Source organism: Siphateles boraxobius, unplaced genomic scaffold, assembly GCF_051911475.1.
Source record: "Siphateles boraxobius isolate OS27281-9 unplaced genomic scaffold, OSU_SipBor_1 37, whole genome shotgun sequence".
NCBI classification, from domain to species: domain Eukaryota; kingdom Metazoa; phylum Chordata; class Actinopteri; order Cypriniformes; family Leuciscidae; genus Siphateles; species Siphateles boraxobius.
In genome coordinates, this window is record NW_027508997.1 from 3,415,711 (window position 1) to 3,843,902 (window position 428,192).

The 428,192-nt window shown below is 38.3% G+C and overlaps 6 protein-coding genes and 1 long non-coding RNA gene across 35 annotated transcripts; 4 read left to right on the forward strand and 3 right to left on the reverse strand.

Moving 5' to 3' along the window:
- Window positions 1–232: 232 nt before the first annotated feature.
- vwc2 (von Willebrand factor C domain containing 2) lies at window positions 233–30,387 on the reverse strand. Of its 2 annotated transcripts, none has more exons than XM_077197067.1 (4): window positions 30,301–30,387; window positions 20,255–20,998; window positions 17,512–17,641; window positions 233–1,216 (listed from the first exon to the last, which is right to left on the reverse strand). In XM_077197067.1, exons 2-4 carry the CDS (start codon window positions 20,921–20,923, stop codon window positions 1,065–1,067), a joined length of 951 nt encoding a protein of 316 aa, XP_077053182.1. In that variant the 5' UTR covers window positions 20,924–20,998; window positions 30,301–30,387; the 3' UTR covers window positions 233–1,064. The 2 variants fall into 2 exon arrangements, with proteins under 2 accessions (XP_077053182.1, XP_077053181.1); XM_077197066.1 differs by lacking the exon at window positions 30,301–30,387 and adding an exon at window positions 26,173–26,400.
- Window positions 30,388–34,956: 4,569 nt separating this feature from the next.
- LOC143703026 (poly(rC)-binding protein 3) lies at window positions 34,957–54,788 on the reverse strand. Of its 4 annotated transcripts, none has more exons than XM_077197113.1 (14): window positions 54,372–54,788; window positions 52,652–52,725; window positions 51,781–51,901; window positions 49,975–49,998; window positions 49,793–49,825; window positions 48,345–48,461; window positions 47,244–47,375; window positions 45,052–45,180; window positions 44,596–44,685; window positions 43,055–43,096; window positions 41,429–41,504; window positions 40,490–40,542; window positions 39,670–39,839; window positions 34,957–35,155 (listed from the first exon to the last, which is right to left on the reverse strand). In XM_077197113.1, exons 3-14 carry the CDS (start codon window positions 51,862–51,864, stop codon window positions 35,095–35,097), a joined length of 1,011 nt encoding a protein of 336 aa, XP_077053228.1. In that variant the 5' UTR covers window positions 51,865–51,901; window positions 52,652–52,725; window positions 54,372–54,788; the 3' UTR covers window positions 34,957–35,094. The 4 variants fall into 4 exon arrangements, with proteins under 4 accessions (XP_077053228.1, XP_077053227.1, XP_077053226.1 ...); XM_077197112.1 differs by lacking the exon at window positions 34,957–35,155 and adding an exon at window positions 37,376–37,862 and having other exon boundaries at window positions 54,438–54,558; XM_077197111.1 differs by lacking the exon at window positions 34,957–35,155 and adding an exon at window positions 37,377–37,862 and having other exon boundaries at window positions 54,372–54,510.
- A 2,483-nt stretch (window positions 54,789–57,271) lies between these two features.
- mocos (molybdenum cofactor sulfurase) lies at window positions 57,272–65,184 on the forward strand. Its single transcript, XM_077197068.1, has 15 exons — window positions 57,272–57,507; window positions 57,799–57,888; window positions 58,003–58,069; window positions 58,859–59,509; window positions 59,610–59,686; window positions 59,766–59,965; window positions 60,193–60,309; window positions 60,967–61,362; window positions 61,472–61,634; window positions 62,323–62,407; window positions 62,622–62,746; window positions 64,161–64,257; window positions 64,452–64,593; window positions 64,674–64,778; window positions 64,899–65,184. The coding sequence occupies exons 1-15, from the start codon at window positions 57,336–57,338 to the stop codon at window positions 65,013–65,015; spliced, it is 2,604 nt and encodes an 867-aa protein (XP_077053183.1). The 5' UTR covers window positions 57,272–57,335; the 3' UTR covers window positions 65,016–65,184.
- Window positions 65,185–66,195: 1,011 nt separating this feature from the next.
- On the forward strand, window positions 66,196–85,496 carry anxa11a (annexin A11a). Of its 2 annotated transcripts, none has more exons than XM_077197109.1 (15): window positions 66,196–66,670; window positions 73,820–74,068; window positions 76,524–76,597; window positions 78,482–78,820; window positions 78,929–79,016; window positions 79,914–80,008; window positions 80,464–80,577; window positions 81,051–81,141; window positions 81,303–81,382; window positions 81,593–81,649; window positions 81,756–81,849; window positions 83,023–83,118; window positions 83,606–83,664; window positions 84,659–84,781; window positions 84,888–85,496. In XM_077197109.1, the coding sequence occupies exons 2-15, from the start codon at window positions 73,822–73,824 to the stop codon at window positions 84,945–84,947; spliced, it is 1,617 nt and encodes a 538-aa protein (XP_077053224.1). In that variant the 5' UTR covers window positions 66,196–66,670; window positions 73,820–73,821; the 3' UTR covers window positions 84,948–85,496. The 2 variants fall into 2 exon arrangements, with proteins under 2 accessions (XP_077053224.1, XP_077053225.1); XM_077197110.1 differs by having other exon boundaries at window positions 66,551–66,670; window positions 78,620–78,820.
- A 5,506-nt stretch (window positions 85,497–91,002) lies between these two features.
- dlg5a (discs, large homolog 5a (Drosophila)) lies at window positions 91,003–163,797 on the forward strand. 13 transcript variants are annotated; one of them, XM_077197101.1, is made up of 35 exons: window positions 91,009–91,771; window positions 112,116–112,184; window positions 114,977–115,130; window positions 117,826–117,969; window positions 120,004–120,187; window positions 123,825–124,084; window positions 125,443–125,755; window positions 126,716–126,946; window positions 128,544–128,728; window positions 128,810–128,935; window positions 130,576–130,708; window positions 132,381–132,508; window positions 132,617–132,792; window positions 132,898–133,001; window positions 134,589–134,681; window positions 135,725–136,603; window positions 137,488–137,608; window positions 142,767–142,911; window positions 143,446–143,570; window positions 143,689–143,778; window positions 144,721–144,889; window positions 145,328–145,405; window positions 148,277–148,439; window positions 149,069–149,202; window positions 149,296–149,460; window positions 149,844–150,027; window positions 151,630–151,778; window positions 153,443–153,613; window positions 154,519–154,715; window positions 154,814–154,957; window positions 157,133–157,260; window positions 157,502–157,611; window positions 160,924–161,033; window positions 162,066–162,217; window positions 162,429–163,797. In XM_077197101.1, exons 1-34 carry the CDS (start codon window positions 91,474–91,476, stop codon window positions 162,167–162,169), a joined length of 5,964 nt encoding a protein of 1,987 aa, XP_077053216.1. In that variant the 5' UTR covers window positions 91,009–91,473; the 3' UTR covers window positions 162,170–162,217; window positions 162,429–163,797. The 13 variants fall into 13 exon arrangements, 9 of the variants coding, with proteins under 9 accessions (XP_077053218.1, XP_077053222.1, XP_077053216.1 ...); XM_077197103.1 differs by having other exon boundaries at window positions 91,003–91,771; window positions 144,739–144,889; window positions 162,066–163,797; XM_077197100.1 differs by having other exon boundaries at window positions 162,066–163,797.
- Window positions 163,798–171,484: 7,687 nt separating this feature from the next.
- kcnma1a (potassium large conductance calcium-activated channel, subfamily M, alpha member 1a) lies at window positions 171,485–415,089 on the forward strand. Of its 12 annotated transcripts, XM_077197115.1 has the most exons (32): window positions 171,485–172,408; window positions 238,002–238,166; window positions 312,654–312,715; window positions 329,270–329,363; window positions 329,532–329,643; window positions 344,848–344,923; window positions 345,866–345,941; window positions 346,349–346,519; window positions 348,718–348,809; window positions 358,209–358,319; window positions 358,585–358,690; window positions 358,876–358,958; window positions 360,123–360,192; window positions 360,916–361,071; window positions 365,450–365,559; window positions 365,977–366,045; window positions 372,137–372,223; window positions 372,357–372,433; window positions 377,309–377,482; window positions 382,302–382,334; window positions 387,602–387,695; window positions 394,598–394,721; window positions 395,665–395,889; window positions 396,350–396,542; window positions 399,527–399,640; window positions 402,062–402,145; window positions 403,644–403,774; window positions 406,043–406,237; window positions 406,592–406,710; window positions 408,106–408,330; window positions 409,594–409,622; window positions 411,384–415,089. In XM_077197115.1, the coding sequence occupies exons 1-32, from the start codon at window positions 172,124–172,126 to the stop codon at window positions 411,533–411,535; spliced, it is 3,894 nt and encodes a 1,297-aa protein (XP_077053230.1). In that variant the 5' UTR covers window positions 171,485–172,123; the 3' UTR covers window positions 411,536–415,089. The 12 variants fall into 12 exon arrangements, with proteins under 12 accessions (XP_077053230.1, XP_077053233.1, XP_077053234.1 ...); XM_077197118.1 differs by lacking the exon at window positions 409,594–409,622; XM_077197119.1 differs by lacking the exon at window positions 377,309–377,482.
- On the reverse strand, window positions 336,655–338,148 carry LOC143703091 (uncharacterized). Its single transcript, XR_013190723.1, has 3 exons — window positions 337,998–338,148; window positions 336,821–336,959; window positions 336,655–336,705 (listed from the first exon to the last, which is right to left on the reverse strand). It is a non-coding gene; the product is annotated as an uncharacterized LOC143703091 (long non-coding RNA).
- Window positions 415,090–428,192: the final 13,103 nt, after the last annotated feature.

Consider the following 428,192-nt stretch of genomic DNA (forward strand, 5'->3'; position numbering starts at 1 on the left):
CACAAACTACAGGAACAGAAAACCTGGGATTTAGTGTACAGGAGTTAGTTAGTGTACATTTAGTGTAGCCTACTAATACAGGAGGTCTTCATTTCTAAGAGTTATTGGAATCACCACTTGACTTGGAGACATTTTTCATGTTTTTACTTGACATTTCAAGTAAAACGCCCAGCGTTTAAAAATTGTAACTAACCTTAGTTGACCTCGCGTCAGCGTGTAGTCACAAACAAGCTTGCACAGTGTAATGATTTATTTGAAACATGAAAACACGTACACATACAAACACGTCTTAGCAAAACGGACCTCAGATAAGAGCACGATAGAGACTTAACATAAATGCAAACATTTGCAAGCAGCTTTCTTTCCTTTTTTGATTTCCTCAAATGGACATCAAATCCATTCTGCTCTGTTGACTATCCTGACATAGTGTTAGATGTTATGTGTCAGCGGCATCCTGACACCGGCATCATTTAGTCAAAACGTTCCTCCAGACACATTGACAGCTGTAGGTGCGTTATACATTCTAATAAGATGATCCGGTATTAAACCTTATGTACGGCATATCAAAATACAGTGGCTATAAAAAATATCATTTCACTGTAAATCAGATACTTAAATCCAATCATAATCGTCGAACCAGCACATACATAAATAAATATCCTTTATATGGGTTATAAATTTCAATACAAACTTGAAGTATTAATATAGTTGAATTCAACTCCATGCCTCCTAAGACTATACATGTAACTCTAATGTATGAATCTCATCACTCGTCATGACGCTATGCCAACTCAGAGGCTCCGTCGTAGCGAGAGGAATGTAGCGCTTCGCACTCCCAGGTTAATTGGCCTGTCCGCTGCATGCTACGGGACACTCTGAGTTCATAGTCATGAACGGTCACAAATGACCGTGATTGATGTTACACCACACGGTGCTGGTGTCTTGGCTGCGTGTGAGGCTCAGGGCTGGCGTGCTGAGCCCATACAGACCACAGCTGGGACGGGTGATCCATATCCACAGCTGTCCGGGTGAAGGCTGAGGGTCTCGAGCCCCCCGTCGGCGCCTTAGCTCGGCTGGCACTCGTTCTTGCTGCAGGTGGCCTGCCGCTCGATACGCCAGGTGCCCTCCTCGTATGTGCAGTAGCAGATGGTGCATTCGTCAATCTTCACCTCTCGGCCGGCCGGGATCACCGCCGTGTCCGCGTAGCAGTTCGGCCCTGTGCACAGATGGGAGAGGCTGTATCAAACTGAGAGAAAGCCTGTTGAAACCAGCCAACAGAACTGCAACGCCTGGCTTTGAGTGGCAGTAACTGTCGGGGATCTAAATCAAATTATGTCAGCTGACCTCATGTAAGTTTTATGAGCTAGCAGTCAATCAAAACACAATAGTATGACAGAAGTCAGTTCTTGCCCTGCATGTACAGGGCGCCTGGCCATACAACGAAATGAAGAAGCGAATGAAATATTTAACAGCCAAATGACTTTTGAGTTGACAAATTACAAAATTGCTTAATAAAGATGGTTGTCCTGAAGTGCTTCAGCTCACACTGCTATAGCTTTTGTATATAGACTAAGATGACTTAAAGTTATATCAAATTTGGTGATATTCTAGTAGTATCTAGTAAGTAATTTTGATATTTTATTGCTGTAACTCAAGTGATTATGATAATATTCGTGCCAATATCACTGGTTTTTACTAAAAAGTGAAATGTTGTTGACAAGTGTTTGACGTACACTTGATTCAATTGTATAATTGGACATCATTTGTTAAGTGATAAACAACATTTGTTTCTTCAATTAAACATTGTCATGTGATCAGTTAGTCAGTAAACAGACTAATGTATGTCTTACGGACTTATCTATTAAATATATAAAACAGTAACAATTCTTGGTTTATTTTGAATCTGACATTAAAAATGACTCAAAGTTCAGTGAGTGAGTCAGTTGTGAACTCAGAAACTGCTCTAAATGATTCACTTACTGAATCTTATACAAACCAATAACGTATGAGCATGTTTTGGGGCTGTTTCGTGAATCTTTTTTAATGACTTGTTACAAACAACCAGTTCATGAGAGTCTTTTTTTCATTAGCATTCAACACCAGCGTGCACAAGATGGTATCTGATGAAACTGAATATGGATGGATGCACATAAAGCTTTACCAATTGTCGCACTTTCCCAATTGCAACTAGATTTTTTTTTCATATTTGTGACCATTTTTTTTGCAGTCAATCGACTCACTTCAAGGAAGCAGCATTTTGTCTTGGGATTTAATCTTGAACCCACATATGACAATCAGTCCTCATCACCATGGTGTTAGAGGTTTCAAATGACAATAGTACCTCTAAAGATGTCCACACTAGAGAGCACAGCTCAACATCCCTTCCATTAAACATGACTGTGTCATAACTTCAGAGAGGAGGTAATTGCTGAGCTTATGGTTCACCATAAACATTTATCAAGACCCAAGTGCAAACTCAAACCTTTAGTGTGCTAATATATAAAGCTCTTCCTTTCACGGCATACATTTTTAAACATTTTTATGCAAGTGCTCTCTCAAAATGTAAAAAATTTATACAAACCTATGAGTTTAAAACTGAATCCAGCTATACTGCTTTAATAGTAAAGCTGGTCTCTGGAAATAGCTGTTGAAACTGATGAAACCAACACTAATAAATAGAAATTGGAAAATAAATAAATGGGTACTGTATGCAAACATCCGGCTACAGCATTCAGAGCCATGATACAATGGGTTATGAATGTGTAAGACACATAAACAACTCCTTCCATGTTCATGTCTCGTCTTAATTGTCTTATCATTACTGTGAAGGCAAAAAGACCATGGACAAAAAAAACAAAAAACTCCCATCTAACTATAGACAGCTTTCAATGGAAGATAGAATGGCACTGCTATGCCACATCATGCACTGGAACATGCAGGTTTAAAATGACTCATCAAGACAAATACTATGGCTTGTCACATTCTAAGGCATACGTTAACTGGAAAAAGAAAATTTGTCACAGCAAACTAGGACATTGTCTAGACAAAACCTAGCCTTAAATTTTAAAACAGTTCAAAGCTTGAATGGATTGGGTTGTTTTCCACTACAGGACAATCAAGCCTGATTAGTTTGGAAAAAAAGAAAGCCTACTAAGTCAGAACAGCATGAAGTATTGTGTTGAGTTTGGTGAACACAGCTTGAAAGCTCTACCAGGAATTAAGGGCATTTTACACAGTACTCGATAGGCAGCAAGCTTTGCATTCATTTGCCATATAAAAGAGGGTGTGTGAAACATTGTGTGCAGCTGCTTCAACTCCATACTACACTGTAAAAACAAATCCATGACATTTATGGTAAAAAAGGGACAGTAATAACATACATTTCATGAATTAATGTAATGTTAATATAGCCTACCAAAAGTACTAAAATCTGTTGTACCTTTATGATATATTTACGACCATAAAAAGCACAGATGGTAAAGAGAAAGCCACATGATGAATGAAAGTTCATCGCACCTGAGGTAATGTAAATAATATACAGAAGGTACATAGTGTCATACACACAAACTAAAATAAAACACTAAAAGCACTAAACAATAATTTAACATAAGATGTAACATAAAACCGTAACGTACATAATTGATAACAAAACTATGAAGTAACAATTATTTCAATGAAAACCATCATTTAGTATTTTACTGTAAAATTACATAAAAAGACACGTTAGATTTATAATAGGGTTTTACCGTATATATAGTAAGGAAACTTACTGTTAACCAATTAACAGGATTTTACTGAAGAATTTTAACAGTCTTTTACAGTTACAATTATGATAATTTCATAAAGTGCAGCATATGAAAATATCGCATTCTGTGCTGAATGTAAATGATTAATAATGTATTTCTCAATAAAAGTGTTATTTCTTCGTAAAACAGAATACAAACCAAATAAATTGGCATGTGAAATTGGATATTTCTGAAATCACCAACTCATTCACTACTCCCTATTTAGTTGGACTGGGTTAAAAAATATTGATTTTCTTAATATTAATCGATTCTCATTTTGAAGAACTGATATCGATTCTATCGTTTTCAGTCTACGCTGTTTTCAGTTTATGAGTGAATGGCGCGCCTCCCAAAAAATCCCAATAAGCTTTGTGCTTTGCTACTTCTAATATGAAACAAAGTGTAAGCTTTTAATTTCTGTCAATTTTGTTATGAAATTTAAACAATAAATACCATTTGGGAGCTCTTTAATGTGGTGTGACAGATCGCTGTAGTGCCTCAGTTCAAGCAAAGAGTCACCGTGGAACGCACATGAACCGATCATCTCTTCGACATTACTACTAGTTACAGCACAAAATAGACATGAATGAACATCAGAAGGTACTTAATGTACAACTGAGATACAGTACAACTGACCAAAATCCGTATCGTCACATTTAATCATCTCAATCAATGTCGCGTAATGTTAAATTTACCTCAGAAAAGCCATTCAAAGTCCAAAAACTTGTTGGTCAGCTAGAAAAATGAACTCTAGAGAGGAGCATTTTGCTAAATATATGCACAATTTTGCATATTCATTGTATGTTCACTGTTCGTCAGTATTTAATGTTTTAATAAATCCGTTGTTTTTTTGATAGCCACCATTCAAATGTTTATAAGCTATTTAAAAAAAACCTGAGTAGAAACTTAATAATTATGTCATTAAAAATGTATTCATATAAGCAGCCAACAAATCAGTTCATTTGAACCTTTAATATTATACGTACCAAATGGAGTTCCCTGTATAGTTTGCAGCATTAGTTGAGAGAGATTTTTTTCCTTGAGAAAATTCGTCATGTATTATACCTGATAGGCCCCAATTAATTGACATTAAATCGAAGTAGAATAAAATTGCAACTTGTGAAACAAAATCGAATCATGAAATTTGTGTCAATGCCCAGCCCTATACTATTTAATGAATGCCACTATATAGAAAATCAGTGAATCGATGTTGTGCATGGCTATTCTGCTGGGAACTAAACATAATAGATAGATAACTACGCAGCAGCTGCAAAAAGATTAAAAAAAATATGATCATATGATCATAAGCACCAGCGGGATACTCATGAACGGCGTGCAAGCTCCTGCTGCCTCTATCCCAGTGAAAATAAACAGAGAAATTGCGTGCTGTGTAAAATGGCTTTTCAATGGAAGTTACTCATCAGCTATGGGAAACCAGAACAGGATGCAGGACTGTGCCGAATTTCCTGGATGAAGTTGGAAAACTGAGGTTACATTTTAGATATTACATGTTTAGTCTCAGGTAAAAAAATGTTGAAAAAAATTTTTTCAAGCCAACATAATTAATAAAAAAAAATTGATTCCATTAAGGAGAAATGCTACCGAGGCGCAGCTTCCAATCCCCCCCTTTTTTTTTTACTTTCGCCAAACAAGGATGAATTGGTATTCATCCTCTAAAAGACATTATCATAGAAGATGGAAGACTACATAAAAAAAAACACGGCACATCAATCATCTTGAATATTTGGCTGGTGCTGTCAAGACATCATCCAAGCCATATTTATAATAATTTCAGAGCAAACACTTCAGATTCCTACCTCCAAATATCAAGACAGTGGAAGTAAAAGCAAGCGGATTCATCGTGTACGTTTATAGCTCAGATCACCCTATGCCTCTGTACTGTATGTCCGTTGATATTGCTGCCATTTAAGTTGTTAACTGTTACATAACAGAACATGATTATGTATTGTCACATTACATGTTATCATTGGTATAAAGAGAGGGGGTAGACAATGCTGAAAAAAAGAGGAAGAAGAGGATAGGGAGGAAGATAAACGTGTTCAGTGCACGCAGGAGCAAACAAATCGGTGGAGGAGAAGTCTGCTTGCTGGATTTTGGCAGCGGAAAGGAGTGTTTAATCACGCTGAGCAGACCCTTATCCCCGCTGCCTATCAAAGCGCTGCTGTGGAGGCTAAATTCAAGAAAGAGCACCATTAAAGACTTTGGTCCATTCAGAGATGAATTGCATTCCCCATGGTACAGTGGTAATTGAGATAAAAAGCAAAGGAGGAGGAAAGAAAAGCTTGGATCCTGAAAATGACATGATCTTTTAGAGCTCATTAGAGCTGATGCTCTCTGAAAGAGCCGGGATCATAGCTCACACTGCTCTGAGAATAAGTCAAAAGAAAGCCCTCTAATGCAGTTGTTTAGTATGTATGCATTATAAATACCACTAAATTTACTTACTTTTGTGGAAATGATGACTGGAATGGATGGAGAAGGTTTATGTGGATTTGCAGGTTAAATTTTATTCTGGAAGTGTCTGTGGATGGACTTTACTGAAACATTAATGAACAAATTCAACATTCTCATAATAAGTCACACGCTATTCCACATAGAACTGAATTTTTCATGTATGAGAAAGATGTCTTTACATTAGAGTTGGGCAGTATGGCAATATATCTCTGCGATGATATAATATATAAGTCTATTTTTAGAGATTTTGCAGCCTAATAAACCCGCTGATGTCTGTGTTATTAATGTTAATCAAACAAAATCAAACAAAGATGAAATCAGCACTAAAGAATCGATTTCTATTTCATTCACAGAGTGAAGTCTATGCCGTGTTTATTATTACATTTTATTTTTTAATTTCTGTAGTACATTTCTTACTACATGTTAAATAAGCTGTAGTACAGAAAGCCTATATTGTAGATCAACATTCTGCCCTAAAAGTGATCAGGCAAGTGATCTTAATAAGTAGTAAGTACAATAAGATGTAGAGATTTAAAAAATTTGGATATTTTGGATTATTTAAAAAACCTACTTTTGCGAACTAGTCCTTTTTTTTTTTTTTTGCCCGATTAGAACCAAACCAGTGCAGAAAGCATCTCTGGAGTCTGACTGGAAATTTCGACTTTATTTTTGGTCATTATTGACATTCACCTTTGCGACGGGGCACCAACATTTTTGATGTGAGCGTGACCACTTTTACTAAAACAGCTATAATTCTTGAACACAATGAGATAATTTCACCAAACTCTGTGGTCATGTGTAAAAAGACACGGTGACTGGACAGTTGGAGGCGCTATAAAATTTCTAAAGAAAAAATGTCGGTCCAATTGACTTGAAAATTGGCATGCAATGTCTTTGTCTAAGGTGCCGTGATAGTTTATGAGGACATTTGAGTGTCTAAAAAAAACAAACAACAGGCACCATCGGCCAATAAAGTATGATGACCGTTCGGAACAAAACTCACTGGGCCTGTTTGACTCATGGCCCTAGAGGTCTGTGAGATTTGAAAGAAATCGGCCACTGGGGGCATCTTACAGGTCTTTAATCACGTGGTGTTTCACACATATTGCTGCATCCGAAATCACAATTGCCTACCATATAATAGGATGATGTAACCGGATGACCTACTACTTCCAGCGAGATTCTGAAGTGTGCAAACAATGGACACTTTACTATCCCATAAGGCCACGGGAAAGGATTGTGAATGGCAAAAATAAATAAATAAATAAATAAAAATTCTGCCTCAATAGACAAGACAAGTAGTTTGTTTAGGCATGGTTTGGAAGGAATTACAAACCTGCGCACATATATTCAAACGCACATAACTATAGAATCAATTCTTAATGCGCATGTGAACGCCATCAGCGTCTATCACAGGTTCATGTTTAAAGTCTGTTTAGAGAGAACGGTGTAGTCTTAGCGGCCCCTAATTTAATAACAAATTATCATTTAGACGGAAGTGAATCAATCAAAACTAACTTTAGCTGGAAAAAACATTTTTCAAGAACCACTATAAAACCAAACCAATCTCTGTTACCTTAAATTATATGTTTATCTCTGTAAAGCTGCTTTGAAACAATCTACATTGTTAAAAGCGCTATATAAATGAGGATGACTTGACTTGACTTGGCAGTGAAGCGACAAAACTGATGCCGGGTCCTACCCGATTTCGAGGGAGGACCTGAATTGACAGTCGCTCACATTATAACAGCATGGTGAATCTAGAATGTCCCTACTCAAGACAGTATTTGATTTCGGACACAGCCAATATTTATATCATATGATAGATCTCATCATTCTGAACTTTGCCTCAAGAACCATTGCTGTCAATCAAATCATTTGTTAAATTTTTGAGAATAAAAAGAATGTAAAAAAAACCTTTTGTGATCTAGGTTTTTCGCTTAACCACTGAAGTACAATTCTCTGAACTCTCTAGGTCAGTGTTTCCCAAACCTGTCCTGAAGCACCCCCAACACTGCATGTTTTCTTTGTCTCCCTAATCAAACCCACCTGATTCAACTCATCAGCTCATTATCACATGGGTTAATGAGCTGATGAGTTAAATCAGTTGTATTTCATTAGGGAGACAAAGAAAACATGCAGCATTGGGGGTGCTTCAGGACAGGTTTGGGAAACACTGCTCTAGGTCAATAATAATACTTTTTTTTTTTTTTACTTTACACTTTGGATAGCTACAGTATAATAGGGTCATTTAAAAATGGGCGTGGCTAAGTGTACACAAAAGCCTATAATTCCAAAATGAAAGCTCAAAACATATGGCATATGATTGTAAACAAGCCTGCAAACTTTTATGGAGATCGTACCTATAACTTGGTATTTAAAAAACATTATTTCTATGGTAAATTACCTGAAATTGCTAAAATGTTATTTTTAGTCTATGATTTAGGTGTTTACTGTAACGTGCAGTTCCATGTCTGTTTAGTTTCATTGTGTTTTGGTTCAATTTTCCCTGTTCTGGTTTGCCTGAGTTCCCTGTGCTTATTAGTTTCCATAGTTCCTTATTAATATACATGTACATACCTGTTCTGTTTTGCCTTGATTACCTTCTGATTAATCTCTACCTTGACTTTGTTTAATCTCCAATGTTGTGCTCTCATTATAGCCACACAACTGAAACATTTACAGGCTTGCTATATAATATTTAATATCTTATTAATTAAGCTTAAAGGTCTTAGATTGCTTGAACACCGTTAATTGCTGCTAGCAGCTATATTTTAATTTGTATCTTTGTTATATTGTAAGTGTCCTATTGTTTGTAATTTGCTTCTTTGTTCTTATTTGATGAACAAAAATAAATTAAATAACCAAATTAACTACATTGTGATATATCGTTATTGTGAAATCATTTTTTTTTTTTTTTGGATTTTGCTCTTATTGATTCAGACATCTGTTAAAAACATACTCCTGTCCTATCCATACAGTTTGCTTTTCAAATCCTATTCTCCTACTTTCGGGCATCTCCTGGGCATAAAAGACTGGGAAAGTAGTGTTTCGGGAGAATGTAAAGAGAGCTGGAGGTGCTGTGCATATAAATTCACTGTCCTCTACTTCTCTCCTTCAGTATCACAGAGAATCAAGCCCCATTACAAACGGATAAAACCATCAGCGCAACAAATCCGGGCGAGCATATTTCTCCAGAGGAAGAAAAAAGAAGTATTTAAGATGAGCTGAGGCCTGAAAGTGATTTCTGGGGCCCTCTCTTAAACCCCAATGAATATTTCTCCCTCTCTCGTTTTTTTTTCTTCTGGAAAATGCAAGTGATCCCTTTCTGCTCCAAGCACCGTCGATTTTCAGGGCTTTCGGCTCATGCTCAAAATGTTTATTGCAACCTCCTCAGATTAGCAGTGACCCGAGTGTCAGAGCCCTTCAAGAAGAGGGCTTGTTTCCCTGCATGTTGCCAAGGCGATGGCCCACATGAGAGGAGGTCGACAAAAAGGAAAGGGCTTCAGAGGAAATAAAAAGCATCAATTCCTTTTTGTAACACATGCATGCTATTAGTAGGGATTTTGATTTACCACAGCAAGCACTCTTTTGAGTCTGTTCCTTAAAAAGATTTGTTCAGATTCATTCACTGATCTGTTTGCTGATTCTTTCTGCTGGCTATAACCTTATACCAGTAGGTGTTCATTAATTAAAAAAACAATTTTACATAATTGTGTATGGTCATTAACCACCCACTTTTCAAAAACTTTCTCTCTTTGGGTTTGTTTACACCTGGTCACTTCATGTGTTTTTACTGATCCGATATTTAAAACGGTTCCATTTACACTTGGCCATATAAATGTGTCTCCGCAAATCAGATATAAATCCGATCTTCAATTCCCGTGCTATACGCTTATTGCACGCAGCCGTAATTTTGAAATCGAAAGCAAGGCTCCGGTGGGAAGAACCCCGGAAGTAAAGATAAACAACAACCCCTTCGACTACCAACCTGAAGCTGCTGCCGTGATTTACACAATTGGATGTTAATATCCAATATAGGATATGTAGATATGGTTCATTCCTGCTTATTTTTTTACTTTCTGAAAAAAAAATATACTAATGATTTTTACTGTATATAGTCTAAAGTATGAAAGAAATGTATGTACATTTTTAGAATAACTAATTTCTACATTAAACACAACAATACGCCATCGCATTCGTGACTCTCCTATGATTAAAGGCGACACTTCCGGTTTTCTTCCCAACGGAGCCTCACTTTCGATTTCAAAACAACGGCTGCTTGAAATAAGCGTATATGCAAATTTAACAAGATCAATGAAAGCAACTGGGGCTGTGTTCAAAATCTCCCCCTATACCCTCATTCCCCAAATTACTCCACTACTATAGTCCACTTGAATGAGTGAATGAAAACAAGTGAGTGAATTCATACACTGAGTTTGTGCTTGCTGTTTAATAATCATTTTAAACTTATTTTAAAACTTATTAGCATGTTTAAACCTTAATTAAACAATTTAATACTCAAGTAAAAAAGGAATTTATACCTGTATGATATTACGCTGTAGCCACATTGGACCAGCGGTTTGGAGAATAAATGGATGGATGATTCAGCTGCGGGTGCCATCTTCTGGCAAAATACGGTAATTCATTAGACACAACGTTATGGGTATTCTCTAGCCGTTAAGGGTACAACAGTTGTACACTCGTTATTGCTGTGCATTGTGGGATTGAATGAGTGCACGCAATAATGTCCACTATGGTTTCAGACACCACTACAAATGTTTGTTCCCTCGAATAGTGCCCTATTTAAGGGTATAGGGGGTGATTTCAGATACAGCCTTGGTATTTTCGCGATCAGATGGGGTTAATTATGACAAGTATTCTTGACGATAGCACAGTTACTCTTTCCTAAAACAGGGTCTTGTAACTTTGGGAGTTGATGGAGCCGCTTTCTCTCTGAATCTTAAAGCAGCAAAAAGCACTCAGAAAAATCACTCAATGCCAAGTTTCTTATTTACTGACAGTCCCTCAGTGAGTGAAAAGAACGCAGAGTGCTGTGAATGAATCTGAATATCTGAATCCCCCCCCCCCTCTCCCCCTTCTTTTTGAGCCCCAACATTGCTGCTGCTCGCAGATGTTCTTTGATATTCATGAACAACTGCCTGGGGTGGATATTAGCAATAGCGTTCACTTTCATCTCCCCACATGGCACTTCCTCAAGTGTCTCCCAGCATACTCTTCCAACAACGGACCCAGGCAGTGCGCTGCACAGGAACATAATACTTCATTCAGCTGCTAAGAAAGAGGTGCTTGCCTCTGCTCTTCATGAGCAAAAAATAGAGATATCAGCCCTTATGACAGCTTTACAAACCCTTTGTGCTTTTCATGTGTTAACAACCACTTAAAATTAATGAAACTGTGGCTAATAGGATGAAATGTACTCCACTGTCTTGGAGGTTTAGGTGGCCTTGCACTGTGTTTACCGCATTTTCTGCAAGCTGCTGATGCTGGCCACGGATGAATCAGCTCAGTGATGAGGCGTTCTAATGACCGAACAAATTACAAGCATTTACGTCCTTTGAATGGTGTGGTTTCTGTGACCTGCTCTAAAACAGTTAGAGAGGGAGGCTTTTGTAGCCCCTGCTGGGTATGGCGTGGTAAGCGTGAACCGAGCACAAGATTATGATTATGAGAGAAATGCTTGCAACCCATTTAGAAATCGATTCTCCTCACTGCTTTCCCATTCAGTGTCAAGTCTGCCAACCAAAATGAAGACGACAGCCCCCCTTTCTTCTTCAGCTATTATCATTTCATCCCTTAGACACCACATTTTTCTCAGAGGGCCGGTCGTTCATACAAAGGCACAGTCAATCATATGGTAATTGACTCTTAATGGTATCAATTAAATAATCATTCTCCTTCTGATTTATCGGACAAGTCACTTGCACAGAAAGTTGGAAAGTTTCTGTATTGATAATGGGTGTCAAGTTTTAGCTGGTTAGCACGGCTCCTTTAGCCCCTTCTTGTTGAAAGAAACTTATAGCACAAATATTTCAGTACATTACTGTGCCTGACTCTTAAAAGTGTGAACTGCATTTATATCCATCTGTTGCCTTTGACGTCACATGATGATAGTATGATAGTTGCCGAAGGTTTTGGACTGTCAATTTTCAGGATAGATCAATGTCTGTCTGTCTCTCTCTCTCTCTAAAACTTGTGGTGACTTAAGTGGACCAAGGTAAAATATGTTTATTTGTTAAAATACAGTAAAACTGTAATATTGTGAAATATAATTTCAGTTTAAAATAAGTTTATTTTAATTTTAATATATATATATATATATATATATATATATATATATATATATATATATATATATATATATATACATATACATATACATATATATTAAAAAGCAATTTATTTCTGTGATGTCCAAGCTGAATTTTTGGCAATTTCTCCAGTCTTCAGTGTCACATCATCCTTTAGGAATAATTATATGTTGTTTTTGTGCATTTATTTTTTTATTTTAAATTTTGAAAACAGTTGCTTAAATTCTTTTCTGTGGAAACAGTGATACATTTTCTTTAGGGATTCTCTAACAAAAATAAACAAAATAAAAAATAAAAAGCCTTTATTTTTAATAGAAATAGAACATTATAAATGTCTTAACTGTCAATTGTGATCAATTAATGCATCCTTGCTGAACAAAAGTATTTAAGAATTCTTACTGACCTGAAACTTTTGAACATCCATCCATCCATCCATCCATCTGCCTCCCCTCCCTTCCTTTTGCCTGTAAACCTTCAAATTTGATTTTTTTAGACTCGTGGCTTTGACAAGCTATTATTCAAAGCTGGTCATAACAATCTTTAATTTTCATATGAATTATGTATTCTACTTATTTGTATTCTACTTTCTTACATACAAATTGCAATTATGCAAACCTCTTTCTACATCAATTGAATTCAAATTGAGGAATTCCAAATGTCGCACGACCCTGATGTTCTTGTGCAGCCACAAGCCAATCATCATTGCCATAATGTCACTTTGGCTCCAGAGTGATCACTCATGGCTATTCCGGCTAAAGTGGTTGGCTCAATAGACAGGTTTTTTTTTTTTTAAATCATGTACTTCCGGGGAGCTCCTGTGTAAGTCGCTGAGAACAACGGACCTCCTTGATGTTCTCTCGTCATTAAGTTTGTGTATGTGATTATTATCCTCATCAGAAGCAAAGTCAGAATCACAGCCGGCACCCATCCTACGGTGTCACTTCACGACGCTTTGAAGTCTTACTTTTGAAGAGTGCAAATCTCATGGGGTCAGAGCATCTGCTTCTTTCACTGCATCTGTGTTGTGAGTCTTTGTACCTCAGACATTTGCAGCAAATCAGAGGTGCCATAGCTGGGGTATCCGGGGCCCCGGTGCAGGTTTCTGCCTACAGGTTGTCCCCCTCGGTTGAAATCGTGATCACACTCGCAACTCTGTGATCCACCCCCACAAGATATGCACAAGAACCACAGGAAGCACAAACAGAGTATTAGACTGATTTTATCTAACGCAACAATTCCGAGATGAAATCAAATTGCAGACTACCTGGCAAGCGCAACGGAGCTGAGCCGCCACGGTATTACGCCCCGCCGTGAAATCACTAGGCAGCTGTAATCTTGTGCGTTGAACAAAAATGTTTCCAATCCATCATAAAACCATACAGCTCGACTGCTTGAGTGTGCACATACATTTGTAAAGCTGTTTGAATTCACAACGGAACGACTTGATGAAATTGGCCCGCTTTTGTTCCCTGGATTCCATCTTACACCCAAACACCAACTGAGACATTTGATCAGGGAGCCTTGGCAGCATCTAGGCAAATGCCAAGATGATTCATTTAAACATGTGTGCTCTTTAAAATAATTGGCCCACATCACCCCTCCCCCATTGTCCACACTACGCTGAGAGTTGAGCTGCAGAGTCAGAGATCCATTTACCAAGTCATCATTTCTTTTCTGCTGAAGGAGGCAGCGTGGCTGCTGGTGCCATATTAGATCAGGATCTAGGTGTACACAAGAAGCAACAGTCTTGGACATGCTGTCTAAAAGCATCTCAAACAGCTCTATATAACCCACACTGAATCAGAAAACTTCTCCCAAGACATTGTAATGTGTTCCAATCACAGAACGCTCACACACTAACCTGAGGTCACAGCTTTTCTTTCCTCCCCCCTCCTGAAAAACACTCCTCTGGCCAAAAAGAGAACAACAGCACGCACAAGGCAGACAAAAGGTCTGTTCAGAATCCCAGTCAGCCGCATCTCTGCTTACTGCCTAGGCAGCAGCCTTCCAAGACAGCATCTAAACTGTCGTAGAACAGACCACACAAATGGGGTTCCTCAATCGACTTTCAATTGATTTCAATAGTTTGACACTAGCATGTTGCTTTGCTAACCGCATGATACTAAAATGAAATATTTCCTTTTTAACTATAATTTACATGTACTTTTTAAAAATGATGCATGTCAAAATGTATAAATAAGCATTAGCTCATGTATTATGAATGGACATGAATGACCAGATCATTACTGTACACTACCATTTAAATTTTTACTAAAATAATTTGTACTTTTGTTCAACAAGGAATGCAAAAAGTGACAGTGAAGACTATTCAAATAAATGCTTTTGCACATTTCTATTCCACAATAATATTAACCAGCACAACTGTTTTCACCATTAATAATAATAAGAAATGTTGCTTGAGCACCATATCAGCATATTAGCAGAGAATGTCTAATAAGGGGAGAACTTACACTCTCAGTAAACTTCCGGCTTCTGAACTGGTTGCAGTTCCGACCTGGTTCCATATGAGGGCGCTCACAGGACGAGTACAGAATGAATGGAGGTCAATGGAGCTATACCCCTCAAAATCCACTTTTCTCAAGATATCATTTTTTGTCTAGTAATTGGAATTTTGTGTTCAAAAGGAGATGCAAAGAAATTACACATTGCTGGGTGTTCGATTTTTTAGAGTCACTTATTTGCTTTAAAAAGTCTTTTAAAATGTCAATGACGTCTTACACATCGTACGACCAGAGATACTGCTTTACGGCAATCCTTCAGTCACATTGGTGCTTTCGCGCTCTGCACTTTCTTTTCTTTCGAGGCATCGACAACACAGCTGACACAGGTAAATACACGTGCTAGAAGAGTTTTTGTTTTGTTGTTTTAAAAGACCACGCCGAAAATACACACAGACATTCTGGTCCCACTTCGGATGCCACGATGCCATCAAGAGGTATCTCTGGTCGTAATCAGTCCTTCTCTGACCAATCAGCGTTCATTAGCAGAATGCTAGCGTGTTATGGGCAAGAACAACTCAACCTGTAGGAAATCGAAAGGACATAAGTACTCGTTCATTCAACTTTCTACCTATAACCCATGTTGAACTTGCAAAACCTACAATCAAATCTAAGATTTCTCAACGGCAATCGGGTGAAAGAGACAAATTTAGCCGTCTAGCTCCATAGACTCCCATTCATTTTGCACTCATGGGCGATCGCCCCCAGTGGAACTCTGGTGGAACTACAACCAAAATTCGGTACAATGGGACTTAATAGGGAGTGGCCAGGCTCTCCGTAGACGGGCTCTGATATTGGCTATAATGATTTCTGCTGAACACTGGAGTAATGATGCTGAAAATTCAGCTTTGCCATCACAGGAATAAATTACATTTTAAAATATAGGCCTATTCAAATAGAAAACAGTCATTTTAAATTGTAAAATAATTTCACAATATTATTGTAATTACTATATGTTTGATCGAATAAATACAGTCTTAATCTTAATTATGATACTCAATGCATTAAATAATGTTAATGAATGATATCTTACTGTAAATTGTTTTATCAATACTTTTTCAGTATTAAATGCTCATTTTGAAAAGGTTTATTGATAATCAACATTTCTTTACCTTGTCCACCATCTTGGATTGTTTTTGTTGCTAAGTTCGTCAAAGCAGCTGTGTCCGAAATCACATACTCTCTTGAGTATGTACTTATTTTGAATAAGTAATTACTTTGCGACCTCTAAAAAAGTATGTTCTTTGCGACCACTAAAAAAGTATGTTCTTTTGCGACCACTAAAAAAGCATTTTCAGTATAGTATGAATGTGAATAGAGTGAATGTAACCCGGACGTACTACTTTCGTCATGTTGTCCTTTTCATGTGACCAGTTGCGTCGCTTCACTGCCATTTACAAATCCTCTACTGTGGCCTCATGGGATAGTAAAGTGTCCATTAAATGTGCACTTCAGAATATTGCTCACCCAGGTATATTTACCTACTCTTTTGTGAATTCAGAGATACTACTCCAGTCACATTCTGTTTTTTGCCTACCAAATTGAAGGGAAGTATGCAATTTCAGATGCAGCCAATGCATTGCCTTATCTGCAACACATAATACACTGCCTAAGAATTCGACCAAAACAAGGTATCTCAGATTCCTTGTGGAACAGCCTTCTTGTCGGGAGCAAGCCCAGTATTTCTTAAAATGCTGCTTCTGTAGGCAGCTCACTAGGTTTTGTAACAGAGCTAAAAAAATTTTTTTTAAAAAGGGCGCCATGCAAAGGGTGCTTTTTTTTTATATAGAGTGGCTTTGAAAATTCTTCCTTCTCTACAGCGGGCGCTTTGACGAGAGAGTACATTTATGTACCTTATACTTCTGTATTTCCAGCCAAATGGAGGGAAAAAAACATGCGTAAAAGTTTAATCATCTGCGCCCTAGGGTTGGAGAAAGCAGGCTGCAACCAAAACACCTGCCTGTGCTAATCACCTCACCTCCTGGAAACAAGCAGAGCAACTTTGCAGGTTCATTAGTGCTATTGCTGTCTGAATAATGCATCTCAGCAACTATCTTAAACAAAGGCCTGCAGACAAATATAATCTCTTTCGGTTTGCATCACCTCACTGATGGTAAACTGGCTGTTATAGAACAATGAGATGGATCCGCACGTAAGGCATACACGAGGTGGTGAGATCTGCTTCTCTGTGCATGCTTTCTGCGAATTTTCTTCGTGGTGTGGTAATTGGATGTAGTGGACAGGAGTCTCAGTGGTCATTTTACAGATGCGATTCTAACCTAACTCACTCACTCTTGGGGGACACAGCAGGGGTTCTGCAGTTCAGGGGATGGGGGTTTGAAAGCTGTGAGGAGGAGAATCAGAGAAAGAGAGAAAGGCTGGAAGAACACGACTACTTACCGCTCTTACACACCGGGCAGCACTGCTCAGGCTCATATTCTGGATCAACACACTCTGTCTGTGGGCAAGCGGACACAGAACAAAGAACCTCTCCACTGGCCTCACAACGGCACTTCTCGCACGGGGACACCTAGAAACATACCCAGACAAGAAACAAAAGCCCAATGTTGCAGCATTTATAATATTATTAGGATTGATTATGAGGTTCAATCATCAAAGCAAGAACAACAAGAGAGTGTTTCTTTGAGGGAACTGATGAGTGTTCAATTTAATTGATGAGCATGCTTCATTTCTGCCAATCTTGAGTATATTAACAATGCTTACCTACTTCCTTCTGGCAATACCTCTGGCATCGCTCACGTCCCTTCCTTTCTTTCCATATTTATGTCCATGGGGAACTCTGAGTCATGTCTTACCCTCGAGCCCATTCATTATGAATGAATATCAATACCTGTCTCCTTTATTTGAGTGATTCTTCAGCTTTTATATCCCAAGGGTTAATTATTTTATTAAAACTTTTTAAAAAGGTCACATTAAAACTGTCTTGGAAACTTTTTGACCATGCCTTAATTCACATTTGCTATTTATCAAATGTCTTTAATAAATAGATTTTATTGTGTAGACACAGACTTTCAATAAATTAAAACAGAAAAAGGTGCAAAATATGAACCATTTCTATTTTTAAATGTTTGGTAACACTTTACAACAAGGTTCCATTTGTTAACATTAGTTAATATGAGCTAACAATTACAAATACTTCTAAATTATCTTAACTAATGTTAATTTCAACATTTATTAATACATTATTAAAAGTTGTATCTGTTCTGTTAAGCAAGGAATAATTGACGACGGGCCATTGAATGATTAGAAATTAATGCACACCCGAGGTGGTAATGCGGAAACGAAGCTAAGCGGATTTGTTGTTTTTAACTTATTGTTTACTATATTTATTGCTTTCCTGAAAATAATTACACACCTGAAAAAGTTCATCAACCAATCAGATTTAAGCATTCAACAGACCCATAGTATAATAGTATTTCATGGACATGAGCTAACATGAACGGTTGTATTGTTATTGACTAATGTAAACAAAAATATATAAATAGTGTAACAAATGTATTGCTTATTAAGTAATTGTAACTAATTGGACTATATTGTAAAGTGCTAATAATTTACATAAAGTTGTATGACCATTATGATTCGACAAAATACAATTTAAGTGAAAATGATTTGGACAAAGTGTGTAAAAATATGGAAGTATTTTTTAAGGCTTGCTCTTTATGCAAAAATTGTATTTCATAAATGTTTAAAATGTCATTTCAATCACTGAATGGTGATTTCGGATGTGGTGAAAATTATGCTTCAGGGAAACCAAGAGAAATTACACAATTCCGCTGTGGTTCATGTATATAAACTTTTGGACATTGTTAAAAGACAAATATAATTTAGCGAGTTCAAAAAACGTTTTGTTTTTAAAAAATCCAAGGCACCAAAAGTGTCCATATGCATTTTATGAACCTAAACCGAACTGTATTCATGTGATAAATTCAGAGTCTTGTCACACAGTGGATTTCTGAAGCATTCGTGTGACTCAACAGATCACATACTGTGTATATATGAACAAACCGATCAGTTTTGCTCACTGCTTCTTCTCTGCTACCAAGCATGAAGTACAAAGGACGTTTCTGGCATTAGCATTTTCTGTGAAAAGAACCTTCCCCACACAGTATCTCCTGAGACAATCAAACAGAGGACAATGTGTCACATCCAATTGTGATGGAAAATAAAATTTCACAATTCTAAAATTGAAAAGCAGCTCCCCCTGAGAAGCCCACATTGTGGGACTAAACAGATATGATACTGGACTCATTTCATTCTGTAGAGGGTTTAATTGTTAGATTTGCAGTCTGCATTTGCATTAGGTACAGCTGAGCAGAACCAATAAATTCAGTGCTTGGTCATCATTAACACTCTTTGTGAAAAGCACTTATGCTGACTTCTGCATTAATAAATCTCACTGCTTACCATAAGGCTCAGGTGCTTTGGATAAGGACTCCAATGACACAGGAGGAGGAACCAATGAAAATTAAATCAAGAGCATAAGCTGTAGAAGCAGCTAATGGCTTAGTGAGACACATACAGTTCAAAAAGAATCATTTGTGCACCTGCTAACTCTGAAACTGATGACAAGCGGTTTTCCACTAAAGGCCAAATTAGAGAGCATCATAATAGGGCCTTACAGGAAAAAAGGCCTGTCTTCTCTTACACAACACTGCCTAAGAAAGATAAGTCACCATTAGTTTTGCATAATAATTGAACTCTTCATACATTCACAGCATGAAATGCAGGAAAAAACAGCATTTTATCTTATTGCGAGTCTCTTCCCGGGGGAAAAGCTCAGGCTGAGGAAGAGTGATGGATTAAAAATGAATACAAAAAGTGCAATTTCAAAATCTAATTTTTGGCCTGCTGGAATCAATACATAATCAAGACATGATGTGCACACATTAGATTTCTTTAACTGGACAGAAAACTCCAGTGGACCACAGAAGTTCGATTCCACTCAATAATGAACAATTCACAAGGGTGAAGATCTAAACTCAAAGTCTTCACATAATCTGCCATTAAATAAGGGTAAATCTAGCACTCCTGACACTGTTGAATACAGATAAAAGAGAAGAATAAACCAAGTTAAAGATGTGATCTGGAATGGATAATGAATCATTTAATGTGCTGCTCTAACCTTAAACTCCTCCAGAGATGAGTAGACCTTTCCTCGAAATTCACAGTAGTTTTTCTTCTCTTTGCACTGCGGGCAGCACTGGCTGGTGTCAACACGCAGGCAACGTGGATGAAGTTTTGGACACTCTGGTTGGGCGCACAGAGGACCTTCATCTGTACACAAGCAGGGGCAGGTGGAGGGTCCCGGGGTGAATTTCTCCCCGATGGCGAACACAAACCCTGTCTCATCCATGCATCCCTTACCCCTGTAATCGGGATATGCGTACTCATCGGTCGCATCGAGGGAGACGTTGGCCTCTTCCGTAGGAGCCTCTTCAGTTCGCTTGAGTGATTCTTGCTCACTCCAGGCTTCGAGGGTCTTACCCTGCAGTTTGGACCCTCGTCTCAAGGGGCTCGAGTTGGGTCGGGCCCTGATAGCACTGGATCTGTTCACACCCTTGATCCCCTCCAATTCAAGATCCCTCAGCTCCTCCAAACGCTGCCTTGCACTGGGGCTCAGCGCACCCTCCTTGGCCTGGGTCAGAACGCGCTCCAAACGCTCTTTCTCCCCACCCTCCGGCACCAACACAACGGGATTGCCTCGTGCGCTTGTATACAAGAGCCAAGTAACAAAGATAAGTCCTGTTGTCATGGCAGCCGAGTGAAGCATCTCCCTCGTCTCCACCAGCATAAAATTACCGGACTGCACCTGGACTCACATTACAATCCTTAAATTGCATGTATTACAGCAGAAGCGTCGTCACATCTGTAAAAGAACCAAACTACAGGTTTCAGCACCATGGACAGGGGCAATGTAATATCAGTCAGAGAAGTTGGCTACATCAAATACCAAACAGCGTCCCAAAATCAATTCTCTTAAGGAGTGTAACACTAGAGACAGTGATTTAATACACTCCTTTAAACAGTCGAGTTAATCGTTCCGGCTGTGAAATGGATTCTGTGCTTCTGTGGATTTTATGAAAAGTTGTTCACTAACAACTACTAAGTATAATCACTCACTAAATCCAAAATAATGTGAATAATCCATCTTGAATTTATAACCATTTGCATTATAACCAACATATAGACTATTTGCTGTCCTCCTAGTATGCACTGGAGTATGAACAAATATGATAGTATTTTGTGACTGTTTTAATTTCTGTTGTTGTTGAGTTTATTGTCATGTTTAGTAACTTGTTGCCAGATTGCATTTGCTCCACAATGAACAATTAGTTGATAGTTAACCTTGTACACCTGTCACGAAAGAGGTCAGTGAGTATTTTAAAGTACAGTGAGTATTTTAAGCATTAAATTAATGCTTTTTATTACATGAGTTTGTGTGGTGAGGGTCCAAGTGATGTAGTCAATAAACACCAAACACTTGGCTGTCTGTCACTTGTACATAGAAAAATGAGAAAGTAAAATATAAGCAAGCACAGTATAAATGGTATAGTTACAATTCCAAATTGTTACTATTAATAGGCAGTTTCTCAATCTCATTTTCACTCAATTGATTGGCAGAATTATCCATGTTTAAGGAGCTGATTTGATTGATACTTATTGAATTCTAAATATAGTACGTCATTTGTTGCCATCATTTTATTGAGCAAACTGTGGCTTAAACAGGAAATAACCAAAAATTATATAATTACTTAAATTGTTTTTCTCTTTTTTTTTTTTTTTTGAGAGCTTTACAACTTTTCCAGGCTGGAAACGTGTGAAAACTGTCTGCCTCGGGTGTAATCACACATAGCGACAGCAATCTTCCAGTCGCACCTCCACGCATCAATTTTCACGGGGGTGATGGACACGAAAGTAAATTGCCTCAAGGGAACTTGAGTCACATGCACTTCAATAACTCCCCTATTCTCCGTCCAGCTAAGCGCAATCAATTCACTTCAATTGAATCTGTTAAACGACACGAAGAGGTTAATCGAGGAATAGATTTTAGAAGGGAGGAAAAGGCCTCGGTGAACAAAATATTTCAGCACTATCACATGAGCAAGATTGCTGTTGTGCTAAATATCAGCATGGCTGTGGTTATGCTGTAGGTACAAGGCTGCAGGTAATCACAGCTGTGCTATTATTAAAGTTGCAATGAAACGGAAGTATCGACAGATCTCTTCCTCAGTACTGAGGCGTACATCTAAGCGTAAAGGATCGAAAAAAAAAAGTTTAGGGTGGGAATTCGATACATTGGTCAAAAATGGAGGCAGATGAAAACAAGCTTGCAGTGGTGGAGTTTAAATAGACTAGATAAATACTGCATTCATCACTAGAGAGAAAGTCTGTTTTCAATGGAAGATACAGTTATGACATAAACATTATGAGGTTAAAACAATTGGGAAAAAGCAACAAATGCACAGATGACCTCTTAACAATAAGATCTATAACATGCATACATTGAGAAAATTGAAGATGGTTTTCATTTAATTCATTTTAAATAACAGATTGGACCAAAGAAATTAATCTGATGCTAAATTTCCATTGTGTTTATACAACAGTTCTCCAATTATACACTTCAACAAAGTAATTAATACCAATCAACTTATGTTTCAGACAAAAACTGGCCAGTTAATAATTTGTATATTTCTTCTCTGCCAAGTGTGCCAACTAAAATAGTTTCACAAGAAGCCAATGTGGATTTTAACATCCACAAAGCAATTTACAAACTGAAAGCCTGCATGTAAGTGCATCGGAGCCATTACAATGGTTAGTAATAATCACTCGGATCCGGATCCAGCTCCACTTCGGGTTTTGCATGTCATGCTTCCCACTCACAAGCGAGAGAAAACCACTAATGAAGAGAAAATAGAGAAAGCTCTGAGTTAAAAAAAACTGATCGTGGCAGCAGGTAAAAACTTGTATTCCCCCTCTGAAGCAGGTTTTAAAAAACACTCTTTTTAACAAAAAATAGTTTAAAGCGATAGTTCACCCAAAAATTCTGTCATTAATTACTCACCCTGATGTCTTTCCAAACCCGTAAGCCTTTCTTTCATCTTCTGAACACAAATGAAAAATAAAGTTTTATTGATGAGATCTGAGCGATTTCTGTCCCTCAATTGACGTCACGCAACTACCATAAAGAGATTGTAAAACTAATCCATATGTATTGAGCGTTTTAGTCCAAAATTTTCTGAAGAGACACAATCACTTTATATGATAAACGGATTTAATTTGCTGTAAGTATTTATCCAGATATAAACATTCATCAACTCACATCAGTTGTTGTAAACAGAAGCTCAAACATGTTTACTTGACGTACAAGAACCAATGAGGTTCATTCTCATGTTACGCAGCACGTTTAAGCTTCTGCAAGAACCAATGAGGTTAATTCTCGTGTTACGCAGCACGTTTGAGCTTCAGCAAGAACCAATGAGGTTAATTCTCGTGTTACGCAGCACGTTTGAGCTTTGCAAGAACCAATGAGGTTCATTCTCATGTTACGCAGCACATTTGAGCTCCTGCAAGAACCAATGAGGTTCATTCTCGTGTTACGCAGCACGTTTGAGCTTCTGCAAGAACCAATGAGGTTCACTCTCGTGTTACGCAGCACGTTTGAGCTTCTGCAGGAACCAATGAGGTTCATTCTCATGTTACGCAGCACATTTGAGCTCCTGCAAGAACCAATTAGGTTTATTCTCGTGTTACGCAGCACGTTTGAGCTTCTGCAAGAACCAATTAGGTTTATTCTCGTGTTACGCAGCACGTTTGAGCTTCTGCAAGAACCAATGAGGTTTATTCTCGTGTTACACAGCACGTTTGAGCTTCTGCAAGAACCAATGATGTTCATTCTCGTGTTACGCAGCACGTTTGAGCTTCTGCAAGAACCAATGAGGTTCACTCTCGTGTTACGCAGCACGTTTGAGCTTCTGCAAGAACCAATTAGGTTTATTCTCGTGTTACGCAGCACGTTTGAGCTTCTGCAAGAACCAATGAGGTTTATTCTCGTGTTATGCAGCTCGTTTGAGCTTCTGCAAGAACCAATGATGTTCATTCTCGTGTTACGCAGCACGTTTGAGCTTCTGCAAGAACCAATGAGGTTAATTCTCGTGTTACGCAGCACGTTTGAGCTTCTGCAAGAACCAATGAGGTTAATTCTCGTGTTACGCAGCACATTTGAGCTTTGCAAGAACCAATGAGGTTCATTCTCATGTTACGCAGCACATTTGAGCTCCTGCAAGAACCAATGAGGTTCATTCTCGTGTTACGCAGCACGTTTGAGCTTCTGCAAGAACCAATGATGTTCATTCTCATGTTACGCAGCACGTTTGAGCTTCTGCAAGAACCAATGAGGTTAATTCTCGTGTTACGCAGCACGTTTGAGCTTCTGCAAGAACCAATGAGGTTAATTCTCGTGTTACGCAGCACATTTGAGCTTTGCAAGAACCAATGAGGTTCATTCTCATGTTACGCAGCACATTTGAGCTCCTGCAAGAACCAATGAGGTTCATTCTCGTGTTACGCAGCACGTTTGAGCTTCTGCAAGAACCAATGAGGTTCACTCTCGTGTTACGCAGCACGTTTGAGCTTCTGCAAGAACCAATGAGGTTCATTCTCATGTTACGCAGCACATTTGAGCTCCTGCAAGAACCAATGATGTTAATTCTCGTGTTACGCAGCACGTTTGAGCTTCTGCAAGAACCAATGAGGTTCACTCTCGTGTTACGCAGCACGTTTGAGCTTCTGCAAGAACCAATTAGGTTTATTCTCGTGTTACGCAGCACGTTTGAGCTTCTGCAAGAACCAATGAGGTTTATTCTCGTGTTACGCAGCACGTTTGAGCTTCTGCAAGAACCAATGATGTTCATTCTCGTGTTACGCAGCACGTTTGAGCTTCTGCAAGAACCAATGAGGTTCACTCTCGTGTTACGCAGCACGTTTGAGCTTCTGCAAGAACCAATTAGGTTTATTCTCGTGTTACGCAGCACGTTTGAGCTTCTGCAAGAACCAATGAGGTTTATTCTCGTGTTATGCAGCTCGTTTGAGCTTCTGCAAGAGGTTTGTTCATTTATATGTGAATAAAAGCCTAAATTCAATCTGTTCATCATACTAAGCGATCGAGTCCTTTCAGAAAATTTGGATTAAACCGCTCAATTCATATGGATTAGTTTTACAATCTCTTTATGAACTTTTTGAAGCGTCAAAGTGGTAGGTGCGTAGCTGTCAGTGGAGGGACAGAAAGCTCTCAAATTTGTGTTCCGAAGATGAATAAAAGTCTTACGGGTTTGGATGGAACGACATGATAAGGCGAGTAATAAATGACTGAATTTTAATTTTTGGGTCAACTAACCCTTTAACCATGAAAAAAATATCTGAAGAGGAAAAAGATGAGAGGAAATATGATATCAAACAAGACATTCAGCAACTCATAAAATGTCAAATATACTCAATTTAAATTTTGAAATTAACCCGCATAATGCATATAAAAAGCCATGCATTTATTTTGAATTTCAGTCCCTGTGGGCTGGAGCCTGTTGATGCAATGCACAGGTGCTCTTCATAGCATTATTCATATCCACCCGAAAATCACATCTTCAGCTTCACGTTTAACGATACAAAGTGTAACTGAGGCAATCATTTGTAGTTCACATGAGGCTGAGAATGAGAAAAAGAGGCGTAGATAATGATGCGACATAAAGAACACACTAAATCTGTGTCTGCGCTGTAACACTGACGCTATTAGCTGTAATATTCATACCACCCACAAGTTAATCAACGTAACGTAACCCAAAGAAAAACATTTACAGAGACCAAACATAGCGAGTGCTCTATTTTATCTATGTCATACTTAATTCTTCGACCGTAAATATCAGTTCTGTTCATTTTGGGCACATTTAAGTATGGGTCATGCAACACAGTATTTCGACTAATTTTAAACGTTTAAGTGTAACTTTATAATGCCATTTAGATACATTAAAACTGACAAGACGTCCATACCTGCATCTTTCCGTCGGTGTTGTTGGGTGTGTTGTGTAGATAGTTATCACACAGTTTATATCGAGGCTCGTTCACCAGTCTCTGCACTCTCCACATCACCACACAAACTGCGCTCAGGAAATAAGAACATTTAAATGTTGCCACTAACGAGGACGACAGGGCTGTCAATGTCTCCTCAGCTCTAGTCTGAGAACTGAAAGAAAGGAGTGGACTCTTCAGCACCAGTGACAAAAACACACACAAACCGGCAGACTTGCGTCACAGGGTGAGGAGTTTAATGAAAATAGCGTGTCACCTTTCCGACCACCAGGTGGCACATTCTCTTACTGGACGCACATATTTCACTGTGTGATTAATCTTTTGTTCACGATGTTTTGACAGTCTATCCATTCTTAGATTGTTCGTGAGATGTGTGAGGAGCGACGTGTTTGTGTTCCCGATGGCCGTGTTGGCATTCATCTCGAAATTCAGAGGACAAAGATATATTTAAGGTATAAAACTGATAAAAATGCACATGAGGATCTAACTTTTCTGCCATGATTCGTATTGATTTTATTTGTTTGCTGTTGCACTGTAATGGGATCTCTTCATTTATGAACAGTGAAATCACACACACCCACACACACACACACACACACACACACACACACACACACACACACACACACACACTTTATGGTGACTTTCCATAGACAATGATTTTTATACTGTACAAACTGTATATTCTATCCCCTTACACTAATCCTACCCATCACAGAAAACGTTCTGCATGTTTACAATTTTAATAAAGAAATGTTTAGTATTTTTATTTAGCAATTTGAATTATGAGGACATTGTCGTGTCATTATAATTTAGGGTGCGTGTCCTGAAACCTAATGTAGGGCAAACCAATAAACACACACCTAGTTTTTATATGAATGAGAAGATATTTGTTAAACCGTAACCATAACTCTACCCTATACAAACCTGTTGATATCAGTAAATTGAAAGCGTTGTTTGATTTAAAGCATGACTTTCAAATCGTCAGTTCTCAACATGTTTGTTGTTTTTGCATAAATCTGATTATAATGACTGCAGACTAACCCGTAAATGTAAATTTTTAGACATTATTGACAATATTTTGAATATTGAACTATTCACTGAATTGTTTTTTCAAATAAGCTTTGTCAGATTTTCTTTACCATTCAATTTTTTTTTTGGACAGAATACTTTTATTCAGCAAGATGCATTAAATTGATCAAATGTGAAAGTAAATACATTATAATGTTACAAAAGATTCAATTACAGATAAATGCTGTTCTTTTGAACTTTCTATTAATCACAAACATTTTGAAAAATGTATCAATGGTTTTTATTAGAATGATTTCTGAGGGATCATGTGACTGAAGACTGGAGTAATGATGCTGAAAATTCAGATTTGCCATCACAGGAATAAATTACATTTTAAAGTACATTCTAATAGAAAATAGTTATTTTAAATTGTAATATTATTTTACCATTTTATTGTTTTTATAGTATTTATCAAATAAAATCAACCTTAGCATTAGGGATTTCTGAGTCTGACCCCAAACCTTTAAATGCTATTGTATGTTCAAATATATTTTTAAAACAAGAAGAAATACAGATAGTAAATGAATTTAAATATCTTGGCGTTGTATTAGATCCTACACTGCCCTTTAAAAATCATGTCAAATGTCTTTCAAAAACTGTTAAATTTAATCTTGCAAACTTCAAATATATCAGACCATCACTTTCATGTAAAGCAGCCAGAATGTTTCTTCATTCTATGATTTTTTCTCATATCGAATATTGTTTTATAAATTGGTCACTCACAAATGCCACAACGCTTAAATCAATTGAGTCACTCTTCAAACGAGCCTTAAAAATATTTGATAGAAAACCCCTTTCACATCACCATTGTTCAATATTACAGAAATACAACTTATTAAGTTTTGAAAATTTTCTAAAGCTAAAATATGCCTGTGCTGTATATAAGATCCTGCATGGACTTGCCCCACCCCCACTGAGTGAATACATTACATTAAAAAAACAGGGTGAGAGAAGAAGTGTTACCAGGGCTTCAATCAGGGGTGATTGTGTGGTGCCTTACAGGCGTACAACATTTGGACAATATGTGTTGTCAATTAAGGGGTCAGAGATTTGGAACAAACTACCGGTTGTTATTAGAGAATGTCCGACGTACCCCAGTTTTAAGAACCAACTTAACCAATGGCTCAAGACACATCAAATTTGTGACCATTAACTAAATTTTTTTGCAAATCGAGGTATATGGATAAGATCACTGTAGTATTGTTTAAGTATTTGTATGTATACCAAACTAGATCCAGCACTTTATTGTAATTTTTAGTATTTTAGCATAATTGCAATGTACTTAAAGTACATAGAATAGCACTTTATTGTACATGTGTATGTGTAACCTCTCTGAAAACAGAGGTGTCTCTTGTAATATGTTATTTGAATATTAAGGTGTCCTTTAAACTGTGTAGCATCATACTTAAATTTAAATGTTAGCCTTGTTAATTGATATTGTGATGACCTGACGGGGGACTGCAGATGTAAAGTAGCCCTGGGGCTAATTCTGGCATATTTACATTGCTGAAAAGCTAATATGTTCATTAATATGCATTGTCCCTTTTAAATAAATAAATAAATAAAATAAATCTAACTTCAGGACACATTTTCCCCTAAACTAATACTGCCCTACAAAACAAAAAGGCAGTAACTGCATTTACAGTCAAAAATGAGTTATTATCATTTTCATGACATTCAAGGCATCCTTTGTTATGTGAATAAAACAATAAGCTAATATAAAGTAACAAAACAGCCACATGTCCAATAATCTACCTACAACTAGGCTGGATGACAGGATAACGTTAAAGTCCTTTTTGTCAGTTCTGCACTCTGCGTAGTTACTGCCTTTTTGCTTTGTAGGGCAGTATAGTAAACACACTTTTATTCGTTATCCAAATGAGAACATACCATAGATATCTGTTGCTTTTGTATAAAGTTCATAATAATGACCACAAACAAACCCAAACCCTAAACCCTATAAGAAGTATTTTTTACATTTATTACATTTCAATAAAAAAAGCACTATTTTATATATGAATTGTTTTTCCAAATGAGAACGTCCCCAGATGTCCCAAAAAGGACACTGTCAGATTTAGCCAACTTCTGGGGACAATTTTGAAACACGCACACATAAACACAGAACGACAGTGGTGCTTGAGGCCAGATGATTACGTCCTTTTAAAGAATGCTCTTCATATCCAGCACAGGCCTGCATTAATATAATTGATTATTCAGGGTCGGTCGAAGCCATTTCCACCATCTTCTTTTGATGGGATGAGAGGCGAAAATCATTAATTCAACATTAACAAAGAGGCAGGGATAGATGTCCACAACATTACATTTCACAACAGAGCACACGCTGTTGGCACCACGACCCCCTCCATACAGAGGAGAGGAGGTCCCCTTCTGACACCACATTTCCATGCCCATTAAGAATTGATCCACTCCCAACCTGTATTTAGCATGCAGACGTGATTCAGATCTTCAAGCAGACAGGGTTAAGGTCAAATTCTTACGGCTTGGCAAAACGTCTTAGTGTGAGAGTGTTTTTCTAAAAGCGGAAGTTATTTTATTAATGTTGAATGGGGCCTCTGCTCCCTGAGAACAGGACAAGGGCTCTACGTGCAGTGAGTGACAGCATGCTAATGGTTCACTCAGACCACATGCATGATTGAGCAACCTGCAGGGAAACCTGTCCCAGCAGAACCTGTGAAAAGGTAGCATCTAAAACAAGGGTGACGAAAAGTTCAATCTGATTTTTGCCTGACAAAGTTTGTTGTCTAGAACCCACTGATGTCTCAGACTCTCTGGAGACATTTCTGCTAAAGGGTAAAAAAGTTCAGACAAACTATTAAAGTTGGAGTAGGCAATTTCGGAGAGGCTAGCAATAGCAAGCTAGCTTCGAAAGCATAAGATCCCACCCTCCCTTCAGAGCGTTTTCAAAGCCACGAGCCACGACAGCGTTAAACTACATCATGTGTCAAAGCACATAACATTACAATAATAATGAATGTAAACAACTTAAAGAGCACTGACTTGTACAATGTGACTGCTGCAGATTCATTTCGCCGTTGATAATGTTGCCATTGAAATGCATAAATCCAAGTAAGTAGGGCTGGGCGATAAAACGATAACGATAATTTTCGATAAATGTTCGATAATGTTTATGCACCAAAAGCGGAACGAAAGTCATTTGAACCGCGCGCCACACGGACCATTTATCTGCTCGACTCAAAGTCCAAACTGCAGCGTAGCGCGAGCTCACTAGAGCAGATGCGTTTACTCTGATCGGTCTCGGTCTCGAGATCCAGTGAGAAGCGTTTGAATTCAACGAAGAACACAAATGTCTCAGTGATTTAAACCAGTTTAAAGGCAGATGAAACAGCGCTGACAAACAGGAGAAACACTGTTTGAAACGATACAGTCAGAATCTGAATTGATACTGAATCCATTTACCATGGATAATGGATTCACTGTAATGTTAGCCTAGTAATACTAACTGCAGCATGAAATGTGGGATTTAGATATTGAATTGTATTATATTATTAATGTAGACAATGTATTAAATGATTAATGGAATATAATGACAGTATTTAATAATGTATGTAGGCTACTGTTTTTCATACAAATAACATAGAAACCATAAAGTTACATTTTGCCATGATAGTGAGGTGCTATAGGCTATCCCTGGTTTTATCTGTGGTTATCATGATCTAAATGGATGATACTGGATGAACAATAGTTAATTTTAATAAAACTCAAACAGTCAGAATATTACATTTTACCAAATGTTAAAAAAAATTTAACAGATGTTACTGTTATTGTTAATGAACAAAAATTTAACATATTAGTATTAGCTTGAGTTAGGAAGTAGATTTACTGTCAACTCACTGTCAAATATGTGTTTCGAGACAAAACATGTAATATTAATATTGCAGCCTGCACTGCAAACTGTGCTGAAGATACGTGCCATCAAAGACAGGCAACAAAAAACTGTTTCAAGACTTGAAACAATATCCCCCATTAGCACATGCAGAAACCAAGAAATATATTTTTCTATTCAGATATTTATTTTGTTAATGAAAAATTACAAATGTTTGAATGTTCTACCTCAGATTTGTGAAATGTTCAACTGTTTGGCAAGTGTTTGTCATATTTTGTCATATGTCAGTTCTTACAATAAAGAGTAGTTTAAAACCACAATTAACGCTCTGGTTTCTATATCTTTCACTTAGGAGCAAAAATCTGACTTTAAATTTAAAAGAAATAAAGATTTGACATTTATCGTGATAATAATCGATATCGACTGATATCAAAAAATGATCGCCCAGCCCAAGTAAGTATACTGTACAGCTCAGAGTACAACACCACTGTTTGCCATCTCTTAATTACGGTTACGACATGGCATGAACGCAGCATAAGCTCGTTAATTTGGTTCAGGAGGAACTGTAAAAGGTGGTTGCTGTTTGTCATTGGCTGTGTCTGAAATCACATAATCTCTTGAGTATGTACTTATTTTGAAAAAGTGATTACTTCACGACTGCTTAAAAAAGTATGTTCTATATAGTTTGAATATGTGTAATATGAATATGGAAATACATACAGCCATGCCATATCATACTGGCATGTAGCCAGCAGCCATATCACCCTGTAGCCCAGGACTAGTTGCCCACTGAAGCTAAGCAGGTTTGAGCCCGGTTTGTACAGACCTCCTGAGAAAACCAGGTTGCTGCTGGAAGAGGTGTTAGTGAGGCCAGCAGGGGGCGCTCACCCTGTGGTCTGTGTGGATCCTAATGCCCCAGTATAGTGATGGGGACACTATACTGTCAAAGAGCACCGTCCTTCGGATGACACGTTAAACCGAGGTCATGTGGTCATTCAAAATCCCAGGATGTCCTACGAAAAAGAGTAGAGAGATAAACCCAGCATCCTGGCCAAATTTGCCCCTAGGCCTCTGTCCATCATGGCCTCCTAATCATTTCCATATACAGGTCCTTCTCAAAAAATTAGCATATTGTGATAAAGTTCATTATTTTCCATGATGTAATGATAAAAATTAAACTTTCATATATTTTAGATTCATTGCACACCAACTGAAATATTTCAGGTCTTTTATTGTTTTAATACTGATGATTTTGGCATTCAGCTCATGAAAACCCCAAATTCCTATCTCAAAAAATTAGCATATCATGAAAAGGGTCTCTAAACGAGCTATTAACCTAATCATCTGAATCAACTAATTAACTCTAAACACCTGCAAAAGATTCCTGAGGCTTTTAAAAACTCCCAGCCTGTTTCATTACTCAAAACCGCAATCATGGGTAAGACTGCCGACCTGACTGCTGTCCAGAAGGCCATCATTGACACCCTCAAGCAAGAGGGTAAGACACAGAAAGAAATTTCTGAACAAATAGGCTGTTCCCAGAGTGCTGTATCAAGGCACCTCAGTGGGAAGTCTGTGGGAAGGAAAAAAACGCTGCACAACGAGAAGAGGTGACCGGACCCTGAGGAAGATTGTGGAGAAGGACCGATTCCAGACCTTGGGGACCTGCGGAAGCAGTGGACTGAGTCTGGAGTAGAAACATCCAGAGCCACCGTGCACAGGTGTGTGCAGGAAATGGGCTACAGGTGCCGCATTCCCCAGGTCAAGCCACTTTTGAACCAGAAACAGCGGCAGAAGCGCCTGACCTGGGCTACAGAGAAGCAGCACTGGACTGTTGCTCAGTTTTGCATGTCATTCGGAAATCAAGGTGCCAGAGTCTGGAGGAAGACTGGGGAGAAGGAAATGCCAAAATGCCTGAAGTCCAGTGTCAAGTACCCACAGTCAGTGATGGTCTGGGGTGCCATGTCAGCTGCTGGTGTTGGTCCACTGTGTTTTATCAAGGGCAGGGTCAGTGCAGCTATCAGGAGATTTTGGAGCACTTCATGCTTCCATCTGATTTCATTTTTCAGCACGACCTGGCACCTGCTCACAGTGCCAAAACCACTGGTAAATGGTTTACTGACCATGCTATTACTGTGCTCAATTGGCCTGCCAACTCTCCTGACCTGAACCCCATAGAGAATCTGTGGGATATTGTGAAGAGAAAGTTGAGGGACGCAAGACCCAACACTCTGGATGAGCTTAAGGCCGATATCGAAGCATCCTGGGCCTCCATAACACCTCAGCAGTGCCACAGGCTGATTGCCTCCATGCCACGCCGCATTGAAGCAGTTATTTATGCAAAAGGATTCCCGACCAAGTATTGAGTGCATAACTGAACATAATTATTTGAAGGTAGACTTTTTTTGTATTAAAAACACTTCTTTTATTGGTCGGATGAAATATGCTAATTTTTTGTGATAGGAATTTTGGGTTTTCATGAGCTGTATGCCAAAATCATCAGTATTAAAACAATAAAAGACCTGAAATATTTCAGTGGGTGTGCAATGAATTTAAAATATATGAAAGTTTAATTTTTATCATTAAATTATGGAAAATAATGAACTTTATCACAATATGCTAATTTTTTGAGAAGGACCTGTACTCATTGGCTTCATCACTGTCTCCTCTCCACCAGTAAGCTGGTGTGTGGTGGGCGTTCTGGCGCAATATGGCTGCCGTCGCATCATCCAGGTGGATGCTGCACTTTGGTGGTGGTTGATGAGATTCCCCCTTCCATGTAAAGTGCTTTGAGTACCCAGAAAGCGCTATATAAATTTAACAAATTATTATACATTGACAGGTAGAACATCCTATCATTTAGACAAACATTTTTTGATCCCGAGAACACTTCTATTATTGATTGCTATCAAGACAGTTTCAACCAACTGTATAAAGTGTTTATAAAAACATTGCCTACCTTAGCTTTAATATTCATAGAGGCCTTTCTTCAATGGGAGGAAACTGTGTCAAAGAACCATAGAAAGAAGTCTGTCATGAAACATCCAAAACAAAGGTAAAACATATGTCATAATGCATTCATATGTCTTGGGAAATTATTAACGCATGTAATAGGTCATGAGAAAACATGCAGTGTTTTTGATGCATTGTTGGTTCAAGCATTATCACCGGTTCCTATATATGGGCATGATATGTTCTGGGGCTGACTGAGATGAATGGCTTTCAGCCTGTCACAGAGTCTGTTCTCCAGTAAACCAGTGAGTGCGGATGACATTTACAAAACAGCAAACATCCACCAGAAACAAATGGTTGATAAGCAAGACAAAATAAGCTCTCCAAAAGACAAACATGAATCACATACAGGGCATGAAAACAGCTTTCCCCATGAGGGAATGTACTTCCAGGTTCTTAGAGACCAGCTTTCTTTTACCAGAATAACCCTGTTTTAAGCACCGCATGTATTATTGAAAGACTCACGGCAGCAGATATGCATCAGCACCATGAAAACTCTTTTCTTTTACCTTTTAACTTCAATCACAACAGGTCAGGCACTGAAATGCAAGGGAATAGGGAATTAAAAAAGTATAATTTCATTAAAAGTTTTATAAATGCAATGCCAAGGCATTTTCTTTGGAGAAAAGTCATCTTTGGATATACAATTAAACCACAACAGTGTGAGTACTATTAAAAAGCTGTTGTTTAATTAAAGTCAAATGTCAAAAGCACATTGATTTGTCATACTTTAACAGTAAAATGTGTACAGAATTTCAAGCCATCTAAAATCAAACAAAAATACATGTCACATTGAATGGTTGAAACTACAGTTCATCTGTTTAATACATAGTTTTCAAGTTAGAAAACAATTTACATCATGTAGCCAGGATTTCTTGAGTAGTTTCTGGAGTCCATAAGAGTCCACTATGTCTTTAGGGTAATCCAATCAGAGATTAATGTTTAGCTGTAAATGTTGCACTATGTGGTCTCAGACTTGCTATCACTGAGGACAGCCTAGGAGGAAAACACACAATCATACAGAAGAACAGATCAAATTATTGTTAAAAACAGTTGTACTTCTGATAATTAGCCCTGCTGGGCATATTGATCCTATTTCCAGATCACATGTCACAGTTTCGTAGTGTCATTGTTTATCTTAGCTTAGAGACAAATAACACCTTTTAGTAGACATTGCTTTACATTGAACACAAAGTATTGGTTTTATTAGGGCTTTTCAAACTGGTATCCTGAGCACAGGGAGTTGCAAGGGAGTTCTATAGGGATTCAAAGAAACTTAGAGAGAATTTTTTTAATATAAACTACTGCCAAATGTTTGGGGGGGGGGGGGGGGGGGGGGGGGATCTTACGATTTTGAAAGAAGTCTCTTATGCTTATCCAGGCTGCATTAATTTGATCAAAAATACAGTAAAGGCAGTGATACTGTGAAATATTACAAATTTTAAATACATTTTTCTATTTTATTATGTTGTAAAATATAATTTAATGTAATGTTCTGCGCATCGTTAATCCAGTCTTCAGGGTCACATTATCGTTCAGAAATAATTCTAATATGCTGATTTGCTGCTCAAGAAACATGTCTTATTAGTTTTGATAACAGTTGTGCTGCTTAATACTTTTGTGGAGTAATCAGTATTCTTTGATGACAGCATTTATTTGAAATGGAAATCTTTTGTAATATTATAAAGTCTTTAGTGTCACTTTTGATCAATTTAATGAATCCTTGCTGAATAAAAGTATTAATTTTTTAATACTTTAAAAAAAAGTAAAAAATTAAATAAAAAAAAGCATACTGACCCCAAATGTTTGAACAGTTAGTTACTGTCAACATGCACATGTCATAAGTAAGATGTTAAATTTTTTAATGGCCCTTATTAGACTTATAAAACTGCTTTGCAACAATAATCATTGTGAAAATCACTATCAGTAACTTAAATTAAATTATTCCTCATGTTTACACATCTAAGTAGTTATTCGCCGTGAACCTTTTCCATGTGAATATTTTCCAGATATTATTTTAAATTGTTTGTTTTGTCGTTAATACAGTGGCAATATAAAAAAACAATTATTTAATTTTGAAAACAATATATCACATTTTTTCCCACACAGTATAAATAGGTTTTAATACATGGAAATATAGAGCTGCTAAATATATTAATTCAATCATATCAGGGGTTCCATGGTATTAAAAGTTCGTCATCACAGGGCCCAGGATATTCCCCCCTCTGACGCCCTGCTGTGCCTTTGTTTTACTGTAATTTTCTCTGCAGTGTTAATAAAAAGGGTTTTTACAAAAAAGTATATTGACGTATGTTCTGACAATGTTATAGTAGGTTAAAGTCAGAATAACATCATCAGTATGAGAGGCAGAGCATCACACCCTCTTTTAAATTACTTTTTATATTGCATTGCGATACAATAACAATGATGACAGGCATTCTAATCAGCACATTTAAGATCCCTTTAAGATGTATTTATGTAGGAAACACACACTCACAACACCTTGAGCTGCATAGTACCAATAAATCAAGTTCCTGTTGGCTTTGGCTTTTCTTAAAAAAACAAAAAACAGGAGCAGTGTCAGATAAATTATGGAGCGAGATGGATATCTCAAAAACTTCAGAATGAAACGGCAAACAAAATGGAAGACAATATAAGGAGCATTTCATCTTGTTATGCACTCACCATTCCTAGTTTGTGAAATATTGCACAGAGACATTAAAGAGGCTATATTATGCCCTTTTACAAAGTCTTGATTTTGTTTTTGGGGTCTACTAGATTCGGTTTTCATGCTTGAATGTTCAAAAAAGTCATTATTTTTCAAATATTTCACATTGTTACAGCACATTATTTCCCAGTCTTTCAGTAACGCTCTGTTTAGTTACTGTCTCTATGAAGCCCTTCCTTCCGAAAAGCACGATGTGCTCTGATTGGTTGACTGGACCCATCTGTTGCGATTGGTTAACGGCTTTGAGTGTGTTTCAGGAATTGTCACGCCCTTACCATCACCGCGAGTTTCAACACACTACTAACGCAACTCAACCAGGCCTATGGCTTGGGTGAGAATTATTTAAATGGTGAATATTGAGATGTGTTTGCTCCTGGAAGAACGTTGAAAACTACAAAGGAGGCTTTACAGGGAGTTCACAAACAGTGTGCACTGATATGGAGAATAACTCCTTTTGGAGTGACTTTTGCTCAAACATCAACAATACAGACTAAAGAGAGTTGTATGTAAAAAAAAGAAAAGAGGGGGCAGTGAGAGACACTCTCAATCTACTTAATATTAATGAACGAATAACAAACAGATACAACATAACTGGTGAGATAATAGACCATGGCCGCTCAGTACGGGGCAAACTTCTGCCGCTCAGATTTTTTGATGCTGGATGAGGTGGGGATCTTTGCGGTGTAGGGGCTGAGGCCGGCCGGAAGGCCTGCGGAGGCGGCTGCGTGCACTGCCAGCAGGGGGACGCTTTTCATGCCAAACAGGCTGGAAACAGGCAATGCATAGTGGGCACTGGGGAGGGAGGAGATGGACGAGGGGGAGTGGACATTAATAGAGGAGGGAGCAGCCAGCATGGCCATGGAAGAGTGTGTGGAGGTGGAGGAGCTGGACTGGGGGAAGCCCAGGCTGAGGTCGATAGGTGTGCTGGAAGAGGAGGACGATGCAGCCTGGATGCTCAGTTTAGCCATCTCTAAACTGCAGACACACATTCAGATCCAGGCAAACAAGGAGGGACGTGAGGACAAGTGTGTGGTTAATTGAGGGGTTACGGTACACACAAGAGGAGAGAGTGACATGGGAGGTGGGTGAGAGAAATAGAGAAAAGAATAATCAATTTAGGGAATGTTATGTGTTACAAGAAGGAATAATAATAAGGGTTTAACATGCCTGGATGAGAATTAATAAAGGAGTGCCAAATGGGTGAAATGTAACAGACCACATGACTGCTGTCTACAACCTACATATTACACCATACTTTTAAATAGATTGTGGGAATAGAATAGTTCATCCAAAAATTTATGTTTTGTCATTGTGTTTACTCACTCTCATGACTTACTTTCTTCTGTCAAACACAAAAGGAGAAATGTTGTAGAATGTACTGGCTGCTCTTATTTTGACCATATAATGATGCGAATGGGGACTTGGGTTGTCAAGATTCACAATGAAAGGATATACTGCACACTATATTCCAAGTCTTCTGAATCATATAGTTTATGTGAGGAAAATGCCAAAATTTAAGTTGTTATTCTTCTCCCCTGTACCTCTCAAATTAAATATGATGGCAGACGTTACATTTGACATTAATGCATTTGGTCATGAAACACAGTAGAAACCACTGATGCGTTAAAAGCCACACTATTTGATTTTAAAGACAATGATTTAATTTAACTGAATAACGTTTTACTTCACACAGAGCAGTCTAATGGCTTCAGAAGTTTTGGAATATACACTACTATTAAAAAAAAGTTTGGGGTCGGTAAGATTTTTTAAAAATGTTTTTGAAGGAAGTCTCGTATGCTCACCAAGGCTGCATTTATTTGATCAAAGATACAGTAAAAACAGTAATACTATGAAATAATTGTAAAAAATTTGTTTCATTCCTGTGATGCCAAAGCTGAATTTTCAATTAGGTAAACACTTCACAATAGCCCATAGACTCTAACAATGAAAGAGAACCACCAATTGCAAGATAAAACCACTGCTGTAATTAAAAGTGGCAAACGTACTAGTCCTAGTTAACTACTGTATAGGCATTGTGAAAGGTCACATGTGACCGAAACGTTTGCCACATCTTCATTAAAGCAGTCTTTTTATATTGCAATTGGTGGTTCCCCTTCATTGTAAGAGTGTGTGGGTTTTTTTTTTTTTTTGACGTCTCACTAATTGGAGTTTTTGATCTATACATCTCATTTGGACAATTTCTAAGGCACAGTGAGTTCCTGACATTTCTAAAGCTGAATTTTCAGCAGCCATTACTCCAGGCTTCAGTGTCACATGATCTTTCAGAAATCAGTCACTGCTGATTTGCTGCTCAAGAAACATTGCTTCTTTTTATTATCAATGTTAAAAACAGTTGTGCTGCTTAATATTTAGGTGGAAACCATGATACTTTTTTCAGGATTCTTAAATGGATAGAACGTTCAAAAGAACTAGAAATGTTTGTAACATTATAAATGTATTTACTGCCACTTTTGGTCAATGTAATGCATCCTTGCTGAAAAGAATTAATTTCTTTCAGAAAACATATTTGAACGGTGTAGTTCATAAGTTATATTATGACCTGTTGTTTTTTTTGTGTGTCTTTTTTTGTGTTTGTTAGACATGATCGTTCTGAACTGTCACAGTATGGAAAAGTGAAGATTCTTCAATAATTCTTTTGTGTTCCACAGAAGAAGAAAAAAAACAGCATACGAATTTGAAATGAAACGAGGGTGAGTAAATGATAACAGAATTTCATTTTGACTGAGCTATCCGTTAAAAATGTGCGAGGGAAAGGTCTCACCTTGCACTGATGAGGTACTGAGCCACGCTGATGTTGGCTGGGGAGCCTGTGATGGTGACGTGGCGCACTGCCGAACCGTCTGTGGCTCCGGCAATTTTGATCTGGGCACCAGACATCTGGCGAATCTCATTGATCTTACTGCCCTGTCTGCCAATGATGCAGCCTATGAGCTGAGAGACAGACGGGTGAGGGGCAAACAACATCTGGACATTAAAAGACTGGAGGCTGATATTGTACCTTTAGGACATGGAAATTGTTTCCCCCAAAAAATCCCCATTTGAAAACCTAAGATTCACTTACAACTGAATGAATGTCTTTGCAATAAAAATAAAATATCAAACCTAGTGGCTTGTATTTTAAAGTAAGATATGTAGGCAAGCAGACTTTTCAAGCAAAACACACCAAAAAGGTGTCAAGGGAAATATTTTAGTACAGTAAAATAATTTTTTTTAAAAATATCAAATAAATGCAGCCCTGGTGAGCATGAGATACTTCTTTCAAAAACATTAATAAATCTTTAAAATTGTATTATTAATATTAAAAACTATTTTTAAAAAATAATAACATAAATACCCTTGATTAGGAGCACCTGGTTAAAAGTAATTGCAAATATGGCATAATTTATAATTCTAATGTATTAATAATTTGCACATATATTTTAGACAATGCAATGATATTCAAACAATTGAAGTGTGACTCAAGTGTCCAAATACTTTTTGGGGCCACTGTACACAACGATAACTGCAACATGAACTGCAACAAACATTATGTCTCAAGCTAAGTGTATTATTTGATCCTAAATCTGTATCACATAACTTACATCATTAGGTATGCTCAGCTCATGAGAAGTGGTTGCAAAGGAGGCCTCCAGACCTATGCAGGGAAATGGGAAGGTAAGCAAAAGACAACCTAATGGCTGACAAAAAATTTGATTTAGAAACATTTTAACATTGCTACACTGCCACTGAGCCTGCTCAAATAAAATCGAAAAATATCACATTAAAATTACACAATGTATAAAAGCATTAATGCTGCTTCGGTACATGAGTCATGAATGAATTTCTGGTAAATTTGTGCTTGCCTGGGATTCAAAAACACCCATAAAAGCTTTTCCAGATAGCGCATATTATCGGAAACGTCTATGGAGAGGCCGTCTCTCTTCAACTCCATATTTCCATAGTAGTAATTATGGGCTGGCACTTGCAATGTGTGGACTCTGTTTGTCATGATAAATGTGGGCTGCTGTGAGAGTGGGCTTCAGGTTTGCTTAGGAAAATGCTGGCGGTTTGAACAGGTCAGGGTTATTGTGGAGGTATGGAGTGAGATGAGGGGGGAAGAATGTTAAATGTTCATGATGAGTTCACATATAAGGAGAAAGAGGGGTGACACATATGCATCACATAGCCGTCATGATGCTGTCGTTATGGTGGCATGACACATTTGTAGATTCCTTTGACAGCTCAAAGCAGCCATCAATGGCTGGCATCCGCACACAGACTAACTAGAGCTATCAGGACTGGTTAGTGGTCGTATCATGGCACGGCATGTGCGGCATTGTGCTGGAAGTGTTATGATATTTTTTTGCCTTACCACAAAATGGCTTCGCCCTCATTTTCTTCAGAGTGGAAAAGTAGAACATGCGGTGGTCAGACATGACAGACGAAAGAGCGGAGAGGGAAAGAGACAGATCGAGAGAAAGACAGGCAGAGAGACAGACAAAGGGAGAGACAGACTTCCCTGGGGAGCTTTGGGTACGTACCAGGGAAGGTGGGGTTGCTCTGCCCAAGGGAGGTAAGGGGGATATGCTGCATAGCCAACTGGTGAAGCTTGGTCAACTGCGGGGGCAGGAAGGGAGGTTAGAACTAGCCAATCAAAATGGAATTATTTCAGAGGACACTCACATCTACAGACAGAACAGCACCCATATCAAGTCTCAAAATTGGATTAGTTATCAGGTCCCCCTCTGGACTTACCGTCCACCTCTCCAAATAATGTGATCGAAAAACCTGATTTGCTTCCTGAAGGGAATTCAAGTGTTTGCAAGGTAGGAAAAGGATTGTGTTAAGGTTTGAGGTACGTTTAGGCTCTGTAGTCGTCATGACACGCGTCTGGTTTTCTGCCAGCTGTCTTTGAGAATCAACAGACAATGTGACACCGGCTTTGCAGTTTCGAGGTAGTGTTACATGAGTTACATACATTTAGGACCAATCACAAATCAGATTGCAAAAAGAAGGCCGAACACAATTGGTTATGCAAATATTATGATTACGTCATCACCGTTGGTTGTATTTTTATTGCCAAACAAATCAATGGGACATTTTCAAATTAATATAAAATGTATTAAAAAATTATAATTTTTTTACAAAACTAAAAATATATAATACACCTGAAATGATCTGGAAGTCTGTGTTTAATGTTTTGTGCCTCAGTAAAAATGCCTGCAACTTTACTATATATCACACATTGACCTAATATCTCACAATTGCTACTTTATATCACACTGTGATTATATCTCACAATATGAAATTTTATCTTACAATTGTGACTGTTTTTCATACATGCAACTTTACTGTTTACCTTGCATTGACTTGAAATCGTGCAATTCCATATTTATAATTCACACTGTGATTATATCTTGCAATGTGACTTTATATCTAACAATTGTGACTGTTTTTACACCTGCAACTTTACTTTATCTCTCGCATTTGCACCTGCAGCTTTATATTTCACAAAGTGATTATGTCTCGCAATGTGACTTTATCTTACAATTGCAACTTTTTTTAAATTAACTGCACCTTTACTGTATATCTCGCATTGACTTTAAGTCTCGTAATTGTACCTTTACTGTATGTCACAATTTGACTATATCTCGCAATTGCAACTTGAACTGAGGCTGAAATGTTCTTCCACAGAATGGAGTTTTGTATGGTGAACAGTTTGGCCTGAGATTGCAGAAGTTTACTTCTTAGTTTTAGGGATTTAAAACAAACCCCAACTAGTTAGAAATTAGTAACTGTTTAGGGTTTTATCAATACAGTGCTGCTTTACAACCATTGTAATTATAGCATTCACATGTGAGTGTTTCATTAAACACATATTATTTACTTATGTCTTAACTAAGGATATGAAATAACCAAGGAGTAACCGATTTTAGTTATGCTAGATAAGATGTTAAAGAAAAGGTCATAGACAGCAAGCATCTTCATTCCTTATGCCTCGGATATCCTTGCTCGAAAAAAGGTAGTGGAGACTCCATTGTGACCAGAGGAACAGGGATATTGGCACTTAGGTGTGTGTGAGGAATGCAGTGGTAGAAATTTGGTTGTGTCACGGGTGGGATGTGGCTCAGGAATGATACTGATCAGACAGTGGGACTAACACTCACGTCTTGGGGTGGAATGGCAAACTGTCCTGGAATAGCAAATGTCTGTGAAACAGATAACACGTTTAGGTTAGTGCAAACAATAACAGCTAATTTGCTCCTTGGTCATTAGTCACAGTTGACGTGGACCGCCTGCAGTCTATTTGATGCATATTTCATTTAAAAAATCTAGAAAACCTTTGTGAAAATCAAAAGTGTAAATCAGAATTGAAATAAAATAGTGTTTAAAGGCCAATTCACACTGCGAAGCCAACAGATGCAACAGACACTTTGTCGTTTTTTGTTGGATCAGTGCGTTATTCCTGTCGGCGTCTGTTGGCACTCATTTTTGCCGACCGAACATGTTGAATCGGCATTTGTTGTGAAATGCCTGAGAAGTACTGTAACCTTGTGATTGCCTGTGTTAGTTGGCGCAGTGTGAATTGGCCTTAAAAGATATCACAGGTTGATATTATGAGCACTTTTATAAAATAAATAATTATTGGATTTTCCATGGTTTGCCAGGTTAGTGGCTTCAAATCTTGTTGAGACACTTAGTAGCATGTATACTAGTTATCGCAAGCAAACCTATTTTGCTGTGTAAAATAATCAGTAAGTTTTGCTCATCAAGTCTACACAGGTTTCAGTATAACCATTTGGGGAGACTGCTGATCCATATTTTCACTTTTTTAGATGCCTTTTTATAGTTGTAATAACTAAATTCACCCCTAAAGAATGCATAAAACAAACAGTGGTTGGTTGCTTTGTTCATTTTACAGTGGGCAGCTCTTGGCCAGAATAAGCTCCAAAGTGGACCAGACTTTACACCACAAGTCAAAAACTGTCCATGTGAGACTTCTTTGTCATTGACATATTTAAGAGTGCCAGGTGGAATTATGATTAAACTATGTTAAATTCTTCTTAATGTAACCACAAGGGGGCATCACATGAACATCCCATGCTATCACCAGACATAGCAAAAAAAATAATAAATACAGAACTTAATTGCTTCTTAGCATTTTAATCCTCCAGACAAATGGAGCTTGTAGCTGACGTGATTTTTCATTATACAGACAGCTAGCCTTTGCAATCCTCACCTCAGTCAAACTAAATGTCATGATCACTCAAATGAACAACAGAAGCCCTTTGGATGACATACCAAGAGAAGATGTCAAAAATAAAGGGTCAGAGTTAGTATTTTTCACAAGATCTGAATAGAATAGAATATTGATGAATGAATTGTTGAATTCAGCTATATACAGCTGTGTTTACAATGATTAGTCACAAGCTTACCAATTCAAACACCTACAGATCTGAATTAGTGATAAAAAGTCAGTCTGATCTGCATGTTCAAGAGCCCTTGGAATGGTCCAATGGCCCCATTGGTGACTGTATTACTGATTGCATCTGCGGGTTAGATTTATTCTGCCAGATGATTTCGCAAAATAAGTAGTGTAAATATCCACACTCAGAGTGTCCCACTGGGACTGCAGGGAACTATGGAAACATCACTGCTTGTGAAGTGTTGTTTCGATTCTATGGTTTCTGATGGATGGAGAACTCACCGGCGCAGCATGTGTTTGCGACATCACTGTGTGGCTGCCACCTACAGAGGGTTTAGGTCGATATGGAATGGTGGCTCCTTTAGGTGGCGACTAAATAAGGGAGATAAACAGTCAGGACAAAAGCAAAGATGTTTAAGCAGTATGTTTCTAGCACTCAGTTAAGCCTCACTGGATTTCACTGTTCAAAGCCCAAAGTTAATGCGGGCCAGGGAAAAGTCTGTAAAACAATGGCATCCAAGGTTGGATTCTGGGAACTAATGAAGCAAACAGGAACATTTAGCATGTAGTGCATGCGCTCAAAGCGAATGCAAATGAAGTGTGAAGGTGAAAAAGACCTGGAGAATATCCCCCCCCCCCCCCCCTCTGAAATAACATTTAGGCACAAGGCAAATCATGCATAATAGCACAGATTTTCAATTAAAAGATGGATGCACTTTCACGTGCACGCTCACACACCTCCAGCATGATGGTGCAGATGTGTTTCACACACTGTGTGATGGCTTGGGGGGTTCCTGAGATGGTCACGGCTCTCTCAGTCGAGTCAGGCAGTAGGTCTCCTGCGACCTGGACCTGGGCACCTGTGCTCTGACACACAGCAACACTTCTGGTCAACACATGCTGGACAGGATGATTAAAAAAGCCACAAATGGCATCATTCATATATCTTAAAATAATGACAGTTAAAAGGAGAAGCTCATTATCCGCTCCACATCTGCGGTTCTGGTCACCATTGAAATAAATCTTCCAGTATGTTATCTCTAAGCTTCTGATAAGAAAAAAAAAGTCCATTACGATGTATAAAACAATCAGCCTAGCAACAAAACTATCACTGCAATGATATTAAAGTAACATTACTTTTGAAAATCTTTTGTTATTTTGTCGACTCCATTGAGTTTTGTAATATAAATGGTGTGATTAGTGTGTTCACACTGAAAATTCCAAAAAGAAAAAGTGCACTTTAGATACCTGGAGAATGCATGAATTAACCGGAAAAACAAAGTGTGGCATGTTGGACAGCGAGTCATTTGGGACACAACTACAAGATTGCACCAGTTGGGTTTGTATGAAACGAGAGATGCTGTGCATCCAAAACTGCATTACTAAAGAAGAATGAACTTTGCTACAGTTTGTTCAGTGAACAGTATGTTCCATATACAAGAAATTTCTCAAATAATTACAAAGAAATGGCAAGTAACACATAAATGTTAACCTTTGAAGTAGAAATACTGAAAAAGTATTTTCTAGTAAAATGTACTCCAATAGTCTGTATTATTTTCAACTTCGAAAAATCTTTTTTTACAGTGTATATTGTAACAGTCATTTGACATTGTAAATTTCGACTAAATTTTGTGGGCAAAAAAGGTCCATTGAAGTCACTTTAAAACCAAGAAGCTTTCTTTTGGTAAACGCAGTGAATCCATGTGAATGACTTCAACCCATCGCAAAAAATTTGAGGTGAAAGTTTTTACCTGCATGCGAAATTCACGATCGTAAGGGTTCATATTGAAATTATGTGATTTTGACCATGAAAATTGTGAAAGATTTATGACATACTGTATATTACTAATTCCACATACTGTTTTTCACTATATTTTATATACTAGGCATATTCAAACAGTCCGCAGTGTTATACCAGAGAAAGTAGTGTCAATAATATACAGCATAGACAGCATATACAGCATTTTCATAGACACTTCATACAACCAATTAACCAATCACATTAGATTGTTCCAGAGAATTGTGACGTGGATATTTTTGTAATATGGGATATTGATATGGATGAGAGAATATGGATGAGTAAATTTCTAATTTTGTTCGCTGAGTAGCATTTTAAACTACAGTGTCCATATTACACATATTAAAACAACTGCAATAGGACTAATGATCAATTATCATTTTTCAAAATGTAAGTTCTCAGCATTGAGGAGGTTTACAAATTTTTATTGTTTTCCAAAGCCACTTGCAAAATAAAAGTGGGCTATACAGTCCCTTTTGGTATTACAGCTATTCTCATGTCTAGAACTGACATTGTTATCGTCTGGCCAGTTATTTAGGTCAAGCTATTTGGATACTGTATATAAATGTGAGTCTATTTAGGCCTTGGTGGGCCGTCCTGTCCTAGACATTCATAGCAACTGGAAATAAAAGCAGCCAGTTCACCCCTCACAACCCTCAGCAGTGAGGACAGCTATATTTATTCAATGTGATCCACCAGCCGAATAAAAAAACAAAGCCTTCAAGCAAAAGCCACTGTCCTCATGTCAATTTCAGCAGCTAAATGACAACGAATGGTTGGGCTTGTGAGATGGATCGCTTTGTTTTCCATCAACGAAAGCCATGAATAGATAAGTTTGAGGAAAAGTGAGGGAGTTCAAGAGTTTAGGAAATTACAGCTCAGGGGTGCAGCCGTCTCATAACGTGGATTTAGCGGAAGCCTGAGCCGAGCGGCCCCCTGTGCTCAGGAATAAAAAGTTCTGTCTTGATGAGGACAATCAATCATGCTGATGTTAAGTGTTTCTAGCTGCCGCTGAGGCAACGGAAACTAATTGTTTAACGGATCATTCGGTGCATCATCTGGGAGCTGCTGTGACCTGCATTACAAACCCTGTGCCTTTGCAAACAATTAAACTTCTACCTAGAATATCTACCTCTCTGATCTCTCTGATCTTCGAGCCTCCTTTGCCAATGAGTGAACCGCACTGACTGGCAGGGAAGACGAGACGCAGTGTCACAGGAGGCCTGCTTGTCACGGTGCTGTTTATCATGGATGCCAGGATATCCTGAAAGAGATGCATATATATCAGAAAGTAGCGTCATTCAGCTCCTTTCAAGTCATTGTGTCCTTTTTTAATAAAAACAAGTTTATAAGCCAATTTTCAGGGATACGTGCGGACAGTGTTTGAAATGAAAGCGTTACACACAAAGTATTGACAGGATTTTACAAGATTCGTTTTTTTTACAATAAAATACTGCATTTAGATGTTTACTGGGAGATCAATGCATTTGCTGTGCTGTAGCAATGTAAAAAATAACCATATCGAGCTGCATTGTGGGACAAAAGCGTAAATAGTTGTAAGTCAGTATTACACTAATTAGTGTTCCCCTTGGCTGGGACCTAATTGACTTTTAATTCATTTAATTAAAAGCCTGTGTAATAGTGTTACAGAACACAATTGGTTGCTCTGTGCAACATGGAGAAAATAAAGCAAGTGACTGACTCATAATTTCAGATCGTATCTTGCCAACTTCAACATTGTAAGTTATAGAAATAATAATTATGTTTACAATTAAGGCAGGAGGAGTTACTACTACTCTCTGCATTTAAAACTCATTAACAATCAATCAACAAATATAATCATCAAAATAAGCATAAGTAAAATAAGCAAGAACAACAGCATAATAAACCATCAAATAGTACCAAAAAGGCAACCGCATAATTTATGCATTGAATGCAGGCATATTACTATGAAAATCACACTATTAAATTTAGAATCTAAATATCAAGTTCACTGTAATTCTGACACAGACAATTGTGATTCAATCGCATAATATTTCTATATCATTCACTTTACACAGTAATCATTTAACTGTAACAATTGTACAACTACTTCTGTAAAATTATGGGAAAGTATAGTAAATAGTAGCTAGGAACTGTAAGCCCACATAGATATTTTTACACTATACTAAAATCTAAATCTAAATCACCCATGGCAATATTGGCTCATTACAGCTGGAATAAATCCGCTTACCTCCTCAAACTTCTCTGCAATCATGGCGAAGGCTTTGAAGATGACCTCAGACGGTCCAGTGATGGTCACAATGCGCTCTGGACTGGAACCGTCAGATATATTAATCCGGGCTCCACTCTGAATCCACAGAGAAAAGCAGAGTTTCTGTGCTGCATCACATTTAATTGATCAATCTGGCCTCTGGTCTGACAATTGGACCCTCTCCCAGTTAAATACCACATCAGGCAGATAATAAGATGAGTTTGCTCAAACTGAAAATGATCCCATTTTTCTGCCGTCTAGTTTTTGAAATACATGTGGCCACCCATATTAGTTACTTATACAGCTATTTTAGCTTAGTTCTTTATACAGCTATTCAGCATTAATGGTGTGTACTGCATGTAACTGCAAAGCAATAGTCCATAGGCAGTGCTGGGTAGATTACTTTCAAATTGTAGTTCATTAGTGATTCAAAATTACATGACCAAATAGTAGTTAGTAAAGTAATCCATTACATTACTCATTTTAGGTAATGTAATCTAAGTACTTTTGGATTACTTTTACTTTACTTTTGACTTAACTCATTTATCATAGTGAATAGAATAGGATAATATGTGCCATATTGATATAAAAATATGAAGAAAAAGAAAATATAATCCGTTCTTTATCAACAACATGAAGTGCATTAAACATTACATTATGTCAGGGCTTCCCAGACTGGGGTTTGTGAAGGAATTGCAGGGGGTTCCTGAATTGAATGAAAAGCTAATAGTTCAATAAATCATAAAAATGTAAAATTAAAATAAATAATTAATAAAATAATCATAATTATGTTAACAATGTGTTTGAAAGAAAAATGCATTCCAAAGTCATGGCAATACATGGTTAATGACTTGCTGAGTAATAATTAAAATGATAATTAATGTATTTGTCAGGAGTTGATTTGATATGCAATGTCGATATGCTTTGTGGCCTCTCAATTTTCTGTGTAATTATAGCCACCTGACTAGTGGCTGGTCTGTCTGTGCAATTACACAAAACTAGAAGACTTTCTGAAAGTATGTTATTTTTTAGAAAGGACCATTTAAAACATAAGAAGATAAATTATGAATGGAGAATCAATATTATGAATGATTTACTGCCATTGTGTGAATATGTAATTATGTAATCACTGCCATTGTGTGAATAATACGTAATTATGTAATCAATAAAAAGTAACTAGTCTGATTATGAGTATTATAATCTAATTATAAGTACTAAATAATTATAGTGTAGTAATAATAGTCATTTTTGATACAATCTGATTGTGAAATCTATATTATATGTAACAAGTTACTACCCAGCACTCTAGGTAATAAGAAAAACATCAGTTTTAAAAATATGTAAAATATAAAATTATGTTTTGATATTCAAGAATAAATTAAAAAAGATTAGTCTTATTCAATCATGAAGGTCAATGTAGCACTTACCTCCTCTCTCATTTTTTTGACAGTCTCTCCTTTCTAAAAACCAAACAAGGGGAAAATGAACATTTTAAAAGACTATCTGAATATAAAACAAATGAATTTTGTCAGAATGTGTATACTAAGATTAGATTGTAAGCCATATTAAACACAATAAGAACAGTGTTTTGAGACTGAAAATTGTTTACCTTTCCAATGATACTTCCAACTTCCTAGAAAAACACACAAAACAAACAAACAAAAAACGTGGTTAATCTAAATGATTGCATGGTAAACGGTACTGGATTATGGTGTTTCATCTAAAGGGTTTTAATATTCTACACTATATATACTATCAAAAGTTTGGAAAAAATAAGATTTTTTAATGTTTTTGAAATAAATTATGCTCACCAAGGATGCATATACTGATAAAAGAAAATACAGTAAAAACAGTAATATTGTAAACTGTAATTACAATTTAACTGTTTTCTATTTTAATATATTTTAAAATGTGATTTATTCCTATGATGGCAAAGCTGAATTTTTAGCATCATTACTCCAGTCTTCAGTGTCACATGATCCTTTCAGAAATGTGTCGCTCAAGAAACATTTCTTATCATTATCAACGATGAAAACAGTTAATATTTACCTAATCTTTTTTTGTGGAAACTGATAATTTTTTCAGGATTCTTTGAAAGTTCAAAAGAACAGTATCTTTTGTAGCAGTATTTTGTAACATTATAAATGTCTTTACTGTCACTTTTGATCAATTTAATGCGTGTCACGACTGGGCTGAGGAAGATTACGGGCAGCAGATCTAAATGCAGCGTAACTTTATTAAATAAAACAAAAGATTAGACCAGATTAGATTAGAGAACACGAAGAGTAAATGTAACAGTGTGCTCTGGCATTTGCGCACAAAGGTCCCTTATATACGGAACAGTTTAATAATCTTCAGCAAAACAGAGCGAAAATTAAACAAATATTAAATTACTACAGTAGTAATTTTTCACTGGAAATGAAATCAGAAGTGGAAAATGTTGGTCAAAAACATTAATTTACACACAAACTGACCAGCAACAGCAACTTTCAGATGCCATCTTTCTTTTTCTAGCTGAACTGTCACAGAATGAAAAGCACAGGATTGTGGGATATCAAAGGCAGTGAAGGATACATCTATCCTGCCTTCAAATATCCATCAGATGACGGTACAGTATCTCAGGAGTAAGGAAGTTAGGCTAACATTGGATTCAGATGTGCCTTAATGCCTTCCTACCTTCGAATGCATCCTCCGAAGGCAGCATTTTTAAGTTTATACTGAATCTATACTGACACAGGTGTGTGTAATCAATGAATGAGCAACCATGACAACCAAAGAAACATAAGAAAGGAAACACAGGAAATGACGATAGCAAACTAAAAGACCTTGAAACTGAAACAGATAATACAACAGATCGTGACAACGTCCTTGCTGAATAAAAATATTAATTTCTTTTAAAAAAAACTTTCTTACCGCAAATTTTTGAATGGAATTAAGGAATATCAAAATATTAATCAGCAAAAACTCTTTTCAACATTGATGATAATAAGAAACATTTCTTGAGCACTACTGACAATTCAATGAAATAGAATAAAGTTATATGAAATTGTCATAAAAAATTCACAATATTACTGTTTTGCTGAATTTTTGAAGACTTCTTTGAAAAGCATTCAAAAATAGCAATTATTCTAAACCTTTAACAAGTAATGCAGATAAGTAGAGATGTTCATAAGCAGGAAGATTGTGACTTAATTTCTTTTCATAAGAAAAGATGATTGCATTAATGCCACTTTATGCTGCCAATACTATTTCTGAATATGTCATCTAAAATAACATTTTAGAATCAATTATATTGACGATCAGTAATCTAAAATGTCACCTATACAATTATAAATCTTTTTCAGGTACTGTATTTATTGCTTGACTGGATGGAAGCTGAAAGTACAGCTCTGTGAGGATTGGAGATGTGTCTTACCTTCCCATGCATTAGCAGGCGGATGGTGAGGGTGACATTTAGCCCCCCCTCCGATACTCCTCCCTCCTTCTCATTCATATTCATTCTTCTCTTGGGTCTAGAAGCTTCAAACAGACTGTCTCTGTGCACACAAACAGACAAATTTACCCATTCAGTCAGAGCAGATATGAAATGAATTTCAGTGCGCAAACATTTCAGCCATGAAAACTCATAATTCTCTCCCATTACCCCTCTCAGATCTAAATGTCGCTTCAGTCGTGTGTTGTTTTTGTTTAGCTGTATACCTGTTGCTGTGCTCTGACATTAATTGGGTGTTATTTCCCTTTTGGACTCGGGTGGGCGAGGACCTGCCTCTAACGTCTCTAATGGTTCTGCTTTAATAAAAGTGGTGTGACCATGTTTGATAAGACTCAAAAGAGCCACTTGTGTCTTTCTAGGCCCGTGGATCAAGTGACGTTTGTGTGACCATGTCTAACAAGGCCCATTAATTCATCAGTGAGGGAACACAAAGTTGTCTGTTCCCAAATTTCGCACATCTCCGCAATGGCGAGCACTTTATAACAGAGCTTATTACCATCTACATCCAAATTGAAGCCATTCTAATCCAGTTGAGATCACAGACAACATTCATGGGTGAAAATAAAAAAGGAGTCAGCATTAGATCAGAGGAAGTGTTAGTGGATTGTTTTAAATTTCCCTTTAATAAGGCCTTATTCATTCCTTATATTCCTCTAATGAGGCCCTGCAGCTATGACTAATAAATGAATGCATTTTCTTTATTTATCAGATCTATTATTCCAATTGAGTCCCAATGTTTTCGTTTGTTAGCCCTCTTTGAAAACTACTGCTTTTGAAATGTTTTCAGACTTACATAAGCTGTTAAATGGAACGTGGTCCCTCTTTCCATGACACTCCAGCAGCTTTTGCTAAAGAGATGTTGAACAGCTGAATAGATTAAAAGAGAAAGAAATGTTATATGTAAAGATTTATATTGTTGGAAATGATTTCCATTTTGAATGAACGCTGTTCTTTTTCAGTTTTTATTCATCAATGAATACTGAAAAAGTATCACCGGTTCCAAAAAAATGTTAAGCAAGCACAACTGTTTCCTACATTTATAATAACTGAGCATCAAATCAGCATATTAGAATGATTTCTGAAGAATCATGTGACACCGAAGACTGGGTAATGCCTGACGAAAATTCCGGTTTGCATCACAGAAATAAATTACATTTTAAAATATACTAATATAGAAAACCATTATTTCACAATATTACTGTTTTTGATATTTTGATATATATAATTGGTTTTTTTTACTTCTGCGAAATATCAAAACCAATAAATGGATTATTTTGTTAAATTATGGTTATGTAAGTATTCTTTTTATTGATATTTTATCTATAGTTTTATAGTTATAAATTCAGCATGCTTAAAATATGTCTGAATTTAATAATACACTTTTTAAAAAGCCGGTTCTTTTGTGTGGCTAATAGTTCTGTGTGGTTTCATCAGGTAAATGCATAAAACACACTGCTACCATCCTTTCTAATCCTCTAGGCCCGGATTTGTTTGGCTAATGCTAAATCCCATTTGACCCATTTCTGTCTTTCCAAAGCTTGTCAACAGGCATCTGAAAACATTCTGCCATCATATAGCATAGCCCTAATAAGCCCGAACATAGATATCACACACTCTGTTTTTCACATGTCAAATGTGTTTATGAATCAGGAATTAAAATAATTTGTGCCACTGGCATTGAAATGTTGATTTACAAAGAAAATGTTGGGAAATTGGTGACTCGGATTAGTGTTCAAAAAAGAGCAGTCTGTTTTAAATACGTAATTCCAATTGCTAAGCCTTTATTGTTTTGGACAGTGTTTTATGTTATATTAAACAATATTGTGAATTCAGTACATCACATTTAACGTCAAATTAAGTGTACGTTTACAACAATGTACTAAAACGGATACGTTTTTCCTTTGACTTTTTACGTACAGACGACAATGTTGTTAAAAAATCCCTGTTTACATTGATACACAAAAACGACTAAAACACGGAAACGATAACGTTGTTGATTTAAAACAAATTGCACTTTGAAACCCGTTTTCAAAAGTTCACATTTTCAGGCCCCCGAAATGCCATTGTCATGTAAATTACCAACTAAAACGCATTAAAAAGTTTAGTGTAAACGGACACTAAATTTTATTTTAAAAAAATCATCTTTAACTAAATCTATCGATGAATATGTCAATTCAACAACAATAATATGTTATATTACTGCCCAAATTTAGAACAATATTTTGGGAAAATTATGTTTGTATTTATTAACATTAAAATAATTTATAAATAGTGTTATGTTATATTATATTATATGAAAAACAACGCGGCGTTAGGCTATAGAATATCGTTTAATGTGTATATATAGACAAAATATACATAAAGTACATGAAAGATACAAACAACAGTTTTCCCTTAGTCAAAGATGAAACAATAACACTATTGTTGCCAGAAAAGCATTAACACGCCTATTTGTTTCTTTTGGAAGTCCCTGCGCGTGATGAGCAGCTTTGGGTTGAAGTTAGCAAACTGACCTGAAAAGTGATGGAGGTTGAGACCGTGCGAAGATGCCAGTTACGCTCTTCACCAGCACTTCTTACCCTGTCAATCCAGGATGAGTTAACGTTTGCGGATCCAGAGTGTGTATGATTCCCTGAGTACGGAGTTGCCCTCCTTTGTTGTCAGTTGTATTCAGAGAATGGACAGATGGCCTTCTGCCCGTACCTCTGGTCGACTGAGACTAGCTTTACTGTTTTTTTCCCCCCTCTGGCTTAGCCTCTGATAAGCTTTTAGACCAGGCTACGTGAGCCCAGAGACTCTTTCAGTACTTAATACTTGCGTAGTTGATGCCACAGCACCTTCATCCCGAGAATGAATGGTCCCTGTAGTATTAAGGAATCCCAAGAAGAACAGAAGGCAACAGGTTTTCCATACTTTGGTACAGCTGCAATACAGACAGCTGACCTCGTCAGGGAAAATATTCATAGGAAAAAGACAGTAATGTCTAATTGTGTGTCCCAAGAGACTCATCTTGAAATTCGTTGTCCATTTTGGTAAGACAATATGCATGGACAATGAAATTTGAAGAAAACAGAGAAAGAAGAATATGCCCAAAATGCTTTGCCGATACCCCCAATCAGCATAAGCATCTCCAAATTGACTGTGTCACATCATTATGGACAGAAAGACACAAAGTCTCTGTGGCCGGATTCCCATCCCCCACACCAAGCATCTACTCCTGCTAATGAGGCCAAAGTCCTGTGAAAACAATGTGGGCCTTTAACAGAAAAAGATGCACTCTGCTTGGCAACAGAATTTCAAAGTGAATGAATTAGTGGAGCAGAAGTGGCATATTTAATCACTGCCTGCTGTCTGGGATGGAGATGAACAATGGTCTCTGTGGATCTCCATTCCCTCTCTGCATATGTGTTGATAAATAGTGTAAAATCAAGTTCTAAAACTATGTTACATGAGTGTGTTGTTATCATTAAAGGGATCAGGAACTTTAATTTTAAAAATTATGTTAATATGTTCCTTGAGGTTCTTTTATAATGTTAATAAAAAAATATTTTGCGAAAAAAACAACCCAAATATACATTTTCAACCTTCTTTCTGACCATCTGTCTGAAAAGATAAGTTTTTAAGCGGAATGGCTCCTTAGGCTTGTCAGTAAATGGCCACTGTTATGATTGGCTAACATCATAGGAAACAGTATCAACGCCCACTCACTATTGCACGTGAGTGTTTTGAAAACATTATTCATATAAAACCATCATTTACAGACATTATGAAATCATTTACTTACGGTTTTTGATGCAGCTGCTGTCAGATCCAATACAGTTGGCTGCTTCATCTTTCAAATAAAGTTTCTTAGCGAACTCTCCTCATTTACAAAACAAAATGCTCCGAACAAACATGTAATCCTCTGACGCGAACCGGGACACCATTAAATTAAACCATCCACTGTGGTCCCCATCTCTGGGAACCTTCTGAAGTCTGTACAGAGATGGACGCGTCAAAGCGAACGTTCTTTCGCTCTTCCATTTGTCCTGATGTCGAGAGACACCAGTGCATGAAGTATGTCAGAAGCTGATGGCGCATCTGTATACTGTATCCCTGTAGACAGCGGCAGTCATTATAATGGGTTCTATTTGCTTTAAATCCAGTCTAGGCAAATATCAGCCAATGAGCAACTGAATGCTATCGGCAGGGCCTATGTATGATGTGCACTATTTGTTGATGTCGTGCTCTAGAGGCAGTTATATGCAAATGTATTTGCATGTGTGACATCACAGATCCTGTAATATCAAAACAAGCCATTTTTGGTGCTCGATTAAATAAATGCTTTGTTTATAGGACGTTTTAGAGGCATGGATCAAGGCATGTCATGATCCCTTTAACTAAAAGTAAAACCAAAACTAAAACTATTAACAAACATTTTTGTTCATTTAAATAAAGCTGAAATAAAATAAAATGGTCCCACTTTATATTAAGTGGCTTTAAGTACTATGCACTTACATCGAAAAAATAAGTACAATGTACTTATTGTGTTCAGGTTGTATTTAAAACACTTTTGCTGCTATTGAGGTGTGATACGGGTAAGGTTAGGGCCTGGTGTGGTGGTATGGGTCGGTTTAAGGGTAGGTTAAGGTGTAAGGAAGGGTCAACTGTGTAATTACAAATGTAATTACATAAATTAATTACAGCTGTAATTACATGCAGGCATTTTCAAAATATAAGTACAATGTAAAAACATGTATGTACACGATAAGTCCATTGTATCAAATTATTAATTTCAATGTAAGTACATAGTACTTAAAACCACTTAATACAATGTGGGACCAATAAAATAAACTTAAACTAAACAAAATTAGAAATGTTGCATTGGCAAATAACTGCAATAAGTTGAAGTTGTCTTAAAATTACAATACCTTTACACTCTATCCATAAATCCTCGAATTGCTAATAGGACTGTTATTATATTACAACATAAAGTGTATTGAGTGTGACTGTTTATCTATTTTCATACTTAAAACCCCCTGTAACATGTATTACTAAGTCTTCTCTGGATATTTTATTAGCTGCCGAAATTTGACCGGTCTCACAGCTCTCATTCTGATACCAAAACTATTGTGACCTGAATTTCTTATTATCAATGGTGAAAACAGTTGTGCTGCTTAATATTTTTTGAGTGTAAACTGATACATTTTGTGTTAGTATACCTTGATGAAGTATAGCCTATAGCTACTAATGAAGTATTCATTTCTTTGAAAAAAAATCTTACTGATCCCAGTATTGAACTGTATGTTGTGTATGTTAAATAATATGTTGTTCATATCTGATTAGTTAACTTCCCTCTACACGTGAGTCCATCAGACATGCTTCAAAAACGTCATGAGGTTCTAATAAAACTCCACTGTTTGTCCAGCAGAAAAATCAAGTCACACTTTGGACTTTGGTATCGCTTCCATCAATTGGACATGGTGAGTGATACATAAATGCGCGAAAGAGGGAGCTCTTGTGTCTTCCTGACTTCAGAAATGGAGACTCAGCCTTTGCAGGACTTCCAGGACTTATGCACCTTTGAGAGTTTTAAGAGTTTCTGGCACTATTATGGTTACGGCGTTGATCAACAAGAGCTGATAGATCGGGAATTTAAACGGATTAAAGGTAAAAAATAAGAACCTTAAAACCTCCGTCCCCTAAACATGTCAATTACGGCATGCGGTGCTGTTACCTACTCTCACGATTTAAAAATGTAACAATGTCAATAAGGTTTGTGTAGTAAATAACCGATTTTTGGATAAAGAGCAGCCTCCTACTACGTTTGTTTAGCGGTTGTTTACTTTCTCTTTAGTTGTTGTGTTTTGGTTAGAATGCAGCGCCCTCCGTTGGTCTTATTGTGAATGCACCTAGAGGCTGAATAGTGGACACTGAAATGTTCTTCCTTCTCTTTTTAAGGTGTTACATACCTTGATCATGCAGGGGCCACGCTATTTCCTGAATCTCAGATTAAAGAATTTTATGATGACATATCTAGGAATGTTTATGGTGAGTTCCTTTACACTGATGAACAATCGTATGCATTGTTGAATTTACAACTTCACATTACATAACATCAAAATAATAATTTGCTGTTGATCTTAACATTCTTTTCTTTCTCAGGCAATCCTCACAGTCATAATCCCAGCAGTAGGCTAACACACGACACTGTGGAAAGTATCAGATACAGGTAAGACCTTTTGCACCCTCTGAATTTTTCATCAGTAATAATAAAGAAGACTAATACCATTTAAATGTATTATTATTATTAATAACAGATACAAAAGCAATATAATACGATAGTGTTTGTTTTATTTTTTCCTTCAAAAAGAACATTAGAGCATAAACCAAAAAGAGAGAAAGAAAATAGTGTGTATATACAGAATATATATATATATATATATATATATATATATATATATATATATTCCGTATATACACACTTTTCTCTTTCTTATATATTATATAATTATATATTATTTTGATATATGCACATTATATATATAATAATGTGCATATATCAAAATAATATATAATTGCTAAAACTAAAATACAAATAATAATTAAATGATAAAGGTAAATAGAAATATTTAAAAAACAAAATTCAAAAACTAATACAAGTGACAAAAGCACATACTAAAACTTTTAAATTAAAATTAAATAATGAAAAAAAAATCGAAATATTAATAAATAGCATAATAGTTTATAAATAATACTTAAATAACACTTCAAGAAGTAAACAAAATATGGTGAACAAAAAGAGCAAAGATCACAGAGAAAAACATAATACAAAAAAAAGAATTGGGGAAATTGGCCTGAATTGATACCGATTGAGCGTTAGTAATATTTAGTAGTATTATAGCAGCTAATATTTTTATTAAGATCTTGATATATATATATATATATATATATATATATATATATATATATATATATATATTATGTATATGTGATAGCTCCTTGTTTTGAACGCCTGCAGGATACTGGAACATTTTAATACATGTCCTGAAGAGTACTCAGTGATTTTCACTTCAGGATGTACTGCAGCACTGAAATTAGTGGCGGACACTTTCCCCTGGAAGGCCGTGTCAAAAGAAGAGCCTGGAAGTCAGTTCTGCTTCCTCACTGACAACCACACCTCTGTGGTGGGCATCCGCGGTGTGACTGCGCTCCAGGGAGTTGACACAGTTTCTGTTCTACCTCACCAAGTGGAAGCAAGAGCAAAAAAACCCCAGACTCCGACAAACGGAGAAGGGGAGTGTTCCACACCTCATCTTTTCTGTTATCCTGCCCAGAGTAACTTCTCAGGCAGAAAATATCCCCTCAGCTACGTGAAAGGAATTCATTCTCAACAGCTCTATCCAGCATGTGAGCACCGTGGTCGATGGTTTGTTCTCCTCGACGCTGCCTGTTTTGTAGGCTGCTCTCCTCTGGATCTAAGCCAGTATCCCGCTGATTTTGTGCCAATATCTTTCTACAAAATGTTTGGCTTCCCGACTGGACTCGGAGCCTTGCTGGTGAGGAATGAGGCTGCTAAGGTCTTGAGAAAAAGTTACTTTGGAGGAGGGACAGCAGCAGCGTATCTTGTAGAAGAGAACTATTTTGTACCAAAGGCAAATGTAGTCAGCAGGTGAGATATTTGACCTCTAATTGTTGGCTAGCAGCATAGTTGATGCTACTGTAGCTGACAATATTTGTTTAATGTGTATTTTTTTTAATGACTTTATTAGGTTCGAGGATGGCACAATCTCCTTCCTTGACATTATTTCTCTCCATCATGGTTTTGAAACGCTTCAGAAACTTACAGGTTCATAAGTTTATGGTTAACATGTTTAGGATTCTCATTCTGATGACCTACATTAAAAGTTGATGTTTTTGGTTTTCAGGGAGTATGATGAACATTCAGCTTCACACATTTGGTTTGGCTCGCTACACCTATATTATCCTCTCGTGCCTGTGTCATAGCAATGGAAAACCTGTGGCACAGATCCACTGTGATAGCGACTTTCGGAATATTGCTGAACAGGGTGCAATTCTCAACTTTAGTCTACTGGACTGCCGCGGACAAACAGTAGGGTATTCTCAGGTCAGTCAGGAATTGCCAAACGTTTTTTGGGTTGTGTTACGTTCTCCCCAGATTAACCTGTAAAAAAAGGTATTTTCACTGTACAAACAAATACTGTAAACTGTTTTATTTAAATAAAACGGTTTCTAATTAAATCTGACTACAAATTGTGCAGATAATGAAGAAAATGTAAACCATAAGAATTAGATTGACTTTGTCTTTGCTTATTTTTTGTTATTTTTTTTCAGGTGGACAAAATGGCCAGTCTCTTCAACATTCATATTCGTACAGGCTGTTTCTGCAACACAGGAGCCTGCCAACATTATCTGGCTATCAGCAACCAAAATGTAAAAAGAAACTTGCAAGTAAGTGGACGTCTGCCAATTCAAACTTTGATGTTTGCTTGGCAATTAGATCTTACAGACAGACAGACGGATGGATGGATGGATGGATGGATGGATGGATGAACGAATATAGATAGATGGATGGACGTAGATAGATAGATAGATAGATAGATAGATAGATAGATAGATAGATAGATAGATAGATAGATAGATAGATAGATAGATAGATAGATAGATAGATAGATAGGTGGAACCTAACAAACAGATAGACCGATTGATGGATTGATGGATAGATGGACAGAATGATAGATAGATAGATAGATAGATAGATAGATAGATAGATAGATAGATAGATAGATAGATAGATAGATAGATAGATAGATAGATAGATAGATAGATAGATAGATAGAGAGGTGGATAGATATACAGATAGGTGGAACCTAACAAACAGATAGACCTATGGATGGATGGATGGATAGATGGACAGATGGACAGAATGATAGATAGATAGATAGATAGATAGATAGATAGATAGATAGATAGATAGATAGATAGATAGAGAGATAGAGAGATAGAGAGATGGAGAGGTGGATAGATATACAGATAGATTGATAGATGGATGGTGAATGATGATAATAAGATGTTTGAAGTAATTGTTAATGAATGGTTCTTTTCAAGGCCGGTCATGTCTGTGGCGACAACATTGATCTGGTTGACGGACGTCCCACAGGATCCATCCGTGTGTCTTTTGGATACATGTCCAGTTTTGAGGACTGTCAGAACTTTCTTCGGTTTGTTGTGTATTGTTTTGTGAACAAACCACTAATCCTGGACCAAAAGAGAATAACCAGGTTGAAGTCAGCCGCACCGATGGAGTCATCAGCATCTTATCACCTGCCATCAATAACTAATGGTCAACTAGGGGATGAGATTGAGCAAGTTATCACCCCTTCACCTGAGAGAATAACAACACCATCTGAAGGCACTGTGTCAAAAGAAGGAAAGAACAATGGCATTAGCCATACTCTAACCAACCTCTTCATCTACCCTGTCAAATCATGTGCATCATTTGAGGTACAGAAAAGGTTTTTATTTTATTTTTTATCTTTCTATGTTTACAATGAAAAGCTGGTTAAAATCAGTTTTCATTGCAAGTACTCAGTTGTTGTGATTGACCTAACAGGTGACAGAGTGGCCACTGGGACCACAGGGTTTGTTGTATGACCGTTTGTGGATGGTTGTGAATGAGAATGGGGTTTGTCTGAGCCAGAAACGGGAGCCAAAACTGTGTCTCATCCGACCTATCATCTGTCAGGCCTCCAACACACTGCAGCTGCAGGTCTCAGGTCAGACCCTTGCATTTCCCCAGTAGTGTACTACAAAGAACACCACTACAGCTTTTTAAAAAACAACAACTGACAACATCTCATGAGATAATGTGAATAAATTACACATTTTAATTTAGTAGACAGTGCCTTTTCAAGTACTATGAAAGTGCAGTGCTACTACAATGATAATACCAGATGCTACCATGTTATTTCTTTGTATGTGCCAATAGACACTATAAAACAAACAATGAAAAACATATATTTCTTTTTATTTCGTTTTTATTCTATAATGTCATTTTAATGTCCGAATTTAAATTATGGTCTCACTTTAAATTTAATGTCTTTAATTACAATCTACTTAAATAAAAAATATTGTTTTCATGTTGTATTGCAAAATTCTGCTATTAAGGTGGAATACAGGGATGTTATGGACAGGTTTAGTGGTATGGATAGGTTTAAGGGTGGGTTAAGGGGTAAGGGAAGAGTCAACAGTGTAATTATAGATGTAATTACAGAAATTACATACAACTCTGATTACATGCAGGTATTTTTTTTTAAATATAAGTACAGTATGTACACAATATGTGCTTTGTATCAAATTATTAGTTTAAATGTTACTACCCAAATCATTAATAATATATTCTCTAGTAATGTATTTTAATGTGTTCAATGATAAGCTAAAATAATGCCTTCTCTTTTGTCTCAGGCATGGAAGCGGTCACTGTACCCTTGGAGACCAGTCTAGAGAATTCAGATCTAAGAACATCCCAAAGCAAAGTTTGCGGTGACAGGTATGAAGATAAAACACAAGCCCACCAAAAAATGTCATGGAGCCCTATTATTTTATATCATTACAGTATGCATTTAGACATTTGTTGAGCTTAAAATGTATAAACTAACTGTTTCATATTTTTATAGCTTGTAGCTTATATAATCTATATAATATAATACTGCCGCTTATTATGAATCTTGTTGTAGCTTAATATGAATCTGTCTTTGGTGTAGGGTTCAGACAGTGGATTGTGGGGAGGAAGTTTCTGCCTGGCTTACTGAGTTTCTGGGAAAACCTTGCCGTCTTATAAGGCAGAGACCGGAATTTCTGCGTGATATGAAATTTGGACAAGGGAAATGTAAAATACAACATTTGCATTTGGATTTGTTTTTTTGGAATGCTACAAAATCCTGAAATCCTTAATATTGTAGTTTAAATTTAATCCTTCATAGAAATATTATCTGTATTAATATTTATGCCGGCTACACGCTACACGATTTTAGGCCTGATTTTCACTCGCATGCAGTTTGTGTATGATCAAAGACGCGATCTGAGAGAAGCGCAGATGTCGAGTCCTGCAGTGTGAAATGTATTATCGACTGGAAATTACATCGACGAGGACCTACAGCCAATGAGAGAGTAAAAAACAGGGCAAGTGAAAGGTCAGGCGGAGGAGTCATAGACCTGAACAGAACATCAGCAAGCATGGCTTCTGCAAGCAACCATTCTTGTTTTATTTTTTGCGCAAAACATCTCACAGACAACTTGGATCGCAAGCTTCTTGCGAGCTTCCAAAAAATGAAGTCTCACACGAGAACTCCTGTCTCACAACTACTTGTTAGATCTTTATTGTCATTGCATATGTTTATACAACAAAATTTTGTTGGAGCAATCCGATCTGCAGCATTAAAATAGAAATACAAATTTTTTACATCAAAATACATTTAACCCTTAATATAAATAAATACTCTAAAAATATACAACAAATAAAACACAAAAAGCCATTGCATAGAGGTCATTGGTGCCCAGAGTCTATTTTTGCATTAGCCCCAATAGACACATCTTACCCATGGGGTTGGGTGTGAGTCACTATTGCACATGGTCCATTATTGCATTAAGCCCAGGTGATACAGCTTTGTCTGAGTATGTGTGTTGTATGCATGTGTATGTGTATATTTGTCTGTGTACATGTGTATAGGTAAACTAAGTGTTAGTGGTATTGATGGAGGTTAAACTGACAGTGTGTCTGCCTCAGTGTGTCTGCGCTAGAAAGACTGTTTCTAGAGTAATGTAATGTGTGCAATGATCAGCCGTGCAATGTGCACACAACAGCACAGTCGTGTTGTGTGAGAAGAACAGAGATCCGATGACTTTCGTGTAGTAAAAATTGTGTAGTGTGTTCCCGGCATTAGATACAGTATATTATGAAAAGACCGTGTTAAAGTAAAAGTCATTCAATTTTAGATCTATTACTTGCTCTTGCATTCAGAATTCAGCATTTTTAAATCGTGGAAGTCATAAGTCTTAATTGTTTCTTGCAAATCAGTTAGATTAAATAGAGAAAATTGAGACTTGCTTTTCTGATTTTTCTTCAGAGATAAGAACCTAGAAATTATGTTTCAGAAGAGACCTCAACAATGTCTCAAACTCTGCTCAGATTTTCCAAGCTATTGTAACTAAGTCTATGAAAAATATTATTATATATCTCTGTACTCTGTAGTTAATCTATGTCAACAATTGTTTCACTTTTTTCCTGATGTCTCCCTATCCAGCCTGTTGTCCCACTGCTCTCTCTCTGGTGAATGAGGCACAGTTTCTGCTTATTAACAAAGCCAGTGTGTCTTTTCTACAAGAGCACATTGCCAACAGGTATAGTAATGCCCAATTCACTTACAACAGCTACAAATGACCAATACAGTATGTTATTGCTATTATATGGCTAATAGATGACTTTTAAATTGCCAGTCTGTCTGTTTAAATCGTCAGCCAATAGTGCTCTGCATATATTACGTACATTTCTTCATTATTTCAGGATGTTTTTTATAATCTGTTGCATTTTAAAGGCACGATAGTGAGAATGAAGGAACATGGAGCAACATGGAGCAGCTCATTCAGCGTTTCAGGGCGAATCTGGTGATCTCAGGACAGGAGGCGTTTGCAGAGGACGACTGGTCTCAATTGACAGTAGGAGGCACCCAGTTTCAGGTTGGTAAAATATGTAATGGATACATAATTGGCTAGAAATCAAACAGATGTTCAGGTCTCTTCTTTATGCTTTATTTAAGGTGATAGGGAGATGTGGCCGTTGTCAGATGATTGGAGTTGATCAAAAATCAGCCACTAGGACCCAAGAACCCCTTAGGTCGCTTTCTGAATGCAGAAGTGGAAAAGTCTGTAAAAACAAAACTTCTCATTCTTATTTTCTGCCTTTGTTTGCTTTTACAAGACATGAAATGTCTAATATATGAAAATCACATTACTTCTGTTTTCTCCTCTGCTCTTGTTCTAAGGTGACTTTTGGTGTTTACTTGGCTCACCAATCAGCAAGGAACTCCACTGCTATCTCCATCTTATCCATAGGGGACCATGTTATTCCACGGATATCAGAAACTACTGAGAAACTTTAACAGTTTTTTGTCATTTCAGTTTGATTTTTAAACTGTGATAAGAGCTGCATTTGAATGAACTTTTTAATGCATTTTATGTGGTGTATTTGTATTCATATATAACGACATACTATAACAGACTGTATACATTTAGCATATTTAATATAAGAAATAAATCCAATTTGTGACACGTTCAGTTGTAATAGTGAATAAAATTCCCTATTTCAACAGTGTATATATATATATATATATATATATATATATATATATATTTATATACTGTATACAGTACATATATATATATATATATATATATATATATATATATAGTGATTACTAGTTTGAGAAATTACACATTTCCTTTTACAGAACATGTCTTCAACATTTATGGTCTAAGTAGGCACTTTCTTACTGAAGCAATTTACATGCAATTTACATACATTAGTTTAATCATTCATATACTCTAGGAGTGAATGGCAGATAGTCAAAAAACAAACAAACTGGACTCATATTGAGTTCTAAGCCTCTAATAACTGGGTTTATTTACTTCTGTTGCTAAATGGTAAAATAAGGTCAAAGTCAGGGACTCCATATTCTGTGATCAGTTCAGGTGCCCAACCTTAGATGACAAGAGGGACTGTATTGTACTTTTCATCATGAGACACCAAAATAGTTTTTTTATCTTAGGATGGTTGCAAAATAAATTGTTATTGGTAACCTGTACAGATCAGTGACAAGAAATGACAAGAAATTAATCTAAGACAATTAATGAAATAAATTAAATCTTAAAAACATTATACACCAAAACATTTTTTATCATAATATTTCAAGAATCTGTCACTTTTCTTGTTTTTAATTAACCCAAAAGATTTAAGAAATGTGTCAATTTCAATTAAGAAATGTGAAAAAGTAGGTTGCCAGATATGTTTTGCTTCTAAATAAAAAACGTTAAAAGCAACAACAAAAAGAAAAAATCGCAATGTATTCATTTGGAGTATTAGTTGTACCTTTGTAGTAACAGATTATACATTTTAACTGAAAGGATTTGGAAGAATCAAGAAGTGAAAGAGCTTTTTCGCAATTAGTCTACGGTAAAAACACGTTTACACAACACATGGACGTCATACGCACGCACAGGTAGGCGCGGCTGACTTTAGGGCGTGATCCTGCTTGGGCAGAGGCAGACTTCCATATTTAACCCACTACGTCTTGTGTGACATCTTAACACTCCGTCTTTGTCACATAATTATATTTAAAAATTACAACAAAGAAAAAAAAGCACAACCTACAGGAACCCTAATAGCCTATACTATGAACGCAACTTTCTTACAGTGATTACAACGCATTTTATGCAACTATAGGGTAGACTGTGTACAGTTGAGACAGTTTAAACTACTCTTTTAAACTGTGTATTCCGCAATAGGTCATGCATGCCATATTTGACAGGCTTATGGAAAGATTACAATTACGTATTCCTTTATTACCAAATAACGTGAGTCATGGTGAACGAAAGAGTCATATGTTTTGTATTTAGTTAAAGATTGTTTGGTGTGATACAGTCATGGAAAGTATGAGTCCCACCCACCTCATTAAATATTACGCTGCGTGCGTGTCTTACGCTCGAGCACTCTGAGAGGTACTCTGTACCTAGGAAGTGACGGCCTTCTGTTTAAACTGTAAGTAACATATACTATTTTACACCATAATGCGGTCTGTTTAACGTTTTTACTATTAAAATATTTCTAACGATATTGAGTGAGCTTTTATGTAAACGTTTATGCGGTTTCTGCTCTGTAATCCCTGCATAAAACTGCGTTATTTTAAGCGTCTTGTAAGCCTTCTTCCAGCTAACATTTGCAGAGATCCGCCCATAATGTTGAGTATTAATCTTATGTCTTTTATCTTCGGTTCGCATATTTGAGGTTCCAGTTAATTTAAGATTATCCAGCTAAAAACAGTTAATTATGTAGTGTAATGTTGTATGGAGCGAAAACATGTTTTAATGTGACGGAACATGTTGGCTTAAATACAGTTGATAGACAAGACTCAAACTGTCACTGTTTTGTGGGATATATCAAAATGGAAGTTTGGATATTTGGATAATCACATATTTTGTTGTTGACTGAGCAAACCTTAATAGTGCCACTTGTAATTTCGGCCTCAATGGAAATATGTCCTGTCTTAAATAATTAGGGGACATTGTACAGATGTTTAATGCTCAAATTGTACTGTGTTGGGCTCTCGCAGGAATTTTCTATGTTGTAATAAAAGAGTAAAAAATTTTAACATTACCAATGTTCAAGATATTTTATTACCACTTTGTTGGTGTATTGTGAAGTAGGCTATACGCGTTCTTATATATATATATGAGAGCGAGAGAGAGAGATTAAAATCTATCAATTAACAATTAACTAATAATACATTTATCTTAGTTTCATTTCAATAATTAAACAACCTTTTTCTACTATAAATAACCTTTTTGGCATGGAAAGGTTCCATGGATGTTAACGGATGTTTTTCGTGGAAACAGATGCTAATAAAGAACCTTGAGTGTTGCATTTTAAGCTTGCGTTTTAAAAAGTAAATAGTAGCCTACCATATTCATTTATTTACAAACTTTATGGTGTTTACTTTGCAGAGTCATTAAATTAATCAGATGTACGGGGCATTTACTTGTATTTTTTGTTTTAATTTTATGTATTCATTTTAATTTTATTTATGAACACAGTCATATTCATTATTTCATAAAAATAATTGGTGGAATCTTGCTCTGTTGAAGACCCATGCTGTAGAGAAAGTAAAACTCTTACTGTCAAAAAGAGTTGGTATTGTGATGTCGGTGTTTTGACATTCTAAAGCATGGCATTAACATTCTTAAAAATTAGGCCAAACAAAAGCCTTTTTTTCTGCCCTAAACAATATGTGATTGTAAAGGCCTGACTGAAATAAACATAGTGCCCCTCATTTATGAAACGAACGTATGAACGTACGTGCGGCCGTTTCTACGTAAAACTTGGCATTTATCAATATGTACGTGATTGCTGGCAACGATCAAATCATAAGTCAGGTTTCAACTTGTGTACGCAAGTTTTTGAGTTAGGGTGAACTTGCATTCAGCATAATAAATCTGGCTGAAAATTGTTTTCACCTGCCACATTTTTTAACAACAATGGGATTGTTGGTATACGAATGTTTCATTAGATGACATAATGTGTCATAAGATGATTTCTGCACTCGTTTCTATGTATGATTGACAAATGAGGCCCATTGTGATCCGTAAGTTTGAAAATCTTAACCGTGTCGATTGCATCATATGTTGAGGTGTGGTGATTTTTATCAGCAGGGTTCATCTCTAAAAGTCTGTTTGTCCCTTCCTTCTGCACAACTTCTAATGTGTTTTATGGCAGGTGTTGAGGTGCTATGACAAACCGCTCCCACACTGAGTAAAGGTGATAAGACTGTATGAAAAGTGTATAACTTTCAAATACATCAGTATTAGTTTCCATGACCACAAATAGAGCATGAACATAGGCTAAATATTATACTAGTAGCCAAATTGTAAGTTTACAAAGTATGGACATCTCTCTAAGTCTAAGGCAATGTGCCAATTGTCAATGAGCAATATTATAAAAGCCCATTTTTCATATCTTATCCACTCCTATTATGTTATCCATATAATTTGTGCCTCATGCCCTGAACGTTACTGTATTTTCTCTGCTGCGGACAGCATTGCCTTTCTTCACTGCCTCAGTAGTAGTTATTTAGGCAAAAGAGCATGATACTGCTTACTATAGACCTTAGTCAGGATAGCGCCATATTTATTTTTTTACAGGAATGAAAACCAGGCTGTGAAGGATAGAAGTACAGTGTATTCAATAGATCCTACTGTTGTTTAACAACACACCTTACTGACATTGTGCAGCCGATGAAAAATCTTTCAGAAGAAAAGTTTCAGTGGACAAAAACTCCAGAAAATAGCTTTTGAAAGTTGTGGGTTATGAAAATTAGCTACATAATCTAGGATCTTTCTACAGTTTGTTCTATTGTAAAGACTGTAAGTCTATCCCTTACAGCCTTGTTAACATCAGAGTTAAATTCAATATGGTGTCTAACCAGTTTAGGTCTATTCAACTGTTGGGTTCCGGGAGTAAAAACTTTCTTCGTAGGTAAATTTATTTTTTACGTTAACTTAGAACCTTCTCTGAGCTACAAGGTTTTTAATCAATGGTATTGTCCTGTGCTGAAGACGTCAGCCTGCATTATTTCAGCTTATTTTTTTAAATAATCCTGTTTAACAGTGGAATTCCTAGTGAAAACCACATTACCCATGATGCTGCTCAGAAAATTACACCAAAGAGAGTTGAAAAAAGCAACACACACTAAAAGATCTTATTAGCCCTGTTCACTCCCATTAAGCACTGCTGATGGCGTAATTGAGTCGATCTCTCTACTCTCACAAAAGACGTACATACTGTATATATTTCAATCAGGTGATTGACCTCATTATTTTTGGTGGTGGGCTGTCTTTATTATATCATTTTGGTGGTGGGCTGTCTTTACAATAATCTTTATTTCCATGGTAACAGTGATGATTTCTGATTGGTGAAGCTGTCCTCAGTATTATAGGTTGTGTATCATTTTTAGATAGTCAAAAATTAAATGTTTTTAAAGTTGCGTTTAAAAACATTGGCTTGTGGCTTCTACAGAAGCATGTAGATACCATCATTTAACAACCTCAGAACTCTTTTGAAACGTCATAGTTGAATTGAGGAATACGTTATCACTAAAAAACAATTTCCCTGTGGAAAATATGAATGGGAGTTTTACTTCCTGAACATGACTAGTTTTCTATAGCAACAGGGCAGAGCTTCAGCTGTAGTTTAGGTAATGTGTTTCCATGGTTTGGGGACCACACAGGAACTTCTCGTTGAGACGCACTGACTGCTGTTAATGTTTGGTATACAAGAAATATTGAGGGTTTGATTTTGAGAGCATAGCCACTATTTTCCACTTAGGGTTAATGTTTTGGTGCATTTCAAAGGAAAAGTTGAGAAGTCTGAGCAGTCATGTCAGAAGAAAAAAAAGAGTGAATTAGACTGGGATTTTATTTTTCTTTTTATTTTTTTTTACAAATAAATAAGTTTATGTATAAAAAAAGTAGGGCTGCAATTAACGATTATTTTGATAATCGATTAATCGGACGATTATTTTTTCGATTAATCGGATAGAAATTAAATTAGATTTTTTTTTTATTATAACTAAATAAAACCGTAAATCAGGGTATTTATGTGTAAAAGTGTACTTTAAAAAGTGCAAAAGCCACACATTGAGTTTTACTAATATCAATATTTGCATTGTTTTTAATGATAATTGCTGATGGCAAGTTGACAAACATGATTATTGTTAAAAAAATGATATCCAACATATTATGTTTTAACACAATTTTTGTTAAAACAAATTTACACAGACATGTTGTTCAGATGTGAATATCTGAACTAAAAACAAACTAAAAACATCTAAAATATATAATTCATTTAATTTTTATTTAAAATTAATTATATATAAGGAATATAAGGATAAAGAATATAATATATATTATATATAATATATAAAAGAATAATATAAGGATAAATTGATTAAATAAATATAGAAAGACTGAAAACAATTGTGTGAACGTAGAGCCGCAGTAGATCGCGTTTGAAAAACAATTAAGAATTAGTAGACAAATGCTATAAAAAGAGAACGGAATGGAGGTAACGTTACCCAGCAAGCTAACAGGCTTGAGTAAAGGACAGGAGAAATTATGCATTAGTGCACAAGCATTCGCTGAAAACCACTGAGTACAGTGACTAAAAAACAATATTTTACTGCTGCTGTTATTAACTGCCTTTATATTTAGTGCTTTACTTTGTAAAGACCGTTTTAATTTAACCTATTTCTGCGGTAGCGCTATTTTAATCCATCACTTACGTTGCGAGCGAACTGATTGCGCAACCTGATGCTCGAGACAAAATACAGACATCCCAAGATCCCGGGAGTCTCCCGCATATTGATTGCGGCTCCCTGATGCCCGCGAATTAGTTCAAACTCCCGAAATCTAGAGCGCGCAAGCAAGAGCGCGCATGCGAGACAGAAGAGACTGCTCCAAACCGTGTAGCGCGCGCGCTCGGCAGAGCACCTGAGGGAGAGAGACCTTGCGTGTGTGTGCGTACCAGTAAACGCTCCCCGTGACGTAAGCAGACCAACTAATCGATAATGACATTCGTTGACAACGATTTTCATAATCGATTATAATCGATTTTATTGATTAGTTTTTGCAGCCCGAAAAAAAAGTGAAACAAACTTTAGCTAAATAAAAGTTTTTTTTGTTGACGCATGTTGTAATTTTCATGCTAGTTGTTGGCACACTTAAGGGAAGTCTTGCTCTCTTTTGCAGATTGACATCTCAAGCTTAAAGGGCATGTTGCAGGTTAACCACCGCTGTCGATTAATGGGTACATAAATCACTCAAGATATGTATATAATTTTTAAATTGTCTCAAAAATTATCTTAAAGACCAGTTTTTTAAGTTTTTGGTATTAACGGTTTTTTTACGCAATTCGGTGATGACGTCACGTTGGGGAGAAGCGGAGGAAAGGTAGCCTCAGCCTAGTATTACAACTATGGCGACTGACTGGGATGAGGAAGCGGTGGCAAGAGCCAACATGTATGATGGCCCGCAGCCGTATAATTTCGAACCTGCCAGACGTGAGAGGGCAAATTAGGAATTGCCAAGAACTGATGGCCGTCAAAGCCAATTAAAATGCATGGTCCGAGGAGAATGAGTGGAGAGTTGGTGAAGTGTCCTGGTGAGTCGCTATCATTTAGCAACGCAGCAATGAGCACTGGAGCTAGTCTACGAGCAGCAGTGCACAATAACGACAAATTTTTTTTTTTTACTGTCATTGAATAGCACTGGGTGAAAAATCTTTTTATCTAGTGGCAGTGATCATGACGTTAGTTTAGATAAGTGCCGGTAACCTTTGTCATAGTGTCGTAGAGTACTGGTACACTTTGTCTTTGTCATCTCCAAATAGAAAGCAACATGCTAGCTATATGGGTGTTTCTAAGCGTTTATCTCTTCCTCCGGTGAAAATGTTGTTGCAAACGTAGCCGCCACGTGTCTGTCGCTGTGTTTGGCAGGTGCTTGTGTGGGCGGTATAGAGAGAGATAGGCAGACAGCCAGATAGCATAACGTTAGCATAGATAGAAATATATAGTAGGGAGATTGACAACGTAGAGTTGGTCGCACATCAGAGGCGCCCGCGCCATTGGATGTGCAGTTGCCGCATATACTAGCCTATCTATCTATATATATCTGTCTGTCTATCTATATCTAGTCTATCTATCTATCTATCTATCTATATCTATGTATTTATCTAGTTATCTATAATCTGCGCTATCTGAATACTCTCGTCTACTACTCGTCTCTCTAGTCACTCTCAAGGCGGGCTTTGGTAAATTCTCTCCCCAAGGTGACGTAATGCAATGCATTGTGGGGGAAAGAAGAATCGTTGCAAACCGCTGTAAGATAGTGCCTACTTTTTCGTATTATATTCCGTTTTTTGATACCCAACAACATAAAATACAATGGATAACAGTTTAAATGTTTATTACCAACAAGCAAATTGCACAAATTCGTTGAAAAATTTACCCTGAAACACGGCCTTTAACATCTCAAGTCAGGTGTTAAACAGCAGAAGGTGTCAGTTTTGATTATTGTCATCAAACTGACCTAAAAGGAAATGACTGATGTTTTTCTATAGTAGAACATGCTTTGCTCAATTGACGGTGTCAATTGAGGGTTCATTGACACCGTCAGTCAAGCAGCACAGGAGCAGATGCAGCGTAATGTTTGGATAACGGGGCCTATGGTTAAAGCTTATGTATCCCCAAATGGAGCTCTGCAGTGATGACGTAGTTATGTAGGGCAATTTGAACTTTGACATCACTATTTTCCCCCGATAAAAAAGCCTACCTAAAGGATATATGAATATATGACTTTTCAGAGTGATGTTTAAATAGTTCACCCAAAAATGTCTTTTCTGTCATCAGTTACTCACCCTCATGCCGTTCCAAACCCGTAAGATGAAGATCTTTTTGATGAAATCTGAGCTTTTTGTCTATCCGTTGACAGCTACGTAAAGTTAATAAAGCGATCGTAAAACTAATCCATATGAATTGAGCGGTTTAGTCCAAATTTTCTGAAGAGATTAGATTGCTTTGTATGATGAACAGATTGAATTTTGGCTTCTATTCACATTTAAAAATTAAAGCGTCAAAATGGTAGTTGCGTAGCTGTCAACGGAGGGACAGAAAGCTCTCAGATTTCATCAAAAAGATCTTAATTTGTGTTCTGAAGATGAAATAAAGTCTTATGGGTTTGGAACCACATGAGGGTGAGTGAGTAAATGACAGAATTTTCATTCTTGGGTGAAATATCCCTTTAAACATCACACTGAAAATGTTCCAGACAGCATCTGTAGTCCCCTTTAGCCACTTATTGGCAACTTCCTTTTTCAAGAAGCGTAAAAGCTTAAAAAATCAAGAATGAGGTATTACTGATGTATTTTATCCCATCGAATGAAACATGCTTGAGCTAACTGCTTATTTCAGGCATTTACCCATTGACTTTGGAATGATGCATGAAGCCTCCCTCTAATGCATTTTTTAAGCAATTTATGCAATCTTTTTTTATTATTATTCTGATCTCTAATCCAAGCTAATGGAAGATTTAATTTTCACGCAATTTTGGTAAAAGAAACCCATCCTTTTTTCAATTTCAGGCATGACAATGAGCTATCCAGGCTATCCTCCCCAGACGGGCTATCCTCCTCAGGCCGGTGGATACCCACCTCAACCAGGAGCGTACCCTCCTGCTGCAGGGGGCTACCCCCCTCAACCTGGGATGTACCCCCCACAGGCGGGTGGATACCCTCCCCAACCTGGTGCTTACCCGTCACAGCCAGGTGCCTATCCCGGCCAGCCTGGTGCCTATCCCGGCCAGCCAGGGCAGTTTGCTCCTCCAGCCTCAGGTGAGCCAAAGTAAAACCAGGAAACTGCACTTATCTGGGTGTTATCTGAATAGATGATTTCCATATGTGCAGTGTGCTCAATGCATTTCCTTGCATCATACTCAATGTGGTTTGTGTTTGAAATGTTGAATTATCAAGTTTTTATGGACACTTTATTTATAAAGTCAGTGGACAAACCAATTTTGTTTAGTGGTGCTTTCATTGAACAGTGATGTTGACCTTGTAATTTTTAGGTGGAGCCAAAAAAATAAATATATATATATATATATTGAGTGAGTCAGACTGAATGTATAGTTTGTTAAAAATGCTAGCATTTTTACTTCTAGCATTGTCTTGTAGACTCGTACTGATGTGCATACTTTTAGAGGCTCTTCTTTTGAGAGTCCCAGAGATCTGTGGGTGGTTTTTGTGCCAGAGGCCACATGGATTATATTATTGAATGAACGCATTTGAATGTTTCACAACGTGTTATTTTGGGAGGAGACCTTGACTTGTTCGCTAGTGTCTCACACATTTTCCAGAATATGGTTGGTTTAGCTATTTTTCCATACCAAAATATGCTTTGTTTGGTGTGTATACATGCTAGAAATTTTGACCTTCCTATATTTTGTTTACCAGTAGTATTTTATTCATCGGAATATTCTGAACTCTAAGGCTTTGTTCTACACTGCTCACAAATCTGAAATTATTTTCAGATCTGATCTTTGGCACTGTCAGATGAAATCTGATCTGTTCAGACAGGGTAGCCAATATCCGGTGTATCTCCCATCAGTTGCAGTAGTGGTTCTAAGCATCAACACGATGCCATGACACTTTCTCATACAGAAAATGACAGTGGCTGTCAGTGTGTACATATTACCTCTGCTCATATATATCATGGTCTCGCTGTGGTGCTTAACTCCTAGGCACATGAGAGAACATAAACGCTAGAGGTATTGCACACATTCATGTAGTGCATTGAAAAGATGATTCATTCATTTTTTACTACTTACTGAATGTCACATTGTTTGCTATTAGATGAAAGCGCTGGCAAACATGAATGTATTCATATTTGATGAAGTCACATGCGTTGCGTATCAAATAAAGTGAAACAGATTGCTAGTTTTTGCTATTTTGTTTTATCTGGTGTTATATCTGATTGTTCATACTGAAAAACTTTGTAAAAATTGTAGTTTTCTTTTTTCTGTTAAGTACTCAGATATCCCAAACAGCCCGTTTTACTGCAGTTTTGTTCCCAGAATTAGATTCAATGGTTATATATACTGTATATACATTGCTATATAGCATATCAGAATGATTTCTGGAGGATCATGTGACACTGTAGACTGGAGTAATGATGCTGAAAATTCAGTTTTGATCACAGGAATAAATCACATTTCAAAATATATTCAAATAGAAAATATTCATTTATATTGGAATTATATTTCACACTATTACATTTTTTACTCTATTTTTGATCAAATAAGTGCAACCTTGGTGACCATAAGAGGCTTTTTAAAGTCTTACTGACCCCAAACTTTTGAATTCTAGTGTAAATATCTATGTTTGCCTTCACTTGATCATTTTAAATGGTGTTGTGGTTTGGCAAATAAATTTTAAAAGTAATCCATAAAGAAATGTACTCAATGAATCATAAAAAGCTTTATTCCATGTCAACTAACCAAAAATACAAGTTATAAGAGTTACATTTTATATTTAAAAGTAGATGTAGAAACACCTAGCAGAAATAGTTTAATTATGCGTCAGTGCAGCGTTACCTGACACTTCTTATTACCATAACAAAACCTGCTGCTCTGGATTCTTTATTGTTTCTGGTTTGCCGTATCACATCAAAACAGGTTCAGAACTAAAAATGATTTTTTTTTAAATATAGTTACAAGATGGAGTGAAGCGGGGCCCTCAGGGTACTGCACAGAATAATGATCAAAAGTTGATGTCTAGATTATTATTAGCCTGACATGTGATACACAATGTATCCGGATTTCCCCTATACACACTCTATTTTGAAGTCAGCATGAAGTGATGTTCACAGCCCATTTTATTTCTGTAATCTGACATGCGAGACAGGATAGTCGGTAAGCAAGATGCACAACATGAATTTTTGGGATTGTGAAAAATAGGCTGGAATGTTTAAGAGACATTATATAGCAGAATGGAGTCAGGTGATTGGAGGATTGGAGGTGCTTTGAAAAGTAAGAAACATCTGAGACATCAGTCGGAAAGAAAATTAATTTAAAAGGCAGGCCAAGTTTTTAGATTTTTCTATTTGGAATAACATGCACCAGAGAACCATGCATAATAAGATCAGGAACATGTTTTAATTATAAGTAAATGTGGTCAGTTTCGATGTCATATTAACTGTGAAGTGCATTGATATTGTTCAGTTATAATTTGTGTGGGGTTTTAGGTTTTTTGCTTATGTTCCTTTGATTGTTTTAAATGCATGCATTTGCAGGAGGTTGGGGTGCTCCTATTGGCCTGGATAATTTGCCGAATGCCGGATTCAATGCATCAAATATCCAAGGAATGGTAAGTTCTACAATGAAACGATGATGTAATGCATACTCAGAAATGACATTGGTCTCCATTCTCAACAGATGCAGGTAATTTGATTCCAGTCAGCATGAAATCCACAGCCTTGGCTTAAATTGCATCCAATCCTTTCTTTATCAGCTTTTTACAAATCTGTGCTCTTGTGACCATGACATTGATCTTTTATAATTTATCTGTCATCCAAATGTGCTTTGACCAACAAATATGACCCTATTGAATTTACTGTTGCACAAGCTTCATTACAGTTTGCTCCGTAATCAAATTTACTCAACAGAGGAAATGTGAACAAGTGTGGATCCATTTAACTATTGCAGCGAGGGCAATAATTCACCCAAAACTGTGATGTACACAAAAGCATAGACATTGTCTAATTACTTAAGATACCAAGTCAAAACTTCAAAGCACGAGTCAGAACAAAGAGCCATGAGTAATTAGGTAATATCATTATTGATTTTCTTTCTCTGGCAGGGAGGGTTACTTAAATGTGTTTGAAGTTAACCCTTGTGAAAAGGAAGTACACTATGCATACTTTTAAAAAAGAGTACTTATTGCAGAAATAATATATTTAAAAAGAATATACTTAAGTGCAAACTGAATATAATGTTTTGGGGCACTTATTTTCATGTTAATTGCAATTAAATGAAAAGACATTATTCTTTAAATTTAAATTAATATTAACTATATTTGTAATTACTGTCATTACACATTTGTAATGATGCAGGTGGAATATAGTATATTTAAAACATTAACTTTAAATCCAACATCGAACACACACTACAGTAAAATGATAATCAAGTACTTTACATATTATGTTAGTCAACACAACAGAAAAAGTGTACATTTTTAAAGAGTGACGAGATTATTAAAACAATGATTTAATATGTACTTTAAAGTAAAGCTTTTAATTTGAAAAGACTACAAAGTGCGCTTTTTTAAATTTGTCTAGAAAGTATCCTCTTTTTAAGTACATTTTAGTGGCCTTTTATTTAATTACTATTATTTTATCTGCAAGTACAGGTTTAAATATATATATATATATACTTTTAATATATAAAATACACTACAAGTGCATATTTAATACAATTAAGCAAGCAAGCAACTTTATTTATATAGCACATTTTAGCACAATTAAGCACACTTCTTTTCCACAAGGGAAGGTTTATAAATTGTGTCATGATTTAAAATGTATGCTGCCCTTGGGTGTAGTTCAACTTCTAGGACGTAAAAGTGCCTAAAAGTTGAAGAAACTCTGGCAATCGGCTACCTTGCGTTCTAGATTTTGGTGTGAGTGTCAGCCATTAAAACACACACACACACACACACACACACACACACACACACACACACACACACACACACACTCACACACACACACAGGCTATTCCCTGCTTTTGATATAATTCGTTTTTGTAGTGTGTGTGTGTGGTAGAATTATTTTTGTAGTGTGTGTGGTGCTTTAGCTAGACTACAATAACTGGTTTCTTTACTCCTCTGCTGTACTCCTGCATTTAGGGTCACAGCAAGGGAACGTATGTGAATCTGGAAGTTCTTCCATCATTTAAATGGTACAAAACAGTGTCTCTGTGACAACCATGTGCAATATGATACAAGTGCCTTAAGTCAACAGAAACGTTTCAGTGCAAAGCCACCCTATGTAAACAAACCTTTCCATGAATGCACACTTGTTCAACATACTCCTTATCTCCCTGTCCTGGCCTTAATCATCTCTTTGTCCGTCAGTATTGTCATTTCAAGGCTGTATATGTTTAATTTCCTGAAACTTCTGCTCTACTGTCCTAACTGTCATGCTTGCTTTTTGCTTTGTGCTTTTTTCGCCCCCCTCAAATGTTTCCATCACAGGCAAATCAGTTCGCTGCCAATAGTGGATTTAGCCCAAATCCATCCATGTTCTCTCAAGTGCCTGGTGGCTTTCCTGCCCCCCAACCTGGGGGCCCACCAGCCCCCTCCCCTAACCAGCCCTATGGCCTGTACCCTCAGCCAGGAGGAGGTATGCCCCAAGGTCCCGGAATGGGATACCCTGGTGGGCCAGCCCCTGGTCAGCAGATGCCGGGCTACCCAAACGCCCCAGCACCCAATCCTTCCGTGCCTAGCTATCCTAAAGCACCCTCACCCAACCCGTCCATGCCCGGATACGGTGGAGGTTATGGAGGAGGTGCACCTGCTGTTCCAGCTATCAATGTACAGTAAATTAATTCAATTAAATAATTCTTTATTTTTTGTGTGGAATTTATTGCATTATATATTTCTGTCCTAACTTCCCTGTTGTTTTATTTCTTTTATATGTAGCGTGGATTCAGAGGGACCATCCAAGACTTCCCTGGAGCTGATCCGCTAAAAGACGCGGAAGTCCTCAGGAAGGCCATGAAGGGCTTTGGTGGGTTATTTTTCATGTTCATTTTCCACTTAATGCCTTGATATACTCTAGGCGAAGTTCTCGCTTTTCGCTTACGGATGAAAAGAAGTTTGAAATACCTGAGAATTGGCATACTGTTAGAGAACATGCCGACGCTGCCCATGCTTCTGAGACTAATATGTAAAAATGTGCAGCACGCTTTCCTCTCAATAACAAAATAAATACACTACAAAATAACAATGGTGAGAAAACAGTAGTTAAGACTGCATCTGATCATGGCAACGTGGATATGTTTGCACAGGTTCTGCAATTCGCCACTCCGGTCAAGTCACAGTGTTGATTTATATAACATTTTATACAATAGATTTCTTTAAAGCAAGCAGCTATACAGTATTAAACATGGAAAAAATAGTGCCAGTGTCGCTTTCAATTAGAATTACAACTTCAGTTTCTACTACAAAGTAGCTCTCCAGTACGTTCATGTTTTTGCTTGTGTCTGACTTCGACTGAACGGAAAAAATTAGGAAGATTTCCAAGTCAAATAGGCGGAGCTGCAGAGCAAACCTAACGATTATGTAATAGAGTAATAAACCAATAGACTAATGTTTACCAGCCGGAGTTTTTCAAAAACCTAAAACAAACTGTTAAAAAACTTCATTTTGGCCTGATTTTGTTTGAAATGTTTTTCTTTGATTCACTTAATTTCCCTCGGGGGTAAAAGGTGTTCTGTTCTTCTTTTTTTTTAATGTCTATCTATTATTAATCTTGTTAAGTTTGACCGCTTTGTGATACAGACGGCGGATGTTCAAATACGGAGAGCTTTATTTTAGAATGGCATGGAATACAATAGGAGCTTTCCTTGAAAATGACTCATCTGTTTATTATATGCTGCTAATACACAAGCACATGTCTCAACAGGCACTGATGAACAAGCCATCATTAATTTGCTTGGAAGTCGCTCCACCAAGCAGCGTGTACCTCTTTTGGTGTCATACAAGACTGCCTATGGAAAGGTAATGTAGAGCATTGAAGATTTTTCGATGTTTTCTGTTCAGTAGATGTAGCAAGTCCCTCTAGAGCTTTGAATTATTTCACATGGGTTTATTTTAAACAGCTAGTCATATTTATTAACAGCTGTGAAACATGAGTTGCTACTTGCCATTATATAATAAGAGGCAGGTGGTATTAGTGGGAGGGACTTTTCTCATTCTAGAGAGCATTTGATTGGACAAATATTTGTAAACGCTCCTTAGTACAAGATGAGACATCAGTATTTTTGGTCCATTTTCCCAATGGACGAAGACTAAAAGATAAAGATGCTAAGATCATTTTGTCAACACTAGCATATATATCATTAAAGCATCAATGCCGAAAAGAACTAAATGGCTAACAAACAAACAACAAAACCCATATTTTGTTATCTTTAAGATAAGCAACATTGTGCATTCATGTAACCCATTGTTTACAGGACTTGGTCAAGGACCTGAAGTCTGAGCTTTCAGGGAACTTTGAGAGAGTGGTGCTGGCCATGTTGAAGACTCCAGCTCAGTTAGATGCAAGTGAGCTCAAAGAGGCAATCAAGGTTTGTGAAAGTACTTTATTAACAGAATTCAGGAAAAAGAGAATGATTTCTGAAGGATCATGTGACACTGAAGACTGCAGTAATGATGCTGAAAATTCTGCTTTGCATCACAGGAATACATTACATATTGTAATATATTAAAATAGAAAACAGTTATTTTAGGTTGTAATAATATTTCACAATATTACTGTTTTTACTGTGTTTTTGTTCATATACGTAAATGCAGCCTTGGTGAGCATAAAAGTCATAATCATTTAGCCATTGAACCACAGGTTAATATGTAACACATTTCTCTGGACCTTAAAGGACCAGTTTACCAAACACAAAAGGAGAAGTTCTAAAGATTAAACACGCATCTACAACAGCTTACATTTTAAGTGAACTTTTCCTTTACGGTCCACGGATAAAAAAAGATTTGATTAGATGTTTTGATATGCCATTAATACAAAAATAATCTGCTGAATGTTTCACAGGGAGCAGGGACAGATGAAGCCTGTTTGATTGAAATCTTGGCCTCTCGCTCTAATGCAGAGATCCGAGAAATCAATCAACTCTATAAAGCTGGTACGTACATGACTCATATCACGTAATTCCTTCCCTCTGCAATTACAGATTTGATTACTTCCCAATCAAGGATATGGTACATGTCATACGCATTCTAATTTAAAGCTTGACAGTAAAGCGTGGTGAATTGTGATAGATAACACTCAATGTTCCTGTTTTAGAGAATAAGAAAACACTGGAGGATGCCATAAGTAGTGACACATCTGGACACTTCCGCAGACTTCTGGTCTCTCTTGCCCAGGTAAACAGATGCTGTGCTTTTGTTTTATAAAAGTGAAAGTGACATCTGAGCGACAAGTATGGTAACCCATACTCAGAATTAGTCCTCTCATTTAACCCATTCAAGTTAGTGCACATGAATTTAATAATGAAAACTTCATATTTTTGAGTTGTAACATCAAAGACAGATGACAATGTCAAATCAGTGTTTCTTCCTGTTATTATCTTCAAGGGTAATCGTGATGAGAGTGAGAATGTGGACATATCATTAGCCAAACAGGATGCTCAGGTAATTATTGAAATATTTAAATATGTATATGTGTGTATATATATATATATATTCATTTCTCCGTCTTGAAGTATGCCTACTATAATTTATTTATGTTCTGCTGCAGACCCTGTATCAAGCAGGGGAAAATAAACTCGGCACAGATGAGTCTAAGTTCAATGCCATCCTGTGTGCTCGGAGCAAAGCTCACCTCAGAGCAGGTGCGTCATGACCCTTTGACTGGAATAGTAGTTCTTTTATCAAGTTAATGTCCTTTTTAGGTAGGGCTGTTCCACCCACAGATTGCTTACTTTCTAGGTAATTGGTACTGCTCATCTCTACTTGAATAGGGAAAGACCAAAATCTCCAAACCTGTTTGTCAAGATTACTGTACTGTTACATATTGAATCACGAGTGATTATGATGTATTATACATTGCTGCTGCTTTAGCTCAAATACGGCTTAAGAACATTAGTTCTTTAATTTAGCAAATATATCTGGGCCTTAAAAGTGTGAAGAACTTCTAAATTCTGCCACATGGGCAGCCTCAGTTTCAGTTTTGGATCAGGCCTTGCAGTCAACCAACTCTTCCCAAGGCTGTAATTGTCATTATGAGAATTATGACTCATGACTGGACATGTTTTCCAGCGGAAACTCTTGAATACGCCTTACTATGCTATTCCCTGTTTTTCCATACTACAGTCGATAGTTGTCTGTCTATTTACATAAGATGTGCAATACTGGACATACATTTATCTAATCAACATATCATTTTTGACATTTTGTTTTTGAACAAAGTCTCTTATGCTCACTGAGGCTGCATTTATTTGATGCAAAGTAAGTCAAAAACAGTAATATTGTAAAATATTCTTGCAGTTCAAATAAACTGTTTTCTATTTTGATACATTTTTTAAAAAGTAATTTATTTCTGTGATGGCAAAGCTGAATTTTCAGCATCATTGTCACATGAACCTCCAGAAATAATTCTAATATGATTTGGTGCTCAAGAAACATTTCTTATTATCAATGTTTTTTTTAACAGTTTAAACTTTTTTTCCAGATTAGACCATTAGAAAATTTGTAACTTTATAAATGTCGTTATTCAGTAAATATACTTATTTTCAAAACAAAACAAAAACATACTGATCCCAAATTTTTGAACAGCAGTGTATATTGCACAATATTTGTTAAATGGTAAGCTAGTATTCCATTCATCCAGAGGGCACAGTTTAATAAACAATTATGTTGGTGTTGCTTTGTAATTAAAAGCATTGATTGTGTTTTAAAGTTCATTACTGTTCTCTCCCATGCTCATTAACGACCGTTTGTCTGTGATCTCTGTGTTTGCAGAAATATGAATTGTATTAAGGCATTTTGTGTGTTTCTGTTGACAGTGTTTAATGAGTACCAGCACATGTGTGGCAGAGACATTGAGAAGAGTATCGATAGGGAGATGTCTGGAGACCTGGAGAGTGGCATGCTGGCTGTCGGTGAGCTTTCTGATCTGCCATGTATAATCGTTTGACGAAATCTTCTCATTAAACCCTCATAATTGTATTTTTTAACTTGCTCTCCATCCTGCTGGCCCGTTTAAGAGTAAAGCTGTTATAGGGTAAATATGTGGTAATATGTTTTTGATCACACAACGTGATTCATAAACCATAAGTGTGCCATAAAACATAAAGTAGCTGACATATGTGCTTGCTGTGTCATCATGCATGACTTCCTTTCAGTCTGTGACATGTTCATAACGAGTTGAGTTTAGTGTGTCTTTTCAGTTTGCTGTTCTGAACAGTCAGGTTTTCTTTCTTTCAGGTTAAATGACTTTCACTTTCAGATGAATGCCTGGTCTGTCTTCATTTTGTTTTATTTTTCCATTTAAGTTTCAAGATTCTCTTGCTTGTTGTGTTGTAGATGTATTATTAGCTGCAGGGTGATTTGCATATGGTGAGTCTAAATCTGTTTTTCTGTATGCAGTGAAATGCATCAAGAACACACCGGCCTACTTTGCTGAGAGACTCTACAAGGCCATGAAGGTGAGACTCCTCCTTCTCTGTGTGGTTTAGCTGTATTGTCTAGTGTCAGTGTAAAAGGGAAGACTAATCATGATTAATTACGGCAAAGCCATAGTTTAGAAGTCATTTTGTTTGAAGTCAAACTGTGTTAACTCTTTCCTAGCCATTGATGGAATTTTCCAGCAATCAGTGTTTTCACTGTTACATGGTAGGGGGTGCTATAACACATCTTATGATACAAAATCTCCAGATCAAAACACAGTCAAAAAAAAAAAGCAGAAACACGAGATAAAAGCATTGGTTATGCACGTTGTAGTCTTTGACAAAAACGTGATATTTCTCAGCTTTTTGTTCAAAATGTTGCTTTTACCCACATTTAGGTGAAGCAGAGGTTCTGTTCTTTCTTTTGATAGATTGCATGTTCAGATATTCATATAACAAAATAATCTGGGGGCCAGAAATCTGGGGGTATTAGAATACATTCTTTTTTAATTGTTACTTTTTATTTTTTAATTAAACATAAATAAAAAGTATAAAATTATACAATTATAATATACAATTGTGTGTGTGTGTGTGTGTGTGTATATTATATATATATATATATATATATATATATAATTTTTAATTTTTTTTAAGCTATGCCAAGGTCTGAAATATTTAGAGCAATATATATAAATCATTGTCTTTTCCAGTAATTACAAATGACTGGAACGGGTCAAAAAGAGTGTGAAACCTGATAATATTTGTATTGGACTGCAAACAATTTATATTATAACGTAATATATAATGTAATTATAATTATAACAACAGTAATATTATTAATATAAACCGTAATGTTATTATAAGGTTTGCTCAATGCTGAAATAATTTGTGGGGGAACACTGGTTATAACTCAGCGGTACAGTCCATGGATTCTGATTTGATGAAAGGTGGAAGTGGCCTAAGAGTATCGAGAGGGTTTCAGATCAGAGCACACTCAAAAACTTAAAAAAAAGTCTCTGTTTTGGTTGCACAGGGAGCAGGAACCAAGGATCGTACTTTGACTCGCATCATGGTGACCCGCTCTGAGGTGGACATGCTGGACATTCGTCAGGAATACGTAAAGCTTTATGGGAAATCTCTATACACAGCCATATCTGTGAGTGCCTGTGTAACCACCCCTTAATCTATGCTTTACATTTTTTGAGAAATGAAAATGACAGATCCATATTAATATTTGTAATCAAACTAATGTGCATTTATAGGGAGACACTTCAGGGGATTATAAGAAACTACTGCTGAAGCTCTGTGGTGGAAGCGATTAGAGGCTACAGATGATCAGCGATGCTCAGAGGACATGAAGCCACGCCACATTTTATACACATCTTACGCCTTACACTATTTTGGACTCTATTACATACTTGCATGTTTTACTGTACTCAATGCAAAGGCACTTGTGTGCATACAGTATATGCTATGCTGCACGTTACATTTCATGCTGTTTTCTCTATATCTTTAATTTTAGAAGTAGCAAACTATATATCTTTTTGTGCCTTCTATGCTGAAAACAGTGGCTTAGCGAATTATTGTTTATATCAGAAAGAGTGCATGTGTTTTGGATGCATATGTTTCCTCTAAGTATGCTTCGTTTGCAAGTTGATCGCAAGAATATTCTGGATTAAGTATTGAATGCCAAAATATCACACATCTGAATGCCAAAATATTTTTTTACACATTTATGTATTTTAAGTAATACATAATATATTGGGGAAAATGTGCCATAAATGTTAGTTTTCGTCATCATGTTCGGCATAATTATATGAGCATTTTATAGTAAATAAATGTATATTTACTGCATCATATGCATAATTAAATCTGTTGTTGGATATTTTTTTGTTGTTGTTGTAGCCATTGTGATTGTCAACCACCTCACTATTGAGTTTAAAAAAGAGATGATGGTGCTGTCTTTGTGTTTCTCATTTGCTTACTCTGTAGAGAGCCAAAACATGAAATGCTAAGTAAATCCTGCCTGTCAGAGATTACAACTCTTGGTATTTCTTCAGCAGCCCCCTTGGTACTATCAGTGCTGACTTCTGAAGGTAATTCAACTGTGACCTCAAAACAGCCTGAGAAATATTAATATACGCATTCATATAATTAATCCTACTACATGAGGCATGACAGCCATTACAATAAACAGAATAAAGATAATAAAAATATTATCTAAATTGACATTACCTAGGCAAAAGTGATCGTAATCATAATTGGATGCGTGTTTGTGTGAATTAAAATTCTGTCATCATTTACTCACCCTCAAGTTGTTCAAAACCTGTAAGAATTTCTTGTGCTCAACACGAGAAGATATTTTGAAGAATTTTGGTAACCAAACAGTAGATGGGCCCCGTTGACTTCCAGTAGGGTCCATCATTTCCATTGTCTTCAAAATATCTTCTTTTCTATTCAGCAGAAGAAACAAATTCATATAGGTTTGGAACAACTTGAGAGTGAGTGATGTCAGACTTTTCATATTGGTGTGAACTATCCCTTTAATGAAGAAAAAAAAGTAGCCAAGAAAGCTGATTATTTCGTGTATATCCTGTTAATTAACCGTGTTTAACAAATATTTTAATAGCTAAGGAGGTTAGCTCACTGTGTGTGAATCATACACATGCATCATTTGTAGCTCACTACCCCCTCCCGAGTCTGAAGTGTCACTGCTTCCAAATCAGCTCAAATCTAATGCCGTCCAACAGCCTGTTCATTTCTTCATATCAAGGGCAAACTGCTGAGGACGGCAAGTTACATGAGCGTTATTTAGTTAGACAAGTACATCGAGAACGCAAGATGGCGGGGGCATTTTTAAATCATTCCCAATCCCTGGACGATTTTGTGGAAAGTGGACTCTTATTATGTATTGTATAATACGTCAATGTCCATTGATTAATAGTGTTTGCTCATACATCTAAAGGTTTGAAAGCAAATATATTGGATGGATGGATATAAATGATTAAATATTTGAGAGTAAATATTGCGGTGGTGAGACAGTGACAGCCAAAGCTGCCATTCATATTTAGACTTATATTTACTGGAGTTACATTCTTATTTACACCAGTGGAGGGCAGACTTGCCCTGTCCATTTCAAATACAACGATGAAGGTGGAGAAATAACATTAATAAATGCATGGTATTATTAAAAACATGGAAATAACCGTGTGATTTCTTTCACTTTATCCCTTTTTTTAAACAAAAAATATATTTTATTCATTTATTTTTTAGAACTTGCCTAAAACTGCAGTCTCTCTCTCTCTCTCTCTCTCTCTCTCTCTCTCTCTCTCTCTCTCTCTCTCTCTCTCTCTCTCTCTCTCTCTCTCTCTCTCTCTTTGAGACCTTAATCTCTTATTGTTTTCCCTCTGCATGCTATTTACAGTAAATACTCAAAAGCCTGGATATAATTAACTATAAATAACTCCATCATAGTAATTTCAGTCTTTACAATCAATCTATCACAACAATTGTTTTATGTGTCGGTCACTATGAGTTTTTATTTAATTGTTCGGAACGCAATCAAAAAGCTGATGTTCTGTATCATTCCCGGTTCTGGAGAAGTGTGTATACAGACATGTGTTCTCTAATTGGCTGTTGTGGATTATAGTGGCGTCAGAACCTTCACAACACTCATTTCTACTTCATATGGGAGTGCTGTGTAAAATAGCTTCAATTTAGAACAACCAATTTGCAGTGTCACAAGGTTTCTCAGATGGGAGTAACATACCCTACTTCGCTGGTTCTTAGTCCTGTTAGTTCTCTCAGCAGCATTTATAAAATCAAAATGGACAATTGTTTTTGTTGTTGTGTTTAATATTGCAGCTTTTATTAAGCTATAGCATTAATGTTTTTTATTCATACACATTTTTTCATGTGCCCTTGTAAAAAACAGTTAGGAAAAAAGTTTCCCTAAGAAAAATGTGCTTTTCACTCCTCACATAGTATATGATTGCAGAATAGGCTATAGAATATATATATATATATATATATATATATATATATATATATATATATATATATATATATATATATATATATGTGCGTGCGTGCGTGCGTGCGTGTGTGTGTGTTTCTTTTGAAAATTGATGGAGCAACAGATTTTATATGAAAATAAATCAGAAAATGATTTAAAAATCGTATACATTTATGAAGTGGCAAATTGGACCTTTTACCCCACACACGGGACAAAAGGCTCATCAGCATGAGGCACACGTTATTTATACAAATACTGTAGCTAAAATAATATGTTTTTAATAATGTTAAAAACATATTATTTTCTCGCCTTGCTCTGTTCTGTGATGCACGTTCGTGACTCTCCTGTTCGAACTCGTTCATCACAAACGTGCATCACAGAACAGAGCAAGGCGAGCATTTGTGCTTATAAAACTTAAACTTTTTTATTTATTTTTTAAATGACCGATCGTTTCGCAAGATAAGACCCTTATGCATCATCTGGTGTCGTTTAAAGCCATTTGAAGCTGCACTGAAACTGTCATTTGGACCTTGGACCGTTTGGTACCCAATGAAGTCCATTATATGGAGAAAAATCCTAGAATGTTTTCATCAAAAACCTTAATTTCTTTTCGACTGAAGAAAGAAAGACATGGACATCTTGGATGACATTGGGGTGAGTAAATTATCAGCAAAAGTTTTTTAAAAAGTGAACTAAGACCTTTGTTTCAAAATATATTGAATAATTTTAACGATTCGTATTTGCTTCTTAAATCTACAACATTTTAAAAACATCAAATATTGGATCAAGGATCAGCCAAATTTCCATGTGCATCTTGAAAAGCGGATGTTTTGGAAAGTGCTGCGGCAAGTTTTGTGCCATCTGGTTTAGTGGAAAAATAAAATCAAAGGTGCATTTTACCCCAGTGCGCCTTTAGCCCCATTGTACCCTATATTTTTAGCATTGTTATGGCTTTGTTGGATGACAGTAGGGATCAGACTGAAAGAAAGGAACTGGACCTCGATCCGGGAAATCGAATTTGAGTTGCCGGAGCCTGGAGGCCCAGTTTTGCTAAATGGTGCGTTTCCGCCATGTTGTAATTATCCAAAATAGCCTAAAACTACGTTTTTTGAATCGCTCTCGCTGTAATTTGATGTCATACACCGATCGGTCTGCAGTGGTCGGGTGGTACAGCGGCTACGTGGTATAAGTCGAACCTCTCAGAAAATTACAATATTACAAGTTGTAATTACAAGTTCTACAAGCACATGAAGGCTTTTTACAGTTCAGAATCGTATCGTATGGCATGAATGCACCTATGTCGGAGTGCTGCCCATTATCGGCTCGGACCCTGTAAACTTTAATCAAAATAACTTCCCCTCCCTCGTGCAATGACATCTCTTCTCTGATTACATGTTTAGGCTACTGGCTCAAGGGCGGGACAACCTGTCACTCATCCAATCAATTCCCGGTGTATAAAAATAAAGTCCTTAATTTACTCCTTACATCTTACTCCGGTCCTTATTTTTTTCACACAGATATACGTCATAAAGAAGAAAACACTATTGCAACTTCCATTTCATGCTGACTTTAAAAGATTACATTTCTCCAAACGTTACATGTAGCCTACACTCTGTTGGGTCTTGCATAACCTTTGCAGAAATAAAATAATAATAGAGGTGCCGTGAGAACTGATAGTTCATTAGTTTATCGTGTTTGCATGTGTCAGACAAACATCCTTTTCTTGTTATCTTGGTAGTCTAATAAAATGACTCAATCCGATTTAATCCCACGTTTATCTCTCGTTGCATGTTTGAGGTAAACTAACTGATAACTGACCGGATACTTACTAATCTTCTTTTAATTATGCAAAAAAACAGCTGCAGTTCTTATAGCCATGTGAACTCCACGTAACCTTAGTTCTTCATCCATAAAGCGGGTTGAGCTGCTGCTAATGATGTAAGTCATCTAATGAAGATGTGTAAACACTCTTTCAGCTCCCACTGTTGCTGGCTTTCAGCACGGTAATGTGAACTTTGAGCATCAAGAATGGATGGATGCTCCACAAAGCCATACATCAGAAATGTAATGCTTCTCAAAATTGTTTTCCATTACAGATTAAAAAAAAAACTTAAATCAAAATACTTGAAAAGGAAAATGATTTAAGATATTAAGTAGGCTATTATTTTCTATTAAAAAAACTATAATTTCTAAATGAATTGAGATTTTAAAAAAGTCTTTCAGTGGAATAAGAAAAATAAACCTTTTTTTCTTGTTTTGTTAACTTTATTTGTCTTTCAGATATTTTTTCTTGTTTTAAGCATAAACTCTTAATTCTGATACCTTTTTTTCAGAAAACAAGACAGCCTAATAATATCTTGAGTCATTTTGCTTCACAGGTAATATCTTGATTTAAATCTTTTTACATTTTTGCACTGGACAGAGAAAAATACTAAGGATTTTTTTCCCTTTGCAGTGTTGGTCACACTTTATTTTACAGTAGGCCTTTACATACTTCTGTAATGAAGAACATGAACTAGGTTGTGGCTATTATTATTTTTAGGAGTTTATGTAAACATGTAAGAAAGACACAAAATAAAGAGTAACTTTTTCTATCAAACTTGTTCACCTATAATGTCCAGAAATGAAAGATAATATCTGAATATATGGAAGAACACAGAGGATCTTGTATTAGCATACAATGGTTTTAATTCGCTTACACTCGTTTTCTTGCTATTGCAATGACTACATTTATATTACAGTGCTATTCATATTGCTTTGAGGCATAACACACACACACACACACACACACACACACACACACACACACACACACACACACACACACACACACGTGTGTGTGTATATATATACATACATAATGAAACAACAAAATATTCCAAGGCATCCACGTGGATAAGCATAAAAAGCCTTTAATTAACTGGTCTGGGATAAGTCATTAAGACATAGGCCTATTTGTGTTGTCTTTTTATGCGTGCCTTGGGATATTTTTGTTGTTTCATGTGATATTTAGGCTACTTCTCATGTGGGCTATCCAATGAGAACCAATGGCTGGCTAGCACAGTTGCCTTGTTCTAGAAGTATTTATTTATCATGTATTTAAATATTGTGATTATAAAATCACAAAGTAGCACAGTCACATTTAATAAAATTCATATGCAAACAGACTGCGTTGTACAGCACATGTTCCAGCGTAAAATCCCCTTGCACTTGTTATGTCATGATGCATTATCTTCATAACTGTGTAGCCCTTTTGCCCGAAATTTTGAACAGTAGTGCACGCCCATTGGAGGAAACCAGGTGTGTCTCGGACAAAGCCCCGCCTACTTTACCAAATATGGACATTGCACGGGAAGTTGATTGACAGCAGGCAGCAGCTGCTGAGATACCGAGACATGGCGGAGCGTACAGTTTGAGTAGGGAACGCAAGAAGAGTTGCGCTACTTTTGCTTACACTTGAGTCCGCACAGCGCCAAATAAATGCCCAAGAAGAAAATATAAACGCGGATGAACATGCTCTCCACGGAAGCGCAGGGGGAAATAGACGAAGTTGCCTCGCGTAAGTGATCCGGGAGAAATGTCTAGCTGTTTAGTGCAGTCAACAGCTTCAGGCAACAAACATGGCTTCTGTGCCTTTCTGCTGTTTGTAACGTTAATGAAACCCCGCTTGATTAAGCCATCACATCTCATGGCGCCGTGGCTCAAATCCTACAAGTGAGCGGATAGGAGGAAGTTGCGGCTGCATTCATCGGGTTTGTGTGAGGGGAATTGGGTCTACGGCGATAGCACGGAGCTAGCTAACGTTAGTTAGCTAGAGAACTGTAGGAACTGCAATGGAGCCCAAGCACAAAGAGTTACTCCACCAGTACCACCAGAACTTACTGGAGTCAATCACGGATGCTGACCGGCTGATAGAGATGCTGAGTAAATCGGGAAGCCTCAGCGAACAGGAAACCTTCGAGCTGGACCAAAACTGCTCTTCCAGCGCCGAGAAAGTGGAGCAGCTCCTGAAGATGCTCATGAACAAGCAAAGCGACCATTTCCTGGAGCTCTGTGTGGCCCTGGAGAAGACATACCCTCACCTGTACTCTGTCCTCTTCGCTAACGGTGGAGGACCAGCAGATCACTCTGGTAAGATGCACTGCAGACTGGAGAGCTTGATTCGTTAAGTGCATCACTTTCACATCACTGATGTTTGGTGGTCTAACTTACTTCTAGATGGACGTGAAAGTCTTAGCAGAAGTTGTCAGTGAGTTGTACATCAAATTGGAGTATTTTCAATAGACACTGTGTTGTCTGGTTTCTGTAGAATCTCATGCAACATATATAACATGTCTTTGCATTGCATAGATGATGAGGTCATGGTATTTGTTATTGTGCAGTTGATGTTTTAAAGCAAGTATGAGATGGTGTTTCACAATGGTTTCAGTTCTTTTAAAGCTTTGGTTCAATAGTAAACTTCAGGAATTGCACTCTGGCTGGAAGGATAGCAGGTTGGGAGGTGCACACTCAAATGTGATCTGATCTGATGCACATCATGAATCAAGCAAGTTGAAACACAGATGTCTGGTGGTCTTAGTTTATTCTAGGTGGATGTGAAAGTCCTAGCAGAAATTGAGTTGTAAATACAATTGGAGTATTTTCAGTAAATATCAGTGAGCTATCTGATTGCTGTAGAATTTGTGTTTGTGTGTAACAACATGTCTTGTCATTGCAGATGATGAAGTCAGGTTTTTGATTTATTGTGACGTGGATGGCAACGTGATGAGTTGCAGGATGGTCCCAGTTATTTTTATCTTTGGATCAATAGTAAAGCACTGGAATTGACCGGTCAATGTCACACTGGCAAGACAAATAGCAGTTTGGGAGGTGAAGATGTCATGCTTGATTCATGATGTGGATCAGAGCACACGTGTAAAACTGATGTTTGCCTTATTTTAGATGAGTAAGAGATATAGAAGCAGTTGACAGGATTTGTTTTCTTTTTGGATAGACGTAAATGGATTGAACTTATTTCCCTGGAAACTATCTGTTCTATTGCATGCCACATTCATGTTTTTGTTTGGCATTTATGGTTCCTTGAACCTTCCAGGTTCTTCTCAATTAAAAAGTTCTTGACACTAAGAAAAATAGGGTTCTTCTAAGGTTTTTTTTGGTTAACCCAAAATGGTTCTTCTATGGCATTGTTTTGAAGACCTTCATTTGGAACCTTTATTTTTAAGATGCATCTTTGGATTTGCATAAATTATGTGGTGTTCTTTCTGTTGTATCTGAAGAGGTCACATCTTGAATTCAGTATTTTGTAGTGGATGTTTCAGAGCAATGGTGCAATTGTTTTATGACATAACAAAGGTGTTGCATGATGGTTTTAGTGTTGGGTCAATGATAAACTGTTGAGATTGACCAGATGAAGGCAGCAGACCACCAGGGTGGAACAGGGATTCTTCTGTAGAAATGTGGTATAACAGATGAGGATGAAAGTACTATCATATCGATTGACCCTGAATGCAAAGATCACAATAGGGTTTCTCAGTCAATGCTCTACTTCTTCAAGCTATTAGCCGTGATCAGAGAGAGGCATCATGGGTAACTGAAATAAAGATTTTTCTCATGGATTACCTCATGGATATGTGCTTCTGTTTCACTGCTCATGACATGGGTCATATCATTTCCATTTGAATTTTGTTCAAACCGAATGCTTCCCTGACGCACGTATGGAATAGGCTATGGGCTGACTTGTTTCCATGGAAACACACTTGCCAGGGAACCATGGCAAATCGATTTGAACATACATGTGCTGTATTCGTAGACCTGTAAGAATGGATGGAGTTTGAGTGGTTTGAAATGATTGTAATTGATTGATTTTGTAATGATACAGTTGAAGATATGTGAGCTTGCTGACATCTTTATTGGTACATGGTGTCCTTGAGGATGAGTGTGGGGTCATGAATCTCCACTGAGGTTTTCAAATGTACCAGTAACATACTAGCAGTTCTGCAGTACTGGTAGTACCATGTTATATTTGGTACTCTCCAATAGACGCTGCTTTTAAACGCTCTAGTTCGTGTTAGTTTGAGCGCTCTCCGAGTGCCAAATGTTTCTATTTACAGTGTGTTTTTACAAGCCTTGAGCAGTAGCCAATCACAATCATATCTGTTCTTCTATTGCTTTCTGTTTATTACCCATTCACAATCTGAATACAAATATAGTTTTTCATGCTGCTAAAGTTTCTGGATTGACAACTGTATTTAAATGCATCATTGAATCAGAAACTGCGATGATTGACACTGATAACCAACGGGTGATACAAAACGGGACAACATTTTTTAAAGTACTTAAATCACCAGTTCTTGCTCTGGTATTGAACCGAAATTGGTATGAGAACAGTGAAATATTGCTGGCATTTGTACCGACAGCTGAAATTTTGGTACCATGACCACCCTAATCTCCACTATGGACTCTTTTGGATAGAACATCCCACTAAAGATGTAGATATGGGTAAAATCATCATACAGTTAATTTTTCCTTCGGAGTAACTGTACTGTTGAGTGCTTCACATACTATTACTGTTAGCTTCACTTAATTGAATTTTGAGGATTTCTTTCATGCTCTCTGCACCCTATGACTGGTCTTTGAACACTGAAATGAACCATGTTTATTGACGTTGCATGTGAACCTGTATATTAAATGTAGACTTGAGCCTGAGTGTTTTCTAGTATTTTGTGTATATTGTTCATAGATTTGAGGATGAGAGCATGTCACACAAACCTGTCCATGTTGCCTTTAGGGATGCACTGATTTATTTGTTGATATAAATTAACAGTTTTATTTTATTCAGCAATAATGCATTCAATTATCAAAAGTGACAATATTAATAGGCTAGTTCCAAAAGATTTCAATGGCAAGCGCTGTTCTTTTGAACTTTCTGTATATTAAAGAATCCAGAGGAAAATAAAATCCACAGATTCCTCAGAAATATTAACTGTTTTCAACATTGAAACTAATATGAATTGTTTCTTGAGCAGCTAATAAGAATATCAGATTGATTTTTGAAGGATCATGTGACTGAAGACTGGAGTAATGACGCTGAAGATTCAGCTTTCCCATCACAGAAATAAATTCCATTTAAATATATCCTAAAACACAGGACATTTTATTTTATAATATTTCACAATATTACTGTTTTTCCTGTGTTTTTGATCAAATACTTGATGTTATATATTTAATTGTGCATGCTTATTTCTTCTATTTTTACATATTGCTTTCATCTAACACTCGTATTTAGGTATAGGTACTATATCTGTTATTTTCTAATGTATTGCCATTAATAAAAAATGAAAATAAAAATTCTATTGTTCTAAAATTCTATTCTTCTGTTGTTCTCCTCATTTGTAAGTCGTTTTGGATAAAACCGTCTGCTAAATGATTAAATGTCCTGTAAATCCACTTAATTTTATCATAGTTTTAAATGATTTTATTTTTTTAAAAATGGAATCTGTTTAATTTGGCTTCAATCGGGTGACAGACAGGAATTTCTGTAAATCCCAAATTAACTGAATGCACAACCTTATGACATTAACAGCAAAATGTTGGGGAAGTGTTTTCTCCCTTCTAATATATTAGAAATATTATGTTTAATAAATTAACATTTTGCCCACAACCTTATCACAACAGATCTGCGACCCACTCGAGCCTCTGCTGTGGAGCATTACTGTCAGTTTAACACACACACGCGCACACACACACACACACACACACACACACACACACACACACACACACCCTTTGTGCATGCTGGCACAGTCCCACCTGACTCAGTGCTTTTGTGTACACCAACCACACACACACACGCACGCACACACACACACACACACACACACACACACACACACACACACACACACACACACACACACACACACACACACACACACACACACACACACACGTGTATAAGAAATCCATAAGCGTGGAGCTGTATATATTTCCTATTTCCAGTTGTGGTTATTCATCTCCAGATTAGTTTCCTTCCTCTGAAGATGCTCTGTATCCTGTGTGGGGCTTATGCTGATTTGAGCTGAAAGGTATTGCGAAAGCATAATTTTCTTTAGTGCAGTGATTCAGTTCTTGTGATTATTACGTTTAGCCGTGTTAGTAAGAGCTAAAGATGAGCCTTGTCCCCCTGCAGGCTCCAAACAGCCTGAAATGACTCTGCCGTATGCATGTGAGATGAGTTGTGCTGATATCAACCTGCTCTGAAGTCATTCTCCCAAGCTGCCGCTGTTGGGCTTCATCTCTTTTCATTGCCAGGTCTTCCTCTACACACACACACACACACACACACAGACGGGCTCAGAGTCGTGGAGGAGGGGCTGAATCGGTTCAGAGGATAGTATTGTAGCGGCAGCGCCAACTGTTCAGCACGCGGGCTAAAGGAACTGCTAACACCATGTGTCTCCATGGAAGGACTCTCCTGTACGCAGCCTCATAAATCAACCAACATAGGGAGACAAAAGATCAATTTTGCCGATCAATCTCTCTAACAGGACAGGGAGAGTGAGATTTACGTGCTGTAGATGATATTCGAATAGCCTTATTGCAGACTTGCACATTTCCATGAGCCGAAACGCATTGATTACTGTAAACGCATCGCTGATCATTTAGTTTGACTTGCATATCCCAGAGATTTTTGATGTTATAGTTTCCGATCTGAAGTTATTGCTGTGACCTATAGGCCGCCTCAGATAGGAGACACTGCAGCTTTATGGTGCCATCCATTTCAATTGGGCAGCAGTGCAGTTGTTTCACTTGGGTTAGGGCTTGTCCACAGCGGGCTAGCGGACTACTCCCTCATGCACTCAAATGTTGTGCCAATACAGAAACAACAGGCCTTTTGTTTTAAATGAACTGCCCCAAACTGCACCGTCAGCAGATTGCACTGTTTACTGACCATGGGGGCTGTCCACTTGATCAGTGTTGATCAGTGCAGGGGACAGGGAAAGTTACAGAGTGACAGCATTTCAATAAGAGTTCTTAAATGTGTCGTGAACTGAGCTCCACTTATAATGTTATCAAAAAACGTTGTAATTTAGTAGTAATATTACGTCCCTGCTATTACACGTATGGAATTGTTTTGAAAATTTACAGCGTTGAAAAATGTCTCAGTACATTGCGTAGTTAAAAAATTTGCCAACAATGTGAAACATTTATGCTTATTACATAGGCGTATACTTTATAAGTCTTGGTTGTGTCAAATAAATTAAAAATCGCTAAGATTAGATTAAAGCAAAGATTAAAAGAACAAAATCTAAAATTGCGATGAGCAACGCTTTGCTTTTTGCCTCCTTTTCCTGCGTCGTCAGCATGCATGCAACGGGTAAACAGCTGCTGCTTTGATGATGCAAACGCACTGTGGTTCAGACCCAAAAATATAATGTGAACACAATCTGGTGGGGGGGGAGGGGGAGCAATCGAACTCTGGTTCGGACCGGGCAATCGAACGAAGTGTAAAAGAACCCTCAGAACCGAAGTGGTTTTGTGAATGAAGTTTTGAGTGTAGTCTGTAGACGTGTACTCATGACTTTGTGAAGCACAGCTCATGCCATGAAATATTAATACTGATGCCACTCTGATTCAAGGCCATCACTTCAGATCTAAGAATTCTTTTTTAGGATCCCTGCCTCTTAACGTCACACTCGAGGACAGGATAGCCTCTGTCTTTTATATTCTGCGTGTCAGCTTCAGCTTTTATCCACCTCACTAGACTAAACGCATTCTAGACTGCACTGCTTTTAGTCAATATTGCAGCTCTCATTTATTTATGGATCTAGACAGATTTCTTTCTATCTGTCTGTCTTCAGCTTAACATCACTAAATGTGGCACAAAGCTATTTGATAAATCCAATATCTCTCCTGATAATGATGCTCTCACACACATTTTCACATTGGCTCAAACAGTATTGATCTCCGCTCAATTTGTGGTGTGAACTCTCACTAGCAGCGCCTGATCGTTTAATGGCAGCAGAACGCATGAATGATTGCTAACGCTGGAATTAAAGGAGACAAAATGATACTGTCAGCACCACATGTGTGCTAGTCTCTGTGGCTTTAAAAGGACACAAGCCTCCTAGATTCACTCAGAGCTTCAAGTTTTTTCTCCATGAGAGGCAGAACTAACAAGAAAGACCTCATTACCATTTTCAAGTGTTCCCAAGCTGCTTAATTGCAGAGGAACTGCGGAAGTGCCACGGTCTAGATGATAGTTGTGAGGTAATGGAAATATACAGAGATGTGAAAGTCTAATCTTGCCTTCAAGTCTTATCAGAGTCTCTAAGATTTTTGAATGTTTTTGACAGAAGTCTCTTATGCTCACCTACATTGCATATATTTGATCAAAAATACAGTAAAAACAGTAATATTGCAAAATATTATTACAAGGTAAGATAACTATTTTCTATACAATTTAAAATGTAAAATATTCCTGTGGTGGCAAACTTGAATTTTCAGCATCATTACTCCAGTCTTCAGTGTCACATCAGATATCATAAATATGCTGATTTGCTGCTCAGGAAATATTTCTTATTATTGTCAATGTCGAAAACAGTTGTGATGCTTAATGTTTTTGCAGAAACCATGATACTTTTTTTCACTATTTTTTGATAAATAGAACGTTCAAAAGAACAGCATTTATTTGAAACTGAAAGCTTTTATACCAATATATAAGTCTTTACTGCCATTTTTGATGAATGTAGCCTAATTCGTCCTTGCTGAATCAAAGTATTAATTTGTTTCAAACAAAAAATCTACTGACTCTAAACTTTTGAACGATAGTGTACATTCGAATGTTTTAAAAGTTGACAGTTTTGTCTGGAAATTAGGGTTGTGCATATTTTGTGTACTGCGGTCTCAATTTAGGTCCTTTGAGGATTTTGTGAATGTTTCCTTTCCAGTCATTCTCTGTGGCTGCACAAGAAAAATAAAATACATGCATATATTTTGTACTTCATTTAGTTGCATAAGCAGTTAAAGGTTTTCTTTGTATCAGTAAAAAAAAATCTTCTGATTAAAATCACTTGTATGCACTAGAGCCCGACCGATATATCGGCGGGCCGATATTATCGGCCGATTTTAGGCATTTTCCTAACTATCGGTATCGGCATTTATAATGGCCGATAAATGAATATTTTAAAAAATGCGGGTACGGTGATTCATGTAAGGGTGGCGCTGCCAATAAAGCACCTAAAAGCTGTCACAAGAACTGGCAAAAATAATGATTATGAATACAACAAATATAGCAAGGAGACATTTTAATTGTTTATTAATAAACAAGTGTTTTCAGTCAGTGTCAGCCAAAGATGAAGTTGACGATGCTGACTCGTGATCTTCAGTGAGCGCGCGCCAGAGAGAAATGCACATTTCATACGATTACATGAGTCTGTCTGTCTTTCGTTTTGAATTGTTCTGTTTAAAATTAGACATTTCAATATAGATATATTTCAATTCTCAGGTCTATACGCTGAGTTTCGGTTCATGAGACGAGCTCCAGTTCACCCGCAGCGCCTCCGTGTCGAGATTATCTATCGTCTGCTAAATTTACTTCTTATAAATTAAATCCAGGCAAATGGCTGATGAAACATTGATTAAAATTAAGATACAATTAATACAAAACGAAATTAACTTTGAAACTAACGGTTTTGTGCTTTCTGTTTGATGTCTATGTGAAAGTTTCAAAGCATTAGTGCCGCTTTCAGAGCGCTCACGTCCGTAGTGCTGAACTGTCGCGTCTGTAACATTGTTTTTTCCTCATAAATGCAAACACGAAAAATAAAATAAAATAAAATAAAATAAAATAAAATGAATATTTTATGTAGCCTGTGGAGACTGAGAGCCAACCCTTCTTCATCCGGTGGGTAGTAGCCTACTCGTGATTTGCGCAGTGTAATTCACAGAATTGATTTCTCTGCTACAAGCCTCTGTCACGTATTGTGTGAGCTTGTGACTATTGCAAGCGCGCAGCTGAGAAGTCCTGATTATATTGTCTGCTATATTTAGGCCTTCTTCTTATTTATTAAGGCAATTGGTTGATGAAACATTGATTAAAATGCGTGGCGCGAGCGATCTCCGACAGTAAACTGATTCTGCTTTGTCTAGGGTAAACGGCTGTTGCGACGCGAGCAGTAACGGCCGCGTCCAGTGTAGACACAGTGTTAAAGCTCATTCTGCCTGATAACGCTACGTTACAACATCAAGCAATATTCCAAAAATGTATATAATTATAACACTTTATATAGGGCCATTTTGCATTAAGAGTAGCCTAGTTTCACGTTTAGTACATTTTGCTTACTAATTATTTAAAATAGTATAAAAGTACTGTACATATGTCATTAAAAACGTTTTCATTATGATATTATTAATTTTACTTTAGTAAAAAGATCTGAGTTGTTCCTCCACTGGTAGAGATTAGAGGAATTAAGAGTAAAAATAGAAGATAATAAGGTTTTGTCAGTGACACTTTTTATATATTTATTGATACAAGTTATGACTAAATTAAAAGACAAAGTCGTCGTTAGTGAAGATTATGCAACAGTATTTAGAATATAATATAATATAATATAACATGCAATGCAAACTAGTTTGGTTACAGCTCAGCTGTATAATTCTCATTCTATCATCCCCCCTGCCTCCATTACATATCTGTGTCACACAAGTGTTTGATTACCACATTTGAGTGATCATTGCAAAACGTGTTTATAAAATACATTTATTCTGTTTATAGCTACTGTGTAAAGTACCCATCAAAAGTTTGTACACACCAATAGGAAAGTGTCCAAACTTTTGACTGGTATACTGTACTATACACATAAATAATATTGCTACTGTATTATAATATACACATAAATAATATCGGCCGATATATCGGTATCGGGCTTTTTTTACTCCCTAATATCGGTATCGGCATCGGCCCCAAAAAATCCATATCGGTCGGGCTCTAGTATGCACATCACATCGTAATTTCAACTTCCAGGCTTGTACGTACAATCTTCCCAGCAGGACTTGAGATGGCATGAGTCTTGATGCCGGTTAGTGTAGAGCGGCATTGATCAGACTGGCACATGGAGCTTGTTCTAGGAAGCACTACAGTTGGTATCGGAAAACGGGCCATGTGTCCCGTTGGGAGATGCTATATTAGAGTAAGCCTGCATTATGTACCTGTCACTGCAACACAATCAGATGTGGATTTTTAAGGACTTTTTATACTTTTTCTTCAATGGTTTTTCTTTTCTAATTTTAGTTTATGTTTTTGGTACTTTTTTCTGATTGCTGTCAGAGGATTTTAGTGTTCTGTCCTTACAGTAATCTTCATCTCTCTCTGTCACACATAAGGTGTGTTTCTAAATTCATCCCTTTTAGCGCACTGCCGCTACAGTCATCAGAGCAATGCTTTTGTAACACATTCACCGTCTTCAATAATGAGTTTTTTAAGACTTCAGACTTTAGATCACCTGCTGTGAGCAATGTTCCTGTTAAAATCTGGTTTCTTGCTAGACTGTGATAGTTAAAAAAGATATATTTAGATATTTAGCTTATATGTGTAGTTACATTTATTGCTAGACACTTTTATCCAAAGAAACTTGCATTGCATACAGTTCATCAGGACTTGCAGGACTTGAATCCAACCAATGATCTTGGCTAGACGTTCTTTGATTCAGTGTGCTATATAAATTTAAATGTATAATGCACATATAGATTACTTTGACCCTAATTTAACATAATGATAGTGGGCTTCCTTAATACTAACTAGTTGACTAATCCTTCAGAAAATCCATAAACAGGTCAATTATACACTTCTCTTCAAAAGTTTGGAGTCAGTTTATTTTTCTTTAATGAAATCTGAGAGCTTTCTGTCCCTCCATTGGCAGCTATTCAACTACCACTTTGAAGCTTCAAAAATAATGACAAAATTCGATTCTATTTTAGGTAATTATCCCTTAAAGCAGCACAACTGTTTTCGGCATTGATAAGAAATGCTGATTTGGTGCTCAAGAAACATTTTAGAATGATTTCTGATGACTGTAAGTAATGATGCTGAGACTTCAGCTTTGCCCTCACAGGAATAGAATACATTTTAAAAATGTATTCAAATAAAAAAACAAACAGCTGTTTTAAATTTAAATAATATTTCACAATATTACATTTTTCCTCTATTTTAAATAAATGCAGCCTTAAACATAAGAGACTTTTTCAAAAACATTTAAAAATTGTACCCACCCCGAACTTTTGAACTGTTGTGCGTATAGCTTTATTTCCTACAGATGATTCTGTGTTAAGTTACATTTAGGCCCAAATAAATTGCTCTAAAGTTTACTTTGCCATCAGATGACAAATCTCTTTAAGATGTGCCGAGAAGCCAAATTTGGCCACAACCCACAAAGGTTGCCTGTGGAGTGACATGTGAAGTGATGAGATCCGTAATGGTGTTGGCAGCCCAGATTCTTAACGTTACACTGAGACTGGTGCTTCTAGTAGGCGTGACCGAGAACTAGAGTTACTGAGATCATAATCTTGCTCTATTACTGTGCTGCCATTGAGACGAGTGCTGAACTTACTCCAGGGGCTCTTTTCCTGCTGGTAGTGTGCTTTGGATAAAAAGCCCCGCCAAATGCCACCAAAGTAATATCAGATGCAATACTTGTAGGTGTAAAATTACATTTTTGGTTCCTCTGTTTCAGTGCTTTATGTGTTCACGAGATGTCGTGGGGTTATTCAGTCATTGTATTGATTGAGTGTTGGGTTACCGCTCTGATCCCCTCAGATTTTTCCACAGTCGTGTCAAAAGTGGGAATGTCCCTTTATCTGTGTGTGTGACATCACCTGATACATGAGAGTCGAGAGTTTTGTCTGCTGATGTCTCTCTCCTCACTGCACACCATTAGCAGGCCGACTGTATACACTGCCATGTCACATGATGGTCTCTGAGCCTTGATTGGCTGCTTTCTCTGAACCTTGCCCTTACACTACAGCCTTGCCATGCGGCGTCATGTAAAAGTGACTGAACAAAGGCTGTGTGATGTGATGTGTCTTCTCCTTTCCTGGGGCACATTGCTCTCTGTCTTTCAGCTTGTGCTGGGGCGACTCCAGATTTCATCAAATGGCAGCGGCTTCTGCAGCAGAAGCAGGAGCACAGCCAAAGTCAGCTGATTTAGACCTCTGAAATGTGGGTAAACAGAATCATTTATCAGGCTCATTCTGACGCCCTCTTTGCCGGCCCAGTATCATTAATGGGACAAACCACTCAGACTTGAGTTAATGCAGCTTTGTAGTGGCAGGTAGCTGTTGCACCTCATCTACAACACCCTGGTGCACAGTTTCGTCAGAAATGATTTCTAAACTCCTAAGACGTAGTTTACACAGGGAGTGTTTGAGGCTGACTGCTGTATTTGGGTCAATAACCCATAAACAATCGTATAAAAACCTAGTTTAACAGTTCTTAGGAATGTACTCACTATAAAAAAAAAGTTGATGCCTTAAATTAAGTACAATCAACTTGGTAGTTTAAGTAATTTCAACTTACATTAAACTGACTCTTAAAAAAAATGTGGAAGTTGCTTAAATTATTTTGAGTTAAAGCAATGTAAAAACATGTCACATGATCAATTGTCATAACTTATTGATCATATATTTTTTTACAGTGCTCTTTGTATGCTTTGCATATATATATATATATATATATATATATATATATATATATATATATATATATATATATATATATATATATATTACACAGGGGTGCACATAAGTGGTGCGTATACATAAAAAATGCACTGGGTAAATAAGTTCGGACTTCTCATTTGCGTATACATGGTTGACAGCTGTTAAAGCCCATTCACCGTTTTAGATCGACCAACTGTAATACTGTATCAGATTTCCATTTGAACTGAATGCATAATAAATCTGCTGGTTTCAGAGCAAAGGTGTGGCATTCATTGACGTGCTTCACTCGGGAGTGCTAAAACCGGCAGTGCATATACGTAGGCTACATACTTCTTGGCATCCCGCCAAAGTAAAAGCTTGCTGATTTTAGGTTTAAATGTTCAAAATTCTTATAAGAATATATAGATTTTAAATATTAGCATTGTGTTTAAGTGTACTATAAAATAATTGTACACTCACTAGGGCACTATTATATCTCAGTATTATATTTTAAATAAAAAAAATCACACTTTATTAATTATTTTGTTTAATATTTTATTAACAAAACAGTAACACTTTATTTTACAGTGTCCTTGTTACATGTAACATGTACTTAACATAGTAATAACAGTAAATTATGCATAATTACATGCAACTAACCCTCAACCAAACCCTAATCCTACCCTAACCATATAGTAAGTACATGTAGTTACTTAAAGGAGCATTGCGTAAGTTCTGAAATTTCTAACCTTTACTGACACCAGTGGCCGTTAGAGAAACTGCAGCCAGTCTCGTGCTCGTTCTCGGTGCGCACGCTCATATGAGCACGACCACAGCAACCAGAGAGTTGTAACTGTCTTACATTTGCTGTAAAAAGAAAGCCAGCTCGGGGTCAGTTTTTATACCCAGCGCTGACCGGTGCTCCCTCCAAGAATCAAATGCCGCTCCGATTTTGACTCTTGTCTTGTCTTTGCCCGATGCCAGTCACTCTCTATTTTGGCCGCAGTAGATAAGGCTTTTATTTTTATTTTTACTTATGAGGAGTTTCCTTGGGTGTCTGGATTGTGCTGGAGGCTGGTCGCTTCTTTCCGTCCGCAGAGTCCATTTGAAACACTAATATTACTGCTAGCGATTCCCGCTGCTTATTAATGGCTGGCGTACGGATATAACCCCAAGTAGACGAGAACGGGCATGACGTCACGTTTTGTGAATTTTCGCGCCAATTCGAACCCGAATCCTCCCCACACAATTGAGTCTACAGGCTGATAGAGGCAACCGTGGTGGACATTAAGGTGTCATTCTTTTGTTACATTATGGTTGGCTCATAAATGTACAAATGAAAACTCTATCTAAAAGGTTTTAAAAAGCTACTCATAGCCCCTTTAATATTACTCAGTACTTAAACACATCATTACACTAACAATGACACCTTAAAATAGTGTAACCAAAACTTAATTAAGTGCAATAATGCTGTTATTAATAATTTTATTTTTTATAGCTATATTTAATTGGTACAGGGTGAGCACCAAACTCTCTCATGAGAACCAGACTGAAAAACTTATGTGCACCCCTGTATGTATATATATTACACCACATGACATAGATTTAGCTGCAAAATGTTTGTTATACATTGCAATAACGGCTTCACTGACCATAATCTGCCAACCTCCCCCTCTCCAATATTTTTTTTCCAGAATTTTTGTTAATTTATTTTGGCATTAAATAACATAGCTACTAGTGACTATCCAGTAGATATCAATAAAAGCAACCTTCATAAAACCAAACAAATTATCACATTGTTGATTTAGGCCTATACACTAAATTGCAAGTTCATCCTTCAAATGTTAATGAATCAGCTTTTTGTATGTGTGAAGATTTGCGGGAGGATATGAAATGTGGTAGTCACTCTGGTTTATAACTGAACTGCGTGTGAAGTGAACGTAACCATATTTGGCGCTCTAAAAAAGACAACCGTTTTCTGCTGCTGTGTAAAATTTAGCCTATGAGACAATGTTGGAATAGATTATCATCATGGTGTAATAAGATCTTGTGACTCAAGATCAACTTCATACAAACAGATCTTGTTAGGCTGTCAAAGCGAAAGGATAAATGTGTTTTTTTTGCAAGAATGCTCTTGCGTTCATCCATTATTAAGCTTCAGCCTTCAGCTATTGGTTCATTTTTCAGGAAGACACTCAGAGCATGTTCAATCTCTGCCTGTGGATCTTTTTTGCCATATAGCAGGATTTAAAATTCAGCTGAATTTATCATAGCAGCGCATGTCATGCCGTATTTGTGATGGTTGCTGGGGGGTTGTTGGGGGGATTTGATCGTCTACTTGCCTGAAACAACTGTTGTACCAAGTGTGTGCAGAGCGGGAAACAAACAAACAAACACAAAGGATGCCCAGGGCAAAGCATGCCATCTCTGACCTACATAATCGCGGACGGGGAAAGGCCCAGTGCTATTGTTTTGAAATCTGCCAAACATGAACTTTGCCAAATGTGTCTGTTCAGATTTAAACTCTTATAATTATTTCCAATAATTATAATAATTTGTTTCGAATAATGGTAAGAATAAAGAGTATGGGCCAGATTACCTAAACAGGGCAAATTAGCGTGAAAGCGCAAATCCAAAACAGAGCCGATGGGAGTGGAAAGTTCTGCGCGTGATCTACTGACGACGAACAAATTAAAGAACACAGACACAGCCGGATCATTTCCATAATGACCAACGAGCAAGAGCAACGCAAATTAGAGTCTGGTTTGACATGCTTTTTTTGGGCAACAGGGCTCAAAATCAAATTTCAGCGCGGGTATTGCGCATAATTCTAATCATAATTCATAATTGATTAAAATCAAATCAGTCTTTTTACAACTATCTGCTAGACGCAATTTCAGAAACAGCGCAAGTGTATATATTCTAGGGCTGCAACTAACGATTATTTTGATAATCGATTAATCGGACGATTATTTTTTCGATTAATCGATTAATCGGATAGAAATTAAATTAGATTTTTTTTTATTATAACTAAATAAAACCGTAAATCAGGGTATTTATGTGTAAAAGTGTACTTTAAAAAGTGCAAAAGCCACACATTGAGTTTTACTAATATCAATATTTGCATTGTTTTTAATGATAATTGCTGATGGCAAGTTGACAAACATGATTATTGTTAAAAAAATGATATCCAACATATTATGTTTTAACACAATTTTTGTTAAAACAAATTTACACAGACATGTTGTTCAGATGTGAATATCTGAACTAAAAACAAACTAAAAACATCTAAAATATATAATTCATTTAATTTTTATTTAAAATTAATTATATATAAGGAATATAAGGATAAAGAATATAATATATATTATATATAATATATAAAAGAATAATATAAGGATAAATTGATTAAATAAATATAGAAAGACTGAAAACAATTGTGAAAGTAGAGCCGCAGTAGATCGCGTTTGAAAAACAATTAAAACTTAGTAGACAAATGCTATAAAAAGAGAACGGAATGGAGGTAACGTTACCAGGCTTGAGTAAAGGACAGGAGAAATTATGCATTAGTGCACAAGCATTCGCTGAAAACCACTGAGTACAGTGACTAAAAAACAATATTTTACTGCTGCTGTTATTAACTGCCTTTATATTTAGTGCTTCGCTTTGTAAAGACCGTTTTAATTTAACCTATTTCTGCGGTAGCGCTATTTTAATCCATCACTTACGTTGCGAGCGAACTGATTGCGCAACCTGATGCTCGAGACAAAATACAGACATCCCAAGATCCCGGAAGTCCCGGGAGTCTCCCGCATATTGATTGCGGCTCCCTGATGCCCGCGAATTAGTTCAAACTCCCGAAATCGCGCAAGCGAGACAGAAGAGACTGCTCCAAACCGTGTAGCGCGCGCGCTCGGCAGAGCGCCTGAGGGAGAGAGACCTTGCGTGTGTGTGCGTACCAGTAAACGCTCCCCGTGACGTAAGCAGACCAACTAATCGATAATGACATTCGTTGACAACGATTTTCATAATCGATTATAATCGATTTTATCGATTAGTTGTTGCAGCCCTAATATATTCAGACAATATATGTATATATAAAGTCTGTATGTATATATAAAGTCTGTATGTATATATATATATATATATATACATATATACATATATTGTCTGAATATATATATATATGTATGTGTGTATATATATATATATATATATATATATATATATATATATATATATATGGATTTCATGCATTAATTTCTTAATCAAACAAAATCCTGTTATCCAGCATCTCCTCCCTTCCTCTTTCATCCTCATCTCCAAAAATGTGTTTTAGGTGGACAGATCAATACAGTACAAAGAACATAAAAAACAATGTAGGATGTAGGAAAGAGTCTTTTCTGTTAACCAAATGCTTTTTAATCTTTGCTATTGCTTCAATGCAAATTAACAAGCGCGCGAACAATGAGCGCAAACATTTAGACGTGATAAATGTAATATTTAGTTTTTGGAATAAATGCCCCACCCCCCAACTCCCCCCTCAAATTAAAAAAGCCCACCCTTAAGAATCACCTAAGGGGGTATTTTCCCCCCATTTTCCAAAATAAATGCAGGCCCTGGCTGGGTAGTAAATAATAGCGCAAATACCAGTAAATTGACTAGCGCAAACCTTTTAAATATTAAAATTCTTTCCTCCCATAAATTTTGCGTCTGAAAGGGAAACACTTACGAATGCATATGCAATAAAGTCAGCCACAAAAATAACCGTGTCCAATCCTTTTTAGCAGTACATTTTCACTGCGTGTCTTTAGTAAATCCTGTGGGGTTTCAACGCCAAAAGAGGGTTTGCGCTGCAACCTGCTAGTAAATCTGGCTTTGAATCTTCACATCCGTTGCTACTTCTACGTGGAACTTTTTTGTTTTGAATGAATGTGAACATAGTATTTGCATAAGCGCTAAATAATGTGATCTGGTTAATGTGCGGGTTTGTCACAAGCTTCAAATCAGAATTGATTTCATGACATGCGCGCACACACACTGCATGAATATACTTTCCTGTTTCCTGCTGTTGCTGCATACTAACCCTCATCCTGCCATTTCTTTTTCTTTGATTTAAAAACCAGGCTTAATATTCATCTATTTCAGGGAGACGTAGGAGACGACGAACACCAGCTTTGTGCCGTGCTGCTCATATTTATTATGCAGTAAACGCCCTTCCCGCGCCAAAAACAAGGTGTCAGTGGATGAGAGTCCCAGCAAGGACTGGTGGGACAACATTGTCCTGCAGCACTTCACAGACGATGAGTGGAATGAGAATTTTAGAACGACACGACAGTCATTTATGACACTATATTCAACAACAGCAGCTCATTCTGTGCGTCATACATCATTTGTACATCATTGTACATGCACAGAACTTTACTGTTTCGGTTTTTAATATGATCAAGTGTTCACATGTCCTATTGAACGGATCAGAAAAGGTTTAAACCACCCCTCACAGTCTGAATGAAATTTTGATGTGCTATTTATACGGTCAAACATTCAGTTTTTAGTATCTTATTGCATGTTCCCTTGATTTGAAAAACATAATTGAATCCAAATGTAACAACTTGCTCCACCTCTGAAGCTGCTTTCCTTGCAATCTAATACCACACATATTTTTAATGTTGACAAACTAACCTCCAACTTGCTGTAAATTGCATGACAGTATTCACTACAAAATACAATATTTTTTATTATAAGCTAATCCACAATCAACAACTTGTTATAGCCATCAAAGAATTTGACACTTACTAATTTGCATTGATTGAAAATAGGCCAGTTTATGTGCCAGACTTTCCCTTAGGCCTTTTTAGTGATGTCTGTTCTCTATAGCCATTGAATCATTGATGCATTAAGTTAGTGCAGCTCCATGTGTTCATGTAAGTGTTTCTCCATCCATCCTCTCACTGTAAAATACCTTTTGTTGGGAGTGCATTAAAACCAGGGTGTCTATTTCTGAAGCCTACTTCCTGTACAGGACTCTCAGGACTCGGTCTGCTTTCAGACGTTATACAATATCTATTTATTCCATCTGCCTTTCACCCCACCGAAAAAACCTTGCAACTTGCACTTGCTCTCAAATCATTGCTACCCTGTAGTTATTTCAGGCTATGGGAGGCATTGAAGTTGCTCTTCAAAAGCAAAACTGTGTCTCGGATGGTGTGATAAGAGAGTGAAGGAAGAGCCGAGAGACTGTGATCTTCTCCGGGCGGGATTTGGGTGATAGTGTGTGTGTTTGTGTGTGGACTGTGGAGTCAGGCCTGTGATAATGAACCGTGTCCTTGTCACCACACACTCTGCTCATTGAGAGGAGGAGCCCTGCGGTGGAGGAGCTGCAAACAATCTGAAAGATTCAATTATCCATTTCATTATTTGTTCTTATTTGCTTACATACTCAGGTGTTCTTGCAGCAACGCACTTTGGAATACTCATGTTTCCCTGTAGGGTCGGTAGTTGTAAAGGTTTTTGTTGTACAGTGTTGTTTTAATGTCTTTCTGTTTTCAAGCCTCAAAGTTTTCTGGGATGTCTTGTCAGACATTGATATTGTTGTTTACAAACAATACTGATCATTTTTAAGTGTCTGATTTAATTTGATTAGCAGAATGACATTATTTACAGAATAGTTTTTTCAGTGGTTTTAAAATGGCTTTTTTACACTCTAAAATTATCACTTTTACATACCAAAAACATTCATAATATATAATTTAATTCTGAATATCTGATTTACTATAATAATAATAATATTTTTTATAATATTTATACTTCATGATGATTTTTTTATTTAGATTTTTTTCAAATTATTATTAGAAGAAAAACAATGTTAATAAAAACGTAATTTAAATGTAAATTAAAAATGTAATTTATTTATAATATTATAAACATGATTATTATTATTAACAATAATAGAAAAATAATAAATTATATATTTATAACATTTAAAAATTATTGTTAGTATTATATTATGTAATATCAAATAATATTAATAACAATACTTTTAAACTTTTAAGACCTTAATGTATTTTTAGAGGACTTTTTTTTTCTGAGTGACATACAAAAAAAATTTTTTAAATCCACATTTTTTTAGAAATAAATAATACATTTGGACATTCTCATGCTGAGAAACTGCTGATTTGGGTTTGAGCATTTTTTTTAAATCGTGAGATTCTGCGTTAAATAATGATGTGCAATTTTCCACGATCTGAGCTGGCGGTACACTGTGTTTATGGGTTAAATAACAACAATAATAATTTCATCTGAACATGTTACAATAATATTAATGATGATTGTTTTTGCATATTTAATTTCTTTTTTGTCTTGGGCTGTGTTGGTCTCCTTGAGAATGAACCAATTTAAAGTGTGAAAACTGATAATAAAAATCATAAAAAATGAAACATCTAATAAATGTTCAGGTATGATGCTGTAGAGAGTAGGAGTCTAAATATTAATCGATTCGTATCGATGCATCGATTATACAGCCGACGATTCGATGCATCGATCCGTCCGCAAGAGTATCGATTAATGTGTTTGTTTTGCCGCCTGTCTATTTTCAGCATCCGCTCATATGCGTACAAACGATTGTTGTTATGCACTGGGCTAACGTAACTAAACTGCCAGTGTGAATGCACCTTCAGTCACTTAGTCGGCGAATTCCAAGCTAGCAGTTATTAACGTAAACAAACAGGCGCTAACGTGTACAAAAGGCTACTTCAACAGCTTACTTGAAAAGTCTAGGGTGCTTTCACACCAACTCGGAACGGGCACGGTTCGCATGAAAAATCGCTAATTATGTAAACGCTGTCTGTCACGCTGACCCGGGTGAGCACTGGGTACCAAACCCGAGACTGCCTGGAGGAGGTGCGCTGAGTTCGGTTGCACTCGAACCGTGCCGCGGCTCGCGTGAATGTGAAAGCATCACGGACTCGGGTGCGTACTTGTTCAGGAAGTAAGTGACCTGCGCATTCTTTTTAGCTGATTATGATGTATTTAGTTAAATAAAACACATGTAAGGGCTGATAGTGTTGATAATTTACCTTGGATAAGAGCGAGAGAGAGTCTGCAGTGTATTCACACACACATAGCGCGTGGACTCAGGGCAACACATTAATGGAAATCCACTGTCTCCTGCGTTTGCAATCAGCAAAAAGCCAAATGCGGCACACAGTAAACCGGTGTTGTTCACTCAGCTGTGCATAATAGCACCAAATAAAATAAAAAACACAATATATTGACCCGCGTTTTGTTTTCTATCATGCGTCGTGCACGTTTGCGATGACGTAAGATGCACGGAAACGCACCAGGATTCGATAGAATCAAGTTTTGAACTGAATGCAGTAACTGTTATATTTGCTGTTCTATTTGCAGTGCATTGAGCACAACATACACATTATGTGAATAGAATACTGTTCCTGTATTCTCAATAAAAGGCAAATTATAAACATTTTTGTTGATTTATTTGAAACTTAATAGATATCATGTAAAAATATCGATTATTGAATCGTATCGAATCGTATCGCGGGGAATTCTGAAGTATCGAAAATAATCGAATCGTTGGCTTAAGAAATCGGTATCGTATCGAATCGTCATGAAGGCTCCGATTTACACCCCTAGTAGAGAGTTGCATATTAATTATTCTGTATTTTCTAAAGTGCTGCCTTTCTGCCAGCATTGTGCGTTTTGTTAATTAGAGAGCTGTAACAGTCAGCATTGAGTTCTTAATGGTGTTTTCTCTCCTCCGCAGGGTCCACCTACAGCGTCCTGTCCACAATGCCATCTGACTCTGAGAGCAGCAGTTCCCTCAGCAGTGTCGGTATGTCAGAGTTTCGTCTCCCACACTTGACACCTTGCACACATTGTCACTGTGCTTTGTGCAATGTGTGTGTGCATGATGCATTTGTAAAGTCACTCAAATCAGACTGCCGACTCAGATGAACAGTGATAATACGTGTTGCAGGGCATGGCAGATTTATCTGAAGGCCGAGCCCTGTTCTCCTGGTTTGGTGCCCGTGGAAAATGTGCTCTGAGGCTGACTGTCATCCAAATTACTTGGCAGTTTCCTTGTGCCAGAGATACCCATAATGCTCTCTGCCTGTTTTGGTCTGCTGGGGTTTGAGACGACGAGGTCAACAAAAGGCCTGTTCACAGTCAGTTGCGAATAAATGAGACGGAAATATTTACACAAAGCAAATTTTTCACGTCAACTTTATTAGTCGTCATATGCTTACCGGTAATTTTTTAATGTTTAATTTAAAAAAAATCAACCTGAAACAATGAACGAATGTTGGGTTTTATTTATTTATTTATTTATTATTATTATTTTTTTTACAAAATGTGATTTCACATGATATTTTACTTGTATAGAGACATTTATAAAGATGCATTATTCTGTTTTAAAATATTGTCATGCATGTTTTCTCAACTTATAATAATATATAAATTATGAATTGGACTTTTGTTTTAAAATCAGCTGCTATATACAAATTTATACAGTGAATTTAACCATTATCACCATATTAAGGATTCCCACAAGCTTTCAGATGTATCTGGGAATTTTAAAATGATGATTTCTAGGCCTGGAAAATTGGTAGGAAAAAGCTTTGCGGTATTTATCCAGATATCTCATGTTAACCTCCTCTAATAAATCCCTAGAAAGGCATTGAAATGACATTTTGACAAATACTATGTTCTCTGCTTTGCTTTTATCTCTAATGTAGATTATCCTCTTTGTTACTATATAAAGTGGAATTCATTCTCTGAATATCTGCAGCAGATTGTCCAAAACCAAAAGATTATAGTGGAATTTTAGTTGCTGCTTATCCCCAAAGATCATCATTTACATAAAGTGCTCAGAATGTCAGCCATTGTGACCTCAAGCATGTTCACATTTTTTTGCTTACGCTTATTTATGCAGCTTTTTTTGCTCTGCAGTTTTTTTTTTAGTACAACCAAGCTTTAAAGGTCAGATTTCATTTTAAGCCTGTATTTTGTTTTCTATTTTAGTCATAGTAGCTCTGCTCTAAAAACAGTGTTGTTATTAACTAAAACTATTAACTATTAGACTATTAAAATAGTTTTCGTTCCTTTAAATAATGCTTAACAAACTTAAATATTAGATTTATAAACTTAAACTTAAACCTAAATATAAAAAAACGAATAAAAATATCTAACATAACAAAATTACAAAAACATCAACTGAATTTTAAAATGAAAACTTAAAATATAAAAATAAAAGCTAATTCAAAATATTAATGAATACTATAACAGTATATAAATAATACTTCAATAATACTGTCTAAACCTAAAAAGCTGCACATCCACTCGGTCAGCTGTAGTAAACGCTACACAATGGCAAGTGGAAATATTGGTTTTATTCAGCCATGTAGGTTTGAACCAGAACTGATTCAGAAGAGGAAGAGCGAATTATACAGGGTCGTCTACAAGTCGATGTATCAGAATGGTAGTGCATTTTATGTATCACTCTCCACAACGTCAGACACATAGGCTAACGGTAATTGATATGATTAGTCCTTGGCTTGACTATGTTATCAAACAGCTAATAATGTGTTATTAATGTTACACAAACCATGTTCCTGTTTTCCATCTCAGAGTCGGACAGCCACCTTCTAAACATTACTGTCCTTAGAAACGCTTTGAACAACTCAGAACATCAGTGGAGAAAGGCATATAGTTCATCATAATATACATAATTCACCTGCAATATATTGCTATGTACCTGATTTTTCCTTTCCCATTTTATGTGTATTCTTGTGCACTCTGTGGAAAAGCCCCGGCTCGCACGTTAACGAGATTGGTTACATGTTTGTGACGGGCGGTTTCAAACCTTGTTTTTGAGACGGTCTTTGGTACACGGCAGTTTTAAAGGGACATTGTGAAGGAATTTCTCCCATCTAGCGGTGAAATTGTATTTTGCATTCAAACGAATTGTGCTCTCCAGTGCCTCGCTTTTTCAAATGCGTGTTGCATCTATGGTAGCTGTTATGTACCAAAAAGCTATGACAGGATGTCTTCTAATAGCACTTCGTCGAGTTTTCCTTCAGGTGAACAGGTTTGTTATTTCAAACAAACTGCAACTTGACACAACGAACAAATGAATGTTACAGTATGAATTACCGACTGACTTGCCGGGGCAGTGACAAGCGCCTCTCACTGCTCCGCTCCTCCGTTTCTGCTGCTTTCAGTCACGTGACGCTGGCTCTGAACGAAAACACGTTGGTCTAGTTAGTACTTTTTGACCCTCTCTGCTATTATAGTTTTTCAAGATGGCGGAACTACATGGAAGCCTCCGTGGACCTACCCGTCACATGTATATAAAGATAATAAATTCTTCGTCAGATAATTGGCAGAGGTATTTGTACACCATTGAGGACATATTTTTGAATAAAAATAGTGATTTTAGATAATAATATACCTTAAAAAAACTACACATTGTCCCTTCAAAGAGAAAATACTCATACTCCAAGTTGGATTTCTCCATTGTGGTCTCAGTTTTTTGGGGGACTCTGTTTTGACTGTAGCCCTGCTTTAGTGCTGGGTGAGCTTGTCTGTGCTCCGGTGACGTGCTCACTGTTGCAGGTACCAAAGCCTCATCACCTCCACCTGCGCTCAGTGACACCCGGCCGGCCAGCGAGAACCTGGACACCATCCTGTTCCAGCTGAGACAGGTCACCAGGGAACGAGATGAACTTCGCAAGCGCTTGGCTCTCGCCTCCCCTGGCACCACCTTCGATGACAGCAGGTACAAACCATGGTTGAAAACAGAACCTTAAATGTTTCACTGGTTCTTTTTTGTCTTCCTGAATAACTGCTATAAGTAAAGTTTTGCACTATATACTGATACCTTCGTAATGCTGCATCTATTCAAGCTTTATGTAGAATAAAACGACCCATATGTTGGAACGTAAATAAAGCCTATGAAAGTAAAGGGATTTCATTGTGATTTAAATGTGAAAGCTTTCGAGCATGAACCTTCTTTTATACTCGCCAAGGCTGCGTTAATTTAATCAAAAATACAGTAAAAGCAGTAACATTGTGAAATAATATGACAATTTAAAGAACCTTTTTCTATTTGATTGTTTTAAAATGTAATTTAATCTGTGAAGTTAATCGTTAAAAGATCGCAATCTCGATTCAAACATTAATGCAATCTCATTATGAAATGACAACGATTCGCCTCTGTCTATTAAACCTTTGACAAAATCACAGTGGAACATTCAAATCTGCGTCAGCTCTGCCGCTGACCAGAGAGAGCATTTGTCATGTGTAAGTATGAAACCGCTTCATAACCGGTCTTCTCACGGGTCTTCTTGCGGCACCCTCCTCCCCGTTTCATACCGCTGCTCATGTGCATTTGTTATTATCGGAGCCAGCCAACTTTATTGTGTGGAGCTATGTCTACCGAGGTGGGTAATACATCATACACATTGAGGGTGGCGTGTGTGTTTATGTCGAATTGCCATAAAGCAGTTTGTGTTTCTCGCTCGTTCTCGCTTCTCGAGAGACTTCCTATTTCCAACTTACCAGGACGTTAGTCCCCACGTTGCACGGTTGGTTTTCCGCTTAGGAACGCTGGGGGGAGCGGGGAAAGTCACCATTCTCACCAGAACAGGTTATTAAACCATCCAAATGATTTCTAAACGGTTTTATAAAGTTGAAATAGTTGCCGAATGCCCCTTTAAATTACTTAAACTAATTAATCGACTTGTAGCTAGTAGAGACAGGCTCCAAACAAGAGTCAATCCCATAGAACCCCCATGTTAATATGTCCAACTTTAAGGCATAAAAAAATACATTTACAGTCTGGTACAAAAAGTGGTTTTGTATATATAGGTAAGTGGGTAACAGGTGGATTGCCGCTGCTGTCACTACTAGTCGTCTGTCTGCTGTCTGTTAGCCGTCACCTCAGCTAATCACCACCTCTTTGCCCATTTTTGGTTATCCGCAAGTGATGCGCTGCCAAGAGGGCAACGCCTGCTTTGGGCTTCAAAAATTATCTTCAGAAACCTACGGCTGACGTCACGGACATGACGTATGAGCGAAACGTTGATCAGAGCAAACTGGGTGCCGGTACAGACTTGCATGCTCGGCCAGAATCATCTTCGGAAGTGGAGCCGCTCACAAAGTAAAAAAAAAATTGTTGCTCGAGAGTGAAAACTGAGCACTGAACACTAAGTGGTGGAGGGGGGATATATTTTCAGTTCATATTTTCTGGCTTTTTTCTCTTTCGACCAAAAACTGAAAATGCCTTTTCCGGACGATAATTTTCGGTGGACGAAATTTCGGGGCATCCCGAAAAAAGTGAAGTATTTATGTGAATCATTGAATTATTCATTCAAAATGTTTTTTTAAATAATTCATTCAGATCAACTGAAAATTTTAAATAGACTTCAGCAATTGATATTTTTTCATAACATCTAGTAAATTACATGTTATCTTGTTTAGTTGTCTGTTGTTCAGAATTGTGGGAGAATCGTAATCTCTGTTTGAAACTAATGTGATTTTCAATTTATCCAGAGTCGTGCAGCTGTACCTGTGTGGGTGCAAAGCTGAATGTTCACATTACTCCAGTCTTCTGTGTCACAACATCCTTCAGAAATCATTCTATGTTGATTTAGACTGAAGAAGCATTGCATATTAACAATGTTGAAAACTTGATACACTACCATGCAAACGTTAGTAAGGTTAGTAAGATTTAAAATGCATATTATTATTAGCGAGGAAGCATTAAATTGATAAAAAGTGACAGTAAAGACATTTAGGTCCAGATTTACTAAACAGGGCAAATTAGTGTGAGAGGGAATTTCCAAAAAAGCGCAGATGGGAGTAAAAAGTTCTGCGCGTGATTAACTGATGAAGCGCAAATTAAAGAACACAGACACAGCAGGATAATTTCCAATGCAATCTAGCAAGAGCAGCCCAAATTAGCATCTGGTTTGACATGCTTTTTTTGGGTGGTAAATAATGGCGCAAATATCAATAAATTGACTAGTGCAAACCTTAGTAAATCACCTTCCATGATTAATGATTCATACTCTCCTCCCATAAATTTAGCATTTGTAGGAAACTCCTACAAATGCAAAAAGGTCAGCCGCAAAAATAACCCTGTCCAAGCCTTTTCAGCACTTATTTTTCACGTTTTTAACGCCAAAAGAGGGTTTGCGCTGGCGCAAGCTGTTAGTAAATCTGGCCCTTATAATGTTACAAAATATGTCTATTTCAAATAAATACTGTTCATTAAACAGTTTTTACTGTATTTTATTTTTCAAATAAACACAGCATTGGTGAGCATAAGAAACTTATCAAAAACATTTTAAAAAATTCTAGTTATTCCAAACCTTTTGACCAGTAGTGTATTTCTGTTATCCCAATTAACATTGGGCCGCCCTTGCAGACTGAGGGACACCGTGCTGATGTATTACTCTTGTCTCTAAAAGGCCAAATTCCAAACCTGGTCATGACTACGAGCGTCTGAAAACGCAGTGCATGAAGGCCATGGCAGACCTACAGTCCTTGCAGAACCAACACACCAAGACTCTGAAGAGGTGCGAGGAGGCCGTGAAGGAAGCAGACTACTACCAGTGAGTACAGGCGCCACATGCCTCTCTTAAACACAGAGAGTTGAGGCTAAGAGCCATCTGCTGCATGTGTAGCACAGTTTTTAATTAGTGCTTGCATCATCTTCAGGTTAATTATGGCTTTATCAAATGTTTAAAGCACTTTGTTCTGCAGCTCAATTCATGTTGCAATATTGATGTGCGTAATCCCATTTTTGGATTTATAAACGTATAATTTATATTATATTTATATCTACATTAATAGCTCACCCAAAAATCTAAATTCACCTTTTAGTCATCAACATATCATGCCAAACCTAAAAAAAAAGAAAAAAAAAATATATATATTTTTTTAAATTTACTGTAATTTAAATTTTGTCACCATTTATTCACCCTCATGCCGTCCTACAGAAGATTATAACATGTATGTTTTGATGAATATTTAACTGGTTTTGTCTATGCCATGTCAATGGAGTCCAAAACAACACTGGACAAAAAATAAAAAAAACATTGAGATATTTTTAAAATATCATTTTTTTTGGTTCAACTGAAGAACAAAATTTATGATGGGTTTGGATAGTGAGTAAATGATGACAGAATTTCAATTTTTATGTGAACTATCCCATCAGTGTCTTATCTATAACAAGTCTTATGGAGAAAGCACAGCCACTGGATATTGTAAAACTGTTCTGCCATATTTCATCATTAATTTAAATGACATTGGTTTAATGTTGCCTCTCTATCTAAACCAGTTGGCAATATGTGAGCGTGTACACAGGGAAGTTTGTTCTGCTCCGTTGTCTCTGACTCACCCTTGTTTGCCTGTGTGCGGTCATCCACACACCAACATAATACCGTCCCTCCATACACAGATGTGCAGCGGCTGTAATCTGATTATAATGTAAGGACACATGCCCTCCTGTCCCCATCTTTGCCGGGCACATAGAGATGAAGACTGAGTTGATTGGGGATTAATCCCATATTCCCCATTCCCTCAACAGTGTGAGATTACAGCACGCACTCACACACAGCCATTCTCTGTCATGCTGCTTGCATATTACTGATGTCTTGAGAACGGAAACATTCATTCAGTTTGAGCCTCCTTGCTGTCTACTGGTAGTATCCAAATTAAAATAGAACCGATTTGGAACGCTGTACATGAGCAGAAACCCTGTGCATTAAAATAAAAATAAATATCACTCCTCACACCAAGACACAACTCATAATTGATTTCAGTAAAGTTACCCGTTCGAATTTGGCCAAAAACAAGGTATATCAGAACTGCAGTGTACTGTGCCAAAAGACTGGAAAAATTATTTTGTTTTCTTTTGTACTTTTAAGAATAAAATGTGTAACGAAAACAGTAATATTGGGTAAAATATATCATTTAAATTAGATTTAAAATAGATAATTGATATATTTGAATTTTTTATTGATTTTAATATGATATTAAATGTTTTATTTTACTTGTACTCTAAAAAGCATAAAATACAAAACACAAATATTGTGTAAAATAGTTCATTTTAATTAAATTTAGAATGGATCGTTTGAATTTTTAAGTGTCGAATTATATTTATATATGATTTTTTTTTCATTTGCTGGCCATCTTGGATGGAGTTTGTTGTTATGCATTACGGAATTGCATTCTCTTTAAAGGGTACGTGTGATGCTTTGTTAGAATTTGTCCAAAACAAGGTATCTTAGAACAGCAACATCATGTTGCTTACATTTTAAAGCACTTCTATGATGCCTTAAAATGATGCCTACTTAGATGGCTTACTAGATTTTGGAACCGAATAGCTGTTTAGTTACTAATTTACTTTAGAGTTACTATTCTAGATCAGTGCATTTCTGATTGTTTTTACAAGAGTTTTGGTTGTAACTACCTAGACTGCACAAAAAATGAAAAAAGTGAAACTAGACTGCACCAAAAAATTCAAAAAGTGAAACTAGACTGCACAATTGAAGGGTGATGCAGTTTCTCATGTGGTAAATGGAGTTGCAAAATATGTAACGTACCTCGTTCGTTTGTCTGTTTGTTTTGTGTTTGTATATCAGCATACAGCACAGCCGTCTCTTAAGCGAGCAGTCTCAGTTAAAGGAGGAGATGGAGGTTATGAAAAGGGAGAACGGCAAGCTGGTTCGGGAACACAACCATCTGAAACAGAGCTGCGAGGAGCTCAGGAGACTTCACTCTGAAGATCAGAGAGAGGTGGCCGACATGAGACTACAGCAACAACAGGTACTGACTTTACACACACTCAGGGGACAACTAAGATGTGTTTCATACACGTGTGTAAATAAAATGCTGTAACAGAAACACACTGACCTGTGTTGGGGAAAGTTACTTTTACATGTTAAAACATGTTTTAAATGTTGCGTTTCTCCCTAAAAAACTAACTTATTGTGTTACTCAGTTACTTTTTATGGAAAGTAATGTGGTAAATTACTTTTTCTCACCTGGGCTGGGCTGGGCTGGGCTTGGTTGGTATAAACACAAAAGTAAAATTTTTGGCAAATGTAAAGGCCCTTTCTCACCGAAAGTAAAATGAAAAAGCCTCAGGCTGAAGGAAACCCACACTTTACGTCTGTACAGTAGAGGGCGCAGCTCAAACAAACCTTTCAGCTGTGCTGCCATTATATAGAATAGGACACTGGAGACTAAAGTTTAACACTTTTACTTCAGCAATAATATTTTTTATAAATAATAAATAAATGCAAATGTGAGGTATACCTAAAGTAATTTTTTCTTAGTTTGGTTGAATTGGCTCACCGAAAGTAAGCAGCAAAGACACTGGTTAATAAAGTGAGATTAAATACATAAAATATATTTTTGTTATTTAACATATTTAAAGGTAGGCCACTCTGTCGTGCGTGTGCTACACGGTTTGAACATAACATACATATTCACGTTGCCTTTCGAAAACCAAAAACTGTAATATATAGAAAAATATATATTAACGATGAAATACGGGACCAAACATGATTTTTTCATAAGTAGTCGGGACATTAAAATTAGAGTTGAAATACGGGACTGTCCCGGGAAAAACGGGACGTCTGGTCACCCTAGTGCTCGGTGACTGTCTGTCTACAACTCTGCATAGGCTTACAGAACACACTGATGACGTGTGATGTCAGTGCGAGCAGGGTGTGTGGAGGTATGGAAATACATACGCTTACAGGCAGGTAGGACATCGTATCGGACCGAATACAATAATTAGACAAACGTTTTTTGGTCCTGAGACTTCCACAAAAGATGTATGTATGTTTTAATATTTAGACTGCCTCTATTAGTGATTGCTATCAGGATGTGAACAGATTTTCAACCAGTATAACAAAAAGTGATTATATAACAAATAGCCTACCCTAACTTTAATTATTACAGGTTTGTGTAATATTCTGAGTTTGCATTTCACGGTTTTTATTAATTTTGAAGAATACTAAATCTGTATTTGCGCAAGTGAGATGAGTAACTGCATGCTCCCATTAGTCTACAACGACCATCCTGTTTACACGGCGCACAATGCTTCTACAGTTACTCCTGATTTCTCTTAACATGGGGACAGAAGAGGTGTCAGTCAATAAATGGGAAAACAAAACATGCGCTACTTAACACTGACTCGTGTTACTTGTAATGCCTTACCCCCAACACTGCATTCTGCTGTGGCTCCATTAAGAAAATCAAGTGATTTCTGGGTTACTACATTGAGGATTTCTTTCAATAATGGCTTAAAATTGTAAAATTGTGAATTATTACAGACTTTATAGTTGAGAAATTGAATAAAGAAGGGGAAGAATCGAATAAATCAAAGAAGAAGGGGATTGTGTTTAAATCCAAATTATATTCAAATTATTTTAGAATAAAACCCTTATTCCAAAGTTTAACGATTAACTTATTAAATTGTCTGGGTTTAGTCAGATGAATAGACTGAATAGAGACAGACAGTGTTTGTTCCTGAATGCTCTGGAGCCATTACTCCAGTCTTCAGGGTCACATGATCCTTCAGAAATCATTCTAATATGCTGATTTGGTGTTCAAAAAACATTTCTTATAAGCATTAAAAACTGTAGTGCTGCTTAATATTTTTGTGGAAACCGTGATTCGTTTTTCAGGATTCTTCTGTGAATAGAAAGCTCAACTGTTCAGCATTTATTTTGAAGTAGAAATGTTTTGTAATATTATAATTGTCTTTTCTGTGTCATTACTGTCAATTTAATATGTCCTTGAGGAATGAAGGTATTTATTATAAAAAATAAATAAATCTTACTGACCCCAAACTTGAGTGGTAGAATAGGTTTATAGTGAATTTTCTCCATGTTGTCTGCTACTTCAACGCGCTTTATCCGTCAAAAATGGGCTCAGTGCTGAAACTATTTTCAGAACCGCTTCTTCTTCGCAGCAGCGTCCTGCTAATGCACGCAGTGTGAATGTAACCTGTTAATATGGGCACCAAAATACATATGCGCTTCTTACGCTTGCTGTGTGAAACAGGCCTAATGGTACTGCCGTCAGCCAGAAAAGTGACGTTTGTCTGCCAAAATCGATCCCTGTGTTTTTCGGAGAACTCCAGGGACGTTTAATTAAATTGCAGAATTTGACGTTCCCCCGCAGCGCAGACTGTTGTGGGATTAGTGCGTCTGTTGCATCATGAACTGCAGCGTTTATATTGTAAATCCGGAGGCTGGGCATCCCATGGTAGTGCAACCAAATCTGACCTTGACATAAATCGGAAGCCAGGGGAAAGGAGATTATTCAATCAGATGCCACCGTGTCAACACACTGTCTGCTCTCTGCTGCCGTCGCCTTGATGGAATCAACCTTTTCCTGTCGGATTGATTTATCAGGGTTTCTTTCCGGACTATACCCACAAACACAAATGGAAAGGTTTAGAGCATTAGGATATCTCCTGCTTGTCTGTCTGGAGCGGTCTTAATTGACACAAAGTGGTTACATCAGGCATGCCAAAGGATCTGTACTGTAGCGTACAGATTGAAGCGTGATTTGACCCGTCAGCAATGCTTACGCTGCCCACAGGCCGCACAAAACACACTCCGCCTTCTTGTAAAGGTCAGCCTGGAAGGGCAAGTGCTGCCTGACTGATGGAGAAGGACAGAGGCTTTTGCAGTTAGTCAATACTCTAAGCACTGATTACATGGCCTATAGGAGAGTTAGATAAAGATGCCAATCAATCGGCACATGCAATCTCACTGTGGCTTGGTCAGGCCCTACTGATGTGGGTTTATTGCCTGGACAGGGAATTGCCTTCGATCATGTCATTAGGACATATAGTGTTCTAATAGGTCAGCATTTTGCAGAACAAGTGAACTTAATGCTGTTTGTTTAATACTGAATGCAGTGTTGCCTTTTTGTGTATAAGTGCTGTGACAGCATTTTGCATGTGAGTACTGTAGATATTTTATAGACTCATGATCGCCCTCTGGTGTTTGCATTGTAAAAGTTTAATTCAGGTGGTGATAAAAGCAAATTTATAACATTGATAGTTCAGACTCTGAAATATGATATGATGAGCCACATTCAAAACCATTGTAAAATAGGTAATATGACCACACATCAGTTGTATTTTACATTAATGCATAATGCCTGCATATATCAATACAATATCTTTTGGACTGGCCAATGTAGTCAACACATACCCTTTACTTTAAAAAAAAAAAATATATATATATATATATATTTTTTTTTTTTAAGTAAAGGGTATGTGTTGATGACTGTATGTGTTGTAAAACTTATTTTACAAATAAGTAGTGTCAAAAGGCTAAACCTTTATTTATTAATCTCATTTTATAATTTTTGTATTTTTATGTTGTTTTTCTGACACCTCACAGTAAAACAGGTTCATGAAAGCCTTTTTTTGCAGGTAATCAGGGAGAACGGGTCATCAGAGGTTTTGAACAAGCTCTATGACACAGCGATGGACAAGCTGGAGGGGGTGAAGAAGGAATACGACGTCTTGAGCAAAAGATACAGTGAGAAGGTGGCCAGTCACAACACTGATCTGAGTCGACTGGAGCAGGTGGAGGAGGAGAACAGGCGCTTGCAAAAACAAACAGACGCTCTGCTTAAACAGCGCGACACAGCCATCCAGTACCAACAGCAGTGGTCCTCATCTATGAGACGGTACGAACAGCATCAGTCAACTTCAGTATCTGCTTTAAGTGTTGTGTAACACTCTACGAGTAAATTTAAAGATTATACATCAACAACTTTTTAACTACTGTCATGTCAAACATAACCTGCAGCATTTTTTGCTCTGATTCTGAGGCAAGAATTGCGAAATGAATTGAAATATGGTAAAATATGTTAAACCGAGGTTTGTCTGATTATTTAACAAATTCCCACACAAGGATTTAGGGATGTGTAGAAGGTTTGATTGGCAGTCATTACATAACATAAAATATAGCCTATCACCACACATTTTATACAAGACATGTACATTGTTAATATTTAAAGGTCATACATCAACCGTTTTCTAACTTTTTCAGACACTGCAGTCATATAAAGCACAATCGGCAGCATTTTTTCTTTTTGTATTGAGTTTGAGACAAAAAGTGCTGAATGTATTGAATTGTGGTAAAATATGTTAAACAGCTGAAAGCATAATCAGATTCACACAAGGATTGAGGGATGAGTAGAAGTTGTGAATGACAGGCCCCCAGAAAGTGACTGTTTGGATTTAAATAGGCAAATGCTTAATGGTCTATGATTGGATCATTATTGCAGTGAGTGTTATGTTTCTAGCATGTTATATGTTTGGCAACAGATCTTCTAACCCTAATTGATGGAGTGTGTAGCTTTTCATTTCTTAAACAACCATGTGGGAAGATGCATCATGGCCATATTCCAGGATGACAATGTCAAGAATCATCAGGCTCAAATTGTAAAAGAATGGTTGGGAGGGAGCATGAAGAATCATTTTCACACATGAATTGGCACCTCTTGAATCCAACCCTTAAATTCATTCCAAGTCTTTGGGATGTGCTGGAGGAAACTTTACAGAGAGTGCTTGACTCTTGCATTGCCAATACAAGATCTTGACCAAAACTTGATGCACCTCTTGATGAAAATAACAGCACAACATTTATTTCTATTTTAGGGTTAGAAGAACTGTTGCCAAACATATAACATGCTAGAAACAAAATCACTGCAATAATGGTCCAATCATAGACTCTTAACCATTTGCCTATTTAAATCCATACAGTGACTCTTTTTTTTTATTGTGGTGGTTGTCTGGGTAGTGTATATTGTCATACATTTTATACAGGATGCGTACATTGTTTATATCCTTCACATAAATCATATAATTATGGTCCTGATTTCTGATGGCCAATCTTTCTGCCAATCTTTCAATTCAGTTAATCAATTAACATTCCCCGCTTATATAAAAGTGGTACTTAAGCATTCTAATAATAAATTAAATCAGTCATTAATCCAAATAATTCCTAATTAATTGACATGTTTAATTTGAACCCCATCAGATTTGACTCCTTGCAGCAGGAGCTGAGTAAGGCCTCAGCACAGAACAAGGAGCTGCAGAGAGAGATGGAGAGACTTCAGTCGGAGGTGACGCGCTACAAGAACTTCCAGCTGAAGGCGGTGAAGGATGGAGAGAAGTACAAGGAGGAGCGGGATTCTGTGTTTAATGAATACAGACTGATCATGAGCGAGAGGGACCAGGTCATTAAAGAGGTGGACAAGCTGCAGACGGAGCTGGAAGCGGCAGAGGCCCGGCTCAAAAACACTTCCTCTGAGAGGGTGGTGGCCAGTGAGGAGCTGGAAGCTCTCAGACAGGTAACACCTCCATAATAACTGATGTCAGAGAACACATTATGTTTCCATTCAAAGTTGCGAATTTAACCTGTGTGCAAAATTAGAATATCATCAAACATTTGCGAATAAAGCAGCGTTTCCATCCCATGTGTTCAAGAGAATAAAATTGTCACTTCTTAGGAAATTAGGAAGTTGCTGCAATCGGGATAGCCATTGTGGGTTCTTTTTTCCTACATCATAAATGACTTGCTTCTCAGAGCGTGCAGATGAAATGCGATAAACGCTGTCATGTTATCTTGCGTCGGATGCCTGATGTTTGGGAATGCAATCGTGTGAGGCGCTTCTGGGAGGTCATTATCCCAAAATCATTCAGATGACAGACTTTGGCTCAGGCATTTCAAAATGATCAAACCAACAGTTGAGAAGCAGTGCAATGAAATTGGTCTGCTGTTTAGTCCAGTTATCCAATCACGTTGACTGTTGAGGCAAAGTCACATTAATTATTAGATGCACATTGAGGGATTTATTTGCTAAATGTTTCTATCATAGTTAATGCACGTCCTCTTATCGGATAAAAAAAAATCAACTGCCTCCATTGAGTGTGTGTGTATGTGTATATATATATATATATATATATATATATATATTTTTTTTTTTTTATGCTCATCTTGGCTTTTCCATTTAGTGTTTTATTTTTTAATGCAATATCTCAAAATGCACACACAAATAGGTGGATGGAAACTATTTTTTTGGAAGCTATTTTTTCCCCCTGATCTTTACGGTCAGCAGTCACTGTATCCCTGTATACAGTATTCAAGATTAAGTTGGACTGGGCCTTGTTATAATATGCTCTCTGCTCTGTAAATCACCTTTCTGTTGCCAAGTTTGTGCTAGGCGGCCAGTGAATATAACATGCCGTTTTGAAAAAGCACTTTAAATCAATAGCGTATAACTGTCGCTGACGTTAGTGTCTTTTTGTAGGAGCTAAATTCATCGCTGGTGGATCGAGACCGTGCCATCTGTGAGAGAAACGAGCTGCTGGAAAAATACTGCCATGAAGTGAAGGACAAAGCAGAGGCCCAGAAAGAGCTGAGTCAGGCCTGTAAAGACATTGAGACAGTGCGGGAGGAAAGAGATGTGGCCAGGAAAGAGAGAACAGAAGCCATCATCCAGAGAGACCAGTTACTACGGGAATACTATCAGGCCAGACAGGTGCTTACAACATATGGTCACATTAATGACATTTATTAAAAAATGTATTTCATATTCTGAAGCTACATTCAGTCTTCTATGGAAAACCTGGAAGATGTGGGGAATTTTCCAGGCCTAAAAAGACTGATAAATGCGAGTAAAATTAATCATGGTAATGTTTATAGTGAAGTAATTTATTTTTAGTGGTGCTTCCATAACTCGTCCCGCATCGTTTGTTACACACTTATGAATGAGGTGTCAAATCGACCGGCTTATTGACGAGAGGTGTGCTCTTACTGTTATGAGCAATCGGACCTACGATGTTCAACAGAGCGGATGGAAAAGCGGGCAAAAAAATCCAATAGACTTACATTGACTGAATGATTGGGAATTTGAATCTCAACTGTCATATGCACACACACGCACACAAACGCACACAATCGCACGCACACACACACACACACACACACACACACACACACACACACACACACACACACACACACACACACACACACACACACACACACACACACACACACACACACACAGGGCCTTAGGAACCCTCTCTCTCTCCTTTATCTCTCTCTCTAATCTTCAGATTCAACATTTGTAATGAAGTGTTTCTATGTTTGACTGTTTACTTCTATGAAAAAATTCTATTGTTGAAATCTATAAATATGATACACTACCAATGAAAAGTTTGGTATCACGGTTTCCGCAAAACATTTTAAGCAGCACAACTGTTTTCAGAATTAATTATTATAATAAATGTTTCTTAAATACCAAAATTAGAATATTAAAATTATTTCTAAAGGATCATGTGACACTGAAGACTGGAGTAATGATGCTGAAAATTAAGCTTTGGCATCACAAGAATAAATTACATTTTAAAATATATTATAATAGAAAACAGTTATTTTAAATTGCAGTAATATTTGACAATTTACTGTTTTACTGTATTTTTGATTGAATAAAGGCAGACTCGTGAGCTGAAGAGACGCATTTCAAAAACATTATTACGTTACCAACCCCAAACTCTTGAACGGTAGTATCAGCACCCTTAACTATTTAAACAACACATTTTAATTGATTATGTATTAGATTCAGAGTAACTTGTGTTTCTGCTGCACCATGATTCAAAAACAAGTGTGATATTTTATATTGTATTTTACCTTTGAGGTTTTTATTTGAGATATTTATCAGCTGCTCTGTCACTGCAGTTATCTGCTGTTTTATGAACAGAAATGTCTAAGGGACATCCTCACCTTTGTTCCTGCCTTTCTTGATTATTTCACACCAGTATTCACACACAAAAAAACACTACAAACCACAAAGCTCATAAAAATCTCATAAGCTGTGAGCCATTGGATTATTCCAGTAGAAAAACCCCAAAGCTGATTTATTCAGTCAGCTTGAAGCTGAAGCAGCAGTTCTGCTAAAGTCCACTAGAGGTCTCTCTATCTTCTCTAGAATAGCTGTAAGGCTCAAAGTTGCTATTCTCACCTCCCTGGTGAAGCTTATATAACTAATTTCACTAATATGACTTTACAGATGTCTTAATTTGGGGAATGAAATTATCTTGCAGTCATATTCATCATGGATGTTTTTGCTACAGAAACAAGACTCTGCTACTCTGGATATGGAGCGTGCCAATAAGGAGATTGATGTGTTGAGGAAGCAGTGTGAGGCCATGTCTCAGGAGCTGAAGGAGGCCGTGCAGGAGGCAGAGGTGGCCAAGTGTCGCAGAGATTGGGCCTTTCAGGAAAGAGACAAGATTGTTGCTGAGAGAGAGAGCATACGGTACTGTTCGACATTGAGTTGATCTAAAATAAGCAACTGTTGGTGCTGATGCTTGAGCCTGTGTTTGCTGTGTTTTGGCAGGACGTTGTGTGATAACCTGCGCAGAGAGAGAGACCGTGCTGTCAGCGATCTGGCTGATGCCCTGCGTAATCTTGACGACATGAGGAAACAGCGGAACGATGCGGCCAGGGAACTTAAAGAGCTCAAGTAAACACTTTTTAGTCCTGCTTTTCTGTCAATCTCTCAGTCAGTTTTTGACAGATAATATACCGATAATGTGAGGCATTTGATTAGATTTACACCCAACCTCTTGTAAATATGAATGCATAAATTAATAAAGTAATAAATAACAAATAAATAACATCATAATGCAAAATAACATTAAATAGTTTAAAAATTGATAGGTAAAATAATGATGATTATCAGTGATTTTTTTTTTTTCTGTGCATGTGAACTGACATGCAGCAGATCGTTTCACACTTGTAATGGCCAATCATATTAATTTATGGCAAATGATTCATGGTCCTGGTGGAATTAATTTATGGTCCGAGTCTGTTATTTGGTTACAAGGCTCACACTGCATCCCAATTCGCCTACTTATACTATATCCTGAAAGTATGTACTGTTTTTGTGAAGAAAAAGTACATACTTTTGAGTGTGTAGCAGAAAAGTATGCAAGCTTTTGGACATACTACTTCGTCATACCTGCGTCTTTAACGGAGCTTAGTTACACGTATCCTGTCACCGTTTAAACTGCCCTGTCTATCATCTTGTCGCAGTTAAAATCCTCCACATTCAATTTAATTTCCCACCGTTTCGAAGAGAAATATAGTAGCACGTTGATCTGCCAGTCGTGGGTTTTTCATGTGGAGACTCTCCTCATGTGTTTTTCAATTTGCATAATGATGCATTTAAAAGTTAATGACCAAACATATCTTTACAAAAGTTCACAATGCTGTTGCAGATGTAATATAATGTGGATAACATTAAATAAATATCTTTTTGTCAGGTTAGATACTGATTAATCACTCAAACCCCTTTATCTAAACCTTTCTACTTAACCTTCGGACTCGCACATCCGTCAAGTTTGTAGTTTTTTAACACATTATTCGTGTTTGTAGTATTAATCGAATCCTTGTCCAGCGCGCAATGGGTTGTGGGCAATATTAGCCATTAGAGTGTGCACGGATCTGCACATCAGATTTTAACTGAAAAAAGTAGACCATCCGGGTGTCTTTGGAATACTCATTTCAACATACTCTACGATTTGTGACATTTCCAATTCTAATTTCAAATACTATTTAGGACGGATAGTATGCGAATTGGGACGCAGTATGCGTCACATCAAATTCCTGCTTCAGATGCCCCCTAGTGGTTATTCCATCCCCATTAAATCTCCAGAGCGCCCCCACCCTCTTGCACTAGACTTTTCTTTTCTTATGTCACTGATGCCCTCCAGGCTTTCCTCCCTCTGAGTCTATGAATCAGTGACAGTTTGCCAGTATTCCCCAACTACTTGATCCTGTTTTGTTCTACCCAGTTTTGAGGTGTGACCTTGATGCTGCTTTTATAACATCTCCATTTAGCACAGGTGTTTCTAGATTGCACAAACTGTGCCAAAAGATGCCCTGATGCCAAGCCGTATTATCCAACTGGCCTGTAGGACAGAGGCTTTCCCAGTCTTGCATCAGCAGCTTTTTAAACAACGTGATGGTCTTCACAAAGACTGTTGACATTTGACATTCTATTTTGTGCTGGTTTTAGTGGGCGTGAGATGAATTAGATGACTGTTTGGAGAGATGAGAGAGAAAATAGTCTGTCTTGTTTTGTGCTCTCTACCAACAAAGGGAGAAGATGGAGAGCCAGTTGGAAAAGGAGGCGCGTTTTTGCCATCTAATGGCTCACAGCTCCCATGATTCAGCCATAGACACAGACTCATTAGAGTGGGAGACTGAGGTGGTGGAGTTTGAGAAGGATCGGGTAAGAATGCAGAAATGCAAGGCACTACAGCTAAAAGCGATGAAGGAAAATATTGTGATCTTAAAGGTAGATTATAGTTAGGGAAAATATCTGGGAATATGTTTTCCAGGCCTGGAAAAAGCAAGAAAATTTCAGTAGGACTTCATTTTACAGGCCTGTTCTGCATGTACATATTATGTACTTGCCAATTAATTACCAGTAATTACAATAACTGGGTGCTAACACTGAACCTAACCTTAACCCATGTAGTTAGCTTATATTACTCAGTGATTTATTTGGCAGTACATTATAAGTGCATCTACTGTAATATAAAGTGCAACCAAAATTTCTGTTGGTAATACACATTTTTGTAGTTTTAGCCTTAAAGTGTTTTTAGCTTTATATTACTCTCATTTAGAACAAAACTACAAATGTTATATTTTCGAGAGAAGCATTCTTTTCATTGAGTCTTTTCAATGAATCTGTCAAACTGGTTCATACTTGCAAACTCTTAGCCTTTTTGATATTGAAATAGGCCATTCACTCGATTCATGGAGCTTTTGGGTGGTGGGGAACTGAAGAAAACTGACTGTCTTCAAACAATTTTTGAATCGTTTCATCTTACCTCGTTATGATGTCTCATAAATTAGTGCCAGATTTACTTTAGCTTAAGAGCACACTTCCAAAAAAGCGCTGATGGGAGTGGAAAGTTCTGTGCGTGATCTACTGACGACAAATTAACGAACACAGACGCAGCCGGATCATTTCAATAATGACCAACGCAATCTAGCAAGAGCAGTGCAAAGTAGCATCTGGTTTAAGACATGCTTTTTTTAATGCCGCAAACCCCAGTAAATCACCTCGCATGATTCATTTAAATACTCTCCTCCCATACATTTTTTCCGTCTGAAAAGGAAACTCCTACAAATGCACATGCAATAAGGTCAGCCGCAAAAATAACCCTGTCCCAAGCCTTTTCAGCCCTAATTTTTCTCTGTGTGTCTTTAGTAAATCCTGACAGTAGGTTTTTAATGCCAAAAGAGGGTTTGCACTGGAACAAGCTGTTAGTAAATCTGACCTTTAGTGTTTAAAGGCATGTTGCTGCTTTGTGTACTGGGGTAAACCACTGTGTTTCAGGTTTTACATTTGCGCCACCTACTATCAGAGAGCGAATTTGTATTTTTTTATTTAGCCAGTCTAAAATTTTATATAACAGTTATTAGGCTAGGCTGAAATGTGAGGTTTATCATTTTATAAAACTTTTTTGGCAAAACATGTTTAAATCGTATGATCACTTTACAGTCTAGGATGTTACCACAGATATTGGTGTTGTTTCAAAACATTTGCTACCTAAATAACATGCAGTTCTATTCTAAGATAAGAATTTTCTGAAACAATTTAAACTGCTGATTCCTAGAAAATCTTTTTTTTTGTCGGTCCGGAGTTTTCAAGTATGTTGTTCACAAATTTGTGTGAATGATTCATTAAAAATACTAACCCAGAAAATACAAATGACTGCAAAGGAAATTCATTTGTCAGAAAGGTATAACCTATAATTGTTTTGTTTCTGTTTTTTTTTTTTTTTATTGTTGTTCCAGGATGCTCATTCTCATCACTTTACCTTCATTTTAGTTTATTTTTTTCTCCATGTGGAGAGGTCTCATCTGTCTCTCCATCAATATCTTCCCAACAGGACGACATGGATTTGAAGGCAATGGGGTTTGATATTGCAGAGGGGGTGAATGATCCATATTTACCAGGGGATTGTGGGATATTTGTGACCAGGGTGGACAAAGGAAGTGTCGCGGATGGAAAATTGAGGTGAATTCAGATATTGAGTGTTTTTTAGATAATGCCCTCTGGAATGATACTACAGTCATTTCCCTGTTTATAGTTTTATCCTGACCGGCTGTGCCTCTCTCTCAATAGGGTGAATGATTGGCTGCTAAAGATAAATGATGTGGACCTGACTCACAAAGACAGGAAGCAGGTCATCAAAGCCGTACTTAATGGAGGCGGGCTAATCAATATGGTCATTCGCAGGAGAAAATCTTTAGGAGGAAGACTGGTTACTCCTGTCCACATTAATCTCATCGGACACAAAGGTATCAGTTACTTCTGTAACTGCCCACATCTTCCCCAACTCATTTGACCGTTTCTATAGCTAATTTCCCTTATTTTCTTATTAATTTTGGTCTGCACCCTCCCAGACGCTGGTATCACTCTTGAGGGTGGCGTGTACGTGGCTGCTATCGCACCGGGCAGCCCAGCTGCCAGAGAGGGATCTCTTACCATCGGAGACCGCCTCATTGCCGTAAGTCATCAAGCAGTCATGCGATCCTTTCTCAAATTGAAGTAAGATCGGCTGCTGTCAAGGATACGTTTTTGCTCTTATAAAAGTCTGACCTTAGCTCTCATCACAGTCTCCTAACTGAAGCACATTTTTAATCCAGTTACTTAACTTAAATGCACGGGGGCTCATTAGACGAACTGCCAATCAAATCCACTCCACTCCCTAAATGGAGGTGACTGAATATAAGACAGGTGATGTGCTAAGCGATAGCTGCCACTCTGGTGATAAGTAACACAGATGTTAATCCTGAGAACAGATCAGGTGTTACTTTAACTACCATGCTAGATACTAGGTAGTTGATATCTGTAACCTTTTGGCTCCAGTATCGGCCATGTCAGACGGCTCAATCAATAGTGCTACTACGTTTGCTGGATCTTATCATGAAAGGAATAGTTCACTCAAAAATGAAAACTGTGTCATGGTTTACTTGCAATCATATTGTTGTAAATCTGCATAGTTTGCCATTAAGGAAACAAGCACAAAAAGAGAAACTTTGATGAATGTACTGGCTGCCTTTTTCCATATAATTAAAGTAAACAGGGACTTGTGATCTTCAAAATTACACAAAAACACCAACAGGTATCATAAAAGTTTGCCATATGATTAGTGCAATATTTTCAAATCTTAAAAATAGTCATACGATAGTTTAATTAGAGGATCTTTTTTTTTTTTTCAGTGTTAGTTTTTATTCATATTCTCAATTAGCTTTTATTTTTTCAATTTACAATTCGATTGTAGGATTTTTATGTGCTTTTGACATTTATTAGGTTTTGTTTTAAAAATATTTCTAAATGGTTGTAATTTTGTTAAAAAAAATCAGTTTTAGTTCAAGGCAACATTTAAAACATTTTTTCATTGTTTAAATGTTCTGTTTTTATATTTTATTTAATCTTTATTTAAATTAACAAAATATATTTTAATAGTTTAACAATAACACTGATAAACTAAAAAAAGTCCACTAATAACACCTATGTTTAGTACTTAAATGTACTACATTATATGTGTGTACTACAAAATCACATAAATGCCTATTGAAATTGGACGCGATTGGTTCTTTTGTGTTGCTGACATCAAACCTGTGTATAATAGCACCATATTTGATTTGAGAGCTATTTTTGATGAATAACAAGCTTGGTACTTTGAAATATAGTGCACAAGGAGTATGGACCACTTTTTTGATACTAGGATTCTTTTTTCCATTCTGAGTCTCCTTACAGTATCATTAAATGGCTAGTACAAATCTTCAACATTCCTCTGTTTTTGTCTAACAGTAGAAAGTCAGTCGGTTTAGGTTTGGAATGACTTGATGGTGAGTAAACAATGACAGAATTTTTATTTCTGAGTGAACAATGCCTTTACGTTTAAAAAGATGGAAGGATTTATCCGAACTGGAGATCTTAAAGGTTCACCTTCCTTTCATTCACCAGGCATCAATTGTCTCTGTTCTCAAGTTTCCGAAGTCATTTCTGAGTTTGAAAATAGAAGTATTGAAAAGTCTGCTGGCACTTTTCTTTGGTGAAGCGCTGACCTAAATTTCTCCTTCCCTAGATAAATGGGATCGCTCTGGATAACAAATCTCTGAGTGAATGTGAGGCTCTGCTGAGGGGCGGCAGGGACTCGCTCGCTCTCTCCCTCATGAAGGTGATTGTTCTCTCACTGCTGTCTGAGCGTGTGTACCGTTCTCATTACCACATGCCAAGGTGCTGCCGTGACATTTATTCCAAGTCGTATTTGAGACAGCTGTGTCTGAGTTAGAATACCAACTCTGAAGCGTTACTGAGGAAGTCAGGTTTGGAAAATAGGCTAGTTTGTTTTTGTTCTCATTACTACTTTCAGTAATCAGTTGAGCCTTTGCTAAGCCCCTGCGTAATGCCAAGTTACTGAGCAATACTAACTGTTAAGATAGCATTTAAATATTTTTGAACGGAATTTTACAAAATAAATTCTTTGCATTAATTTCTCAAACATAGTTACACATGCTTCCCTGAAAGCATAAACACAGCATTTTATAACTTTCAGAGTTGGTTTAGAGTTTAGAAAACCTAACAAATCTAGAGCATGTGCACCTGAAAGTGTGACAGCCAATCATATGACGCATGAAGAGCGCCAGTTTGATTCGCTTCTTCCTAGAGAGTCGGCACAATTCACTTCTCTGCTGAAGATTAAAAGACTGTTCTGAAAAATATCACAAGTTTGAATGCATTTCCTATTAGGCTGGACTAAAGTTATCAGAAAATATCAGACTATATTAATACAAGTGAATTGACTAAATTGATTTAATTAATTATTCACATAGGTTCACAAAGAGTTTAAATAAAAATGTAAGTTTAGCAATGTTGAAAGTTGAGAGTGAATTGAGAGTGACTTTATTTCATCATCTATATATCATTTGTCATCTTGCTTGCATTGGTTTGCAATCTCTTATTCAGAATGAAAACTTGTTCTGGATCTGGCTAGGTATATAGTGCAAGTTACCATAGCAATGAACATCGCTAAAACCAATCCATTTTCTTGAAGCCAGAAATCCAGAGTTTGCTCAAACTTACTCGTGTAGCCTCTAAAACCGGCCTTTTATGAAATAAGTCACAGTAACAGTAGGTTATGTACTGTACCTCTGAATGTTTGTATTATTGATGTTGTGGTGTTTTAACTATGCCAGTCATGCTGAACCTGTCCATTAACAGTTCTTTCCACGGAGCACATCGGGGCAGAACATCTTTGAGAGCCTGAGGGAGGCCGAAAAATCTAACGGCAGAATCCACCTGTCAGATGTTCATTCACGAAACAGCAGAAACCTCAAGCACAACAGTTCCACTCAGACGGACATTTATAGTGGGGACTCGGGCGGCGAGAGAAGAAAGACCAGGACCGACGCAGAGGAGAGTGGTTATTCCGAAAGGAAGGTCTTCCCAATCGCCACCTTGCACCCTAACACACTCCGACCCGCTTCAGAGCTGGGACTGTCCCGCTACAGCGGCAGTGCCTTTCAGGAAGTCTGCTATACCCGCTCCGAGTCAGTCGGCCCCGAATGCGTTACCCTGGAAACCACCCTAGAGAAGAAACACAGTGGCGGCACTTGGCCTAAAATGGTGGTGGGTGTTTCCATGTCAACTGACAGCCCGGCGCAACTCTCCATCTACAGGTCACCCAAGCAAAGGAAGTCCATCTTTGAAGCCGATGCCTTCAAAAGGCCAGATACACCCTCGAAGACGGACTACCATTCGCCTCAACCTTTGAAAGCAGACTCCGCCCCAACGCCTCCAACCCCACCCACACGAAGTGACTCCTTCAAGTTCAAGCACAAACATCAGGGAAGCTCCACCTCAGAGTCCACCATCACCACGATCTCTATCCCCGAACCCAAGCAGGAGGACCGCAACGGTAACCTGTACTTCACCGAGGTGGGGCGCGAGGGCAAGGTCTTGAGCTCCAGGAAGTCCTGCGAGGAGGACATTGGTCGAATGCGGCCAGAGGAACCAGAAGTGAAGCGTCCAAGGCCCAAATCGGCCCCGGCCCTCAGGCGCAGAATGACTCCTCAGACCATTGCTCTCCAGAGCTTTCAGGTGAATTTATAGATCCGCTGGGCTTGACACAGCCAGCCGCCCCGGTTTTAATTAGCCTCGCAGCCTGAGATTGATCTCCCACTGCACCAGGAAGAAAGAGAGAGGGGAAGAGAACATTAGAAGTGCTGACACATGATGATGATGATGAGATGCAGAAAACTAGCTTAGCGTTCTTTTATTAGTATAATTAGTATATATACTAATTATAGTAATATAATCTAGTATTTTCCACTAACTAAAATATATATTTTAATATATGATATATATATTGAGTCAGAAATGTAGTAGAAGTAATATTAAAGGGATATTTCACCCAAAAACGAAAACTATCCCATAATTTACTCACCCTCAAGCCATCTTAGGTGTATATGACTTTCTTCTTTCAGCCAAACACAATCAGGGTTATATTAAATAATATCCTGGCTCTTTTAAGATTTGTAATGGCATTGAATAGTGCACAAGTTTTTGAAGCTCTATAAAGCACATCCATCCAGAAGTAATCCATACGACTCCAGTGGGTTAATAAATGCCCTCTGAAGCGAAGCGATGGGTTTTTGTAAGAAAAATATCCGTATACTGAGTATAGTAGCAAACACGTCAATATTTTGAATATGATGTAAAGAATGAAAAATGTTGAGTATATTTTATTAGCCAACCAGCCATTTCTTAGGATATTCTATAATATGTAGAAACATTTATAACTTTCTATAGAACTGTATACTGCATTATCTAATGCTGTGTGTGTGTGTGTGTGTGTGTGTGTGTGTGTGTGTGTGTGTGTGTGTGTGTGTGTGTGTGTGTGTGTGTGTGTGTGTGTGTGTGTGTGTGTGTGTGTGTGTGTGTGTGTGTGTGTGTGTGTTCCTGTTCGTTTGTGTGTTTGGCAGAGTTATTCAAATGATGGTGACTCTCTGGAGCAGAGGGAAGTACTGCGTTCCTCTCCTAACCGACCTCATAGACACAGTGTGGGTTTCGTGCCTACAGCCTATAATGGAACCCTGCCTCCCAGTGAGTTACACCTGTCCTAATCACAACCGAAGCCACCCATGGTGCATTTCATTGTATCTCTTTAACAACATTTTCTACATGCTCTTTATCTACATTTGCTCTGTGGAGCGCAGTTCATCTTTATTCTGATCAAGGCGTCCTACAAAATTAATGTTTTACTTAATTTTATGGTAAAGTCAGTACTGAGTAATTGAATTGCTCATTTATGATAATTATGCTGAATATGTACGAACGGGCTTGTTGAACAAAGCCTATTGCTTCTCTGAGTGTTCATGTCGCCGCTTAGTATGAAAATGCAGGTCTCAACAATTTTATGCATTTGTCCTTTTTCTGATTCTTTTGTCACAGAATAAGGGCATCCTTATTTTTGATCCCTGAAATGTTTCAATTAGGTCTCATTTAATGCATTTACATACAGTATTTTCATTTTATTTTTTCATGTAAAGATGTAAAACATTTATAATATGAATTTGCTAATTATAGTAATATAATCTAGTATTTTCCACTAACTAAAATATATATTTTAATATATGATATATATTACTGTATGACTGTAGATTTTTGTAGAAACAGGACAAACCACTATGGGAGCTGCTTGATGCCTATGTCATGTGACTTTACAGTTCACATGGGGTTTGTGTGGTAATGAGGTCTATTTTTACTTGATTTGAATGTTCAAGCTTTGGCCAGAGTGGCTGCCTTCTGAGCTTCCCTGTCGTTTGCTCATCTGTCTCCAAGAGCAGCTGACTTTACTTAAAGGTGGAACTCAATTCTGAATACAAGCAAACGCCAAAGCATATTACATCAGTGTGTAATGGCTACACTTGGTGCCGCATGTAGTTAATGGCACAATTCCCAGGTTTTTTCTTATGGAAACTGTACATATTTTAGATTTATCTATTATCCAAGATAACCTATGATAAAAAAAAGTATCTGTAAGTAAAGTAAAGGGGCTGTCCCATCTTTGTTAACACATGATATACCTCATATTTAAGTGTATTAAAAATATTTAATAATTTAATATACATATTAAAAATGTAAGATTCCTTAAATTTGGACACTGAAGATGCATAACAGGAAGACAGTACAGCCAATTTGTGTAAAACTTTACTTGTTTTAAAAAAACTATATATATATATATATATATATATATATATTTATTTTTAATTTTTTTAATTTAATAGGGACAATGAACAGTCAATAACTGCCCCACAATTAGCTACAGAGCTAGATTTGGCATAAAAAATGTTTTTGTTTGGTTCTGGTTTTCGACCGACCCTGTCAATTTATGTGCGACCCAAATTTATTTTATGAGCGTGGGGAAGAAATAATACAAATTAAATAAATACACAAATAAAAAACTTTGAGGCGAACTATAATTTATGTTTTTGTACAGCACCGTATTTCTATAGCCTGTTGTCCTCTAGAAATGCTAACAAACGAGGCAGCCACGGGCGTTCACACATCGTTGTTGTCATGTAGATGGACTGGTGCGCTTGTGACGGCGCATGAGCTGAACGAGCAGAGATAGAGAGAGAGCCCCTGTCGCACGCGCACTCTCTCTGTGGAGCCAGGCGAAAGTATAGGCTTCACCATCTCAAAACTAAGCACTGTCTTGCGCTCTCTCGCTCGCACATATTAATCAAAATAAATCGCCACGATGGCAAGGTCGGAAGACTAAAGTTTCATGTGGAGCATTCTGAGATTTATTTTTTCCTGAATTACCGCTGGGTGGGAATTGTGCTAAAATACGTTGCCTTATCTTCTCTGAAAAGCGTTCCACACATTCAGCTGACATTAAACCACACTTTAAATAAACCCAAAAACTACCCAGTGATGAAATGTTTTCTGTGATGACACAAATCTTGTGGGATGTCCTAACCGCCGGGATAATCACACAACGCGCACACGTCCGATAATGCGTCCAATTCGCGAACTAATGACTCATTTGTACCGATTCGTTTTAATGAATGGTTAAAACAACTGATCTTTCCAACACTGAACTCACGAGACGTCTGAATCGGTGTATAACTAATCGGTAACACTTTACAATAAGGCAACCCCATTTGCCCCCGTGCACACATTTAAAATCAGCGTGTGTGTGTAACATGCTGGGACACACAAGGTGGTAGAGTACATGTACAGGTAGGCTATGTTATGAAAAAATAGAGTAGCTTATACATCGCTACTGTAAATTAAAATAAATAAATAAATAATAATAATTTCCTTCCTATCCCGTGCTGCCACTGAAAAAAAAGTCCCTACCGACCCATGACCTCAACTGACAACCAACCGGAACCAAACTTTTTTTTTTTTATGCCTTTCATCTACAGTACCTTGCAGGGGCGTCATGCAAGCCAAAATTCTGGGGGGGCACAATCTGAGAGGTTGCAGGAGGGGTTAGGAGGGGTCAGGGGGTTTCTCCCCTGAACATTTTTAAATTCTGGCTGCTAAACATACCATTTCAATGCAGTTTGGGAGGGACAGAAATACCTTAACGGAGCTAGCAGCAACCCTCCTCTATCTGAGGTCTAAGTTAAAGTATCTATTTTGTAAGTTTATGTAAAAGACAGGTTGATGAAAGAACTGTAAGCTCAAATTCAAAAGCTTTTGAAGTCTACTTCATAAAAGCATGTTTACACACACACTTACTGTACACTTATGCCATTGCCATTTTCTGCAGTTTTATGTTATGAGTTTAAATTGGTATGTGACCTAAGAACGATCTTACATTAAAGGTACATAAAGGTGCTGAGGTCTTACTTTGTGGTGCTCTGAAATTAAGTTATTTTAATTATAATATGTGATGAAGGACTTTGAAAGAAGTTTGACAGATTTCAGTGCTGAATAAGGTTAACACTACCCCGTTTATTTGAAAATGGTTAATATTTGACAGAAATGTAAAAAAGTAATCAAATGAAATGTAATATGTAACATTACTTTAGTAAAATCATTGAAATACTGTAGTTACACTGCTCATTATTATATTTGAAATAAGGAACTTGTAAAGAGTAATTTGAGCTAACAGAAAAGCTTGTAACTTGTACATTTAACCTTGTTGGCTTTGTATGGCAGGCAGTAACGTTGCCAACTAGTTTACGGTTAGACTAGGCTAGCTATCGATAACGTTACACTGACACAACTTAAGTTAATGCTCTGAATTCGCAGCTAATATCAAATCCATAACTTTTTGATCAAGTTAAAATTTCCAGGTCAACCACAAATAATCCCACTACCTTTTAATATCATCCGCTAACTAATTCAATGCCGATTTGTTGCTTTGCCCCCTTACCACTTCAAGACCATCTGTAAAACATTGCCAGCTCAACGTGCGAGACGAGTGAGTTGCTTGAACATACACAGCAAAGATTCTAGAGTGCTAGATTTGATATACACAGACACCATATTAGGAAAAGGGGCGGGCTGATGCTGACCGATTTATTACACATCCAGAAGAATACATTTGAGTCGTTATAGGCTCTGGCAATTATGGAACATAATAGGAATAAAGTTGTCATGAAAAAAAAATTACAAGGGAGTAAAAATCTGAGGGGGCATGTGCATTTGAATGGGCATGACGCTACTGGTACCCGGGCAGGAAAAAGTGAATCGCATGACATAGCTAAAACAAAGACTCATCTTTAATCATATTTTCAAATGTAACTTCAAATGTGCAAGAATAAAACGCTGTCTGATGTTAGTTGGTATCTTGTTCCAGTTATTAACAGCTCTTACAGAAAAAGCTGAACAACCAAAGTCAGAAGCTCCAAAGTTCTCTTTGCAATCATCTCTTGAAGAAGCTCATGTTTGTCTTGTGAGCTCAGCACACAACGAGACACATTCTTTCAAGGATGGTGGTACAAGGTTATTAACAATTGCGTACATTAAACAACAAATGTGAAATATAACAGAATTATTTAAAGTAGAATATTTTACTTTTTGTTTATATAACACTGATTATATCTATTTTGTTTAACGTAAATATTTTTAAAGCATATTTATATAAACTGTGTAAAGGTCTGAGAGAGTTTTTTTCTGCTTGTGACCATGATGTAATGCAATAAGAAAAAAAAGTTTTTCTAAGTTTAAATGTCACTGCACGGACTTTTCTTTTCTAATGTCAGGTGAGAGTCTAAAACTCAAGATATTTAAAATTTGTAATTTTGCGCCATTAACTACGACATTTGGTTGGACCTCTTCCTTCTTTTTATTTTAAAATGCATGCAGTTTTCTGAACGTTTAATATTAAGCAGCACTGAATAAGCCAGTCAGAAATGTTTTCACATTGCAAAAGATAATTTACGTGCCACCTGTTCTTTCATTTTGGCATGTATATAAATCAAAGTATCATCTGCGTACATTTGAGTATGTACATCTGGACTGGCATGTGTTAGATCATTCAAGTACAAAGTAGGGGCCCCAGGGTAGACCCCTGAGGAACACCTGTGGAACAGTCTCTTTGGGAAATGTATGTTTCAATCTGAGTGCACTGTTTCCTTGTTGTAAAATAAGAATTAATCCATTTAATTGTATTAACTCAATACAATCATGTAGGTAAAAGTATGTTATGGTTTAGCGCATTAAACACCTTAATATAGTCAGCACTGCTTTCAATCCAAAAGTTATTGAAAGTGAAAATAATCCAACAAATATTTTTCTTATCTTTAATTTAGGAGAAATATAAATTTGTGAAGTACAAACCAACATTTGGTCCCAAATTAGCTATTCTATACAGCATAATTTAGGCTAAGTTTGAAAAAACTAATTCCTATTACTTAAGTTAAATTTATATATTTTAAATTTTTATTTAATGTTTATTGTTATAGATTTTTTTTAAAGTCACAAATAAAGCTCTACATGTCCCAGATTTTGGTAATAGAGTGTCAAAAATGGCAACCTAGATTGAAAATGAATAGAACATAAAAGTGCTAAAATATAAGTCAGTGCTTGACCGGTAGTGGACGCTCAACATTTTCTGAAGTTTAAACTTATTTTACTCTTGACTCAACGGTGTGAGGAGAGCAGTAGCCACAATTATTTTAATATAAATTATTGGTTATTTGGTTGTGTTTATACTTGACTCAACGGTGTGAGGAGAGCAGTAGCCACAATTATTTTAATATAAAATATTGGTTATTTGGTTGTGTTTATACTTCAGACTCAGCACATCGAGGACTGGCCCCCTGCCCTGCGATAACAGCCGTTATGAAGAACCCTGTTTACATGGTGCGCAGTCACCGAGTTCACACTAACAACTGCCCTTCAGTCACCAGCCAGATCAATCAGCAGCACACACACCCCAGGTACCACAGTTCCCACTGAGACAACCAACACACTCACACACTGTACAGAGTCACAGAGGGAACGTGATTTCACCAAGTGGAAGATGTTGCTGGATCAACATCCTTGTTGTTCCTGGATCAACATTCCAGTCAACCAATCAGATTTGAAGGATTGGTTTACAGTTAATGTCAAGTTTATGCTTACAACCAGGGATAGGGGCTTCTACACCATTCAAATTCACCTATCATTTCCCTCTGCTATTATAGGGTTATGTTATGGTTAAAGGTTACGTTTAGGGGTAGGGATGGAGTTAGGATCAAAAGTTGTTGATCCATGAACATGTCTTGTTTGACAAAATCACAGTGACACATCTCAAGACTGCATGAATTGCATTAAAATGCAAAACTTTTTATTATGTCATACTAAGTACAAATTAGCTTTTGTAGGTCAAAAACAGGATAATAATTATATTTCTCAGGAGAATAATTGTTCCCTTTCCCCCTAAACCAGTGTTTGCTGATCTGGCCTGCTCAGTTTTCTTCTCTCCATTTTAGTCCTCAGCATCAAGGACATCTAAGTCTGGACCTGAGCCAGAAACACGTCGCAGACTACTCCGAATCGTCCCGTAGCAGCCGGGCCTCACATGGCACCAACTCCCTGCCATCCAGCGCTAGACTCGGTCAGTCTGTGTCTTTAATAATATATGTCATCTATTCCCGTCACACACTTAAACCATTGATTTTAAGTAGTGTGTGTTTAGTTTGGTCTCCTCATCTTCTCCCTTTTGTTTCCTGAAGGTTCATCAAACAACTTGCAGTATCGCACTGAAAGGATAAAGATTCCCTCCACACCGCGCTATCCTCGCTCCATACTGGGCTCAGACAGAGGTAAGCCTCCTCCCATGAATCCAGAATCTTTCAATTCATTTTACGTTCTGACTGCAGTACTAGTGTACTCCTTTCTACATACTGCACACGATAAACTTTATGCAGCAATAAATGTTTCATGTAGTTTACTAAATTTTCAGCTGACCTCTTTGCGCAAGTTAATGCCGGGTTCAGACTACACAATTATTTTGGTGATTTCTTGTTTTTATTTGGCCATTAAGCTTTAAAGAGCGTGCCATTCAAATAATTTCACAATCTTTTCTTGTTTCACGACTTCGTAGGGTCTGAGTTTTTTTGTTGAAAAAATCCCCCAAATATTTATGCTTACACTAAGGCTGCATTTATTTGATCAAATACACAGAAAAAAACAGCAATATTGTGAAATATAAAAATTTCAAAGAACTGTTTTCTATTTAAATATATTTTAAAATGCAATATATGTGACAAAAGGCGGCATTTTTAGCATTTTCAGTCTTCAGTGTCAGAAATCATTCTAATGTGCTCAAGATAGATTTCTTGTTATTTTCAGTGTTGAGTACGGTTGTGCTGTGTAATGTTTTTTTGGGAACCATGATAGCTTTTTTTTCCAGAATTTTTGATGAATAGAAAGATCAAAGGAATAGCATTTATTATAACATTATACATTTACTGTATTTAGTTAAAAAAATTACACCAAAAAGTTTTGAAACTAGTGTCTGTGAGTAATTTCTGTTTATTACTGCGTATTGTTATATTGGTACATTAACTAAATGTATGTTCTGTTTTAACTGCATTCAGCATTTTGAATCTAATACATAACACAAAGATATATTATGGAAGATTTATAAATATAAAGATTTATATTGATTATTGTCCAAAGGTGTCAAAATAGTTTCCTGTAAAAACAAGCTTTTGTCACTCTAGAACGCATGCTGATTGTTGTTCATCCATGTTGCTCATCAGGGTCCTTGTCTCATTCAGAATGCAGCAGTCCCAGTCTCATCACACCACCCCTGTCTCCTCTCAATCTCGAGACGTCCTCGTTCGCCTCCAGCCAATCTCAGAGCTCCATCTCCACCCTGCCCAGGATCTCCGTCAGCCCTGTACCCACAGGAGAGCGGAGAAAAGACAGGTACACTCCTGCTGCCTCAGTCCCTTCCTGCTGCGCACCCCCCCTCCCCCAGACCCTTCATCAGGTTGCCAAGCAACAGCTCGCTCTTATCCACGTACAGCAGCCCGCCAAGCTCAGAATCTCTTTATCTGACTCGAATAATTGGTCTTTGCATCAATATAGAATAATGTATGTTGAAGGATCATATTCATGGTTCATATCACCGTCGCTCACTGCATGAGAACTTATTTTAATTTGCACCATCATATAAAATTCTAATCGACTTTTAGCAGAAATTTGTTAACTAGGTCACTCATTCCAGTTGTTCTTATGCATTTATTATAATTTCTTTCTAAATATTTGTCTTCCTCCAGAGTCCCTTGTGTGTGTGTGTGTGTGTCTCTCTCTCTTTCACAATCTGTTTGTCTCCTTTCTTCTTTGCTCCTCTGAATCTTTCAGATCTCTGTACCGTAACAGATCCTTTCTGAGAATCCCTCTGGCTGCTAGGCCTAGGTTCTCCTCTCTCAGAAGCTTGAGGTTTGTTCCCTGCTAGTTACGCACAGGGAATGCCTGACAAACGTACTTGTTTGTTCCGAGTGGTTGGCTGTAGAAATCCTTGCTTCTCTGTGTTGTGTTGGTATACAACCCAGGCTTTGTGTTAGTGCTGCTATGATAATTAGATTTACCACATGGAAATGTCAAATTACAGAAGTAAAATGAGATGGAATGACACTTCAAACGACTGACCAATTAGTCAACTAGTTGCTCAAGCAACCCAAAGGCTGATTTTGAAAATGTGTAGTTTTGTGAGTCCCTATTTAGTAAGTTTTATTTTTAATGGTTAGTTCCCCATAAATTATAATTCTGTAATTTTTTTCACCAAACCGATAAAACTTTCATTAATCTTTGAAACACAAATAAATTTTTTCTATGAAACCTGAGATTTTTGCAACTCTATTGAGTGCAAGCATCCACAACTTGAACACATCAGAAGGTTCATAAAAATAAATCCAGATAAATCAACCATTTTAATCCAAGTCTTTGATCAATGCACATACATGTGAATTAAAAAATTTTTTTTTTTGAAAATGATCAAAAACTTTGATTAAGTCATGCAAAAACATTGGGGGGGTTTTTCACTGGTCAATTTTGAGATTTTGGGCTATTTTTCTTCAATAACATGTCTTCTTTCAGACTCCAAAATACACATTTAGGTCTTTATTTTACTACACTTTGTCTGTTTGTGTGTGTAGATTTCGCCTAAATTCATCAAAAGTTGGTGTTCTTAATCATCACGCTGATCCGCGATCGCTGTCTGCACCGTCATCACATATACCGTTAGAAAGCTCTCTCTCTCTCCTTTGTAATGCTGTCGGATCCAAATATGGTCATTTCCTGCTTATCAGCAACCAATCATGAAAGTAAAATGGGCGATTTAACACAAAGCGCAATCTTATTGGCTGATGGCAATTTATGACAACGTGATTCGTTCAGACAACGCCTACATTATATACATACATCACATATATACTATACTTTACACACTATATATACAAAACAATTACATTACACAACACATTTCAGCTTTGGTATAATATAATTACTATATAATACTAAACAAATCTGTAATTGTGGGATCCTATAGTGGTTGGAGTCCCTCAGACAGATCATATTCACCTGTGTGATGGACTGTTGATGTGTTGTTTTGAATGTTATGATCAGTGATGGATGAAGCAATAATGAGTTTTGGATGTTAAACAGTGTGATACATGGATTTTACTTAGACCTAAAGCATATTTTGTCTGTAATTCGTGGCTTTCAATAGAAATTAGTGGAATTTTGCCATAAAAATCTTTAAAGTTCGTTTTCTCAACTATTTTTTTCTCACGTTCCGAGTGACGATCTTCCACTTCTGTAGCACCTACATACACCAAACTTTACAGTAGTATTCCTAACTATATTGTGAAGGTTTGTCCAGAGGGATTTGTTGATATATCATTCTTGGCCTGATTTATATGACATTTTATGCCTAAAAATAGGGCGGAAATCAATTTTTTAAGGCTATTGGCAGTATTTTCTGATTTACAGGGTAGCAAAAGGAGATATTCATAATCCCCTCGAGTAATGTCTTTTCATTGAATATATCAACAACATGCAAAAATAATTTTGACCCTTGTTTTTCTCAATGGTCAGATTCGTCGATTCAAAATATATGCAAATTAGCACATATTTAATTAGATATAGCCTGATTAGCATATTTAAAAAAAATTACAGAAAACTTGCAATACATTTTTTTCTCCTATTCATCCGAGTAATCAACTGGTAAAGTTTCATGGTGATATCTGTAAGTTAACATTTTTACCCTATTCACCTGTAGTGTCTCGCCTTAAACCGTTGGATTGATGTTGATTACTTTTACGATTACATTTACACGAGCGCAGAATCGGGCCTGATATTGATGCTGGTTCATCCCTACAAATATATTTTTCTTTCGTGTTTCAAAGATGAACGGAAGTCAATCAGGTTTCGAATGACGTAAGGGTGATGAGTAAATGATGAAATAATTTTCATTTTAAATATCCCTTTAATAAGACTACATGGAGGGGATCAAGTTTATGAAACTGTCAACATTTTCCTTGAAGTGGAGTTTAATTGGTGTTATTGGGTAATTTTGCCTGCTGCTCCTAATTTACTTTTCTGATTAACCTGCTGAGCAAGAGATTCCTCATGAATGTTAAATCTGTACACAGCAGATTTAGCTTTTTTTTTTTTGTCTTAAGTGCTTACGGTTCTGGATTGGAGAGACATTTATGATTTGCATGTCAGTTTGGCTGCTCTCATTCCGAAAAGATCCAGATTTTCTCAATCAATCTAACACTAAAGGTGGTTTTAAAGGTGGAATTAAAGGTTTAAAGGTTATTATGTCTGACAAATCAAACTTGTCTATGATAATAGCAAGAAGGCTGTCATCACTTACAACAGCTTCAATCATTTCTTTACTCAGGGATACAGAGATTTCTTTTGAAATTATGCATACTTGTCAGGGGAAGCGTTGATATTTTGTCTGGATTTGGAACTGTAACATTAGCGCATGTTTTTACTTGTTTGGGCAGTAAATCAGTCTTTTGTACAGGCATATTTAAATATTTAGGTTAGAAGAATTAATATACAACCTTCTGGATCTTTTATTGAAGACCTGTATGCACACTCCCTCCGCTTTCTATCCTGTCTTTTTGCCCGTGTGGCAGTTAGTCCTCCAAACTTCCCCGTTCAGTAAATGTCTCTTGCTCTACATCCACCTGCATGGTTCTCCTCTGTCTACCCTGGCTAAGACCCGCAGAGCAGATTCTGTCTCAGCTGTTGATTATCTCTGATCTTGATATTCACACACTTTTATCGCTCTGGCAGGCCATACTTGGAGGAGCCACGGAATGTCATCGTGCACAAAGGGGCGGAGCCTCTCGGCATCTCCATCGTGGGTGGAGAGAATGGGGGAATCTTTGTCTCCAAGGTGACTGGGGGCAGCATCGCACACCAAGCTGGGCTGGAGTATGGAGACCAGCTACTGGAGGTTAGTATACATCAATACCTCACATCCATAACCCAGATGGGCTTTAAGAGAAAAGAATAAAGAAATTGAAAGGTTTGCCAATGACTAAAGTTTTTTTTTTTTCATTTAATGTTTTTATGGCAAATGTAAATTCATGGCCATTTTTATTTAAATACAGCCCAATTAGAGAATTCCACATATTTAAGTAGTGGTTTTTATTTATATATTTCACATGTCATATTGAGGACCATCACACCCCAGAATATAATGCATGTTTTACTTTACTTGCCATTTTATTTCATTATTTTATTTCATTTGCCATTTTATTTTATTTTATTTGCTATTTTATTGTATGGCGTTTTATTTTATGCACTACATAAAATTATCAAATTTTATTTTATTTTTATGTAATATTATGCAGTTACTTTTGTCATTAATTACCTTTATTCTTATTTTATTCTATGCAATTTTATTTGTTATCTTGTTGTATGTATTTTTTATTTTTCTTATTTTGTTGTTCAGCTAAATGATGAAAATATTAGTAAAAAAACAATGTCCTTTTTTCTTCTTCTTTTGAGATCAGTAAAGCTGCGTGTCGAATACTAATATGCATTGTTTAGCTCACATTCCTTTTGGTTTCTTTCCCTCAGTATAATGGGATAAATCTGCGCAATGCCACTGAGCAGCAAGCACGGCTCATCATTGGCCAGCAGTGTGACACCATCACGATCATGGCCCAGTACAACCCACACATGTATCAGCTCGGCAACCACTCTCGCTCCAGGTACAGCCCTTTTCCCATTCATTTTTGCTCAGGTGAATGCAGATTTCATCGCAAAAGCAGGTGTGGTTTATTCTTGGCCATGTTGTTCCATAGTTCCCGCTTGGAGCCAGTGAGCACTCAGTCCACCCCGCAGGGCAGTGGAGCCGCCACCCCAGATAACCACTCCACCATAGACACCCTGAGTGAACAGGATGAAGGCACACTCACCCCATCCTCCAAACAGACGACACCCACCACCAGCCCCAACAGCTTTATCAGGTACTGCACAAATACATACACAGGTCTTGCTGTCTACTGCCTACAAACAGTATCGTTCAAATATTTGGGGTCTGTAAGAGTACTTTTCATTTAATTGAGAAAAGTGACAGTGAAGACATTTTATAATTTTATAATGTTTCGAATAAATGCTTTTCTTTTTAACTTTCTATTCATCAAAGTATCCAGAAAAATTTGATCATGGTTTCCACAAATATAGTAAGCAGCACAACTGTTTTCAACATTGATAATAAAAAAATCAACATATTGGGTACATCTTTTCTTAAAAGGAAGCAAATACCTTTTGGACCTGCCAGGGATACACAACATGAAATCCACCGACTTTGGGTGACCAGTCTGATTCTGTATCTCTCTTGAATATTTAGAATTTCTTCAGAGAGTTCCAAGAAGGTTCCAGAGCCTCGCTTGGTAACGGTGAGGAAGACTCAGGTGGAGCTGGGCGTTCAGTTGTGCGGAGGAAACCTGCAGGGGATCTTTGTGGAGAGGCTGGAGGAGGACAGTCCTGCCAGAGGAGCAGATGGGCTCGTGCCTGGGGACATGCTACTCGAGGTAAATGGAGCAACGTCTCTGTCTGTGTAAAGCTTTTTGGGGACTACTGTGAACAGAAATGGTGAGACAGCAGTTCTTTGTAAGACAAATAAATATTTTTTTTGGGGGGTGATAGATGCTTTACAAATGGACTAATACACTTTTAGCAACAGCCCTGAGTCAACAGCCCGGAGTCATCTTAGCATTGGCACTGGTGCAGTTAGACTTTTAACTAAAGCTGAACATGTATCATTACTCTTTACTCCATGTAGTGCTGCAGTGATAATATATTTTACCCTCAACAAAAAGCCAATACGATTTTCCATTGGCTTTTGGAAAATAAGCTCTTTGACCAACAAAACTTTGGTTATGAAGATGTTTATCACGATAACTTTTATGCTTCTGACAACTCTTTTAGTCTTTGTTTAAATTTTACAAGTTGGAAAGTTTGAATATTTTGCAAGAGCGAGAGCATAAGCGCAACAAGGCTGTGATAGACCAACATCAGTGTCAGGCCGTTGTTGAGCGTCTGTCAGCTCAGTTTTTGCAGTGTGTTCTTCACCGTCAGCACAAGTCGGACCCCGTTGGCGGCTTTTTGGCTGATTGAGCATATTGAATCGGCATTGGCTGTTCAGTTCAGTGATGAAAGCACGCAAACAATGAAGTCAGAGGGCACACGTAGAAGGCTGTTCTAATTTTGTCATCTTACATGAGGTTTTTGATATGTGAATATTTTCATAACAACATGGCCATCTGGAATGAAGAAAGTGATCAACCCGATTCACATTTAAAATGGTAAGCAAGCACTTTTACGGTTTGTATATCCGCTGTCCTAGTTTCGTTTTTACTGACGAACATAGACTACTGCCACCTGCTGATGTAGACAGTTATTCCTCTCATGCACGTACCAAATGTATTTGCTAGTTTGCCATTGGCTGTAGTCTTTGCTGGGTGTTCAAGCACAATGTTTTGTCCTAAATGCACACAACGCGAGCTGAGGTTTTGGTCTGTCACAGCCTTAAAAGCGGACTAGTGTGTAGATGATTTTTCCTGTTTGGTGTGATGTTTAATGTTCCTGACAGCCTCTGTAGTCCCATTTACCACGTTTTAGCAACCACCTTTTTCAAGATACATAAAAGCTTGTAAAAAGCATGAGTGGAGTATTACTTATGTATTTTATGTTATAGAATAAAATGAAAATATTTTGAGTTTGTGTAATGTCATTCTATTTGCTATAGGGTTCATTCCAGCCTCATCCACTGACTGTATTGTTTTCCTCTAATTCAGATGTCAGTGTGATGCATTCCTAACTATTGTTTTTATTGATCACTTCTTTGCATTCTCATATATTGTGAGAAATTGGTAATATCCCATTCTTGGCATGGACATATTTAGACCTGTGTCTGGCATATTATTACACACTTATTTGCTTTACTAAGACAAAGCAAAGTCATCTTGTTTCTCTACATGTTATATTAGTTCTGAAATGGAAATCGATCAGGAAACGTTAAAATTGATGCATGCATGTATTTTTGACAAAGTATACAGTTATATTTTTGACATGAAATTGGATATTTAAACAAAATGTGATTACACCCTTTCTATCATTCTTTGTTCATCCAGTATGGCTCAGTTAATATGAAGAATAAGACGGTGGAGGAGGCGTATCTGGAAATGCTGAAGCCTGTGGAAACAGTGACTTTCAGAGTCCAGAATCGTCTGGATGAGTTCAAACTGGTGAAAGACACTCCTGGAGATGGATTCTATATCAGGTAGTAAAAAAAAGTTCAATATCACTTCAAAAGTAAGAGCTCCAACCCATGTCAGTGTGCAAATTGAACAAAGAAAAAAAGTCTGTTAACTGACCTGAACTTTAAAGGGGACTCAACCCTCTTTTTAGTTGTGATATAGTGTCTATATTACATTCAGACTGGTGTTTTAAGAAGCCAAACAAATTATTTTTCTTATTCCTATGACAGTAATAGATATATATTTAAAATAAATGCACTGTAGAATAGACGAAAATGAATATTTCATAAGTATATTATTTTACTTTACGCTACAGTAGGGAAATTACAATACTTTTGTCCTAAATTTCTACACTTGCAAGAGATAAACCCGTGAGCTTTTATTTGGATGGAAACTGCAGTTGAGCTGTTATTTTGGCAGAAAGCTACTGTTTCTGTGAAAACAGGTTTACAAACATGTCTCATTACAAATCTAGTGAAATGCTGTAATCATCTTCCAAGTGATGAGAAACTATGCTAATGTGAAAATAATGCAGAACTGGTGCCCTCTATGTTCCCAAATGCACGGTTAACTCACAAAACATGCGGAGAGGGAGTTTACTGCGTTCATTGGAGTTCACTACATTGTGAACTGAGCCGTTCTGAAACGCAGAAGACACCGGATCAGGAGCTGATCGCGTGATCGATATGATTAGTGCGCTATTCTCTTTGAAACACACAGTGTAAACAGACTATATATTTATTTAATTCACAATCTTTTTCAATTTGAAAAGGGCACAAAGCCATATCGATTTTAGTTCATTTTACAGATACTTTACCAAAGCAATGGTGCAAAACAGTGTTGGAGACATTTTATGTTATGAGAAGTTTTAAAATATATTCGGTTCATTGTGAAACTGTGGCGGCACAGATTAGACTATGGTGGGATGCAAGAGTTTAGGTAATTAATGGGAAACACTAAGGTACAGCATGATCTCAACAGTCATTCTCACACAACAGTGCGCATCTGCCATTGATACATCACCATACATGGCCACTTACCATTTCCCTATAACCAAATGCCAGTGTTTGAGCCTTGTGCATGCTGCTCTAAATATAGATATGGGAAAAAACTGCAGCAACGGGAATCTTTTAATCTCTTTAATTATGTTTAAGATGGAGGGTGAGATATTGTATCTGGCGGTGAAGATTATATCACCAAATCTCAATCATTTGTGTTCTATAATAGTAGCCGTGGTAATTAGACGGTTCGAGACAGAGATGCATTGTGTCTGCGCGGTGGAAAAAGAATAATGGAAGAGGGCTGTTCAGAAATAGCCGTGTTTGTCTTTGCAAATGAAATTCTGTGGCCCGCAGCTGTTGCAGGCGCTTTTTCTGCATGTGCTCCCATGATGTCACCCGCAGTAAATAATCTTTGTCAATCCGCATGTCATGAATGAGCAAGAATGAAGAGTTATGGTTGACTGCTAAAAGCCACTTCGTGCTACTCCCAGGAATGAAGGATCGGTTCTGTCCAGACCTCTTCCTGAATTTTTCATTCGTTCTTTCCTTCCCTTATTTTCCTTTGTCTCCTGCACCCTTTTCATTTGTCTCGTATTACCTAATCCTTGCAGATGCCGCACCGCAGTCTTTGCCTCATGTATAATGCTGTCACTTGTTGAATTATTTATTTCCTCTCTCTCTTGCAGAGCACTTTATGACCGAGTGGCTGAGACTGAGCTTGACCTCTCTTTTAAGAAAGATGACATCCTCTATGTGGATGACACACTACCAAATGGCAACTTTGGCACCTGGATGGCCTGGCAACTTGATGAAAATGCACAAAAAATTCAAAGAGGGCAGATCCCTAGCAAATATATGTGAGTCCCATCCTTAGACTCAATCAAATGATGGTGTCTTATAAAGGATGAATCAGGCACGGTTAGTCTAATTTAAATATCTAAAAAAGTCAAAAAGCGTCACAGTCTTTTGTTTTGTTGAATCAAGAAGTTAATAGTTAGATTGTTCAGAAGTTGTTCATGTGACACTGAAGACTGGAGTAATGATGCTGGATTACAGGAATAAACGATTAAGTACATTAAAATAGAAACAAGTTTAATTTGATAACACTTTACTTAGTCTTTATGTATAATGCATTATTGAGGTATTCATAATGTATGATATAAAGCATTAAATATTTACATAAATAATTGTAATCAAATTTAAAATGCATTATAATATACAATTATTCATGAGACCATACAATGCATTATAAGGTGCATTACAAGGCATATTTAAAGCTTTAAAAATACTTTTATAATGCATTATACATAAAGGCTTTACGTAAAGTGTTATGTTATGTATATCCCATTTGGTCATTATTTGGCCATTTTATTATTATTAATTTTAAGATATTAACCTTTCCCACTTGGCTGATTACATTTTGTTTTTAAATATATTATTTTAGATTTTTTTTAATGCTATAATCATATCATTTTATATTTTATTTTTCTACATGGATATTATAAATAATAGTAATTGGTAGAAATTGATTAATGCTAGTGTTTAATTTCAGCAATTTTGAATGCATATAATTCACTGTCATTATAATGTATTATGTACACTTACTAGCTCTCTAGATGTTTCTAAATTTTATAATGATTTAATTCAACCTCTAGTTAAAAGCAGCGTAATGCAACTGAATCCATGTGTAACGAACTGAATCCAAATGTACAGAAGACTGCAGAAAGGCAGTGGTGTAACCTGAACTTATGTTCTGGTGCAGGATGGACCAGGAGTTCTACAGCAGACACAGTATGACTGAACTGAAGGACGAAACGGGCTCCAGTAAAACCATCTCCGCAGCCGCACGCAGATCCTTCTTCCGCAGAAAACAGAAGCACAAACGCAGCAGCTCCAAAGATGGGAAAGACGTTGTAGCCTTGGACGCGATCAGCACAGACTCTATTCCATTCTTAGAGGGTGAGACTCTCCAGTATCCCATAATGCAGTGCAGCTGAACTGAGCATTTTGATGAGACTGATGTTGATTCTGATTTGTTTTTTGGGGGGTGTGCTCAGACTGTGTGAGCCTGGCCTATCAGAGAGTGCAGAAGATTGACTGCGTGTCTCCCAGACCAGTGCTGATCCTCGGCCCGCTGGTGGATCCAGTTAAAGACATGCTGGTCAAGGAATCTCCAGGGAAATTCAGCAGATGTGTGCTTGGTACATGTCTATTAGTTTTTAACTTTAATGTGAATGCTGTTAAAATGATCTTTGTAATTATATAATACGTGTAAATATTTATACATTTATGGTATTGATATTCATCAGTACTGGTTGACAATAATTGCATCTGACTGATGCCACCCTTAAAATCTTAAAATACACATATCCTCATAACATTTTCTGAGAATGAGAGAAAATAACTTGAGCTGTTTCAGGAATTTTAGTTGACCAAATGTCTTCTACTGTTTGTTATAACTTTAAAGATAAACTGTACATTAACTCTCCAAGCAAATTTTCCAATTTCCTTAAGCAAAAAATTTGTATGAGATTACTCTATTTCTCTGCGTTGTCATTTATAAACAACAGCTCTGTCAAATGCTCCAATAATAATTGTGGAAAAAGTACCTGTACTATGTCAGATTGTTTTGATTGAATAGTTAATGCTCACTTAATTGAAAAATACTTAAAGGAATAGTTCACCCAAAAACGAATATTCTGTCATTAATTATTCACCTTCATGTCGTTCCAAACCTGTAAGACTTTTGTTCATCTTCGGAACACAAATGAAGATCTTTTTGATGAAATCTGAGAGCTTTCTGTCCCTCCATTGATAATCCACGCAACTACCAGCAAACATATAATCAGAAGCTCAACCGAACTTGCTTGCCACGCGAGAACAAACATAACCTCAAACGTGCTGCATAACACGAGAACAAACCTCATTGGGTCTTGCAGAAGCCCATACGTGCTGCGTAACACGAGAACAAACCTCATTGGTTCTTGCAGAAGCTCAAACGTGCTGCGTAACACGAGAACAAACCTCATTGGTTCTTGCGGAAGCTCTAACGTGCTGCGTAACACAAGAACAAACCTCATTGGTTCTTGCAGAAGCTCAAACGTGCTGCGTAACACGAGAACAAACCTCATTGGTTCTTGCAGAAGCTCAAATGTGCTGCGCAACACGAGAATGAACCTCATTGGTTCTTGCAGAAGCTCAAACGTGCTGCGTAACATAAACAAACCTTATTGGTTCTTGCAGAAGCTCAAACGTGCTGCTTAACAATAGAATTAACCTCATTGGTTCTTGCAGAAGCTCAAACGTGCTGCGTAACACGAGAATGAACCTCATTGGTTCTTGCAGAAGCTCAAACGTGCTGCGTAACACAAGAACAAACCTCATTGGTTCTTGCAGAAGCTCAAACGTGCTGCTTAACAATAGAATTAACCTCATTGGTTCTTGCAGAAGCTCAAACGTGCTGCGTAACACGAGAACAAACCTCATTTGTTCTTGCAGAAGCTCAAACGTGCTGCGTAACATGAGAATGAACCTCATTGGTTCTTACAGAAGCTCAAACGTGCTGCGTAACACGAGAACAAACCTCATTGGTTCTTGCAGAAGCTCAAATGTGCTGCGTAGCACAAGAACAAACCTAAATGGTTCTTGCAGTAGCTCAAACGTGCTGCTTAACAATAGAATTAACCTCATTGGTTCATGCAGAAGCTCAAGCGTGCTGCTTAACACGAGAATGAACCTCATTGGTTCTTGCAGAAACTCAAACGTGCTGCGTAACACGAGAACAAACCTCATTGGTTCTTGCAGAAGCTCAAACGTGCTGCGTAACATGAGAACAAACCTCATTGGTCAAACGTGCTGCGTAACACGAGAATGAACATCACTGGTTCTTGCAGAAGCTCAAACGTGCTACATAACACGCGAATGAACTTTTTGAAGCATCAAAGTGGTAGATGCGTAGCTGTCAACGGAGGGACAGAAAGCTCTCAGATTTCATTAAAAATATCTTAATTTGTGTTCAGATGAACGAAAGTTTACAGGTTTGGAACGACATCAGAATGAGCAATTAATGACAGAACTTTCATTTTTGGGTGAAAAAACCCTTTGAGAGTAAAATCAATTTTTTTGGATAAATTTGTAATATTATAACTATATAAAGGAGTATGTTCAGTTGCATAAGTTTTTTCTGTTGTATCAAAATGTATCCCTAGATACAGAAAATTTCACTGGTATTACTATTTAATAGTTTTGGTATCATGAAAGTGGTAGTATTAATGGAGTATACTGTCAGTGTCAGTAATGGATAAATGTCATTGGTGCAGCCTTAATCATGCTGTTGAATATGAGTGAGCTGACCTTTGTTTGTTCTGCTCATCCAGAGGTGATGAAGGCTTCTCAGCAGGCCATCGAGCGCGGGGTGAAAGACTTTCTTTTCATTGACTACAAGCGGAGGAGTGGCCATTTTGATGTGACTACTGTTGCCTCGATCAAGGAGATCACAGAAAAGGTTTGTCCACATTTCTGTTGACTACATCTCAGTCAATTTGTTTGTAATGTTAAATTGAAATAATACCACCACAATCTGATAAATACGTAGATTCATATCAAGAGATGAGGTTGATGTTATTTGGTTGTTCTTGCAGGATTGCTGTCAGTGACTGTAAGCTTGTTTCTGTTTGCAGTCACTCATGCTGTGTGTGTGTAACATGACTCAGACCTGTTCTGTGCTGTGTCGTTCTCTCTCGTAGGACTGTCACTGTTTGCTTGACATTGCACCTCACGCTATCGAACGGCTTCACAGCGTTCACATTTACCCAATCGTCATTTTCATTCGCTACAAAAACGCAAAGCAGATAAAGTAAGTGTCCACATCCCTCTTCACACGTACTTCTCGTAATAAAATGCAGTGAGTACGAATATTTTAGCGAGTTAAAGAGCCAGCTGAGCTCTTGGGTGTCCTTGCAGACCCTTCCAAAAAAACACACAGTCTCTGTTTAAGGCCCTCCTGGCACATTTTTACACCAAGAAGTTCCTGTGCGCTCTCTCCCTCAGGGCCCCAGAGACATTTGGGAAATGGAAAGCAGTTTTACTGTGTAGGCTGCATTTGACTTGGAAGAACTGCTGTTAAATGGATGAATATCTTGGCTCACTTCTACCATAATGTTACACAGAAATAGGACAAGATATATGACAGTGTATGCAGCCACTTCACTTTTTCTGTCTGTCTCTCTCCTTCGCTTATGCTCAAGGTTGTCCTCTGAAGACTGCTTTGTGAGATCCCCGGCCCGGTTTATCATACAGGCAAAATTAAAGCCGACTCTAGACCCTTAATATGCATATCACAGGTTCGCAGCATACTGTACTGATAGCTCTCTAGGGGTGTGAGACTTAAAAGAACAATAAATCCCTGCTTTATTCTCCTGATAGTGCTGCATAACTGTGCCTTAAGGTCTTTTCAGCGCTTCTGTGCAAAGTTGTCAGAGCGCTAATAGTGCAAAGTCGTCCCAACAGAGGTTTTTTAAATTGGTGATTTCCCAGAAGGATTAGAAAAGGAAGCCTGTACTCGATCACTATGGGGATTAATGCAGGGCGTCTTTGACCTGCCGACTAACACCTACTTAATATAAAGGCAGCCCGAGTTAATCAGTCCTGCACTTATTAATACTCAAGATCGTGACATTACGTCATGTACAATGACTTAAGAGGCTCTTGCTTTTCTTGAAACTCAAAGACTTTCTATGAAAACTCACACATATTCCTTCATTTTATACTGGCATAGAATCATGGCAAATATCATGAATAATTAAACATTAATGTGTTTTTTAATGAAATTCCCCCATGCTAAAACTTTTCAAAACCTAAAAAATACCACACAGAGACTTAATAAGTGTGTGTGTGTGTGTGTGTGTGTGTGTGTGTGTGTGTGTGTGTGTGTATATGTGTGTATATATATATACATATATATATATAATATATATACATATACATATATATACTCGCCTAAAGGATTATTAGGAACACCTGTTCAATTTCTCATTAATGCAATTATCTAATCAACCAATCACATGGCCGTTGCTTCACAGCATTTAGCGGTGTGGTCCTGGTCAAGACAATCTCCTGAACTCCAAACTGAATGTCAGAATGGGAAAGAAAGGTGATTTAAGCAATTTTGAGCGTGGCATGGTTGTTGGTGCCAGACGGGCCGGTCTGAGTATTTCATAATCTGCTCAGTTACTGGGATTTTCACGCACAACCATTTCTAGGGTTTACAAAGAATGGTGTGAAAAGGGAAAAACATCTAGTAGCCTATGCAGCAGTCCTGTGGGCGAAAATGCCTTGTTGATGCTAGAGGTCAGAGGAGAATGGGCAGACTGATTTCAAGCTGATAGAAGACCAACTCGTTACAACCGAGGTATGCAGCAAAGCATTTGTGAAGCCACAACACGCACATTCTTGAGGCGGATGGGCTACAACAGCAGAATACCCCACCGGGTACCACTCATCTCCACTACAAATAGGAAAAAGAGGCTACAATTTGCAAGAGCTCACCAAATTTGGACAATTGAAGACTGGAAAAATGTTGCCTGGTCTGATGAGTCTCGATTTCTGTTGAGACATTCAGATGGTAGAGTCAGAATTTGGCGTAAAAAGAATGAGAACATGGATCCATCATGCTTTGTTACCACTGTGCAGGCTGGTGGTGGCGGTGTAATGGTGTGGGGGATGTTTTCTTGGCACACTTTAGGCCCCTTGGTGCCAATTGGGAATCGTCTAAATGCCACGGCCTACCTGAGCATTGTTTCTGACCATGTCCATCCCTTTATGGTCACCATGTACCCATCCTCTGATGGCTACTTCCAGCAGGATAATGCACCATGTCACAAAGCTCGAATCATTTCAAATTGGTTTCTTGAACATGACAATGAGTTCACTGTACTAAAATGGCCCCCACAGTCACCAGATCTGAACCCAATAGAGCATCTTTGGGATGTGGTGGAACGGGGGCTTTGTGCCCTGGATGTGCATCCCACAAATCTCCATCAACTGTAAGATGCTATCCTATCAATATGGGCCAACAACTTTCAACACCTTGTTGAATCAATGCCACGTAGAATTAAGGCAGTTCTGAAGGCGAAAGGGGGTCAAACACAGTATTAGTATGGTGTTCCTAATAATCCTTTAGGTGAGTTTGTGTGTGTGTGTATATATATATATATATATATATATATATATATATATATATATATATATATATATATATATATATATATATATATATATATATATATATATATTTATTTATTTTTTAGATTTTGTAAGCATATTGCGTAGTTGTGCTTGTAGTCAATTGTTTTATTTGTGATAACTTAATGAAACATGGCAAATTGTGCATCAAAAAACATAATTTTTAACCAGGCTGTCATACAAAAGAAATTTTGAACATATGCAAAAAAAGAGAACCAACGAAATCTTAATAACTGATTATGTTGTATTCAATGTGTGCTCTTCCTGTGAACGTTTTGTTTTTCTATACACTTTTTTTTGCATAGTAAAATAACATATAATTTTTTTTTTGATAATTTAATTGAACTTGTAGGGTGATTCTTTATTTTAAAAGGGACAATGCACATTAATTAACATGAGCACTTAAGGCTACCAAATTTTCAAACTAATTTTCGTCCCCCAGACATCACTTTTGGCCACTATATTTAACCTTATACTATATAATAACTATATTTTATTTATTTTCTGTTTTATTTATATTTATTTTTAGCTATATTTGCTATCCCTAACACACTCACAGACAGTTTTTTTAAACTAGAAAACTATTTTGTTTTATCTTACTTTATTTTACCTTTATTGCCCATCTCTAACACACACAGACGAGATGACACCTGTCACAGCAGTGTGTGTACGTGTTTGGTGTTTAGTTGTTTTGCCCTGCAGGAATCTACTTCTCTAGGGAGCTGCACACTTTTACTGAGTCTTAGTGATAAACCGCTGATATATTCATTTTACACGTGTTTTTATTATATACAATCACCTGTTAAAAATGTTGCTGCTTAAACCATGTTTGTCTCAAAAGAACAATGTCATTGTGCCAGTTTAATCTTGTATTGTCAATGTCATTGTGTGAAGTGTGAATGACTGTTTCTGTTTCCCTGTGTAGAGAGCAAAAAGATCCGGTTTATCTGCGGGATAAAGTCTCTCAAAAACATTCCAAGGAGCAGTTTGAGGTTGCACAGAAGATAGAGCAGGAGTATAGCAAATTTTTCACAGGTTTGTTTGAGTTTTGCTTTGTTTTGTTTTTACATTAAACAAATAGTAATATATAGAATACTTGCAGTAGAATAAATTATGTTAACTTAATATATATATATATATATATATATATATATATATATATATATATATATATATATATATATATATATATATATTACTTAGACAATATTACTAATATAATGTAAGTTAACATAATTTATTCTAATGCAAGTATTCTATTCAACACTATTATTTTTATTTGAAAGAAAGGAAAAAAGAATCTGCATATACACTACTGTTCACAAGTTTGGGGTCTGTAATATTTTTTGGGAAAATGTAACATTTTATTTATCAAAAATGCATTCAGTTGTTTAAAAGGAATTCACATTGTTGCAAAAAAATTCTGCGTCTGTATTCTGAATTTCTGTTAAATTCTGTTCTTTTGAACATTCTATTCATCAGAGTCCAGAAAAAAAAAATCGGTTTCCACAAAAAATATTAAGCAGAAAAAAAGGTGGCAATAACTGACTGAGCTAATAGTAATATAAGAAGAAATGTTTCTTTAAGTAGCAAATCAGCATCTTAGAATGGCGCATTTTATTTTAAAATGTATTCAAATAGAAAAGTTATTTTACTGTTTTTTTATCACATAAAAAATAGCTTTGGTAATCATAAGGGATTTTAAAAAAATAAAACATTTAATAAAAACCGTTCCAACCCCAAACTTTTAAATGGCAGTGTAGTTTTGTGAAAAACAAATGGAATTTTGTTATTTTCAGTTGCGCGGTGAACTTTCAGGACAATACAAAGGCCAGTTAATTAATGCTGTTGTCTTTATAATATTACTCAGTATCTTTCTCATAAGTATAAAATGGGTTTTACATCACCTTTTTTATTTTATGGATTGGGTCCCATAATCCAGTTGAGCTTTTTTATATTTTTATAATGTGGGTAATATTAATAATAGCTAATGATAAGTCCACATATTTGACTGGTATTGTAAAAAAACAAACCAATGAATCGCTGTTTTTGTATGTTTCCTGGCAGGTATCGTTCAAGGAGGCACCTTCCCTTACATTTGCACTCAGATCGTGACTATTGTGGATCAGGAACAGAGCAAAGTTCTGTGGACGCCGCTAGGCTCTCTGTAGGGCTCTGAGACTTACAAACACTAGACTTTATACACAACACACTCAAAGGTACACTAACGTTACGAGCGTCATGTTGAAATAGTGTTTTTTATTTTTAGTGTCTATTCATTTTTGTTATGTTATTAATTGTAACTCTTATTTGTGTGTGTGTGTGTGTGTGTGTGTGTGTGTGTGTGTGTGTGTGTGTGTGTGTGTGTGTGTGTGTGTGTGTGTGTGTGTGTGTGTGTGTGTGTGTGTGTGTTCGTGTGTTCACGCTCAGAAGCAGGATGATAGCACTGAATTATTTGTTTCTTTCCTTTGGTCTTCCTGACAGACATGTAAAGTTTTAGCAATGCTGCATTTAAGACATTCGTTTACAGAGCAATCAGTCAGTGAATACCCCCCACCCCCTCACCCCCCAGCCGCCCATACGCATCCCTTTACCAAAACGTATGCGCGACACCCTCCCACGTCCCACATATCAGCTCAAGGACTGAATCCTCGTCTTGTGCTTTAAGAGTCATTTGTGGCCAAGTTTGTTGTGTAGCTTTGAGTGAGCGTTGCTTTGAATCGTAGTGCTTATCTATCAAGCTGAGACAGACAGCAGCTATGCGGTTTCTACGGGCCAAATGGAAGTGCCTTTGGAGATCTACAGAGCGTACGACAATGGCATGAGGTGAAAGCCTGGTATTTAAACAGTAAAACTTCTCAGATTGCACTCCAGGGCTAGACAGACCACTGTGTACTATGAGATCTCGGAGCATTCTCATAGCAGAGCTTATATTTAAAGAGAATATCCCACGTAACACTTACACGTATGCGTATGTATGCAATTTAACGAAATATATAGAAATATATTTACTGTATTTTTACTAGGCTATAGGCCTAGGGGAGTGTGACGGAGCGGTCACGTCTTAGCAAATATTAGCATGTTGGCGTGTGTGCGAGAGAGTGAATGCAAATGTTTCTGTTTGCGCATGTTTGTCAGTCACTTTTATATGTACTACACACTAAAAATAAACATCACAGAAAGAAAGGTTCCAGTGTAAACCTGAAATTGTTTTCTTAAATCTGTTTAAATGTTAGTGGCTTTTCATTGCTATTTAAATTTTTTTATATTTTATTCAAGAGGCATGTTATGTCTCATGCAGACCAGTAGCCCCATTAATGTTGTGCCAAAAACATGTAATTTTTCTTTTGTTTTTCTGTTTTGCACTTCCAATGTTCTGAATCCTAAACAAATGACTGTTCGTAGGTTTCCAGTAGAATGGAAATAGGTACTATAATTTTTACTGTATAATAATATTCATGTGTATCACTCCTGATTCCATACATTTCATTAACTGCCTTTTTTAAAGAAAAAGCGAAACACTGCATAAAAAGGGATTTCTTATTGCACAGTTTTCTTTTCGAAGCAAGATATCAGTCCATTGGGTTGAAATTAGGCATTTTGTCAAAGTGAATCTAATGTCTAACTATTTTTCTGAATAGCTAGCGTATGGTTTTACAGAAGGGATTCATCACCACAGAGTATTTAGAACGATTAGAACACAGGTACTGTTTCCATCTGTATTTCTTTTATTCTAAAAGAATGTGATTTGTATGAAAACATCATTAATGGGAGAATAAAAGTTGTTTTCTGTACCACACAATATGATTAAATGAATGAAGATGGTGTGTGTTTGATTGAATGGCGTGTTCATCTGACTGCCGGCTGAGATCTCCATCATATTAAGGGTGTTATACAGCGCCGGCAGATTGACATGTGTTGTAATTAAGTATGGAGCTGTCTTATTTGTTGATCCTCCTTGAAGCTGATGCACTGCGTCTAACCATTGGGAAGATGTGGTGTTAATTACTGGAACTAAGGTGAGCTCTCAAACAATACCTGCGTCTGTAAAGCTGTCAGCTGTAGTTTGGGGTGGAAGAATTGCTGGTAAACCTGATTCTGTATGGTGTGATGTGACACTGACAATTTTTTTTCTTCTTCCCAACAAAATTGAGCTGTGGAGTCCTGTTTGGGGGCGAAATAATGTTGACAACTTGTCTAGTCAGACCATCAGCTGACTGAGGAGAACACTACAGTACTGTCGTTTGGACTTCTATGCTTTGATGAAAAGCACTGGTCAAAGGGTCTGTAGTTTGAAAAGTATGTCTGAAGTTCTCTTGATTCTAGTATAGAGAGACAGATAGATAGATAGACAGATGCATGTACAGGTGGAAATGTAGACCGATGTAGATAAACAGTTAGATAGAAAGGAGACAGATATGGACATGTAAACAGCTGTATAGATGATATAGATATAGACGGATGGATGGAAGGTAGATGGATGATCAAGGTTTTGAGGAATGAATGATAGATATATGAATTCGTCATGGATAGATGCTTGATAGATGGATGGATGGATAATAGATAGATGATGGATGATTGATAGATAGAAAAGTGATAGTGATAATTTGTTAATTTCCACATATACATTTTTAACATTTCAAGAAAGTTAGAATTAATGTGTAATAAACAAATGTTTATGAAATCAACATTATGTTCATACATTTTAAAGTTCATAATGCATTAATATTGACAATATGAACCTTACTATAAAATGGTGCAGAATATTTTAAAATGTATAATTTCCTGTTTGTGTGTGTGTGTGTGTGTGTTGTCACTCGGTGTCAAAGTCAGTGTGTGTTGTCATTCAATGTCAAAGTTTTTGGGGCAGACCTAACCTGTTGAAAAGAGATGGTATTCATCCCTCCTGGGATGGTGCTGCTCTTCTCTCTAGTGATATGGCACATTGTCTTAGAGCTCAAACATGACAATCTGGGGCTCAGGTCAGGAAGCAGACAAACTGGCTAAACCGACCGTCTGCTAGCTGTCTCACGTCACTGAGGTCAGATAAATCCCATCACATATACTTATACCTAGATATTATCATATAGAGTCTGTCTGTTCCCCAAATTAGGAAAAACAAAAAACTTCCAAACCCATCTAAGGGTAAAGCTGTAAGTGATGTTCAACAAATAAAAAACGGATATAATACAAATGAACAAATTACAAAGCTTGGGTTGCTGAATATTCAATCCCTTACTTCAAAAGCACTTATTGTTAATGATATGATTACAGACTACAACCTAGATGTGCTGTGTTTGACAGAAACCTGGCTAAAATCAAACAATTACATTACTTTCAATGAGTCCACCCCGCAAGATTACGGTTATAAACATGAACCTTGTATGAAAGGCAAAGGGGGAGGTGTTGCTGTAACTTTTGTTAATATTTTCAGAATTACTAAGAAGTCTAGTTTCAAATATAATTCTTTTGAAGTGTTGGTGCTAAATGTAACAATATCTAGTGTAAATGATAAATCACATTTGAGATTTGTGCTGGCTACTGTATACAGGGCACCATACAGACTTTATCAAAGAATTTGCTGACTTTCTATCAGAGTTAGTACTGGCTGCAGATAAAAGTCCTAACTTTTGGGGATTTTAATGTAGATAATGAAAAAGAGGAATTGGGATTGGCATTTAAAGGCATTATTAACTCTATTGGAGTTAGACAACATGTGTCAGGCCCTACTCATTGTCGTAATCATACTTTAGTTCTAATATTATCACATGGAATCAATGTTGATGCCGTTGAAATTGCAGCAGAGCGATGACATCTCAGATCATTATCTAGTATGCGCAACTGGAAGAAAACAAAACTAGAGGTATTTCGCATTTCATTGAAAGAAAGCACGATTGCATACAGAGAGGCCTTAAAAACTGCTGGATCTGCTTATTTTTCAACCCTATTAGAAGAAGAAAAAGACTAGGTATTTATTTGAAACAGTGGCTAAACTAAAGAAAAATAAAGCTTCAAGCCCAGACGTTTCCAAGCAGCACAGCAGTAATGACTTTATGAAATTTTTTACTTACAAGATTGATATCAGGGAGAAAATTATAAGTATGCATCCGTCTACTACAGTATCGTATCAGAGAGTGCATTGTAGTCTCCCTGACGAAAAATTCAATTCATTCACTGCTATAGGAGAGGGTGAATTTTAAAAACTCGTTAAATCATCTAAATAAACAACATGTATGCTAGACCCTATACCGACTAAACTACTGAAAGAGATGCTTCCAGAGGTCATAGATCCTCTTCTTAACATCATTAATTCATCTTTGTCATTAGGATACATACCAAAAACTTTTAAGCTGGCTATGATTAAACTGCTTGTTAAAAAAAACACAACTTGATCCTACAGAATTAGTCAATTACAGGCCGAGCTCGAATCTACCTTTTCTGTCAAAGATACTAGAAAAGGCAATATCCTCACAACTATGTTCTTTTTTAGAAAGAAATGTACTGCAATGATTTTCAATCAGGATTTAGACCATATCATAGCACTGAGACTGCTCTCATTAGAGTCACAAATTATTTGCTCTTATCATCCGATCGTGGTTGTATCTCTCTATTAGTGTTCCTTGATCTTAGTGCTGCATTTGACACTATGGACCACAACATTCTTTTAAATAGACTCGAAAATTATGTTGGCATTAGTGGAATTGCACTAGCATGGTTTAAATCATAATTATCTGACCGTTATCAGTTTGTAGCAGTAAATGAAGAGATGTCTTATTGGTCAAAAGTTCAGATGGTGTACCACAAGGCTCAGCACTAAATGGTTTAGCTCCCCAGTACTTGAGCGAGCTCTTAACGCATTATAGTCCTTCACGTCTATTGCAATCTCAAAATTCTGGCCAGTTGATAATACCTATCAAAATCGACTGCAAAAGATCAAAAGATTTATTTAGCACCAAAACTTTGGAAAAATCTTCCTAACATTTTCTGGGAAGCAGAGTCTGTCAGTTCAAATCTAGACTAAAAACACATCTCTTTGGCTTAGCATACACATAACACATTATAGACTTCTATAATTCAATGTTAGGCTGCATAGTTTAGATCAGCCGAAACCGGGAACACTTCCCATAAATCCTGATGTACTTGGTACATCATAGAAGGATGGCGTCTACGCTAATATTAGTCTCTTTGTTTATCCCGAGGTTTACTGCAGTCCGCCAGATCCATGCCATATTCAGATCTGATGAAGGACCATCGCATGAAGTGCCAGCCTCATCAGCCCTGTGAAGGCCTCATAGACACCTCAACAAACTCGTCTCAATACCGGCGATATGACTCCGACTCTCAACCAGATGGAACTGAATAAATATTGTGAGACTTCTGACCTATAATGCTGCCTGAATCATAATCATACACTGTTCGTTCATTGGCCAGAGGAGAACTGGCCCTCTGACTGAGCCTGGGTTCTCCCAAGGTTTTTTTCTCCATTCTGTCACCTGATGGAGTTTTGGTTCCTTGCCACTGTCGCCTTTCTTCGCCTTGGTCGCCATTGGCTTTTGGCTTGCTCAGTTGAGGACATTTAATTTTATTTTTAACATTATTATTACAACAATATTTTCCTGTTATCTCTGTAAAGCTGCTTTGAAACAATCTGTATTGTAAAAAGCGCTATATAAATAAATCTTGACTTGACAGAACTGTTCTTTGTCATTTTACCTATTTAAATAATTTGCTCTTAACTGTCCATTAGGATCCAAAATTTCAAAACTTCACATCTGAATTGCTTACTATAATGAAGCATATGCATTGCATTAATTTACGTTTTTGCCGCAAAGGCTGCCACTTGCACATTCATTGTTTGTGAAACAAGCTTGAAAAAATAAACTGTATCCAAAGACTTAATTATCATAAAAGGCTGCTTTAAAGATGGACTGTATAATAGTGCGCTTCTAGACACATTCCTTCTTGTTTTCAGCTGGCGTTTAAACAAGAAGGAAGAGTCATCAGGTAAGCCCTAGCAAACATCCTCCTGACAGAGAGGTCACTGTCTGTCCCACAGCACATTTCCTTAGTAAAGGATTAGTGTAGTGGTGGTGCGTAGCTCTGAAGATGCCCTCGGCCATGCCAGCGCTGATTATTGCAGTTCAGTCATGAGAACTGAAGCTCCGCCCCCGAGCATGTGTCCTCATTTGGATCGTGCTGACTACTTGTCCTCAGCTCCCTCTCGAAACCACTCAGACACGGGAAGCCCTAAGAATGCCTTTTCGGCTTCACCCCGAAAGCAACACGTCCTTCAAGTCCCCTTCCTCTTCTTTTAGAAAGGGTCGAGTCTCCTGCTGGGGTATCTGTTTCCAGACAGCTGCTGACCGCTCTTCTGAACTTGAGAACTAGTACTAGAAGCTGAGTGCTAGTACTGATCAATGTGGTCAACCATGCAAACGCTACATTTCTGAAAGTGTACCCTCTTCCTCCACCATCTGAATAATACTCCTGCTCAACTAAGCTTTGCATTTGTCAGCTACGCCGTTCTTTGACACGGCTATTGCAGGAACCGGTTCTTTAGCCCTCTAAGCTGACAGCTGGGCACGTTTTCCAGGAAGATGACCAAACGTGGATCCTATTGCCCTCCATAAATAACACCGCTGTAGCCACGTCTGCAAGATCCAGGCTCTACCAACTGGTGGCCTACCAGGACAGAGGGCTAGGAGATGGAAAACCACTAAAAAGAAACCAACACAAGACAGTTCTCAATGTAGAGTTTCAACTCTGAACAGAACGATGGAATGCACACAAACATAGAGAAATATTGATAGAAAAGAAATTATTTGATTGATTTATTTCCCCCTGGTAATATGATTTTCTGTCACATGTCATCCAGGGGTAGGGGTGTTGTCTATTGAGTGACACTCAGGGTTGGGTGTTGCAACAGTCTTGATGTTATGTGATAACCCTGGAATTGGAAGCTATTGAGAAATTATTTCCATGTTTCTACAGGTACAAATATCAAATCACTAAGCTGCTTTTACACTAAACTTGCACTTTCACTGTTGTCCAGTAGGAGGAGAAGTAACAAATACTGTTTGAAAAGTCAATAACATTGACATGTTAACATTATCCACTGATACATCATGTCTTTTTAAAAACAAATTAATGTCTCAACACTTGTTGGAAAGCTCTTCATTGTACATCTGGACTGATACTCACTATAGGGTAAAGTCATGGTATTTAACAGACAATTCTGAAAAGGATGGAAAAGTGTAACAACAAAAGATGAAATTGAACCTAAAACTTATCTATTTAAATTTTTTAGAATATTTGGAAAAGTGATATGACTATATACCAGCATACAGAACACCAGCTGACAACTATTTATGAAGATTATGTTTCAGCTGCTATTTCGGTCAAGTAATAGCATCACTCAGACACTAAATCTCAAACATAAAAATCATATATGTCAGTAAATATCCTTTACACCTCATTTTGGTAATGTTTGTTTATATTTACAAAATGACTTGTTTTAGGGTCTCATTTCATAGCCTGTCAAGTAAAGGCAAGTCTAGCTTGTCATCTGTCTTATAATAACAACAACAACAAAGCCCAACATTTATTAAACATTAAATTTTACCATCAATAATTATACTACTTATGCTGGGCGTACACCAAAGGATTTTCACAGTCCCAGACTAAAGACTGGCAGTCTTTAGGAATCTTACTGGAGTCTCAGCGCGCTCCCGTCGTCTCGATCGTTAAATGTGAGGTGATAATCTACAGTCGGCGACCCGATTTATGCCAGTCTTTCATATCCAACATGTTTGATATTATCGCAAGTCTTTAGTCTAAGACTAAAAACTGTGAACCCAAGTCTGTAGATGTGAGCTGATAAGCTTATAACGTCTTTTCTAAATCTTTTCAAAGTCTTTAGGTGTACAGAAAGCATTAGACCTCAACGATGAAACCACTTTCAAATTACTGAGACAAGGCTAAACAGGCTGATATGTAATGAAGTATCATGTGACATCTGAAAGCACAGGACACACTGCTGTTGATCTGAAGACCCGTGATCATCTTGCTAAATAGGCCTATGCGCTAAATATCCACATGCAGCATATGCTCAAATAAAGCCAGATAAATTCATTTAATTGCTTTCAGATGCTTTAAAACTAAAGTTTGTGTTTTTTATAAAATTCTGGTAAAACTGCATATATATTTTTTTCTGACAAAACAAAGGGATCATAACAATGACTGTTAAATAGCCTACATCACTTATTGTAAATATGACAAGATACATATACATTCATATTAAACATTATAATTTTGATTAAGTCAAAGCTTACTCAATAAGCTTAAATAAAGGTAATTGTGACTTTTTTTACATCACAATAATGGCTTTTTCCCTGAATTGCATGTTTATATCTTTATAGCTAACTAACTCACATAGGCTAATTCGAGTTTATATTTATTTTTTCTTTATTTTTTTCTTTGCAGTTACGATTTTATATACCACAATTTGAACTTTATTTATCTCACGATTCTGAATTCTGAGAAAAACGTCAGAATTGCGTAATTATAAAGCCTATGCAATTGCCCGGGAAATAAATACCCGCATCATTTTACCATAAGTCAGATCGCAAATGTTAACGGAATTGTATAGTTTTGGGAAGACCCAACTGTAGGTGTTTTCAGATGCAGTAAAAGTATGTTTACACTGTTGGTTTTCCTCACTAGTTTGTCAGAGCGGCTAATGTAAAACACGCAATGGAGGTTAAGCGAAGTGATTACAGAACGTTTTGGGCGTAGGAGCGGAATCTCTTGCTCCGCTCCACTCATATGGGATTCCAGACCGGTTTGCAGTCAGCGCGTTGGAAACACGCACATCTTTGATGCGAAGAAAAATATACAAATTAATGGGACGTTTTATCTGAAGGTACGTTAAATTATATATATATATATATATATATATATATATATATATATATATATATATATATATATATATATATATATATATATATATATAATATTATTATATAGGCTATATATATATAGGCCTATATATATATAGCCTATATATATAAATATTATTATATAGGCTACTATAATGTTTATAGAAGTGTTATATAGTTAAGTGATTTCCCACTAGCAAGAGTGTTATGTGATACAGACAGTCCTGCTGATATTCATTACACATGATTGCAAGTGTGATAATATCCATCTTATTAGGCCTTTTGAAAGCACATCTCTTTAATACAGCCTCTTAAACAAATCAAGAATGGTAGGCTATGTCTAGTGTAAAATATTAGCCTATATGTTTTGTAAATATTATTATTCTGTGTGTGGTATTTATTTTCCTAATTGTTTCCTTCTTAGTTATGAAGATGTTTGATAATATTACCTGTTGTACGTTTAATAACAAATATCTCCTATCATCTTTATTATAACGGCTTGGCTCCGCCCTCCTACCTGTAAATCTCCCCAACAATCTGTGGAGCAGATCTGACCGACTGACTGCCTGGATCAGCTGAGGAAAGTGAATGGGGACAGCGACGTGTCATTGAGAGCGGAATAGTCGCCGAAACGCCGATGTTTGAACGGGTTCTTCCACCTAGCCTCGCAAGACTACAGAGAGCAGCTTGATTCCCAGCTGAATAGCTTTGGAGACATTGATTAAGTTGGCGTTTATGAGCGAAATATCGATTAGACACCACTGAGGCGACCCTGTCACTAGATGGACGACAGAGAGCTTGGACGTACACAAGCCGCCTGAAGAGTCGTTTGTCCGCTTTTCTCTCAAGAATCCAGTGCTTTCTCACTGATAACAACAGAGACTACACGAATATTGGTTTTAGACTCCATTTTATTCAGGAAATATGGAAAAAGACGAGGAAAACCCTTAAAAATGAAAATACGAAGTCGTCATTAATGCGGATTTAAATGTCTCGCGCTGAGGGGAACAGACGCGCGATTTCTCCTCAGGGTCTCCAAGCTGCTGTATTTCTCACACAAAAATATTATTTACACTGAGCAGACGTGGATAGAAAAACAGAGAGAAGAAAGGAGAGGGATATTTGAAGCAATATGGCTGATGGCTGGGGTTGGGGGCGCTGGCAGGAGCTGTCCAAAGCTTCTCAATGCTAGTGCCAGATGGCAACGGATCCTATGGCAGCAGCAGCTCTAGAATGAGTAATAATTTCAATTTTAATAAAAATCCGGACTCTTCTGTCTCTATATCGAAGATGGACGTGATCATTCCATTCTCACCAGACGTACCCTGTGACAACAATGGTCAGCGCATGTGGTGGGCTTTCCTTGCCTCCTCCATGGTGACGTTCTTCGGGGGTCTCTTCATCATCCTCTTGTGGAGGACCCTCAAGTACCTGTGGACTGTCTGCTGCCATTGCAACATCAAAAGCAAGGTAATGCATCACAAGCCCCTTTCCCTCTCCATGAAAAGCACCATTAGCTGGAATTAAATGATCATGTTCTCTGCGTATCTTAATAACTAAATGACATTTTGATGGCAGTGGATTGGCGTTGATAGAAGTGATTCATTGTTTGGAATACACTGGATCTGCATGACACTATTGCAGCAAGCAGCAGTCATTCTGAATAAACTACTCAGAATGATGCACAAAGCCCAAACATCTCAGTATTTACTGTATAAAAGACCGTGGTGAAATTAATCTAATTCATCTAGTTTTGTCAGCAAACCTTAGCCTTCCAAATAGGCCTCATATTTTCCTTCACAAATCACATTATTTAGATGTATAATAAGCTTTCAGTAAAAATGTATCAATCGTGTTTTGGGCCATAGTTTTGTGTTGAATGATGTGCAATTTTGTTTTATACTTTTGCGTTATGTTAGTTTGTTGATGGATAAAAATGATGAAGATTCAAAGCATAAACAAGTCTTGATGTGAATCAAGAATTAGAGATTTATGCAGATGTGATGCAATCAGTAATCTGGTAAAAGATTTGAACTGTTAGATTTCCAAGATGTTAAGACTCAAGATGAAGGCAAAATGAAGTTAATATTTATACTGTACACTGCCTTGAAAGCCACATATGAACGTGTAGGTGTTAAACTGGGTATTTGTTAGATTGCTTTTCTTAGTGGTTTTAAAACTATATGCTATTTGATTCATTATGGGCAATACAATTAAAAACAAGCCAGCACGTTTATAATGTACTGTAGCACACGGTCATGTAGGGACACAGATTATCTTTAACTAAAAAGCCATCCTCAACTACAAACACATTTTAGTGTTGGATTTTCATAGGAAAACAAACCAGACCTGTTGCTTGCAATTGTGCAGTTTGAAATGTATTTTTTTATTCTTCACATCCATTCAATTTAGTAGTAATGTGATGGCTTCCATTAGGCACTCAAAATGGACTCTGTGTGTGTGATTGCAACAAAAGTGTGGCTTATCTTCTGCGTGTCCATCTTTGACGGATTGGCTTCAGTCCAATGTAAATGGAAAAGTGTTATTTGCTTCTCTGGAGACTCATTGCAGACATAAAAACGGACTGGTTACCCGAAGCTTAATTTTGGCTGCTTTAAGTGGGATTTGAGGAGACAATATCCAGTGAGTTATAATTAACCACATGAGGCCTGCATGGATTCAAACAGCCAATACGGTTTAATCCCTATTAGTACCTACTGACTAAGATATCTGTCTGGGAATGACTTAAAATACAGATTAGATGGTTTGTCGCCCTGTTAGTTTGTCAACAATCTTGGCTGTGGGGTATTTTTGATTTTAAATGGTTGACATTATGAAATAATTACACGTTCCTTTTCGTTCGGATGAGACTGTGTTGAACTTTTTATTTATTTAAATGAAAAGGGTTAATGGCGTCAGTGAAGTCACCAGTCTTCATTATCATTTAATTACCTACATATACAAGCGTTCCAGCAAAGCAGAGTCTATCTGAAACTGACACTGTAGCTTAGCCTCTTTGGATGGAGGTTGTTAAAACACAATCAGGCCTGTGTTTATATCACTAGCTGTTGGGAAGCCTTGATTAAGCCTTGTTGTCTTCTCTGGGATATGATGTAAAAGTAAAACTGGTTATTTCGCTGCGTCAGTGTTTCCCTAATCAGTTCAGTGGTTGATGACAACTTGTGCCATTGGGAATGAGCATGTTTTGCCAAGTGATATCTCACCATATCCCGTTTCCAAAAAGACATGAAAATGGCGCTGGGGATAATTGTGTGCACTTGGTGTGTTTCCTTGTAGAAGGAGAGTCTGGAGGGTGACTTTGTGGATGGGTATTGACACTCTGTTGCAAGGGGAACATGCTTATTAGTAGCATTAAGAGTCTGAAACGTTATCCCTGTGCAGCTGACTGCGGACGGCAGGTCTTCCTGGCATGGTGTCAGTAAGGGGATGCGCAGTAGTGGCCGTCCATGTTGAGAAAGTGGGTGAGACTGAAAGCATGCCATTATATCCGTCATATAGACTGCACCATACAGTAATGCACCTGGAAAAAAAGACTCCAAATCCAGAGCACATTATCTTAGAGTTGTTCATCTGCACCTCCTGGTTTTGTATCAGACTTTACGGTTTGGTTATTCGAAGTGTCTTTCCATTGTTCACTAGGTGATAACTGCCCCTAAGGTGCGGTTGCCATACGGAAGGAATGGTGCCTTAATGTGAACTCTCGCTCTCTCTCTTTCTCTCTCTCTCTCTCCCTCTCTGTCCTCTGTGGCACCTTGCCTGAGGCTCTAGTTAAAACGCATGCGCTTTAAAGTTCAATACCTATTGAGTCTTCAAGGGAACAATTTGTGTCCTTATTAAGGGGGGAAATTGTAATAAAGATGGTGACTCTTAGATTTTGTGGTAATTTTATTTCTAGTACCGGTAGCAGTAGCAACACTACTGTCTGAAAGAAACAAAATTGCCATCTTTTTATTTGAGCCAGGGAGGTTTATTGGTGTTGAAATCACGTTGGAAATGATTGTTATTCACAAGGGCATAATATGATTCCCACTATCAAGTTGTATTTACCAGTAGATGGAAAAAAAGAACAAGCCATCATCTTATAATTTACTGTGAAATAGTTTTTTAAGGAAGATAAAACATTTAGCCTAATGTATGTTTTATGATGATGACTTTATTTTATAAGTCTTTTATTGAATGAATCAGTGTTTTCTTTTTGTATCGCTGCTTGGTTTGGCAATCCCACATTGACAAATAGGAGTAGGTTGAATAGCCTTGTTAATGTGGCAGGAAAAGTCATAGGAGTAAGTCAAATACAGCCTTGACATTTATCAAAGACAGGTTTTAAGTAAGGCACATTCAATTTTAAGAAATATAGATCACCCATAATATAAAGAATTTCAATTGTTGCCTTCTGGATGTCGTTTTAAAGTCCCAGATGGAAGAACAAAAAGATTTAAGTTATTTTTTTATTTTTTTTGTGGCTGTTGGTTTAATGAACTCTTCATAGGAAGATTTCTTTGATGTGAACTATGACGCAGTAGCCTAATATTATTATTTTTACTTCAGCTTGAGAAAAATCTTCTTGTGGTGAGCTTTGATTCTACATGTGGCTTTCTCTTTACTGCCTGTGTTTTTATGGTGGTTGTCAGTATATTATAAAGATATACAAGCATTTTTAGGATTTTGGAGTTAATGAAATATTTTTTGTTTTGTTTTTACTGTAAATTTAATTTCAATCCATAAAGCTCAAAATGTTTCTTTTTTCTTTAACCCTTTAACTGTCATTTTGAGTCACTATATTTTATTGAGAGGAGTACCTAACTTAACTCAAACTGATTGAGCCATCTCTACCATCTGGTTGAGGTATGTTATGCCAAAAAAATCCACTAGATGTCACAGTGTCAATCAACAGCACTTGTCACAACACTTCTTCTAACATGGATGTCAGAAACAAATAAATCACCCCAGCCATGTGAACTGTTTTTGGTGAAATGTTGGAAGCTAAGCATATATTTTTTTTTTTACATATTACACTGTAAGAGCCCTAACTTTACAAAATTATGTTACTTGGTGCCATGAAAAAAACGCAAATATTTTTAAAATAATTTTTCAAAAACATGCTCAACCAAACGGTTGATTTGGCATATAACGGTTAACTGTCACCCCCCCCCCCCCCCCCTTTTTTGAGAATGGACAATACAATGCACTATTAAAACTTGGTTGTAATTCAAGTATGCTTTGGAATAAAGACCTAAGTTTAGTCTTGTTTTAAAGAAAACACTCAGATTATTGCTGAAGTAAAAGCACTTCAAAAAATAAAAGTATGAATAAGTTATGGAAGTTTTAAATTTACATTAAATCAAATATACTGTACTTAATATTTTTTCTTTTATATAAAATATATTTTTTCACAAAATATTTTTTACTATAAAATCAAAGCCATATATCTAACCAAGTTGTGTTCCAAATTTGAAGTTGATATCACAAAAATTGAGGTTCCCATGAGATTTTGTTTAGGCGTAATACCAAAAATTACATAAATTCCATTTAATTTAATTGTATGCATTCTGCTGTAACAAATTAATACATTTCTGTCCAAATATCACTTCTGTTACAAAATATGGAACCTTGAGGCTCAGACCTTTCTGACAATATGTGTTTTGTCAAGACTAGAAAAGGTTTTGATCATAAATTATGATGATGAAAGTATGGCAAAGTATGTGTACGAATTCCGGTACCATTTTTTACCATTAAGTGACATCTCAACCATTTGGTAGAGGCCGATTTAAAAAAAAAAAAAAGGGATCTGTTGAAAAAAAATACATTGAGTATGGTTAATAGCGACATAAGGAGATAAGAAATGCAAACAAATTTTTTTTTGAAAAATTTCCTAAAATTTTGCCATCTTTGCTTAAGAGCACTCAGTTTTGTGCTCACTTTTTTGAGCCAATGATTTGAGCCGTGACTAATCACTCTGGAGCCACGGGAAAATTGTGACACTGATTGGTTGATGGCACCGCAAGATCGTGCACAGTCCCAAGCCTTTCACTGGCAACTGTCCCTCCTGTGCATGAGCTGTGATGTCAGAGGGAGAGAACAGGGAAATGTTTCGAAGATACATTAGAATACATGGCTATTTTATATTGGCTGTCGGTGGAGAAAAATGTTCCTTGTTCACATATTGCTGTAGTTGGGATTACATCTATCAATCAGCCGAGGCTACCTGTAGGGGTGGGCGATATAGCCTCAAAGTTATATCACAATATTTCAAGAATATTTGCGATAATGATATTTATGATGATATAGACATTTTTTTTGTTGTTGTTGAAAATGTTTTTATTATGTTTATCTCGCCTAAATGTTTGCTCACTCATTGCGTTTTTAAAATGTGGTAATTTTGTTGTTAAGAGTTTACACAACACAAGGAAGCTTGATTTCAATCTTTGAATTAAATGTTAAATGTGTGTAGGTCTAACACCAGTATTCAGAAATACTACAGAAACATAATAAAGTAATCAAATGTAAAATAACACATAGTCTTTTAGTTCTGTTTCCTGATTAAATTAAATACATAGGCTAATAATTCTCATTCATTACAATTAAAGCTATCTTTTGTTGTTTTGAAGACAACATTAATGACAGACGCATAGCCTATGGCTGCTGTCACTTTTACAGCTAGTGCACGGAGCCATTGCTGTTTTCATTATACTGTCTGTCACACTGTCACATGCGTTTTATACATAACCGACTGTGTTTATGAGTATACTTACCAAGACCGGAAGTTTTACAAAATTTTGCGTTTTCCCCCCCATTAAAGCGATATAATCCGTGAAAAATAACTTTAGTTTCTCGTGAGCTGTAGGCTACTCTATGTATGCACGCAGTGCAACTCTCTCAGAGAGTGCGCGAGTAGCTTACTGGATAGTTTAAAACTGCTTGAATGTTTAAACTGATAAGAATTAAGAAGACTTGAAAATTATAAACTTTAGTTACGATGCACTGATGGCCCGATTGTGCAAGAGACCATTCAGTCATGTCCCGACTCCTAAACGCACGCGAGAGAAGACGCGCGTGACGCGTCGGCAGCCCCGCTGAACACTCAAGCTGTTTGTGAAATTGCTAAATCGTCATCGGAGGCTGACAGGCTGCTCTCGCGCTCAGACAGGTGTTGTTGTTGTTGTGCGTGCTAGGGAACGTAAATGCGCGTGCTAGGGAACGTAAATGCGCCATACGTCATTGCGTCGCTATATCATTGATATCGCGATATGACACTTTTTTATCATGTAAAAATGTATACCGGTATTATCGTGGACGGTATGATATGGCACACCCCTAGCTACCTGCCATTATCAACACAACTTCTTACATATCTACTGCACCTTTAATGTTTTAATGATTTTGATTAAGGCAACGACTAACCACATTAAATGGACACTTTTTTTAATGACCTATGTTTCAAAAGTTTCTATTTACATTTTGTTTAAGGTTGCAACACCGTTGCAGAAGCAGAGTTTGATGTTGATTTATATTCCATGTTTATTTAATATTGTTTTGTATTCCTGCTCTAAAATGCTTTATTTATTTCCCTGTCTTGTTTTACTGGCAAATAACGTGAAGGTGTTTACCAAAAGCTATTGCTCCTTGAAATGAGCCTTTGCTTTTCCATCCAATGATTTAGTCTGATTGCTCCTTGACTGCCGTTTCCCATTTAAAGCTCACAACGTTCTCTGAGCCACTGGAGGGTTACGTCTCAAATGAGGCGTGTGTTTTGTGTGCATGTGTTGTGAGACCACAATACAACAATATTTCTATAGACCAAAGGCTGAACTTTGTATTTTCATTAAAGCACTCAGAATTACTGAGATGCCTAGTAAGTGGGTTTGTTGTGCGCCTGTGTAACCCCTCGTGCTTGGCAACACACCAGCTGCCTTTGGGCTAACAGGCGGACAACACACACCCAAAGATCAGCTGTCCCTCTCACTAACACTCTAACACAATGCACCCTGTGAGTTCTGTGCTCGGTACATGCGCCTATAGCTCTATTACCAGATAAACACTACATTATTTTAATTGTCGGAAGATACTTAGGTTCTTAGGTTTTCAATATGCAAATGAGTGCAGTGGAAGAGCATGTTGTGGAAGTCAAAGGACACAGGGTGTTACTTTTCAGTAGTAATTCTGCCTTTAAGGAAGCTTTTTTGTAGTAGTAGAAGCTTTTTCGTGAAGTATAGTTCTTTTTTCCTCTGGCTTTTAAAAAATATATATATTTTTTAAGGTTTGCAACAAATTCCATCTTGAAACTCAATAAGGATGGTGTGAAATTGATTTGCTGTTGATCTCAACTGACAGTTTGTGTTTTTACGCCTCTTGAATTGATATTTGGAAATGTTTTTAAATTAAATATTTCCTTAGGATATCACGTTGATTGTTTGCTGTTGTCAATATGACAAACGAGTATGCACAATACTACTGGGAAGAGGGCTTCTCATGCCATCATGTTGCAGTTTAAAAATATAAAAACATGTCAGATTTGCGTCCATTTGTTGCTGCAGCCACTAGGATGGATCATAGTTGAAGTGAGCGAAAATGATGTATGAAGAAATTGAAACTGACAGTTGTACCGGGCAGTCAGGCATTGGAGAGCTGATTTAGTATAACTTAAATTCTACTTCCAAGAGTGATTTATTTTCTGTCAAACATGTCTAGTAGTACAGGATTTGTGTGTTAAACAGTACAATTTTATCCCCTGATATGTGTTGTTCTCACATAGTACTTTAATAACCGCAGACAGAGACGCTTCGTCAAAATTGGTTTGTGTTACAGTGTGTGGCTACACAGAAATTACAGATCAGTTAATCCGTATTCAAAGTTAGTGTTTCATTGCTGTGAACAGAGATGATTTAGTATGGGAGTGATATTTATGTGCTAGGCCTCTGAGTTCCTTCTAGCATACCGACCATAGAGGCCTTACATTACTGTCATGTGTTGTTGATACTGGCCTGACGTGAGCGTGCTCTACAAACCCAGGGCAAAGACTGACCGGTTTCCACTGATGTGGTCAAGACATGGCAACCAATCCAAGTAAAACAATTAGGATTCGCCCACTTTTGCACTGAGCCTCTGCCAGGTACTTCTAATATTGTGCTAATTACTAAATGTTATGTTAATAAATAAAATTTTACTAAAAAAGTTAGACAAAGCTCAATTAAATACAGTGGGATTCGTAAGAAATGATCAGAATGTCTTAGTATTTGGTGTCTTGCTTATGTTGTTTGTTGAAAGGTCAATGTCACAATTCTGCTTATTTGATTAGTGACCTAGAAATAGTGCAAAATCATAAACATTTCTGCTTTTATGGTATCTCACTCTAAATCTTCCTAAATGTTTCTTTCCATTTATCAAAAAATTTGAACCCCAGATTTTTGTGGCCTCAGACATTTGGCCCCCAGTGTTTGTTAAATTCTGTAAGGAAAGGTTTGTCTGAATCAGGAGAGACATTCTCCACTAATGGCAACACCAGATCTTACTGTCTGGTTAAAACCGTTAGCACGTGGGAAAAGATAGTAGGATGACCATTGCTGGAGCTCACAGAGGAAGCCGCTGCTGACTGGTTCAGCTGCTGTTGTCTTTAAAGAGCCTCGTGTGTGTGTGTGTGTAATCTGTCTGCAGTTAAAGCCACCTTGTGCTCTTATCTCCACTAACCCCTGGCTAATAGGAACTAGTTTATAACAGTTTATATAGTCAATTTAGAGTTCAGTGGAGGATAGCTTTATGAAAGCGGTTTAAGAGTTACAATTAATGACTATCATTAATAGAGATTCATCAATGGTTGGTCCTTATGAAGTAATAACAAGGCCTCTCATAATCACTGTTGTATTTGCATGAGACGAAGGAGCTCTTTTGGTAACTTTTGGTAACGCTTTCCTCTCAAACATCTTTGGTACTTACCGTTGTGAGACAAAAATTGATGCATAACTGATGGGGCAGTCCGAGCCCTTCATTAGAGAGTTAACTGGACGCCTATCTAAACGCGGCCCCTGCTGCCAGCTCCCGAGCTCTGATTCACCCGCATCTCAATGAGCGTAACATCAAAATTGGTGCTTTGATTGGAAGCAGTGATGCAGTGAGCAGAGGAGAGGAGAAGCGAAGGGTAGAGGACGTTCCTGTGACCTTCAGGGATGTGGGCTGTGCTACCAAAACCTTGCGTTGCTCTGTGATTTGGCTCCATCTCTCCCGTGTTCTCGCAAGCTAATAACAGGTTGTGCTTCTGATGGCAGGCGGCAATTTTAATAACCTGCTTGGCTCTTAGCATGCACTACAGCACATTGGTGGGATGAGATGTGCCTTTTGATGTGCCTGCAAAGGTTATTCCACAAATGTCAGGCTGGTTTAATTGAAGAAATGTTACAAAACCATCTCTCAATGGCTGTTTCTCAGCTTGCACTGTTGAAAGCTTTTTAAATGAAACCACATTTTTTACCCGATCTTAAGGATGTATAAAAGCATTTATTTCGATTTTTTTCCGCAGGGCTCTATGGGTGTTTCATTTGTTTAAAATGTAATCGTGGAAGGAATAGGGCTCGTGAAAAGTGAGACGAGTGTTTGTAAAATAAGCTGACATGGCATGTCGACATCATGTAGCCTACATATGTTGTACACACTGAAACTTGAGTTCATTGTTGTAGTTCTTGGAAGAAAGTGATTTAAAGTGGTGTAGTTTTATTCAAGTTGATGTTGGGCATGTTTCTGCCCATCTTGTCTCATTACATTAGTTACTTAATGCATAATGTAAAAGTACAGCTTTATGTTATACATAAAGTAGGTGTACTTTTTACACTCTTGTGTTTTACTTTTTTTCTAAAAATAAAGTATTTATTAACATTTGAGTAAAACATATTGAAGAACAAACACTAACAAATATTACTGAAAGAAGACTTAGATATTACTCAGCAAATAGCATGTCATTTTAATACAAATAGAAAATCGGAATACAGGATGTTAATGCTTATAGAGCACATGCATATTATAATATTATTAATAATACTTCTAAAAGTGGAACTAATGCTATAGTTTTTTTCCCCAGCTAAACCTCAGGGGACCGATTATCTGCTTACAGGTGAAATTAAGTTGATGGTACTGGATGTTTTTAATAGGTTTGATTAGAAATAATTATTTTACATATTTTGTTCTTCAGTGGGTGTGAGGTCTGTATGATGTCATCAGATCAAGTTTTTGTCGAAAGTGGTATTTATTCATGGTTTATTGCTTTCTAAAAGTGTTTTTAGAAACATGCACAGTCTTGCTCTAATTATGCTTAATAACCTGACAGCATGTAAGGTCATGTAAACAGTGATCATAAACTGTGAGCAAAAATGATTGGCACAACGATTTCCCCCCATCAGCCTGTTCTTGCTTTACATGCAAATACCTTAAACAGTGCTCTGACGGTTTAATCAATGTGTGCAGGTATACATGTCTCTTTATGTTTTGATGTCAAAAAGGGAGAAAACATGATTTCAACATGTTTACAATGTCTTTTTTTTAGTTGTTTTAATGTGATTATTTGCATGTAAAGCCCGTCATTGTTTTAGAGATGTAAAAAAACATGACACTCTTTCATTAATATAATCCCTTATAGCAAATGTTCTAATTCTTCAAGCTATGCAACATTCATTAAATATTTAACACCTATGTACTATCTAAAGATCATATAACAGAGACAGGCACAACATATTTGATCCCCATAAACATTGGCCTTTTTTTTTTTTTTTTAGGGGTTGTGAGACCAACTGATAGCACAAGCACAATTTTTCCATGTTGAAGAGCTCTATATCCCTCATGAATCACGTTCAGCACACTTGGAAATTAGGCTGCTAAATAGGCATCTGGGCTGGGTCCACACCTGCAATCTTGTTAACATTCAGGCAGTCCTACATATAATAAGTGCAAGAATAATTCTCTTTGCTCTAGCTCTGTGATTCTGAGTGTGAAGTCTCTTCCAGGGTTTTGGTTTAGAAATGTATAAAACACAAGTGTTTCCAGCCTCAGTGATTCTGCTCAGAATCAGGCCATCAGCACCATGGAGAGCTCAGTGGAAGAGTTTCAGCTGCACCAATCCAGACACTGGACTGTTTAATGCTCAAATACATCTGCTTTGATGGAAGGTGTACATAAATGTTTGCGATGACTTTTGCGCAAAACATCTGAGCTCGTCGTAATCAAGAGAGTGAAAATGATGGCAATTGTTTTATTGAAAGCTAACATCTGTTTGCTCTGAATGAAAGCAGCTGCGACCTTGTCATCTGTGCAAGTACATCATGTTGAAATACATTTGATATGAATGGGCAGTTAATGACTATGCCCCTGTACCGCTTGGATTTGGAAGACTTGTTTGTCTGCTTTTACACTCCCAGTTATGGTCTGCAATTTTTAGACATTTACACATGTGGCTGCTTTCATTTGTGCACATGCACAGCTGTTTATGTTTTGGTTGTTAATTATAGCTGGTGGATACCACTAATTGATTGCTGTTTTTCTTCGTTGTGAAATGGGTGCCCTGAGAAATACTTGTGTAAATCATACATCTTTTCAATTGTGTATATTTCTACCTTCCCTCAAAGTTAACAATAGTACTCAAATCATTTAAAATTAAAGATCAGTTCTGGTGGCTTTCTTAATTGTGAACTATTGACTGAAATCTAAATAAAACCATGCTTTAAAATAAATTGTGGATAAGAAAATGTTGGGATGGCCTAAAACAGTGTGAATATCCTAAGTGCAACCCATTGGGTATGTGAAGAGCGATGACTGTGCTTGCTGTACTCACAGTGCAGGGATGATAATGGCTTCTTGCATACATTAAGGGTTTTACCATGTTTCAGAGAGCTGCTGTTCCCTCCTCAGATTTTGCTGCAATATTTTGTAAGCCAATACTGATTAAACGGCTTCCTTGATTTAGTTTTAAAGAACTGTGAATCATATCTGGCATCTACCCTTGAATGTCCTTGTGTTGTTTTGTTTTTTTGTATTTGAATGCACCCTAGACATGGAGGATGATTTTGCATTATATTTTATAAGGACGTCATTTGATTTGCTAATTCCGGTTTGTTTGGTGGGGTAGAGGGGGCTAAAGCCACACAGCTGCTTTATTGAGCATTGTCTCAAAGCAATACAACTGCAGAGAGATGAGAACTGGCACAGGCTCAAAAAACCCAGCTTGGCCCCGCTCTCTTTTGCTCTCTCTCTCTCTCTCTCTCTCTCTCTCTCTCTCTCTCTCTCTCTCTCTCTCTCTCTCTCTCTCTCTCTCTCTCTCTCTCTCTCTCTCTCTCTCTCTCTCTCTCTCTCTCTCTCTCTCTCTCTCTCTCTCTCTCTCTCTCTCTCACTTCTTTTTTTGCCTCCAGCAGTATTAGCCTTTTCCAACACACTCTCTCTTAAGTCCTCAAAAAATAAACAATTGGTTCATATTATTATTACATATTAAATTCATACAATGGTATTTCAAAGGCCTTCAGGTTACGTTAAGGCTATGTTTACAGATGATATACTTTCCATTTCTTTTGTCCTGTCTGTTTAGATTCTCTTAAGATGAACCGTATTTACATTCATATCCCATCAGGCTAGACATTTTGATCAGAAATTGTTATTTTACAATTGTTAAGACGGTATAGTCTGTAATAAGAACTACCAATATTTTAGAAAGAGTGGTATCCCTTTTTTATTTATGTTGTATTGGGTGTATAGTGGGCAACATTTTATTCTTTTTTTCCGCCTTTATAACCTTTTTCCCATTATGGAAACAAAGGTCCACTCTCCATAAATAGAAGGCATTGAGTTAGCTGTGGGAACCCTGCTGCGACCTTTGACCTCTTCGAATAGGGTCAGGGTCATAGTTTCCCAGGTCACTGGAGAAATTAATCAGCCTCTCTCGAATTACAGCACGAGAACAGAACATTTATTTAACCCAGTAATCCAAGATAGGAGTGGCGTAGCAGTTACACTGACTCAAAAGACATGCAAAGCGCTCTTTAATTACCTGCTGTACTTTTTGATTGTGCTCGCTGTCCCTCAAGCTCACACATCTATTTCTGAGGAGCTGTCTGTCCACTTCAGTTTGTTTAAAAATACATGCGGAGGCCAAAACTACAGATTCTACAGTCAGCAGTAGCAGTTGTCTGCTTGTTTGTGCTCATAAACTAAATTAATAATGGCATGCTGTGTAAGTGACATGATTTAATTGCCGTGTTCAGATGCACTGCCTGTTGTACTCACTGATTCATTTGTCTAATTCAATGACTGTGGCAGCAAGCACGGCACCAAAGCAGCAAAATGCACAAGTCAAGGTATAGCCTCAATGAAATGAACACCGCTCTATATTTAGGAAAAGGTTTATGGGGGATTTATTGAGCACTTCCTGCCCTTGCCGTTATGATTTTCCAGCTACCTGCAGCTCTAGGAGCTTGACATTTAGCCAAAATAATGCCATGTCAGAATGTACCTGACACTGTCAGCTGTATCCTGCTAGATTAGACAAGCTGAGAGGCGGCTGACAGATGCAGAGCTCATTCACGCACAGCCTGAGCACCAGCACTGCACGATGTACAAGAAAACCTTTATTTTACCTGCAGAATAGGCCTGGCTCTCAGGAACTGGTCATGTGAATCATGGGACAGCAGCTTATTCCTTGCTGCATCCAGTGATTTCACTGGAGCAGAAATGGCAGACTGAGGCGTTGAGTGGTGAGTCAGTTGACTGCCTGAGAGCTTGTACCCTTTCCTTCACCCCCTCAGAGGTTATGCCCCCTCTGTCATTCATGCCCTGGGGTGAGGGCTCATTTACTATGACAAGATGTAGAAACCCACCAGCAACAGGCAATGCTGTTTTTAAGCCCTGTTCAAATGCATTACATGGCCCAGTACGTTTTAAAAGCCACACACTTTACTTCATGTGTGCAAAAAAGCTTAAAACTGTGTTACTGGAAGCTTTGCTAGTCTTTGTAATTGATGCTAAGAGTTGTCTTTACTGCCACCGGCCTGGCTTTGATGAGATGTTTGTGTTTTGAGGCAAACTGTGATTGTCTCTCTGCCAATGCGATTTTTTTTTCGTCTCTGGATTTCCCTTGTGAACAGGCAAACAATAAACCAAAGTAATCCAGTCTAAATGACAAACTGTGCTCATCAGCCAGAGAAATTAGTGGAAAATAGGGTGCCATTGTGCTGTCCTATTGTCTTTTCAAAATCAGCTGTCCTTTTTTTCCAATCAGCTCATGTTCGTGCACTATAGAAATGTTTTGTCAGATAACCCAAAATATGTGCTTTATGCGGTAAACATGTTATTTACTCTGACTGCATTAGGTCACGCCAATGAAAGTCATTGTTGCCAATGAAAGTCATTATCCTTGACACAGAGTCTAGGATAAATACCTCAAGGTATTAGCAATGTCAAAAGTTTTTTGGTGCAAAGTCGATACTAAAATAAAACAATGCAATGATGCCAGTCTTTCTAGAGTATTGGTAGTGCTACCTGACTGACATATTTGCCTTGCATTAATGACATTAATGTGTCTGTGTGTGAACGATTAATTGTGTCTTGCCAAGGTATTGATGTTAAGAGAGCTGGTTTGTCTTAGGGCCCTTCCACAACTAGCTTGTTTGGTCCGGATTTTCAGACTTTTTAGTTTTATCCAAATAAAAATTACAGGTGTGAAACCTCCTCCGGACCACGGTCCGGACCAAACAGACAAAGTTTGGTCCGATGAAAAGAGGTATTCTCGGTCCAGATCAAACTGAACAAAGGTTTTGTTCTTTTCTAGAGTGAAAGCATTTTCTGTATGGTTCAGACTTTCAAACCATTTACAGGACGTTCCGGTGGTTCTCGCAGGATTGCTTGCAGTCTCCTCCTCCTTTCCTGCCGGCGACGATAAAATGTCCGCACAACGAGGACGTTCATTTGGCGAATTTGAACTAGCCTCGAGTATAGTTGGTGCTGCAGGTAGTAATGCCGTAATAAAAACAGTATAGTGGCAACGATATGTGTCTGTTCATTCATTCTTGTCAACGTTTTTTTTTTTATTCTTGTCAAAGTTACCCGCCGAATTGACAACATGCTGACGTCAGACGCACGTCCGTTTACAAACCAATCAATGTCAAGATGCAGCCCGCATAGATGATGACGACAGGACGCAAGTATCTCATGTAAAATTCTTGAGTGCGCTCGCATAATTGCAATGTGAAACCAAACCAAAACTTACCGAATGTATAAAATGTATCAAAACATGAACTTTGGTTCGGACCTTGGTGCAGACTATCAGGTGTGAAAACGCCCTTAAGTGACTAAACAAGCATGACAAAAGATATTTTATTTGTGTCAAAGTATTAAAATCAGCTAAGGAGTCATTTAAATGTAACACATCATGTAAAAATGTATAATCTTTTATTGTAATATTAACCAACATTTTATCAAACTTTGAACTTTGCCTTAATCTTTTAAACAACTGAAGCTGGTGATCAAACTACATTTTATAAAAATCACCTGTTAAGTTTTTATTATGTATTACATCTGCATAAGAGAGTCAAATTGGATGCCTAAAGGGCCTCATCTCAAGATCACTCATTTAAAAGTTCATCTATTGCCTAGATTATGAAAAAAAGATCAGTCAAGAATAGAAAATTATTGAAAATATTCAAATCAGGAATGTCAGAATAAGAATGTGTAGTTTTTGCATAAAATATCCGTCAAAATCAACGTTGAACGATTTCAATTGGATTGGTGTTTATTCTCTTTAGGATGGACTGTGAAGTAGGCTATTTACTCAATTCCCTGATCATTCTGATTCAATTTTAGTGAGTGAAGAACCAATTTATACTCGCATGCGTATATGCTATGTATTTATGTAAGTTCTCGTCTCTGACAACAAGCATGTTGAAGCCGATAAGGCCGCCAGTTTCACCCTCCTCTCAGAAAGCAATGATACATTCAAAACATCATATTTTAAGGATTCTTTTTTTGTGGAGTGAGGAGAACTAAAATACATGTTATATTGTTTTTAATGTTTGTAAATATTTTATTTTATTTACTGGTAGGGCTGGGCGATATGGCCAAAATTTCATATCCCGATATAGCTCATTTGATATCCCGATAACAATATACATAACGATATAGCAATTTTTCTGTTAATTCAGTTCATGAAGTGTCTATATAAAATTGCAATGTGGAAATGCAGTTTGAAATGATATACAAAACAAATAAAGGTAGGGACTAAATATTTATTTTATTTAGAACCTTTTTTTCAAGCATGACATGTTGGTAATGTTAACACCTGCCATTAAAATATTTCAACATATAGCAGCAGCCAACTTTTAACAGTAACACCACCCAGACTTCTCTTGTAGCATCATGTAGGTGTAAAGATGTTTCCAAGTAGTATTCTTTGTTCTCTAGAGGGGGCAATAGAAAGCAATCACAAATATTGATAATGGCCTGTCTATTCCTATTGGATATAAAAAAGTAACAAACTGAAAACCTCTGAGGTTTAAAGAGCATGGTGCAGGGCAAAATACCAAACGTAAACTTCAAAGTTTAAAGTGCAGCCACAAAGTCAGCCTCAATATATTTTTTACAAAATCCAACAAGTGAAAAAAACCTTTCAAGTTTGAATGGTAGCAGCAAACAAAAGTAATACTGTCATAGCCCCTAAAAATAAATGTTGGTTACAAAATACTAGACACGGAGCCTTTAAGTTTAAAGTGTAGCTGCACAATGATTAGAATATTTAAGAGGCAAACCAAAGAACTTCAAGTAGAATGGATATGAATTATGAGAACATAAAGATTTGCCAAATCTAAGGCTTCTACAGGTTGAGTGCGAGGAATACAAGCTGGTCAACTCTTGCTGGTTTCAGTGCTGACCTCTGGCATGACACAATGTTCCCACTTGCACTGAAAGCCCGCTCTGATGGGGAACTTGTGGCAGGGATACATAAATATTTCCTCACAAGCTTGGCCACTAGGGGAAAATGTACCTCATTTCTCTTCTACCATTCCAGTGGTTCTGTGTCTGGACCTGCTTCCATTAGGAGATAGAGGCTTAGCTCCTTTTTAATTGACTCTCTGCTTGAAGTTGAATGTGGAGCCACTTGGCTTGGCTTTGCTGATGTTTTAAAGTAGCTGCTCAAACTCTTCTTTTTCTTCTTAGCAGGAACCTCCCCTTGCTCATCCTGACCTACGGCAGTGACTGATGGAGCTGATAGAGGGACTGCCTCTGTTTGTTCAGCCACCAGCTTCTGTAGCTCTGCAGCAGCTCTTGTTTTGATGTAATCCACCCTCTCTTGTTTGATGTATGTGGTTTTGAATCGAGGGTCGACAAGAGAAGCCATGTCAAGCAGGTCCTGGGTTGTCTGGTCATCATACTTTTCATTTAAGTATTTTAGTATGCCCTCTGTTATAGTCGTGGTGAGCTCAGTGTCGCCATCCTGATGCTTGAGTATCTGGTTGTTGAACAGATGGAGGACGGGTTTCAAGTAGGAAACACTTGGGTAAAGCTCCCCTGACAAGGCATCTGTAAACTCCTTGAGAGGACTCAGTGCCTTGTTCATGGATTCCAGAACGTCCATATCCTGCCAAGTTGGGACCAGATGACGTGTCTTTTTGTCGGCACGGAGAACTTGTGAGAGAGCTTTCTCCTGCTCGATCACCCTTTCAACCATTGCTTGCATAGAGCCCCACCTCGTAGGGGTTTCTGTGATTAGCTGACGAGGCGGCAAGGGTGGATTTTGATCTGCTTGAGGCATGGCCAGCTCCCGTCTTCTTTTCCATGAATTGGAGAAGGCAGCCACTATCTTCTTGCAGACGCCGACTGCTCGTTCCACCTCCCTTAGTTTCACACTCCTCTCTGTGTATATAAAGGAGAGGTAAATGTATGATTGTGTACTTTTTAACATGACAGTGTACAGGACTAGTAAAATGTATTAGTTAATTACATTTGATAAATTAATTAATATATATATATATAATATATATTAATTAATATATATCGCATGTGGATTTTCATTTACAATTTTTTAAAACCGTGCAATTCTATCACATAAAAAGACATTGTATCTTATGATTATGACATTTTTATTCCATAACTTTGATTTCATCTTCCTATAGTTTTTATAATTGACTTTTTACCTTATATGTCAATCTAATTTAACTTTTTTTTTTTACTATATTTCTGTTGATTTTAAAAAACAAAACACATGTTGGGGTAATAAACCTAATTGAATACTTTATTTGTGAATGATTTATTACATTTTTAGACAAGTTATGTTGCTGATAGTAACCTCTAGCTTAAAATAATCCTCTAGCAGTAAGGGCAACTATAATTTTGCCCTGACATCATTGAAGTTGATCATCACTGCTCTACATTGTCAGAGTTAAGGGAAGAACCTTTTGAGAAAAATTGCTCTAAGGTATTACTGACTGTGTACTGAAATATATTTTTATTATTTTTATATCGATTTAAAGATTAAGCACTCACCAATAGCTAGATGAAGACGTGGCCAAAACACTGTAGGCGTGTCATTTCATTCAGCTGAAGGGCAAGGATGTTGTTGGTGGCATTGTCTGTGGTGACACAGACAAGGCGATCCTCTTGCAGTCCCCAGAATTGAAGAGATTCTCTGAGTCCTTTGGCTAGCATTTCTCCAGTGTGGTCTTCCGGGAAATAACTTGTCTGTAAAGAGCGGCTGCAGAGGTTCCAATCTCGGTTGATAAAGTGTATCGTCAGGCTCATATATGGATGTGTCGTTCGGCTCGACCACATATCTGTAGTTGTAGCGTAGAACATCCCCTTGTGAATCTCTGCCTCCACTTTGGCCCGACATGCATCATATAAATCAGGTAACACAACTTTAGTAATGTGTTTTCGGCTGGGCATTTCGTATCTCGGATCGAGTGTTTGCACCAAATCACAAAACCCGCGTTTCTTGAGCGTGTAGATTGGAACCATATCTTTGCAGATATGCTTGGCAACAGCAGAAGTGATCTCCTTCCATCTGCGGGAGCTATGGCTATATGGTGTGCCACGGGTAAAAGCCTGTTGCAGCGTCTGTGTCTGGAGTTTGTTTTGAGCGCTTACGTCACCACTCGACGCTGCTTTTGCAGTTTTTGCTCGTTGACTCTCTCTGTATTCTTTTTCGTGGTTCTTGCGCAGGTGATAAAATAAATTAGTAGTGTTGGAGTCCGTTGTTGGCACTGGGAGCCGGCAAACTTTACAAACAACTGTGGTCTGGTCCACGTCGGTCTTCTTATATCCAAACCACGTCCATGCACAAGAAGTCGCCCCTCTTTTAGGAACAAGCTCCTCGGTTTGGGTTGGCTGGTCATCTTGTTGAGAATTACCCTGGTCTGAACCGCGTCTACTACCGTCTTCCTCCATGTTTGTTTATGTATTGCAGCGTGCATGGGCATGCCGTGAGGTGCATCTTGACGTAAAATTCTGCCGTAAAACGCCTTATCGTGGCGTAAACGATAGAGCCTTATATAAAACGATAGACATTTTCTATCGTCCAGACGATATATTTCGTCATATCGCCCAGCCCTATTTACTGGTATTTATTTTATATTATTTCTAAATGTAATAGTAAAATGTGACTTATTCACCGATGTAACTTATCTGTGTTTCTCTCAGCAATGCAACTTATGTGACTCATATTCAGGTGCAACTTTTTTTTAATGGAAAATGCTGATTTGTTTTAAAAAAAAAAGAGTTGAATGTTTTCACACATTATCTGAAATCATTTATACACACATCTGAAACACAGATCATGTCACGTGTTTACAAACAACCATGCAATTTTTCCATAATAAAACTTAAAATAAAACCACAGATCATAGCCTTTTTATCATCACATTTATTCACATTTATTAATTTATTCGTTTGGAATATCCTGCAACATCAAACACAAGGTTCAGTTATGAAGATTAGGATTTCCAATGTGATGACTTGATATACTTGTAAATAATTATAAATGGTAAGAAACACTGAATAAAACCGTTGCCTATCTTTATTTTAGACAAACTTATTAAGCACTACTCAGGTAGTGCACAATTACTTTTAGGGAAATTTCCGTCTTCACTTCAATGTAAATTCGCATTGCAACTCTTTTGTGAAAATATACAATATATGCTACCTAAAGCCCTACTCGGACAGTAATTGTTTTTCAAGGAGACGTAAGGCGATTTCAACATTTACAGGTGATAGTCTGTGATTTTATTGCCATCCGAATCCACATCTCTGAGTTTACAAGATTATCAATCCAAAATTTTTACCACTGCCACACAGTCTACGGTAACTGTTGCGCTTTACAGTAATGTGCAGGCTTTTTAGGACACTTTTATTATTGAAATGCTGGAAACTGTTTACAAGGATAATATTGTGTCACCAGTCATCAACAGTGAATGGGAGCTCTTTTAAAGAAAAAGAAAAAAAGAAAACATAATCGCATAAACTTTAGAAATTAACAATTATTATGGTATGCATGTATTTAAAAAAAAAAGTATTATACACATTTGTATAAATTAGGGCTTGCACAACTACTCTTCTAATATTTTACTAATTGAACAAGTAGCTAGGTTAAATATTTACCTAATGTAAATAAGAGTGTCCGTTAACTTATTTCTGTAAGTTAACCTATACCCATCCGTATAACCTAATTTTTAAAATGACATCCATCGTTTTAAGAGATCAAATACAAAGCAGAAAAAACATTTAAACTATAGTGCATAGATTTTTCTATTTTTAGATAGGATATTTAAAGGATCTATATAAGTAGGATTTTATTTTCCTATTATTAAACTAAATATGAATTTATTAATTGCCAAGCAATAACAGATGTTTTGTTTACAACTCACTCCTCCCCCGTGAATAAATTATATTATATAATAAAATATATATATAATAAATAAATTATTGTTACAGACAATGAGAAACAATTACAGTGTGAATAGGGCTTAGGATGTACAGTCTCTCTTGAGATGGCTTAAGACCAATGTGTTAATATTTTGTAGAAAATACATTAGATACTAGATTAGACATCCAGTAAATGATGGGCTTTATGTTGGTATGCATTTGACCCTTTAGATTCATTACTTCCAGAGAACAAGCTGTTTTTTCTTGGTACATGGTAGAAACAGCAGGAAGCATGGTTTGTTTTTTATGCTCATTGCAGGAGTGCTCAGGAAAGCCCTCAAATGATGAATTGCTGCATCTGGCTTTGTTCCTCAGCCCAGAATCATACTTGAAAAAAATCACTTACTTCACTATGCTGTATAAGACACAGCAGTTCAGGAGTCAAAAACTTGATATTTCAGTCTATAATACCCATTTGAATGTCATCATGTGAATAGTGTCGAAATTGGCTTATTTTGTGAAAATTATAGTTATGTTAAGTTTTGTGAAGAAAATGCACTGAATGCGACACACCGATAATATCCACGTTTTTTCTGGTTAGCGAATTTACCCATGATTCATAGCGGGTTTGAACCGGAAGCCGGTTGTCCTTTTCCGGTTCGAAGCTTTATGAAGATTAAGCGCCGCTCGCTCAGAACGCAGCAGTGATGTGCTGGTTAGAAAATATGTGAAATAAGTAGGGCTGCCCCTGCCCGTGCAAGACTGAAGTTGGGTTGGAAGTTATGTATACTATATGGGAGAGAATGCTAAACCATAATGAGCGTTTTCGTAATATATTGCCTATTCTGCATCTCAACGCACACATAAGCTTGCCACAAAAAACCCCCCCGCAAAAGTAATGATAATACATTAAACATTTGAATTGTTTATTAATAACTAGTATTTTCTGTAAGTGTCGACTGCAAAGATAAATTTGATGGTAATGACTCGCCATCTTCGGAGTAGTGAACGCGCCTATAGAGAGAAATGCACACTTCATACGAATTAACCTATACATTAGCAGAGAGCAGCCCATTTCTGCTCGTTTTTAATTATTTTGTTTAAAAGTACACATTTCAAGCTTTCTATAGATATACTTATGTATGTGAGGCAAGTAACTTATACGCTGAGTTTCGTTGATTAATAAGACGCGCTCCAGTTCACGCGCCCACGCCTCCGTGTCCTGTATATCTACTATTTGTGCTTCTTATTTATTATTCCAGGCAATTTGTTGATAAAACATTGATAAAAATTAAGATACAATTTATACTAATCAAAATTCACTTTAAAGAAAGGCTTTCTACAAAACAAAACTTGATAAGTGGTCAAAATCATGTCTGAGCCATTCCAAATGTTTTCCGATATATTGGGCATCTTATGATCAGAGTTGGGTATAACGCGTTACAAAGTAACGCGCTACTGTATTCTAATTACTTTTCGTGGTAACGCAGTAATGTAACTCATTACATTTAAAATTTATGTAATTTGATTACAGTTACTGATGTCAATAAAATTAAGTTACTTGCGTTACAAATGTATTGTTAAGAAAAAAATATTTAGTAAAATGCCTTTCTAATCACGTTTGGCCGGATGCGTCAGCATGCGCTTTAATGAATTACCGGAGAACGCGCTTCATGAGGCACACACACACACACGCAGCGCTACACGGTTTGGAGCACAGTCTGGCCGTTCCCCAATAGTAGCCTGCGCAAACTTCGGACTTGCGTCCTTGGTAGTTCAGACTTGCCAAGTTCGACTCAGGAGAACGAACTCCCGAGGACGAGAGGACGCGAGTCCGGTTATTCTGCAAACGGAACCGCGGCGTTCTTGATCGCGTCACTCAGCAGCACGCTCTGGCTACTCCGGTTATCTCTTTATGTAGCGCTACACGGTTTGAAGCACAGTCTGGCCGTTCCCCAATAGTAGCCTCCGCAAACTTCGGACTTGCGTCCTTGGTAGTTCAGACTTGCCAAGTTTGACTCAGGAGAACGAACTCCCGAGGACGAGAGGACGCGAGTCCGGTTATTCTGCAAACGGAACCGCGGCGTTCTTGATCGCGTCACTCAGCAGCACGCTCTGGCTAATCCGGTTATCTCTTTATGTAGCTATATTTCAGGCAACAATTAAACGAAATATGGTATAAAGTACAACTCTGCCTCTTTTCGTCAACAATAAAACAAAATATGTTATAAAACACAACTCTGCCTCTTTTCATTTAAAAAAATCGTAAACATATTAGGCTAATGGCAACACAAATGTGCGCATACATTGATTATCTTCACTGCATATATTTATAACAACACGATATATAAAACACAACCCTGCTTCTTTTTGTTTTCATTTTAAAAATATGAAACATTGTTTATCATTAAAACTGACATTTAACAGAGACAGACTTGTCATTTTATTTTATTATACATGTACATACAGTGAAGAGAATGTATAGTAAAATAAATATAAAAAATATTCTATATATTTTAAAATATATAAAATAAAATTACACAACCCTGTTTTTTTTTGTTAAATGTCAGTTTTAATGCTCAATAATATCCAGTATAAAAGTATAAGTAGCCTAAAAGGTATAAGAAGCTGTACAATTAGAAATAAAGCAAACAGTTCAGTCAAACATAAGTCAGCTCTCTAATAGGCTACAAAGTTAAAGTCACCTCTCGATGCATCCTGGGTAAAAGGGGCGGATCAGGAACACATCAGTGGTCTTGAACTGGACTTTGCTAGATGTGAACTTTGAATTGGAACAGTACTTGGGCAGCGACTGATGACGTTACACAAGTCCACAAGAACATATTGAGAAACAGCCCTGTCTTCCGTCTCACATGCGCGCTCTTTCTCGCTCGCTCTAGATTCCGGGAGATTTGAACTAATTTGCGGGCATCAGGGAGCCGCTATCAACATGCGGGAGACTCCCGGAACTTCCAGGAGACTTGGGATGTCTGTATTCTGCAATATTAAATTACGGAGAGTTTCACTTTGTAGTGTATTCTTGTAGTTTTAATAGGTTTTCAAAGTAACTTGAAAGTAAAGTAATTAGTAATCTGATTACTTTTTACATGCAGTAATCAGTAATGTAATCAAATTACAATTTTAAAGTAGTAATTAGTAATTTGTAGTGGATTACTTTTTTTGAGTAACTTACCCAACACTGCTTATGATCATATCTGACTCATCTTATGCGGTTCCCTTTTCATATAATCAACATAGATTAAATAAATTTTTAAAAAACATTATATTGTGAAACTTAAATATAAAACATATGTTTAGTTTTTTTTTGTTTGACTTATATTTAAGCATCACACTGCTCCGCTTTGCTCACGTGCTCTGGTGTGTAGTCTATAGGCTTTACATGCATGTGTGCGTGATGTGGTGGAGGGGTGCGATTCTCGAATATTAATTGCATAATACCCAGCGATCTTCGAATATTATTTTTGCTTGAAATGCCCATCCCTACTGGTAACGTATTACACCTTTTTCGTTGGATGCTTCAGTTTTAGCGCAGCTAACCAAAAAGGTCTACTCTCTGGTATTGAATGTAGCTGATACGAACCGGACATTGGCATTCTCTCCTTTTTATCTTATGCTCAAAGCACCCAGTTTCTAAAAAGTTTTTTATCTTCTTTGAATTGTTAAAACAACCAACAACAGCACATGTAGAGCCTGAACTCATTCTCTCACTGCTAATACAGTACGAACCGGAAGTAGGCAACCGGAGTCGTCGTCATGGCGGCGCCCATTGTTTAGAGCAGAATAAGGTGGATAGGGCTCACAAAAGCACTCTGCTCTAGGTTACTCCCTGTCAATACTAATCTCTTTAAAAGCAACCATATTTCAATTGGACAAAAATGATTAGTGCTAAGTGTATCCTACAAATAGAAAATTGTCATTCATAACTCATAAGAACGTGACCTGCTGGGTGCTGCCCCCCCCCCCCCCCCCCCCCCCAAAAAGCGAGGTCTCTCTGATTTGCTAAACACAGTCAGGTTTTGTATGTGTACTACTGACATGTTATGAAATAGTGAGCTTGGACAACAGTTTTTTCCTCATTAAAGTCTATAGGAGCCACACTAGCATGATGATTTGTCTGAAGATGTTGCCAAAATGGCCAATGAGTGAGCCAACTGGTCTTAAAGGGACATGGAATGATTTCAGAGGCAGTTAGCTAGCAAAAGCCATGCCTTTTTTTGGTAGAAGACGGCTTTGCTAAAAGAGGATCAACTTTTAACTCAGATCAAATTATAATTCGCTCAGGAATGGCATAGAGGGAGATGTCTGGGAAAGCCCACTATCTTCGTCCCTCTTGGCTCAGAAGCCGATTGATGGTCCCCATTTGCTTCCCTCTTAAAAGAAGCAGAGTTAAGCCCTTGAAAAAAGAGAGCATTTGCAAGTAATCTCCCAACTGTAGTCAACAACAGATGAACTTATTTTAAGTTACTGCCCCAAAAGGTTATCATCTCATTGTTTTTTAACCTGTAAATAAGTATATATTATATTATATTATATTATATTATATTATATTATATTATATTATATTATATTATATTATATGTAGGCCTACTTATGTTACACAGGTGTATACTATTGATAATGTAAGGAACACTATGGCTCTCTTTTAAAAGCTAAAACATATATTGTATCTTCTTGACAGAAATACTGTATAGTTTTTCTTTTTCTTTTATCCATTTAATGATTTACTGCTTGGACGTTATGGCATATATTTTTATATCCACTTCAATTTAGTATTATTGTTCAATTAGGTGTAGAATTATGTTTGTGCTTTCTTTTTGATTATTTGTAACGGGTTTTTGTACTTTTTCTTTTTCTCATTGTAAATTCTACATTGTCTGTGTGTGGCCTTTGTCATTGTTATAAGCCGTAAATACTCTTAATGGGTTGTTTTTAAACTTGCTGTTACTTTTGCATTTTTTGTAAGCCTAAGAATGTCGATTGACCGAAACATTGCTAATAAATTTTGTTAATAATACAAGTTTGAGTATTATGTGGAATGGATACTTTTTTATTTTTTATTTATTGAACCTAGTAAACTGCGTTGCTGTCTTCTGCCTACATGGGTTGCTGTTTGCATTCTAACTGAAATAAAACCACACAAGAGACCTCTTAAGAAACTAGACACAATTGCTTTAAATAGTTTACTGTTATCTTGCTGCTAAGCTAAATATGTGATGCTATAATGTTTCAAATTCCAAGTGTAAACAAATATTTTTATTAGATTCTATACTTGTCCAAATTAAATGTATTATATAATTATATGTAAAATCAATTTTTATTGCTTCATCTGCCATCTTTAATGTTTTTTTCTCCATTGAGGTTGTTGCAATGCATTATGGGATTGCCTTCTCTAGCAAGGATACATGAAATGCTAGCGGTCTCATTTTGAAGGCTCTGTCCTCCGGAAGTCACATTTGTCAGCTGCATACGTTATTGAGGCTGCTTCATTTCAGTAAACTGACCATTACATTCCAAATTCATGAAGAAATAACAACAATTGACACTTCACTAGGAATAACGGTCAATTTTATAATGGTCACTGTTCTGAAAAATAACATCCTTTATGACGTATGCGGCTGACAAATGCGTCCTCCAGAGAACGCAGCCTTTGAAATGAGACAGAGGCTGTCTTATATTTTGCCAGAGAAAGGCAGAATCGCGACGGGAACTCAACAATGTTACTTTAAAATGCTGACTACGTAGGCAGCTCACTATAGGGTTTGGAACAGATCCAATTGCAATTGAGCAATTTCATCAATAAAAATATAATGGGCTTGACCTATAACATTCTCACATGTATATACATATAACATGAGTACGTTCTCATATTCATGTCTTTATGTCCTTGTTTACTCCATCAATTGCCAACTCTACAAACTTCCATGCCGTATTGTCTTTGCCAACAAAATCTAAACCATATAACCAAATCCTTCATATGAATTATTAGGGATGTGTGGAAAATATTTTAATCAGTCTTCATTTTAACGAATCAATATTGATTCTCATATCACAAGAACAATCTTTTAGTGTATCCTGTTTTCAGTTGAAGCGCAAATAAAACATCACTTGATATTATTTGTAGCACACCTTCCATCCAATAATCACAATAAGCTTTGTTACTTTTGATAAGAAATCAAATCGTGAAATCTGTGTCAATACCCACTCCTGGGAATGATCTGTAATCTCTATAATTGAAATTTAATAAAGGCTGATAGAGTGACTGGACTTTATTTGTCTGTATTAGGAATGTCAAAAGTACTAACAATGTGACTTCTATTTTTTGTATTACTTATAATTGTCTTCTTTGTTTGCTTTATCGTCTGTTTTTTTTCACTGTTTATTTAATTAAAGTACTTATTTCAACAGTTAATCAAAAATGTACTGTCTAGAAATGCAGGTATCTCTGATTGAGGTGAAGGACTCAAAGCTCAGGTTATAAGCATGATCTGTTATTGGTGTGGTTTTATGAATCGCAGTGAAACATCAGCTCATCCCCTGCTTTATAGACCTTTAACTGACAGCAATTAAAGAAGCCGAGATCTCTCAGGCACTGCCGGGCCTCCCTTCCTCTCTTCTTGGACTGTGCATCTCTGTCAACACACACTATCATCATATCTACTTCCTCACCATCTGGTCCGTTCTGTTACCATGGACTACAACGCTTTTCTTTAGGTTTGATCTCCTTTTTGCAGCACAAGTAATGGAGTCCAGACCAAATGTCTGGGTTTAATGTGGTGTCACTAAAATATCCAACTCTGAAGGATTAAATCAGTAAAGCTGCATTTGCACTGCCTGTGTCGCTGCATGTCGCCAATGGCTGATGGTTAGCTTGCTAGTGGGCGTTCCCACTTGTGGTTGCCTAGTAACGTTCATGAATAATATTCGTGGATGATATTCCATGTTGTTGACAACAAATCAGTTTTCTTGCAGCTAAAACAAGACTAAATATAAATGGAATCAGTGATATTAAAGATGAACGAGAAACAGCGAGTGCTCTTCACCATCGCGGCTGTTTATCTAGGGCTTTATGTACACAGAGACATATCATAAATTATAGGAAAGTTGCTGACCACTAAAATAACTTCTCCATCTTGCTGCCACCGCTCCTCTACAGGATATAGTGACTGATCACTTCGTTCCACTGACTTCACTCCCATTGTTTGTTGCTTGTTCAGTCTTTATTTGCATAAAGTTAAACATTTCTCAACTTTGTCACATTGCTGGGCACACTTACATCTGTGCACTAACAGTCACCGTCGCTCATGTAACTGGCAGTGTGAACAACACTTAAGGGGGAAGACAGCATTATATAGCTGTTCTTATGACTTTGTTTTGACAGCAAGATTACATTCCAGCACTGACTGAAGTCAGACAGTACCTGCAGAGTACCTATGGATCAGCTGATGATGTTTATGGAAAGCACTGTTGTACTTAGTTCAGTTGTACTTAAGTTCAGGCAGGTGCCCTAAAAAGCATTTTAACAGCAAATATGTTGCTTTGTAATTAAACCCAGTTAACCTCTTTTAGATTGTTTTGTTTGTAGTGTGCTATCTTTGAATTATATTCCACTTTGCCATTTTGCTTTTTAAAGGGATACTCCACCCAAAATGGAATAAATTCCATTCCATTCCATAAATTATCTTATTTACTTACCGCCATCTTACCCCATGCCGATGTATATGAGTTTCTTTCTTTAGATAATAATCCATCTGTATGAGTCCACATAAGCAAGTGTACTGGACCCCCAAAGTTGATCCTTAAAAAAGCACACCATGGGTTATCACGGTTCTAAACACCATTTTTCACACTTGTAATTTAGGAGCAGGGTTAGTGCTGCTTTTTACCCAGGGTTATGAAACCCTACTCCTGAGAAGCGTTAGCCCCACTTTTATGCTGTTGACCCTGCATTGCAGTGTGAAAACAATGCAGTGTTAGAATGTTACGGTTAGATGCTCAGCAATCAACAGCCAATTGTGTGCTGTATGTATAATTGTATACTGTATGCTGTGAACAGTCACAGAAACATTGCGTGTTGTATAAAGAGTAGTTTCAGCGTTTGAGGAGAAAAATATGAAATTGTGACGAAAAAAGAAGAGATGGTGTCATTCTTACTGTTAGTCCGAAAAGTCTATTGAGGAAAAACTTGATATTACAGTTGGCAATGTATAACATGAGGATGCGAAATGCTCGAGCTTTAATGCAAACAGGTTGAGTGCTGCATTTATCTAGTCAATGGCATTGTATTCACAACGAGTACAACTAGCAATGCAGATTAAGATTAGGCGATTTCCTAGGCAGATATTGACTTGGGACTATATTGGGGGGAAGCACTGCTATTTGGGCGCAGAGATATCACGCAACACCTGAAATCCGTCAACATACTGACGTGACCTGCACCGAGTATCTTCGCTTTTGGATTGTGTTGAGTTTGAGAAGTTACAGCTACAGTTACAGCAAACATGGTAATTGCCTGCATAGCAAAAGGTTGGGAGAACAAGCAAAGGACTTACACTCACACCACCAGTTCGTGTTGGCTCTCATCCTCACGTCCTCTGTCTGTTGAGCGATCGCAACCTCCTCCTGTCGGTCTGTATCCAGAGTACGCAGCTCCTCTTCTGAAATTCTCTGGTTCGTAGAGGTATGGTTCTGGTTCTTGACTGTCTGAGAATTCACCCTTTTCATCTCTCGCAAAATCCGCCATGTTCATCGCCATTCACTATGTCTACTGTAGGAAAAATAGCTAGCTACTATTCACGCCGGTATGTTGACGGAAGTTGGGGGATTTCCATAGGGGATTTCAGAATGAATTCAGCGCAATATGACTGCGCCCAAGTAACTTAGCAGTGCTTCGCCTGTGATTCGCCCTAATATAGTACCAAGTCAATATCTGCCTAGGAAATCGCCTAGTCTTAATCTGAATTGCTATTTGTACTCGTTGTGAATACGCAGGCCACAAGAAGTAATTAGGTATTTAAAAAAAATATTTTTTTATCACTTTTACTCACAACATGCTACCTGACAACATAGGATTCCATTCATTATGCTAAGCTAAGCCAGCGTCAGCACTGCCAAACTAAGACGATGCATGCACTGAGACAAAAATGCTTTTGCCCACCTATCTTAATGTAGGGGAGACGGTGTATAAGCCCCATTTCAAAAAACGGTGGAGTGTTCCTTTAACTATTTCTAGTGTGAAAAGCCCAAAAGTAAACACAATGGTAATCTATATGACCACAGTTGATGAATGAATGTCTTCTGAAGCAAAACTAAGATAAGGTAAGACAAATATTATTATTTAAAAAAAAACAAAAAACTATAAACTGTCATTTCTGGGTATCTGTCATTCATGTGTTCATCAGACCATCATGAAGCACTATGTCAGCACGTTGTGAAGCGATTAAGTAAATGATTAAATAATGTTTATTTCCCTTTAGTATCCCTTTATACAATTACATTTCTACTTCAATGAGGCTTAAGTGTCCAATTACTTTTTGAGCCACTCATGGTGGCATGGGTTGTTCACCTCACTTTTTTTCCCACTTTTTTTTTTAATGCAGTGTATTGTTGATATGCTTTGGCTTCTGGGAAAGGCTGAGCAGTGGATGGAAGGACATTGTCTGCTAGTGTCCGATCTCTGTGACAGGATACTGTAATACATTCCATTTAACCTACCACAGTGTTGTGTCGTCTGCCGGGATATTCACAGACATATGGGAATCCTGTTTAAATGATATCAGAGTTTTGAATGAGCAGTTGTATTTAGAAATTGAATCTTAATAAATAACAGATAATGATGTATAAATGAAGTCATTAAGGCTGCTTGAGAAATGTTTTGTTACCAGAACTTGTACTACTTATCCTGTTCACCTTTGTGTATTTTGGGTGCATGATAGTCAGTATTATAACAGCTTTCATGAATCCATTTTTTCCACTAGCAGTAGTGTAAAAATACCCCGGCTAATCACTTGCTGTACACAGCCTTTCAATGTTCACTTCAACGTCTGATCTAAACTTACCTTTGACATTTTCACAAGACACCCTTGTTGATATGTGGTATTAGACCTACAGTGGAAGATGCACCTTGTAAACTGCTGTGAAAGCCTGTAGTAGGACATTGTCTCATTTTATTCAACCTCCTTGCTAAAAATATTGTCAGCCGGAGGAAAGCTGTATTGCATCAGACGTTGCTCTCAGATCTAATGATCTCAATTATGATAAACTTAAGAATCAACTTAATTTCTCCTAAAATACCTTAGGAAAAATAAAAATAGATGCAAATTAGACAATTGTTGGTGCACAGTTTGAATATCCACAATCTACACAACAAAATTGCACAACATCTGGCAAAAAATACAACAAATTAAACAATCTGCAATTTAGAATAACAATCATTTGGGCACACAGGAAATCTACTGAAAAATAAAGTGATATTATTCTCTGTCATTCCATAGACATAGAATAACAAGCAAGTGGTTCAAATTACTTACAGCAGCAATATTACCCATTATATTGTGTTTGGTCCTTGCTTTCAATGGGCAATAGCTTAGAGGAGAAAAGGCGCTTCTAAATGGCAGGTGAAGTACAGAGGGCATCATGCTCTTGTATTGTCGGACTAGAGGGGTCATGCTGCAGAAATGTTATGGAAGGTCATCCAGACCTGCTAGAGTGCTGTAGAAATATTTAGTATATTAGTGTATATTAGTAGTATATATATTAGTGTGAAATGTATTTAAATTGTCTGGACTTTTCTGCATTCTACAGGCCACATTTATTTCTGTATTGCTCTATATTATGTAAAAAAATACCATACACCTTCATTTGATTAGTAAGAGTACAGAATGTTTTTAAAATGTTTGTATTTATTCATTTAGCAGCACTTTTCAAGGTGACTTGGAAATAATGAAAATACAAACTATATATGTTTCTCTCGTTCCCGCCCGCAACATTCATGTTTTGTCCCACTCCCGCCTACAAAAACTCTGAAGTTTTGAGCGGTGAGTGGATTCTAACTTCAATGCATCCTGTTGGCCATTGCGTTCAAGAAATCAACACATGTGATTGGCTACATTGCACAACACTGCAAAAAACATGTCATAAATTGAAGCTCTGCCTATGCTTGTGCCTGTTAGTCTTTATTATTTTATTTTAGTTGTTCTTGTTGCTTTTGTGCAATAGATGAATAACAATTTATTTATTTTTAGATGTTTTATTTTCAGATATTTCTATTTTGTCCCGCAAATCGTTTTACTCACCCGTAACCCACGCACGAGTACCTTACTGCCCACACCCGCAATTGGCCATAAAATCTTGTCCCGCGCTGCGCTCTATTGCGTCAGGACCCGCAGGAGTGCAGGTTTGTACCACAGACCATAAAGGTATAAAACAGTCAAGAAATAGAGTTTGATATATTTGAGATAAGTGAAATCTTTTTTTTCTCAGGAGAAACATCATAATTGTTCTCCATTTAGTCTCATTTCTGCCCAGGAGCAAATATTGAGATATGGAGGAGAGATCATTGTTGTTTTAAATAGAATTATATTTCTTATGGGAATGCATTGCATCAGGTGTAAACCCATTGCATTTTGAAGCACTTCACTTTCTAACGCACTTTAGTCATGGAAGAGAAAGTTTTTCACCATAACCATTGTGTTTGACCTAAGATTGGGATGCTTTTTTGACCATAATTTGTGTCAGGTTTGTTGTTGCCAGATGACTGCATCTCATTGATGTGTCTAAAATTCCCAAAGGGCTGCTTGTGTTTACCTCATTAAAAATGAAGGTCAGAGAAGCTGGTTGCTTAGACCAGACCAATTTATCCACCTTATGTCCTCTGTCAGTCTCTGCTGTCTGGCTTACTCAAACAGATCAATCGCCCTTCAGAGATCATAGATGCCTTTCTTTTGATAGCCTATATATTGCCAAGCATTTATCCAAGAAGAGTGAGAAGTAATTCTTTCATAATTAGTTGTAAGTCATGAAGTGATCCATTGGTGATCCTATGAAGTGATCCTTATAGCTTACTCATCTAATACATGTTTGATATAAAGAAGCTAACAAGATTGAAGAAAATGTGTTTGGCTGTGCAAAACCTGCCACCATTATTTAAGGATGCTGCTGTGTTTTTGTTTTAAAACATTGCTATGTGGAGTGGTTACTAGGCTGTTATAGGTGGTTGCATGGTCAAAAGATCCCGTCTCTAAGCAATTAGTCTATTTGACTTATGCATTTTATTTCAAGTCTTCTTAAAGGGTCACTCCACCTCTGGAAAGATGAATGTGTATTTAAAATGGGTAATATATGTAGAAGAAATGTGAAATTATTTTTGAATTTGGAGATTTCTAGACTGAGAAAAGACAGAAAATGTATTTTTGGCCCATGTGGATGAAAGACAACAACTCCCAGAATGCACTTGCTTCACTGCCCTAGGAGGCCACGCCTACCGGTAACAGAGCGCAGTAGTTAAACAACAAGTCTAGGCTACTAGTGAGTCTCCGTGAGTCTGCCCGAAAATGTGTTTCGAGATCGCCCAAAATGTCCGGGATTCGGCTTTTGCGTTCTACAATCGCCATTCATCATGTTTACTATGGCGAGCAGGACGAGTGAAGGCCGTGTGGAGAACGAATCGAGGCCGGTGGCGTGATTACTGATGAGCGACACCTGTGAGACGCACCGGTCTCGTATCTCTCACGGAGGAGCGGGAATTTTCTTAGCAATGTTAAAACGCACATCAACCGATCACTTGTTTAGCGTTCATGTAAACACTACATTCAGATTCACTAATCAGAATGAATTCAGTTAGATTGAAACAAAAGCTGTGCATGTAAACAATGAATGGCGACCACAGAAAGCAAAAGCTGAATCCCGGACATTGACGGCCGGACATGTCTGGGAAAAAGAGGACGGTAACCCCTAAAGATACTACTCAGCTTTCTCCACAGAACAAGAGCCTGCTAGCTTACCTTCCAAAAAAGATTGCTGACACTATGTGTAATCCCAATCCTCCATAATGCATCCGTCTGCGTATTCAGTACCTTCGTCCATATTTTCAAAAAGTTTCTGCCGGTGAAATCAAACGCACTGGCACTGATCTGTGATTGGTCTGTTAGCGCATTAGGTTCAGCCCCCTATGGGCGGGTTTGAAAGGGTGAGATCTAGTGCTTGTAGTCTTTACAGAAATCCCCCTGTCTTACACTTCCTCCTACAATGACGTAAAATGACGATTTTTGCGTCATTGTAGGAGGAAGTGAAAAAGGTAAATAGAGGATTTCTCTCGTCTCAGGGGAAAATGAGAGTGTGTTGCACGACCATTCAATAGTATAACTGTGTTTCTAACAATGGAAAGCTTAATGCAAATGGGTGAAGTGACCCTTTAAGTTTCATGATATGTCTGTGTGAGAAATAGAAATTTAAATCATTGCCTACTCCACAGATAATCATCCCTTCAACCGTGGCTCTCAAATCCTTTTTGCTGTTGCAATGACTCTGCCGTTCAAAATATATATATTTTGGGCTGTGTATCACCAACAACGTCACAATACGATGCGCATCACAATACTAAAGCCATGATACGATATGCATCACGATATGGATCAATTTGGAATTTAAATTTTTTAGTATTTAGGAGTTTAGTAACATTAATATCTGTTTATTGAATAACCAGTGTTATAACAGTTGTGCTAACTGAAAAACTATTTAGTTAGTCATTAAAAAAACAATGAGTTGAAATTAAACTTTTCTCTTTATTGTTTTTTATATGAAATAAAAAAAATGTCACAAAAAAGCTTAGAATGGCTCTTCGTTCTGCTTTTAAAGTATCTGCCTCAATAACTGAAATGAAAATTATAGTGTCAATTAAAGTGACACTGAAGCATGTCAACAATGCTCAATGACTGAACAAAACTTTAAAAAAAATCCATAAAAGCAAAAACTGTAACAACTTAAATTTAACTTAGTTTTCTCAAACTCTTTTAAACTCCTAGTATTTAACAAATTGGTCTTAAGTGTTGGAATTTGCACCAAACAAAGTCATTTCTTCACATTACGTCTCACTTAACTTCATCATACAACCGGGTAATTGCTGTTTCTGATAAAAACTGACATGTTGGTATTGTGTAGAGTAGCTCACACTCATGAAGCAATTGTCTGAAGCAGTTATTCTCGACAACGCTGCATGGGCTTAAATCCTGACATATGAAGCGCATTAATGCATTTGAAATCTTTTGAGATTGATTTCAATTTTTGAATTAAGTAAAAAGTAGCACAAATAAATACAATAGAATAAAGATAGCCTACCAATAAAGAGAAAAGTTTTTGAATAAGTCTAGCACTAGTATTCAGAAATACTACAGAAACTGAATAAAGTAATCAAATGTAAACTAACACTGGGTAGTATTTTAGTTCTGACTAAATTAAACACATTGGCTATTAATCCAGATTCTGTAAAATCTATCTTTTGTTGTTTTGACAGCAAAATTAATGACAGACAAACATGGCTGCTGTCGCTTTGCAACAGCCAGTGCACGGCGCAGATCCTGTTTTCATTATACTGTTACATGCGTTTTATGCTTATTTAAAGGGATAGTTCACCCAAAAATGAAAATTCTGTCAGTGTTTACTCACCCTCATGTTGTTCCAACCCCGTAAGACCTTCGTTAATCTTCGGAACACGAATTAAGATATTTTTGATTAAATCTGAGAGCTGGATCACTCCCCATACTAGTCCATAGGCGTCTTCAGGGATTGAAGCTTGCCAGCCCCTAAAAGTTATTAAAGACATCATTAAAATAGTCCAAGTAACTACAGTGGCTCAATCTTAAGTTTATCAAATGACGAGAATACTTTTTGTGCGCAAAAAATAAATAAATAACGACTTTATTTCAACTATTCATTTCCTTCTCTGTGGGCCTCGAGTCAGTTCACTAGTGTAAAAGTGTAGACCTTCTGTGTTGTACGTCTCACGCATCACACACATGACCAGCGTCGGCCAATAGTGAGCCTACGTGTGACGTAGCTCAACGCAATCACACTACGTTAACTGACTAGAGGCCAACAGAGAAGGAAATGACCCTTTAAGACATAACCGATTGTGTTTAGAGGATACTCACCAAGACTTTTGACATCATTTTTGCATGTTTTTGTCTGTTAAAGCGATATAATCCACGAAAAATAACTTTTTTTACTCTCGAGCTGTTCGTGATGCAGCTTTAACAGAGCTTTAACAGTTCTATTTAAGCACGCAGAGAAAAACATCTCTGAGAGCGCGCGAGTACTGAATAGTTTAAAATCTCTTAAATGTTTAAACTGGTAAGACTTAAAAAGACGTGCAAATGACAAACGTTAGTTACGATGCAATGCTGGCCCGATTGTGCAAGTGAATATTCCATCATGTCCCGACTCCTAAATGCGATAGTGTAGTATCGCTGCCTGCAGCGCTTGACGCTAGCCTTCTGCAACCCATTTAAGAGACGAGAGAGAGAAGACTCAGCACCGCTGAACACTCGCGCTGTTTTTAAAATTGCGTTTTGCAGAAAGTTTTAAAATGACTAATTTGATTTTATAATCTGTGTGGATTAATTTACTAATACAACCTACATGCTAAAGTGAATCAATGTTTGCGGGAATTTCCCGCATTATAAGTGGGAGACCTGTGGGAATGATTAAAATTATGCGCAATACCCGCAATCCCGCGCCGAAATTCAATCCCTGAATTGGCTAAATTCAAAAGCACAACTGTATCGATACACGCATCATCAGGAGTTTATGACGATGTATCTTTGTATCAGTATTCTGAGCACAGCCCTAGTAAGGATGTATTAAATTGATCACAATTAATGTTACAAAAGATTTTCTTTTGAACTTTTTATTAATCAGAAATCCTGAAATAATGCATGATGAGCCCATCCTTAAAAATATTTTGGTTTGCAGTAACAGCACAAAAAACTAAAAAGGGTCGGTAGGTAGGTCTTTATATTTTTTTTCAAGATTTTTTTTCCCCACAGACAACTACATTTTTTTTTCCCACAGACAACTAACAGGCATTAGGACTAACGCAAAGAGGGCGCTTGAGACGCAATTCAGCAATATTTCTGATGATTTATTGGCATGAAGTTTTGTGCACAATGACAAACAGGAGTGCAACATTCAGGGATTGAAATTAACACCCTCCAACCCGCCAAATAAGGGTAAAAATGAACTTTGGAACCAAATCTGCGCGGATTTAGCGCAAATACGCAACTCGTAAGTCCTCATGATATATTAAATACAGCGTATTGCGCAGAATCTGCGCATTTCTGGCTTACTTGAACACACACGTCACTAAGCAACAAATAACGGCGAGCATGTTCACTTGCATTGAAGTAATAGCGAATATTAAAAAGCATTTGGTTAACAGAAAAGACATTGTTATTTTCCAACATCCTACATGTTCTGTGTACTGTATTGATCTGTCCACCTAAAACAAATTTTTGGTTTAAAAAAAAAAAAGGCTGTAGGTGGTGGCTCACTTTGAAAATTCAATTTAAAAGAAACCACTTTGATTTTAGGGTCAAATTGTAGGACGTCCTTACCTAGAACGGTATTCTTATCGTTTTTTGTTTTTTTTTACATTCGGGTAATAATTAACATTTGCTTTATATTTTGAAATGTAAAATATCTATAGCAAAAGAAAAATCAATGCTTTAACAAAACGAATAAAATATCTAGGCTATTTGTTATGCAGCAGTGAGCAGGCTTTTTTATTTTATATACATGAGATAGGATACGATAAGCAAAAACAAGTACAAACACATGTTCAAAAAAAGAATACAATTAAACAAAGATACAAATTATATACACAGTGCTTTAATTTCAGGAAGGTCTAAAATTACTATTCAGGTAAGCCTAAGTGTTTCTGTCTGAAAAGAAATTTAATTTAGTAATCAAATGTAAAATAACACTGCATAGTTTATCATAGATAGATTAATGCTTATTAAAGTTTAAGTTATTCATTCAAGAGCTGTGGGTGATTTTCTCTGCCTTTTGTTGTTTGATTCGCATTAACGGCTCAATCGTCAGCAGGTTTATTAGACGCTGCCCCTTTAAGACCGAGTGCAGCTCTAATAGGTGAATGATGCACCATCATTTTCTCACAACTATTTACGTCCATTTAAGACATAAACTGTGTTTCAGTGAATCTCAGAGCTGGTCATTTTTATATTTTATGAATATTTGATAGTTTAGATGCGCAAATGAAGCCCAAAGTTAAGTATACTTTTCTTGTCTCGTTGCAGTCCATTTCGGAGCGCGCGTCGCCTTGTGAACAGCGTCTCTTGCGCAGATTTTTGTGCTTTTAATAGCTCTTTTAATGATTAAACGCGTCTGCAATTTAGCAACAGTAGAGTCTGCATTTTACAACAATCATCGATCGTGCTGATTCTGACGGTACGTTTGGGTTTTAGGAAGAAATGACAGCGCATCGCTGTGAAGGGAAGGAAGTTGCGCTAGACAGAATGAGTTGTAATGGTTTCATCTCAAATATCTTTTTTTCTAATCTTTGAAAGCCGAAATCTAAAATAAAATTAGAATAATATCCCAGATCTAAAGTGTAACCACGTTTGAATGTTTAGTTCTGTCCTCATTGTCACTCATTAAGCAGGGCTGTCATGTTGTGAGAGCTGTGGCTTTTTATTTAAAAGAAACGTAGCCTACGTTTGTATGTAGGCTTAAGCAACTTTCACAAAACTAACTAAAATATAATTAATATTATTTTATTTAATTTGTATTAGTTGTTTGAAGAGTAAAAAAAAAATCGGTCGGTCTTAACGCAAGTTACAACCGGCAAGTCGGTCGGACTAAAAGGGGGAAAAAATAAATAATTGGGTCGGTCCTTGACAGGGTCGGTCGGGTTACGGCAAACAAGAATATTTTTAAGGATGGCCTGATTTCCATAAAAATATTAAGCAGCACAACGATTTTTAATGTTGATAATTATCAATGGTGCTCAAATGTTTCTTGAGCAGAAAATCAGCATATTAGTATGATTTCTGAAGGATCATGTGACACTGAAGACTGGATTAATGATGCTGAAAATTCAGCTTTTCCATTACTGGAATAAATTGCATTTTAAAATATATTATTAACATAGAAAACGTTTTCTGTTTTAATTGTAGTAATATTTCACAATATTACGGTTTTCACTGTATTTTTGATCAAACCTCTGTAAGCATAAGAGACTCCTTTAAACATGAAAAAAATCTTACCGACCCTAACTTGTCATGAGAGACAGTGCTGTTTGGAATGTCATAGAGGTGGGAATTTTTGGCCTGTTCCTCCTCTGCGATTGTATGACTTCAGAATACTTGGAATGTAATACATGAGTCATATGGACTGCTTTTTATAATCAATTTTTGTCCTTGTTGAAGCTTAGCAGTATTAATCACCATCCCCTTTCAGTATAAGGAAACCGAACAGAAGCTAAGGCAAATAAGATGTAATGGACTCAAATGCATTTTACCTTGAGCTACAAGATGCTATTTGTCTTGTGCAACAGCTGTAGTTAGCATATTTTCTTCTGTCTTTTTTTATAATCATAAGAAAGTTAACACTGTTTACAGATGGTGTTTATGTAATATCTTATCATTTAATTATTTTTATGACCACCTAAACTAAATAGAAGCTGCTTCATTTCCTCCACTGTTTTCTCATTGGCTCTTCCTTTTCTCCCTCCTCATCTCTTTCTGTTTCTCTCGTGCTTTCACTGGCTTATTCAAACGCCCCCCCCCCCCCCCCCCCTCTCTCTCTCTCTGTGTGTCTCCCACACACTCTAGCACACACACCTACAGTCTACCATCCCGGTTTCTGTTGCTAAGCGACAAACCAAGTACGATGGACTGCTCTTATGATAGTGACATTTGTCCAGTGTTATTTCATCCTCAGAAGTGACTGAATCTTGCCACCCTAGCTGCCTCTTCTGATGATCTTAAACAAATTACAGTGCTCACCGCTTCTCTAACTTGACCTAACATGCTCCATGCTATTTGTTTTCTTGCATATGAACTTTTCAGCATGTTGTTGCAGTTTGTAATCAAATTCCCCTGATGGGGCTGAAGGATACAGCTGATGTACAGCCTCTGCAGAATGAATAGTATAAGTCACATGACCAGCATCAGGATTTGTCTCTCCTGGTCACACCTTTGATCGGTCCCCAGGGCATCTCAAGCTTTTATTTTGACAAATGAGCGTGATAAAGAGCACTTACTGAGTATTGATTAATGGTGGCTATTAACTACGGCAGGAATAAGATGTGTTCATTCTACAGCAACCCTGTTTGTGGCCCTCTTTTAAATGGAGACATAAATCTCAGGATTAGCAATGTGGATTTGCTCACTGTAATGTTAAATGGCTGTGCCTCAAGTTCAGCGCTGGTGGGTGGCTTCTAACATGAGAGACTTGAGCGGCCTCTCTTCTCTGGCTTTGGGAATGCGTGACACTGACAAACATAGCTGGCATGACTGGTTTTGTAAAGCGCAGTGATACTACACTGACGAATCACTCAGAATATCTTGTTAAAAATACACCCCGCAAAACAAACAGATGTACAATAAAAGTGTAAATAGGTCAGTGTGATGTAGGGTAACTGCTTGCGTAACAGATTACATACAGATATACAGTCACCTACAGTAATGTTGCTTTTTGGCAGCTCACATCCTCATATAATCACTTACATATGACAACAATGATTTCACTGTGATATTAGCGTTAGGATTAGTATTTTATGTAACTTATGGGCAGGAAGAGCCCATATGAATGACATGAATTTTTTTTTATTGTCGATAACATGATAATAAACACTTTACACAAAAAATGGCACAGCAGTGTGGGTCTATACAGGGTTGTTAGTCTCAAACAAAACTCTATTTGTCAAAGATTTGATGCCACTAACTTGACAAAATCCAGAGGGCAAGTCTAGTGCTTAGTTCTGCCTCAAAAGCACTGCTTTGAGCAAATCTTGTAAACATGAATTTGTTTCCTGGCAGAGTGATACATCCGTGCAGCCTGACTCACAGAAGTTTTGTACTAGGCAGCCAGTCAGATTGGAAATGGTGATTAAAGCGTGTATAATCTGAGACAACAAAGGACAAAAAATTTAATCATTTTCACACCATTGACCCTGAACCATGTTGATGATGTTTTGAAAAAAAAATGTGACATTTAATAAAATGTTATAAAAAAACTAACCTTATTACCATCAGTGATGGGAATAACGGCATTATAAATAAACAGCGTTACTAACGGCATTATCTTTTTTAGTAACGAGTAATCAAACGAATTACTGTTTCCCCCGTTACAACGCAGTTACCGTTACTGACAAAATAATGTGGCGTTAGCCTCGTTACTATAACTTAACTCACTGAAGCGGTTTTCATCCGAGTAGGCTCTCTCTCCGCCATAGGACCTGCAAAGTTTTTTTCTCTGGTGTGTGTGTGTGTGTGTGTGTGTGTGTGTGTGTGTGTGTGTGTGTGTGTGTTTGAGGTGCCGGAGTGGACAAAATCAAAGCGAACGCGGCGAGCGCACTCAACAATGCGCGAGAGAGACCGAGTGTGTCCGAGAGCTCGCTCAACATTTGCGCAAGAGAGACTGAGGGTGTCCCAGCATTATTTAGTTTGTTTATAAATAAATGACAAATTTCAGCATTAGAATAATCTCTATAGCCTATTGGTATCATCTGCAACGTTTTAATTAATTTACATGGTTATAAAAATAAAACCTAAAAATAACAGGGAACGTTCTGGGAAGTTCACTTTAGGTTATAAAATAAAACCCGAAAATAACCTGCAGGGAACATTCCCAGAAAACATCTTTGTTTGACGGTTAATTGTAAACACGTGCGGCAAACATGCTTAGAATTTGGCTTAAATAACCTCTGATGATGACGTTCTCTGTAGGTTATAAAAATAAACCCCCAAAATATTATATTTTATTATTATTATTATAATAATTTTTTTGGGAAATTGTTCAGTATTAAATTGAGAGAGCACTTCTTGTTAAACGGTTTACTTTTGTGAGGAAGAAAATACTTAGGCTACAGTATGTCTACTAGATGTGAAGTTGTGTAACAGTTTTTGCATTTTAATATGCACTACAAAGAGTATGTACAATTTTTACTATTATTTATTCATTTTTGGTACATTTCTTAAGTAGCATAATTTATGTTTAAACTTATTTGTTGGCCAGCTGTGGTCTGTGCGATATTAAGTATAAACCATCTATCATGTTTTATTGTTCTACTATAGTAATGATAATATTTAGAATAATATATTGAATTTAATAGGTGTCTCTCACATTGTCCCACAGCAACATTAAAATAGTGTAGATTAGTGTTCAATGTTTTATAATAATGATTTATTCTATTAAGTGTCCATTTCATTAATTTAACATATTTAATAGTGGGGGCATCCAAGTTATTTGACATAGGCCTATTTGAACATTTTTTTTAAAAAGTAACACAATAGTTACTTTCTCTGGTAATTAGTTACTTTTTTAAGGATGTAACTCAGTTACTAACTCAGTTACTATGTGTGAGAAGTAACTAGTAACTATAACTAATTACTTTTTTAAGTAACATGCCCAACACTGATTACCATAATAATGTCACAACAACAATTACAGTAATAATAAAATAATAATAATAATAGCATGTTGCTGTAACGTTTGATCAGGCACCAGTCCACCAGAGGGAGCCATCACCTGAATATTGAACTCTGTTACTTTCTGTTCCTGCCACATCATTTCCTGTCTTGTCTTTTCTTGTCACTCTATATTTAAGCCATGTGCTAGCACTGCCTTATTGCGAAATATTGCCAGTTCTCTGCCTTACTAAGCGTTCTAACATTCTCTTTTGATTTACTGTTATGACCATTGTTTTGCTTTTTGACTCACGCTTTTGGATTGCTGTTTTTGTATTTGTCTGCCTTTGGATTTGTCTGCCTTTGGATTGCTTTACCTGTGTTTTGACCAATGCCTGTGACCTGACTACGAATTGTGACTATTGTTTGGATTTGATGCTCAGATCCTTTAATAAAGACCCGCTTATGAATTCCACTCAGCCTACATCTACTTTACACAATACTTCGCCCGGCGCGAATCCAGCGGAAGTCGCTCAACTCCTCTCTACCATTGAGTATCAAAAGGATCTGCTCAATGGTTTTCAACACCAGTTACGGACACTGCAAGCCTCAAACGAGCATCTGACACAGTATATTCATTCTCTTCCTGGCCCACGTCCTGACCCGGTAAGATTCGCTTTACCCGATAAGTTTGATGGCTCTCCTGACAACTGCACTGGTTTCCTACGACAGTGTTCTATTTATTTTTCCAATCAAACTGAACAGTTTAGCCAAGATCATACAAAGTGTTCCTTTATCATGACTTTGCTTACCGGGAAGGCCTTAGAGTGGGCCACAGCTGTTTGGGATCACGACACCCGTATCAATCAGTCATACAAATACTTCACTCAATTGATTTGTGATGTCTTCCAATATCCTGCTGGGGGCATGGACGCAGCTTCCTAACTAACTCAGCTACGTCAAGGTACCAGATCTGCTTCTGATTATGCTATCCAGTTTCGCACCCTTGCAGCCCAAAGTGGGTTTAATGATGTTGCTTTGAAGCACATTTTTCGTTCAAGTCTGTCTGTTAAATTACAAGCAGAATTGCTTTGTAAAGATGACTCCCTTGACTTCTCCCAGTTCGTTACCCTTGCTATCAAAATTGACAATCTCATCAGAATCCGGGAGGGTGATGAATGGAAGACGGCTTTTCTCACCACTAGGGGGCATTACGAGTATTTGGTTATGCCTTATGGGCTGGCTAATGCTCCGTCAGTTTTCCAGTCCTTCGTTAATGAAGTATTCAAAGATCTCTTGAATCAGTATGTGATTGTCTACATAGACGATATCCTGATCTATTCACACTCCATGGAAGAACATATCTGTCATGTAAGAACTATTTTGTCACGTTTGCTCCAGAATGACCTTTTTGTCAAGGCCGAAAAGTGTGAGTTCCATGTTACGTCAACCAAATTCCTGGGATACAATATTAGTTATTCTGGAGTTGAAATGGATGATACCAAAGTAAAAGCTGTCATGGACTGGGCCATACCCAGCACTGTCAAGGGGTTACAACGATTTCTAGGCTTTGCAAACTTTTACCGTAGATTCATCCGTGACTTCAGTACCATAGCTGCACCCATCACCTCACTTCTTAAAGGAAAACCCAGGAAGTTAGTGTGGCCGGAAGTGGCTACTTCAGCATTCAACAAGCTCAAGTCCAGTTTCACCACAGCTCCAATTCTTTAGCATCCTGACCCAAGACTTCCTTTTATCGTAGAGGTTGATGCCTCGGACTGTGGAATTGGTGCTGTCCTCTCCCAGCGTCATGGAACACCAGGCAAGTTACACCCCTGTGCATTCTTCTCACGAAAGTTAACTCCAGCAGAAACCAATTACGATATTGGTAACAAGGAATTACTATCTATCAAGGCAGCAGTTGATGAATGGAGACACTGGCTAGAAGGTGGCCTTCATCCCTTTCAAGTCATTACAGACCACAAAAACCTAGAGTATATCAAAGACGCCAAGCGTTTGAATCCTCGCCAGGCAAGATGGGCACTCTTTTTTACACGTTTCAATTTCTCAGTCACATACCGTCCAGGGAGCAAAAATAGCAAGGCAGATGCATTGTCACGTATCCACGACTCTGTTGATTCACACATGAGACCAGAAACTATCTTACCACGCTCCATCATCATCGCACCCATCCAATGGGATATTATGGAAGAGATTCAGCATGTCCTACATGAAGAGCCATCCCCTCCAGAGTGTCCAGCTGGGAAAATCTATGTTCCATCCATTCTTCGCAACAGAATCATTCAATGGGTCCACACATCCCTTGCTTCTGGACATCCTGGAATTAATCGCACAACCGCTTTGGTCAGAAATTCATTTTGGTGGTCCACATTATCTGCAGATGTTAATAGCTATGTAACTGCTTGTCAGATCTGCGCTCAGTCACGTACAGCTCGACAACTGCCTGCAGGACTACTAGAACCACTACCCATTCCTCAACGACCCTGGCCCCACCTTTCCATTGACTTTGTCACTGATCTTCCTTACTCTCAAGGATTCACCACCATCATGGTCTCCATTGACCGCTTCTCTAAGTCTTGTCGTCTCATTCCATTGAAAGGTTTGCCCACTGCCATGGAAACTGCCCAAGTTCTGTTTAATCAAGTTTTTAGAATTTATGGACTACCTGATGATATCGTAACGGATCGAGGGCCACAGTTTACATCACGGGTTTGGAGAGCCTTTTGCAAACATTTAAACATCAATGTCAGTCTCACATCGGGCTATCATCCTCAAGCTAATGGACAAGTAGAACGTCTCAATCAGGAAATTGGTAGATTCTTGAGATCATACTGTAGCCAGGAACAGGAAAAATGGAGCATATACCTTCCATGGGCAGAGTATGCCCAAAATTCCCTCAAGCACTCTTCAACTGGTCTGACCCCCTTCCAATGTGTCCTGGGATATCAGCCTCCCCTATTCCCCTGGTCTGGGGAACCATCTGAAGTACCTGCTGTGGATGATTGGATTAGGATAAGTGAACAGGTCTGGGACAATGCTCATGTCCGTCTCCAGCGAGCTGTTCGATCTCAAAAGATCCAAGCTGATCAACACCGACGTCCTCATCCTGAGTATCAGCCAGGTCGAATGGTGTGGCTTTCCACTCGCAACCTACGCCTGAAACTTCCTTGCAAGAAATTAAGTCCAAGGTATGTTGGCCCTTTTAAGATTGTACGTCAAGTTAATCCTGTCACATACCGTTTACAGTTGCCCAATAACTACCGCATCTCTCCTTCCTTTCATGTGTCCCTCCTGAAACCGGCCCACAGCTCATCGAGCCCCGAGACCACTGACGAAGAACCTCCTCCACCGCTCGAGATCGATGGAGCTCCTGCCTACCTAGTTCGGGAGATCCTAGATTCTCGCAGGAGAAGGGGTCAGATGCAATACCTTGTAGATTGGGAGGGATACGGTTTGGAGGAGAGATCGTGGGTAGCAACTAAGGACATCTTGGATTCATCACTCATCAGAGACTTTCACCAAGCCCACCCGAATCGTCCGGCACCCAGACCAATGGGTCGTCCTAGGAGAGGAACACCTGGAGGTGTTCCTAGGGGAGGGGAATCTGTAACGTTTGATCAGGCACCAGTCCACCAGAGGGAGCCATCACCTGAATATTGAACTCTGTTACTTCCTGTTCCTGCCACATCATTTCCTGTCTTGTCATTTCCTGTCACTCTGTATTTAAGCCATGTGCCACTGCCTTATTGCGAAGTATTGCCAGTTCTCTGCCTTACTAAGCGTTCTAACATTCTCTTTTGATTTACTGTTATGACCATTGTTTTGCTTTTTGACTCACGCTTTTGGATTGCTGTTTTTGTATTTGTCTGCCTTTGGATTTGTCTGCCTTTGGATTGCTTTACCTATGTTTTGACCAATGCCTGTGACCTGACTACGAATTGTGACTATTGTTTGGATTTGATGCTCAGATCCTTTAATAAAGACCCGCTTATGGATTCGACTCAGCCTACATCTACTTTACAGTTGCACTGTATGTTACCTGTTTTTCTGATCAAATCTGTTTAATACAAATAAGCATGCACTTAAGGACTACACTTGTTTTAGATACAAAATGAGCATTTCAGGCACAAATCAGGGGACCTTTCTAGAAGTGGCATGCTAGCCTAAGGGCTTGAAATACTCAAGGCGAAGATGTTCTTCACTCTGAGTAAAAATAATTTTGAAATACTTGTGCAGCGCTATACTGTTTTGCTTATTATGAAATCGTCATGGCTCATTAGAAAAACTTACTTGTGGCAACATTTAACAAAACTCAAAATACGTTGCGTCGTGCACGTTTCGGGACAGTTTCAAAGTGAAATGTCCGGTGAATGGCAATAAAAGCTTAACACTCCATTTTAAGATAACGTACAACTACACTTAACCCTAAAGCTACCCGATAGTGTTGACAAAAGCAAACGTGAAATAAAAACTCAATGGTAGCCATGGCATTTTAGCTTGTTTTTGAACTCTTGTCTTTGAGCTCTTTTATCGTGACTCATCAATCACGGGATTCGTACCCGAGCTCTCCGCATCACAAGTACAATTCTGTACCAGCTGAGCAAACTTAGTCCATCAGTAAAACTGAACATTTGGAGCTGGTTAAAGGTGGGGTATGTGATTTGGAAAACGACCGGCAGATTTTGAAAATACACAATTCAAATGGTCCTACCTTCTTTCTTCCAATGCTGGCTCTGACTCGATCCATTCGAAGAACATGAACTTGCAATCATGCACGAGCGAAAACTCAGATGCGCGAGAGATTGTAATGACGATTTACTACCAATCATGGAACCTGTTTTTCTTGACGAGATGCGCATGCGTCACAAGCTTTGAGTATGCGCACGAAGGGGGTCATAGGGGGAGGGGGGTATGGTACAACCGTTTGATTGACAAACTTACTGTCCAATGATTCCAGGTTGTCTTGGAAATGATTGGCTGGAGTTTTTCGAGTCCTGCCCGTTACACAGATGATTAAATTGCTTAATTTTCATTTCAGTGCTTCTAACTCAGTGGCTGTAAGTGGGTTAGGAATAGGATTATTTTGAAAAAATTGACAAAAAAGAGAATCACATATCCCACCTGGTGATGCAAACTCCAAGATACTGTTTACAAATAATGCACTATGTTGTATAAAAAGTGTTTTGAGGTCATAACATAATTGTGCAAGGTGCCGCGTGAAAACAAGTCTTTATTAATCCATAATCTCCCCCTGTAATCATAATTGTGTGTGAAAATGATTAAGAGAACTTGCTGTTTTACTGCCTATAGTGTTCATTTCTGTTGGAAACTGCAATGATATGTACGTATTTGTACGTATTTTGTGTTTTGCAAAAATGTTGTCACAGGTATGTTTTTCCAATGAGCCAGTGAAAGTTTGTGCTGGAGAACTGTTTTTATTTATTTAATTTTTTTTAAATTTCAGAATGATGTTACCTGTTCTTTAATTTTGCTTGTAGTAAATTGGGCCTGTTAATAAGCACAAAAAGTAAAATATGCAAGGCAGTGGCCCTCCAGGAGCGGATTTGAGGAACCTGGTGTATGTGCTTATGCCTGTAGCTGCTCAGCAAAGTTGATTGAGATTAGTGTGTGTCTGTTCTGCTCTGTTGGGTGGTTTATAAAGGAATTGATTCAGATCATCTCATGTGAATGTAGTCGTCACTTATCATAATTTGCTTTAACACAGCCTCTATTCACTATGTTTTTCAGACAATGGAGGGCCAAATTGCAGGGCAGTCCAGGCTCTTTTTAGCGTGGCCTGTGAGTTTTGCTGACTTGTGGGAGAGTCCCTGTTTTCTTATCTCAAAACAGCAGTACCAGGGCCAGACTCTCCCAGCTGAGAGAAATATTTCCCATAATGCACTTTGGCAGCTGCCTTTAGGTCATGGCTTAGCAGTTCAACTCTGCTTATCTTTCAATTGATTTATTCTCTATTTTCTGAAAATTTATAAAAGCACTAGGCTATATATATTGTGCTTACACTATATACTATACTATTTATACCACAATTTCTGCCCTCCATATAATAAATATATATATAAAAAACTAAACTTATTTTATTTCAGCTAGTTGCCAAGGCATTTTAATTCAAATGGCATTTTATGTCAAAATACTAATATAAGGAAAGTAAAGGAACTGCAACTATACAACTTAAAACTGCAAATACATACAACAGTATTACTAAAACTTTACCTTAAATTCAAATAAAACAGAAAATACAAAAATACATTCTAATTCAAAATATGAACAAAAACTATAATAGTAGGCTATATCAATGAAATATATTCTGACTGCAGACCTACTGTTATTAAAAATCAGATCACCAAAGCAAGTTTTGAGTCGAATTGCATTGACGATAATAATAAGGGTCTTCAAATGAGTTTATTAGCAAAGGAGACAGCCTGAGTGAGTCGTTCATGTGTACAGTATGTCGAGTGCGTGAAAGTGAACTAATGTGATGAAGTTAGGTCTGAAGACAGAATGCCTCAGTCGATCCCCTTGGCCCAGTTTACACTCCGCAGAGCACTGCTCAATTCACCTCAAAGCACTGACAGCATGCTCTGCACACGTCCAGGGTGATATTCAGAGGAAAATATGTGAAATCGGGATATCAAGAAACAAACAAAAACTGTATTATGCTGTTTTAGTTAATAAAAAAGTGTTTAAAAATGGATTAAAGCAAGAGCAGTAATAGGGGGAATAGAGGACATTTGCAGCCTAAAACCAAGTGATTTAAAATAAGGAAATCCTCTGACTCAAACGCGCCTTATCCGAATCTTGTGTTACGCTTCCAGCCGGCCTCTGGCAGAAGGAATCCTTGTTTGTTATGTTAGATGTCGGTTTAATGATATAAAAAGCTTTTCATCTTTGGTGGATATTTAAAAAGGATGAAATTAGACTATTTCTCCTAGGAGAAAATGAGTAGTAGAATATAATCAGCACACACACACACACACACACACACACACACACACACACACACACACACACACACACACACACACACACACACACACACACACACACACACACACACACACACAAGCTTGTTAGTGTTGAAACTATTGACTGTGGGACAAAAATGGCATGCTACAACAAAAAGCATGTCAAAAATATTCATATGAAAGGAGGCAATGCCACCTCAGTACCATGGTTACTCCGTTAGCAGAATAATGCCTGTTCACAAATCGCACTGAACGATTTATTTGTGAATCAGACCAATTCGATTGCATCCGTTCTTGAGTCAACAACTCACTGATTCAAATGATCCGGTCAGAGGAGGTCTCTAGATAGGCCCTAAGTCTGACTCAAAATGAGCCAAGAAAGGGAGATCCTCGCAACTTAAATGTGTGTGTGCAACTGATGGCACGAAAAGTAAGTTATTAATGCAGAATTTTAGGATTTATTATTGTAAATAAAAATCTGTCCAGGCATTAGTATCTGGGTAAATGTGCCAATATCTGTACTCTGTTACAATGCATGGTTACAAAAAAACATTGTATTGTAACTGTTCATCTGGCTCCTGTTGGGGAACTACCTAGTGTTTTCCAGGTAATGATCTTGGGACTTCTGCTTTGTCCCTCAGTAATATCTGTCCATGGCTTCCCTCCATAAATGCGTGTCCCTCACATGGACAATGTGATATCCTTTTCTCCAGCCATACTCCTCCACCTCTCCTTTAGCTCATCCATCAGAGAAGAAATCGCATCATCAGCATAGATAGCAGTAATGAAAGCTGCTCAGGTCTGGTGCAGTAATCAGGGGTCTGTCTGTCACCGTGGCCCTGGACTCTCTGGAGGGCCGTCCACAGTTGTACTGTTCATGTTGACATTTATGCCTTCTGTGTATTTTATGATTGGACTGGCAGGATGAAGGGCTAAGAGGCATCTAGCAGCCTTTACGTGATAGATGGCTTTAGCAAGGTAGCATTTTATTACTTTTGATGAATAAATTAAGTATCTTGTGAATGCATCTGCATCAATGTTGAAATATGACTTTTCAATAAATAATTGTTGTAGTCTAGAGTTAATTAAATCACAATAGGTGGAAAAAATATCACCAACTTCCATTTCAGGCTGAATTTAATGTACAGTATCTTACAATATTTAAAATTAAATACAGTTGTCCAAAAGTGAAAATGCACTTCTTCAGGATTTTTCTTATTTAATAGATTTTTTTTATCATTACAAATTATATGATTGGCATAACAATTTGAGAGAAAATTTGTGTTGTACATGATTTTGAGAATGCTTTATTTGGTTGGTCCCTGGTTTGCTTTAATAAGTGTAGTATTTCAGCTGTATTTGTGTGAAACTTGATGATCATGTTCTTAAGTATGGTTTGAGATGATCCAAAGAGCATTTTGTGCTTCAGTGAAGCCTGGCCATCTGACCATCTGTACAATGTACTTTTGTTCATTTTCGGAACAGAAAAGTAGATATTTGTAATATTTTCTCATCATTTTTGTCCGTCTATTAAAAAGTCTATGCAACCAAAACAGTCATGGATCAAAAATTTATAATTAATAAAATAAAATATAAAGGTAATCCAAATGAATTGAGTGCTTTAATCTAAGTCTTCTGAAGAGATACAATTGCTTTAGCCTATATACATTGATCTTGGTTAGCTTATTTTGCTTTTTAATTTTTTAAAGGTCTGCTGCTGTTTTTAGAGGACTAGTTTTTTTTTTTTGGCAGTTCACAATAAAGGATAAGGCTTTGATTCAATTAGGACATTTAAGTAGCTTTTATAAATGTGCCTTTGAAAAACATTACTGATGTGCATCTTCAGACAAAACAATGACATTGACGTATTTTAAGATATTTCAGTTCTAGTTGCTTTTTAGTTAAAACAGCTCAAACATGCATTTTAGTCTGGGACTAGGCTTGTCTGTGGAACCGGGAGATAGTGAGTATCTAGTAAGAAATTAATTAGCTGAACCTGAAATAATTCACATTTATTCTGCCTATGAATGAAGCTCTGCAGGACAGATGGGCTACTCTGTGTATTGCATGTTACCGTATGTTACCGGTAACATGCAATACATGCAATACATACAATACAATACCGGGGCGGCAGTGGCTCAGTGGTTCATGTAGGTTATCTACAAACCGAAAGGTTGGTGGTTCAATCCCCGGTTCCACCTGACCAAGTGTCGAGGTGTCCATGAGCAAGACACCTAACCCCAACTGCTCCCGACGAGCTGGGTGGCGCCTTGCATGGCTGACACCGCCGTCGGTGTATGAATGTGTGTATGAATGGGTGAATGTGAGGCAACTATGTAAAGCGCTTTGGTGGCCATTCGGTCTGTGAAAGCGCTATATAAATGCAGTCCATTTACCATTTATGTTAACATGAAATATTTAAAGCTGTGGAATCAGCCCTGGAATAGGTTATTGTTGGCAGCTTAGTAAGCAGTTGAGATAGTAGCACAGTATCCGCACCAGAGGGAACTGAGCTGCTTGCATATTTATAGGCTTAACTTTAAACTTTGCCATTTAAAAAAATTCAGTAAGAAAACTGTTCAAAGCACTGTTCTTAGAGAACGTCTTTGATCTGAAAAGGGTGGACCGTCTGAAGCCAATTTGGTGAGCAAACGAGTGCTTTGCACTATGCTTGCACACTTCTCTGAGAGAAGCCAAGTCAACTTCCTATGGCTGTAAGAAGGTCCTTATTTCAGTTGTTGTTAAGGTTGACCTGACTGCCGGTTCATCCCAGGTGCTTGAAGATGGTTGGGCCAGATCGCTGTAATACTGACATCAGAGGAAAGGCTCATTACAGTGCTTAAGGGGTTTGTGTGTCTATCCTTGATTGACAGCTCTGGAAAAGACTTTTGTGTTTGGTGGGAAGAGCACTCAGTCACTACGCCTAGATTGACAGCACAAGCATCTTGTGGTAAACTTGGATTAGAACACTGATGTGTCTCAAGATGTAGTTCGGACATTGTGTAAAACATGTTTAGATGTCTTCAAATGTTCACAACAGAACTAACATGTGACATACATGAAGTAATGTCTGTTTGTTTTCATAATATAGCCATAATATCTGATAAAAGAAAAAAAATCCTATGTGTATACAATATTCATGTGCAGTTGCTTGAATGCTGCACATATGTGAGTGTAGTTCAGTCTGAAGTCATGTGACTGTGAGCACTGTGCTTACTGAACCCTGATAGAGGAGCTGGAAACCTAGATATGAGTTTCATGGTGTGGAGATTTGGCTGCTCTCTGAGGCTTCTGATATAAAGAAGAGCTAACCAGCCCTGACACAGATCTCACCCTGCGAGAAATGGGAACCAATTACTGCACCAAGCACATACACACATTTGCTGGAGCCATGCCCTTCACTGAAAGTAGTGTTGTTTTTTCTCCCAGCAATAGGAAAAATGGAGTTGCCCTCCAAAATGAATGGGTTATGGGACAGAGAGAGAGAAATCAAGAGGAAATTGCAGGAACACTTGACACATCAGAGACATGTGCTAGTAAATGTAATTTGATGGGAGATTTTCTTTTGAAGGTTCTCCACTCCTTCAATTCTTAACATAATAAATAGAAAAGATTTTGGTCAAGAGCTTATTTGATAGTGTTTTCCTATGTATATATCCACACGGAGATTGAATGCTTTAGGTTTTGTTTAGTCAAATCCCTGATTCTGTGATTAGACATGTTATGCACTTAATCAACTTGTAATGCAATTAAACAACTAATTAATTAACAAATATCAGTTCTATACAGTTCTCTACAGTTCTAATGTAGCTACCCATCTGCTCTAGCTTTTATTTTATACTGGTTTACTCCTGGAATTTGTGGCACTGCTAATGTTGTTGGCTTCTGTATGATTAATCGCTTGTGTATTTCCTCGTTTATAATCATCGGATCAAAATCCATCTGCTAAATGATTGTAAATGTGATTAAATGTCACAGAAAAATGTGCATGCACCACTCACACTTTTCTCAGAAAATGTATAAAAAACCCTCATAATATTTACACGTGACCTTGGGTTCATTCCATGTGTCAAATGCCCTTAGAGGAGGAACTGTCTGTTCACTTAAATTCTTACATGTTATGGTTTTACTCCACTGGCTTGAAATGGTCTTTGTCATCACAGAAATGTTCATTTTAAAGTGTCTGAGGAAAGAGATTCACCCTGTCAAGAACATAATTGAATGACCTGATTGTTGGTTTCTTGCAGGGAGAATTTGTGAAGATCTTTATTGCTTCTATTTTAGGCAGTGTTTTGTTAAAGCCACAGTGCACCATTAGCTCCTAACGAGGACAGTAATTTAAGTAATACATCAGTGGTGTGAGTGGATATAAGTAAATTACAACTGTGTTATTGTTATTTGTGGGTGATTTCACTTAAGTTTATATAGATCCATCAGATCCAGATTGTCTATCCTGCATCATTTAGGCTCTTATGCTTTAATCTTCAGTAACATCACATAAAGTTTTTTTTTTTAAGGTTTAGAGAGGTATTTCCTTTCCTCCAAGCTACGTATCTTGAGTCTCTCGTCATTTGCCTGTCCTTTTTCTCCGGACCCTGCTCATATTCCAAGCTGCCATTGCCGCTAGCAGGTAACACGCATTGGAAAACAAGGTCAGAACTCCCGAAGCCCTCCGGTCTCAATTATTCCACCACAGATGCTCCAGCAGGGATCCTCAACATAGACCATGACAACAGACTTTTATGTTGACTAGTGCATGTTTATCATCAGCGAACATCATTGAAGCAGAGATCCGAGTCCTGACCTAGGGAAACAGCAGCATTCATCAGAGAGTGTGTCTTTATCTGAGAGCACTGGGGCTGATAATCATGTATCAATGGGACGGTGTTATGAATCATGTAGAGAACAGTAGTACATATGGCCTGGATGCTCTGCAGAGTAGCACTAATGCACAAGCAGTGCATCCTCTGCGTTTGGCTTGTGTTTTAGGTGAGATATGAGAGGATGACACAACCTGTTTCCAGAGTTCTTGAGGTGTAATGGAAATGGGCAGGCTCTCCCAAACAATTGTGTTCAAAGCATTGCAGAATTTTGTCCTCCCGAATACGTGATAATTTGGTTCTGGCAGAAACTACCTCTGTTTACAAGGTCCCTTAAAATTAAGTTTGCCGTTTAATGTTAAAGTTTTTCATAAGCAACAGAAATGGCAGCTCATATCAGTTATTCACAGCAGTGCCATCTTTGATTTTAAATGGGAATGAAACCGAGGCTGTATCTATCCCTCACATCCTCGCTTTCATACCTGTCATGGAGCTGTTCTGAATAAGGTCTATTGGCACCATTGAGACGGTCTAAATCATGCATGCACAGCATTATTTGCATAGTGCATAAACATCGAACACTTTTCTTATTTTATCAAGGAAAATTATATTGCGATAATTAACTTTATAATTGTATCACCCTGCCCTACTTTATACATTTATTTATTTTATCACAAATGATTTTAATTATTTTTTATTAAAATAATAAAATGACCCTTTTAACGCTGTCATAACTTTTTTAACACAAGTCTGCCTTTTTCTTTTCTAATTGTTATATCTCATGCCATTAGGGGAGATGTGTAATAATGAAAGACATGGGTTGTGTTGGTCATAATCACTTGTGGTTAAAGCAGGTCTTTGTACTGTGCTGAGGCTTCATGTTTCAACACTAGATGTTATTTTACTGGCCTGGTGTGAGTGTGAAATGAGATAAGATATTCTTGAATAATAATAATATAAATAGTCTGGCATCACAGACAGGCACGTCCAACCAGAGGCATAGATTATGTTGTCTCCTACCTGTGTAATCCTCAAATCAAGCCCATGGCATCCCTGCTTTAAGCTCTAAACCTGAATCAGACTGAAGGGAGGTTTAAGATTCTGCTTTAAAGAAGCAGTTCACATAAAAAATAATAGCTAATAAATTCTCTTTTTTGTTGCTTCAATTCATCTACTAGTCTGTTCTCTCGAGAATCCTCTATGGCACCATACTTAGTGTGATTTTCCCGAGTAGGACATAGTCCTAAATCAGTGTTCTTGTTGGTCAAAATTTATCACAACCAATCAGATTTTAGGTTGAACAGCAGTGTTTTAACCTATTATTTCCCTCTGATTTTAGAAGTAGATTATAATTATGGTTAGTGCTATAATTTAGGGCCATCAGAGGATGTTGTTTCTTTATAGCTTCTCCTCCAATTACTGATTTTCCTCAAGCTTATGTTCTTCTTGATGTTATGGTCATTTAAGAACTCCACATATCTTATCAAAACCTTTTTGAGACCTAGGCCTATATCAGGTGTTTTTATTTATATATTTATTTTTTTAATTTTCACCACTCTCTGTAGAGCTTTCCATTTGGACTAAGTGTTTTTTGCACAGGGGGTGACCTGGTTGTGTCAGTCAGTGTATGATGGTCTTGCCTGCATCTTTGTTTAGTGCTTGTAAGTGCTGATTGCTCTCAGAGGTCTCCTTTAGCTTAGGTTTTGCTGTAGACCCTTGATTGTATAAGGTGCTGATTGCTGGTGACATCTGACAATCTGGAATTGATGTAAGAATACTCTTAATACTCTATAAATGACTCACTATGGAAATAGTTTATCCTTGTTTTTAGTATAATTGCCTAACAACTATTTTTAAATTGCCAAACGAATGTGTCAATACAGCACTTGTGAATAGTGAGGCACATTCTCAGACACCTTCAAAACGTATCATTCTGAATTTAGAAAAGCAAACAAATTATATATGTTTTTGTAGGTCTGTTACTTCCTTTGCTGCTATCTTTACAATGCTGTAGTGTGAAATGGTCACACTGTGATATTGGTTAATTGTACTGATATTAAAATAGAGCATGTTTGGATTCACTGTTATTTTTCCCAGCCCCCTGGGTGAATCTAAAAATAGCACTCGCTATGGAGTAATGTTTTCCCTAGTGATGCAAATGGAAGTCACCGGAACAGCTGCTCTAAAGCCAAGTCTTGTTAGATCAGCCTTGGTCACATGACCTGCTCTCTGCCATTCATTATTACTGCAACTCGCAAGTAAGGTCATATCACAGTCAACCCCGTTTCAGCTGTCAAAATGTGCAGTCTTTTCATATAGTTTACTATATTTACTGCAACATTTATGTTTGCTTGCATATAAATAGAGAGAGAGAGAAAGAGAGAGAGAATGATGGAAGGTGTGTAAGAGAGAGGGAGGGAGGGAGGGATGGATAGTAATAGATTGATAGATGGATAAATATATTAGCCCCTGTTCACACATACAGTCTATACTAGTAAATTACTGTTTAGAGATCATGTGTGAACAGAACCTTTTCACAAATACCAGTAAATCAGATAGATCAATAATATGGATACAAATGTATTAATGCGTATATACAGATGAATGAATGAATGGGTGGATGGATGGATGGATGGATAGATAGATAGATGTCTCTATCACACTCTATCACATGTCTTGCTTTGTGTATTGGTGCATTATCATGCTGATACACTGTGAACCATTAGTTTGAACCATTAGATGCACATGGTCCCTCTAAATGATTCGGTTGACCATGGCAGTGGAGCTTGGCCCATCAATAACAGTAGGGGATGGCATGATATTGCAGCCCAAACCATCATTGATCCAAGTGTTAATGGTTAATGATTCATGGTGTTAAGCATCTTTGGTGCTTCCCCAGACCGAACTCCAGTGGTATTTGGCATTGGCATGAGTGCCCAAAGGATTGGCTATAGCAGCCCGACCATAAATATTGACTCTGTGGACCTCCCGTCCAGTGCCGCTGCTAGCCATTTTGGTGCCCATGCATATTTCCTTTATGACCCAACCCCCCCCCCCCCCCCCCCCCCCCCCCCGGAGAAAAAAACAAGTTTATTTCTCTCTGAGAAAGTTTAATCTCTCTGCTCGCGCGCGGAATATAATGTGCCGCGCTCTCAGATACACACTGCTCTTGTTAGAATAGGTCTATTTTCTCTGGGCTCGCTCAGAGAATCCTGCACTTAAAACATGTTCAGTGCAATCGCGAATCTCTCCTCTTCCCCAGCTAAAAATTTTGGGTTATAAGAACGTTTTCATTACGTTCCCATTAAGTTATAAAAACGTTAACGTTATTTCTGAATGTTCTAGGAACATTCAAAACGTCCAGTTTTTTAGACGTTGTATTAACGTTATTTCTTGGTTATAAGAACTTTATTCAAAACGTTATAAGAACGTTAAATTCTCCCGTTATATAAACGTTGTATTAACGTTCTTGCTTGGTTATAAGAACATCATTCAAACGTCATTAGAACGTAAAATTCTCCCGTTATATAAATGTTGTATTAATGTTATTTCCTGGTTATAAGAACGTCATTAGAACGTTAAGAAATAAAAATTTTAGGTTATACTGGGCGCTATTCTATTCTACAATATTCACTAATGACAGTAAAATAGACCATCCTAAGTCAATTTACTGCAGTAATTCCTCTCTCAACCAGTAGAAAATGCTTTGAACACCTGATTATGCATGAAAAAAAAACCATCATAAACCGGAAAACCAGCATAATAAAAAAAAAAAAACGTGATATAAATTTTTGGTCAAACCGCCAAGCACTAGGCGGCACCATTGTTATTTTATAGAGCAATTAAATACTCTTGTTCTGCCTGTTTTGCTATATACATCCATAAAAAGTGCCTAATAATATTTCTATACTGAAATAATATCGGCATTATAATTATTATGACTATGATATGATGATTGATTTTTCATTAGGCTATTTTTGTGCCATCTCAGCACTCGGTGCCCTACGCACAGCGCGTGATGCACTTGGTGGGAGCGGCGGCGCTGTTCCCGTCAAACAGTTTAGGTGGAAACAGGAGAGTCGAGGTGCGCATTTAATTCTCCAGCGAGTTTGGCAGCTGTTGTTTTATGTTTTTTTTTATACAATCCAGGTTATTACCTGGACATCCGTTTCAGACATCTTCCTCTTGGATTGACAGTTACTCCTGTTGGATGTCGTTCATCCTACGTAGGGTTATGCCAACATTACCCTAGATATCATAGCTCTCGATACACCACTAAGACTTACTGTCCTGGTCACAGACGTGCACCAACAATTTGTCCTCTTTTGAACTCCCATTATGTTGTGTGGATTGCGATTATGTTATGTACAGTTGTGCTATTGCTCTACTTTTTCAACCTTCACACACTGCTCTTACTGATGGAATGTAAAAATCAGTGAAGATTGGCCACCACACTGCCCATGTATAGGCGTGAACCCTCCAACACTATATTGACCAGTGTTTCAGTTTTATTGTCCAACCACTGTATAAAGATATGGATAAATAGATTAATATAGATGGATGGGTAGATATAGATGGATGAATAGATAATAATATCGATGAATATAGATGGATGAATGGATAATGATATGGATAAATATAGATGTATGGATCAAATTCATAAAGTCAAGTCAAGTCACCTTTATTTATATAGCGCTTTTTACAATACAGATTGTATCAAAGCAGCTTCACAGTGATAACATGAAAATAATATAACAGAGTTTGTTTCTAAAAGAAAATTGAGTCAACGTCCAGCTTAAGTAAGGCAGATCAATAATATTATTGAATATTAAATGTCCCCAACTAAGCAAGCCAAAAGCCAAGGCAACAGTGGCAAGGAACCAAAACTCCATCAGGTGACAGAATGGAGAAAAAAACCTTGGGAGAAACCAGACTCAGTCGGAGGGCCAGTTCTCCTCTGGCCAACGAAGGAACAGTGCATGATTTATGATTCGGGCAACAAAATAAAGCAACAAAAATAGCAGTGGAAACTCTTAATTAGCTGAACTTTAATGCCCCATCTGACGTGGAGCAGACTGTTGGAAAAACAATGTTGAGATCAGGGAACAAGGTCACTCTAAATTCAGTGTTTTGACTGCTGGGCCTTGTTCTGCTTAAGACCTTCTGTCAGTTTGCATCGTGAAAAGGGCTGAATTTGCCCTATGCAGCTCAGGTGAAAAAATAGCTGCTGGAGTTTTCCATGGCGCACTGTTCCACAGCCCCTCTTCTTACTCGTTCACACGGAGCGCTCAAATGAAGTAGAAATTGTTTCTTGTTTACATTGTCTGCTCGAATCTGCACAGCCATCAGTTTGAGACCTTATGTATAATTCATGGCTTTTCCCCACATGAAGAGTCGGCTCACTCCTCCACCACACCTCTCTCAGCTCACAGCTTTCCCTCTCACATGTGGCGCTTGAGAACTGTGAGTTAGGTGGAGTTAGAATGAATTTTTTCTAATTTGTACATGTTGGATTTAAAATGATTGTGACCAGGTGCATAGATTTTACATTTGTTTCCCTGCATAGCTCTCATTAACTCAATAGATTCAGATCTTGAGTGGCTTTGCTAACACACTCAAAGATGTACTTTCCAGGCCAGGCCGAGCACATGGTGATATCCGATAAGAATGAAACTTGATCCGAGTGTACACACTGTGGGCACAGCACACCAACTACAGTATTTACACCAAGTGACAGGTCCAAGCATGTGTGCAATGTGGCAGAGGAGGCTTGAGGAGATGGGGATATCTTTTGGAGTTTGATGGACAGGCAGAGCACACCTTTGTTGACCTATTCCTGCAGGGACTGTGGATTGAAGGTTAAGTTCCCATGAACGACAGAGAAATCTGATCTGCTGAACAACAAGCTCACATTTTAGGACTAGTTTACTTGATTATCTTTTTTGACAAATCAAATCATTGAAACACCAGCCTCCCCATTAGCAAATCATAATGGAATATAAATCAATTCAATAAATGTTAGTGTCTCAAATCGGCTTGGTTTACAGTGAAGCGAACTCAATGTCTGAATGTGTGAGTTTAATGTGCATTTGGGAACGCATCTTGCACACCACTTAGGTTTTGCTTTCACATTCGTATAATTTCCAATATTTTTGTGGACTTATAATTACAGCATTTTAATAGATTTGAAATTAGACTAATTTGTAGGGCTGCACAATTATTCTCACGCGATTTGGCAAAGGCTGCGATTATTTTATGCGCAGCTTGTCAGTGCAGTGCGCCCGATTGGTAGTAAATGCTGCTCCGCCTGAACACCAGAGTGCGCTCTCTTGCAGACATGCCAAATATGCCCCACCACAGAAGTAGATAACGCCCGTCATTCCAGGAAATCCCTATCGCTCTAGCTGAATAAACAGGAGATTGAAATACTTTGATTAAACATGACCAATAAACACACAACTGCCTTATTCTGTGTAAGAAGCCACATCATCTCACAGAAGGATGCTCAACTGTCGTTATGAAGTGAATTTGGAGTAAAAGCATGTTATTTAATGTTGTCTTTTGTTGGACAAGAGGTTATTAAATGCTTCTCATGTTTTTGTTTTTTCAAATTCACGTAATAAGTGATTCAAATTCACAGTGCTTTCAGATGGAGCAGCGTTTACAGAGCTGTACATCGATGACAAGCTGCCCATACAAAATAATCACAGCCTTTGCGATTTCAAAAATCGCGATAAGCCATCTCGATTTAAGAGCGATTACATGGAAATTGCGATTAATCGTGCAGCCCTACTAATTTGTTTACACAGAAAGTACAGTTTTCTGCCAAATAATTTTTTGCAAGTGAAATTAAGACAATTAAATGAATCAACAAGTTTTATTATAATTATTATTATTATTATTATTATTATTATTGTTATTATTATTATTATTATTATTATTATTATTATTATTATTATTATATTTAAGCTGTTTGGCTTCAAACACCAGGTTTTAATAGACTGAGAAACTTTTACAACTAAAAACAGGTTTGAGTCCACTTACAAGTCCACTTGTATCTCTGAATCACTGTAGCTTTAACTATAGAGTCAGTTTTAGTGCTGGGCGGTTTGACCAAAAGTTTATTTCAAGGTTTTTTTTTAAATGATGCCGGTTTTCCGGTTTATGACGTTTTTTTTTTTGATGCATAAACAGGTGTTCAAAGCATTTTCTACTGGTTGAGAGAGGAATTACTGCAGTAAATTGACTTAGGATGGTCTATTTTACTGTCATTAGTGAATATTGTAGAATAGAATAGCGCCCAGTATAACCTAAAATTGTTATTTCTTAACGTTCTAATAACGTTCTTATAACCAGGAAATAACATTAATACAACATTTATATAACGGGAGAATTTTACGTTCTAATGACGTTTGAATGATGTTCTTATAACCAAGCAAGAACGTTAATACAACGTTTATACAACGGGAGAATTTAACGTTCTTATAACGTTTTGAATAAAGTTCTTATAACCAAGAAATAACGTTAATACAACGTCTAAAAAACTGGACGTTTTGAATGTTCCTAGAACATTCAGAAATAACGTTAACGTTTTTATAACTTAATGGGAATGTTATGAAAACGTTCTTATAACCTAACATTGTTAGCCGGGGAAGAGGAGAGATTCGCGATTGCACTGAACACATTTTAAGTGCAGGATTCTCTGAGCGAGCCCAGAGAAAATAGACCTATTCTAACAAGAGCAGCGTGTATCTGAGAGCGCGGCACATTATATTCCGCGCGCGAGCAGAGAGATTCGCGCTCGTGCATTATATTAATATACTTTCGCGCTACAATAATGCGCTCTCGACATTTGACAGGAAAATAACGCCATAGTTCTGCATCATCCATCTTCCCTGTAACGTAACACCAGAGCACTGCTGTTTACCATCGCCTCGCAGTCGCTGCTTAGAAGTGCAACATTGTAAAGGGTCCGTCTGAAACAGTGTCGCGCAGCGTAACGTTCGTTCCGAACTTTGTGTAATTAAATAAATCAGTATGGCGGTATATTCAAAATTAATATCATAACAAAAATATACACCGGTTTTCAGTATGAACCAGTATACCGCCCAGCACTAGTCAGTTTATGGGCTGTCTGATGGCTCTGCGTAACCTTTGCTCCGTTTGCCTGGGCCGGTGGTCAACTTCTGCAGCAAGATGGTCATGCCTGGATCTCCTGCAGTGCCAATCTCTTCAAAATACCTGCATGCGAGTCTCTGATACATGGTCTTAACTACCTCACTGGATGCTACAGCCTGAGGACTGGCTGATATATCAGTCCTGGGATAAACCACCTCACACAACATTCAAAAATTACTTTTCTTCCTTGCTATCTTTAGAACCTGGTACTTTCTGCTAACAGCACCTGTAACAAGTGCTTAAGTAGGACTGCATTGAGCAAGTAGATTATTAATGCTCAGTGGTTTTAATTTGTCCTGGAGTTTAGTTTTATAACACATTTATGCGTGTGTGTTTTGTTCTTCCCTTTTGTTGATGGAACAGTTTCTCTCCTCCTGAGACTCTCATTAGTTTCGCTCTCATCTGAATCATACATCTTTCCATCATAGCTTAGCATCCTCTGTGGCAGTACCAGAGTGCTGAACTTCTCTAGGGATGTGTTCACATCTTTATCTCTGACCTTCCACCCAGAGCATGATTGTGAAGTGAATCTTAGACAACACCCGCAAATCTGTTTGTTTACTACTGACAAGTGCAAGCCTGCTTTTATATTTTACATGTCTGAGGCATCGTTCATACAGCAGCAGAATGCAGTCGTCAGTCCTGTATTTGAGTCCTTAATATGGTTACATTCACATACAGTTCAGTTATTTACATGTTCAGTTATTTTTTGTGTGGTTTTGGTAACTTGCAGCAACAGAGATATGAGTTGTATGTCATCTGAACGTTTTAGATCCAGCCACTTTTGTTCACCGGGGGTGCATTTCCCAAAAGCATTGTTGGCCAACTGTGATCGTAATTTCCAGTGAACTCTATTGGTAACGATGGAACTTGCGACCATAGTTGGCTTTGGGAAACGCACCCCAGAGCAGCTCCCGTCGGTTTTGTGTTCTACATGTCACTCAAATGATCCTGCTGTCTGTTAATGAAGATTTCATGTTGTGTAAACCTCACTCCCCTGGCCTCAAGAGGCACACTAGGGACTGACTCTAGAGACCTTTAGCGTCCTTTTCAGCACGCCTGCCTCCCATGCAAGTGGATAAAGTAGGACCGGTTACATTTGTTGCCATGACCCGGATGGGAGTGAGGTTTAGGGGGTGAGTGTAACGGAGGCAAGCTAGGATTCTTATAATGTGAATATAAAGTTAAAAAAAAACTATGTTTATGTGAAATAGATTTTTTTTGTAACAGTGTGAAAGCCATGTTTAAAGTCAAATAAAGTTTTTATGGCAAATACAGTTTTTTTTTTCATGACTCATGATGTTTATACCAATACCTCAAAGCGGGATGGCTGATACACAGCTAAAATGTTCATGACAGACTTAAAGGGTTAGTTCACCCAAAAATGAAAATTCTGTCACCCTCATGTTGTTCAAACCCCGTAAGACCTTCGTTCATCTTCGGAACACGAATTAAGATATTTTTGATGAAATCTGAGAGCTGGATCACTCCTCCATACTCCTCCATAGGCTTCTTCAGGGATTGAACTTGCCAGCCCCTAAAAGTTATTACAGACATCGTTAAAATAGTCCAAGTGACTACAGTGGCTCAATCTAAAGTTTATCAAAAATGTAAAGGAAAAAGGAAATGTATAGTTGAAATAAAGTCGTTATTTTTGTTTGTTTTTGCGCACAAAAAGTATTCTCGTCGTTTGATAAACATAAGATTGAGCCACTGTAGTCACTTAGACTATTTTAACGATGTCTTTAATAACTTTTCGAGACCGGCAAGTTTCAATCCTTTTGAACCCTATGGAGGAGTATGGAGGAGTGATCCAGCTCTCAGATTGAATCAAAAATATCTTAATTCGTGTTCCGAAGATGAACGAAGGTCTTATGGGGTTGGAACAACATGAGGGTGAGTAAATACTGACAGAATTTTCATTTTTGGGTGAACTATCCCTTTAATGACTGACATTAAGATTTACACAGAATTGACAAATATTTTATTCTTTTTATTTATAAATTGAAAATGGAAATTGTTTTTGTGTTGACAAGTTCTGTAGACTTTGTAGTTCACACAGTAGAGAGGTGAAATTTCTTCTAATTTGCCAAGTGGACGACGTTATCTCAATGTCAGATATCCATTTGTTTCCTTGGTTATATTTCAGTCCATCACTAGCCATTTTATGATCTCTGCTCCATTTTCATTGGGATAAACTGGATAATATTCTTTGTTTTTGTTGCGAAACAGAAAGCTTTTTACATTATGCTGATATTCTGTTCCAGCATGATTCCACTGAGCAGACAGAGATGTTAAAAAGATTGTTATGCTCTTGCAGAAATTAGTATTACTATTTATGCATCATTGCCCAAGTGCGTTAGTTCCCTGCCAACCCCACAGTTAAATATGAGTGATTCCTCCAGTGCAGCTTCTAAAGCATCAGGCTGCACCACTGAGCGCATGATGGCTGTATTTTCATCCACCCACCTGACTGTGAAGTGTTGCCTAGCCCTGCGGATGTAACCCCAGAATCCCACAGCGACTCCCTGAGCCTGTGAATCATATCTGTCCCTGCCTCGGCCTACACACCGCCAGCCGCTGTATGCGTCAGGCAGTCTGAGAGATGCTCTTTTACTGGGCCTCAAAAATCTCCTCTCCTCGCTGCTTCCTCTCAGGCCTATCCCAGCTGTCAGAAACCTGACAGCGAGTTTGATGTCTAACGTGATGTAGGTTTTAGCCTGTCAAACTATAGCATGAGTCAAGCTGTAGAAACAGGCAAAAATAGTGTGTTATGAAAGCAGTTTCTGACATTGAACTTCAAAGTTTCTTTGTTTCTTTATCAATTTTTTACCTTTTTTGAATCTTAAGAGCATAAATCATCATGACTAATTAAATTAGCCCTCATAAAAAAATAACACACTGAAATATTATTTATGTCGGTTTCAGTTCTATCAGATTTTTTTCATGAGTTTATTTTGGTATGAATTTTTAAAATATTAAATTTATCATGAAGTGCCATGGGTTTGTATAAAAGCTGTGTGGCATAGCTGGAAAATTAAATCCCCATATTTGTCAACCTTTTGTGATATTATGACAATATATATCTTGTTATATTTATTCAGATTTTTTTCCTACCTCAGCTAGAGGAAGAATAATTTTGACAAAATGTAGATAAAACAAAATAAATCGTGTTTGTCAATGAATTAAGGCACGAATGATATTTATTTATTTAAAATATTTATACGCAGCAATATAAATACCTGTAACTAATAGCAAGACTGGTAATAAACACAATGATAAACATCAATATTCACCTACATATTGTTTAATAAAAAAATGTAATATATTAAAGTGCCTTACTAGACTTCTGTGAATTCTTTTTTGATTGATGACTCAAATAACTTCTTATCAAAACCACCAAAAGATTCACAATGGTGCTTAATTTTATATCGCTACACAGTCACAGTGTTTGAAACTCATAACTATACTGTTGCTTACTTTTCTGCTTTTGTGCTCTTTTTTCCAGGAGGCACAGAAGGTGAATAACCCTGTAAACATTCAGGCTGATGGCACACCGAAGATCCTGAATGATAAAGATGAGGCCCCAGCCAGTGAGGTGGGCTGGATGACTTCAGTCAAAGACTGGGCGGGGGTCATGATCTCAGCACAGACCCTTACCGGCAGAGTTCTGGTGAGACGGCCACACACAGACACCCAACTAAAGCCTTACTCAATGCCCACAAGCTCCCTCACATCCCTCCAGTCACATTCAGAGCACCAGATCCTCATATTTATTCATTTTTACCAAGGATATGTTTTCTCACTTATTACTTGGAATTGATTTCTGACAAAACATTTGTTACATGCTATGACACAATTAACACACTGCTGATGACATATTCTGTTTTTGTATGTGTCTGTCAGACCAAGCCATACATCTTACTCTAGAGGTCAAGATTATACACAGATGATTTACGGATGTTTTGTTAAATGCGGTCTCATTAGCTTGCCTCACGCAATAAATGGCTTTTGGGAGCGCAGTAATACTGAACTGTGACTTGTGTGGGTGGCGCTCATAATCACAGCTGTTAGTGCCTGGACACGGACAGGTCAATTAACTATGAACAATTGAGTCAATTTAGCACATAATGAAGATCATTTACTTTGGGAACGTTATGCAAATGAGAGCAGTCCTAATTTTATAACCTTCAGCAAATTATGGACGAAATCCATTTTGCTTTGTGGTTTTCCACTCTGGTGTGTCTGCATTTCTGAAAGCTTTAACCTCATGCACCAGTGGCTTTATGTCCTTCATTTATTGTTACTTGAATATTTTTCTCCCAGTTCTGCATCTCATCTTTCAGGTGGGGTGAGTGCTGTACATGACTGAATTGGGAAGCTGGGCCCTCAATAGACTGATCTGTAATGGGCCGTTTCAGCTGGTAGAAAACAGCAGTAAAGAAAGCATCTGATCATAGCCATGAGGATATGTTTGATTCAGCCACAAATATCATAACTGTCATCTATAGGCCTACAGCAATTAAGACATTTATTCAAGACATTCAAACAGAATGACAATTAGTACAGAAATATAGTCACACCGCTCTCCTCGCTCATGTTCTGGATTGATCTCTTAGGTAAACTGAATTTTTTTTTTTTAAATATATATATATATAAATATACAGCCAGTTATAATCTTCTGTTCAGTTCTATCCCAGCAGGTAGAGCCAAATACAGTGGTGTGTTTGCTCAAAGCAAAGTGAAACAAATTAATTGGATCTTTTATTTGGACCCACAGATATGAATGAATGTTATTCCCTTGACTTCATCTAAGCTATTGAGTTCTGTCTAAACAACTTAATGGGTTGGATGTACCAGTGGATCATATTTCCTTGTGGCAAATGATGGAAAGTGATAGCTTGGCTGGAATTCATCTCGAGATTGATGCTCAGAGACAGTGTAGCAATGCATACACTATGTACCACTCAGTCCTCCATGTGCTACCATGAAACTGAGCTTTCTCTGCCCTTACGTCCTTATCTACAGATGGTGCTGCATTTGTTTTAGCGCTTCCACATGTCATTCCACATGGTTTTCCATTGTGTGAGTTTGGAGAGAGACTAAGGGTGTATTCACACCAGGAAAGTCCGATAGTTCACTTGCTTTGGTCCGTTTTTTTTTTTTTTGGTACGGTTCGCTTTCACACTGCTCTTTTTGCAAGTGAACCAAAATTTGTAAACAAAACCACACGTGTGCTAAGGTCGTCCATTCATTGGACAAGGATTCTCAAGTAGGGAAATCAGGAAGTGCAAAAAAGGCTCAGCATGGAGATATTTCGTACTGCAATATTTGTTATTTTACTAATTTTGTGTTATTCTGTACAAACGCAATATGAAGAAACTGCGCAGAAGACGGATAAGGTATAAAGTTTTCATTCATAGAGAGGGGCTAAATGTTCACACATTCAAATAATGAGATTCTTATTGTATATACTGCTAACAAGTGCTGTCAATGTTAACGCTTGCGATTAAGTTTGTCCAGTTTAATGCAGCATCATCCTTGTATTATAACTATCGTTACATTATATGAACTGCAAAAGTTTTTTTTGCATCTATGCACGATTAGACTAAAGAGAACGCTCTGTTTGTGAATGTCCTGATGCACACACTCATTCATTCATTCCATTCCAATGATGCACACACGACGCGCAGAAAGACGCGCAACAGTATCGTGTGGCCAGACAGCGCGCCGGAATGGAATTCTCTTTCGCACTTGAACAACAATAACACAAACCATTATGCCAAAATCTCCGACTACGGAAGCCTGTTAACTCAAAGGCGCAGTGCTTTCTTGCAATTGGGTCGGTTCATGTTCACACCGTAAACGAACCGTACCAGAGTTCGTTTGGAACCGTACCGAGACCACCTCTTCAGCTGGGTCTCGGTTCGGTTGTTTGGTCCGCACCCGAGTTCGATTGCTGTATTCACACCTGCCCAAAAGGTCCGCACCAAGGGGGGAAACGAACTAGAGTTCGATTCAATCGAACCAAACAAGGCAGGTGTGAATACACCCTAAGTGGCAAAGTGCATTGAAAGTGAACTTAATCTGAATTGTGACTTATGAATTGCCTAGAATGATATAAATTTGTGCTTTGTATCCTTCTCCTGCCCCTTCCTTTAAGAGAACACTGAAGGTCTGTAAGCTGGAGCATACTGTAATAGTGTGGGTGTGGGTGTGATTGTGAATGTTGTGTCAGGGCTGTGACTGTACCATAATACCAATGTCCCAAATCAACGGCAGTAAATCAACTCGCAATCTTTCATGGGCCAACAATCTCCCTGCATCCTAATCCTTAAGCATGCTGCAAGGTGCTTGCTTTGAACTTTATTTCACATGTCAGTTTTGTTTTTAAATAGAAAATTTCTTGCATTATGGTTTTAAAATCACTTAACCTGTTCATTGCTGAGAAGTCTCGTTTACAATTTAATATTGTTTAAGACATTTCGCAATTTCAGTCTATGTTGTTTAAATGGATATCATATAGATCAGTGGTTCTCAAACTTTTTAGAGTGGCCTGCAATCACACCTTTTTCAGTAAGGGACAATATTTTCCCCCTTAAATAGATTTTTCCAATTTTATTTTTTACCTTTACAAAAACCTTTATAAAATAAATAATGCTTTAAATAAAATAAAATGTTCAATAGAGAAAAATGCAATGAGAGTAAAAACAAAGTGATGCTTTTAAATTTTAAATTAAAACCGCCAGTAGGTAGCGGCAAGTCACAGTCTTTATGAGTGAGTCATCGAGTCATTCATTAATTCAGTAACGAACCAAGTGGCTGTAATTATGAATTAATCATTGATTCACGATTTGTTCAAAGTCGCAGATTCGTTCACCAACACTGTTGCGGCTTTCATTTGAGCTACTAATGTGTTGCAAAAAAAAACTGACAATACCGTGTTTAAAATGAACATCACTTAATATTAATACCTTTCGTTTGTTGAACTGTTGTATAAAATCAATGTCACATTTGCAATCGTGTGGATATTCGTATAATGTGATCAACATTAAACACAGGAAGTCACACAGGGTACGTTTTTGTATTGGAGAGAGATGAATCTTAAATCGATCTCTATGCACAGCCTGTGTCTATATTTGTTGTTCATGCTAGTAAGTGCTAAATACCCACTTTTACAAAGGTGCATGGTCGAAAACGGCAGTATAGCGCCATTTGCCAAGACAACATAATCTGCGCTCTATCATATACACGCTGCTTGTGTGAGTGCAGAAAGTTTTGACCAAAAAAGATTAGGTAATTTGATCGGATGTTATTCTTTTACGACATTTTACCTGCTAGAAATACATGCTCAGTTTTGATGTTATTTTAAGATGGGCTAGAATTAAATGAACGACAAACCTCAGCATATTGTTCGCGTACCCCCTTCTGTCACCTTGAGAACCACTGATATAGATGACTCAGAATTACATTGTACGGTTTTACAGCGTTTTGAAACTTATACTGACACGACAATTCCCCACTGAAGAGAAAATGACTCTTTTAATGAGAAACAATTAATCTTTCTTTGGTGTTTATCTTTCATGGACACTCATAATTCATTAAAGTAAAAACAAGATAACTTGCCTGAATTACGTCCAGAATGAAACAGCCGTTCAGGATGCAGTTTATGTCCAGTTTCCCGCGTTGGATGAGTCGACAACATGCGCATCAGTTTCACGGTCGACGACACGTGGATCTCTCTCTCTCTCAAAAAACAAAACAAAGCGGATTTATGCAATTTACATGGGTCAACCGACCGAATTGGAATACGAATTGTATCTTCCTGGGCGGTCTTCTAGTCTACTAACTATTAGACAACTATTAGTGGCCAGCCCTAGTATCAAATATGGTACAGTAGGCTTTGTATGTACGAACCAATATTGATTCTTAAATCCCAAGAATAGATTATTCTATCCTGTTTTCAGTTGTTGAATAAACGGAACATTGTAGCACGCCTCCAGTCTAATAAATCACAAATAAACTTTGTGCTTTGTTACTTTATAAAACAAAGTCTCGGATTTCATATTATGTCCATTTTATCAAGAAATGAAAAAAATAAATAGGTTTTGCCGCTGTTTAATGTGGCGTGACCGATTGCTGTAGCGCATCAGTTCAAGAGAAGCAGCAGCACGGAGCGCATGTGAACTGATCATCTACTCCGCTTTAATACCAGTTACAGCGTGAAATAATCATGAATGAACATTTCATGTGACGTCACATTTACTGTACCTCAGAAAAAAACATATTCAGTGACCATAAATCGGTTAGTCAGTTAGAAAAATGAACTCTTGAGAGGAGCATTTTGATAAACACTGTATATGCACCACATTACACATTCATTATAATTTTAATTGTTCTTTAATATTTAATGCATGTCAAATCAAAGTTTTTATGACAGCCACCATTTAAATGTTTATATTTCAGAAATGAATTGGAGTAGAAATATGATTATGTCTGTGCTTCGGGCGACACGAGTTCGAGTCCTTTCCTGATCCTGTCCCCTCTCTCTCTCTCCTACCTCGCTTCCTGTCTAGCTACTGTCCTATCCTATAAAAGGGGAGCAATGCCAAAAATAAAAATAAAAATAAAACAAAAGAAATCTGATTGTGTAATTGAAAAGTTAGTATTATAACTTTATTATTATATAAAAAAAATCCTTGTGTAATTAGTGCTTGTATACAGATCAGTTAATTTTATCCTGCCTCCCATGTATAGTTCACAGCATTAGTTGAGAGATTTTTTTTCCTTTAAAATTTGCCATGTACTGTATCTGATATCTAAAATAATGGATATCGAATTGAATCGAATATCAAGCTTGTGATTCGAAATCGTATCGTGAAATTTGGGTCAATACCCAGCACTAGTGGTTAATCTCATAATATCCTTGTAACAAATGTTAGTTTGCAATGGGAAAAAGGAGGAGGGAACCGCCGAACATTTAACAAACTTTAATCGTGTAACATAAACAAACAACAAAACGAAAGTAAAGGCAGCAGCCCCTCACGGACGACTGCCACACACAAGAACCAGGCCTGGACTTTAATGTTGTGTTGAGTTTACGGTTAATAACCGTAAACAAAACACAACATTAAATTCCAGGCCTGGTTCTCTCTCTAGTCCTTAACTGTCGTCGCTCCTCCTTTTATGCTTCCGTAGCTCCTCCGTGAGAGATACGAGACCGGTGCAGGGTGCAGGTGTCGCTCATCATCAATCACGCCAGTGACCTCACGCTGTTCTCTCATGGCCCTCGGCCTCGTCCTGCTCGCCACAATCCTCTCCTCTCCTATCCTCTTCCTAAAAAAGATTTTTTTTTCTTCTATTCGACTAATAAACGTACACTTAACTCCACATACACTACATGTATTCTACATTTATTCATATGAAGCAAAAGAACGAAAGCCATTAATATATTAGCCATACTGAAAAATTGTGTGAGCATATAAATTGCAGAAGTCTCTCCTCCTCTCCACTCCTGACCTGACCTGACCTGTAATTAACAAGAAACATTAAAATATGTATAAAATATACAATTTGTATTTATTTACTAGTGTTTAATAAATAGTTCATTAAGTTGTTTAGTGAAATTCAAATCACAATCAGAATTGTTGAATTCACATCCGTGTTAATTACCTACATGTTGATTTGCATAGATCTTTTATGTTCAAACAGTTCATAGCCTAGAGATGTCTCTGTCAAAAACTGGTGAAAGTGACAGGTTTAGTTGGGTTCTTTCAAATATGGAGGAAATTTATTACGAGGCAAAGCCTTCATTACACCAGAGCTGCACATATCCCGTGAGAATATCAAGAGAATATCATCAATTTCTTCAAGCAAGCAATGCTTTCATCAGCCTCTCTCTCTCTCTCTCTCTCTCTCTCTCTCTCTCTCCCTCTCTCTCTCTCTCTCTCTCTCTCTCTCTCTCTCTCTCTCTCTCTCATTGCTCGCTTTTTTTTGTTGAGTTTTGTAAATATTTATCTCCCTTAGTCAGATGAACCATCAACTTGAACCAAATCGCCATTGTAGCCAATTAGAGTCAAAATATTGAAAGCTAGAAGTAAAACATTGTCGAATCTAGTTAAAAATAATCAGGGCATGTTTTTCACACTGTTGATTGGTAATTATGTTTCTAAATCATTTTTATCACAATGCAATATACCATATATATATGTATATGTATATGTATGTATATGTGTGTGTGTGTGACTAAAAACAAAAAATACCACACAGGGACTTTGTGAGCATTTTTGAATGATGAAATTGCAGGAGTAATTGCACAACGATGTTGGCCATGATGCATTGTGGGCCAGTGAGAGTGTATGAGTGTAGTGAGTGAGTATGTGTGGGCGTCAGTGTTTATGTGCAGCTGTGCTTCAGAGCCCATATGTACTATGAGCTTTGTGTGCGTATATATAACGTGTGAATGTGTGCCTATGTGGGTGGATGTATGGACTCGTGCCCTCTATCAGGATTCTTTTTGCAGCTTAAAATTGCAATGAGCATCTGTGGACGCTGAGCCCGGCTGGTAACCATAGCAACAGCAGTGTACCTTGGCTCTGTGATTGTGATGTGCAGATCTGGGAGGCTGTTTGTATCCTCAGCGAAAATAAGAGAATGACAAGAAAGGTGTGGGTGACGAGCATCAGTCTGGGCAGGTAAGTAATGTATTTTGCAGGGTGACATTGTGAAAATGAAGCCTGAATCACATACCCTCATTCATTAGGGTTGCCTGATGACTTTGAGGGTGCTAACATGTCAGGTGTTTCCCGAGGGGAATCATTTAATTACAAAATCTATCACAATCCAGCTACTGCAGTGTAGCTGTGTCGTCTCGGGAAGCTCTGGATTATTGTTGGCTAAATGAGTGTCGTTCTTCCTTCTTTGACACTTGCAGTCTTATGTAAATGATGGACACCAGGCGATTGGTATACGGTGGTATGGTTTGAACAACATTTTACCCTCATAATAGCACCACATCATGCATCATTGGTCAATATAGGGCCGGCACATCAGTCAGCGACACTTAGTAATAACCTTTGTGGTGCTGGCAGGATTAATACTTTAGATGAATGTCCCCATACGCTCAAAAAGCAGCCTGTCTTTTGTATTTGTCAGTTTTCTTCTTCCGTCGAAGTGTTAAGCCATACGCTAGGCTCACAGATGGCTGATGCAGCATGTCATATATCTGCCTCTTCTCATCCATTGCACTAAAACATCATCAGACACCTTAACAAGAATTTGGTTTTGTCATAATGGATTACTTAGCGGCAGGCTTGGTCTGTAAATGTGATTTATCTCTCTCTCTGCATGTGCGTGGGCGGCAGGGACATGGAATAACAAAGACTCGGCAGCTGCTGATCAGAGACCAGTTCGGCTTTCTGTCTTTTAAAGGCAGAAGATGAGATTTCGTTAATTAAAGCTTAGCAACAGTTCCCCAATGAGTCACTTCATACCTTTTCTTATTGGTTTAGGTGGCTCTCTTTTCACCCGGACAGCTTTATTGGTCGTTCTGGGAGGCATGGATTATGTCGGGGCTTGCGTTCTCTGAAAGTTTCCTGTTCGTTCTGGCACCAGAGGGCTCACTATGATATGAGAACGTTAGCCTCAGAGGAAATGACATGGGTCCCCACCCACAGGAAGTGTGACTAAATCCCCAGCTGCTACTTGGCATGAAGGGCAAATGTCTGGTGTTTTAGAGGTCAGATGAAATCTATAGACTGTTCTGGCTACACATAGGGGTGACTGGCAGACGCGTGTACCAGGATCTACAAGTTGAGTGACACAATAAACTATCACAAAAACAACATCATCAAACCAAGTGACATTTACTTTATTTGTGCTAGGTCATCAATGTGAATTTGAGGGGAACTGACTTCATACATTCACAAAAAAATATTGCAAAGATACCTCTAATTAGAAAATGCAACTTTCTAATGCAATTAATTTAAAAAAAAAGTTTTTTTTCTAATGCAACAACATTCTATACATTTTGGCATCAAAATCACAAAAATTGTGACTTAAGTGTCCAAACACTTTCTGTGGCTTTGTGCCAACAATTAAACATGAGCAGCGATGGAACCCCCTGCTTCTCATGGAATTTTACTCCAACCTTTGAGCAGGCAGAAATGCCCATCCCTCAATTACCTTATTGTCTGCGAGTCTGTTCAAGATCCCTAACAGGTGCAGATAGGCCGTGTGGTCTGTGTTTTGCTCATGCCTCCAGCCCCCCACTGGGAACTGGGTATGTGGACCACCTCTGCAGGAGAGGCTGTAGACGTATGAAGGGAGCAGACTTTCACCACTATGTGGCGTGGGAGCGAAAGACAGAGGAATGTGCTGTGCCAGTCATCATCCGCCTAATGACCTCTGGGCTTTTGACCCTTGCACATAAATACCCACCAGACTTACCAAACATGGCCTTGACCACAGACCCAGTTCTAATGCTGGACTTTAAGCATCGTTTTAGATTCAGCCTGAACACCCATACGGCTCCGTAGCGGGAGACTGGCAGAGATGGAGTGTGTCTGGATCCATAATTACGAGTTCCTGTGGAGGGCATTTCTAATTTGGAGTTAATCTTTTGCTGCCAATGAAACTTATCAATGGGGGCAACAGCTGTCATTGCAGGAAGAAATGAGTCAAAACAACAACATTAATGACAAAGCCATCAATCCCATGTGAAGCGTGACATTGAGAATTTGCTCTGTAATTATCTGCCACATAAAACACATTTTCCTCCCACCTGTAGTCCGGATACATTCTGATTAAGACAAGCCTCATATTTTGTTCTCATCATTCTTTAATAAAACAGGTTGATTTTTACAGTGTTTGCATGACGGCACATAGGATATAACTTTGTTTTAGGTTTGTTTTAAACCCCTAACCCTAAGCATTGAACTTCAGAAATGAATTCATACTCCTTCAGACTAGATTTTAATCTTTAAGGGGTACTTCACCACTGGAGAAATGGGCCTTTAATAAAGCTTTGCTGCCTATAAATTAGAAAGTTTTTTTTTTAATCGCTGCTAGTTGAGAAAACTTCCCTTTTGCCAAATAGGTAGGAAAACTTTAACACCCATGATGCCATCCAAGGCAACTCCCACCAGTCTGCTATGGATATGCTTACCAGAGTCAAATACCGCCTTTCTTCAGTTGGAAATACTTTTTAGAAAAGTTCTAATCACAATGGTGTCGACTTGTATTGTTCCCAGGTGCAAGAACAAGAGTAAACGTTTAGTGAAGGATACAGAGCATTGTAGGCAGAGGCTAAAGGCTGCAACGAATCGTAAATATGGAGAGAACGCCATTACGGAAAATCTGAAAAACCTCTGTGTGTGTGTAGTCAACATTTCAAATTTGATTTCCACGAACACAGTGTTCTGAAATTAACTGCCATCCTGTCAGTTCCCGCCCAACCCCACCGAACCAAAACGCCATTGAAAGCTGTTGCCATAGTGTTCCAGATTTTATCATAGATTTTTATCATAACGCTGTTTAAAGAGTAGACATAGTACGATACAATTTTCAGTGATAACCTATCCTTAAAATACATGTTCAGTTAATAACCCTCTGTCGATTCGACTGTCTGTAGGTGCGGATACAAAAATGCAAAAGTATAATCTGTAGTTTTCACTAAAGCCCTGGAGCTGTCAAAAATCCACCAGATGACTTTTGCTGATAAATAAACGTGAATTTCTTGGGTAACATGGAGAACAAGTTAACATTGTTTACTTACATATACTACCAACATTGTAACAATACAAAGTGTTGTTACAAAAGTAACACCACATGGATGAAAGTTTGAAATTTAAATTATGAAGGTTAAAAGTCAGAACAACAGACTGGAACTCATACATTTTCTGCGGAGAGTAGTACGGGAGACGCATTAAGTTTCGATCATGTGTATGTAGAATTTTTGTGATCCGACGTGAAGTTTGGATTTGTTAAACTGTTTGAACTTTAGCAGCTAGATCGTATTCGACGTCCCATACTGATGGGTTGTATTCTTATCAAAATACGTAAAGGTCAAGGGAGAATTACCAATGTTCTTCCACTGCAACCTTATTCTTTAAACACAATTTAAACACCCATTTTACAGGAATAATGCCTCTGCGATAATTGTTACAAATTTTTTTTACGTTGATTAGCCCTAAAAAAACGTCTCAGGTTACGTATGTAACCCTGGTTCCCAGATAGGGAACGAGACGCTGCGTTGAGACGCGGTGGGAACGCTGTGCGTGATTGCGTCGTGAAGCACGTGTATAATCAGTCCAATGGAAGAGCGAGACGTCATAGGCGGGTGACGTCATAGACCAGGAAGCTATAAAACACCGCTGAAAACAGACCGCGACAGCTTCTGAAAAGGCCTGAAGCAAGTCGATCAGGGCATGCAGGAAGTATGGCAGGAGAACGCAGCGTCTCGTTCCCTATCAGGGAACCAGGTTTACATACGTAACCTGAGACGTTCCCTTTCAAGGGAACTCGAGCTGCGTTGAGACGCGGTGGGAACCCCATACCCACTACGCCATAATGAGAACTGCCCGTTCTGTGTGGAGTCCTTGCGCACACTAAGAAACAAGCAGCCTAGCCCCGGGAGTGGAGAGGTCTAGGTCGTAAAATCTGACAAATGTATGCGGTGAGGACCAGCCTGCCGCATTACAAATGTCCTGAAGGGAAACACCTGAAATTAAAGCCTTAGAGGCAGCTTGTAGAATGGGCTTCATAAGCAAGTGAGATAGCCTCAACTACCCACTTGCTCATTACCTGTCTCGATGCATGGCAACCTTGATTGGTTGAACCGAAGCAGACAAATAACTGCTCTGATCTACGCCACAGGGCAGCTCTGTGAACGTAGGCATCCAAAGCCCTAACGGGACATAACAGATTGAGACTTTCCTGATCTTGGATATTGAAAGGTCGAGGGCAAAAAGCCTGCAGCACAATAGGCCCGCCGCATTAGTGGGAACCTTAGGAACGTAACCCGGCCTAGGGTGTAAAAATGCTTTGACCATACCAGGTGCAAATTCCAAACATGAAGGAGCCACCGACAGGGCTTGCAGATCTCCATTTCTCTTGATAGAAGAAATAGCAAGAAGAAAAAGAGTTTTTAGTGTAAGGAACTTCTCTGAAACCTCTTCAATAGGCTCGAAGGGAGCCAGGGCCAGACCCTCAAGTACAATAGCCAAATCCCAAGCCGGTGCTCTAGAGTGCAGTGCAGGCCTCAGCCTCAATGTACCACGGAGGAAACGAATAAGAAGAGGATCTCTCCCAAGAGAAGAAGCCCCCAGAGGGGAGCGATAAGCAGATATAGCCGCTACGTACACCTTTAAGGTGGAGGGAGATAATCCAGCATAGAAACGGTCTTGTAGGAAATCGAGAACTGTACCAACCGGGCAGTTAACAGGATTTAAAAAGCTTTCTCCAGACCATGTAGAGAACAGTTTCCATTTAAATTAATATAGTTTCCTCGTGGAAGGAGCTCTGGATTGAAGGATGGTCTTAACGACCTCAGTCGAGAGACTGGATTCTAAGAGCTGGGCCCCCTCAGAGGCCAAGCCCACAGTTTCCACAACTCCGGGCGAGGGTGAAATATCGTGCCCCCTGCTTGAGATAACAAGTCCCTTCTGACAGGAATCTCCATGGGAGAGCCGTACAGAAGGGACACTAGGTCCGAGAACCACACTCGGATCGGCCAGTGCGGGGCTACTAATAATAGATGAGCCCCTTCTTGGCGAACCCTCTCCAGAACTCCCGGAAGCAATGATATCGGGGGGAATGCGTACAGGTGCAGCCTCGGCCACACCTGCACCATAGCGTCCAGTCCGAGAGGAGCTGGATATGTGAGGCAGAACCAAATAGGACAATGGGTTGTATCGTAAGATGCGAAAAGATCGACCTGAGCTTGACCATAGTTCTCCCATAGGAGCTCCACCACCTCGGGGTGAAGTCTCCACTCCCCGGGCATCAGCCCCTGCCTTGACAGGATATCTGCTCTCAAATTCAAACACCCTGGAATATAAACTGCCCTGAGTGACAGTCATTTCCCCTGGGCCCATAGGAGGATCTGATGAGCCAGTTTGCATAATAATCGGGACCTCAGACCCCCCTGATGGTTGATGTAAGAGACCACCGATGTGTTGTCTGTGCGGACAAGCACATGATGGCCTCTCAGGTCTGGCAGGAAGTATTTGAGAGCCTGAAATACCGCCATCATCTCTAGTCGGTTTATATGCCACGAAAGCTGATGGTCCTGCCAGACACCCGCGCTGAGCGGCCACTCATGACCGCCCCCCAGCCTGTGAGGGAAGCATCCGTCGATAGCGTTACGCGTCGACAAGAAGCCCCCAATACTGGGCCCTGGGCGAGGAACCAAGGTTTCTTCCACATGACCAAGGCACGTAGGCATTGCCGCGTGACCTTGATCATGCGAAACGGATTTCCCCTCGGAGAAAACCCCTTGGTCCTGAGTCACCACTGCAGGGGTCTCATGTACAGAAGGCCAAAAGTAATTACGTTGGACGCAGCTGCCATGAGACCCACCAGTCTCTGGAACTGTTTCACAGTGAGTGACTGGCCTAGTTTTACCCTCTTTACGGCTGTGAGAATCGCAGAAATACATGCTGGAGACAATCGTGCTTGCATAGTTGTCGAATCCCACATCACCCCTAGAAAAGTGGTCCTCTGGGCTGGGAGGAGCACACTCTTCTTGGTGTTTAGCCGCAACCCCAACCTCTTTATGTGAGACAGAATGACATCTCGATGCCGAAACTGCCAACTGTTCGGAACGAGCCAGGATCAACCAGTCGTCGATATAGTTTAATACGCGAATGCCCTGGAGTCTCAGAGGAGCCAGCGCTGCATCCACGCATTTCGTAAAGGTGCGGGGTGATAAACCTAGGCCGAATGGAAGGACCCGATTTTGGTGTGCTTCGCCCCCGAAAGCAAACCTCAGGAACTTCCTGTGATGAGGATTAATGGATACATGAAAGTAAGCGTCCTTCAAGTCTATTGTGACAAACCAGTCCTCGGCCTGAATCTGTGATACAATCTGTTTGAGTGTAAGCATCTTGAACTTGAGTTTCTGAACTCTGCTGTTTAACTGACGCAGATCTAGAATAGGACGCAACCCCCCCCCCCCCCCCTTCTTGGGAACGATGAAGTAATGGCTGTAAAACCCTGACTCTCTGCTGGGAGGAGAAACCCTTTCTATAGCCCCCTTTCGCAGAAGCGTCAGTACTTCTAGCTCCATGACCCGAGCCTGCTCTGGGTTCACCACTGTGGGAAGGACCCCTTGAAATCTGGGCGGACGAGAACCGAACTGAATTCTGTAATAACTGTAATATTAAATGAAGGACCCACTGAGAAATATTTGGCAGTAGTTTCCACGCTGCCAGAAATTCTACGGGATTCAGTTGTACGGACACTTCGGTGCCCTAAAGTGGCGAACTGGCAGGGAACAACCGAACTGACCGTTCTACGACCCTCCTCGGAGAATCGTATGGGGACGCTGACACCTCGGTGCCCTGAAGCGAGGAACCGGCAGGGAACAACCGATGTGGCAGCGCTGCGACTCTCCTCAGAGAATCGGCCCCCAGAGTGTGCCGAGGATGAACGATTTCTCGAAATCGTCCCTCCCCGGAGGGGACCACCCTTAGAAGTCTGGCACCCTGGGCGTCAGGACTTCTTCTTAGCCCAAGCCTTCTTAGAGATGACCGTCCTCAGATCTTGCCTACCCCTAGCTGGCCTGGACTGCGACCGCCACCCAGGTTCCCCAGATTGTGGAGGAGCCCGAGTGGCGACGCTCTGTTTTTTATGCACTCTGTGCTGTGAGGAGCTTGTACTCGGACGAGACTGCTCGGATTTAATAATCACTTTCCGCCCAGCAGTCTCGGGGACATCGAAACGTTGAGGAAGAAACCTCAGGAACGCAGCAGATTGTTTTTTCGATTCTTGAAATCTATCGACGACACAATTGATACAATTGTGTATCAATTGTGATCGCCGAACAAACTTGAAGGTGACAGTGGTGCGTCCAGAAGAACAGACCTATCTTTATCTTTTATATCAGACAGATTTAACCAAAGATGCCTCTCCGTGGCAACCAGGGCTGCCATAGAACGGCCCACTGATTTGGCCGTCTCCTTGGTGGCCCGGAGAGACAGGTCTGTTGCGCGACGCAATTCTCGAATTGCGTCAGCGCTGACTTCCTCACGTTCATCGATATCCTTCAGCAGATCAGCCTGGTATGCCTGCAGTATAGACATAGTGTGCAGACATGACGCAGCTTGACCTGCTGCCGAATAAGCTTTACCCACCAGCGAAGATGTACATTTCAATGGCTTGGTGGGTAACGTCGGGGCTTTTAATGATGACGATGATTCGGGAGAGAGATAGCTCGCGAGCGTCTCTTCAGCCCGAGTCACCGTCAAATAACCATAATCAGATGCACCCAAAACATTACTGTAGTTGGAAGATTGTGGGTTAAACACTCTGAATGACACCGGTTTATTCCACGATCTCGAAACCTCATTGTGGAGATCGGGAAAAAACGGGAGTCCCGGACGTGGAGGCTGTGTTTTAGATGGTAGAAATCTTTCATCTAATAAACTTTTCTTAGTAACACTCTGAGAATCATCGGCTGGCCATTCAATATTTAATCTAGCTACAGCACGAGATAAAACCTCCATAAGCTCCTCATCATTACCGGGGGTATGAGCTGGTGAAGACTCAAAATCCCCCATATCAATACTGACGACATCCAGATCCTCAGAACTGGATAGCCTCAGCAATGGTGCCCCGACCTGGGAAGTGGAAGCCGCAGCGCGGGCTCCTTCCTGGGCAGAGGCACCGGACCCAGCAGGTAAGGGTTGAGAAAGGGCTGGGCCCGTCTCAAGCCCCGCTACTAGATCCATATGCGAACCCCAAGATGAAAGCCTTCGGTGTGCCTCTGCAGCAGCGAGACCCGCACCTCGGGGAGCGCGAACCGAACCGTCCTCCTCAAAGAACTCCCGCCGAGAGCGGAGCGTCCTCACGGACAGCTTCTCGCAATGCTCACAGTCAGCTCCCTCGAGAACTGACTGGGCATGCTCCACTCCCAAACAAGCAACACAAAGCTGATGTGTGTCCCCACACTTGATGAAACGAGGGCAAGGGACAACACAACGCTTGAATTCTTGTTTCGCCATAATATATATATATTAGGGGTGGAACGGTACATGTATTCGTATTGAACCGAATCGGTACGGGCGTCACGGTTCGGTGCACGAATTTACACGGAGAATACACGGTATAAAAACAAATAAAACTCTAAATAGCGATAAATTTCGCTCAATTCGCGTTTGGTCTGAACGCTGCATAATGAACTGACTGCCATGTCAATATTGCAATGCTGAAGTGTGTGTGTGCGCGCGCGAGAGAGGGAGAGGCGCGGATGCGATCGAACTGTGTGTGTGTGTGTGTGTGTGTGTGTGTGTGTGTGTGTGAGAGAGAGAGAGAGAGAGGCGCGAGCGCGATCGAACTGTGTGTGTGTGTGTGTGTGTGTGTGAGAGAGAGAGAGAGAGAGGCGCGAGCGCGATCGAACTGTGTGTGTGTGCGCGCGAGGGAGGGAGAGCAGCGGGCGCGATCGAACCGTGTGTGTGTGTGTGTGTGTGTGTGTGTGTGAGTGAGTGAGTGAGAGAGAGAGGCGCGGGCGCGATCGAACAGTGGAAACATAAAAACATACTCTGCAGTTTGAATGATGTCCTGTATGAACAAAATGACAAAGTGTTTACATATATTTGTGTACACTCGCAATAAAACACAACATTGTGCTTTTGTCTCACTCTAAACTCTTGTCAAACTGTAACCTACAACTGTCACCCAACCAAAATCGCACACACACACGCAGTAGTATTATTTTTTACGGAAAACAATTATTTATAATTCAGATGAGAATAAAGTTAGGGTTAATTAAATTAAGGAAAACAAATATATTGATCTGAAATATAGCAAATTAATTTTAAATTCATTCAGGTACAATTACCAAACATATCGCAAGGTCTTTTTGTCTTTTTATTAATTCTATTAATAAACTAACTGAATTATATACAACTATTGTCAGTGCACTACATGTAATAAACTGGTTCTATGCCTTTATTAATTAAACTTATTAAAAAATACAAGGCTTAAGGCATTTATAAAAATACCTTCTGCATTTTTGTTTTGCTTTTCACTCCATTGTACCGAAATCGTACCGAACCGTGATGTCTGAACCGAGGTATGAACCGAACCGTGACTTCTGTGTACCGTTCCACCCCTAATATATATATATATAGATAGATAGATATAATGTGCTTGTCACAGACAACAGTAAATAGACAAGGACAGTATACAGTGAGTGCTTGCTGAAGGCAACAGAAGCTGTCGCGGTCTGTTTTCAGGGGTGTTTTATAGCTTCCTGGTCTATGACGTCACCCGCCTATGACGTCCCGCTCTTCCATTGGACTGATTATACAAGTGCTTCACGACGCAATCACGCAGAGCGTTCCCAACGCATCTCAACGCAGGTCCCAACGCAGGTCCCTTCCCCTTAAAAGGGAACTACTATGCTTTTCTGTCCGAAATATAAGTGGTTATTTGTTTTGTTTGGATATATTTATACATTCATTATTCATTCATTTTACCATGGTAAAGAAGCGGAGGGTAACAGCTGCTTCACAATCAATTTGAAAGTTCCATGCGACTGCCACTGTACGTGAAGTCAGTTTATCAATTATCAAAATGTGCGTTTTTTTAAATTTATTATTTACATGCTGAATTTAATGATCTTCCTCTCTCACATATCCGGAAAGATGTTGTATTTTGTGTTAATTATCATCGTACAAAGCTTTCAGAATAGTGGCAACGCAGGTCTGTGCCAGCATTTCATTTACTCAGTCAAAGGAAAAATTGAAACCTAAACTTACATAAAAGTTTATCTTATTCTCTTGCTTCCTTTCAGCAATTTAAACAGGATGAGAATGAATGCTAATTAAGTTTTTTTAATTGTTTATAAAATAGAGAGCAGTTATCCAGGGCCAGGATGGGAAAAACATTTCTCTTGGTTTTCAAAGACAGCACTCAGACGGGATCAGGTTAGCATAATTCAATACTCTTTTGTTTCTCCTGCAGAACTAATTTACAGGCTGGAGGAAAAATCTCATTTGAGATGGAGGGATGAGAGGAATGGAGCTCCTAGCACCCACCGCAGAAATAACACCCCTCCAGAAAGCACAGTCACGCCTTGTGCATAGCACCACTCACAGCAAGCTAACACAAAGCATTCAGCTTTCCTCAGTGAAGAGATTCAGTACTTGAGAAATAAAACCCATCCTCTGTTTTCAATGTTTGCTACAATTCACTGGTTCGATAAATGTGTTTAGAATGACATGGGATGAAATAACCTCTTCAGGCTGTGCTGCTACTGCTAACCTTAAACGGTGACATTTTAAAGTCTTCTGCTCCGACCGTGACGCGAGAAACTCAGAATTAATTTGTATCGCCATCATTCATCAAAACAATCGATGGCAATTCAATCCTGCATTGATCTCAGACATCTGTGTGCACAGGGGGGGCGGGGGGGCTCAATCCCCTGCCCCTTTTGTCTCAATGTATTGTGCCCCTCTCTGATAATTGTAAATAAAAATAATTATTGTTATTATAAATAGTATAATAGATAACAATACACTTATACACTATTGCCACTTAATAATACAAAAAAATATAATATATTTGCAGCGCTATGTATGCAGCAGGTCGTACTGCGAGTCTTCAAACTACAGGAGCAGCGGGTAACGTTAAGCTAATATGGAAAAAGTTACATTTATCCTACCATGCTACTGTAAAAGTTGCGGTAGCATGTGAGTTATGCTTAACTAAAATAAAAGTATAACTCGATTTCAGACGCATTCTTGGTCTGACAATGTCATTCGTTTTTATCCAAGGCAAGTGTTATTAGCTTGGGGAAATACATCTAGTGAAGGAAATCTTAAGTCCATGTCCAAATCTAAATTGTGAGGAATTTATAACTTTGATTTCATAGTAACACTTTACAATAAGGTTCATTTGTTTATTATTCATATGTTAACTAACATGAACTAACCATGAGCAACACATTTGTTACTGTATTTGTTAATCTTAGTTAATAATAATACACCTGTTAATTGTTTGTTCATGTTATTTCACAGTCAGTGCATTAACTAATGTTAACAAATACAACTTTTGATTTTAAAAATGTTTTAGTAAATGCTGAAATTATTAACTAAGAGTGATAAATACTGTAGAAGTGCAGTTCATTATTAGTTCATGTTAACAAATTTAACTAATGAAACCTTATTGTAAAGTGGTTCTGATGTCATGGTAGCTAACACTATATGCATATAATACATACATAAAATTTACATCAACAAAACTAAACATGAATTCCTCATAATTACCTTCTTGATTCTCACTGTTTTGTTTGGTAAAGTAAATAATATTTAGTAATATTATAATAATTTCCCTTTTTTCGTTTGATGTGTTACGCATTCTATTTGTATCAACATCTTTTCATAGAATGCCAAGGAAATAAAGGATAAAAAAAAAAAAAAAAAACAAGGAGCTCTTCCCCTTTTTTTTTGTTGCCCTTTTTGGTCCCCTGCCCCTGAGGAGGTCTGTGCACGCCACTGATCTCAGACCTGTTCTCCGTGATGAATTGCTGTTTGTGTATGAAAAGCGAGAGATGGGGTGTGGTCAGTTCCAGCCCTGTGCTGCAGTCGCTCTGGCGTCCAGTGTCATTTCTGCACTCAAAAATGAAATCCTTCAAAATGGTCATGCTCTGTCTGTAATTTATTATATTATTATATTTTTGTTTTCATTCCCACAATACCACTTATCTTGTTTTGGATTAATAGTAAAATTCTAGCATTCAATTATAATAATAATGTCACGGCGCGAAGAACAGTCGTGGATACAATCGCGAGTGAATACAGGTGTTTATTAAACACAAGGTAGTGGCAAACAATGCAGTGGATGACAGACAGGCGACAGAACACAGGCTCGGTAACACAGGACTCCGTGGGCAGACGGCAAGGCAGGAACCAGAAGAATCCTCTCAGAAAAGGGGCAGATACCACAGATCAGGAACAGTCTCTGGAAGCGGCTGCTGCTTCCCAGAACGAGGCGGAAAACACCGGATCAGGAACAGACTGGAAACGGGTCCAAAATACAGGAGAACAGACACTGGGCAAGGAGAAAGAACGGTGAGAAATTCGTGAACCTCAACAACCATCTGACAGAGACCAGACAACATGACAAACAATATATAGGACATTCTCATTCAAAACAGCTGGCGCTGATCAGCTCATCAGCGGAGATAACGAGCCGTGCTGATGAGCCGCGCCCATTCACACAACACGCACACACCTAGCGAGGGCGAGTCAATGAATCCATGAACCGTGACAGTACCCACCCTCCTAGGAATGCCTCCTGGCATTCCCAGACACCCTTACCTGTCGATTGTAATCATCGATAAGGGAGTGGTCCAGGATGTCCCTGGCAGGAACCCAACTTCTCTCCTCCGGACCGTAACCCTCCCAGTCCACCAAATACTGGAATCCACGTCCCCTCCGTCTCGAATCCAGTATACGATTAACCGAATACGTTGGTTCCCCATCTACGAGTCGCGGCGGGGGGGGGGGACCGGGGCAGGCGGATTAATGTGTGAATGAAACACAGGTTTAATTTTAGATACATGGAAAACGGGATGAATCCTTCTGTACGCTGGAGGAAGGTTGAGGCGGACTGCCACCGGACTAATGATCTTGGTGACAGTAAATGGGCCAATAAATTTGGGAGCAAGTTTATTAGAAACGGAGCGGAGCGGAATGTTCCTGGTTGAAAGCCACACTTTTTGACCAACGACGTATACGGGAGGTTTAGACCGGTGGCGATCGGCCTTAGCCTTGGTGCGTGCACCCACCTGGAGCAGAGTCTCACGGGCTCTGATCCACGTGCGTTGACACCTCTGGATAAAGGCGTGGGCGGAGGGAACCGCGACTTCGGATTCCAGACTGGGAAAAATTGGTGGCTGGTAACCTACACTACACTCAAACGGAGATAGGCCCGTTGACGACACCGGTAACGTATTGTGCGCGTACTCCACCATAGAGAGTTGCTGACTCCAGGAAGAAGGATTCTTGGAGACCAAACATCGTAACGCCCTTTCCAAATCTTGGTTGGCTCTCTCGGTTTGGCCATTGCTCTGGGGATGAAACCCTGAGGACAGACTGACAGTCGCTCCCAGCAATCTACAAAATTCTCGCCAAAATTTGGACACAAACTGGGGTCCCCTGTCGGAGACCACGTCCACCGGGAGGCCATGTAAACGGAAGACGTGGTCTACGACTGTCAACGCCGTCTCCTTGGCTGAAGGTAATTTGGGCAAGGGGATGAAATGAGCCGCCTTAGAGAACCGGTCCACCACGGTTAAAACGACCGTGTTACCTTGGGAGGGTGGGAGGGCAGTAATAAAATCTAGCGCTATGTGGGACCAGGGTCTCGAAGGGACAGGCAGCGGTTGAAGTAACCCATCTGGAGGTCGATTGGAAGTCTTACCAATGGCACAAATCGAGCAAGCCAAAACAAAACTGTGGATGTCACGAGCCATAAGTGGCCACCAGAATCGTTGCTTGACTAAATAACTAGTACGATTAACTCCTGGATGACAAGCCACGTTGGAACAATGCCCCCACTGGATAACGTCGGACCGTAATCCCTCCGGCACAAACAAGCGATTCGGTGGGCAACCGGGCGGAGGCGTTACCCCTTCTAAGGCCGACTTGACCTTCGACTCGACCTCCCATGTGAGTGTGGAGACAAATAGGGTCTCGGGTAAAATGCACTCAGGAGTAGACGGGCGTTCGGAACGGTCAAAAATACGAGATAAAGAGTCGGGTTTGATGTTCTTGGAACCCGGGCGATACGAGAGAACAAAATCAAAACGACCGAAAAAAAGTGCCCACCGAGCCTGCCTGGAGTTCAATCTTTTGGCAGTTCTGATATATTCCAAGTTCTTGTGATCGGTCCAGACGATAAAAGGTACCCCCGACCCCTCTAGCCAGTGACGCCATTCTTCCAACGCTAACTTGACTGCCAACAACTCTCTGTTACCGATGTCGTAGTTACGTTCGGCAGGCGATAAGCGGCGGGAAAAAAACGCGCAGGGATGCATCTTGTCGTCTGTGGGAGAACGCTGGGACAGCACTGCTCCTACCCCCACCTCTGACGCATCGACCTCCACCACGAACTGACGTGATGAATCAGGGGCTATAAGGATGGGGGCTGAAACGAAGCGGCCCTTAAGTTTAGCAAAAACAGCCTCAGCTGTGTCTGACCACCTGAACACCGTTCTGGGGGAGGTCAAGGCAGTCAGAGGCGCGGCTAGTTGGCTGAAGTTGCGAATAAAACGCCGGTAGAAGTTGGCGAACCCCAGAAACCTCTGTAGGGCCTTACGGGAATCTGAACTTGGCCACTCCACCACAGCCTTAACCTTCTCAGGATCCATTCGTATTCCCTCAGACGAGATGATGTACCCTAGAAAAGGAACAGACTGTGCATGAAACGCGCATTTCTCCGCCTTGACAAAAAGCCCATTCTCTAGCAACCTCTGAAGCACTCGTCTGACGTGTTGAACGTGCTCCTGGAGAGACGAAGAAAAAATCAATATGTCATCCAGGTAAACATATATGAACTGATCTACCATGTCTCTCAACACATCATTGACGAGTGCCTGGAAGACCGCTGGGGAGTTGGAAAGCCCAAACGGCATAACCAAATATTCAAAATGCCCCCTGGGGGTGTTGAACGCGGTCTTCCACTCATCCCCCTTCCTGATGCGAACCAAATGATATGCATTACGTAAATCCAGTTTTGTGAAAATTGATGCTCCCTGCAACCTCTCGAAAGCTGAAGACATCAACGGCAAAGGATAAGTATTCTTTACCGTGATGTTGTTCAACCCCCGGTAATCAATACAAGGTCGCAGAGAACCATCCCTCTTCCCTACAAAAAAGAATCCCGCCCCCGCTGGAGAAGAGGAGGGGCGAATGAACTTAGTTGCTAGAGAATCAGAAATATATTTCTCCATAGCCTCCCTTTCTGGAACAGAAAGCGAATATAACTTGCCCTTAGGCGGAGACGTACCTGGCAGTAAATCTATAGCACAGTCGTAAGGACGATGCGGAGGAAGAGAAGCAGCCCGGGACTTACTGAACACTTCCTTCAGGTCTAGATACTCCGGTGGCACGTTAGACAGGTTCACTGGCTCCTCCTGCAACACAGAACGAGAAACAGACGGAACAGCAGACAAAAGACATGAGGCATAACATTTCTCACTCCAACTGGACACAGAGTTCTGTCCCCACTCTATCCGGGGTCCGTGTCTCACCAGCCACGGATGACCCAGGACAAGGGGAGCGTGAGGTGACCGAGTGAGATAGAGTGAAATCCTCTCAGTGTGCTTACCCGAAGTGATGAGTGTGACGAGCCCAGTAATGTGAGTGATGCCCGGGAGTTCCTGTCCATTTAGTGCGTGGATGGTGATAGGGTGGTCCAAGGCAGTGATGGGGAGGTGAAGCTTGTGGGCCAACGACGAGTCCATCAGGTTTCCCCCCGCTCCTGAATCCACCAGCGCCTGGCCGTTGAAGGAATGATCTGCCCACTGGAGTCTCACCGGGAGGAGGGTGGCGTTCGAGGGTCTGGTCAAGGAAAGTCCGCCCGACAGTAGCCTCCGTCCTACCGCCGGGCTTGGCCTTTTAAAGGACAGGTGGAAACGAAGTGGCCGGCCTCCCCGCAGTAAAGACACAGACCCCTCGAGCGGCGGTGTTCTCTCTCCTCCCGGGAGAGTCGAGCTCGACCTACCTGCATGGGCTCCGGATCGTTCGAGGAACTGACCGTGTTCGTTACTCTGAAACCGGGAAACTCCGTGACCTCCACCCTCGGAGTCTGGAACTGTCGATTCCCTCTCTGTTGTAGGCGTGCATCGACTCGGATTGCCAGTTCAATCAGTCCATCAAGAGTCTTGGGTAATTCCAGTGTGTAAATTTCCTTCTGAACACGGTCAGCCAGCCCATGCAGGAAAAGGTCCCACTGCGCCTCCTCGTTCCATTTGCACTCGGCGGCCAATGTCCGAAACTGGATGGAATAGTCGGAAACAGAGCTGTTATTCTGACGGAGATCGACAAGATGGCGGGCCGCCTCCCGTCCGGCAACCGCGCGGTCGAACACGCGCCTCATCTCTTGCTCGAGTGCTTGGAACGAGGAGCAGCAAGCGTGTCTATTCTGCCACACCGCTGTTCCCCACTGAGCCGCGCGTCCAGACAGCAGCGTCATAACGAGTGCCACCTTACTCTCCTCAGAGGAAAACGTCACAGGCTGGAGAGAGAAAAAAATAGAGCATTTTGTTAAAAACGCTCTGCACAGGTCTGGTTCCCCAGAATACCTCTCCGGAGTGGGAATGCGCGGCTCTGGTCGGTCGAAATTCGGAGACTCCGGGGGAACAGGCGGGGGCGGGGCTGGCGCAGCGGAACCTCTCAGACGTTGTATCTGAGAGGTGAGCTCCGACACCTGTGTTACCAGAGCCTGTATCGCCCGACCCGAGGATCCGATCTGTTCATCTTGTCGATCCATGCGGGCGTGGTTCTCAGCGACCATCTTCCCGACCTCGGCTGCACTCGCTGAATCCATGTAGGTGGTCAGATGGTTCTGTCACGGCGCGAAGAACAGTCGTGGATACAATCGCGAGTGAATACAGGTGTTTATTAAACACAAGGTAGTGGCAAACAATGCAGTGGATGACAGACAGGCGACAGAACACAGGCTCGGTAACACAGGACTCCGTGGGCAGACGGCAAGGCAGGAACCAGAAAAATCCTCTCAGAAAAGGGGCAGATACCACAGATCAGGAACAGTCTCTGGAAGCGGCTGCTGCTTCCCAGAACGAGGCGGAAAACACCGGATCAGGAACAGACTGGAAACGGGTCCAAAATACAGGAGAACAGACACTGGGCAAGGAGAAAGAACGGTGAGAAATCCGTGAACCTCAACAACCATCTGACAGAGACCAGACAACATGACAAACAATATATAGGACATTCTCATTCAAAACAGCTGGCGCTGATCAGCTCATCAGCGGAGATAACGAGCCGTGCTGATGAGCCGCGCCCATTCACACAACACGCACACACCTAGCGAGGGCGAGTCAATGAATCCATGAACCGTGACAAATAATCATCAGCAAACTACTACTTCTTCTTCTTCTTCTTCTTCTTCTTCTTATTATTATTATTATATAAAAAAGAAAAGATAGAAAAGGACAGAAAAAGAGAAAAGGTAATGATAAACAAAACCCAGAAAAGGACTAGTGTGTACACACCGTACTGCACCTCAATAAGAAAGACACAAGGCTCACAGGTTCGATTCGGTTGGAGTCAGGTATGAGAGATGAGTGGAGTAACAACAAAAAAATTTTTTTTGACTAAACACGTCAGCATATAAAATCAGCACCAAATCAGCAATTTAATTGATCATTCACTAAATTGAGACCTGAATTAAGACTTGAGGGGATTGTTCACCCAAAAATGAAAATTCTGACATCATTTACTCAACCTCAAGTTGTTCCAAACCTGTATGAATTTCTTTCTTCGGCTGAACACGAGAAGATATTTTGAAGAATGTCAGTAACCAAACAGTATATGGGCCTCATTGACTTCCATAGTATTTTTTCTTCTTCTCCATATTAAGGAAGTCAATGAAGCTTGTTTTGTTAAAAATGGTGGATTTGCTTGACCACCGTGACAGTCACCGCAAGCGGAGTGATAGAAACGGTGAGATGGTTAGAGTTATTGGGTAAATATCACACGGCTGGAAAAGGTTATAGTATAGTTATAAACTATAATAGCACTTTCTTTGATGAAAGTGAGGCTTGTGTGTTAACTACTTTTTGTCCATGAAAGCATAATGCAATGTATCTGTGGACAGTAGAGTATGTATAGAGTACATATGTCCGCTGTGGATTACTGCAGAATGAAAGCAGGCAGGATGGGATTTGGAGTAGTTTGAGACTCTGGAGTGCAATGTCATTTCAAAGCAGTTCATGTGAGAGGAAGGAATACAGGCTCACAAACAGCTTCAGTATAACCCTGAAAATCATCCTTCTATCTACCGATCCATCCATCCATTGTATTATTTAATCGTACAATAAAGATAAACATATATGTACATATCGTTGTAGTATATATGCAGAGAGATAGGAAGGGATATCTCATGTGTTGCTTACTTTTGTTAGTTGTCTTCATTATTTTCAGTTGGCTGAATTTAGCATAGCTTTTTTTGTCTCAATTTGTACAAATTAATGATTTCCATGCCAGTCTCATTATGAGCTGTCGTAATTAAGAAGCGATGACTTATGCTCCAGCATTTATTCCTTGATTCATTAGACAACTATCTCTCCAATCTCTTCTGAACAGAGCTGAAGCCTGTGGCAGCCATACTGGGATAGATTAGCCACTTTTCCATTTGATCCTTTAAAAGGTCAGAAGATAAGACGCATCTCAGGGCCACTCAGCTGCAGCCCCAACACACACATACACACACACACACACACACACACACACACACACACACACACACACACACACACACACACACACACACACACACACACACACACACACACACACACACACACACACACACACACACACACACACTCTCTCTCTCGCTCTCATGCTAATGTCAAATAGGAGACATGTTTACAGACTAGTTTATCTGACATTTAACCCCTTCTTTTTATCTCAGTGTTTTGTGAATCAATCATTAGTGTTTACTCACAAAATGTGGGCTATGGTGTTAGCTCCTGCTTAACCCTCTGGGGTCTAAGGGGTTTTTGGGGTCCTTGAGGTGTTCTGACATGCTCTGACATTTGTGCCCAGCCATATTTATTTGAACCCGAATACACGGACGCACCAGATACACGTCAGCAGCGTCTTACGTCATCAGCGTCACTGCGGACTCGTGAACGCCGATCCCCAACAGAACCAGAAGACAATACAATGCTGAATAAAGTCGTAGTTCTGGTTATTTTTGGACCAAAATGTATTTCCGATGCTTCAAAATATTCTAACTAACTAACTGTGGTGGTGATGGCGCAGTGGATAAGACACATGCCTTTGGTGTGAGAGACCCGGGTTCGAATCCACTGTGAGACACCAATGTGTCACTGAGCAAGACTTTTAACCCCTAGTTGCTCCAGAGGCGTGCGACCTCTGACATATATAGCAATTGTAAGTCGCTTTGGATAAAAGCGTCGGATAAATGTAAATGTAAATGTAACCCACTGATGTCACATGGACTACTTTGATGATGTCTTTATTCCCTTTCTGGACAAGGACAGTATACCGTTCATACATTTTCAATGGAGGGACGGAAAGCTCTCGGACTAAATCTAAAATATCTTAAACTGTGTTAGGACTGATGAACGGAGGTCTTACGGGCTTGGAGCGACATGAGGGTGAGTCATTAATGACATCATTTTCATTTTTGGGTGAACTAACCCTTTAAAGTGTCTGAAATAAGGCCACAAAACACATACTAAATATGTGTCCACAAGACTTTTGACTAATGAGTGTTGTTGCCTAGAATGTTTGCTTCAAAATTATCTGAAAATCATCCTGCCTAATCATTTACACAAAACAATACATTGATTTAATTTTATAAGACACCTTTTGTTTGGAAAGGCAATATGCGTGGAGGCGTGTTCACACCTGAGAAGACAAAGGCCGGATAATGTGCCACATACATAATGAGCTGCATATTAATTAGCCTTTCACACAGGCTTGTCACAGGATCCCAAAGAATGCAAGGACAAAAGAAATTATCTATATATACATATTTTACAATTAGAAATTGTAACCAATTACAAATAGGTTACAATTACAACAACAATAACAATTTTAACAATATTTCAAGTGTATTTCTTTGTAAAAAGTATACATTTTATCATACGTATTAAAAAGGTAAGGATTTATTAATTTGAATATTGGAACAAACACTATAATGACATCTTAGTTGATAATTCAATATACCTACTTTATTTTTGACAAAACATCATACTATAGTATATTTAACTATGAGCAGAAATTGGTGAACAAAAGCTTACCTATTTAATGTGACAGTAGTCTTTTTTTACAGTCAAGACTTTATAATCTATCCGAAACTAATCACAAAATCTTGTCTTAACATTCATATTTAGTCTGTAACATATTGTGTATGATATATTAGCATATACATGTGAATTTGCAGTTTGTTGCTTATACAGACATTTTATTTCAACATATTTCAGTCTATTTTTTCTCATCTTAGTGGGCTATAGCAATATAGTTTGGATGTGTTCATGTAAACATAACGTTTACTAATGTAGGTGCGAGAGTGAATGAACGGCACAGACACGCGCTGTATAACTGTAGTAAACAAAGCGCTCGCCTGTGCCGTTCATTCATCATTTAGCCTACACACAGACACGTAATTCATATTTAAACAGTCTTTTTGCGGTTTACAGTCAGACACTATTTAATATCGCGATTAGAACAAAGCACTTACGAATAAATGACTTTCTACATCAGCTGAATCCGTTGCTCCTCGAAATGAAACTACCAGCACTTTTGATACATTTTCCAGGGTTATTAAATAGTATTATTCCTCACAGCGTAGGGATACACTGTGTACACAGCTGTAGTAAGATACTTACTAAACACGATGTGTTTTATAATCCAGCTAGTGGGCGTTGGCATGTTTGAATGGCTTGCCTTAGATCATTTGCGTTTGAATACCGCGCGCTCTCCGTGGGCGTGGCACATTAACGCGTAATGAGGTATAATGAGCTGGAAAGAAAAATACTGACATCTCTCTCTTTTCATACAGATTACATAAACTGAGAATATTTGTTTTTTATATAAATTAATTCATTTAAAAGAGGAGAGTTCAAGCTTCATTATGGAAAAACACTCGTGCCTGTATGACAAGTATTCGCGGAATTACAGTTAATTTTCGGACGCGTTTCAGAATGGAATCAACTGACAGAGAGAAGGCAGGACGCGCATCATGTTTGTTTTTCTTTATTTGGCAAAAAGCACAACACTTTGTTTTTATTGTGAGTATCCACAAAAAATAGACACTTATCAGGATCTAATGATGTACAACACTTAATATGTAAGATCAAAATCAACAGAGTATTTTGAGTTTCTTTTGCACTGATCGCGCGATAGTCGACCTCAGAGGGTTAATTTCTCATATGGAGATGGTAACTCTCATAAACTATCCATCTTTCAGATGTCTATTTGTGCAAAAGTTTATCTTCCTGTTAAAATGTCTGTTATCTTAGGGTAGGTGGACACAAGGCTGAGATTTAATTTGACTTTTATAACCCCTCCATTTCAAGAGACTGTTAAGTAAATCCGACAGTGTGCCCTTTATTGTTTATTCTGTGGTTATTCAAGACCACTTAGCTAATTGCAATGTTTCAGGTTTTCCATGTGCAAAGAAACCATGGCTATTAGATAATTAAAAGAAGCCTCTCAGACTCTCGGTTAAAGAAAAATAATGATCTCTCATATTCAAAATGCTATTTATGCTTGGCCACGATATCCAGGGCCATGAATTGTAATGCCGGTTGGTACTGTCTATTAAATTTATCCCTAGATTATATGGATTCAGTGTAATTGACCCATGGTGACTGTGCAAGTATCCTGTAGGCGTTGTATTGAAGCGGACATGATTTGATGTTTAAAAGGCCATTTTAATTATAATTAATTCAATAAGTCAAGTAACCCTCAAGTAATGGCTATTTTGGATGGTATTTCTCTAGGCATCAAGCCCAAATTTGATGTTAGCTCTGATAATCATAGCATTGTAGTATTTCTGTTCTATATTTAAAGTTGACTTTAAAATTAAGATTATTTCATGAATTAACCAAGCTCATGTTGTTCCAAACCAACCTTCTTTCTTTTTTTTTTGTAGAATGCAGAATACGTTTTAATCCTCTGGGGTCGACAAATGATTTGGTGGATTTTATTTCACATAGCAGCAAAATCGACTTGAAATACTCCGTCAAGAAATACATCATTCGAAACTGTGGGTCTACTTTTAGTTGTGTCCACTTACAATCAAAACAAAACATTGTGCTTTTGTAAAATATAGAAAACAAACAGGGTGTGCTTTCTGCCTTTCTTCTCAGTGAACTTTTTTCTGGAGCGCGTCACAAAAATGAAACAAAACTCAGTGAATACTTGTCACACTGACACAAGCAATATATCTATAGAAACGTTGAAGTTTCTACTTTTAAATGATCTGATTCAAAGCGAAAACAATGTTGATGAATGAAAATAATCTTTCCAAAACAACTAGTTTATACTGTTATGCTCCAAAAAGCACCATGAAAGTAGTCAGTGTGACTTAAGTACTACATTCAAATTCTAATAACTCCAAGGTTTCTATCCATCGTTTGTTGATTGGAATGAGATGTGGGTGTTGCGCTCATAAGTGGAGGCAGATAAGCGTGAGCTTGCAGGGGCAGAGCATTTGCAGTTAGAAAATAGGGATAATTTTAATTTCATGCTGACTTCAAGCAAAATTCATTTAAAAGAAAGAGAGGCCGCAAAACTTTGAAGTCAAGTAAATGCAAGATTCAATTTTGAGTGAGCTATCCCTTTAAGTTCATGTTTACACATGTGGGAATGTAATATTTTTCAATCTCTATTTTATTTTTCTGTTTCTTACTAAAGGGCTAGGGTCCCTTTTCAGACAATGCAATTTGCAAGACCTGTTTCCTGTTTTGCTGTCAGAGGTAAAGAACTGGAAACAAGAATAGTCTACTTGCCTAACACCCACATACTATATAAAGATCAAGAGGCTTAGACTTTCTTGGCTTCTTCTTCCATTCTGTTCTCTCTACGGATAGACAATAAAGAACATTGAGAGTCTCCACCTCAGTCTCTTCCTTTGAACTGGTCCAACATTCCTGGCATCACGAACAGGATCCAAAACAAGAAGAAACTTAAATGTCTTAACTTTTACTGGTCCATGTGTTCAGCCGGAATATCCTCTGATTGACAGGTGATGTGGAAAGAAGTGCAGAGTTGAGCCAGTGCCCCTACTATTGTGTGCAAGTGTGAGTGCATGAGAGGATAAATGGATGAGGCTGACTCACAGACTGCTTACTGACGCAGAAGGGTCTGCGCTCAACATGAACTCATCAATCCATAGAGACAGAAAGATGCCAGGAAGCTCATAGACAGGCATCTAGAACTGGAAAATTACCCTCAGTCCTCTAGCATTCTGTTTTGTTTTATCCTTAATAAATTCGATTTAGATATCAGCCTTTCATATTTATTTTGTCTCAGTTGACGTCTCGGGCCATGCTCTCTCTTTTTTCAAGTTACTATTTGTAGTGAGTTAACCTTACATTCCAGCCTGTTTGCAAGCATTTTCATAGTGCTTTTTTGTGTTATATTCTTTGATACAGGTTGTCTGGTGTTGTAATGTCTGCTTCTTTTTCCAGGCTGTCGCAATGCCATACAGGATATAGGCCTGCAGAATTCCCCAGAAAGCTCTGTAGAATCTGGAATGCTGGTCATTTACAAAGTTCTACACATCTCTCTTACCTCTATTTATTAAATATTCTAGCTTGCTACGTACTAATTTGAGCTACACTCAGGTCTATTTAACATATTTAACCATGTTTAAATCGATTCTATGCATAGAAAGTGCTGAAAAAGTCCCCAGGTTCTGTCTGGGCTGCTCATAGTTTATGCTTCCTGCTCTCTTTAAGAAAGTGGACCAGCAAAAACTAATTTATTTAAATTCTATGAAGGGATTATATATCAGCCGTCAGTGTGAATGTACCACACACACTCTCACACACACATAGGTGCCTCTTCACCTGCAGACTTTGCTAGATTAAGGCAGGTTGAGTCAGAGGCAGTGGGTGGAAGATTTCAGTTCTTTTCAGACTTTTAGAAGTATTTCAGGCTCAAGTTCCTGCATTGAATGCATAAAGATATATAGTTTGTGACGACATTTCTCAGTCAGACCTTTTTTGTAATATTTGCTGCTTTTATGTTGTACTTCTATTTTTTTGTGTGGCACCTCTAAAGTTTATATTAATTCCAGGTCCAATACCAATTTTCAGCAAAATTTTCACGATTTTAAAATGTATCGGAACCCCTTCACACTAAGACCGAACATTTGCGTTAAGCTTTGTTTGCTTAACAAAAGAAAATAAGGACCAAGATCTACACATTTTGCTCCGAATTAGAGGGACAATCTACAGAATTCTGCATACACTTAAAAATATTGGTGTAGGTTTTACTTCAAAGCTATTTTCAATCAGAAATTGCTTGTAAATTTCACAAATAATTACATATTTTTGAAATGGTAATACTGAAATAGTCTTTCTTTTGTAAAACATTTTTGTTTTATTTACCACTTTTATATTTAAAAATCTTTTTTTTTTTACTGTATGTTCAATATTATGATGTTTTAAATAGGTTTGAGAATACAGCTTTCTTTGGTTGCTAAAAGCAATATTGAAAAAATCAAAAGATGTATTAAACAAAAAATGTTGCCAAGCTTTTTGTGTAATCCTGCATGTGTCTGTATGGATACAAGGTTCTGGATTGTGTGTCTGGAACCTCATTTCAGGCGGACATCACACTTTGATCTTCTTACCCTGCAGTCTAAGATTCGCTCAGAATATGCTGTCGTCACCAGTGTCACATTCACACACTTAATTGCTTATCAGTATAGACCGCAGCATTTGGAACGTGCTAGCTTTGCTAAAGATCCATTTACTTGTGATAAGATTCTGTTTCTAGATTAGCAGAGATTGGACAGGGCTGCTCGTCACCTTCCACCACCACATTTCCATGATGTCATAAGTCAGTCAGTGTAATGCAAAGATCTACACTCAAATGAAACAAATCTGATGGGGAGGAGTAGTAGGATTGAGTGTTCACTGGATGGGATTATTATGATTGAATTCAATATGAAACCGCATTTAAAGATATGCTTGCTCAGTTCACCTCCCAGAATGCCATGGAGTGCATCTAATTCACTGCCTGATTGGCATTTGAATCTGTTAACACACTTCAGCAGGTTATAACCCCACCAGATCACCACAGAGGAATTGTTTCAGTGGAAATCACTGAAACAAAAGTCTCACTGAAAGTTTCTGTTTGAGATCATTTTAGAGCAGATATGCTTCAGACCAGTGACTCTTGAATATGTTTATGAAGAGGTTGTTGAATTTACTGAGTAACCTGGGGTAGAGAACTCAGCATGTCAGTAATACCAGTATTTTTGGCCCAGGACATTAATGTTGGTCTGCAACTAGACAGTCTGTTTGAGATAGCAAAGACTGATTCTGCCAGTGGAACTTTTCAATTCAATTCAATTCAATTCAAATTTATTTGTATAGCGCTTTTCACAATACACATTGTCTCAAAGCAGCTTTACAGAAATTGCATTTCGGAAATGTACATAGAAAAATACAGTTAGTTAATCAAGTATTAATTTATGGCATAACATATCGCCGGCTTTGAGTCGTCTCTTCACAGGCGTCGAGTCGTCTCTTCACAGGCGTTGGGGCATCTGAAGTCTCAGTGAGAGGCTGGATACAAACTGGAGCTGACGAACGCTATTTACCTCGGGACTAGCGTCCCGAGATAACAGCAGAAAGGCAGATGGGAAATAATTAGCATAGCTGATGTTCATAATGTTAATGCATTCGAACTGATTCAGCAGTAGTATCAAAGGTTAAGCATTAAGTGAATGCTTGGTTAAAGAGATGCGTCTTTAATCTAGTTTTAAACTGGGACAGCGAGTCTGAGTCTCGTACAATATCAGGAAGGCTATTCCAGAGTTTAGGAGCTAAATGCGAGAACGCCCTCCCTCCTTTAGTGGACTTAGATATCCTAGGAATGACCAGAAGCCTCGAATTTAGTGATCTTAAAGAGCGCGATGGATTGTATGGCGATAGAAGGTCTGTTAAATACACAGGAGCTAAACCATTTAGGGCTTTATAGGTCAGTAGGAATACTTTGTAATTGATACGTAACTTAATAGGTAACCAGTGTAGAGATGATAAAATAGGTGTTATATGATCATATTTCCTTGATCTAGTAAGAACTCTAGCAGCTGCATTTTGCACTAACTGTAGCTTGTTGATTGAGGATGCAGGACAGCCAGCTAATAAAGCATTACAGTAATCTAGTCTCGAGGTCATGAATGCATGAACTAACTTTTCTGCATCAGAAACAGATAGCATGTTGCGTAGCTTAGCAATGTTTCTAAGGTGGAAAAAGGCTGTTCTTGTAATATATGAAATATGATTTTCGAAAGTCAAGTTGCGGTCTAGTATAACACCCAGGTCTTTTACTGTAGTGGATAAAGTAACAGGACATCCTTCTAAATTAAAGTTGTATTGTAAGGGATTTTGTGGGTAGTTTTTTGGACCAATAAGTAATACCTCCGTTTTATCTGAATTTAATAGCAGGAAATTACACGTCATCCAGCATTTTATATCATTTAGACACTCTGTCAATTTAGATAAGTTAGTGTTTTCATCTGGTCGTGATGAGATATATAATTGAGTGTCATCAGCATAACAGTGGAAATTAATTCCATGTTTTCTTATAATATTACCAAGTGGCAGCATATATATTGAGAATAGCAGAGGGCCTAACACCGATCCTTGCGGCACTCCATAGTCTACTGACTTTATCTTTGATTTTTCCCCATTTAAACAGACAAAATGGTAACGGTCTGATAAGTACGATCTAAACCAGCTTAATGCCTGTCCCTGAACACCAGTGTAGTTTTGTAGTCGATCCAAGAGTATTTTATGATCGATAGTATCGAACGCAGCACTAAGATCGAGTAGAACTAGTATTGAGATACAGCCTTGGTCAGAAGCTAAAAGTAAATCATTTGTAATTTTAACTAGCGCAGTTTCTGTGCTATGATGCGGTCTGAATCCCGACTGGAATTTTTCATAGATATCATTTTCTTGTAAGAAAGAGCACAATTGAGCGGACACAATTTTTTCTAGTATTTTAGACATAAATGGAAGATTTGAGATGGGTCTGTAATTTGCTAAGTTATTTGGATCTAATTGCGGTTTCTTAATGAGAGGTTTTATTACTGACAGCTTGAATATTTTTGGAACATGACCTAAAAATAAAGACGAGTTAATAATATTAAGAAGAGGCTCTTCGACTACAGGTAACACTTCTTTCAGTAGTTTAGTGGGTATTGGATCTAATAAACATGTTGTTGGTTTAGATGCAATGATAAGTTTATTTAGCTCTTCCTGTCCTATAGTTGTAAAACGGTGTAGTTGTTCTAGAGGGGCCATAATTGAGGCTGAATCATAAGACATCATAGAGGATTGTATATTTACAATTGTGTTTCGGATGCTTTCTATTTTCTCATTGAAGTAATTCATAAAATCATTACTACTATATTGTAATGGAATATTTTGCTCTGGTGATGTTTGTTTATTTGTTAGTCTAGCCACGGTGTTGAATAAAAACCTTGGATTATTTTGGTTATTTTCTATTAGTTTGCGGAGATGCTCAGCCCTGGCTGCTTTTAGAGCCTTTTTATAACGTGACATACTGTCTTTCCACGCGATTCTAAAGACCTCTAAATTAGTTTGTTTCCATTTACGCTCTAAGTTACGAGTTTCTCTCTTGATTGCATGCGTAGCACTGTTGTACCATGGTGCTTTAGTTTTCTCTCTAACCTTTTTTAATCTAATTGGTGCAACAATATCTAGTGTACTAGAGAACATGGTGCTCAAACTGCTAGTCATTTCCTCTAGTTCATCTGTTTGTTTGGGTGCACTGCGCAGCTGAGATAGATCAGGTAAGCTATTTGAGAATCTATCTATAGTGGTTGGAAGGATTGTTCTGCCTGGTCTATAACGTGGCGCAACATGACAAATTTCAGCAGTACGTATTATACAAGTTACCATGTAATGATCAGTGAGATCATCACTTTGCGGTATAATATTTATATCAGTTGGATTGGTTCCATATGATATAATTAAATCTAGTGTATGATTTAGACGATGAGTGGGACCACTGACGTTTTGCGTGACCCCAAAGGAGTTTAATAAATCTGTAAACGCAGTCCCTAACGCATCATTTGTATTATCTACGTGTATGTTAAAGTCTCCAACAATTATTGCTTTATCGACATTGACCAATAGATCTGAGAGAAAGTATGCAAACTCTTTTAGGAAGTCAGCATAGGGCCCTGGAGGTCTATATAGGGTAGCCAAGGCTAGAGATAATATGGATTTGTTTCTTGCATCTAAGAGCGTAACATTTAGCACAAGTACTTCAAACGAATTAAACCTGTGACCTGTTTTCTGAGTAACATTAAGAATATCTCTATAGATTGTTGCAACACCGCCGCCACGACCGATCAGACGGGGCTCATGCTTATAACAGTATCCTGGTGGAGTAGACTCATTTAGACCGAAATAATCATTTGGTTTAAGCCAGGTTTCAGTAAGGCAAAGTACATCGAAACTATTATCTGTGACCATTTCATTTACAATAACCGCCTTAGGTGTGAGCGATCTAATGTTTAGAAGACCTAGCTTTAGAAATTGTTTTTGTTCACTGATATTTAGATTTTCTGGTTTAATTACAATAAGATTTTTGCTAGATCCTACACTAGATTTATTGTTTGGCCTCACTAAGCGAGGAATAGACACAGTTTCTATATAATGTTCTACACTACTTATATCAATTAAGTTGGGACAGCAAAGACTGTGATTTGGACTTTGACTTACTAGTCATATGGTGTGTAACGTCTTGGAGATGTTGTCCGACAGAACAGCCGCTCCGATTCTGCTGGGGTGCAGGCCATCAGCACGGTAGAGCCTAGGTCGCTCCCAGAACAGATTCCAATTATTTACAAAGAGCAGTTTCTGTTCATTACACCATGACATTAACCATTCATTTAGAGCAAATAATCTACTGAACCTTTCTTGTCCTAGTCGGTACGTGGGAAGCGGTCCAGACACGATGATCGTTGCTTCAGGCGATGTGCTGCGAACCGTCTCGATCAGGCTTCTGTAGTCCTTCTTCAGAACCTCCGTCTGCCGCAGCCTGATGTCGTTCGTCCCCGCGTGTAGGACCACAGCTCCGACGCGCTCGTCACCGTTCAGGATCTCGGGAATCTGTGCAGCGACATCAAGAACACGAGCACCAGGAAAGCAGTGAGTGCGCACCTTACGCTTACCTGAGGTAGCACGGACATGACGGACCATGGAAGTGCCGATGATCACGGCGGTGTCACGTTCCGGCTCGCGAAGAGGGGAGAAGCGGTTCCGGGTGGAGATCTCGAAGACCGGGAGGAGAGGGAAGTCCTTGGTCTGGTCCTGGCTCGTGTCTTCCGCTGTGGGATCACCCAGGGTCCATGGTGTTGCCTCGGTGCCGGAGTGAATGAAGGCAGAGATGATCGCGTCCTTCTGGGCAGAGAAACGCACGGAGTAGACGAAGTCGGAGTCAAAAAGTTACTAACCACTGACTTGTGAGCATCGGCGCGTGATGTTTCAAGCGTTGATCGCCGATCTCGCAGCTCGGCTTGCTTCACCAGCAGAACGCGGATCTGTTTCTCCACCGACTCCAGCTCCAATCGTACCGAAACCAGCTCGAATGTGTCCTCACCTGCACTCAGAGGTAACGTTAGACACACATCCGATATGTTCGCCATTATAACAGATGAACAGTAAATTAGTAGTGATACTACCAATATCACTACTAATTTAGGACTGAAATGATGGATATAACCCGTATCCTTTCAGTCAAACGGGTGTAAAATGAGAGGGTCGATAGGCGCGAGGCCACGCGTGAAATGCTAGCGGGCTAAAGGCTAGTAGCCGAGATTCGGAAAGTTGGATCTAAGTAGCGATATCAAAGCAATCCGATTGTTTTTTATAAGGAATAGTGTCGAGGATAAGTTTGTCACAGTCTTCGTCTGCACCGGTCTGTCTTAGTCATCTTCACTACACTTCCCAGCATCCTCTTGTCTCCACACCTGAATTCACTCCCTCAATCATCCACCTGTTCATCGTCTTAATCATCTGTGTCACCTGTCCTCACCTCGTTAGTGGACGTTTGTATCTGTATTTAGTTCTCTCTGTTCAGTCTGTCTTTGTCGGTTCTTATGTAAAGTTATAGTGTTTTGTGAGTGTACCCTCTGCCTGCCTGTACCTGTTTGTTGTTGCTTTTGAGTAAATCTTTGAATTGGAGCTTTTTTGCCTCAGCCTGTCTTCATCTACACCACAACCGTGACAGAAGAACCGACCATGAGGAAAAGGAGGGTTGGCAAGAAGGCAGATCACTGGATTTCCCAGGATGGGCGATCACTGGAGGAGTATGTGGAGGTCTATATCAACCTGTATCAGGACGTGAGTAGAGATGAGGAATCTCTCAAGCAGCAATTCTGGAGTGGGATAGACGATCTACTCGCCCAGATGCTGCTGTTGGGAGATCTTCATCTCCCTTTTGTCGAGTTCATCGACCACACCTTGTGGGTTTGTGGATCCTCCCTCACTGTGGGCCCTGAGTCATGTTCTGCCGAGCCTGAGTCTGAGCTTTTTGACGACCTTCCTGAGCTTCTTCCGCCAGAGACCGTCCAGCCAGAGACCGTCCAGCCAGAGACCGTCCAGCCAGAGACCGTCCAGCCAGAGACCGTCCAGCCAGAGACCGTCCAGCCAGAGACCGTCCAGCCAGAGACCGTCCAGCCAGAGACCGTCCAGCCAGAGACCGTCCAGCCAGAGACCGTCCAGCCAGAGACCGTCCAGCCAGAGACCGTCCAGCCAGAGACCGTCCAGCCAGCTCTGGAGGAGGCAGTGCTCCTCGTGAGATCCATGGCTGTTTTGTGTGTGTGGGCAGCACACACATTCGTCACAGCCCATGAACCTAGCTCGAAGCCCTCTTCACCGCTGGTCCCGTCCAGCGCAGGGCCTTCACCGCTGGTCTCGTCCAGCGCAGGGCCTTCACCGCTGGTCCCGTCCAGCACAGGGCCTTCACCGCTGGTCCCGTCCAGCACAGGGCCTTCACCGCTGGTCCCGTCCAGCACAGGGCCTTCACCGCTGGTCCCGTCCAGCACAGAGCCTTCACCGCTGGTCCCGTCCAGCACAGAGCCTTCACCGCTGGTCCCGTCCAGCACAGAGCCTTCACCGCTGGTCCCGTCCAGCACAGAGCCTTCACCGCTGGTCCCGTCCAGCACAGAGCCTTCACCGCTGGTCCCGTCCAGCACAGAGCCTTCACCGCTGGTCCCGTCCAGCACAGAGCCTTCACCGCTGGTCCCGTCCAGCACAGAGCCTTCACCGCTGGTCCCGTCCAGCACAGAGCCTTCACCGCTGGTCCCGTCCAGCACAGAGCCTTCACCGCTGGTCCCGTCCAGCACAGAGCCTTCACCGCTGGTCCCGTCCAGCACAGAGCCTTCACCGCTGGTCCCGTCCAGCCCTTCTGAGCCTTCACCACTGGTTCCGTCCAGCATAGCCGGGCCTTCACCGCTGGTTCCGTCCAGCCCAGAGACTTGTAATGACTCTGTCACTCTCCCCATTAATTTTTTTTGGGGGGGCCATAGGCCCTCGCCGTGGGCGCCCAAGGACCCACGGCCGCCCGAAGGGGCTTCTCCGCCATGGCCGCCCGAAGGGGCTTCTCCGCCATGGCCGCCCGAAGGGTCCTCACCGCCATGGCCGCCCGAAGGGTCCTCACCGCCATGGCCGCCCGAAGGGTCCTCACCGCCATGGCCGCCCGAAGGGTCCTCACCGCCATGGCCGCCCGAAGGGTCCGCACCGCCATGGCCGCCCGAAGGGTCCGCACCGCCATGGCCGCCCGAAGGGTCCGCACCGCCATGGCCGCCCGAAGGGTCCGCACCGCCATGGCCGCCCGAAGGGTCCGCACCGCCATGGCCGCCCGAAGGGTCCGCACCGCCATGGTCGCCCGAAGGGTCTTCACCGCCCGGGATGCCCGAGGGTCCGACCGTTCCACCCTGGACGCCCGAGGGTTCGTCTGCTCAGCCCTGGCCACGTCTGGGCCAGTGGAAAAATGCTTAGCATTGAGCCCTGCTATATTAAAGGCATAGCTTCAGTATATGCAACATTTAATATAATGGGTTTATGTGAAGATTGTTTTAAGTTCACTTAAATTAAAAGTTGTTATTTATTTTTTTAAAGCCTATTAATTGGAAAAAAATATGATTTTTAATTATACTGGAATCTTCAATGTCAGTTAGTAGCAGTATTGGTTTTGGTGATATTGGGCTTAATTTATAGTACTTAGTAAAGAGATGCCATTAAAAAAAATATTTGAAATACTGTATACAGTCTTTAGGTTGTTTGTACATTAATTTGGAGATTGAATGCGAAATGATTACAATCTAAAAATATAATAAAAAGTTGAATGTTATGTGCAATTAATCGTGATTACAGTAAAATGTGCGATTTATTCATAAAAGATTTTTATTCCCTTGACAGCACTAAAACAGCACTTTGGTGTTGTTTGATAAATGCCAAAGCAAATGCAAAAATATGAATGGCGGTTTGAAAACACGGTAAGTCTTTTCATTTTTTTCTCTTTGTGATGCTTTATGGGTAACGGGGTAACCATCTGCATTTCTGCGGTTCATGAACTGTATCTGTTTAAGTTTGGGTATGCCATTTCTGGGGATTTTTCAAAAGTGGCCTTGAAGGTTAACAGGTTAAGCATGACCTTCTGTCACAGAGTCAATTTGCATTTTCATTTTGTTCAGACCAATGTGAAAAATAAATTTTGTATATTTTATCAATTCAATGTAATGTATGTAAACAAATTTCGGAAAAAGCATCTAAAATTATTCTCAGTACTTTGAAGTGCCTACAATAACAATACCATGATAATTACAGCAATATTCTTTAAGTTTTGCCGAATAGAGACAGAGAGACACGCGTCATAATCCGAAAACGCTTATTTTTTTGAGTCGACAGCTTATAAAAAAGTATTTTTTTTGTTATAGCTTGTTTGCTGTACACCTTGTCACATAGCAGCTTTTAGACATGGTTTAGTTTTTTGTTACAAGGCAGAAATGACAAGGATGCAGCTTCTCGCAATGCAAAGTCAATGGAGACGGTTGGATTGTCAACCCCCCGCCCCCCTCCCCCGTGGTGGGCGTGGCCTAAATGCACTTTGTCTCTATACTGGCACAATTCAAGAGCTAGACAGCTGTTGGATGATGTGAAATCTTTTGAAGTATAGAAAATTCTTACAAGCCTATTTGCAGTGCATTTTAAAAAAAAAATCCATGAAATATATAAATATATTTGTGGTAATGATTGCGTCATGGTAGGAATTATGGGCTGCCAACCAGAAAGCATCCAGTTCAGTTACATGAAGGGAACAATTACCATTGAGCCCTTAAGCAAGGCACTTAACCTGAGGCCTATCTTTTCAATTTAGTGTACTGTAAGTAAAAACTGCTCGAAAGAAACTAGGTAGCTGACTAATGCAACTACAAAGTAAAAAGGGGCATGAATTCATGGATGCATTCAAAACTCAATTATTTACAGATCAAACACTGCTGTGGAAAAGTAAAAACTCTTATGTGGCTTCCTTCTAGCTGATGCTGGGAAAGTGAAAATTGGTGTTTTGCCTTTGGCAGTTGAAGTGGGCAGCTTTACTGGAGTGGGTGAGAAAGACAGAGTGCGTACTATATGTGCCTGAAGCGAAAAATTAATATTTCTCTTTATTTTTTTCTTTATTATACATAGTATAATAAAGTGAGAGTTCTGCCATTAAAAAAAAGTTGAGAAGAAAGAGCTGTCATGATGATTCAAACAATATTCTGAATCACATTGCACACAAAGCATGTGGCATTGGAAGAAGATAACATGTTTATATTGAATGGTTCAGAAATGATTGTGTATGTGTGATCAGACTTTCAATGATGAGCTGGAGATGCATCCATTCGTCTGGCTTTGGCTGCTTGTTTTTGAAAAGGAAGACGTAGGTAGATAAATGCTTTACCAAGTGTCATGGTCGGTTTACCTCACTTTATACACTGATAGTTTGGTTGGCCTTGAGAGTGAGTCAGTTGCATGCTAAAACAGTTCTTCAAACTGTCTTGTTCAAAGATCTCATCCTTTAGGATGATGCATTTGAATGGCTATGTTTGGAAATAAAAATTAGCTAGCTACATACTAAACAATGTGCTATAAATTATACTATATACCTTACACTTAAAAAAAAGATGTAAAACAAAACACAATATTCAACCATAAATGTTTTAAATGTTTGTACAGTTTTGGTGTCACATGACCTCATTGTGGTGGACTTTTATTTATTTATTTAATTTGTGCAACTATGTTTTACCACTTGGCTGATCAAAATTAAATAATAAGCCAAAAAGGCTATGTTTGCGGTTTTGTTCTTTTCGTACCATTCTAGCTTATAATTTAAAGGGCAAAATGGGCCTATACAGGGGATGGTTTTTTTTTTAAAATCAGTGCTATCTGTTTTTGGATAGCAAAGTCCTGCTTAAAATATCAGTATATTTTTGTTTATCTGTACATTTCCATTTGATGTTGGCATGTGGAGGAGTGATCCATCATCTTTCATCACTTGGTGGATTTGTGTTTTGATTTGTTGTCAGCCGCTGAAGTCTGTCTCAATGGCAGATTCTATTCTCAGATATAGTGATATGTGCACAAGGGGAGGATTACAGTCATAACTTTCCTGTTGCATCTCAGAGTAAACAGAAGCTGGAGACAGATGTGGAGATTGCTCACTCTGATGGCTTTTGTTGGATGGATTCTTTAGACAGCACCCTGCTCCCTGTGTTAAATTGTCAATCTCGGTTAGTTTTCCCATAGGAAGTAACTGTAGATGCAAGGCCCTGCGATATGATTGTGTGTAACACTTTAATGCCTCTTGCTTGTCCTCTCCCGGAGGCTGTAGCGGCTTGTAAATGTCTTGTCTGTAAATTAGAATCGTAAAAGCCCATCTTCACCTGGGGTTTTAGCTTGGTGCTCGGTCTGAATCATTTTTTTTTTCATTTGGTTTCAATATTTAAAGCTGCAGTCCGTAACTTTTTTGGGTTAAACATTATCCAAAAAATTATATTTTGAGCAAGTACATAATTAGCCAGTGTTCAAAACTATCTGCTTGCCATAGCTCGATTCAAAACGGTAAGCTTGTAATAATGTTTTTAATTCCAGTGGTACTAGTGGATTTCCGCGGGAAATTCGAGCATGTTAAATTGACAACTAGATTCACCCATTGAAAAATACAAAAGACTTCAGAGTGGCTACAGAAAAAAGAGACTGCAACCGGGCCCATGCGAAAACGAGGATAAATATCCGAGGGGCTTTTGAAAGGTGGTGTGAACTCCGTGTTTTGAAGGGGTTCAAAACGAATGCAGAAATGCCTTTTTTTCTGCTCAGCAGGTAAGACATTTCAATGGTTCAATTATGTAACAGTAGCGCACTTGTTCGCTTAATTCATACAGTTACTGAGTACTGAACTACAGGTAGCCCTAATACACATTAAATGTAGTCACGCAATTCTGATGTTGTTAACATTAAAAATTTGAGAACAAAGTATAATTTGCAAGGTTTGACGTGATATGATAAGTTATCCAAAAGTGGATGTTACTTGTTCAGATGACATTTTCCGGTGAAAGTTCTTATGTTGGTCATAACGTACTTCCAAAAAGTAAAATCTGTGATTCTGAATGACAGTATCCACACCGGCGCGGTGACAGACAGCCACACATTCTCCTCAAAACATTGGATTCATCCGCGCTGTTCCGTGCCGAGGCACAACCCACGTAAAGTTGATAATTCCGCGAATAACTGCAATTGCAGATTTCAAACAGAGATGGCAACAGGGGAGAAACTACGGACTGCAGCTTTAATATTTAACTCAATGAGCAGAATATTATCAGAATGAAACTGACTCATCAATTTCTCCAAACAAATCAATTGGTTTGCTTCAACATGAACTCCCTGAAAACAAATCATTACACTTTTTTTTTGTGTGAAAATCTCAAATGACGTGTAAGGTATGTGTTAGCTTTAATTAAATAAAACTGCAGTGTGGTACCTAAAGCACTGGGTTATTAATAATGAAACGACTCGGTTACTAACGTAACCTCGGTTCCCTGAGAGGAGGGAACGAGTATTGCGTAAGTAGCTTACGCTATGGGAAAACTCCTTTTCTCGAGAATATTGAAGTCTTTATGTAAAACGCATTGCAGCTGCACAGCTGACAGCAATGAACGAAGGAAGCTCGGTCATTGGCTGTGCTGCGGCAACTTGCTCGAACCAATGACGGGGCGACTCTGAATGCGCGACCAATGAGCGCGCTTCGCGCCCGCGCGCGTCAGAGCCCGCCAAGATGGGCGTGGCCAAGAGCTATTTATTGGGCGCCCCGTCATGAGAGTTCTTTAGGTTAAAACGACTGAAGCGAACTAACCAAGCACAAGCACAGCAGCTTACGCAATACTCGTTCCCTCCTCTCAGGGAACCGAGGTTACGTTAGTAACCGAGTCGTTCCCTTTCGAGAGGTCTCTCCTATTGCGTAAGTAGCTTACGCTATGGGAACACCATGCAAAACGCTGTGCGTGCTGAACTTCGCCTTATGATAGCCAGAGGCAGGTGCCTGAGCTGAAAAGCAAAGTTATCATCCAACTAGCTGGCAGAGGCGAGCTTTATATGTGGGAAAAATACAGAGCGGCTAGAAGGCGCTCAGTGTGACACAAGCACATACATAATCTAGATACGAACTCGTAGTTCAACTAGTATCATGCTGATAGTACATGGGAATGCAATGTCGGGACCTGTAGGTTGTAGAACCTGATAAATGTGGACGGTGAGGCCCAGCCTGCCACCGCACAAATATCCTCGATCGGTATCCCGCTCGACCATGCCCAGGAAGAAGCCACACTCCTGGTGGAGTGTGCTTTGACTCCCCAGGGGCATTGAAGTCACTTAGCTTCATAAGCCAGCGCTATAGCCTCAACTATCCAGTGAGAGATTCTCTGCTTTGAAACGGCGGAACCTTTCGTACGGCCGCCAAAGCATACAAACAGTTGTTCTGTCTGTCTGAATAGGGCAGAACGCTCCAAATACACTCTGAGAGCCCTAACGGGGCAGAGTAGATTAGCGTCGTGTTCGTCTGCTGGAGACAATAGCGCAGTTAGGGAGATAACCTGTGCTCTGAAGGAAGTGGTGAGCACTTTAGGAATATACCCATGTTTCGGTCTAAGGACGACCCTGCAGTCGTTAGGTCCGAATTCTAGGCAGGCAGCGCTTGTCGAAAGCGCGTGCAGGTCGCCCACTCTCTTGACCGAGGCGAGTGCCAGCAAGAGCGCAGTCTTGAGCGAGAGCTGTTTAAGGTGCGCGGTTCGGAGTGGTTCGAACGGGGGCCCTTTAAGAGCGTCTAGGACAGTAGCTAGGTCCCAGATCGGCACTGAGGGGGGGCGTGAAGGGTTCATCCTCCTAGCGCCCCTTAGGAAACGAATAATTAGGTTGTTTCTTCCCAATGGACGTTCCATTACAGGGTTGTGTGACGCTGTGATGGCCGCCACATATACTTTGAGCGTGGAGGGGGTGCGGCCCGCCTCCAGAAGCCCTTGTAGAAAAGCGAGTACGTTCGTAATCTCGCATGTCTCAGGGTTCAGGCCCTTGGCATTACACCAGTCACTGAACACTTTCCATTTCTGGGCATATAAGCGTCTCGTGGAGGGCGCCCGCGCCTCAGCGATGGTTTTTAGCGCTCCGCTCGTGAGGTTCCTGGGAACCCGTTGAGGGGCCATGCATGAAGGGCCCACAGATCGGGGCGGGGATGAAATATCATCCCGCTGGCCTGACTGAGGAGGTCTGGCCTCAGTGGAATCGGCCGTGGTGCAGATTGCATTTGCATCAGATCTGGAACCCATGTTTGGTTCTTCCAGAGTGGGGCTATCAGAAGCACTGCGTTTTTCTCCTCTCTGACCCGACTGATGACCTGTGGCAGCATCGCGATCGGGGGAAAGGCATATAAGGGGCGGCTCGGCCAGCTCTGGGCGAGCGCGTCCGTGCTCTTCGTGAATAAAAGAGAGCAGTGCGCGTTCTCCTTGGAGGCGAAGAGGTCGATCTCCGCTTTGCCAAAGGTTTTCCATAACCATTGAATTGTCAGCGGGTTGAGAGCCCATTCTCCTGGGAGAATCTTGTCTCTGGATAGCATGTCTGCCCCCTGGTTCAGGGCGCCTGGCACATGCGCTGCTCTCAGCGAGCGCAAGTTGTGCTGGGACCATAAAATGAGTCTCCTGGCCATTGAATGCATGGAGCTCGACCTGAGTCCACCCTGGCGATTTATGTACGACACTACCGTCATGTTGTCCGTTCGGACCAGGACGTGTTCGTTTTTTAGATGTGGAAGCAGGGCTCTGAGAGCCAAAGCGACCGCTTTCATCTCCAGACAGTTTATGTGTAGGCGCTTCTCCGGGTTTGACCAAAAGCCGGAGACAGGCCTGCCCTCGTAAAGGGCCCCCCAACCTATTTTGGAGGCATCTGTCGTTATCATCTTTCTCCTTGTGTTCACACCCAGACTCACGCCTGACTGGTACCAGTCGGCGGCTTTCCAGTGCGTCAGGCCTTTTATGCAGCCGTGGTTCGCTCTGATTAAAAAGTGGCCCGAACGCCACGCGTGAGTAGGGACGCGGCTCTAGAGCCAGCGTTGGAGAGGGCGCATATGCAACAATCCTAGCTGGAGTACGGCCGATGCTGAGGCCATGAGACCGAGCATCCTCTGAAACCGCTTGACTGGGGCGCGCGCGCCCGCCCTGAATGATGTTGCAAGGCGCCGGATGGTGAGCGCGCGCTCTGATGAGAGACGCGCTGTCATTTGCATCGAGTCTAGAACTATTCCCAGGAAAGAAATCCTCTGGCTGGGAGATAGTATGCTTTTTGCAAAATTGATTCTTAGACCCAGGCATTCTAAATGGCTGATAATCCAAGATCTGTGTGTTATTAACTGACTCTCTGATTGTGCTAGGACCAGCCAATCGTCGAGATAATTCAGTATTCGCACTCCCCTTCGTCTCAAGGGGGAAAGTGCTGCGTCCATACATTTCGTGAATGTACGGGGAGCCAGGGACAGGCCGAACGGAAGTACCGTGTACTGGTAAGACTGTCCCTCGAAAGCGAATCTCAGAAACGGCCTGTGATGAGGCGCTATTGGAATGTGAAAGTAAGCATCTTTCAGATCCACTGAGAGAAACCAATCTCCTGGGCGTACTTGCGCGAGGATATGCTTGGTTGTTAACATTCTGAACGAGCGAATCATTAGTGCTTTGTTCAGGTGTCTGAGATCTAGGATGGGGCGGAGACCACCATCCTTTTTCGGGACGAGAAAATAGCGGCTGTAAAAACCTGCCTCGCTCATAGAGGGGGGAACAGTTTCCACAGCGCCCTTTTCTATTAGTTTGCGCACCTCGGTGCGTAGAACCTGTGAACACTCCTTTCTCACTTTCGTATCGACCACAGTCGTAAAACGTGGTGGTCTGCGAGCGAACTGGAGCGAGTATCCGTGCTTTACTATATTCAATACCCATTTCGGCATATCTGGAATGTTTTCCCATGCCGCTGCGTGTACAGATATGGGCTGAATACAGGCTAGGGACGGGCCGCTGTGACGTAGGGACCCGGCCAGCGAATCGCCTGAGCTCGTAGCTCTCAGAGGCGCGGGCGCGCGCTGAGCAGCTGAGTGAATGGGCGCGTGTGTGCTTACAACAGCGCGCGCTATGTCTGTAAAACTCGCAGCCTGAGCTGGGGTTGTGTTTGACACTGTAAGGACAGTGTTTATAAGTGGGGGTGCATAAACAGTGGTAGGCACACGCGTCACTTTTATAATGTTTCCCGCTTTTACTGGGGATGAATTCATAACTGTGTGAACAGTGCTTGTGTGTAGTGGTGCGTACATGACCGTAGGCACGTGATCTACATTAATGGGGCGCGCAGCCTGAGCGGGGAATGAATTTGGCACTGTTTTGACAGTATCTGGGAATGCACACTTTGTGGACATGTGAACCCTTAGTGACACAGGCAGAAAAAGACTCTTTTTGTGTTTTCTGTGCGTCGCCGTAAAAACGGCGTTTGTTTGCAGGTGAGCGAGCTCTGTGACTGGCCCATTGACTGCTGTATGGACATTTCCAGCCGCCTGTAAGGGGACTGGGTAATGTTTGAGCTTTTGCAGAGAGCGTGGTCCGGCTTTTGCGAGACACGCCCTCTCTCTTCTCATTCCTGTGGCTAGGACGGCTTTCGAGGCTCAGGGTTCAGCACAATCTTGGGCCGAGGACCCCGTCGCTCAGGAGGCGGCTTGAGGTTGTGGGAGCGCGAGCGGCGTCGAGCGTCAGCATGAGGCGCGGGCTGAGAGGCGGTGGGAGCTGTTCTAGCCCGCTGCGGCTGTGGCGGTCTCTGTCTGCTCTGCGATGAGCTGGAGCGCTTGGGCAGGAAATGGCGCATAGCTTGTGAAGCGTTCTGGGCCTCAGTGAAGTGTTCGGCGAAACCTTTAACCGCCGGTCCAAACAGCCCGCTGGTGGAGATAGGCGCGTCGAGAAACGGCGCCTTATCCGCGTCCTTCATCTCCGTCAGAGTCAGCCACAGATGGCGCTCGAGAACAGTCAAATTAGCCATGGCGCGGCCAATAGACTGGGCGGTGGCCTTCGTGGCTCGCAGAGCTATATCAGTTGCGCTGCGTAGGTCCTTAAAGGCTTCGGGGCCAGACTCGTCCATAGAGCGGAGAAGCTTAGCTTGAAACACTTGAAGTACCGCCATTGAGTGAAGCGCTGATGCAGCTTGGCCGGCGGCGGCGTAGGCGCGACCGGCGAGAGCAGAAGTAGTGCGGCAGGGCTTCGAGGGGTGGGAAGCTTTGGCTTTCCATCCGGTGGTGGAGGGCGGGCAGAGATGATTGGCCACGGCCTCCTCGAGGGGCGGCGTTCCCTCGTAGCCTCTTTCCTTCGCGCCGTCCACAGAGGAGAGCGACAAAGAAAAAGAAGGCTTCAGACGCGCAGATTGGGGGGCTTTCCATGACTTGGTGAGTTCGTCATGAACCTCCGGGAAGAAGGGAGAAGGCCTTTGCCGAGGGGCCTGCTGACGCCCCTGCAGAAACCACTCATCCAGTCGGCTTCGGGTTGGTTCTTCGGGAGAAGACCAATCGAGCCCGAGGTCCTCTACGGCCTTCGAGAGGACGCGGATAATCTCCGTATCCATGGTGGAGCCCCCGCTCGTGCTAGCTAGCGTCGACGGGGCGGGGTCGAGAGTGGAGCCCGGCCAGTCGTCCGATGCAGCGTCGATGGACAAGCTGTCATCCATTCCCCCATCGTCCTCGGACGCGCCGAAAGTCACAAGGCCCACCGCTCTGCTAGGGGGGTGTGGGTCCGGCTGGGTGAACTGAACCGGCGGTGGGGAAGGTAAGACCGGCGGTGAAGCACGCGGAGACTGGCTCGGCGTGACGTCACTGAGCTCCGGTTCAGGAAGCCTCTGTGAGCGGCGCTTTTTCTTAGTGCGCGGCTCAAACAGAGGGGTGGGGGCGATGGGCTCGCTCACGGCGAAAGCGGCGAGGCGAGCCCGCAGTGCGGAGAGACCCAGGTCATCACATTCCGGGCATCCGCCCTTGGTCAAAGCAGCTTCTGCGTGGTCCCGGCCCAGGCAGCGAGCACAGATGATGTGACGATCCCCATCCGGGAGAAGGTCTCTGCACGACGCGCAGGAAGGCATTTGAAACAACGCCTCAGAAAATTGCTCTTTTACAAGTGTCGCGGGGCGAACAGATGTAAAGATACTTGCGTGTGTGGCACGCCGGATGGCTCAGCAGGATGGCGTTCGAAGGCGGCTGAAGGTGCCGACGTCCTCGTATCAATCCCGCTGGTATGCTTTTCGACGGCGGCGAAGGCTTCAATAATCCGGAGGATCCAGCGAAGAAGGTGTTCGCTGAAGGAGATTAAATCTAAAGAACTCTCATGACGGGGCGCCCAATAAATAGCTCTTGGCCACGCCCATCTTGGCGGGCTCTGACGCGCGCGGGCGCGAAGCGCGCTCATTGGTCGCGCATTCAGAGTCGCCCCGTCATTGGTTCGAGCAAGTTGCCGCAGCACAGCCAATGACCGAGCTTCCTTCGTTCATTGCTGTCAGCTGTGCAGCTGCAATGCGTTTTACATAAAGACTTCAATATTCTCGAGAAAAGGAGTTTTCCCATAGCGTAAGCTACTTACGCAATAGGAGAGACCTCTCGAAAGGGAACTCCAACTACAAGCTTTGGTCTACCTGCCACTCTTCTGCTGTGAGGAACGAACAGTGGTAATGATTTAGCCCCGTTTTCTCAGCTACACTGCTGACACACGCAATTCACAGGCTGTAAACTGTATTTATCCACCATACTCTGTGCTGTGTGCAAATAATATTTAGTCACAGCTGTAGGGGGGTTTATGTGTGTGGCAAACCTGTCATTAATCAGGAGGAGAACACAGGAAACCTGGAATTAGGTAAAGAAGGGTGTCACTGTTCTGTCTCTCCAGACACTTCATCATTTCTCATTTTCCTAGATGAAGAGGGACAAGAAACACCACCTTCTGCTTTGCAGGCTTTACTAAACAGCATTAAAATGGTTAAAGGTCTCAAGCAATTAGTATTAATTGCACATTTAGCACAGTTATCTTTGGCCCGGTCATTCATAGCCAGACTTCACTTCATAAAGGTCTTTGTCTGAATGACAGGTAATGATTTTTCTAAATTAATTTATTTAAATTGTAGAGATTTGTAACCTTCTCACAGCACTGCCATGACAGCTTTGTTTAATAAATGAAGTAATACACTATATTACTTACATGCACTGTAAAAAAAATATGTTTCAAAATAAAACATTATTTTGTAAATAAAACAAAGATTATTAAGGTACATTTTACAAGAAAGTATTATTTAACTTTTTTTCCACTTCAGAGTTTCATGTTTAATTCAGTGCATTACTTTCCTTTTTTTGTAATTAATTATGAAATTTACCTGTAAGTGAAAATAGTTTCTACACCAGAGTTTTTTTTTCCAGTGTAACCATCCTACAAGCTGCTCAAAAATGTTTAAAATAACACATCATTTCTACATTTACTCTCCCAGTTCACTCCTATGCAAAACATGTTGCGATCTAAAAATGTTACACTAATTTAGTTTGTTAATGCAACAAAAGTGAATGGAGTTAAACAAGTGGAATGAGCACAATGAAATTTAGTTGTGATAAAATGTTCAACGATATTGTTGCTTTTCCCAATGTGCTGTTTAGGATGGGGTTATCTGACTTCGATTATGCCACAATAAAAAAACAGCATGGAAAATGAGCTGGCATGGAAGATGAGGCGAGTCAGCCTTCAAAACAAGATATGGACACATTAATTGGCACTTTTTTAATGCTGCAATTTAGAAAAATATGACAGGTTTGATTTGTGTAATTATTATTCATGCATAATAAGAATCATTTCCTCTAATAATGCCCATGACAACAGCATGACTGGCACCCAGTATTAACAGCTGTGGCCAACAGAAGATCCTTCTGTACATTATTCATTATATTAGGCAAATAAAATTGGCTGCCAGTAATTATTAAGGCTTTGTTGAAGTTCATGATAATGCCTAATAATTAAGATGAACATTTGTTGTTGTTGTTGAATTCCTAAACTTACTAAAGTAAATGTGGCTAAACTCTTGTCATGCACTCCTCAAATATAAAGGTTACAAAAGGAACATTGATGCCATAAAATAACCATTTTATTCTTACACACCTTGTCTACACCAGATTTGACCGTTGCAAATTAATTTGTCCTTCCTATGAGAAGTATCACGAGTGGTTGACGTATGTCATAAATAGAATGGAGCATCAGTTGACTGTTGGGATTTGCCGTATCATGTCGCGTTGCACCGCATCCAGTGTAGACAACATCATTGATAATACGGGTTCTATTGTCTTTTGTTGTGTTGCATCGTGCCACTCGTGTCCGGTGTAGACAGGTTGTTAGGGTGAGCAACATTCTAATAATTCAAAGAACCTGTTTTTATAATAAAGAACCTTTAGAACTGTGGAAAGGGTCCACAAATCTTCTTCATGGAACCATCAATGGCAATAAACAACCTTTATATTTAAGACTGTGTAATGCTGGTCTTCAGATTAGAGGTCTTCACTGCTCCAAAAATTTGTACCCGAACCCGTAAATATGCTACATGGTACAGACCCGGACCCGTGCAGAACCGAGAAATGCCATAAATATACTACTCACAACCAACACGGACCCCTCTTATTTGAAAGCTGGACCTGAACCCGGCCGGGAAGACACAGAACCGACTATACCCGATCGGGACATGTTCCACAGCAAATTGCTATTAACGAGTCAATAAACAAGTTGTGAAAATAAAACCTCTTGTCCTACCTAATGTTAGTAGACTTCTCCATTGTGCCTGACTGTGATGCATACCATCCTCCTTGCCAAGAGTTATTCCATCCTCCATCCATGTTATTCCAACTTCAAAATTCCACTTGCTGTCACGGTGACGGATGACAAATGTATCTCGAGGCAATTCAAACTTTGACTGTTTGCCCTTAACTAAAATAATTATTGCTGTAATATAAATATATAAATGTATTGCTGTAAAAATTATTTGAGCGTCATAAAAAACGACAGTTCACCTCAGATTTTGTTGCTGATTTGAAAATGTTATTTCAATGTGAGTGTGCAAGGCAGCAAGCAGTTTTTGAGAGTTAAAGTTTGTTTGCATTTACTGTTGCTCACAATAGAAACAGAAAAACTCATGATCACCGTGCGCTTGCATTTCCAGCTCACATTTTTCTAATCCTGATTTTACAAATTGCAAGTTACAAAACACACTCATAGCACTGACTGACTCTAGTTCTCTGATCGACTAGAGTATTACACACAATGTTAAACAGACCCGGGACCCGAAGTAATAGATTGGGACCCGACCCGGACCAGGCTGGCCATTTAAAATATAGACTCGAACATGTACAGGTCCTTTGTCTTCGGGTCTTGGGTCCTCCGTGTAGTCCTCTACTTCAGATATCTTGGGACATGTTGAACCTCAAGCTCTAAGGGTTTGGCTCTGAAACTTAGTAAAGAGTTTTCATGGAGAATGAACACAAGGAACATGAAGTCATTTTATTGTAATTGTAATCCCAGCTAAAGTACAAGTATGTGCCCTTCCTTCTGGATGTGGAGTAAGTGAGCAGTGGTCTAAATGCTGAGTGTGGATGTTCATACTGAATGTTGAGTGTAGAATCAGCACGCTAGGCTATGCATGATTCAGAATTCAGTAAGCGCTAATGACAGTTGACACAGTGACTCAATCTCCCAACAGTGAATACACTACAGCACTCGTATCTTACAAACTCACACACTCTCTCTGCCGTTGGATACACAATTTACCTTTAAATGAGCCACCTGGGTTATTTATTGCTCACATTTGCAGCCATTGCATAGACATCAGTGTGTTTACATTAATTTTGGGGATTATGACATATTTTTTTTAAATACAAATTTTTTAGGTGTATATCCTGGACAAATCGTTTAGCAGACCTTGGATTGTACACCTTTGCATTTTAGTGACACTTTGTGTTGATCAGGTGTCATATTTTAAAATATGTATATAGTGTAGTATAATCTTTTCTGTGTAATCTGATTGAGATTTGGGATGTCCTATGATGTCATCGAGAGAAATTCCACACATGAGGTCATTTTACATAGGAAGTGACAGGTAATGTGGTGATATTCTCTGTAGCATTGCAAAGGCAAGTGTGTCCATTTATGTGTGTGTGTGTTTGTTTATGGGATCTTACCCTAGGCTGCGGCAGGAATAGCTCTGACATGGTGACAGAAGGCCAGAGAAACATGGCTACTGCCGCTCACAAATCTCAGCAGGGAAATGTCACACGTTTCCCCCCTGATTTCAACACACATGAATGCACAAATACGTACAGAGCCCGACGCTAAGAAGTGAAACAGCCCTTTCCCTGGATGCGCACACATTTACAATTTAATCACTTTCTGACATTCTGAATTAAAGTAGTCCACCAACTCCACACTCTAAGAAAAGTCCATAAAATAGGGTCAATATACTTTGTTAGCATATAGGGATGCTAATGATTAATCGATGATCGACGTGAAAGGCGAGTCACGATGTATGACAGCTCAAAGTACAAAAACAAGCCAAAATGCCATGATTATGATTGTTTTTATGTCGCATTTGCTTTTAGCACTATCTGGTAGGTTTAGGGTTTAGTGTGGGTGTACGTTATTTTGAAACTTGATGAGGCATTAATCTTTTAGCACCACTCACCGGACATTTCAATTCAGAACTGCAGTGATGTGTACAAGCCCGAACCCAGCCTGTCCCCGAGATTGTTTGACCCGACCGGTACTTTTAAAGTTAAGATCGAACCCGACCCAAACACGAAATCCATCGCTGTTCCTGTATTCTTGCTAACATAAGCCAAGACAGCTTTGTAAAACCTGCACTGCACATAACCGCTGAGATATTTATTGGTTGAAATGACAAGATCATATACAAGGTTTAAAACATTTACTTAGACACATCAAGTGGTAGAAAATGTGTATAATTCAGAGAGACGCACATAGACGGCAACGCGGCAATTTGACTTGCTATCACGCTTCATTTCATTCTTATAGTTTGCACTCATTCAATTTTCATATCGTACCTTTAAACATTTAAATACACATATCAAATAATATGATAGAAAATAATAGAATGTGTATGATGTAGTGTTTTAGTTAGCAAACTTTTTACAGTTAATTTCTGATAGCCGTTTATTTCATTAATTTAGTTTTCACTCATTCATGTATCATATTGTCTATCATATCTCCTCTCAATGTTTAAAATATTTCAATATATCAAGTAGTATAAAATTTATTTTATTGATAGTACTCTTGACAAAGCTTCTGAGAGACACATAGAGACGGCTGTGTGGCTATTTGATTTGCCCTGTGCTCAGTTTTCTGTGACTGACCTGAAGGATATTTTTCCAAATATTCGGTAGATTTCGTTGCAGTGCAGCTTTCCCTGCGTTTTCCCTCAGTAATTGTTTGCCTTATCGCACTTATAGTTATGGTGTGAGTGACGCCTGCTCGGTTGTGACAAATATAGTTTTTCTTAGTTACAAACCCGAACATGACCCAAACTCGATATTCATGAAACCTTAAACCAGAGGTCGCGTTAACCAAAAATATTTTTTAGCATTGACGGAAAAATCAAAAAGTCAAATACATCGAGGGTGATCTGATTGTAACTTGTAACTGTAATTTAGTGTAATCTAGTGAACTCTCGTGCCACATTAAAGAGCGCCAAAACTGCATTTATTGTTTGAATTTTGTGCTAAAATGGACAGAATTTGAAAGCTTACAGACTTTTTTTCATATCAAAAGTAACAAAGCACAAAGCTTATTGCGATTTATTGGACAAATATAATAAGTGATCCACAGTCTCTGTTCAACTTTCTCTTCAGAAATAAATGAATGCACAATCTAGCCTATATGCTTGTCCTGTAAGTTTGTGAATAAAAATGTAAACAAAAGCAGAGCCTAATAAATGGCTTATTATCATTAAAATATGAAAATTAAAATGAATTTTTATAACACTCTCCGTCAAAATGAAGGACAATGCGGAAGTCTAAAGCGCCCTCTGCATTAACCCTAACCCAAACCCAACCCAAAACTCGCAAGTTCTTCGGGACCTGTCGGGCTCGGGTCAGGTAGACCTCTTGTCTCTACACATAGGAAAACACTGTCACATATGTGATTGGATCTTGGATGAGCTATAGCTTTAGCCCAGTGTTAATTTTGTTAACAAAAACTATGACGAAAAATGTTCGTTGACGACCTTTTTTCCCTAACTAAAGGCCCGTTCACACCAAGCACGATAACTATAAATATAACGATAAAGATATCATTCTAAAAATCGTTCTCCATATTAAAGAATAACAGAGTTCACACCACAACTATAACGATAAAGTTATGAGGAACGATATCGTTGGGATCACTTTCAGAACGATTTTTTTCCAGCTGTCGAACGATAAAACACTGACAGCCAATCAGAATCCATTCTAATTTAAAGGTCTCGCGCATTTAAAATGGCAGATGACATTGCAGAGAAGTTGTTCGTCGAGGTACAAAACAATCCTCCACTGTTTGTCAAGTCAAACCCCCTTTTCAAGGATACGTTAAAAAAGATGGATATATGGAAAGCAAATGGTCGTATCCTGGGAATAAATGGTAGAAGTATTAACGATGAGATATTATGGAGTTTAGCATAGTGAAACAAAATTACCTCAGGTAGGCTATCCAGCGCTAGTTTTGACAACATTGCTGAAGTTGCAGTGAAAAAGGTGTTGTATACATAAAGGTGTTGACTAGGCAATGTTTTTATCCCATCATTGACTTCGTCAGCTATATTCACTGTTAGATTAGATCGATTACACTAGACTTGCTAGATTCACTGTTTAGATGCGCTCGGAACATAGCATGCTGGCTGAGGACATCTGCTGGCAAAGACCAGTGTTGCCAGATCTCGCGAGACAAATAAGCAACCAGTATAGAGCGAATTATGTGCCATAATTAAACAAACAAATACAGCATTTTGCAAACAAACTCGATCTGCTTTGCAAAGGAAAACTCGACTCGCAAACAAACTCGATCTGCTTTGCAAAGGAAAACTCGACTCACAAACAAACAGAAAGCAATGTTCAAGTACAAATGTCAATTTGTGCGAAAATGCAGTGGAGTAACAAATATGTATTGTGTTTTGCAAATATAAATAAATCAGCCTAGACAATATTTCACAAATAAATACAAACCATTCTACAAATTGCATGTAACCTTTGAACAAATACCAAATCTAGTGCATACAAATGCATATCTGTCTGTTATGACTGTGAGACACTTGGCTTTTTATGAGATCTCTCAGCTCGATTTTCTCACAAATGCGTCCAGGCAGATTTTCTCACAAATGCAGTTGAGCAACTTCCTCTTCGAAAACAGTAGATGGCGCTTTTGCGAAACATTTTGCAAAATGTTATTACATATATAGACGCATATATAGTTATCTTTATCGTTATCTTAATAGTTATCATGCTTGGTGTGAACGGGCCTTAAGACAAGACGATGAGAGATTACACCCACGTCATTATACGATAACTGTGTAAAGTAAAGTAACACGTTTTCTACCTGTTCTTTTCAATAGTATCTGGCAACCATACGCGCGCTCTCTCTACACTGCTGAAGAAGCGCAGATAATCTGAAAAAAACAGTCATTCAGTCTGTCTTTTTTCTGTCACAAGCCGCTTGAAAGAAGGGGGTGGGAGTTTCTTTGTTGGATACTTTCAAAATCCAGCAGTTCTCTACTAGTTTCTCAGACTTACCTACCCCGCCTTTAAGTAATGACAAATTTGACAAAAAATGCAATGACTTTTCGTCAACTAAAACTAGACTTAAACTATGAAACACAAAATGACTAAAATGTGACTAAGACCAATAAGCATTTTGCGTCTGAAGATGAAGACTAAGACTAAATCAAAAATGGCTGCCAAAATTAACACTGCTTTGGCCAGGCAGCATGTCATGTCACTCTGTGATCTACGCATTGTCTTATGTTGTGTTTGAGCTCGTTCAAGACTGCTCTACATAAAGATATGTGATCTACTATGGTTTACTAATGTTTCAAACAAAATTTACGTTACAAAATTTAAGTTACAAACAAAAATGTGGCACAAAAGTATTATGCATGTACTGTTTACATGTTCGTAGGCAGCACTTTTCCATACAAATACTTGGTATTGTTTGGTCTCTAACTGAAACTTGTGTTTTAGGATGAAAGGACATATACGTAAAGTTAACGGATAATGTCCTGGCAGAAATTTAAAAGTACTTTTTCAGTTTTTCTACAGATGTATTTATTTATTGCAGTGTATGCTAAGGTTTCTCAGTTCTAACATTGCTATTGCTATTTCTCTTTTTTTTTTTTTTATTAGTCTGTGGTCATTAATCATTCAATTGGCCAAAGGAATAGCACACAGACTTACCTCGCTGTTTTGTAATTTATAGTATTTTTTAATAATTGTAATTTTGTCATTTTCAATGGCAAGAGTGTCACAAACTATATTCCAAAAGAAACTGTATTGTTTGTCCGTCCGAATGTGTTAATTTATTCACAAATGCAATTAACAATTTTCAAAGATATACATTTAATTTTTGGGGGTGAATATAACCGAAATTAATACTTTCATTCAGCAATAATTAGGGATGAGTCGCGATCTTCGAATAGTCGAACTGTGTTCGAAATTCGATCATAAAATTACTTTTTCGAATATCGTTATATTTTCGTGCAATTCCAATGTGTCATAATTGACGGCGCGCCAACTGTCACAGATCGCGCAGCAAGGTATTTTCCTGTCGGGGACACAAGGTGTCACTAACATGAATGAAACCCCCTACTGCGCGATAGGATACAAGTGTTTTATACATAGTGTAAACAAACAACAGAAGAAGAGCACCGTGACCGTTAACTGCTCCCAACAGAGTTGGGTAGTAACCTTTACTGTCTATGGTAGTAACCGTCTACAAAGTAGGCTAGATTTATTTCCTTACGTTGGGGCGACGTTCCTCTCGTTACTTTATTTATGCAATACATGCTGTTAAATGCAAAGTTTATTCCAAGCGCGCTGCATCTGTTTTATGGGCATGAGCAATGCTCAATTCACAAATGAATCACTCTTTTGAGTCGATTCTGTTCAAAGACTTCATCAAACAAGTTGGCAGAGCTGTCTAAATCGGTTCACAAATCAGTTTGAATGGTCTGTTCAGTTTCCTGCACGCACTGAATCCTCTGAAGCGCTTTCAATTCACACTCGGAGTCGTAACAGGAAGATTTAAGAACATCAAGAGCGTTGGATGAAGTGGCCGTGGGCCTAACAGTTACAGTTTAGTCTAGTGAAAGCAAATCTGCAAATGCATCATATTTTTGCTAGCGATGAAGATCTAGTTGAAGATCTTCGTATGCTGTCAGTGAATGAATGATTCCACAGGACGATACATTCGAGTTCATTTCATTCAGGTAATACATTTTACAACCAAACTGATTATTACGCGACGATAGCACTACTACAAGTATGATGACATTATACGTTTTTTGAACGCATTAATTTATAGGCTACATTAAATAAGCAACCATTGTTTATGAAATGAACACCATCCATCCCGCGGTAATGTGTGTGTATTGCGCAGTGGCATCACACGAATAGTTTTGATTGAAACTAATGTGTTTAAAAAGTAGGCTATTGCAGTAACAAGGCAGGTTTGCATAAAATTATTATGATATATGACATTATTTTTTTATCTAACGAGCATCTGGTTTGGCGATGCAAAAACGGACTGTCGTGCTTGTTGTTTTTTTCTTCTATGTTAACTATGTTAAAAACGACGAAAACATGTTACTTGTTCAATTAATAAACAGTTTGTTTGATGACAAATCGCTAAAGATGGAATTGACCTCCCTTTCTGTCATTGTGAGTGTGCGTTTTTTTTTTTTTTTTTCGGTTTTTTTTCTTCGATTTTCGAACGATAATCGACTTTTGCTCCTCGATTTTCGAATGGCATTTTTGGCAGAAATTCACATCCCTAGCAATAATGCATTACATTGATCAAAATTGTCAGTAAATGCGTTTACATTGTTACAAAAAAATCTTTTTGAGTAATGATCCTGAAAATCCAGCTTTGCGTCACAGGAATAAATTACATTTTAAAATATATTATAATAAAATACTTTATAATTGTAAATATTTCATAATCATAATAATATTACAGTATTTACTGTATTTTTGGTCAAATGCAGCCTTGGTGAACATAAAAGCTTCTTTCATTTATTTGTCAATGACCCATGTTTTAAACCTTTATGTTTCCTGCCTGTAGCAAGCATCATTGTGAATCAAGCTGTGGCTTGCTGTGAGAGATAATATATATATGTGTGTGTGTGTGTATATATATATATATATATATATATATATACACACATATATACACACCAGAGCAATTAGCCCTAGAAGCCTCGGCAATGATAAAGCACAGCTCGCGTCATCTTTCTTGGAGATGTACATGCTTGATCTCACGTCCTTGTGAGGCAGCGGGTGACCTGTTTGGCTGCTCCACAGGGAGTCAGTCTGAATTCTGGTCACATACTTTTACATCCTCCCACCTCTGAGCTGGACCAATCACATTGCTCGTCCTTTCTCACTGATGACGGAGGCTTGTGAAGCACCTCTTTAATATTCCATGGCTCTGAAGTCAGTCAAGGTCACCAAAACAACACTGCGCTTCATCTTTGTGACAAGGTGCCTCATCCTATCAACTGCATGTCGGCGGTGTCCTCTTTCAGAGATCATCTCAGTTTGACACATCATTTTCCTACATGTCAACCTGTCTATGCTCTCTTCAATATCTGCCGTCAGCCCGCATTTTAGATAAGCTCAATACTGGGACATCTGACGGCTGCTTGTTTCTCATCTGTCTGGATGGTTCAAATAATTTAAACCATTATCGAAGGAAAAATAAGGGTCCATGGTCCGTTTAGAAGCTCATATTTTGCAATAAATTGAACATGTCAGAGATCCGAAGATTGTTTTTGTGCTGAGGCTTATGGAGAATCTGACCCTTTAGATCAGAGAACTCTATCAGCAGCATCACAAGCATGTCATAATAGAGCTATGGATCTGATGATGATCACTGGCCTGTAATGAGTACCGTATCAAAATGACACGCCGGACGCCACATGGAAAATAGCATGTGGCTTATTTGGACTCGATTCTGTTTTCATGTGCATAAGGCCATTAATCCTGAAGGTTGGCAGTTCGCAGGTATCGTAATGAGGATCTTGGCCATGCTAAGGTTGGGCAGCAGTGCAGTGAGAACCAAATGCTGGGAATTCTCCACGCCATGTACCTGGGGCACCGTTGGATGCCCAGATGTTCCCCTTGAACTGCTATCGATTCATCTGTTGTTTCTGTCCTTGCTATAAATCATCTGTCTCTGAGATAAAGTTGGTCTGTCCCACCCGACTTGGAGTGTTAATTGGACAGGGGCCATTTGCACCTCTAGTTTCAGGACATTGATGAAGACACTTGTATTTATTGCACCTGTCAGGCCAAAGCTGTCAGTGGATGGATGCTTTATTTACAGCAATTTTTGCAGTTTCTCAGAAATGTAGCTGCCAAATGAGCAGTATTGACTAAGATTATGCTGAAGGTGTTAGCCATTGACTTTGGCTTTGAGTGTTGTGTTCAGTAATGTTAGCGATGATCTGCAAATGACTGTAGGCTGTAGTTTTTGGAAACGAAAAAAAAAAAAAATCAATATGAAAAACCAGTCACAGGAAGTTTGGTGCCGAAGGATTCATGTGTTGTATTGTGTTGTGTTATGCCTTATGGTGCAAGACTTTAGTTTATTCAATTTAAGTTTGAACGTCCTGAGATAAAAAAAATAAAGAATTTTTTTAATGGCCCTTTTATGAAGTTTACCTTTTATGAATTAGATTAATTTTATATTTACATGTATCATTTAAACATTTCTTATTTTTAATGTACATTTGTTACATTTAATTTATTTTTCTAAAAAACATATATATTTTGAGTAGGTTAGATTTGTTATTTTAAAGGCCCACTGAAGTGCCTTGGGACACGCAGCTTTGTATGATGCATAACGTAATTTCCACTGAAACAGGAAGCTAAGGCGGGACATATTGAATGGCCCCTCCCCCTTTTCAAATAACCAATAGCGTTTTGTTTACCTCACAGACTGCAAGTCGTACTTGACAGTACCATGGAAGCGAATCCGAGTGCTGATGATACGTTGGATTCAATAGTAGAGGTGTGAATAAATTCTAGCCATTTCATTCTTAACCAACGTACTGTATAGTTGGAAAACGGAATAAAACTCAAGAGTTTGAGAAACCGCACTCACATCTCCAACCAATATTGCTCCTTGACGTGTCCGCTTCATGAAAGAATCGTTCTTTTGAACTGGTTCTGTTTAGTAAGCCAGTCAAAACAGTTTGCATCTTTAGTCAGTGCTGATCCATTTTTCTAAAGTTGCTTGCTTTCGGACGTGTCTGACAGTCCCACCGACTCGAAATAAACCAATATCCCGGAGTATATGTTACTACAGTAACTCCAACAGTTCACTGAACTGAGACGTGTTGTGCTGAGAGAACTGATGAGCATGAGCAGCTGCTACTGAGCATGCGTGCACTACCGAACATACAGGTACAGCCACGGTCGCTTTGCCCAGGTGGTATTTATAGCATAGAGGGCGGGACACTTTAGATTCTAGAGAGCATTTGATTGGACACGAGATGGGATGAGAAGCTGAAGTCCGCGGTGACGTCATACAAATCTGTGATCCATTTTAGCGGAAGTGAGAGACTGCAAGTTTTGAATGCTTATATCTCCTAAATGCAAATTTTGTCATTGTTTTGGAACACACCAGCTTATTCATAACCCTCAGGGTTAACATATTCATAATAAAAGATTTCAGGGGGCCTTAAAAGGGACTATGTGGAGTTTTTTTTAGGTATTTTATTATCTAAAATCAATATTTTTATTCATAAATATGTCCTCAATGGTGTACAATTACCTCTGCCAATTATCTGATTTATCCTCGTAAACGAAGAATTTATTATCTTTATATACATGTGACGGGTATGGTCCAGGGAGGCTTCCATGTCGTTCCGCCATCTTGAAAAACTATAATAGCAGAGAGGGTCAAAAAGTACTAGGCCAATGCGTTTCCACAATGCGTTTTCGTTCAGAGCCAGCGTCACGTGACTGAAAGCAGCAGAAACGGAGGATCAGAGCAGTGAGACGCGCTTGTCACTGCCCCGGCAAGTCTAAAAGGCTGCATTGCACTGTTATTATTCATACTGTAACATTCGTGTGTTCGTTGTGTCAAGTTGCAGTTTGTTTGAAATAACAAGCCTGTTCACCCGAAGGAAAACTCGACGAAGTGCTATTAGAAGACATCCTGTCATAGCTTTTTGGTACATAACAGCTATTCGTAAATTAAAATTCGTTTAAATGCAAAATACAATTTCACCGCTAGATGCGAGAAATTCCTACACAATGTCCCTTTAAAGGAGAACTCCGGCGCAAAATGAACCTGGGGTGTAATAACACACTGGTACCGAGTCGACTGTTCTCTGGGATTTGTTTTCATGATAATCGAGTGTAAAGAGTTTTATCTCTAAAAACTGTTTAGCTTATAACGCTAGTATATTGGGCATATAATAAGTAAAAAGAGATCGCTAGTTAATACCACTAAAAAGGCTCAAAATAGCCCCACACTAACACGGTAGCGTAATGAGGGTCTCTACATACAAACCGAAGCACTGAGAACTTTGTAAGTGTACAGACAGTTTAATAATAATATACTTTATAAAGACAGCATAGACTAGCGTTATAAGCTAAACAGTTTTTAGAGATAAAACTCTTTACACTCGATTATCATGAAAACAAATCCCAGAGAACAGTCGACTCGGTACCAATGTGTTTTTACCCCCTAGGTTCATTTTGCGCCGGAGTTCTCCTTTAAGAAGTCTCAGATTTAAAAAATACAGTAAAAATAGGAATATTGTAAAATATAATTACATTTTAAAATTACTGTTTCTATTTTAATATACTAAAAAGTGTAATGTAATCCTGTGATTGCAAAGCTGTTTTTTTAGCATCATTACTCCAGTCTTCAGTGTCACATGTCCATTCTGGAATCATACCAAAATGCTGGTTTGGTTTATATGAAAATGTGAAAAATTTGCAATGCAATATTTTTGTGGAAATGTGATGATTTTCCCCCCCAGGATTCTTGAGATGGTCCTCACTGCAGAACATGAAATCCACGGGGAGGAGTCGGATCCAGATCCAACTACTCCCACCTTACATATACCTAAACCTACCCATCTCTGCCCCCTGATCCCTAAACCCACCCCTAATCACTAAACCCACCCCTAATCCATACCCATCTCCACCCCTTGGATCTTGATCCGACTCCTCCCTGTGGACCTCGTGTACTGCATTGAGGTGCTACTGGGATTATTTGATAAATAGAAAGTTCAAGCATTTATTTGATTTTTTTTATACAGGAAAAATAACTTATACATGTATGGCAGACAATACGCAACATTACAACGTGTGTACTGATTGTTTTATAATGTTCAACCCATCGTAACTGATGCTACCTAAGCGACCTATCAAAAGTCAATCAATGTCTATGTAATGGACTCATTTCCCAGCCCAAAATTATGCTAATAGTTTTCTTTAAGAAAAAGCATCTCTTTAATGCGTACATATAATGAATGCATGATGGGAATATGAGTGTATGGTGTTCTGTACACTAGTAATAATAGTAGAATTTTTTCACAGGTCCTATATTTGGAGGATGCAGCTGAGTGGTGGATATGGAAATAGAATAAGAGAGACGAATGTGTCTGCTAGAGTGAATGTGGATGTGGTCTTCTCAGAGTGTCTGTGCTTTGGACACTGAGGGTTATGAAGGTCTGACTTCAGCAGGCCTTTCTCATCAGTACAGTGTCCTGTCCATAGTGTTAACTCGCCAATAGACGGATAATGGCAGCAGCCTCTCTGCTGAGCTTCAAGAGGTCATGATGCTGTTTGACTGCTGCACCTTGCCTGAATGAAACTATTTGTTCTTATAAGGGTTTTGGCCCTAGGGCTGGGTACCGTAACAAAATTTTCAATACCGATACCTTGACTTCGATACCGGTTCCTGATCGATACTTTTTTCGATACCAATTTTATGAAACCAGTTTTAAAAATATAACATTACCTAAAAAAAACTTTTATTTTTTCAGTCAGTTTGTTGACTTTTTTACACATATTTTGAGTATGTAAAAAGCACCAATGCTAATGTTTTCTGTTTCCTAATCATTTAACAACATGTATTCTTTACTTCAATTAGCTCATTTTTCTTAATGCATTGTCTAACAATGAAACTGAATGAATAAGAATTGAAATGCATTACACACAGTCACCTCTGATAACAGATCACTCTAAATTGTAATTTAGACACATGCATTTTCTGTAAAGCTACTTTGAAACGATATGTATTGTGAAAAATGCTATAATAAATGTGAATTGAATTAAATATATGCTACTGGGGGGCGGAATATATGCCTCGCGCTCAGCACACATGAAGCTTGCCGCAAAGCACTGGTGAAAGTAGCCTAATGATTATGGATGTGTCGGGAAACGATAGCAAGGAGATATTTTAATTGTTTATTAATGAACCAGTGTTTACAGTGTGTTGGCGGCAAAGATGATTATTGCGATGCTGTCACATCATTCCTGCAGTAGTGAACACGCGCGCGCCTATATGGATTAGGTAATCAAACTATTTATTTAGAATTGTTTCGTTTAAAAATAGATATATTTTGACCGTATATAGGACTATTCCTCATGTCTGTTTGGCAAGTGTCCTATACGCTGAGTTTCGGTTCATTTGTGACGTGCTCCAGTTGTTGCAGTCGAAGACGGATAAACTTTCTACTCTCAAGTGTATTCTGTGCGCTTTTAATTGCCTTATGATTTACCGTGTTGCCTTCTGACATAGGTAGGTACACTTTTGATCATTTCCACATATTTTCTATCTATCTGGGTTGGGACACTTACACACACACACACACACACACACACACACACACACACTACAGCCTCACGTGCGACGAGCCACGTCTCTAGGCAGCCGTGTAAACTAGTGTTTTTCCGCCACAGCCAATCATGCTGCATGCTTATTGTTTCACTGACGTTGACAAGATTAACCATTTAGGTACCGAAACTTGGTACCGAAAAACAAGACATGTTTCGATACTCGGTAGTATCGAGGCAATTCGGTCGGTACCTAAAAAGTACCGAACTCAGTACCCAGCCCTATTTGGCCCTTATGTTTCTTTTTATGTGGGGACAGATCGGATACATGCTTAAATCGAAGGATTTAAACTGTCTGGCAATTGAGATGAAACTGTCAAACAAGTCAGGATCAGCTGTAATAGATGACAGCATTAGTTAGACATAATTTGATGTAGGTTTTGCCGACCAATGTTCTTCTGCAAAATGCATGCAGTTTTGTTTTTTAACGGCCAAAGGGCCAAAAGTTACATAGTGTACAGTACCATGAATGCAGTGACTTAGCTGTAGAATTGACTTCTGAATCTAAAAAGCTAAAAAGGTCTAATTTCTTTCAACAGCTATAGCACACCTCTCTTAAACACAACAATGTTGAATTTGCTTTCTGGATGTGAGCAGATTAATTCAGTTCTATGGTAGGTTTCACTCCGGCACCCCAGGAATATATTTATGTTGTTTATATGTCTATCTGTTATCTGCTCTCAAACCCAGCGTCTTCACAAATCAATGCTGTGTTTCCCACTGAGAGGGTAATTGGAAGACAGCGTCCAGTAGGTGCCATTTCCCATGGAGTCAGGTGGTGAATTATTCACCAGTCCGCACGGTAAACAGTGCGCTCACTCGAGATATTGCTTCCTGGCTGTGCGTCTCTGCATTTGAATCAGATGGGTCATGCTAAAGACATTTTTTATCCCTTTAGCTGTGTACAGAGGCTTACTACTTGATTATTTACATAATTAAAGCATTGGCATTGAATCGGGGAGCTTGTGTTTGTGTGGGCAGCCTGGCTGAATGGTAATATTTGTGTTGTGATGTTCGGTATGTGCTCATAAATATGGAATTCTGTCAGGTGTGCTGATCTGAGGTAAACTGATTATTTAATTGTGTGGGGTTTTTGTTGTTGTTGTTTTTTGCTGTTGTTTTTCTATTGGGCTCAGGAGGTTGTTTACCCAGGCTAACGAGAATTGAAGTGAAACAGTATATACATTTTCAATTTAATCTTATAGCCAATTGATGCACACATATCTGTGGTTGTGATTGGACGGTGTGAGGACTGTGGTTAGGTTGTTAATCCTCAGTTGGATGCTTGTTGTCTAGCTCCTCGTCTGATGTACTACTGATTGACGTGACTGGACCTCAGCAGGTTCCTGCAGGGTTCCTCCCATGTGGTTTTAAACTAATTGTTGTTAGCTCAGTTGCTCTGTGGTGTCTCCTGTGGAAACAGGAGACACACAACGTGTTGTTAAACACAACGTCATAAACGTCATAACAACACAACAAGTGTTAGCATTTTTCTAAATGCACTGAACTGAAAATATGTTTTGGCTCATCATGTTCTGGATCTGTATGTTCTTGCAAAGATGATATTTTAACTGGTTCAACTTTAGATTATTAACTTGCTTGAGTACTCAGGAGTGCTCTAGATGGTTGCTATGGTGTTACAATGCTGCATTTATTTTATCTGCAATATTGTAAAATAATATTATAATTTAAAGTAATTATTTTCTATTTTAATATAGTTAAAAATTTAATTTAATCATGTGATGGCAAAGCTTAATTTTCAGCAGCCATTACTTAGTTACTCAGTGTCACATGACCTTTCAGAAATTATTCTGAATTGTGATTTGGTGTTTAAGAAACATTTTTGTATTTGTGAAGATTAATATTTTGGTGGAAATTGTGCAATTTTTTAAGGATCTTTTAATGAATTGAAAGTTCAAAAGAACAGCATTTATTTGAAATAGTTTTTTTTAAGTCGAATGACATCAATGTAATGCATGTAGCTACTTACATGTTTCTTAACATCATTTTGTTTCAGAAGCATTACAACTCAAGACACTAAGGAAAAATTTAAAATGAAATGTATCAGTATCAGAAAGCGAGGTGACGAGGCGCAGAGGAAGCACCGGGAAACAAAATCAAAACAGCCGTACATGCTCGTGTTGTCTCCACTTCTTTGACCATCGCCTTTTCTTTTGATAACGTTTTTTTTTTCCGGTTAAAAACAAACTACAATATATTGCCACTGCATCCTCTTCGTCCGCCCTGATTGTTTACTCTGAAGTCACGTTTGATCTCGAGGGATTTTTAGAGATTTACCGTCTGACCTGGGAATGCTCGGGAGTCAAATCGGTTTGTGTGTGATGTGTTGATTTTGCCGTGTGGATTTTTTATCACCGTGTGTGGGGTCTCTCAGGTTTGGAAAATCGGCCGACAATTTTAAAATCGTCCCGTGTGAACCATGCTTAAGTGAAGACTAATTGGCATGCAACAAGTTGTTTAATAGGGTTAGGGATTTGTTCAGATCAGATCGTCAATTATATGGATCTAATATAATTTCATTGCTTTTTGTTGTCAGGGTAGAGATCCTTTTGTTCACATATATTATTAATGTACTTCTTATATGTTGTCAAACCACAATACAAGCTTCACTTCCATCGTGTGAAACACTGTATCACTCTTACAACACAACACCCCTATCATTATTCTCTGAGGGCTGGCCATTTCTGCCAACACATTTAAGAGCACTTGTCATCCTGACTTTGAACTTTCATGAATGTCTTTTGAAAGACCATGTATCTATTAGATAATCATGGTGGAATAATAAGGAACGCAAATTCAGATTTTGCAGCAATTTTTTATATTTGTACTTTAAAGCTTTGAAGGTGGGAATCTCATACATCACTTGACATCACCGCTGTAGCGGGGAACAGCGTTTCTTCGACTCATTTGCATGCTATTTCATCTGAACTAAACAACTTGCTTTATTTCTCTCTCAATATCTGCCACTAATATGAAGAGACTCATCTGCAGGCTGGCTACATCACCTGTCAGCTAAATTATTCATGGGATCTATTAAAGTGCACTATTGAAGGGGCTTGTCAAGAGGCAGAGAGAAGTCAAAATGCCCAAATTAGAATTCAGTTGCACCAACACAGATAAGGATGCGAAATCGATTGAAAATGTGTAGGAACTTGTCACATGAAATTGCACATCGAGAAAGGCACAATGATATGATCAGGAAGTGTTGTGTAGTTCTAGTTCTGAAAAGTGGATCATCCTATGTAAACCATTAGGTGTGTGTGTGTGTGTGTGTGTGTGTGTATTTGTATTTGTGAGTCATATTTCAGGCCTTACTGGGCCATGTGAGAAGCTTTGGATCCAGATTCATAATTTACTCGGTCTGTAAACACCAGTTTCATGATGCAATTTGAAACGGTACAAAGCAGACGCCGTGCTATATTTAAAACAATAATTCTTTAGCACCTGTGTTCTCTCTTGTAATGGGTTATATGAGGAGCGGTATGCACATATGCTTAGCTGTTAATGTCATAATATAGAGTAAGTAACATGATGTTTAATTAATTTCTTTCGGATCTAATAATTTATTGAATACATTAAAATGCAATTCATACAATGACTTGAATAAAATAAAATATATATTTAGATTTTTGAGGGATATTTTTGGGTGGTACAACTCTCTCGATATAGTCGTTTCCTAATTGTTCTTTATTTAAAGAAATTAAGTTCTTGGAAAGTAAACCTTAAATAGTTTTAGAAAAAGTTGACGCTTGTCTTGACGCTTGTTTGCATCTTTGAAAAACTTGATCATTTGACCTCATGACATAGCAAGGTCTGTTCAAATTGTATAATAGGATTTCTAGTTTATAATGTTTGCAAAAAAGACCATTTATTATATTGAACATTTTTGAAAATAGTAATTAAGCTGCATTCAATGTGTGAGGAAAATGTTATTACTTTTTACTTGATGGTTACACCACATGACATTTTTAGAGTCATTCATTTTAAAATAGTTGAAAATGGTCGTTTTTAAAAACCATATGAAAGCAAGTGAATACAAAGCGTTCATTTCTAAGAACTTGGCACGTGTGTTGAAAAGTTAGCATAATGTGCCATTGACTCATTTGCAATCAAATTTATGTTTGTTGTTATCCTTTTGGGAACGGCAGCAAAATCCTCTATATCCCAGAATCCCTCTCCCTTTTATGGGTTTGTATATGTTTGCGAATCCTTTGCTCCTCCAGTGCCGTAATTGTTGTAGTGGGTTTGCAGAGAGCTTGTGTGGGAGATGGCCACAGTGCTGGCACCGATATTTCCAGATGAATAACTGGGTCAGTTTAAAGAAGTCGTCTCTTATCGTCTCAGTTCATCAGGAGAGCTCAAATGCTCAGCTTTTCAGTAACCAGCCACAGTGACAAATCCCACTATTCAGCTACAAGGAAGAGTGAGTGTTTGGTGGTATTTGTCTTTCATGGATTTATTCAATGCTATAGCTGAATTCTGTTTAAAAGCCTTTTCCTGTTTTAATTGTCAAGATATTTAGTCTTACCTACTGTAGGACTCAGCACAGCACTGAAGGCCCTTGATTCGGCCAGTCTGAACACACCCACAGAACAAGCACACTGTGCCCTCTTGTGGAAGTAGTTAACTATGAAGTCAAATGGAGGACATTCGCCTTGAAATAATAAAACTGCATTAATATGCTCCACCAGCATCTTTGATCAAAAGCAGCTGTTCTGAATGATGTTGGAGTTTGAGTATCTCTTGCAGTGGGGGAGGTGTGTATGTGCTTATCTTGAGCTGCACAGCTCATCTTCCTCCAGCTGCTACTCACTGGAACTCACTATCACCCAGACAAAGAAGTCCAATTAAAAATGCATCTAGGTGTTTTCTCACTAGACAATGTGGGATATCAATCCAAATACAGGCTGCATGAAAATAATCAGCCTCTGGTCATCAATAATGGATGCAGAGATCCGGCTTCTTCAAGAGGTTTTGTTTATTGCTCTGACAGAATAATGTTAAGCTAAGCCAACTGCTTTATGAACTTGAAAAGAAGGCCTGTGTAAAGCAGAATGAGTATTGTTGGGGACCGCAGAGACAAAATGGTTCACCAACTGCTTTTTTAGGTCCTTCCAGGGAATAGTTAAAGGGACAATGTGTAGTTTTTTTAGGTATTTTATTATCTAAAATCAATATTTTTATTCATAAATATGTCCTCAATGGTGTACAAATACCTCTGCCAATTATCTGACGAAGAATTTAAAGAATTTATTATCTTTATATACATGTGACGGGTAGGTCCACGAAGGCTTCCATGTAGTTCCGCAATCTTGGTAAACTATAATAGCAGAGAGGGTCAAAAAGTACAGAGCCAGCGTCACGTGACTGAAAGCAGCAGAAATGGAGGAGTGGAGCAGTGAGAGGCGCTTGTCACTGCCCCGGCAAGTCAGTCAGTAGTTCATACTGTAACATTCGTTTGTTCGTTGTGTCAAGTTGCAGTTTGTTTGAAATTACAAACCTGTTCACCCGAAGGAAAACTCGACGAAGTGCTATTAGAAGACATCCTGTCATAGCTTTTAGGTACATAACAGCTACCGTAGATGCAACAGGCATTTGAAAAAGCGAGGCACTGGAGAGCACAATTCGTTTGAATGCAAAATACCATTTCACCGCTAGATGGGAGAAATTCCTACACAGTTCTTTTAGTGTTTTTCTGTGTGTGGCAACTTTACTTAATTTGCACGGTAAGAAGTTACATACGCTACCGTTCAAAAGTTTGGGGTCAAAATTCTTTTTTTGAAAAGCAATTCAGCAAGCATGCATTCAATTGATCAAAAGTGACAGTCAAGATTTTTGAATTGCTACAAAAATGTCTATTTCAAATAAATGCTGTTTGTTTGAACTTTCTATTCATCAACGAATCCTGATAAGGAGTAAAATCATCAACAAATCCTGAAAAAGAGTAAAATATATTAAATAGTCCATAAAAGAATTCATGCAACAAAAAAACAACAACAATAGACGTGATACCTTTCTTTTTTTGAGTATTTTGTAAGATGGTGTGTCCAGTTAAAAATGTTGTCAACTTTTATAAATGCATCACGTTTCATTTAATTTAATTTGGCACCTGATGAGGATTTTTAAAAATACTGTATGTAGTCGATTCTGAAGTTTTTTCCAAATACTAACAGCTATGACAAAACACTGCACTACACATTATCCATAGAGGATAATTACTAACATTAGTTTTGCATCTTCTGGTGGACAGATAATCAATTTGGTTACATGTTTTAATTTGGTTAAATAATGTGTGTCATCTTAATTATATTAAAGTATGTCGATAGATATTAATAAGAAATAACAGGAGGGTTAGGGCTTTTTTTTTGTTTGTTAATGTTTTGGATTTCACTGTTAGATGCTAAAATTATAACCATTAAATCATAACTAATTAAAGAAAAATAAATGTATTTTTCAATTTTGATATAAAAACACCTCAATAATGAACAGCCTGAGTGATGTTAACATGACACGTAACATGATCCATATTTGTTCCAGTTATTTTGTGCACAAGAACACAATGAATCATTGTGCCTAATAATACTGAAACAGAGCTAATCATTGGTGCAGAACCTGGCTGTGTGTAGAATTACTTTTCAAAGACCCTGCCCCTGACCTCTTGAAGTAAGCCAGTATAGTTCTCCACTGTTGGATACACAAACACCCTGTCTGGCAGCTGCAGTTTCCAGTCTTTAATGTTTGACATGTCTACTCTCCGGCCAACAGCCCTTTGGCCCTTAAGGGCCAAGAAGGGCCATTCACCTTACACCACACAAAAAGAGACTTTTCCATTCACCTCGAAACCACCTCGGCCAGTGACAGGACTCGTTCCATTTCCAGTTTTAGAGTGCCTAGGGTGTTCTTTGACACGCTTTTCAAGACAAGTTTGATTGTGTGCTTTATTTAATCAGTACGGAACAAGAGGTTGTGTTCTATATTGGTAATATAGTCACAGCTTAAGTTGTTAGCCTGGCCTAAGATGCCTGGTTTTTAAAACAGTTACTGTGTAAAAGAACACTTTCTTGAAATGAACAATTTCATGAGATGCCAAATATGTTAACAGTCACAGTGTTATTCTCTGCGTGGTGTCCAGTGGGTGAACATGATTTCACCAAGCACAACACGCTCCTGTATCAAAATCTTTGTTGATCCTGGAACAACATTCCAAACAACCAATCAGTTTTGAGGGACCAGTTTAGGCTTAAAACAAGGGTTAGGTAATTCTACATCAGTTATTCACCTATAATTTCCCACTGATTTTAGAGATAAGTAATGGGTAGGGTTAGCTTTAGGGGCAAGGGTTAGGGCTAAAATTTCAAATAGGAATGTTGTTCCAGGATTAACAAAATATGTTGATCCAGGAACATATCTTACAGGGTAAAATCACATTGAACATGTGCAGTGATAGTGAGCATGTTTCAAGTCATAGCTCTCATGCATTGTGTATTACAGCATAGCTGGAATGCTGTATTGTCCAGTCAGAAGCCAGCACAGAAACTATGCATTTTATTTTAAGATTTTAGCTACACTTTAGCTAGACTGTTTTCATTTTTTTGTTCATGCTTAATTGCTTATTGTAAACACTGATAGACTGTTCGTTATTTTCACTATGGAAACTGGCAAACTGTAGCGTGGATTAGAGATCTGAAACAAGAAGTTGCTTCAGAAGCGACCTCATTTAGTAGACTCAATAACAAACAGCAGTATAAATCTCATCATATTGCTTTTTTTTTCTTTTTTTTCTTTTTTTTTTTTTTGCTGTGCAGGGATTTTAAACTAATATGGTAGTCTGCCAAAAATCTACTTACTGGGTATCCACATCTCTGCTCTTGAATCACAAGTGTTGCGCAATTCTGCCTTTTCTTTGGTCTGCAGTTCAGAAGCTATATTTCAGACAGATACCCATTTTCATAAATACAGCGTATTTCGTTCAGTTTCTAAAGAATGTTCTAAAGAATAACAAGTCTGTTATTCAAATAAAACAATTGCATAGTATTTTTTTAAATCAAACAGGTCATAATTGTAAGCATCACAAATTATTTTGCTCACATAGCCTACACCAACACAAGTTCAAGTGAGTTGCAATGTTTCCACTGGCTTTTTATCAGACCGTTATAGTGGGACTGACAGGAAATTATTGTGAATAGAGGGGGATGATGGAATTGGGACACATTGCATGCAAGACTCAAACCTGTGTTCCTCATATAAGCACCACAATTGAACATGCTGGGGTCATGTGCTCTGCTGCCACATTAAATGTGATATGTAATTGTTACTAATCACGTTCTATCACAGTCAGATTGCAGCAGAATGTCTGAGCGCCTCACTGACAAATTAGTTTATACAAATAGTTACATTATCCCTGGTACTAGTGAATGTTCATATTTTTATAGAGCAGCTACGGTATTATATGGTTATGGTTGTATGAATAAGCTATTAGTGCAGAGAAAATCATGTAATTATTTTGTAAGGGTGGTGATGTAGAGTCGTCTGATTTATGTTTGTGCATGACAGATTTTCTCCTTTCTTTGATTTATCTCATATTGCTCTTTCCAACTTGGTTGTGGTTGACACACAGTCTGAGAGTAAACGCACTTGTCGTCTTTCACTTTTGCTGGGTGTATATGCGTGTGTACTACTCCACCACACACCATAACATAGCAGCCATTTGATAGCAGCTGTCTCGATATCACCTGATATGGATAGTGCACTGTATATCTCACATGCAGCGACCCAGAAAAGATCAAGTGTTTTGACCTCAGGAGTTTTGTGCTCCCCACACCTCTCTCCTGCTTGCACAGGGGCTTCCCTATTTTCAGAGCGTCAACATTATGAGTACGTACATTAAGTGTAAGCCTGTGATTTGCACAAGCCTATTCACACTTTTCCTTTGTAAAGCCTGTGTGGTCTGAAAGCATACAATACCATTCAAAGGTTTGGAGTAAGTAAGATCACTTACAGTTTTATGACATTTTCTGTTTATTACATCTCATCCACACATGTAATATGGGCAGCAATAAGTTGTGCTCATTGTTGAACAGCTCCAGGATTAATCTGTTCTCTGTAAGTGGTACTTTTCTCAGTGGACCTTCACTAATGATATCTTTTCCCTTTCTCTCTTTTCTTTCTCTCTCCCCCTCAAGGTGGTGTTGGTCTTTGCACTCAGCATCGGAGCTCTGGGAATATACTTCATAGATTCTTCGGAGTGAGTACTATTCTGATTTAACAACTCTCGTCTGAATTATTTATGAGTCAAAAGCCTTAAACACATATATTAAATAATGAGTTCTTAGAAATAAGTAATTTCCATTGCCTCATTTCACTAAAGGAACTTTTCATGAATGGGAGTCAAAATTGAACAAAGGGATGGTCAAAGGGATGATTTTTTACACCTCAAGAGGCCAAATAAATTTTAAATGTGAAATATTTTAGTTGATACTAGTATATGTAAGGTTTGCAATTTATTCTTATTACTGAAATGTGATGCTTTGAAATTGTGAAAGTTCAAATTTCAGTTTGTGATTATTTTACTTTCTTGCAATAAACATTAAATAAACATGAACATTTAAAATAATACATGTAAAGTTAATCAAACAAAGTAAAACAATATATTACAATCTGTAACTCTTGCAGATAAATAAATCAAGATATCAGTAGGAGGGAAAAAATGTTGATTTTAAAATTTCCAAACATTAAATAAATTGTTTTAATTTTGTTTCTTACAAAAATGTTGATAAGCAGGTAAAACTGTTGAGCTTGATGACTGCAGTAAATACTACAATTTGTTTTAAAATTGATACCCCTGCAGGTCATGATTTCTGTGGTAGCAGGCAGAGCCAATCCTGGGGCCCTAAGCAAAATTCTGTTAAGGGGCCCTCCTACCTGACCCATGAGCCATGTAAACCATTTGCCATTGCCACACAGTCACACCTGACACCCCAGTGCTCCCACTACAATCCTCCCTCCTTTAACTACTACTAATGAAAATGTAATTCCTGATATCAGAAATAGACATTGTTACTAGAAAAAGTACATTCTTAATTTCAAGAATTCACATTTTAAATAGTACAAATTTAATTATTGATATCAAAAATGCATCCTGTGAATGAATAAAAGCTAAAATGGCTTGCCATAGCATGTCACTGTGTTTTAAATTATAAAAGCAATACTTGATACTTGATGGTTATTATTTACCGAGGGATGTGCATCCATATTGACCAGTATGTCCAGCCAATCAACATTTTAAATGCAATATAGCCTATAAATCAAAAGTCAATGTCAGAGTCAATACGTTGCTTTCCATCTTGCTTTATTGCAGAGTTGTAACTAAACTGACTTGTGGACTAGATAATCATTGTCTTGTTTTAAAAGTATGTGTGCCTATAATGAGGAGTGTCATCACACCCATATTGTACTGGTCCCAACAGATATGTTGCACACGCATATGAGCGCATGTTAACGTGCGACACGGTCATCTTTTCCGAGCTGCAGTTTATAAACAAACACCGTTGCCCTTTGTCTTTTATCAAACGTAAGAAATGGTTGTATTTCACTCTCACTTTTTTGTCTGGCACAAAGTTACAGAACACAGCCCTGGAAGTGGCCGACATTAGCAAAAAAGACCAAAAGATGCACTGCCCAGCTGGGTTAGACAGACTGGAGAGAGATGCACATCAACTTAACTTTACTGTTCTCTGCTTACATCAAACTTGGAGAGGAGAGAACTCAAGTCTGCCTGATTGCTGTTCCCGGAATTCACCCTCATGGTCTCTTTTTTCTCTCTTTTTTTGTGACCAGATGGATAGTTCCACTTAATTTTCTCATCGATGTTGTAAACTTTGATTGACGCGCTTTGACACGAGGGGGAGGTCTTGAGTAATTTGCGCAACTTGCGTTGTGTGCGTATAGGGCTGATCGGCTCTGGAGGCAGGGCACACTATAGTGTTAAGGTACTATTTTCCCATATAGATAATAATACGATATTAATGAATATGAATCTACATTCATTGGTACTGTTAAGGGTACCATTATATAATTCAGGGTTTTGTTTTCTTTCCTCTGTAATGTTGGAGTTTAAAGACTCAGTGTGGTGGGATTATTTTGTCAATGAAAGCGAAGCAGGCCAGTTTCCATGGTTACATTAGCAGAGCATCTCTGACGCCCACCCTTCTCCACTATGCTCCCTCGAGAAAGGTGTGCTGTTAGCTGTTGCCCAGGCAGCCAGATATCATAGTTTTCATTTTAATCTTTGCTCAAAGTAATTACAAATGTACTGACCAATATGCATACATTTACATCAGTAGTTGTATAATAAGTGAAACTGAATCGATATGAATATATCAGTGAATGTGATGTCAGAGATACAGACTGCTGTATTGACATGATGCGGCATGTAAAAAGCCAACACGTGCCGTTTAAATCTAAGCTAGGCACTCAAATGAGCTTGTGTACGTCTCATTTGTAAGTCGCTTTGGATAAAAGCGTGTGCTGAATGAATAAATGTAAATGTAAATGTGTACGGTCTTGCATATAAGGTCTTAAATACAGCCTGTGTGTGTGCCTAGACTGACTGTCACAGCATGCTGAGGCATGATGGGAGATTTTAATCCCTATAATGCACGGATCAGGGTGGTAAAGGCAAGGGATGGGATGGGCAAGCCAGTGTGTTTATGCATCATTCAGAAAAACCCTGATCTGGCTCGTCTTTTACAACGCATGTTTTCATATTACAGCTTAGAGTCAGCAGTTTCCTCATTTGAGTGCATATGTGAGACAGACGATAAACAGATTTAGATGAGGTGAATTCAGGATTCCTGCAGGATTCTGTTTTTACATTTTTGCAAACCCTCTGTTGGGCCTCATTGTTAGCTAAACAATATACAATGCTAAAAATATATATATAAAATTATTTACTGTTGCAAATATATTGTTTTTAACGGCACTTTTTAATATAAATAGATAGTTTTACAATGTAGTCTTACAAAGCCTTTTTTTTAATTTTTATAAATAGTTTGACATCTTATGCTGCCCACTAATTTAGTCCATGGATTGGGCTGGCACGTGCCTTTAGGCGAATGAGATTTATTTTTTCATTTAATTATTATTATTTGTTTTTGACATTCATTTGAATTGCAATTACAACATAAAGTTATCACTCCATTATTATTCTAAAACTTTCCTTCATTCTACCGAGTAGCCTACCACTCCGGCCCCGTCCCACTCTTAGAGCGGCATCGGTGTACACCCTGTACACCCTGATGTACATCCAAAAATGTCATCAAAATGAAAAAAACTATCCAGACATGAATACAAAAGATGACGACTTTTACTGCTGGTGATGACTGCTTCTAATAGGGTAAGCTTATGTATATGTGTGTGTGTGAGAAGGCAGAGAAGTAATGTGGCTCACCTTATTGCGTGCATAATGTTTATATATGCCATTTATTAATATTTAGAATATTTAGAACCACTACGAAGAGCTGTGCATGCACAAGTGACAGGATTTCGGGTGTACGAGCACCGCTTCCACACTGTCGCTTTGCTTGCTTGCCTTTCATTGGGCGGAAATAATTAATATATTTGAATCTTTTAATATCATGCTGCTGCTTGCCTGGTTGAGGACTACCGCTCTATACTATTTTGTTTTCTGAATTGGTGGCTCTTCAGTTTGGCAAACTGACTGACAGCCCAGTCTTAGCTGTCCTGTCACATCTATTGTCCGTGGTCTAAGTCAGGGTATTCTTGCAGACACACGATGTCCTGAATTCACTAGCATTGCAGTGTGGGTGGATTCCAGATCAAAGAGCCAAACCGAGTGATCTAGATCTGTTATTGGACTGGAGTTGTTGTCAGATCGGACATCTCTCTAATCATTTCTGTAGGGGGGCTGAACAGTGCAGACACTTTAGTCTCTGTTAAAATTGCGACAGACAGTGCTGTGACACCTCAAACAGTCCAGTGGTTTACCCATGACTGAGCAGTTGAGTGATAGAAGTGCTTACCTGGAAGGATGTTTTTCTGGTCTTCAACCTTTATCTGGCTTTTTCAGAACCTCTTGTTAGGGACTGTTCGCTATTTATTTAAGGGGCCACCTGAGGAGTTTTAAAATCTGTAGTTAAAAAATACTTGACCCTCCCTTCACCAGTAATACATTTTTCTATGACCCTCCAAAATGATTGTGAAAAAAGGCATGACCCTCCCCTGGAAAAAGGCATGACATCTTTGCGCTTGCACTTCTTATTTATTAAATCCAGGCAATTGGTTGATGAAACATTAATTAAAATTAAGATACAATTAATAAAAAACGAAATGTACTTTAAAGAAAGGCTTTGTGCTTTCTGAAGTCGCTTTCAGAGCGGTTATGTCCGTAACGGAGAACTGTCACGTCCGTAACATTGTTTTTTTTCCTCATAAATGCGAACACGAAAAATAAAATAAAAAATAATATTTTATGTTCTGTGGAGGCCGACCCTTCTTCATCCGGTTATTAGCCTACTTTTGTTTTGCGCAGTGTAGCCTAATTCGTAGAATTATTAAAAAATATTTTGCCACCTAAAAGTTAAAGATTTGTTGTGTCACGTCACATGTGTATTTCGCTCATATAAATATAAAACGCATGTGTAGACTGATTTTTTTCTAATGTCTTGACTCCTTCATTAAGGTATATGGATATATAAACAGATTCAGTATTAAATGCATTTTCTGATAATTTATATTTCAAGTTTTGACTGCAAATGTCACGTCCATTGGAATTGCCCAATTTTAAATAATTTATCCTCAACTATTTTTTGGTGTAGGTCTGCGTATTTTATTATGTTAACTTCAAATAATTCTAATTGTAATTTAAAAATGTGGTAGCCCCACGTCTAACACCACACTCCACTGTTATGGTTTCAATTTCAGTAGATTTACTCACTAACATTGTTGTGGAAACACAATAAGAAAGGATACTAAAATATAGTATCGTACAGCGCACATTCTATCAGCTGCAGTTCTGGCGCATCAGTCCCAATACACTCAATGTACATTCATATCACATGATAATGCCGCGGTAGAGTTACACTCACAGGACACTGCACTCATTCGCAATCACAAAAGTTCATTATTTGCTCGTACTTTAAAGCGGCACTATGCAGGATTTCTGTTTTTGTCAAACAGCGATCCCTAGAGTCACTGTAGAGTACTTGTATTTAACATTACTGTCGTAAACACCACTCACGCAGAGCGTATCTGCACTCAAGGCCTCTGCACTCCTTAATAATAAAGTAGCCTACCGCGTTAGGCTTACCTGAGCCTAAATGCCAGATGACACCAATAAACTGTATCATGTACGTCGCATTATTTCGCAGGGCTCTCAAGTTTTGAAGACAGGCAAGAGTGACATCCAGCCAACAGATACATTTTTGTCATTGGTTGTTGCGTTAAATCTTACCCAGATATAATAGTGCTATTTTCTGAATGGCTATTGTGTAGCTCGACGAACAACACCAGAGGAGATGCGCTTGATTCCTGCCGGTTCCACAGTGAGAGTGGCGCGGCCAGAGTTTTGGCATATTAAATATATTACAAATAGTTTTTCAGCGTGAGAAATACAATGTGTGGGGGGAGATCGTGACAAAAGACCGAAATGAGACCGAAATGAGTGACTGTCACGCTCAATGCGTGACACTTGAGATCCCCGATTTCGTTACGTCCGTTATGATGTTGTTAGACATGATTATTGCAATATATCATAATAGTTTGCAAATTGCGCTCATTTACACTATTTACAACATGTAGGCTTATTTATGTCCTGGTAATTATGTGAGATATTGACAACTGTTCTCATGATAATCGCAGGAATTAACTTTAACAGTGAAAGACTGAGCGAGTGGGACTCTTGTCCGGTTCCTCGTTTGCCAGATTCTCGTTACCTTTTTCTTGACTCTTCCGACCGCGCTTTCTTCGTTTTTTTTCCACCATTCTGAAAACGCAGGTCCGATGTTTACTCGTGTCTGACTCCTCGCTCGGTCAGTCTGCCATTTTCTCTTTCTCTATTCCTCCGACAATGCTTTTCTAGCTTTCTGCTTCTTATGCCAGCTTTGCCATGGGACGATAGTTGTTCTTATAGCTAGCCGTATCCTGGATGGGGGCGTGTACGCGTGCAGTGCCGTAAATCAATTCGTTACCTCGCGAGACTTGATATCATACGATACTTCCTAACACTGATGCCGGCGGGCCGCCGGCCCAAAGTTGCAAGGGTGGTTTTGTGGCTCACAGGCACCAGGGGGGTGCGAGACGACCACCATTCAACGCGAAATCAGTAATATAAACATTACAATGACTCCAAAGCTGTTCGGTTAAGGTAAAAAAGTAACTTAGTTCTGCTTTAACCTGTTAACCGTTTCCAGAGCGTCGGCGCACTGAAGCGGTTTTTTTTTTATTTAGTTCAAATTTACTATCAGATTTAATGTTATACCTTGACAAACTATACATCATTAAAAAGATATAATACTCAAGATTCAGTATTTGACCACTATTGTATTCTGAGAAACTTATAGTGACAGTTATGTCTTAATTTGTGTCAGGAGTTATGAAATGAAAAAATAAATCGATACCTTTAATATGAATTATGAGCGTCAGCTGGTCCATTCATAAAAAACACTCCAAGCTGTCGTCATGACAGCGATTCGCAAAACATCGTCCCTCAGGGCTTTAGCTCAAAAATGTGCAGACTTGGAGAAATATTGATATATTCTCATAGATTCACATCATATTTCTATAGAAAGGAATAATATTTGTTGAATTTATACCCAAATGCGTCGATGTAATCATTATGATCGCTTCTTACTGAGATGTGCTGTGTTTTCAATTCATACCAATAGCCTGAGGGCGCTATATGCACAATAACAGTCCATATATGGATCACGAAGAAGACCCATAGTCATGTGACATTCCAGGACGTCACTGATACAGAAAGTAGCTGACAGAGATCGCTGTAACATGCAGATAAAGATGTTTTGAAGACAATAAACATGATTGCAATGATATTTGAGTTACCTGTGTTCTTCAAGCCATGCCAGGTATTTCATAATAATAGATTATATTTATGATGTAATGCTAATCGATATAGATTTCATCATCGTGCAGAACACTATAAATAATACATTTTCTGTCGGATTTTTTTTTAATCTGAAGCCAAATTAGATCACAGAAGATTATTTAAAACACTCGACTTGCGTTATAAAGTAAGTTTGGAGCACAAACATGGTTTTAATCTCATAAATGGTCGTGTATTGATGGTGTGCTAAGCTAACATGCTAGCTAGCCCAGGTGCACCTGCCACCAGCAGTTATTGTTTTATGATTTTTTTCTAAATAGGAATGCTTACTGAAATGTTTCAGTGCATTTGATACCAGTTTCAAATATTTAGTGAGAACTTTGATAAAAGAAATTAGGGTTTGAAACCCTATGAATAGCCTGTGAATAGCCAGTCGTTAGTAGCTATAATGCAGACAAAAGAAATGCATATTTAGAGCCATAACCAGTCTGGAGAGGTGTAAATGTGTGCAGGGGAGACTGACTCTGAATGGGGCTCGTTTGCACCACAAAATAATAGAGACAATAGACTGAATAGATGACTCAGAAGATGACTAAACATCAGTTTGCATTTTAGAGTCTAATCAAAATAAAGTAATTTGACATGATCTTGAAAAACATTTAACTAAATACAGAGTTTTAGACTTATCATTTTCAGATTTTAAATATAAAATGGTCACACATATGGCTTTAGCTGCAGTGCATTTCTAGATTCCTCCAGGGCCAACTTCAATTTTATTTTTATGAAGATGTTTCATAAAAGTAAATTTCTAATAACTTTACAAAACTTTGAAGCTATTTAAACATTTTTTTTTTCATTATGACAATAATTATTTCTACATTTAGAATAAACTACTAGGTGTCAGCTTTCAAATGAGATCTTACTTGTGCTTTTAGTGCAAAGGGTTCATGAACTGTATCTGTTTAAGTTTGGGTATGCCATTTCTGGGGATTTTTCAAAAGTGGCCTTGAAGGTTAACAGGTTAAAGCAATGCCGGGTAAACATTTCATTGGCGTTGGGTACATGATGCACTTTTTCTGAGTGCGTACTGAAGTGCGCGCGCACTGTCAGACTGCGCCAAACTGGATTTTTGTTGGGTCAGACCCATCTGATAGGGGGACCAAGACCGAGAGAGCTACATAAAGCTACATAGAAAAAATATTCACCAAACAAGCCACTTTGAAATTTTGCTGTTTTCATGAATACAAAAGTTGGGTGACCCTCCCCCTAGACTAAAAAAAGTTGAATGACCCTCCCCTCAACAAAGAATAAAAAGACATGGCCCTACCCTATATTCCTCCGGTGGCACTTACCATAAATACCGAACGGTCCCTTAGAGACTGAAGATGGAAGATGCTTGTTGCATATAAAGGTTTTATAATATATTTGCATTTACTTATTTACACACTTTGCAATTCTATTTAAGTATATTCACCATCACAATATATACACAAAGGTAAGGTAAGGGTAAGATTTCTTTTAATGTTTCTTATGCTCACCAAGGCTTCATTTTAAATATACTGTCTATATATACTCTCTTTCTCTTAATTTGGCCTCTTGCACATGTAAACAGGGAACAACGGCACGTCGAATGCATCTCTCAAATGCTCGCACAAATAGACAACGTAATCGTCTGTTAAAAAAGCTATCAGTAGACATCTAAAGTGGGACATTTTGAGTGATTTTGAGCTGATGGTTACTCCCTAAGGTAACTCAAAATTTGATGAAGGGTGAAAGCAGCAATTGCAGACAGAAGTAGAGGGGGAGGGGTTATTTTTTCATCGCCTTAGTGCACACGTCAAGCTTTCAGGGAGGCATTTCACTCAACGCTGTAGATGCACAGCTCTCTCTAGTGGCCAACTACCACCCTCCTCTTTTTCTAATCCTCCTTTTGTGTAAGGAGTCACTTTTCAGGACACTATTTCTTTTGGTCAGACTGATCCGCCGTTCAAGAGCTCAGTGAAAAGACTCTTCAGTTGAGATGGGGTGTTTTGTTGCATGACTGTGATGAAAGATGCCATTTGCAATAAACCTACTGTATAGCATAATGCCTTTGCCCTGTGCCTGTTTCCCTGGCATTATTAGTGGAGTTGACTGTAGCAAGCATCACCCAACATCCTAACAACCAACTACAAACACTATATCAACCACCCAGAACATTCTAGCAAACACATAACAATGCCCTGTAAACCACTAGTAGCTACCTAGTAGCAAACTATCAGCCACCCAGAAAACCCTAACAATGTTAGAGTATTAGCCACACAGAACACTTTAGAATTACACTTTATGTAATTCACCTAAAATAGCATAGCAACCACCTAAAAATGCCTATCAACCGACTCAGAAGACCGTATGAACCAAATACTATTGTACATTTACATGAAGATCAAGTTCAAATGCATCATATAATAATGCTGTGTTGTAGGTTTGTTACAACACGTATTAACATTGTAGTTTCATTGTCATATTTTTAATGGGAACCGTCTGTACTTTTCCCCCTAGACTACAGTGACTTTTTTTTAGGGACTGAACAATGAAGCAAGAAATATGTAGGGCAACAACAGGGGAAGCGCTCCTTCAAGGGATGCCTTTATTTTGTGTCCCACTTATGGCATTTTAGGTGATCAGCGCTCTAGCGCAGTTGCATATTGCAATGCTGAAGTCTAGTACTGAATTCTCAGCATTGATAAAGGAGCACAGAGATATTGCTTAATGAATTTATTTATGCGGTAAGGTCAGAATAAATGACTTGCTTGGTTATATGAATGGATGCTTCTATATACAGCTCCTAGGCTGAGCTGTATTGACCTGGAAAAGCTTTAGGACACTATGCTGCGAAAGGCCAGGGAAATACATGGCCTGTTCACTGAGAAGCCACAGAAATAAATATCCTGGCACTGCATTGCAGGGATGAATAATCCACCCAGTTTAATTCTAGTGCAGCGTCCCTATGCTTTGAAAATCTCCCACACACCAGCAGCTTGTTCTTTATAGAAAGAGAGGAGGAGAAAGAGAGACATTGGCAGGTCATGTTCTCCAAGATTGTGATACATGCCTGTGTTTGAAATTCAGTATCAGGTTTCAAAATCATATAGACCTCTAATAATGTATTACAGCAGCTGACGAAATATTAAAGGGTTAGTTAGCCCCAAAATTAGAATTTTGTCATTTACTCACCTTCATGTCTTTCCAAACCTGTAAGACTTTCATTCATCTTTGGAACACAAGATCTTTTTAATGGAATCAGAGATTTCTGTCCCTCCGTTGACAGCTACGCAACTACCACTTTGACGCTTCAAAAAGATCATAAAGAGTTCGTAAAACGAATCCTTATGAATTGATCGGATTAGTCCTAATTTTCTGAAGAGACTCGATCGATTTATATGACAAACGGATATAATTTAGCCTTCTATTAGTTCTATATCTCTCTGTCCAGAAGTAGAACACTGACGGATGCTTTCTTTCACTGCTAATGGCCATATTGTCAATGTCATTCCTTTCCATAGGGATGGAGGTTTTGCTCTGCCCAGTTATGACTCTGCAGATTTTTGCAGTAATAAGGTCTTATCACTGAAAGGAAAGCCTTGATGGGGTCTGTGTTTTCCAGAGGCAAGTTCTCATAGAGGGCAGGAAAGCAGTTTAAAACGCTAAGGCCGGTGTGACCTCTTTTTGAGGAGGGTTAATCAATAAGAAGATAAGAGATGCCGTTTCAATTCGCATGCCTCTCTTTATCTTGCCATTCGTTTTTGTGAGAATTGAGTTATGAATGTGGGAGGCAGGGTCTGCCGTGCCGTTTGCTCCATGCGTGTATTTGTATTTGGTAGAACCGGATGGAAATTCTCAAAAATATTCAATGTGATTCTTTGAAGATTAGCTAGTCCTCTGAGCATTTCTCCTGCTTGAACAGAGAATTGTTTGAACACGCTGCCATGACTATCGCTGCAAATATCAACTGCAGCTCCTAAACAAATTTTAGTCTCTCATCTTCCTTGCTTAGAGCTTTCACTTCCTCCTGTTTTCATTAAGCTTTGTGTGTTTTCCTATTTTAGAAGCACATGCAGAGAGCTCCTCAGGGAGGAATTATAACAGAAAGGCTATTTTTAGACCCCCGACTGAGGTTTTAGCTGTCCGGTGCCCTTGCAGGTGCTAAATCATTCTTATTTTAGAAATGCCTTGGCCTAAATCAGTTCACCGACACCATCACCGACTCCGGCGGCTCAAGCATTCAATCTGTCACCTTGTTTTCCTTTGCCATCAACCTTCATGTTTGTACTGTTTAAGCAGAGCTCTAGTGTGCACTGATAGTGATTAATGTTGCGGATTGTTTTTGACATAATGGGACGTTTGGGCCCATGAGCACACAGGGTGTTTTTCAGGATACACATTCATTCTGTGCCCTTTCTGAATAAGTGCCAAAGTGCAGCATCTTTGTAAAAGAAGATGATGAAAACACATACTGTAGCTAGCCTGAAATAGCCCACTGCGTTCGTCCCTCAGGGCGGCATAGTTCTGTGCACATTGACATTGCTGTATGTCCTCCGCAGGCACTCGATTAGAAACTGGGGCCACCTAGTGTTAGATGGAAGCTCATGAGCGCCTGAGCACTGTTTACCACATTATTAGTTGGCATAGCATGCTTTCACCTGACCTCAGAGCAGCCCACATCTCTTTAAGGTCCTGGGAAAGTGTCATCTCATGGCCCAGGCAGTCGAGAATGACATTCAGGTCTTAAGATATCTGAGTAGGGATACTTTCTGCTTGGATGCCACATGGCAGGAGATCTCTTGTAATTGCAGAGTGTGAAGTGACAGTGAGCTCAAGGATCAGGCGCTTTGTGTTTCACAGCGTACATGTGTTGACTGGTGTGCATTTTGAGACGCCGCTAATTGTAACTTGATAGAAAGCCCTTCCTGACCATTAAAGGCATAGTTCACCAAAATAATGAAAATTTGCTGTAAATTTACTCTCAGGCCATCCAAGATGTAGGAGTCTTTTTTTCTCCAGAACAGTAAAGGATTTATTTTACTGAAACCGTGGTCCTTGGTGATTCATATAATGTCAATGGCTACTGTCACTTTGAGAGTAAAAAAAACATATACAGGCAAAACTATGAATACCTCTGGCTAGAGCTGCACGATTATGACAAAAATCATAATTGCCGATTATTCCTTTGAAATTGTAATTGCGATTATTAATTACGATTATCACAATTTACATTGAATATATATAGGCATATTATAATAATTGTTTACACAAAAATTGTTAACACACACAAGTGCTGCCCCCCTTTACTTAACATACACATCAATTGTAAGAATGACTCATAGTAAAGACTAGAAAAACATTAGGACTATGCTAAAGCAATTAAATAGCAGTCCCAAACTAGTTTTTGTTAATACAATGTTGATATGAGCCACCACAGTCATTTAATAATATAAAAAATAACACAAATTGAAAATAAAGTTGCATTTTTGGGTTATGGAAACGACAGTTACCATGGTGAATACACAATACTAACAAGAACTGTTAATGAAACAGCTCCTGGTGAATAGAATGAAAATCATACCTGCATGCAAATCCTTCTCAGCTAACACGTGATTTATTGGTATTTTACTTTTATTTCTCGACTTACTAATTTACATTGTAACGACTTTGCTCGTAGTTTCTTTGCACTTTACAGTGAAGCGATACACAGCGCGCGCCGCCGCATTTGCGCGTGCAATTGAAGAGTGCTACGTGCTATAGTATAACGGCTGACAGGACAGTAAAGTCCGTTTTTCTGAGGTGAAAGTCTTTTTATTTCAGCGTACACTTTCGTCACTGACTGGTATGTCATATTGTGCTGGGTTTTGTGAAGTAGTCGTGATTCGCCTCTCATAACATAATTATGCTCTAAACAAACACACGCAGAGTGGATTTTCTTTTATAATCGCGGCTTTGAATGATTACGTAATCGTAATCGCAATTAGAAATTCGATTAATTGTGCAGCCCTACCTCTGGCTCCTGACGATACATTGAGGTCTTATGAAGTGAAACGATCAGATTGTGCACGAAACTGAACATTATTTACAAAAATGTAACCTATAATCCAGTGCCTCGACAAATGGTCCTGAGTGCGTTCACGACAGTCTGGCACTGAGCTTCCTGTCGCATAATGACATGCACGGGAGCTCAAACGTTGGGAATCTGTGAAAAGTCAATCTTATTTTTTTATATTATTTGGTCTTCCAAAAGAGGACACACTTAGTAAACAGTGCTTAAGCTTTATTTACAACACTGTTCCAGAACAGTACAACTACAATTCTGAACTGTGTGCTGCGCATTTTTCGGAGGACTGTTTCCAGAACCTGCGAGAGTACAAGGCTGGCTGTGCACAAAGGCTGATTCTAAAAAGTGGGGCAATTCCATCTTTGCAAAGTAACGTTACAGTCTGGCGCTTCTGACTCAGACACAGCCTGTAACTATGTTTTCATATTTTAAGAATTTGCTACTGACTATTCAAACGCGAGTTTTGAGCAGTATAGAGTAGCGCTTGTTTGTCGTTTCTACAATCACAACTGCAGACATGGTTCAGGGTTTCCCATACGTTCATTTATTTGTAGCGGCCCGCCAGAATATCAACGCTGACCGCCACACATAGATTTTCGAATTTTTTATTTTAATTTTATTTTTTTACTTTTTTAAAATCGGATTTGATTGCAGAGCGCCGTAGCGCATTCGCACAGCACTCGCTCTCACTCGTCCCTCTCTCTCTCTCTCTCTCTCTCTCTCACACTCACCCATACCTCTCGCACTCTCTTTCCCTCACCCGTACCTATCACGCTCTCTGTCCCCCCCCCCCAGCCTAACCCCCCCCCCAACGTCCCTCCCCTCCCGCGTGCCACTGTTACACTGACATTCTATGGGAAACACTGTGGTTTTATGTTTACATAGTACTCTCACACCCGTAGCGCAGCACGGCGCGTAAAAAGACAGTATAAGTCATTATAATCAGTAATTATGTCCCCAATTAAATAAAACCTTACCAATCTGATATGTTCTGGTCCAGTCGTGCTGGCAGTTGATCGATCAGCTTGGTCATCTGCATTATCCGGATCAGATTCAGGCTTGAATTGATAAGGTAGTACGATATTATCACCTATCATTATTGCTTTGGGAGCTGATGTTCCAAATACGGTAAGGAGCTTGACATTTCTGTCACACGCTTAATGTTTTTGGGCCAATCACAATGCACTGGATCACTGGCTAATCAGAGCACACCGCGCTTTTTAGAACAACGAGCTTTGTAAAAATCAATGCGTTTCGGAAAGGCGGGGCATAGAGGAGCAACAATGTACAGTATGTGTAAAATAATAACTTTTTTTAACCTAAAACCACGTAAACACATTGCATTCAACCAAATACACAAAATAATGTTCTTTTTAGAACCATCATATGACCCCTTTAATGTTTTTATTATATTTTTATATTGTAATTTCATATTTAATCTCCAAATTAATGTAGAAAAAACATAAAGACAGTATATATTTAAACTATTTATTTAATGAAATTTTTTTTATGAAAAAAGGGCAGTTTCACCGATACCAGTACTGCTATGAAATAAAATAAAAATTCCCCCCTCCATTTTAGCCATTATACTGTAAGCATTCAGCATTACAGTATAGGCCTAATTAAAATCTATCAATTTTAACATTTATTAGGCTTAAAAAATACAACAATTTTTAATATAAGTGAACTTAAAAAAATTACACCAATTGTAATAAATGTCACATAATGATGTGAGTCACATTTACCTGTGCCTTTCAATATATCAGGGCTCAATTCTTTCCTATTGGCCCAGTCAGACCGTTTCAGATTTTTACTTGCCCTGTCAAAATGCACAAAAAGTTATCGTTTCCTTTTGTTTTTGACCCATGTAACCTTGTGAACAGTGTTTTAAGATTTTAAGGTTGGTTATTAAGGATATTTTCAGAAATTAAATAAAGTTATTATCACAGTCTTGAAATATAGATTAATCCTTATTGAAGCTACCAATGTTATTCAGTCAAGAGCAGTGAGTGATTTTCTATTTTTCTTTTGTTGTTTGATTATCCTTAAAGACAAACAGCAGAGGGTTTATTAGGCAGCTGTCACTTTAAGACCTGCCGCACACAACACGGATCTGACACGCATCCCATTTTCTCACAACTCTTTACATTTCATTTAAGACTTCATTCAACTAATTTAAGACTGTACTTGCGAGGATACTTAACAAAACTGTAATTTTGGCATCATTTTGTGTTTTTGTCCGTTCAAGCTCAGCCTGAAGGGCCTTTCTGTGTGCACTAGTCGTGTGTGCATGTGTCACACAAACAGGAGATTCACAGACGCACACCAGTACCGCACTGCGTTCTCTTTTGTGTCTTATAGTGCTTGAATGGTTTAAAAGCATTTGCATTAATAAGAGCAGTCATATAATGTAACGCTAGCCAAAGGATGATTAAAAAAACGGATGCTTTTTCAGTTTCTGTTTCTTGCACAGACAGTTTTGCTTCATAAGACCTCAATGTATCGTCAGGAGACATGGGTATTCATTTTGTTTTGCCTGTATATGTTTTTTTTTTTTTGACTCTCAAAGTCACAGTAGCCATTGACTTATATCGTATTATATGAATCACAAAGCACCACGGTTTCAGGCAAAACTCTTCTTTACTGTTCTCCTGAAAAAAAAGTCACTTACATTTTGAATGGTCTAAGGGTGAGTAAGTTAACAGCAAAATCTAATTTTTGAGTGAACTATCACTTAAAGGCCAAAAGTAGCTAGATAAACTTGCATTATGGGCCCCTTTTTCCTTAATTTGGCTGTCTTTTCTTTAGTTTCATATTATTTATGTCTAGTGAATTTCAAGGCTGGTCTCTAAATTATTTCCTACATGAGATAATGCCAGTGAAAGGGCAGCACCACATTAACCTCAGCTCAAAGGGTTTTGGCTTATGAAATGAAGCCTCTTAATTAATTGAACCATTCAACAGTTGAGTTAACCATCCCAGTTGTACTGAATAAATCAGAAATGCTGTTATATTTTAAGATTTATTCTAAAAGATAAAGGCAACTGGTGCTTTAAGACAGTCCTGAATCATATCAATGTCTTTCAACGTTCCTGATGTTTTGACTGTGTCAAAATTTTTGAGATGTTTTGAACTTGCTGTGATGCATTGACATGTAATGTTTTAAAAAGGTATTATAATGCAATGTTATTGTCATTGTATTGAGTACAGAACCAATGTATATATATATATATCCAAAAGTATGCAAATAACAAATAACACAGTATGCAAATAAATTATTGTATTTTTAAGGTATAAATATAACTATCATGCAAATTAATCTTGTATTATTTATGTAAACTTTTATTTAGGTTATATAAGAGTAGTATATATAAATATATAGTCTGGAAAAGTATGACAAAAAGGCAAGTTTGATAATGTTACAGGGTGTGTTTTATATTATATGTGCATATTTATATTTAGATTATGTATTTATAATCAGAAAGAAAAGAAAATACATTGTGCATAAAAAACAAAACTATTTTTAGGACCATTCAGATTAAATTTGTATTTTGACATCATTTCCATGCCAATTAAATCATGAATCTGTTTTAAATTGAATTAACATTGTATTTATTTTTCTTTCTCCATAGTCCTATAGAATCCTGTCAGAATTTCTATAAAGACTTCACATTACAGATTGACATGGCATTCAATGTGTTCTTCTTACTCTACTTTGGCCTGCGTGTAAGTACACATTTCATACTCAACATATTTCTATCACATTCTAAACACCCAGTAATATTTTTTGTCACCAATAACTTTTAATGTTTGACCAGACTTTTTTAATTCTAAAACATGATCCCCTTTAAAACGATGTAATATTGACCCGTTTTCCATTTCATCTTCTTCCAGTTCATAGCAGCCAATGATAAGCTGTGGTTCTGGTTGGAGGTGAACTCAGTGGTGGACTTCTTCACCGTACCGCCCGTGTTCGTGTCAGTTTATCTGAACAGGAGCTGGCTGGGTAAGTCTCCAAACACTCCTCACTCCCCTTTCCCTCTCCTGACCCTCCTGTCAGACCCTGAACCACAGGGCAGCAGTCACAGAAACAGATCAAACTACAGATAGAGGAGACAAAGGCCAAACTGATGATGAGACCAGGGCAAATGTTTGAACAGGAGATTTTTTTGATTATGAAGCCAAGCTGCCTTGGTTTGTTGTCACTTTGTCATGGGAAACCCAAGAATAGCTACAAAATGTCTTGGCTTGGAAATTTGGCAAACTGCAAAGATGACCGTGTGGCTTAGGTGAAGAAAGGCTGAGAAGGATGTTAAGAACGTGAGATGAATTGGGGCTTTAATCATGCTGGGATAATCGCATCACCAGGCTTCTCAACCGGCGAGAGGCACACTGACCAACATAAGCCAGAATGGACTAGCTTTTTAAATCTTGCTTCTCTGAACTGGGCTTACAAAAATGTGAGATTTGGAAAAGGGAAAGTGTACGTTCCTGTATAAGGCCTCCTTTTGAGTAGCCAGTGGGGCGAGTAAGCACCTTCGGTTTGATGGTAAGGATTTCCCATCACAATATGTTTGTGTCAAAGTTGGGGTGAGTTACAGGTGAGACACGACTACGGTGTAAAGTGACTGGTGTGTGTGTCTGTGTGTGTGTGTGTGTGTGTGTGTGCCTGTGTATCCTGTTTCCAAAGAGGTTAGGAAAGCATCTCTGCTTTAGACTACTGAATGTACAGTCAATGTAAACACACTCGTTCATAACCGTTACGCCACCTGTGTCATTGGTGCTTTCCAAAACAACTGTAAAAAGAATGCCGCCCTTCCTCAAACACCAAAAAAACAGTAGTTAATAATTAAGTACTTTGGTAGCCAGCTTTAGAGAACTGTCATCTTCTGCCATGGTGATGTTTGAATAATGCATTAGAAAAGCAGAAGTTCATCAAAAAATCTGTAATTTTAATGGTGTTCCTCCCTACCGAGCCTTTAAATGAAAATCAAATAAAAGCTGCTATCAACATCCACCTAATAACAGCTGTTTGGCTGAGCGGCATATGTAAACAACTGAGGACTTGCCCGTGCAGTCCAAATGCTGAGGAAGTTTGAGCGCTGAACACGTTAAAAGCTCGAAACCATCAGGAGTATAATGGTTTGGAGGCAGACCAATTTTGTAATCAGAGTGTGTTTCCTTACTTCACAGATGTCATTTCACACGTCCACAATTTCAGGCATTGTCGTCTACTGTTTACACAACAGCGTTGACGCTTGTAGAAGCATCATGATTACAATATTTACGGGATGCAGAATTTTAATCAGAAGAAACTGACTTTAGCTTCAGTTTTCCTTTTTTTAAGCTGTCAAACCCCAATTGAATGGGTAGTAAAAGATGAAATAAATTGATTATATATAATAAATAATTGAGATTTGGACAAGTCCCAATTATGTTAAACTTTAAAGGCAGTATATACTGTACACTACCGTTCAAAAGGAGTCAGGATTTTTTTTTTTTTTTTGGAAAGATATTAATTGTGGGCACATTAAATTGTTTAAAAGTTAAAGACAATTATAATGTTACATGATTTCTATTTCAAATAAATACTGTTTTTTAGAATTTTCTATTCTTCATAGTATTCTGAAATATATTAGTTTCCACAAACATATTAACTGTGTTCAACATTGATCATAATGTTTCTTGAGGAGCAAATCAGCATATCAGAATGATTTCTGAAGGATTGATACTGAAGACTGGAGAAATTATGCTGAAAATTCGGCTCTACCATCACATGAATACATTTAATGTGTAATTTGCAATGATGCACATTGATGTAATACTGTTTACATTTTTTAAAACTAAAGCCTGTTAAACTCTCCAGTGGACAAATCACACTCTGTGCCATACCTAGTAAACCTGTGAAGTATGGATATAAAACACAGAATGAATGTGCTCCTGGTACTTTTGGGGACATGGGCCTGTCTTGAAGAATAAAGCCATCTCAAAGACCAAAGACTGCTCTCACAGAACAGAGAGACAAATTCTCAGACATGATGAAAGACTGTGAAACAGCCGGCATATGAAATCTGGAGCAACATCAGCCACGTGTCCTACACCATCAGCAAACTGAATGGAGGGAAGGACAGTGGTCATATGTTACATAATGATGATATACAGCAGATCAGAAGTATATTAATCTCAGCGAAAAGAGCTTTTAGAGAACAAACAGCATAATAAACATTGAGGAATTGTCAGGCCCTCGGGACCAAGCACTCCTGGACTAAGGATAACTATCCTGCTCTTAATTTCCACCAGGAGAAATCATAATCAGACCCTTTTATAAAATGTTTGGTACATTGCTAGTTGTTTATCGCAACCCTGTTAACCCTGGCGAAACGCATATAAAATAAAGCCAAATGTATGGAAGAAATTTAATGACAAATGTTTTTGAAACCAAAAAGCTTGCACTAATTGAAAAAATATGCAGTGCACTAACTGTGCTTGCATTTTAATGCATTGTATTTTTAAGGTTTGCATTTTTATGGGCTGAAATTCAACATGGTTGTAAATTTAAGCTTTGCATATTTCAATTCAAAACATTTCACACACATTGTCAAGAACTATTGTATTCTGGACCCCCGGATCCCACCCTGTAAAGGAAACTATGATGGATCATAATTAAATCTGCTGTAGGGACTGTCAAAGACCGGCATATGAGTGAACCTTGGCTACCATTCACACTCTGATTAAAGCAAAGTTTTGACTAAAGCAAAATTTGAAGGGTATGCAGAGACCCTCTTCTGGGAAATAGAAATGAATCTTCTCAAAGCAGTGCAGGAGAATATTTTTAAAGAAGAGTGTTGTGTATGGATTAGCACGAGGCTCTTATACAACACTAGCTTCCTTCATCTTTGCAATCAATTAACAACACGTACTTGACTCTGAAATGGAGACGTTTTGTGAGTTTAAGTCCTCTTCCATAGGCTGTATTGGTCTGGGAAGAGAAGGCATTAATCACAGTGGCTTATGTGTAGATCTTGTGCATATTAATTGAGAGAGACTCCTAGGTTCACTCTAGATTTTATTGTTATTTCCAGGGCCATTAAAATGCTCGGCTTCAGTGATGTACTGTAGTCTTTTCCGTACTTCTCTTTTGTAAGGGGGTTTGCCTGAATGACATGTGATAGCTTGAAGCTACAAACCATTTTAAACAAAATGAAACATTCTAATTTAGAATTGTGATAAATACACATTACCGTTCAAAAGATTTTTTTATGTCTTTGAAAGAAGTATCTTATTCTCACCAAAGCTGCATTTATTTGATTGAAAATACAGTAAAAACACGAGTATAGTAAAATATTATTATAATTTAAAATAACGGTGTTCTATGTTTATATATTTTAAAGTGTAAAGTCACATAAGCCTGCAGAAATCATTCTGATATGCTGATTTGGTGCTCAAGGAACATTTTGTATTATTATTAGTGTTAAAAACAGTTTGTGATAAATAAAAAAATCCACTATTATTTGATGAATAGAAAGTTCAAAAGTGTTTCTCTTTGGAGGTGGACAGCATGCGTAACTTTTGTTTTTGTTTGCTCGTATGATACATTTGCAACAGGGTTTAAACAAACAACCAAATGTACCCAATGCATTGTAAGAGTCTGATTCTGATTAATAAAAAAGTAAGAAAGTGGTATTTACTAATAGCATGTTAGTAGTTGAGTACTTACATATGTAAGTGGAAACCACCTCAGTGGTTACGGGTTCTGATCTACTCTATACAACTTTTGAATTTAATAAATCAATTTCTGACAATGTAATTTAGTAGATGTATATCAAAGTTATTTGTTTTCTGATGGAGTTTGTGGTGGTTGATTCTCACCATCAGTGGTCCCAGTCCATCCCTAATGATGTGGATACTATCTACTACTGCCATCTGGTGGTTTGAAGCAGTATTGTGCCACACTACTGGAACTACAAGATTCTCGGTTAGGAATAAGAGTCGTATGACCAGAAGAAGAAAAATTAGTGAAGGAAACTAATTTGTGCTTTAAGCCTCTTTCATATATAAAACCCTCTCTCACATGGCAGGCTTCAGTACATGCCTGCGCGGATGCATTCTGGGAGAAACGAGTGACGAGTAATCCCGGCGGCCCTTTATCCCATATAAACATGTTCAGTATTCCCTGATTGAGAAAAAGAACCAGTGGTTTGTGACTGTACCACACGTGACATGCTGTTGGTCTGTGGGCCTGCAGATGTGAATGAAATAGTCGGAATTAGCATCTGTCCATACAACACATGTCCATTAATCCTGCTTCAGTGCACAGCACTGGGCTACTCTCCTGGATCCTGTGCCAGGGGCCTTTCAGCTGCTGAGACAGAAACATGCTATCAGGTTCACCAAAGGTTCATGCTCACTTAAAAAAGTTGGGTTAAAAACGACCCAACAGCTAACCCAATGGTGGGTTGATATAGCACCGACCTATTGTTGGGTTATTTTAACCCAATAAATTAGGTAACTAGTTTTACCCAATAAATTGGGTTACAAATAACTAATCTGTTGGGTTATTTGGCCAAAATGCTTTAATAAACCTATTATTAATATTAATTATAATTACTATTATTGCCATGTAAATAAATAACTCACAACTTAAGTATATTAACAATGCTTTATTTACATTCAATTAGACATTGCATTCAAAAGTAATTGTTGCAATTGTTTTGATGTACTTACCTAAAGGTAAGAAATTGTTTCAATAAATAAAATAAAAAAAGTAATGCAATTATAAACTGCCTCATAAGGCGACGTGTTGAGGGAACACCTCCAGGCACAGAATATTAATGTTAAAATTAATTTAGAGTTATGTTTTAAGTTCTAGGAAACATGGAACACAAAAACACAAATAAACAGTTGTAGTCAAGTCAAGTCACCTTTATTTATATAGCGCTTTTTACAATACAAATTGTTTCAAAGCAGCTTTACAGAGATAACTGGAAAGTAAAGTTGTAATAGTATTGTTAAATTCAAAATTAAATTTTAAATGTCCCCAACTAAGCAAGCCAAAAGCCAATGGCGAATAAAGGCAAAAAAAGGCGACAGTGGCAAGGAACCAAAACTCCATCAGGTTAACGAGTGGAGAAAAAAAACTTGGGAGAACCCAGGCTCAGTCAGGGGGGCCAGTCCTCCTTTGGCCAACAAACGAACTGTGTATGATTATGATTTAGGCGGCATAATAGGTCAGAAGTCAGATTGGATCAGAACTTTCACAATATTTATTCAGTTCATCTGATTAGTGGTCGGAGTCATCACGCCGGTATGGAGATGAGTTTGTTGAGGTGTCCATGATGCCTTCACAGTGTTGATGAGGCTGGCACTTCAGGGATGCGTTGTCATCGTGTCCATGTGATGGTCCTTCCTCAGATCTGGATACGGCCTGGATCTGCCAGTTTGCGGTAAACCTTGGGATAAACAGAGAGACTAATATTAGCCTAGACGCCATCCTTCTTATGATGTACTAAGTACATCAGGATTTATCGGAAGTGTTCCCGGTTCCAGCTGATCTAAACTATGCAGCCTAACATTGAATTATAGCAATCTATAATGTGTTATGTGAATGCTAAGCCAAAGAGATGTGTTTTTAGTCTAGATTTGAACTGACAGACTGTGTCTACTTCCCGGAACATGTTAGGAAGATTGTTCCAAAGTTTTGGTGCCAAGTAGTAAAAGGATCTACCCCCAGCAGTTGATTTTGATATTCTAGGTATTATCAACTGGCCAGAATTTTGAGATCGCAATAGACGTGAAGGACTATAATGGGTTTAGAGCTCGCTCAAATACAGGGTAGCAAAACCATTTAGTACTTTGTAAGTAATCAGCAATATTTTAAAATGTATATGATGTTTAATAATGCAGTGTTGACAGAACCGGGCTAATATGGTCAAGCTTCCTGGTTCTGGTAAGAACTCTAGTGGCTGCGTTTTGGACCAGTTGTAGTTTGTTTATTAAGCGTGCAGGGCAACCACCCAGTAGAGCATTACAATAATCTAGCCTTGAGGTCATGAACGCATGAACTAGTTGTTCCGCATTTGTCAATGAGAGCATATGACGTAATTTAGATATATTTTTAAGATGGAAAAATGCGCTTTTACAGATACTAGACACGTGACTTTCAAATGAGAGATTGGTATCAAAGAGCACACCCAGGTTCCTAACTGACGACGAAGACTTAACAGAGCAGGCATCAAGTGTTAAACAGTATTATTGGATATTGCGTGTGGAAGTTTTTTGTCCAATAATTAGAATCTGTGTTTTTTCAGAATTTAGTAGTAGGAAATTACTAGTCATCCAATTTTTTATATCAGCTATGCATTCGTTAATTTTGTGAATTGGTAAGTTTCATTAGGTTTTGAGGTTTTGAGAGCTGAGTATCATCAGCATAACAGTAAAAACTAATTCCATGTTTCCTAATGATATCTACTAATGGTAGCAAGTACAGAGTGAACAGCAGCGGTCCTAGTACTGAGCCTTGTGGTACGACATACTGAACTTTTGACTGATAGAGTGCCGATAGTTATGACGTCAATTTGTAGGACAACTCGGAAGTTAGCAGTGCATGGGTTCCCTCGATCGAAAAGCTATCCATTTTCCCCATAGACTTTTGGAAAATCGTAAAAAATAAGATCTGTGTTCAACAAAGAGTTGTGACACGTTTTGTCTATCCAGATAATCTTTACAAGTTAATCCAAAATGTATACATTCTGAAGCCTATATAAAGTTTTAAAAACCACAAGCAGACACAATAAAGTTTAAAAAACCAATAGCAGGCTATAACTGGGGGGTTTTATGTCATAGATCAAAACGTGAAAATATTAAGAGGCTTTGTTAACCACAGACCTTATTTCAGGAGATTTAGCAAAAACCGATTCAAAAAACCCATAGACTTTAGGGCGAGAGAACCGGAAGTGCTAAAATGCTAACTCACTTCCGCGTTTTGGCCTACAAAGTGACATCATAACTTTGGCACTCTATGGAGGAAAGATAGCTGGCAGGGTTTTTAAAGCAACATCTCCAAGAGTGTCTTTACATAAAACAGAAAGAACAATGGATTAATCTTTAAACAAGTGCATTATATTATAGACAAAATATTATAACTTGACATGAAAGTACAGAGCTGTTGTGCAGGAATTTCTCACCGGAAGAAATGTTAGTCTGAACAGGAAGAAGATCCAAGGCTCTCTTCTCAGTCCTGCAATATGAAAGGATTCGCTGAGATGCATGTCCCCAAATTTCAAAAAGTTTATCTTTGGCATGTGGGTATAAAATACCAAAGTCCTGAGCAATCTAAAAATTAATAAAGAAAAAGAAAAGTTAAAACACACCAACACCTCATATGTAAGGGATAATGTAGAGCGAGGCGGTTGTTATAGTGAATACAACCCCGACAGGCTGATTATGACCCCGACGTGAAGCGGAGCTTGAATCAGCCTGAAGGGGTTGTATTCGGTATAACAACCGCCTCGCATTATCCCGCTTATTACATGGCTACCTACCAAATACATCAATAATTTGACACAAAACATTGATTTAAAAAGGAGTTTATTGATTTAAAAACGATTGTATTGCTTCCGCTAAAGAAAAAAGTCTGTTCCGTAACTACAGTTAGAATCCTGCGTCCATGGCAACGCTCTGTTTTTCATGGCAACGGTGTGTTATACTTAGCAGTGGTCTGTTATCAAGAAATAACACACCACATTCTACATTAGAATTCAACCAAGCCATGTAATAAGGTGCAGTAACAATGAAAGTATGGACATCTGTTTATCAATATAAATATATATTATTATATTTTTTATTATTTATATTATTATTATTATTATTATTATTATAATATAGAGCTTCTGCAATTGCCATGTATTGTGGTAACTGACCTCCATTTAAAATGTCCTTTTACTACGATGTGTCATTTAAAAAGTAATAAGTTAAAGTTTATTAAAGGAATAAAGTCTTAACCAACCGTCATTTTATTTAATGGGCATGTGGCGATCTGAAAAGTGTTATGTAACTCAACTGACTATTGTAATAACTTACTATCTTATTGAGTAGTTATCTTTTTTGACTTTTAATCTTTATAGAGTTGTCTAGATAAAAAGGTTTTTTTTTTTAAGGAGGGTCCCGTCCGGTCGCATTTTCTTTAGGTCCGAAAAAAAGGACATGTCCGGGAAAAAGAGGACTTATGGTCACCCTAGTTTAACACTTTGTAGTATTTTAAATTCACACTGTAGTTTGGATAGCCCCATAGTGTTTATATCTATGGGATAGCCCAAGTAAACATTTGCGCTACAATGTAGGCCTTTATATAACACAGCATACCTTCTTCCTGTAACGTTAAGTGACTGCGATACTGGATGGATGGACCAGACTTCCCCTGCCTCTTGAAGCCGAGCGCGCCGGTTAATATCTGAAAATATTAATAACTTTCCCAAAAAGTATTGGAAAAAACATAGAAAGTTAGGAAGAGTATCACAACCGAGTAGGCTACTAAGAAATTGGCTGGCTATATGGCCATATTGGTGTCGTTAGTCGCAGATAGCGGACAAAAAGCAGTCATACAGGGGAGATATAAACATAAAAATAATTGGCCGAACATTTAGAACGAAAAACGGCAATAATACTATGTAAGAGCTTAAAGTCATGTTATAACGAAAAAAAAAAAGAAAAAAAAACATAGGCTACAATATGCATACTGTGTAGTGTAATATTAACTCACCCGTGTAACGTTATCTTCTGTCAGCTGTGGTGGTCAACCGTTGAAATTTGAATTTCAACCTAACGGGCTGCGTTGTTATAGAAACAACCCAATAAATGTTCCGAATAACCCAACAGAACGACCCACTATTTTTAACCCAGCTATTGGGTACACAAAATAACCCAACGTTTTTTAGAGTGTGGGAAATTACTGATGCACAACGTATATACAAATATACTGTATATACCTATATATATACATATATATATATATATATATATATATATATATACTGGCATCGGGGATCGGGTCGATACTGTCCTCATATACTCGTACTCGTACTCATAAAAATTTGCCGATACCAAGCCCCGATACCACATACATTTTGCGAAACGAAATTGGGCGCCGCGAGTGCTTTGTCGAGGTGAACTGAGGCATAGGGACGTGCACTCCCAACGCAATAGAGTGCGGCACGGCACTAGATTTGATGGCCGAGTGCGAGTGCGGGCGCGGGCGGTAATGCACTCACTCTGTGTGCGGGTTGCGGGAGAATAAAACAATTTGCTGGACTCCCGCAAACTAGAAATATCTATGAATACAACATAATAAAACAAATAGATTTGTATTCATCAGTTGCAGAAAAGCAAGAAGAACAACTAAAACAAAATAGAAACTATTTAAAGGCCAGAGTTTCTTTTCATAACATGTTTGCAGCATTGAGCGATGTAGCCCATCACAAACATGTGTGTTGATTTCTTGAACGCAATGGCCAATCAGAAGCATTTAAGATAGACTCCCCTCACCGCTCAAAACTTTTTTGTTCAGTGCTGAATTCTGTATGCTGGCAAATCCTCTAATTACAACAACAAGTGTAGATATTATGAAAGATTCATTGTGCAGTCAGCTTCATTGATAATAACAGATTTGTGAGATTGCTATGAACTGTCAGCTTTTTAGGAATTAGGCTGTTAAGGGAGCGCACTTTGCGTGCATTCAGTAATGTCAGACCATGCACGCAGTAACTGCTTGCTTTTGTGTTAAATTAACAGTGGTTTGTGTGTTAATATATTTATTATTTTACTCATTATTATTTATTTTTAGACTTGTTAAAACAAGCAGAGAAGAAAATAAAAACAGTCTTCTAACCTGTGTTCTAAAATAGTCTTCTGTCTTCTTTTCTGGGAGCCTATAGTTACTTTTGCGGTAGAAATATCGGTATTGGTACTCGGTATCGTCAAGTACACAAATGTAAATACCCGTACTCGTATCGGTTTGAAAAAAATGGTATCGGGCCATCCCTAATAACAATACATAGTAACAAACAGCAGTATTTAGCTTTATAAACTACTGTTCTAAAGTTTGTTATCACTAACATTTTTTAACGTTTTTGTTAGATGATTTAAAAATACAAATCTTTTGTAAAAATATAAATGTCTTTACGGTATTTTTGCTCAATTTAATTTTGTTATCTCTAAGATTTTTTAACATTTTTGTAAGATGATTTAAAAATACAAATCTTTTGTAAAAATCTAAATGTCTTTACGGTATTTTTGCTCAATTTAATTTCTTTCACAGACCCCCTAGGAAGTCGAGGAAGGTCTCGGTTTTTAATTTTTGTTACAAACTGTTAACACATTGGCGCAAAAAAGCGATTAATGCATTAAAATTCGTACATATTGCCCCTTTAAGTGACTTGGAACAGATTGAAAATAGCGTTTCTCTTGCAAAGCGCACAGTAGACTCAATGAGAATTAGAAATAATATGTTGCTCTGCTGGTATAACAAGACTTGGCACATACATATTGTGTAAAATAATCAGTTTTAAAAATTACATTTAATACTTTACTTTATTTTGACATTTGGTTGTATTGAATAAACTTAAAGTATGTCTGTAATGATTTTTTTTTGTATGCCATCTTGGATTCATTGTTAGCACTGAGCTTGCCACAGTACATTCTTGGATCGTCTTCTCTTGAAAGGATACGTGCGAAGCTGCCTTAGAATGTTGTCAAAATGAGTTCCATGAGATCTTAGATGGCACATAATGTTGACAACAGCCTAACTTTTGAAGCAGACTTTGTATCAGGAGCGTTCCTAATGCCTTAAAGGAATATTTCAGAAAAATAGAAATTCTAATCTTTTCTCATGTCATTTCAAACCTGTATGAGATACTTTCTTCTACTGAACAACAACAACAAAACATATTTTGAGAAATTAGTGTTCTTCCATGCAATGACAGTCAGTGGTCACCTAAACTGTTTGGTTATTAACATATCAAAATATCTTCTTTTATGACACTTTTGAAGTACAGCGAATATAGATAAGATCAACAGCAGGATTACGCCACTTCATTTGGTAAGCAATTATTGCTATGAAATGTATTATCTTTCCAGCATAACAATCCCACTGCACAGCAGTTATCAGTAAAATAAAAATAAACAAATAAAAAACTTCAAGTACAACCTCAGTGATTATTTCAGTTTTGTTTTTTTCTTTCCATTTCTGTTTTCATTTTAACAGATCTAAATCTCTAGTCACCTCACTTAAACAGAGAGGAAATCAAAGGCAAGATACGTGCGTGGGAGTTTAATATTGAAAAGATCAGACTAAATACGTCTGAAATTGTGGCTGAAATCAGATTTTCAGCCAATGACAGGTGTCTCAGTCTAAGCTTGAAGGGTTTTTAATATTGTTAAACAGTTTTTTAGACACATTCTGGCGTTCACGCTCTATGAGACACTCTATGCTCTATCTCTTTTTCTCTGAGTCCAAATTTGATTTTTTTTTTTTTTTGGATCAAGTAAATTGTACATTTTAGAAGTTCTAAGGGAAATATCACATTCTTCTACATTTCTGAATTCCTAAAAGAGTAGGATCAAATCTGAGGATCTCAGAATCATGATCTCCAGTAAGCTGCTAGTGTTGCGGGGCCCGCGGGGTGCTCTGGTCACTGAAACCGTTCAAGAGAGCGTACGGCGCAAAAAGTCGTGTGGTGAGCTGTTTCAGAACGGTTACCGTATGAAGTTGGGCCCAGGGCAGACTCCAGAAGGCAGGAGTGACAGTCAGAGCTCTTTTTTTTACTGCCTCTATGTGCTGTCTAAATGGGGTAAGACATCCTTTCTAGGGAACTTCTATTTAGTTTAAGTCTGTATTTGTTGTAACTGTGCAATGTTTGTTTACATTTTTCACTTAATGACTGTAAGAAGTTTTATTGAGGTGTTTTTGTTTCCTGTTGCTGAAGATAACCTTAAACTTGAAGTCAAATATTTCTGCAAAGAGAAAGCTGAATCCTGTCAGGACTTGATGCCCGCTCTCAAATTATATATTGAAAGGCCTATGGGTTTAGCGTCAGTATCTGTTCTATGTTTTATGATAGAAATGCTTCAGCAACAGTAATATAGTAATTTCTATCAGACATACAAATGAAACAATGCAGAATCTAAATGAGACTGATGAAACTGTGATCGCGAGATTAATCCAATCCGTTACACTTTAAATTGGTAAATTGTTCAAGTCAATCGTCCATCGAAAAGCATCCAATAGCACTTTCTGTCCAAAAGCGTTAAATTTGTATGTGAAAAGCGTAAAAATGTTGATATGTGTGGGTATATATATATATATATATATATATATATATATATATACAGGTCCTTCTAAAAAAATTAGCATATTGTGATAAAGTTCATTATTTTCCATAATGTAATGATAAAAATTAAACTTTCATATATTTTAGATTCATTGCACACCAACTGAAATATTTCAGGTCTTTTATTGTTTTAATACTGATGATTTTAGCATACAGCTCATGAGAAACCCAAAATTCCTGTCTCAAAAAATTAGCATATTTCATCCGACCAATAAAATAAGTGTTTTTAATACAAATAAAAAGTCAACCTTCAAATAATTATGTTCAGTTATGCACTCAATACTTGGTCGGGAATCCTTTTGCAGAAATGACTGCTTCAATGCGGCGTGGCATGGAGGCAATCAGCCTGTGGCACTGCTGAGGTGTTATGGAGGCCCAGGATGCTTCGATAGCGGCCTTAAGCTCATCCAGAGTGTTGGGACTTGCGTCTCTCAACTTTCTCTTCACAATATCCCACAGATTCTCTATGGGGTTCAGGTCAGGAGAGTTGGCAGGCCAATTGAGCACAGTAATACCATGGTCAGTAAACCATTTACCAGTGGTTTTGGCACTGTGAGCAGGTGCCAGGTCGTGCTGAAAAAAGAAATCTTCATCTCCATAAAGCTTTTCAGCAGATGGAAGCATGAAGTGCTCCAAAATCTCCTGATAGCTAGCTGCATTGACCCTGCCCTTGATAAAACACAGTGGACCAACACCAGCAGCTGACATGGCACCCCAGACCATCACTGACTGTGGGTGCTTGACACTGGACTTCAGGCATTTTGGCATTTCCTTCTCCCCAGTCTTCCTCCAGACTCTGGCACCTTGATTTCCGAATGACATGCAAAACTGAGCAACAGTCCAGTGCTGCTTCTCTGTAGCCCAGGTCAGGTGCTTCTGCCGCTGTTTCTGGTTCAAACGTGGCTTGACCTGGGGAATGCGGCACCTGTAGCCCATTTCCTGCACACGCCTGTGCACGGTGGCTCTGGATGTTTCTACTCCAGACTCAGTCCACTGCTTCCGCAGGTCCCCCAAGGTCTGGAATCGGTCCTTCTCCATAATCTTCCTCAGGGTCCGGTCACCTCTTCTCGTTGTGCAGCGTTTTTTGCCACACTTTTTCCTTCCCACAGACTTCCCACTGAGGTGCCTTGATACAGCACTCTGGGAACAGCCTATTTGTTCAGAAATTTCTTTCTGTCTTACCCTCTTGCTTGAGGGTGTCAATGATGGCCTTCTGGACAGCAGTCAGGTCGGCAGTCTTACCCATGATTGCGGTTTTGAGTAATGAAACAGGCTGGGAGTTTTTAAAAGCCTCAGGAATCTTTTGCAGGTGTTTAGAGTTAATTAGTTGATTCAGATGATTAGGTTAATAGCTCGTTTAGAGACCCTTTTCATGATATGCTAATTTTTTGAGATAGGAATTTTGGGTTTTCATGAGCTGTATGCCAAAATCATCAGTATTAAAACAATAAAAGACCTGAAATATTTCAGTTGGTGTGCAATGAATCTAAAATATATGAAAGTTTAATTTTTATCATTACATTATGGAAAATAATGAACTTTATCACAATATGCTAATTTTTTGAGAAGGACCTGTATATATATATATATATTGTTTACATCAGACTTCGCCTGAACGATCTGCCCTCCATCATTGTTCTTCAACATTGTCATGGTTTTGGCTCAAAAGGGGGGAGCTTCAACAGGTTAAAGAGCATTTTAGTTCTTCAAGATGTTGTGATGTGCTTCTCAATAGATTATGTTTTTGAGGCTGAAAGCAGGACAAAATTTCGGTTTATGTAAGAAGTCTGCTGAAGCAGGTTATTATTGTTCTCTAATCTGCTTTCACACACACACGCACGCACGCACGCACGCACGCACGCACGCACGCACGCACGCACACACACACACACACACACACACACACACACACACACACACACACACCATGTTCCATGGCTCTTCTAATATTACTAACATCATTGTCCTAGACATGTTTTAATAAGACGTCTAAACTTTTGTTAGGGATTTTAAAATATGAGATGTTCAGATTGCAAAATTTGTTTGTAAGGAATGGCAAAGTACCATACTACTCTTACCAGGAATGCAGTGTTTGCACACTATGCAGAAACTATCTGAATGAACTACTATATTTGCCAGAATGCAGAGTACACTTCATGGATTATTGTAACTCACAAGGCAATGTGCTTGACCTTTTCTTTTCCAGAAGAATAAATGGACTGAAAATATGTTTTATTTGTGACTCATTATATGACTGAGCTACTAAAATGTAGTCGTTTTAACATTTCATTGAAATTTGTGTGATGATAGTTGTGTGTAATATGCCAATGACCATTGAAGCAGTATACTGCTGTTTGACATGTTCATCATGGCATACTGTGTGTTGATTCACATACAGACTCATACATTTTTATTATTATTATTGTGACTTTTTGTCCTCCTCACCCTCCTAAAATGTATCTAAGAAATTATTTTGTGGATATACATACAAATATAAGGTTTAAAAATACGAGCAAGTAACACTAATACAAATCTTTAGTGCTTGGCTGTGATTTAAACAAGCTTTTTGACAATAATAATAATAATGATAATTTAAATAATAATAATAACATCAATTACAAAAAAAGATCCCTTTTGATATGTTCCATCTCAACTTTAAACACATCAATGCCAAAAAGAAAACTGAGCTTGACCAAGCCATTCATGGGGCCTTTAAAAACAAGTGTAGAATCTAGTATGCCATAACTTGGTGTTCTATTCTGAACATATAGATTGCTTTACAATAAAAAAATGTATTCATTCTTTTCTGCTTTTCTTCTCTCTTGTAGGTCTGAGGTTTCTAAGAGCCTTGAGATTGATACAGTTCTCAGAAATTTTACAGTTTTTGAATATCTTAAAAACAAGGTAAGGCCGACGACATATAACGCATCTCTCACTGTCCGTTTCAAAAGCTCCGCTCCGCTGGCATCAACACACAGTCTGTACGGTCTCTGGTGTCCGTTCCTTCACTTACCCAGACTTGACCAAGAAGTCTGCGCCGAATGTTTTACATTAATCCCACACTGTGTACACTTTTAGTGTGCTGTAGGTAAGAGAACAGGGCCGCCATCCACCCTGATGAATGCAAGAGTATGAAGCAGACAGGCCTCTGATTGATTCCTCCTCCGGCAGGCTGTCACACACATGACAGATCTCGTGGTATTTCGTAAAAAAATAAGTCAATGAATCAGAAAGGAAGTGGGGAAAAAGCAGTCAGCACCCAACTCAGTGGTTGTAAAACCGCTGGACGTTTCATTTATTTTAGCTGCTATCTCGTTTTTCATTCGGGGGAAATTGCTCAGATATATCACACTGAACTGACACAGCTGTCAACAGGACGTTACATTTCCACCACTGTATTTTCTCTCATTGGCTGCTAAAGAAGGGGTGTTCACATTGAAGTGACCAGAAGGCTTTCATTTTCAGTGAGAGTGGCAATTTGAGGTGACAGAACCGTTGCCGACATAACAAAGTTGGGGTCATCTTTACGCAAAACGCACAGCGACATGATGTGCCGACTACCAATGAGAGAACTAGCATGCAATCCACCCCCGACACGCTGTAGAGTAGAAACCAACAGTGTGAACGCCTCTTTAGATATGCGCTGGTCATCCTCGGATCCCACTGTCTTCTGATTTGTTTGCTGATAACTTGTGTGTTCACTCCCAGTGAGCAGCGTTACGGCAAGGCGCGGCTGGAAGCGGCCCGCTCGTGTGTGTGTTGGGCTCAGTAGATGACTGACTGATCTGTACGTCAGTGTGATGCGTCTCACTTTGAGAGGTTTGATGTAACTCTCGTCTCTCACAGTAATTCCATCAAGCTGGTGAACCTGTGTTCCATCTTCATAAGCACATGGCTCACTGCTGCAGGATTCATTCATCTGGTGAGTGAAAAAACACACACACGCCCCCCCCTCTCCCCATGCCCCAGGAGAAACTGACAAAGAAAGTAGTGCACGTGCAGATTCGTGGGAGGAAAAAGCTTGTAAACGAGCGTCACGTCTGTCCCTTTGTGCCGTATATGGTTTGTGTTGTAGTTCATCTAAAGGTTTGGTGTTTTGTTGTTCCTTTTCTGTATTTTTATTATTATTATTATTTATTTTTTTATCAGGATGTGCCAGAGGACATCTGTGCCACTAGATGGCAGTAAAGACTCTGATTGCCACTAAATCCTCAGTTTAGTTTCTCTCACAATTCATTTTTGTGATTTTCTCTATGGACACTAGATGGCTGTAGAGGATCGTGTTTTGATCGCTCAGTAATTCTCTCTTCGCTCTCCTCTCCACTGCAGGTGGAAAACTCAGGGGATCCATGGGAAAACTTTCAAAACTCTCAACCGCTCTCATATTGGGAATGTGTGTACTTATTAATGGTCACTATGTCCACTGTGGGATATGGAGACGTCTATGCAAGAACCACTCTTGGACGCCTTTTCATGGTCTTCTTCATTCTTGGTGGTCTGGTAAAAACACTTTTCCTCTTGTTGGCACTCTATGCACCCCTCCTGCACCCCTTCCCCTGCCCCATGCAAACACCTTGCTCCAACTACCATGTAAAAATAAGACAACACCTCTGATTTGACTCTCATAACTGTCGTCTTTCCACAGTCTTCATAATGGCCCAAATTATAACGCTGTTTTTACCATATTGTATACGTCCACTGTCTTTGTAACGTTTGCACCCCTGCCTTTAAAATCCATTACCTTGTTTTAACATTACAGCCCAAGTTAAGATGAAATGTACATGTATTGTGTAAATTCTTGTAGATGCTATATGAAACTACCACTCATGTTTATTACATTTAAAATAGTCTTTAATTAAAAGAATGTATTTTGACAGTAATGTTGTTGCTATTCTCTTAAAACAGTTTTGCGGTTTCAGGAGATCCCATCCTTCTGTTTCCCTCCCCGAATTCCAACAAACACAGTGGCAGGCGGATGGCCCATAGTCCTGCTTGAGCGTCTCCATAGCAACAGCAGCCACAAACACTCAAAGAGTGCATTTACACCAGCGCAACTTCAGATGGTGATAAAGAAAAATATACATAGCAATGACACAGATGAAGGCTAGCTGTGTATGTTTTGCAGGAATTTTTTGTTAAACTGATTTAGAAGAGGAGAACGGCAAATAAATGAGAGATAAGCAGCTGGGATTAGTAGATTTAGTTCGATTTTAATTAGATTTGATCAGTTTACGATTTCAAACTGGAATTTACATTTCTTAAGTTCAGCTTAAAAGAGTGTAGTTATAAAGGATATATAATTATATAATACATACTATCATTCAAATCCTATCAGATAGGCCTGCTCTCATTTATATAATAATTATTGCATAAGACATAAAATACCGTAAAAATCTTATTAAAAAAGGACGTTTTCCACATGAACAGAATAATATGAATAATGGATTTTCTTATTTTATTTGTATAAAATAATAAAACTTTCACTATTACATAGTATCTTATTATTTATTTTAAATGAACCTAAAAATATTGTGCCATCTTTTACAAAATTATTTTCATGTCAAATTAATAGTTTCATCATATTACTGCGTGAACATGAATTGGTTGCGCTTGTGAAATTAATGGGTCAGATCAGTGAGAAATAGTTCTTTAAGGTAACTCATTTTCACTTTTTACAGTGAATACGTTTTTTTAGGGGATGTCATTTTGGAAAGTTAAAAAGAAATGATTCAAGGAAATTATACAAATTCAAAAATCAATATATACCGTCCAGCCTTAGGGTCTTGGTGGTTAACAGACTCAAGATCAGGGTATAGATCATCCACAGGCATTCAATAACTCTCATGTGAAGTTCATACTGTATAAACATAACGCAGGACAGATGCGCTCCATTCCTATCACTGGACAGAACGCTCCAGCTGTCCAGAAGTTTCCATAGCAATCTGCTATTTCTTTTTGTTTTTGAGGAGGACTGGAAATAATCATTGCTCTGCTTTATATCAGGTGTTCAATTAATGACTTCAGTATGGAAATGTTGTAAACCGTCAGGTCTGATCAGACAGATGTCATAATTCATTAGGGCCCTAGAGAGGGGTGAAGAACCGCTCGCAACTCTTCTCGGAAGGTCAGGCTGACAACTCGGGGATTAAGATCTCTAGGAACATGCCGCGTGGAGATAAAGCAGAACTTAGTCAAGGCTGCAATCTTGCAAAGCGCATCCAGCTCATTTAAAGCACACTAATGAGTCTTAATGTGCTTTGCAGCTGTGGGCGATCAGGCTGGACTATTCAAATACACTTGCCACTGCAATAGTGTTTGTTGGACAAAACATGGCATGTAGGTTTTTTCTTCTTTCTCTTCGTTTTCACGAGATATTTTTTATGCTGTCAGAGAAAACAGATGGGCAGCACCAATAAAAAAAGAAAATAAAAAAGTCTCCAAAGTTGGCTTTTTGTCCATTATTCTGTTTCCCCCTCAATTAAAAAGATATTTTCAGAAGCACAATGGACGTAAAAAAAAAAAAAACCTTTTAAAGAAAAAGAATGACCATTTTACCAAGCTAAACCATTTTTTCCCCCGACAAAACATGCGTCCCTATCAATTTCTGCACATCAGAGGTTGGGGTAAAAATCCAGACTCAGACGGGTCTCTCCGCTCTATTTTTTAGCCTCTGCTTCTGTCTCCCATCTTCTCCTTAGGCCATGTTTGCCAGCTACGTCCCTGAAATCATAGAGTTAATAGGAAACCGCAAGAAATATGGTGGTTCCTATAGTGCGGTAAATGGCAGAAAGTAAGTATTCAAGGTGCCTCTGTGGCCTCGGTCACAGCAGAACCCCTCTTTGCATGCCCTTTTCTTTTTCTGTTCCATGCATGTAGGCCATGTTTGCTCGCTACGTGCCAGAAATTGCTGCTCTCATCCTTAATCGGAAGAAATACGGAGGGAGTTATAACTCGACACGAGGCAGAAAGTAAGTCAAAATCCAGAACCAGGTGTGGTTGTGTGACTCAAACTACCCCTTCTCAGATAGAGAGGGGGTTAGTGCAGACAAACAATTATAGGACAAATGAAAGTCACACTGTGACTGGAGACCTTGGCCATCGAAGCCACATGTCCATGCCCTTTGCTCTGTGTCAGTGGCTTCTTTTTCGTAACACATCTACTGCATTTTAATTTCATTACAGTGACTGCTGTTGGTTTTCCATCCGTTATGTGCTGCTGTAGAATGGGTGTCTGTTTCGTATTTGTAATATAAATGAGCACAGTAAATGATAGAAAATGAAATCATTAGCTCATAGAACTAGTTTTATGATGCTCAGATTCAAGACACTGTTTACTTAAAGTCATCATTGTCTTGTGTTTGATTTAATTTTCTGTTCTTTGAATTCTACTCGTCATGCTTGATTCATCTCTCGCATGCTCTCTGTGAATGGATGTCTGTTGGCTTTTTTGTTTGTTTGTTTGTTTGGTTGTGTATGCTGCAGTGAGAAAAGCCTCTCTGGCTGTGCGTCACTGCTGTCTCATCATAACCTCATCTCCGTGTGACATGACTCTGGCCCTGATCTTCAGTCAGCGCACACCCTGAATGCTTGGATGCCTCAGCTCTCGCACTGGAGCTGCTCCATTGCAATTGGCTTGCTTTTTTGCCCCGCTTGGTACTTTTATCATGTTCCGTTTTTTCTTTTCCTTTTCAAAGATGACCCCTGAATGTGAATGTGGATATTTTAACCCCCCCATCCCCCCCTTTTCTGGCTCAAACACGGCCCTGTCATCAGCACAGCGATTCTCACAAACGCTCACGTCTTAAGTTCCAGAGCCCTCTCTCTCTCTTTGTGGCGTGCGCACTATTTCCCAACCCATTACGCAGCGTGAAACAGGCCCACGGTCACGTCCGGCTTTCATCATCTGAATTTGAGGGCAAATACTAAGCCGAGAGAAAGTCATTAGGAGCCCCTTTGTTTGATGCCGTTTCGCTGTCAGTGAAACAAGATTGATGAAATGTTATGTTTGGCCTCGGCCCCACGTTTGGATTCGCAGTCTGGTGTTGAGAGAAGGCCTTGTCAAAAGAGCTGAGCCTCTCTCTTTCTCTCACTTTCTTTCTCTCTGGCTATGCATGCATCTGGTTGCAATTACAGTAGGCTCCAGCTCTCTGGCCGAGCAGAGAGACAGGCACCAGGCTTTGCCTTATTGTTTAAATATGCATGGGACTGAGTGCTCATGAACGGACACATCACGACACCTCGAAATAAAATGTGTCGAGATATTTATTTAAACTGTCAGCACATTTCCGACAAGCTCAGGCTGGTGCAAAATACATAAGTTTAGAGTCTGATTCTGCATAAACTCACAAAAGTACAACAGCCTCAAGTAAAAGAAAAGTCCATGAGTTGGTGTTTATGAGTAAGCTTTGGAAGCTGCATAAATGTTATATAAATGCTGATTATACTAATGTTAAGTTTAGAGTTTAGCTTGAATTAAAGACCAAAGATTATGTATTATTTTTAGAATAGTTATTATTATTATTATTAATAAAATTATTCTTATATTTGTGGGAATAACCTGGATGCAGCGAAACCAGGTCTTTTTTATTCCATTTTGCTTTACTGCATAATTATTTAATGCAGATCCATCTGTTAGCTTAATAACTGGTTTCCAGATTGACTAAAATGGTCACAAATATGACAGTAAAATTATAATAATTATCTAGGGTGCATAAATTAGTGTATACATATGTGATTTTTTTCCAGATCACCAGATAATGTTAACAACTGAACTGTAAGTAGTTTTTTTTATTTCTGAAATATTATCACAAGTGACGAAACTTTGGGAGTAAAGACTAGTTGTTGCGATTTTTCTTTTTTTCCTCTCTCTTTTTTTCAAACAAATATTCTTTTTCTTTTATTCTTCTATAACATTATTTATGATCAATGTGGTTTGTGATGGACAAATTACTAGAGTGACAGCATCAAGTTATATGTACACTACTGTTCAAAAGTTTAGGGTTAAATTGAGGCATGCAAGTGACAGTAAAGACATTTATATTGTTAACATTTCTACATATTTCTAATTAATGCTGTTTAAAAAAAAATGTTCATCAAAGAATCCTGAAAAAAAAAAACATTGGTAATAAATAGTAAGAAATGTGTTTCTTGAGCACCAGATCAGCATATTAGAATAATTTCTGAAATATCATGTGGCTCTAAAGACTGGAGTAATGATGCTGGAAATTCAGCTTGGCCATCACAGGAATAAATTACATTTTAAAATGTATGAAATAGAAAACAGTTATTTTAAATTGTAATATAAAATAATTTACAATAATCACAATATTACTGTTTTTAATGTTTTTTGATCAAATAAATGTAGCCTTGGTTGAGCATAAAGGATTTCTTTCAAAAACATAAAAAAAAAATCTTACAGCCCCAAAACCTTTTACCGGTGTATAAAAAAAATCATAATCATAGTCCATATACTATAGTCCCTTTAACACAGCACAAGTCTTTTGTTAAAAGCTAAAGTGAATAACTATCTTTATGGAGTGATTTTGTAATTTGTCAACTACAAAAGTAATTTGGCCTAAATGTTTCCGTTTAGAAACCAAAAGCTCTTTAGTCAATTTTTTATTTTATTTTTGTCTTGAGCCTTGACACTACGGTCATGGCGTATCGAGCCTTGCAATAGTTTGAAGTGTAATCTCTGCTATTGAATCCATGCCACAGCCAGGTTTGTGATGGCTGTTTATGTCAGCAGCGTGTTCTGATGATGTTTAGCCATCAAAACGGGAACACAGATCTGGATCTATGACTGTAATATAGACCAGCGTTCTATTGGATCAGGCCGGGGTCTCTGTGGTTTCCATTAGAGCGCAGATGAAACTGACATAAACCCTGAGTGAACTCTGAGCTCATGCGCCGCCTCTGAGCTTCTATCCAGAATCGAAGCCACACCAAGTATGTGGAGCCGGCACTGCTTGCCCCGCAGCAGTCAGACCAGGTCTGTGTTGGCATGAGCTTTCATGGAGTAAGAGTTGGAAAGAGAGTGAAGTGGCATGTAGAAATGCCATTACTGATATGGCTCTCACAACGCATTAAAACAAGTGAGATCAATAGAGGTTCAGTCATCTGGCTTCCTGACTTCTGCTTAGGTGTGTAGGGGAACTATCCATGCATAGCTGACCATTTGATGTATAGTCTGTAATGTTGGACAGCATTGAAAATTCTCGTGCTAGTTATAAGGCTGAGATTTAGCAGAAATCTCCTGAGACCCAGCAGAAAAAAAAGTGTGCTGCATGAAAAACATATGACAAAAAAAAAAGGTTTGAGGAAAATAAATCAAGACACAATTTTATGAAAATATATTTAATTGTCTTTGAATGATCAATAGTGTAAATATGAATTAGCAGAATCTGAATTTAATAGGCTTTTTATTGTAAATTAGTGTTTTCCAGCACTTTGACATAGTTTTGTGTCAACATCAACTATACATACATGTTCCAGACTTTGCATTTAAATGGATAGTCACTCATGGATATTTACTCTTCATATAAACTCACGTCATTCCAAATCTTTCTTCTCTGGAGCACAAAAAGAGAAAAATGTTGAGATTTTAGTGACTTTCAAAAATCCCCTTTTGTGTCATGCAGAAGAAAGTCTTGGGTGTTATTGTTAACTAAAACCATTTTATTATTTTCATTCATAAAAATAAAGCCAAAAAAAATATTAGTTGGAATTAGAAATGTTGCCTTGTCAACTAAATGATAACAAGTTTAAACATACTGAAACTAAAACAGAAATAGAATATATGAATAATAGAATATATAAATATTAGAACTACACTAATATGGGTTTGGAATGACATGAGGGTGAGGAGATGACAGAATTTACATTGTGGGTGAACTATCCATTTAAGTTCTCAAATATGTTGCAGAATTATTTGTTTATATAATGTTCACTTTCTGATTATTCATTACACAATTTTTATAAACATGGACAAAAATGGGTGTTCCCAACTGTGTCCAATTATGATTGATGACAACAAAATGTGGCAACTGCTATTTGCACTAAGTGTAAACAGCAGTTAGATGCTATTTATACTTAGTACAGATAGTGGCAGATACTATTTGCAATTCAGTGTAATGTATATATTATAACATTATAAATTTAGTCTAATTTGTGTAAATAGCCTCTGCCAACAAGGCAGACTATTTGTACTTGGTGTAAATAGACACTCCGAAATAATGTGTCAGGTGTGGGGGTGGTGAAAGGAGTGAGGACTCGGGTGCAGAGTTGATGGGCTTTTTTAATAATAAAACAAAATACAAACTAAAACAAGACTGACTTGACAACAGATAAATACACTGTGTAGATACGACGACAAACCAGCACAGGACTGCAAACACAAGGAGAATAAATAGGGAGAGCAAACAAAGGTGGTAACAAGGGAGGACAGGTGGGGCAAATTAATCAATAATCAGGTAACAAGATGGGAGGGACTAGACAATCAACAGGAGAGCGCATGGCACAAGGAAACATGCATGACAAGCCATGTGCTCACACCAAACATGACTTGAACACAAGCACATGGCCAGTAAAAAAATCAAAAGCCATGTGCTAACACAAAACGAGACATGAACACACAGCCAATGAGAACACTCATAAGCCACGTGTTCATACAAAACATGACAACATTAAAGGCACGCGCGTAGCCAGTGATAAACAGCACTAGACAAAACATGACATGAAAGCACATGAAACAAGGCACACAGACAAGACAAAACAGGAGTGTCAGGGCTCTGTCACAAAACCAAGAAATAGACTAGAAAGAAGTGACAGAACCCTGACAAATAGTCCTAATGCTCCTAATTGATGATGAAAAATAAGTTTTTTTTTTAATTTTAATGGCCAAACCCCTAAACATTTGGTATCACTGTTAAGCCTAGAATGTATCTTTACACTCGGGAAACCAATTGTCCTCTACAGAGGAAAACAGGAGTTGCTGGGTCCCAGAAATATAGTTTAACTTAGAATTCATATGCAAAAGATTTTCCCATCACAAAACACATTGACTGGCCATAAATGCTGCTTAATCTTCTTTTCAGTTCTTTGACACTTGGGATATTGCATTGATTCGTATTTATTTGTACATTCATTTTTCCAGTTTAAATAATGAAAAAGCAGGTAGTCAAAGCAAACACTCTGAAACAAACCTCATGAGAGAGATTAAAACTGATCCACTATTGTGATGTGTAACAATACACAATGTAGCTATAGGCTTCAATGGTCGATTCTTAACCTTTTCCATTTGGTCCCCCTAGTGTTAGATATCTGGTTATCATTGAGCGATACCCAGCCTTACAGCATATGCTGGGAAATTGCAGTCAAAAATGACATAGTGAAGTGTTTTTGAATAATTACAGTAGTTTAAAAAGGTGTTACTGGCTAAAGAGTTGCCAAATTAAATTCATTATTGTTCTCCTGCATCAAGTCATAATGACGATGGAGCCCTGGCTCCATATGGACTACACATGTCCATTTCAAGCTCTGTCCTCTCTTGGTTTGAAAAGACAAGCAGGCATTCAGCCCTTTCATCAGGTGACATTCTCCTCACAGCTATCTGTTCCTAAATTGTTACTGATTTATAAAAGTCGAGCGCGGAAACAGGCCTTTCGTTCGGCTCTGAAATGATTGATCAGTTTAAGGATTAGAGCAGTATCCATGGTTTCGCTGCTGAGGCTGATGTTCGAGCTTGTTTTTAATTTCTTTAAATTTTGGTTACGATTTTCATATTTTTGTTGCAATTTTTTTTCATTTTTATTTGGCATGTTTTACAGTGCATGCTGGGTAACTGCCCTTCTGCGTTTGATTGCTCTGTTTGTGCATATATTTGTTTAAACATTTTATTTCACCTTATCGTGCGTAAAATTGTGTTGTAACCCAAGTGTTCTCTTCATTGTGTTGTTCACAGTGTAGTGTTTTTAGTGTGTGTATTTTAAGTTGACGACATCTTCACAAGTGTGTTGATAGGAAGTTTTTCCAGTAGTATTTAATTTTTTTACAACATTTTTATATTTTAAATGTTCAGTTTTCTTTTCTTGTTAAAATTCTCTTACTTTTAATCAGTGATTAATAAAAACTTTAATTTTAAACTAATTATTTCCCCTATTTGTGAACAATATTGTGGCTATACAGTCATAAAGAAGTTTAAAATTGTACAACAAATGCTAGACTTACAAGTGCTATTGTAAGTCTTTAAAGGTGCAATCAGTAATTTAAGATTAAGAATTTTGATGTACACTCACATGAAGACTGTAGTCATATCAGTAGCCTAATAAAAGCTGCTTTATTTTACAATGGGCCTCATGGAGGCTCACATGTTAAGATCACATGACTATTTAAATATTTTCCTCTATATTTATTGCTGTCTTGTTATTCTTTAAAAAACAAACAAACAAAAAAGAATAGACCTGATCAAATCTACTATATATTATAAAGAATTTAAATTTAAAAAAAAGTAAATTTATTCTGTCAGAATTATATCTGATCATTTCAACACCAATAGTTCATAATGACATTAGTCTTATCTAATAGTCTTTTGCATGGTTGTATTTCTTGTATTTCTTTCATTGGCAGTACCATAAATATAAAGGAAAAAAACCAAACGAAAAAAACTTCCCCACAGTGGTGAAACACAATCAGTAGCACAGTCACGCACCACTGATGGCTCATCCAAACATGGAGACAAGATGTCTGACATAAGCCGAGACAGAGAGTATTTGTATCCCGGCCAGAGACTCTGTTCTGCTGTTCTAGAATAAAAAAGAGTGAGAGCATTGTCATATAAAACCCTCCGATTTAGCTAAAGCTCACAAATGGGCATTTTTGGAAATAGGAAAACATGAATAATGTGTCTCTCATCAAGCCACCCCTTTTGCCAGACGCTGTTGGCTTTAGACCAGGCCATCAACTCAACAGAGTATTCTCATCCCAGGACAGTCAAGCATGCAATTACTACCACTCATTAAATACAAGAGGCCAGATCTGTGAAGATCATTATGTGTGATAGCATCCAGACACTGCACTCATAAAGCCTCATCAGGTCCCTCCGGCAAACAGAGATCCGCTTAATGTTTGCCCTGGATCTCAGCACAAATAAGCACATCTCTCCAGCACCTGAGAGAGCACAGGCACATACACCCAGTTACAATTAAGGTCAGCAGCCCCTGTTCTTTGTACACATTGAGTCTGCTGAAGGGAGAGAGTTATTTTGGACAGATTTAGATTGATTACCATGCACGGTTAAAGCTCTTGAGACTTTGACCACAGCAGTATTGGAGTCATCCAGCATGGGAAGTGAAGTGATCCGCAAAACCCCATGGCTACAGCTCAACTCTTTAACCTCCTGTTGCATAGAGGATCTGCTTGACAAATAAAACATGGTTATTGATCTGCAACAGTAATAGAAGTGGCCTTTAAGTTGTTAGGATAGTAATGATGGGCCGTAATCTTTTATATGAGTCAGATCATTGCAGACATGTAAAACTCTTGAGAACAACTTTGGTGTGTAATTTAAAGTGCATTAGTGTGTAGTATGGTATACTGTATAGTTTAAAGGCTTGAAAACAACCTTCAATTGAGGGATTTCTCAGTGACTCTTTTTGCAGGTTACATCGCTGTGCCAGTTGGTGGCGACTCTCTTTGAGTCATTGAACCATTTACTGAATCTATTTGTTGAATAACACTGTTTTATTCAGCACTGAAATATGTGACTGTCTTTATGAGTGAATCATTGACTAAACTGATTCATTCATACTGAGATTAATTCAGAAATGAATCAAGTGTCTTTTATAAGTGAGTCACTTCATCATTGACTAAACTGTTTCAAAACACAGTGATTCATTCAGAAATTAAACAAGTGAGTAGCTGCGTCCGAAAATACATACGTCATTATTATATAGTATGCGAAAAACAATACGCCAATAGAATACCATGTCCAAATACATACAATAACAACATGGCGGGTGTAATACATTTAAATTGTATTCATACTACCCATATTCAAACCATATAGAACATACTTTTTTTATAACTGTCTCAAAGTAAATTTAGATTCAAATGTAGTACCAACTCAGACATTATACGATTTCGGACACACTTCGTGTCTTCATGAGTGAGTCACTGAATTATTTACTCTACCATTATGTTTAAAAAACACTGATACATTTATAGATGAAACAAGTGAGAGTGTTTATGAGCGAGTCACTGAATCAATTTCTCGACCAATTTGACCAAATACTGATACATTCAGGAATGAAACAAGAATAGTGTATATTGCTCTGAGATGAAACAGTTGATCTTGTTTAGATTTTATTTTCATTGGTGGAACAAAAATAGACTACTGACAATGTTGTGTCTAAAATGTAAATGACTCAATATGAATTAGTTTGTTTATTGTACTGATGTAATGTACAGTATGAATAACCGCACTCTTGTTTGTTTGATTATTGCTTAGTGAAATTATTGCATCTTTAACTTTAGCTTATATTGCACAGAAGTGCTATTTGAGCGCTGCCTATATAGCCAGTAGATGTCAAGGCAACTCACTAGTAGGTTTTGGAACAGCTCTAGAGTATGAAACTAGATCTTACTATAAAGGCAGAATAAATGAGCCCCAGAAGACCGTGACCTCTGGAACAATCCATTTGAGTCTGTTTGTTTGTTCCATCTGATGTATCACAAGTTTTTCATTCGGTGCCTGTCCGGAAAAGTCACGGTTAGAGTTCAAGGCAGCCACAGATCCAAAAACAATTTAACCGCTTTTGACAGGGGTTCCGATACATGTCAGTTAGTACTGATGTACATGTCAACATGTGTCTTAGCACAAGGGTGGTTTGGCTACAGAGACATAGCTTATTAAGAACATTTGACAATCCAACATTAAAAAGTAAGATTAAATTTAGTTTGCCCTGGAAAATTCAAAGCACTTCATTTAGTGTTTAAACCATGTTTATAAATATGAGGTAAAGCAACATGTGCTATTATGACTATAACAGACAGCAAATGCTTGAAAGCCACAACATTTAATGTTTTCAAGACATTTTTGGTTATTATTCTGTACTTTTAGCTTTTTTTTAGGATATGCCAGAGTTTTGTTTTATTTATGTTGCACTCTTCAGCTGAATTTTCCTCCTTACAGGCATATTGTGGTCTGTGGTCATATCACGCTCGAAAGTGTTTCCAACTTCCTTAAAGACTTCCTACACAAGGACAGGGATGATGTCAATGTAGAAATTGTTTTTCTTCATAAGTAAGTACAATTCCCTTCGGAATACATTTTATGAGATTGATGGAGACTTTGCCCACTGTAAAGAATATAATGACTGTGTGTTACTAGAAAAACAAATCAATCACATATAGTTGCCAGGTTTTATGTAAAAAGGAGATCAGCCAATAACAAAAAATTTTGACGCACATATTTAACATTGTTCCTTTGAATTAAAAACATTCTCAAAATTGCACTGCTTTACATCACTTGGTTAATAACATACTTTCTCTTTTTTGCCATACTCTAGTATTTCCCCTAATCTTGAGCTGGAAGCCTTGTTCAAACGTCACTTCACTCAGGTGGAATTCTATCAAGGATCTGTCCTTAACCCACATGATCTAGCAAGAGTGAAGGTAACATCAAAAAAAATGTTGGTTTTAATAATGGTTTCATACACTGATACATTATCTATTCATTTGTTTATTACAGACACAGAATTGTAGGGATGTTGTAGAGACTAATGCAGGTTGTTAGTGTCCATTTTTGATGCTGTTCTGAACACTGCCGTCACACTATTTTTCTTTTCCATCTTGTACAGATCGAGTCAGCTGATGCCTGCTTGATTCTTGCAAACAAATACTGTGGAGACCCTGATGCTGAAGATGCCTCGAATATCATGAGGTCAGTTCGGTGAAGGGTTACAGTTTGCTATCAACTCTAGACACATTTCAACACATCTTGTTTTGTGCAGCAGCATCACACTCACTAGAGACATCCTACTGTAAAACAGATGTATTGAAAGCTGATGTCTTTCACCCTCCTGTGCTATTAAAGAAAGGTGTGAATGGGATAGTCGGCATCTCAGGTCAGATTCGCACATGTTCTATACCTGGACACAGATGAAAAGAGCCAGGAGGAATTTCCTTTGGGATGGAGTCAACTAATATTGCTCTGAAAGAGTGTGTGAAGGGAGGGCAAACATATTTAACTTCCTCCTTTCATGCTGAAGATGTTCTTTAGCCATGAGTAATGCACAGAATTGCACACAGTCTGGCCTGTTTGGCAAATGAAATATTAATTTAGGCAGGTCTTGGAATGCTCTTTTGAACTATGTGTTATAGAGCAGCTTAATATGGAAATAAATTCTGCACCTCTCTTATGAGACTGGAGAGAAATCCAGACTAGATTTCACAATAAAGTAACACTGTTCTGCCACATATCACAGGCTTCTCTATGGAAATGAAAGATGAATTGGTTTTCTATTCATTCAGCAGATGCTTGCTTTTAATCCAAAGTGACTTACGATGGTGAATACTGGGACAGTCCTGGAGGTTAAAGGTGCACTCAATACGTTTTTGTTTACATGAGGGAGTGACCTGCTCCATGCAGAATAAAGCAGATTTTACTAGAAGATTAATGTCTAGAGTTTTCTCATGTTAGTATAAGTCATGTTGAGGATATTTCTCAAAAGTGCTGTTCTTATACTACTGTTCAAAATGAGGTCAGTATTTTTATTTTTAGAGAAATAATACTTATATTTAGCAAGAAAAAAAAAAAAATATATATATATATATATATATATATATTATATTTATGTAGAAGCACCGATACAGTTTTTTCAAGATTATTTGATAATTAAAAGGTTCAAAGAACAGCATTTGGTTTATTTTGTATACATACCTTAGATATATATTTGCGCACCAATCAAAATACTTTCTTAAATCTCTGATGAATGAAATCAAGGTCTGTCCTGCATATTTTCTTTTATTTTATTTAAGGCAGAAATGTTTATTTCCCTTGCTGCAAAAATGCTGTTTCATGTTGAATTCTCTCCTTTTTTTACAGAGTAATATCTATCAAGAACTACCATCCAAAGATCAGAATAATTACTCAAATGTTGCAATACCACAATAAGGTAGGAAGTGTATTCAACAATTCAAAGTCAAATCAACAATAAAATGTTGACGACCTAAACAGAAAGAATACAGTATATACAATGTACAAAGAGGCTATGAAAGTGATCATAAACGTGACTTGTGTCAAATAAATTTGCCAAATGAGAATGGTAAATTTATAATTTCAAGGGAATCAAATACAGAGTACTGTATGTTTAGTTCTTATGCCCTATTACACCAACATGAACACAGCTTTGTGTTCATCAGGGACCGCTGGAACAGGAGATGGATGTTAATGACTTGATGGATGTTTTTTGTTCATGGGACAGTTCACTCGAGAGCAATTGAATGTCAACTGTAGACAACTGTTTTAGAAGACTGTCAGAGAACCTGCTGTTTTAGCAATGAGATATGATAGTGACGTGCTACTGTAATGAGATTTGCGTTATCAGTTTGACAGATTTATATAATCTAACAAGGCAGGGGAGACATGGGGCTGTTGCAACACGTTGTGTTTTGACAGTGTTTTGTACTGTGTGTTTTGAACCTTAATATAATATAGAATATAGAATAAATTCATGTTTATTTGCTACAAGTTAGTATAGAAAACTACAACTTCTCTCTAAACTGTAAGAAATATATTGATTTAAAAAATGTTCTGGTGTTTTTCATTACTACACTTGTTAGACATCTCAGCTGGGGACATTGTTAACTTCCCCTTTTCTCGTCCCATGTGTCCTCAGGCCCATCTGCTAAACATTCCCAGCTGGAACTGGAAGGAGGGTGATGATGCGATCTGCTTGGCCGAGTTGAAGGCTGGCTTCATAGCCCAGAGTTGCCTGGCACAGGGCCTGTCCACTATGCTCGCCAATCTCTTCTCCATGAGGTCATACATCAAGGTACCGTCAGCCCGTCTTGGGCTTTGATAAATCCCATAGAGTAGAATCAGCCTCCATCCCCACTTCACCTCAATCACCAGAGCCATTATAGTATTGAGTAAATCATCTTCTGAGCCTGGCGGTCTCATTTGGGACGTACTCGGGACGGCAACACAGCAATGCAGCTGCCATAATGAGGTAATTTATATGAGTCAATGGCATGGTGGAAGTGAGGATGTAAATTAGTGGTTTTTCCTCTTTCAGAATTTACTGTCCTCCTGCGTGCCGACAGAGCTGGGAAATGCGAACCATGTGCCTGTTTCATAGTCAATGAACGGCACCCCAAAGCCATGTTTATTTATCGTCCAACTGAACCTGACTGCTCAGAGATGTATGGATCGCTCTTTTTAAGAAAACACTAAATAAAACGGTCTGAGGCCTGAATGGCTGCAGTGAGGTGGTGGGTTATTATCAGGTGGTTCAGATTTGGAATGGAGCCCTTTGGATCAAGAGAGAGCATGAGTGAGCGATCAGACTAAAGAATTTCACAGAGATTGTAAAACGTATTCAGAAATCCGCAAAAGGGCTATATTTTACTCTCTTTGATTCTTTTCTTGACTGCGCAGGCTTTCAACATGGAGATCAACATTCTCGTGTCATAAAGAGATGAGGAATGACTTTATAATGGCTATATAAATGTGGCATGTGTGGAAACATCTGCAGGGCACATCACTTTTCTCATATAAACCCAGAGGAGAGGCAGCCCAGACCACCCATGCCAGAGTGCAGTGTACGAATACACATTTCTAACCTCTCTGACCCATGTCCATACTCACAGAAGACAACACCAGAACACCTTTGTCAAAAAGGTCACAACTGTCACAAAACACTTTTGTCAGAAAGGTCACAACTGTCAAAAAGGAAAGTGTATCAATATTGTTGCTGATAATTTCTTAATGGGTCTGATGGCAACACGCTGTAATTCATACTTTGCAGTGGATACCTGGCGGGCTACAAACGCTGACAAAATGGCCAATACTACAATCAATTATATAGTGAGGCTATTTTGTTTCCATAGCACATTAACAAAACGTTTAATTACACTAATAACACTAAAAACAATACAATTACTAAATATGAATAATATCACTAAAATGATATAGGCCTAAAAACAGTCTTTAGTTCACGAACAGCACAACTCTGCCATCTGTGAAAATCAAAAGCAGCTTCAAAAACTTGTTTAAAAAGAAATATTCTTCTAATTTTTTACTGTCATTAATGTAGGTCCACAAGAGAAATATTAAGCCAGTAAATTAAGATAGTCGTCGCTATACCGTTATATCCATCGTCGTCTCTGAGAGAATGCGGCATTAATGCAGTGACAGATGCTGAAAGCTCAGTCTGTTTCTACTTTCACTTTCGGGGAATGAGCGCGTTTACATGCACGTTCTTAACCCGATTATGCTGAATAATAGTGCATCCAATCGCACAACAACTATCTGGCATGTCGTTTACACCTCAAAACACCAACTTTTGTATATTAAAACTTGCGACGTCCTGGCAAGATCCTTGATTAGTTTACTGGGTTTTGTTGCTAGAGACCGACATTCTTGCCCGCCAGCCAGTACTTGTGACGTCACATGCAAAGTATGAACAGAGAGCAGTGAGATCATAAAATCTAAAAAGCTTCAATTAATTCCATCAGCTGTGCAATGACAGGACTTTGTACAATAGGCTCTGTCCCAATACCATATTAGCTACCTTATTGTCTACATTATGAAGATCCTATTTTCCATAAAAAATATATGTTATATTAAAGTTATAATAAAATAATAAAATAAATGTCTTAATAAAACAGAGAAATTTATACAAGCTAATACTGAAACCATGTGATATCAGATGTTATTTTTGAAACCAACTTCTTCCCTATGATATATTGATAGAGGCACTGGGAAGTACTATTTTCAGTTCTGTAGTGCAAACACAAGTTCTACTTCATTCATCAATTGTATTATCCGCTTAAATGTTCAATAAGCATAAAGAATAAAGATTGGTCCTTCAAATGTAATTTGCAACATAACAAAGCATCTCTAGTGGTATTAAAAATGTCTAGCTAATATTTCTTGTTGTGCTTAAGGTGTTTTTTGGTTTTTTTTTTGGCTCCCACCTGAAATATCTTCAGTCCATTTCTGTCAGCAACTTCACATAAGGCACAATGAGACAACAAGACAACATAGACAATGTGTGAGAGTGTAAGGTCCAGTCTGTCAGCTGAAGGAGTGGGGTTAGAGAGGGCCGCTTGTGTAGACGGCAACATGACTGATGTGAGTGGGCATTCAGGAAGCAGAGCAGAAGTGTGTTACCGGGAGGTGTTAATGAGACCCACACCCCAGAGATGCACACATTCACACAACCACAAATACATTTGCATTATGTATGTCGCCCTAAGTATAAATTTCTGATGTGAAGTGTCGTTCACTAAGAATAATATCGCTAGAACGTTCAGCATGACTCCTTTATCTGGTCTCTTCAGGTTTAACAAAAAAGCAATAAGCAGAGGGGTTTTGGATCAGGCTCTCTGGAGGGACTGGAGGAAATAATTGTTTAGTCGGTGCGAGAGAACACGCCCGTAACACTTACTTTCATCAGCTCTGACAGGCAGGGAGTCTATGGTAAATGGCTGCCATCTCTTTAGGACTAAATGACAAAAGTCTACCCATTAGTGCCGCCCTAAAAGATGCCTGCTCTGGAATGCGAGTGCTCTTAGCCTGGCAGAGGGAAAGAGAGTTGGGCCTGGCTTTTGAAAGCATCTCTCTTGACTGTCTGTCAGATAGACGTTGGCTTGGCAAGATGGCTGACTAATGGCAGAGTGTTTGCCTAATAGCCCCGCTGCTTATCACAGCCCCACCCGCCCCACATTCCGAGACGCATGTAATGAGAGGATGATTAAGAGAGACCAACTGGGAGTTCAGAAGCGAAAATATGCCTGGCCTTTATTCTCACTCTCAAGTCTGAAAAAGATTGAAATGTTAAACAAGTGAAAGTATGATATTGAGAAAGAGAGAAACTTCAGAGTGCAAGACGTGCCTATGCTGTGTTCTGGTATGAGACTGTACGCAATGGCTCTTTGTGGTTATCCAACTTAGTCAAAGTTGATGCCATGTTTAATTTGATGCGCATGAAAACTATTCATATACTATGTTCAGTAGTATATAATATTCACAACCAACAGCTTTTTGTCCTCTGAACATTTTTAGGAGTGACACATTTGTAAAATAGTAGTTCACCCAAAACTGAAACGGCACTTATTGCTCGCTCTCATGTTGTTCCAAACCCATAAGGCTTTTGTTGATCTTTGAAACACAAATTTAGATACTTTTAATGAAACCTGAGTTTTCTGTACCTCCATTGAAAATCCATGTTACCATCTATCACTCTTCAAAAAGTTCATTAAGATGGTAAAACGAATCCATATGATTCGAGGAGAGAGACAATTGCTTTATAAGATGAACATTTAATTTAGGCACATTGATAAACAGTGATAAACACACATACATAGAGCACCTCAATGATAAACAGAAGCTCATTCGTACTTGCTTGACAATCAAGAACAAACCTCATTGGTTGTTGTGTGATAAGCAAACACGGTTGACTTAACATATGTGATGAGCTCTATACATGTTCATTGATTAACATTTCTATATTAATAAAAGCCTAAATTAAATCTGTTCATCATATCCACCTTATTTTTATTGATACAGCGGGCGGGGCCATTTGTAACTTAAATGTGTCTGGTTTCCAGTCATTCACTTCCAGTTATTTTAACTGTACAAAAAAATGTCTGTTATGCTGCTTTATCTCGCAAACTTTTAATTGCTATCATATTATTTTAGATGCATTGCCATAATCAAAAACACACTGGTTGGTAGTGCAGATAGTTTCACCGTTTAATGCACTTTGTTATACTACTAGTTATTTATTTACAGTGGCTAATGAATCAGAAGTTTCACATATTCAAAGAAAAGAGCTTACTTCCATGTTGCAAAATAAGGTGGATAAAGCAATTGTGTCTTTTCGAAAGACTTAGATTTGTCAGAGTTTTGGGTGAATCGACTTTCAATGGAGGGACAGAAATGACTCGGGTTTAATTAAAAATACCTTCATTTGGGTTTTATGGGTTTGGAACAACATATAGTATAGTAAATAATGTCAGAATAACATTTTTTGGGTGAACTATCCTTTTAAGTCACACCTTATTTTCTAGAGCTTTTTGTCCACTGAAAAAAACTGTTTAGAAAGTCATGTATTTAATTTTGTAATGGCTGATTAATCTATTCACATCAAATTAAATATGGTGTCTTCCCTGACTGTTGGTATCTTGGTATTCCCTGACTTGTAGATTGAGGAGGACACCTGGCAGAAGTATTATCTGGAGGGAGTAGCTAATGAAATGTACACCGAATACCTGTCCAGTGCCTTTGTGGGGCTTTCATTTCCAACAATTTGTGAGTAAGTATGCTTCTGCTCTAAAGCATGGGAGCTTTAGAGCACATTTTTACGAACACATAATAGTAAGTATCATAAAGGCTCTCATATATTCTTGCTTTTTAATATAATGCCAAATTGACTGCAAACCTGAACTATCACATGTCCTCGTATGATGTGATTTTCAACATCAAACAATTTGCTTGTCCACGCTGAATGTGAAACTGCTGCTTGACACAGTTACAGCCAATCAAATTTGACATTTAATGTACTGTTACAGTATGTGGGGCAGGATTTTGAACCAATGGGATTTTATGGTGATAGACTGTTCTGATTGCAATCGATTAACTTGTTTTGAAATTTTTTTTAAGGTCTAATTTAACTAAACTAATGAATTTAAATAGCTGCTTCTGGACACTAAATGTCTCTTCTCTTTTTCAGGCTGTGCTATGTGAAGCTCAAGTTGCTGTTGATTGCTATTGAGTACAAGTCAGAGCAAAGGGAAAGCAGGTTTGTCCCCTTTTGGTCTTCAACTCCACCATGCACAATACACGGACCAAAGAGAGGCAAAGCAGTTGTGTTCCTCATTGGTCCTACAGTACAGTTCTCCTATTTAACTTGCTAGAAATAATGTTGCAAGAAAAGGCTGGCAGGTTTTCATCATTAAATCTCTCTGCAAATCTCTCTGATCTAATCTGGTTTCAAATTTAAATCGCTCTCATTGAGACAGCAGCATTTTACGTTCTGTCACTGGAGGATGTTCGCTTCAGCTTGGCTCTCACAGCATCACAGTTGTCGATCACTGTCTGTAAGAGTCACTGTAAAGCCAAAGAGCCATGACATCTTCTCGGACTCACTGTGCTGTATTGATGAGGGTTTACTCTCCAAATAAAGAGCCTTCTATCAATAGCACTTCTGTGGCATTATGTTAAGTGACCCATTGGAACTAATAACATGAAGTACTCTGTCTCAGTAACTTCGACTTTGCCAAATCCCACCACCCCTTCCATCCACAACCTGTGTTCCAATGTTTCTGTACACTGTAACTCTAACTAATACATTTTATGTACACAGTAAGTACTAGGGCTGGGTAAAAAATATAGATTTCTCGATTTTAATTGATTCTCATTTTTACAAATCGATATCGATTCTTAGATCCCAAGAATTTTGTTACTATTGATATGAAACAAAGTCTCAGATTCACGCTGTGGCGTGAGATTGCTCTGGCTCGGCTCAAGAGAAGCAGCACAAGGAGTGCACATGATCTTCTCATCCGCCTTAATAATACCTGTTACAGTGCGAAATAAACATGAATGAGCATCTGAAAGTGTGTTAAAAGATAGAGTACAACTTATCGAATCCGAATCGCGCAATCAGTGTTTCAACCGTGGAAAGACGACAGTAAAACAGCTTGCAAACAATGTCATGGTACGTCACATTTACCTTCAGAAAAAACATATCCAGTGACCATGAACTTGTTAGTCAGCTAGAAAAATTTACTCTAGAGGAGCATTTAGCTAAATATATGCACCATATAACATATTCATTATAATTTTTAACGTTCTTCAATATTTAATGCATGTTTGAATAAATCTGGCAAGTTTTTATGACAGCCACCATTTAAATGTTTATTTTTCCTATAAATGTATTATTATAAAAATACATAAAAGTGTAATTTAAGTGTTTGTATTCAAATCAGTTAATTTTTACCTTCAATATTATAGTAGGCTAATGAAGCCTAGTAGGCTACAACTGACTCTCATAGTTTACAGCATTAGTTAAGAGATTTGTTTTCCCTTGAGAATTTGCCATGTATTGTAGTCTGATATACATTATATTATATTCAACATTGAATCGAATCGAAATCGATTTGAATTGCAAGCTTGTGAATCGAAATCCAAATGAATTGTGAAATTTGTGTCAATACCCAGCCCTAGTAAGTACTAATGAGTGTGGTTTAGAATACAAGATGGCCTGAAAACACCCAAATACTAATAAGAAGATCTGGTACTGTTTGTTCTCTAATAACTCATGATATGCAGCTCACATTAAGTTTTCCATTTATTCCACTGTAGATGGATACACTGTATTGGCTAGGCTAGACTTCATGCTATTTACATTAACATGAAGGATTCCATGGAGGAATGATAAATGAAGTGTATAGAAAAAGTATAGGATGTGTATGGAAGAAATTCAAATTATTTTTGTAATGAAAGTTTTTATTAAATGGTATTTGTTTGGCAAAACTCAGTTTACACAGTTGCAACATTTCAAGGTGCTTTTTATTATGGAACTCAACTGATGTGCAGTCACAGGTATGTGACTGAATATTGTCCATCTATTTTATAACGCCTTTAAAAGCGGCTAATCCAATCTGAATTTATAGTCGTAACTATCCATTTAATAAGAGCTTTATAATTTCTATTATGTTACACTCAGGTAATATGTTTTTACATTGATGTCATACTTGTTACATTTTTTATGAATAAGTTGATATTTTAGTTTTTCCAACAAGTTTAAAGTTTAAAAGACAAAATAATCAAACTAGATTAATTGTATTTCTTTTGTAAAGTAATTCTCTGGATTATCCCAAAGAAGGTATAGACATATAAACAAATATTTTTCCTATGAATTTCCAGCAGGAAATACAATATTTTAATATACTGTTACCATAATAAAACGACTGGCACTGTGATATAAGAGTTTGCTCTTACCAGTAGTTAAGTTCAGTACAGTAGTTAAAGTATGAATTATTTTTTTTCCCTCTCGTTTAATTCGCCTATTGAAAATCTTAAACAAAACCTTATTTTTTTCCCGATATCACATAAAAGTGCCACTCAAGTCCAGTATTATCTGTGCCAACACGCAAAAAATAAATAAATAATGTGTCACTCTGTGTGATGCAGTTCATATAATTTGATTGGATGGCTATTAAACTTTGGTTCATAACTTTGCCATACCACACATAATGACAAAACCTTTAGAGGGCACAGCATTATCCTTTAGCGTAACTCTCAATTTGGTATTCTAGGCTGGTCTAAACTTAGAAGAGCACTTTGGGACTTAGACCATATTGTTCCCTTTGAAGAACAGAGTCCATGAGTTAACCAATGCGAAGTGTGTTGTTTTTTATGGTGAAAGTGACTGTTTTGCCCTCTACTTTAGAGTCCTGATCTTACTGTGCAGATAAAGATGACTGACACCTCGCCTCCTTTTTCCCCCAGTCTATGTTTGATTTATAATCTTTTCTTGTTGTTTGCAGAAGCAGAAAGCGGTATGCCCTCTTCATTATCTCACCCCTCTACAATTTAGATCAACTGTGGGAGAAAATCTTAAGGATAGTGTACCACCTCCCTCTCAAATATGGCCAAAATCTCAAGCTATCTCTTATATTGTGATTCTCTTTGTGCTTAATGCACTAACTTCTTTGCAGGCAGAGAGAGAGTAGTTGCTATTATTCGATTCACTTGTTTCTTTGTCTGTGCTGTTCACATATCAACACAACGTTTATCCACTCCATGTTCAGGCATCATTGGTTTTTGTTCTAGACTTCCTCTCCTTTCCATTCCTTTTTTCCCTGTTTGATTACTTTTCAGTTTTCATCAGCTGCAAATCATTTCTGTCCATGTCTTTTTCATCGTTGTGCTTTCAATGCCAACAGTACTTCATGTTTTTCTCACTTATTTCGTAATGCACAGAGAAAAATTGCCCTAATCGGAAAACAACTGTACTCAGTGCATTATATATCAGAAAATACTAGTGTTTTTTCATTAAGAACTGATGTGTCTCAATATGGCAAGTTTTACTTCACACAGTTTTAAACGCTAAACACTGACTGGTTATTAAAGGCCACACTATTCATGGCACCATATTTGCCTTTTCTGTCATTACCACTCTAACACTGTATAGTGTTTGTGTGTATTTGTGTGTCGGAGTGAGTGTGATTTGTATTTGTATGTGCGTATGATATGTTGATTCTGTCGAGTGCGTGTGACTAAATTGTCGGTCTGTTTGTCAAAGTTTGTCTGGAACTGACTTTCATCATGTCCCCAAATGCCTGTGCGTCTATGAGTAGATGTTTATGAAGTGAGGTCACTTCCTGTCAGTTTGGTGTTCTACACAACAATCCAACTGCACAGAAGTTACTGCAACAGTTTGCATCTACGTGTCGCTGTGCGGTGGCTGCACCTGCTCTCTTTTAGATGTGCTTGGTTGTGATGCCTTGGTAACCGCATGCCGTATGCTGTCACGTGATGTGTGATGCTTGCTTTGTTTCCCATAATATGAGGTTTGATATGAGCGGAAGCCTCCATTTCCATGCAATCAGTCTGTGATCGACCCATTGCATAAGGCTTCTGTCTGATTTGGTGTCAAATGTTGTGAAAATCTCAAATTTTGGGAGCAACGTATGTGAATATGTTAGTGAATCCATTTTTATTCATCTTCTGAACAGTATGTCAAATGTGCTGCTTCTCGCTAAGGGGGCTTTTAATCAGATGTAAAGCCCAGTGATAAATAACCCAGCACAATAATTTCGAGCAATACAGTGAGCTTTTGACATTTTCATTAACTGACCAGCCAACATCCGCTTTATAATGGATTAAATCCCCCTCTTTCGGCCTTCATTTGCAATGAAGTGGTTATTTGAGGAGCCCAGAGGAAAGGATTTTGAAAGACTACATGTATCATAAATAAGTTTATGGATTTTGGAGAGCCAGTGATTCTGGCCACCTTTTTGAATCTATGGAATAATGGGATGTCTGTCATGCTCCTTTCCCTTTCGTCTGGGCTCTCTGGCCTTGACTCTCTAGTCAGGCTGGGCAGTTGTCAAGTGTTGCAGCCACCACTTAATTCATTGATGATTCCTAACAACTGGCAACCATTGATGGCTGTGTTGTGTCATCTCTGTCTCTGTCTAATTAATGGGGAATGATACAGTGGTTCAGTAGTGGCTCTGTCGACACTGTTGAACTTCTACAGTTACAAACCAGACTCTCCCAAATATCTGGCAGAAGCTGACACTGGATTCATAAACAGCAAAATTTCCACGCCCACCAAGCTTAGGTTTGGCAGTGACTAGTAATTTTTCACAATAGCCTGGAATTGTACAACCGCTGGGAGTAGAACCTAGAGGCAGAGGTTGCCTTAAGCAAACAAATCCTGTTATTTACTTAATTTGATCCAGAATGCTTTGTCATTTTGACAATAAAAAGAACCATTTAAACCTATGAATTCTCATTTTACAGTTGGCATCTTTACATGTTTTGAATTGATTACTTTTTAACCATTCGAACGTTAATGGGCAAAAATATATCTTTAAATAAATTAAATGTATCAATTTATATTTTTTTTAATTCAGTTTCTGTATCTATTTATCATATAATAATTTCTGAAGAATCACGTGAGTCTGGAGTAATGGTTGCAGATAAGACATAACAGGAACATAAATTAAAATATAAAATAGTTATTTTAAATTGCAATAATATTTCACAGTATTACTGTTTTGCTGTCTTTTTTATCAAACACAACCGCAGCGAGCATACGCAAAAATTTTGTTTTTTTAAATCAGACCCCAAACTTTTCAGTGGTAGTCTAAATTATCTCTCTTGAAGTATGAATAACATATTTCCTCCAGTTTCACAGACTAGGCTTAAGCTTAGTCCCAAACTAAAATGCACGTTTGACCAGGCCTATATGTGTTACATGGTTTACTGAAGGTCAACTATTACCAGTTAAAACAAAGTGCAATTTTAATAATGATAATAAATGCTATAGGAAGATGACATTACATACAGCATGTCTGCTACTGTATCTATAACAGTCAGTAATGTTAAACATGACGGAAAAAATATTCAATGACAGAAACTTTACAGTCCATTTGAGTGACAGATAATGATTATTGGTAGTGCAGCCTCTGCCTCAGTGCTTTTTTTTTTTTTTATGATTTGGCCACACAACAACAACAACAACAGTAAAAATAATAACCATGAGGTGAAGTTTCAAACGATATAATATCAGAATGTCTTTAACATAAATTCAGAATTAGCTTGTCCTGTTTGAAAACAGCATGGCATGTATTGGCTTGGTTGTGCTTTTACCGCAGATTCAGAGACCCAGGATGTATACTGAACTCTTGGTGGGCTGGTCATTCTCTTGCTTTCCACTGAACTAAAGCACGAATTCAATTGCACTGCAGTGTGACAATAGACCTCACACTATGTGTTTCTGAAGGCCCATCAACCAGAAAGCCTAGATTGTTACCAACCCAATTTTAATTCTTTCATTTATCTCATCACCCAGGCAATTAAATCTAAGACCATCTTGAGAAAAGAATTAAAATGGGCAAGTCATGCTGTTGTGTGCTGTACTGTATTTGTGTGAAGCCAAGTGGCCTAAGCAGTATTTCTTGAATAGGTCCCTTTTCCTGAAAAGGTTCCAAAAGTTCAATTCCAGTATCAAAATTTTAGGCAGTATATTTCTCATCAGTTTTTAAACGAGGTCCAAAAACATGTGTACCATTCCTCTTGATTAGAGTGTTTTCGAATGTGCAAGACTGATTTTCTTCATGCTAATTCGAATGACCCTCTTTCTGACTGAACAGTATTCTCATCAACCCCGGAAATCACGTTAAAATGCAAGAGGGGACATTGGGATTCTTTATCGCCAGTGACGCCAAAGAAGTGAAAAGGTAAATATGTCAGAATCCATCAGAATTACATGCACTCGTATGTTTGATTTTTGATTTTTAATACAAATGAAAACTGAAATTTGAAGGACAGCCTTTGAAGCAAAATTTTCAATTCTTTACTGTCTCTCTTTAGAGCATTTTTCTACTGCAAAGCATGTCATGATGACATCACAGATCCCAAAAGGATTAAAAAGTGCGGCTGCAAGAGAAGTAAGTACACCTGACCATCCATCCCTTCTGTCGTGTCCAGTCTGAACGGAAAGTGTCCACCAACTCTTTTATACTTTGTAAGGGCACTGCTACATTGTGTAAAATGTCAGATATTGTTGGGTTTTTTGTGTGTGTATTTTAGCTTTTTTTTAAGTTAAAATTTGAAAGCTTTCATTACATATTAAAAATAAAATTACAGGCTCATGTCAGTTTCACTCTTAAAATAATAATAATAAAAATATTCAAAAAGTTCAGATATTAGGTTTTGGTTCTGCTCTTCCGCTCATATACTATTCAATTCACAAAAACTAAATCTTAAAAAAAAAAAAATTTAACATTAATATGCTGGTAAAGTACATTAAGGAGTACAATTTAAATTTGTGTAACTATAGTGCTTACACTTGAAAAGAGACACTCAGCCTTCTGCCCTTTTTCAACTTTAAGTATTAAAGTATTTTCACAAAAAAATTTCAGAATTGATAATAATTAGACATGTTTGTTGAGAAATTAATCAGCATATTAGAATGATATCTGAAGGATCATGTGACGTGTTGACTGGATTAATGATGCTGAAATTTCAGCTTTGCATCACAGGAATAAATAGCATTTTAATATATATTAAAACTGTAATATAATACTTCACAATATTTCTGCGTTTACAGTCATTTTATTAATTAAGTAAAGCCTTGTTGAGCATAAGATACTTATTTCAAAACATTAAAACAATTGTATATATGCAAAGAAAATCGCATATTTCTAAAGTGTGAAAAAATGTATGTCACGTTTAAGACTACAACTATTTACAAAACACATTGCTGCCTTGCAATCACTAAAAAGGAAAATACTAAACATATTAGAGCGATGAACTGTAGAAACTAGTTACTTCATCAAAAAAACGGACTACCTTCAAATTAGAGACCTAGAAAAAGATGGAGAAAGATGACAAGGTGAAAGAGAGAGAGTCTTCAGAAAAGCCAGTCATCAGCATGCTAATGGTGAAGAGAGATACAGATGTAGAGAGGGAATGACATGATTAGCAGGGCTGAAGAGAGAGGCTGTCTGCTCACGGTGGCATCAGTGGGAGAGGCAGAGTTAATGACACCAGTCAGGTGGAAAAACAAAAGGCAAGAGCAGCTTGGCCCACCCTCGCCAGACACACCGAAAACACACTCTTGGCCCAGGATCATTTTACCAATCATATCCACCCAGTTTATCCAGAACGCCCAACGCAACTGCCGTTTGGACGCGCCACTGTCATGTCCCACTGCCTCAGCCTGGCAAAAACACTTTCTGACAGGAAGTCACTGAAGTAGAAGAGAGATTAATAGCTCAGAGTGTAGTCCACTGTCAGAGCAGCTCCTGCAGACATACACATCACTTGATAGAACTGCATTTCCTTAAACACCCTCTTAATTATATATAGCTCTTAATTATATATAGATGTGGCAGCACCTAAATGTTTGTTGTCATTTGCTAATGCTGACTTTGTAGAATGTAGCAATATTAATGTTACGTAGAGCATACATTAACATTAATATTGGAATGATGTATTGTTATTACGTGACCTATATAAGCATTTGTCCAAACCAGTTAGCCACAAGATTAATAATTCAGCTTCATTCCCAGTGACCTTTCAATGTGCACTTTTAAACTGCTGCCTTTAACTGCTTATCCTTGTATATTTATTGTTTGTTTACATTAATATAATTATATAAAACTATATATGATGTCTCAGATGATAAACTGTTTCATTACACATGCACTACCGATGTTTTGTTTTTGAAAGTCTCTTAAGCTCAACAAGGCTGCATTAATTTGATCAAAAATACAATACAAACAGTAATATTGTCAGATATTACAATTTAAAATAACAGTTTTCTACTGTAGTGGTTTTTTATAACATTTATGCTTCTTTGCTAAATAAAAGTATTACATTATTATATAAATTACTGACCCCAAACCTTGCAACAATAGTGAAATTTTGAGCTAAAACATTTTTATTACTTTATTCTCTTTTGTTGTCATCCCGATCATGTTTTTTTGATGATATGCTCTCCCAAAACTAAAATTTATCCGATAAGGGGCCAATAGCCTCGCAGTAAGGAGATGATTTTTCCATTGCTGTAATGGAAGTTTGTGTTCTTTTATTTCACCCTATTTATGATCATTGACATACTTTTTGATGTATTTCCTTCCTTGCTGCCTTGGAATACCGCCTCTTTTTTTTTAAACCTCTCACTGATAGTGACATATTGTGAGTAAAAAGGGTTTCCTGTGGCCCAGAGTACAGTCTGACTGTCTCACTCTGATAATAGTTCTATATATATATATATATATCTATCTATATATGTTGCATGTATCAGTCTAGCTGCTGCATCCCTCCTACACCTTTCATCTCTCCACTGTCCTCAGCCCAAAACAGTAATACAGCAGAATTTACTGGCCTAAAAATGACCCTGCCCTAACCCCTACAAAGCAGTCTCTAATAAGATAGAAGAATAAGTTCTTGACCAATAACAGTTCCTCCCAAAGATTTACTCACAGTACCATTCTGAAATCGGTGATTCATTTCCGAGGTTGTTTGACTCTCCCGAAAACTCTACGTAACCTGTCATGACAATCTAAAAAGTCAAACAAGCCGATTGATTTTGCTACTATTAGTCATGGACCTCACCAGTGCCAAGGGGGGGCGGTTGAGTCCACTTCAATCCGTCCCCTCGCTGTCATAGACAATTTCGCATGCTGCTGTATTTTCAGAGAGCAGAAAGAGTTCTGTGGGAAGTTCTTCAAATTCTTAGACTTAACGAGCATCGTCTCCAAAACACAATCAAAACAATCTGGTCTCCCTCTTGCCTACAGCCTCCCCTTTGTCTCCACCATCCGGCACCTGCCCAGCTTCTATACACGACACAAGAACCATCGGGAGAATTAAAATATTCTGAATTTCAATTCTGTTTCAGTAGTTGGGTCCTTTTTTACTCACTACCTTCACTGATAGGTGTATCTCTCAACATTAGGCTCACGGAGGTGTTGATCTAGCTGTGGTAGACAATGCTGACCACTAGATGCCACTGTAGTTCTACAAATGAGAACGGAACAGAATGGGAACACTGAGGTCCTCATAAACCTATTTAGCAAGATTGCTATCAGACAATGTGCACTGTAGGGTCTTCTCACTTGTCACCTAGGTTTCTTTATGTAGGTCTTCCCAAGGAGCCAGGGTGTTTTTCGCTTTATATCGGTATGGATGGAGGTGTGTTTGTTTTAAGTATTTTAAAAACATAAGGCTTCACTGTATCTAATATAACTCTTGATTTAAGCATTTTTAGTAAGTATAAGCTCAAAGTTGGCTATAATGTGCATATATGACCATATTATAAATCCTTCAGATATATTCCTTTCCATTAGTATTTTAACACATGACATAGCCTGCTTTGAATTATAGGACATTGTAGGGCGAGGAAAGACAATAGGGGTGCTGAGAGCATTCTTGCTAAACCGGGTTGTTCTATTAAAGAGGCTTCAGTAATTAGGCTCTCTGTGTAGTCGTGTTCAGTCACTCACATCATCATGTTGTCTTGTGTCTCTTCCGCCCTCCATGTCTCACTGACTAACATAACCACATACTATATGCTCCGATGAATGTCAACCCTCAAACTCTGAAGCGTTAGATTTCAGCATGAAATGAAGTAGAAACCCCGCTGCTGCATGTTTCCACATTGCCTTAATCTGTTTCAGCCCCGTAAACAGTCGACTGGGCTGCCGTTTCAAGAGATACGACTGCGGTCGCCTCCCACTGCATGCCTGTTCTCCTTAATTTCAGCCATTCTGCATGGTTCTATTAGAATTACAGTCCCTGAGGTTATGGCTTTAAAGGCCAAGTCATTTACCGTATTATCTCTCCAGAACTGAACTTGGCCTGTTAATTCAGGCTCATAACCTCAGATAGAAGTCAAAAGCAGGCTTTTCCCTGTGGATTGTTTGCTCTTTTGATGGTGCCAGACTTGATTACGGTCCGTTAGCGAGGTGGCACCGGGAGAATGTGTACCAGGGACTGTTTTTAGTCCGATTCACAGCAATCATGCTGCTATAGTCTCTCAAAACAGCTCCTTTGAGAACCAAAAAATAAATAAAAATTGCATACACACATACATACTGTCCACGTAATATATGTTTGAATAAAATGCGCAATGCATGCGAATGCATCTTCTAATCAGGGAATGAAGAAGTAGCCTATCAGCATATTTACCATACGAATCTCCCAACCGATCCCTAATTGAGTCCAGTGATGAGCAGAGTTTGACAAACAGAATAGAGCTCCCACGTTAGAGCCTGTAGCACGTTGTGATGCCGATAACTTGCTGCTGCATGATGGGATACAGGTACGTGATCCTCTCCTTTAGATACAGAGGATGTTATCCAAAGAGGTTTTGCTGCTGAACACATTCACCCATTCCTCTCTGCCTGAATGTTCCTTGCCCCAACCTCTGATCACATTGTCATATCTGACCTTTTAACCTTTTATGACATGATCAGCCTTAGGGCACGGCTTGACCCCAATGTGACGACTGCTTCCTGCCTAAACATGCCCTCTATTAGATGTTTTCAAAGTCCAATTTGGTATTAACCTTCAAATTTGGATCGAACTTCACATGTGCAGTGGGAACATAATCGGATGCTTATCCGAACCGTACTTCAAGCAGGAGCGCAGTGGTCCATTTGCGGGTCAAACCTCTCAGAGCTTGCTGCTAAGGCATTGCACTTTTTGTTCCTGTTTGAAAAAGTTACCTTCAGACTTCCCTGGTTGAAAAACTCTTTTGATCCTTGCCATTAACCTGCTGCTTTCCTCTCCTCTCATCCAACACATGACTGTAGCCAAGATGTCCGTCTACAAGCGAATGAAACTGGCATGTTGTTTTGATTGCGGGCGCTCTGAGCGCGACTGCTCGTGCATGACAGGCAGTGTACATAGTAACATGGACAGTCTTCAGAGGGCCTTCCCACTTTCTTCTGTCTCTGTTCATGATTGCTCAACCAGTTTACGTGCCTGTAAGTTCGATCGACAAACCACATGCCGTTCGATGTCCGTGACCTGTGAGCGTGTGAGTGTGCGTGTCTGTGCCGTGTTTCATATGCTGTGTTTTACGTCTGTTTCGTTCCTCCATTATTTCCGTATCTGTGGCTTATTGGATGGTACACTAGTACATATTCTTTTTCGTTTGGTGAATTGGTGGTAGTTGAAGTGACGTGGCTTCTCTGTGTTAGTGCTACAGTAGGTGCAGTAGGACTGTGTTGGCGCATGCTGTGTTAGTGGAGCACTTGTGCAGTGCTGGTGACATTTTACAGTCACTGTTTTGGTGTTTACACTTTTACATGGCAGGTGTACATGTATCTGTTAAATGAACTGTATGATGTGCTTTTAATCGAATCCATGGGCTAATTGTGTACATTGACACTGATGATGTTTTGATAATATTTGCATGTTCATGTGATATTTGAAGACCCTTCTTCAGGTTAGGAAACATGCAAACAAATGACTAACTGTTTTTTTCCCACAGGTTCAAACACTGGGTACCCACAATATTTTGGTCTTTGAATTTCCATTGTGTTCAATTAGTACATGCCGTCTTTTCCTATTTAAAGTATTAGAAACAAGCAAATGTAACTCAAATGTCCATCTCACTGGTCAAGATCCCTTTTGATTATATTTGTAATTGAGCAAAATTGGAAGGATATGAGTAAATGAAAAATAGTCAGAACTACATATTTCTGTATGTAATATTTATTAAAATCATCTTTAATTCACATGCCAAACACTAGATTGTGATTGAAAGGGATCTTAAGTGAGATTCTTTTGTTCATAAAGAGTAAGTATAAACTGGCCATGTCTTTTCTGCTATTCTTGGACAATCATGTTTTTTACAACCGCAAGCCATTAATGCCTCCACCATTTCCACTTGCTGAAATAAAACCTCTTCCTTTAGTAAAGTCCACATTTAGTTGCAATTGAAAAAACACGTCAAACTCTCCCCCTTTCCACAGGATCTGATCCTCCTCGATGATTTTCTCTTAGCCAGCAATCAGGGGAGAAAAAGTCAATGTGCTTTATTTAATGCCTTGTATACCACAGTGGGACTGTCAGGCTCAATGGTAAAGTTAAAAAGAGATCTCCTGACAGGAACTCAATTGAGATGGCGGTGACTCAGGCGATTGGATGAGGTCAGATGACTGACGCAGTTAGTTGTGTAAAGGACAGCGCTGAACAGGGGTCTTCTCATTAAGCCTTAGCAGATGTGAAATACTAAAGCGTCTGTCAATTAGGAATGGCAGCGGTGCGACCTACTATAAAAGCAGGGGTCAGTTCAGGCGATCGCATTTCCTCTACAACTGCCTTCCGACTGTTCGCCACATCAGCTTAGATTAGCATCAAACCCTATGATGAGGTTGACTTTGTGTCTAGTGTTTTGGTCTGTGTTGATATCCCTGGATACCAGTTACTGGTCATTACATAGTTACTGATCTCTTCATGTAGCGTCATCCTTCATTGGTTTCATTGCTGCCGTTTTCTTTCTGAATTGAGTGCGTTTTCGACAAGGCTGACAGCTAATGCCAGCTGCGGCTTTGTTTGACTCTCCCATCGGTTCTGCCTCAGATCTAGCATTACATATCTATGATGAGGAATTCACAGAGTTCCTCCATCTTACTTTGATTTTGCTCAATCAGTTATGATTTTCTGATGAAATTCTTTGAGCACATCATTGTTATTTACCTTGTTCTGAAAATGTCTTTATATATACATTATATATTTCTTTCTTTAATATTTCTGTCTATATATTTTATATTAATTTATATCTGTTTTGATTGCACATTCCACACTGCAAGCCACAGTGGCTTCCTCTGTGACAATAACCTCCATTTGCATTTCTGTTTTGCACCGGTTTTTCTTAAGATTATGATTTTTGTTCTTTTAAGCATGTGGGGCAGAAGTGCTACCTTATTTTTATTTTATTTTTTTTCTACATTTCTTCATAAATTACATTCACAACTTGAATGGAAACATAACTACTGGCACTCACCACTTTTGTTCAGAAAGCATAAATATCACCACATCCCTGCTCTAAGCATGATATGGTGGTTTTATACCTGCACATTATAGTAGCTCAGTTATTACTGAAATAAATACTACTCCCCTGGATGCAGTAATTTTGCTGAATGCATGAAACACGTGACAGTAAATGCACTCTGTTTTACAGAAGTGATGTTCCCTGGTGGGCGCTTTCTCAAACAGCCCTAGTGCACTTTTTGTTCTGATTCTTTGCATGCATCACTCAGGATGGTAATGCTCCTTTCTTTCAAAGTCAGACAAAGAATTATATGAAAATATGAAAATGAGAAAAAGTATGAACATGAGATGTGTGAAAAGCCGACGCTGTCACTCTTTTGGCTGGAGTCAATGCCCAGAGAGTCTTTGACAAGGAGTAGGGAGCTATATGTGTTCCACTCATTATAGCTCTAGTGCACTGCACACTATTAAGAAGAGTTTGTTATCTCTGCAAGTGCTGGCTTTAGGGAGCAAAAATGCTGTACGAGTGAGTTAGCTGCCTCCGCTCTAAGTTACAATGACAATAACAGTCCCTCCGCTCCACCTGCCGAGACTTATCCCCTCATTACACGAGCTTTAAAGACTCTCAAGGTGCTCAGCATTGCAAAGGGTATTAATTCCTGTTTTGAACTTATGAGCCTTCACAAGGAAGTTTCCAGCAGGGCAATCTTAGACATGCCTGTTTTGTAAACAACAATCGCCTGGCATACTGAGAGGGAAGGGAGAGAGGTCGCTGCTTTTTTTTTTGTCTTCGGGGCATTTTTTTCTCTCCCTTTTCCCTCTTCTCCTGCCTGCTCTGGTTGGTTGTGGAGTTTGCGGAGGATGTGCCGAGCGAGGCAGGGTGGGGCGGCACGGCGCAGCCCAGAGAGTGGATCTTGTCCGCTCCTTGCAGGGTGGAACTCAGCACCGTCGGCTCTTATGCAGCCTGACATGAAAATTATGTTTGCATTTTCATTTCCCCAGCTCAGCTGGTGTGTCATTAAACTCAACCTGACAGTTCCTTACCACCAGGCAGGAGCAGGGCCGGTCATCCCCTCCGCCGTGTAGGACAGATGCTAGCCAAAGAGTCGGCCGACTCTTCCTGCGCCCGCAGATCGCAAGCGACATATGCCAGGACCGGCGCGGGGCCCCTGCTTGAGCGCTTGTGTCACCGCCCCGCCCTGGGCCTGCGCTGTGACCTTTATGGCATCAGATACAGTACTTGTAACGAAAGATGAGACTTTGCAACGATGGGGGCTGCAGTATAGAACATCCTACATGCCTCTGAACACATCCCTCATTATGATTGTCTGCAAGATAAACTCTGAAACTCCAAGTTTCATATGCAACATAGCTTAAAGTCAACATGAAATCAAAATTGACACAATTTAATTTTTCTTACACTTTCCTGGTGTTTTTTTTATATTTTATTTATTGATTTAGCTCTTTTTATTCCAAAGACAAAAATAGTTGGGCCTCATAATGTTTCATCAAAATGGCCTGATCTTCCTCTGAAATGTATTTCAAAAACCCAAAATATAATAGTTAGGGGACTAACACTATGCATTTGCTGCCGCTTGCATTTTGGTTACCATGCAACGGTTAAACAGCTGCTGCTTGATGATCCAAACACACAACACATGGTTCGGATGCAAGAATATAATGTGAACACTATCCAGTGGGGGGAGGGGAAGCAATTGAACTCTGGTTCGGACCAGGCAATCGAACAAAGTGTGAAAACATCCTTAGGCTTCACAGGCTATTGCATAATGTTAACCAATACCATAATAGCTGCATAACCCAATCAAGTCCCACACACATTTTAAAATATATATATTTCATTAAGTAGGCTAAATAATTGTAAATATTTATTAAAATATTTGTTTATTATTTAAATATTTTGATATTAATTTTAAAGAAAATATTAAAATATTGCAATATTAGTTAATTTAAAAATGTAATATTAAAAATATTGTAATATTAAATATGAAATTATATTAATATCACAAATATGTTTTCACTCAGTAATAATAAAAACTTCATGGAAAGAAAATGGCAAATCGCATTCAAAACATCAGTTAATATTCACTTTAATAGCTTGTTTGCTTTGTCCCAAATTTGTGGCATACAGTATCTTGATTCTCCCAGAATGATACGCCTACAGTTAGGCGTTCATCTGCAGTTGACAAGATAGTAATTACTGATCAAAAATGATCAGCTGGCAGCATTTAATTTTTACGGAAGCAATTATGTGATGGGAAACATCTGTAATTTGTTGTTTAACTATTTGGTAAAGCCTCAAGATTGCTAACATCTGTTTGATCGGTTTCACTGGTTTTCATCAAATTGAGTGTCAAGGATAAAATGATGACTTATCAAAGCATTCTCTTTTCCCCAGCCAAATTCCAAATACCATAATTATCCTTCTGAGGTTGTTCGGATTTGGGCAGTGTGTTCGTCATCGGTCTTGGGACGAGAATCCAACATTTGACTCTTAAAATGGATCCGAGATGTGGAAACACTGAACAGGCAGCTTGATTTTCATCGCTTCGTTTAAGTCCAGTCCCTTCACTAATCACCTCTTTTGTTTTTTGTTTCTTTAATCATCTCCTGCTTATATGATTATCTTCATCGTCTTTTTTTTTGCTTCTAACTGCTGTTAACTTGACTTTTCTTCCTCTCTGTCCTTGTGTAAGTGTGATGTACTGTCTTTCTGCTGTCTATCTCACACTCATTCTCTCTCTTTTCCTTTTTGTATCCACACTTTGGTCTCTGCGTTCCCCTCAGCCAAATATAAGTTTAACGGATATGTCAGATCACGTAAGTGTACTTCTCTGTTTTCCTCATTCCCCCATTCGTTCGTGCAACCTGCCTGCTTTGGCTCTTTGCTTTTGATTTTACCCCCACTAGTGTTACAGCACAAAAGCTGCCATCCTCAGCTCTCTGTAGATTACTGGGGATTGATGGGAAGGGGGGCCGTGATGACAGTTTCTCAGCACTGGGTTCTGGTCAAATGCATCAGAGGGGCTGCTCGACTTTAAAACGTGCATGAGAAAGGTCAGTTGCTGAATAAAGGCATCCATATGAAATCCAGATGTTGCATAAAGAGCTCCGTGTCCTTGCGAGGGATGATTGAAGAGCTAGAAATGCTATGCTGTATTTGCACGCATGTGTGGAGTCTTAGGTACATTTCTGTGTTGTGACGCCATCAACAGCAGATGGCGCTACAACTCCAGGGAAATGGGATCACAGCCACAGTCTGGGGTTCGGTTCACATGCAGCTAAATTTGTTTTAGGTAAATCAGACGCCGAACTAATGCTGAGAGAGGTTTAGCTTTATTGCTATTAAGTTTCATTCCATATGTAACCGTTTCGATGTGTTTTAATGTTATATGTAATCGTTTCATATGTATTTGCATTGTTAATAGGCTAAAGTGAGTGTTTATTGTTTAAATGTTTTGTGTTATATTTCTGCATTTGAAGGACAAAAAAAAGATTTTAATAGCAAAATAATAATAATAAAAAAAATAAAAGAATTTAGGTGAAGTAAAATGATTGCAAGTGTATGTTTACCAAATTTATATATTTGGAGACACCATACAACTATATAAAGTTTCTAAATGGATTTTCTCACAGATGTGCTTTCTATAATTTAACAATGGCCTTGATAAGAATGCACAATTGTGGCTCGTCACAGGTTTTGCATTTCATAAAGGGACAGTTGCCGTCTGGATTACTGTAAATCCACAGTGAAAGTGCCACAGTGGATGTTCTCTGTATAATGCTACTCGTGTTTGACAGGGGCCAGATGAATCCAGGAGTTATCTGTGGCGGCCTTTAAATCTATGCGGCAGCTGACGGCAGAAATAACCATCTATTTATTGCTCTGAGCAAGGTTTGGGGAACGGGCGGAAACTGCTTTTCCACTTACACCAGATATTGGTTAACCTCTTGCCTTTTATATAGATAGCATTAGGCTGGATTCTTATGGCTCGGGTGGCATGCGGTGAGCTTGATAACTCCCTGTGTGAAACACATCAGGTCCCTTATACACACTGCATACTCCCATCTGTCAGACAGCAGATTGTTTGTTATTTTGGTCCTTTTTGCAGCTTAATCTAAGACATTTTCTTGTGTTGTATGAAGTATTGATTTTTCACACATTTTAGATATGTTGTTTTAACACTGCTTTGCCGTATATTGAGGCAGATTGTAAAGAGATTGCCATGTTCCCTTGTGCAAGCACATCCCTACCTGCACTGTGACCTGATTCATTCTGACGGTTATCAGGAATAATATGTTCATGCTTTGTTCTGTCTTGTCGCAGAGCAGGGATGAAAGTGCTTCTAATTAATTAATGTTTATTAGCAATGGAAAAGCAAATGTCATATTGAACATTTCACCTAAAGCGCTTGGCAAGTGGTTAAGTAGTGTTTTATAAAACTTGAGGGGTCATCGTCAATTATTCAAAAATACGGCGGTTACCTTTATGGCACACGGATTTGTGGATCTGTCTGTAAATGGTAATCGAAAGGGTGAAATAAATGGCTCAACAATGAACATCATGTCAACTTGTATTTTCATACTTCAATATTTATGTGATTCTCATGCAATTCAGTGATAAATTATGAATGCTGCAGTGTTTTAATTATAATATATTTAGTTTAGAAGCACTAATGGCATGTGCTTTTATAGACGACTTGTATAGCAATTTTAAATCTTATTTAAAACTATTTTGCATTTTGTTATTATTATTTAACAAGGCACTTGGTTTTAATTTAAAGTTGATAGCACTATGTTTTCCATAAATTTTTGTGGGACCCCTGCAGAGCCTCTAACTGTCTGTTAATAAGTCTCTTAAAATAATAAGAAATTTGATTAGATAGATATTAAATAATCAACTTTTAGAATTAAGTTTATAATGTCATATGGTTTGACTCCCCAGAAACTTAATGATATTTTTGCATTAATATTTCATTGATTTAAAAAAATGAAACTGAAAAGTATATTTAAAATATTATTAGTTAAATTATTCAGATTGTCACACTGAAGGAGTAAGGGAAATATGTTTTTACGTTTTGTTTGATGCTTAGCTTACACCACAATACATTTTTACATTGAGTCATTACATTAAAAAAAATTCTTAATTTTTTTTTGCCCAAATCCATATGACACTAACATGAATATAATTCTAAGATCTGTAAAATATTTGTTTTCCTTTTCTTTTTCGTGGAACCTGTTAATAGTATGTCACTGACCAAAATCACAGTGATCTCTCATTGTTTTGTCTTCCACTGTTTGACAGTAAAGGAGGAAGTTAGAGCGACTTTTCAAAACCGCTCGATCGAACTGGCCAACAGCATGGCTGTTCCCAACACTCTTCCCAGTGTGCTGCCGGTTGTGGGGTGCTCCACGACTGCCGTCCCTCTTGTTAATAACCGTAAAGGAAGTCTGCTCCCTCCAGCACCACCCTCACAGTCACGCCTCAGCCTGGCTGGACTGAGCCGGGCCCGCAGCCTGCCCGGAAAATACCGCTACCGCCCCAGCCCCTTGTCCTCCACGCTCGTCCCCACACACTGTAGGTTGTGCCTTAGGACGCATTAGTCAGTGCTACCGCAAACAACCCCTTCCTCCTGCATGGGTCCCTGAAGTCACTGCCGCGTGCATGTAGAGCAGCTAGTGGCTAATGTACCCCCTGCCCCAGCACTAAATGTGTGGGTGTGTGTGTGTGTGTGTGTGATGTGTGTAACCACAACTGCCATCAATGGGAGTATAGAAGTACCAGAATAGCTAGATTACCCATTAAATACCATGGGATAGACCACTAATTAAAATGTTTTTTTTGGGGGGGGGGTTTCAGTGCGTTTGTTTCTGTTCTATTTTCTTTTTTCTTTCTTATTTCTTGTTTCAAAGTCTGGGGTTATTTCCAGGTTTAAAATAGATTATCAGTGTGGTCTCAGACTTTTAGACCTCATTTTAAACTCGTTGTCAAGTTGTACAAAGAAAGTCTTCAGGACTGTAGTGTTTCTTATTTCTCTTGTATCTCTGTTGTACGTTAAAGCTTGCATCAGCCAGTTGTCTTTCTGAAGCAGAGGAGACAGATGTCTAGCTCAATCGTTCTGATCGGCGACACAAAGAAGCGAGGGCTATAGGTGCCCGTGGTATGGAACAGCAATCACACTTTGGTGGGCTGATTCTATTTTGATTGAGGTTGTAAAAGTGCCGTAATGTAATTTGGAACAAGCAGAGACTTGCTGAAATGGCCGTGTTGCAGGTGGAGTTATTTCATTGTTAAGCCTCTTACTGAAGGGCACCACTGTACCTCGTAAATCTCCGCCGCCTAATTTGGAGGAGCAAGGGCAGGAGAGAGCGGTCCGGCCCAGCCAGGCCACTTGCTCAACAACCATAGTAAAGAACAAAGGGCCACTGCATCGCTGTCTTATCAGTAGTGATATTTTTAAAGTTGATTACCGTCTCACATTGCTCCCTCCACAGTGTAATTTCAAATGTCAAGCACTGGCATTTGGTGAAGACACAGACAGCGTCTTTTTGTTTAATTTGTCTTTTTTCATTAGAACAATTAGATGACAAAGGGAAATCAGAGATATACAAGTATATGTGTTTGCAGTATTTGTCTCTAATATTTTGCCGTGCTGCTGATGGATTTCTAACAGTGCCACACTATAGCAAGTTTGCAGTGTTTTGGAGTTTCGGTTACTAGTTTGTCTGTAATACAAATCAGACCAAAATGTTATGTTCAGTACCTGGTATCATACTCAAATGCTCATTGTTATGCAGAATAAAAAACTTAATTATACAGTATAATATAAATATAGTAGTGCAGCATAAGAAATATTAAATAATTTCCAAAATGAAAAAAAAAAAAGAACATTATGTACTGTGGTATACATGGAAATTGAGGTACATGCAAAATTCCAGGGCTGAATACATTTATTAGGTTTTATTGCATCATATTGAAAAATTTATCCCCTACTTAAAGGAACAGTTCACCAAAAAACTGTTTTGTCTCTTTTTCTGTTGAACACGAAAGGAGAAATTTTGAAAAATGTCCATGCTTTTCTGTTTCATGCAGTGACAATTCAAAGTGACCACAACTGTAAAGTAAAAATAACATAAAGTTTAATTTAACTTTTTTAATTTTACTTCACCACTCACAAATCTCATTTGTGCTCGTGTTCAATTCAGATATGGTAAACATTTTGATGCGTGGGCCAGAATTTGACGCTATTGTCATATGAAAAAGACCATGGACATTTTTCATAATTTCTCCTGGAAGAATAAAAGTCATATAGGTTTGGAAGATGAATGAATGATGACATTTTCATGGTTAGGGTGAACTATTCCTTTAAATTAAACTATAGTTTTAAAATATTTCAGATTAGTATATTCATATAATCTCCAGAGGTTTAAAGAGCTCAACCTTCAGACAGCTTCAAAGCGCACACATGATGTGTTTATAAAGCGGAGAGCTTGTGACATTCACAGGTCCCTCAGTAATGTCCTCTTGGAGAGGCGTTTCAGAATGAGAAGGCTCAGTTCAGGGTGCTTGTTCAGCGCTGAGAGTGCTTGTGGTTCGGGGGACAGACTCGCAGCGTAGCCATCACTCACGGCTCTCTGAGTGATGAGGATTGATTTTGCCATGTAGTCATCCATTAAAAAACACACACCAAATTACTCTTCTTTTTCTTTTTTCTTCCCCTCTGTCATTGCTCGAGCTCATGACCTCCAAACAATGACAGAGAGTGAGGTAAAAGAGAGTTTGATCATATCGATACCGATTGAAATAGATCCGCACAACTCTTTGAAAAGCAAAACTCATGAGAATTCATGGAAAACAGGGTGTAAAACTTAATGGTTGTCCTTCAGGTCTGTACTTGCTATCTTTTAAGTGTTCTTTTGTCCATACTAACACTCTTATCTTTCTATTTTTGGAGGTCTTCTCAGATTTTAGTGTTTTTTGCAATGATTGATTGAGTGTTGGCTTTTGTGTTCTTAAGTATGTCATCTCCAGCACACTTTACAATCACAGCTGTCCACAGTCTGACACTCTTTGCATGTGTTTGCAGTCGAAGATGAGCATCCGTCAACACTGTCACCCAAAAAGAAGCAACGCAACGGAGGCATGCGAAATTCACCCAACTGCTCACCCAAAATGACGAGGTAAGACATTGATTTCAAGACGCTCCCTCCACCCTTCAAAAGGAAAGAGAGGCAGAGACAGGACGGATGGTGCTGGGATGGTGGGAGAGGGAAAAAGAAAGTGTGGAGGGAGAGAGAGAGAGGGGGGGAGGGGGAGAGCAGGCCTTTCAGGCCGAGGCGTTTGAGCTGTCAGCCTGTCAGCGGTTAATGATAGAGCTGAAATATTTCTGTCATGAAAGCAGCTATGAAAAGCTGTTTGAAAAATACTCTTGCTTTAAAGTCTCAGCTGTCATCTCCCCCCAGTCCCGTCCACATGTAGTTCTTAAACAGCGGTGGCACTAATGACGGTGCCAACCAATCAGAGACGCCAGCATGGTTACTTAGCCTCGGGGCTCTTCATCTATTGTGGGAACCCCTGTGAGGAGTGTTTTTCGTACTTAAGGCCATATGTGAAATGTATCATCGCAATCAAAAATGAATTCAAATATTACCTTCCTTTTATCCTGTCCGCTGGAATTATAATGCTGCTAATTGATTTTGACTGATAAAAGGACTTGCTTTCCGCCCATGTGGCCAGGAGACGTTTATGCAGAGGTTGTAAAAAATGCAGAGACAATGCCCTTCGTTGCACATCATCATGTGAGAAAGTGTTGCTGAAGGTCTGGAGGAAGGGGCAACTTTCTGCAAAGTGATAGTCAACATGCTTGATATTATTTGTTTTCGAAAAATCAGTTAGTCACATTCTCTAAGTTGTAATATAATATTATGCCAGCATGATGTTGCAGGCTTATTATTGCTTTAGTAATAGTTGTAAAATTTAATATTTGAATTAATCTTTTACATGAAACAGCAGTTTTAATTGTATTTATTTTTCAGTCTAATATTTACTTTTATTTGTGTAATGTTTTACTTTTGTATTTAATTATATATTTTATTTATTTAACATTTTATTGTTTTGTTTAAAAAAATAAAGATTTTATTTAATTTTATTTAATTTCTTTCCATTTGTGTGCCACCAACAAGGCATTTAGCGTATTAAAAGTAACCCAGACAGAGGTCTCCAACATGAATCTCTCCCCAAAAGAAGCAATTATGTTGAGTTTTACATATTGTAAACTGTCAGCCCTGCAGAGGATCTCGCCCTTTAGTCTGCTTTCCAAGTGAAAATGATCAATGTTCAATTGTTTCTTTTCGCTCTCAGTTTTAAACAATAAACTGCGAGAGGAATGAAAAAAAAAATAGCTTTCAGCGATTGCTCAGAAGGATCTTTTTATTCCTCAACTTACAGCACAAAACTGTTTTTCTGAGCAGATTTGAAAGTCCCCGTTTGCCATGTAATGTATGCATCGGCTCTTTGATCTACAAGTGATAATAATTCTTGGGAGTTATTTACCCTGTTTTGAAACGCTTCAAAGCGGTGTCAAAGTTTTCTGTGCTTTAGGGTGCCTGCGTGTTCAGCTGGCTCTTGGGTACTGGATGACAGGTCCTCTGTTCTAGGTGTAAGCTTTTTCAAGCCAAAGCCCTGCAGCGAAACATCAAAATTACCAAAGACAGACCCGTGGACTCCCTCAACCTGTGCCCTCCTTGTCAATATATTACAACATACATTAAATACCTCGCCTTTACAAGGTGCGTTTTAAGCACAATGAAAAGCGATTGTTTGAGGGAGCCTTAGGGATACTTTATTCAACAAGCAGGAAAGGGAAAAACAGCAAGAGTATACCATATCAAGTATGGTTTTTACAGGCTTCTGCGCCTCCAGGCTTTCGTAAATAAATAATGATCAACAGATTGGCTGTGGGTTTTTGAAAAGTATGCCTTTGTCAGTTTGCATGATAGGGAAAATTTTCAAAGCGAGGAGCTGCTTTCATAGGCTGCTGGAGAGGGATTCGGGGAGCCAGTGACTGCCAAGTGATGCGGTGGAATAGCTGAACGCTGTTTGAAAAGCAGCTCGCCCCGACTCTCAGGGCAACTTCTGTTCTCTCTCGCTCTCTCTTTCCCCAAATGCACGTCTAGGACGCTCCTCTGGACATACCAATTAAATGGAGAACTTTCTGGCCTGCTTAGGGTACCCGCTAATTTCCTATAAAGTTCTCTAGCCCTTTTATTTTTAACTTAAATGTCTATTTTAAGTGAAATTAATGTATTTCTGGTAAGGGTGCTTCCGATTGATTGGTCGCCGATCATAATCGGCCGATAATTGCTTTGTGATGTGTGATCGGCGGTCTCTATAAAGGCCGATCAAGAAAAGCCGATCAGATGTCACAAAACTCGCGAGACAATTTTTTATGCCCTGGTAAAAATGGCTTCACCGGTCTGGCAATTCTACAAGGTGTGTGAAAAAGACAATTCATTAGCAATCAATCTGTAATGTGTGTACCAAGCCGCTGCCCGCTTGTCAAACTGTGCAGCCTCTCCGTTCAACCCGTAAATAAATCCATCGATCCGCAAACTACGTTTGAGTTCTTAAATGGTCTAGAAGTAGATCCTTTACAAGCGTGTCAGAGGTTGCGGGTTCTCCGCACTCAAATAGTTTTTTTTCTCTCATCAAAACTGAATATGTTCATCAGTGGTTACAGTATATCAAGCAGGGACACGTTTGTGTGCTTTTTATTTTGTGATTTCGCCGGAATGAATAGTCTCAACAACGGCGATAGATTGAAGCGTGCATCCGAATGAAGACTGCGCGAGGCACAGAGAACAACTGTATCCATGCAACTGATCGTCACGGCAACGAGCGCTCAGCTTGAGTAAAATACAACAATACATTTTAACGCTAGATTTCTTATTTAATTCATACTTTGCAGTCACGTGACTACCATGGATACCTGGCGGGCAACAAACGCTAACAAAATGGCCAATACTACAATCAATTATATAGTGAGGCTATTTTGTTTCCATAGCACATTAACAAAACGTTTAATGACACTAATAACACTAAAAACAATACAATTACTAAATATGAATAATATCACTAAAATGATATAGGCCTAAAAACAGTCTTTAGTTCACAAACAGCACAACTCTGCCATCTGTGAAAATCAAAAGCAGCTTCAAAAACTTGTTTAAAAAAAGAAATATTCTTCAAATTTTTTACTGTCATTAATGTAGGTCCACAAGAGAAATAAGATAGTTGTCGCTATACCGTTATATCCATCGTCGTCTCTGAGAACCCGATTATGCTGAATAATAGTGCATCCAATCGTATAACAACTATCTGGCATGTCGTTTACACTTCAAAACACCAACTTTTGTATATTAAAACTGGCGACGTCCTGGCAAGATCCTTGATTAGTTTACTGGGTTTCGTTGCTAGAGAACGACGTTCTTTCCCGCCATCCAGTACTTGTGACGTCACGTGCAAAGTATTAATAGTGAACTAAATGAATGCTCTGCTAGTTAACTGGAGATGTTTTTTTTATTTGTAATAGGAACATCTGTGCGTGCCTCAATGTTACAAAAATTGGTGGGGGACAATATCGATCCTTAGAAACAGTGGTGGGACACGACTTCACTGGATCTAAACAAATCAATCTAACCATAGATGTGACCGTGGTGGCTTTCTTAATCTGTTTAAAATACTTTTGCAAGGTTTCTTGCAAAAAAAAAAGGTTTATATTGATGCTTAAGAAGTATTTTTATTTGTATTTTCTTTTTTTGCTGTGCACTTAACTAACTGTGGTCCTTTTAAGTGTATTATAAAAACTGATGGCTGACTGACTCAAAACATTATTTTGGCTATAGCCTTTTTTGTTGCAGTTTTTAGTTTAAAGTAGTCTAAAGCTAAATTTAAAGACTCAGATGTTCTGTCTTTAATCTTTTTTTATTTTATATTCTACAGGAAAGTTGTATTTGTCAAGCCCTAAGCTGTTCCCAATAACCAAGCACAGGCTGCTTAATATTTTAGTTAATATGTTTAATTTTAAAGTTAATTTTAAATATTTAAATAATTTTAAAGTTAATATGCTGGACATGTTGCTTGCAAATAAATACACAGGTGTCAATTCATGATACGTTGTCTTCTCTTAATTGTAATACTTAATGTACATTGATGTTATAGTTTAATAAATAATGCTACATGATAAATAGAAGGCTTCAGATAGACCCTGTAATCGGTGATCGGTATCGGTATCGGGTGATACAGCTTCCAGTAATCAGGGATCGGTGATCGGCCCCAAAAATCCTGATCGGAGCACCCCTAATTTCTGGGTGTTTTTAGTTGCAAAAGTTGATTTAGAATGTCTGAAATATTACACAATGACAGTATCATGCTTCAAAAAGACGCTTCAAAGGAGACACAACACGTCTAATTGTGGGAAGTCACAATGCATCGGGTTCCCTAGCAGAAGCGAGTAACGTCACATATTTTATTCTGGAGTGGCATGGCGCGATGGATTGTGCTTGTGACTGGCAGGCAGCTCTGACAGCGGGTGAGAGATAGCTATCTTGGCAGAGGTGCACTGCGCCAGTCAGTATGTTGAGGGGAGATTGAAATGACAGAGGTCCATAGAGTGAGTGGTGAAACATGCACCACGTAATAAAATATTCAGTCAGGGTGTAAAAGCACTAAATGCTTTCACTGTTATTAGCACCTGCACACAGTCTCATATCATCTCATGCACGCATGCTAATTGACACATTTCTGATGTGATATTTTAGCAATCAAACACAGTCTAAGTGGCGCGTTTCACTGAATTAACCTGCTTAGGAAGGTGAGAGAGGAATAGAGGGAAAAGGTAATTATGAGGTTTGTAATATGAATAGAATTTCCACATTTTTACTACCACAAATCTGTTGTTGCATTTGGTCTGTGCAGTCGTTGAATATTGAAATTAGTATTTGTGCTTCACATAACCGTGTTGTTATTTTAAGTGTAAATTAATTTTCTGGAATATTATCTGACATTATGCAAATATGGAAGGTGAGACAGAGGTCCCATCATTCATTATTAGAGTGATTAACAAGGGCCTAATGCAATTTACAAACCTCATTTAGTGCTGTGTTAATTACAGGGTGTTGCAGAACAAGGCATAACAGGCACAGTATTATTATGTCAGTTAAATTTCATCACATTCATGAGATAAAATAATACACCCTGGTGTTAATAAATAAATAGCTATTCATTACAGTGATAAATCTTGTAATTTATTGGCCTTTATTTAAATCATTTTAAGATTTAGACCATCAAAACTTATCAAAATAAAGCTGAGCTGTTTCGTGTAATAACATTTTATTTATCATAGATATATTATATGCACAATCAAATAGTATCCTGTCATTATCAAACAGGACTAGTTTAAAAAAAATTTTAAATTGTTCTAAATGGTTGTTAAACCAGCACTGTGGATAATAGTATCACAATAGTTGGGTCGAGCAGACTCTGAGAGGACATGTTCCCCTGCAGCCGTGTCTTAGAAATGGGGCTTTGTTGTCTGCCCCAAGGCAATTCCCTCAAAGGCAGCCTTTTTGGCCCATCTCAGGCCCGGTAACATGCTGCACTGTGGGTTTTAGTTGACAGTTTTATGCATTTACAAGGGTTCAGTGGTCTCTCACAAAAACTGTCCTGAAATCGTGAGTATCTATTCAAGAGTCACTGAGGGAAAACAAATAGTAATATACCTGAACTAAAGAATTTCATGAATTTATATTGCCATCTAAATCAGATATTGTGAATATTTAATACATTGCCATACCTAGTAGTTATTTTAATAATTCAAATTTATTGGCTAATTTTTTTTTGCTATATTTTTATCTGCATATATTTCTTCTACAACGGGCTGAATATTTATGCAAACAACAGATTTTACGGGTCTGTTTTAAAGAATGTTTAAATAATAACAATAATAATAATGTTATATTGCAGTAATTAATTTTGAGTTTAATTTTTTTGAATTTATGACAGAAAACATGGGATTTGAAATTCAGTCAAAAGCGAGATTAGACATAATTATATATATTTGATAATATGCATTAAAAAAATTGTGATAGGTGTTATATATTCTTGTGTGTGTATATATATATATATATATATATATAAATATATATGCCTATAACTGTGCAGGCATGTCTATATTGAATACTACCAATAATTCTGTATTTGAGGCAGAGAATGCAACCATAACAAGCTCAAAACAGAACTCTACTATATGTTTTTGAGTTGCTATTCATACCAAACATCCCTAGACCAGGCATCAAATGAACATGGCCGCACATTTGGTTTGTGAATTCTGTTTTTCAGTTGTATAGTTCAACTACTGACCTGTTTAGAAAGCTTTCAAGGGAGTTCACTAAAATGAATCTGAGCTGTACCCAGGTGCTGGGACTTCTTTCACGGTCAACATGCCCCTCAGATCAGCTTCAGCAGGGCGCGCTGATATAGGTTAGCCTGTTTGGACGTGACATGCTGCTGAAACATTAATGGCCTTCAGTTTGGGGGAGCAAAATGTGATTGGGCAAATTCCTAAAATATTTAAAGTGCGCCTCTGTTAAAGCTTTTACCGTTGGACGCATCACGTCAGGAGTGATGCGGAGTAAAAGCCGGTAATTGGCGTTCCATTCTGGTGCCACTCAGTCACTGAAGTGCTCCGGCTCCATCTCTTCCACTCCAGTGCTGTCACCGGCTCGGACACTTTGATGACTCCGCAGTCTTGGCAGCCCGGAGAGAGCTGCAGTTATGATGGAGTCCAATGCACAAATTCAATCTGACAATGACAAGCCATGTCAGCACAAGGCTGTTTACTTCTTATTTATTGTCGATAGACGTCTATTGAGATGTGCGGAAAGTTTGTCCTTTGACTAATGTCACAATTGAGCCCAGAAGATAAATTCCCACTGTTGCATTTTTACTAACCTGCATTTGCAAATAGGGCCAGCGGACATGTTTTCTTCTTACACGTTTTCTCCTCCTTATGCTCTCTTTTCAGACATGACCCTCTGCTCATTCCGGGAAACGAGCAGATTGAGAACATGGATGCTAATGTGAAAAGATACGACTCTACTGGAATGTTTCACTGGTGTCCATCCAAAGAAATTGAGAAGGTCATTCTGGTAGGTATCTTTCTAACTGCAGTGTGTTATAAATCACCTAGTCACAAGAATTTTACCTTTATTGTTTCAGAAATAAGCACATTTTGACTGCAATCTTAAAAACTGAGAGTGAAAAAATACCATATTTACATCATATAATATTCACGCAATGTTCTTATAGCACTATGATAGCACTGATTTTGTCCAGTTGAAAACATACAAAAAACACATAAAACTGTTCACATCACATTTCATTATCGATCAGGCTCAAATTGAATGCTGAATCCAGTGTTTCAAAAGCAGAAGTATTATTAAATCTCGCATTTATGAAATCTTATTTTACTTACTTCTAGGGAAACAATAATATCATGTTCTTTTACACACACAGAACTTAATGAACCTCGTATATATGAGAAATAATAAAAAAAATAAAAAAAATAAATAAGATTAATACATAATAAACTATAAATGAAATGTGTACAATTTTTAGTATTATAAATTTGTCATGTACCACAATTTGGGAATAATTATACAGAAATCACTGATGATTCCTCAAAGTACCCAAGGTCACTCTAGTTTTGAATGTATTTGAGAAGTGTGACATGTTTTGTTACTGTGTATGTTGTACAGTCAACGGACATTTCATATAATTGCACTTTTAGAGACACAATTACTGAGTCAACATTAAATAAATATGAAAGTAAAGACAGTTATACGTTTTAGAATTGTGCATTTGTATGTGCATTATATATTTACCCAGTAATCAAAGCTCTGAAAAACATTTGTGTTCAGATTTCAATCAATTAAATACAGATTTTGCATTTTCTGCCCTTTTCAATTTTAAACAATACTCTTCGTGCAGCTTGTGTTGTTTTTTTGAATGGGTGGCAGTATATGAGCTCTTATTCCATTTTTGCTGACGAGATTGTAACTGTCTTGTTTGTTTTGGGCTTTTTCACCACAGACACGCAGCGAGGCATCCATGACGGTTTTAAGTGGACATGTAGTAGTCTGTATATTCGGAGATGTCACGTCAGCTTTAGTGGGGCTTCGAAACTTGGTGATGCCTTTGAGAGCAAGCAACTTCCATTACCACGAGCTAAAGCCCATTGTGTTTGTGGGCTCATTAGATTATCTAAGAAGAGAGTGGGAAACCCTTCACAACTTCCCCAAAGTCTCCATCTTACCTGTGAGTATACCACATTGTAAATGAGCCTAGATTTTTTACACCTGGAGAAAACAAGCTGTCTGTAAACGTTATGCATTCATGTGACTCAAGGATTAAGACCTTATTTTGCAGCAGATGTTCATTTTTACAAGCTTTTTGTATGGAATAGCGCCACCACAATTTGTTTTCAAGTGTTGCTGTTCTGGCGGCAGGTTCCTGTGGGTCGTGTGAATCTCAGGCTTTGCTTCCTACTCTAGTGCTTGTTAGCATTGCCTTGACTGAGTATGAAAAACGAAGCCAAAAAGCTGCCGTCAGCAAAGGCTAGCCTTTAGATTAGACTTCCCTCAGCGCCTAGTTAGATCAGCTGAATGTCACTGCCTTTAGAAAAGTAAATACTTGTTAACTAATTTCCCTGAGCTCTGTGCCGTCTTTAATTTGTTTTTCTCTTTCTTCCTATTTTTCCTCTCTCTCTCCGCTGAAGGGTACGCCATTAAGTCGAGCTGATTTAAGAGCCGTCAACATCAACCTCTGCGACATGTGCGTTATCCTGTCAGCCAATCAGAACAATATCGATGATGCTTCACTGCAGGACAAGGAATGCATCTTGGCGTCTCTTAACATCAAATCTATGCAGTTTGATGACAGCATTGGGGTCTTGCAGGCTAATTCCCAAGGTAAGGAGTGGCCAAGAATACTTCAGCACATAGAGAATACCTCTCAAGAGCTTTAGTCTGTGAAACTAGCACTTTACTCTGTGCTTTCAAAGACAACAAGGTCCAATTATATGCCAAATGGTTTAATAAAACAAGGGGAGACATGAATTATCAAAGAATAAAAGCACGACTGACATTTCAAATGTTTGTGCATTAGGAAAGACAATTAAGCAGTCATTTAGACACTTTATGCAAACATTAAATGCCTATGAAACTAAAGACTGTTATACATTGAAGAATTTGCATTTCATGCATATGTATATCCATTATTGGATAATGCGTGCAATTCTGAGCACGAGAATTATATTTTTCCCTGTATTCAAAGAAAAAAAAAACCATCCCTAACGTTTTTGTGCAGATTGCAAATTTGCCTCCAATTGCTGGACCGCAGCAGATTTGTTTGCCGACAAATTGACTCGAACAGATTGTTTATGCATACAGATAAACATGTAACCCTCTTGTGCCCATCAGGATTCATCATCATTAAACAGACTGTACAAATCAGCAGCTTCACTCTCTCAGCTGGTCCTCATTACGTAAATTATACACACCGCACAAGCTGGCCCACAACAATTAACATTTCAACCATTATTGAGTATCTACTTTTTGCACAGAAAGATGGATTTAAAGCTTCAAAATGACAGCTTTCAGATGAAATGTGTCCAATATTGTCCCAAAGGCTCGCGCTGAACAGTGTGTAGTGTTGAGGAAGAGCACATCCCTCTGCTGTGGATGATAATAGATGGTAATCATACTCTTTGTGCACGTGAAGAAAACGTCATTACCAGGCCGGAGTAAATCTGTTTGAATTGTCTGTGCTGATTTAGAGGAATTCTGATTTTAAGTGGAGTTGAAAGTACTTCAACCTTATTAGTGATTGAAAGCATAATCAAATTAGCCAAAATATTATGTGTAGAAATTTGTCTCTGCACAGATTCCATGAGTGCTTGGTCATTACTCTCTCAATTAGTTTAACTCAACATCTGGCATGATCAACAGCAGAGCAATGCTGAGTAATAAAGATTTATTTCATTAACACAGTGTATTAGAACATAATTTATCCCACAGTGAACAGTTTTCTTGTTCTCTGTTTAATCCCAAGTAAACTTTTGCAGCAATAAAAATAACAAATTATTCATGTTTGTAGTTCAAACTTGGCAAATATGTAGTTTTATTATTATTGTTTATGTTACATAATTACACATCATACTTACATTTTCTTTGATAAAATAAAAGAAAACATATACATGTTTTAAAAAATGAGATACAGGTGTAATAAATTACATCATACCACATCATCTTGGTAAATATTCTTGCCCTCAGCACCTCGCCGTTTCAGTGCTTGTTAAACTTGCACAGAAGGTGTTATTGAATAAATCAGCAAGCCTTTTGCCAGGAGAAAGTACTACACAGGACACTGCTATCAGTGCTTAAGGCGTCTTTGAATAAAGTACACAAAATCCAGGCTACATAATGCATTACAGTTGAAAACAACAAACTAAAGCAGAATTTATATCGTGACTTTAAGGTCTGTTTGGAGGGCAAATAACTTTATGAAGTGTGATCGATGTGCAACAATAAACACAAAGTTGCACAAGACCAAGTGAGATGTGGCTAGACTTGGTCTTGAAAATTTACTGAATTACTACTTTTTATTCCACTTTTTGAAAGATACCACAGTTTTAACGTGTTTAAATTCCTTTGACATATTCCTGTATAAATACAATCAGAAACTTATAACATGCACAATATTTATCTCTTCTGGAAATATTGGAGTTGTTCTTCAAAATTATTGCTTGACTTCACAACTGTCTTTATCTACTATTACATAGAATTATCTTTGTTTGGAGTTGCTTGAATATGAATGAATGTTCAGTTTCTGTAGACATTCTGAATATCCTGACCCAAAACCTGGTTAAAACAGGCACATACCAGCAGTCGTATTCAGTTTTATAGAGATCAGAATATTTACTTAATCTGGTTATGAGAGAATATGACCAAATTCTGATATAATAATAAAATTCTTGCATGTATATGCAGTCATTGAATTGTTGAGATGCTTTATAATGTGAAATATTTGTACACTTATCATATACTTAACATATCTATGCAAAATAAACAATAAAAAACAATACAATCAACAGTACTATTGCTCTTGTGTATCAGCATCCAAATTGCTCTTATTTATAAGCTGAAGCAAAGATGTTATTCAGAATGCCAGATGGTTGACTCTGACTGTCACTGCATATCTGATGTCTTCACAATTCACACAACAGGAGACGTGATTATTCTCTGCACATTTAAGACAAAGTCTTAGTCTCTCTCTATCTGTTGTGTATTCTTTTGTTAATAGCTATAAAGAAAGCTAGTCTATTGAACTTCCCAATTGAAAAAGAAGGACAACCAGTACAGAATTCTGCAGGCCTTTGAAAACTTTGTGACCCGAATCTTTTCCCTGCATTATGTTTGTCACTGTAAAAACTATACGCTTGCATTTTTCTCCAGTCGATGGATGTCAAAACAGGGCCAATGCATTATGCATATAGCATTACTGATTTAAAGTGTTTACTTGTCAGCTTGAGGAAATGCAAAAGTGTCAAGTCATGTGAATTCATACTCTTGTCACTCGTGCTTGTATTTCATGGCATTTCACATAAAAGGTTTTCAGGATCCACTTCACCAGTTTTACGGTAACAAAATGAACGGCATATAAAATTTATACCTGCTGGTTGATGGAAGGAAGCAAATGCTAAATATGCCTGAGCTGACCCTTAGAAACGGATGATCTATATTTCACTGTTTTAGACTAGCATGACAGTCCACTCGTATCCTACCACCACAAACTCTACAATATGACTGTTATGCCAATGGTTTGTTCACCATTGTAAACCTTTTTTCTTTTTGGCACTGTAAGCATTTGACAGTCTCATTCCTTTCTCTTCCAGGTTTCACACCTCCGGGGATGGATAGGTCATCTCCAGATAACAGTCCAGTGCACGGCTTAGTGCGGCAGGCATCCGTCACCACGGGATCAAACATCCCGATCATAACTGAACTCGGTAAGACGCGACTGCAGTCATACTGCTAACATGTCAGTGTCAAGTGTGATTAGAATCCAAACTCCCCTATCAAGTCATACTGATGTGTTTCTTATGAAGTATGTGTCTGTGATGTGTGTAATGGCACACCTGAATATTTCACCGACTGGGTCAAAGTTGCGTCCTCATCAGTTGTGCCTTTAATGCACTGGAAGAGACCTAGACTTATAGGGAGAGAAAAAAAGCATGTAGTAGCAAAATGGATTCATTTATAAATAACAATGAGGGTGGCACTATTCCCATGGTGGGGGAACTCATGAAAGTTTTAGATCTCAGAGGGCACTAAAGCACCAGAGACCGGCCGCTCCAACTCTCCACTGACCCAATTACAGCGTGTTACACCAGAAAGGCTGCGAAAGAAAATGGGCCTTACAGACACTTACAACTTCATTCAAAACACGCTCCTCACACATACACATATGTTCGGCTGGAAAAAAGACATACATTAGATCCAGAAGTCCTCCTCCCTGAGGGGTTACAATATCCTATATCTGAGACACACAGGGCCTGGTTTACTAAAGGTTTGCTGGCATTTTCTTATTGGTAGAGGTGAAACAAATAATAATCTTCTAAAAAAAATTAAAAAAATAATTTTAATCAAGTATAATCATTAGAATCTTATATAAAGACTCACCATGTCATGTGTCCTTAAAGACATTGACTAATCTGAAAGCTAGAGTTTGACTTTGTGTTGAGATGATATTTTCATCCTCTAGACAGTAGACATGCTAAAAGTGTAGTTAACATAAATTGCCACTTGTTTATCATGATGTGAATTGATTATTTCTTCAATAATTATTCACATGTTGTTTTCCTAAGCTACTCAGATAATCATGGCTAACAGGACATTTGAAGTGCTCTCAAAATGAACTCAAAATGGAGAAGAGTTATTCTTAAAGTACTAAAAGACCTAAACATTTAGCATTTATGGTAACACTTTATTTTACATTAAAGTTATATGCCGTTACTATAGTAATAACTATAAATAAATAACACAATTACATGCAATTACTCTTAAACCAAACCAAACATTAACCCTATAGTAAGTACATGTAGTTACTTAATATTACTCATTACTTAAATGTATAATTACAGTGTAACAACGGCACCTTAAAATAAAATCTAACTGCATTTACTGAGTAACAAGTCAGTAACAGAAGTAATGGAATAAAGTTTCCGTGTTACACGTCACATGTAGTCACAATAGTAAATACTATAAATAAATAACTTTAAACCACACCTTAATTCTAAACCTAACCCTAAATTAAGTGCATGTCGTTTATTATGTCATTTTATTAATAATTTATAATTGCATTGTAACAAAGACCACATCACTTATAAATCCCATATTAAATTAAATCAAAATCAATGGATAATATATACTACCATTCAAAAGTTGGGAGGTTAGTTTGATTTTTTTTTTCTTGAAATAATTTGATTTAAAACGGACACATTCAACTGATCAAAAGTGACAGTAAAGACATGTATAATGTTACCAAGATTTCTATTTCAAATAAATGCTATTCTTTTGAACTTTCTATTCTTTAAAGGATAAAAGAAAACAAAATGATTTCTGAAGGATCGTGTGACACTGAGGGCTGGAGTAATGATGCTGAAAATTCAGTGTTGCCATCACAGGAATAAATTACATTTTGAAATAAAATAAAAATAAAATTTTAAATTGTAATAATATTTAACAGTATTGCTGCTTTTACTGTATTTTGATCAAATAAAAGCAGCCTGCAAAACACACGCACACACACATACACACACACACACACACACACACACATATGAGCCATCGGCCACCGTCTAGATGTCGGTATCACCAACAGCCATTTAAAGAACTCGTATGGATCGTCGGTTCAGTGGATCAATTTGACACTGAGGTTTTGCTGTAATAATTTAACTAAAGTTCTTTGCAGTTAGATTTTTGTGTGTGTGTGTAAAGGTAAAATTCAGTTAAACATAATTCACAGTTACTTGAAACATCTTTATCAGCAGATTGCCAGCAAACCGGACACATTCAGTTCTTTACACAAGCGAATCATTGACCGTCAATGGAGCTCCTGGTAAATCAGGCCTGCAGTATCAGTGTTGGAATATGTGCAATTACACGTTTTTCTGTTCTAAATGGTTCATAGTAAGCTTTCCCCTGTTTGCAGTGCAGTAGATACCTAAGCTTGCACAACATCCCGTTATCATGAACAAACACGGCTGAACTGTTCCATGGAGTTCTTACAGAAGCGCGTCATCCTGTCGCTGTATCTTTATATTTCTAATCCCACTCTTGACATGATACTCTCTTTTATGCTTTTTTTTCTCTGGCTTTGAACTTGTTTCAATAACTGTCTCCCCTCAACACTGTTTTATCATCATTAGCTAAGCCTGGCAAACTACTGCCTTTGGTTTCATTCAGTCAGGAAAAAAACAGTGGAACCAACATACAAATGATAACAGAACTGGGTAAGCTGCGCCTTTGTCCTCCGCTACCCTGATGCACTGCCTCCTTCATCGGCTTGTCTTGATTTCTCTCGCTGCAGCTGAGGCCTGCTCCCATGGCATCACTTTGAACACATTTTTATCCTTAGTTCTGGTTGAAATTGACTGTCTTGTTTTGGCCTTTTTAAGGATTTTTTTCTTTCTTTCTTAGAGCATCACTAGGCCTTTGATCATGCGAGTCTGTCCTTGTGGCTGTTTCCATAGCATCTCCCTGCAGTTCAATTCTCTGGCCCGGGCTCCTTTTCATCAGCGGCCTGTCTGATAGACTGACATTTCTCTTCCTTAGCTCACAGGAAGTCTGGGAAGAAATCAAATTAGAAAAAGAAAAAAAAAATCCAGATCAAACCTTGCTTTAAGCTGTTTATTTTTATTTATTTATTTTGGTGCTGGCCCTAATCTCTGAAGCATAGATTTTGAAAGGGGGTGAAACAAAGATTGTGTGAGGCTGTGTTCAAACTGAACGGGATTTCAGAGCATTGTCTCTATACATTGGCCGCCGAGACCATAAACAATAGCTTTAAAGCAATCTGGCTGCTTCTGCTGTCCAACCAAAGATACCAAGCTGGTTGTTTTATATAAGTGGACCTAAATTCTTACAGTTTGTCTAATAGAAGAGTTCTCTATTACTCTACAATGGCATTTGGCATAAGTAATAGTTTACCCAAAAAATAAAAATTCTTTCATCTTTTATAAACCCTCACGTTGTTCCAAACTTGTACTACTTTTTTTTTTTTCGGTGCAACACAAAAGGAGAAATTTTCCATGCAATTACAATGAATAGGGATTAAGGCTTTCAAGTTCCAAAAAGGATAAAGAAGCTTAATAAAGGTAGGGTCATAATACTTGTACACTATATTCCACATCTTCTGAAGTCTTACAATAGTTTTGTGCGAGAAACAGATATAAATTTAAGTCTTTATTTACCGATAATCTTCCCCTCTTGTGATCTGTTAACAGCTGTGACTAGATCATTGCATCAGATTCATGAGTAAATCGTGCAGATCAGTTTTGAGAAGTCGAAACCAAAAACAAGATCTGACTCAAAAGAACAATCCATTTGTAGATCAAACAGCACGACTTCTCTTGTGAACATGCCAAGTGTAGTTGGGTTGGAAGATTTTTTTGTGTGTGTGATTAATGATTTATATTGCAATATTTTTCATTATACACATTTGGAATGAGGGTGAGTAATTGAAGACAGAATTTTCATTTTTTTAGATTCAAGTTGGATTCCAACATTTTTGGGCACTGCATTGTCCAGATATCAATATTTCAATATATATGTATCTCCATAATGCATGCCCACTGACGTGCATGCGATTTTTTTATTTATTTATGCTCATTGTTTATTTGAATTCATGGACCCATTTACCAATGGTTGGTGAGACACACCACTTCACCATTTGCAGGACATTGGTTGTCTCTTCTGCACAGATGTAAAACTTCTGTCTCTCTACTGCAGTGAATGACTCCAATGTTCAGTTTTTGGACCAAGACGATGATGATGACCCAGATACGGAGCTGTATCTGACCCAACCGTTTGCCTGTGGTACTGCCTTCGCAGTCAGCGTGTTGGACTCCCTGATGAGTGCGGTGAGTTAGTGGCTAAACAGCTGCCAGGTTGACACCTATTTACTGATTTGAATTCCTTTAAACAGATTAGCATACATAAATCCTTTAAAGAAATGATCCCTGCTGAATAAGTCGATTTAGATCCTTTAATTGTGTGAAGGATCCTTCATACTATCTACTAGGCGTCAGATGATCTTTCCTTTCGCATTCAAAAGCAGCCAGTGATTTGGTGAACAAAGCAACCTCTCAAAAGGTGCACAGTCATTTCTCTCCCATCATGGCATGTCATATAGAATTACATGAAGGCATGTCTCACTGCTAATCCTCTGAAATAATGTATAGGAAAGAGACATCCTCCGGCTGTGCAGTGCTTTAGATGTAGGGCTCAGACGTTACCAGTAGGCAGAGGTTGGTAAATGAAATGCCACATTGATCAGACAGCACTGTCAGCAGCGGTGACATCAAAAGGAAAGTTGTTGCCAAGACTCCTCATATAATGTGTCATGAAATAAACTTTCAAGAGTCTTATTAGATCTTTTAACAAGGTAAGTGCTCAAGTTGTCTTTAATGGTATGCCTTGACACGCAAGATGGGCTGCTTTGGGGTCCAAGAGCTCTAATCTCCTAACAATGTCATCTTGGGTAGATTAGGAAAGATACCCTTTTTTTCTTTTCCCCCTCGTTCTCTCTTCTTCTTTGGAGCTTTTTCCCCCTCACCACCTACGACCGCTGCTATCCCCTTATCCATATGATGGCTTAATTCCAGTAGCTTTCACTTTGAGTGAAGCTAGAACAAAGCAGCCTTCAAGTGCATTTCACTGTGGACAAAGGTGAAGCCTGCTAATAGACAGCTCTCATCCATCATTGGGCTGAATGCTGCTGTCAGGGGCCCAGAGTGGTGTCACTCTAGCGCGAGCTCGCGGCGACACAGCCCTCTGGAGCTCAAACAAACGACCTCATGATCCTAGTAGAATCTCATATTTTTACACGTTAATCATTCAACAACTTTATCATCAGTGACACTGAAGAACAATTGATGGACAAGATACAGTGGGGTCCACAAGTAAGAGATCACTTCGAAATGCTAAGATACAAAATCTTATTTAAACCTGCAATCATAACCAAAAGTTTTAGGATTTAAAACATGTAAAACACATTACTGTCTAAAAGATGGGGTCACTGAGAATTAAAACTTTTTTTCAGCAAGGACATATTCGAAAAATCAAAAGCGACAGTTAAGATATTTACACGAAAGCTACAAAAGATCTAAATTCCAAATAAATGGTGGTCTTTTGAACTTTGTTCATTGAAAAAATTATCTCATTGTTTCCACAAAAATATGGTGATAATTATAAATGTTTCTTGCATTAAATCACCATATTAGAACGATGTCTAAAGGATCATGTGACACTGAAGACTGGAGTAATGGCTGTTGAAAATGAAAAATCAGCTTTATGAATAAATGACATTATAAAATATTTTAAAATAGAAAACATTTATTTAAAATGTTATTAATATTTCACAATATTACTGTTTTTGGTCAAATTCTCTTTCAACTTCTTTTAAAAACATACTCTTACCCCCCCCCCCCCCCCCCCCCACAAACTGTAGTGTATAACTGAAATGAAGTGAATATTAAATATTTGTTGGTCACTAATCAAATTGTAACATTGGCCATGTTAACAAATGCCGGATATCATGAATCATCAGGTTTTAATTAAACATATGGGGCCTCATTTATAAAACGTTGCATAGAAACCATCCTACATTTAATTTTGCAATCATTTGTCAAATGTGCGTACATGTGATTCAGAGAACGAACCTCTCTTCCAGATGTGAAATTTATAAAGATCTTGAAATTGTGTGCAGATGAATCTCCAAATCTAACTATTCTCTCAAACTGTTAGAAAAAATGCACCAGTGGTTTCAGACTGTACAAGAAAAATCTCCACGACATTTTATTCTTGTGTTAATTATTCTTCATTGTATCTAATCTACAATTAGCAACAATAATGATAATTAAAATGTCCTCGTGTGCAAAACGCTCCCCTGTTAAGCGTTGCTGGTGTTACCAAAATGAATGTGCGTGGGGAGGAGACAACAACAACAACAACAACAACAACAGCTGGCGTAATTGCATTCCCGTGTCTCTTCCCTTCCCAGGGAGTGAAATGTGAAAAGACAGATCAGGGTCTAGATAACAGTGCTCAGGACAGCTCCAAATTCCTGACTGTCTTGAGTTGTGACTCTAATGGTACTCATGTCCGGATCCTCTTCTTTATCTTGGCAGACATACTTCAATGATAATATCCTCACCCTGATCCGGACCCTGGTCACGGGAGGCGCCACTCCGGAGCTGGAGGGCCTGTTGGCTGAGGAGAATGCGCTGAGAGGTGGCTACAGCACGCCACAGACGCTGGCTAACAGGGACAGGTGTCGGGTCGCCCAGCTGGCCCTATACGATGGGCCCTTCGCAGACTTGGGGGTAAGTGGACGGTTAAGAGGAGCTGACAAGTTTTGGCACTTTGCCCAACAGGGCTCGTTCCCCGTCCGACGCCTCCCCTGCCCGCTAATACAAAGTGAACGAGCTGAACACGCAAAGTCTGTGGGTGAAAAATAATGTTGCCTTGAATCATGATATTTCTGTATCCAAGTAAGAATGCCACACATTTCATTATAGCAGTGTAGACATTGTACTAGGATACAAATGCTGAGGATGAGACAAACAACACCTGCTCTTTCACTTTCTGAAGTTGCTTTTGTCATGCCTGAAATAAGCATAAGTTGATTTAAATGTTATGAATGAACGCTTAAAGCACTATTTTGTGTTCTTTTTCAGGATGGTGGTTGCTACGGAGACTTGTTTTGTAAAGCATTAAAAACGTACAACATGCTGTGCTTTGGAATCTATAGATTGCGAGATGCACATTTAGGTGCACCAAGCCAGTGCACAAAAAGGTGAGCTGTCCATTTTACCTATTACCTCGGTGTCAGTACAGTTTTAGTCCTTTATTTCACTAGGCATGTAATCCAGCTTTAGTGAAGCCTACATCTATAAACTCAGTTCTAGCACCTAGTGAGCTCCCTACCTAGGCAACGTAGAGGAAGAAATGTGAATTCATACTTTTTTTTTTAGGAAATCAACAATTTTATTCAGCAAGGACACATACAATCGGATTGGGTTAAAGTTACTCAGTCAGGGGTAGTAGGCCGTCGATTAACAAAATGCTGAAATATATTTTAAAGTATGTCAGTGAGCCTCCCTCTTGTCTTTAATCGTCTTATTTTACGTTAAAATATATGCATTGTGAACAAAGGACCGTGATTATTTCCAACCATAGGTGTTTGTTAATCCTGTCGACATTTAGTTGTGAATGGGGTCTCCCACACTGCTTGATCCACACACATCATTTCTCCCCTTGGCTTTTAGACTTTCGAGAAGGGAAAAAATTCCACTCCCCCGACTAAACTTTTAGGATACCGGGTATCAGATTTGCACAATCCATACACACAACGCTTCGGCATGTTTCCCTCGCTCGAAAGCTTGCCAGACCTCCCGCGCCTAGTTACTGTTGCTAAGACACGATTGGCCAGTGGCGGTTTTTGGGCGTGGCTTAGCGAAGGCTCAATTGTTCAAAAGTGACAATAAAGACATTTCCAATAGCCGGTTTCCACCATCTGGCCAAACTGTTCTCATTTCTTAACCATTCCAGTCCGTGCTGCATGGTTAGCCTACCGTGCCGAGAATTCTGAGAATGGTTTGTAATCGTGTCGTGCCGAACCAAGCTCAAGTGGAAATATAACTGTAACCGTTTCTTACTATTTTGAAAACCGTTCAGCCAGACGGTGGAAAAGCGGCTAATGTTACAAAAGATTCAGATAAATGCTGTTTTCTATTCATCAAAGAATCTCTTCAAAAATGTATCTCAGTTTCCACCTAAACATTAAGCAGCACAGCTGTTTTTAACTTTGATAATAAGAAATGTTTCATAAGCACCTATATTAGAATGAAATCTGAAGGATCATGTGACAATGAAGAATGGAATAATGATGCTGAAAATTCAGCTTTTCCATCACAGGAATACCTTACATTATAGAATATATTCAAATAGTCTGATAGTATCTGATAGTCGTGAGGATATATGCTCTTCTTTCTTTCTTTTCTGTTTTCTGCCGGAGTAGGATCACGTTTTTTTTTTTAAATACACACTTAATTTTTAAACCTGTTTAATATTATTGTAAGTGCAAAAAGGCAAACATCATAAAATTAAAAATAAAATCAAGTGAAGTAAATGCTTGATTTCCTTCTACATGAGATCCCTGAACATAAGTGTCATTTTTCCATGTGCACAGATATGTCATCACAAACCCGCCTTATGAGTTTGAGCTGGTGCCCACGGACCTGATATTCTGTCTGATGCAGTTCGACCACAACGCGGGCCAGTCCCGAGCAAGCCTGTCCCACTCCTCCCATTCCTCTCATTCATCCAGCAAGAAGAGTTCGTCTGTTCACTCCATCCCCGCCACGAACCGACAGAACCGCAGCAGCAAAGCACGTGAAGCCCGTGACAAACAGAAGTAAGTTGGCCTTTATTTCTATTTGTATCCCCGTAGAGTGTGTATGTGTGCGTTTGTTAACTTTTGTGGTTTTAGCACACGTGTGTGTGTGTGTGTGTGTGTGTACCCAGTGTTTGTTGTTCCGTTTGTGAGTTTGCTTCATTGTAATGTGCATGTGGCCCTTGCCTTGACCACACACTGAGCTCTATGACCATTTGATCATCGCCAGGACCATGCCGGCATCAGTCTGCATATCGTTGCTGCACTTATACAGACACAATCAACCTAATTTTGGAATGTTAACTATATGAATGGTTAATAATGGTATGAAATTTGCAGGTCCCATGTAGCCCTCTAGAAATGTTTAGTTAATATTCATTATTAAGCTTAATTGTATAGTTAATATGGATTATTTTAATGGAAGAAACTTCTTAATTCATGTCTTGCCTTTTTGTTTGTCCAATCATTGTTGTGTGTTTGTGTGTGCGAGAACAGCAAATTGCATCATCATGTTTTTATTCTGTGTTAGTGGCTTATTTTTAGTTATGCTCTAGTGATTTTATTTTAATGTTCCAGGTAGGGTGTAGAGCCATCATCATAGCATAAATAGTTTCACACCATCCCTACATGCCTTGCGGGTGCAGAAACCCTTATGGTGTGTATTTCTCATGGCATTTTGGATCATTTAATTGTGGATCATTTAAAATGTACTGTTTAGAAATCTTTATCATCTACATATAATATGATACGACCAGTCTTTGTGAAGCTGTTGTTGAGACTTATCTCTCACCTGAATGGAGGAGCTGCAAGGCATTATGGGATGCTGTAAAACCCTGCATTGATTTCAGTGCCTGTTACGATGCGTGCCTAAAAGTTGTAATTCAACAAGATTTAGAGTTTGTAATATATTCCCCCAATGAGAGAAAAAAGTAGGTTAATATTCGAGATTTGAAATGCAAATGTTGTCCTTTTAAAGAGTTTTACAGTACTATCTGGATAAAATTAGATTATTTTAGATCCATTGTTTTCTTTAATACAAGGCAAAAAAAAAAGAAGTTTAAAAAAATATTTTGATTAGTTTGCAAATCTTAAATACTGCTTTTATATTTGAAGAAGCATTTTAGATTTTTTTAAGAATCATTCCCCATTAGTGTAAAATAAGATGGTTGTTTTTTTAAAATTTACAATGTTAACCAGACTAAAAATGTAGACATATGATGTCAGTTATTCTGTTACCTGCCTTAAAAACTGTAAAACTTACATAGACCACTTTTTTTTCTAAAGTGCAACAAGGATGAATAGAATGGGCCCAGGTATGCAAGTTAATGATTCTGCATGATACAGCACCTGTTGTGGGATCTTTTAATCATAACTTTGTCCTTTGCACTGTTATGAGAGGGGATTTTGATTTTACTTTCCAAGAAAATCATGCCTACTTTTCACCTTTGCTTTCTAACTGAAAGCAAATGGCTGCTGCTACTGCCTAACTCTTGTCATGCTCAGGACCATCCCAGCATTGCATGCGGTTGACTATCATCCTCTCTCTATACCTCCGTTCATCTGATAGGTTCCAGTGATCTCTCTCAGTAGTCCCTTTGACTTATTTCAGTTCCTCTTGTTCATTTACCTCCCATTAGGTTTTCTTTCTTTCTCTAAGACAAACTGCATTGTGTGAGAGGTCAGTGTGTCTGCACATTGTTTCTGCAGGTAGTTAATCAAAATGTATTTGTTTGTTACGTCATCCAATTCAAAAATGGTATTTGGAAAATACACATAATATAATCCGAATCTTTTTCAAAGCCATTCAATTAAATCCTATAGTGGACTGATTAATAATAGTTACATAAAAAGCTTAATATATGTAAATATAACTAGAATTGAAATCAGAATTTTTATTTAATGTAAAATTTAGAATTCTTGTTCAAATTTATTGCAAAGATTCACAAAATAAACATGTATTTTATATAATATTTGTTAAAAATGCAATATCTATTGATAGTGTTGACAGTAGATATTTCTTTTGATTTGAAATTTGAATAAATAATGTGTAAAAAAATGTCATTAAATGTATATAGATTTTTTTTTGTTTCTTTACAAATTATCAATCTGCAATCTCCAGATATTGGTGGACTAACCTGTCTTGACAATATTGCTAATTGTAAAGGACGCATTAGTAGCTTTTGTCATATTTGCAGCTTTGCTACATTCCTAAAAACATATTTTAATGGGAGTAAGATTACTATACTGTACAACCTCAAAAACACAGATTTGGTCCATTAAAAGTTCCCCACTCAAACCAGGCGAAAGTGGTTTCACGTTCCGCTCTGGCTAAATTCACCTCAAATATCCGTGTGAAAGGTGAACCAAGATGAAGAGTCCGTGTGCTGCTGAAATTGGCTCTTTTAACCCTTGCGGAGCCACAGGATGTCTCGAGGCGATGTAAGTTCCAGCATCAGTAGTAAACTCAGGGGAACGGAGCGAGGTGGCTGACTCCTTGCACCACCTCAGGCACAGCTCCACTTACATCAAACGACTTCGCCGTGACACTCTTCCCCCCGTGGCCCGTCGCAGCCTGACACTCCAAGGTGTGCAGCACATTTCAAGTTGGAGGAATAGTTGGAAATCTTGGAGTGCTGGAAAATGACACTGCCTAGGAGAATGTGAATATGATGAGGACAGATGCTGGCCCTCCGTGTGGCTTAAGTCCTTGTAGAAAACATTTCAGAATAAAACACCTAATTTCAAAGACCAGATCACGTGAAAACTGGTACGTGGTACACGGCTTGATAGAGTCATTCCTTTTGGCCTCAATACACACTTGTTTGAGGGCTGTAAATGCTTTTACATACCGTACATTTTGCTGCCTGATGAAATCAGTAATAGGTTCAACAATGTGTTTCACCCTGTGTCTTTCTGAATGTGAATTAAACGTCATGTATAGAGAGAGAAAGAGAGCGTGGTATTCTTTTTTTCCTTTTTTTTTTAAAGAGAGATGCATGAACCCTGCTTTAAAGATCTGATATTAACACTGTTTATCTCGCCTTCTGCTTCTCTCCCGCCCGGCTGTCTCACAGAAAAGAGATGGTTTACAGATGAAGCAGAAAATGCATACCCAAGGAACATTCAAATCAAGCCCATGAGCACTCACATGGCCAACCAAGTCAATCAGTACAAATCCACTTGCAGTCTGATTCCACCTATTCGAGAAGTTGAAGATGAATGCTGAACGAATCCCCGGCCTTTACCATCACAGAGGGACTTGGGTCATCCTGCTGTAAAAGATGAGCGCTAATTGCGAAACGATGACTGTTGATGATGGAGACACATTGTCCTTCCCTTGTTCGATTCAAGGGTCTGAAGCGATCGAGAACTGGAAAGGACTTCCTATGTGTATACCTTTAATGTTACTTCCATATTTTTATATATGTATACATAGTGATGTACATAATGACAATCAAGTAAGGATTGTACAGCCCCCTAGCACTTTTTGAAATTATGTTAACAGGCAAACAAAAGAAGAAAACAAATAGTACTTCCTGTGATTCTTTGCAATATCTCACCTCTGCCGTGACCTGACTCCATGCAGAGGGTGCTATAATGGAGGATGAGGGTCACTGTCGTTCACTTCATCCAAACACTACCCAAAGATTAGCCCCGCCGATTGAGTTGCGTATCTGTCGCCCATTTCATTTTGCACTACCGCGTAATAACTCAAGCACTGCTCACAGAAGAGTCAAAGCTTACCCTCAGTTCTCCTCTGAGTTTGAGCTGAAGTCACAGGCTGAGGCTGTTAAACGAATGGCTTTGTTCAAGGAAATGTGTGTTTGCGTGACTTTATTCTTGCATGGTGTGTGCCGAAAGCTGCCTGAACGTTTGGCTCAGGAAAGGATGCCCATTTGCATCCCTACAGACTTAGGCACGTATACAGATGGAAACGTTTGCTGTACCTAATGCAAATGGTCGTCCCCAACGTAGCTCTTCGGAATTGGCAATACATTGAGGATATGCACTACTTCTGTTGATGTCTTTCCATCATACATGACTGTTGATGTGGGAAACTGTCTGTGATCGAGGCTTATAACATGTTTGTTTGCGTCTGCGGCTCTGCTATTAATACAACTGAATGACACGCTACTGTCTCCTGCTGATAATTCAACAATGATTGAGCTTTTACGCTGAAATAAAAAATATACAATTGAAAATGCCACATATTGCGAAAAGTGGGTATCATTGGCTCCTCCTCTGGGTATAGCCACTGCCTGACACAGGGTTGGCACAGGGGCTGAAAAGTGCTTGGATGTTCCCTGTGACCAACCTTGATGCCTTAAACTCTAGACTGAATGCATAAGCTCAATCATAATGTTCAATTATCAGTCAAAGTTGTAACTTGTGGATGATTCTTGCTGTGGACTGAATACATTTGAACGTCACTCACTTTTACAAGGCTACACAACTAAGTTGTACCTTTAAAGTAGAACGTATACTGATACATATGCTTCACAGACCTTTGAACTTTGCTTCAAGTGCTCTGTCAGATTTATACATAAGTACATACTTATTTTTTATCCATGAGCGTAATCATTTTGTACTTATTTTTATACATATCAGAGAACTTTATTTCTAAATGTATCTTAAAGATATAGTAATAGCTACAGTGCACAGCAGTTCAGTTTTACCCCTGACAACACAACATATCACATACCATCAACTGGGACACGTCAAACATCTGTGATCCCGAGTCAAAACGGTACAATTTCAGCTTTCCATCTGGAGTGCTCTTTGATACTCACATGGGCTGCTTTGAACGACTTTGAGCTCTACTACTAAAACAGAATATATGCTTTCATTTTCATAAGCTAACCGAGATGAAAACCCAAAATGAATGAGATGAAAACACAAATTGAATGAATGATGACACTTTTCTGTAATTCCAGGTAAAGTGATGTTGATCCTCAGACAGACATGGACTCAAGAGATGTGCATGAGGAGGGGGTCTGCTTTTTCTGTAATGAGGGTAGGGATGAGTGATAGGGATATTAGCCATGTTTGACCTAAATTAGGTCTTGGTAAAGAGAAGAGCATGCTGATGTACTTGTGGAAACGTAATTTGATCAGATCAGCAATGAGCTAATAGCCATATGATTGTAGATGCAAGAAAAGAGACATTAGCACATGTCCATCCATTGAGCAAAAGAATATAAATCTGGTGTATAAATTCTGCCCGTTCTGGTCCACATTTATTTTCTCAAGTAAAAGGATCTCAGCTTTATTGTTTGTCTATTGGACAATTAGGCTTGGTCCTTAAGTGATTTTCTGAATTGTGATTACATTGGTGTTACACTTTGTAGCAAGTAGATTTCTTAATAAATGAATAAAAAAAGAATAATACTAATGTGAGTAAACTGTATGTATAATTGGATTGTCAACATACTTGCTAGCCTGAAAAAAAAGGAATCCATTGGAGTTAAATGTCCTATTTTTTTCTTCTATGTAAGGTAGAAGGTCCTTTTCCTGTAATGAAACTACAAAGGCAGATGGCGCAGTAAAGACAGCAGGTTTCATTTGATGAGAAAAGTGTAGATGCACGTTGAGGGAAGCAGAAAGCAAACTAGCTCTTTCTTCTTGAAGATTATTAACCATCAGGTTTTAACATTCCATTTTGTCATCAGCATTTCAATCCATTACAAACACATATAGTCAAACTCGGTTGTTTGTTTACAGACCTTTTTCTTTCTTTCAACACATACTCAGGTAGCAATCCTGATGACAAAGCTACAAAAAAGCTGGCTTACATTTTCTTGTGTTACCTTTTGTAGTATGAGTTGATACTGATATTTTCTTCTCCACTGCAACAAATGTGCAATGTTTTAGCATCATGCAATTTATTTGTACATCTTGTGAAGATACTACAGTGTACACATATCTCAGTTTCTACAGTGCCATGAAATGTATCTGTCTACCAGCATCAGTCAGTCATTGGTTTGTAACAGTGGATGAATATTGCGGCATCTAATACTGGCATGGAGAACATCCAAGCCATCCTTGCCTCCATGCCAGGACAGTGCCAGGCAGTGCAGGAAAAAACCAAAGGAGGAACGCCATAATACCCACTAGAGCGAAAAGTGGCATTCAAACAGGCATATGACATATGTGCCTATACAAGCTGCTAAAATCTTAGCACCTTGGTTATTGATACTGTAAAAGTAAAAAAAAAAAGAAGAAGGGAACAGCAATGGCTGAAGGATGCTGGGTAGAACTGACTATAATGTTTAGTTCGATCACCTGTCATTGTATTCAAGAGTGTTTTAATTAAAGTAACATATAAAGCAACCTTACTGATGTGCTATGTAATACACAATTGTCATATTTTGGCTATTTTATTCTACTGTAAAGGACAGATTTAAGTTTTAGAAACTGTATAAAGAAAATACACTGTAACAGTATAAATACTTGGAGGGGAATTAAGTCTTAACATGCTGAACTTGCATATGGATTACTGTTTTGTTGCTGTCTTTTCTTTCACTTCAATAAATAATCAAAACATCCATATATACATGTAATTATTGGCATATTCATTACAGGATAAAGGAGTTTCTCATAGCAGAGTATGACTGATTTGACTCCCAGACGTGAAGAAATTGATGGTGCTGAAGCTGATCTACCTGACTGTCAAATATAACCTGCTGATAAACATTCTGTCTTGTACAAAAAGTTTGTACATAAATTGTACATGGTTTCTTTTTGTATTTTCTCAATTAAAATTGATGTATTTGTGTTCTACAGGTGACTGGTATATTGCGTCATTACTTGATTTACACTCAAAATTAGGCAATCCATCATTGACAAATGGACAGTCCAAAAATATGTGGTGGTGTAGGAAACGGGATGTACTGGATGCAGAGAACACACCTTTTCCCAAAAATCTGCTAACATTTAAAAAAAAAAAGTGCTTACAATGATGGATAACCCCTGACACAATTTAATTACTGCACATATCGCCTGTATAAGAATGTGAGGATTTCAATTCCAAGTCATTTTATATCTACAAAGACACTTTTATAGTTACAAAACGTGTGCCCCACAAAACCTATGAGTGTTATCAAACCTTTTATTAGTCTGATCTTACGTGCCTTGTATTTTCAAAAATAAAGATTTGAGCTCGACCCACCAAGCCAAAATAAAGAGGAGGAAGCAGAACAGATGTTGGCTGCGCTCCTGATTTGTAGGCTGATAAGGGTGGCACCCTGTAGGTTTAAATTTATGGCTTGTTAGTAAGGACTGGCCCCTTTGTGAGATGTTTTCAAAATGATTGATTTACAATAAAGTGGCTCCCTGTGTGTGCACGCAAGCTGAACTGATTCAGATCGATTCCAGTGAAATTGATTGATCAGCCATTTAACTTGGCAGTATGTTTACTGAACAAAACCATGCAAGACTTATTCTCCCAGTCTCTTACAAAAAACAGAAACAAGCCACATATCACAACCAAAACTATACTGCTATCTATACGGCTTCTAACCACTTCATATTTTTGTTTATCTAATATATTAATACATGGCAATACAATAATCAGCTCCCACTTGAGTACAAACATACAGTACTTAGTGTTACTTGCGCTTATGTATAAAGTGGGTCCAAAATGTCTGACCTGGGTTTGTTGTATACTAGCCTACTGCATTAACAGCTGTTTTTTTTAAGCATTACAAACCAACAGTAAGGACCAGTGATCTGTAATACAGAAGCTCACTCCTGTCCGTTTGACCTCTCTCCATCTCCCTTGCCTGCTCCCAAACCCTCATCTCTTTGCCGAGACAAAGCACTCTTGTTTTCAGCTCACAAATCATCCCGCTATGGACACTTCATGCTGTCCTTTGGATAATTGTGGATGAAAACAGCCCCCTACAATCTCACCTTGGGATGTAGTGGCCCCATCATGCTGCTTATTAACGATTTTACACGGTGAGTCACGGCTCCAGGCCTGTCAGTACGCCAGTAATATTTACCGTCTGACACATGGGCTGTGGGGGGAGATTGGGAAGGAGGCGGAGGGGTGGAGGGTGGACGGGCTGATTACACTCATCCACCTGACAACGTCCTCATATCTGAATCCTTCTCCAAATATACTCATAAGAACATCTCGGGTGCTGCCGTAAGGCTGCTTATTACGAATTAAAGCATAACGCACACGTTATTGAAATGCAGAGAGGTGGTCGGAGTTTCGTCTCATCAGGGCTGAAGCTTCCACAATCAAAGCCGACTAGGTCGGGCGTAGGTGGGTATTTTCCCACATGAATATATTCGAGTGCCCATTATGGGCCATTTAGCAAATCAATAAGTGCTAAAATCAAAAACAATTTTCTGGATGGATTGTCAGTGGAGTAAATGAAAGTGATAATTTTCTAATATTGAACACTTAACAATGTGTTGCACACTTGATGGGGTTTGTTTTCAACATGACATTTTTTTTCTTCTAGCGAGAATCCCACTATTATTCGTCAAAGTCACCCCTCGGATCGGATATTGACTCAAAACGCCGTCTCTCCAGGAGTGCTTCGCGTGTCTCAGACAGACAGCAGTCAGAGGACGAGTAGCTATCACCGTGGCAACACGCCCCCGTCCACGGCGACCCCCCTCGAGTCACATTCGGCATCATCTTTAGGAGCCCTCCAAGGCCTCGGCTTGGCCGTGATAATAGTTTCCATGACGATGCAGCATGCTCAGTGCATCAGTGCCAGCTCAGATAAACAGTGATCCTTTACAAAAACAAGAAGGTCATTACGGCAGCTTGTCAAATCAATGCTGAGAGTGTCCCGGCTGATTAAGCCATACTCTCTCAGCTCTGACACCGTGTCAATAGTGCCGCGCCGTCTGAGCACGGCCAGATGATTGGAGTGAAATGCCCATCAGTCAGAGAGCTGAGCCGGACTAATGATTCCCTGTGCTGCCTATTAGAGCTACATGACAACTCAATCCTGCACTAGAGAGAGAGAGAGAGAGAGAGAGAGAAGAGCGAAAGGAAAATAGTGACCTTGTTGCATTATTTGAAGCTGAATTAAATTGGCAGCAGCAGTTAATCTTTACCTGAGGCGATTAACAGAATTTAAGAGGAACAACAAAAGCACGGCGCATTTACCATTTTTGCTTTCTCTTACTGACATTTTGATTTCCTTCTCAATCCATTCTTCTGGAAGATGATGATTTATCATTAAGGGAACAGGAGAGAGGGGAGGATCCTCTACATCATAAATCGCTAGCATAAAATATGCTCTCGGTTCGCTCTTTTAATTTGTTTTAGCGCGCGTCTCTCCCTGGCCCTGTGGTGAGATTTGTGTAAGCCTCATCCAATTGACTTATCCATTTTGTCAGCTGGGATTCATCCCCCTGTGCCCTGCTGGTTTCTGCAGTGCTGAGCTGGTGGAGTCGACTGGTGGTCTGTGCAAATGTGTGCGATCAGATAGCTGAAATCGCACGGCATTAAGCTCTCTCGCTTGGGAGCTGCCTAATTGCTTAGTGTTAATAGAGCGCACTTATACTCACTAATCTTGATTTACTTTTTATCAGACAAGAAGACTGAGATTGAGCATGCACACAAAAGTCAATGACCTCCCGAATTATTGAAAAAGAAGTCTTGAAGAACAATTATTTCACTTCAGGCACACATTTTCAGCTGAAGTGGTATATTTTACCAGTTTGTTCTATACCCCAAAATATGGGTCATTGGCACAAAGTATAACACGTAAACTTTCCCAAAGTATTCAATTTTTAACAGCATTATTAATAAGCATAAATAAATATGACCTCATATTAAATGACATATACTACATGGAATTATTAAAAGTCGGGTAGGCAATTTTCGTAGAGGCTGCAATAGCAAGCTAGCTTTGAAAGCATAAGATCCCACTCTCACTTCAGAGCGTCTCCAAAGCCATGCTTCCTTCAAAACACATGAACGCATACAGCAGGGAGCAAACAAAAGCATCATGAGAGACGGAGTTAAACTACCTCATGTCTCAAAGCACATAACAATTACAATAATAAGGAACATAAACAATTTAAAGAGCACTGACCTGAACCACCTGACTGCTGCAGATTATTTCGCCATTCGAGTCACGAACCGCTCCAAATATAACGTCACAGGTTTCCATCTCTTCCAAATTACAGCAGTTATGACGTGAATGCAGCATAAACCCGTGGTTTTGGTTCAGGAGGAACTGTAAAAGTTGGCTGCTGTTTCCGTTTGCGGTGTTCAGTGACTGACGTCTGTCTAATTCTACATAGCATGAAACGCACTGATGATGAGTGATGTCTGCGCGGAGGTATGGAAATACGTTGACAGGCAGACATCGTATCATTGCATTCGGATTAAATTCAATGTTTGGACGAACATTTTATGGTCCTATGCCTTCCACAGACGATATATCCATTTATATTTAGACCACTTAGTGATTGCTATCAGGATGTGAAGAGACTTTCAATCAGCATAACAAATCACCTATCCTGCCTTTAAATGAAATAATTGTAGAATACAAATCCTGTGGTCATCTCACCACTGGACCATATAAAATGAACTAGAACAAAAAAGGACAACAATGTAATTATAATGGTGTAGAACTTTTTCTAAAAGCTGAAAAGTTGAAGCACTTTTCATTATCCATTCATATAAATTTTAAAATATATTAAAATATTTGTTAAATAAAAAAAGATGAAAACAAGTGTCATGTAAATGCAAATAATGTACCTATATATTTATAATCTACATTTCTATAAATAGATGGAATTTTTAGTTGACATATGTAATCATTTTTTATTACTTCAATAGATTAATTTGCCACAAATGTATACATATGACAATAAAAAACTGGAAGGCTAGAAAACAACAACAAAAATATTTTTGTTGTTGTTGAAATTGAATGTTTTAACATGTATTCAGTATCAGATGAAAATGGCATTATTTGGGATTTATCTGTCAATGGAACTAATAAAACAACACGTTACAGGTCATGGCCAAACATTCACATGCTTGAGTGTGTTCACATGAAATTACACTCAGAAGTTATTATGCTCCAAACAAATTAATGTTGATGATGGGTATAAATAAATCCATGCCGTTATTTATACACGCCTGGCCTATCATTTGCTAATATTACAAGATTTCTCTCAGCATGAAGACTGGGAGGAAAATCATGACTAATTTAACATGACATCAAAAATCGCCTCTCCTCTCAACAAATGTTTGTTGGCAATGGTCAATCAAGCTCTTTCTCCACATGCATTAGTCTGCCTGTCTACATGTGAAACAGCAGCGAGAAAACAAATCCACAGGGAGTAATGTAATTGTCTTGTAGAGCAAGCTTTCCTGAACACAAAACACAATCTGAAGAGAAAATGTGTAAGCCGTGTGTGTGCTTCCAATTCTCTCCCTACCAGCGCTGTGTCATTAATAATATGTTATTGAGAAAACACAAACACACACACACTTCAGCATGGATAGAATCCATTATCTTGATTTCTCTCTGCAGCTTCACTTTGTAATGCGTGGTATTTACAACAATATTAATTGTCACTGCATGCATGAAGATAAATGAGAGGAAATATCATGTCATAAGTAGTTAAACATGAGTAAAGAAAAATAAAATGAAAATCTGTATTGTGAACATTAAAATTACTCTACCATAAAATTAAAGTCAGCTCACCTTTACAGTGTTGACAGATGGGATGACTTTGAGCTGTCTCCATGTCCATATGTCTTAACAAGTGAAAATGCCTTATTTTTCCACACTATTAGCTTCCCCACAAAAGCTTACATTGTTTAAAAAAAATAATAATAATAATAATAATTAAAAAAAAAATATATATATATATAGTTCTTAAGATATTTTTGTTTTTATTAATGAACACTGTCATTTATTTTTTTCGTGGAACAAAAGATAACTTGAAATATTATATAAAATGATATTTTGGGAAATGTCAAAGTCTTTTAAACAAATTACTCATAGAAAAAAAGTGTATATAAGAAAAACTAAAACACTTTATCCTAAAGGTTACCCTAAATTCTCCAAGATTATGCTTTACCATTGCATCCTTCACCAGCAGGCAATATGTGCCAATATGCATGCCAGTATGTTGGTTACTAAACCAAATGACAAATAATATATATACGTTTCACCATTTACAGATTTTTCATTTCATATAATACAATCCACAACGTTAATTCATTTTTATTTATTTTTTAGAAGATAATTTCATGAACATTACATTACACACCTAACAAAAATCTAGACTGTGTGAAAATCTGGTGGATAGGGCAAATCATGCACATCACTGGTTTTGAGTAATCTTCCCTCCTAGTCCTGCTATGAAAATGTAAGAAAATGCCAATATTTCCACCACCGTCTTATGAATGCTTTGATTTTCAAGTCAAGCATATAAAATAACAGCTCTAGGCCTAAAAAAAAGGCTTCAACAAAGGGTAAACCAATAGGCCTGAGGAATTAAGACAAAGGTTGAAGTACAATATAGATTTAGTCTATCATTAAAAATATACATGATATGAAAACTCTTATCAACTGTTTAAATCAAACCTTTAGCTATTGCTTCCACCTCTAGGGGTCAGTCGTAACAGAAAAAAGGAAGTCTCTCAATACAGTGAGATAAAAAATAATATGAGTTATATTTTTTTTTAACAGGGGTTTTAACTTTTTCCCCGCCAGTTTTTTTTTTTTTTTGATAAAAGTTGTCAGCCACTGCTAGCATTTGTTAAAATTATCAAAAAAAATGTCATGGCCCCCATAATATTTTGTTGTATGAATATCTGAACATGCATTGTGGATGACAAAAACAACCCTAACCCTAACTACACAGGCCTATTGATAATTCTTCAGGCCTATTGGTTTCCGTCCTTCGGATGAGACGTTAAACCGAGGTCCTAACTCTCTGTGGTCACAAAAAATCCCAGTGGATTTGCCCAGTGGCCTCTGTCCAGCATGGCCTCCTAATCATCCCCATCTATCTATCTATCTATCTATCTATCTATCTATCTATCTATCTATCTATCTATCTATCTATCTATCTATCTATCTATCTATCTATCTATCTATCTATCTATCGATACAGGGCTTAACATTAACTTTTTTGCTCACTAGCCAATGTGGCTAGTGGTTTTCCAAAGTTACTAGCCACACAGCATTTTTACAAGCCATTTTTGTCGTTGTGAAATTACCTGATTAAAGTTGACTATGGCGTGCTAAAATTTACTTGAACTAGATTTACAACCCTTTTAAATGTAAAACCACTGTACACACCCAAATCAAGACTACATATAAAAATACAGGTCATTATCATTAGCTCTTATAAGGTTGTGTTTAAAGCTCCTTTTTAAAATAAAACCATGTATTAAGATAAAGACATAAAAAAGTAGCTTCGTATTGCATAATAAAAGTGCTACATGGATGCAGAAGATTAATAAATAAGATAAAAAACTAAACTGAAAAAAAACTTTATCTTTAGAAACACTGTCTGTTTAAATATCAGAAACAGATTCAGAATTACTTTATTGAGCCCCGATGGGAAATTCTTTGTTACAAGTTGCAATGGAAAGTAGGTCTGTCTCGAAACCTCACGAAAAATGCATGCCGTGGTTCGGACAAAGTTGCTTTTATTTTCATTAAATTTTGAGGGGAATGTTCCTCTCATCATAAAGAACACATTTCAGTTTGTGTCATTTTTATACTCAGGCCCTAATAATGACTACTGGTAAGGTTGACAAGAAATGGATAGAAATATACAATGTAAATGTAAACACTCCTTATCAACAACAGCAGTAAATAATAGAGTAGAAAAAACATCTCTGCATTAGAACAACAATGAGCAAAGAAGAACAAATTATTTTTGGCTCATCAATACAAATTCTGAAAAAAATACTTGAATGTGAGAGTGATTGTGGCGAGCAGGACGAGGCCGAGGGCAGTGAGAGAATGGCACGAGGCCGGTGGCGTGATTAATGATGAACGACACCTGCGCGACACACCGGTCTCGTATCTCTCACGGAGGAGCGGAAGCATAAAAGGAGGAGCGACGACTGTGAGGAGCGAGAGAGGACAGGCCAGAAATTTATTTGATGTTTTGTTTTATTGTGTGTGGCGGCAGTCGACCGTGAGGGACTGCCGTCTTTATTTTCGTTTTTGTATTTGTTTTATTTTGTCATTAAAATGTATTTGATTATTCGCCGGTTCCCGCCTCCTCCTTTCCATAACATCTGAACTGCGTTACATTGGTGCCGAAACCCGGGAAGAAGGAGATGCCTTTTGAAAAGACTACAATTATTCAACCCGCCAAAGTGGCTAGTTGTAGTGACTGTGTTACCCGCCACGAGCAAAATCCACCCGCATTTGGCAGGTGTTAATGTCAAGCCCTGTGTATATATGTGTGTGTGTATATATATATATATATATATATATACACACACACATACTAATTGGATTCATCACTCTGTCTCCTCTCCACCAATAAGCTGGTGTGTGGTGGGCATTCTGGTGCAAAATGGCTGCCGTCGCATCATCCAGGTGGATGCTGCCCATTGGTGGTGGTTGAGGAGATTCCCCCTTCTATGTAAAGCCCTTTGAGTGCCGAGAAAAGCACTATATAAATTTAATGAATTATTATTATTATTACAACGTGCATAAGCAATGCTTTTATCGCTTGTTTCTGCTCCTTTTTTTTGTTTGTGTTTTGATCTGGAGATTCTCTACTCTTTCAGAAGAAGTGTAATAGCACCCCCTACCATATAAGAGTGCAAACACGGAAAGACGAAAAATGATGTATCCCGAGAAAAACGGGAGTGTTGACAGGTATGCACTCAAGGTCAAGCAAAACGATGAACGATATGAAATATAGGCATAACGACACACAGTAGCACACAATGGCCAAGGTTGTGTATTTGGGGCGGTCCTTATATCTGGATTGACAGTAGGGGAGAACCAATCACAGCAAATTATCATCAGAAACCGTCCACCTGGAACACAAACATGCACAAGCACATACATATACATAGAAACAATTTACACAGAATGGTACAAATGAAGAAATGACTCAAGCTCATAACACTATTAACCAGTGAAAACACTAAAACAGATCTCACTTTTAAATTTTACCATGGCAGCTATTTTACATATGAACCAACTGGAAGCAAGAACAGCTTCATTTAGCATGTGACTAGCTTTCATTCGCTGTACCCGAGCAAGGCCTATAGCTTTAGAGGACTGCAAATAATGGCTAGCGGCACATAGTATACAGTGCAGTTTTAGCTCACCTTCAAGCTGTAAAGCTGATTTACAGCCACATGTTATTATTTAGCATTATTCATCTTGCTGTCGGTTGCACATTGGAGGTTAATAGAAATGCCAGCATGTTCACTGATTTACTTAGTAAAATTTTCATCCCAAGGTTGGGTCTGAGTGATTGGACACTGACTGAGGAAGGAAGGGGTTCATGCATTATGTAGAGGTGGCTGATATGACCTTGAGCCATCACGGCCCGGGATATATATTACAGCTGCGGCCATCTTTCCCAGACCCAAGATCCATCTGACGTAGTTCACAGGGTTTTACACAACATTACTGACGCTTTGCATGAGTTGAGCTCCTTTTATTTGCTCATTCATTTCAAAAGTGGTTTAACAACCACGGATGGGAAGCAGTTTACAACAGCCCCACCACCATTTGATTCGCCTCAGACAGACAATTAATAATCACAAAGCCACTGATACAGCGAGAAAGTGGAAGCAATAACCATTTATTATGTGCTCACTAGGACAGTAATAGTGTTGATGGACTTCCATGAATTCCACTGTTAATCAGGCATACAGTATATCTGTCATTTAACATGCACAAGACAAAATATAGACAAATATTAAATAGCCTGTCATCTGGAAACATGACCAATTGTGATTGTATGATTGATGTAAATATTTGAATATCATTCCCTTTGAGTGGATGTTTGACATGTGTAGTTTTTTTCTGAATTTATGTATTCTGGGAAACATTTGCTTTGACTTCAGAGATCAGGTGGACCAGCATTTTCCCACAGTAGAAGCTGGTGCTGGATCAATACGCTGCATGTTAGTAAGGCTTTGGCAACCTTTAACATAAGCCAAATTGATTTATCTAATGCCCTCCATATTTTGAAATTACATTAGCGTGTAATCTTGTCTACGACCCGACCATGACATTTACAACACACACACACACACACACACACACACACACACACACACACACACACACACACACACACACACACACACACACACACACACACACACACACACACACACACACACACACACACACACACACACCAATGAGTGTTCTAATAGTGTTCAGTATTTAATAAAAATAAAAAAAAGTATTTTTTCTACACTTGAAAGTACGGGTCATCCTCTCTTGAGATGTTTAAAGAGAAATAATTATGTTGGAAATGATGGTGATGCTTGCCGATAGAGGAAATGATAAGGGAACACCATTCTCTTTTTAAAGCGCAGGGTCCATTCGAATATAATTGGTAGAGGAATTATTTATGACATTAATTGCCACATTATCGACTGCCTGTCAACTCGCGTGGCAGTTCGTCCATCTTTCTTACCGGCGCTCGCAAGCTCAGCCTAAAGCAGACTGACAAGCTAATTACACCATCTTCCCCTTCCATGACAAATGCTACTCATCTGAAACCGCGCCGGAAATAAAGCTCTTTCTCTCTCCGCCTGCCCTTTTCCCTCTCCCGTCTGCCCGGGCTAATATCTCCTCGTGTCTGTCGTAAAAGATGGAGCCGTGAGCTTTTGGAGAGCGATCTGCTCCCCGTCTCACCTCTCACTCATTCGGTTGGCATACGCTATCAGCGCACAGCTGTCAATCACCGATACCATGTGCGCTGCACGCATTCTCATTTGCATTCGCCGACGTCAGTCATTCTGAGAGAGTAGCCTAATAACTGATGACTACAGATGATTTCCCGCGCAGCTTTGACGGGCATCCGTGCTGACTGTTGGATAGTAGTGGTGTGCTGCTCTGATACAGCCCTGGGCTTTTCAATGAAACTCAGGGAACTACATATACAACACAGATTTTGCATGCTGCCCAGTCTTTGCCTCTTTACTATTGTGATAGCTGTTAAATGTCATTTCTGAGCCATTCATATGAGAGAATGATCGTTTTCAACCCGCTTTCCAGAACACTCCCATCTTCCATTGATGACAACCAGAAAGTGGTGTCACATATCTTACAGCATTGATGAAGACAATGTTATGTTTACCTGGTTTACTGTATTCCTTAAATCAAGATACAGCTAGAATCTAAATTTACCTGTTATTACTGTGTTATTACTATGAATAATAGCATTTGTCAATAGCATGCACGGTTTAAAAAATTGTCAACCGTGATCGTTGTGTAAACATCATGTGAAACTGAGAATGATCTTTTCATTCAGTTGGCTGATTTAGGTCCCACCCTTTCCATCGGGCCTCCTACCGAGGAGCGTTTCCTGAAGCCCTGCCTGAAGGGAGTCCCAGGCCAGAGCCTACAGGTTGCTCTCGACTTCTCACACCTTAATTAGTCCCCGCCGTGCGCTTTTCCTATCTCTCTCTCGAACACGTGTGTGTGTGTGTGTCAGCATATGTCTTCCCGCTGCACTTCCGCCCGCCTTCTAATGCTGTTTATATTTGCGGAGCTGCTTGAGATGAGGCCCTGACGAGGATGGGAACTGACACTCACCAAACTCGGCATGTCCCCAAGCCAGCTCCAGCGGCTCGGGTGCTGTCAATTCTGGCTACATCAGCGGCAGTGGCTCAATGGCAGCGTCTCTGACACATGTCACAAAGTTTTAAATGTCTGTTCTTTTCATGGGGATGGTTGGGTGAGCCAGCCGGGGAAGAGATGACATTTTATGTGGTGGTGGGGGGGACTTGTTGTGGCTCCTTCTTGCTGCCTCCACCAGCTGTCAGTGCCACTTTTCTCAAAACATATCACAACACCGACAAATAAACCTTGTCATTTAGAAACGCCCGTACTAGTGACCATGCTCTCCAGCAGTACGACAGGAGCGACGTACAAGCATAGTCTCATAGGGCTGAAAACACAAATGTACTGTATAACACACACACACACACACACACACACACAAACACACACACACACACACACACACACACACACACACACACACACACACACACACACACACACACACACACACACACACACACACACACACACACACACACACACACACACACACACACACACATTTAGTAGAATATTCCCATTGCATCGTGACCCTCTCAGACACAGAACGCACACACTTGGACCGACATATGCGTAAGGCAAAGACTCACACAACCTGTGACCCACAGTCAAACCCACACAGCCAGTGCACATGAAATCATTTCACTGGGCTATCTTTGACCTTTCCCCGTGTGCTTCACGTTGCCGAGCGCTGCTCCGGGTACACATGCTTTCTTTCACATCTAAATCCACGTCTCTCATTTGCCAGGCTAATTTGGATGGCATACTTCGGAGGTCGTTTAACACAAGGCAATTAAGCAAGATAGTGCCAGGCGAAATTATGCCATTAATAATGAATGCTTACAAGAAAAACAAAGATGAAACAACAATAATATTCAGTCATTTGGTAATAATAATATACATGTATATAATAATATTAAATATAATAATTGAAAGAACACTTTTTATTTATTGCAATTTTATTTATTGCTAAAGACAGTAGATTAGCACAAGAATTTATAATCTAAAAGGTAAACAAAAATTAGCTTCATTTTCCATCATTCTATATTACATACAATACAATATTTCCAGTAAGCACTATAGAATTATATATATATAGATAGTAATTTTTTTGCATTCACTTAAATAGTCTCATTTAAGTATAGTAAATAGTGAACAAAAGATTTTTACATAGAATACTACATAGTCTGTTGAATCAATATAAAGTCATAAAAACAATATGTATAATTTTTTTTTGTAATCCTAAAAATGTTCCAGAAGTTTTAGATGGTATAGCATGTCATACTGAGGGACATAGTTTGATATATAAAGAGGATCTATACAACAATCAAACTAATCTCAAATCTCACATCAATAATATTGATTTTAAATCACATCTTTAAAACAAGTAACAGCTGATCTTTTGCATTTCCACAGTAAACACTTGGTTAAATATAAACCTGTTATTTTGTTTGTAGAGGATCTTTGGCTAGTTTTACTGTATACAAACTTCAGCACAAGAACTGAGCTTTAAATGTGGAATGTAATATTTAAAAAGGAAAGAAAGACAGAAAGAACGAAACAAATAGTGTGACACAAGAGGCAGCAAAATAAATTGGACGAACATAAAACATTTATCATCCTCACTGCACCTAATGGAGTTGATGTTTCAAATATTTGCCCACTGCTAGTAAATTCTGTTGCCAAACACAACCAAGGCCATTATGGATTTTTTTTTAATTGATTAAAAAAAAAACATCCAAAGAAAAGAAAAGGAAATCATTAAAATAACTTGAGTATGCCCAAAAACTGCATGAGGAAACAATGAAAAAAGACTGGAGAAAGTTGTTGACTCCCCCCTCACACATACATACATCCACCTCCTCCATTTTCACTGCCAGAGCTGCTGTCTTTCTTTGCTCTCTCCCTCCAGAGAAAGAATGAAATAAAGCAAAGCTCATTACCTCTTTCTTTCACAGCTCCTCCAGGCTCCGGCTCTGCAACAACTGCCCCCGCAACACACAAACTTCACACACGACATGCACATGCACCTCACAAACACGCAAACATACACATGCGAGAGAGTCAAGAGTCTGGGAGGGCCTCAGCTGA

What these genes read in the sequence shown, in the direction of transcription:
- anxa11a (XM_077197109.1), top strand. Translation starts at nt 73,822, where the DNA reads ATGACAATGAGCTATCCAGGCTATCCTCCCCAGACGGGCTATCCTCCT. An exon ending in CATCAAATATCCAAGGAATG is followed by an intron (nt 76,598 to 78,481) that starts GTAAGTTCTACA and finishes TTTCCATCACAG; the next exon opens with GCAAATCAGTTCGCTGCCAA. An exon ending in TAGCCAAACAGGATGCTCAG is followed by an intron (nt 81,650 to 81,755) that starts GTAATTATTGAA and finishes GTTCTGCTGCAG; the next exon opens with ACCCTGTATCAAGCAGGGGA.
- vwc2 (XM_077197067.1), bottom strand. Translation starts at nt 20,923, where the DNA reads ATGCTGGTGGAGACGAGGGAGATGCTTCACTCGGCTGCCATGACAACA. An exon ending in CATCTCTGGAGGAGTTTAAG is followed by an intron (nt 17,642 to 20,254) that starts GTTAGAGCAGCA and finishes GTATGTTTCTAG; the next exon opens with GTGTCCCCGTGCGAGAAGTG. An exon ending in CTGCCCGGTGTGTAAGAGCG is followed by an intron (nt 1,217 to 17,511) that starts GTAAGTAGTCGT and finishes ATCTGTGCACAG; the next exon opens with GGCCGAACTGCTACGCGGAC.
- dlg5a (XM_077197099.1), top strand. Translation starts at nt 91,474, where the DNA reads ATGGAGCCCAAGCACAAAGAGTTACTCCACCAGTACCACCAGAACTTA. An exon ending in TGGTCCTCATCTATGAGACG is followed by an intron (nt 124,085 to 125,442) that starts GTACGAACAGCA and finishes GAACCCCATCAG; the next exon opens with ATTTGACTCCTTGCAGCAGG. An exon ending in AAAAACGCAAAGCAGATAAA is followed by an intron (nt 157,612 to 160,923) that starts GTAAGTGTCCAC and finishes TTCCCTGTGTAG; the next exon opens with AGAGCAAAAAGATCCGGTTT.
- mocos (XM_077197068.1), top strand. Translation starts at nt 57,336, where the DNA reads ATGCGCGAAAGAGGGAGCTCTTGTGTCTTCCTGACTTCAGAAATGGAG. An exon ending in AAACAGTAGGGTATTCTCAG is followed by an intron (nt 59,966 to 60,192) that starts GTCAGTCAGGAA and finishes ATTTTTTTTCAG; the next exon opens with GTGGACAAAATGGCCAGTCT. An exon ending in CAAGAGCACATTGCCAACAG is followed by an intron (nt 64,258 to 64,451) that starts GTATAGTAATGC and finishes TGCATTTTAAAG; the next exon opens with GCACGATAGTGAGAATGAAG.
- LOC143703026 (XM_077197112.1), bottom strand. Translation starts at nt 51,864, where the DNA reads ATGAATATGAATGAGAAGGAGGGAGGAGTATCGGAGGGGGGGCTAAAT. An exon ending in AGATCAGAGAGATCAGAGAG is followed by an intron (nt 45,181 to 47,243) that starts GTAGATATTCTA and finishes GCTGTGTGTCAG; the next exon opens with AGCACAGGTGCCCAGGTCCA. An exon ending in AGCTGAGCATACCTAATGAT is followed by an intron (nt 39,840 to 40,489) that starts GTAAGTTATGTG and finishes TCTGTCTCTCAG; the next exon opens with CTCATAGGCTGCATCATTGG.
- kcnma1a (XM_077197115.1), top strand. Translation starts at nt 172,124, where the DNA reads ATGCTAGTGCCAGATGGCAACGGATCCTATGGCAGCAGCAGCTCTAGA. An exon ending in ATTGCAACATCAAAAGCAAG is followed by an intron (nt 172,409 to 238,001) that starts GTAATGCATCAC and finishes TCTTTTTTCCAG; the next exon opens with GAGGCACAGAAGGTGAATAA. An exon ending in TGGACTCCCTGATGAGTGCG is followed by an intron (nt 403,775 to 406,042) that starts GTGAGTTAGTGG and finishes TTATCTTGGCAG; the next exon opens with ACATACTTCAATGATAATAT.